The 576,716-nt window shown below is 46.8% G+C and overlaps 2 protein-coding genes and 1 pseudogene across 2 annotated transcripts; 1 reads left to right on the top strand and 2 right to left on the bottom strand.

Moving 5' to 3' along the window:
- Window positions 1-53,048: 53,048 nt before the first annotated feature.
- lsm5 (LSM5 homolog, U6 small nuclear RNA and mRNA degradation associated) lies at window positions 53,049-63,478 on the bottom strand. The gene is made up of 5 exons (XM_070889404.1): window positions 63,421-63,478; window positions 62,873-62,968; window positions 57,285-57,312; window positions 55,998-56,070; window positions 53,049-53,332 (listed from the first exon to the last, which is right to left on the bottom strand). Exons 1-5 carry the CDS (start codon window positions 63,461-63,463, stop codon window positions 53,300-53,302), a joined length of 273 nt encoding a protein of 90 aa, XP_070745505.1. The 5' UTR covers window positions 63,464-63,478; the 3' UTR covers window positions 53,049-53,299.
- A 44,235-nt stretch (window positions 63,479-107,713) lies between these two features.
- LOC139264685 (regulator of G-protein signaling 22-like) lies at window positions 107,714-532,825 on the top strand. The gene is made up of 26 exons (XM_070881635.1): window positions 107,714-107,752; window positions 127,693-127,902; window positions 133,272-133,357; window positions 168,263-168,428; window positions 185,123-185,276; window positions 190,532-190,861; window positions 191,876-192,048; window positions 208,031-208,573; window positions 209,420-209,531; window positions 214,818-215,517; window positions 290,095-290,256; window positions 291,148-291,313; window positions 292,737-292,868; window positions 338,960-339,117; window positions 367,103-367,214; window positions 416,524-416,649; window positions 453,141-453,335; window positions 454,192-454,278; window positions 468,190-468,365; window positions 476,287-476,449; window positions 492,491-492,649; window positions 503,384-503,443; window positions 521,391-521,552; window positions 521,825-522,004; window positions 531,840-532,017; window positions 532,698-532,825. The coding sequence occupies exons 1-26, from the start codon at window positions 107,735-107,737 to the stop codon at window positions 532,823-532,825; spliced, it is 4,836 nt and encodes a 1,611-aa protein (XP_070737736.1). The 5' UTR covers window positions 107,714-107,734.
- On the bottom strand, window positions 284,873-285,111 carry LOC139279684 (U2 spliceosomal RNA; annotated as a pseudogene).
- Window positions 532,826-576,716: the final 43,891 nt, after the last annotated feature.

Raw genomic sequence — 576,716 nt, 5'->3', positions numbered from 1 at the left:
CCTTTAGTTTTGGGGGTGGAGCTTTGATCTACACCAAAAAGATCGGGTTGTCATAGTAACCAGGGACACAATGCGAGCTGCGGCTGCAAAGTAAAACATACCGCCAGCTCCCAACACATTAAAATGCATTTCATCAACTTAAAAACAAATTAAAATATATTGCAGCAACTTACCTCCAATTAGTAAAGCCAATCCCACTACCCACGCTCCTCGCCCTGGCTGAAGGACTTGCTGGTCTGCTTGCCTAGCCCACCCCGAGCCCCTTGTCGGTGCCGATCCAGCTCCAGCTCCCCCATACCGCCCCCACTCCCCCACCACCACCACCAGCCCTGAGTACCTTGCCGGTCTCAGTCCCCCGCCCCTGGCTGAGTGGCTTGCCGGTCCTTTCCTCCTCCCTCCCAGTCCCCGCACCTAATTACACCCGAAAGGCTTCACTCCACTCTCTCTCCGTCCTCCCAGCCCTCTCTCCCCCACACCTCTTTCTCCCCCCCCCCCCCCACCTCTCTCTCCCCTTATTTTTCCTGCAGTTGCTGTCTGGGCATCTGCTGCTGCACCGATTTCCTTACCTGCGCCGATTTCTTTAACTCTGCACAAGGTTTTTCTGCAGAGGCCACATACACTGGCCTAAGCAGAACTGGAGTAACTCTCAGCTGACCAAACTTACCTAAATGGTCAGAGTTGGTGCGGGTGGCAGGTTACATCCCCTTTGGCTGAAAAAAAAAACTTACCTAAAAAAATCGTAACTAACTGAGTTACACTGGTGCAAATTGCTACCCCACACCCACTTTTCCATTTTGTCTTTCTCTTCTAAAAGTCAAGTATCCTGGAATATTTAGTTTCCAACCTTGGTCACTCTGCAACCACGTCTTCGTAACGGTTATTAGATCAAACCCATTTATTTCTATCTGTATTATTAATTCATCCATTTTGTTGCAAATGCTTCACACATTTAGAAATTGTGCCTTTAGCTTCAACATTTTTCTATTTTTCCCTGATGTCACCTTAGTCACTGATGCCCCAGTATGCTTGTTAAACTCTTTGTCCCTTCCTGACCTCTATTATTTTTACCAAATTGCTACTCTATTCTATAGCCTTGACATTTATTTTACTGCTTTTGAATTTACTCTTTCCTGAATCCTCCCACCCTTATCGCCTTATTAGTTTAAAGCCCTATTACCACCCTAGTTATTTGATTCACCAGGACACTGGTCCCAGCCCGGTTAAAATGGAATTAGTCCCAGCTGAACAGCTCCTTCTTGCCCCTGAACTCGTTCCATGAATCAAAATCCCAGCCTCCCACACCACTTTTTCAGCCATTCATTTAACTTGATCTATTTAACCATGTGACAAATTGCTCATGGCTCAGGTAACATTCCAGAGATTATTACTGTTGTGTATGCAATAACGCAATAGACTGAATACTGTAAATTCCGAACAGGTACAAACCTGGCTCTACTTTATTAGGGCACAAAGTGATTACATTACAAGATGGCTGGCCATTTATACCTGGGCCGCACACAGGTACGTACAGCCCAATGACCTCCGGCAGTGGCGTCACCTGGTGGCTGGTAAACCCAAGCATACATACATGATAATATCCCCCTTTAAGATATTAATAACGATCTTTTTACAAATTGAGACGGTCCGGGGCTTTCCACTCCCGAGTTGAACGTCTCAGTTCAACTCTAGCCTTGGGTGAGCGTTCTGAGTCTGTTATGACTGGGGGCTGGGTAGCCGATCTGATGGGAGTGGCAATGACCATGTCAGGGATTGAAAGTCCAGATTCATTGATGACAGCGGAGTCCTCTGATGACTGAGGGTAGGTTGGTTGGTCACTGATTGTGTCTTCCTCAGACTGTTCCGGTTCATCCGTGTGCCGCATCTTTATCTGATCGACATGTTTCCTGCATGTCTGCCCATTCTTGAGCTTAATGATAAACACTCTGTTACCCTCCTTGGCCGTAACAGTACCGGAAATCCACTTGGGACTTTGACCATAATTTAGTACATACACAGGATTGTTAACAGAAATGTCGCGTGATACAGCAGCGCGATCATGATACCACTGCTGACTTCGACATCTGTATTCAACACGATTATCCAAGTCAGGATGGACAAGAGAGAGCCTGGTCTTGAGACCTCTCTTCATCAATAGTTCAGCAGGTAAGCGTATGGGGTCTTGTCCTGTAACTAAGCAATATGCGTGACAAGCAAGTTTGCAGTGAACCTTGAAGTACATATCTCATACTCTGCTTGATGGTTTGGACAGCACACACTGCTTGTCCATTGGATGCGGGTTTGAATGGTGCTGACCTCACATGTTTGATACCATTGAGTTTCATGAACTCTTGAAACTCCATACTGGTGAAGCAAGATCTGTTGTCGTTTACAATGATGTCAGGCAAACCATGTGTAGCAAACATAACACGAAGGCTCTCAATGGTAGCTGTGGATGTGCTGGATGACATGATTGTACACTCTATCCACTTGGAATAAGCATCCACCACAACTAAGAACATCTTTCCCAGGAAGGGACCTGCAAAGGCGATGTGGATCCTGGACCATGGTTTAGATGGCCACGGCCACAGACTCAGCGGCGATTCCGCTGGTGCTTTACTAAGCTGCATGCAAGTGTTGCACTGATGCACACATGATTCCAGATCGGAGTCAATTCTAGGCCACCATACATGAAACCTGGCAATGGCTTTCATCGTGACAATACCGAGATGCGTGCTATGTAGCTCATGCACAAATTTCTCTCTGCCTTTCTTGGGCCTAACAACACGATTATCCCACAGTATACAATCTGATTGAATGGATAGTTCATCTTTGGGACAAATATAAGGTTTGGTCTCCTCACAATTTGCTTGGCTATGGCAGACCAATCACCACTAAGGATACAACGTTTCACAACCGATAATATCGGGTCCTGGCTGACCCAGGTCTTAACTTGTTGGACCGTGACAGGGGTTCCTTCACTTTCAAAAGCATCCATGACTAACAGTAGGTCTGCAGGTTGTGGCTTTCCACCTCCGGTGTGGGCAATGGCAGACGGCTCAATACATCGGCACAATTCTCAGTGCCTGGTCTATGGCGAATGACATAATCATAGGCAAATAATGTCAGCGGCCACCTCTGGATGCGGGACGATGCATTGGTATTGATACCTTTGTTTTCCAAAAACAATGAAATGAGTAGTTTGTGATCTGTTTCCAGTTCAAACCAAAGACCAAACAGGTACTGATGCATCTTTTTAACCCCATACACACAGGCTAATGCTTCTTTCTCTACCATGCTATAGGCTCTTTCCCCCTTTGACAAATCTTTGAAGCATATGCAACAGGTTGTAATTTGCCCAACTCATGAGCTTGTTGGAGCACGCAACCAACTCCATACATTGAAGCATCATAGGCAAATACTAGATGCTTACATGGATCATAATGTACCAGCAGCTTGTTGGAGCAAAGCAGATCAGTAGCTTTCTCAAAAGCTTGAGACACACCCCAAACCCAGTTGTCGCCTTTACTTAGCAGCATGTGCAGTGGCTCTAATAAGGTGCTCAATCTAGGTAAGAAATTGTCAAAGTAGTTGAGTAGACCAAGGAACGAATGCAGCTCTGTCACATTCTGAGGCTTGGGTGCATTTTTGATGGCCTTGGTTTTTGAGTCCGTAGGCCTGTTACCGTCAGCAGCAATTTTCCTCCCCAGGAATTCGACTTCCGGTGCCATGAAGACGCACTTCGAACGTTTCAGTCTGAGTCGCACTTTGTCCAGACGATGTAGAACCTCTTCCAGATTGTACAGATGTTCGGCGGAGTCACTACCTGTGACCAGTATGTCATCTTGGAACATGACAGTTCTGGGGACAGACTTCAGTAGACTCTTCATGTTCCTCTGAAATATGGCTGCAGCCGAGCGAATTCCAAAAGGGCACCTATTGTAGATAAACAGTCCTTTATGAATGTTGATGCATGTAAGTTTCCTCGACATGTCGACCAGCTCCTGTGTCATGTACGCCAACGTCGGATCCAGTTTTGTGAATGACTTCCCCCCAGCTAGCAATGCAAACAGGTCATCAGCCTACGGTAACGGGTATTGATCCTGTTTTGAAACTCGGTTGATCGTAACCTTGTAGTCTCCACAAACCCTGACAGTGCCATCACTTTTCAACACGGGAACAATGAGGCAATCCCATTCATTAAATTCGACTGGTGATATGATCCTTTCACGCTGGAGTCTGCCTAGTTTGATTTCGACCTTCTCCCTCATCATATACGGAACTGCCCGAGCTTTACGATGGACAGGTCTTGCATCCGAGTCCACATGGATCTGCACCTTGGCTTCCGGGAAATTGCTGAAGGCAGGTTCAAACAGCGAGGGGAACTTGCTCAGCACTTGAGCACATGGAACATCTGTTATGTCTCAAATAAAGCAATGTGACTGAGTACTGTAGACTTGAGTAAGTGTGACTTTAGTCTCTTTATTCTGACTCCAGAGTGCTGGCACAGCATGGGAGACCTGCTTATATACAGTGCTCCCAAGGGATGCTGGGATTCCTTGGGACTCCAACAGGTGCACCCTCTAGTGGCGGTAGAATGCTGGTTACAAGGTGTTGCATACATAACATCACTCCCCCCCAAAGCCAATAGTACACTTATTTACAAGGTGAGACGACCTGGGGCTTTCCACTCCCTAGTCGATCGTCTCGGTACAAACACGGGTGCAGGTGAGTTGGTTGGGCCTTCGCTGGGCTGCTGCGCAGCTGGCCTTGCTGGGCTGCTGGGGATGATGAATTCAGCTTCATGGTCAACCGTGATGTCGGTTGCCATTTGTGTGTGTATCGGAGGGTCGAAGTTGGTGGTGTCCTCTTTAGGTTGCTCGTAGCTGTCTGTGAATCGCAGTTTGGTTTGGTCCAAATGCTTTCTGCAAGTTCGTCCATTTGCAAGTTTGACCTCAAGCACCCTACTCCCTTCTTTGGCTACGACACTGCCAGCAAGCCATTTGGGACCATGTCCATAGCTGAGTACAAATACAGGGCCATTGACTTCAATATCGCGTAACAAATTTGCGCGATCATGATACATGCTTTGTTAATGCTGCCTGCCTTCGACATGATCATGGAGATCAGGGTGGACTAGAGAGAGCCTTGTTTTGAGTGCCCTTTTCATGAGCAGTTCGGCAGGGGGACCCTGTGCGGTAGCTGAGCAGGACTCGGGATAGGCAGGTCTGCAGGGAGCCTTTCGACACACGTTTCAAGCTTTGCTTGACGGTTTGGACGGGGCAGATGTGTCGTGCTTGATCCCATTGCGGGTCATGAATTCCTTGAATTCAGCTCTGGTGAAGCACGGCCCATTGTCACTGACAAGGACATCAGGCAGGCCCTGCGTGGCAAACTTGGCTCGTAGGCTTTCAATGGTGGCAGTGGACGTGCTTACAGGCATTATTACACACTCAATCCATTTTGAATAAGCAACCACAACAACCAAAAACATTTTGCCTAGAAGCGGGCCAGTGAAGTCAACGTGGATCCTAGACCACAGTTTGGAGGGCCATGACCACAAATTTAGCGGTGCCTCCCTGGGTGCATTGCTCAGTTGAGAACAAGAGTTGCATTGGCGCATGCAAGACTCCAAATCTGAGTCGATGATGGGCCACCACACATGGGATCTGGCTATAGCTTACATCATTACTATGCCTGGGTGGGTACTGTGTAGGTCGCGTATTAATGTTTCCCTGCCTTTCTTGGGCAAAATCACACGATTACCCCATAAAAGACAGTCCGTCTGTATGGACATTTTGTCTTTGCGCCGCTGGAACGGCTTGATCTCTTCATGCATCTCTGCTGGGACACTGGACCAGCTCCCATGGAGGACACAGTTTTTTTTACCAGGGATAGTAAAGGATCCTGGCTGGTCCAGGTCCTGATCTGGTGGACCGTAACGGGTGACTTTTCATTTTTAAATGCATCCATCACCAAGAGCAAGTCTGCTGCTGTGCCATTTCTACCCCGGTAGTGGGCAATGGTAGCCGACTGAGAGCATCAGCGCAGTTCTCTGTTCCTGGTCTGTGTCAGATTACATAGTTATATGCAGACAGCGTGAGTCCATCTTTGGATGCGAACAGAGTCATTGGTATTAATTCCTTTGCTCTCTCAGAATAGCGATATGAGCTACTTATGGTCAGTTTCTAACTCTAACTTAAGCCTAAACAGATACTGGTGCATTTTTTGTCACCCCGCAAACGCATGCCAGAGCTTCTTTTTCAATCATGCTGTAGGCCCTTTCAGCCTTGGAAAAACTCTTGGACGCATAAGCGACCGGTTGCAATGTTCTCGATTTGTTTGCTTGTTGTAACACATACCCGACCCTGTACGAAGACACATCGCAAGCTAGCACTAAACGTTCACATGAGTCATACAGAACAAGCAGTTTGTTGGAACATAACAGATTTCTGACTTTCTTAAAAGCAGTCTCTTGTGATTTTCCCCATACCCAGTCATCTCCCTTGCGTAGCAACACGTGTAGAGGTTCTAGCAAGGTGCTTAACCCGGGTAGGAAATTAACAAAATAATTGAGGAGTCCCAGGAAAGACCGCAGCTCCGTCACGTTCTGTGGTCTCGGCGTGTTCTTGATGGCCTCTGTCTTGGCGTCAGTAGTCTGATGCCATCTGCCGCGATTCTTCTCCCTAAGAACTCGACCTCTGGCACCAGGAAAACACACTTCGAGCGTTTCAACCTGAGTCCCACATGATCTAGCCGACATAGAACCTCTTCCAGGTTCTGCAAGTGTTCGATGGTGTCCTGACCTGTGATCAATATGTTGTCCTGGAAAACCACGGTGCACGGAACCGACTTTAGCAAACTCTCCATGTTCCTTTGAAAAATAGCCGCAGCCGATCGAATCCTAAACGGGCATCTATTGTAGATGAACAGACCTTTGTGCGTGTTGATGCAGGTGAGGCCTTTTGAAGATTCCGCCTACTCCTGCGTAATGTAGGCCAAGGTCAGGTCCAACTTGGCGAACGTCTTCCCTCCTGCCAGTGTCACAAATAGGTCATCTGCCTTAGGTAGTGGGTACTGGTCCTGCAGCAGAAAATAGTCTCCACAAATTCTGACCATGCCATCGCCCTTGAGAATCGGAACAATCGGACTGGCATACTCATTGAACTCAACTGGCGCGATGATGCCCTCTTGTTGCAGCCTGTCCAGCTCAATCTCCACTTTCTCGCGCATCAGGTATGGCACCGCACGTGCCTTGTGATGGATGGGTCGTGTACCGGGAACCAAGTGGATCTGCACCTTCGCGCCTGAGAGATTTCCGATGCCTGTTCAAACAACGATGAGAACTTGCTCAAAACCTGGGCAAAATGTGTCCCATTGATCCACAGCCTTTGCACGCATAGAGTTTGAAGCGGCATTGATGGGTTCAGTGATCATCTCCGCAGCGCTCAACAAGGTGTTAATTGCCTCGCATTCACACTTGATGGTGGACTCTGAGTCATCTGAGGTCATGCAGCTGAAGGCGAGTATGTTCTGCTATATGCATTCCTGCCTGAAAACGACGTTACTTTATGTACAGTACTTGCTGATGCATCTTTATGCTGCGAAATTTGTTTAGTGTTATCACTGGTGGACATAAATGCCTGGGCTATCGTTATGGCTTTGCTCAGGTTCGGTGTTTCAACAGTCAATAGTTTGCGAAGAATAACCTGATGGCCAATGCCAAGCACAAAAAAGTCTCTTAGCATTTGCTCCAGGAATCCATCGAATTCGCAATGTCCTGCAAGGCGCCTTAGTTCGGCGACGTAGCTGGCCACTTCCTGGCCTTCAGACCATTGACATGTGTAAAATCGATACCTTACCATCAGATTTAGGTGCTCCTGGACCAGCGTACACAGTTCTTCATATGATTTGGTTGTTGATTTCACCGGAGCAAGAAGATTCTTCATGAGGCCGTAGGTTGTGGGGTTGATCGCCCTTCGTTTGGCAGCGTTCTCATTCCCTTCCAGCTCGTTGGCCATGAAGTATTGGTCGAGTCACTCTACAATGACTTCCCAATCGTCACCTTCTGAGAATTTCTCAAGGATACCAACAGTTCTCTGCATTTTCACGTGATGGTTCGTTATCTATTACTTGTCACCAGTTGTTATGTCTCAAATAAAGCAATGTGACTGAGTACTGTAGACTTGAGTAAGTGTGAACCTTAGTCTCTTTATTCTAACTCCAGAGTGCTGGCACAGCATGGGAGGCCTGCTTATATGCAGTGCTCCCAAGGGATGCTGGGGTCCCTTGGGACTCCAACAGGTGCGCCCTCTGGTGGCGGTAGAATGCTGGTTACAAGGTGTTGCATACATAACTGTATCCTCCTCCGACGACAACGCTTTGATCTCATTCCAGTTCCATTTGATTTTTTCGAAACAGTTCCTGCCGAACAGTGTTGGACCATTCCCTGGAACAATCCATAATGGTAAATCGCGAACCGCACCATCATACGACACCTTGATTACTGCATTGCCAATCACCGTTATGAGTTCTTTCGTGTACGTACGCAACTTGGCATTGACTGGACTCAGCTTAGGCCTCACAGCCTTAGTATCCTACAGCCTGTCGAATGTTCTCTGGCTTATTATTGATTGACTCGCACTCATGTCCAATTCCATCGATATCGGCACACCATTAAGTTTTACATTAATCATTATTGGTTGGCTCTTTGTTAGGAACGAATACAGTCCATACATTTCCTCCTCTGGTATCTCGGATTGCATATCTGGATCCACGCTAGACTGGTCATCATCCTCCACATGGTGTGCCGCAACACGCTTGCTCAGTTGCGGACACATGTGCTGGTGATGCCCCACTCTCGAACAGCCTTTACAAATATACTGTTTAAACCGACACTGATGATGCCGATGACTTCCCCCACAACGCCAACACGGTGATATCGGATTCATTCCCGTTGACGGACTTTGAGCAGCCACAGGTTTCGCGTACGCAGTCGGGTAGGCCCTGCCATATGCAGCTCTGCCAAACGACGATACTATCTTATTTACAGTACTTGCCGAGTTCCGATTTTTCAATGATATCTGCTTTAAACTTTTGTCCGTCGTCATGCATGATTGAGCAATCGTGATGGCCTTGCTCAAATCCAGCGTCTCCGCCACCAGTAGCTTACGCAGGATCACCTCGTGGTTGATGCCGATTACAAAGAAGTCCCGCAGCATGTCTGCCAACGCAGTTTTGAACTTACACGGTCCAGCTACACGTCATAGGTCAGTAATGAATTCCGACACATCCTGGCCCTCAGAACGAACGTGCGAATAGAATCGATATCTTGAGATGATGATGCCTTCATGTGGTTTGAGATGGTCACATACCAGAGCACACAATGTTTCATAGTCCTTGTCCATTGGACTTAAGGGCGAAAGGAAATTCTTTGTGAGTCCATAGAATTTCGGACCGCAAACCGTGAGGCGGACCGCCCAGTACCGAACTGTGTCTGCCTCTTTCTCCATTTTATTGGCCATGAAGTACTGATTCAAGCGGGCAACAAAGTCTGCCCAATCTTCTCCCTCCACGAATCGCTCCATAATTCCAATTGTGCTCATTTTTGCATGTGACGGTTCTTGTTACCCCGTCGCCAAATGTTGTGTATGCTATAACTCAATAGACGGAATACTGTAAACTCCGAACAGGTACAAACCTGGCTCTACTTTATTAGGGTCCAAAGTGATTACATTACAAGGTGGCTGGCCTTTTATACCTGGACCGCACACACGTGTGCACATCCGAATGACCTCCGACAGTGGCGCCATCTGGTAGCTAGTAAACCCAAGCATACATACATGACAATTACCTGTGAGATTTTGTGTTTTAATTTGGACATAGCTGCTGAAACTCTTTCAGCAAAACCTTGTTCATAGTTCTACTTGAGTCATTGGTTCCTACATGTACCACAACAACTGGATTCTTCCCCTCCCACTCCCAAGTTCTTCTCCAGCTGTGAGATGTCCTTAAACCTGACAACACAACCCTCGGATCGATCGGTCACGGCTGCAGAGAACAGTATCTATCCCCCTGACTATACTGTTCCTTACCACTACCACATTCCTTTGTACTCCCCCCCCTTGAATGGCCTCCTGCACTACAGTGCCGTGGTCACTTTGCTCATCCAACCTGCAGACTTTGCCTCAACCGCACAGGCAGCAAGAACCTTGTACCTGTTGGATAAGGGCAAAGACCGAGGCTCCTGCAGCACTGCCCCTAGGGACCCTTTACCTGCCTGACTCGCAATCACACCCTCCTGTCCCTGCCCACTAACCAGACCCTATACCACTACCTAATCTAAGTGGTGTGAATGCCTCCTGCATCAAAACATCCAGGTAGCTCTAACCTTTCCTGATTCCCTGCACATCGGACTCCAGCTCAAAAACTCTGAGCTGAAGTTCCCTGAGATACAGACACTTACTGCAGATGTGGTTGTCTGGGATCGCAATGCTTTCCACAAGCTCCCACATGCTGAACTTGTGGCACACTTCCCACTCTGCCATCCCTATATAACCTTGTTTTATTTATTTAACTCATTAACGTTTATCCATTTCATCAACTTAGCTTTTCTTTTAGTTTTTGTAACTAATCTAGTTTAAGTTATAGGTAGATTAAATTAAATATTTACCTGTAATTTACCCCGCCGCCCCTCCTTGTGCTGTGATGTCACTTTGTGATTTTCTTTTCCCGTGCTGCTCACAGACTCACAGACCACCCTTTTCTACTGCTCTGCGCTCAGCCTTGGCCTTTTCTATTGCTTTCAACATTTCAAATACAGGGGCTGGCAGCAGTTGAACATATTTTGCATGTGTCCTTATTTTCAACATGATCACTGTACGTTCTGACAGCTGCTGCAGGGGGAAATCAAACCCTGGCCACCGGTATGGACAACTGTTACTGGGGGGGGTCTCAAACCCCAGATATCGGTATGGACAGCTGCTGCAGGAGGTGTTGGACATCCAGGAGAGATGTGTGTTGGACATCTTGGGAAGTTAAGAGTTGACAGTCAAACTTATTTTTGTCTTAAAGGAACAGGCTTTCCAGGCTTTTCTATATAAACAGGATGACTTAAGTGTCTTGAAGAGAAAACATGACTAATCCTCTGATATGTAAAGTGCTTGCCTAAGGAAATAAGTGTTAGTAATAAAGTGTAATCCTAGGGTAATAAAAGATAATGGGGCCGAAATTCAGGGTCTGGATAAGGTCTGTTACCGCCGTTTTGAGTTGGCCATGCTGCGGAATGGCCGCCGTGTTGCAATTCATTGGCCGTCACGATCCAAATTCACCTTGGGGATTTTTCAGGCAGACCCCACTTCTGCCCCGCTGCTGCCGACCGCCCCAAACGCGTTATCAAACTGTGCACCACCGCTCTCCGGCATGTCCATTCCAGCTTTTTCTGTCAGTGCACCTTGCTTTCTGTGTGTGAGCCACAACAGCGCGGAAACCCTTGAAGGGGAGGGTGCACTGCTGCAGTCGCCATGTTTTTGTTTGGGATAGACAAGATAGAGGCGGAGAGGTTGTTTCCACTGGTCGGGGAGACTAGAACTAGGGGGCACAACCTCAAAATACGGGGGAGCCAATTTAAAACCGAGTTGAGAAGGAATTTCTTCTCCCAGAGGGTTGTGAATCTGTGGAATTCTCTGCCCAAGGAAGCAGTTGAGGCTAGCTCATTGAATGTATTCAAGTCACAGATAGATAGATTTTTAACCAATAAGGGAATTAAGGGTTATGGGGAACGGGCGGGTAAGTGGAGCTGAGTCCACGGCCAGATCAGCCATGATCTTGTTGAATGGCGGAGCAGGCTCGAGGGGCTAGATGGCCTACTCCTGTTCCTAATTCTTATGTTCTTATGTTCACGATCGGTTGGACAATTATGGCCCCAGGTTTGGCCGGGCCGCCCAGCCGAAACCCTCCCTGGTGGCCCAGTGGCCAAACCTAAAAAATCGCTCCTTCTCTCCCCTTTAAATGATGTCACCACCGCTCCGCCGCCGAGCGACAACGGCGGAGACTCTGTCCCGCCCCCACTTTCACCCCTCACCAGCACTTACTGCCACACTTCCGCCCCATTACGTCTGACTTCCGGTCCGCTCCAAAAAAAAATGCCAAAGAAGTGAAAATGGATCAAGCGTCCTCCTCATCAGACCCGATGGTAAACATATCTAGAAAAGGTAGGTGCGCCAGCTTTCTGGCGGCCTGAATTTCAGCCCCAATACGTCAGGAAGTCTTGTTTAGGGGAAGTAAACAAACTACAAATGTTTACATGAATAGTCTGTTTTCAAAGGGTTTTGGAATCTATATGTATTTTCTAAGACATTTTCTTTCGATGTAGTGAAAATATGGTGTATAAAGGATCATGGTTTTTAACAGTACCTCAGAGTGCACAAAAGATACAGAAAGTGGGAAAACGTCACTCTCTGTACATGGTTAAAGGCCAATCACTTTTACTGTGTATCAATAAAGTTTGTTCCGTATACTCCATTACAAAGTCTCGTGCTTACTCGAAATGTGTTTTTGTGAACCAGAGGCGAAAAGAGGTTGACTATGAGTAGGGGGATTCAAACCCCGGATACCGGCATGGCCAGCGTCTGCTGGGGGTATTCCAACCCCGGATACCGGCACGGACAGTGGCTGTGGGGGGTTCAAACCCCGGATAAAAGGGAATTGAGTGACAAGCCATCAGCCATCATGATCTTCAGACTCAGACACAGTACGTAATTTGAACATTTTCAAGGTTTATATCAGGTTGTGTCTCATGTTTTAAGGCGTAAAAGGGATTGGTGCATTGAAGGCTGTCCGTATTTCGTAATTTGTGAATAACCGTGGTTTCAGATAGTCTCTAGCATATGTTGTAATGTAAGTTATTTGGGACTGTCCGTATATACAGGTTACACTGTGTTCTAGAGTAAAAACCACCACTCTCTAAGCATATAAGGATAACTAAGGGCTTTTAAGCTCGGGATCATTTCTATTGTCCTCCTACGAACTGTTTCCAGAACCTCAACATCATACGTCATATGGCAATACTGTGTAGCATACAGCATATTCTGCCAAATTGCTCTCGGTCTTACAGCAAAGGACTATCAATGGTCCAGAACACAGAACCATTGTTTTAAGAGCTGAAATATTTCTGCCTTGTATATGTATGTTATTATAAGTCATTTGTCAAGGTGTTTGGGGATTTTGCATAGGTGGCATCAGCCGTTTTTGTAGCAACTAACTCATGTGTCTGAAGAGCTAACATTATTTTCCTGCCCCCAACCTTTTTGAACCCTTGGGGAACCCTTGCACTCCTCAGAAAACAAATATTTAAATTACATAAACTTTTTTGGCAGTGATCACATACGATATGCACATTAAGTGAACAGTAATACATTTTGTTGGTCGAGAAGAACACAACCCATTAATTCTTCAGATGTAGTAAAATTGAACTCAATGGGAATCAAGGGGAAAATGCTCCACAGGCTGGAGTCACACCTAACAAATGGAATATGGTTGTGGTTGTTGAAGGCCAACCAGCTCAGCCCCAGAAAATCGCTGCAGGAGTTCCTCAGGGAAGTGTCCTAGGTCCAACCATCATCAACTGCCTCATCAATAACCTTCCCTCCATCATAAGGTCAGAAGTGGGGATGTTCGCTGATGATTGCACAGTATTCAATTCCATTCACAACTCCTCAGATAATGAAGCAGTCTGTGCCCACATGCAGCAAGACCTGGACGACATTCAGGCTTGGGCTGATAAGCAGCAAGTAACATTCGCATCACACAAGTGCCAAGCATTGACTATCTCCAACAAGAGAAAGTCTAACCAGCATCCCTTGACGTTCAACGGCATTACCATCACCAAATCTCGAACTATCAACATCCTTGAGGTCACTATTGACCAGAAATTTTACTGGACCAGCCACATAAATACTGTGTCTACAAGAGTGGGTCAGAGGCTGGGTACTCTGCAGTGAGTGTCTCACCTCCTGACTCCTCAAAGCCTTTCTACCACTTACAAGACACAATTCAGGAGTGTAATGGAATACTCTTCACTTGCCTGGATGAGTGCAGCTCCAACAACACTCAAGAAGCTCGACTCCATCCAGAACAAAGTAGTCCACTTGATTGCACCCCATCTGCCACCTTTAATATTCACTCCCTCCACCACCGGTGCACTGTGGTTGCAGTGGGTATTGCAGGGAATAGAATATGGCCAGGGTGATCTCCTGGAATAGTTTCGATCGCCTGAATGGGTCGGAGAGGAAATTCCCCAAATTTTTTCTCCCTAAATTGGCCTGGGTTTTTAATCTGGTTTTTGCCTCTCCCAGGAGATCACATGATTCCGGTTGGGATGGAGTGTACAATGTTTTTGTATAAGGGGTGTCGCAGTTGCGTGAGGCGGACTGGTTGGGCTGAGTGCTCTTTGACTTTCCGTCATTGTTCATAGGTTTATATGTAACCTTTAGGGCTGCTGACCAAGGGCCGTGCGGCTCTTTGTCGGCCGGCGTAGACACGATGGGCCGAAATGGCCTCCTTCTGTGCTGTTAATTTCTATGTTTCTATGTTTCTATCTACAAGATGCACTACAGCAACTCGCCAAGGATTCTTCGACAGTACCTCCCAGACCCGTACCTTCTACTACCTAGAAGGACAAAGACGGCTGGCGCATGGGAACGCCATCACCTCCAGATTCCCCTCCAAGTCACACACCATTCTGACTTGGAAATATATTGCCATTCCTTCATCATCGCTGGTTCAAAGTCCTGGAATTTCCTCCCTAACAACACTATGGGAGTACCTTCACCACATGGACTGCAGTGGTTCAAAGAACGTAGCTCACCACAACCTTCTCATGGGCAATTAGCGATGGGTAATAAATGCTGGCCTTGCCAGCGACACCCTTATCCCATGAATATCACTGTCAGCTGTGGCTCAGTAGGTAGCACTCTCGCCTCTGAGTCAGAAGGTTGTGGGGTCACATCCCAGTGACTTGAGCATAAAAAAATCTAGGCTGACACTCCAGTGTGATACTGAGGGAGTGCTGCGTCGGAGGTGCCGTCTTTCAGATGAGACGTTAAACCGAGGCCCCGTCTGCTCTCTCAAGTGGACGTAAAAGATCCCATGGCACTATTTTGAAAAAGAGCAGGGGAGTTATCCCCGGTGTTCTGGCCAATATTTATCCCCTAATCAACACCACTAAAAAAAGATTATCTGGTCATTATCATATTGCTGTCTGTGGGAGCTTGCTCGTGCACAAATTGGCTGCCAGGTTCCCTACATTACAACAGTGACTACACTCCAAAAGTACTTCATTGTCTGTAAAGCACTTTCAGACATCCGGTGTTCATGAAAGGCGCTATATAAATCCAAGTCTTTCTTTCTTTAAGAATGAATTAAAAAAACATATTTCTTTATTCCACTGCAGACTACAAAACTAATCTCATCCTTCTCCTCACACCACCTGCTTAATGAGCCATTCAGCAGTCTCTTTGAAAATGCAATCTACAGTTTTGAGCATGTTAGAACCATTTTTAAATATTCCGTTCTTTAAAACGTAGAGGTAACAATTAGTTATGCTCATTTCCAGGCGCATTATCAATGGTACGCTTGAGCGCCTGCCTCAACCAGGAGGACCGGAGCTTGCCTGAAATTGGGCCTTGCGCCCCAATCCAATCAGTTGAGCAAGCTACTGGTGCCTGTCATGCCTACATGGGCAACATGAAAGCTAATATTTGGAAAACTAAATAGGATTACACATACAGGAAAGTGCAGAAGCTGGGTAGAAAGAGACCAACACTAATTAAGAATGCACATACTCTTCCAGCATTATGATAATGAAAACCACTGTCTCTTGACTGCAGTGTAAGCATCAGCTCAGCAGAATAAGGGTTATAAATTTTGCCATACAGTGCCATTTTTCGGGTGCTAACCAGTCTACTAAGCCCCCAATATGGCGGGCAGGAAGCGTGCATAAATTTCCACCTGAAAGTGTACCACCCACCATATTGATAATGGAAAAATAGGTGTCCAGGGTTCACGCCTGAAACAAGTAGTATACACTTTGCATTTGCACATAAAGGACCTAATGCCTGTTTTCGGTCACCACTGCAAGATTGGTTTGCCCTGAGGAAGCCGGTACCAGTGCTGGTTACACTCAATAAAACCAGACTTTGGAATTGCCTGCTACCAAAAAGGTAAGTTTTTCAGATTTACTTGCTCCCCCTACCCCAACCCCTCCCCCCGCCCGCACCCCCCCCCACCCCCATTGATCACCAATCCAGCCTCCTATCCAGCTGCTCTATGGATCCTCCATTTCCGGCCTCCTATCTTTCCCTCTATGGTCTCCAATCCCACCTCCCACTCCCGAGGCCCAAGGCCCAATATCGAGGGTGCCTCGAGCCTCACCATTGAGGCAAGAGCTATGTACCGTACTCCCGTTGCCCCCAGCCCTGCACACCCAAAAATGAGCATGCACGAATTTCTAACCCTAGATACCAAGAAAAAGAAATGTAATATTTGCAGAGGGGTCCTGGACAGTCAGGAGGATATTGGCCTGAATTATCCAGGGTGGTAGCGGGCGCGATCAGTGGCGGGTTGGGTGGGAAAGTTGTTAATTTTGACAGCGATCCTGCTGTCATCCTGCCCCCTGCCGTGTCTATCATCGGGAGCTGACCCAACCAACAGCGGCAGGCGACCCATTTGAAATCATTATTAGGTAGTTTACTTGCACTTAAGAGCCTTTTTTTCATTTACTTTTTACATTTCCCTGCATCGCAGCTCAGGAACCACATCTGTCAAACTGAGGTGGGCGTCCCGTGACCATTGCTCCAGCTGATTACTTGACAGCATCAAATGTACAGTACAAGCTCTCACTTGACAGATGATCACTTTCTTCGGGCAGAAGCTGTTGCTCAGTCTATTTCCAGCACAGATTCTGCAGGCTGCAAGTGTTTCCAGCAAAGCCTTCATCTAGTATCACCTCATTGGGAAAACTCTCTCACCATTGACAGAATGCTTCTGTCATCTGTACTTCACCTGCCATCTATTCCATCAACATGGGTGCCATTCATACTGTCTCACCTTGGTCCTCAGAATCGGATTACGATGAGCCTCAACACCAGCAGCACCAGGCACACCAGCAACACGAACTACAACACCAACCTACTCCGCAATCACCTGATGCTGCACAGGACAGAGGGCATCAGCACCCGAGCACATTGCTGCCTGGGAGGCCAGGGATGGCCTCACCATAGCCAGATTTAGTTAACCCATTTGGCTGCTACATGATGCACCAGGTTGGCACCATCCACAGCAACACCATAAAGGATCCCTACAGTGACCAAGCCATTTCTTTCACACTCATCACCATTGCGGGGGTACCGATATGTCTCACCATTCACTGTAACTCACTAAGCCACTTCCAAAGGTGCACACAAATCTGACCAAGAACACAAACTTTTGAAAATAAAGGTTTCAGTAAATGACACCACTTTAAGAGAAACCTTACATAAACATTGCATAAAACACTCAAATGTCTACCCTTGAGTGTTGTTAGTTCATATGATTGTACTAAGATGAGGTTGAGTGTGAGGGATGGCTAGTGAAATGTGAATGTGATAATGTAGATAGAGAGAGAGGGATGGGTGGAGGAACACGATATGTTGGTGTAAGGATGTACAGGATTAGGGTAGGGAAGGCAGAGTGATGGGGATGTGATGAGAGGCACAGCAGGATGAGGTTGAGTGTGGCTTTGTACTAATGTTTCCTAATCAAATGAGATAATTGAAATGTTTGTGGCACTGCAGCCAGGTCCTTCTGACCATATCCCTGCTTGTGGCGTCTTCTGCAATCTTTAAACAGGCTGTTTTGGTCTCCTAGGGGGGTCTCTTCTGCCCATCGGAAGGGAAGAGGATCTCCCTGTATGCTCTGACTCCCTCCATAAGCATATGGAGGGAGTCATCAGAGAACCTGACTGCAGCCCTCTGACTCTGTGCAGTGCTTGTCGGTATTTGCAGCACTCCAATGCTATAGTGCACTCATAGCACTATGTTAGATTAAACTTCAAATCTAATGTTGCCATGGTCCCTTTAAATAGCCCGGTTGAATGATGTCACCAGACCTGCTTCATCTCATTGGGCCGGGTAATGCGCTGGGTGGGCTTAATATGCCCCATAAAGGTAAGTTCATTTTCAACAGCGGGATGGAGCGAGTAGCGGGTCGCGACCCCCCACAGACATCGCCCGCATCGGACCCACCGAGGCAGACAAAATTAAGGCCATTGTTTAAATTTCAATGCTGGAGCAGCAGATTGTATTTTTATCAGCTGTTCCTGTCGACTATTTACCCACTTCTCCAGTGCTGTGCTTTTTAATTAGAAATTCTCCCTTAAGGCTCCTTACTCCAGTCCAAGCTCCCGATTTAAAACCAGAGACAGCTCAGTGGGATAAATGCAGGGAGACAAGTTTTATGATCTGCATCAGAAGCCTGGACTGATGTCAGGAGGGAGAGCTGTCATTTAAATATCACAGCGCTAGAGGAATGGAGCAGCATCTGGAGAGAACACGCTTGGTTTAAATGAGAACAGAGAGAAATATATTTGTGGATGCTGCCGCAATGAAGATGGCAGTTTTCGAGGATGGAAACTTGGTAATGTTGGCCTAAAACAAGAATCAAAGATAGTTTTTCCAAGACTTTGGGAGCACCTTATACACAGCGTTGTCTTACATAGAATTACATAAAGGTTTACAGCACAGAACCAGGCCATTAGGCCCAATAGGTCTATGCCAGTGCTTATGCTCCACACCAGCCTCCTCCCACCCCACTTCTCTAACTTTATCTGTATATCCCTCTATTCATTTCTCCCTCATATACCCTATCTAGATTCCCCTCAAAGGCATCAATGCTATTTGCCTCAACTATTCTGTGGTAGCAAGTTCCACATTCTAACCACTCTCTGGGTAAAGGAGTTTCATGATATGCATGGTAATTATAGCCAGCAGAAGCAACAGAAGCTGTAGCAACAAAAAAAAGGAGTGCAGAGAGGATGAAAGGGCAGGAGGAGGATAACATAAGGAGGATATTGCTATCCTGAGGATCAAGAGATGTCAGTTCCTAACTGAAAAATCTTAGATCTCATGGGGACTGCTTTCAAAAGAAGACTGCTTCATTGATCCAATGATTAGATCAACTTTCCTGCAGATTAGTGGCCATGTAAAGTCAGTACCCAGTTCCTGTGCCATTGCAGAAATGCGCTCATGTGATCCTACTGTCTCTCGGGATATCAGCATACGTGCACTCCCCCTCAGGTGCCTGCACATTTGGTAGAAAGAAGGCCCTTTCAGCACAACAGATGCAGCAAGATCCACCTCGAGAATCAGTTAGCATAAGACAAGTCCAAGTCCCCTCAGTCCAAGAAGCTAATGATAACACACAGAAGCCAGCCAACTCTCCCAATCCTTGCACTCAGGAAGCACCTAGGAGAAGCATCAAGCTAGGTATAAAAGGTCACATATCAAAAACTAGCATAAGGGAAAGTAGTGGAAATAAACAAGAGGCACACACCCAGTTTGAATTTGGTTTCAAATGATAGTAGCACTAAAGTTGCTAAATGCACTCACATTGGAGAGATTTTCAAGATGGCAGGGTTTGGCAGTGCCATCGATGTCCAAGGTGTATCCAATGTAATTTCTAGGTGGGTTTGTAAATGGGTTGCATGTCAGCATGTTTTTGGCGAAAAGCTGCTTAAATGCACAAATGGAGGGCTTATGCCAGTTGTAGAACCCCATTTGCAATTTTCAATTACAAATAAGTGGATCATGCGTCGTGCATACTCTGTCCATTTGTACCAGACATAGTGCAGCCTAACCATCGGTTAGCAAAGGGACCACTTGTGGCTGCTCAAGAAAAGGTCCCAACCTTTTTTCTCTTTTATTTCTGTAGGGCCAGGAGGACCAGGAGTACTCTTCCTGACTCTGTAAAAATGCTATAGGTAACTGCCTACCCATCCAGGATCATTTTCAACCCTCCCCTCCCCCACCCCCCGACCTTGGCCTGACCTACCGTCTGACTCAGCATGGAAGCTCGTCGATTTCCTGTCCTTCAACAACCAGTGAGCTGCAACAAGGTGCCCAGGCAGTCAAGTTAAGAAAATGGTTCAGGCCTCCCAATATTGGCTTCAGGCATGCATCTAAAACTGTCCCCAGCTTTGTTGAGGTTGCATGAATGGAATCTGTGTGAGTTTATGCATGCTGAAGACTCTCCATAGATAATGGAATAGCTGTGATAGGAAGGCAGAAGATGTAGATAAGAATGTTCATGCAGGAGGCAAAGATGGCAGTAAGGAATGCAGAAAACATCTCGTAGCTGGCAATGGGTTGTCTTCTGCATCCTCTTCAGGCTGCTGCACCTTTGGCTAATGCTCCTGATGAAGTAAGGTATAATTGTGCATCGGTAACACAACACCAAGATCTTTGAAACCCTAGTTAATTTATATTGCAGAGTATCTCCAAACCAATCAAGGTACCTTCAGAATTCTAATTATGAGCTCTATGGTGATTCTGAGTGGCAGAATAGGCCCGTTTATAACAGTGCTCAGCTGTTTTTTGTTTTTGTTTTTGTTATTTGTTCATGGGATATGAGCATCGCTGGCAAAGCCAGCTTTTATTGCCATCCCTAATTGCCCTTGAGAAGATGGTGGTAACCCACCTTCTTGAACTGCTGCAGTCTGTGTGGTGAAGCCCACAGCGCTGTTAGGGAGGGAGTTCCAGGATTTTGACCCAGCGACGATGAAGGAACAGTGATATACTTCCAAGTCAGGATGGTGTGTGACTTGGAGGGGAACGTGGAGGTGGTAGTGTTCCCATGTGCCTGTTCCCCTTGTCCTTGTGGTGGAGGTTGCATGTTTGGGATGTGCTGCTGAAGAAGCCTTGGTGAGTTGCTGCAGTGCATCTTGTAGATGGTACACACTGCAGCCACAGTACGTTTGAAATGGAGGGAGTGAATGTTTAAGATGGTGGATGGGGTGCCAATCAAGTGGGCTGCTTTGTCCTGGATGGTGTCAAGCTTCTTGAGTGTTGTTGGAGCTGCACTCATCCAGACAAATGGACAGTATTCCATCACACTCCTGACTTGTGACTTGTAGATGGTGGAAAGGCTTTGGGGAGTCAGGAGGTGAGAAACTCGCCGCAGAATACCCAGTTTCTGACCTGCTCTTGTTGCCACAGTATTTATGTAGCTGGTCAGTTAGGCTTCTGGTCAATGGTGACCCCGAGGATGTTGATGGTGGGGAATTCGGCGATGGTAATGCCGTTGAAAGTCAAGGAGCGGTGGTTAGATTCTCGCTTGTTGCAGATAGTCATTGCCTAGCACAAATGATATTTGCTACTTGTCAGCTCAAGCCTGAATATTGTTCAGGTCTTGCTGCATGTGGTTATGAACTGCTCCATTATCTGAAGAGTTGCAAATGGCACTGAACACTGTGCTGTGATCAGTGAACATCCCCACTTCAGATCTTATGATAGATCGAAAGTCATTGATGAAGCAGCTGAAGATTGTTGGGCCAAGGACACTCCCCTGAGGAACTCCTGCAGGGATGCCCTGGAGCTGTGATGATTGGCCTCCAACTACAACAACCATCTTTCTTTATGTTAGGTATGACTAGCCAGTGGAGAGTTTGCCCCCTGATTCCCATTGACTTCAGTTTTACTAGGGCTCCTTGATGCCACATTTGGTCAAATGCTGCCTTGATGTCAAGTGCAGTCACTCTCACCTCAACTCTGGAAATCAGCTCTTTTGTCCATGTTTGGACCAGGTCTGTAATGAGGTCTGGAGCCGAGCGGTCCTGCTGGAACCCAAGCTGGGCATCGGTGAGCAGGTTATTGGTGAGTAAGTGCCGCTTGATAGCACTGTTGATGACACCTTCCATCACTTTGCTGATGATTGAGAGTAGACTGATGGGGCGGTAATTGGCCGCATTGGATTTATCGTGCTTTTTGTGGACAGGACATACCTCGGCAGTTTTCTACATTGTCAGATAGATGCCAGTGCTGTAGCTGTACTGGAACAGCTTGGCTAGGGCGCAGCTAGTTCTGAGCACAAGTCCTCAACACAACAGCCGGGATGTTGTCGGTGCCCATAGACTTTGCTGTATCCAGTGCGCTCAGGTATTTCTTGATATCACGTGGAGTGAATCGAATTGGTTGAAGACTGGCTTCTGTGATTATGGGGACCTCAGGAGGAGGCCGATATGGATCATCCACTCGGCACTTCTGGCTGAAGATGTTTGTAAACGCTTCAGCCTGGTCTTTTGCATGCACGTGCTGGGCTCCGCCATCATTGAGGATGGGGATTTTCATGGAGCCTCCTCCTTCTGTTAGTTGTTTATTGAGCCACCACCATTCACGACTGGATGTGGCAGGACAACAGAGCTTTGATCTGATTTGTTTGTTGTTGAATCGCTTGGCTATAGCATGCTGCTTCCACTGTTTAGCTTTCATGTAATCCTGTGTTGCAGCTTCTGGGAATACTGGGAAAGTGCACAGGTGTCACCAGCCATGGCTGAAGACCGATCTCCTTGAAGTTGCCCAGATACTTGATTTTCTGGGTGAAAGAGTGCAGGTATGGTGAATTGTCTTAAAATGAAGGCAATCTAGGCAGTACCAGGAAAGTGAGCACTTTGCAGTGCTGCTGGTTAGAAACAAGTTGTAATTGGACTAGACAATGGAATCTGTAATGTATTTGCTTTGTGGGTTCCTGCTTAAGAATTCATAGCAACACATTGCTATTAAGAACCAGTGGCTTATTAACAAAGGTTAACAATCACACTACACATAACCAGCTCATCAACTAGGCTAGCAACTGCATACCTTGCCTACTGACTGGGGTTTTATTGAGTCTTGTGAACATCACATGACTGGCTAAGCCACTCACAAAGGGTTTGATTAGGGCAGGGAAAATGGAGTATGAGAAGAAGCTTGCAGGGAACATTAAGACGGATTGCAAAAGTTTCTATAGATATGTAAAGAGAAAAAGGTTAGTAAAGACAAACGTAGGTCCCCTGCAGTCAGAATCAGGGGAAGTCATAACGGGGAACAAAGAAATGGCGGACCAATTGAACAAGTACTTTGGTTCGGTATTCACTAAGGAGGACACGAACAACCTTCCGGTTATAAAAGGGGTCGGGGGGTCTAGTAAGGAGGAGGAACTGAGGGAAATCCTTATTAGCCGGGAAATTGTGTTGGGGAAATTGATGGGATTGAAGGCCGATAAATCCCCAGGGCCTGATGAACAGCATCCCAGAATACTTAAGGAGGTGGCCTTGGAAATAGTGGATGCGTTGACAGTCATTTTCCAACATTCCATTGACTCTGGATCAGTTCCTATGGAGTGGAGGGTAGCCAATGTAACCCCACTTTTTAAAAAAGGAGGGAGAGAGAAAACAGGGAATTATAGACCGGTCAGCCTGACATCGGTAGTGGGTAAAATGATGGAATCAATTATTAAGGATGTCATAGCAGTGCATTTGGAAAGAGGTGACATGATAGGTCCAAGTCAGCATGGATTTGTGAAAGGGAAATCATGCTTGACAAATCTTCTGGAATTTTTTGAGGATGTTTCCAGTAGATTGGATAAGGGAGAACCAGTTGAAGTGGTATATTTGGACTTTCAGAAGGCGTTTGACAAGGTCCCACACAAGAGATTGATGTGCAAAGTTAGAGCACATGGGATTGGGGGTAGTGTACTGACATGGATTGAGAACTGGTTGTCAGACAGGAAGCAAAGAGTAGGAGTAAATGGGTACTTTTCAGAATGGCAGGCAGTGACTAGTGGGGTACCGCAAGGTTCTGTGCTGGGGCCCCAGCTGTTTACACTGTACATTAATGATTTAGATGAGGGGATTAAATGTAGTATCTCCAAATTTGCGGATGACACTAAGTTGGGTGGCAGTGTGAGCTGCGAGGAGGATGCTGTGAGGCTGCAGAGCGACTTGGATAGGTTAGGTGAGTGGGCAAATGCATGGCAGATGAAGTAGAATGTGGATAAATGTGAGATTATCCACTTTGGTGGTAAAAACAGAGAGACAGACTATTATCTGAATGGTGACAAATTAGGAAAAGGGGAGGTGCAAAGAGACCTGGGTGTCATGGTACATCAGTCATTGAAGGTTGGCATGCAGGTGCAGCAGGCGGTTAAGAAAGCTAATGGCATGTTGGCCTTCATAGCAAGGGGATTTGAGTACAGGGGCAGGGAGGTGTTGCTACAGTTGTACAGGGCATTGGTGAGGCCACACCTGGAGTATTGTGTACAGTTTTGGTCTCCTAACCTGAGGAAGGACATTCTTGCTATTGAGGGAGTGCAGCGAAGGTTCACCAGACTGATTCCCGGGATGGCGGGACTGACCTATCAAGAAAGACTGGATCAACTGGGCTTGTATTCACTGGAGTTCAGAAGAATGAGAGGGGACCTCATAGAAACATTTAAAATTCTGACGGGGTTAGACAGGTTAGATGCAGGAAGAATGTTTCCAATGTTGGGGAAGTCCAGAACCAGAGGTCACAGTCTAAGGATAAGGGGTAAGTCATTTAGGACCGAGATGCGGAGGAACTTCTTCACCCAGAGAGTGGTGAACCTGTGGAATTCTCTACCACAGAAAGTTGTTGAGGCCAATTCACTAAATATATTCAAAAAGGAGTTAGATGAGGTCCTTACTACTAGGGGGATCAAGGGGTATGGCGAGAAAGCAGGAATGGGGTACTGAAGTTGAATGTTCAGCCATGAACTCATTGAATGGCGGTGCAGGCTAGAAGGGCCGAATGGCCTACTCCTGCACCTATTTTCTATGTTTCTATGTTTCTATGTTTCAATGCAACAGCTCTGCAACTCTTTTGTTGAGAACAAAAATAAACATTAAATCAAGTGCCCCCCAACAGCTCTGCAACTCTTTTGTTGCAAAATAAATAAACATTAAATCAAGTACCCCCTTATTAAAGGGGGGGGCACACCCAGCAGTTTATGTGCCTTTTTTTTTGTGTTTTTTGTGGGGTTTTTGGCACTAAAACACACAAATTATACAAGTGCCCCCTATAAAAGGGGAGGGGGGGACACTAAAACTCAGCAATAAAACAAATTAAACTTTAAAACATATAAAATCAAATTAAAATTTGGTTGCCGGGGGTGATGATGCACTCCAGTCCCTCCGGCGCCCACCTCTCCCGAAATGCCACGAGCGTACCGGTGGACACCGCGTGCTCCATCTCCAGGGACACCCTGGCTCGGATGTAAGTGCGGAAGAGAGGCAGGCAGTCAGGCTGAACGACCCCCTCGACCACTCACTGCCTGGATCGGCTGATGGCACCCTTGGCCGTGCCCAGGAGCAGTCCTACGAGGAAACCCTCGGACCTGCCCGCTCCCCTCCGCACAGAGTGCCCAAAGATCAGGAGCGTGGGACTGAAGTGCAGCCAGTATTTCACGAGCAGCCCCTTTAAATAATGGAAGAGGGGCTGCAACCTCGCACATTCCGTAAAAACATGGAACACGGGCTCTTCCAGACCGCAGAAATTGCAGGCGGCCTGGAAGCCCGTGAACCGACTTAAAAATTTATTGCACGGGACTGCTCCGTGCACCACCCTCCAGGCCAAGTCCCCGATAAATAGTGGGAGGACTCCCGCGTAGAGTGCACTCCATCGGGGACCCCCACCTCCTCCGGATGGCAAGATGGTGTGCCATGGTGTGTCCGGACGGCAGATGAGGATGGCAAGGTTGAGAGTGTGCAGGAGCAGCCCGTACAGGAAACCCCTCCGCGCGGAACTGAAAGTCACGGAGGCAACAGCTCCACAACTCTTTTGGGGGCAAACATAAACATTAAATCACGTTCCCCCCGATTTGGGGGACACTCCAAGCATTTCCCAAGCCCCTTTTTTTTTTGTTTTTTTTTGTATTTTTTTTTGTAGGTTTTTTTTTGTGTTTTTTTTAAGGGCATTAAAATTCCATATTTTACAAGTGCCCCCTATAAAAGGGGAGGGGGACACTGAAAACAGTGACAATTAAAACAAATTAAACTTTAAAACATAAAATCAAATTAAAATTTGGTTGCCGGGGGTGATGATGCACTCCAGTCCCTCCGGCGCCCACCTCTCGTGGAAGGCCGCGAGCGTACCGGTGGACACCGCGTGCTCCATCTCTAAGGACACCCTGGCCCGGATGTAGGCGTGGAAGAGAGGCAGGCAGTCAGGCTGAACGACCCCCTCGACCGCCCGCTGCCTGGACCGGCTGATGGCACCCTTGGCCATGCCCAGGAGCAGTCCTACGAGGAGGCCCTCGGACCTACCCGCTCCCCTCCGCACAGGGTGCCCGAAGATCAGGAGTGTGGGACTGAAGTGCAGCCAGAATTTCAGGAGCAGCACCTTTAATTAGTGGAACAGGGGCTGCAACCTCACACATTCAATAAAAACATGGAACACGGACTCTTCCAGACCGCAGAAATTGCAGGCGGCCTGGGAGCCCGTGAACCGGCTTAAAAATTTGTTGCACGGGACTGCTCCGTGCACCACCCTCCAGGCCAAGTCCCCGATAAATAGTGGGAGGACTCCCGCGTAGAGTGCCCTCCATCGGGGACCCCCGCCTCCTCCGGACGGCAAGATGGTACGCCATGGCGTGTCCGGATGGCAGACAAGGATGGCAAGGTTGAGAGGTGCAGGAGCAGCCCGTACAGGAACCCCTCCGCGCAGAACTGAAAGGCACGGAGGCAACAGCTCCACAAACCTGTGAGGATACTCACAGGTGCATACATTACAGAATGCTATCATGCAAAAAAGTTAATGGAATTGGCCAAAGAAGCATGAATGGTCATGTGGGTGCAATCTGACTCCTTGTACTCTCGGAAATCCTGTAAGATTGCAGTGCCCTGTCATGCTGTGCTGATTGCCTATGGGGAATGTGATGAACCAGCTGGCTCCAGCGAACAATGTATCTGGGATTTGTTTGTTGCATCTGTGCACAGCTGATTGACTACTGTTACTGCTGTTCGTAGTGGCAGCCTGAAATGACCCTGTAGCATAAACATTCAGTGCACTTGTCACCTACGCAGCCGCTGGCGCTACAGTGCTTCTGATGGAGGTGGGCTGCAGGTCAGGTAGAAACACGTGGAATAACTGATTAATGACTTGTGAAGTACAGCCTGTGGAAACAGTGTTGTGGGTCAGCCAGAATTAGAATTCCTCTTGTAGTGCCTGACCAATAGGTCGTGAATCCCTCCTCGTGTTCTTCAACAGGAAGCTCATTGTGCCTGCTTTAGAATGGGAGGGCAAAAATGGAAGACCCACAGCAGAAGGCCCAAAGGTAGACAGTGAAGTAGATATCAACAGAGAAAAAAAAACACCAACATGGCTGAGAAATAAGCTTTCTATGAATCCTTTTATAAAGAACAGCTGGGCCCTTTAAATACATTTCCAGCTTTCAATTATTGTGCAGCAATAGTTTATACAGATATGATTTATATCCAGTTTCAATGAAGTTATAATAATAGAAAATGGGGTGTAAATATTTCACCACGTTGTTACTGCCTTGTTTAAGTATAATGTCACTTCAGATACCCAAAAATGGGTGCATGCTTCCAGTGTTGGATAGAAATTTGACTGAAAACGCCTTCCGACCATGCCCACCCCAGTACTTCCTGAAAAGAGAAAACCCAACATTCTGTGCCATACCACACACTGTACTAGAAACATCAGACGGATGCAAGAGTGTTCCTTAAGTTTTTTTTTGCATCCTGAAAAGTTGAGGGATTTACTTTTCAAGTTCTATCTACTTAATTTTCTTTGGACAAAACCCTCTGTGGGATAACATTTTAGACACATTCTCCTGTTCAAAATACTTTTATGTTTGTTTACAAATGGAAAAGGTTTGCCAAACACATCACAAGATTTTAAATAATTTCAAAATTCATCACCGCATCTAATACACAACATTATAATGCCAACAATGATGTATTGACACCTTCCCCTCCCCGGATACTTAAAAAAATTATAATAGTGCTCTTATAAGGACTGTTGAAGGTCAGTGTTAGTTTCTGAGCATCAAACTGATTCAATTGAATTACAGACTTGCTGTCACCTATGATATTCACCTTACATTGCCAACAGTTACAGCATCCTGAGAATGTCTAGGAATCTAATCACCTATCAAACTGTTTACGTAATGTCAATCTACCTGGACCCCTCACAGAAATATTTAATTCCTTTTTGCTACAAATACTGATTTAGGTTTAAACAAGATACACTTCATATGCAACATTTTTTTATTCTGTTTGGACTGGAGTTGTTTAAAAATTTAAAAATAAACTATTATTAAATTGACTGAAATATATATAAAATAAATAGCAGTAAACTTGGAGCTTAACAAAATTCCAAAAGTAATTTTTAATAGTTAAGAGGGGGAAAAACAAGTCATTAAACATAAAGGGGCTGAAATTGATGGCCTTACCGCCGACTGCCTCCGAGATCCTCTTCGAGTTCTGTCCTGTGCCAGTTTGTACTTGGGCTGGAGCGGGCAGGGGGGGAGAACCGCCCGGAACCACCCGCTGACGTCAGCGGACGGCCAAGTGGCACAAGTAACCTCCCACCCGCCGAGATGCCAGATTGGTGCGGGCGGGAGTCGGCGCCAGAACAGGTAAGGGTGGAGGCTGGTCTATCCCCAACGGTAGGTATGAAGACATGCAAAAAAAGGTTAGTGAACCTTTTTTAAAAATTCTTACAGCGTGGGGTCCCCTGAACGTGTTCCGTTTTTTTTTTGCATTGATTTTTCTTTTCAACTCTTCGACCCTCTGTGGGCCCGACTCCATCCTCGGCGGCACTTGGGCGACAAAAGCGTTTGCCGCCGAGATTGGAAGCTCCTGCCTGCTGCCGCCCAGATTGATGGTGTAAGTCCCTCTTTTGCCGCCGGGCGCCCTTTCAAGGACCTTTTTGCTGAAACTCCCACCCAAAGTACCGTCAAGTATCTCGGCGGCCATCAGCGATCCTGTGGGCGGCACTTGGGTGGCCCTTGGCCTTCACCAATTTCAACCCCAGACAGTTTCATAACAAATAGAAATATGTGCCATATCAAAAACTGCTTAGATCAACACTGAAGAATTTCACAATTTATTTAAAAGTTTATTTTACTGCACAATATCACTTTACTTTCATCCCTTCTTTTGGGGCTGCCTGAACCACACCTACTAAGAAGACAATCAGAAATAAAAACTGAAAATGCTAGAAATACACAACAGGTCAGTCAGCATCTGTAAAGAGAAAGACAGGTTATGATGTTTTAGTTATGTATCCTTTATCAGATCTTCCATCATCAGAAAAAGGCAGTCAATTTTATGAGAGCAGTCCAAGATGAATCATCTTCAGACTTTTCCTTCTCCCTCAACTCAACATTACTCAACAGGACTGCCAGGTTTAAAAGGATAGCATATAATGGAACGAAACAATGCTATTGCAGGCTGCATTAGTCACACAAGCCCTATTCTACTATACTTCCTCTGTGGAAAGCATTCTTAAATTTGTTTTTCTCTTTTTTTAAAACACGTAACACTAAACTCAATTTATCCAATAAGTGCCAACTGTGCTACAGATGCTGTTGTCAGTTCAGTCAAACACTCTCCAGTCATTCGCAACTGTAACATTTCACTTAAAAATACTGCCTGAAATTAATTAACGCCGTTAGGTCATGCTGAACGGAAATTCTTTTAACATATAAAATAATGTACATTAATTAAATATAGTTCAAATGTATTTTCAAAACACAATAACTATTAGTCATACCAGCAATCATCAGAACTTTTATGCCAATATGCACCTGAGAGCATATTGGCATAAAAGTAGATTTTACAAATGTATACTCCCGGCACAGAATCTGGCAGATTGTCAGCACAAATTGGGGTGCCCACTGATCTCCAAGTCTGAATATGTGCAGGCCACTGCACCAGGGTAAATTTATTCAGTAAACCGTCAAATTTCAGAGGCAGATTCTTTCGTGCAGAGTGCCACAAGAGCAGTTGTACCGTTGATGCAAGGTCAAATCACAGAATTGAGAAAGCAGCCTGTGTGGCCATTTCCTCCAAGGCTGCAAATTTTTAAGGGAGAAATGTTTGTTGTGGTGGGGCGGGGGGGTGGGCGGTTACTCCTTGAAGTAAATTTGTTTTTAAAGTGCCTCAAATACTGTGGGCTAGACTTTCCACTTCACATCGCCCAGCTATGGCCCATCTATTGCCCAAAACAGACCTCTATCGCCCATTTTGAGCAAAAAGTGGAAACTAGGCCGAAAACAGCGCCGGCAAAACAGGTGTCGAAGTTTCCACTTTGATCGCCGAGATGATCGCCCAAATGATCGCCCACACAAGGCCCATCCCAAGTTTCGGCACCTAGCATGCACTTTGCTGGGCCGATGCAAGGCCCAAAAGAGTGCTGAGAAATAGTTGTTTTACTGGGCTTAAGAGAAGGAAATGGGCACTACGGACGCCATTTTGAAGTTTGGAGGAAGGGTGACGGCTTAGTTATGAGTTATTTAGAGTTAATTTAAAGATAATTGTACTCAGAATATTGGAACAGGGAATATAAACAGGTATTATCAAGTTATTTTTTGAAAAAAGCTTTTATATGTAGAAATTATTTTGTAAATAGCTTTTACATAGTGAAGTTATTTACTGATTGTTTTTGCCTATCAAACTGACTGGTATACAGCGTAGAGAGTACAGAGAGTGCAGAGTACAGTGATTAGAGAGCATAGAGTAGAGAGATTATTAAAATTAGTGAAAGTAATTATAGATAGCGATGGGGCCCATGCTTTCCCTGCCTTTAATTGTAACTGCTCACACACTGGTCACTGAAAGGATCAATCGAAGAGGTGGCAGAGAAATGCGTAGACAGAGACGAAGACAGAGGAGACCACTGTACAGCCAACGAAGGTACTTTTAAAAACAATCTTACCTGAACTTGTCTGAAAATGCTTGTCTTAGGAGGCTGCAATTCTGGAAGGAGGTCATCGATGAGATATGTCAACTCATCAAGGGTGATCTGCAGCCTTCCAGCACCATCAGAACCGCACTGTCCGTTGAGGTGAAGCTTACTGCTACCCTAGCCTTCTATGCATCGGGATCTTTTCAGGCTTCAGCTGGCGACATCTGCCATATCTTTCAGCACTTCAGATGCCTGGATCATTCTGGAGGCAGCCTGCAGTACCACTTTGATCAGGTAGCAGAGTTTATTGTGGTGTGTTGCATGCTGCATAACCTAGCTATAAACAGAGAACAAATAATGCCTGATCATGTTGCAGGTCCACCTCCAGAAGGAGATGAGACAGAAGAGGCAGCCGGTGAGGATGAAAAGGAGGAACAGGCGGGACAGGACGTGGACGAGGACATAGGGGAGCTTAATCAGCCTGGCGATCTAGCACCGATACCACCACACCTCTCCCGAAGACCGGTAGCCAGTGGCAGTTACACGGCCACTAAGCTTTTGCGTCAGCAGCTCATTAATGAACGCTTTGCATTATTAATTGTGGATATTCATATGTTCAATTACAGTTAGAGTTAATCAAAAGTTTCATTTGTGTGGGGTTTCCTTGTTGTCTTTCCTGCACTGGCCTATCATCTGAATTAGTTTAAGTAAAGTTTAAAGTACTGGCAAAGTAAAAGTACTGGTATAATAACAGAACAAACAAACAAATATGCATGAAAAACTGTACATTTGAAAACTAATGTAACTAAGAGAGAAGGCATAAAAGTTGTTGAATTAATTTTTTTTATTAACAAAGATAGAAATTTTTTAATAAATTAATGAACAACATCCTCCCTCCAACCACCCGCACCAACCCACCCTTCCCTCAAATCCCCAAAACATTATAACATGAAGAAATTGAACATTTAAGTAATAATAACAAGTGAACATTTAAGTAACAATAACATTTATGGAACTTTTGAAAAACACTCCCCCCTCCCTACCTGCGGCCACATTTCCCTCCAGATCCTGTCCCACTCAGTGTTCGCACCCCACCCGCCTGTTTTGGTCTACACAGACCGACACGAACGCGTTGTGCAGTTTGTGACGGCAAGACTTCCTGCCGTGGTGGAGGTAACAGAGCGGAAGCAGAAGCCTCAGGCTCCACTTCCGAGTCAAGAGGAACTGTGTCCTCTGTACTCGCTTGCATGCTTGGGGTCTCGCTGCGAGTGGACACAACACCTTTGGGTTCAGCGCCGTGTCCAGCCAGCAACGCATGCCGTAGGGCATTTGTTGTGGCTGTTTGCTGCCTAATCACCTCCAACATCTCCCGAGCAGTCTGTGACTGCTCAGAGGACCAGCTGGAGAAGCGCGTGCAGAACTCGCTCCAGGTTGTGGAGAACTGGCTCCAATTTGATGAGAAACCCGCGAACCCCTGGATAAGGTCGCGACCGATCGCGACCGTCTCCCTGCACAGGGATAGTAAGCTCTCCGTCTGGTCCTCTGTGGTAGGCGATTGTATAGCACGCTGATCGAACCTCCGTGGGGTCAGCGTGTGCAATGTCTAGCCGTCACCACTTGCACACCGCTTGGTCCCGGTGCCTCATCCGTCTCAAAAGAGATGGACGCAGGTTGATCCCCCCCCACAAAAAAAATATCTTCTTCCTCCTCCTCCTCCTGTTCATGCACAGCAGCAGGAGTTTGCAGTGGCTCCTCCTCTGCCTCTTCCTCCTGTGAAGTTCGTGAATGTTCAGTGGTGGTGGACGTGTACACTGACTCCACAGACACTTGACTTTTGAAAGACAAATGAAATTTATAAACAACGTTTAACAATTCAAATCAATACATCTCAATTTTTCAAGAACTCAAAACATTACAATGCTTTCCATTACCCCACTTGCACAAGGGATCACCAGGCCTAACATGACCTCATTTGAAGATCAATAGTACATCACAATTATATATCAAATTACATTATAATTGCAAAACATTACATGCGTAACTAAGATATATGAGTATTTACTAATGATTCACACATTGCACAATGCAGTTCTCATTACTCATGTGACTCAAGGCTGGGTTTGGCCACACCACGGGTTGTGACCGAACGGCTTTCTGGCCCCACCAAGGCCACCGCAAGCTCCTCGTATGCACTTAAAGACTGGAGCATGTCAGAGCCGCCGCCCGTCCTGCGCTGCTCTCGGTGGTTGATAGATATCTTCTTCTGTAAATGATAACATTGCACGGCATAAGCAAATAGATTTGGCAATAAACATTTAAGACTGATAGATTTAAATGTTCAAATAAAAATTTGCATTACATTGCATAGGAATAAAATATTTCATACTATAACATTCAACTTTATGCTGGGGTGCATAAATTTATTCATAATTTAGTTATGTTTAAATGTAATGAAATAACATTGCAGATTCTAGTTACAATTTCTATACATCATTAAACAATACATGTGGATGATTTCAAATATAAATTTCAACTTACTCTGGCAGCTGCCAGTAGGCTGTTCCATCTTTTGTGGCACTTGTCCGGTATGCGCGTTTCTTTCAATGCCGACATGACCACGTCGGCAATCTCTGCCCAAATCCTCCTATATACACGGGTTGGAGGTTTCCCATGCCCACCCCGTGTCAGATACTCCCACCTCGTGCTGACTATTTCACGAGGGACTCATTGGCCTCCTCGCTGAAGGGCTTGGCCTTTCGCCTTTCAATTGATCCCTCCATTTTCAAAGAATAAAATGCTGATGATAAATTTTTTAATTAAATTCTAAGTAGTATTATCACTGTACTTAACAGTATTTAAGATTTTTTTTAATGCGAAAAAAATTCAAAATGTGTAATATTAGCAGATAAATTCAAACAATCCAGAAAATCCTTTCTCCTCTCTCTCTCTCCCCGACCCTCACAGAGCTTCTGAGCATGTGTGATGACCCCTGACCTCTCAAATTGCGGCAAAGAAAATCAACCTAAAAAAAAATCAAAGCTACACATGCGCAGTATTGCGTTGCTAGGGAAGCTTTTTTTCTTTCTTTGACTTCTGTTTTCTTTGGGCGACCGTGAGATCACCGAAAAATCAGATCACCCATTTGACAACACTGGGGTATGGCTGAGTGGAAAATCGCAAATAAAAAAATGGGCCTTGTGCCAGCGATCCCCATGGGCAATACGTCCCACATCGCTGGAACAATGCCCATTTTTTGGGGCCTTAGCCAACTAGTGGAAAGTTTAACCCTGTATTTTTTGAATGGTATAATACAAGACAAAGGGGAACTGCCATCGAAATCAGCAACTACCAGATCATATTTGTAGACCTTGGCACATCTATCCATCAAGGTCCAAGGATAACTGCTTCCACTTGTCCAGGTTAGCAGGGCAGAACTTTGCCATCTGCGGCAAAGAAACCTGCAGAAAACTTGGAACACGCAATGCCATTGCCAGTGGATGGCGAGGTCACAACTGCTCTCAACATGCTCATAGCACATTCCCCTTTAAGGAGTGTCTTAAAGAAGGAGAGGTGGAGAGGTTAAGGGAGGGAATTCCAGAGCAGAGCCTAGACAGCTGAAGACACAGTTGTCAATTCTGGGGCAATGTTTTGGGAATGTTTTTGTGATGTTTTATAGGTTTCCTCCCCGCATCCCCAGGCCTCTCTCGGAGCGCTCCCTGGATGGCTGTTTAGCTCGAGTTTCCCATCCTAGCGCCAAGAGGTGTTCAACGCCTCCCTTAGTGCTGCACCCTATGACGCAAGGCCCAGATGCCCAAACTTAACAACTAAAATGCAAACTATCCCCAGCTGCTAACTTTCCCGCCCCGCTGCCATTATCGCCCATAGAGTTCTTGGATATGGTATAAAATATACTGAAATGAACATTGAGGGTCGAATGTTGTATTCCTTATTGAAGCTGTTACTTATTACTTTCTCCTATTTCTAAGCAGATTTAATATTCTTTCTTGTGACAGAACTCACTCAATAACCATTGCTCATCCCTTAATAATGGATTCATATACAATCATTAGGCCAGCTAAAACTAACCTTTTTTCACTTGGGACCATTGTCATGGTAAGGTTCTTTTTATAGTTTGTAATCTTTGAAAGAACACACCAATTATTAGAATTAAAGTAGCTCTACTATGCTCCAGTGACTGATTACCTTACCATCCATCTCCTTAGGGACAGCAAGGCAATGGAAGCAAGAGGTGACTGAGGCATCAGAGAAAATAGATGCATTGAGGAACCACTTGAGAAAACCTCACAAGATGACTCACAAGAGTTGTTTATTTTGAAAAACTATTTCACTTATTACAAAATAACTGAGGTTTGGAGCCATTTGAGTAGTCTCTTGTTTGGCTAAAAGATGTCAATGGCTGGAATTTTTCACAATTTATTGAGAAGCATAATATTGGAATATAAAGTATTCCCAGTTTATCAATAGGAAACAGCAGGAGACACCCTGGGTCACAGGTATGTAATAGTATACTAGACATTAAGAACAAAAAATTATAAGCAACCAAAGAGACACCGCTTCCAACAGATCATGTACAATTTGCATGGTCATGGATTCTTACCAGTCAACTTCTCTGTTCTGTATGGAATATGGTCATCTATTTTTGGAATTGTCCTTATAACAATCAATCGCATCTATATTTATAATATCTAAATATGTAAAGTCTTGCATCCAGCACACATCCATCACACTACACTTTGTTCCAGCTGTTAAAACTTAAAACTTGAAGCATAAAATTTACAAGTAGTTGCAACTGCCCTGTGATTGGCCTCAACAGTTTATAAGTAGTTATAATTATTTGGATTTACCCATTGGTCTTATGTGCTTCACAACCAATGGATTACCTTTGAAGTGTAGTCACTGTTGTAATGCAAGCAAATGCAGCACATCATTATCATCACAGGCAGTCCCTCGAAATCAAGGAAGACTTGCTTCCACTCTAAAAGTGAGTTCTCAGGAGCCTGTGCAGTCCAATATGGGAATTACAGTCTCTGTCACTGGTGGGACAGACAGTCGTTTAAGGAAAGGGTGGGTGGGAGTCTGGTTTGCCGCACGCTCCTTCTGTTGTCTGCGCTTGGTTTCTGCTTGCTCTCGGCGATGCGACTCGAGGTGCTCAGCGCCCTCCCGGATGCTCTTCCTCCACTTAGGGCGCTCTTGGGCCAGGGATTCCCAGGTACCGGTGGGGATGTTGCACTTTATCAAGGAGGCTTTGAGCGTGTCCTTGAAACGTTCCCTCTGCCCACCTGGGGCTCGCTTGCTGTGTAGGAGTTCTGAGTAGAGCGCTTGCTTTGGGAGTCTCGAGTCGGGCATGCGAACAATGTGACCCACCCAACAGAGCTGGTCGAGTGTGCTCAGTGCTTCAATGCTGGGGAAGTTGGCCTGATCGAGAACAGTGACGTTGGTGCGTCTATCCTTCTAGTGGATTTGCAGGATCTTGTAGAAAGGCAGCGCTGGTGGTATTTCTGAAGCACTTTGAGGTATCTACTGTATATGGTCCATATCTCTCAGCCATATAGGAGGACGGGTATCACTACAACTCTGTAGACCATAAGCTTAGTGCCAGATTAGAGGACCTGGTCTTCAAACACTCTCTTCCTCAGGTGACTGAAGCTGCGCTAGCACACTGGAGGCAGTGTTGGACCTTGTCGTCGATGTCTGCCCTTGCTGATAGAAGGCTCCCGAGGTATGGAAAATGGTCCACTTTGTCCAAGGCTGCGCTGTGGATTTTGATGACCGGGGCGGGGGGGGGGCAGTGCTGTGTCGCGGGGTCAGGATGATGGAGGACCTTTGTCTTACAGATGTTTAGTGTAAGGCCCATGCTGTTGTATGCCTCAGTGAAGATGTTGACGATGGCTTGGAATTCGGCCTCTGAATGTGCGCAGACACAAGCGTCATCCGCGTACTGTAGTTCGATGACAGAGGATGGGACGACCTTGGATCTAGCCTGGAGGTGATGAAGGTTGAACAGGTTCCCATTGGTTCTATAGTTTAGTTCCACTCCAGCGGGGAGCTTGTTGAGAGTGAAATGGAGAATTGCAGCGAGGAAGATCGAGAAGAGAGTTGGCGTGATGACGCAGCCTTGCTTGACCCCGGTCCAGACGTGGATTGGGTCTGTGGTAGATCCGTTGGTCAGGATCACAGCTTGCATGTCGTCGTGGAGCAGGCGGAGGATGGTGACAAAATTTAGGGGGCAGCCGAAATGGAGGAGGACGCTCCATAGTCCCTCACGGTTATGATGTGGAGTATGACAAAGACACTCAACACAGGCCTGTTGTGGAGAGAAGAATTGTTTAATTGCTTGATCAAGGGAGACACAGTCTATACCAGTTCCTTAACTGGATACCTTCCCAACCATTCTTGTCTATCACTTCAGGAGCTGCTTCTTTTATACAGAATTCTTTGCAAAGTCATCATTTACATGATCATTGGTAAGTCTTTCTACCACGTGACAATTTTTTTTGTTTTGTTACAGATTGTTCAATTTTAACTTTGCTAATTGTTTCATATCCTCCTTGGGTATGAACATATGTATCCTGTCTCCTGCCACTAACAGGAATCTATTTCTTAGTTCTGATTAACAATAGGAATCTATTTCTTAGTTCTGAATAACAACAGGAAGCCACTTCGTAGGCCTACAACATTAGCTCTGAATAACAGGAATTGCACCATTGTCCTACAGTTGCACCTGCCAATTTTGCCACATCAGTAAATTGTGTTTTTGCCTTCCGAATCTAAAACGTGTTTAACTCTTTAAATCCCACTTCAGTTGACAGTGTCAAAGGCTATTGTGAGGTAAAAGAAGGCCATGTACAAGGGATGGTGCTGTTCCCTGCATTTCTCTTGTAGTTGTCGTGTGGTGAAGATCATGTCCGTTGTACCCCGTAGTGGACGGAATCCGTACTGTGACTCCGGGATGAGTTCCTTAGCCACAGGTGGAAGACGGTTGAAGAGGATTCTAGCAATGATTTTCCCAGTGGCTGACAACAGGGAGATTCCTCTGTAGTTGCCGCAGTCGGACTTGTCCCCGTTTTTGAAGATGGTCCCAATTACGGCATCTCTGAGATCTCCCGGCACGCTCTCTTCCTTTCAGATAAGAGAGATGAACAAAACATAAGAACATAAGAATTAGGAACAGGAGTAGGCCATCTAGCCCCTCGAGCCTGCTCCGCCATTCAACAAGATCATGGCTGATCTGGCCGTGGACTCAGCTCCACTTACCCGCCCGCTCCCTGTAACCCTTAATTCCCTTATTGGTTAAAAATCTATCTATCTGTGACTTGAATACATTTAATGAGCTTGCCTCAACTGCTTCCTTGGGCAGAGAATTCCACAGATTCACAACCCTCTGGGAGAAGAAATTCCTTCTCAACTCTGTTTTAAATTGGCTCCCCCATATTTTGAGGCTGTGCCCCCTAGTTCCAGTCTCCCCGACCAGTGGAAACAACCTCTCTGCCTCGATCTTGTCTATCCTTTTCATTATTTTAAATGTTTCTATAAGATCACCCCCTCATCCTTCTGAACTCCAACGAGTAAAGACCCAGTCTACTCAATCTATCATCATAAGGTAACCCCCTCATCTCCGGAATCAGCCTAGTGAATCGTCTCTGTACTCCCTCCAAAGCTAGTATATCCTTCCTTAAGTAAGGTGACCAAAACTGCACGCAGTGCTCCAGGTGTGGCCTCACCAATACCCTATACAGTTGCAGCAGGACCTCCCTGCTTTTGTACTCCATCCCTCTCGCAATGAAGGCCAACATTCCATTCGCCTTCCTGATTATCTGCTGCACCTGCAAACTAACTTTTTGGGATTCATGCACAAGGACCCCCACGTCCCTCTGCACCGCAGCATGTTGTAATTTCTCCCCATTCAAATAATATTCCCTTTTACTGTTTTTTTTCCCAAGGTGGATGATCTCACATTTTCCGACATTGCATTCCATCTGCCAAACCTTAGCCCATTCACTTAACCTATCTAAATCTCTTTGCAGCCTCTCTGTGTCCTCTACACAACCCGCTTTCCCACTAATGTTTGTGTCATCTACAAATTTTGTTACACTACACTCTGTCCCCTCTTCCAGGTTATCTATGTATATTGTAAACAGTTGTGGTCCCAGCACCGATCCCTGTGGCACACCACTAACCACCAATTTCCAACCCGAAAAGGACCCATTTATCCCGACTCTCTGCTATCTGTTAGCCAGCCAATTCTTGATCCATGCTAATACATTTTCTCTGACTCCGCATACCTTTATCTTCTGCAGTAACCTTTTGTGTGGCATCTTATTGAATGCCTTTTGGAAATCTAAATACACCACATCCTTCGGTACACCTCTATCCACCATGCTCGTTATATCCTCAAAGAATTCCAGTAAATTAGTTAAACATGATTTCCCCTTCATGAATCCATGTTGCGTCTGCTTGATTGCACTATTCCTATCTAGATGTCCCGCTATTTCTTCCTTAATGATAGCTTCAAGCATTTTCTCCACTACAGATGTTAAACTAACCGGCCTATAGTTACCTGCCTTTTGTCTGCCCTCTTTTTTAAACAGAGGCATTACATTAGCTGCTTTCCAATCCGCTGGTACCTCCCCAGAGTCCAGAGAATTTTGGTAGATTATAACGAATGCATCAGCTATAACTTCCGCCATCTCTTTTAATACCCTGTGAGGCATTTCATCAGGACCAGGGGACTTGTCGACCTTGAGTCCCATTAGCCTGCCCAGCACTACCTCCCTAGTATAGTGATTGTCTCAAGGTCCTCCCTTCCCACATTCCTCTGACCAGCAATTTTTGGCATGGTTTTTGCGTCTTCCACTGTGAAGACCGAAGCAAAATAATTGTTGCCATTTCCACATTTCCCATTATTAAATCCCCTTTCTCATCTTCTAAGGGACCAACATTTACTTTAGTCACTCTTTTCCGTTTTTTATGTCGGTAAAAGCTTTTACTATCTGTTTTTATGTTTTGCGCAAGTTTACATTCGTAATCTATCTTTCCTTTCTTTATTGCTTTCTTAGTCATTCTTTGCTGTCGTTTAAAATTTTCCCAATCTTCTAGTTTCCCACTAACCTTGGCCACCTTATATGCATTGGTTTTTAATTTGATACTCTCCTTTGTTTCCTTGGCTATCCACAGCTGGTTATCCCTTCTCTTACTGCCCTACTTTTTCACTGGAATATATTTTTGTTGAGCACTATGAAAGAGCTCCTTAAAAGTCCTCCACTGTTCCTCAATTGTGCCACCGTTTAGTCTGTGTTCCCAGTCTATTTTAGCTAACTCTGCCCTCATCCCACTGTAGTCCCCTTTGTTTAAGCATAGTACGCTCGTTTGAGACACTACTTCCTCACCCTCAATCTGTATTACAAATTCAACCATACTGTGATCACTCATTCCGAGAGGATCGTTTACTAGGAGATTGTTTATTATTCCTGTCTCATTACACAGGACCAGATCTAAGATAGCTTGCTCCCTTGTAGGTTCTGTAACATACTGTTCTAAGAAACAATTCCGTATGCATTCTATGAATTCCTCCTCCAGGCTACCCCATGCGATTTGATTTGACCAATCGATATGTAGGTTAAAATCCCCCATGATAACTGCCATTCCTTTTTCACATGCCTCTATTATTCCCTTGATTATTGTCCGCCCCACCATGAAGTTATTATTTGGGGGCCTATAAACTACGCCCACCAGTGACTTTTTCCCCTTATTATCTCTAATCTCCACCCACAATGATTCAACATTTTGTTCATTAGAGCCAATATCATCTCTCACAACTGCCCTGATATCATCCTTTATTAACAGAGCTACCCCACCTCCTTTCCCTTCTTGTCTATCCTTCCGAATTGTCAGATACCCCTATATGTTTAATTCCCAGTCTTGGCCACCCTGCAACCACGTTTCTGTAATGGCCACCAAATCATCCCTATTTGTAATGATTTGTGCCGTCAACTCATTTACTTTATTTCAAATGCTGCGTGCGTTTAGGTAGTGTTTTAATACTAGTTTTTAAACCATGATTTTTTGTTTTGACCCCTCCTGCAGCCCCTTTATATTCATACATATTGTCCCTTCCTATCACCTTGTGGTTTACACTTACCCCAGTGCTACTCTGCTCTGTTGCATCCTGCCTTTTGCATTCATTCTTGGGGTCCTGTTCATCTGCGCTCTCACCGACACAGCCCTCTCCTGGGTTCCAAATACTCCTCGCATTGAGGCACTGAGCTTTCAGGCTTGCCTTTTTATTACACTTTGACCCTTTAGAATTTTGCTGTACATTGGCCCTTTTTGTTTTTTGCCTTGGTTTTCTCTGCCCTCCACTTTTACTCATCTCCTTTCTGTCTTTTGCTTCTGTCTCCATTTTGTTTCCCTCTGTCTACGTGCATTGGTTCCCATCCCCCTGCCATATTAGTTTAACTCCTCCCCAACATCACTAGCAAACACTCTCCCTAGGACATTGGTTCCGGTCCTGCCCAGGTGCAGACCGTCCGGTTTGTACTGGTCCCACCTCCCCCAGAACCGGTTCCAATGCCCCAGGAATTTGAATCCCTCCCTGCTGCACCAGTGCTCAAGCCACGTATTCATCTGCGCTATCCTGCGATTCCTACTCTGACTAGCACGTGGCACTGGTAGCAATCCCGAGATTACTACTTTTGAGGTCCTACTTTTTAATTTAGCTCCTAGCTCCTTAAATTCGACTCGTAGGACCACATCCCTTTTTTTTATCTGTGTCGTTGGTACCAATGTGCACCACGACAACTGGCTGTTCTCCCTCCCTTTTCAGAATGTCCTGCACTCGCTCCAAGACATCCTTGACCCTTGCACCAGGGAGGCAACATACCATCCTGGAGTCTCAGTTGCGGCCGCAGAAACGCCTATCTATTCCCCTTACAATTGAATCCCCTATCACTATCGCTCTCCCACTCTTTTTCCTGCCCTCCTGTGCAACAGAGCCAGCCACGGTGCCATGAACTTGGCAGCTGCTGCCCTCCCCTGATGAGTCATCCCCCTCAACAGTACTCAAAGCAGTGTATCTGTTTTGCAGGGGGATGACCGCAGGGGACCCCTGCACTACCTTCCTTGCACTGCTCTTCCTGCTGGTCTTCCATTCCCTAGCTGGCTGTGGACCCTTCACCTGCGGTAAGATCAACTCGCTACATGTGCTACTCATGTCATTCTCAGCATCGTGGATGCTCCAGAGTGAATCCACCTTCAGCTCCAAATCTGCAACGCGGTGCGTCAGGAGCTGGAGACGGATACACTTCCCGCACACGTAGTCGTCAGGGACACCGGAAGTGTCCGAGTTCCCACATATTACAGGAGGAGCATATCACGTGACCGAGCTCTCCTGCCATGACTTAACCCTTAGATATGCTTAATTTGGCGACAACAATGTTAACAGGTTACTTACTGATATAAAAAAAAATAAAAGCTACTCACCAATCACCAGCCAATCACTTACCTCTTTGGCTGTGACGTCACCTTTTGATTCCTTTCTACTTCTTTTTTGCTTTTTCTCCAGCTGTAGCTGTACCAGTTGGGCCTTTATAGGCCTCTCCACGCACCCCATACTCGCGCTGCTCGAACTGCCGCTCCTCCCCCGACATTTGGCCTTTATAGGCCTCTCCACACACCCCGGACTCGCGCTGCTCGAACTGCCGCTCCTCCCCCGACATTTGGCCTTTATAGGCCTCTCCACACACCCCGGACTCGCGCTGCTCGAACTGCCGCTCCTCCTCCAACGTTGGGCCTCTTATCGGCCTCTCCACACACCTGGACTCCCGCTGCTTGAACTCTGCATGAGGCCATGCATTCGTGCCGATAATTCTTCTCCGCCATACTTTAGTGCCTCAGTGGGGATTCCATCTGCTCCTGATGCCTTGTTGTTCTTGAGCTGAAGGATGGCCTTTTCTACCTTGTGCAGGGCTGGGGTTTTGCGGAGATAGTGGCGGGTAACATGTTGCGGGATGGAGTCGAGGACACTCTCGATTAAGGAGATCTTCAAAGTGCTCCTTCCAGTGGGCCCTGACTGCCTCAGTGTCCTTAATGAGTGTCTCCCCATTCTTGGCTAGCAGTAGGGTGGGGCCTTGGGTGCTTGGGCCGTAGCTGGACTTAACTGCGGTGAAGAATCCTCGCACATCATGGCTGTCGGCCAGCTGCTTGATCACCTGTGCTTTCCTCACCTACCATCTATTCTTTAGGTCACGGGTTTTTTGTTGGACCTCGGCCTTCAGCCGTCTGTAGAGCTGTTTTGCTGCTCCCGATTTGGGTTGCTGCTTTAAGTTCAGAAATGCCATGCGCTTGCGGTTTATTAGCTCCTGGATCTCCTGATCATTCTCGTCAAACCAGTCTTGGTGTTTCCTCGTTGAATGACTGCGTGTCTCTTTGCAGGCGCTGGTTATGGTGGCCTTGAGGGCAGACCAGGCGCTGTGGCCATTTTGCGTCTCGGGATCATCGAGGGTCGCCAGTTTGGCAGTGAGGCGGTGCCTGTATAGGGCTCTCTTAACTGGGTCTTTGAGTGCCTTGGCGGTGATTTTTTTTTGCAGCATAGCTTCTGTTGCCGTCGCCACTTTGAGACGATATTAATGTTGTTGATATATTGGATTAGGCGGTGGCCCGTCCAGCAGTCGTCGGCTCCTGTCATGGCGTGGGTGATGCGCACATCCTTGCGGTCCCTCATTCGGACAATGAAGTAGGGAGCAGATGCCAATGCTTGGAGCGAGGGTATTGCCACGATGCCTTGTACTTGTCCATCTGGCGGAACAAGGTGTTGCTGATGGCAAGTTCATGTTCAAGGCATTTTTTCAGGAGCAGGGTACCGCTGGAGTTGATTTTCCCAACCCCCTCTCTGCCGATCATGCCTCCCCCGAGGTCTGTGTCCTTACCGACTCTGGCATTGAAGTCGCCGAGGAGGATCAGTTTTTCGTCCATAAGGGACTCGGGACAGGAATTGTTCGAGGCTGGACTAGAATTCCTCTTTGGCCTCATCTGTTGAGTCGAGTGTTGGGGTGTATGCGCTGATAACAGTGACGCACTGGTTTCAGGATAGGGTGAGCCGGACAGTCATAAGACATTCGCTTATGCCGCAGGGGGAGTCTCTGAGGTGGCCAACCAGCTCGTTCTTGGTGGCAAAGCCAACTCCATAGAAGCGGTGTTCTTCTTCTGGTTTGCCTTTCCAGAAGAAGGTGTAACCACCACCTTGTTCTTTGAGCTGGCCTTCCCCTGTCCGCCGTGTCTCACTTAGGGCGGCGATGTCGACGTCGAAGCGTCTGAGTTCCTGGGCAATGATGGTGGTATGGCATTCCAGTCTGTCGCTGTTGCGGTTGTACATGAGGGTGCTGACGTTCCAGGTCCCGAACTTCATTTTGAACGGAGGAAGATGCCTGTGCGTGAGTTCTTTTAACGTGCGGTGGCCGTTGCATACCGGCTATCATACGGGCTTAGCTGAGCAAGGTCTTGGTCCAGTGGCAAGGGGGTCCAAGATGACTGGAGACCGGGCTCTACTGTATGGGCCCAGTTGCCTACGGTGGGATGCGAGCCATAAGCTCGACACTAAGCAGCACCCTTCAATGAGATGGTGAGAGCTCCGAGACGTGGACAGTGGGGATGAGAGATTTGAGGTAATGATTCCCTCTCTCAGGTATTAGCTCCTGACTGAGGGCAGGCATTGGGATGGACAGAGGTCCACTTCAATAATCATGGGTGATTTTAACTTTCATATTGATTGGACAAAGCAAATTGGCCAGGGCAGCCTTTAGGAGGAGTTCATCGAGTTTATCCAGGATAGTTTCCTTGAACAGTACGTTACGGAACCAACCAGGGAGCAGGCTATCTTAGATCTAGTACTGTGTAATGAGACAGGATTAATAAATGATCACATAGTAAAAGATCCTCTAGGAATGAGTGACCATAATATGGTTGAATTTCAAATTCAGTTGAAGGATGAGAAACCAGGGTCTTAAGCTTAAATAAAGGAGACTACAAAGGTGTGAGGGCAGAGTTGGCTCAAATGGACTGGGAAAATACACTAAAGAATGGGACGGTTGATGAGCAGTGGCAGACATTTAAGGAGATATTTCATAACTCTCAACAAAAATATATCCCAATGAGAAAGAAAAACTGCAAGAGAAGGGATAGCCATCTGTGGCTAACGAAGGAAATAAGGGAGGGTATCACATTGAAAACAAAGGCATACAAAGTGGCCAAGACTAGTGGGAGGCCAGAGGATTGGAAAATTTTTAAAAGCCAGCAGAGAACGACTAAAAAAATAATTAAGAGAGGGAAGAGAGATTATGAAAGTAAACTAGCGTGAAATATAAAAACAGATAGTAAGAGTTTCTACAGGTACATAAAAAGGAAAAGAGTGGCTAAAGTAAATGTTGGTCACCTGGAGGATGAAACTGAGGAATTAATAATAGGGAACAGGGAAATGGCAGAGACATTGAACAAATATTTTGCATCAGTCTTTACAGTAGAAGACACTAAAAACATCCCAACAGTGGATAATCAAGGGGCTATAGGTAGGGGGGAACTTAATACAATCACTATCACTAATGAAGTAGTGCTAGGTAAAATAATGGGACAAGTCCCCTGGACCTGATGCCTTGCATCCTAGGGTCTTAAAAGGAGTGGTTGCAGAGTGGATGCATTGGTTGTAATCTACCAAATTCCCTGGATTCTCGGGAGGTCCCAGCAGATTGACAAACCGCAAATGTAACACCCCTATTTAAAAAAGGAGGCAGAGAGAAAGCAGGAAACTATAGACCAGTTGGCCTAACATCTGTCGCTGGGAAAATGCTGGAGTCTATTATTAAGGAAGCAGTACGGGACATTTGGAAAAGCATAATTCAATCAAGCAGAATCAGCATAGTTTTATGAAAGGGAAATCATGTTTGACAGACGTGGTGTATTTGGATTTCCAGAAGGCATTCGATAAGGTGCCACATAAAAGGTTACTGCACAAGATAAAAGTTCAAGGGGTTGGGGGTAATAATTAGTATGGATAGCGGATTAGCTAACTAATGGAAAACAGATAGTCGGGATAAATGGATCATTTTCCAGTTGGCAAACAGTAACTAGTGGGGTACCGCAGGGATCGGTGCTTGGGCCTCAACTATTTACAATCTATATGAATGACTTGGATGAAGGGACAGAGTGTAATGTCGGCAAGTTTGCTGATGATACAAAGATGGGTGGGAAAGCAAATTGTGAGGGGGACACAAGAAATCTGCAAAGGGACATAGACAGGCTAAGTGAGTGGGCAAAAATTTGGCAGATGGAGTATAATGTGGGGAAATGTGAGGTTATCCACTTTGGCAGAAAAATAGAAAAGCAAATTATAATTTAAATGGAGAAAAATTGCAAAATGCTGCAGTATAGAGGGACCTGGGAGTCCTTGTGCACGAAACACAAAATGTTAGTATGCAGGTACAGCAAGTAATCAGGAAGGCAAATGGAATGTTGACCTTTAATGTAAGGGGTTTGAAGTATAAAAGCAGAGAAATCCTGCTACAACTGTACAGGACATTGGTGAGGCCACACCTGGAGTACTGCGTACAGTTTTGGTCGATGTATTTAAGGAAGGATATACTTGCATTGCAGGCTGTTCAGAGAAGGTTCACTAGGTTGATTCCGGAGATGAGGGGGTTGACTTATGAAGATAGGTTGAGCCTATACTCACTCATTGGAGTTCAGAAGAATGAGAGGTGATCTTACCGAAACATATAAGATAATGAGGGGACTCGACGGGGTGGATGTAGAGAGGATATTTTCACTCATAGGGGAGTCTAAAACTAGGGGGCATAGTCTCAGAAAGGGGGCCTCCCATTTAAAACTGAGATGAGGAGGAATTTCTTCTCTGAGGGTTGTAAATCTGTGGAATTCTCTGCCCCAGAGAGTTGTGGAGGCTGGGTCATTGAATATATTTAAGGCGGAGATAGACAGACTTTTGAGCGATAGGCAATAAAGGGTTATGGGGAGCGGGCGGAGAAGTGGAGCTGAGTCCAAGATCAGATCAGCCATGATATTAAATGGCGGAGCAGGCTCGAGTGGCCAAATGGCCTACTCCTGCTATTTCTTATGTTTTTATGTTTTAAAACTAATCCCACTGTCCTTAATATCTGCTCACAGCCTGTGTCTACCAATGCTTCAAATAATTATCCACTTTTCCCTTATAAGATGAAACAGTCTCTGCCTCAACCACTCCTTGGGGCAAAACATTCCAACAGTTCTCTGCAAAAATAAATTTCTCGTAACATCTCTGAATTTTAAATTGCTGACCGCTGGTCTCCAGCTCGGGGAAATCATTTTTCCTTATTCACTCCGTCCCATCTTGTTGCTACTTTAAGATTCTCATTCTCTACTCTCCACACAAGCCCACCCACGTTTCTCACTGAGATATCCTCCCTTCTTTTCTCCCTTATCTTCTGTACTGAGTGACGACTCATCCTCGGTGATTCAATTTCCATCTCAACTCACTTTGCCCTCTCTCTTCTGATTTCATTGCACTTCTATTCTCCATAATCCCTCCCACCATATAAAATTTCTTACCCATATTCATGGATATCCCCTTGACCTTGCCATTTCACAGGCCCCTCTACTCCAATAGGCTTAACTACTGACAAGGTAATGTCCGATCACCCACTTGTATCCCTTATCATCCACATCCATCTACTACTTTCTAACCCCACTTCCTTCTGCATCAATCCCAGAAAAAAGCTCCACGTCACTTACAACTGCATACTTCAGCGTATTGAGTGCATAACTAATTTAGCCATCCTTCATCAAATCTTGCTAGACCACAGCAAATACTATCAGGCATCGTTCTCCTCTGCCAAAACCACCCACTACTTCAGGAATCTGCTTCTTCTCTCCAATACCAACTGTCTTGTTAAACTCTTTCACCCTCACCTCCAAGTGTAAAGAGCTCATTGACTTCTTTGTCATGAAGAATATGACCATCTGCCTCTGTTGCATTCCACGCCCGGTTGGAAATAATTAAGCTAAATCTGCCCTACCCCCAGAACCTATACCTTACTAACATTTATTGCTATTTGCTCGTGATAAGGTGGTAGTGTGCAGTCTTCTTAAACGGCTGCAGTCTATGTGGTGATGGTAGTCCCATAATGCTGTTAGGTAGAGCGTTCCAGGATTTTGACCCAGCGACAAAGAAGGAACAGCAGTATATGTCCAAGTCAGAATGGTGTGTGACTTGAAGGTGATGGCATTGCTATGAACCTTCTATCCTTATCCTTTTAAGTGGTAGAGGTCACGGGTTTGGGAGATACTGCCGAAGAAGCCTTGACAAGTTACTCCAGTGCATCCTTCAGATAGTACACAATGCAGCCACAGTATGTCGATGGTGGAGGGAATGGATGTTTAAACCAGTGGTTGTGGTGCCAATCAGGCAGACTGCCTTGTCCTGGATAATATCGACATACATTAAAACAAAGAATTAAATGACACCCTATTTTATCCCACATGTCAGGGGCACAAATTCCTTTCACTTATGACTAGATGAAAAATGAAGTGATCAGGACTTTATTCCCAAATTAAATTTGTACTTTCCACATGTGCCCCTGTTTGTTGGGAGCTCTAGACATCCCACAGGTTGTTACTTTGTCCTTCCATTGCTGAACAAGAACAAATTCTTACATCTTGTTCATTGTATTCTGATGAGCCAATAAGATTGTAAGTGGGTCAGGTTATAACACTTTATTGCTTTCGCTCACAAGCTTTATTGCAGCTTATTTACCTGGTCTCTTGCAAATTGATTTTCCTCAAGTTACAACCTGGTTACCTAAATAGATGCAACTGATCGAAACATCACATTGCAAATGGAGTTTGTGAGCTGTGGTAGCAACATGAGAACTGTATTAAGAATCTGAAAAACATGAATTCTCGAGCGCCTTTTTTTTGAGAGGATAATTTCCACTTACTGTTTACTGGATCTATTTCACATCAGTTCGCAAAGCTGAGGTGAAGAAGTTGTATTGGGGTTCTTTCCTTGCCTGTCACAAAACACACTTCTTCCTCTACTTGCTATTGAAGGAATTAATAGGGCTACATTTTACCTTTATATTGGTTTGGGATTAAATTCTTGGACTGCGGTACAATTCATTCCGTGCCGTAAAGTTTCTATCTAGTGCTGATGCAATACTCATCCGACTCTTTCAAATGAAGCTTTGTTTTAAAGGGGTGAGATGTTGAAAAATTTCTTAATTTCAGACAGTTAAGTTTCCTTCAAGACAAAATATGTTGACTTTATTCCTTCATCCAAACTCTTTCAGGGCTAGAAATTGGCCCTAGCCCTAATTGGGGTGGTAACCTTCTGAGCCTAGCCCCGAAGTCTCGTCCCCGACACGGAATTGGGCTGTTCACCTCGCAAAAGGAAGCGGAGCGCCGTCGCCAGGGCTTTGAGGGGCGCTCTCGGGCTAGCACAGATGCTCCTCGTAGCGTCCCTCCCCATCCATTAAAAGGGAGGACCGCTGCACACTCTGCAGGCCCTTTTGGTGGCTCTAACTGGGCCACCAGGGATGCAATTGATCGGGCCAACAGCCCAGACCCAAAGCGGAGTGTCAGTTGACACGAAGGCCGCCATTGTCGAGCCAACCCTAGAATCAGCCGACAAATAAAGATGGCAGCCGGGGCACGCTAAAGGCCTCCCTTGAAGGGACGCCCTGGCGCTGGGCGTCTGCCAGCTTCGCGACTTGCGAAGTTAGAGTTGACATCCGTCTGCGCAAGCCTAATGGCCTATGGGGTAATTTTCCCTGTGGGGTGGTAACGAGTCGGTGAGGAGTGATTGCCGTGCATGGCGGACCAGGCCGCTAATCGTGGGGCGCGGCCAAGACAGGGCCCTCCAAAATCTCTGGGGAAAATTCCCGGGAGGCCGTAGCGCCCTCCCTCCACCAGGTGAAACCACCATTGCACCCCAGTCTGGGCGCTAATTGCAGGGAGGCGATAACGAGGCTATAAAAGGGGGCAATTTTGCCCCCATACTTTTTGCTTTAGATTGTATTATTTCGCTATGTTCTGTCCAGTAACATGCATGTAACAGCAAGTAATTAGGAAGGCAAATAGCATGATGGCCTTTATTGCAAGGGGGTTGGAGTACAAGTGTAAGGAGGTCTTCCAACAATTGTACAGGGCTTTGGTGAGACCACACTTGGAGTACTGTGCAGAATTTTGGACTCCTTATCTGAGGAAGGACATATGTGCATTAGAGGCGGTGCTATGAAGGTTTACTAGATTGAGCCCTGGGATGAGAGCGTTGTCCTATGAGGAGAGATTGAGTAAATTGGACCTATACTCTTTGGAGTTTAGAAGAATGAGGTGATCTCATTGAAACATAAGATTCTGAGGGTAGATGCCAAGAGATTGTTTCCCCTGGTTGGAGTATCTAGAACGAGGGGGCATAGTCTCAGGATAAGAGATTGGCTATTTAAGACCAAGATGAAGAGCAATTTCTTCACTCAAAGGGGTGTGATTCTTTGGAATTCTCTACCCAAAGGGCTGTGGATGCAGAGTCGTTGAATATATTCAAGGCTGAGAGAAAGATTTTTGGATTCTAGGAAAATCAAGGGATATGATGATCGAGCGGGAAAGTGGAGTAGAGGTCGAAGATCAGCTATGATCTTTTTGAATGGCCGAGCAGGCTAGAGGGGCCATCCCTGCTCCTAATTCTTATGTTCTTATATAACCATGCAGTTTGCTAAGCATTATAGTAAAAAGAGAAAACTGCTATTGCTGCTGAAGGAGCCACTGTATTCAGGTTCTGATGAGCTTAGTATTCAGGAAACCATCCAAGCTCTTAAAATGAGAGCCATCATATCCACACAGCAACAACGTAATTAATTCCATGAAGTGCTTTTGCCAGTCCTAAGCCACTCAATATTAATGCAAATTTTTTTCTTTGCAAACTTTCTATGGAAAAAAACCTTTTAATCTATACAGCTATAACAATCATTGTCACAGGGAGTGATTGAGTCAAATGATCTCTCAAGGGAAAAATATTTGAATCAGGCTGCGGCGAAAGAGAAAGATACAAGGGCTATGGGAAGACAGGACAGCAGGGGGATTAATTTTAGACATGATGCTCAATTGCCTTTTTCTGGGCTGTAAACTTCACTTCTATAGTTCCATTTCAAATGGAACAGCTATGCAACATATTTTGAGCAATGCAAGAATCAGTATGACTGCACCTGAATCTATGCTTGGTGTCAAGTGCAAGACCAGAAGGAGGTAGTTTCATATTGACTGTGGTAGAACTGTAACTGCAAAGCCCAATAGGACAGACCTGGGTCCTTGAACTTGATGGGGGGGGGGGGGGGGGGGGGCCTGCAAATAAAAATCTTTATTTAACAGATACAAAACAGAATTGCGTCCATTATAGAAGATACTGATACTGTCGATAGACTTTCTACTCTTCTAGAAACTTTTTTGCTATCAAGCAGAAGAAAGTCATTGAGAAATTAAATATATCCATTTAGAACACAGTCATAACATTATGCTCCTTTTGTAATATGTTTGAACTCCACACTGCATCAGTGACATCTCCCATTTCAGTCATCCCTAGGGCCTCAGATTGCTAATTTAGCAACAACTGGCAGTTACGCAAGGGTTTTGAGCTATGGCATCATTCTACTATCTATTGGATACACATTTCCATTAGAGGCCATATAGCTTGAGACAAAAGCATCATTCCAATAGTCTTGGAGAGGTAAACCGTGTGTAGTAACCCATTGCATCAATCTTCCTCTTCTGTAAACTTTCCTGAACTCTAAAATTCCCCATCTTTCCCAAACCCCAGAATTTGCTGGAGCAGCTCATGGCGCAATGAGCATCGCGAGTTTTTTTTCCCCGTTACCCTTAGCTCCAATTAATTTTGCATCATAAGTTACAGCAAGGTCAACGGGGCATCTGGCACTTTGGTGAACAATGGAACAAATAGTTCTACTTAACCAATTTAATTTTCGAGAAAGAAGCAGTGAACAACAGAGAAGGAAATAGGTGAGTGAGTCAAATTAGATACACAGAGAAATAAAGAGAAGGATCGGATTAAAAGAGACAAAGAAAAATAAATAGATAATTTTTTAAAAAAAACCTCTAGGAACAATTTACTACCTGCAGAATGAGGCTCCATAGTTTCAACTGTTCCTTTTCTGAGCCTCTGAAGTAGAGAGGCATTGCAGGAACATAAATCTCATCATTTAAAGGGTCCTTGAGTTGTGAAATACCATTCCTAACTTTCTGCACTGAGTTTAATTTGTATTTATGACACAAATCCAGCTATTTCTTAAAACTCAAGGGGAGATCGTGGAGTGGCACAAATCATCCATAAATGTGTGGTGATCTGCAACTCACACCGTATCGCTTCCTCACTACAAATGCTGTATTTTATTTAAGAAAAAAGCATGCTAATAATGCTGTGCATCTTTAACTCACCATTATTTTGCCAAAGTTCTGGTTTATTATGACTTGTACTGGGGTATGGTTCCATAGCCCTCTATTACTTCACTAAAGGGGCAAGTCTTCATGTACAAGTCTATGCAGTGAGTGGTGGCAGTTTATTCGATCACACGAGCATTGCAGTCAAGCATCATCCTATTCTCATCCAACATCCATCCACACATACAAATTTCCAGGAGGATTCAACGATCAGGAGCAAAAATCATTGCTGATAGTTTCCTCTCCCAAGCCCAGGGACACAAACGAATTGTTACAACCTAACAATTCTGACCAAGATCATCAAGACCAAGAATGAACTTGGGACTTTCCTGACTTGTATATATGTCAGCACTAAGCTATTTAGTTACTGAACCACTGGGAGATTCCCTTGGACATTGAAATCTTAATTCAGCTTATCAAAACAATCCCAAGTAACAATCATGACATTCCCAAAATTAACTCTTTTCAAGAAGATGTGACATTAAAATGAAAGGTTACAGTAACCACTAGATTCACAAAATCCATTCCAAATATAAAAAACATTAAAATACAGGTTGCAAACAATGTAAAACTGAAACCAGAACATTAATGAAAAAGAAAACACTTTATTTTCTCTCTTTAAAAACAAATCAAGTTTTGCATACACTCAGCCATGATTCACCTCACTTCTGAGACAATACACTCTTCGTTCAACATATAAAATAAATGCACACTTCCTGGAAATTCTGTTCTCATAAAAATAAACTTTAAAAAAAAGGTGTCAAAAAACAGAAGTGAACATAAGAAAAAAGCAGCAGAGACTCAAAACTTCACAGTTGAAAGTCAGTGGGATCCATTCATACTTCAGGGCCTTCACCACCAGGAATAAGCTGGGAAGTTTAAAGAACAGTCATATAAGTAACTTAAATTACCATCTGTAATCACATCCATTATTATTACAAGTGATAAATTGTCAGAATATGCATTAACCCACAAGCTTAGGGTACAAAGTAGAACCAATAAGGATACTATCCTACATCATTAGGTTTCAGGTCTATTTTACAGAAAATGCTTTTTATACACTCGAGTGACCAACAAGCTTGTATTTTGTACAAGTAACTCCACACATTTTCTACTGAAATTCGCCTTTTAACCAGCAAAAAGGTTTTGATCGCAAGAGCAGTAATATTTGTATGTCTAAAAAACAAGCACAAATCAAACACTAATGAGACACCATGGATGGAGAAAGACACAAAGCAATCAACTGAGGTTAAGGAAAGAGGCTTAGACCAAGTACATGGACAGCAGGACACAGCATGACAAGGGAGAATACAAAGATTAGGAGAAAAATCAAAAACAATTAGAATGATAGAGGAACTATGAAATTAAATTAAAGGAATATGAAACAAAATAGTAAGATATTTTAGAAGTACAAGAGAAAAGGAAAGTCAAGATGGGAATAGGGCTACTAAGGGACAGACAGGATAAAAATCACAGCCAGTGATAGCGAAATGGCAGAAATATTAAACAATTATTTTGCTTCAGTATTTACCAGGGAGATGGATCAGGTGGACATAACATCGGAAGTGGAGATTAGAATTGATCTAACCACATTCAAAATTTAAAAAAAAAATCAAACTCAGGATAAAACCCCTGGTCTGGACAGATTACACCATGCATTTTAAAAGAATCTAGGGAGAGATAGAGGCACTATCACACATTTAATAATTTGTTAGAAAAAGGTGTATTGCCAGAGGACTGGCAGATAGCTAACATCATACCTATATTTAAGAAGGGAGATAGAACATGTCCAGAGAACTATAGACTAGTTAGCTTAAGTTCAGTGGTAGGAAAAATAATGGAATCCCTAAGGGAGAAAATAGAAAAACATCTAGAACCAAAAATATAATAATGAATAGTCAGCATGGATTTCAAAAGGGAAAGTTTTGCTTGACCAACCTCATTGAATTCTTTGAAGGGGTAAGAGAGAATGCAGACAAAGGTAATGCAGTAAATGCAATATATCTAGATTTCCAAAAGGCCTTCGATAAGGTACCATATAACAGACTAATGTAAAAGGTCTGAGAATGCGGAGTCAGGGGACAAGTGGCAGAATAGAGAGCTGGCTGGCTGTAAGACAGAAAGCAGAGAGTAGGAGTAAAGGGTAGCTATTCAGAGTGGTAGAAGGTAGGAACTGGGGTTCCACAAGGATCAGTGCTGGGACCACTGTTGTTCATAATTTATATTAACAATTTAGAATTTGGAACCAAAAACTATTTCTAAATTTGCAGATGACACCAAATTGGGAGGGATAGTCAATACTGAGGAGGACTTCAACAAATTACAAAACACATTTTAATAAATTTGCCAAATGGACATATAATTGGCAAATTAATTTCAACACAAAAATAGAGGTCTCATATTACTTGAATTTAAATGTGGTAGAGAAGCAAAGGCATCTGGGAGCACAAATACACAAATCACTAAAAGCAGCAATGCAGGCTACTAAGGCCATTAAAAAAAAACAAGCACTAGGGTTTATTTCTAGAGGGATAGAATTGAAAAGTAGAGAGGTTATGCTAAACTTGTTTCAAACCTTGGATAGACCATACTTGAGTACTGCGTACATTGCTGGTCACCATATTATAAAAAGGATATAGAAGCACTGCAGAGAATCCAAGATTGATTTACAAGGACGATACCAGAAATGTGAGATTATACCCATCAGGAATGGATTAACAGGTTGGGTTTAAGTTTCTCTTGAAAAGCTGAGTGGTGACCTATTCGGAGGTCTTAATAGAAGGTTTTGATAGATAAACAGTGTGGGAATAGCAAAACTGGAGGCTATCACAATATAAGATAGTCACCAAGAAGTCAAATAGGAAATTCAGAAGAAACTTCTTTACCCAGAGAGTGGTGAAAATGTAAATCTTGCTATCACAGGGAGCAGTTCAGGCAAACAGTATAGATGCATTTAAGGGGATGCTAAATAAGCATGAGAGAGAAAGGAAGCAAGGGTTATGCTGATAGTTGGATGAGGAAGGACGGGAGGAGGCTCGAGTAGAACATGGACTGGTTGGGCCGAATGGCATGTTTCTGTGCTGTATATTCTATGTCTTTAGATAATACGAGTGATCTAAACATAGCAAATTTATTCCGATGAATATCTACTAGTGGTTTTAATTTACTAATGTAATATATACTCAACCAAAAGCAAAATTAGATGAGGAAAGACGGGAGGAGGCTCGAGTGGCGCATAAATGCCAGCATGCACTGGCTGTGCCGAATGGCCGGTTTCTGTTCTGTACATCCCAAGTAAAATGGTCCCTAAAAACTTGTCAAATTGTATCTTCAATCTGACTGCTCCTCATTTTATATATTAAACAGCAGAAACTTAATCCCAGAAATGGCAGCGTAAGCTAAGGAGTTGGAAGAACAGCTCTTTCTGCGAGCTTCTGCCCAAAAATCAATGGAAAGAGCTTGGAATATCCAGACCACCAAGTATCTTGCACTGCTACTGTATTACTGCCATTTAATCAGGATTCCACTACTTACCATTGTTATGTTGTTTCCATTCAGTAAGATTTGGTCCAGTTTTGTGATTCTTCTGCCTTCTGGTGTGATCTCACTAGAGGAGCAAGAGTGAGAAGCACTGTAACCAAAGTTAACAGCTACGACCCAGAATACTTTACACTGGAATAAGAATATGGTACTGTACTAATGCAGAAACCCAGTCAGAATTCACCCCAAACCACCCTGACTATAGTACTATAAATAAAGTACCATCCTCGCTAGAATTCACTCCGTGACCCTGAATATAGTACTGTAAATAAAGCACAAACCTTGGATTGTAAGGATATCAGCCTCTTTTAGGGCCCAAGTTTCGGGCCGCGCCTAGAACGGCGCAGCCCCGACCTGGACGCCCGTTTTTCGCGTCAAAAAGTGCACCTAAAAAAAAAACAACTTAAGATTCTCCGGCTCCCTGCAGGTCGTTTGCAGCTCGGCGCGGCGCAGCACGAGCTGTAGGGGGCGGAGCTAGGTCCCTGCGCTGAAAACAGTGCCAGGACCTCTGCACATGCGCGCTAGAGTGGGCGCACATGTGCAGTAGCTCCAGGCGCCCAAAACTGTGTGGGAGAGGCCCGAAGCACGCAGCCCCTAGCCCTGGTCAAATGGCCTCACTGGGGCTGCGTCCACAAGGCTGCCGCCCACGCCCACCTCCTGCTTCCTCCTGACCCGATTCGACTCCCCCGGAGGGACCCGACCCGACTCCCGCTTCCCCCACCCCCGGACCCGACCCCCCGGACTGGACCCGACCCGCGCTCCCCACCCGACCTGACCTCCCTCCCTCCCAAAAAAGGGATCCTCGCCACTTTAGTGCGGGGTCGGGAGTGCTCAGAGGGGCCTTGGGAGGGGGAAAAAAATTCAAAAAACATTAACACCCTTACCGCGTTGCAAAAATAAAAACTTTTAACTTAAATTTTTTTCAGTTTATTCAATTTACCGCTACCGGCAGGGCTGGACTGCTGTGTTTTCCCTGGCGACCATCGGGGTGTGGTATACAGGTTAAGTGAGTCTCGAAACTCAGACGGTGTCGCAATGTGAGCCGTTACACGTCTGGCACAGCTCTCCTCGGTGGTGCTTCCAAGCGCCGTTGCAAAAACCCAACCAAGGATTGCAACCGAGCGAAAAACAGCTGAGAACCCCAGTTTTCACCACAAAGGGTCAAAACGCGGCGAAAACTGGGTCGCAAAACACCCGAAAATCCAGCCCAAAAACTGTGAGTGAGCCTTACAGATCAGCTACTAAAATCCCAACACAAGAGGGTATTGAAAAAATACTTACAATTCTGTGACATCTTCAAGCACCATGTCCAAGGATTAGAGTTAAGAAATGCACATTCTGCAGTTTATAGAAATCAGTTTATTAACCCTTAGATTACCAGCAGATCCTGGGAATTCAGGGTACCAATAGTTTTCAGATCATATTCTGTGATGATGAAACAAACACATCCTTTCCAGAAAGCTACTGAAATGTTAAGAATGGTTTAAGACCAAGACTATGGGCTCAATTTTCCCCGTTCATTTGAGCCGTTTTTTTGGTGCGCGCCTTTTTTTTGGCGTATTTTTTTTTCCAAAGTTTTCCCCTGCGATCTGCGCTGGCGTAACTGACAGTTACAATTTTTCTAGGCCAGTTTTTTTTTTTTTTTTTTTAAACGTAATATCTGCACCTGCTTTTTCAATTGTTCGTAGTTAGACAGACGCCGATCAGAAGGCTTGGAGCCCGGGGAGGGAGAGGGAGAAAGAGAAGTCACAAGACTCCAATTAGTAAGGGGTGGGGGGGAAGAGGAGTGAGAAGTCACAAGACCTTTGAGTGTGGTCCATCCATACAGACCTCGAGATACACAACTGCGAACCTGTGCTGCCTGCTTGCCATTTTGAGCTTCTTTCAAAGGTTATATTGAAGTATGCTATACCTTGTGCGAGCCTTCTGCATCATTTTGCTACGTAGGAGACAATTGATTCGACTTCATCACATCAGCAACATCAGAGCCCTTAGGGTGCTGGGCAGGAGGCCTTACCCACCTCAGTTATATCGAGACAGGCATTCGTACCACCACCTGAGTAATGCAGACTATGTCAGAAGGCCGCATTTCTGCAAATAAGTTGCAAGTGAGATCTGTGAGTTGGTCAAAGCAGACCTGCAACCGAGAAGCATCAGGAGGATTGCTTGGTCAGTTGAAGTGAAGGTTACAGCTGCACTTTCATTTTATACCTCCGGATCGTTTCAAGCTACAATTGGGGGATGTGCGCGCCATCTCTCAACATGCAACATATGTCTCCATACGCCAGGTCACAGTTGCACTGTATGCGCATAGGATTGATTTCATAAAGTTCCCCATGACCGCCCCAGCAATCCATGACAGGGCTACGGGCTTCTCCAGGATTGTTGGCTTCCCAAAAGGTACAAGGCTGCATTGATTGTACCCACATCACCTTGCGAGCACCTTTGAAGGATTCCAAGTTGTACAGGAACAGAAAAAGCTTCCACTCCATTAATGTGCAGCTCGTATGTGACGACATGCATCGCGTCGTGTCAGTCGATGAGAGATACCCTGAGAGCACCCATGATGTGTTCATTCTACGCAATAGCGTTATATCTGCCATGTTTCAGCAGCAACAACCAGAAGGGCAGAGCTGGCTACAGGGAGACAAAGGGTACAGCCTCGCCACCTGGCTCATGATGCCCCTAAGCGTAACCCAGACGGAAGCTGATCTTCAATACAACATATCGCACATTGTGACGTGCAGCATCACTGAGACCATTGAGGACCATTGGCATATTGAAACAGTGTTTCCGATGCCTGGACCATTCCGGAGGTTGCTTGCTGAACTCCCCCGAGATTGTCGGTCAATTTACTGTTGTGTGCTGCATGCCTTAGCCATCATGAGGCAGCAGCACCTGGTAGTGGAAGACCCACCTGCGGTGAAAGTGGCTGATAATGATGTGGAAGATGCAGGTGACTAGTAGGAGGACGACGATGAGGAGGAAGCCATGCAAGTGCCTGAGGCCGGAGCACAACCTCCCTTAAACAATTCCCCCTTATTCTTAGACTGCCCACTGCGCTTGGTCTTGGATACTCCATCACCCCTGCCCACAGGTGGTGGCGCAGTGTTTCTGGGCTTGGTACCAAGCTTATTCTTTCTAATATCTGGGTACTGTGCACCTCGAGGGAGGGGGGCATCGGCATCAGGCGGCAAGTTGGAGGCCGAGTCTTCAGGCTCTTCAGAAGCTGGTGTGGGAGTGACAGTTGATTCTGTCAATGGGCGTGTTCTCTTATTGCAGCAGCTAACTCCAACATGCCGTCCCTCATGTGCCCTGACAGTGTTTAAACGACCTGCAGCATTGCCTCCCTCACGTTGAGCAAAACTGTCTGATATACCTCATGGTCAGTGACGTGGTTTGCATTACCCCTGACATTCCCTCCCTCATGGTCCCGGATATCGTTCCCATTTCTCGTGTCATTGCTGTTACTTCTCCCGACAGTCCCGCTAGCTCATCACCCACCCCACTGATGGCGTCCAGGGGTGATCGGGCAAGGTCAATGCTCTCCGCATTCAATGACATTATCTGAACCACATCCGTTAGATCCTGCACCTCAGGAGAGCGCGGTCGAGTTCTCCTTCCCCTCCTCCCCCTGGGTGTGGCTCGCACCCCAACACTGGGACCCGCAGCCTGGGACGGTGGGGCCCTGGGTGTGCCTTGCTGCATCACACCACTGGGACCCACAACCTCGGAAGGTGGGGCCCTGGGTGTGCCTTGCTGCACCACACCACTGGGACCCGCAACCTCGGAAGGTGGGCCCTGGGTGTGCCTTGCTGCACCACACCACTGGGACCCGCAACCTCGGAAGGTGGGGCCCTGGGTGTGCCTCGCTTTTATTATGTGCCATCTTCTTCTGCAAAGATGAAAATGCAACTTTGTAGAGAGGGTGTTTTTCCTGCTGGGTGGGACATATACAGTTGGTCACATTTACAATACCATTAAATAAATGAATATATTACTTACACTAACTACTTGACCAAAGTCCTGCCACTTATTTTTACCCTGGCCTCCAGAGCTCGTGGTGGTCACCATTGCACAGCAATCTTCTGCAACTTGGTTCCAGCGTTTCTTCATTTCTTTGGATGGAATTTTTGTGTGACCTCTGCTGGTGTCCAGTTCCTGCCAGCTGTTCTCAATCATCGTAACTAGTACCTCCACTTCTTCCTGTAAGAAATTCTTGGTCCTTGCACCACGTTGCATCTTGTATTGCTCCAGCTGCGATTTTTCCAATGCTCTCACAGCACTCCTCCTCACACACACAACTGGCTCTTTAAAAATGGCCGATTGCCAATTCCGAGCTGTAGTGAGCATGCGCATTCATTGGGACGACGTCAAAAACGTAACTGTTTTCCCCCTGCACTTACACAGAAGGTACGGCTTTGTATTTTGGCGCAGACAGCAAGTTCCACCCCCCCCCCGAGACGACTGGACACGCTATGCGGCGCCAAATTCGAATTATACATCAGGGAAACTTTGGCAAAATATTTCTGCCGCATTTTTGACCTAGAAAAACAGGCATAACTGGCAATACGCCAGAAAATGGGTTTGGGGAAAATTGAGCCCCAAAAGAGCAAAGGATGGGTACTCTGCAATGAGTGGCAATCTCCTGTCCTGATCCCTCAAAGCCTCAACATACGAAAAGCTGAACTCATGGAATGCTTATTATTCATCTGGATGGGTGCACCCAACACAACTAACTGAAGTTTTGAGTCTCTGCTACATGTGTTTTCTTATGTTCACTTCTGTTTTTTTGACTCTGATTTTCTTGTAAAAAAAAAGTCTATTTAGCTGGATGGGGAACTCCACTAGTCACATCCTGCTAATTTGAGTAGATACCCAATATCCCTACATCATCCTAACCAATTCCCTATCCAAGTCAATAGGTTGCCTCCAATTTCACATGCTCGCATTTTTATTAATATAGTGTCTTTTGTGGAACCTTGTCAAATGCTTTCTGGAAGTCCATATAAATAATATCCAGACACTCCCATATCTACCATGTTTGTTACTTCTTCAAAATATTCAACTAGCTTCATTAAACATGATTTACCCTTTACAAATCCCTGCTGGCTCTCTGATCACTATCTTTTCCAAATGCTAAAATCACTGTCCCGAATAACAGAGTTTAGTAACCGATGTTACAAAACTGATGTTAGATTACCCAACTTATAATTTCTCAGTTTATCTCTCCTACTCTTAACATCCAGATAAAAATTAATTTTACATTGAATAATGATACTGTACCTTTTAAAAAGAATAAGTCAAATGCCTGGTTGAAAGTTTTAAAATGTACAGAGAATCAAATGTACTTGAGCTAAGACAGTAAATGTTGCATCAAGACAAACAACTGGTTGGGGGTAATATATTAGCATGGATAGAGGATTGGTTAACTAACAAAACAGAGAGTTGGGATAAATGGGTCATTTTCCGGTTGGCAAACAGTGACTGGTAGCGTGCCGCAAGGATCGGTCCTGGGTCCTCAACTATTCACAATCTATATTAATGACTTGGATTAAGGGATTAAGTGTAATGTAGCCAGGTTTGCTGATAGGTGGGAAAGCAAATTATGAGGAGGACACAAAAAATCTGCAGAGGGACAGACTAAGTGAATGGGCAAAAATTTAGCAGATGGAGTATAATGTGGGAAAATGAGAGATTATCCACTTTGGCAGAAATAATAGAAAAGCAAATTATAATTTAAATGGAGAAAAATTGCAAAGTGCTGCAGTGGAGAGAGACCTGGGAGTCCTAGTGCGTGAAACACAAAAGGTTATTATGCAGGTTCAGCAAGTAATCAGGAAGGCAAATGGAGTGTTGGCCTTTATTGCAAGGGGGAGAAAGTATAAAAGCAGAGAAGTCCTGCTACAACTGTACAGGGTATTGGCGAGGCCTGCGTACAGTTTTGGTCTCTGCATTTGAGGCTGTTCAGAGAAGATTCACTAGATTGATTCCAGAGATGAGGGGGTTGACTTGAGGATAGGTTGAGTAGGTTGGGCCAATACTTATTGAAACTTATAGGATAATGAAAGGGCTCAATAAGATGGATGCAGAGAAGATATTTCCATTCATCGGGAAAACTAAAACTAGGGGACATAGTCTTAGAATAAGGGGCCGCCCATTTAAAACTGAGATGGAGAAACGTTTTTTCTCATTGTTGTAAATCTATGGAATTCTCTGCATCAGAGAGCTATGGAGGCTGAGTCATTGAATATATTTAAGGTGGAGATAGAAGATTTTTTGAGCAATAAGAGAGTGAAGGGTTATGGGGAGCAGGCAGGGAAGTGGAGCTGAGTCCATGATCAGATCAGCCATGATCTTATTCAATGGCAGAGCAAGCTCGAGGGGCCAAATGGCCTACTCCTGCTCCTATTTCTTATGTTCGGATGTTCTTGTGGCTTAAAATATGAAATTTTAGATAGGCACCTGAGAGTTTTCATTTATTTTGGAAGAGGGCAGGGAGAATCTCTGCAGATTCTAAAGAAATAGGCAGAGGCTGGGTTGAGTCCATAACAGACTGGTTCTCATTCTGTGCTGACTAATATTTAGATTTGAACAACCTGCATTTCAGATAGCATTGACTTGTAGTTTTGCCGGCATTGCCACCTTAGTTTAAACAATTTCATAGTTGTAAAAAAAAAGGTGAACTGAAATCAATACAATTGGTATGCATGATTAACACTGATAATTCATAAAGGCAACAAAACTCTCAGTATTATTCTAAGAGCAAACAGCTGGGTGGAACTAGTCAGCTGAAGGACCGAGTGTGAATACATTTGCAAATCCCAAATATCTCCCCCCAATCAGAACATTTTGATGTAAAAGGATACTGACGAAATCATCAAAACCTAGCAATGTTCCTACAATCTCTTTGTCATTTTTCATGACAATATGAATGCGTGAGCCAATGCATTTGTCCACCAGCTCTGGAATAGAAGAAAAACATTGTCTGCAAAAGTTCAAACAGAAGGGAATGAAAGTATAACATTTAAATTGCTGCATGTAAACCACAGAGCGCATACTCTCTGCTCGCTCATGAGTCGCATCACATTTCTATTCAATTTATGGCACCAAGGAGTCCCTTCCCACAAGTCACCCTCCCACCTCACCGCTCGTCCCGTCACCTCATCTCACACCCCCTTCACTTTCCCCTGCTCCCTCAACCACCCATCTCCTCCTGCTGCTGCTGCTCAGTCCCCCGCATCCTCCTCACCCGCTAATGTCCTCCTCCTCCTTCCCTCATCCTCCGCGGTGCCTCACCCTCCCTTCCATCCATCCCTCTTTCCTCCCTGTAACCAGCAAACGATGCAGCAGTGCCGAGATTGCCTTGATTCGGGCCGCGGGCCGGCGCTGCAGCCTCTCGCTCTCCAGTTCTTACCGAGCGGTAGCAGCTGGGACGGGTTGGTCGAGTTCAGCGCCATCTTTAAACAGAGCGGAACGAGTTTTCGCGTCGACCAATCACAGAGAAGATGACCAGATGGCGACCAATCGAGAGCGGGTATCCCGCACGTGCGCACAATGTAACTGCGTCGCCCAATCAGAATTCATTAAGTGCGCGCGCGCAGACATTGCGTGATGATTACATCAGTCCTTTAGATCAGCCAATCAGAGATAGCCCTGTGGGAGGTGGCGGGCGGCTGAATGGTTGCTATGGCTGTCCGGGCCCAGACCTCGTTGTCAGGAACTGTCATTGATGCACTTCCCCGGCAGCACTGTTAAAATCTCACATTCATGGCGCTGGTAGCCGTGCTGAGCCGTTATAAGGTGATGGGAAGGACCTTTTGTCCTGTGAGTGTGGTGTTGAGGAATGGTGAGTTGATAGCAAAGTAAAAAAAGACTTGCATTTATATAGCGCCTTTCGCGATCACTGGACGACCAAAGCGCTTTACAACCAATTAAGTATTTTTTTTGAAGTGCAGTCACTTGTAATGTAGGAAACACAGCAGCCAGTTTGCACACAGCAAGCTCCCACAAACAGCAATGAGTTAAATGATGAGATACTCTGTTTTTGTGATGTTGATTGAGGGATAAATATTGGTCCAAGATACCGAGGAGAACGCCCTTGCTCTTCTTTGAAATAGTACCATGGGATCTTTTATGTCCACCTGAGAGAGCAGACAAGACCTCAGTTTAATGTCTCATCCGAAAGACGGCACCTCTGACAATGCAGCACACCTTCAATACTGCACCGGAGTGTCAGCCTGGATTTTTGTGCTCAAATCTCTGGAGTGGGGCTTGAACCCACAGCCTTCTGACTTCGAGGCGAGTGAATGCGACCCACTGAGCCATGGCTGACACTGAGAACTTCAATTATACACGTCCAAAATGGGAAAGAAAGAAAGCCTTGCATTTATATAGTGCCTTTCACGACCACCGGATCTCTCAAAGCACTTTACAGCCAATTAAGTATTTTTGGAATGTAGTTACTGTTGTAATTTGGGAAACACGGCAGATAACTTCGCACAACAAACTCCCACAATCAGCAAAGTGATAATGACTGGATAATGACCGGACTTGAACCCACAACCTTCTGACTCGGAGGCAAGTGTGTAACCCACTGAGCCACACCTAACACTGAAAGAGAGATATCAGTCAGGTAGCAGTCTGGAGAGAAACCGCACAGGTTTGATGTGTAGTGAAGTACTGAAGTATAAAAATCACATCATTGCCGAATGTTTAATTTGAACCTGTGGGACCTTAGCGATGTGCACCCACCAATCTTCACGTCCCAATGGCTCGGAGTAGGGCAGAGGATCCGTTGTTACTGTAATGCCAAACCCACCATCTCATAAATCAAGAGACAAACTCTTAAAAATCATGGAGATTTGGCATAGAAATTGTGAGTTGCTACTTTTTCCCGACCCCTTGCTGACCTTTGCTCCTGGACAGGAAGCGCATTCAACCGTCACTAACAGAATACTAACATAACAAAAAGAAGCAGAAGTAAGTGGATCAGTGGCCCTGCTGTCACGTTACTCGCAGGCCAGCCTCGTACTGCTTTTGACCTTTGCTCTTTCTGGAACGTAGCCTCTAGTATAATCCTGAGCATTCAGATTTCTCCTCCCACAAGCTTTATGTAAAGACTACATGGAAGCTGGATGCACCAAGATGTAAAATAGAAAATAAAGCTGTGCAGTGTCCTAAGCTACGATTGACCTTACATAGACTCTGGATTCAAAGCTCCCTCTATCATGTCACTCTTAGTTCTCTTGAAAACACAAAATTGAGTAAACATCCTCTCTAACTTTGAAGCAGAATGCTAATGCCATTGTCTAACTTTCTAACAAGTCCAGAATATTAGTTGCAGTGATTGAAGTCAGCAGCCTGAGCTCAGAACTCGACCGACCTTATTAATGAGGTTTTCTTCTGCGGATAATACAAAGGACACTTGGGCTTATTTTTTGACTGTAACATACTGAATATTACCGTAAATCTTTGAATATAATAAATCTCAGTGCGATACATCGTTTTCATCCTTTGCACCATGAATCTTCAATAAATGTAGAACCTGTGTATAATATACTTCCCAGACTTTTGGCTGTTGAGAACTGTTAAAATAAATTGGATTCATTCCGATCTTTCCAAATGCCTTTCATCAAGAAATAACTACCAAAAAATAGAATTCAGCCAGTGACGATTCGCAGAGCTCCGTCCTTTCGGCGTATTTTTTGCGTATGCGCAAATCAGCGTCGTCTTTCGTGCATGCGCAAATTGGTGACTTGATGTCATCAACCATTCGGCACAATCTAAGAAAAAAATCCTGAAATTTAGGAGTTCTATCACGAGATCGCAAGTGATGCTTTATTTCACTTAGAAATTTCTCGTGTCGCTCACATTGGATTTGCGAGAGGTGGCAATACTGTTGCTATCGCTGTCAGGTGGCCAGGATTCTGCATGGTGTGCATCATTTGAAACCCTTCTAATCTTTTGTTGCCTCCAGATTCAATTTTTCCAATGTCCTCATTCCTGATCTTCCATTCTCCACTCTCATAATCTCCAAATTATTCAAAATCTTTCCTGTCCTTACTAACATACAATGCCTTCTTATCCCCCAACACTGAATTTAAAATTCTCAACCCTAATTTTAAATCCTTCCATGGCCTCACCCCACCAATGTTCCCTATAAGTGCTGTGCATCTCTCTGCCGGTCCCGCGCAGCCCTAGATCGGCTTTTTCAAATGTAAAGTTTCATGCAGAATGGGCCGTGCACCCAAAAGAAGTATTCGAGGGAACATTGGTCTCCACCCTAGATCTGCCCACTCTGGATTTTGTGCTTTCCTCCTTTCTCTTCACCCAACATTTATAAAGGAGTCATCAGCTGCCTCAGCTGTACTTAGGAATTTCCTCTTTAAAGGTTTCTGCTTGTTCATTCTCTATCCACCTATTAGAACTTTCTTAAGACTCAGTCAAACTTTCGGTCATTTCTCACCCTCCCACAATAGCTTGGTGTCTGCTCCTTTATTTATTTTATCTATCATATTTTCTTCCTTCTCCATTTCCCAGTAAATCACTCTGGAGGTTTTCTATGTTAAAAGTACTACTCTATATGAATTTAAATGTTATTTTTACATGAAATTCATGAAGAGGATGATGCCAATGTTACGGTATTGTGTGGGGAGGTGGGCGGGGAAGGGTAGAGAAATTGGATAGGATAAAAATAAATAGAGGAGGTAATTAAACAGTTGGTAGAAAAGTGGAAGTGAAATTCATTGGAGGCCATTTGGTCCATCATGCCTATGCTGGCTCTGAAAGAGCTACCAATTAGTCCCATCCCCTTGCTCTTTCCCCAAAGCCCTGCAACTTTTTTCATTTTTAAGTATATATCCAATTCCCTTTTGAAAGTTATTATTGAATCTGCTTCGACCACCCTTTCAGTAATTGCAATCCTGATCATAACAATTCACTGCATAAAAAATGTTTTCTCATGTTGCCTCTGGATCTTTTGCCAATTATCTTCAATCTTTGCCCTCAGGTTACCAGCCCACCTGTCAGTGGAAACAGCTTCTCCTCATATACTCTATCAAAACCCCTCATAATTTTAAACACCTCTATTAAATCTCCCCTTAATCTTCTCTGCTCTAAGGAGATCAATCTCAATTTCTCTAGTCTCTTCAGATAATTAAAACCTATTTTCTCGAACATTCTACTAAATCTCCTCTGTACCCTCTCCAAGACCTTGACATCCTTTCTAAAGTGTGCTGCACAGAATTAGACAAAATACTCTAGCTGAGATCTAACCAATGATTTCTAAAGGTTTAACATAACTTCCTTGCTTTTGGACACAATTTATAAAGCCCAGGATCCCGTATACTTTTTAACAGCTTTCTCAACATGTCCTGCCAACTTCAAAGATTTGTGTATGCGAACACCCAGATGTCTCTGTTCCTCCATCTGCTTTAAAATTCTACCATTTAGTTTATAATGCCTCTCCAAAATGCATCACTTCACATTTCTCTGCATTAAATTTCAGCTGCCTGCCCACTTCACCAGTCTGCCTATGTCTTCCTGATGTCTGTTACTATCCTCCTCACTGTTATTACATTTCCAACGTTTGTGTCGCCTGCAAACTTTGAAATGATGTCCCCTATACCCAAGTCCAGGTCATTAATATATATCAAAAAGAGCAGTAGTCCTAATACTGACCCGTGGTGAACACCACTGTAGTCTTCCCTCCCATCAGAAAAACAACTGTTAACCACTGTTCTCTACTTTCTGTTCCTAAGCCAATTTGTATCCATGCTGTCACTACCCCTTTAATCCCATGGGCTTCAATTTTACTAACAAGTCATTTTCATAGCACTTTAACAAATGCCTTTTTAGAGTCCATATACACACTACCTTCATGAACTCTCTTCATTGTTACATTGAAGAATTCAATCAAGTTGGTCAGACACGATTTACCTTTAAGAAATCCATGTTTGCTGTCATTTATTAATCCATTCTCTTCCAGTGACATTTATTTTGTCCCAGATTATGGTCTCTAGAAGTTTCCCCACTATCAATGTTAGGCTGACTGGCCTAAAGTTGCATAGTTTATATTTCTCTCCTTTTTTGGACAGGTGTAACATTTGCAAACCTCCAGTCCTCTGTCACCACCCCCATATTCAAAGAGGATTGAAAGTTTGTGGCCAAAACCTCTGCTATTTCCACACTTACTTCTCTCAGCAACCAAGGATGCATCCTGTCTGGATCAGGTGACTTTTCTATCAACTGTTTAATTACCTCCTCCAATTATTTTTATCCTATCCAAATTTTGAACCTGCTGCGCACACCCCCACGCCCCCCCCCCCACCATTGCCACCTCCATTGGCAGCATCCTTATGGGGTTATGATATTGTGGCAATTAATGGAAACCTGGCTCAAACAAGGGCAGGAATGAGAACATTGGGGGATAGACTTTCCACTTCACATCGCTGGGCTAGTGCCCATATATCACCCAAAACAGCCTGCTATTGCCCATTTTGACTAAAAAGTGGAAAGTTGGGTTGGAACATTACCGGAAAATTCTCCCCCCAACATTCGGCTCACATCGCCGAGGTGATTACTGAGCTGTTCGCCCGCACATCACCCAGCGTAACTTTCGGCACATCGCCGAGCTAATCACTCGCCGAGAACATTGCTGCAGAATAGTTGCGTTTCCCTGGACTTCATCACAGAGCTCGGCACTACGGACGCCATTTTGATCATCGCAGTTAGAGAGGAGGCTGCTTAAACAGGGACTTAGATAGTTTGTGAATTATTTAAGGGCCTTTTAGAAACATAGAAAAGAGGTGCAGGAGTAGGCCATTCGGCCCTTCGAGCCTGCACCGCCATTCAATAAGATCATGGCTGATCATTCCCTCAGTACCCCTTTCCTGCTTTCTCTCCATATCCCTTGATCTCTTTAGCCGTAAGGGCCACATCTAACTCCCTCTTGAATATATCCAATGAACTGGCATCAACAACTCTCTGCGGCAGGGAATTCCACAGGTTAACAACTCTCTGAGTGAAGAGGTTTCTCCTCATCTCAGTCCTAAATGGCCTACCCCTTATCCTAAGACTGTGTCTCCTGGTTCTGGACTTCCCCAACATCGGGAACATTCTTCCCGCATCTAACCTGTCCAGTCCTTTCAGAATCTTACACGTTTCTATGAGATCCCTTCTCATCCTTCTAAACTCCAGTGAATAAAGGCCCAGTTGATCCAGTCTCTCCTCATATGTCAGTCCAGCCATCCCTGGAATCAGTTTGGTGAACCTTCGCTGCACTCCCTCAATAGCAAGAACGTCCTTCCTCAGATTAGGGGACCAAAACTAACACAATATTTCGGGTGAGGCCTCACCAAGGCCCTGTACAACTGCAGTAAGACCTCCCTGCTCCTATACTCAAATCCCCTAGCTATGAAGCCCAACATACCATTTGCCTCCTTCACCGCCTGCTGTACCTGCATGGCAACTTTCAATGACTGATGAACCATGACACCCAGGTCTCATTGCACCTCCCTTTTTCCAAATCTGTCGCCATTCAGATAATATTCTGCCTTCGTGTTTTTGCCCCCAAATGGATAACCTCACATTTATCCACATTATACTGCATCTGCCATGCATTTGCCCACTCACCTAACCTGTCCAAGTCACCCTACAGCCTCTTAGCGTCCTCCTCACAGTTCACACCGCCACCCAGTTTAGTGTCATCTGCAAACTTGGAGATATTACACTCAATTCCTTCATCTAAATCGTTAATGTATATTGTAAAGAGCTGGGGTCCCAGCACTGAGCCCTGCGGCATTCCACTAGTCATTGCCTGCCATTCTGAAAAGGACCCGTTTAACCCGACTCTCTGCTTCCTGCCTGCCAACCAGTTCTCTATCCACGTTAGTACATTACCCCCAATACCATGTGCTTTGATTTTGCACATCAATCTCTTGTGCGGGACCTTGTCAAAAGCCTTTTGAAAATCCAAATACACCACAGCCACTGGTTCTCCCTTGTCCACTCTGCTAGTTACATCCTCAAAAAAATTCCAGAAGATTCGTCAAGCTTGATTTCCCTTTCATAAATCCATGCTGACTTGGACCGATCCTGTCACTGCTTTCCAAATGCGCTGCTATTTCATCCTTAATGATTGATTCCAACATTTTCCCCACTACTGATGTCAGGCTAACTGGTCTATAATTACCCGTTTTCTCTCTTTCCTCCTTTTTTAAAAAGTGGTGTTACATTAGCTACCCTCCAGTCCATAGGAACTGATCCAGAGTCGATAGACTGTTGGAAAATGACCACCAATACATCCACTATTTCTAGGGCCACTTCCTTAAGTATTCTGGGATGCAGATTATCAGGCCCTGGGGATTTATCGGCCTTCAATCCTATCAATTTCCCTAACACAATTTCCTGCTTTATAAGGATATCCTTCAGTTCCTCCTTCTCACTAGACCCACTGTCCCCTAGTACATTCGGAAGGTTATTTGTGTCTTCCTTCGTGAAGACAGAACCAAAGTATTTGTTCAATTGGTCTGCCATTTCTTTGTTCCCCATTACAAATTCACCTGAATCCGACTGCAAGGGACCCTACGTTTGTCTTCACTAATCTTTTTCTCTTCACATATTTATAGAAGCTTTTGCGGTCAGTTTTTATGTTCCCTGCAAGCTTCCTCTCGTACTCTATTTCCCCCCTCCTAATTAAACCCTTAGTCCTCCTCTGTTGAATTCTAAATTTCTCCCAGTCCTCAGGTTTTTCTCGCCAATTTATATGCCTTTTCCTCGGTTTTAACACTATCCTTAATTTCCCTGGTTAGCCACGGTTGAGCCACCTTCCCTGTTTTATTTTTACTCCAGACCGGGATGTACAATTGCTGAAGTTCATCCATGTGATCTTTAAATGTTTGCCATTGCTTATCCACCATCAACCCTTTAAGTATCCTTTGCCAGTCTATTCTAGCCAATTCAGGCCTCATACCATCGAAGTTACCTTTCCTTAAGTTCAGGACCCTAGTTTCCGAATTAACTGTGTCACACTCCATCTTAATAAAGAATTCTACCATATTATGATCACTCTTCCCCAAGGGGCCTCGCATAACAAGATTGCTAATTAGTCCCTTCTCATTACACATCACCCAGTCTAGGATGGCCAGTTCTCTAGTTGGTTTTTCGACATATTGGTCTAGAAAACCATCCCTAATACACTCCAGGAAAATTCTCCTCCACCGCATTGCTACCAGTTTGGTTAGCCCAATCAATATGTAGATTAAAGTCGCCCATGATAACTGCTGTAGCTTTATTGCACACATCCTTTATTTCTTGTTTGATGCTGTCCTCAACCTCACTAGTACTGTTTGTTGGTCTGTACACAACTCCCACTAGCGTTTTCTGCCCTTTGGTATTCCGCAGCTCCACCCATACCGATTCCACATCATCCAGACTAATGTCCCTCCTTACTATTGCATTAATTTCCTCTTTAACCAGCAGCGCCAACCCGCCTCCTTTTCCTCTCTGTCTATCCTTCCTAAATGTTGAATACCCCTGGATGTTGAGTTCCCAGCCTTGGTCACCCTGGAGCCATGTCTCCGTGATGCCAATTATATCATATCTGTTAACTGCTATCTGCGCTTTTAATTCATCCACCTTATTCCGAATACTCCTCGCATTGAGGCACAGAGCCTTCAGGCTTGTCTTTTTAACACACTTTGCCCCTTTAGAATTTTGCTGTAAAGTGGCCCTTTTTGTTTTTGTTTTTTGCCTTGGGTTTCTCTGTGCTCCATTTTTACTATTCTCCTTTCTATCTTTTGCTTCTGCCTCCATTTTATTTCCCTCTGTCTCCCTGCATTGGTTCCCATCCCCCTGTCATATTAGTTTAACTCCTGCCCAACAGCAGTAGCAAATACTCCCCCTAGGATATTGGTTCCGGTCCTGCCCAGGTGCAGACCGTCCGTTTGTACTGGTCCCACCTCCCCCAGAACCAGTTCCAATGTCCCAGGAATTTGAATCCCTCCCTCTTGCACCACTCCTCAAGCTACGTATTCATCTGAGCTATCCTGCGATTTCTACTCTGACTAGCATGTGGCACTGGTAGCAATCCTGAGATTACTACCTTTGAGGTCCTACTTTTTAATTTAGCTCCTAGCTCCCTCAATTCGTCTCATAGGACCTCATCCCGTTTTTTTACCTATATCGTTGGTACCTATATGCACCACGAGAACTGGTTGTTCACCCTCCCTTTTCAGAATGTCCTGCACCCGCTCCGAGACATCCTTGACCCTTGCACCAGGGAGGCAACATACCATCCTGGTGGTCTCGGTTGTGGCCGCAGAAAAACCTATCTATTCCCCTTACAATTGAATCCCCTATCACTATAGCTCTCCCACTCTTTTTCTTGCCCGCCTGTGCAGCAGAGCCACCCACGGTACCATGAACTTGGCTGCTGCTGCCCTCCCCTGATGAGTCATCCCCCTCAACAGTACCCAAAGCGGTCTATCTGTTTTGCAGGGGGATGACCGCAGGGGACCCCTGCACTACGTTCCTTCCACTGTTCTTCCTGTTGGTCACCCATCCCCTATCTGGCTGTGTACCCTTTACCTGCGGTCAGACCAACTCACTAAACGTGCTATTCACGTCATTCTCAGCATCGTGGATGCTCCAGAGTGAATCCACCCGCAGCTCCAGTGCCGCAATGCGGTACATCAGGGAAACCGGAAGCGTCCCTGACTTCCCACATAGTACAGGAGGAGCATAACACGTGTCCGAGCTGTCCTGCCATGACTTAACCCTTAGATAAACTTAATTTGGCAACAATACTAAAGGTTACTTACTGATATAGAAAAAAATAAAATCTACTTACCAATCACTTACCCCCTTGGCTGTGACGTCACCTTTCGATTTCTTTCTATTTCTTTTTTGCCTCCCTGCTGCAGCTGCACCGGTAGGCCGCCGACTCCCCGGACTTTTATAGACCGCCTCCTCGACGCACCCGCTCGAAGTCCCGCTGCCTCCGACTCCCCGGACTTTTATAGGCCGCCTCCTCGATTAGACATTTTATTATATTTATGTTAATAAGTGACGTTTCATCCTTACTTGGTCTGGCCTGGCCATTGTTTTACAACAGTTGCATTCATGTTTTACTAAAATGTACGTTATTAGAAGACACTGCACAACAATTGTAAAGTGAAAGAAAATTGTTTTAATAAAATAAGAGCTCTTGAACGTTATTTTTAAATAACAAGCACAAAACACCCTCCCACTCGCCCCCCCCCCCAACCACACCCCCACCACACCCACACCCCAACACTGAAACAACAATAAAAACACCAACAATAAACAATGTGAACAATACGTACAATATAAAAAAGATTGCAACGCCCTCCTGTAAGATTCGGCGAAAACATCGGCGTAAACTTTTGGACATATAAGTTTTGAACTTTGCTGGGACACATTCACTGTACAGCTAACCTGGGCAAGTCCAAACATGTTTTAACTTGAACACACATCAGAGTGGGAATGAGAATGGCTGAAAGCAGTTTAATTGGGCGCCTTTTATCCATCACCTGTAGCTGCATTGTGTACCATATGCAAGATGCACTGCAGCAACTCGCCAAGACTTCTTCCACTGCCCCCCAAACCCGTGTCCGCTTACCATGCAGCAGAACAAGGATAGCAGGTGCATGGGAACACCATCACCACAAAATTCCCCTCCAAGACACACACTATCCTGACTTGATAATATACGCCGTTCCTTCATTGACGCTGGGTCAAAATCCTGGAACTCCCTAATAGCACTGTGGAAATACCTTCATCATGCGGACTGCAGCAGTTCAATAAGGCGGCTCACCACCAACTTCTCAAGGGCAATTAGGGATGGGTAATAATGCTAGCCTTGCCAGCAACGCCCACATCCATGAACTAATTTAAACAAATGTAGGGGCAAATGGCAATTTACTTTTACCCTGTGCAGCTAGAAAGACAAATAATCTTCAAAATAGTGTGTAATCTAACGCACACAATGAACCTTCGAAGCTTGCTATGTTATTACAAGATCTGTTAATTAGCCTGGAGGTGTCAAGAGGCTATCCAAGTTATTGGACACAGCTGCTTTAATTTAAAATCGACAATGCATAAAATAAAGCAAACCTGTCTTATGATTATGCTTTAATTCTAAATCTAATTTTGCTTTTATGACTACAATTTCATATTAAATCTGACCTTCTAACAGAGTCCCACTAGGAAACATTACAGCGACACCCTGAAAGCCTCCCTGAAAAAGTGCAACATCCCCACTGACGCCTGGGAGTTCCTGGTCAAAGACCGCCCTAAGTGGAGGAAGTACATCCGTGAGGGCGGCGAGCACCTCGAGTCTCAATGCCGAGAGCATGCAGAAATCAAGCGCAGGCAGCGGAAAGAGCATGTGCAAATCTGTCCCATCCACCCTTTCCCTCAACGACTATCTGTCCCACCTGTTACAGGGACTGTGGTTCTCGTATTGGACTGTTCAGCTACCTAAGAACTCATTTTTAAGGGTGGAAGCAAGTCCTCCTCGATTCCGAGGGTCTGCCTATGATGATGATGATGCTAGTTGTTAAAATTTTAGTAAGATGCCGACATATTTTTAATAATTAGATCAGAAATATGGACATTAATACACCAGTTTCTCCTTCTTTACTAAGTTAGTCCTTAAGCTTTTTTACTTATATCAAACTATTAACCTGTTATATTGCACACAATGCTACATTTCCTTACTTGAAACTCTGGAAACTACTTTTCACAGGGTTCCCCAGTCAGCTATCGCGTTCATGGTTCCTGGACAAATGTCGCCCTGACAGTTCCACTCCATAGACCCTATCAAATTCCATTCTTTCACATCTTTTATCTTTCATAGGGTCTTTCTAACTAAATATAATTAATATAAATGACAGGATCCCCTGCGCGATGACAAATAACATAATCATAATTCCCATCATTCATGATTTCCTTGCACTTTAATACTTTTCTCTATCCTGGCATTTTATTGTTGCATGTGTAGCAAGTGTTTCTGAGACACACCGGACCTTCGTAAAATAGATCATAAATTTAGAAATAACACTGGCACCACTGACCATAATGCTTCTGCCTGAAGGGTTACATTCACCTGAACTTCAATGATATTCTGGCCCCAAACTAGTATTAAAATATTGTCTCCAAATTGTGTTAACTCTATTGCGGTTAAGGAATACCATAAAGTCTGGAAAATGGCAAGTGGCAGTGACCTTCTTACATGCTCAGTCCAGAAATGCAGTTCATTTTTGCTTCAGTGTTAAAGGGGTTTGCACGCACACACCTACCGACCGCCATCAGCATGCAGAATAGGCAGATTATAACGTCAATCAGTGTGCAATGCTGATTTGATGGCGACGCTGCCATTTTTGAATGCCCGCTCCACTCTGTCTTAACACACATTAAACAAAATGAAGGACTCCTGCCCCCCCCTGCACCAGCACTATTTAAAAGGATCATGAAGTACTTACAGGTCAGACTAATGGTACATTTGTACATGTTTTAGAGCTTTCCTATATTTGCCTAAAGTTTCAATCGTCTGCAGGTCGTGATCCGGCTGTAGCTGATGTACATGTTTGTTGATTTAAAAGCTTGTGCTAAAACAACTTGCTTCTAGCAATGAGTGGCTTAGCTAAACACACTTAGCAGGAGGCCATATCAGAGAGGGTTTAGGGAGCAATTATTTTACCTCAACCTCAGCGAGGACCAGTGCTTGAGACAATTTTGCTTCACAAACTAGGTTGTGACTGAAGTCTGCCAACTGCTGCAGCCTCAAACCAGGGCAAGGACAGCATTGCCTGTTGCTGTCTGGCTCCTTCTAGGTTGCTGCTGCAGATACAAGCAACATCTTGCAGTTTGCAATAGACTGCTGCATAAGAGAGCTCTCTGAGGCTCTCTCTGCACAGAGACAGCTCAATCTCATTCCCTGTTGCCAGAGACAAGCAAGTGATATGAGCATGAGAGTTTGCACGGATTGTAGGCTTTCCCATGGTGCAGGGTGGCATTGACTGCACCCACGTTGTCTTGCATACACCTCATGTGAACTCGGCCATTTTCATGAACTGAAAGGGATTCCACACCTTCAATGTGCAGCTGGTGTGTGACCACAGGCAGCGCATCATGCAGATATCTACCCATTATCCTGGCAGTAGTCACAATTCTTTCATTCTGTAGCAGTCCTCTGTTCCACCTGTATTTGATCGACCATGGCAAGCCAAAGGCTGGCTACTGGGCAACAAAGGTTATCCACTCATGACATGGCTCATGGCTCTGGTGCGGAACCGGTGCACACATGCATAGCAGGCCTACAATGAGAGCCATGCTGCCACAAGGAACATTATGGAGCATATCTTCGGCGTCCTCAAGCAATGCTTCTACTGCCTGTACTGCTCTGGAGGAATGCTGCAATACTCAGCTGAGCATGTGTCAAGATTTGTGGTATAATTCTGCACAACCCCACCATTATAAGGGAACAGCCGTTGCCACTACTTATCAGGCGAGAAGCTGAGGAGCAGGAGCACGAGGAGAAGAAAGTGCAACAGGAAGTGGAGGAACACGAAGAGGAAGGGAAGCTATAATATAGGAAGCCCCTTTTTGCCCGGGCTCTACGTGATCAAATAACTAATGAGTGATACCAGTAATCTCAACCACAGCTCCCCATTCACCAACAGTCCCACACTCCTTGTCTTTCCCAATCACTGACAATCAAATTGTTCTTTTTCTGCCAACAAAACTAAAAACCACCAGAAAATTCACATTCCAATCCAAGTTTATAAAAGTAATCATGACATAATACATACAAAAATAAATTAATCAGCCTTGGGCATTCCCTTAGTGCCTGTCCTTTGGGTGCTTTTACTTCTCCTCATGCTCCTGCAAGGTGCTTCCCCAGTGGCTGCAGCATGAGTGATGGAAGGCTGTTGACCTCCAATTGAGGAGACTGCAGATGGCCTTGGAGGGTAGAGTGACCTCAAGCAGCTCTTGGCCGAGAAGGCCGAGCTTCAGACTGTACCATCTTAACCTGGGCTGGCTGACTGACAAAACAACAAGGGAACTGGAGGAGTGGCAGTGTTGGGAACAGGAATGCTGTCATCCTGAGAGAGAACAGGTTTGTGCTCCATGGAGCCACTGCCACTCCCTCGGGCGGTGCCTCGGTAATCCTATTGATCTGATGGACTTTGGTGATGCCCTGGAAGCCCTTGTGAACAGTGGTACCCAGAGCCATGCAAGGCAGCTGTCTGAACTTCCACTGCAGCACTTAGACCTTTAATGGAAGCTGTTTGTACTGCAATGGAAGCTGTGACATCAGCCATTAGATGCTGCATCATGGTGGGTTTCACAGGTGTGCTGATGGAGGTGACCACCCATTCCATGTTGGAAAGGACCTGTAAGATTCCCTTTGTGATTCCAAAAGATTCAACATTGACTGTTGGGCGGGGGTTTTGCAGAGGCGCTTCGAGGTAGTGCCTCCCTTCTGCTGGGAGCGCCTTGCTGGGCTGCTCATGGCGATGATGATGTCATCGCCGTGTGCATCGCCCCTTTACCGCTCTGGAAGTTAAATTGCCCCGTGCAACTTACCTTACCATCTGGCGATGGCAATGACAGCTTCAGCTGTCGAGTTGCAGTCGGGAACCGGATGGAGCAGCGCTATTTAAAGGCGCTATCTTAAAAAATATTTTCTGACGGCCATAGCTTTTTTCTGCTTTCCAACAGATAGGCAGAGTGGCTGGTGGACAAATAGCAGTGATTTTTTTCCTCAAGGAATCTTCTGCCTCTTCACTATTCCCTGTATAACAGGCCAGATTTGAAGTTACAACATTTCTGTCGCTTCATGGGGACTGACACTCGCCCTCCTGCTCTGACGTCACAGTCAGAGGATGCTTAGGCAAAAACAAAGGTGGCGACAATTAGAGAGAGAAAGGCATAGACAAAGACAGAGAGCAGCATAGGGAAAGGCCCATGGAGAGGCACAGGGAGAGGTCCAGGGAGATGCACAGGGAGCAAGGCATAGACAAAGACAGGCAGCAGGACAGGGAGAACTACAGCAAAATGTGACAAGAGGAAGAAGGCACCACAGGGCTGGCAACAGGAGGTCTTACTCTCCCAGGGTATTCCGGCAGCAGTTCTCCTACATCAATTTGACTGAGGAGCAGTGTGTGCGAAGTCTGCATTTCAGCAAGGACGTGGTCACAGAGCTCTGCCATTCTCTGCAACCAGACCTCGAGCCTCAGACCAAGGTGAGGACGGCTTTGTCAGTTGCAGTCAAGGGCACCATCGCGCTCAATTTCTATGCCAATGGATCTTTCCAGGAAGCAACAGCAGACATCTCCAACATCAACCAGTTTGCCGTCCGTCGCCCCATCTGCGAGGTTACAGATGCTCTGTACAGAAGGAGGAGGGACTACATCTCCTTCCCCATGAGCAGAGAGAAGCAGCACGAGTGTGCATGTGGCTTTGCCAGGATAGCGGGCTTCCCCAAGGTGCCACTGATTGCACCCACGTCACTTTGAAGGCATCTCATCACAATCCTGAGATCTTCCATAGCCACAAAGGCTTCCACTCACTGAATGTGCAGTTGCAGTGCGACAACACATGCAGAATACTCACCGTCAAATGTCCACTATTCAGCCACGATGCCTTGCGCCAAACCGATGTGCCAGCTCTGGTACAGCCACCAAATGCAGTTCGCAGCTGGCTGCTCGGAGACAAGGACTATCTGCTATCTACCTGGCTTATGAATCCCCTCCGCAACCCCAGCACTCGTACAATAAGAGCCATGCCACCACCAGGAACATAATTGAGCAGACCATCGGAGTGCTCAAGCAACGGTTCCATTGCCTTGACTGCTTGGGAGGAGTCCTGCAATACTCGCCTGAGCGAGTGTCCCTATTTGTTGCTGTCTGCTGCACAACCTGGCCATCATGAGGGCACAGCCATTGCCTCCAGGCATAGCCTCACCACCTGAGGAGGAGGACGAGGGGGAAGAGGAGCAGTAGCAGCAACATGAGTGATGGAGGAGACTGCGAGGCCCTCGCACTGCTGCAAGGGAGGCGTGCGACCGTCTCATCAGAATTCGGTTTCAATAAATTCCATCCCACTTCCCAGTTCCCCTGGACATCCCCATGTCCACATCCATTTTCCCTTCCATTGCAAAGCCCCAAATCTGAAATGAGAGACAATAGCAATGATTAAACATTCCAATAAAAATTTATATCATAATAACAACAAAGGCTTACGTAATGTATTAACTAATCACCCTTGTGTATTTCCTTATATCCGCTCTTTGTTCTAACGAATCTCATGCTCTTCCGCAGCGTGTCCCCTGTGGCTGCAGCACGGCTGGTGGAAGGCTGCTGTGTGTCAGGGCCAGAGACTACAGATGTCCTTGCAGCATGCCCTTGACTAGCTCTGGGCCTGGAAGGCCTGGTTGCAGGCTGCACCCCCTCAGGCTGGGTTGCGGCAGTCTGAGCTAGCTGTGTGATGGCCAGCGACAAGTACAATGGTGGAGTGGCAGTGGTGGGCTTAGGAATGCTGAGAGAACAGGTTCCTGACCCATTGCCACTCCCCTGGGTCAGCACCTCAGCACCTCCACCAGTCTTCTGGAGAACAGTTTGGTGGGCTACTTCAACACCGTGGGATCCCCGGTAGACTGTGATGCACCCAGCAGCGAGGCCAGCAGTCAGAGCACATGTAGCATCCAGCTGAGACTGCATGAGAGCAGTCTGAGACTGGATGCCAGCAGTCATTGACTGCATGACACCAATCAGAGTACGACAGCACCAAGATGTTGCGTGGTATCAACCTGAAACGAGCAGTCTGAGCTTCCATGCCACCAACCATTGTCTGCATTACAGCACTGAGACGTTGAGTTGCTTCCAGCTGTGCTGCAATGGAAGCTACCATGGAAGCCCATGACGTGCGTCATGAGGTCTGGATCCACACGCTCTCTCTGGGAGTCCACCATCATCTGCAGACTGACAATGATGGGCTCCGTGGTGTGCGCAGAACTCTTTGCAATGCTGGAGGTGGACTCTTCCATGCCCTGTACCATTGCAGAGAGGCTCTTGGGCACCCTTACCATGGCACCTATGATGTCAGAGTGCATGGCCATCACCCATTGTGTGAACGCCTCCCCACTAAGGTCCCCATCTGAGTCCTGTGGAGCAGAACTCGCGCGTGAACTCACCCTCCAGGGAGATGGTTCCCTTTTCCCTTGGCACCCAGTGCAGAATCCTCTACTGAGCTAACCTCTAAAGAACGTGTAGTGCTCTTTCTGAAATGATGCCTGTGGGTGAGAGATGCAATGACGCAGTGCACGGATGGTGTTGCACGGCAAGTTTAACGCTGTGTTAATGTAAATTAGTCCCCAGCGCCTATTTTTCGGTCCTGCCAGCGCCACCATTTACGGTGGCCATTAACTCTTGGGCACAAAGTTCTCGGCGAATGAATGGAATATATGGCAAAAGCAAAATACTGCGAATGCTGGAATCTGGAATAAAAACAGAAAATACTGGAATTCTCAGCGGGTCAGGCAGCATCTGGAATGGATTTACAGATAAGAGTGAGGGCAAAAACCGTGGAATAATTTAAGGAACAATTGGATACGGCAATGGGGAACTTTAAGGTTGTTCTGGATGGATAAATTAGGATGGTCCAACGGCCAAAATTTGATTCACTGGAGAATAAATGGTTACTTTTTATTCATCCCCTCCTCGCTTAAACCAAAACAGTGCAGCACGATCTGCAAAAGCTCACTCAGATGGGTTGTGATGTGTTGCTTTATGACGTTTGGTTGCTAACTGCTGCTCACAGCAGTTCACTAAGCGTCTGTGGCGAGAGAGAGACGGAGTTCACGTTTCAGGTCGATGATCTTTCATCGGAACTGAGCGATAGTATTTGAGTGGAGTGACAATATTGGTGTCGGATGTCCCTAACGCAGAATTCACTGGCATGTAGCAATTTGTTTTTTTTTCTAAATCGTTTGCACTACCAAATATTAGTTAAAAGTAGTCAAGTAAACCGAGAACTAGAGAAGTTGTGTATCTAAGTGGAATGACATGGACTGTTGGAGTATTGTTTGTTCAAAGCTCTTGTTTGCACATCCATAGCAACATAGAACTGCAATCAACACGACACAAAGCAACAGTTTTTAATGTTCTTTCCCGGGTCCAGCACCCCACTATATGTTCAAGTTCTGCGTCGACCAATATTCCAAAAACTGAAATCGTCGTTGTCTAACTTGAAATCGTCAGCGAGGAAACTCCCGGCCAGGGATAAGGGCGCGCCGACTGATTCGCATCCCCATCCACAAGTCGTCTGCTGCCCGATTTTGTTCTGAAACCGGACTTTGCCAATGGAGCAGGGAAACGAATCATCTGAAAAATTAACGACTGGTATGTGGGCACAGACCGCTGGTGTGGGCAAATGGATTCATGGTGGTCACTTATTTACCGATTTCTGAATACCGTGATTGCACAACTATCTATTTCATGTATATTTCAATGTGAGCTGAAAAGGTTTAACATGCGGAATGAATGTCGAAGAAGAAAAATGTATATCACACAAGCCTACTCTTGTATTTGTGACTCTTAAACGGGAAAATGTAATAATTTATATTAATTGCCTTAGTTGGTGCGAAAGGAAAATGTAGTCTTGTAGTATTTGAAGTGATTGGTAAGTGTCATAAGTGTCACAAACTCTAGAGATAATTTGTAAGGAGAGGGTAGATCTTATGAATGCAACAGTGATTTGATTTCTGAGGAAATGCATTTTAGTAGGCATTCCCAATATTTGTTTCTCATGTGTATTATAAGAAAATGTTTATAAATGTAATTTAGCTGATTAGAGAGCTTATGTGAACTGCATTATGCACACCTTACCTTTGAATTCTTTGTTTTCCAGAACCTCCTACTATAACAGAGGATGACATTGTAAGTACATGTATTTAGTGAGAGTGTAAGTACACATATTGAGTGAGGGTACAAGTACACGTGTTGAGTGAGGGTGTAAGTATATGCATTGAGTGAGGGTGTAAGTATATGCATTGAGTGAGGGTGTAAGTACATTTATTTAGTGAGGGTGTAAGTACACGTGTTGAGTGAGGGTGTAAGTATATGCATTGAGTGAGGGTGCAAGTACATGCATTGAGTGAGGGTGTAAGTACATGCATTGAGTGAGGGTGTAAGTACATGCATTGAGTGAGGGTGTTATTACATGTATTGAGTGAGGGTGTAAGTACATGTATTGAGTGAGGGTGTAAGTACACTTATTGAGTGAGGGTGTAAGTACACTTATTGAGTGAGGGTGTAAGTACATGTATTGAGTGAGGGTGTAAGTACACTTATTGAGTGAGGGTGTAAGTACACTTATTGAGTGAGGGTGTAAGTACATGCATTGAGTGAGGGTGTAAGTACATGCATTGAGTGAGGGTGTAAGTACACACATTGAATGAGGGTGTAAGTACACGTATTGAGTAAGGGTGTAAGCTTCCTCAACATATCATAACACCAGTGGCTCATGAGACTCGGGGCGTAGCATCAGGTGGTGGCAGACAGTTGCAGCCTGCTGGAACAAGGCCTGGACCTGGTGGCCATGCTTTACCAGTGGCTGTTAAAGTCACCACCGCCCTCAACATCTTTGTCTCAGGCTCCTTCTAGGACTCTACTGGAGACATTTGCAGGATCTCGCAGTTGACGGCCCACAAATGCATAAGACAGATGATGACTAATGGCTTGTTTGGCTGGTCTGGCAATTATTTACACATTTCCTGTGATTACGCCAGTCAGAATGATTGGGCACTCAGGTTTGCAGCTCTGGCTGGCTTCCCACAGGTGCACAGCATCATCGACTGAATGCACATCGAGGCAGTCCCATATCACCCAGGAGTATTTATCAATTGCAAGGACTTCCACTCCATCAATATGCAGCTCGTGTGCACCCACAAAAAGATGTTTGTTAAGGTGTGCGCAAGATTCCCAGACAGCTGCTATGATGATTTTGTCCTACGGCAGTGCACCTTCCTGATTTCTTCACACCTCGAAGCAGAGGCTAGCTGCTCGGAGACAAGGGATACCTACTTAAAACGTGGCTAATGCCACCCATGAGGAACCCAACCAATGTGGCCCAGGAATGATACAATAAAAGCAAGATGACAACAAGATGTGTAATTGAGTAAGCCATTGGCATGCTGAAGATGCATTTCAGGTGGTGCTTGGACAGATCTGGAAGTGCCCTTCAGTATGCACTAGCCAGGGTCTCCAGAATGGTTGTGGTGTGCTATGCTCTGCACAACATTGTGCTGCAGTGAGGTTTGGACCTACAGGAGTAACAAGGAGCAGAGCACGGAGCCTCTCCAGATGATTCTGAGGAGGAGGAGATGGCGGAATGTGATCAGGCCAATAGACCAGCAGTGGTGCTCATTGTTGCCCTGGATGCCCTCATTGCGAGGTTCACTTAGGTTCCACCAGTCCACCCATCTGACAACAACATGCAAAAGCCACTTCCCCACCCCACCCCAATGACACTAACGCAAAGCAGCAGTCCTACAAACAACCAATCATCCCTTTCACAATCCCCTGTTGCTCAGTGTAAATTCATGTCTCACCATTCAAGACATGTGAAAAGGTCACTTGTCAGCAAGCAACCAAAAGAAATGCCAGCCGGGAAAGTGGTGGAAAAAATAATATATTTATGTGGCTCAAAAATAAAACAGAAACTTACCAATTTAAAATTACGTGACACACGCATGTGCATACCGTTGACCAACTGCAAATCTTCATTCTTTTCCTAGCACTTCTACATGGTGCAATACCTGTGGCTTCAGCAGAGGTAGAGGCAGGCTGCTCACTTCCCTGCTCTGACTACTGAGATGCTCTTGGCCGACATCTTCTGGGTTTTGGAGCCCGTGAGGGCCCCGCAAAAACTGTTCTACCTGCAACTGTGCAGGGGCAGACTTGGCCATCGGGATTCAAGACAGCATGTGGTTACTGACTGAGGAGTGGGCAACAGATGAGAAATGGACATTTTTGAGCCAAGTCCCAACTTCCATGTCCCCTTTCACCATGATCCCTCTCCTGGCCCAGCTGCACTTCCCTGCTAGTAATGAGTTGGAAACCACTTTGCTGCATTTAAGGTGGCATTCATAGTGTGCAAGCCATTGGTGACGGCTTGCATGCACTCGTGTGATTCCCGCATTTGTTGCACCATGCAGCTGGCCACTCTTTCCATGGACGAACACATCATCACAAATGCCCGCGGCATCATGCCACTCATGCTTGAGACAAACACCTCCAATCTCTCTGCAAGCGTGCACAGTGCGGCTGGAACACCTGCCAGTACATCGCACATTCTTTGCTCCTGCTCCAGAAGTATCCTGTTCGTCAACGGCTGCCAAGATGTAGCATCTGCGTTCAGCTGAGTAGAGCTTGGAACGTACTGCGGCATCAGACGCGGACTCTCCACTGCTGTCCCTGACTCCATCATCGGCTCTTGTGAGCTGTGGCTCAGTGACTACCACTCTCACCTCTGAGTCTGAAGGTTATGCGTTCAAGTCCCACTCTAGAGACTTGAGCACAAAAATCTAGGCTGACATTCTAGTGCATTACTGAGGGAGTGCTTCACTGTCACAGGTGCCGTCTTTCAGATGAGAAGTTAAACAAAGTCTGCTCTCTCAGATGGACATAAAAGATCTCATGGCACTATTTTGAAGAAGAGCAGGAGAGTTATTCCCGGTGTCCTGACCAATATTTATTCCTTAATCAAAATCAGTAAAACAGATGATATGGTCCTTGTCACATTGCCGTTTGTGGGACCTTGCTGTGCACAAATTGGTTACCACATTTCCTACGTTACAACAGTGACTACACTTCAAATGTACTTCATTGGCTGTAAAGCGCTTTGGGACATCTCGAAGTCATGAAAGCCGCTATATAAATGAAAGTTTTCAGGCTAGAAATTGGATGCATTTGCGAATCCTGATAGTACCCCTGGGGGGGACGCTAACAGGGCGCAAATGACTTTGCGACCGGGCGTGGTGCTGACATCAACCCCCGCCATATTGAGTGGGAGTTTAGCTCCGGCACTACGGCATTGCGCCCCAATCACCTGTGCCAGGAGATCGTGATGTCATCGCTATGCGCAACGCCCCGGACCCGAAATTCATTTTTGCCCCCTGCAACAGCGCCAAGCGAAAACACCGGCAGCTGCAGGAAGTGATGATCGGGCAGCCGGCCGCTACAGGGGCAATGATTAAAGGCAAGGTGGCCGAGGTAAGTAAAATAAAAAATTACCTTCGCTGATGCTGTTTTCTTCACAGGTTCCTGCCTGCGATGGCTCAGCCCGGCACCCTGCTTGGTAGTCCCTTGGTGGTCCAGGTAAGTCCGCTTTAAATTGCAGAGCCTGCAACAATGGCCCTTCACTTGAAACGAGGTATGCACCCTTTGTACCAGTGTGTAGCGCTGCCGAGGTTTCCGCCCCGCCCGTGTCCTTTAGCGCTGTGAGAAATAACGTGCTCCACTATCTTTCTGGGGCAGTAGTGGGCAGTCAGTCGGAGCGGGGCACAGCGCTACACACTGGGCCACGTAGCACTGTTGCGTATGAGAGCTCTTCCCTTAATTAAAGGGACGGGCCCAAGCTGCAAACTGCAGTGATGAAAGCACACTACCTGGAACACTGGGGAGCGGGAGTGCCATGCCAACAGCCTGATACTCAAGCAGATACAACCTCTGTCGTTGAAATACAGTACGCGGACGATGCATGCATCTGCGCACATTCAGAGACTGAAGTCCAGGTCATAGTCAACATTTTTACTGAGGCATATGAAAGCATGGGCCTTACACTAAACATCCGTAAGACAAAGGTCCTCCACCAAACTGACCCCGCCACATAGCACTACCCTCCAGTCATCAAGATCCACGGCGCGGCCTTGGACAACGTGGACTACTTTCCATACCTCGGGAACCTCTTATCAACAAGGGCAGACATCGACGATGAGATTCAACACCGTCTCCAGTGTGCCAGCGCAGCCTTCGGTCGCCTGAGGAAAAGAGTGTTCGAAGATCAGGCCCTCAAAACTGCCACCAAGCTCATGGTCTACAGGTAGACCTGGTCTACATGTAGTAATACCCATCCTCCTGTATGGCTCAGAGATGTGGACCATGTACAGTAGACACCTCACATCGCTGGAGATATACCACCAACGATGTTTCCGCAAGATCCTGCAAATCCCCTGGGAGGACAGACGCACCAACATTAGCGTCCTCGACCAGGCCAACATCCCCAGCATCGAAGCACTGACCACACTCGACCAGCTCCGCTGTGCGGACCACATTGTTCGCATGCCTGACACAAGACTCCTAAAGCAAGCGCTCTACTCGGAACTCCTACATGGCAAGCGAGCCCAAGGTGGGCAGCGGAAATGTTTCAAGGATACCCTCAAAGCCTCCTTGATAAAATGCAACATCCCCACCGACACCTGGGAGTCCCTCGCCAAAGACCGCCCGCCCTAAGTGGAGGAAGTGCATCCAGGAGGGCGCTGAGCATCTCGAGTCTCATTGCAGAGAGAATGCAGAAACCAAGCGCAGGCAGCGGAAGGAGCGTGCGGCAAACCAGTCCCACCCACTCCTTCCTTCAATGACTGTCTGTCCCACCTGTGACAGAGACTGTAATTCCCGTATTGGACTGTTCAGTCATATAATAACTCATTTTTAGAGTCGAAGCAAGTCTTCCTCGATTTCAAGGGACTGCCTATGATGATGATGATGACTCAAGCAGAGGGCTGGGCTGACGGACCCTGCATTTAAAGCGCCAATGGAGTGCTCGGCAAAATCAGCTAAAAGTGTTTTTGTAATGGCCCACACCTCCCCTTTAACTTGTGCCCCACGAGCGGCCGGCTGCCCGGTACGTGTCCCTGCAGCTGTCGCTGGCAACTTCTAGCACAGCTTCAGGGGGCGATACCCAATTCAGGGTCCGGGCTGCTGTGCATCGTGATAACATTGTCATCGCTGGCGCAGCGGGGCGCTATGGGATGTTGCCACCACTAAACTCCCATGGAATTTAGCAGAAGTCGTTAGCGGTGCCACGCCTGGGAAAAAAATAGTTTGCGCCCATGGGAGGTGCGTGCAAACCGAATTTCTCGGCCCTACTTTTGTCACCAGATAGCTGGGAGGCCCCCATCTCCGATAGCAAGGCACGCCGAGCGCCTCCTCTGCAGCTTCCAGTTGCAAGCAGGGCCACCTCCGATTCTCTACCTCTCCCTCATGCTCTGTGCTCTCTTCTGAAAGGATGGAAAGAAGAGATTTATCAGTGAGAGTAATGGCATGCGTTGAATAGATGGATTAAGAGCATTTGTTGAAGGTGACTATGAGAGAGAGCCATGATATTGCATAAGGATGAGGGTGAGTGTCAGTGGTGGATGGAGAGATGGGGATGTGAGCATGAGAGGGATGGATGTACCTGAAAGGTAAGTTGGTGTGAGGAGTGATATGTGGGAGTAGGCTTGAGTGAGGGGGTTGGGGTGATGCACACATCAGGGTGTAAGTGAATGTACCACTGTACTCGCCTTTCCTGTCCTGCTTAGGTCAATAAACTGCTTTTGGCATTGAATTAATGAATGTAGCACCACACTCCTGATGCAACCTCCAGCCATGCCTTCTCTGTTTCACCTGCAGACTTCTTCCTCCTATCAGCTGTGAAGAGTATCTCCCGGTGGGCCCTTACAGCCCCCAGCAGCAGATACCGGGAGGCATCACTAACAGCTTTTGAATGTCTGGATTCCATTCTGCCAATTCCTTCTATTGTGCTCCCAGCTCCAAACTCCAGTAAATTGCATGTTTGGAATGGGCCTTTAAATAATGGACTTGAAAGCAACTCATTTGGGTCATCATCACGCCCGCCCATGCTAATCGGTCGGGAAACCCTTGCTGAGTTAAAAAGCCACTGACCGGCACATTGCATTTACTTCAGGTATCCCAAGCGAAACTGGACCCCACCACTCCCAGTGCATCAAAAAGTTAAAATCTAGCTCTAGAGTCAACAGCACAGAAATAGGCCATTTGGCCTAACTTGTCTATGCTGGTGTTCATGCTCCACCCTTCTCCCACTCCTCTTCATCTAATCTTACTAGCATATCCTTCTATTCCTTTCTCTATGTGTTTATCCTACTTCCCCTTAAATGCATCTATACTATTTGCCTCAACTACTCCTTGTGGTCGCAAATTCCACATTCTAACCACTCTTTGGGTAAAGAAGTTTCTCCTGAATTCCCTATTGGATTTATTAGTGACTATCTTAAGTTTATGACGTCTAGTTTTCGAAACTACCACAAGTGGAAACATTTTCTTAATGTCTACCCTATCAAACTCTTTCATAATCTGAAAGACCTCTATCATGTCTAGTCTGTTCAGCCCTTCCTGATAAGTATGGAAATGTTTGTTAAGACTAAGATGGAAAAATACATTTTAAATTGTTAGCTTAAATCGGTTTTGAAGTGGCTTATTTATATTTAAAGAGTGCTAAAAAAACACTTTAGAGCTGCATTTCAATAATGGGAGATAATTCTGATTACCCATTCTTGCAGTTTTTAAAAACAGATTTAAGGGGGGAAAAACTTCAGTTCTGAATACAAACAGAATGAATTTCAGTAATTTAGTTGGAAAGTGATAACATAAAAACGCTTTTAAAAATGTGCAAATTTCAATATTGTATTTACTCCACCATACAAACCGTATAGAGGAGAACTGAAAAAGGAAATAAGAGGGGCAAAGAGAGTATATGAGAATAGATTAGTGGTGACATAAAAGGGAGTCCAAAAATCTTTTATAAACATAGAAATAGTAAAAGGATAGTCAAAGGAAGGGTGGGGCTGATTAGGGACCAACAAGGAGATCTCCTTGTGGAGGTGGAAGGCATGGCTGAGGTACTAAATGAGAACTTTGCATCTGTCTTCACGAGAGAAGAGGATGCTGCCAATGTCACAGTAAAGGAGAAGGTTTAGATAAATCGGATAGAAAAAAATAACGATGAGTTACTTAAAAGGTTGACAGTGCTCAAAGTAGAAAAGTCACCTGGTCCAGATGGGATGCATCTTATGTTGCTGAGTAAGGGTTGAAATTGCGGCGCCTCTAGCAAGAATCTTCCAATCCCCCTTAGATATAGCAGTGGTACCAGAGGACTGGAGGATTGAAAATGTTACAACCATGTTCAAAAAAAGGAGAGAGGGATGAACCTGGCAACGACTGGCCAGTCAGCCTAATATCAGTGGTGGGGAAACTTTTAGACATTAATCCCGGACAAAATTAATTGGCACTTGGAAAAATCTGTGTTAATAAATTGAGTTTTTGGATGAAGTAATGACGTGGGTTGCTAAAGTACTAGCATTATAGACTTGTTAGCAAAATTGAAGCCCATGAAATTAAAGGAGCAGTGGCAGCGGGGATACAAAGTTAATTAAGAGACAGGAATCAGACAGTAGTGGTGAACAGTTGTTTTTCAGACTGGAGGGAAGTATACAGTGGTGTCCTCAGGGGTCAGTATTACAACATATCTTTTTGATATATATTATTGACCTGACTTGGGTATACAGGCAGGGCATAATTTCAAAGTTTGCAAAGACACGGAACTTGGAAATGTAGTAAATAGTGAGTAGGATAGTAACAGACTTCAGAAGTAGAAAGAAACAGAAAGGTGATGTCACAGCCAAGGGGGTAAGTGATTGGCTGGTGATTGGTGAGTAGTTTTTCTTTTTTCTCTTCTATAACAGTGAGTAAACTTTAGCATTGTTGTTGCCTATCTAAGGGTTAAGTCATGGCAGGAGAGCTCGGTCACGTGTTATGCTCCTCCTGTACCATGTGGGAACTCAGGGACGGCTCCAGTGTCCCTGACGACTACGTGTGCGGGAAGTGTATCCACCTCCAGCTCCTGACGGACCACGTTGCGGAGTTGGAGCTGAGGGTGGATTCACTCTGGAGCATTCACGATGCTGAGAATGACGTGAGTAGCACGTGCAGCGAGTTGGTCGTACTGCAGGTGAAGGGTCCACAGCCAGATAGGGAATGGAAGACCAGCAGGAAGAGCAGTGCAAGGAAGGTAGTGCAGGGGTCCCCTGTGGTCATCCCCCTGCAAAACAGATACACTGCTTTGAGTACTGTTGAGGGGGATGACTCATCAGGGGAGGGCAGCAGCAGCCAAGTTCATGACACTGTGGCTGGCTCTGTTGCACAGGAGGGCAGGAAAAAGAGTGGGAGAGCGATAGTGATAGGGGATTCAATTGGAAGGGGAATAGATAGGCGTTTCTGCGGCCGCAACCGAGACTCCAGGATGGTATGTTGCCTCCCTGGTGCAAGGATCAAGGATGTCTCGGAGCGGATGCAGGACATTCTAAAAAGGGAGGGAGAACAGCCAGTTGTCGTGGTGCACATTGGTACCAACGATATAGGTAAAAAAAGGGATGAGGTCCTACGAAACGAATTTAAGGAGCTAGGAGCTAAATTAAAAAGTAGGACCTCAAAAGTAGTAATCTCGGGATTGCTACCAGTGCTACGTGCTCGTCAGAGTAGGAATCGCAGGATAGCGCAGATGAATACGTGGCTTCAGCAGTGGTGCAGCAGGGAGCGATTCAAATTCCTGGGGCATTGGAACCGGTTCTGGGGGAGGTGGGACCAGTACAAACTGGACGGTCTGCACCTGGGCAGGACCGGAACCAATGTCCTAGGGGGAGTGTTTGCTAGTGCTGTTGGGGAGGAGTTAAACTAATATGGCAGGGGGATGGAAACCAATGCAGGGAGACAGAGGGAAACAAAAAGGAGACAAAAGCAAAAGACAGAAAGGAGATGAGTAAAAGTGGAGGGCAGAGAAACCCAAGACAAAGAACAAAAAGGGCCACTGTACAGCAAAATTCGAAAAAAAGGACAAAGGGTGTTAAAAAAAACAAGCCTGAAGGCTTTGTGTCTTAATGCAAGGAGTATCCGTAATAAGGTGGATGAATTAACTGTGCAAATAGATGTTAACAAATATGATGTGATTGGGATTACGGGGACGTGGCTCCAGGATGATCAGGGCTGGGAACTCAACATCCAGGGGTATTCAACATTCAGGAAGGATAGAATAAAAGGAAAAGGAGGTGGGATAGCATTGCTGGTTAAAGAGGAGATTAATGCAATAGTTAGGAAGCACATTAGCTTGGATGATGTGGAATCTATATGGGTAGAGTTGCAGAACACCAAAGGGCAAAAAACGTTAGTGGGAGTTGTGTACAGACCTCCAAACAGTAGTACTGATGTTGGGGAGGGCATCAAACAGGAAATTAGGGGTGCATGCAATAAGGGTGCAGCAGTTATAATGGGTGACTTTAATATGCACATAGATTGGGCTAACCAAACTGGAAGCAATACGGTGGAGGAGGATTTCCTGGAGTACATAAGGGATGGTTTTCTAGACCAATATGTCGAGGAACCAACTAGGGGAGAGGCCATCTTAGACTGGGTGTTGTGTAATGAGAGAGGATTAATTAGCAATCTCGTTGTGCGAGGCCCCTTGGGGAAGAGTGACCATAATATGGTGGAATTCTGCATTAGGATGGAGAATGAAACAGTTAATTCAGAGACCATGGTCCAGAACTTAAAGAAGGGTAACTTTGAAGGTATGAGGCGTGAATTGGCTAGGATTGATTGGCGAATGATACTTAAGGGGTTGACTGTGGATGGGGAATGGCAGACATTTAGAGACCACATGGATGAACTACAACAATTGTACATTCCTGTCTGGCGTAAAAATAAAAAAGGGAAGGTGGCTCAACCGTGGCTATCAAGGGAAATCAGGGATAGTATTAAAGCCAAGGAAGTGGCATACAAATTGGCCAGAAATAGCAGCGAACTCGGAGACTGGGAGAAATTTAGAACTCAGCAGAGGAGGACAAAGGGTTTGATTAGGGCAGGGAAAATGGAGTACGAGAAGCTTGCAGGGAACATTAAAACGGATTGCAAAAGTTTCTATAGATATGTAAAGAGAAAAAGGTTAGTAAAGACAAACGTAGGTCCCCTGCAGTCAGAATCAGGGGAAGTCATAACGGGGAACAAAGAAATGGCAGACCAATTGAACAAGTACTTTGGTTCGGTATTCACTAAGGAGGACACAAACAACCTTCCGGATATAAAAGGGGTCAGAGGGTCTAGTAAGGAGGAGGAACGGAGGGAAATCCTTATTAGTCTGGAAATTGTGTTGGGGAAATTGATGGGATTGAAGGCCGATAAATCCCCAGGGCCTGATGGACTGCATCCCAGAGTACTTAAGGAAGTGGCCTTGGAAATAGCGGATGCAATGACAGTCATTTTCCAACATTCCATTGACTCTGGATCAGTTCCTATCGGTGGAGGGTAGCCAATGTAATCCCACTTTTTAAAAAAGGAGGGAGAGAGAAAACAGGGAGTCAGCCTGACTCGGTAGTGAGTAAGATGATGGAATCAATTATTAAGGATGTCATAGCAGTGCATTTGGAAAGAGGTGACATGATAGGTCCAAGTCAGCATGGATTTGTGAATGGGAAATCATGCTTGACAAATCTTCTGGAATTTTTTGAGGATGTTTCCAGTAGAGTGGACAAGGGAGAACCAGTTGATGTGGTATATTTGGACTTTCAGAAGGCCTTCGACAAGGTCCCACACAAGAGATCAATGTGCAAAGTTAAAGCACATGGGATTGGGGGTAGTGTGCTGACATGGATTGAGAACTGGTTGTCAGACAGGAAGCAAAGAGTAGGAGTAAATGGGTACTTTTCAGAATGGCAGGCGGTGACTAGTGGGGTACCGCAAGGTTCTGTGCTGGGGCCCCAGCTGTTTACACTGTACATTAATGATTTAGACGAGGGGATTAAATGTAGTATCTCCAAAATTGCGGATGACACTAAGTTAGGTGGCAGTGTGAGCTGCGAGGAGGATGCTATGAGGCTGCAGAGCGACTTGGATAGGTTAGGTGAGTGGGCAAATGCATGGCAGATGAAGTATAATGTGGATAAATGTGAGGTTATCCACTTTGGTGGTAAAAACAGAGAGACAGACTATTATCTGAATGGTGACAGATTAGGAAAAGGGGAGGTGCAACGAGACCTGGGTGTCATGGTACATCAGTCATTGAAGGTTGGCATGCAGGTACAGCAGGCGGTTAAGAAAGCAAATGGCATGTTGGCCTTCATAGCAAGAGGATTTGAATACAGGGGCAGGGAGGTGTTGCTACAGTTGTACAGGGCCTTGGTGAGGCCACACCTGGAGTATTGTGTACAGTTTTGGTCTCCTAACCTGAGGAAGGACATTCTTGCTATTGAGGGAGTGCAGCGAAGGTTCACCAGATTGATTCCCGGGATGGCGGGACTGACATATGAAGAAAGATTGGATCAACTGGGCTTGTATTCACTGTAGTTCAGAAGAATGAGAGGGGACCTCGTAGAAACGTTTAAAATTCTGATGGGTTTCGACAGGTTAGATGCAGGAAGAATGTTCCCAATGTTGGGGAAGTCCAGAACCAGGGGTCACAGTCTAAGGATAAGGGGTAAGCCATTTAGGACCGAGATGAGGAGAAACTTCTTCACCCAGAGAGTGGTGAACCTGTGGAATTCTCTACCACAGAAAGTGGTTGAGGGCAATTCACTAAATATATTCAAAAAGGAGTTAGATGTAGTCCTTACTACTAGGGGGATCAAGGGGCATGGCGAGAAAGCAGGAATGGGGTACTGAAGTTGCATGTTCAGCCATGAACTCATTGAATGCCGGTGCAGGCTAGAAGGGCCGAATGGCCTACTCCTGCACCTATTTTCTATGTTTCTATGTTTCTATGACATAGAGAGACTGGTAAAAAAATTGGCAGATACATGGCAGATGAAATTTAACATCGGGAAGTTTGAAGTGATGCATTTTGATAAGAAGAATGAGGAGAGGCAATATAAGCTAAATGGTACAATTTTAAAACGTGTGCAGGAACAGAGAGACCTGGGGCTGTACGCACACAAATGATGGAAGGTGGCAGGACAAGTTGAGAAGGCTTTTAAAAAAACATACAGGATTCTTGGCTTTATAAACAGGCATAAAGTACAAAAGCAAGGATGTTATTCTAAATCACGGGTTGGGCCCCAGCTGCAGTATTATGTTCAATTCTGAGCATCACACTTTAGGTAGGATGTCAGGGTCTTAGAGAGGGTGCAGGAGAGATTTTCTAGAATGGTACCAGCAATACGGGATTTCAGTTACGTAGGGAGATTGGAGAAGCCTGGATTGTTCTCTTTAGAGCAGAAGATTAAGGGGAGATTTAATAAAGGTGTTTAAAATCATGATGGATTTTGGTAGAGTAAATAAGGAGAAACTGTTTCCAGTGGCAAGGTTTGGTAACCAGAAGACACAGATTTAAGATAATTGACAAGATGAAAAAAAAATCAACTTAGAAGATTCAAAATTAAATCCTCAGTCTGTTTCCTGTATTCTCTGATTCCCTAATCACTCTTTTAACTTTTCACGGGCACAGTAGCATAGTGATTATGTTACTGGACTAATAATCTGGAGACATGAGTCCAAATTCCCACCACAGCAGCTGTGGAAGTTAAATTCAGTTAATTAAGTAAATCTGGAATAAAAAGCTGTGGTGTATGAACTGATACAATGAACTCCGTATTGTGAGCCAGTGACTAGGTGTAACCTGGTCAGTCTTTAATGGCTTCCAGAAATGAAGATACAAAGATAAAGTTCAGGTTATATACCGGGCCCAGCACGAGTGTACCAATGACCCTAGGACCTCCAATGGTAGTGCCCCCTGTTGGTGGGCAGACCTTATGTACATACATTACATCATTCCCCCCCCACCCCCCAGTTCTTGGCACAAGTCCATATTACAAGTTCAGACAGCCCGGAGCCCTTCACTCCCTGGTTGACTGTCTCAATACAATACCAGTGCTTTACCGAGTCTCTCATGACTTGGGGCTGGGCATTGAACACAATGGGTTCGTCTGATGGCTGGACGTGAGTTGGTTCATCGTCCAAGCTCGCAGTGTCTTCTTCCAACTGTTCCGGTTCGTCAGTGTGTCTTAGCTTGATTTGATCAATGTATTTCCTGCACATCTGCCCATTCTTGAGCTTAACCATATACACTCGGTTATCCTCCTTATCCGTAACATTGCCCGGGAGCCACTTGGGCCCTTGACCATGGTTAAGTACGTACACTGGGTCATTTACAGATATGTTGCATGACACTGCTGCGTGATCGTGATACCACTGCTGCGTTGACGTCGGGTTTCGATATGATCATTAAGGTCAGGATGGACTAAAGAGAGCCTGGTTTTGAGGCCTCCCTTCATCAATAGTTCCACAGGCGGGACCCCGGTGAGCGTGTGTGGTCTTGTCCTGTAACTGAGCAGTATGCGTGACAGGCGTGTCTGCAAGGAACAGTGAGTTAAGCGTTTCAAGCTCTGCTTGATGGTTTGAACTGCCCGCTCCGCTTGACCATTGGAAGTGGGTTTGAACGGGGCTGAACTCATGTGTTTTATGCCATTGCGTTTCATGAACTCTTGAAACTCCAGGCTCGTGAAACACGGTCCGTTGTCGCTGACAACGATGTCTGGCAGACCATGTGTGGCAAACATGGCTCTCAGGTTCTCAGTGGTGGCAGTGGAAATGCTGGATGACATGATCACACATTCTATCCATTTGGAGTATGCATCCACCACCACAAAAAACATTTTACTGAGGAAGGGGCCCGCAAAGTCGATGTGGATTTTAGACCAGCGTTTGGATGGCCATGACCACAGACTGAGTGGAGCTTCCTTTGGGGCATGACTCTAAGTCTGAGTCAATGCCAGGCCACCAAATATGGGACCTGGTGATGGCCTTCATCATGACAATACCGGGATACGTACTATGTAACTCCTGTACAAATATCGCCCTGTCTTTCTTAGGCATTACAACACGATTACCCCACAGTAAACAGTCGGACTGGATGGAAAGCTCATCTTTGCGACAGCTGTACAGTTTGGTTGCATCACCCATTTCCTTGGGGATGGTCGACCAGTCCCCGTTAAGTACAGAACGTTTTACAACCAATAGGGTCGGATCCTGGCTGGTCCAGGTCTTAACTTGTTGAGCAGTGACAGGCAACCGTTCACTCTCAAAGGCATCCTTGACCATGAGTAGCTCTGCGGGCATTGGTGTTTCCACCTCCGGTGTGGGCAACGATAATCGGCTCAATGCATCAGCGCAGTTGTCGGTGCCTGGTCTATGGCGAATGACATAATCATAGGCAGATAATGTCAGCGCCCACCTCTGGATGCGGGACGATGCATTGGTATTGATACCTTTATGTTCCGAGAACAACGATATAAGCGGCTTATGATAGGTTTCCAGCTTGAAGCCGAAACAGGTACTGGGGCATTTTTTTTACCCCATAAACACATGCTAAAGCCTCTTTCTCTACCATGCCGTAGGCTCTTTCCGCCTTGGACAGGCTTCGAGACGCGTATGCAACTGCATGTAGTTTGCTTGACTCATTGGCTTGCTGGAGTACGCAGCCAACCCCATAGGACGACGCATCATAGGTCAAAACTAGATGCTTGCATGGGTCATACAATACCAGTAGCTTGTAGGAACACAAGATTTCTAGCCTTCTCAAGGGCTCTGTCTTGAAGTTCACCCCACACCCAGGATCTCCTTTCCTGAGCAGCTTGTGCAAAGGCTCTAATTCTGTACTCAATTTGAGTAAGCGGGTACCGAAGTAGTTGAGAAGACCCAGGAACGAATACAGGTCCGCCACATTCTGGGGCCTGGGCGCATTTTTGATGGACTCTGTTTTTGCGTCTGTAGGCCTGATTCCGTCTGCAGCAATCTTTTGTCCAAGGAATTCGACCTCTGGTGCCATGAAAACGCACTTCGAACGTTTCAGCCTGAGTCCCACTTTGTCCAGACAACACAGAACCTCTTCCAGATTGCGCAGGTGCTCAGCGGTGTCTAGGATGTCGGCTTGGAATACCATGGTCCTGGGGATGGATTTCAATAGGCTCTCCATGTTTCTCTGAAATATGGCTGCTGCCAAACGAATGCCAGAAGGGCACCTGTTGTAAATAAACAGTCCTTTGTGCGTGTTGATGCATGTAAGTTTCTTTGATGATTCAACCAGTTCCTGTGTCATGTAGGCCGATGTTAGATCCAATTTGGTGAACAATTTTCCCCCGGCTAGCGTTGCAAACAGGTCATCAGCTTTCAGTAGCAGGTACTGATCTTGTTTCGAAACTCGGTTGATTGTGACCTTGTAGTCTTCACAAATCCTGATCATGCCATCGCTCTTTAACGCTGGAACAATGGGGCTGGCCCATTCATTAAATTCGACCGGTAAAATGACCCCCCTTGAGTTGTAGCCTGTCCAGTTCGAGCTCAACCTTTTCTCTCATCATGTGTGGGACCGCCCTGGCTTTGTGATGGATGGGCCTTGCATCTGGGCCTAGGTGAATCTGCACCTTGGCTCCCTTGAAGCTGCCAATTCCTGGTTCAAACAGTGAGGGAAATTTGCTCAGCACTTGAGCACATAAATCATCATCAGCTGATGACAAAGCTTTGATATTGTACCATTTCCATTTTATTTTCTCGAGTCAACTCCTGCCGAATAACGATGGTCCATTGTCCGGGATAATCCATATCGATAGTTCATGAACCGCTCCCTCGTATGACACTCTTACTGCTACACTACCGATCACTGGTATGAGCTCTTTGGTGTAGGTATGCAACTTCGCATTTATCGGACTCAGCTTGGGTCTCTTTGCCTTGGTCTCCCACAGCTTTTCAAAAGTCCTCTGGCTCATTATGGATTGACTCGTACCCGTGTCTAATTCCATGGATACCAGCACGCCGTTTAATTTTACCTCCATCATTATCGGTTGGCTCTCTGTTAGGAACGCACGTAAGCTATACACTTCCTCCTCGGAGCTCTCAAATGCCTCAGGCTGCATCGCCAGATCCACGCTGAATTAATCATCATCCACGTGCTCTGCTGTGGACATGTCCACTGAAGATGCCCCATCTTCGCACACCCTCTGCATACATACTGCCTGACGTGGCACTGATGGGGTCGGTGATTGCCCCCACAACGCCAACACGTTGAGCTCAGATCTGCGCCCGATGGCGGGTTTTTAGCCGCTCCCGTTCTCGCATACGCAGTCGAGTAAACCCTCGATGGCAAACTTTGAGCAGCTCCCGTTCTCGCATACGCAGTCGAGTAGGCCCTCGATGGAGAACTTTGAGCAGCTCCCGGTTTTGCAGACGCAGTCGAGTAGGCCCTGCCATGTGCAGCTCTGCCAGCCGTCGATACAATTTTGTACACAGTACTTGCTGTGGAGTTCCTGTTTTGTTGTGATATCTGTTTCGTACTTTTCTGCGTGGACATGCAAAGCTAGGCGGTGGTGATGACCTTGCTGAGGTCCTGCTTCTCCGCAGCCAGCAGCTTACTTAAGATCGCCTCGTGGTTGACCCCGATCATGAAAAAGGTCACGCAGCATGTCTTCCAACGCAGGCCCAAACTTGCAAGGCCCTTCAAGACGTCTCAGGTCAGCAACAAATGCCGCTACGTCCTGGCCTTCTGGACGAACGTGCGTATAGAAGCGACATCTGGATATGAGGATTCCTTCCGTGGGTTTAAGGTGTTCCCGAACTAGGGCACACAGTTCTTTGTAATCCTTTTCTGTAGAAAGAGTGGGTGAGAGCAGATTCCTGATGAGTGCATAGATCGTGGGGCCACAGACGATGAGAAGAACTGCCCTGCGCTTCTCTGCATCCTCGTCTTTGTTTAGGTCATTTTCCATGAAATACTGGTCAAGACGACCCGTGAAATCTCCCCACTCCTCTCCCTCATTGAATCTCTCAAGAATTCCAACAGTATTCAATCGTGCTGTGCTTGCCATACTTTTGCACGGGTTCGTATTTGCCTCGTCGCCAGTTGTGGTGTATGAAATGATACAATGAACTCTGTACTGTGAGCCAATGACTAGGTGGAACCTGGTCAGTCTTTAATAGCTTCCAGAAGTGAAGATACAAAGGTGAAGTTCAGGTTATATACCGGGCCCAGCACGAGTGTACCTATGACCCTAGGACCTCCGATGGTAGTGTCCCCTGATGGTGGGAAAACCTTATGTACATACATTACTGACCATGAATCTACCAGATTGTCATAAAAACCCAACTGGTTCACTAATACACTTTGGGGAAGGAAATCTGCTGCCGTAACGTGACTCTAGACACACAGCAATGTGGTTGACTCTTAACTGCCCTCTGAACTGGCCTAGCAAGCCACTTGTATCATACCGCTAGGAAAAACAATAAGAATAAAACCAAAAGGGCCACCCAGCATTGAACTAGGCACTGGACTAGGACACGGCAAAGGCACACCCAGACCAGTCAACCCTCTAAAGTCCTCCTCACTAACATCCGAGGATGTGCTAAAATTGTGAGAGCTGTCCCACAGGCTAGTCAAGCAACAGTCTGACATAGTCATACTCACAGCATTATACCAGCAGGACAGACCCACCAGAGGTGGTGGCACAGTGATATACAATCAGGAAGGATTGGCCCTGGGAGTTCTCAACATTCACTCCAGACCCCATAAAGTCTCATGGCATCAGGTCAAGCATGGGCAAGAAAAACTACTGCCCTCCCTCAGCTGATGAATCAGTACTCCTCCATGTTGAACATCACTTGGATAAAGCACTGAGGGTAGCAAGGGCAAAGAATGTACTTTGAGTGGGGGTCTTCAATGTCCATCACCAAGAGCGGCTCGACAGCATCACTACTGACTGAACTGGCCAAGTCCTGAAGGACATAGCTGCCAGACTGGGCCTGCAGCAGATGATGAGAGGACCAACATGAGGGAAAATGTACTTGACCTCGTCCTCACCAATCTACCTGTTGCAGATGCACCTGTCCATGACAGTATTGTTAGGAGTGACCATCGCACAGTCCTTCTGGAGATGAAATCCGAATATAGTGATATGTCCTACAACAGGGATTTGCTCTCCTGAGTAGCCTCGCAGCTTTATTTTGGATTTCTCCAGTGGAAAATCACGCAACTTGTCAAGATATAGCGATTGCACCAGTGTCGATTTCCATGGGTACCCTGGTTCCTGCAATATCTACTTGGATGACAATACTTCGCGAATCACTGTGAGATACCCTCGTGCTCCTGATGACGTGTACCTCCAGAATCTCCTCGTCCTGTTGATTCTCTTCAATGCTATGTAGTGTCTAACAATTTCTTCTACTCGCATTGAAACATCAGTTTACTCTTCATACCTTTTCAAGATGCTCTTTTTCTTGCAGAAGAAACAGTCTGCCTTCACATGTGGACAGCTTTGAGCAGTGTGTTGTCCCAGATATCAATAGCACAACTTCAATTCACTGTTACCATAGCCAGTTGCTGAGGTCAAGGGGCCCAACTGCCTTTTACTTTTAACCTGCAGATGATTCACCTCAGTTGTCTGACGACTGGAAATGGTGTGAAATTCTCGAGAGTATTGATCGGCCATATCCATTGACATAGCTGTCTGACAAGCTAAATCAAAAGTCAAGTTAGGGGTTGTCAACTATTTTCTTCTGATTGCTTCATTTTTCATCCCACAAACAAAGCGGTCACACAATGCTCGGTCCTGAACGTTTCCTAAATGACAGTGAATGGATAGCTTTCTTAAAGCTACAATGTACTCGCTGATACCCTTGTCATTCAATTGATTTCGTGTTCCAAATCGATAACTTTCAGCAGTTTCCAGGGGCTCAGGACTGTAGTGCTAAGAATCTCCATCAATGGCGTGTCCTTCGGCTTGATAAGGACAAGAACATTTTTCAGGGTTTTATATACCTCGGGGCCTGCTTCAGTCAAGAAAATAGCCCGTTCCCTTTTTAAAACCACCCAGTTACGGTTTTCATCATCGGGGACTTTGACGATACTATTCATAGTGAAAAACATTTCTAGCCACTCCACATATGCTCCAAAAGTCTTTCAGTCAGATAGTCTTGTTACAAGTAGAGTACCTGTAGCAAATCCTGCATCAGATGTACTAGAAATAAATCCAAGAGAAAGTCCGAATTTAAGTCTGCGTCTGCGTCAGGCAGACAAACAGTCTGAAGTTGTACAGAGCCAAATGTAGATCAAGGGTTGCCCTTAGAGAAAAACTCTCCTCAGGATCAGTCTAGAATGAGTCTAAGTTCGACACCAAGTTTGGAAAGTTCTGTTCAAGCGAAAAGGTATCCTCTTTGAAACAGAAAACCAGTGGTTATGTTTGATTTGTAAAGATGCAAAAACAAGTCCATGGGCTAGAATCTCCACTTTTTTTATATACTTAACACCCACTTAACGTCCATTTTACCACTGAAATGACGTATAATACCCAGATATCGCCCATTTTGGCACAAAATGGAAACTGACGGGCTTTTTTAGGAGACTCATCGCCAAGCATTATTTTTCCAATGGGCTTACTGCCGAGAAAAAATATTACCGCCCGCCCTCTTTTTTTTGGGTGGAATCAGCAGAATGGGCGAATTCAACGGCCATAATATCCCCCAGCATTACATTCCGCACGGAATTAACGGCGAGATTCAATATTAACGCCCGTCCACTGTTTTTTATCGTAAAGAGCATTTTTACCCAAACTAGCGGCCATGGAGATTGTCCATCGTCAATTTCACCTCTCACACATATCGGCCAGAATATCACTCGCTCAAAAAAACGCCCACAAAAAGTGGAACTAATCGGGACAAACGCCAGCGTTGTGGCTGGCATTTGTTAAATCCCACTCTTACGTGAGGAGCTGATATTGGAAAGATTTGCCTGAAGGAGCGCTGATGTGAGTGACAACACTGACACACTGCTGTGAGTGTACAGTTCAGACATCAATGGTGTCCATCACCTTGGTGCCAGTTAAAGTTTACGTTGATTGATGTTAAGTTGTATTTAACCGTTTCATGGTAAGGAATCATCAGTGTGTAATGGTCCAGCTATCTGAGACAATGTGCAACAAGGTTATGTTCAATAACAAAAGTTTAATACCAACATTGGTCTGAACTCATAAATATCACAGCCAATAACACCCAACCCCCGCCCACACCCAACTTTTTCTACCATTGACATAAATCACATGTTCAACATGTCCAGCAACACAGAATACAAAGCAGGAGCGTGGTCCCCAGCCCCCATACATTGCAACAAATTGCATCCACCCAGATGGAGATATAACACAGCCATCACCTGCGCACATGCATCTCACTTTCTTTCTGCCCTCTCCTTCTCCCCACCTCTACCCCTTCCCCTCCTCGCTCCACGGCGCCTGGCCGAGGAGCTCCTCAGGCGGTGCCTCATTGGGGGGGATGAAGGCAGATGCATTGGTTGCATGGGTACGGGAGTGGGGGGTGCCGAAGGGGCAACATTCTCTGATGCAGAAGCAGGATCTTGGTCCTTGCTCTCATCTGTCATTTGCAGTGGTGGTGCAGAACCTAGGGGTGGAGTGCCAGGCTCAGGGATCACTGGGAGGCCTGTGCCAGCAGTGGTCCTGGCTATCGCATCCAGGAACTCCGCCATGCGCGGCATGAACTCGGTCATGGTGGCCAGCTGTTGGGATATGCCCCCCAATGCTTCGATAAACTGGTCACCAATGTCTACTGTCCTCTTGGACAACTGTACCATCTCTCCACTGTCATGTCGAGCTCGTGGAACAGCTCTGCCGCATCACGAGGCCTCAGCAGGGTCGGTGCTGTCCTAGAGACAAATGGGGTGCCCAGTCGAAAGGTGCTTGGGGCCGGGACCTCCAGAGTGGAGGCGGAAATGACTGGAGGACCACTAGATGGCCTTCGGTGGAATGGCTTCTGGAGCGTGGCGATGCAGGTTCTTTGAAGTCCGCGCTCTCATCCGTCAAGAACAGACCCAACGGATTGACGGGCTCCTCAGCACCGACTCCTGCCCCGCGCCCCCACCTTCTGGCCTCTGTGGTCTTTCCTGGGGCTGCTGGCTGAGCTGCAAGACACAAATGAGGTTATTGGAGGAGAAGGGGTGCGAGGATGACAAGGTGAGTCCAGCGCTACACACAGCATATGCACGACAAAAGCACCACCGCTCTCAAAATCATCGCTGACATCACATTTCATGACCATGAAGACATTGTGCATTGCAATGATTTTCATTAGGCCAGCATTATTTCTATGACACTTTTAGAAATCATCTATCATATATGATTGTTCAGATATGAGTTGGTGTGGCATCTATTGACTTTACATCATGCAATGGTGTAAGCTTTACTCACGTGGCATCACTTCAGGGTCTGCAAATGCATCCGTGACTGTCCGGGGGTGCATTCCCACGAGTGCGAGCATCCACTCCTCCATCTCAGTGATGTTGCTGGGAACTGGTGGCCCCCCACCCATTTGCCTCTGCACAGACCTCATCGTTGATAGCTTCTTCTGTAAAAAGGTGACAGGACGATATGGAATGAGATCATTGCATGATATCATTGCTAGGTAGTCACAGAGACTGATACAACACATAACCGACAGATGCAATCATGATTATTATGATTATTATCATTCTTTACCTAAAGACGTACACCGCGACCCCAGGCTTTGAGTAAAACATTCCCGGTAAAACTTCAAGACCTCACATTTGCTGATAATCAGTCATGACTGTTACAAATCAAATTATATAAATACATAAGTAAATGTAAATCAATATTATACTTACTCTTGCGGATCCCACAAGGTCATTCCATCGTTTGCGGCATTGGTTGCCCTCACGAACCTCGTTGATCGCCGACGAGACCACCTCTGCTATCTCGGTCCATATCTTTTGGTAGGCCTTTGGAGTGGGCTTCCCATACCCTCCCTGTGTCAAATCACCCCAGCGTAACTCGACCTCCTGCAGGAGGGAAGCATTTGCCTCGTCTGAGAACCTTTTGGCTCTTTTGTGGCCTCCAATGTGTCCCTCTCCCAACTCAATGCTCTCTCCAGCGTCAATCTCCACAGCGTGCTGTGATGCCTCCTCCTCTCCCTCCATTATAGGGCAAATTCAGTCAAATATGTAGCTGGTAGCAGCTAATTTTTGTTTGCCTACTTGCTGTGATGCTCTAAAGTCTCCCTCCTTCCTCCCAAAGCAGCCACACCATACCCAGCCACGTCTTCAGTCCCTCTGAGCTCCCTCTCTCTCTGTCTCCTCTTCTGCACATGTCATGGTGACCCTTGACCTCCTGAATTGCGGGAATTGAGCGTTGCCATGCCGTTGCTAAGGATGGCCACACTTTACGGCAGAAGGTCAAAAATATTTAACACTACCGTCCATTTGATATCGCTTGCGGTAACGCCCATTTTCAAAAATGTAAACTAGGTGTTTTGAGAATGGGTGAGGAACCGGCGATTTGAAAACCCTTTTTTACCGTCCACGCCAGAAATAACGTCTATTTTTGGGCGATAATCCCCAAAATGGAGGTTCTAGCCCTATATCTTTTGTTGTGTATACCATGCAAGTTATGTATAATGATTATTTTGTTATGATTACTTCTTCATTAAGAAGGGAGAAGTATAATAGAGTTCCACACAGTGGATTACTGTGGTAATTCAACTACTGATGTCGTAAAAATATATCACACCAACCATCCTCAGCTGCTTCATCAGTGACCATCCCTCCATCATGCCAGAAGTGATGATATTCGCTGATGACTGCACAGTATTCAGTTCCATTTGCAACTCCTGATGAAGCAGTCCGTGTCTGTCTGCAGCAAGTTCTGGACAACATTCAGGCTTGAGTTGATATGTGGCAAGTAACTTTCGCAGTACACAAGTGGCAGGCAATGAACATCTCCAACAATAGAGAGTCTAACCACCGCCCCTTGACATTCAACAGGATTGCCATCGCTGAATACCCCAAGATCAATATCCTTGCAAGACAAAATCCTTGCAAGCAGAATTAGCAGCACACCTTCTGTTCCTGAAGCCATTGGAGTAGATTTTCATTTTCATTACCTGGTTGACAATCAGGCAGGACAGATTGCATTAAATGGTATGAAAATCAGGCAGGTTCTATAAAGGACGGTGATCTGCCTGCCAGATGACTGACTTAGCAGTAAAGACAAAAATCTACCCCAAGTTGTTATGATTGTAATGCATTGCCTGAAAGGGTGTTGGAAATGGATTCAATAACTTTCAGAAGGAAATTGGATATACACTTGAAAAGGAAGCATTTGTAAGGCAATGGGGAAAGAGCAGGGGAGAGGGACTAATTCAATAGCTCCTTCAAACAGCCGGTACAGGCATGATGGGTGGAATGGCTTCCATCTGTGCTATTTCATTCATTAAGTCTGCAGAAGATAATTTTATTATCAATAAAATGTTGCCAGAAAGGCTTTAAGAATATCTAAAGTTTAGTTTGAATATTGCCCTGATTTTTATGGATGAAAACTCCCTTTTCTGCTGTCCGTGAGATGGGCAGTCTTAACGTAGACCAATACTGATTAACAATAGAGGGCATTCTTCTGAGGTTAGGGTTGACTGCATACTGCTGGAATAGAGAAAGCTTTGCCCTACATTTAACACATGTTATATCTGAGAGTGCTTGATACTGCTTCTGGATTCAAAGGCCGGAATCTTCCCAGCCCTGCGAGTGCGGGTTTGGAGGTGGGCCCGTTGTCAAAATGGCCTTGATTGACAGCGGGTCTGGATCCCGCTCTGAACCCGCCTCCATGACATTTTCTAAGCTGTCACGTCTGCATGTGGATTGCAGACCTGATATCAAGCAGTGGGCCACTTCATTAAGGTACTTAACAAGTAGTTTCGTGCTATTTAAGAAAATTAAAAACAGGCATTTACAATTTTACCAAGTTTTTGATGGGTTTGCCATCCCTCGATAACGTGCCAGGTAAGTGGAGTCGGGTTCTCAGTAGTGACTCTATATTGCTTTGGCTAGTTGACAGCTGCAGAAGTGGTATAAAAGCTACCATTTCACAACTGTTCATTTTCCAATGTCAGAAGATGAAGTCTTCAGGATTTGGAAGAAACCTTTGAACTGTATGCAGGTTGGAAGTGTTTGCAGTGAACTCTCTATTCACTGTCACCTCATTGGAGCAACCTCACTTATCATTGACAGATCACTTCTGTCATTTCAACCTCACCTACCATCTATTCTAATGGCATCGTAGCCCGAAGAAAATCTAATTTTTGTCCTCAGAAAGCAAGCATGATCAGCCCCAACATCATCACCAACAACAACACCAATCTTCTCTGCAATCACCTGATGCTGTACAGGACACAGGCATCAGCACCCGACCACATTGCTGCCCGGGAGGCTAGGGATGGCCTCAACATGGCTATATTTACTTCACTTGACACTGTGCACCCTGGCTGCCACGTGATGTGCCAGGTTGGCACCATCCCATACCAGCAGCATAAAGCAGCCCTTCCATACCCAAGCCATTCCTTTCACACTCATCACCATTGTGCAGGATACTCTTATTTTTCACCATTCACTGCAACTCAGTAAGCCACTTCCAAAGGTGCACACAAATCTGTCCAAGAACACAAATTATTCAAAATAAAGATTTCAATGTTTGACAATACATTAGCAGAAAGTCTACATGAACATTGACTAAAACACCCAAGTGCCTACCGTTGCATATTGTTTGTTGGTATGATTGGACAAGGATGAGGGTGAGTGTGAGGAATGGCGAGTGAGATGGGGATGTGATAATGTAGATAGCAAGAGAGGGATAGGTGGAGGTGCAAGGTCAGTTTCTGTGAGTAAGGATGTTCAGGAATAGGGTAGGGAATGCAGAGTGATGGGGATGTGATGATTGGCACAGCAGGATGAGGTTGAATGTGGCTTTGCAGTAACATTTTGTGATCTACTGAGATCATTGAAAGGTGTGTGGCACTGCAGCCAGCTCCTCCTGACGACATCCCTGCTTGTGCCCTCCTGTACAATGTGCTCCCAGGCTGCGTTGGTGTCCTGGGGAGGTCTCTTCCATCCATTGAAAGGGAAGAGTACCTCCTTGGGTGCTGTGACACCCTCCATAAGCATCTGGAGGGAATCATGGGAGAGCCTGGGTGCAGCCGTGCACCTTTGTGCTGTGCTTATCAGTGTTTGTAAAGCAACTCAATGCTGCAGAACACTGACAGAAGAACTGTCAGAAAAAAGTTGGCCATGGTCCCTTTAAGGAAACATGCTGATGCCGCATCATCAGATGATGTCATCAGACCCGCTTCCTGTTAATTGTCCAGGAATCTTGCAGGGCGGGCTTACCAAACCAAATTAACGAAAGATTGCTGTCAGAGAGTGGGCTGGAACCAGGAGTGCGTTTTCCACACACCACCGATGCCATCCGCACCCAACTTGCACCCGCTGATGATATTGCAGCCTGAAAGTGAGAAACAGTTTCGTTTCCCAGCATTCATAGCCCATATGTTGATGTGCACAAAAATTAACTCCCTCTAAATATCACTTTTAAAATAAGCATTTAGTTTTTCATGGAAAACCATTCTTTTTTACATTGAGAAACCTGGGTGAAAAACCATGTCCCATAGTTCAGGACATTATCATGATTGAAAAGAGTAGGAGAGATATAAAGTGAATCCCACACCTGCTTTCTTTTACTAATTTTTAATTTTTGCCACTTCAAGGAAGACTACTTGATAGCAGATGAACTATTGGTGGATTATTTCAATATGTTTCTCAGTCTACTGGTAAGTGGTTTCTTGACAAAATAGTCATAATAGTATATACTCTGTAATTTGTGCTGATTGCCATATATATGATACACTTTAGAAGGATTCCTTTACTCCAATTAAGAAGATTACATAAGCAGATCGACCCCCTTTGAATACATTGTAGTTGCAGAATGTGGTTTTCTGGATCATATTACGTTTGTTTTGCAATAATCTGCCGTTTTTGTAGGTTTGCTGTAGATTTTACAAAATGATTCTTTTTATGCAAGATCTTCAGGTATATTTACCCTGCAAGTTTATAATGTAGTCATTTTCACTTCTTACTGAAGCTTACATTTGCAGTGTAAGACCACAGTCAGGGCTCAACCTGAACAAAGTGCAATAAGAATCCCCTGGAGGGGTAGTTTTGGTTTGACACTACACAGTATAAATCCAGTGCAGTATCAAACCTAGTATGCAAAGTGAACATTTCATAAACCTACCTGAACTTAATGTAGAAAGCAGAGATTTTCCGCAACCTGCTCCATAAACAATTAAAGTTCAAACTTTTGGGAGATGTATTTAGACATACGCAGAGCTCTCTCCAAAACGGGAAGGTCAGCGTTCTAGTTGAAAGAAGCCAAACAATGGGCCAAAATTCCAGCCTCGCCGGGTCCATACGAAGTGCGCACGGATCCGGCAAGGCCTCTCAAAAGTAGGTTTTTATGTGCTGAAAACCGACTTTTCCGATCTGTCAAGATTTCTAAAGACAGATCCTCTGCATCCGTGGGAGAAGGACATCCATGTGGGAGAGGTTGGACTATTTGCCCAACTCGTGTCCAGCAAATGTCCTTCAAATTTTTATGCCTGGTAGAAGCAGGCATATAGCCTACTTTTACCAGCGTAACACTTTTAAAACATATAAAAATTTAATTTAAATACTTATTTTTATATTTAAAACCCTGTCCATTAAGGTAAGTTTATTTTTAACCCTATTAAAACATTTTTTTAAATTCACCTAAATATATATTTTTTTCTAAAACATTTAATTACATTTAATTTCAATTAATTTTAAATATATGAAGTGTTTTATTTATTTATTATGCTGTGTTTCGGTGTTTTAGGGGATTATTCTCAATGATAGTAATTGGAGCCCGTACAAACGGAGTTCCCATTTTTATCAATGAGAATACTGCATAGTGATTGGTGGCCCAGGCCCACGTGACGCCAGCATGTATGTACGTACCTGAAAGACATCTTCCCACACGCTGCGCAGCGAATCTAGGCAATCCTCTTGACCGATTGCACCCATCTGGAAGAAAAGGGCCTCCGCGGGCGGAGAGTTGAGCTATTTGTCCAACTCCTTCCCAGTGAATGCCCTTGAAATTCTAACGATTGATAAAAGCAAGCGTAAGGCCTGCTTTTATCAGCACAAGACTTTTAAGGGACAGAAAAATAAAATATTTTCAATAATTTGAACATTTACAATCCGATTATAAATAAGGTAAATTTATTTTTAGACCCTTTAAAATATGTAAATCTGTTTTACAAAAAATGACATTTTGGTTTTAAATAATTAATTAAACTCCAATTTGATTAATTTTAAATGTGATTTTTTAATTAAAAAATGTTTTTTAAATGCATGTGTGTTTTGGGGAATCCCCATTCATACTTATGGTGAGTTCCATACAAACAAATGGGGATCCCTTACTTGGATTGGTTGGGCCTGCCCACGTGATCCCAGGGACGCATACGAAGCACTACACTTGAATATGTAGGCCTCTATGCAGGCCTTCGCGTAGATGCCCAGGATCAGAAGTCTCCACACCTCCGGGACCACCAGGTAAATTCGTAGAAATTTTTCAGGCCGGAGGAATCCGATGGCAATTTCTGGGCCAATATGATTAGGCAGAGTCAACATGGATTTATGAAAGGGAAATCATGTTTGACAAATCTCTTTTCTTTAGGGTTTTTGAGGTTGCAATTAGCAGGGTAAATAATGGAGAACCAGTAGTTTTTTTTATTATTACTCATTCATTCATGGAATGTGGGTATCGCTGGCAAGGCCAGCATTTATTGCCCACCCCTAATTGCTCTTGAGAAAGTGGTGTGAGCTGCCTTCTTGAACCACTGCAGTCCGTGTGGTGAAGGTACTCCCACAGTGTTATTAGGTAGGGAGTTCCAGGATTTTGACCCAGTTCAATGAAGTCAGGATGGTGTGTGACTTGGAGGGAAACTTGGATGTGATGGTGTTCCCATGCGCCTGCTGCCCTTGTCCTTCTAGGTGGTTGAGGTTATGGATTTGGGAAGTGCTTTTGAAGAAGCCTTTGCATGTTGTAGATGGTACACATTGCAGCCACAGTGCAGTAGTGGTGAATGTTTAAGGTATTGGAAATGGTGCCAATCAAGTGGGCTGCTTTGTCCTGGAATGTGTCGATCACCTTGAGTGTTGATGGATGGCTCAGAGACATGGACCATGTACAATTAGACAGCTCAAGTTGCTGGATAAATATCACCAACGATATCTCCGCAAAGATCCTAAAAATCCCCTGGGAGGATAGGCGCACCAACAACAGCGTCCTCATTCAGGCTAACATCCCCAGCATTGAAGCACTGACCACACTCGATCCGAGGGACTGCCTATGATGATGATGATGATGGAGCTTCACTCATCTAGACAATTGGAGAGTATTCCATCACACTCCTGTCTTGTGCCTTGTAGATGGTGAAAAAGTTTTGGGGAGTCAGGTGGTGAGTCACTTACCCAGCTTCTGACCTGCTCTTGTAGCCATAGTATTTAAGTGTCTGGTCCAGTTAAGTTTATAGTCAATGCTTTCGCCTCCGCCCCCCCGCTCCCCCCCCCACCCCCGGGATGTTAATGGTGGGGGAAATTAACGATAGTAATGTCATTGAATGTCAAGTGGGAGTGGTTAGACTTTCTCTTGTAGGATGATCATTGCCTGTGGCGTGAAATGTACTTGCCACTTATCAGCCCAAGCCTGAATGTCATCCAGGTCTTGCTGCATACGGGCATGGACTGCTTCATTATCTGAGGAGTTGTGAATGGAACTGAACACTGTGAAATCATCAGCGAACATCCCCACTTCTGACCTTATGATGGAGGGAAGGTCATTGACGAAGCAGCTGAAGATGGTTGGTCCACGTGTATTTGGATTTTCAAAAAGCATTTGATAAGAACATAAGAACTTAAGGAATAGGAATAGGAGTAGGCCATATGGCACCTCGAACCTGCTCCGCTATTTAATAAGATCATGGCTGATCTGATCATGGACTCAGCTCCACTTCCTTGCCCGCTCCCCATAACCCCTTATCGTTTAAGAAACTGTGGGCTAGACTTTCCACTTCACATCAGCCAGCTAAGGCCCATCTATCGCCCAAAACGGACCTTTATCACCCATTTCCAACAAAAAATGGAAACTAGGCCCAAAACATTGCTGGAAAAACAGGCACCCAGGTTTCGGCTCACTTCGCCGAAATGATCGCCGAACTGATCGCCGACACAAGGCCCATCCCAACTTTCGGCACATAACCGGCATTTCGCTGGGCTGATGGAAGGCCGAAAACATTGCTGAGAAATAGTTGCTTTTCCTGGGCTTTACAGAAAGAAATCGGCACTACGGACATCATTTTGAAGATCGGAGGAAGGGTGGAGGCAACAGAAAAAAATAAGCTAAATAGTTGTGAGTTATTTAGAGAGTTATTTATAGATCGATCAACTCAGAATATTATATTATGGTATATATATATTGATAGTATGTATTGTATAGGCATTTTTTTGGTGAAAAGTGCTTTTATAGATTGTGAAAATAATTATTGATATTGTTGGGGCCTATTAGATTGACTGGTATACAGTGTAGAGAGAGTAAAGAGTAGAGAGATTGATTTAATTTTGGGGCCTATGTTTTCTCTGCCATTACTTGTAACTGCTCACACGATGGTTACTGAAGGGATCAATCGAAGAGGTGGCAGAGTAATGCGTAGACAGAGACGGAGACAGAAGAGGCGAGCGTACAGCAGCGAAGGTACTTGGAAAAGCAATCTTACCTCAACTTGTCTAAAAACCCGTGTCTTAGGAGGTTGCGATTCCAGAAGGAAGTCATCGATGAGATTTGCCAACTCGTCAAGGATGATCTGCAGCCTTCCAGCACCATCAGAACCACACTGTCCATTGAGGTGAAGGTTACTGCTGTTCTAGCCTTCTATGCATTAGGATCTTTTCAGGCTTCAACTGGTGACATCTGCCATATCTCTCAGCACGCCATGCACTGCTGCATTCGGTAGGTGACTGAAGCCCTTTACACTCGCAGGATGGACTTCATAAGCTTCCCAATGACCAGAGAGGCACAGACCGAGAGGGCTTTGTGTTTCTACAGAATATCAGACTTCCCCAAGGTACAGGGAGCAATAGACTGCACGCACATTGCCCTGAAAGTCCCCTTAAAGAATGCGGAGCTGTTTCATAACAGAAAGGGGTTCCACTCCTTAAATGTGCAGCGTGTTGTCGACCACAACCAAATAATCATGACAGTAAATGTTACATTTCCTGGCAGCATCCATGATGGTCACATCCTACATGAGAGTGCTATCTCTGACCTGTTTGTCAATCAGCCAGAAGGTCATGGTTGGATGCTGGGGGATAAGGGATATGGACTTGCCGGTTGGCTGATGACCCCACTGCGTAATCCCATCACTGAAGCAGAGAAAAGTTACAATGAAAGCCACATAGCGACAGGCAATATCGTTGAAAAGACAATTGGAATCCTAAGGCAGCAATTCAGATGCATGGATCATTCTGGAGGCAGCCTACAGTACCACCCTGACCAGGTCGCTGAGTTCATTGTGGTGTGATGCATGCTGCATAACCTAGCTATAAGGAGAGGACAAGTAATGCCAGATCAGGCTGTAGATCCACCTCCAGAAGGAGGGGAGACGGAAGAGCCAGCCGGCGAGGATGAAGAGGAGGAAGTGGCGGAAGAGGAGGCAGGCAAGGACCTAGGGGAGGGCAATCAGCCTGACGATCTCGCACCCGTACCAGCAGCCCCCTCCCAAAGACCAGTACCCAGTGGCAGTTGCACGGCTGCTAAGCTGCTGTGTCAGCAACTCATTTATGATCGCTTTGCATGAACTTACATTGTGGATATTCACATTTGCATTTACAGTTACGGTTAATCAAAAGTTTCATTTGCGTAGGGTTTCATTTTTGCCTTGCCTGTACTGGCCTGGCATCTGCATTAATGCTTAGCTTAAGTAAAGTGAGGCTATAATAAAAGACTGAAGAAATAATGATGAACAGCTGTAAATATGTTATATGTTATGCTTAATGTAACTAATGTAACTAAGACAGAAGGCACAACAATTGTTGAACTCAATAAATTCTTTTTATTAACACAACGAATTATTTAAAAAAAATTTTAACAACACCCTCCCCCACTCTCCCCCAACCCCAAACAACCATGAACAAAATGCCAAACTTGTAAAAATATTAACAGTTTAACAAAGTAATTGAAAAACACTCCCCCCCCGCCCTTCCCTATCTGCGGCCACATTTCCCTCCAGGTCCTTTCCCACCCCGTGTTTTTACCCCATCCACCCATTTTGGTCTACACAGACCGACACAAACGTGGTGTGCTGCGTGGGATGGCAGGTCTTCCTGCCATGGTGGAGGTGATGGAGTGGATGCAGAAGCCTGAGGCTCCACTTCCGAGTCAGGAGGAACTGTGTCCTCCATACTCGCTTGAGTGCTAGGGGTCTCACTCCGAGCCAACACAACACCTTGGGGTGCAGCGCCGTGTCCAGCCAGCAACACATGCCAAAGGACATTGGTTGCGGCGGTCTGTTCTTGAATCACCTCCAAGGTCTCCCATGCTATCTCCGTTTGCACGGAAGACCAGTTGGAGAAGTTCATGTTGAACTGGCTCCAGGTTGTTGAGAACTGGCTCAGTTCGTGGAGAACTGGCTCCAGCTCATGGAGAAACGAACCCCAGATAAGGTCGCGACCTATCGCGACCGTCTCCCTGCACAGGGATATCAAGCACTCCGTCTGCCCGTCTGAGGTAAGCGATTGCTCACCTCACTGACCCGACATCTGTGGGGTCGCCGTGTGCAAAATGTCACGCCTTGGCATCGCCAGCTGCACACTGCTTGGTCCCGGTGCCTCATCCCTATCAATAGAGATGACCGCAGATTCTTCCCCCCGCCCCCCCCACAACAATGGTCGATTCCTCATCCTCCTCCTACTCTTTGTCCTCCTCCTGGAGGTGAGGAAATCTTTCTTCCTCATCCTCCTCATGGAACTGTTCATCCTCTTCCTCTCCGAGGTGGTTGCTGCTGGTGGTGCAGGTAGGGTGGACGGCCGAAGTGACATTACCTTCTCAGGTTGACCTTAAAAACACGAATGACATTTTTAAATAACTTATTAGAACATTAACGGTGATCATTAATAGGAAACATTACATATCAATACTTTTCACTACCCCATATGCACAAGGTCTGCACCAGGGCTGCCATGACATCATTCGTACATCAAGAATACATCACAAGTATATTGCATATTGCATTATAATTACAGGACATTACATGCGTAACTAAGATAGATTTTTAAAAGGTATTTAATACTGTTTGACACATTGCACAGTTCATATTACTCATGAGACTCAAGGCTAGGTTCGGCCAGACCACGGCTCATGACCGAATGGCCATCATGTCCATCAGCGCGACCACAAGCTCCTCAATTTCTGTTAGAGGTTGGAGCTGAGCAGAGCCGCCCCCCGTCCTCCCCTGCTGAGAACGGTTGATAGATATCTTCTTCTGCAAATGAGAAGAGAGCATGGCATGGCATAAGCTAAAGGACTTGGTAATAAACATTTAAGACTGACAGACTTAAATTCAATGCAAGAGATGCAATGTTCGATTAAAAATTTGGGGCTAGATTTTCCACTTCACATTGCCTATCTATGGCCCATCTATGGCCCAAAACTAACCTCTATCACCCATTTTGAGCAAAAAGTGGAAACTAGACCCAAAATATCGCCCGAAAAACAGGTGGCTAAGTTTCCACTTTAATCGCCGAGAAGGTCGCCGAAATTATAGCTCACACAAGGCACATCCCAAGTTTCAGCACCTAGCATGCACTTCGCTGGGCCAATGTAAGGCCCAAAAAAGTGCTGAGAAATAATTGCTTTTTCTGGCCTAAGAGAAGGAAAATGGGCACTACGGACACTATTTTGACTTCAGAGGAAGGGTGGAGCATTAGTTGTGAGTTATTTAGAGATTTAGTTGTACTCAGAATATTGGGACAGGGTATATAAATACGTATTATTACGTTATTTTTGGTAAATATTGAATTCATTAAATAGCTTTTACATAGTGAAGTTGTTACTAAAGTACTTGCATATTAAAAGAATAAACAAATATGGATTAACAACTGTATAGTTGATAACTAATGTAACTAATAGAGAGAAGACACACACAATTTATTGAATCAAAGATAATTTGTTTTATTTTAACAAATATGAGAAAAAAATTGATAATTTATCCCTCCAAACCCCTCCTCCCACCCCCCACACCAACCCACCCCTTCCCTCAAACAATTAACAATGAACAATTAACAAATAACAACTAACAAAACAAGAACAAGAACAATTGAACAAGTGAACAAGTTAAAAGTTATCAAAAATTTGTGAAAAAACTTCCCCCTCCCTACCTGCGACCACGTTTCTCTCCAGGTCCAGCCTCACCCCGTGTTCGTACCCCACCCGCCCGTTTTTGTCTACGCAGACCGACACCAAGACGTCGTGCAGATTGGGACGGCAAGATTTCCTGCCGTGGTGGAGGTGACGAAGCGGAAGTCTGAAGCTCCACTTCCGAGTCAGGAGGAACTGTGTCCTCCGTACTCGCTTGCGTGCTCAGGGTCTCGCTGCGAGCAGACACGACACCTTGGGGTGCAGCGCCGTGTCCAGCCATTGGCTGTCTGTTGCCGAATGGCCTCCAATGTCTCCCTTGCAGTCTGTGCTTGCTCGGAAGACCAATTGGAGAAGTTTGTGCAGAACTCACTCCAGGATGCTGTAAACTGGCTCCAGTTCACGGAGAACTGGCTCCAGTTTGCAGAGAATCCCTCAAAACCCTGGATAAGGTCGTGACCAATCACGACCGTCTCCCTGCACAGAGATATTAAGTTCTCTGTCTGGCCCTCCATGGTAGGCGATTGCTCGCCACGCTGACCGGACCACCGTGGGGTCAGCGTTTGCAAAATGACGCGCCTTGGCATCGCCACCTGCACACCGCTTGGTCCCGGTGCCTCTTCCATCTCAATCGAGGTGGCCGCAGGTTGTTCTCCCCCCACAAAAAAAAATCTCCTCATCCTCCTGCTCCTCCTCCTCCTCCTCTTGCTCCGCCTCAAGTAAACTGACGGACTGCATTGTCACGTCCTCCTCCTCGTCAGTCTCTTCCTCCTGCGAGCTGTTGAAGGGGTCTATATTTGCAGATGTCTCCGCTACCTCGCATTGCTCAATGGACACTTGACCTTAGAAAGATGAATGAAATTTCTAAACAATTCACAACAATTCATATCAATATATATCAATATTTCAATATCAATATCAATATTTCAATATTTCAATATTTCAATAACCCAAAACATTGCAAAACTTTTCAAAACCCCATATGTACAAGGGTTCATCAGGGTTAACATGGCCTCATTCGTAGATCAAGACTACATCGAAATTATTGAATTATAATTGCATCACGTGAAATGCGTAACTACGATATTTTTCGTATGCATTTAGTAATGTTTGACACATTGCACATTTCTCATTACTCACGAGACTGACGCGTGGGCTCAGCCATGCCACGGGTCGTGACCAAACGGCTTTCAGGCCACACCAAGACCACCGCAAACTCCTCGTATCGATTAAGAATGTGCACCGTCGCGGAGCCGCCACCCGTCCTCCTTTGCTCCGCGCGGTTGATACTTATCTTTTTCTGTAAATGATAATTTAACATTGCACGGCATAAGCTAATGTACTTGACAATAAACAGTGAAGACTGACAGATTTAAATGTTCAATTATTACATAACATTGTAGTGCATATGAATAATTTTTAATATTCTAATTACAATTTATAAACAGCAAGTAAATAATACATATGTAAGATTTTAAATATGACTTTTAAATACATTTTAAATCTTAAAATGCAACTTAGTCTGGTAGCTGCATATGAATAATTTTTAATACTATAAATTCAACTTACTATTAGGGTGAATAAATTTAATTTTTAATTTAATGTTATTTTAAAATTAATGTAATTACTTTACATTATAAATAAATTACATTGAGGATTTTATTTGCAATTTATAAACATCAAGTAAATAATACATAACTAATTTATAAACATCAAGTAAATAATACATATGTGTGATTTTAAATATGACTTTTAAATATGTTTTAAATATAGAATATATAATCCAACTTACTCTAGCAGCTGCTAGCAGGCTGTTCCATCTCTTGCGGCACTGGTCAGCCGTCCACACCTCATTCGATGCCGATGTAATGACATCAGTAATCTCCAGCCAAATTCGCCTATGTGCACGGGGTGGAGGTTTCCCATGCCCACCCCGTGTCAAGTCCTCCCACCTCATTGAGACCACATTTACAAGCGCCTTCTTGGCTTCCTCACTGAAAGTTTTTGCCTTTTGCCTCTCCATCTCTCTTTGCTTTTGCGCTTGCATTGATGATATATAAAAGATAACAGATAGCTAATAGAAAATAGATAACAGCTACTATACTAGCTATTACTAGCTATCACTTCAATCAAATTTATTAATTTGACAAATAGATTTGTCAAAGTTTCAAAGATTTCTTCCTCACTGCTTCTCTCCTTCTCTCCTTCTCTCTCCTCTCTCTCCCACTCTCTCCGACCCTCCGTGTTTCTGAGCATGTGCGATGACCCATGAACTCCCAAATGCGGCAAAAAAAATTAACCCAAAAAAAAACATCCCACACATGCGCACAATTGCGTTGCTAGGGAAGCTTTTTTTTTTACTTCCGTTTGACTTCTGATTTTTTGGGGCGATCGTTAGATCGCCGAAAAATCAGATCGCCCATTTGACATCACCAAGGTAAGGCCGAGTGGAAAATCGCAAAAAAAAAATGGGCCTTGTGCCACCGATCAGCACGGGCGAGACATCCTACATCGTTGGAACAAGGATCATTTTTTTGGGCCTTAGCCACCTAGTGGAAAGTCTAGCCCATATGTATGGAAAGGCTGAAGCACGAAGGGCCACCTCCAGTGAATGTGTAAAAGAAATATGACTCACTGTGTTGATGAAGAGTCATGATGGCCATGAATCCAGCGCGGATTATGAAGTGATAATCAGAGAGGCAGCTCAGCCCCACGATGAGTTATATAGCACGTTTACCTGCATCGCCGAATGTTCTCCATTGAGGATGGAAGTCGAGATAAATGGCGTTCCAGTCTTCATGGAAGTGGACATGGGGGCGAGCCAGTCAGTAATGAATCAAGAAGCCTTTGAAAGGCTATGGGACAATCAGGCTGAATGACCCAAGTTGGTCCCGGTTCAGGCAAAGCTGCGCACCTACACCAATTAACTTATCCCAGTCATTGGTAGTGCGAATGTAAAGGTACTCCATGACGGCGTGGTGCACAAGTTACCTCTGTGGATTGTTGCAGGCGATGGGCCAACCCGACTCGGAAGAAGGTGGATGGAGAAGATCCATTGGAGCTGGGAAGATTTCATCCCTCCAGCGATCGACGTCCCCCGCGCTCAGAGGCAAAGCAAATCCCCACCTGAGGTTGGATCCGGCACCAGAGAGCAGGCCAGCACAGCACCCGAGGCACAGACCACTCAGCACGACTGCGTGGAGATGATCCAGCTGAGACGACCCAAAGGCACCTTCCAGGCTCCAGTGGCAGGACTCCGGAGGAAGAAAATCGGACCCAGAGGTGACTCCCCAGCTTCAGTGGCGGAACCCGGGGAGAAGAGGATCACAGCAGTCGACATCGTGGATGGAAGAACGATGGCGCCCAAACCACGAGGTGAAGCGCTGAAGAAAAAGATGGCGGCGGCCAGACCACGAGGTGCAGCGCTGATGGAGCAACACGTGGCACCAAGCGAAGAAGAGGATTGGGGTAAAGATAGCAAGGCTCTCTTAAAGGAGGCCTGCAATTCACCACACTTAAAGGGACAGTTCCACACTCTCAATCAATGTAATAACAATTGTGAGTTAGATGTAAAATGTGTAATTGATGATCAGAGTTGTGTACATACAATAAGCAAGGAAAAGTTGCGCAATTGCATTCGGAGCTACAAGTTATTCACAATAAGTAATGAAATATTGTGCGATGTAGGATTTCAACTGCACTCAGACAATGCAGCGGGCAAACACCCATCGTGAGCACACAGGTCCAGCGGGCTACCCAACGCTGTAGCCTGCGTCCCTGGGACCAGAGTGATTCACTACAGAGTGTGGCCACAAGCAGCTAATATAGACAAGCTGCAGAGCAAGCGATCTCAGGAGGGCAATGGTAACAGTCTCGATACCCTGCCTCCGATCGGCTCCAGCTCTCAGGCACCCGATGGCACCAACCGCCACGAGGCTGAAAGAGCAAACTACGCTAAGGCACAGCCCCCAGACCTTATCACCACCAAGGCTACACCCAGGAAAGATGGATTACCCACAACGGTTCTCCCAAACCAAATAACGCCCAGGCAAGCGAGTCAGCAGTTCCCTGTGCACTGCCAGACGACTGCTCCTCAGGAAGCAGCAGCGACCCGGGGTGCAAGGAGAGGTCAGGGAGGTCACAGGCATCTGTAAACCTGCCTGATGCTAGAAGGAATGGCAAAAGCCCTGAGAGCAGGCAACTTGAGCCAATTCCCACTGATTCCCACTGCCAGCACTGGGTACCGCACCGCCACCAGACTACCTGGACACCATCCAGCAGTTCTGGCACTAGTTCATCCTCATGCAGCGGTGCTGACCTCAGCACTGACTCCAAGTATATTCCAAGTATGTAGCTTACTATTCAAATGTACTTACCTCACCATGGTACCATGAATGCAAAACAGTAAATGCAAATTTTTGGGGGGACTTGAATGTGTATGAAGTAATGAGCCAACGGCATAATCTATATGTGGGGGGGAGAGAATGGAGTGGTCATGGACTCATAAACAGAAACCACCAGCAATTCTACTGCCAACAAAACACCACCTACTCATTCAAGATGGAAACGACCCTCCAAGGGTCAACCAGATAGAGCTAAGCCCAGAGCACAGTTAATGCAAAGACGATTTGCACAAAAGACTTGGGGGAGAATGATGTTATGTATCCTACATGGTTACTGCTTGTACTATTACAAGGTATGCCACCTGAGGGCACTGCAGTGGGAGACTTGTAGGTTACCTGTACAGGTGTGCCAGGCCTAGTATAAAAGACAGGCCATCATATGCGATCCTCACTCTGGAGTTACATTAAATGGACTAAGGTCATTACAGTTCAAGCACAACACATTGTCTCGTGGAGTCATTATTAGAGCATCTGAATACATAACAGTAATTGATTGGCTGGTTCATTGGTGAGTAGTTTTTCTTTTTTTCTTTATCTTTTTTATTTTTCTTATCAGTAAGAAACCTTTGGCATTGTTGCCAAGTTAAGAAAATTTAAGGGTTAAATCATAGCAGGAGAGCCCAGGCCCATGTCATGCTCCTCCTGTGCTATGTGGGAAATCAGGGACGCTTCCAGTGTCCCTGACTAGTATGTGTGCGGGAAATGTATCCAGCTGCAGCTCCTGACAGACCGCATTGCGGCACTGGAGCTGTGCATGGATTCACTCTGGAGCATCCGCGACGTTGAGAATGTCGTGAATAGCACGTTTAGTGAGTTGGTCACACCGCAAGTAAAGGTTACACTGCCAGATAGGGAATGGCTGACCATCAGAGCAGGAGTAGGAAGGTAGTGCAGAAATACTGTTTTGGGTACTGCTGGGGGAAATGGCCCATCAGGGGAAGGCAACAGCAGCCAAGTTCAAGCCACCATGGGTGGCTCTGCTACACAGGAGGGCAGGAAAAAGAGTGGGAGAGCTATAGTGGTTGCGGATTCTATTATAAGGGGAATAGATAGGCATTTCTGCGGCCGCAATCGAGACTCCAGGATGGTATGTTGCCTCACTGCTGCAAGGCTCAAGGATGCCTCGGAACGGCTGCAGGGCATTCTGGAGGGGGAGGGTGAACAGCCAATTGTTGTGGTGCATATAGGTACCAAGGATATAGGTAAAAAATGGGATGAGGTCCTACAAGCTGAATTTAGGGAGCTAGGAGTTAAATTAAAAAGTAAGACCTTAAAGGTAGTAATCTCAGGATTGCTAGCAGTGCCACGTGCTAGTCAGAGTAGAAATAGCAGGATAGTTAAGATGAATACGTGGCTTGAGGAATGGTTCAAGAGGGAGAGATTCAAATTCCTGGGACATTGGAACCAGTTCTGGGGGTGGTGGGACCAGTACAAACCGGACGGTCTGCACCTGGACAGGACCGGAACTGATGTCCGAGGGAGAGTGTTTGCTAGTGCTGTTGGGGAGGGTTTGAACTAATATGACAGGGGGATGGGAATCTATGCAAGGAGACAGAGGGAAGTAAAATGGGGGCAGAAGCAAAAGGTAGAAAGGAGATAAGGAAAAGTGGAGGGCAGAGAAATCAAAGGCAAAAATCAAAAAGGGCCAAAGTATAACATAATTCTAAAAGGACAAAGAGTGTTAAAAAACCAAGCCTGATGGCTCTGTGTCTCAAAGCGAGGAGCATTCGTAATAAGGTGGATGAATTAACTGCGCAGATAGCTGTTAACAGATATGATGTAATTGGGATTACAGAGACATGGCTTCAGGGTGACCAAGGCTGGGAACTCAACATCCAGGGGTATTCAATATTCAGGAAGGATAGACAGAAAAGAAAAGGAGGTGGGGTAGCATTGCTGGTTAAACAGGAGATTAATGCAATAGTAAAGAAGGACATTCGCTTGGATGATGTGGAATCTGTATGGGTAGAACTGTGGAACACCAAAGGGCAGAAAACGCTAGCGGGAGTTGTGTACAGACCACCAAACAGTAGTAGTGAGGTTTGGGATGGCATCAAACAGGAAATTAGGAATGCGTGCAATAAGGGTATGGCAGTTATCATGGGTGACTTCAATCTACATATAGATTGGGCTAACCAAACTGGTAGCAATACGGTGGAGGATGATTTCCTGGAGTGTATAAGGGATGGTTTTCTAGACCAATATGTTGAGGAACCAATTAGAAAGCTGGCCATTCTAGACTAAGTGTTGTGTAATGAGAGAGGATTAATTAGCAATCTTGTTGTACGAGGCCCCTTGGGGAAGAGTGATCATAATATGGTAGAATTCTTCATTCAGATGGAGAGTGACACAGTTAATTCAGAGACTAGGGTCCTGAACTTAAAGAAAGGTAACTTCGATGGTATGAGATGTGAATTGGCTAGGATAGACTGGCGAATGATACTTAAAGGGTTGACGGTGGATAGGCAATGGCAGACATTTAAAGATCACATGGATGAACTTCAACAATTGTATATCCCTGTCTGGCGTAAAAATAAAACGTGGAAGGTGGCTCAACCGTGGCTAACAAGGGAAATTAGGGATAGTGTTAAATCCAAGGAAGAGGCATATAAATTGACCAGAAAAAGCAGCAAACCTGAGGACTGGGAGAAATTTAGAATTCAGCAGAGGAGGACAAAGGTTTAATTAGGAGGGGGAAAATACAAGATGAGAGTAAGCTTGCAGGGAACATTAAAAACTGACTGCAAAAGCTTCTATAGATATGTGAAGAGCAAAAGATTAATGAAGACAAATATAGGTCCCTTGCAGTCAGAATCAGGTGCATTTATAATGGTGAACAAAGAAATGGCAGACCAATTAAACAAATACTTTGGTTCTGTCTTCACGAAGGAAGACACAAATAACCTTCCGGAAATACTAGGGGACTAAGGGTATAGCGAGAAGGAGGAACTGAAGGAAATCCTTATTAATCAGGAAATTGTATCAGGGAAATTGATGGAATTGAAGGCCAATAAATCCCCAGAGCCTGATAGGCTGCATCCCAGAGTACTTAAGGAAGTGGCCCTAGCATTGGTGGTCATTTTCCAGCATTCTATAGAATCTGGATCAGTTCCTATGGATTGGAGGGTAGCTAATGCAACCCCACTTTTTAAAAAAGGAGGAAGAGAGAAAAGTTAGCCTAACATCGGTAGTGGGGAAAATGTTGGAATCAATTATTAAAGATGTAATAGCAATGCATTTGGAAAGCAGTGACAGGATTGGTCCACGACAGCATGGATTTATGAAAGGGAAATCATGCTTGACAAATCTAGAATTTTTTGAGGATGTAACTAGCAGAGTGGACAAGGGAGAACCAGTGGTTGTGGTGTATTTGGACTTTCAAAAGGCTTTTGACAAGTTCCCACACAAGAGATTAGTGTGCAAAATTAAAGCACATGGTATTGGGGGTAATGTATTGACATGGATAGAGAACTGGTTGGCAGACAGGAAGCAAAGAGTAGGAATAAACGAGTCTTTTTCAGAATGGCAGGCAGTGACTAGTGGGGTACCGCAAGGTTCAGTGCTGGGATCCCAGCTATTTACAATATACATTAATGATTTAGACAAAGGGATTGAATGTAATATCTCCAAGTTTGCAGATGACACTAAGCTGGGTGGCAGTGTGAGCTGTGAGGAGGATGCTAAGAGGCTGCAGGGTGACTTGGACAGGTTATGTGAATGGGCAAATGCATGGCAGATGCAGTATAATGTAGATAAATGTGAGGTTATCCACTTTGGTGGCAAAAACAGGAAGGCAGAATATTATATGAAGATTAGGAAAAGGGGAGGTGCAATAAGACCTGGTTGTCATGGTACATCAGTCATTGAAGGTAGGCATGCAGGTACAACAGGCGGTGAAGAAGGCAAATGGCATGTTGGCCTTCATAGCGAGAAGATTTGAGTATAGGAGCAGGAGGTCTTACTGCAGTTGTACAGGGCCTTGGTGAGGCCACACCTTGAATATTGTGTACAGTTTTGGTCTCCTAATCTGAGGAAGAACATTCTTGCTATTGAGGGAGTGCAGCAAAGCTTCACCAGACTGATTCCCGGGATGGCAGGACTGACATATGAAGAAAGACTGGATCGACTAGCCTTAAATTCACTGGAATTTAGAAGAATGAGAGGGGATCTCATAGAAATATATAAACTTCTGATGGGACTGGACAGGTTAGATGCAGGAAGAATGTTCCCGATGTTGGGGAAGTCCAGAACCAGGGATCACAGTCTAAGGATAAGGGGTAAGCCATTTAGGACCGAGATGAGGAGAAACTTCTTCACTCAAAGAATTGTGAAGCTGTGGAATTCTCTACCACAGAAAGTTGTTGATGCCAGGTCATTAGATATATTCAAAAGGGAGTTAGATGTGGCCCTTATGGCTAAAGGGATCAAGGGGTATGGAGAGAAAACAGGAATGGGGTACTGAAGTTGCATGATCAGCCATGATCATATTGAATGGTGGTGCAGGCTCGAAGGGCCGAATGGCCCACTCCTGCACCTATTTTCTATATTTCTATGTTTCTATGTTTAAGTTTTTGTCTGTCGTCATGCATGCCTGGGCAATCGTGATGGCCTTGCTCAAATCCAGCGTCTCCGCCGCCTGTAGCTTACGTAGGATCACCTCGTGGTTGATGCCGATTACAAAGAAGTCCCGCAGTATTTCTCCCAATCCGTCTTTGAACTTACGCGATCCAGCTCGACGTCTTAGGTCGGCAACGAATTCCGACACATCCTGGCCCTTAGAACGAACGTGCGTGTAGAATCGATATCGTGAGATGATGATGCCTTCTTCTGGTTTGAGATGGTCACATACCAGAGCACACACTTCCTCATAGTCCTTGTCCATTGGACTTGCAAGCGAGAGAAGATTCTTTATGAGTCCATAGATTTTCTGACCGCAAACCGTGAGGAAGACTGCCCTGCGTCTAACCCCATCAGTGGGTTCCTCCATTTTGTTGGCCATGAAATACTGGTCCAGGCGAGTTACAAAATCTGCTCAGTTATCTCCCTCCACGAATCTCCCAAGAATTCCAATTGTGCTCATTTTTGCATACGAAGGTTCTTAAGTTACCTCGTCGCCAAATGTTATGTATGTAATAACTCGATAGACTGAATATTGTAAACTAACACAGGTACAAACCTAGCTCTGCTTTCTTAGGGCCCAAAGTGATTGCATTACATGATGGCTTGCCTTTTATACCTGGATGACACACACATGCGTACAGCCCAATGACCTCCGACAGTGGCGCCACCTGGTGGCTAGTAAACCCAAGCACACATACATGACAGTAAGGACAAGACACTTCCTAGTGTAATATACAGATCAGACTTTATTGATATCATCATAGGCAGTCCCTCGAACGAGGATGACTTGCTTCCACGAGTTCACAGGTGTTTCGATGAAGGACCCGATGTTCCAGTCCTAAACTCCAATTGAGTGGGTGGAAGATGCCTGTCCGTGAATTTTTTTAACATGTGGTGACCGTTGCACACCAGCCACCATACGGGCTTGTCAGAGCTAGGCCTTGGTTCAGTGGCAAGGATTAACCAAGACGACTGGAGACCTGCTCTGCTATACGGACCTCGTGCGTACACACATTGCAGTGTGTTGATTGTGTTTATTGATATACAGCACAGTGATTGGCCTAACTGTATACAGAGAGGCAGCTTTTCAGTTTCTGTATCTTTTGAGCTCTCCGAAGAAATGTTGAAAACGATGTTCCTTTATACAGTATATTTTGCCTACATCAAAGGCACATTTCATAGACAAGACTTCATGATACATCTTTTCCTAAATCCTTGGAAGACAGTCTATTCATGTAAACAGTTATACCTGTAGTTGTTTACTCCAAAGCTATTTCTCTGAAACAAGACTTCCTGATGTAACTGTTCCCAACCTCTTTGAAGAATAGTCTTTATCAATCTTTACCTTTCTATACTAAAGCTAATGGATGCCTTTACCTATGTTTATTACCTAATCCACTGCAGTTAAGCAACAACAACTTGTATTTATATAGCACTTTTAACGTAGTAAAACATCCCAAGGCACTTCACATGAGTGTCATGAGACAAAAAATTGACACCGAACCACGTAAGGAGAAATTAGGGCAGATGACCAAAAGCTTGGTCAAAGAGGTAGATTTTAGAGAGTGTCTTAAAAAAGGAGAGATAGCGAGTCGGAGAGGTTTAGGGAGGGAATTCCAGAGCTTAGGGCTTATGCAACAGAAGGCACGGCCACCAATGGCTGAGCGATTATAATCAGGGATGCTCAGGAAGGCAGAATTAGAGCAGTGCAGATATCCCTGGGTGGTTGCAGGGTTGGAGGAGATTATAGAGACAGGGAGGGGCGAGGCCATGGAGGGATTTGAAAACAAGGATGAGAATTTTAAAATCGAGGGTTTGCTTAATCCGGAGCCAATGTAGGTCAGCGAGCACAGGGGTGATGGGTGAATGGGATTTGGTGTGAGTTTGGACATGGGCAGCCAAGTTTTGGGTGACCTCTAGTTTATGTAGGGTAAAGCCTAGTCAAGTCTAGAGGTAACAAAGGTTTTAGCAGCTGATAGCTAAGGTGGGGCGATGTTACGGAAATGGAAATAGGCGGTCTTAGTTATGCCGCAGATATGTGGTCGGAAGCTCGTTTCAGGGTCAAAGATGACACCAAGGTTGCGAATGATGTGGTTCAGCCTCAGACAGATGTAAGGGTGAGAGATGGAGTCAGTGGCTAGGGAACGGAGTTTGTGGCAGGGACCAAAAACAATGGCTTCGGTCTTCCCAATATTTAATTGGAGAAAATTTCTGCTAATCCAGTACTGGATGCCAGACAAGCATTCTGACAATTTAGAGACCGTAGAGGGGTCGAGAGAAGTGGTGGTGAGTTAGAACTGGGTGTCATCAGCGTATACGTGCAAACTGATGCTGTGTTTTTGGATGATGTCACCAAGGGGCAGCATGTAGATGAGAAATAGGAGTGGGCCAAGGTTAGATTCTTGAGGGACATCAGAGTGGGAAGAGAAGCCTTTGCAGGTGATTTTCTGGCTACGATTAGATAGATAAGAATGGAACCAGGCAAGTAAAGTGCCACCCAACTGGACGATGGTGGAGAAGCTTTGGAGGAGGATGGAGTGTTCAACTGTGTCAAAAACTGCAGACAAGTTGAGAAGGACAAGGACAGTGTACTTTAATCATTCATGTCTGATGTCATTACTGTCATGTATTTCTTTACACAAGCACTTTTCATATCAGAAGACAAGCTATGCATTCCCAGCCAACCTTTTTATATTGGAAAGTCTATTTCTCCACGATACAAAGAAGTTCGACTGTTAATCCTTTACCTCTCCACGATGTCCAACACTTAACAGCTATAAAGTAGTCTTTGCCAAAGAAGCAGAAAAAGGAGTGAATGAATGTGCCCCAATCTTTGGAGATAGTGTCTGGTTGAATGTATTTCTAGCAGTTTCAACTATCTCGCCCAGTCAAACAGTCTTTTTTAACTGCTCCAATATTTTACTAACTTCACTTGCCTGGTTTCATTCTTATCTATCTAATCGTAGCCAGAGAATCACCTGCCATGGCTTCTCTTCCCATTCCTGCATTGTTATCTCTGGTGTCCCTCAAGAATCTAACCTAAGTAATAAACAAAAGTTTTCAAAGAAAATTTAAAAAACACTTTTTTTTTATACCCCAGTGATTTTTCACCTGGGTTGTTCGCAACAGTACCAAGGAGATTAATCTTTAATTTGTGAAGACTCCAGGGCAATCCTGGTGAGTTGGCAACCTATTTGGACGAAAATAATTGCTCTGTTTCTATGTATTAAGTACGCATTCACTTTTTATTTCACAGCGTTTTCCAAAGCCAATTTGGTTTAACAAGGAAATGGGGACATTTGAAATTGTTGACAATGCCAAGAAAAATCTGTTGAAGCAGTTAAAAAGTTTGGTGCATGCTCATACTCCTGTGAACCCCATCTACAATGTGACAATACAATATCCGAAACCTGAACAAAAAATCACTGCTCTGGATCTGAAATTGGAAACCAGCTTCACTGTACAAGTAGGTAGATCATTCACAGTGTCATTATGCCTCTGCCAGTGATAGTGTATTTAAGAATAATAAGAAAAATGTGAAATCTCAGTTAAAAACAGAAATTGCTGTAAATGTGCCACACTTTAAAGAGAAAGATAGTTGGATGTTACCCTTCATCAGAACCAGCAATCCGAATATAACATTAACCAAATATAACATTAACTGAATTTATATGTTGGAACTTTCAACTTCAGCAGAGGTAAAGTGGGCGATATCGTATCGGCCGCTTGTTATATGCACCGGCAGATTTCCCTTTCCATTGAATTCAATGGAAAGGAAAATTGGACGGGTTCTGTTAAACTTGTTTTGAATCTTGTTTATACCACACTTGGAGAACTGTGAACACTTCTGGTCTCCATATTATAAAAAGGACATAGAAGCACTGAAGAAGGTGCAAAAAAGATTTACAAGAATGGTACTAGAACTGAGAAGTTATACTTATCGGGAAAGAGTGAACAGGCTCGAAAAGAGAAAACTGAGGGGTGACCTGATGGAGGTCTTTAAGATTATGAAAGGGTTTGATAGGGTAGACATAGAGAAAATGTTTCCACTTGCAGGCGAGACCAGAACTAAGGGCCATAAATATGATGATCACTAGTAAATCCAATAGGGAATTCAGGAGAAACTTCTTTACCCAGAGAGTGGTGAGACTGTGGAACTCGTTACCACAAGGAGTAGCTGAGGCTAATAGTATAGATGCATTTAAGTGGACGTTAGATAAGCACATGAGGGAGAAAGTATTAAGGATATGTTAAAGAATTGTGGGAGGAGGGTTATGTGGAGCATGGATCTGTTGGGCCGAATGTGCTATAAATACTTTGTAATTTGTAATACTTTGTATAACAGGCGGCTGATTCAAAATCGTCCATTTTACAACCCCACCAAAGTTGAAGGTTCTGCCCATTGTGCCTAGAATGTTGTAAAACATCCAAAAGTGGTTCACAGTAGTGTAAATTAAAAAGGATAGTGAACCAAAGAAGAAGATATTAGGAAGGATGATTGAAAGTTTATTTAAAAAAACAAAGGTGGGTTTTAAGGAGGGTCTTTATGGAGGAGAGAGAGATGGAAAAGCAGATTGCCTTAGGGAGGGATTCTGGAACATGGTACCTAGGTGCCTGAAGGTACAGCTGCCAACGATGGGGTGAATTCACAACAGGCCAGAGTCGGTGGAACACAGAATTCAAAGGAGCTGTAGTGTTGGAGGAAGTTAAAGACAGTGAGCGGCATCACTATGAAGGGATTTAAACACAAAGATGAGAATTTTAAATTTGAGCATTGTATGCCAGCGAAAACAGGAACTTGCTATGTGACAGAGTTTTGGGAGCTAAAGTTTACAGAAGGTGGAAGATGGGAGACAGCCATGAGAGCATTGGAGGTGATACAGGCATGGATGAGGCTTTTAACGGTTGATGAGCTGAGGCTTCGGAAGAGACGGGTGAAGTAACATTGATTTAATAGAGATATTTAAGATTTTGAAGAGATTTTAAAGTGAACAGGGGAAGACTGTTTCCTCTAGTTAAAGTGTCAGTGATGAGGGGTCATCAATTATAAATTGGCACCAAGAGACTGAGGTGAGAGAGGGAAATTGTTGTTTTGCTGGAGCATTAAACACTTCTTACAAGTAGTGGTTGAGACAGAGATCACTACATCTCTTAAGGGAACATTAGATAAATATTTAAAGCAGAGTAAGATACGAGAGTATGTGGGAACAACAGATCATTAGGTTTGGATTGCTCCAGCAAACGATAGACCGAATAGTCTCCTTTTGTGCTCTCTTGTCTGGATTGAAGCCCAGAGCCGAGAGGCAAAATTATGTTTGGCTAATTAATTGCTTCATTCAATCTAGTAAGAATTTTTTTTAAAAGACTCCCAGTGAAAGAGACTTTAATTGTCATCGAGCTTCTGACGGGAAACTACTGGTTTCAGTTAGTTTTCCCCTTGCCCGCGACAGTATGAGGCGACAGCGATTTTAACTGCCGGGTCTCATTAACATGTCACTAGTCCACCTCGCACCTGGAATGGTGGGCTCCTCCTGGCCCACCATGGAAAGTAAAACATTTACCTCCTTAACTTCCCAATCCTCTTCACACTGGCTTTCACCTGGCAGGAAAAGCTGTGGTGACTTCCCCACTCAAGTCAAAGGTTAAATCACTGTAGGGGCCCGAAGACATCATTGGACCCCGATTAGCACATGCTTTGTGTGCGTGGCTAACCCAGTTGTCCAGAAAAGTCTGTTAAAATCTGAAACAGGGCGATCCTGGAGGCTTTCCAGCAAGTAACTGCAAGTAAAGGGCTAACCAAACTGGAAGCAATACGGTGGAGGAGGATTTCCTGGAGTGCACAAGGGATGGTTTTCTAGACCAATATGTCGAGGAATCAACTAGAGGGGAGGCCATCTTAGACTGGGTGTTGTGTAACGAGAGAGGATTAATTAGCAATCTCGTTGTGCGAGGCCCCTTGGGGAAGAGTGACCATAATATGGTGGAATTCTACATTAGGATGCAGAATGAAACAGTTAATTCAGAAACCATGGTCCAGAACTTAAAGAAGGATAACTTTGAGGGTATGAGGCGTGAATTGGCTAGGATAGATTGGCGAATGATACTTAAGGGGTTGACTGTGGATGGGCAATGGAAGACATTTAGAGACCGCATGGATGAACTACAACAATTGTGCATCCCTGTCTGGCGTAAAAATAAAAAAGGGAAGGTGGCTCAACTGTGGCTATCAAGGGAAATCAGGGATAGTATTAAAGCCAAGGAAGTGGCATACAAATTGGCCAGAAATAGCAGCGAACCTGGGGACTGGGAGAAATTTAGAACTCAGCAGAGGAGGACAAAGGGTTTGATTAGGGCAGGGAAAATAGAATACGAGAGGAAGCTTGTAGGGAACATTAAGACGGACTGCAAAAGCTTCTATAGATATGTAAAGAGAAAAAGGTTAGCAAAGACAAATGTAGGTCCCCTGCAGTCAGAATCAGGGGACATCATAATGGGGAACAAAGAAATGGCAGACCAATTGAACAAGTACTTTGGTTCGGTATTCACTAAGGAGGACACAAACAACCTTCCGGATATAAAAGGGGTCAGAGGGTCTAGTAAGAAGGAGGAACTGAGGGAAATCCTTATTAGTCAGGAAATTGTTTTGGGGAAATTGATGGGATTGAAGGCCGATAAATCCCTAGGGCCTGATGGTCTGCATCCCAGAGTACTTAAGGAGGTGGCCTTGGAAATAGCAGATGCATTGACAGTCATTTTGCAACATTCCATAGACTCTGGATCAGTTCCTATGGAGTGGAGGGTAGCCAATGTAACCCCACTTTTTAAAAAAGGAGGGAGAGAGAAAACAGGGAATTATAGACCGGTCAGCCTGACATCGGTAGTGGGTAAAATGATGGAATCAATTATTAAGGATGTCATAGCAGCGCATTTGGAAAGAGGTGACATGATAGGTCCAAGTCAGCATGGATTTGTGAAAGGGAAATTATGCTTGACAAATCTTCTGGAATTTTTTGAGGATGTTTCCAGTAGAGTGGACAAGGGAGAACCAGTTGATGTGGTATATTTGGACTTTCAGAAGGCTTTCGACAAGGTCCCACACAAGAGATTAATGTGCAAAGTTAAAGCACATGGGATTGTGGGTAGTGTGCTGACGTGGATTGAGAACTGGTTGTCAGACAGGAAGCAAAGAGTAGGAGTAAATGGGTACTTTTCAGAATGGCAGGCAGTGACTAGTGGGGTACCGCAAGGTTCTGTGCTGGGGCCCCAGCTTTTTACATTGTACATTAATGATTTAGACGAGGGGATTAAATGTAGTATCTCCAAATTTGCGGATGACACTAAGTTGGGTGGCAGTGTGAGCTGCGAGGCGGATGCGATGAGGCTGCAGAGTGACTTGGATAGGTTAGGTGAGTGGGCAAATGCATGGCAGATGAAGTATAATGTGGATAAATGTGAGGTTATCCACTTTGGTGGTAAAAACAGAGAGACAGACTATTATTTGAATGGTGACAGATTAAGAAAAGGGGAGGTGCAATGAGAACTGGGTGTCATGGTACATCAGTCATTGAAGGTTGGCATGCAGGTACAGCAGGCGGTTAAGAAAGCAAATGGCATGTTGGCCTTCATAGCGAAGGGATTTGAGTACAGGGGCAGGGAAGTGTTACTACAGTTGTACAGGACCTTGGTGAGGCCACACCTGGAGTATTGTGTACAGTTTTGGTCTCCTAACATGAGGAAGGACATTCTTGCCATTGAGGGAGTGCAGCGAAGGTTCACCAGACTGATTCCCAGGATGGCAGGACTGACATATCAAGAAAGACTGGATCAACTGGGCTTGTATTCACTGGAGTTCAGAAGAATGAGAGGGGATCTCATAGAAACGTATAAAATTCTGATGGGTTTAGACAGGTTAGATGCAGGAAGAATGTTCCCAATGTTGGGAAAGTCCAGAACCAGGGGTCACAGTCTAAGGGTAAGGGGTAAGCCATTTAGGACCGAGATGAGGAGAAACTTCTTCACCCAGAGAGTGGTGAACCTGTGGAATTCTCTACCACAGAAAGTCGTTGAGGCCAATGCACTAAATATATTCAAAAAGGAGTTAGATGTAGTCCTTACTACTCGGGGAAATCAAGGGGTATGGCGAGAAAGCAGGAATGGGTACTGAAGTTGCATGTTCATCGATGAACTCATTGAATGGCGGTGCAGGCTCGAAGGGCCGAATGGCCTACTCCTGCACCTATTTTCTATGTTTTTATGTTTCAATAACCCGAGCATTTTAGCTGCCCACCCATCTGGTTTCCACCAAGTGGGTAGGATTAAAATCCCCTTACTGTTTAGAATGAGTACTAGGAAGTAACTTTACAATTTCATGCTACCACCGATTACCCAATATGCTCAGCTGACAGGCGAGGCTCACCACTGATCAGCCTGTTAGTATTATTCAGAAGTTCTGAATTTGTGAAGTCTAGCCATGTCTCCATTCTTTCACACAAGCAGCAGTTAAAGGGTTACAATCTGATCTGGGGCCCACGTCAGACATACCAGATCTTAATGTTTTTACAAGTACTGAAATTGTGAATAAATTCTGAAAGTCCACTACTTGTCATAAAAAGCTCTTTACTGTGGTATTCCACTCCTCAGACACTGTCTGGCAGTTTAAAGTCTACTAAGTATATCAATGAGTGTAAATTGTGCTCCACCACAGTGTGCATTTTGTCACACACTTTCCTGGCTAATAATCTTTCAGATCTTTCAAATATCTGTGACTCTTTGTTTAGAAAATTGAAATGTAATACATTAAGCCATTATGAGCTTATATTATTTCATCAATTTTAGTGCCTTGATCGGGAGCAGGGTGTTGCATGGATAAAACAGGAGAGACTCCCAGCATTCCTCAACAGTGACTGTTACTTTGAGTACAGGTGAAAACTCCAAATCTTTTTCTATGAGTGATTATTGTGCTAATATTTACCTTTGTTGCACAATGGTGATCATATTCTCAATAAGCTTGAAGTAATGTACACTTTGTTGCGGTGAATAGAACATCAAATGTGCAGCTTGGTATATATTAATTAGCTTGTACAGGTGTACAGAAAAATATCTTGAAAATTGTGTGCTCCACATCTTTCCTGGCATCTACCAAGGGCGTTTTTTAACCAGCCATTAGGAGGAGTGCAAAAATGACCATTGTATCACTTTTCCTTCGGATTTTTCCTTCCTCCAAATCGGAAAATTTCCATTTGATTCCTTTTATATGGGTCACTGCTGAGATTAGGATCTCAAGTGGGGAATGATGGTTGCGTAGATGTGGGAATCCGAACAAATTACAATTTAAAAGCTTTGGCACCAGTAAAATGCATTGCTTCTTCTTGGGTCTTGGTCCTATTTTCCTTTTTTACCCAAACTTTTGTCCATTAATTTTGTCCTCTGTTCTTTTGAAGGCACCGACACAGTCCCATGGATGTCACAGCACTCCAGTATCTCACTCAAAAAGCCATTCTAATGTTTGAGCACAGGGAGAGAGTATTGATAAGCTGTTCAACAGTGAGGAACAGCACACCCTAGCCCAATTTTGTCCTTACCAGACAGAGTATACACATGTGTACTCGCACACACGTGCTTTCCAACAGGGGTGGGAATTCTGATTTTATTCCATTCCCTAGTCTAATGTGTTGAAGTCAACTGCCATTGTCTCAGTTGAGTTCAGCTAACTCATTACTAACTGGGGATGGAACTTCGAGGTTTCCTCGTCCTTCTGGCTGAACACTCAGCTGGCCATCGTATTTATCCAGCAAGCCATTACAAAAACTGCATCTACCTTTCCTTAATGCATGTCGAGTTTATTGGAACAGATTTTTGATATTTTAAAACACCTTCAGTACTGCCAACCAATTAATTCTGTACAGAAGCATCGACCTAAAACGTTAATTCTGTTTCTCACTCCACAGATATTACCTGACCTGTTGAATATTTCCAGCATTTTGTGTTTTTATTTTTAATTCTGTACAGATACTGCTTGGAGAAAACAGTGGAGAACGATAGACTCTGTGTAATGAAAGCATAAACTTGTTTACAATGGGATTACAATTTCATTATGATTCGCACACAGAGTGTCGAGGAAATTTCTAAGTTAAAGTAACTCAAGCGGAGATTTCAGAGTCTTGCTTCAAGAGATTCTTTTAATATGTACAGGCGAGATATCTCGGAGAGCTGCTTGGTCCTTACCAAGGCAATACTCTCAAATTCTATAGAAACTTGTTCCATCTTTATACAGAAAAAAAGGAATTTTATCTCTACAATTGACACCTACATTATTCAGGAACATTACCAATTCTAAACAGGGCACAAAGGTCAGTTTACACAGCCCAACAGTATCTTGTCACGTCATTATTCAATCTTTTCGAGGGTCAGCAAGATCATCACTAAAAGCCCCTCTTATCAGAGAAATCAGTTTGTCCAGGCAATGGGGGTATCTTAACATATACAAATACCAGATGTACAGCTTTCATGTTATCTGTTCTTTTCTAACAAAGAAGAGACATCAAGTATTTTCTGGCCTTGCAGGATTCTGCAGTCTCAGCACAGAATTAAACTTACTAAAAGAAAGAGAGAAATTTAACCCCTTCCTATATCGTGAACTAAAGTTCTTCCACAACTCCCTCCTTGTTGATCTTTTATCTTTAATGATCAACATGCTTTCCTTCTTAGAAAGAAAAGGGAGGCTCATACCCCTCGGGGTAAGGTCTCATCTCTAAACATTCTTTTTCATTATAGTCATCTAACTGTCCCTCTATTCTGTTTAACCTTCCTTTCACGATCACATTTTTCTGCTCTATTTTTTCTACTAGGTTCATTACTTGTCCTAACAGGGATCTTACTTTCAGCCCCATTCCACAGACAATTAGCAGCAGAATCAGCAAAATTACACCAAGTACTACTATCGGGTGTATTGCCAGTTTTAATACCGCTGTTGCCCTGGGGGACCAGCCTAGGAATATATCCCACCAGTGATGCGCTGTTATAGAGGTAACTGTGTTTGCTATTCGTACTAATTGTCCCTTTTTAAAACTCATTTCTATCTCAAATTGGTGAATATCTCTGCCCCGCTTGGACAATGCCTTTTCTATTTCTTTGTCATTTTGTATTAAATTATGCAGTCGGGTTAAATTAATTGTAGGTGGTAATGGTTCAATTCTGTGCACCGTTAAATACTTTTCCACATTTTTCCACTGTCCAAAAGTATAAGTTCTTTTTTCTTCTGGGTTATATAGAGTGTAAACTCCTTTCACACAAATATTAATAGGAGGTATATATAAAATCCCGTCTAAGTAGACGGGTTTATTTCCTGTTAGGCAAACTTCGTTTTGGCCTATCTCTGAGACCTCTGTGTCATTAGCTTGTTTTAGTTCCCACTTGCATATTCCTGTCGAGTGCTGTAAAGAACATGGTTCGTGGATGGCGGTTCGGTAAGGACAAACCATCCCGAATGGCCATTTAACACATCCCCTGTCATGATGTGTTAGATTCCTTTCATCGACCCAGTCCCCTTTAAATTTTGGATACCAAAAGTTCTGTCCGAATAATTGGGGTATTACTTGATACTGACACCAAATTTCCTTCTTAGTCATACTTATTATTTCCATTGTGATATTACATCCGTCTATATCACAGCTAGTGTATTTTTCTTGAGGTTTGAGGGCAAGATCTGGAAACTTATTGATTCCCAGTAATCTTTCCCAGGTCTCAGCGTGGAAAGATAGTATTTTCCTTTCTAACTCGGCTCTCAATAACTGTCTGATAGTCTCCTTAAACATGCAGCTGGTGTACCAATTTACCCCTTTCTGTTCCTTCATCAGGTTTTCGATTTCCTTTTCTATTTCTTTACTTTGCCTCCACGTCATTTTGTCTGTTATGTAGCCAGATACCTGTAGTTGCTGTAGCCCTTCATCCCACGCGTTTCTCAACTCTATACTTTCTCCTATTAGTCCTCCTACAACCTGGATTTTGTTTTGCAGGGTCTCTATATCTATTGTGTTCAAGGCTCCTATTCCTACTCCTACCCCACCTAATACAGTTCCCAGCACGTCTCGCTTTTTTCTCAAGGATCGGTCCAGTGTGACTCCAACACTGGTCGTGTTGCAACCATCCCTCTCCCTTAGCGGATATAGGATTTGTATGGTTAAATTTACTATACCTGGGGATCTTACTACCGATATGCAGGTGGTCAATATCCGTTTTAAATGGCCCGGATCTCTGGGGGAATGCCTATTTTTATTATGTGTCCACTGTTTAATATAGGTTCCCCCATGTAGTATTTTTGTACGGTTCATGCACTTTACCCATCCTCTGTTTTCTATTTTAAAATGACAATCTTCTTCGGGGTCACAAAACGTGCCATTAGTTTCTTGGCTCTCAGCTATTTCCTTGCTGGTCAGGCATGTCATATGTACCTTCCATTTCAAGGTTATGTTAAATCCTTCCTCACTGGTTATTTTCACTTCCCCTGATCTTGGGTCCACCCCTATTCCGCAGGCCTCACACCTTACTGTGAAGTTCCCCACTTTGCAATCCTCTTTTTCCGAACATACATAAGTGTCCTGCTGTCCTGCTTTGTCAATCGTGCCCCAGGCCATTTCTCCTTTCCATATTTTACCTTCTTTTATAAACCTTTCTTCTGTTTTAACTCTTCCCACTGCCAGAAGGATTAACATACCCAGTGTCCCCTGATAGTTTTGCCAGGAGTCCTTCCTCATCTTCCTCCCTTTGTTTTCTTCTATAATGCTCCTGAACCAATTCGTTAAAATAATAGCTTACTAGTACAATAGTAACAGTGATCTACAAGATAAAGACCCAAATTGGTATACAGGCAAGTTCTGACATCTAGCTTGATACTTCGGGGTATTATGCTCTTAGTCCAGCCTGTCTTGGTAGAAACAAAAGGGGATGAGTACAGTTCTTTTCGGGGTGTGTCCGCCCTAGCTCGGTATTTCTTCTTCTTGCTGTGTTTCGTCTGGAAGGTAGTATTTACATCGGGTGGCGTGTATCCAATTTGGATGTTTTTCCAGTTTCAGGGCGGTTCTTGTTGTGAGGATTATCTGATATGGTCCCTTCCACCTTCTCTCGTTGCTTTACTACCTTACGAATCCTTTTTTCAGTTTTGCGCTGCATACTCATTCTTTTAGTTGGAGGGTCGGTTTTCTTCCCTTTTCTAGGAACTGGACGCAAGCATCCTGCTCGACTAGAGCTGTTTCCCATTCTCTCCGGATGCAGTTTCTCGCGGTGTTTCCTGAAACGAGAGGTTAAGACACGCCCACAAAAATATATACACACACAGTATTTACAAAGCGCTCACCGGTGTCTCTTTTCGGCTCGGCTCGGGTCTCCTTTAGCTTTCTTGTTATTTTAGCTTCTTACGGTAGCTACCCTATGCCTCACCCTTCCGGGATCTCGGCGGCTTGCCCCCTTTTCTAGGACAGCCTAGGCACTTTCCCCCTTAAGCTGGGAAAATCCTTTTAAAATTCCTCTTTTTCTTTTAAGCCAATTTTTACTTTTAAACTTGTTCGTTTGGGATCTCGTTATCAGAGGTCCTGCAGACTACGCCAGAAACTGTCGAGGAAATTTCTAAGTTAAAGTAACTCAAGCGGAGATTTCAGAGTCTTGCTTCAAGAGATTCTTTTAATATGTACAGGCGAGATATCTCGGAGAGCTGCTTGGTCCTTACCAAGGCAATACTCTCAAATTCTATAGAAACTTGTTCCATCTTTATACAGAAAAAAAGGAATTTTATCTCTACAATTGACACCTACATTATTCAGGAACATTACCAATTCTAAACAGGGCACAAAGGTCAGTTTACACAGCCCAACAGTATCTTGTCACGTCATTATTCAATCTTTTCGAGGGTCAGCAAGATCATCACTAAAAGCCCCTCTTATCAGAGAAATCAGTTTGTCCAGGCAATGGGGGTATCTTAACATATACAAATACCAGATGTACAGCTTTCATGTTATCTGTTCTTTTCTAACAAAGAAGAGACATCAAGTATTTTCTGGCCTTGCAGGATTCTGCAGTCTCAGCACAGAATTAAACTTACTAAAAGAAAGAGAGAAATTTAACCCCTTCCTATATCGTGAACTAAAGTTCTTCCACACAGAGGGAATCTTACCCCAGCAGAGCTTTCAACTAAATTGAATTACTGAAAGAATCAATGTTGCTGCCAACTAAAATAACCAAAAGTGTTATAATGTGTAAACTGAATAAGACAACTTGACTAAAGTGCACACTTAACACCCCTTTTCTGGCCTTTTAATATCAATTGAGAGGCTATTAAACCCATTATAGTGGAACCTGGTTGCAACTTTTGCCCAAGTCTGGATTAGCTGTAATTTATAGGTGGCTGCTATGTCTGTCCAGAGTGGGAAGGGTGGATGTTTTTGTGGACCATTTGGAGTTCAGTAATCCTTTAGTAGGGCTTCATGTTTGGCACCAAAATTCTCATGTTACAAGTAAAAAGTGCCCGCTCTGGAGGTCCAGCAGAGTGGCAGCAAATTGCAATTTACTGTCCCTAGTCGGAGCGACTGTTGCCAACGACTGGAAGCCTTGCAGAAATGTACTGCACATTAATCTGGAACTGGAAGCTTCTGTTTTTCTTTCAAGGAGCCCACTCCCTCTCAGCATTTTTCCTCAAAGCCCGCTCCCTCACAGCATTTTTTATTTTTTTAACATGACAAACCTGAAGAGCACATGAGCAGAACACTTCCGGTTCAAATTGTTTTAAAATTAGTATTTTCTTTAAAAGAAGCAGATTATGTTATGGCTGCCAAGTGCTCCAGGGCTAAGTACTCGTGAGCATAGACACACAGCAAGCTCTTGGGCCCCTTCACCACCTCAACGTTAATAAAAGAAAAAAGGCTGGGAGTGGAAAGAAATCACATTAAACAAATCATATTAACATTGTTTTGCAGTATTTTTCTTTTAAACAATTAACAGTTTGTTTCATTACAAATTCTTATTTATGACTCTATTTGCAAAAGCTCGGGTAACTCTTCCAAAATTTTCACTTCATTCTGATAAGATCAGTTCTGAATTTGGGTACAAATACTCATTATGTTTCTAATCCACCATTGCCTCTCGCCACCCACCATCCTCTGCCCCCCACCGCCCCCACATTAGTTTGCTGTTGATTGGTCTTCAAACAAGGTCTTAGCAGTCCATAACAAGCAAAAGTTTCTGTGAACAGATTTTAGAATAGAAGCTAGACTCTGAGTAGCAGTGAAAAAGAACAAAAATCCATCATATCTTTTAAACGGTCTCACTACCCTGTTTACACGTATTGGGGCGATTTTAACTTGCTCCATCCAGTAGGAACGGAGTGACAATGGCCTGAAACTTGCGGTGTGGTACTCACTGCCCCATTTCCATCCACCACAATTTTCCTGGAGTCCTCCCCATGGGCGGTCCTGGTGTCCAGCTATTTCAGGCTGGAACCTGATTCTTGGGGCCCTGATACAATTTTTAGGTACCAACAGGTGGAACGTGTACCTTAGGTACCAGATGTTGAGAGGCCAGTCCTTAAGAAGCTCCTACTGGCCCCACACAAATGTTCCAGCCCCCTGTTGACCCATCTGCATCCTTCCCGCAGTGGGCTCTCCCCCAATGAATAACATTTTGAGTCGACTCTGCATTGGAGCTGACAGAATTCCCGACCCTCGCCCACCTCATCTCCCGTGACTGACGAGCTACCCGTGAGTGCTGGAATAGTGCTTGCAGATCATCAGTCTAATGTAAACAAGACCTGTCCCTAAAATTGGCTCAGGTCTCTTGGCAGGAACTTCAGGCACACAAAAGTTAACATTGACCATCTACTTTTCTCACAAAATGTAAAGAAGAAAATACCCTATCTCCCATTCTCCAGACCTCTTAGAAAATGGCTCTCAACCAGACACTTAGGCCCTGATATTAATGTAGGAAAGGGAGCAAGGGTGGGGTCGTGTTGGATGGGTGAGGGGCGACGAATGCACAACATCATGGGATGGGTGGGAATATGTGATTTCAATGGGGATGCCTCATTATCATTTTACTTCTGGGTTTCGCATCTCCACTGTGCATGAGCAGGCTAGACGTAGACCCGCATGACATGATTCCCTCTCGACTATTAAAAGGCCCAGTTGACAGATGCAAGGAGGGAGGAGGTGAGAGTAATGGATCTGAAGTTGAAAACAAAGGGAAATATCTCCTATGAGAGCAAATGCTGCACCTGGATTTACTGAGTCATCCCTGGATGTTCTTCTGGATGAAGTAAGGGTGAGGAGGGAGGTTCTCTTTCCCAGCCGTGGGAAAAATAAATCTGCTGCCACTCCAATGAAGGAATACCTGGGGGTGGCAGAGGAGATGAGCAGCAGGAGCATAACTATGATGTCCTGGATCCAGTGTAGGAAGTGTTTCAATTAGCTAACTAGGTCAGGAATGGTGAGCAAAGTCACAGATCTACCAGCATCCTGTAGTTCACCCCCTCTCACACTGTCTTTCAAGCATACTCCATTCACATCAGTCCTCACACCTACTTCACTTTCAGCAGAACCCATGGTTCCATTTCATAAGAACATAAGAAATAGGAGCAGGAGTCGGCCATGTGGCAACTCGAGCCTGTTCTGCCATTCAGAAAGTTCGACTTGAATTTATATAGTGCCTTTCACAACCTCAGGGTGTCCCAAAGTGCTTCACAGCCACTAAAGTACTTTGTAAGTCACTATTGGAATGTAGGAAATGCAGCTGCTAATTTTTGCACAGCAAGCTCCCACAAGTAGCACTCTGATAATCAGATAATCTGTTTTTTTAGTGTTGTTGATTGAGGAATAAATATTGGCTAGGATACTGGGGAGAACTCATCTGCTCTTCTTCGAAGTAGTGCCAAAGGATTTTTTACATCCTCGGTTTAATGTCTCATCTGAAAGGTGGCACCTATGAGGGTGCAGCATTCCCTCAGTAATGCACTGGAGTGTCAGCCTAGCATTTTATGCTTAAGTGGGACTTGAGTCCACAACTTTCTGACTCAGAGGTGAGAGAGGTACCAACTGAGCCACAGCTGATCATGGCTGATCTTCTACCTCAACTCACTTTTCCTTCTCTAGCAGGACAAGTTGAGAAGGCTGTTTAAAACGCAGGTGGGATCCTTGGCTTTATTAATGGAGGAATAGAGTACAAAAACAAGGAAATTACTTTAAACTTTTATAAAATACTGGTTAGTCTCCTACTGGAGTATTGTGTTGAATTCTGGGCACTACACTATAAGGAAGTATGTCAAGACCTTGGTGAAGGTGCAGAGGAGATTTACTAGAATGGTACCAGGGATAAGTGATTTCAGTTAAATGGAGAGCCTGGAGAAGCTGGGGCTGTTCTCCTTGAAGCAGAGAAGGTTAAGAGGATATTTGATAGAGGTGTTTTGATAGAGTAAATAAAGAGAAGCTGTTTACAGAGACAGAAGGGTCTGCAATCAGATGAAACAAATATAAGGTGATTGGCAAAAGAACCAGAGGCAACATAAGGAAACATTTTTTTTACACAGTGAGTTGTGCTCGGGAATGCACTACCTGAAAGGATGGTGGAAGCAGATTCAATGGTAACATTCAAAGAGAATTGGCTAAATACCTGAAGGGAAAAAAATACAGGGCTGTGGGGAAAGAGCAGAGGAATGGGATTAATTGTGGGTAGCTCCACCAAAGAGCTGGCACAGGCACAATGGGCCAAATGGCCTCCTGCTGTGCTATGTCATTCTCTGATTCAATGGGCTCAATTTTCCCCAGTGATCTGCACCGTTTTTTTGGCCTACATTAAAATATCCAAGTTTCCCCAAAGATTGTGTGCCAGCGTAACTCAGTTAGTTATGATTTTTTTTAGATTTGTTTTTTCTTGCGTCATAGGGGGCATAACCTGATGTCTGTGCCAGTTTTTCATATTTATTCAAGTTTGGCCAACTTATATTATTCCTAGGATGGTGTATGTGACCACTCCCCAAAAGTCTTCTGGGCACTTCAGAAAAACCAGCGCACATAAAAAAATTGCCGCAGAAAGAGGCCATTGTTTTTTGGTGAAGTTTTGGAAGGAGTCAAGCACACATTAAATATGCACCATGAAGCTTAATCTCTTTCAAGCTTAAAACGGAGAAAATAGAAGTCTAATACAATTCTTTAATTTTTGATTTTTTTCAAAGTGCCCGCCGCCATCGAACGTCTCCAAACCGGGCTCGAGGCTTGAAATGTTGTCCGGCAGAATCACTCCCTTGCCCGGACACAGGGGCTCGGGACTCAGTTTCAAAAGAAGACTGGGGTGGGGTGGGTGTGTGTGGAAACTAAACTGAAGCGATGAGAACCCTTACATTATGCAGCAGCATCAAAAGAAGCCCGGGGCGGGTGGGGTGGAAAGGTGGAGGCGGGGGGGGGGGGGGGGGGGGGAGGGTGGAAGAAGCCAAAATGAAGGGATGAGAACCCTTACACTATGCTGTAGCATCAAATGAAACACGGGTGGCGCAGCGTTTCTCGAGGTGGTGTGGGTGTTTGCTGAGCCCCTGTGTCCGGGCGAGGGAGTGATTCTGCCGGCTGACCCTCAAGCCCAGTGAGGAGACGTTCGGTCAGTGGTGGGGTGGTACTTTGAAAAAAACTCAAATTAAAGAATTGCATTAGACTTCATTGCCTCAAATGTCTTCATTTGAATGCCTAGCTTCCCGTTCTAAGCAGACCTGGGTGTGGTCCATACTAGGGCGTCGACCTTGGCGAGAGAGGGAACAAAGAACATGTCCTGCTGTTTTGAGCTTCTTGTAAAGGTACAATTTAATCATGGGGGCAATACTGACAATGCCATACCTCATGCAAGCCTTCTGCATGATGGTGCTGTGGAGGAGATGATTGATTTGACGTCATCGCATGAGGAACCTCAGAACATGTAGGATGATGGGCAGGAGGCATTACCCACGTCGGGTATATCGAGACAGATGTTCATACCTGCACCTGAGTGATGCAGACTGTGTGAGAAGGCTGCATTTCCACAAAGAAGTTGTAACTGAGATCTGTGAGTTAATAAAAGCAGACCTGCTCCCTGGAAGCGTCAGGAGGACTGCTTTGTCAGTTGAAGTGAAGGTTACAGCTGCACTTTCATTCTATGCATCTGGATCATTCCAGGCCACAACTGGGGATGTGTGCATCATTTCTCAACATGCAACACATTACCTGCATTTGGCAGGTGACTGCTGCACTATATGCCCGGAAGAATGACTACATAAAGCTCCCCATGACCGCCCAGGCAATGCGTGACAAGGCTGTGGGCTTCTCCAGGATTGCTGGCTTCCCAAAGGTACAGGGCTGCATTGAATGTACCCACATCGCCTTGCGAGCACCTTTGGAGGATTCTGAGATGTACAAGAATGGAAAAGGCTTCCACTCCGTGAATGTGCAGCTCATGTGTGATGACATGCATCGCATCATGTCAGTTGATGTGAGATACCCACGATGCGTTCATCCTACGTGAGAGCGCTATATCTGCCATGTTTCAGCAGCAGCCAGAAGGGCAGAGCTAGCTGCTGGGAGACAAAGGTTACGGCCTCACCATCTGACTCATGACGCCCCTATGCATAACCCGGACGGAAACTGGTCGAAAATATAACATGTCACACATTGCGATGCGCAGCATAATAGAGAGGACCATTGGCATATTGAAACAGCGTTTCCAATGCCTGGACCATTCCAGAAGCTACTTGCAATACTCCCCTGAGATTGTCAGTCAGTTCACTGTCGTATGCTGCATAACTTAGTCAGCATGAGGCAACAGCAGCTGGTGGTAGAAGACCCACCTGAGGTGAGAGTAGCTGATGACGAGGAGTAAGTTGCAGATGACGAAGAGGAGGAGGAGGATGAGGAAGCCATGTAATTACCTGAACCTGGAGCATGACGGCGGAGGAGGGCGAGCCGTCGTGCCCATTTAACGATTGCTCGAACCCTGTGCCAGCAGCTCATCCGTGAACGCTTTGCTGCCTGAAGGCTCAGCGGCAACTGTTCCAAATGGACCATGTTTACTGTTTGGACCTGTTCCGTAATGTTGTGTTATGTTAATGCAACAAATAATGTAAATGACTCTTCTTTACTTCAAAAAGTTGCATTAATAATGGAACAAATAATGGAAATGATTCAATTATAATTTAAAATATATTTTATTCAGAAGTTTAACAAACTCTTGTTTTACACAACTTAACTTTAATTAAAATATTCATATCAAGCTTTAAAGTTTTCAGTTAAGATCACTTACAAACTTTAAGATCACTTACAAACTCTAAGATCACTTACAAACTTTAAGGTCACTTACAAACTTTTAAACTTGTAAATTTACATAACTTACAAAAAACTTTTAATTTGAGAACAGTTACAACAGTAACAACAATAACAACAACAGCAGCAAAGAAACACTGCACCCATCTCTCCTCCACCTTATTCTAAGACCGCCCGCTGCGCTTGGTCTTGTTGACTCCACCCCTGCCCGCAGGCGGTGGCGCAGCGTTCCTCTGGTTGATACCAAGCTTATTCTTTCAAACATCTCGGGTAATGCGCACTTCTTGATGGGGAGCAGGGGCAGGTGGTAATATGAAAGGCCCGACTTGGGCCTCTTCAGAGGCTGGCCTGGGGATTGGAGTGGGAGCGGCAGATGAATCTGTCAATGGGCGCGGGGTCCGGCTGTGCTCCCTTATTGCAGCAGCTAACTCTGACATTCCCTCCCTCATGTGCCCTGACAGTGTCTCAACTACCTCCAACATTCCCTCCCTCATGTTCGCCGACAGTGTATCAGCTACATGTGACATGCCCTCCCTCATGTTCACCAACAGTGTCTCAACTACCTCCAACATTCCCTCCCTCATGTTCCCAGACAGTGTTCCTATTTCTCATGAGAGTATTGTTACTTCTCCCAACAGTCCCGATACCTTATCACCCACCCCAATGTTGGTGTCCAGGAGTCATTGTGTAAGGTCAATGCTCTCCGCATTCATTGCCATCATCTGAACCATATCTGTTAGATCCTGCACTTCAGGAGAGCGCTGTCGAGCTCTCCTTCCCCTCCTCTCCCTGGGTGTGCCTCGCTGCACCCCACTGGAATCCCCAGCTTCGGAATGAGAGAAACCATGGAATGTTCCACCAACACTCGTACGATTCAGGAAAGGGCCTGGCACCTCAGTGGGCGGCACCTGTACCTCCTCCATAGTGAGTACAACAATGTGGGCTTCATCCATCACCTCCCCCTCCACCTCACCCCATGCTCTTGGTCTGGAAGGTGGGATTGGAAGATGTTCTCCTCTTCAGGCTCGTCCGCGTCTGAATCTTCTTCTGCATCGGCTTCAGCCTCGTCAAGGTGGCCTCAAGTTCTGCAAAATATAACAGAACAGACAAATGGTTAGCAGCAGAAGAGGGGGCAGTGTGGCATGAGTAGGCTCACAGCGCAGGCAGCAGGCTCATTTGAAGGCCCACGAAGAATGATAACACATTGCATCAACCGAACCGTAACTGACGAAGACATTTCCATGAACTGAAGCATGGCTAGCCCGCGCAGTACTTAACATTTAGCAAAGCCAGACTGTGGAATTTGCAGGACTTACCCTCTCCCTTGAGTGTGGGCCAAGCTTGTGCAGTAGTGATTGCTTTTCTCCAGGCAGGACCCATCAAAGCAGCGAACCTCTCCTCTAAGTGTGTCAGTGGCTGCTGATTTGCCGGGCCTCCACCTGTTCGAGTTCTTTCCCTTTTGTTGTATTCCACCTTCCTCTGCAAAGATGAAAGTATAACTTTTTAGAGAGGGTGTCTTTCTGCTGGGTGCGATATATACAGATGGTCACATTTACAATTGCAATTCTATTGAATAAATGAAAATATTACTTACACTAACTACTTGACCAAGGTCTTGCCACTTTTTGCACTGGCCTCCAGACCTCGGGGTGGTCACCACTGCACAATAATCTTCTGCAAGTTGGTTCCAGCGTTTCTGCATTTCTTTTAGTGAAACTTTTATGTGACCTCTGCTGATGTCCAGCTCGTGCCATCTGTCCTCAATTACAGTAACTAGTACCTCCACTTCAACCTGTAAGAAATTCTTGGTCCTTGAGCCACATTGCATCTTGTATTGCAGCTCCGATTTTTCCAATGAGAATTAAAGTTCTCACACACAACTGGCTCTTTAAAAATGACCGAATGCAGATTGGGAGCTGTACTGGGCATGCGTGCCCATAGCAATCCCGTCAAAAATGTCCTTTTTTTTTCGCGCATGCGCAGAAGGGGACGCATTGTTTTTTCAGCGCAGATATTAGGCTCCGCCCCCAAAGCTAATGGACAGGCTGCTGGCGCCAAATTCAAAAAATAGAATGGGGAAACTTGCTAGTTATTTTTTTGGAGTAGTCAGGGCCAAAAGAAACAGATGTAACTCTTGCAGTATGCCAAAAAACGGCATTGGGGAAAATTGAGCCCAATAAGTGCTAGAAATTCCCCAGCCTAACACACATTTAAAAAAAATTTCAAAACATTTTTCAAATTTGGCCCGTGGATTTAACGCCATCGTTAAAAAATAATGGGTGCCTTTTTTCAGAACTGTTTTTGTGATATCAGTAAGCGTCATAAATAACGATATCGCCGTTTTTGTGAATTTGGCCAATAACGACACTTTTAAGGACAGTGATAAATACCGAACTGAAAAAGCTTGTCGGATCAAAATCGGTGATAACTGCGCCATCTTGGAAAATGGAGCAGAGTTAAAGGTTTTGGAGGGAAGGCTGCATTTAGAGATTAGTGGATTTTTAATTTGTTTTAAGGGCATTTAAGAGCATTTTAAGAATGGATCCTATTCTATCTGTGCCATATTTGGTGACTGCTTATGCTATCCAGGATAATCATAGAAGACTTATTCAACAGCATTACCAGCATAATCAAAGAGGTCGCAGACTTATGTGGAGGAGGCCTTACCCCCAACGAATTTACAGAGAACACTGCTCATATCTCCACCTGACTGAGGCACAATGTGTTAGAAGGCTGTGCTTTCGAAAATAGGTGGTCACAGAGATATGCCAGCTCTTCATAAAGGCAGACATACAGCCTACAAGCGTGAGGAGGACTGCACTGATCGTCGACGTCAAGGTGAATGCGGCACTTGCCTTCTATGCCTTCTGCTCCTTTCAGGCATCAGCAGGGAACATATGCTGCATCTCGCAGCATGCTACACATTGCTGCATTCGGACTTCATCAACTTACCAAAGACTAGGAAGGCACAGAATGAGAGGGCTATAGGTTTTGCACGAATTGCTGGCTTCCCCAAGGTACAGGCTGACATTAACTGTCCGCATATTGCCCTGCGAGCACCTTTCGAGGATGCAGAGGTTTACTGAAACCGAAAGGGATTCCACTCGCTGAATGTACAGGCCATCTGCGACCATACTCATGTCAGTAAATGCAAAATTTCCAAGGAGCATCCATGATGCTTTCATCTTGCGTGGAAGTATTGTCTCACAGCTGTTTGAGTAGCAGCCAGAAGGCCAGAGCTGGATGGTGGGGACAAAGGTTACGGGCTCGTCACCTGGCTCATGACCCCCTCCGCAAAATGCAGACAGAAGGCAAGCACCGCTACAATATCTGCCATATAGCCACACGCAACATCGTCGAGAAGACAATTGGAGTGCTAAAGCAGCGCTTCCGATGCCTGGACCACTCTGGAGGCTCCCTGCAATACTCCACTCAGCAGGTCGGTGAGTTCACTGTGGTGTGCTGCATGCTACACAACTTAGTCATCATGAGGGGACAGGATTTGCCACTGGGGACTGTAGGACCACCTCAGGAGAGAGGGGGGAGAAGAGGAGGAGGAGGAAAATGAGGAACCCATACCACCACTATCACCCTCAGGAGGACACGAGAGGAGGCCTTGTGGACCTTACCTCATTGCAAGAGCCTTGCATCAGCAGCTGATACTTCACCGCTTTGTATGAAGGCTGAACGGCCGTTTCATCATAGACTGCCCACTGTATCCCACCATGTTGAATATTTCCTCCTGTTATTCTGTGAATGAGACACTACATAACATTGGTTTAGTTGAAAAAATAACTTGAAATTTAAACATTTGTACACTTCTACTTAACTTGAATAAAAACTTTTGGTATTATATTGAACTTTTAAATTAACATCACTTAAATAATAATAATAATGCAAACAACTAACCACAACAAAAACAAAAGAAAAACAAAAGAACAGCAAAACAACAACAACAGCAGCAAGCAAACTTCAGCTGCAGTTACCTCTCTCCCCACCTCCTTATTTAGGGCCCAATTTTGGCCATGAGTTGCTCCAATTTTTTTGGAGTAAGTTGGTTTTTCTGGCGTAAGTTAAAAAACGCCATTTTTCCCAATCAACTTGTTCCAGAGTAACTCACTTAGGTACGATTTTTTTTTAGTTCAGGTTTTTTTTTCGAAAAGGAGTGTTCCCAGCCACTTACGCTAGTTTTGGCCATTTAAGCAATTCTGGCCAGCTAAAAGTTACTTCAAATCCACTTAGGTCAGCGTATGTGGCCAGCTCTGAAAAACCTTGCGGGCAGTTAAGAAATCCACGCAGCTAAGTAAGTAAGGACCTACATCCAAGCACCAAGCACCAAACATTGCAAATAAAGGTTGAAATAACTCAATAAAAATAAAGAACTCAGGTAAACAATTGAATAACAAACAAATAATTGTATTGAATTGAACTTGGCCGGGGAAGGCAGCGGGCCAGCTTTTACGGGAGGCCATTCGGCCTGGGAAAGGGGCAGCCGGCAAAGAAGCATCGAGAAGCTGAAGGGAAGGTAAGGTCAGCGGGGTGGGTGGGAGAGGCTGGGCTGGGCAGAAATGCAGCAAAGTATCGGGAGGCTGGGCTGGGTGGAAACCCGGCAAAGTATCGGGAGCTCGATTCTACTGCGCATGCGCGGTCAGTTGAAACTGCAGCTCTCTCACTCACCCACTGACCCGATTCTACTGCACATGCGCGATCATGGCAATCCCAATCTTACTGCACCTGTCCAGTGTCCCGGCACTGTTTCCAGCGCAGGATGCTGGCTCCGCCCACTGACCCAGTCACCACGCCACGTCAGCAGCTAGAAGGCCCGGGGCAGCGTCCAAAATCGGTCCGAAGATTTTTGGCACACTTCCAAGCGTGGAAAACTGGCGCACCTTTGGCAAGTACGCCAGAAATCTCTAGTGGCCAAAATTGAGCCCTTAAACACTGCCGTGCAGCCCGCCCTTCTTGCCCTTGCCATTAGCCTTGCCCGTTATCACCGGCTTTGCCTTACTCCTGGTGAGCCCAAGGTTCTTATTAGTTTCTCAGGTGCGGTGCTCCACTTGTTGGGGGACAGATGAAGGAGACGTCAATGGAAGTCCTCGAAAACCTCTGGCTGCGGAAGGCCCAGCTTCGGACTCTTCAGCCTGTGGATAAACCTGCACGCTAACTGTTGAAGTTGGTCTGGGGATTAAAGTGGCATCACTCGAGACTGTCATTTACTGCTGGGCAATGACAGTCTCGGTCTTTTCCTGAGTTTAGCAACTATCTCAGACATGCCCTCCTTAATGTTAGCAGATATGCACATAGATTGGGTAACCAAACTGGAAGCAATAAGGTGGAGGAGGATTTCCTGGAGTGCATAAGGGATGTTTTTTTAGACCAATATGTCGAGGAACCAACTAGGGGAGAGGCCATCTTAGACTGGGTGTTGTGTAATGAGAGAGGATTAATTAGCAATCTCGTTGTGCGAGGCCCCTTGGGGAATTGTGACCATAATATGGTGGAATTCTGCATTAGGATGGAGAATGAAACAATTAATTCAGAGACCATGGTCCAGAACTTAAAGAAGGGTAACTTTGAAGGTATGAGGCGTGAATTGGCTAGGATAGATTGGCGAATGATACTGAAGGGGTTGACTGTGGATGGGCAATGGCAGACATTTAGAGACCGCATGGATGAACTACAACAATTGTACATCCCTGTCTGGCGTAAAAAGAAAAAAGGGAAGGTGGCTCAACCGTGGCTATCAAGGGAAATCAGGGATAGTATTAAAGCCAAGGAAGTGGCATACAAATTGGCCAGAAATAGCAGCGAACCCGGGGACTGGGAGAAATTTAGAACTCAGCAGAGGAGGACAAAGGGTTTGATTAGGGCAGGGAAAATGGAGTACGAGAAGAAGCTTGCAGGGAACATTAAGACGGATTGCAAAAGTTTCTATAGATATGTAAAGAGAAAAAGGTTAGTAAAGACAAACGTAGGTCCCCTGCAGTCAGAATCAGGGGAAGTCACAATGGGGAACAAAGAAATGGCGGACCAATTGAACAAGTACTTTGGTTCGGTATTCACTGAGGAGGACACAAACAACCTTCCGGATATAAAAGAGGTCGGAGGGTCTAGTAAGGAGGAGGAACTGCTCAGAGAGGGCATAATTTCACCCGTTGAATTCAGCGACTGGGCAAGTCCCATTGTTCCCGTTCTCAAAGCAGATGGCTCGGTTCGGATTTGTGGCGACTACAAAGCCACCATCAACCGAGTGTCGCTGCAAGACCAATACCCGCTCCCGAGAGCGGAGGACCTTTTTACCACGCTGGCAGGTGGTAAGCTGTTCATGAAGCTGGACCTCACTTCGGCCTACATGACTCAGGAACTGGCTGAAGAATCCAAGTTACTGACCACCATCACGCCACACAAAGGATTATTTGTTTACAATAGGTGCCCGTTTGGCATTCGTTCGGCAGCGGCTATCTTTCAGCGAAACATGGAAAGCTTTCTCAAGTCCATCCCTGGAATGATCGTGTTCCAAGACGACATCCTTATAACAGGTCGAGACACTGAGGGTCACCTCCGCTACCTGGGGGAGGTGCTACGCCGATTGGAACGGGTAGGCCTGCGGCTGAAAAAGGCCAAGTGCGTGTTTTTGGCCCCAGAGGTCGAGTTCCTGGGCAGGAGGGTTGCCGCAGATGGGATCCGGCCCACTGAATCAAAAACTGAGGCAATTCGCCGGGCGCCCAGGCCCGGCAACACGTCGGAGTTGCGATCATTCCTGGGACTCTTGAACTATTTTGGGAACTTCCTGCCGAACTTAAGCACATTGTTGGAGCCGTTACACATGCTACTCCATAAAGGTTGTGAATGGTCTTGGGGGGATTGTCAAGAACCGGCTTTCAATAATGCGAGGAATCTGCTGTGCTCCAACAAACTGTTGACTTTGTATGACCCCTGTAAAAAACTGATTTTAACATGTGATGTGTCATTCTACGGGATTGGGTGTGTTTTGCAGCAGGGTAATGATGACGGCTGACTCCAAACAGTGGCTTACACCTCCAGGTCGCTCTCCCAGGCAGAGCGTGGATACAGCATGGTCGAGAAGGAGGCACTTGTATGTGTGTACGGTGTGAAAAAGATGCACCAGTACCTTTTCAGTAGACGGTTCGAGCTAGAGACGGACCACAAGCCGTTAACATCCCTGTTGTCCGACAGCAAGGCTGTCAACTCTAATGTGTCAACTCACATACAGCGATTGGCCCTCACGCTGGCTGCGTATGACTACACCATACGTCAACGGCCAGGCACCGAAAATTGCGCTGACGCGCTCAGCAGGCTCCCACTGGCCATTACCGAGGGGGCGTCGGAGCAGAGCGCCGAGATGGTCATGACCGTTGAGGCTTTTGACACTGCGGGCTCCCCCATCACAGCCCACCAGATCAAACTCTGGACCATCAGGGACCCCCTCCTATCCATGATAAAGAAATGTGTCCTGACAGGGGACTGACGCCCGCACACAGGGCGTGCCCCAAGAAAGTCAGGCCGTTTCAGAGACGGATGGATGAACTCTCTATCCAAGCCGACTGTCTGTTAAGGGGCAGCTGGGTAGTCATGCCCCAGAAAGGAAGGGAAGCGTTCATCAGGAAACTCCACAGCGAGCACCCTGGCATCGCGTTAATGAAGGTCATTGCCCGGTCACACATGTGGTGGCCGGGGATTGACTCAGACCTGGAACACTGGGTTCGCAGGTGCACGACGTGTGCCCAGCTGGGCAATGCCCCCAGGGAGGTCCCACTCAGCCCGTGGCTCTGGCCCACCAGGCCATGGTCACGTATTCACGTGGACTATGCGGGCCCGTTCATGGGAAAATGTTCTTGATCGTTGTCGATGCATACTCGAAGTGGATCGAGTGCATCATATTGAACTCGTGCACAACATCCATCACTGTGGAGAGTCTGCATACGGTTTTTGCAACCCACGGCTTGCCAGACATCCTGGTCAGTGATAATGGCATGTGTTTTACCAGCCATGAATTCCAGGAGTTTATGTCGGGCAATGGGATAAAGCATGTCTGGACAGTGCCGTTCAAGCCGGCCTCCAATGGCCAGGCAGAACGGGCGGTCCAAGTCATAAAGCAGGGCATGCTACGCATCCAAGTACCCTCCCTTCAGCACCGCCTATCGAGCCTCCTGCTGGCCGATAGGTCCCGGCCGCACTCGCTCACGGGAGTCCCGCCAGTGGAACCCCTCATGAAACGCACACTCAAGACACGGCTGTCCTTCATTCACCCAGCTCTGGCAGACATTGTTGAGGGCAAGCGCCAGTCCCAAACCGAGCTCCATGATCGAGGCTCAAGGGGGAGGTGTATAGGAATAGATGACCCGGTATTTGTTCTTAACCATGCTTTGGGACCCAAATGGCTTGAGGGCACCGTAATTGGCAAAGAAGGAAACAGGGTCATGGTGGTCAGACTAAACAATGGGCAGATTTGCCGCAAACACTTGGACCAAGTAAAGACAAGGTTCAGTGCAGACACAGAGGAACCAGAAGAAGAGCATGATGAGATAGCACCCACACCACTGCCAGCACACGAGCAACAAAGACAGCCCTCAGCATGCACAGTCCCTGCAGCCAGCCTGGACAGGCCAGAATCACCTCAAGTGACAGAGACGTGTGCTGAGGCTCAGCCACCAGAGTCACAACAGCGGCGCTCCAAGAGAGAGCGCGACCACCCGATAGACTTAACCTCTGAAACTAAAAGACCTAAGGGGGGAGGTGATGTCATGTATTTCACCATCTTGCAATGACTATAAGTGTGTAACTGTAACTCATGCATACTGTACCTGTACCCTTGTAATGCACATCCTGACCACAGGGAGTGAGCTCCTCACCTGGCTTCCAGGTATAAACATAGAAACATAGAAAATAGGTGCAGGAGTAGGCCATTCGGCCCTTCTAGCCTGCACCGCCATTCAATGAGTTCATGGCTGAACATTCAACTTCAGTACCCCATTCCTGCTTTCTCGCCATACCCCTTGATCCCCTGAGTAGTAAGGACCTCATCTAACTCCTTTTTGAATCTATTTAGTGAATTGGCCTCAACAACTTTCTGTGGTAGAGAATTCCACAGGTTCACCACTCTCTGGGTGAAGAAGTTCCTCCGCATCTCGGTCCTAAATGGCTTACCCCTTATCCTTAGACTGTGACCTCTGGTTCTGGACTTCCCCAACATTGGGAACATTCTTCCTGCATCTAACCTGTCTAACCCCGTCAGAATTTTAAATGTTTCTATGAGGTCCCCTCTCATTCTTCTGAACTCCAGTGAATACAAGCCCAGTTGATCCAGTCTTTCTCAGGTCCCACTCAGGATCAAGTCTCTTCAGTCCTGGAAATAAAGTGAAGGTCACAGAGTGACCGTGCCTGATATATCCATGCTTCGTATGAGTTTGTAACAAGGTGCAGAGACATTACAGGCAGTGTTATGACCTGTGACCAGAATGTCGTCTTGGAACACCACGGTTCTAGCGACAGACTTCAGTAAACTCTCCATGTTTCCCTGAAATATGGCTGCAGCCGAGCGAATTCCAAAAGGACACCTGTTGTAAATGAACAGCCCTTTATGCGTATTGATGCACATAAGTTCCTTCGCGATTCAACAAGCTCCTGTGTCATATAGGCCAACATCAGATCCAATTTAGTGAATGACTTTCTCCCGGCTAGCGTTGCAAATAGGCCATCAGCCTTTGGTAACGGGTACCGATCCTGCTTCGAAACTCGGTTGATCCTAACCTTGTAGTCTCCATAAATCCCGACAGTGCCATCACTCTTTAGCACAGGAACAATGGGACTAGCCCATTCGTTAAATTCGACCGGTGAAATGACTCCTTCACGTTGGAGCCTGTCCAGTTCGATTTTGACCTTCTCCCTCATCATGTATGGGACCGCTCGGGCTTTGTGATGGATGGGACTTGCATCCGAGTTCAGGTGGATCTGCACCTTGGCTCCCTTTAAGTTGCCAATACCCGGTTCAAACAGCGAGGGAAATTTGCTCAGCACTTGAGCACACGAAGCGTCATCCACCGATGACAAAGCTTTAATATCATTCTAGTTCCACTTTATTTTTTCGAGCCAACTCCTGCCGAACAGCGTTGGACCATCGCCTGGAATGATCCACAGCGATAGATCATGAACCGCCCCATCGTACGACACCTTGACTGCTACACTGCCAATTACTGGTATGAGCGGTTTGGTGTAGATACGCAATTTTGCATTTACTGGACTCAGCTTGGGTTTCATGGCCTTAGTGTCCCACAGCTTTTCGAAAGACCTCTGACTCATAATTGACTGACTCACACCCATGTCTAATTCCAGAGATACCGGCACATCTTTCAATTTTACTTCAATCATTATCGGTTGGCTCTTTGTCAGGAACGAATGTACACTATACACTTCCTCCTCGGGTATCTCGGGTTGCATTGCCGGATCCGCTCCGGATCAGTCATCATCATCCACGTAGTGTGTCACAGCCCGCTTGCTGAGCTGCGGACACATCCGTTGAAAGTGCCCCATTTTCACACAGCCTCTACAAATATAGTGTCTGAAACGGCACTGATAAGGCCGATGATTGCCCCCACCATGCCAACAGGGTGAAATCAGATTCGTGCCCAATGGCGGACTTCGAGCAGCTACAATGTCATGTATCTATATGTTGTTTGTAGCCACCAGATGGTGTCATTGTTGGAGGCCACTGAGCAGCACGCACATGGTGCTGCTCTGGTATAAAAGGCCAGCCATTTTGTGAGTCAGGCACTTTGGGCCGTAATAAAGCAGGAACATGGTTGTACCTTGTTCAGTTAAACAGTACTCAGTTTGTACCTTTATTGCATATGTAACATTTGGCAACGAGAATACAAGAGCCTTTGTTTGCAAAATGAGCACGATTGGATTTTTAGAGCAATTTGTGGAGGGAGAAGATTGGGCAGACTTTGTGAGCCTTTTGAACCAGTACTTCATGGCCAACAAAATGAAGGGGTTGACGATGCAGATCGGTGCCGGGCCGTGTTCCTCACTGTGTGTGGTTCAAAGATCGACGGTCTAATAAATAATCTACTCATGCCTAGTGATCCAACAGAGAAAACGCACGAGGAGTTGTGTACACTGGTACGGGAGCACCTCAAGCCAGATGGCGGCATCATCATCTCGAGATACAGGTTTTATATACACGTTCGATCAGAGGGCCAAAGTGCGGCGGAATTTGTTGCCGATCTGAGACGTCTAGCGGGACTGTGCAAGTTCGGGTGTTGGCAGACATACTACGGGACTTCTTTGTTATCGGTATGAACCACGAGGTGATCTTACGCAAACATCTGGCGGTGGAGGAGTTGGATTTAAAAAGGGCCATGCAGATCGCTCAATCGTGTATGACGACTGACAGGAGTTTAAAGCAAATAGCGGTGAAGAACCGAACCTCGGCAAGTACTGTGATTGCGATTGATTCGGCGTTCAGCAAAGCGGCACATGGCAGGGCTTATCCGGCTGCGTTTGCGAATGATTTGGCGTTCAGCAAAGCGGCACATGGCAGAGTCTATCTGGCTGCGTTAGCAAAATCTGTGGCTGTCCAAAGTCCGCCAGCGGGAATATATCCGACTTCTCCGTGTTGGCGTTGTGGAGGAAATCATCGGCACCAGCAGTGCCGATTTAAGCAATATAGTTGCAAAGGCTGTCTGAGAGTGGAGTATCTCCAGCGCAAGTGTCCGCAGATAAGGAAGCGAGCTGCGACACACCAAGTGGAGGATGAGAGTCAGACTAGTGCGGATCCGGATACGCAATACGAGATGCCAGAGGAGGAAGTGTATGGACTGTACTCTTTCATAACCAAGAGTAAACCAATTTTGATTAACGTGAAGTTTAACGGGATACCCGTATCGATGGAACTGGACACAGGGGCGAGTCAATCGATCATGAACGAGCTGTGGGATACTAAGACTGTGAGGCCCAGGCTGAGCCCTCTTAACGCCAAGCTGCCCACATACACCAAAGAACCGGAAAAGGTGATTAGCAGTTCCCAAATTAATGTGTTGTATAACGGTGCGGTTCACGAGTTACCGCTGTGGATTGTTCCAGGCAATGGGCCAACGCTGCTCGGCAGAAGCTGGTTGGAGAAAATCAGATGCAACTGGAACGACATAAAGGCGTCGTCGGAAGAAGAAGATACATGTGCCCAAGTATTGAGCAAGTTCCCCTCGCTGTTTGAACCGGGTATCGGCAACTTCACGGGAGCCAAGGTGCAGACCCACGTGGACTCAGATACAAGACCTGTCCATCATAAAGCTCGGGCAGTGCAGTATATGATGAGGGAGAAGTGGACAGACTCCAACGTGAAGGGATCATATCACCGGTCGAATTTAATGAATGGGCCAGCCCCATTGTTCCCGTGCTGAAAAGGGATGGCACAGTCAGAATCTGTGGAGACTACAAGGCTATGATCAACAGGGTTTCGAAACAAGATCAGTACCCATTACCGAAGGCTGATGAGTTGTTGAAACGCTAGCCGGAGGGAAGTGTTTGGGGAGTGCGCGGGAAGTTGTTCACAAAACTGGACTTGACGTCGGCCTATATGACGCAGGAGTTGGTCGAGACGTCGAAGAGACTTACGTGCATTAACACGCACAATGGACTGTTTATTTACCACAGGTGTCCGTTTGGAATTCGCTCAGCTGCAGCAATATTCCAGAGGAATATGGAAAGTCTACTGAAGTCCGTTCCCAGAACCGTCGTGTTTCAAGATGACATCCTGATCAGCGGTCATGACTCCAAGGAACATCTGAACAACCTGGAAGAGGTTCTACTGTGTTTGGACAGAGTGGGACTCAGACTTAAACGCTCGAAGTTTGTCTTCATGGCACAGGAGGTTGAATTCCTTGGGAGGAAAATCGCCGCTGATGGCATCAGACCTACTGACGTGAAAACCAAAGCCATCAAGAATGCACCCAAGCCGCAGAATGTGACGGAGCTGTGTTTGTTTGGGTCTACTCAACTACTTTGGTAACTTCCTACTTAAATTGAGTACCTTACTTGAACCACTGCACATGTTATTGAGAAAAGGCAACAACTGGGTGTGGGGCACATTGCAAGACAGAGCTTTTGAGAAAGCCACCAATCTGCTTTGCTCGAACAAGCTGCTGGTACATTATGACCCATGTAAACGTTTAATTTTGGCCTGTTACACATCGTCATATGGAATTGGTTGCATGTTACAACAAGCCAATGAGTCGGGGAAACTTGAACCTGTCGCATATGCATCCAAAAGTTAGTCTAAAGCAGTAAGAGCCTACAGTATGGTAGAAAAAGAATCTTTAGCGTGTGTGTACGGTATTAAAAAGATGCATCAATTCCTGTTCGGTCTGAGGTTTGAATTAGAGACCGATCATTAGCCGCTCATTTTGTTGTTTTCCGAGAGCAAAGGTATCAATACCAATGCTTCATCCCGCATCCAAAGGTGTGCGCTTACATTATCTGCCTATGATTATGTCATTCGCCACAGACCTGGCACAGAGAATTATGCCGATGCTTTGAGCCGGTTGCCGTTGCCCACACCGGAGGTGGAAACGCCACAACCAGCAGATTTAATGTTAATCATGGATGCTTTTGAGAGTGAAGGTACCCCTGTCACAGCTCAACAAGTTAAGACCTGGACCAGCCAGGACCCGATATTATCGGTGGTAAAAGGTTGCATCCTCAAAGAGGATTGGTCTGCCATACCCAAGCAAATGTGCGAGGAAGCCCCAAACCGTACATTTGTCGCAAGGACGAACTGTCTATTCAAGCAGATTGCATATTGTGGGGCAATTATGTTGTAATGCCCAAGAAAGGGAGAGAGAAGTGCGTGCGTGAGTTACACAGCATACATCCTGGTATAGTGATGATGAAGGCCATCGCCAGGTCCCACGTATGGTGGCCAGGAATTGATTCTGAACTGGAAGTATGCGTGCATCAGTGCAGCACCTGTATACAGCTCAGCAAACCACCAACGGAATTGCTGCTGAGTCTGTGGTCAAGGCCATCCAAACCTTGCTCCAGGATCCATGTAGATTTTGCAGGTCCCATCCTGGGTAAGATGTTTTTAGTGGTGGTGGATGCTTATTCGAAATGGATTGAATGCATAATCATGTCATCCAGTACGTCCACGGCAATCATAGAGAATCTAAATGTCATGGTCGCGACACATGGTCTGCCTGACATAGTGGTGAGCGACAGTAGGTCGTGCTTCACCAGTCAGGAGTTTCAGGAGTTTGTAAAACTTAACGGCATTAAACATGTAACGTCAACACCATTCAAGCCTGTGTTCAACGGGCAAGTTGAACATGCAGTACAAATTATCAAAAAAAGCATGAGGAGAGTAACCCAAGGCTCACTGCAGACCCGCTTGTCTTGCATACTGCTGAGTCACAGGACAAGAGCCCACACACTCACAGGGGTCTCGTCTGCTGAACTAATGATGAAAAGAGGTCTTAAGACCAAGTTATCTCTTGTATACCCGGATTTAAGTAATCATGTTGAATACAGAAAACAGAGTCAACAAGAGTACCACGATCGCGCAACTGTGTCATACGAGATTTCTGTTAATGATCCTGTATATGTGTTCAATTATGGTCAGGGTCCCAAATGGATCGCTGGTATGGTCATGGCTAAGGAGAGCAACAGAGTATTTGTTATTAAGCTCAAGAATGGGCAAACTTGCAGGAAACACATGGATCAAGCAAAGCTGAGGCACACAGACAAGCCAGAGCAGTCGGACGAAGAAACTGTCGACGACCAACCAACCTACCAGCAGCCTTCAGGACCCTTGCACACACAGCATACATCCTGGTATAGTGATGATAAAGGCCATCGCCAGGTCCCACGTATGGTGGCCAGGAATTGATTCTGAGCTGGAAGTATGTGTGCATCAGTGCAGCACCTGTATACAGCTCAGCAAACCACCAACGGAATTGCTGCTGAGTCTATGGTCATGGCCATGTTGGAACTGTGTGACGTCTTTGTAATAGGCAGAAACCACGAGGTGATCCTGCGGAAGCTGCTGGCTGGCTTCAAGAATGAACCCAGAATTTCCATCACGGTCTTGTTCAATAAAAATGGACTTGCAATTCCTGACATGGCCATTGCCACCCCCAACAAGTCAGCCATCCAGCCACCAGCCACAACAGACTCCGCGCATTCACCCAAGGCCGGAATCAAACTGAGACGGTCAACCCAGGAGCGTAAAGCACCTTACCGTCTCAACCTGTGAAAGACTGTGATAAGAACTCAGAGGAGGGTATTGTCATGTATGTACATGCTGCTTGTAGCCACCAGATGGTATCATTGTTGTAGGCCACTGAGCAGCACGCACATGGTGCTGCTCTGGTATAAAAGGACAGCCATTTTGTGAGTCAGGCACTTTGGGCCATAATAAAGCAGGAACAAGTTGTACCTTGTTCAGTTAAATAGTACTCAGTTTTTACCTTTATTGCATACATAACATACAGGTTTCACAAACACAGTCGGGTCGGCCCTGCCAGGTGCAGCTCTGCCAACCGACGACACAATCTGGTACACAGTACTTGCCGTGGAGTTCCGACTCTGCGAGGATATCTGCTTTGTTCTATCAACCGTGGTCAGGCAAGCCTGGGCGATCGTGATGGCCCTGCTCAGATCCAGCATCTCCGCAGCCAGCAGCTTCCGCAGGATCACCTCGTGGTTTATGCCTATTACAAAGACGTCACACAGTTCCAACATGGCCCAGCGAGACGTCTCAGGTTGGCAACAAATACCACCACATCCTGGTCCTCAGAACGAACATGATTGTAAAAGCAATATCTCGAGATAATGATGCCTTCTTTAGGTTTGAGATGGTCCCGAATCAGAGCACATGGGTATTTTCCGTTGGACGTGCAGGTGAGAACAGATTCTTTATGAGGCCATAGATTTTTGGACCACAAACCGTGAGGAAAACCACCCTGCGCCTAACTGCTTCAGCGTCTTCATCCACCTTGTTGGCCATGAAGTACTGGCCGAGGCGATCTGTAAAATCCTGCCAGTCTTCTCCCTCCACGAATCGCTCCAGAATTCCAACGGTGCTAATTTTTTTGTGTGTGCATGAAAGTTCCTGTTGTGCCTTGTCGCCAAATGTTGCGTATGCAATAACTCAATAGGCTTAGTACCGTGAACTCAATCAGGTGCGACCTGACTCTACTTTATTAGCTCTCAAAGTGAGGATTAAACATGGAGGCTTTCTTTATATACGTGTGTGTCTGTGGCCAATGACCGTCAATGGTCGCTCCCCCTGGTGGCAGGTAAACCCAGGCATACATACATTAGAGTCGCGCAGGCTGAAACCCTTTCTACCTCCGTGGCGTCGACCTCCTCCAAATTCAATACCACCGTCTGATCATTCTCTCCTCTGCCACCCCACGTCCTCCGTCCCACCTCCCCCCAGCAAAAAAACATCAATTGAAGCATCATCAGCAGTTGACTGAGTTCGGTGTCATCCACTGATGGCGAGCTGGCGGGGTCTTCTCCCTTATTGGATGTATCTGAAACATCTGCAAAATATAACAGAACAGTCGACTGGTTAGCAACAGGCGAGGGGGCAGGATGACATGAGTAGGCTCACATAGCGCAGGCTCATTTGAAGGACTATGACGAATGGTAGAACATTGCGTAAACCGAAGTCTAGCCGACGGAGCATACATCACATAAATGGAAGCCTAGCCGATGGAGAGTACATAAGAACATAAGAACATAAGAAATAGGAGCAGGAGTAGGCCATACGGCCCCTCAATACGATCATGGCTGATCCGATCATGGACTCGGGTCCACTTCCCTGCCCGCTCCCCATAACCCCTTATTTCCTTATCAGTTAAGAAGCTGTCTATCTCGGTCTTAAATTTATTCAATGTCCCAGCTTCCACAGCTCTCTGAGGCAACGAATTCCACAGATTTACAACCCTCTGAAAGAAGAAATTCCTCCTCATCTCAGTTTTAAATAGGCGACCCCTTATTCTAAGATTATGCCCCCAAGTTCTTGTCTCCCCTATCAGTGGAAACATCCTCTCTGCATCCACCTTGTCAAGCCCCCTCATAATCTTATACGTTTTGATAAGATCACCTCTCATTCTTCTTAATTCCAATGAGTAGAGGCCCAACCTACTCAAACTTTCCTCATGTCAATCCCCTCATCTCCGGAATCAACCTAGTGAACCTTCTCTGAACTGCCTCCAAAGCAAGCATATTCTTTCTTAAATATGGAAACCAAAACTGCACGCAGTATTCCAGGTGTGGCCTCACCAATACCCTGTATAACTGTAGCAAGGCATCTCTGCTTTTATACTCCATCCCCTTCTCATAAACTGAAGCATAGCCCACACAGTACTTAAAATTGAGCCAATCCAGACTGTGGATTTTGCAGGACTTACCCTCTCTCTGGAACCTGGGCTCAGCATCCGCACAAATGGTCAATCAGACCTGCAATCTGACATTCCACGCTGTGAGTGGCCGCAGTCTTGTCAGACCCCTACCAGTTTTCTGCTGCTGGCACACGTTCTCGGACAACTCTCTCTGCAAAGATGGCAATATATATTTTTAAGGGAGGGGCCTTGTGCTCTCATGGCACACACAGATAGTCATCAAAGCACTTATACCATACTGTGTGCATTTAATTAAGTGATCAGTATAGTGTCCCTTTACTTGCATATTGTTCATCGGAGTGCAGTCCATAAAAAAAGCAATCTTTATCACGTGTGACGATCAGAAGCCTAGCGATATCAAGATGGGTCACATTTACAATTCAAGTAATTGGAGTGCATAAATAAAAATATTGTTTCCTCTAACTGTCCCGCAAAGTTCATGCCACCTCTTCCTGCACTGCGGATAGGTCCACCTGCGGGGGTTGGGGGCAGAGGGGCGGTAGACTGCAGGTGGCCTTACAGGATGACGCTGTTGGAGCAGGTGGGTGGGGGGGGGATGAAATCTTCTTCTTCTTATTCACTCTCCTCTCCCTCTTGTTCAACCACTGGCTGGGCAGGCTGGATTTCTTGGGTGTCTAAAATGAGGAAGTCACAAAAGTAGGATTGTGCTGAAGGAAGGGGGAAAGCATGCTACATACCATGTACAGATTGCAAACCAGAAGAGATTGTGGGATAAGAGAGAACTGATATGTAAGAAGGGTGGTGACGTATGAGGTTACTGACATCTTGTATTCTTTCAGTCCTGCCGCTGGCCATGGGCTCAGCCATGCCCCTGCCAAGAGTGGCCAGCATCATCTCTTCCATGGGGGTGAGGTCATGCAGACGAGCCTGGCCCCGTGGTTAAAGTCTGCTGATGCCCATTAGCGCCACCTTTTCCTGCAAGAGAAAGGGAAGTGTGTCAGTGAGTGTGGTGTAATGTGTTTGGGTGTTGTGGCTATCATAGTTGAATAACTGACAGTGTGTTCAAGCTGTGAGATGTGGATGTGAAGCTGCAGTGGTAAGTGTATGAGGGTAAGATGAAGCTAGGAATATGAACTGTGTCTTGTGTTTGGTAGAGATTGTTGATAGGGGGCTGTATATTGAGCAGTGTTGTGAGCCTAGTTGTGCAGTTGGTAGGAGAAGGCTTTTGAAGATGCATTCACTGACCTTGACCCCTCTTCTGAGTTAATTAAATTTCTTTGGGCACTAAAGCAGAATTCTGTTTTCTTTTACTGTAGGTTTAGCATCACTTCCTGACTTTTGTTCTCTATGCCTCTATTTATAAAGCCCACGATCCCATATTCTTTGTCAACTGCTTTGTTAACCTGTCCTGCCACTTTCAAAGGTTTATGCACAAACACACCGAGGTCTCTCAGTTCTTGCGCCTGCTTTGAAGTTGTACTATTTAGCTTGTATTGTCTCTTCTCATGCTTCCTACCAAAATGTATCACCTCACACTTTGCTGCGTTGTATAATAGGCCCAACTTTTACCCTCGCTAATCTCTCACACTGCATGGGCTAGAAATTCATTATATCCCAGGAATGGGCGGTATAATTTAGAAAAGTTGGAGCAGGTGGGTGGGTGAAATCTTCTTCTTATTCACTCTCCTCTCCTCTCCTCTCCTGGCCAAAATTTATCCCTCAATCAACATCAACATCACTAAAAACAGATTACGAGAGTATATCAGAAAGTGGGGTCAAAGCAGGGAAAAATAGTAAAAAGACAAAATTAAAAGCTTTTTATCTGAATGCACACAGCATTCGTAACAAGATAGATGAGTTGATGGCACAAATAGATATAAATGGGTATAATGTGATAGTCGTTACAGAGACTTGGTTGCAAGGTGACCAAGGCTGGAAACTGAATATTCAGTGGTATTTGGCAATTTGGAAGGATAGACAAAAAGGAAAAGGAGGTGGGGTAGCTCTGTTAACAAAGAATGAGATCAGTGCAGTCATGAGACATGATTTTGGCTCAGATGATCAAGATGTAGAATCAGTTTGGTTGGAGATAAGAAATAATAAGGGAAATAAGCCAGTGCTGGGCATAGTTTATAGGCCCCCTAACAGTAGCTACACTGTTGGACAGATTATAAATCAAGAAATAATGGAGGCTTGTAAAAAAGGTACGACAATAATCGTGGGGGATTTTAATCTTCATATTGTTTGGACAAATCAAATTGGCCAAGGTAGTCTTGAGGAAGAGTTCATAGAGTATATCCGGGATGGTTTCCTTGAACAGTACATTGTGGAACCAACCAAGGAGCAGGTTATCTTAGATCTCATACTGTGTAATGAGACAGGATTATTAAGTGATCTCATCATAAAAGATCCTCTAGGAAAGAGTGATCATAGATTATGGTTGAATTTCAAATTCAGTTGGAGGGTGAGAAAGTTGGGTCTCAAACCAGTGTCCTGGGCTTAAATAAAGGAGACTACAGAGGTATGAAGGCAGAGTTGTCTCAAGTGGACTGGGAAAATAGATTAAAGTGTACGACGGTTGATGAACAGTGGCGAACATTTAAGGAGATATTTCATAACTCTCAACAAAAATATATTCCAGTGTGGAGGAAAGACATTAAGAGAAGGGAGAACCATTTTGGCTAACTAAGGAGGTAAAGGATGGTATCAAATTGAAAACAATGACATACAATGTTGCCAAGATTAGTGGCAGTCCAGAGGATTGGGAAGTTTTTAAAAAACAGCAAAGGACGACTAAAAAAATAAGAAAGAGAGAGAAGATGGATTATGAGAGTAAGCTAGCAAGAAATGTCAAACCAGATAGTAAGAGCTTCTACAGGTATATTAAAAGGAAGAGAGTAACGCAAGTAAATGTTGGTCTCTTAGAGGATGAGACTGGAGAATTAATAATGGGAACAGGGAAATGACAGAGACTTTGAACAAATATTTTGTGTCGGTCTTCACGGTAGAGGACACTAAAACATCCCAATAATAGATAATCAAATGGCTATAGGGAGAGGAGAACTTAAAATAATTAGTATCACTAAAGAAAAAGTACTAGGTAAAATATTTGGACTAAAGGCGGACAAGTCCCCTGGACCTGATGGCCTGCATCCTTGGGTCTTAAAATAAGTGGCTTTGAGATAGTGAATGAAACGACCAAAATTCCTTGGATTCTGGAGAGGTCCCAGCAGATTGGAAAACCGCAAATGTAACGCTCCTATTTAAAAAAGGAGGCAGACAGAAAGCAGGAAACTATAGACCAGTTAGAAAATGCTGGAGTCCATTATCCATCATCATCATCATCATCGCCCATCGTCAATTTCACCACCTCGCACACATTTCATCCACAATATCGCTTGCTCAAAAAAACGGCCACTAAAAGCGGAACTAACCGGGATGAATTACAGCGTTATGGACGCCATGTTGTAGATCACATGTCGCGTCCTTTAAAAGGCTGCTGTGCTTCAACCTCGGCGGAGTTCGGATGTACTCTGCAGGTCATTGGAGTTGATGTGAACATCTCTCAAAACATCTTGACCATACTATGATCGATTGGAATTGAAGAGGTGTGTTCATCGGGACATTCCTTGTTTGTGACCAATCGGTGGAAAACAGAACAGAAAACAAGGAAGCCTGTCCTTTCTCACCCTCTCTTGGTGACCAAATACATGCAGCAGACTCGACATCGCCGAAGGAACGCTGCATTGCATTATGTGCCCAATGAACGAAGTGACAGACAGATGAGGAGGACCAGACATTACACTCCCCGCAAGTACAAGGAGAAGCATTCTTACCTCGACTTGCCCGACACCACCTGCCTTCGGAGACTGCGCTTCCACAAAAAGGTTATCATTGAGGTATGCCAGCTGATAAGGGATGATCTGCAGCCTGCCAGCACCATCAGAACTGCACTGTCCGTCGAGGTCACCACGGCACTGTCGTTCTATGCCTCGGGTTCTTTTCAGGCCACAGCTGGTGACATTTGCAGACTTTCTCAGCATGCCACACATCGCTGCATTAGACAGGTCACTGAAGCCCTGTATGCACACAGGAGGGACTTGATCAGCTTCCCTATGACCAGGGAGGCACAGAGTGAGAGGGCTTTAGATTTGTCCAGAAATGCAAACTTCCCCAAGGTGCAGGGAGCAATAGACTGTACGCATATCAGGACGCGGGCACCTTTTCAGGATGCTGAGGTTTTCAGGAACCGCAAGGGATTCCACTCCCTGAATGTCCAGCTGGTTGTTGACCACCAGCAAATTATACTGGCTGTGAATGCTCAATTTCCGGGCAGCATCCATGATGCGCACATCCTGCGTGAGAGCACTGTACCTGACTTATTTAACAATGCACCACAAGGTCAATGCTGGATGCTTGGGGACAAAGGATATGACCTTGCCACCTGACTGATGATCCCCCTGCGTGACACCCACACCGAGGCCGAGAGGCGATACAACGAGAGCCACAGAGAAACTCGCAATATCGTTGAGAAAACCATTGGAATGCTGAAGCAGTGCTTCAGATGCCTGGACCACTCAGGAGGCGAGCTCCAATACCACCCTGAGCAGGTAGCTCAATTTGTGGTGGTCTGCTCCATGCTACACAACTTGGCTATCAGGAGGGGACAAGAATTGTCTGATGAGTCTGACAGTCCAACTCACCAGAGAAAGGAAGAGGAGGACGAGGAGGCAGATGCTGACATTGGGCCAGACAATCAGGCTGATGCTGAAGCCATGCCCCGCCCCCCCTGTAGACCGCATGAAAGGGCCCATGGTGGCATGATATCTGCAAGAGCCTTACGTCAGGAGCTCATCAATGATCGCTTTTCCTGAAAGAACGTTGGTGTTATTTACAAGGCTGACACACTGCGGGGTGTGCAGGTCATACATCAATGGTGGGCATCACCTTGGTGACAGTTAAAGTTTAAGTTGATTGAAGTTAAGTGTGATTATATCCCTGCTCTTATTTCTTATGTTCTTATTATCCGGCCATTATCACATTGTTGTTTGTGGGAACTTGCTGTCTGCAAATTAGCTGCTGCGTTTCCCACATTACAACAGTGACTACACTTCAAAATTACTTCATTGGCTCTAAAGTGCTCTGAGACATCCGGTGGTCGTGAAAGGCGTTATATAAATGTAAGTTTTTCTTTTTCCTCTTCTGCTTGCTCTTCTTCTGCTTCTTCCACTTCCTCCTCTTCTTCCTTCCCCTCCTCCTCCTCCCTCTGCAAGTAGCTTCTCCCCTTTGCTGCCTCTGCTCCATCTCTATGTCCTGCTGCAGCCCAAAGGAGACTGCAACTAAAACCACACATAACTGGGAGCCAGTCCAAAAGCAAAAAAATCTGAACTTACCTGAAAGTTGTGTGTGTTCCTTTAAGAAGCGCTGATAGGGGGTCCATCGAACTGCTGCACACATGTTCTGCCGTACGTACTTTGTAGAGGGCATTAAAAAGTGGCGATGTCTAAAATGCTCCGTGGGCCGCGTGGGTGGTGCAAGCGAATGTTAAAGCGGGTCACGAAGTTAGCCGACATCCGCTCTCGGGGCACTTCTTAAAGGGGAGGGCGTCAGCGCCCTGGGCTGCCATCTTTTTTTGCCTGCCGGCTCTCGGTTCGGCTCAACGATGGCGGCGCTAGCGTGGTCAGGGCTGCCCTCATGCAGCCCGACACTCTGCTTTGGGTGCCGGGCTGCAGGCCCGGTCTCATGCTGACCTGGTGGTCCAGTGGAGGCCATCAGAGGCCTTGCAGAGTGCACAGCGGGGAGGGGCATTGAAGCCCATCTGCGTCATCGGAGCATCCACCTTGCACTTCCCTCAGTGCCCCAGTTGCGCCCCAGCTACCGCTGGGTGCAGAAAGTCCCTATCCCAGAAGGTTACTGGCCCCATTCGGGGCGCAGGGCAATTTAGCCCCCTTAATTTCTTATTATTTCCTGCAGTCTTATGTATGTCACCAAATTTAATTTCAGGCGTTTGTACTATAAAGTGAAATTTTAAATGTGCAGTGTTACACAAAGTTGTGTGCTGATGTTTTTGGTCATATAAATATCATCTGCCTGACCAAAACTTTGTTCCTGTTATCAATTACAGGCTTGCAAAGTTGCTGTCTCAGTTAGAATGCAATACTGAACCTGGGTTGCTGCAAATAGATCGTACATACCGTCCATGGTTTCATGAAATAGAAGATAAACCTGTGCCTGCAATTGTAGAAAAGGTGGAAGTTGCCATGAAAGAGTTGTATATCTGCCTTGGAAAGGTAAGGACAAACTGCTTTAGTATCAATGTACAGGGAGGTATGGTCTTTATGCCTTCCTGAGTGGCTATGATGTTAGTACAACAGAGGCTCCCTCTTTCAATTCATGCTTAGTCTTACACTGATAAGCATAATAATAGAGGAAAATCCAACTAAAATATAAAATTTAATTTTGATAATTATCATAATATTTAGGTTTGCGTACGATGGGTCCGTTTTAAATTACATACGTATTTTGGATTTTCAAAATAGTTTGAACAAAGGTGGTGAGCAATTATGAATATAGATAGATTAGGTATCATACAGTTATATGGTGGAGGATTACATAGGGTTAGACTTTCGGATTCATTGTCGGTGATTTTCTCAGCGTTACAGCTGGTTTACCGCCCGGCGAGAGTTTCCACGTAAGTTTTTGCCTTGGTATTGCCCACATCTGAAGTCGCCCACCGGGATCAAACCGCCCACGTGCAATGCCGAGAACAACAGCCAAGGCGTAAGTTTGGCCTCAACCGCCGACATCCAGATCGCTGAAAGAAATGCCCTGTAAAGGCTGCTTTTACAGGGCGGTAAGGGGGGACCCTGCAAAGAAAGATAAGTTAAGGGTTCCTTAATTATTTAAAAAAAAATTTAAAACAGCAATTAGGTTTAAAATAGTACGGTTTTTATTTTTTTTAAATGAAATTTTGTTTAAGTTTTCATCCCTCCCTAGGCCCAACCGCAGCCTTGGACTAAATTTTACCACTTACCGTCCATTCCGGTAACGACCGCCCATGTTGCTAACTTTCCACTTACCCACCGGGAAAACCGCCGACAATGAGTGTGTAACGCCCATTTTCTCGCCGAGCGATTAGTTACTTTAAACATTAAAAAAGAAATTCTCACCAGCTTTTTTCGCCGAACATTAGCAGTTCTTCTAAGCGGGCAATCGGGCGTTGAGGTCCTTTAGGGAAAGTCTAGCCCATAGGCCCTAAATATTCGTGATTCCATTCCACCACCATAATGGTGGGAAAGCAGGAATTGTGATTCACCAGGGGAGTGAGAGACTAATCCTGCTAGTGATTTTGAGGACAGAGCAGAGTTAAGGGGAGTTAAATTGGTTAGCCCCCAAAAACGGGCACGAGGATCACGATTAACCCATGCTCATTCATTGGAAGGCAGGCAGCATGTCAACTTCGTGCTGCCTGCTCATTATAATAATTCCTGCTTGCAGCCAGTGCTCCTGTGGTGTTCATTGGCTGCACAGATCAGCAAGTGGCCCAATATAGTTACCGTCTAAAGCTAGACTGCACTTCTCAAATGGAAGGGTACATTGTGGCTGCTGGAGATGCTGGGATCATTGGGAATAATATACCATGCAACAATCAACAATGGACCTAATTGAGACATCAGCAGCAGCAGCAGGACATAAAGCAGAGAGCGGGGGAACAGCGCAAACCAAATTTGAGGCACCAGCAGTGGTCTATGTTCCATGGTGTATTTCTATTAAAAAACAAGGAGTGATGTCACAGGACAGCAAGTAGGTGATTGGTTGGTGATTAATAAGGGTTTTTTACTCTCAACGAGGACAGTCGTTTAAACTAGGACCGGAAAACTATAATGTACTGTATTAAATTTATCGCTTAACTAGTTAAACTAATTAATATAACTATAAATAATCATTGAATAAAAATGTTAACTAATTACTGAATAATATAAGGCTAGTCTAAGATATGGCAGGGCAGATTGTGTGTCTTGACTGCAGTATGTGGGAGTTTGTGGACGGTGAGACTGTCCCAAGCAGACTCGTCTGCAGGAAATGTCTCCATCTCGAATATCTCTGGCTCAGAGTCATTAAACTGGAGTGCGAGTTGGAGACACTCCGACACTTAAGGTGCATCCTGTCCAACAGGTACGATATACTCGGTACCTGTAAGGACAAGGAGAAAGACTGCAGGGAGGACAGCCACAACGCAGACCAAGGCACCATGGTTCAGAAGGCTATCCAAGGTTGGGAAGAGCAGAATAGAACTGTGGTAGTGATAGAGGACTCTATAATTAGGGGGATAGATAGCGTCCTCTGCAGCCAAGAACAAGAATCCCAAAGGGTGTGTTACATACCTGGTGCCAGGGTAAGGGATATCTCATGGCGGCTGGAGAGGAACTTGGAAAGGGAGGGGGTAAATCCGGTTGTCATGTTGAAACAAACGACAGGGAAGAGGTCCTGCTGAAAGAGTATCAGGAGTTAGGCTCTAAATTAAAAAGCAGGACCTTGAGGGTAATAATATCTGAATTATTGCCTGAGCCACAGGCAAATTGGCATCGAAGCAGACAGATCAACAGAATTCATCATCATCATAGGCAGTCCCTCGAAACGAGGATGACTTGCTTCCACGACAAAAAGGGATGAGTTCACAGGTGTTTCAATGAAGACCCTAATATTCCAGGTCCCGAACTACATCTTGAAGGGTGGAAGGTGCCTGTGCATGGAATTTTTTAACGTGTGGTGGCCATTGCACACGAGCCACCACACGGGCTTGACAGAGCTAGGTCTTGGTCAAGTGGCAAGGATTAACCAAGACGACTGGAGACCAGCTCTGCTGCATGGACCTAGCATGCACACATATCGCAGTGTGGGCTGGCCCGTGCTGCCCCTGGGCCCTTGCCTCTTCTGGATCCCGAATTCACGTCTCTCTTGGGCCCCGATCATGTCCCTCGACGAACTCTTGCCGCTCCTCCTCCTCAACAGAATTAACACGTGGCTAAAGGAATATTGTGGGAAAAAGGAGTACCTTTTCATGGGACACTGGCACCAGTTCTGGGACAGGAAGTAGCTGTACCAATGGAATGGGCTTCACCTGAACCGGGATGGGACCCGTATCCTAGCAGAAAGGGTAAATAGGGAGGTGGCAAAGGATAACCAGCTTAAATATAAACAAAACAGGAAAAGCGAGCATAGGAAAGAATAACGTAAGGGAGGACATTGATGGCAAGGGAGTAAATGGAGTTATAGAACAGGAATTTAAAAAGATGGCGAAACATAAAGTGAGAGGAAATCCTATTAGAAATAAGTTAAACTGTCTGTACAGCAATGCACACAGTGTCCGGATTAAAACAGGAGCCAGGCATAGTCGGGATTACTAAGACATGCTACAGAAAAATCAGGACTGGGAATTAAACACGGCAGGGTATAACATATTTAGAAAAGTTAGCGAGGGAAACAGGGGAGGTGGAGTAGCTGTGCTTATTAGGGAATACATAATGGCAGTAGAAAAAGTGACGCAGCTATCAGCATGACAGAAATAAAATCCATGGGGATAGAGATAAAAGATAATAAAGGATCAATCACACTAATAGACATAGTCTACAGAACATCTAATAGTGGAAGGGAGGTAGAGGAGGAAATATGGAAACAAATTAGGGAAATAAGTAAAAAAACAGAATAATAATCATGGGGGATTTCAACTACCTTGATATTAATTGGACAGAAGAGGTAGGTAAAGGGGATAATGGAATGGAGTTCCTACAATGTGAACAGGACTCTTTTCTAACCCAATATGTAAAAAGCCCAAGGGAAGATTCGCTATTGGATTTAGTAATGGGGAATGAACCAGAGCAGATAGAGAAGTAAACGTAGGGGAGCATGTAGGCAATAGTGACCATAATATAAAATGCTTTAAGAGGATAATAGAGAAGGACATAAGTATGATGAAAACAACAACAACTTGTATTTATATAGCGGCTTTAACATAATAAAATATCTCAAGGTGTTTCACAGGAGTGTTTTAAAACAAAACAAATAAATTTAACACCGAGCCACATAAGAGGAAATTACGGCAGATGACCAAAAACTTGGTCAAAGAGGCAGATTTTAAGGCGTGCCTTAAAGGAGGAAAGAGAAGTAAAGAGGTGGCGAGGTTTAGGGAGGGAATTCCAGAGCTTGGGGCCTAGGCAGCTAAAGGCATGGCCATCAATGGTTGAGCAGTTATAATCAGGGTGCTCAAGAGGGCAGAATTTGAGAAGCGCAGACATCTCGGGGAGTGGGGGGGGCGGGGTTTGTGAGGCTGAAGGAGATTACAGAGATAGGGAGGGGTGAGGCCATGGAGGGATTTGTAAACTAGGATGAGAATTTTGAAATTGAGATGTTGCTTAACTGGGAGCGAATGTAAGTCAGCGAACACAGGAGTGATGGGTGAATGGGACTTGGTGTGAGTTAGGACATGGGCTGCTGAGTTTTGGATGATCTCAAGTTTACATAGAGTAGAATGTGGGAGGCCAGCCAGGAGTGCATTGGAGTAGCCAAGTCTAGAGGTAAAAAAGGCATGGATGGGGGTTTCAGCAGCATATTAGCAGAGGCAGGGGCAGAGATGGGCAATGTTATGGAGGTGAAAATAGGTGGTTTTAGTTAACCAGGTTAATAAACTGGAGAAAAGCTGATTTTGAGGGGCTGAGAATAGAAGTTGGAAAAATAAAATGGGCAACAATATTGGCAAACAATGATGTAGAACGGCAATGAGAAACATTTAAAACAGTGTTCAACAGAGTGCAGGAAAAATATATTCCGTCAAAAGGAAAGAGCAAACTAAATACTAATGAGACTCCATGGATGAATAAAGACATAAAAGAACAATTGTGGATAAGGAAACCAGCATACATTAAGTACATAGACAGCAGGGGAGTGCATGATAAGAGAGAATACAAAGAGATTAGGAGAGAAGTCAAAAAAACAATGAGGAAGGCAAAGAGGAACTATGAAATTAAATTATCAAGGAACATAAAACAAAATAATGAAATATTTTACAGGCACATCAATAACAAAGGATGGTTGGGTTTGGAATTTAAGCCATTAGGGATAGGCAGGATAATACCACAGGTAATGATAGGGAGGGAGATGGCAGAAATATGAAATCAGTATTTCGCTTTGATATTTATCAGGGAGATAGAACAGGTGGACATGACATTGGCTGATGAGATTAATAATGAGATAAGTACATTTAAAATAAAAAGGGAATATATTAAATAAACTAATCAAACTCAAAGAGGATAAAACCCCATGTCCAGATGGATTTGTAGCCACTTGTTTTAAAAGAATCTCGGGAAAATATAACAGAGGCATTACTACACATATTTAATAATTCATTGGAAAAAGGTATAGTGCCAGAGGACTGGCGGATAGCTCAGCTAATACCTAAATTTAAGAAGGAGGATAGAACATGTGCAGAGAATTATAGACCAGCCAGCTTAACATCGGTAGCAGGAAAAATAATGGAATCCCTCCTAAAGGAGAGAATAGAACAACATCCAGAAATGAAAAATATAATAATCAATAGTCAGCATGGATTTCACAAGGGAAAGTCTTGCTTGACCAACCTTATTCAATTTTTTGAACAGGTAATGCAGTAGATATCATTTATCTAGATTTTCAAAAGCCCTTCGATAAGGTAGCTCATAATAGACTGATGAACAAGGTCAGAGAATGCGGAGTAAGGGGACAAGTAGCAGAATGGATTTCTAGCTGGCTTCAAGACAGAGTAGGATTAAAGAGTAGCTATTCACAGTGGCAGAAGGTGGATAATGGTGTCCCACAAGGATCAGTGCTGGGACCACTGCTGTTCAAAATTTACTTTAATGATTTAAACTTTGGGATCAAAAACATAATTTCAAAATTTATGGATGACACCAAATTGGGGGGGTGGGGGGATAGTTAATACTGAGGAGGACTGCAACAAATTACAGGAGGACATTAGTAAACTTGCAGATTGGGAAATAAATGACAAATGAATTCAACACAGGTAAATGTGAGGCATTACATTTTGGTATGAAGAATAGGAATGTCACTTATTACTTGAAGGGTGTAAGTCTAGATGGGGTAGAGGAACAAAAAGGATCTCGGAGTACAAATAAACAAATCACAAAAGGTTGCGACACAGGTTAGCAAGGTCATAAAAAAGCAAACCAAGCACTAGGGTTTATTTCGAGAGGTATAGAATTGAAAAGTAGGGAAGTTATGCTAAACCTGTATTGAACCTTGGTTAGATGACACTTAGAGTACTGTGTATAGTTCTGGTCACCAAATTATCAAAAGGATATAGGGGCACTGTAGTGGATGCAGAGAAAATTTACAATGATGATACAGAAATGCAAGGGTACATATCGGGAATGGATTAACAGACTGGGTCTCCATTCTCTTGAAAAAAGGCGGCTTACGGTTGACCTAATAGAGGTCTTTAAAATTATGAAAGGTTTTGGTAGAGTGGATAGAGAGAGAATGTTTCCACTTGTGGGGAAGAGTATAATTAGAGGCCATCAATATAAGATAGTCACCAATAAATCCAATAGGGAATTCAGAAGAAACTTCTTTACCCAAAGAGTTGAGAATGTGGAACTCACTACCACAGGGAGTGGAAGAAGCGAATAGTGTAGATGCATTTAAGGAGAGGCTAAAGAAACATATGAGGGAGAAGGGAATAGAGGGGTAGGCGGATAGATTTAGATGAAGAAAGACAGAAGTGTAGCTCGAGTATAGCATAGACACTGGCATGGCTGGTTGGGATGAAAGGCCTGTTTCTGTGCCCTATATCCTATGTAATGGGTACAACAACAACCTTTATTTATATAGCACCTTAAACACAGTAAAACCTCCCAAGGTGCTTCACAGGAGTATTATAAGACTAAAGATTTGACACCGAGCCACATAAAGAGAAACTAGGGCTGATGACCAAATGCTTGGTCAAAGAGGTAGGTTTTAAGTAGCATCTTAAAGGAGGAAAGAGAGGTAGAGGGGCAGAGAGGTTTAGGCAGGGAATTACAGAGCTTAGGGCTTAGGCAATTAAAGGTACGGCCATCGATGGCTGAGTGATTATAATCAGGGATGCTCAAGTGGGCAGAATTAGAGGATCGCAGATATCTCGGGGGTTTGCAGGGTTGGAGGAGATTACAGAGATAGGGAAGGTTGAGGCCATGGACGGAATTGAAAACAAGGATGAGAATTTTGAAATTGAGGTGCTGCTTAACCAGGAACCAATGTAAGTCAGCGAGCACAAGTGTGTTGGGTGAATGGGACTTGGTGCGAGTTAGGACATGGGCAGCCGAGTTTTGGCTGACCCCAAGATTATGTAGGATAGAATGTGGAAGGCCAGCCAGAATGCATTGGAATAGTCAAATCTAGAGGTAACAAAGGCATGGATGAGGGTTTCAGCAGCAGATGAACTGAGGCAGGGGTGGAGACGGGTGATGTCACGGAGGTGGAAATAGACAGTCTTAGTTATGCCACGGATATGTGGTCAGAAGCTCATTTCAGAGTCAAACATGACACCAAGATTGTGAATAGTGTGGTTCAGACAGAAGTTAGGGAGAGGGTTGGAGTCAGTGGCTAGGGAACGGACCGAAAACAATGGCTTCAGTCTTCCCAATATTTAATTGGAGAAAATTTCTGCTCATTCAATACTGGATGTCGGACAAGCATCTGACAATTCAGAGACCGTGGAGATGTCAAGCGAAATGCGGATGAGGTAGAATTGGGTGTCGTCAGCGTACACGTGGAAACTGACACTGTGTTTTCGGATGATGTCGCCAAGAGGCAGTATATAGATGAGAAATAGGAGTGGACCAAGGATAAATCCTTGAAGGACACCAGAGGTTAACGATGCAGGAGTGGGAAGCGAAGCCGTTGCAAGTGATTCTCTGGCTACATTTAGATAGATAAGAATGGAACCAGGTGAATGCAGTCCCGTCCAGCTGGACGACAGTGGAGAGGCATTAGAGGAGGGTGGAGTCACAGAAACATAGAAACATAGAAAATAGGTGCAGCAGCAGGCCATTCGGCCCTTCGAGCCTGCACCACCATTCAATATGATCATGGCTCATGGCTGTCAAAGGCTAACCATGGAAGGGAGCAGGCACCAAGGTTTTCAGAGCTGTACTGGAGGTCTTGGTGGAAGAGATGGAATGGAGGAGTGATGTGCTGTACCATCTGAGGGCGCGGAGGATCTCCAGACAAATGCTCAGAAGGGAATGGCAAGCGATAGCGGAGGAGGACAATGCCAGGTGTGCAGCTCCAAGAACATGTATGCATTGCAGGAAGAAGTTTAATGATCTCACACGAATGCTCAAAGTCACTTAGTGCATCTTCAAATGCCACATCCTACCAACTGCAGTCTCAGCCATGACTCAATTCACTGCACCCCTATCACTCACCTACCAACAATGTTTATCAAATAGGACTCATACCTAACATATGCTTCACCTCCCCCTCACACCTTCTTTCATCCCACTTTGCCCTCATCTATCAACCTCTTATTACAGAGAAGCTGCTGATGATGTAAGCACGCACTTCTTACTTTCTCCTCTCCCCTCAACTTCTTCTTTCCCCTCACCACAACTCTACCCTTGTCCCTTTTTCCTTTCAGATACCCAAGGACTGTAACCTGCCCAGACAGTGGACAAAGGATGTCATGGATCTCACACCACTGTATATAACTATCTTACCATGCTATACATACTGTAACTAGATATGACCTGTAACCACAAGCATACCTTACCACCAGGGTTGCACTTGCAGGAGACACTGCACACCTGTCCCACACAGGTATATAAAGGCAGGTCTCAGGCAAGTGAGGCATTCCAGAGCTGTGAAATAAAGGTGCAGGTCCAGAGTGACCTTGACTTCAACATGTGCCTCGTGTAAGTCGATACTGCAGGGTCAGGACTTTACAGTGGCAACGAGTTACGGGATCACAGAATCCACAGAATGGTGACCAATGGCTCAGATGAGAAATACAATGCTGGAGATAATTGGGAGGACTTTATAGAAAGGCTCCAGCAAAGCTTTGTAACCAAAGACTGGTTGGGCGACGATAAGGCAGACAAGAGAAGAGCCCATCTCTTGACCAGCTGTGGTTCGAAAACATACGCCTTAATGAAGGACCAGCTGGCACCCGAGAAACCAGCAAGCAAGTCGTTTGAAGAGTTGAGCACACTGGTGAGAGGCCACCTGAAGCCAGCGAGCAGCCTACACATGGCCAGACACAGGTTCGACAACTATAGACGCTGTGTGGGCCAGAGCATACCCGACTTTGTGGCGGAACTTCGGAGGCTGCCTAGCTTATGTGAGTTCTCCGATGAAATAAGGAGAGAAGTACTGAGAGACTTTTTTATTGAAGGAATAGGCCACGCAGGCATATTCCGAAAGCTCATAGAGACCAAGAACTTGACCCTGGAAGCAGCAGCACTGGTCGCACAGACATTCTTGGCAGGAGAAGAAGAAATGAGGTTGATCTATACTGCGGGTACGACAACTAACGAAACGTCGGAACAAAGGGTTCACAGCTTGAAACAAGCCGCTACTCCCATACACAGACAAAGGCAGGAGAGTAGGCCTTCAACAGCAGGCAGTGGTGCCAGAAACCATCAAGGGCCACATGAACGGCCGTTCACACCTCATCAACCCACAATGCGAGCAATCAACTACAAACTGAGAGAAGCTCAAGAGAGATCAGCCAGACGCAGCTCATCCTTCAGAAACAATGGAAGCGGTCTGTGCTAGAGATGTGGGGGAAGGCACTCATCAAGGGGGTGTCGATTTCAGCATGCCATTTGCAGAAACTGCAACTATACAGGACATCTGGCCCGCATGTGCAGAAAAACAGCAGCTTGGCTGGTATACGAATCGGAGGGGTCGGAAAGCGGACCAGAAGACGGTGGGGACAGTGCCCGGGACACCGAGGTACAGCAGGTCAACACGATCAATGTCCACTGTTCTTACAACAAGACGCCTCCAATAATGATGAGGGTCCTACTGAACGGGATACCCGTCAACATGGAACTGGACACGGGAGCAAGTCAATCTCTCATGAGCGTCCAACAATTTGAGCAGCTGTGGCCGCACAAAAGCAACAGACCAAAACTCACAAGGGTCGACACCAAACTAAGGACCTATACCAAAGAAATCGTCCCAGTCCTTGGCAGTGCCATGCTCTCAGTCACACACAAAGGGACGGTGAACCGACTTCCCCTGTGGATTGTCCCCGAAGATCTCCCAGCACTGTTGGGGAGAAGCTGGCTGGCAAAACTAAATTGGAAATGGTATGATGTTCACGCCATGTCGTCAGAGGAACGGACCTCCTGCTCAACAGTTCTAAGTCGATTTGAACATCTCTTTAAGCCAGGTGTGGGCACCTTCAAAGGGGCTAAAGTTAAAATCTACATCACACAGGATGGTAGACCGGTCCGTCACAAGGCTAGAGCTGTGCCTTATGTGATGAGGGAAAAGATTGAACATGAACTGGACCGGCTTCTGCGGGAAGGCATTAACTCACCCGTTGAATTTAGCGACTGGGCAAGTCCCATTGTCCCCGTCATGAAGCCTAATGGATCCGTACGAATCTGTGGGGATTACAAATCTACCATAAACAGAGTCTCTCTACAGGACCAATACCCGCTGCCCAGAGCGGAGGACCTATTTGCCACATTGGCTGGAGGAAAACTTTTCTCGAAACTAGATCTCACATCTGCGTATATGACGCAAGAATTGACCGAAGAGTCTAAGCTACTCACCACCATCAACACACATCAAGGCCTTTTCATGTACAATCGATGCCCATTCGGCATCAGGACGGCAGCTGCTATATTCCAGCGCATCATGGAGAGTCTGCTCAAGTCAATCCCGGGGATGGTTGTGTTTCAAGACGACATATTCATCATGGGCAGGGACACCAACTCCCATCTCCACAATTTGGAGGAAGTACTAAAGCGATTGGATCGGGTAGGCCTAAGAGTTAAGAAATCCAAGTGTCTGTTTCTCGCGCCCGAGGTTGAATTTTTGGGCAGAAGGATTGCCGCTGATGGAATCCACCCAACAGAATCCAAAACCGAAACAATTCATCTGGCACCCAGGCCCCGGAATGTCTCGGAACTGCGTGCCTTTCTCGGGCTACTCAATTACTTTGGGAACTTTATGCAGAACTTAAGCACGCTGCTGGAGCCTCTCCATGTGCTACTCAGAAAGGGGTGCGATTGGTTTTGGGGGGACGCCCAAGAACACGCCTTCAATAAGGCACGCAACCTTCTATGTTCCAACAGTGTTTTGACTTTTTTGACCCAGGTAAAAAGCTAGTTCATACATGTGATGCGTCAGCGTACGGGGTCAGGTGCGTTTTACAGCATGTCAATGGTGCGGGTAAATTACAACCCATTGCTTATGCCTCCAGGTCACTTTCACGGGCGGAGCGCGGGTACGGTATGGTGGAGAAAGAGGCGCTCGCGTGCATGTACGGTGTCAAAAAGATGCACCAATACCTTTTCGGTGGCAAGTTCGCGTTAGAAACCAACCACAAATCCCTCACGTCCCTGCTATCCAAGAGCAAGGCAATAAACGCCAACGCCTCGGCGCGCATTCAACGGTGGGCACTCATGCTGGTGTCTTACGACTACACAATAAGGCACAGACCAGGCACAGACAACTGTGCCGACGTGCTTAGCAGGCTACCCCTGGCGACCACGGAAGGGTCCGACGAACAGGACTGTGAGATGGTCATGGCAATCAATGCCTTTGAGTCTACAGGTTCGCCCATGACGGCTCGCCAAATCAGAGCCTGGACAGCCATCGATCCCACGTTGTCCTTAGTCAAAAGATGTGTTTTAACTGGTGACTGGGCAGAGGCTCGCGATGCCTGCCCTGAGGAGATCAAACCTTTCCATAGGCGCATGCATGAACTATCACTACAGGCAGACTGCCTGATGTGGGGCAGCCGAGTAGTTATGCCTTTGCAAGGCAGAGAGGCGTTTGTCCAGGAGCTCCACCGCGAGCACCTGGGGATCGTTCTCATGAAGGCCATAGCCAGATCCCACGTCTGGTGGCCTGGCATTGACGCGGACTTGGAGCTCTGCGTCCGACGGTGCACTATTTGTACCCAACTCAGTAATGCCCCCAGGGAGGCCCCCCTGAGCCCCTGGCCCTGGCTCACCAAACCGTGGTCGCGGGTGCACGTAGACTATGCGGGCCCATTCATGGGCAAAATGTTCCTCGTAGTGGTCGATGCATTTTCAAAGTGGATCGAATGCACCATTTTAAATTCGAGCACCACCTCAACCACTGTGGAGAGCCTTAGAACCATGTTTGCAATGCACGGAATTCCTGACATATTGGTCAGTGATAATGGTCCGTGCTTTACCAGCGCAGAATTCCAAGATTTTATGAGTGACCATGGCATAAATCGCGTTAAGACGGCACCGTTCAAGCTGGCCTCCGAGCAGTGCAAATCATTAAACAAGGCATGCTTAAAATCCAAGGTCCCACGCTGCAGAGCCGCCTGTCACGACTGCTGCTGGCATACAGATCTCGTCCGCATTCATTGACTGGGATTCCCCCCACGCAACTATTGATGAAACGGACCTTAAAGACAAGGCTCTCATTAATCCTCCCAGACATGCATGAAATTGTTGAGGCAAAGCGCCGGAAGCTAACTGAGTACCATGACCGAAATTCGAGGGGGAGGTGGAATGAGATAGGGGACAAATTGTTTGTGTTAAACTATGGCAGGGGTCCCAAATGGCTTGCAGGGGCAGTAACAGGCAAGGAAGGAAACAGGCTACTGGTTATACAAATGGACAATGGCCAAACCTGCCGGAGGCATGTAGACCAAGTAAAAAGTAGATTCACCAACAGCACTGCAGAATCAGAGGCAGACTACAACGTGGAACTCACACCACACCTGGTGGACAGACAGAGGGAACAACCTGAGAAAAGGGCAATCTTAACAGACAGCCCAGGCGAGATACCAACAATCACACTGAACGAAACAGACAGTCCAGGCGAGATACCAGCAATCACACCGAAAGAGAAACAGGCACCAAGGCAAACAACTGAACCACAACTAAGATGCTCCACGCGAGAGCATAGACCACCTGAGAGACTGAATCTATAAAGACAATAAGACCTTGGGAGAGGGTGATGTCATGTATCTCATACTACTGTACATAACTGTATCTTACCACGCTATACATGACTGTAACTAGATATGACCTGTAACCACAAGCATACCTTATCACCACGGGTGCACTTGCAGGAGACACTGCATACCTGTTCCACACAGGTATATAAAGGCAGGTCTCAGGCAAGTGAGGCATTCCAGAGCTGTGAAATAAAGGTGCAGGTCCTGAGTGACCTTGACTTCAGTATGTGCCTCGTCGTAAGTCTGTACTGCAGGGTCAGGACTTTACAGAAGCCATGCCCCCGCCCCCCTCTAAACCGCAGGAAAGGGCCCGTGGTGGCTACATAGCTGCAAGACTCTTACGCCAGCAGCTCATAAATGAGTGCTTTGCTTGAAAGAACGTTGTTGTTATTTACAAAACTGCAATGCTGCTGTGTGTGCAGGTCATACATCAATGGTGTGCATCACCTTGGTGACAGTTAAAGTTTAAATTGATTCAAGTTAAGTGTAATTACACCCTTTCATGTTAAGGAATCAACAGTGTGTAACGGTGCAGCTATCTGAGACAATGCGCAACAAGGTTATGTTAAATAAAAAACATTTAATCCGACCATTTGTTTGAAATCATAATTATAACTGTAAAAAACATCCCACCCTACCCCACAACAAATTTATCACATTTATATTATTCGATTAGTCACCATTTCCAGCAACACAGAACACAAACGCAAACCAGCGAGGTAGCCCCCTCGCCCCTTCCCCCAACTCTCCCACCAAAATAGCACCAACAACATAAAAATAGGCCCAAGACAACACCTGCGGCCATTCACCTCACTTTCCTTTCCCCCGCCGCTTCTCTTCCCCACCTCTTCCCCTCCTGACTCCAAGCCGCTGGCCGAGGAATTCCTCATTGCGGGGGCGGGGGGGGATGACGGCAGAACCCTGCTTGGATGGATATGGGAGAGGATGGTCCCGAGGTAGAAATGTCCTCCGGGCCAGAAGCAAGATATTCCTCCTGCCTCTCATGTGTCGTTGGCAATGGAGGTGCGGCACTTTGAGGTACAGTGCCACGCTCCGGGACCACTGAGAGGTCTCTGCCACCAGTGTTCCTGGCAATCAGTTCCAGGGCCTCTGCCATCCGTGACACATACTCTGTTATGGTGGCGGACATGCTGGCCAGCTGGAAGGATATACCCCCCATTGTCTGTTGGATCTGCTGACCTATGTCAACACTCCTCCTGGACAAGTGTATCATGTCCCCGCTCAGATCTGCCGCTTATGGAGCAGACCTGCCGCGTTGAACCAACCTCTGCTTGCTCGGCACCATCCTGGAGACACCTGGGGTGCCCTGTGGCAAGGTGCTTGTGCCCGGTACATCCACAGTGGATGTGGGAATGGCGGCAGGAGCACTAGATGACATCGGTGTCGAATGGATTATGGAGGTTGGGGATGCAGGCTTCTTAAAGTCAGCACTGTCATCCATTGAGAAGGGACCCAGCAGATGCACGGGCGAGAATCGGTGGTCCTCAGCACCAGATGGAGAAGAGTCCGGCGAGTCCGTCTCCGCGCCCCCGCCTTCTAGGCTCGGTGTTCTTGCCTGGAGCCACGCTGCTGGCTGAGCTGCAAAACACAAATTAGGTTATTAGAGGAGAAAGGGGTGCTAGGGTCACAAGGTGAGTCCAGCGCTACACACAGCATATGCACGACAAAAGCAACACTGCTGTCAAGATCATCACAGACATCACATTTCATGACCATCACCAAATTTTGCATTGCAATGATTCTCATGAGGACATCATTATTTAGAGAAGACTTTTATGATTGATTTATCATAATATTGGTCAGATATGAGTGGATGTGGCATCTATTGACTTTACATCACACAATGGTGTATACTTTACTCATGTGGCATCACATCAGGCTCTGCTGCTGCTTGCGTAGCTGACCAGGAATCCTCAATTTTGTGGATTCTTTGGCTGGTTGCAGTGTCTTCGGTATTAGCACTGGTCGACGTTTTGATAGTAAATAAGATTTTTCCTTGAGTCAGCGCTGGATGATTGTTGGTTTTTCAGTGACTCCGAGGCTTTTTCTTAGGTTCTTCTTGTTGCGTTGCTGTAACCTCGTGTGGCAAGTTAGATGTTTCAAAGCCAGAGTCAAAGAGCCCAGAGTCCAAGTGCCCAGAGTCCAAGTGCTTTTCCAAAATAGCCTCGGGTCCATTTCTTCAAAAGGTGTTTCCTCAGCCCAAAAGTCACCACCAAGGCCCCCAGTTATACCTGAGTGCACAACTGATTTTTGATGACTGCTTTTGTGTGATTTTGGCAAGCTGATCAACTCTAATGTGATCCCTTTGTGAGAATTTTAGTGGGCTAATTGAGCATTAGCATGATACAAGATTTCCAAAGGTGTTGATGGAGTTTTCGAATGGTGCTGTTCGAATGTAATCAGGTCTTGATACTGTCCATGCTGATGCCAGGGTTTTTCTGTATAGCCGTTTTAAGAACTATTAAAAATATGTATGTATCTAGGTCCCTGATAAATGGGCTTTTGTTAGACTGCTAATGTCTCCCTGGGGCCTGCCTCCCAGGTGGGTTAGCAGCCCTATGCAGACCCAGCATACAATTTAAAATGTCCAAACTCAATCTAAAAGGCCCTAGTTTAGTCCAAAGGCACTTAATAGTGAGATATTTCTGTCCACATTTCTCCTCCAAAAGTCTAACACAAGTGCCCTTTTAAATTCCAGACACATGTCCATTGAGTAGGGGTCCCAGAATTTTGTGAATCCTGCACATCCAAGTACTTTTTAAATGTGGTAAGGGTTTCTGCCTCTACCACCCTTTCAGGCAGTGAGTTCCATACCCCCACCACCCTCTGCGTGAAGAAATTTTCCCTGAAATCCCCTCTAAACCTCCTACCAATTACTTTAAAACTTTGCCCCCTGGTTGTTGACCTCTCTGCTAAGGGAAATAGGTCCTTCCTATCCACTCTCTCATGATTTATACACTTCAATAAGATCTCCCCTCAGCCTCCTCTGTTCCAAAGAAAACAAACCCAGCCTATCCAATCTTTCCTCATAGCTAAAATTCTTCAGTCCAGGCAAAATCCTTGTAAATTTCCTCTGTACCCTCTCTAATCGGATCCTAACCCTAAACCCACCTCCTATTTTCTGCCCATTCTTGCCCCAAGCAGAATTTCGATGTGATGATCCTTGAGATGGAGACCCAGCTTTACTAGACCCACTCCAATTCTCAACAGGCTCCTCCAGTTCTTCTCCGCTGGAATTGCACCCCAAGAAGTTTACTGGCACTGAGGAAATTCGAAGCCATAATAAAATATATATTCCCATGTAGTGTAGGTTATTTATTAAATCCTTATGATCGTTGTTTTCATAATATGAGAGTGTGACTATCTATATAAATCAATCCTTTTACATTGATGGCAATGTAATTGTATAAAGCAGTTCACATCTGCCCCAGGGTTAATATCGTTGAAAAAACACCAATAATTTTATTGTTGACAGATAGAAAGGAGAAGGGATGTGAAAAATCTCCTAACAGTGGAATGGAGCAAAGGATTTATTATTGGGAGGAGTGCAAAGAATTTTTAGCATTCACAAGCAGAAAGCAAGGATACATATTCTCATTACATGTCCATGTTGCTCATAGCTCTATTGAGTTCCTGCTGTGACCTTAGATGAGTACATGTTTTGCTAACCAAATGCACAACCAGTTATAAACTTGCTTCTGAGCATAATGTTCTAAATAATTATCACAAGTCACAAATTTGGCTCTGTAGGCTTCCGTTACCCAAACTAAAGCGATGTTCACGCAAGCAAAGGACAACTTTCGAAAGACTATCGTCCAGTCTGCACGCAAGCCTATTGCCACCATTATGACACCTGCATTTCATTCTGCAACTTCTTTACAGTCTTCAGGAAGCTCCTTGTCTGGTAAGACACTTAGGCTATAATTTCCTGCTTTTGCGAAAAAGGGTTACATAGGCAATTTTTTGTAGAACTTAATGAATGCCATTCAAAATGGTGGGTGATGTAATTTTCCTGCCGGTCATTTAGTGAAACATGAATTCATTTTTAGCAATTGCTTGTTATAATAATACTACTTTAAAACTTCTTAAGTACCTAAATTACCATTTAAGAGGTGCAACTGCCAAAATATTCTGCAATTCATGACAGAGTGCCACACATATCCATGCCATGAAAATGGAGAAAACATCGGCCCTGAAATTCCGATATCCCGGGTCCGTACAAAGTTTTTACGGACCTGGGAAGTATTCGGAAAAGCCGGTTTTCAGCGCGCAATGCGCATTTGCTGAAAACCGGCTTTTCCGATCTGTCAAGTTTCTGGCTTGACAGTTCCTCCATATCTCGGGAGCGAGGACGCTTGCAGGGCAAGATTTCCGATATTTGCGAATATCTTGCCCCGCAAATGTGCTTTAAAATCTTGTGCCTGAAAAAGCAGGCATATAGACTATTTTTACAGGCGCAAGTGTTTAAAAATACACAAAAACATTTTAAAATAAAGTTATAAAAACACATTTTATTGTTAAAAACCCTTCCCATTACGGTAAGTTTATTTTAAGGCTTAATTAAAAAATGAATGTTAAATATGTAGTTTATTTTCTATTTTTATGTGTTTTGGGTGTTTGGGGGGGAGGAGGGTTCTCATTCATAGTAATAGGAGTTCCGGACTTACGGAACTCCTATTACTAATGAATGAGAATCTATACTACACCTGATTGGCTGCTGTCTCCAGCTCCCGGCCTGCGCACGTCCCCACGTGCACGCGCTGCTAGGCGCAGTCACGAGAGGCCTCAGGCTCAGAAGTTCCAACGGGCGCAGCAGCAACAGGTAAGTGCGCATCTTTTTTCTCTTTTTCTGTCGTTTGCCGAAGAGCTCGACCAAAATTTAAGGACCATCATTTTACCCACAAGGCTCAATTTTGTACCAATCTAAAATAGTTTAAAGAGAGGCTAGGATGAAATTGGTCATTGGTAAAAACGCGAAACGAGCGATTGCGAATCGGCAGACCATTTTACACTGCGATCGGGCACAGTGTAAAACGGCTGCTGATTCGCTACCGTCGCGTTCACTGAGAAACCATTTCACCCACACTGTTCCTCAGGCAGCAGAATATGTTCAATTTATCACTCTCACACTAACTACTATATATGCCTTTCTTCTTTGAGCTCCATTTTGTTCAGATTAGTTGGGATTTTTGTAGCTGAATTCCGTCATGTCCAAAATAAGAGTCCATGTTTTGCTAAGTGTGTCATAAATAAAATAGCATTCACATCAGCCTGTAGCAAGGCTGCATGATCTTCATTAAATGCAGGGTCCTAATGTGCACCTGGTTCACTAACTCTCATCTGATTAAGAGGAGCAACTGAAAAGAGCACACACAGTGTTTGATATATCAGAACATACAAATTAGGAGCAGGACCTCGGGGCCTCTCGCTCCTTGCCAACCTCCGGGCCTTCCGTTCCTCGCTGATCTCCGGGCCTCTTGCTCCTCGCCGACCTCCGGGACTCTCATTCTTCGCCGACCTCCGGGCCTCCCGCTCCTCGCCGACCTCCGGGACTCTCATTCTTCGCCAACCTCCGGGCCTCCCGCTCCTCGCCGACCTCCGGGACTCTCATTCTTCGCCGACCTCCGGGCCTCCCGCTCCTCGCCGACCTCCGGGCCTCCCGCTCCTCGCCGACCTCCGGGCCTCCCGCTCCTCGCCGACCTCCGGGACTCTCATTCTTCGCCGACCTCCGGGCCTCTTGCTCCTCGCCGACCTCCGGGACTCTCATTCTTCGCCGACCTCCGGGCCTCCCGCTCCTCGCCGACCTCCGGGACTCTCATTCTTCGCCGACCTCCGGGCCTCTTGCTCCTCGCCGACCTCCGGGACTCTCATTCTTCGCCGACCTCCGGGTCTCCCGCTCCTTACCGATCTCCGGGCCTCCCGCTCTTTGCCGACCTCCGGGCCTCCCGCTGCCGAGTGCGTTACTCCCCTGCGCCCCGCTGATTTTGGATTTGGCTCCAAACTGCATTTCCGACCTCTGCCCACTCACAGCCCTCATCTGGGTAGGTAAGTGATTGGCTGGTTGATTGGTAAGTATCTCTCTTTCTCTTTAATAACAGATAAGTCTAATTAGAGGGATGGCAGGGCAGCTCAGTCCTGTGCAGTGCATGTCCGGCATGTGGGAAGTCCTGGATGCTTCACGCAGCCTAGACAACCATGTGTGCAGGAGGTGTCTCCAGCTTCAACTACCCGAGCTCCGCATTTTGGAGCTTGAGCAGCGGCCGGAGTCATTTTGGTGCATCTGCAAGGCTGAGAGCTACGTGGATAACATGTTTCAGGAAGTGCTCACCCGCAACTTAAAAGCATGCAAGCAGAGGGGAAGTGGGTGACCTCCAGACGGAGGAAGAACGCAAGGCAGGTAGTGCAGGAGTCCATCCGAGTCCATCTCGCTTTCCAACCGATAATCTCTTCTGAGGGCAATGGTGCCTCTGGGAAATGCAGCCAGAGCAATGTCCAAGACACCATGAGTGGCTCAGCTGCACAGGGGGGAGGGACAAAGAATAAAGGAACTTTAGTGGTAGGGGATTCAATAGTTAGGGGAATGGAGAAGCGTTTCTGCAGCCATAGACGTGACTCCAGGATGGTATGGTGCCTCCCTGGTGCCAGAGTTTAAGATGTCACAGAGCGGATGCAGGGCATTTTGGGGGGGGAGAGAGTGAACAGCCAGTGGACATGGTCCATATCGGGACCAATGACACAGGTAGAAAGAGGGATGATGTCCTGTAGTCAGAATTTAGGGAGCTAGAAGAAAAATTAAAGGATAGGACTTCAAAGGTAGTAATCTCCGGGTTACTATGAATGAGTACAAGAATAGAAGGATAGAGAGGATGAATGTGTGGCTGGAGAGTTGGTGCAGGAAGGAGGGCATTAAATTCCTGAGGTATTGGGAATGATTCTGGGGGAGATGGGACCTGTACAAACTGGACGGGTTGCATCTCAACAGCACCGGGACTAATATCCTCGTGGGTTTTTTTGCTAGTGCTGTTGGGGAGAGTTTAAACTAGCTTGGCAGGGGGATGCGAACCTGAGAACAAATTCATTAGGGAAGGAAGTAAAGCTGAAATTGAAAAGCAAGAATGTAAAAAATGAATCGGTAAGACAGAGGAAACAAGGGTTCGTAAGTAGTAATCAAGGAGGTCTTCCTGTGCTAAATGGTATATACTTCAATACAAGGATATAGCGAATAAGTTGAATGAGCTGAGAGCACAGGTAGACACTTGGGAGTATGACACTATAGCCATTACAGAGACATGTCTGAAAGAGGGGAAGGTTTGGCAGCTCAATATTCTGGGTTACAGAATTTTTAGACAGGATTGAGAGGGGGGGTAAAAGGGGGGGGGGCATCACAGTATTGATTAAAGAAACTATTACAGCAATGAGGAGGGATGATATGTTGGAGGGATCATCAAATGAGGCCATATGGGTCGAACTGAAAAATAAAAAAGGGGTGATCACACTGCTGGGCATGTATCACAGACCTCCAAACAATGGGAGGGAGCTAGAAGAGCAAATATGTAGGCAAATTTCTGTGAAGTCCAAAAACCATAGGGCAGTAATAGTAGGGGATTTCAACTATCCTAATATTGATTGGGACAAATATAGTGTGAAGGGTATAGAGGATGCGGAATTCCTAAAATGCATTCAAGAGAACTTTTTTAGTCAGTATGTAACAAACCCAACACGGGAGGGCGCAGTTCTGGATTTAGTTTTGGGGAATGAAGCTGGACAGGTGGAAGGGATATCAGTGGGAGAGCACTTGGGTGCCAGTGACCATAATTCAGTCAGATTCAAGGTAGTTATGGATAAGGACAAGGATAGACCAGGAATAAAAGTCCCAAGTTGGGGAAAAGCTAACTTTGCTAAGTTGAGAAGTGATTTGATCACAGTGGACCGGAAACAGCTACTTGTAGGTAAATCAGTGTCGGAACAGTGGGGGCATTCAAGGAGGAGATCTGGAGGGCTCAGGCCAAACATGTGCCCTTAAAGAAAAAGAGTGGGAATAACAATTCTAGAGCTCCTGGCCATTTTTTGCATGCGCATTGAATTTGTTTTTTCCAGTCGCAAACGCTAATGCAGAGCACGGCATTTACCTGTGCGCATGTGCAAAAAAACCGACCCACTTCAGCCACTTCTACTGAGATGGAGGATCAGGAGGGAAGGCAGCGTGCCAGGTGCTTCAGCCATGAGGCAAGCGAGGCCTTAGTCGACACAGTGGAGAGGAGATGGGCCTCATTCCATCTTGCTGGGGGATCCAAACCACTCCTTCCTGTGTTTAAGAGAATATGGAAGGAGATAGCGCAGGAGATGTCTGCTGCAGACACTGTGCCCAGGACGGGCACACAGTGCCGCAAAAAGTTCAAAGACATTACGAGGCTCATCAGGGTGAGTACCATTTACATTTATGTATGCCTCCATGATCTCTAACATTAATCTCACACATGATGTGAAGTTTGTCATGCATATGGTCCCTCTCAACACTGTGGAATGGCTATCACAACGTATAAGAAAGATGAAGGCTTACTTCAGCGCCCATCGGCTTTTAATGATCTCTGCACATTAACTCTATCATTCACATTGTCCCTCACAATACACCCCAACTGCTGCTATGCCTTTCTGAGAGACCACTTACAGCCCCCATGTTAGATGCCTCAAACCTGCGAACAAATACTGACAAAGCACATGCAACATCCAACAGATTGAATGGAAGCAACAACATTCACACAGTATCACCTATTGTGCTCTGGTAGGCATATGTGCCACAACAGCAGAGAAACCCTGTCGGAACCCTTCCTATTTTTCTCTTTTCAGTCCAAACACCCCCATAACAGAAGGGAGCAGCTGCGGATAGGCGGGGGTCCGCCATAACCAATCCCATTGACTGATATGGAGAGAGTCTCGACCCTAATCAGAGTCCCAGCTTGGGCAGTTACTGGGGGCGATGCTGAGCCCCTTTCGGGTAGTGATGGTATGTAAATGGCTTGCGCGACTCAAGACACTGCATTGAGAGATATTATGGAGATGCGGCAGTCCTTCAAATGAACCTGTACAATGCTACCTTTCTCATATCACCCTGCCCCCTCCCCTGCTGCGAACCACTCCTCTGTTGTTTTCTACTTCCAGATGACCAATCCTCACAGCATCCCTCGGGGGAGACCTCCACGTCAGGACATGGTGGAGAAGACGAGGGAGGGGAGGAGATTGCTCCTGCTGAGCATCGCAACCCACCAGTTGCCCCATCGGGGCTAAGTTCATCTGGGGACGATGCTGACTTCCTGGGTTTTGAGGAGTCAGAGGCTCCTGGTCCCAGTAGCATACAGCAATGCAGTGCCGGGATGGAATCTCGCAGGCCAGCTCTCCGGAGGATGAGTCAGCAAAGTCACTCTGCTCAAAGACAGGCAGATGTGGAACTGGACCTGCTGGAAATGTCCAGGGAAACCATAGGAATGCACCGTGAGCTTATGGGCACCGTGAGCTTATGGATGCACGGGGACAGATCCTAGCGAGCATTGACAAGCTTATTGCGACTGTTGCGGAGACAGCGTTGCAGATTGTCGTTGCGAGTCAGGAGTCCAGCAAGGCCATCATTGCCCACACACAGAGGCTGGTGATGTGTAGAAGTGACAGTGGAGTTCCAGAGTGTGTGGCGTGTGCCCTTGATCACGCCGCAGACTCGGGCACATCACTGGCACAAGCTTTGCTTCAGCCTGGGCAAGTGATGCAATCTATGTCTGCTTCCATACTCTCTGCATTCCCCACTGTCCCACGGGGAAGTGACAGTGCCAAAGTAGGCCAGCAAGTTGTGGGGAGACATCGTGCTCCAGTTGCTAAGGCCCAGCCCTGTCGGAGAGTCAGTGACTCCACGGAAATAGGAGGTGTTGTCATTCCTCAGGATGACAGCACTCTGGGTCCCACCACTCACTCGCCAACCAAGCACCATACATGGTTGAAACCTCAGCCACCTGTGACTGGTGACACTCTCAGATGCTCTGATTGCTTCTGATGCTCTGACTGGCTTCCCATGGGTGCAGGGCATAGGATAAATGGCCATTCGGCCCAACCAGTCCATGCTGATGTGGGCTTTGTCGACTGCACACACATGGCCATCAAGGCACCCCACCATCATTTAGGAGTCTGTCAACTGCAAGGGCTTCCACTCCCTCAATGTGCAGCAGGTGTGTAACCCATAGGAAGATCATCATGCATATGTGCACCAAATTCTCTGGCAGCTGCCATGACTCTTCATCCTGCACCAGTCCACCTCCCTCAGATCTTTGCTCCTCCAAACAGACTTTCTGGCTGGCTGCTTGGAGACTAAGGCTATCCACTGAAGACGTAGTCATGACACCCTTGGAGGCGGCCAAATATTGAGGTGCAGGAGAGATATAATGAAAGCCACATTTCCACCAGATGTGTCATAGAACAGACAATAGGCATGCTGACAATGTGCTTCAGATGCCTTGACAGATCTGGAGGAGCCCTTCAGTACACACCAGAATTGTCGTGGACTGCTGTGCCCTGCACAGCATAGCACAGCAGCGAGGATCAACACTGCAGGAGGAGAAGGTGCACATCACAGAGCCTCTTCAGAGGAGGAGGAGGAGGAGCATCAGCTGGAAGATGGGGAGGTGGAGGAGCAGGTCCAGATCCTACCAGCACCTGAGCAAATTGCTACCTGGAAGGCCAGGGATGGGCTCATCATGGGCAGATTTACTTAACTTTATGCAGTATACCTATATGGCTGCCACATGCTGCATCAGGTTGGCATGACCCCACAGCAACACCATAAAGCATCCCTGCAATGATCAAGCCATTCCTTTCACACTGACCACCTTTGCTGGAGGTAACGTATGTCTCACCATTCACTCCAACTCACTAAGCCACTTCCAAAGATGCACACCATATTTGTCCACGACCGGAAAGTGGTGAAAGTAACGTTTTTTATGTGTGACATCACACTAACGGAAACTTTACAGAAACATTGAATAAAACACCCAAGTGGCTACCTTTGTGAATCTACTTGTGTGTCATCTTCCTCTTGCATGTGCTTCTACGAGGTGTTGCCCTTGTAGCTTCAGCAGAGGTAGAGGCAGCCTGCTCACTTCCCTGCTGCGAATGTTTAGATGCTCGCGGATGTCCTCTGGGTTTTGGAGCCTCTGATAGCCCCGCCAAAGTCTGCTCCTCCTGCGATTGTTCAGGGGCAGACTCGACCATCGCGATCCTAGGAGGCATCTGGGGCTCTGACTGAGAGGGTGGCAGGGGATTAGTGTAAGTGCTTTGAGAAAAGCCCCCACTTCCATGTGCCCTCTCACCATCATCCCTCTCATGGGCCACCTGCACTGCCCTGCTAGCAAGGAGCTGGAGAGCAACCTTGCTGTACATCAGTGGGGCCATGAGGACCCATGTCTACGCTGTCATCCCTCCTAGAGAGGAAGTCTATGAGCCTTTGCCTCCTAGGATCACGATGGCCAAGTCTGCCCCTGAACAATCGCAGGAGGAGCAGTGCGCTACCAACTGAGCCACAGCTGACCGACCATGTGCTCCTGTGAGTGGTGCATTAGCTGCCCATCCTTTCCATGGAAGAGACTGCAGTCACCATCACTTGCGACATGGTGGTGCTCATGTTGGAGATGGACATTTGCAGACATTGCGCTCACAACACATGTCAAAGCCTCCTGCACTTCTTGCTGCACCTCCTTATACGCCATCTTTCTGGAAGGCCTGGAGGCTCAACGTCTGCATGCAGCTGAGCAGAGCTTGGATCGTCCTGCGCCCTCCAGTGAGGAGTCTCCACTGCTGTTCCTGTCTCCACCATCTGCTCTTGCTTACTTGTGAGTAGTTGAATATCAGGTGACAATACTAAGCTATTTCGCGTGTGACCCATCGAGGTGTGCATATCTGCGTTGGTGCTGAGTGCGCTCATGTCTGATGACGGTGCTCCCTTCGAGGCTAGAGGCTCCCCTGTGGAGTCGTCTTCCTTTTCCTTCTGTGGGGGGGGAGGGGGAGGGGCAGGTTCTTGATGGACTTGTTGGAGAATAAAGAGATGAGTTCGATATGTCATATGAAGAATGGGTACAGGTACTATTATGCACATGATGACCATTCAGTAGCTGCTGACATCAGTTCCTATTTAAGTGACTGATGTATGTCATGTAGCTGTATGATGCGTAATTCTGTCACCAGGTTGCTGAGATATCCCCCTCTCTCTGTCTCCCACCTCCAGCTGCTTGGCGACTTATGAAACTTCAAAGTCAGCCTCCCCTGCTGTCGTTAGGGTTGCCCTCCAGTTCTCTCCCTCTTCTTGTGGGCCCTGTTCTCCTGCAAGGAGGAAAAGAAAAGAAGGTTGAGTGAGAGCGATGGAATGACTGTAAGGAATGGATGGGTAACATCTTTAGAGAGAAATTATGATGGAATGGGGTGCCAAAGCCATTAGCTTTCTTGTGTGTTGTTAGTTGGTATGATTTATGAGGATGAGGGTGAGTGTGAGAGGTGGCTAGTAAGATGAGGATATAAGTATGTAGAAATAGAGAAATGGGTGGACATGAAAGGTATGTTGGTGTGAGTAAGGATGTGTAACAGCAGGGTTGGGAAGGCAGAGTGATGGGGATGTGATGAGAGGTGCAGCAGGATGAATTTGAGTGTGGCTTTGTACTCACCATTACTGATCCAATGAGATAATTGAAATGTTTCTGGCATTGCACCCAGGTCCTCCTCACAACAGCCCTGCTGTTTATCTCCTCTGCTATTTGGAGCCAGGCTCTTTTGGTCTCCTGGAGAGGTGTCTTCTGCCCATTAGAAGGGAAGAAGACTTCCCTGCGTGCTCTGACTCCCTCCACAAGCATATGGATGGAATCATCGGAGAACCTGGGTGCAGCCCTCTGTCTCGGTGCATTCATCTCTAGAAATGTTTGCAGCACTCCAATGGTGCAGTGTGGTGCCTGCACACTCCTAGATGAACCTTCAAATGCAATGTGGCCATGGCTCCTTTAAACATCCATGCCGAAAACATGTCAGTGATGGCGTCATCAGCCCTGCACCATTTAATGGGGCCAGGTAACACACAGTGCAGCCTTAATAGACCCCATTAATGCAAAGTCAATTTCAGGATCAGGATGAAATCAACAACGGGGTCACGACCCGCCATGGCGACCTGAGGTGACTCTCATCTCGGGGTAGCTGCTTCCGGTAGCCTGACACTTGCAGTAGTAATGGAAGCAGACCCATGTCTGAAGCTCTCATGTGATTGCACTGGAGAGGGCCTTAAGGAAGCGAGCATATGCTCACTCTCTGGATAGACAGTGTCCATTCCTTACTGCCCACCAGTGCTGGTTACAGGCATAGAAGTGCGACTGGTTGCTGTCATCACAGACTATACAGTCCCAATGAGGTTTTGGAAGCTCTGAGCAAGTGTGACATTCAGACTGACACTCAAGACATCTATTGAAGCACTGATAGCTGCCACTCTGGAAGTAACCACTGCTTTTAGAAGCTCTTCCTGGCATCTTCATGCAATGGAAATCTCTCAGGCTGCCACCATTTCCAGGATGTTATACAAGTTTTGAGAAATTTCCTGTAATGTATTGCAGATAGTGATCTACTTCCACTTATTCATCATTGCAGCCATATGTGTTGGAAATCATCTCCATGGCCTCCATACGAGATCAATACACCCAAATAATTGTTCTTTTGGAGACTGGGCCTTCGGCTCTTCAGCCAAGGGTGGTCAGTTCACCCCCTTCTGTGGAGGAATGGCATTCTTGCTCTCTTCCACTCCAGATCCTCATTGACACTAGTGCTCAGTGACTCACCCGGTGACAACCTGAAGCTTCACAGGTAAGATGCTCGGCTGGAGTTGGAAGAATGTGGCAGGATCTTGAAGTGACTAGGTGGCCATTAAAGTGGCTGGCCTCGTATCCAATATGATGTGAAATACAGAGAGCTTGTTCAGCTGTGAACACAATTGGCCCAGAAATCCCGGTCGGTTGCGGCCCATGGGCGATCGGGTAAAAAACTTTTTTAAAATGCTGCACCCACACGAGTTCCCAGTCCTGAGGCCTCCACTGATTGCGCGTTGCAGCGCGTGCACGTCGGGACGTGCGCAGGCCTGGAGCTGGAGTCACATGGCTCTGGGCAGCCAATCAGGTATAGTATGTTCTCATTCATAATAATGGGAACTCCGTAAGTTGCAGTTCCCATTATTATGAATGAGAAACAGCCCCCAAAACACACAAAATCAACAATAAAAAAATAGAAAAAATACACAACATATTTTTATTAATTTAAATTAAAGTTATTTATGTATTTAAAAAATATATATTTTTCTAATTTAAAAAAAAAATGTAATTATGGTTTAAAATGAATTTACTGTAGTGGGGAGGGTTTTTAACAATAACATGTATTTTTAAAATTGTATTTTACAATGTTTTGTATGTTTTAAAACCCTTACGCCTGTAGAAGTAGGCTATGCGCCTGCTTTTATCAGGCGGAAGAGTTTTGAGGACATTTGCTAGGCGAGATATGGGTAAATACCGCAATCTTGCCCTTGCAAATGTCCTCGCTCCCAAGCTGAGTGCAATCTGTCATGACAGATCAGAAAAGCCGGTTTTCAGCGCATGCGCATTGTGCACTGAAAATCGGCTTTTGCGATGCCTTTCTGGGTCCGTACACACTCCGTACAGACCCGGGAGGCCGGAATTTCTGGGTCATTATATTTGGTCTTGAAGAAAAGCAAGAGAGAGTAAGAGCACTGCAATGCTTTAAGAAAGTTCAAGAAGCTGAAACTACATATGATGAGCCTTGGCCAGCCTTTAGCAACTTTTTCTTGCCAGCTGGCCTCCAACCTCACCCTCACCTACAGGTGTTCCTGTCCATCTGCTTTTACTTCTAATGCCTCTTCTTCCTGCAGACTCTGTTTTCAACAATGATGGCCTTCTCCTAGTTGACCTTCTGTGATACTGGTTGTTTGCTCCTTTTTCGTTTAAATGGGAGAAGACAATATTACAGGCCTTTCAGTGTCATAGGGACTTGCTCATATGAAGTCATGCATGCCGTGATGATGAGGGGGAAGGTGCCGTGTCCATGGAAAAAAAAGTGTCCTTGATGACTAACAGAAACTCTGGTGGCAGGTAAAGTGAGTTGAGAGAGTGGTTTTGAGTAAAGAACATGCTTGAGTGTTTGAAGAGATGGTCCTTTGCAGAAATGACACCTGGGTACCAAGAGAGAATCAGTAAGAGAATTGCAGGTGAGTGAAGCGGTATGAGTGCGAAAAGATGTTATTTAGCACCAGAGCCTTGGCCGGTATTTTCGTTCGGTGCGTGTGTGCGTTGTAGTGGGTCTGAAACGCGATGTTCTGAGCAACGTGCTGCTCCAAGCGACTTTCACTTCATGGCCCCAATTGAAAGAGGAATGAACGTTTCCCATCCCTATTAAATTGTGCAAGTCTGATGACATCATCAATGACTCATTTCCAGCGCCCATATTTAATGCAGCCTTGCACTGAACTCCCTTGCAGATTTTGAGGGGAGGGTGGAAGGTGTGAAAGAAAGATGAGAGATAAACCTTTTCAAACATGGATTGCCAAAGGCAGAGGGCTATACCACAGTTCTTGTATTCTTTCTTGCATACTCTTGTGGAAGCTATCAGAGCACGCAGGGAGGTCCTCATCCCTCATGGCAGGCTAAGGAGACCTCCACAAACATCAAAGAGAGCCTGGCTGAATAATGCTGAGGAGGCGTGAAGCAGGGATGTGGTCAGGAGGACCGGAACACAATGCAAGAAGTGCTTCAGTGATCTCATGATGCCAGGAAAGGTGAGAGCAATGCCACATTCACACTCATCCTGAAGTTCTTGTCAACACAATCCCATCACTCTGCCTTCCCAAGCCTACTCTTGCACATTATTCCTCACATCAACATACCTTGCACTTCTACCCATCCCTCTCTCTCTATGTACATACTTACACTCCCATCTAACTAACCACCCTTACACTCACCCTCACCTAATGCGATCATAGCAAGTAACACCACAGAAGGATGTCATTTTCCATTGGCACTCCACTCCCTCATAGTCACCCTCTACAGATGTAACCTATCCATTCTTTACACGGATTCTAACACTTTCATTCAAACTTCTCTTCTTTCCCTCATTGCAGGAGAAAACAGCCCATAGCAACAGGGAGAGGGAGAGAACCGAAGGTGGCCCTCCAGTTATTGCACATCTGACAGCAGCAGAGGAGGTGGCTCTGGAAATTTCAGGATCGAGAGAGAGAGAGAGACACTGGTGGTGGGAGATGGAGAGAGTGGCACAGTACAGCAACCCGGTGACAGAATCGCATCTCATACAACCACATGGTGACCCATATGGTGACTACGTCAGCAGCCAGTGAAATGTCATCATGTGCGTAATGGTAACGTTATCCATTCTTTTATAATATTTCTAATTAATCTCTTTACTCTCCCACAGGTCCATCAACTGCCCCTCACCCCCCCCCTCCCCCACACTGTTCAGCTGGAGGAGGAAGACCTCAGACTTCATAGAGGAACCTTCAGTCTCTGAGGGTGCACCATCTACAGACCCAAGCACACCCAGCACCAGCGCAGATAAGCAGATCTCGATGAGTCCTTTGTGCCATAGAGTAGAGTTGTCACGTAGTGTCTGACAATTCAGAAGTTATCAAGAGTAGATGGTGTTGACAGGGACAGCAGTGGAGACACCTCACTAGAGGATGCAGGATGCTCCAAGCTCTCCTGAGCTGCATGCAGATGTTGAGCCTCGAGGGCCATCAAGAAAGAGAGTGATCCTGGAGAGGCAGCAACAATTGCATGAGGCTCTGGCATCTTTTACAACTACGATGTCTGCAAATCTTCAGAAGCAAAAACTAACCCAGAAAAGTTACTTAGCTCATTAAACATATCTTTATCATCATACATAACCTGCCCAAACAAATGTCTGAAAGTAACATGTCTCTAGTTATCTGTAGAATAACTCCACGAGGCCTAATGCTGTGCTTGAACTGCTGTGACCTTAGTCTCTTTAGTGTAACTCAGAGTGCCTTCACCGTGTGGTGACCAGTCTTTTATACAGCTCCTGTCTGGGCCTCCCTCATGTCTGGTGGCCTGGAATTGGCTCTGATCTGGACTAGAAACATAGAAAAATAGGTGCAGGAGTAGGCCATTCGGCCCTTCAAGAAGATCATGGCTGATCATTCACCTCAGTACCCATCTCCTGCTTTCTCTCCATACCCCTTGATCCCTTTAGCTGCAAGGGCCATACCTAACTCCCTCTTGAATATATCCAATGAACTGGCATCAACATCTCTCTGTGGCAGAGAATTCCACAGGTTAACAACTCTCTTGAGTGAAGAAGTTTCTCCTCATCTCAGTCCTAAATGGCTTACCCCTTAACCTTAGACTGTGTCCCCTGGTCCTGGACTTCCCCAACATCGGGAACAGTTTTCTTGCATCTAACCTGTCCAGTCCCGTCAGAATTTTATATGTTTCTATGAGATCCCCTCTCAACCTTCTAAACTCCAGTGAATAAAGGCCCAGTCAATCCAGTCTCTCCTCATATGTCAGTCCAGCCATCCAGGGAATCAGTCTGGTGAACCTTCGCTGCACTCTCTCAATAGCAAGAACGTCCTATGAATTACAACAATTGTACATTCCTGTCTGGCGTAAAAATAAAAAAGGGAAGGTGGCTCAACCGTGGCTATCTAGGGAAATCAGGGATAGTATTAAAGCCAAGGAAATGGCATACAAATTGGCCAGAAATAGCAGCGAACCTGGGGACTGGGAGAAATTTAGAACTCAGCAGAGGAGGACAAAGGGTTTGATTAGGGCAGGGAAAATGGAGTACGAGAAGAAGCTTGCAGGGAACATTAAGGCGGATTGCAAAAGTTTCTATAGGTATGTAAAGAGAAAAAGGTTAGTAAAGACAAACGTAGGTCCCCTGCAGTCAGAATCAGGGGAAGTCATAACGGGGAACAAAGAAATGGCAGACCAATTGAACAAGTACTTTGGTTCAGTATTCACTAAGGAGGACACAAACAACCTTCCGGATATAAAAGTGGTCAGAGGGTCTATTAAGGAGGAGGAACTGAGGGAAATCTTTATTAGTCGGGAAATTGTGTTGGGGAAATTGATGGGATTGAAGGCCGATAAATCCCCAGGGCCTGATGGACTGCATCCCAGAGTACTTAAGGAGGTGGCCTTGGAAATAGCGGATGCATTGACAGTCATTTTCCAACATTCCATTGACTCTGGATCAGTTCCTATCGAGTGGAGGGTAGCCAATGTAACCCCACTTTTTAAAAAAGGAGGGAGAGAGAAAGCAGGGAATTATAGACCGGTCAGCCTGACCTCAGTAGTGGGTAAAATGATGGAATCAATTATTAAGGATGTCATAGCAGCGCATTTGGAAAATGGTGACATGATAGGTCCAAGTCAGCATGGATTTGTGAAAGGGAGATCATGCTTGACAAATCTTCTGGAATTTTTTGAGGATGTTTCCAATAAAGTGGACAAAGGAGTACCAGTTGATGTGGTATATTTGGACTTTCAGAAGGCTTTCGACAAGGTCCCACACAGGAGATTAATGTGCAAAGTTAAAGCACATGGGATTGGGGGTAGTGTGCTGACGTGGATTGAGAACTGGTTGTCAGACAGGAAGCAAAGAGTAGGAGTAAATGGGTACTTTTCGGAATGGCAGGCAGTGACTAGTGGGGTACCGCAGGGTTCTGTGCTGGGGCCCCAGCTGTTTACATTGTACATTAATGATTTAGACGAGGGGATTAAATGTAGGATCTCCAAATTTGCGGATGACACTAAGTTGGGTGGCAGTGTGAGCTGCGAGGAGGATGCTATGAGGCTACAGAGTGACTTGGATAGGTTAGGTGAGTGGGCAAATGCATGGCAGATGAAGTATAATGTGGATAAATGTGAGGTTATCCATTTTGGTGGTAAAAACAGAGAGACAGACTATTATCTGAATGGTGACAGATTAGGAAAAGGGAAGGTGCAACGAGACCTGGGTGTCATGGTACATCAGTCATTGAAGGTTGGCATGCAGGTACAGCAGGCGGTTAAGAAAGCAAATGGCATGTTGGCCTTCATAGCGAGGGGATTTGAGTACAGGGGCAGGGAGGTGTTGCTACAGTTGTACAGGGCCTTGGTGAGGCCACACCTGGAGTATTGTGTACAGTTTTGGTCTCCTAACTTGAGGAAGGACATACTTGCTATTGAGGGAGTGCAGCGAAGATTCACCAGACTGATTCCCGGGATGGTGGGACTGACCTATCAAGAAAGACTGGATCAACTGGGCTTGTATTCACTGGAGTTCAGAAGAGTGAGAGGGGACCTCATAGAAACGTTTAAAATTCTGACGGGTTTGGACAGGTTGGATGCAGGAAGAATGTTCCCAATGTTGGGGAAGTCCAGAACCAGGGGTCACAGTCTAAGGATAAGGGGTAAGCCATTTAGGACCGAGATAAGGAGAAACTTCTTCACCCAGAGAGTGGTGAACCTGTGGAATTCTCTACCACAGGAAGTAGTTGAGGCCAATTCACTAAATATATTCAAAAGGGAGTTAGATGAAGTCCTTACTACTCGGGGGATCAAGGGGTATGGCGTGAAAGCAGGAAGTGGGTACTGAAGTTTCATGTTCAGCCATGAACTCATTGAATGGCGGTGCAGGCTAGAAGGGCTGAATGGCCTGCTCCTGCACCTATTTTCTATGTTTCTATGTCCTTCCTCAGATTAGGAGACCAAAACTGAACACAATATTCCAGGTGAGGCCTCACCAAAGCCTTGTACAACTGCAGTAAGACCTCCCTGCTCCTATACTCAAATCCCTAGCTATGAAGGCCAATATACCATTTGCCTTCTTCACCGCCTGCTGTACCTGCATGCCAACTTTCAATGACTGATGTACCATGACACCCAGGTGTAGTTGCACCTCCCTTTTCCTAATATGCCGCCATTCAGATAATATTCTGCCTTTGTGTTTTTGCCCCCAAAGTGGATAACCTCACATTTATCCACATTGTACTGCATCTGCCATGCATTTACCCACTCACCTAATCTGTTCAAGTCACCCTGCAACCTCTTCGCGTCCTGCTCACAGCTCACACTGCCACCAAGTTTAGTGTCATCTGCAAACTTGGAGATATTACACTCAATTCCTTCATCCAAATCATTAATGTATATTGTAAATAGCTGGGGTCCAGGCACTGAGCTCTGCGGCACTCCACTAGTCACTGCCTGCCATTCTGAAAAGAACCCATTTATCCCGACTCTCTGCTTCCTGTCTGCCAACCAGTTCTCTATCCACGTCAGTACATTATCCCCAATATCATGTGCTTTAATTTTGCACACCAATCTCTTGTGTGGGATCTTGTCAAAAGCCTTTTGAAAGTCCAAATACACCACATCCACTGGTTCTCCCTTGTCCACTCTACTAGTTACATCCTCAAAAAATTCCAGAAGATTTGTCAAGCATGATTTTCCTTTCATAAATCCATGTTGACTTGGACCGATCCTGTCACTGCTTTCCAAATGTGCTGTTATTTCATCTTTAATAATTGATTCCAACATTTCCCCACTACTGATGTCAGGCTAACTGTTCTATAATTACCCATTTTCTCTCCCTCCTTTTTTAAAAAGTGGTGTTACATTAGCTACCCTCCAGTCCATAGGAATTGATCCAGAGTCGATAGACTGTTCGAAAATGATCATCAATGCATCCACTATTTCTCGGGCCACTTCCTTACGTACTCTGGGATGCAGACTATCAGGCCCTGGGGATTTATCGGCTTTCAATCCCATCAATTTCCCTAACACAATTTCCCGCCTAATAAGGATATCCTTCAGTTCCTCCTTCTCACTGGACCCTCAGTCCCCTAGTACTTCCGGAAGGTTATTTGTGTCTTCCTTCGTGAAGACAGAACCAACGTATTTGTTCAACTGGTCTGCCATTTCTTTGTTCCCCATTATAAATTCACCTGAATCTGACTGCAAGGAACCTATGAGGCCTTTATGAGTGTTGATGCACGTAAGTTTCTTCGACGCCTCAACCAACTCCTGTGTCATGTTGGCCGACATGAGATCCAGTTTAGTGAACGACTTCCCCTCGGCTAGCGTTGCAAACAGGTTATCAGCCTTTGGTAACGGGTATTGATTCTGTTTCGAGACTCGGTTGACCGTACCCTTGTAGTCTCCACAAATCCTGACAGTGCCATTACTCTTTAACACAGGAACAATAAGTCTGGCCCATTCATTAAATTCGACTGGTGATATGACTCCTTCACGCTGGAGTCTGTCCAGTTCGATTTCGATCTTCTCCCTCATCATGTACGGAACCGCCCAAGCTTTATGATGGACGGGTCTTGCATCTGAGTCCATGTGGACCTGCACTTTGGCTCCTGTGAAATTGCCGATGCCTGGTTCCAACAGCAAGGGGAACTTGCTCAGCAATTGAGCACATGGAGTATCATCCTCTGACGACAATGCTTAGATATCATTCCAATTACATTTGATTTTTTCTAGACAATTCCAGTCGAACAGCGTTGGACCATTGCCCGGAACAATCCATAACGGTAAATCATGAACTGCACCGTCATACGACACCTTGACTACTGCACTGCCAATCACCGTTATGAGTTCTTTAGTGTACGTACGCAACTTGGAATTGACTGGACTCAGCTTAGGCCTCACAGCCTTAGTATCCCACAGCTTGTCGAATGTCCTCTGGCTCATTATTGATTGACTCGCACCCGTGTCCAATTCCATCGGTACTGGCACACCATTAAGTTTCACATTAATCATTATCGGTTGGCTCTCTGTTAGGAATGAATACAGTCCATACAATCCCTCCTCTGGTATCTCGGATTGAATATCCAAATCTATGCTATACTGGTCATCATCCTCCAAGCAGTGTGTCGCAGCACGCTTGCTCAGTTGCGGACACATGCGCTGGAGATGCCCCAGTCTCGAACAGCCTTTACAAATGTACTGTTTAAACCAGCACTGATGAGGCTGATGATTGCCCCCACAACACCAACATGGTAAAATCGGATTCATTCCCATTGGTGGACTTTGGGCAGCCACAGGTTTCGCATACGCAGTCGAGTAGGCACTGCCACATACAGCTCTGCCAACCGACGATACAATCTTGTTTACAGTACTTGCCGAGTTCCGATTTTTCGATGATATCTGTTTTTTGTCCGTCATCATGCATGCCTGGGCAATCATGATGGCCTTGCTTAAATCCAGCTTCTCCGCCACCAGTAGCTTACACAGGATCACCTCGTGGTTGATGCCAATGACAAAGAAGTCCCGCAGCATGTCTCCCAAAGCGTTTTCGAACTTACACGGTCCAGCTAGACGTCTTAAGTCGGCAACGAATTCCAACACATCCTAGCCCTCAGAACGAGTATACGTGTAGAATCGATATCATGAGATGATGATGCCTTCTTCTGGTTTGAGATGGTCACGTACCAGAACACACAATTCCTCATAGTCCTTGTCCGTTGGACTTGCAGGCGAGAGAAGATTCTTTATGAGTCCATAGATTTTCGGACCGCAAACTGTGAGGACGACCGCCCTGCGCCTAACTGCGTCAGTGGGTTCCTCCAGTTTGTTCGCCACGAAGTACTGGTCCAGGCGAGCTACAAAATCTGCCCAGTCCTCTCCTTCCACGAATCTCTCCAGAATTCCAATTGTGCTCAATTTTGCATGCGAGGGTTCTTAAGTTACCTCGTCGCCAAACATATGTATGTAATAACTCGATAGACTGAATACTGTAAACTAACACAGGTACTATCCTGGCTCTGCTTTATTAGGGCCCAAAGTGATTACATTACATGATGGCTTGCCTTTTCTACCTGGGCCACACACACGTGCGTACAGCCCACTGACCTCCAACAGTGGCGCCACCTGGTGGCTAGTAACCCCAAGCATACATACATGACAGTCCTGACGTGCACACACTCCAACACGCAATAAGTGGAGGCCTCAGGACGGGGATCTCTCGTGGGCGCACAGCAGGTTCAGGTAAGTGCGCATCTTTTAAAACTTTTTTACTGGATCTCCTGCGGGAAGCAGCCGACAGGATTTCTAGGCCAATATAAAAGCAAAGAGATCATGGTAGAAAATTATAAACCACTGGTTACGCCTCAGCTGGAGTATTGTGGACTATTCTGGGCACCACACTTCAAGAAAGATGTAAAGGCATTGGAAAGGGTACAGAGGAGGTTTTACCAGTGCATTACCAGAGATGAGGGACTTCAATTATTAAAAGGTAGAAAAGTTAGGACTGTTTCCCTTGAAGGTTAAGAGGTGACCTTATAGAGGTTTTCCAAATTAAGAAATGTTTGATAGAGTAAATAGAGAAACAATATTCCCTCCTGCGAGTGGGTTAATAACTGGAGTTCATAGATTCAAAATTGTTGGAAATGATCGAGAGGGAAGATGACTGTTGGGCTGCTTTCTTGTTCTTTTCCATTTTGTTGCTTTAAACATCAGATTACACACAAACTCAGTTGTAGTAATGCAAGATCAGGTCATTATTGAAATCTCATACTATCTACAACGAGTATGAGTGCACAAGTCTTTTCATACTACACAAAACCATGCTGCTGAGACACACACTATCCGATTCCAGTGTGAGCTAGCTGCTGAGACATCACATTTTCTGATTCCAGTGTGAGCTGCTAAAGTGTTTTCTTATATTTTTTTATACTAATTTTTTCTTTGATCACTACATTTCATGCATACTACCAATAAATCATGGTACATCAAAGGCACATACAAATGCCAACAGAATAACAACATAAACTAAACAACCAAGCACTCAACTCTTCTAATTGCTGCAATAATACCTTCTACACCCTAAACAGAGTTATCAAGTTGACACATTCAGATATGGCTGAAGGACTCTTACACATCCTACTATTATCTTTCTCCTGAAGACATCTTTTCCCCAAAGTCCTCTTACCCAATTGACAACACATGCTCTGAAGAAAGCTGTTTTAACTTTTATCCCAGCAGCTGCTGATCTCACACACTGTGCAGAAAGAACAGCAAAGTACCCAAGTAGTGTGAACTCTTGTTCCCACAATGAGGAGAATTGTTTTCACTCAAAAGAGTTGTCAGGATCTGGAATGCTCTACCTGAAAAGGTGGTGGAAGCTATTTCCATAAATAATTTTAAAAGGGAGTTGGACAGGTACTTGAAGAAGAGGAATTTGCAGGGTTATGGACAAAGAGCAGGGATGTGTGACTGAGCACAACTGCTTTTTCAAAGAGATCATCATCATCATCATCATAGGCAGTCCCTCGGAATCGAGGAAGACTTGCTTCCACTCCTAAAGTGAGTTCTTTCGTGGCTGAACAGTCCAATACGAGAGCCACAGATCCTGTCACAGGTGGGACAGACATTCGTCGGGGAAGCGGGGGAGGGGGGTGGGACTGGTTTGCCGCACGCTCCTTCTGCTGCCTGCGCCTGACCTCTTCACGCTCGCGGCGTTGAGATTTGAAGATCTCAACGCCCTCCCAGATGCACTTTCTCCACCTAGGACAGTCTTCGGCCAGGGATTCCCAGGTGTCAGTGGTGATGTCTCACTTTACCAGGGATAGCACAGGTATGACAGGACAAATGGCCTTCTATGATTCTATGAAGCTTAAGCTATAAACCAACAGATGCATGTATTTAACATTAAATGGATAAATTAATAGGATTCTGTAAAAATAATGGCCCCGATATTTACTGGGGTGGGATTTCCAAGCAGGAGTACGAGTTATAGTCGGGAAACCGGGAAGCCTGAGTTTTGACTCCACAGCATCCATGAGTTTTTTTAAAAACAGGATACCTGCCCAGAGCCAGCCTGATTGACAGGCTTGGCTCCATGTCAGGCAAGGGATGCTGCAGCAGAGGCCACAGCCCAGGAACAGGTAAGTTTGTGCTAGCGGGGGGGGTGGGGTGGGTACAGAGTGGCTTGTAGGGCTAGAGGGTGATTGCTGGGGTACGGAGACATATTGGAGGCAGAGATGGGGGTTCGGGGGATCAGCAATTGCCGAGGGGCCCAATCGCGGGGAGAGTTTTCGGTGATCGCCGTGGGGGAATGGGATAATTGTGTGATCGTGGGTGGGTCTGATCGTGGTGAGGCGGGGAGCAAAGCAGGTTAGCTTGGGGTTTGGGGGAAGCATTCCTGCTCCTCCTGGCCCACAAGGAGTGCTGAAAACGCATTTGCCTCTTTCACGCAGCAGTCCTTACCTCCCTTTAGCTGTTGAGCTTCCCGGGCCAGCCAAGATTAAATTTTAAATGGAGACAAAATCTAAGGCATGCAGCCTTATGAAATGAGGTTGGTTGTCCGCCACAGATCCCACTTCCTTTAAAACCGGAAGTGGGCAGGTTCGAAGTGGTTTGGGTTCAGGTTTGAGATTTTAAAAAAATTACATCCCACTCAACCCAAACCCAGCCATTTTTTGGGATTAAAATTCCCATCAGTATGTTTACAGTAAGTACAAGCTTTACTATTTTCCTCAATATCCCCAAAGCAGCAAAGATACTTCCCATCCCTAACCTTTAACTTGAAATTGGCCCTTAAATAGTGATTTAATAGGCAGTAAAATGCTGATACAGAGTCCCTGCCTAGTCCAGCTGGCTTCAGTTTGACTGACATAAAGTTATGCAGAGCCAGCAATCAATCTGAAGCTATACGGAAGCAAAGGAAATTAGCCTTATAATTGCATTAAGTCAACAGTCAAAAAATAGGTCATTTGTCGACACATGTATTTAGAGTAGATGTCAAAGACCTGCCTCAGTCTGTGCATCAGTATCTGTCCAAAGTGTCAACCTGATCAAATCACATAGAATTACATAGATTTACATAGAATATACAGCAGGCCATTCAGCCCAACCAGTCCATGCAGATGTTTACGCTCCACTCCATCCTCCACTCATCCTTCCTCATCTATCAGCATAAGCCTCTATTCTCTTCCTTGTGGTAGCAAGTTCCAAATTCTCCCCACTCTCTGGGTAAAGACGTTTCTTCTGAATTCCCTATTTGATTTCTTAGTGACTATCTTATAATGATGGCCTCAAGTTCTGCACAAGAAGAAATACTCTCTTGGGCCAGAATTTTCCCAGTCCCGAGTTAATGGGCTTGAGGGCGGGTGAGCAATAAAAATCGGCAAAATTGTCAGCATGTCAGGAACCCACCATCATCCTGCTGACTTCCGCATTTAACTCGGACGCATTTCCCAGCGCACCACGAAGCCGCTCATCAGAGGTTGGTGACCTCATTGAAGTGCTTAAATGCTTGTTGATGAGAGACCCTTAAGTGGCTTTTTAACAGCAGGTTTTGGCTTCAACTGCTGGAGCATGGGATTCACACACCTCAGGAACCTCGCCTGTGAAGGGGAGGCGGAAGTGGAAGCTCAGTGGCCATTGTGCGCGTCCATTAATTGAGAGCTGGGAAAAATACTTAAATCTCTCACATTTTTGCAATCTCGAAAGCCACCCTCACCACATTGCTACTCACTATCACAACATTCAGGGATTGAGTCTCAGATCTCCATCGATTAGATCAGCAGGGCTGCCACTTATGTTGTCTCACCTTGAACTTCAGAATCGGACCAAGATGAGCCCAAGCACCAACAATACCAGCCACATCAGCAGCGGTAGCCTCAATACCAGCAGAGCAGCAACCACAACAGCAGCCTTCTCCTCAATGAACCGATGCACCACAGAAGAAAGTGGGTCACCACAGGGCTGCACCGTGCCGAAGGCGAAACTCCTATGGACAAGACTGAGCAACAGTGCTTCAAGATGCTCAGACTATCGCGCCAGATCATCACAGACATTTGTTGCTTGCTGGAACAAGACCTGCTGCCCAGAGGACCTGGCAGACATGCCTTTACCAGCAGCTGTCAAAGTGACCACCACTCTCAACTTCTTCATCTCAGGCTCCTTCCATGGATCTGCAGCAGACATTTGCAGGATCTCACAGTACACACTAGGCAGGGTGTCCAGAATCATCGGCGTCTGCTGCGTGCTGCACAACAGAGCGCAGCAACGAGGGTTCGAGCTGCAGGAGGAGCAAGGCGCAGAGTGCAGAACCTCTTCAGAGGAGGAGGAGGAGGAACCTGAGGTGGAGATGACACCAACAGCGGTGCACATTTCTACCCAAGAGGCCTGGGATGGCCTCATAATATCCAGATTTATTTAACTTGTTCCAATGCACCCATATGGCTGCCAAATGCTGTACTAAGTTCCGCCCACTGCCCCCAACAACACAATAACGCAGCTCTACAATGACCAAGCCACTCCTCTCACGCAAATCCCCATTGCTCGAGATTAAGTAATGTCTCACCAGTCACTCCAAGTGACTAGGCCACTTCCCAGGTAGCAGGCAAAGTCCAGAAAATGTGCAACAAAATAGTTTATCTGTGTCATAAATATAACTGAAACTTATCATTAACATTTGTTCATACTCCCATTTTCATACTCTTGTGCATCTACAATTGTGTCTTTTTTCTTTTCCGAGTACTTCTATGAGGTGCCATCTCTGTGGCTTCAGCAGAGGTAGAGACACTCTGCTCAGTTCCTTGCTGCAACTACTGAGACACTTTTCGTAGGTGTGCTCTGGATTTTGGAACCACTCAAGGCCCCGCCAAAGACTACTCCTCCTGTGACTGTGCAGGGGCAGACTCAGCCATCGTGAACTGAGGAAGCTTGTGCGGCTCTGACTGAGAGGGAGGGAACAGGGGAGATGTGGGAGCACTTTGAGAAGATCCCCCTCTTCCATGTCCCCTCTCACCATCTTCCCTCTCATGGACCACCTGCACTTCCCTGCTAGCAAGGAGCTGGAGAGCAACCTTGCTGCACATCAGTGGGGTGATGAATGCCCAAGTCTATGTTTATATCCCTCCTCAAGATGAGGTCTATGGGCATCTGCCGTCTGTTATCCACAGCAAACATGTTCTCATGTGACTAGCGCATTTGATGCTCCATGCAGGAGGCCATCCTTTCCATGGAACAGCACACCGTCACCATCGCCTGCGACATGGTGGTGCTCATGTTGGAGATGAACTCCTCCATCCTGGCTGCAAAAACTGCCAGAGCCTCATGCAATTGATGCTGTCCCTCCAAGATCGCCCTCTTTCTCGATGTTCCCCTAGACTCAGCGTCTGCATGCAGCTCAACAGAGCTTGGAGCATCCTGCGCCCCCCCCCCCCCCGGCGAGGAGTCTCCACTGCTGTCCCTGTCAACACCATCTGCTCTTGCTCACTTATGATGTGAGAGACACCAGGTCACAACACTACTCTATCTCGTACAGGACCCACCGAGGTTGGCGTATCTGCGCTGGTGCTGGCTGTGCTTGGGTTTGCTGACGGTGCACTCTCAGAGGCTGGAGCTTCCTGTGAGGAGTCATCTTCCTCCTATGGCTGGACAATGGGGCAGGGCACTTGATGGACCTGTGACAGAGTAAAGAGATAAATTAGAAATGTTATAATAATAATGGTTAACGTTACCATTATGCACATGATACTATTTCACTGGCTACTGACTTTAGTCACCATATGAGTGACTGCTGTATGCCATGTGGCTGTATGAGACATAATTCTGTCACCAGGTTGCTGGGATGTCCCCCTCTTCCATCACCATCTATAGATAGTGACTATGAGGGAGTGGCGTGACATTGCCAAATAGCTATCTTCTGTGGTATTACTTGCTATGATTGCATTAAGATGAGGGTGAGTGTCAGTGGTGGTTAGTCAGATGGGGATGTGAGTAGGAACATAGGCAGAAAGGGATGGGTGGACCTGCAAGATAGGTTAGTGTGAGGAGTGATGTGCAGGAGTAGGCTTGGGAAGGCAGAGTGATGGGGTTGGGGTGAGAGGCACATCAGGATGTAGGTGAGTGTGGTATTGCACTCGACTTTCCTGACCTCATAAGATCATTGAATTTCTTGGGGCACTGGATTCACGTTCTCCTCACCACATCCTTGCTGCTGACCTCTTCTGTAATGTCTAGCCATGCCATCTTTGTATCTTTTGCTGGTCTTTTTTCTGCCATCCGCAGGGAAGAGGACATCTCTGCATGCACTTACTCCCTGGACCAGAACTTCCAGGGAGGCATCTAGGAAAAATGGGGCTGTTCTCTGCCTTTGTGTCTCCATGAGCCACAGAATTGTTAATGTTATGCAGCAATTTATACCTCTGGAAATCATCTTCAACATTCCTACAGCCAGCTTCAAATGAGATGTGTGCAAGGCTGCTTTGAATACCCGCGCTGAAATCAAGTCATCGATGATGTCATCAGACCACTCCATTTAATTGATCCGGGAAACACACAACACTGTTTAATTGGGGCCATTAAATAAAAGTCAAACTGCAGAACGCGCTGTTCACGTCTTCGAGTTCCCAACCTACTATGCGGCTCACACGCACTCAACTCGACTCCTAGATAAAGGGACATAATTTACGGCCCCTGCGACCACGTACAAGTGTGCACGCGCCTGTAGGGGCTGTGCATGTTCCGGGTTTAGGTATGTGAAGTGCATGCGCCTAAACCTGGAACTTGCGATCTGTCAAGAATTGTCTTGATAGATCACATGCATCCCCGGGAGAAGGGCCTCAGTGGGTGGAGAGTTTGGCTATTTGCCCAACTCCTGCCCTGCGAATGTCCTTCAAATTCTTACACCTGGTAAAAGCAGGCGTAAGGCCTGCTTTACCAGCATAAGAGTTAAAAAAATATAAAAATAAACAATTATCACTCATTTATATGTTAAAAGCCCTGTTAAAACACGTTAAAAAAAACATTTTTTAATAATATAAAATATTTAATTAAATTGCATTTAATTAATTTTAAATATGTAATGTTTTTTTTTTGTTCATTTAGTGAGTTTGTGTGTTTTTATGGGGTATTCCCGTTCATACTTATGGCATCCCCATACAAACAGAACTCGCCATAAGTATGAATGGGAATGCCAATTTTGATAGGTTGGCCAGCCCACATGATCCCAGTGATGCGCACGAAGCACATACGCTCCTGGAATACGTGGGCCTCTCCACAGGTCTTTGCATCGATGCCCAGGACGAGAAGTCTCCGTACCTTTGTAGAAATTTGTGCAGTCGGAGGCATCCGCCAGCGGGAAGCCTCCGACCGCAAATTCTGGGCCAAAGATCTAGTCTCTGCGTCTACTCTCAGCCCTTTCTTTTCAAGAGAAGAGGCCCACTTGTTCATCCTTTCCTGATAGGTATACCCTCGTAGTTCTGGTATCATCTTGGTAAATCTTTTTAGCGCCCTCTCGAGTGCCTCTATATCCTTTTTATACTATGGTGACCAGAACTCTGCACAGTACTCCCAAGTGTGGCCCAACCAAGGCTCATTACTAGTTTAGCATAACTTTTCTACTTTTTAATTCTATCTCTTTAAAAATAAACCCTAGTGATGGATTTGCCTTTGTTATGAACTTATATGAAATTTGCATCGCAACTTTTAGTAATATATGTATTTGGACTCCCAGATAGCTTTGCTCCTCTACCCCATTTAGATTTTTATTTTCCAAGTAATATGTGACCTCCTTATTTTTTTTACTGAAATGTAATGCCTCACACTTATCTATGTTGAAATGCATTTGCCAATTATACGCCCATTCAGTAAGTTTATCAATGTCTTCATGTTGTCGTCCTCCTTAGTGTTTACTATCCCTCCCAAATTGAATAGATTTGACATTGAAGTAGAAAAGAAATAATGATCTGAAGTGACCTTTTGCATTCCAAGCTGTAATGGATATTCTTGTAACTTGTAGAAACAGCAATCAGTAACAAATATTAACTGTATGTGTACCAAGGTCACACAGATAATTTGATAATTAATATAACAGATAAATATTTACATCAAACAAAAAATTATTCTATTCCATGAAAAAATTTAAAATGTGCAACGGTTTCCCAAACTGTTGACACTGTATGCAATGTATTATTCATTTTTAGGAAATAACTGTTTTCGAATGTTTTGAAATGTTATCATGTTTGGTACAATTAATCCATTATTAAATCATATTATTATATTTTAGCATTAGTATGGCACACTAGTTAATTTGTTTATATATTTCCTTCAATCTATAATTGAAGATTTACAAAATATCATGCATACAAACTACATTGTGTGCTTAATAAAATATTGTCATTAAATGATTTTGTTTATATAATAATTTATTAAACAGATTTGAGTTCGCCACAGCAATATCGTATTTTTGTTGATTAGCAACAGATTTAGACTATTTTTATACTGTAATAAGCACTGCTGACATTTTGAAATCTTGTCCGACTTTTGTATAAATTGATCATAGGTTTTATGTTCCTGAGATTATTGTAAAATTCACAGATTCTATGCTTCTAGCAGGGAACTATGCTCAATAGGAGTGCAGATTGAAGACTTGGCTACAACATTGCAGTGTAATTCTCCATGATGCATTCAAGCATGGATCCCCACTAGAAGATCAGACTCAGTGCAAAATGTGTGCCAAAGCATCCAATATGGCAGGAGGTCACAATTGCACATTTTGCCAACCATATTGGTAAAGGCAGAAAAAGAGGTGTCCAGGGTTCGTGCTTGAAACAGGCATTAGACCCTTTGCAAATGCAAATGATGGGACTAAAATCTCATTGAGATCCCTTTTGCAAACTTGGTCAGTCATGAATGCAGCCGATACCGAATCAGTTGCATCCAAGAAAATGTGGTCTACATGTGGATTTAAAGGTATCGCTGGAGGCCGCCAGCAAAAAAAGTAAATTTGTTACTCGAGACTTGACTATTCCAACACACTCTTCGCATGTTCTATCCTATGTAAGCTTGAGCTCATTCAAAACTCAGCTGCCCATGTCCTAACTCACACCAACTCCCATTCACCCATCACCCCTGTGCTCGCTAACCTACATTGGTACCCGGTTAAACAATGCCTCAGTTTTGAAATTCTCATCCTTGTTTTCAAATCCCTCTATGGCCTCACCCCTTCCTATTTCTGAAATCTCCTCCAGCCCCACAAGCCCCCAAGATAACTGTGTTTCTCTAATCCTGCACTCTTGATCATCCCTGATTATAATTGCTCAGCCATTAGTGGCTGTGCCTTCTGTTGCCGAGGCACTAAGCTCTAAAATTCACTCCCTAAACTTCTCTGCCTTTCTACCACTCTTTCCTCCTTTAAGACGCTCTTTAAAATCTATTTCTTTGACCAAGCTTTTGCTTATCTGCCCTAATTTCTCCTTATGTGTCTCAATGCCAATTTTTTGTCTTATAAGACTCCTAAGAAGCGCATTGGGACATTTTACTACACTAGTGGTGCTATATAAATACAAGTTGTTGTTGTTGTTAAAAAAATACTTGCCTGAATGTGAAGCCGGAAGAAGTAAACAGTCAGAGGGGGAGAGAAGTGATTCGGAGGGAGGAAGCGATTGGGAGGGAGTGGTGGGGAATGGCTGGGAGGATGAGGGTTGTTTGGAAAGGGACTATGCGGGAGCTGGCAAAGGGCTTTGATGCTGCATTGGAGCCAGGAGTGCTCCTTCCGTCTCCATGCTCAGGTAAATATTTTTTTAAACAAATTTACCTTTATGTGGTGGCCTTCAGTGCTCCCTTTAAGAACCAATGGTTGGACTGCAGGTAGACCATGATTTCTATTAAATAGGCAGACCTATTTTGCAAAGGGCCCCTCAAACAGGCATTAGGCCTCCTTATTTAAATATGCAAACTGCCTAAATAGTCATGGTGCTGTAGTGCAGTAATAGTAAATATTTGTATTTACTGCACCACCGCACCATGACCACTTGATATTTCAACACCCTTTTGTATAAGAGACAATTTTACTGAAAATGTTTAAACATTGCAGAGAGATAAATTATTACCATTCTTTACAATGATGTCTCTGAGTTTGTTTCTCAAAGATAAAGTAAAGTTTGTATTTCTTTAAAAAAAATTAACACACTGTTTTGTTAAAAAAGGTTACCGTGTTTTGTTGTTTTTTTTAGAAATTTAGTACTTTTATATAAATGAATAAATGTTGTTATGTAGTTAATAACAACTACCTATCCTGTAATTTGATGACATATGATTTGTTTATTAGGCCCATTTACTTATTCCAGGATCTTTGTGCACATGCTCCAAAGTGCCAAATGATTTATTGCCTGAATTAATTACTAGTTGTGCATTTTTGAAAATATTTTCTACCTCCCTCCCTCTTCAGACTGCCTGTGAATGTGTTGTGTGGCTGGTACAAAAAGCATGAGGTCAGTTAGTTCAAATAGTAGAACACCTGTTTCCAAACCAGATGATTGCAGGCTTGAGTTTCAAGGTTGTCTGTCACACCGAATCCTTGCCCTTTCCCTAAATTTCTTAAAATTGAATTGCTCTAGGTATTTCGCTATTGGATGACATTTTGATCAGTGTTGAAGCTAGAAAACTACCAGTTAGAACTCAAACTAACAGACAGCTCTCAAATAAACAATATTTTGACGATGATCAGGAGTTGTGCAACCCAAGTTTTTCCAAGCCAAAGGTTGTGGATAACGAATTATTTGAATTCGTCCCTGAGTACTCTTTGCAGGCACCAGCAACAATTTATGTTGAAGTGAAGTCAGAGAATGAAACTGAACATAACATAGAAGAAAAAGAAAAGAAGGAAGACCAAGTCAGCACATATGATAAAACAACAACCCAAATTACAGAGACCAACCTACCTTCTACACCTGATGAAACAAAACCTCATTTGGACCATAATACAAAAATTGATACTCACATAGCATCAAAGTCGAGTGTTTTAAAAACTCCTCAGCTGAACCCAGAGACATCTTCTGCAGTGAGCGATAAAATAAAGACTCAAGGTTTTTCAGGTAAAATGGGTGAGGAAAGTCCAGATTCTAATTCTTCGAATGAAGAAGATGATATCAGAGATTCCTGCTACGTGACACCTCGTCACAGTTATAATTTCAAGAACGGAAAGGGCATTGAAAAATTCAAGAAGTTTCTTCAGGGAACAGCTGGTGAGAAATACTGGTGGCTGTGGATGGATATTGAAAGATTAAAGGTTATTAAGGATGGAAAAAAGAAGCAAAGGTTAGTCAGAGGTTTGTTTTACAAACTTAGACATAAGATTTTTGAAAATGGGAATCAACATTGTTACTGTTTCTATATAACAACCCTGAACACAAGAGGAGAAATTTAACTCTAAAAAAGCAGGTGGGTTGGGGTCAGGTGGGAGGTTAAAGTGTTAAAAATTTGAATTCTGACCACTTCCAAACCAACCACTTCCGGTCGTCCATTAAAATGAGGCTGGCGTGCCTTAGATTTAACCAGCATTACAAATGTAACTGTGGCTGGTCAGTTTTCCCGGGCCTGGGGGAACATAAGAACATAAGAAATAGGAGCAGAAGTAGGCCATACGGCTCCTCGAGCCTGCTCCGACATTTAATACGATCATGGCTGATCCGATCATGGACTCAGGTTCACTTTCCTGCCTGCTCCCCATAACCCCTTATTCCCTTATCTTTTAAGAAGCTGTCTATTTCTGTCTTAAATTTATTCAAAGTCCCAGCTTCCACAGCTCTCTCAGATAGCAAATTCCACAGATCCACAACCCTCTGAGAGAAGAAATTTCTCCTCATCTCAGTTTTAAATGGGTGGCCACTTTTCTAAGATTTTGCCCCCTAGTTCTAGTCTCCCCTGTCAGTGGAAACATCCTCTCTGCATCCACCTTGTCAAGCCCCCTCATAATTTTATACGTTTCGATAAGATTACCTCTCATTCTTCTGAATTCGAATGAGTAGAGGCCCAACCTACTCAACGTTTCCTCATAAGTCAACCCCCTTATCTCTGGAATCAACCTTGTGAACCTTCTCTGAACTGCCTCCAAAGCAAGTATATCCTTTCATAAATATGGAAACCAAAACTACACGCAGTATTCCAGGTGTGGCCTCACCAATACCCTGTACAACTGTTGCAAGACTTCCCTGCTTTTATACTCCATCCCCTTTGGAATAAAGGCCAAGATTCCATTGGCCTTCCTGATCAATTGCTGTACCTGTATACTATCCCTTTGTGTTTCATGCACAAGTACCCCCAGGTCCCGCTGTATTGCAGCACTTTGCAATCTTTCTCCATTTAAATAATAACTTGCTCTTTGATTTTTTTTCTGCCAAAGTGCATGAACTCACACTTTCCAACATTATACTCCATCGGCCAAATTATTACCCACTTACTCAGCCTGTCCATGTCCTTTTGCAGATTTTTTGTGTTCTCCTCACACATTGCTTTTCCTCCCATCTTTGTATTGTCGGCAAACTTGGCTACGTTACACCCTTCCTCCAAGTCGTTAATATAGATTGTAAATAGTAGGGGTCCCACCACTGATCCCTGCGGCACCCACTCATTACTGATTGCCAACCCGAGAAGGAACCATTTATCCCTACTCTCTGTTTTCTGTTCATTAGCCAATCCTCTATCCATGCTAATATATTACCCCCAACCCCGTGAACTTTTATCTTGTGCAGTAACCTTTTATGTGATACCTTGTCAAATGCCTTCTGGAAGTCCAAATACACCACGTCCACTGGTTCCCCTTTATCCACCCTGTTCATTACATCCTCAAAGAATTCTAGCAAATTTGTCAAACATGACTTCCCCTTCATAAATCCATGCTGACTCTGTCTGACCAAATTTTGCTTTTCCAAATGTCCTGCTACTGTTTCTTTAATAATGGGCTCCAACATCTTCCCAACCACAGATGTTAGGCTAACTGGTCTATAGTTTCCTGATTTTTGTCTACCTCCTTTTTTAAATAGGGGCATTACATTTGCAGTTTTCCAATCTGCTGGGACCTCCCCAGAATCCAGGGAATTTTGGTAAATTATAACCAATGCATCCATTATCCCTGCCGTTCCTTCTCTTAAGACCCTAGGAAACAGGCCATCAGGTCCAGGGGTTATCCGCCTTTAATCCCATTATCTTACTGAGTACCACCTCCTTAGAGATTGTGATTGTGTTAAGTTCCTCCCCTGCTATAGCCCCTCGACTATCCACTATTGGAATATTATTAGTGTCCTCTACTGTAAAGACTGATACAAGACTAATACAGAGTTTCTGCCATCTCCATGTTCCCCATTATTAATTCCCCGGTCTCGTCCTCTAAGGGTCCAACATTTACTCGAGCCACTCTTTTCCTTTTTTTATACCTATAGAGACTCTTGCTATCTGTTTTTATATTTTGTGCTAGTTTACTTTCATTGTCTATCTTCCCTTTCTTAATCATTTTTTTAATCATTCTTTGTTAGCTTTTAAACACTTCCCAATCTTCTATCCACCCACTAGTTTTGGCCACTTTATATGCCCCTGTTTTTAATTGGATACCGTCCTTTATTTCTTTAGTTTGCTAAGGATGGCTATCCGTGGCAAACTACGCCCTTTCCTCCTCACTGGAATATATTTTTCTTGAGTGTTGGGAAATATCTCCTTTAATGTACACCACTGTTCATCAACCGTCCTACACTTTAATCTATTTTCCCAGTCCACTTTAGCCAACTCAGCCCTCATACCTTCATAGTCTCCTTTATTTAAGCTTAATACGCTGGTTAGAGATCCAACTTTCTCATCCTCCATCTGAATTTGAAATTCAATCATGCTATGTTCACTCATTCCAAGGGAATCCTTTACTCGGAGATTGTTTATTAATCCTGTCTCATTACATAGGACCAGATCTAAGATAGGCTGCTCCCTGATTGGTTCCGTTACATAGTGCTCAAGGAACCCATCCCTCATGCACTCTATGAATTCTTCCTCAAGGCTACCCTGACCAATTTGATTTGTCCAATCAATATGGAGGTTAAAGTCACCCATGATTATTGCTGTTCCCTTTTTACAAGCCCCCACTATTTCCTGGTTTATGCTCCGACCAACAGAGTTGCTACTGTTAGGGGGCCTATAGACTACACCCACCAGTGACTTTTTCCCTTTATTATTCCTTATCTCCACCCAAACTGTTTCAACATCCTGATCATTTGAGCCGGCTCAAGTAAGGTGAGGACTGCTGGATCCAGCATCCCTGCCTAATGCACCCCTTCATGATCGGAGACACCCCACGAGGCCTCAGATCGCTTTCCCAGACTTCCACCCCCCTCCCCCCCCCCGCCACATCCACCACCACCGTGATCCGAAGGTCGGCCCCGATGTTCTCCACCACCGATGATCCTCCCCTGATCCATTCTCCCCTCCCCCTGTGCACTGGAGTTAGGTCCCGATGTCCTCTCCCTTGACCCCCAATGCTCCGATGTCCAGCCCCAATGCTCTGTCCCTCCCCTCTGATGCTCCGGAGTTCCTCCCTGATGCTCTCTCCCTCTCCCCTATCCCCCGATCCTCCAGCTCCAGTCTTCTCTCCTATCACTACCTGCATCCCCCACTCCCCCAATGCCCCAGAATCTGATGTTCTCACCCATGCCCCCACCCTGCAATGCTCCAGAGTCCGAACTTCTCTCCTATGCCTCAACACAGACCCCCGATGCCCCAGCCCTGATCTTCTCTCCCTTCCCACCAGATGCTCCGGAGTCCAATGTTCTCTCCCTACCGCCCCCATCGATGCTTCTGAGTTCGATGTTGTCCCCCTCCCCACCGATGCTCTGGCATCCGATGCTCGGGAGCCTAGCCCCAATGTTCTCTCTCTCCCCCAACCCTGCAGCAATGCTCCGGCCCCGATGTTCTCTCCCCTAATGGTCCAGTGTCCGGCCCCATTGCTCTTTCTCATCCCCTGATGCTCCAGCCCTGATCCTTTTCTCCCTCCACCCCCGCATCCCGATCCACCACTGATCCATGACTTCCCCCCAGCCGCCACCCAATCCCTCTCTCTTCCCTTTCTGTGACCGAGTGCTGCAGCCAGCCAGCCTCTTCATCTGAAATGCAAATCAGGTCCTGCCGTTAAATTCAGGGCCTGTGGGAAATCCATTCTTCCGGTTTGCCGACCACTTCTGAGTCCCCCGCCCACCCCGCTCCCAATCCGCCTCTCGATTAAACTTCTGGCCAAGAGCACCCAACTGAAATGCACACCTAGATACTTTTTATGTAAACTTTACATATTCAATTGTGGCTTTCAAAAGAGAATTAGATAATACCTGAAGGAAAAATATTTGCAGGGCTTCGGGGAAAGGGCGTTAAGGAAATAACAAAATTAAGAAGTTATTTCTTTGGGATTAGCTGAAATGCTCTTACAGAGAGCTGGCACAAGCTCGATGGGCCGAATGGCCTCCTTCTGTGCTGTAACTATTCTATGATTCTATATATTAAGTATGCGAGATAGTCTTTCTGTCCATAAACTCCTACATATTACACACAACCTGCACTGCCATTTCTAGTTTTTATTTATTCATTAGTATTATTTTAGTTCTAGATATAATATATTTACTTGAGATCTAGATTATGGTTAGATATTTGGGATTTATTTTGATTTCAGGTTAATTTGTATCTAATTAGCTTTGTTTTTGTTTATTAATTTCTTTATTTTATTATTTCCTTAACTCCTATTTATTTATATATATATATATATAATTTTAATTTAATGACATTTGGAACCCGTTAATATTAATATCCTCTATTTAGTTGATTTAAATGTGCAATCAAACAAACGCAGCATGGATTCATGAATGGGAAATCATGTTTAACTAATTTACTGGAATTCTTTGAGGATATAACGAGCATGGTGGATAGAGGTGTACCGATGGATGTGGTGTATTTAGATTTTCAAAAGGCATTCGATAAGGTGCCACACAAAAGGTTACTGCAGAAGATAAAGGTACGCGGAGTCAGTGGAAATGTATTAGCATGGATAGAGAATTGGCTGGCTAACAGAAAGCAGAGTCGGGATAAATGGGTCCTTTTCGGGTTGGAAATCGGTGGTTAGTGGTGTGCCACAAGGATCGGTGCTGGGACCACAACTGTTTACAATATACATAGATGACCTGGAAGAGGGGACAGAGTGTAGTGTAACAAAATTTGCAGATGGCACAAAGATTAGTGGGAAAGCGGGTTGTGTAGAGGACACAGAGAGGCTGCAAAGAGATTTAGATAGGTTAAGCGAATGGGCTAAGGTTTGGCAGATGGAATACAATGTCGGAAAGTGTGAGGTCATCCACCTTGGGAAAAAAAACAGTAAAAGGGAATATTATTTGAATGGGGAGGAATTACAACATGCTGCGGTACAGAGGGAAGTGGGGGTCCTTGTGCATGAATCCCAAAAAGTTAGTTTGCAGGTGCAGGAGGTAATTAGGAAGGCGAATGGAATGTTGGCCTTCATTGCGAGAGGGATGGAGTACAAAAGCAGGGAGGTCCTTCTGCAACTGTATAGGGTATTGGTGAGGCCGCACCTGGAGTACTGCGTGCAGTTTTGGTCACTTTACTTAAGGAAGGATATACTAGCTTTGGAAGGGGTACAGAAACGATTCACGAGACTGATTCCGGAGATGAGGGGGTTACCTTATGATGCTAGATTAAGTAGACTGGGTCTTTACTCATTGGAGTTCAGAAGGATGAGGGGTGATCTTAAAGAAACATTTAAAATAATGAAAGGGATAGACAAGATAGAGGCAGAGAGGTTGTTTCCACTGGTCGGGGAGACTAGAACTAGGGGGCATAGCCTCAAAATACGGGGGAGCCAATTTAAAACCGAGTTGAGAAGAAATTTCTTCTCCCAGAGGGTTGTGAATCTGTGGAATTCTCTGCCCAAGGAAGCAGTTGAGGCTAGCTCATTGAATGTATTCAAGTCACAGATAGATAGATTTTTAACCAATAAGGGAATTAAGGGTTATGGGGAGCGGGCGGGTAAGTGGAGCTGAGTCCACGGCCAGATCAGCCCATGATCTTATTGAATGGCGGAGCAGGCTCGAGGGGCTAGATGGCCTACTCCTGTTCCTAATTCTTATGTTCTTATGTTCTTATCCCCCAGATCTGATTAATTTATTAAACACTTGACTTAGTTACATAATAAATTAAACATTTAGCTGTATTTCCTCGGGCTCCACTACTCCTCTGACATCACTTTTCAGTTTCAACATTTCTTTTTGTCAGATTCTTCCAGCATCACAGAGGTTGCTCCACTCAGCCACTCCTCCCACGCTCAATGGCCACTCATCTCAACCACTCTTCTCGTGTTTTATAGCCGTTCCTTTCAGCCACTTCTCCCACACTTTTGCCTCTCCTCTCAGCTGCTCCTCCTGCGTTTCATGGCCAGATTGCCAACTCTACAGTAAATGACTCTGACTCAGAATCTTTGAGCTGGAGTGTGAGTAAGAGACACTCCGATTGTTCATCAGAAGGATAAGGGGAACCAAGCGGAGATAGAGAAGGAGGTCCCGCAGACACAGGCCCTATCCAACAGGTACATTTTACTTGCTACCTCTGAGGATAAGGATGCAGGCTCTGGGGTGGACAGCCAGAATGCTAACCATGGAACAGGAGGCAGGGGAAAGAGCAGAATGGAAAGGTTCTAGTCACAGAGGATTTGATAATTAAAGGGATAGTTAATGTCCTCTGCAGTCACAACCGAGAGTCCAGAGGGTGTGTTGAATACCGGGTGCAAAGGTAAAGGATATTTTGCAGCAACCGGAGAGGAACTTGAAAAGAGGAGGGGAAGATTTGGTCCATTTACATTCCCACAAGGGGGAAAGGGAGGGCAACCAAAGCCAGAGCTCCCTGGATGACGAAGGAGTGAGACAGTAGGATGAAACAGAAAATGGGAGCGTGTGACTGATGTCAGCTTGATAATACAAGAGAGAATCAGGCTGAATATAAGAAGTACAGAGGAGAATTGAAAAAAGAAGTAAGAGGGGCAAAGGGATAGTATGAAAATAGATTTTGACTAATATAAAAAGCAATCCAATGGATCAGTGCTGCGGCCTCAGCTATTTACAATCTATATTAATGACTAGATGAAGGGACCAAGTGCAATGTATCCAAGTTTGCTGAAGATACAAAGCTAGGTGGGAAAGTAAGCTGTGAGGAGGACACAAAGAGCCTGTGAAAGGATATAGACAGGTTAAGTGAGTGGGCAATCAGGTGGCAGATGGAGTATAATGTGGGGAAATGTAATGCTATTCACGTTGGTAGAAAGAATAGAAAAATAGAATATTATTTAAACAGTGAGAAACTATTAAATGTTGGTGTTCAGAGAGAGTTAGGTATTCCCGTACACGAAACACAGAAAGTACAGCAAGAAATTAGGAAGGCAAATGGTATATAATGCAAGTGGGTTGGAATACAAGAAGGATGTTTTACTACAATTGTACAGGGCTTTGGTGAGACCACACTTGGAGTACTGTGCACAGTTTTGGGGCGAGAAATTTGTGGCCTTAATGCCACTCTATAGTGCTATTAAACGCTAAAATGGCAGCTGCTTCTAGATAGTGGAGATCCAGTTTGGGAGGTGCTGTCGAAGAAGCCTTGCCACATTGCTGCAGTGCATCTTTTAAATGCATCCTCAGTGCCCCGGTAGTGGAGGGAGTGGATGTTTCAGGTGATGGATGGGGTGGTAATAAAGCGAGTTGCTTTGTTCTTGAGTGTTGTTGGAGCTGTGGAGAGTATTCCATCGCACTCCTGACTTGTGCCTTATAGATGGTGGAAAGGTGTCAGGAGGTGAGTCACAGCTTCCGACCTGCTCTTGTAGCCACAATATTTTTGTGTCTGTCCAGTTAAGTTTCTGGCCAATGGTTACCCCCAAGGATGTTAAAGGAAGGGGATTTGATGATGGTAATGCCATTGAATGGCATGGGGAAGTAGTTGCCTGGCAAGATAGTCATTGCCTGGCACTTGTGTGGTGCAAATGTTGCTTGCCATTTATCAGCCTAAGCCTAAATGTTGTTCATGCGTTGCTGTCCATGGGCACAGATTGTTTCATTATCTGAGAACTTGTGAATAACAAAAGTTATTTATGCATATGGGATCCTGGGCTTTATAATTAGAGGCATAGAGTACAAAAGCCAGGAAGTGATGCTAAACCTATAGAAAATACTAGTTCAGCCCCAGCTAGAGCATTGTGGCCAATTCTGCGCACCGACACTTTATGAAGGAAATGAAGCTTTTAGAAAAGGTACAGAAGACATTTACTAGAATGGTTCCAGGGATGAGGGATTACAGTTACGTGGATGAACTGGAAAAGCTGGGGTTGTTCTTCTTAGAGCAGAGAAGGGTAAGAGGTGATTTGATAGAAGTGTTTAAAATTAAGCTACGGTTAGATAGAGTAAATAAAGAGAAACTGTTTCCTATGCCTGAAAGCTTGTTAGCCAGAGAGCACAAATTTAAGATGATTGGTAAAAGAACCAGAGGCGACATGAGTAAAATCTTTTTACACAATGAGTGGTTAGGATTTGGAATATACTGCCTGATAGGGTGGTAGATACAGATTCAGTAGTAGCCTTCAAAAGGGAATTGGATAAATACTTGAAGGAACAAAAATTGCAGGGATATGGGGTGAAAGCCGGTGAGTGGGACTGACTGGATTGCTCTTTGAAAGAGTCAGCACAGATTTGATGTGGCCTCCTGTTGTGCAGTACTTTATTTACTCTATCTCACCCCTGCATGATTTTAAACACTTCTATCAAATCACTTCTTACCCTTCTCTGCTCTAAGAAGAACAACCCCAGTATGACAAAAACCAAGGTAATAGAGTGGAGAAAAGCTGATTTTGAGGGGCTGATAATAGAACTTGGGAAAATAAAATGGGCAACAATATTGGCAAACAACGATGAAGGGCAGCAATGGGAAACATTTAAAATGGTGTTCAAAAGAGTGCACACAGTAGATAGTGGTGTTATTAACGATTTAGACCTTGGAATCAAAAGCACAATTTCTAACTTTGCAGATGACACCAAATTGGGGGGGGGATAGTCAATACTGAGGAGGACTGCAACAAATTACAGGAGAACATTAATAAACTTGCAGAATGGGCATATAATTGACAAAGGAAGTTCAACACAGATAAGTGTGAGGTATTACATTTTGGTAGGAAGAATAGGGAGGTCACTTATTACTTGAAGGGTGAGAGTCTGGGTGGGATGGAGGAACAAAGAGATCTCGGAGTACAAATACACAAATCGCTAAAAGTTGCGACACAGGTTAGCAAGGCCATTAAAATAGCAAACCAAGCACCAAGGTTTATTTCTAGAGATACAGAATTGAAAAGTAGGGATGTTATGCTAAACCTGTATCAAACCTTGGTTAGACCACACTTAGAGTACAGTGTACAGTTCTGTCGCCATATTATAAAAAGGATATAGAGGCACTGGAGAGGGTGCAGGGAAGATTTACAAGGATGATACCAGAAATGCGAGGGTATACATATTAGGAAAGGATAAACAGGCTGGGTCTTTTTCCTCTTGACCCAGAAGAAAAAAATGACAGCTGAGGGGTGACCTAATAGAGGTATTTAAAATTATAAAAGGTTTTGATAGAGCGGGGCTGCAGCGAGCTAAATTGGGCTTATCGCCCCCGAGAGGAAGGGGAGTGCAAAATTTCGCCCTCCACTTCCTCTTGGGGTTGGGTCCGGGGCACTAATAGGAGATGTGAGTAAAGGTCAGACCAAGTTAAGGAACAAAGCCAACATAAATGGTCAGGGAACAAGTCCAGTTGTAAAACAGAAGTGTAAAAGGACTTTTAAAAAGGAAGTAAAAGGAACAACTATTAAAGATGAATTAAACTGCATGTACAGCAATGTAAACAGCATTCCAAATAAAATGGAGAAACTGGAGGCAATAATTCGTCGTGATGCACCAGATGTAGTAGGAGTAACTGCAACATTTCTACATAAAGAACAGGACTGGCAACTAAATATTGCAGGTTATAACATAATTGGAAAGTGCAGGGAAGGAAGAAGTGGGTGGGATAGCTGAACTAATTAGAGATAACATAATGGCAATCAAAAAAGGGACATCATTAACAGAAGGTTAGAAACAAAATCAATATAAATTGAAGAAAAGCTAAGAATGGATCAATCATGCTAATAGGGGTTATACTACAGACCATCAAATAGTGGAAAGGAGGTGGAGGAAGAATTCTGTGAGAAAATATGTGAAATAGGTAAAGGGCACAGAATAATAATCATGGGGAGTGTTAACTATTCCCAAGTAAACTGGTAAAAAGAGATAGCAAAAGGGGTAGCGGGAATGGAGTTTTTACAATGTGTGCAGCTCGACTTTCTTACCCAGCATGTAAAAAGCCCCAAAAGAGAGGGAGCACTGCTGGATCTAGTAATAAGAAATTAACCAGAGCAGTAAGGAGAAGTACGCATAGAGGAATATCTCGGCAATAGCAATCACAACATAATAACATTTAAGATAAAGGGCTAGATTTTACGAGGCTCAGCTGGTGCATTTGGTAGCGGGTCGGGTTGGAAGATGTTTTTTTCTGACAGCGGTTCAGGTCCCGTAATTTTCCCAGATATTGGGTCTGTCAGGGCAGAACAGACCTGACAAGCAGCGACTGGGAAGGCAATTTAGGTGATTAGGACCTTGTTAAGAGGCTTTAAAGACAATTTTGTGCTGTACTTACCATTTTACGTTGTCACCCATGGAATCCATGCTGCTCAGAGATCACGTCAGGTAAGTAGGTCAGGAGTCGTGTCACATTTCTTTACCTTGCAGCTATAAAAGCTCCCATTTCACAGCTGTTCACTTTTCAAGATCAAAAGCTTTTGCAAGCTGCATTTGGAAGGCGCATTGAGCTTTATGCAGCTTGCAAGTCTTTGGAGCAATCTCTCTACCCAGTGTCACCTCATTGGAACAACCTCTCTCACCATTGACAGATCGCTTCTGTCATATCAAGTTCACCTGCCATCTATTACATTAGTATTAGTGCCCTTGAAACCATATCACCTTGGTCCTCAGAATCCCACCACAGTCAGCCCCAACACCAGCAGCACAGGACACACCAGCAGCACCAACAACAATATCAACCTCTGCAATCAACTGATGTTGCACAGGACACAGGGCATCAGCAGCCGACCATATTGCTGCCTGGGATGCCAGGGATGGCCTCACCATGGCCAGATTTACTTCACTTGATGCTGTATACCATGATATGCCAGGTTGGCACCACTGCACACCAACACCATAAAGCATCCCTACAATGGCCAAGAGACCACAGTGGGAACTACAAGAGGAGCGGCCAAAACAGTGCAGGAAAAGTTAATCAACTAAAAAAAACATGCATGCGCAGAACGGCCTTTGCTATGGACGTTGGCCTTGCATGATGGAATAAATCACTATCGCCCATTTCACATTGCTACGGCTTACGCCAAAATTAAAAAAGCAAAACTAGTGGTTTTTAAAATGAGCGCTATATCGGCGATCCCGAAAAATAATAATACCACTAACGTTGGAATTGGGCGATATAGATGTCAATGGAAAGTCTAGCCCAAAATGTTGAAAATAAAGATTTCAATGTTTGACACCACATTACCATAAACTTTACATGAACATTGGTTAAATGCCCAAGTGCCTACCCTTGTGTATTAGTCGGTATGATTGGATTAGGATGAGGGTAAGTGTGAGGGGTGGCTAGTGAGATGGGCAAGTGATAATGTAGATAGAGAGGGATGGGTGGAGGTGCAAGGTCAGTTGATGTGAGTAAGGATGTGCAGGAGTAGAGTAGGATAGAGTGATGGGGATGTGATGAGTGACACAGCCGGAAGAGGTTGAGTGTGGCTTTGTAATGTTTTGTGATCCACTGAGATCATTGCAAGGTTTCTGCCATTGCAGCCAGGTCCTCCTGATGACAGCCCTGCTTCTGTCGTCATGTGCAACCAGACTGTGGTGATCTCCTGGAAAGGTATCTTCCGCCCACTGGAAGGGAACAGGAGATCCTTGCATGTTGTGACTCCCTCCATAAGTAGGGTGGGAGAGCCTGGGTGCAGCTGTGCACCTTTATGCAGTGCTTGTCAGTGTTTGCAGCATCTCAACGCAGTAGAACGCTGAGAGCACAACTGTCAAATTCAATTTGGACATGGCCCCTTTAAGGAAACCGGCTGATGACGTCATCAGATCCGCTTCACTCAATTGGCCAAGAAACACGCTGTGTGGATAGAGAGGGATGGGTGGAGGTGCAAGGTAAGTTGATGTGAGTAAGGATGTGCAGGAATAGGGTAGGGTAGAGTGATGGGGAAGTGATGAGTGGCACAGCAGGATAAGGTTGAGTGTGGCTTTGTAATGTTTCGTGATCCACTGCCCAATTGTCGTAAAATCCTTTCCACACAGCGGGCTGGAGCCAGCAGCGGATTCAGCACCCGCCACCGACCCCGGCCGCACCGAACCCACAAGGTAGGCCAAAGATTGAGAAGGACATAAGTAAGACAAAGATCAAAGTAATACATTTAAACAAAGATAATTTTATGCAGATAAGAATGGAACTAGGGAAAATAAATGGAAAGATTTACTGATAAAACAGAAACAAAGCAGCAGTGGGAAACATTGATAACAGTGATCAATAGAGTCAAGGAGAAAAATATCCCACTAAACAGCAGGAATAAACTAGCCAGTAATGACACACCATGGTTGAAAAAAGAAATAAGGGCAAAATTGAAACTAATGTTAAAGGCATACACTCGGGCCGAATTTGCTCCTTTTTTGTGCCCCATTAGCAGCCCCAAGAGGCGCTAACGGGGCGCAATGGCCTTTTCGCCCAAGGGCGGGTGGCGGTAGCGCATTGGGCAAAATTGCCCCAGAGATTTTTGGGGTGACTTACCGGTAGCGCCGTGCCCTGCAGTTAGTGCCCCGAACCAGTGCGCAACATGCGATGACGTCATCGACGTGCGTGTCGACCGCACCGGCACCTGTGTGCATCATGGAGATGCTCTGGGCCAATGTCAGCGCCAGCTTCGCATGGCACTGTCATCCGCTGGGGACATCCCTTAAAGGGGAGGCCATGTGCGCCCTGAGCCGCCATTTTATTTTGTTGGCCGATTCTTCGGTCGGCCTGACAATGGCGGCCCTCACCTCGATCGGGCAACCATTATGCAGCCCGGCACTCCCTTTTGGGTGCCGAGCTGCTGGTCTGTTCGAGTGCGTCCTTGGTGGCCCAGTGGCAGCCACTAAAAGGCCTGCAGTATGCGCAGCGGCCCTCCCCTTTAACTGAAGGGGAGGGGCATTGTAGCTAAATGCTGCTCTGATGTCCTGGGATCACCCCTCTGCCTCATTTAATGAGCGCAAAGCCCAATTACACACCAGGGGTTGGACTTCCGACCCGGGTGGTAAAAGTTCCCGGCCGAGAAAGTGACCACCTGCAAACGGGGTGCAGGGGAATTTTGGCCCCCAAGTACATAGACAAAAAGGAGAGCATGAGAAAAGGCACTATTGGATATGTATAAAAATTCATTCGAAAATGGAATAATGCCAGAGGACAGCTAATGTGATTCATATATATACATATATATATACAAAAGGAGAGAGAACAAGTCCTGCGAAATATAGGCCAATTAGCCTAACATCGGTGGTAGGAAAGATATTGGAATCCTTACTCAAAGATGTAATAGATAAGTATCTAGAAACTGAAAATATAATAGAGTAGTCAGCATGGATTCCAAAATGGAAGGCCGTATTTGACTAACTTTATTGAATTTTTTGACTAAGTAACTCCAGTAGACATAATGGGGCCAAAATTGCCCCGCGCCCCGATTGGGGCGGTAAACTTCCGGGCCGGGACTTTTATCACCCAGTCCAGAAGTCCCACACCCCAACACGGAATTGGACACGTGTGCCCCTCCAAGGATGCGGAGCATTGTTTCTGGCGCTCTGCATCTTTGGAGGGGCGCTCCTGGGGCGCGGACCCAGCGCCACGCTCCTGAACATAGCGCTAAGCAGATGCTCCGCATAGTGCTGGCGCGCTACAATGCCCCTCCACTTCATTTGAAGGGGATGGCCGCTGCGCGCTCTGCATTCCCTTTGGTGGCCGCCAGTGGGCAACCAGGGAGGCAATCGACCTGGCCAGCAGCCCGGCACCCATAACGGACTACCGGCTGCATAATGGCAGCCCGATCGAGGCGAGGGCCGCCATTGTCTGTCCGATGGAAGAGGCAGCCGACAAAAAAACATGGTGGCCCGTGGCGCAAAAAGCCTTCCTTTTAAGGGGTGGCCTGGCTGCGGATGTCTGGCAATTTTCCCCACGGGGTGCAAAGGGATCCACGTGGGGCGGTAAGGGGTCAGTGCGCACGGCGATTACTTCATCGGCGGGCGTGTGCTGGCCTGGGGTGCAAATTGCTACTGGCACATCGCTCCCCAAACCTCCTGGGCAATTTCGTGGGAGGCACAATCACCCCCCTCGCCCAGGTGAAATCTTCATTGTGCCCCGTTAGCGCCCCCCCCGCCCCCAGAGGCGCTAATGGGGCTATAAGAAGGGGTAATTTCGGCCACAATATATTTGGATTTCCAAAATGCATTTGATAAGGTTCCACATTGTAGATTCATGACTCAGGACAGAACATGTGGAGTCAGGGGACTAGTAGCAGAATGGATAGCAAGCTGGCTGAAAAATGGAAACCAGAGAGTTAAAGTTAGCTACTCAGATTGGCAAAAGGTGGTAAGTGGTGTTCCACAAGGATTGACGCTGGGACCACACCCTGGAAATCGTGGGCTACTACAACTCCCAGCGCGAGCTGCTACAAGTGTGCGACGGCGTCGAAGTGGACGACTGGGTGATGTCATCAAAACCCAGGTTGCTGTTTGGAGAATGGGCAAAAACATCGGCGGGGTCCAGGTACAGCGGAGAAGCAGGAAGGACAGGGCGGATGAGTGGTGAGAGATTGTGGCGGAGGTGCGGCGAATGTTTGTGGTGGAAGAGCAGTAAGATATCTTGGCAGAGGTGCGGCGAATGTTTTTGTGGCGGAGGAGCGATGAGAGATCGTGGCAGTGGAACGGTGAGAGATCGTGGAGGAGGTGCAGCGAATATTTGTGGCGGAGGAGCGGCGAGAGATTGTGGCGGAGGAACAAGTGAGAGATTGTGGCAGAGGTGTGAATGTTTGTGGCGGAGGAGCGGTGAGAGATCGTGGCGGAGGTGCGGCAAATGAAGATACGGGGCCCAGAACAGCTGAGGGCCCAGGGGCATCACGGGCCAGCCCACACTGCCATATGTATGCGCAATAGGTCCTTGCAGCAGAGCAGGTCCCCAGTCATCCTGGTTAACTCTTGCCACTGGATAATGGTCTAGCTCTGTCAAGCTTGTGTAGTGGCTGATGTGCAACGGTCACCACACATTAAAAAAATCTACACAGAGGCATCTTCCACCCTTTCAATTGGAGTTCAGGACTGGAATATCGGGTCTTTCATTGAAACATCTGTGAACTCATGTGGAAGCAAGTCAGCCTTGTTCAAGGGACTACCTATGATGATGATAACAGTTGTTCACCATTTTCATAAACGATTTGGACTCAGGAATCGGAAGTACAATTTCAAAATTTGTGATACACCAAATTGGGGGATGTAGTTAATGCAGAGGAGGGCTGCAACAAACTCCAGCAAGACATTAATAAATTTGCAGAATGGTGTGTAATTGGCAACTGAACTTCAATATATATAAGTATAAGGTAGTACTATTTTAGAGGGTAGGATAGAGGAGGGGTTTGCATGTGGTGAGACATCAGGCACAAATGCACAGGAGCCAGCCTGATAGGTGGTGACAAGGGCTGTTCCCTCATAACAGCCAGGTTGTGTAGCATGCAGCATATTACCACAAATCTTGATATCCACTCAGCTGAGTGCTGCAGAGCTCATCCAGAGCGTTTCAAGCAGCCAAAGTTTTGTTTGAGGATTCCGATGGTATGCTCTGTATTGTTCCTTGTGGCAGCGTGGCTCTCATCTTATGCCTACACGTGTGTGTGGGTTCTGGATGGAGTCAAGAGCCATGTCATAAGTGGATAACCCTTGTCTCCAGTAGCCAGCCTTTGATTTGACATCGTGGATCAAATACAGCTGGCTCAGGAGACTGATGCAGAATGAAGGAATTGTGACTGTTGCCAGGATAATGGACATTCACCTGCATGATGTGGTACTTGTGGTCACACACCAACTGCACATTGAGGGAGTGAAATCTCTTTTGGTTCAGGAAAATGGCTGAGTTTGTAGATGACACTAAGCTGGGTGTTGGTGTGAGCTGTGAGGAGGACACTAAAAGGCTGCAGGGTGACTTGGACAGGTTAAGTGAGTGGGCAAACGTGTGGCAGATGCAGTATAATGTGGGTAAATGTGACGTTATCCACTTTGGTGGCAAAAACATGAAGGCAGAATATTATCTGAATGGCAGCAGATTAGGAAAAGGAGAGGTTCAACGAGACCTGGGTGTCATGGTACATTAGTCATTGAAAGTTGGCATGCAGGTACAGCAGGCGGTGAAGAAGGCAAATGGTATGTTGGCCTTCATAGCTAGGGGATTTGAGTATAGGAGCAGGGAGGTCTTACTGCAGTTGTACAGGGCCTTGGTGAGGCCTCACCTGGAATATTGTGTTCAGTTTTGGACTCTTAATCTGAGGAAGGACGCTCTTGCTATTGAGGGAGTGCAGCGAAGGTTCATCAGACTGATTCCCAGGATGGCTGGACTGACATATGAGGAGAGACTGGATCGACTGGGCCTGTATTCACTGGAGTTTAGAAGGATGAGAGGGGATCTCATAGAAACATATAAAATTCTGACGGGACTGGACAGGAAGAATGTTCCCGATGTTGGGGAAGTCCAGGACCAGGGGACATAGTCTAAGGATAAGGGGTAAGCCATTTAGGCCTGAGATGAGGAGAAACTTCTTCACTCAGAGAGTTGTTAACCTGTGGAATTCCCTACCGCAAAGAATTGTTGATGCCAGTTCATCGGATATATTCAAGAGGGAGTTAGATATGGCCCTTATGGCTAAAGTGATCAAGGGATATGGAGAGAAACCAGGAAAGGGGCACTGAGGTGAATGATCAGCCAAGATCTTATTGAATGATGGTGCAGGCTCGAAGGGCCGAATAGCCTAATCCTGCACCTATTTTCTATGTTTCTATGAGTTCACATGAGGCGCACGCAAAGCAATGTGAGTGCAGTCAATGGCACCCTGCAATATGGGGTAGCCTGAAATCCAAGTAAACCCTCATACTCGCTTCATTTGCTTGTCTCTGGCAAGAGGGAATGAGATGAAGCTGTCTCTCTTTGTATAGAGAGCCTCAGTGACCTCCCTTATGCAGCAGTGTTCTGCAAACTGTGAGATGTTTCTTATATCTCCAGCAGTAGCCTGGAAGGAGCCATTTGCATAAAAGTTAAGATCCACGATCACCTTGGCAGCTGCAGGCATTGCGGTTCATGCCTTGCTTTGAGATTACAGTTGTGGCTGCATCAGTTGGCAGATTTCAGTCACAACTTATTTAGTGAGCAAACATGTTTCATGCATTGGTCCTCACTGAGGTTGAGGTAAGAGAATTGCTGCCTAACGACCCTGGGTTGTTACAGCCTCCTGCTGAGATCCCTTCTCCCCCCCCTCCTCATCCCTCTTCTAGCAGCTTGTCCTGCTCTGCATGGCCTCTCTCCATTCTTCTGGTCATGCTCAATTCTAAGAGGAAGACCTACCAGGCCACCCATGTCTGCAAGCAACTTGTTCCAGCACATGCTTTAAATGACCAAAAAAAGTACTTCAGTACCAGCCAGACAACTCCCTGTCGACTACTGAAAATTTAGACAAATATAGGAAAGCTCCAAAAATATGTAGAATTGCACCAGCAGCCAGAACAAATAATCTAGCAACTAACCTGTAAATAATTGAAGATCTCTTTAAGTAGCATTTGGGGAGGTGTGGGGTGGCGGGGTGCTTCATACCTTTGAACATGTTTTCAGCTGTGGGAGGCTAAAAGAGTCCGTGGGTTGGAGTGTGGTCTGTTCAAATGATTGTGTTACACACTGATTGACACCATAATCCACCTGCTCTGCATGCAGCCAGCAGTCGTTAGGTGCGTACAATCCCGAGGGACTGCCTATAATGATGATGCATACAAATTACTATACCATGATGGTGTCCGGCGGAATTGTGCATGCGCATCTAGGACCTGATTTTCTATGTGTGACAGAGTCTGTAAACTCTACTGTGACAAAGTCTGTAGATTCCACTTAGGAATGAAGGAATTGTGACTGCTGCCAGGATAACGAACATTCACCTGCATAATCATCATCATAGGCAGTCCCTCGGAATCGAGGAAGACTTGCTTCCACTCTTCAACTGAGTTCTTAGGTGGCTGAACAGTCCAATACGAAAACCACAGTCCCTGTCACAGATGGGACAAACAGTCGTTGAGGGAAAGGGTGGGTGGGACTGGTTTGTTGCACGCTCTTTCCGCTGCCTGCACTTGATTTCTGCACGCTCAGCGCCCTCCCGGATGCACTTCCTCCACTTACGTCGGTCTGCATGATGCGCTACTTGTGGTCACATGCCAATTGCACATTGAGGGAGTAGAAAAAAATCGGGTGCTACAATGCACAATTTCTCCCCCAACATAACTATGTAATATTATGCAAATTTGGCATTTGTTTTAGAGTTTTAGTCAAGTGTCAACTTGGTTCAATTGGTAGCACTCTCCCTGTAAATTTGAAGATTGTGGGTTCAAGTCTCTTTCCAAAACTTGATCACAGAATCTAGGCCAACACATCAGTGCAGTTCTGAGGGAGTTGTTGGAGTTGCCATCATTTGGATGCAATGTTAAACTGAGATCCTGTCTGACTGTTCAGTTGAATGTTAAGGATCTCACTATTCAGGGAGTTCTCCCACTGTCCTGGCCAACATTCTTTCCTCAATCAACATTGCAAAAATGATTAATGGGTCAGTAGCCTTATTTGCCATTTGTGAGCAACACTCCCTTTAAGGTGCGTGGCCACGCGGCTGTGTAGCGATCTGTAGGTCCCGTGCAAGCCACTTGATGGCGTTATAATGGAAAAAACGGTGTATGCGCGGTAATTTGAATGGGCCACACAGCCCCATAAAGGAGCCACGCATCAAAAAAAAATTAGTGGGAACATTGTGAGACCATGATGTGTGCAAGTTAGCTTTCACATTAGTTTTCACATTTGCTTTCATAACAGTAGTAACTGCAATTCAAAGGTAACTAATCAGTTGTGAAGCACTTTAGGACATCCTGAGGACATGATAAGGTGCTACAAAATGCAAGTTTCTTCTTCTTATGTACAAACTCTAGAGAGCTGCAATTAAAGCAAACCATAAGGAGGAGGTATCGGTGAACCACAATCCAATTTTAGTTAGCAAGGACAGGACCAATTCAAAGCACTATAGGAGTACCTTCACCACAAGGACTGCCGTGGTTCAAGAAGACGCACCACCACATTCTTTGGGGCAACTAGCGATGGTCAATAAATGCTGTCCTTGCTAGCGATGTCCATATCCCGCAAATGAACATTTTAAGAAAAACAGGACACAAATTTCCATAACATATTTTGCCCTTTAAATAATCTGGCTGTGTGGTTGGCATGTACCAAAATGGCATGCAGTGCATTTCCGGCTTGTAATGAACATGCGCTTGTTTCCTTGAGAACTCTAGTGAGATTATTGAACTTTTTACGGCATTGAAACAATGTCCTGGGTGCTAAGCTCCTGGCATTGACATACTCTTGAAAGCTGTTCCCTGAGTTGATGCCTGGAGGGGAGGGTGACCCTTCTCCTGTCTGCTGCCTGTAAGTGGTTTTGCCCCTGCTGGTTTCGAATCACCCCTCTTACAACAGTTCTAGACACCGGAATTATAGTCGTGAACAGTAATATACAGTCATAGACAGATCTTTTCGGTCTCAATCGTCACAATGCTTTTATTCAAGTTAAAACACACCTGCACCCAGTAAAAACACACCCTGATAGTGTAATACAAACAAACACAGTTCAACAAACAGTCTGGCCTGTCAAAACAGGCCCCTAACGTGAAGTACCCACGTCTAAAACACCCCTGCTCGGATCCAAAATTGCGCCACTGAAATCTGTCCAACAGAATGTGCATACACTTATGATCCTTACAAAAACATCCCCACTAAAACCTCTTAAGGTTTGGTTGGGACATACGACACCCTTTCACACTATGCGGTGGTCTTAAAGATGTGTGGGCTGGGATAAATGCTTACCAGTTACCCCTCTGGCTTACTCGCTGCTTCTCCAAATGAGGCATATCTTCTGGGTCATCAAGTCCAGTCTCAAGGTCAGCTTCCCAATCGAGGTAGCAAGGATCTCTGGTGTTACTTCTCTCCATCCCAGGCAGAGTGCTCAGTCCTTGTGCATTGAACGAAGCAAGCAGGCATAGAAGAGGGGAGAGAGAGAGAGATGGCAGCAAAAACTGCCTCTCTTATACTTGCAAAACATAGAAACATTAAAAAATAGGTGCAGGAGCAGGCCATTCGGCCCTTCGAGCCTGCACCGCCATTCAATAAGATCATGGCTGATCATTCAACCTCAGTACCCCTGATCCCTTTAGCAGCAAGGGCCACATCTAATCCCCTTTTGAATATGTCCAACGAACTGGACTCAACAACTTTCTGTGGCAGAGAATTCCAAAGGTTCACAACTCACTGGATGAAAAAGTTTCTCCTCATCTCGGTCCAAAATGACTTACCCCTTATCCTTCGACTGTGTCCCCTGGTTCTGGACTTCCCCAACAGCAGGAACATTCTTCCTGCATCTAACCTGTCCAGTCCCGTCAGAATTTTATATGTTTTTAAGAGATCCCCTCTCATTCTTCTAAATTCCAGTGAGTATAAGCCTAGGCGATCCAGTCTTTGCTCATATGTCAGTCCTGCCATCCCGGGAATCAGTCTGGTGAACCTTCGCTGCACTTCCTCAATAGCAAACACATCCTTCCTCAGATTAGGAGACCAAAACTGCACACAATACTCAAGGTGTGGTCTCACCAAGACCCTGTACAACTGCAGCACGACCTCCCTGCTCATGTACTCAAATCCTTCACTTTGAAGCCAGCATGCCATTTGCTTTCTTTACTGCCTGTTGTACCTGCATGCCTACCTTCAATGACTGATGTACCATGACACCCAGGTCTCGTTGCATCTCACCTTTTAATAATCTGTCACCATTCAGATAATAATCAGCCTTCCTGTTTTTGCCACCAAAATGGATAACCTCACATTTATCCACATTATATTGCATCTGCCATGCATTTGCCCACTCACCTAATCTGTCGAAGTCACCCTGCAGCCTCTTAGCATCCTCCTCACAGCACACACTGCCATCCGCCTTAGTGTCATCTGCAAACTTGGAGATATTACATTGAATTCCTTTGTCTAAATCATGAGAGTTGTTGATGCCAGTTTATTGGATATATTCAAGAGGGAGTTAGATATGGCTGTTACGGCTAAGGGGATCAAGGGGTATGGAGAGAAAGCAGGAAAGGGGTACTGAGGGAAGGATCAGCCATGATCTTATTGAATGGTGGTGCAGGCTCGAAGGGCCGAATGGTCTACTCCTGTACCTATTTTCTATGTTTCTATGTTATCCGCCACAGACCGGGCACAGAGAACTGCGCAGATGCTCTCAGTCGGCTGCCATTGCCCACCACCGGATTGGAAATGGCACAGCCAGCGGACTTGCGCATGGTCATGAAGACATTCGAGAACGAAAATTCCCCTGTTACGGCCCGCCAGATCAGGACCTGGACCAGCCAGGGTCCTTTACTGTCCTTGGTAAAAAACTGTGTCCTCCATGGGAGCTGGTCCAGTGTCCCAGCGGAGATGCAGGAGGCGAGTAAATCGTTCCACATGCACAAAGATGAAATGTCCCTGCAGGCGGACTGTCTGTTGCAGGGCAATCGCGTGGTCTTGCCCAAGAAAGGCAGAGATACATTCCTATGTGAACTGCACAGCACCCACCTAGACATTGTAATGATGAAAGCCATAGCCAGATCCCATGTGTGGTGGCCCGGCATCGACTCAGATTTAGAATCATGCGTGCACAGTGCAACACTTGCTCTCAACTGAGCAATGCACCCAGAGAGGCACCGCTAAGTTTGTGGTCGTGGCCCTCCAAACAGTGATCAAAATATTTTTGGTTGTCGCGGACGCTTACTCAAAATGGATTGAATGTGCGATAATGTCTGTAAGCACATCCACGGCCACTATTGAAAGCCTACAAGCCATGTTTGCCACGCACGGCTTGCTTGATGTCCGAGTCAGCGACAATGGGCCATGCTTCACCAGTGCTGAATTCAAGGAATTCATGACCCGCAATGGGATCAAACCCGTCACATCTGCCCTGTTCAAGCCTGCATCCAACGGCCAGGCAGAACGAGCAGTTCAAACCATCAAGCAAAGCTTGAAACATGTGTCGGAAAGCTCCCTGCAGACCCAGTTGTCCCGAGTGCTGCTCAGCTACCGCACCAGACCCTACTCACTCACCAGGGTTCCCCCAGCTGAGCAGCTCATGAAAAGGGCGCTAAAAACAAGGCTCTCTCTTGTCCACCCTGATCTCCATGATCACGTGGAGGGCAAGTGGCATCAACAAAGTGTGCACCATGACCGCGCAAATTTGTCACGCAATATTGAGATCAATGATCCTGTGTTTGTGCTCAATTATGGACATGGTCCCAAATGGCTCGCTGGCACGGTCACAGCCAAAGAAGGGAGTAGGTCAAGTTGAGCAATGGACAAACGTACAGAAAACATTTGGACCAAATCAAATTGCGGTTCACCAACAGCTACAAACAACCTGAAGAAGACACCACCAACTTTGACCCTCCAACACACACAGAAGTGGCAATTGACATCTTGGTTGACCACGAAGCTGAACTCACCATCCCAGCAGCCCGGCAAGGCCGGCTGCCCAACAGCCCAGTGAAGAACTAACGAACTCACCCATACCTGCATTTGTACCGAGACGATCGACAAGGGAGCGAAAAGCCCCAGATAGTCTCGCCATGTAAATAAGTGTACTGTTGACTTCACGGGGGAGTGATGTTATGTATTTAACCCCTTGTAACCTCTATTACACTACCACCAGAGGGCCTACCTGTTGGAGTCCCAAGGGATCCCAGCATCCCTTGGGAGCGCGGTATAAAAATAGGCCACCCACAAGGTACCTGCACTCTGGAGTCTTATTAAAGGAGCTAAGGTCACACTTGCTCATTGTACACAGTACTCAGTTTCATCCTTCATTGTGAGTGTACCAATGTTGGCGGCCAACTTGGGCTCACTCAGGCTTTGCACTCTCAGATGCATTTGTGAGAGCAATAAAGTCCAGCGCGCAATGCGAGCACTGCTCACCGTGCCGTCCTTTATCCTCCCATCTAATAACATCTGAGTGGGGGTATGGTGGGTTAGTAGAATGATCAGGAACGATCCCGTAAAGAGCCGTGAGCGCTTTACGGCCCAATACGTGGCTAGGAGATACCTCTTGCAATTGGAGTATTCCCGTTTACATCCATGAGGACTCTTGACAAGTATGCCACAGGTCTCAGCTTGTCGTGCCGCTCCTGGAGCAGCACTGCGCTCAAACTGTCCCCGTTGGCTGCTACTTCCAAAAAGAAGTCCTCCCCACCATTAATCGCCCCTAATGCAGGCGTCGTCTGCAGGGCACCCTTGAGGCGATTAAACGCTGCCGTGCAGTCCTCATCCCACTCTCATCCAACTCCCTTGCCAAAGAAGAGGAGCTGTCGTGGCAGCGTAATCTTCAATAAAATCCCTACAGTACCCCGTGCACCCCAGGAAGGATCTCACCCTCGTCACGGTCATGGAGGCTGGTAAGTCCTGTACCACCTTCTGTTTGGCCTCGTCCATAGCCCTTTCCCGAGCCTTCACGGCCAGCCGAGGAATTTTACTTCCTTCTGACCGATCTGAGCTTTCTTAGGATTGACCTTGAACCCTGTCTCTCTCAGCAGCTCCAGAAGCTCAGCCAGCTGCGGACCATGCTCCTCCCCGTCATCGGAGAACAAAAGCAAATCATCCACATAATGCACCAACTGCTGGAGGCTGCTGAAACCCTTTAAGGCCTCTGCCATACCTTGGTGGAATATGGAGGGGCTGTTATGAAATCCTTGGGGAAGGCATGTCCATATGTACTGCTATCCTTTAAAAGTGAAGGCAAACTTGTATTGTTCTTCCTGTTTCAGGGGAATCAACCAAAACCCGTTTGAAATGTCCAGCACCGTAAATGTGGTTGCGGTTGCTGGAATATTCCCTATCAGATCAGCTACGGCTGCGACTGTGGGCGCGCAGGCTGGGATGTTTTTGTTGAGCACCCGATAGTCCCTGGTGGCTCTCCACGAGTGGCCCGGTTTCCTAACCGGCCAAAGTGGTGAGTTCACGTGTGTGGCTGTGGGCCTCAACACTTCCTGTGCTACCAGTGATCCCAGTGCCATCTCCAAGTCGGCTTCTGCCTCTCTGGGGAAGCTGTACTGCTTCTGTGGCCATGACATGGGGTCTCCCTGTACTCGGACTTCCACCCCTCCCACCCTACCACAGTCATGTTTGTGTGTGGTGAACAATGCGAGGTTGTCCCGCACGTACGCCTGGTACTTAGCCGGGGTAGTATTGACCAATTGCTCTCGGTTGTAACTCCCCTTTGGCTTCATGGTACACATGTTGCCTTTTCCTTCCCCTTTCCTTGGGATCACTACAACTTCTTTCGCCTTATAGGAACCCACTGCTCCCCAAAGGCAGTGATTCCTCAGACATCGCCTAGACATCGCCCCCGCCTGCTCATTCCCAGTGAATCCCACGAGACTGAATGGAACCTTGCTGGACCAGGGTGAATCGGTCGCGTTACTCGCATGGATCACCATGCTCGAAGCCCAGATGTCCACCAAGTACTTCGACTCTACCTTCTCCACCCACATCCTCACACATGGTCTACTCCACTCATCGTACATGAGCAAACACAGGTACTCAGGCTGGGTGCGTGCTAGTCAAGGTGGTGGGATTACCGGAGCGGTTGGGATTTCCCTGCTCATGGCAGCGTCTACCCTTCCCTTTACTGACACAAAAACTGTCCGAAGGGCTGCCACCAGAACATCAAATTGTTTTGCGGTCGGTCCTTTCGCCTCAACAGGTTTTGTCTTAGGCACTGGAGGATCCCCTTTGCCTTGCCCCCTCCTCGGAGCCAGGCAGTCTCTTTTCCAGTGTCCCGTCTTCCCACACCCGAAACACGTCCGAGCCTTCCCTGCGCTAACCCCTTCCTGATGTCATTCTTTTTTACTAACCTTACTGGCCTTTATTTCATGCACCTTGCTCTTATTTGATTTGACCTCCTACTCTGAGCTGGTTTTAAAGGCCAGGCTCATGTGACGGAGCACTCCGGCCTCCGTATTCGCGAGGTCCTCGGAATCAAACCAGGCCTCCGCTTTTAACCTTATTCGTGGCAAACTGTTTGGTTTCTCGCCCCCCCCACCCCCCCCCCGCCCCGCAACTGTCGAGCACCCTACCCATGGCCATTCGTAGACGGGCCAGAGCCTGTCCGTGAATGCCTGAGGTGCTTCCCCTGCCAGTTGCAGTGTCCTCTATCCGAGAGAACGGACTACCCTGGGTGTGACCCATGGCTCTCAGGATTTCCTCCTTTAAGTCGGCCATGGTCCCCTTCCCCGTTTGGTTCCAGCGGACAGGGCCTGATACAGCTTCCCCTCCAGGGAAAACAGCAACAGTTTGTGAGCCTCGGCCTCACTACACCCGTTAATCCCCCCAACCTGGTCCACCTCGGTGAAGTGAACTGAGGGTCCCCTTCTTTCTTTAACTTCGGCACCCCCGGGACCATATTCTGCAGCTGCGGGGTGGTGAATGGAACCACGGAATCGCTTTGCAGCACGCCCTGACCCGCGCTGTCTACAGGCGGACCAAACTTCTGCTGCCGTATAGGCCACATCGGTCCTTTTGGTGCTTCAGGCGGTGGTCGGACGTCCCTACCCTGCCCCCAATCCTCGCTATCTTCTCTTCCCTCTTTCCACTCCACCCGAGATTCCCCCAGGGCCATCAAGCAAACCATGCCTTTGACTTCGGCAAGAACTTGAGTCAAGCTTTGGATTTTTTCTTGGCAGAGCCCGTGATTCTCACTCTCAAGCCCCTACTGCTAGCTACCCTGTTAGCTGTCTTAATATCTCTCAGTTGCCCCTCCAGCCCGTCAACTTTATCCTTTAAGCGGGAGTTTTCCTCCCGTACAGCCTGCTCTGTGAGCTTGGCCTCGATGACCTCGCATTGCAGGTACTCCCCGGTATTACCGGAGGTTTCCTCCTGAGTTCGCCTTTCCTGTCTCTCCTCACGTAACTCATCCACTAATCTGTTCCCCACTGTGGCCCTTGCGGCTGACTGCTCCTCTGACTCTTGGAGCTCTGTCTTAAACGTACCAACCTGCTCCCTGAGCAGCTGGACTTGCTTCTGCAAATACAGGAGACAAATGGCCTTTTCTTTTGCCTTTTGTGCTCCTTACTCCCTGTCCACTCAGCAGCTTTGTCCTCAGGACTCTCAGCCCACAACAGGTCTAACACCCAATGCTGTGTTACATTAACTTTAACGAATACGTACAAGGAAATCCTATCCCCTTTTGCCAATCTCTTGATCTTGAGATCTTCCATAACTGTCTGTTCACTCAAACCTGGTGTCCTGCCACCGGTCACCAGATTCTGTAAGTGGTTTTGGCATTGGTGATTTCGAATCACCCCTCTTACAACACTTCTAGACACCGGAAGTATAGTAGTGAACAATAATATGCAGTCACAATGTTTTTATTCAAGTTAAAGCACACACCTGCACCCAGTAAAAACACACCCTGGTAGTATAATATAAACAAACACAGTACAACACACAGTCTGGCCTGTCTAAACAGGCCCCTAACGCGAAGTACCCACGTCTAAACACCCCTGCTCGATTCAAAATTGCGCCACTGAAATCTGTCCAACCGAATGTGCATACGCTTATGCTCCTTACAAAAACCTCCCCACTAAAACCTCTTAAGGTTTGGTTGGGACATACGACACCCTTTCACAATATGCGGTGGTCTTAAAGATGTGTGGCCTGGGATAAATGCTCACCAATTACCCCTCTGGCTGACTCGCTGCTTCTCCCGATGAGACATATCTTCTGGGTCATCAAGTCCAGTCTCAAGGTCAGCTTCCCAGTCGAGGTAGCAAGGATCTCTGGTGTTACTTCTCTCCATCCCAGGCAGAGTGCTCAGTCCTATTGCATTGAATGAAACAAGCAGGCATAGAAGAGGAGAGAGAGAGAGAGATGGCAGCAAAAACTGCCTCTCTTATACTTGCAAAACATTTATATGCCTCTTCCTTGGATTTAACACATTCCCTAATTTCCCTTGTGAGCCACAGTTGAGCCACCATTCCTGTTTTATTTTTACGCCACACAGGGATGTACAATTGTTGTAGTTCATCCATGTGATAGAAACATAGAAAATAGGTGCAGGAGTAGGCCATTAAGCCCTTCGAGCCTGCACCACCATTCAATAAGATCATGGCTGATCATTCCCTCAGTACCCCTTTCCTGCTTTCTCTCCATACCCCTTGATCCCCTAAGCCGTAAGGGCCATATCTAACTCCCTCTTGAATATATCCAATGAACTAGCATCAACAGCTCTCTGCGGCAGGAAATTCCATAGGTTAACAACTCTCTGAGTGAAGAAGTTTCTCCTTATCTCAGTCCTAAATGGCCTACCCCTTATCCTAAAACTGTGTCCCCTGGTTCTGGACTTCCCCAACATCGGGAACATTCTACCCGCATCTAACCTGTCCCGTCCCGTCAAAATCTTATATGTTTCTATGAGATCCCCTCTCATCCTTCTAAACTCCAGTGAATAAAGGCCCAGTTGCTCCAGTCTCTCCTCATATGACAGTCCAGCCATCCCAGGAATCAGTCTGGTGAACCTTCGCTGCACTCCCTCAATAGCAAGAATGTCCTTCTTCAGATTAGGAGACCAAAACTGAACACAATATTCCAGGTGAGGCCTCACTAAGGCCCTGTACAACTGCAGTAAGACCTCCCTGCTCTTATACTCAAATCCCCTAGCTATGAAGGCCAACATACCATTTGCCTTCTTCACTGCCTGTTGTACCTGCATGCCAACCTTCAATGAATGATGAAGCATGACACCCAGGTCTCGTTGCACCTCCCCTTTTCCTAATCTGCCGCCATCCAGATAGTATTCTGCCTTCGTGTTTTTGCCCCCAAAATGGATAACCTTACATTTATCCACATTATACTGCATCTGCCATGCATTTGCCCACTCACCTAACTTGTCCAAGTCAACCTGCAGCCTCTTAGCGTCCCCCTCACAGCTCACACCGCCACCCAGTTTATTGTCATCTCCAAACTTGGAGATATTACACTCAATTCCTTCATCCAAATCGATAATGGATATTGTAAAGAGCTGGGGTCCCAGCACTGAGCCCTGCAACACTCCACTGGTCACTGCCTGGCATTCTGAAAAGGACCCGTTTATCCTGACTCTCTGCTTCCTGTCTGCCAACCAGTTCGCTATCCACATTAGTACATTGCCCCCAATACCATGTGCTTTGACTTTGCACACCAATCTCTTGTGCGGGACCTTGTCAAAAGTTTTTTGAAAGTCCAAATACACCACATCCATTGATTCTCCCTTGTCCACTCTGCTCGTTACATCCTCAAAAAATTCCAGAAGATTCGTCAAGCATGATTTCCCTTTCATAAATCCATGCTGACTTGGTCCGATCCTGTCACTGCTTTCCAAATACACTGCTATTTCATTCTTAACGATTGATTCCAACATTTTCCCCACTACTGATGTCAGGCTATCCAGTCTATAATTACCCCTTTTCTCTCTCCCTTTTTTAAAAAGTGGTGTTACATTAGCTACCTTCCAGTCCATAGGAACTGATCCAGATTCGATAGACTGTTGGAAAATGATCACCAATGCATCTACTATTTCTAGGGCCACTTCCATAAGTATTCTAGGATGCAGACTATCAGGCCCCGGGGATTTATCAGCCTTCAATTCCATCAATTTCCTGAACGCAATATCCCGCCTTATAAGGATATCCTTCAGTTCCTTCTTCTCACTAGACTCACTGTCCCCTAGTATATTCGGAAGGTTATTCGTGTCTTCCTTCGTGAAGATAGAACCGAAGTATTTGTTCAATTGGTCTGCCGTTTCTTTGTTCCCCATTATAAATTCACCTGAATCCGACTGAAAGGGACCTACATTTGTCTTCACTAATCTTTTTCTCTTCACATATTTATAGAAGCTTTTGCAGTCAGTTTTTATGTTCCTTGCAAGCTTCCTCTCGTACTCTATTTTCCCCCTCCTAATTAAACCCTTCGTCCTCCTCTGTTGAATTTTAAATTTCTCCCAGTCCTCAGGTTTGTTACTTTTTCGAGCCAATTTATATGCCTCTTCCTTGGTTTTAACACTATCCTTAATTTCCCTTGTTAGCCACGGTTGAGCCACCTTCCTCGTTTTATTTTTACTGCAGACAAGGATGTACTATTGCTGAAGTTCATCCATGTGCTCTTTAAATGTTTCCCATTGCTTATCCACCGTCAACCCTTTAAGTATCCTTTGCCAGTCTATTCTAGCCAATTCAGGCCGCATACCATCGAAGTTACCTTTCCTTAAGTTCAGGACCCGAGTTTCCAAATTAACTGTGTCACTCTCCATCTTAATGAAGAATTCTACCATATTATGGCCACTCTTCCCCAAGGGGCCTCGCACAACAAGATTGCTAATTAGTCCTTTCTCATTACGCATCATCCAGTCTAGGACGGCCTGCTCTCTAGTTGGTTCCTCGACATATTGGTCGAGAAAACCATCCCTAATACACTCCAGGAAATCCTCCTCCACCACATTACTACCAGTTTGGTGAGCCCAATCAATATGTAGATTAAAGTCGCCCATGATAACTGCTGTACCTTTATTGCACACATCCCTTATTTCTTGTTTGATGCTGTCCCCAACCTCACTACTACTGTTTGGTGGTCTGTACACAACTGCCACTAGCATTTTCTGCCCTTTGGTATTCCGCAGCTCCACCCATACCGATTCCACATCATCCAGGCTAATGTCCCTCCTTACTATTGCATTAATTTCCACTTTAACCAGCAACGCCACCCCGCCTCCTTTTCCTCTCTGCCTATCCTTCCTAAATGTTGAATACCCCTAGATGTTGAGTTCCCAGTCTTGGTTGCCTTGAAGCCATAGCTGCGTAATCCCAATTACATCATATTCGTTCACAGCTATCTGCACAGTTAATTCATCCATCTTATTACGAATGCTCCTCGCATTGAGGCACAGAGCCTTCCTTTTCAGAATATCCTGCACCCACTCCGAGACATCCTTGACCCTTGCACCAGGGAGGCAACATACCATCCTGGAGTCTCGGTTGAGGCCACAGAAACGCCTATCTATTCCCCTTACAATCGAATTCCCTATCACTATAGCTCACCCACTCTTTTTCCTGCCCTCCTGTGCAGCAGAGCCACCCACAGTGCCATGAACTTGGCTGCTGCTGCCCTCCCCTGATGAGTCATCCCCCTCAACAGTACCCAAAGTGATCTTTAAATGTCTGCCATTGCCTATCCACCGTCAACCCTTTAAGTATCATTTGCCAGTCTATCCTAGCCAAGCCACGTCTCATACCATCGAAGTTTCCTTTCTTTAAGTTCAGGACCCTCGTCTCTGAATTAACTGTGTCACTCTCCATCTTAATGAAGAATTCTACCATATTATAGTCACTCTTCTTCAAGGGGCCCCGCACGGCCAGATTGCTAATTAATCCTCTCTCGTTACACAAGACCCAGTCTAGGATGGCCTGCTCTCTAGTTGGTTCCTCGACATATTGGTCTAGAAAACCATCCCTTATATATTCCAGGAAATCCTCGTCCACAGTATTGCTACCAGTTTGTTAGCCCAATCAGTATGTAGATTAAAGTCACCCATGATAACTGCTGTACCCTTATTGCATGCGTCACTAATTTCCTGTTTGATGCTCTCCCCGACGTCTCTACTACTGTTTGGTGGTCTGTATACAACTCCCACTAACGTTTTCTGCCCTTTGGTGTTTCGCAGCTCTATCTTATAGATTCCACATCATCCAAGCTAATGTCCTTCCTTACTATTGCGTTAAGCTCCTCTTTAACCAGTAACGCTACCCCACCTCCTTTTCCTTTCTGTCTAACCTTCCTGAATATTGAATACCCCTGGATATTGAATTCCCAGCCTTGGTTACCTTGGAGCCATAGCTCCGTAATCCCAATTACATCATATCCGTTAACAGCAATCTGCGCAGTAAATTCATCCACCTTATTACGAATGCTCCTCGCATTGAGACTCAGCCTTCAGGCTTGATTTTTAAAACTCTTTGTCCTTTTAGAATTAAGTTGTAATGTGGACATTTTTGATTTTTGCCCTTGATTTCTCTGCTCTCCACTCATGTTTTTCTCCTTCCTACCTTTTGCTTCTGATCCTTTATACTTCCCTCTGCCTCCCTGCATTGATTCCCATCCCCCTGCCATTTTAGTTTAAACTCTCCCCAACAGCACTAGCAAACACTCTGCCTAGGACATCAGTTCCGGTCCTACCCAGGTGCAGACTGTCCGGTTTGCACTGGTCCCACCTCCCCCAGAAACGGTTCCAATGTCCCAGGAATTTGAATCCCTCCCTCTTGCACCATTCCTCAAGCCACGTATTCATCTGAGCTATCCTGCTATTTCTACTCTGACTAGCACATGGCACTGGTAGCAAACCTGAGATTACTACCTTTGAGGTCCTACTTTTTAATTTAACTCCTAGCTCCCTAAATTCAGCTTGTAGGACCTCATCTCGTTTTTACCTATATCATTGGTACCTATATGCAACACGACAACTGGCTGTTCACCCTCCCCCTCCAGAATGCGCTGCAGCGCTCCGAGACATCGTTGACCCTTGCACCAGGGTTGCAACATACCATCCTGGAGTCTCCTTTGCGGCCGATGAAATGCCTATCTATTCCCCTTACAATAGAATCCCCTATCACTATAGCTCTCCCACTCTTTTTCCTGCCCTCCTGTGCAGCAGAGCCACCTCTGGTGCCATGGACTTGGCTACTGCTGCCTTCCCCTGATGAGCCACCTCCCTCAACAGTATCCAAAACGGTGTATCTGTTTTGGAGGGAGGTGACCGCAGGGGACCCCTGCACTACCTGCCTTCCCTTGCTCTTCCTGATGTCACCCATTTCCTATCTGGCTGTGCAACCTTTACCTGTGGCATGACCAACTCACTAAACGTGCTATTCACGACATCCTCAGCATCACGGATGCTCCAGAGTGAATCCATCCTCAGCTCCAGTGCCACAATGCAGTCTGTCAGGAGCTGCAGCTGGATACACTTCCTGCACACGTAGTAGTCAGCGACACTAGTAGTGTCCCTGATTTCCCACATAGCCCAGGAGGAGCATGACATGGGTCGGGGCTTTCCTCCCATGACTTAACCCTTAGCTTAACTTAATTTGTAACAATGCCACTAAAGGTTTCTTACTGCTAATAAAAATAAAAGATCAAATACTCACCAACCAGCCAATCACTTACCCGCTTGGCTGTGACATCCCACTTCGATTTTTTCTTACTTCTTTGTTTACCTTCTGCCCCTGCCCCTGCACCAGCTAGCCTCCTCTGACTCTCGGGCCTTTATAGGCCGCTCGACTGCCCGAACTCCCATTCCTGTGGCTGCCTCCTCTGACTCTTGGGCCTTTATAGGCCGCTCGACTGCCCGAATTCCCGCTCCTGTGGCCACCTCCTCCAACTCTTGGGCCTTTATAGGCTGCTCGACTGCCCGAAGTCCCGCTCCTGTGGTCGTCTCCTCCGACTCTCGGGCCTTTATAGGCCACTCAGCTGCCTAAACTCCTGCTCCTGTGGCCACCTCCTCTGACTCTCAGGCCTATATTTGTACTCAATTATTGATATGGTCCCAAATGGCTTACTGGCCAAAGAAGGGAGTAGGGTGTTTCAGGTCAAATTGGCCAATGGACTAACGTGCAGAAAGCATTTGGACCAAACCAAATTGCAGTTCACAAACAGCCACGAGCAACCCGAAGAGGACACCACCAACTTCGACCCTCCAACACACACACAAGTGGCAACTGACAGCACAGTTGACCACAAAGCCAAACTCACCATCCCCAGCAGCCGGCAAGGCCAGCTGCCCAGCAACCCAGTGAAGAACCAACCAACTCACCCACACCTGCATTTGTACCGAGATGATTGACAAGGGAGCGAAAAACCCCAGATTGTCTCACCCTGTAAATAAGTATACTATTGACTTTGGGGGGCGGGGGGGAGTGATGTTATGTATGTAACCCTTGGTAACCTGTATCACACCACCACCAGAGGGCCTACCTGTTGGAGTCCCAAGGTATCCCAGCATCCCTTGGGGGCACCACATATAAGCAGGCCTCCCACGCTGTACCAACACTCTGGAGTTTAATTCAAGGAGCTAAGGTCACATTTACTCATTGCATACAGTACTCAGTTGTATCCTTTATTATGAGCGTAACACTTACCATTATCACCGCCGATCCCAGTCCTGAGATCTTCGACCTCACTTCCGACTCCAACCTCCAGATGCCACCCTCGATCTCTACCCAACCCGAGCACTGACCACCTAGCCCTCCCCGATACCATTCCCATACCTGTAACTTGGAACTTCAACCTATGCAGGCTCCTACGCAGCGTCATTTACATGATTATGAGGTCCAAGCACCAAAATCCGATGAAACTGCAATCTCCAAATCAGGCTAATAGGTATGTACACAAATTGGCACAATGTGACCAGTGACATCCCACAGGGATCTATGCTCTGGCCACAGCTTTTCACTATATTTATAGAAACATAGAAACAGAAGAAAATAAGTGCAGGAGCAGGCCATTTGGCTCTTCGAGCCTGCACCACCATTCAAAATGATCACGGCTGATCATGCAACTTCAGTACCCCACTCCTGCCTTCTCTCCATAACCCCTGATCCCTTTAGCCCTAACAGCCACATTTAACTACCTCTTTTAATATATCCAACGAACTGGACTCAACAACTTTCTGTGGTAGAGAATTCCATAGGTTCACAATTCTCTGAGTGAAGAGGTTTCTCCTCATCTCGGTCCTGTATGGCTTACCCCTTATCTTTAGACTGTGACGTCTGGTTCTGGACTTCCACAACATCAAAAACATTCTTCCTGCATCTAATCTGTCCAATTCCGTCAGAATTTTATATGCTTCTTTGAGATCCCCTCTCATTCTTCTAAATTCCAGTGAATATAAGCCTAGTCGATCCAGTCTTTCTTCATATGTCAGTTCTGCTATCCCGAGAATCAGTGTGGTGAACCTTCGCTGCACTCCCTCAATAGCAAGAATGTCATTCCTCAGATTAGGAGACCAAAACTGCACACAATACTCAAGGTTTGGTCTCACCAAGGCCCTGTACAACTGCAGCAAGACCGCCCTGCTCCTATACTCAAATCCTCTCGCTATGAAGGCCAACATGCCATTTGCTTTCTTTACTGCCTGCTCTACCTGCATGCCTACTTTCAATGACTGATGTACCATGACACCCAGATCTCATTGCACCTCCCCTTTTCCTAATCTGTCACCATTCAGATAATAATCTGCCTTCCTTTTTTCGCCACCAAAGTGGATAACCTCACACTTATCCATGTTATACTGCATCTGCCATGCATTTGCCCACTCACCTAACCTGTCGAAGTCACCCTGCAGCCTCTTAGCATTCTCCTCACAGCTCACACTGCTACCCACCTTAGTGTCATCTGCAAACTTGGAGATATTACATTCAATTCCTTCGTCTAAATCATTGATGTATGTTGTAAATAGCTAGGGCCCCAGCACTGAACCTTGCGGTACCCCACTTGTAACTGCCTGCCATTCTGAAAAGGACCCATTTATTCCCACTCTTTGCTTCCTGTCTGCCAACCAGTTCTCTATCCATGTCAATACATTACCCCCAATCCCATGTGCCTTAATTTTGCACACTAATCTCTTGTGTGGGAGCTTGCAAAAGCCTTTTGAAAGTCCAAATACACCACATCCACTAGTTCTCCCTTACCCACTCTACTATTTACATCCTCAAAAAATTCTAGAAGATTTGTCAAGCATGATTTCCCTTTCATAAATCCATGCTGACTTGGACCGATCCTGTCACTGCTTTCCAAATGCGCTGCAATTATATCTTTAATAATTGATTCCAGCATTTTCCCCACTACTGATGTCTATAATTACTTGTTTTCTCTCTCCCTCCTTTTTTAAAAAGTGGGACTACATTAGCTCCCCTCCAATCCATAGGAACTGATCCAGAGTCCATGGAATGTTGAAAAATGACTACCAATGTATCTACTATTTCTAGGGCCACCTCCTTAAATACTCTGGGATGTAGACTATCAGACCCTGGGATTTATCGGCCTTCAATCCCATCAATTTCCCTAACACCATTTCCTGACTAATAAGGATTTCCTTCAGTTCCCTCAGTTCCTCCTTCTTGCAAGACTCTCGGTCCCCTAGTATTTTCTGGAGGTTATTCGTGTCTTCTTTAGTGAAGACTGAACCAAAGTATTTGTTTAATTGGTCTGCCATTTCTTTGTTCCCATTATGAATTTACCTGATTCTGACTGCAAAGGACCTACATTAGTCTTCACTAATCTTTTTCTCTTCACATATCTATAGAAGCTTTTGCAGTCAGTTTTTATGTTCCCTGCAAGCTTATTCTCATACTCTATTTCCCCCCTCCTAATTAAAACCTTAGTCCTCCTCTGCTGAATTCTAAATTTCTCCCAGTCCTCAGGTTTGCTGCTTTTTCTTGCCAATTTATATGCCTCTTGGATGTTACACTATCCCTAATTTCCCTTGTTAGCCACGGTTGAGCCACCTTCCCCATTTTATTTTTACACCAGACATGGATGTACAATTGTTGTAATCTTTAAATGTCTGCCATTGCCTATCAACCGTCAACCCTTTAAGTATCATTCGCCAGTCTATCCTTGCCAATTCACGTCTCATACCATCGAAGTTACCTTTCTTTAAGTTCAGCACCCTAGTCTCTGAATTAACTGTTTCACTCTCCATCTTAATTAAGAATTCTACCATATTATGATCACTCTTCCCCAAGGGGCCTTGCATGACCAGATTGCTAATTAATCCTCTCTCGTTACACAAGACCCAGTCTAGGATGGCCTACTCTCTAGTTGGTTCCTCGACATATTGGTCTAGAAAACCATCCCTTATACACTCCAGGAAATCCTCCTCCACAGTACTGCTACCAGTTTGGTTAGCCCAATCTATATGTAGATTAAAGTCACCCATGATAACTCTGTACCTTTACTGCACGCATCCCTAATTTCCTGTTTGATGCCATCCCCAACCTCACTACGACTGTTTGGTGGTCTGAACACAACTCCCACTAATGTTTTCTGCCCTTTGGTGTTTCGCAGCTCTATCCATATAGATTCCACATCATCCACGCTAATGTCCTTCCTTAATATTGCGTTAATCTCCTCTTTAACCAGTAACGCTGCCCCACCTCCTTTTCCTTCCAATTTGTCCTTCCTGAATAATGAATACCCGTGGATGTTGAGTTCCCAGCCTGGAGCCATGTCTCCGTAATCGCAATTACATCATATCCGTTAACAGCTATCTGGCAGTTAATTCATCCACCTTATTGTGAATGCTCCTTGCATTGAGACTCAGAGCCTTCAGGCTTTTTTTTAATACTCTTTGTCCTTTTAGAATTTTGTTGTAATGTTGCCCTTTTTGATTTTTGCCCTTGATTTCTCTGCCCTCCACTCTTACTTTTCTCCTTCCTACCTTTTGCTTCAGCCCCCTTTTTAATTCCCTCTGCCTCCCTGCATTGATTCCCATCCCCCTGTCATATTAGTTTAAACCCTCCCCAACAGCACTAGCAAACATTCTGCCTAGGACATCGGTTTTGGTCCTGCCCATGTGCAGACTGTCCGGTTTGTACTGGTCCCACCTCCCCCAGAACCGGTTCCAATGTCCCAGGAATTTGAATCCCTCCCCCTTGCACCATTCCTCAAGCCACATATTCATCTGAGCTATACTGCGATTCCTGCTCTGACTAGCACGTGGCAATGGTAGCAATCCTGAGATTACTACCTTTGAGGTCCTACTTTTTAATTTAACTCCTAGCTCCCTAAATTCAGCTTGTAAGACCTCATCCTGTTTTTTTACCTATATCGTTGGTACCTATATGTACCACAACAGCTGGCTGTTCACCTTACAATTGAATCCCCTATCACTATAGCTCTCCCACTCTTTTTCTTGCCCTCCTGTGCAGCAGAGTCACGCCTAGTGCCATGAACTTGGCTGCTTCTGTCTTCCCCTGATGAGCCACCTCCCTCAACAGTATCCAAAACGGTATATCTGTTTTGGAGGAAGGTGACCGCAGGGGACCCCTGCACTACCTTCCTTCCCATGCTCTTCCTGATGGTCACCCATTCCCTATCTGCCTGTGTAATCTTTACTAACTAAATGTGCTATCCACGGTGTCCTCAGTATCGTGGATGCTCCAGAGTGAATCCATGTGCAGCTCCAACGCCACAATGCGGTCTGACAGAAGCTTCAGCTGGACATACTTCTCATCCTTGAATGACTTGGATGAAGGAATTAACAGCCATATAATCCAGGTTTGCTGATGATACCAAGTTAGGTGACACAGTAGCCACTGTAGATAGAAGCAGAAAGTTGCAAGAAGACATTGATCGAGGATGCTCAAGATGTCAAAATTAAAGGAGCACAGATATCTCAGTGGGTTTTGGGGCTGGAGTAGATTACAGAGATAGGAAGGGGCAAGGCCATGGTGGGAATTGAAAACAAGGATGAGAATTTTAAAAACAAGGCGTTGCTTAACCGGGAGCCAATATAGGTCAGCAAGCACAGGGGTGATTATTGAACAGGACTTAGGACACGGGCAGCTGAGTTTTGGATGGCCTCAAATTTACAGAGGGTAGAATGTGTGAGTCCAGTCAGGAGAACATTGGAATAGTCAAATCTAGAGGTAACACAGGCATGGATGAGGGTTTCAGCAGCGGATGAGCTGAGGCAGGGGCGCAGATGGGCAAAGTTACGGAGGTGGAAATAGGCGGCCTCAGTGATGGCTCAGATATATGGTCGGAAGCTCATTTCAGGGTCAAATGGCAAACAGTTTGGTTAACCCTCAAACAGTTGACATGGAGAGGGATGGAGTCGGTGGCTAGGGAATGGAATTTGCAATGGGAACCGAAAACAATGGCTTCAGTCTTCCCAATAGTTAATTGGAGGAAATTTTTACTCTGGATGTCGGCTAAGCAATCTGACAATTTACAGGCAGTGGAAGGGTCTAGGGTGGTGGTGAGTTAGAACTAGGTGTCATCGATGTACATGTTGAAACTGATGTTGTGTTTTCGGATGATGTCGCCGAGGGGCAACATGTAGATGAGAAATAGGAGGGGGCCAAGCATAGATGTTTGAGGGACACCAGTGGTAACAGTGCAGCAGCGGGAAGAGAAGCCATTACAGGTGATTCTCTGGCTACAATTAGATATATAAGAATGGAACCAGGCGAGTGCAGTTCCACCTAGCTGGGTGATGGTGGAGAGGTGTTGGAGAAGGATGAAGTAATATCAAGAAGGATGAAGAGTAACAGTTTATCTTTGTCACAGTCACAGTCATTTGTGACTTTGATAAGAGCCACTTCTGTACTGTGCCATGGGCCAAAACCTGATTGGAGGGATTCAAAAATAGAGTTCCAGGGAAGCTGGGCAAAGATTTGAGAGACGACAACACGTTCAAAGACTTTGGAGATGAAAGGGAGGCTAGAGATGGGGTGGTAGCTTGCATGGACAGAGGTGTCAAGAGTTGAGTTTTTGAGGAGAGGTGTGATAACAGCAGATGTGAAGGAAAGAGGGACAGTACCTGAGGACCACTAACAATATGAACTAAAATGGGAGCCAGAAGAGGAAGTTGGATGGTCAGGTTTAGCGGGAATCGGTTTAAGGGAGCAGGAAGTGGATCTCATGGATGGCATGAGGGGAGGTTGGAGAGAAACTGGAGAAAGATGTGAATTCAGATCTAGGATGGGGGAACCTTAGAGGGAGTTTGGTCCGGTGGGCTAGGGGAAGGGAAGGAAGTGGCAGAGGCAGCTGATCGGATGGTCTCAATCTTAGTGACAAAGAAGTATATGAGCTCCTCACACATGTTGTTGAAGGTGAGGATGGAGGAAACAGGGGAGAGGGGTTGAAGAAGAGGGTTAGCATTAGAGAATAGAAGCTGGGTGTTATCTTTGCATTCCAGTATGATCCTGGAATAGCGAACAATTTTGGCAGACAAGAGCAGGATCCGATAGTGCTTTATGTGGTCCAGCCAAATCTGGCGGTGAATGGCTAATCCAGGTGTCCGCCATATCAATTCAAGTCTGCGTCCCTTGGACTTAAGGGAGCAGAGATGATGTTCGTACCAGGGGGAATGGCCAGGATGAGAGAGAATAATGGTTTTAATTAGGACTAGGGCATCAAAGGTGGAGGTGAGGGTGTGTTTGAGCAGATTGGTAGTGGCAGAAATGCCGTGGTGAATGGAGAGCCAAAGTCGAGGCAGTTGGGATTTTGAAAGTGCAGTTGTAAGTGAATTGGTGGAGATTTTTTTTCCAAGAGCATACACAGAAGGAAGTATGGTTGGAAATGGGATGGGGTGTGGGTAGAGAGCGATACAAGGAAGTGATCAGAAATGGCCTTATCTGTCATTGACACGATAGGAATAGCAAGGCCACCAGAGATGGCAAAGTCGAGGGGTTGGATGTGAACATGGAGGGAGAGATTAGGGAGGATAGGACAGTGAACTCATAGAAGAGAGAGCATGATATATTAGGATGAAGGTTGAAATCACCAAGGATGAGAAGTCGCCTGCTGCAGAAGCTGAGGGAAGAAAGCAGTGAAGATATCTCGGTGAGAATATATTTGTGGTACTTTCGTGGGCAGTAGAGATGAGGATTTAAAATGAAAGGTGAGAGCGATGGAATGTGGTGACATGTTCAAAGGAGCAGAACGTGCCGGAGGAGTAGGGGGACAGACCAAGGTGTGCTTTGGTGATAAGAGCCACATCGCCATGGCGATGGACAAGTGGAGGAATTTATAGCTATGTGGGAGGCTTCAAGTTGGTGGAATGGGTCATCACCCCTCAGTTAGGTTTCTGTCAAGGCCATGACATCGATGTAATCATCCGCGATAAGCTCATGGATGGCAAGGGCTTTGTTCACAATTGAACTAATGTTTTGGAGGGAGATGCGGAGAGGGGAGTTGATAGATGATCTGCTCGAAGAGTCCACAGGGTCAGCACTGGGAGGGGTGAGTTAGATGGGGAGGAGATCAGCAAGATTAGCCCCCTGCAGGAAAGTCAACGTGAGAGTAGGATGGGGCAGTAGAGGTTGCTGCTTGCAAGGAGTGCCTCAACGGGCCCTTCGAAGGATGGCAAGAGAGGCACAGAGGTAATTGGTAGGCTTATCTAAGATGGAGTCTGTTATATATGTGGACTTGTATTTACTCTCTACAGCCACCAGAGGGCTCGTTCCCCGGAGTCCCAAGGGATCCCATAATCCCTTGGGAGCACAGGTATTTAAGAAGGCTTCACAGGTTGGAGAGGCACTCTGGAGACCTGCAATAAAAGATTACGGTCACACTTTACTTTGAGCTCACAGTGTTCGGTCTGACTGTTTCTGCATACACAACAACTGGCGACGAGATACAGATAGCGAACCCAAAGATGCAGAGAACAGTGGGCATCCTGGAGAAATTTTCGGAGGGAGATGATTGAGAAACTTTTGTGGAGCGACTCGACCAATACTTCGTGGCCAATGAGCTAGATGGGGAAGAGAGCGCTGCCAAACGTAGAGTGATCCTCCTCACCATCTGTGGGGCAGCAACATATGGCCTCATGAAGAACCTGCTCACTCCAGCAAAACCCACGGAGAAATCGTACGGCGGGTTTGTGCATACTGGTCCGAGAGCATTTGAATCCGAAGGAAAGCGTTCTAATGGTGAGGTACCGGTTCTACACCTACAAAAAGTCTGAAGGCCCGGAAGTGGTGAGTTATGTCGTGCGCTGAGACCTTGCAAGACATTGCGAATTTGAAGGACATTTGGAGCACATGCTCAGAGACTTTTTTGTACTTGCCACTGGCCACAAAATCATACTTTGCAAGCTTTTGACTGTAGAGACCCCAACCTTGAGTAAGGCCAAAGCGATAGCCCAGGCATGCATTGCCACCAGTGACAATACTAAGCAAATCTCTCAGCACACAAGTGCTGCTACAAGTACTGTGAACAAAGTGATGTTGTTTTTGAATTGTAACGTACAGGGCAGGTCACACATACCTGCAGCTGCACGTCCACAGATGTCTCAGAGTCCACCATCAAGGGTGATGAATGCAAGGCCATTAACACCTTGTTGGCGCTGCGGGGGGTGATCATTATTTCCATTCATGCCGATTCAAAGGCTACGTTGGCAAGGGCTATGGAACAATGGGACACCTCCAGCGAGTGTGCAGGCGCACTGCTAAGCCTGTTAAACCTGCAAACCACCACGTTGCAGAGGAGGACAGATCCATGGAGGATCATTACGAATCAGAGCCTCAGCTAGAGGAGGCAGAGGTACATGGGGTGCACACATTCACCACGAATTGTCCCCTGATAATGCTGAATGTTGAACTAAATGGACTCCCGGTGTCAATGGAGCTGGACACGGGCGCGAGCCAGTCCATCATGGGCAAAAAGACTTTCGAAAGGTTGCGGTGCAACAAGGCCTCAAGGCCAGTCTTAACACCAGTTCGCACAAGACTAAGAACTTACACTAAAGAACTGATTCCTGTAATCGGCAGTGCTACCGTAAAGGTCTCCTACGATGGAGCAGTGCACAAGCTACCACTCTGGGTAGTACCGGGAAATGGTCCCATGCTGCTCGGCAGGAACTGGCTGGGGAAGATACGCTGGAACTGGGACGACATCCAAGTGCTATCGCCCGCTGATGACACTTTGTGTGCCCAGGTCTTAAAACAAATTTCCTTCACTGTTCGAACCAGGCATCAGGAATTTCCAAGGAGCAAAAGTACAGATCCACCTAATTCCACGGGCCCGAGCCATCCATCACAAGGCGAGAGCAGGACCATACATGCTGAGAGAAAGGGTCGAGATCGAGCTAGACCGGCTGCAACGAGAGGGCATCATTTCACCGATTGAGTTCAGCAAGTGGGCCGTCCTATTGTCCCAGTCCTCAAAGGAGACGGCACTGTCAGAATCTGTGGCGATTACAAAGTAACTATCAATCATTTCTCCCTGCAGGACCAATACCCACTACCAAAAGCCGATGAGCTCTTTGCAACGCTGGCGGGAGGTAAGACGTTCACGGAGCTGGATCTGACTTCAGCCTACATGACACAGGAACTGGAGGAATCATCGAAGGCCCTCACCTGCATCAACATGCACAAAGGTCTTTTGGTTTATAACAGATGCCCGTTTGGAATCCGATCAGTGGCTGCGATATTCCAGAGAAACATGGAAAGTTTACTGAAGTCAATCCCGCACACCATGGTCTTCCAGGATGACATCTTGGTTACAGGTTGGAACACAGTCGAGCACCTGCAGAACCTGGAGGAAGTTCTTAGTCGACTCAATCGCGTGGGGCTCAGGTTAAAACACTTGAAGTGTGTTTTCCTGACGCCTGAAGTGGAGTTCCGGGGAAGGAGGATTGTGGCGGACGGCATCAGGCCCACCAACGCGAAGACGGAGGCAATCGAGAACGCACCGAGGCCACAGAACATGACGGAGCTGCGGTCGTTTCTCGGACTCTTGAACTAGTTTGGTAACTTCTTACCGGGTCTCAGCAGCCTGCTAGAACCACTGCATGTCTTACTACGAAAAGGGGGCAAATGGGTTTGGGGCAAAAGCCAAGAAAATGCCTTTATAAAAGCGAGAAAATTGTTCGTCTCAAACAAATTGCTTTTGTTATATGATCCATGTAAGTGTTCGGTACTAGCATGTGATGCGTCGTCATATGGCGTCGGGTGTGTATTGCAGCAAGCTAATGATTTTGGGAAACTGCAACCCGTTGCTTATGCATCCAGGAGTCTGTCTAAGGCCGAGAGAGCCTACAGCATAATTGAAAAAGAAGAGTTGGGTGTGTCTATGGGATAAAGAAAATGCATCAATACCTGTTTGGGCTAAAATTCGAATTGGAAACTGACCATAAGCCACTTATATCCCTGTTTATCGAGAGTAAAGGGATAAATACCATCGGCTTGCATCCAGAGATAGGCGCACACATTGTCCTCATACAACTACGCCATCCGCAACAGGCCAGGCACGGAAAACTGCGCCGATGCTCTCAGTAGGCTGCCATTGCCCACCATGGGGGTGGAAATGGCACAAACCGCAGATCTCGCCATGGTTATGGAAGCATTTGAGAGTGAGCAATCACCCATCACTGTCCGGCAGATCAAAACCTGGACAAGCCAGGACCCCTTATTATCTCTCGTCAAAAGCTGTGTGCTTCACGGGCGATGGTCCAGTGTCCCAGTGGAAATGCAGGAAGAGATAAAGCCGTTCCAGTGGCGCAAAGATGAAATGTCTGTACAGGCAGACTGCCTTCTGTGGGGTAATCGAGTAGTGGTCGCCAAGAAGGGCAGAGACACCTTCATCAATGACCTCCACAATACCCACCCAGGCATCGTAATGATAAAAGCGATAGCCAGATCCCACATTTGGTGGCCCGGTATCGATGCGGACTTAGAGTCCTGCGTTCACAGATGTAATACATGCTCGCAGTTAAGCAATGTACCCAGGGGGGCGCCGCTAAGTTTATGGTCTTGGCCCTACAAACCGTGGTCTAGGGTACATGTCGACTATGCAGGACCATTCTTGGGTAAAATGTTCCTTGTGGTTGTAGACGTGTACTCCAAGTGGATTGAATGTGAGATAACGTCGGCTAGCATGTCCGCTGCTACCACTGAAAGCCTGCGGCCATGTTTGCCACACACGGCTTACCCGATGTCGTGGTGAGTGACAACGGGCCATGTTTTACCAGTGCTGAGTTTAAAGAATTCATGACCCGTAACGGGATCAAGCATGTCACATCTGCCCCTTTTAAACCAGTGTCCAATGGTCAGGCAGAGAGAGCAGTGCAAACCATCGAGCAAGGGTTGAAGAGGGTAACTGAAGGCTCACTTGCAGACTCACCTATCCCGAGTCCTGCTTAGCTACCGCACGAGACCACACTCACTCACTGGGATCCCACCTGCTCAGCTGCTCATGAAAAGAGCACTTAAGACAAGGCTCTCTTAGTTTACCCTGATCTACATGAACAGGTAGAGAACAGGAGGCTTCAACAAAGTGCATATCATGATAGCGCAAATGTGTCACGTGAGATTGAAGTCAATGATCCTGTATTTGTGTTAAATTATAGACAAGGTCCCAAATGGCTTCCCAGCACTGTCGTGGCCAAAGAGGGGAGCAGGGTGTTTCAGGTCAAACTTTCAAATGGACTCATTCACTGGAAACACTTGGACCAAATCAAACTCAGATTCATGGACCACCCTGAGCAACCCATTTTGGACCCTACCATTTTTGATCCCAACACACACACCCGTGGCAACCGACACCACTGTTGATCACGAAGCAGAACCCATTATCCACAGCAGCCCTACAGGGCCCAACGCATCAGGTAGCCCAGCAAGGCCATCTGCACAGCAGCCCAGCGAGGGCCCAACAAATTATTCAACAACACCAGCTTTCACACCGCGACGATCAACCAAAGCAAGAAGGGCCCCAGATTGACTCACTTTGTAAATAGTTACACGATTGACTTTGGGGGGGAATGTTGTTACATATGTGGACTTGTATTTACTCTGTACAGCCACCAGAGGGCTCATTCCCCGGAGTCCAAAGGGATCCCATAATCCCTTGGGAGCACAGGTATTTAAGGAGGCCTCATAGGTTGGAGAGGCACTCTGGAGACCTGCAATAAAAGATTACGGTCATACTTTACTTTGAGCTCACAGTGTTCAGTCTGACTCTTTCTCCATACACAACAGAGTCAAGCCTAGGATCGTAACAGGAGAGTAGGAATGTCGTGGAGTACTGAAGAGTTGGGGTAGGGATTTGGGAAGGCAGAGTACCCAAGAGGGGAGAAATGAAAGGAGGCATGACAACAGGAGAAAGAGCGTTCTAGTAGGGGTAGAGAGAAAATAAGTTAAAAAAGGGGAGAAAAAGGTAGAAATAGAAGTGATGGGCTCGGGTCCAGAGTGGCAGACAAAATGCGCACATGAATGGACATAGGTAAACTCAACATAGGCCTGGTTATGTCAGGAATGTCATGGAATACTCTCAACTTGCCTGGATAAGTGCAGTTCCAACTACACTCAAGAAGCTCAACAACATCCAGGACAAAGCAGACCGCTTGACTGGCACCCCATCCACCATCTCAAACATTAATTCCCTCCACCACCGGTGCACCATGGCTGCAGTGTGTACCATCTGCAAGATGCCATGCAACAACTTGCCAAGGCTTCTTCGACAGCACCTCCAAAATCCGTGACATCCATCACCTAGAAGGACAAGGGCAGCATGCGCATGGGAAAGCCATCACCTCCATGTTCCCCTCCAAGTCTCACACCATCCTGACTTGGAAATATATCACCGTTCCTTCATTGCCACTGGGTCAAAATCCTGAAACTCCCTCCCGAACAGCGCTACGGGAGTACCTTTACTACACGGACAGCAGTTCAATAAAACGGCTCACCACCACATTTTCAAAAGCAATTAGGGATAAGCAATAAATACCAGCCTTGCCAGTGAAACCCAGATCCCATGAATGAATAAAAAATAAGCATAACCCTCTATTCTCTTCTCCCTTATATGCATCTATAATACTCGCCTCAACCACTCTCTGTGGTAGCGACTTCGACATGCTCACCACTCTCTGAAACAAAAGAAAAACTTGCCTTTATATAACATCTTTCATAACCTCAGGACATCCCAAACAACTTTACATCCAATTAAGTACTTTTGAAATGTATTCACAGTTGTAATGTAGGAAACTCGGCAGCCAATTTGCACACAGCAAGCTCAAGCTCTCACAAACAGCAATGTGATAATGATGAGATAAACTTTTAAATTATTTTGATTGAGGGTTAAATATTGGCCAGGACACCGGGGACAGCTCCCCTGCTTTTCTTGGACATAGCGTAATGGGATCTTTTATGTCCTTTGTATTTGGAAAGCAGTGACAGGATCGGTCTAAGTCAGCATGGATTTATGAAAGGGAAATCATGCTTGACGAATCTTCTAGAATTTTTAGAGGATGTAACTGGCAGAGTGGACAAGGGAGAACCAGTGGATGTGGTATATTTGGAATTTCAAAAGGCTTTTGACAAGGTCCCGCACAAGAGATTGGTGTGCAAAATCAAAGCACATGGTATTGGGGGTCATGTACTGACGTGGATAGAGAACTGGTTGGCAGGCAGGAAGCAGAGAGTCGGGATAAATGGGTCCTTTTATTGGTATTGTGTCCTTTTATGTGTGGGTGAGGGAAAATGCGGGAAACTTTAAAAAAAATTTTTTTTAACTCGCCGGCAGCCTTCTATCAGGAAATTCGGTCGAGCTCCTGAGCTGCCGCTCTGTTGGCGCACGACGATGAGTGTGCAACACTACTTTTAGTGCTGCTATCTCATTTTTGTGCAGGAAAACTGAATATTGCAGTTTGAGGTGGCACCTACCGCCTGGCGTTAAAATCAGCACTCAGCCGGTGACAACGCCTCAAAAACAGTGGGACCAAAATTTCGCTCTCGTAGACTATGCCCCCACTCCTAGAATCCACAACCAGTGGAAACAGTTTGTAGCCAAAATTGCCCTCTGCCGAAAACACGGCGCACATACTGTGTTTCGGCTGTTTTTACCGCAGCGTCAGATGTGGTAGCCTCTTGCCCGAAATTATGCTCTTTGGCTTTATTTTTCGAGCGGCCCGGAAGTCGGTCATAATGAGGGCAGAACTGCGGCGGTGAGCAGAAGTTCGGTAAATAGAGGGGCAGAAGTCGGGGGCGGGCAGAGTGTCTCATCACGCTGGCGTGTCACCACGTCTCTCCCCTTCACTTAAAGGGGCGAGCCGCTGCGAGCTCTGTGATTCTTTAAGTTAGGGCCACTGTGCCACCAGGGAGGGTTTCGGCGGGGCCAGCGGCCTGGCGCACAAGACGGGGGGGGCCAGGCTGCTGGTTGGCGTCCCAACCGAACCTGGGGGCATAATTGTCGGCCGGACATTGCAGTCGTCTGACAAAAAAATGAGAGGGCGACTGCGGTAGTAGATCCTCTCCTTTAATGGCAGCCGCACCACCATTTTAGAAGCACTCCAAACACTGTGCACCGACAGAAAAAACTGTCGGTGGAACCGAGCGGCAGGACTCGAGAGCAAGATTTTCAGCACAGAATTTCGCGTTCGATGGGGCACAACGGCGGTGCACACTCTGATGACGCACTTAGGATGGATCGGCAGCAGCTGGGCGGAAATGGGGCTGGAGCGGGTCACAGCCGGCATACCGCAGGAGCAGAATTTTCAAAATGGCAGGCATTCAACGAAAAATCGACGCCCATTCCACTCCACTGCGTGGCCACCGATTTCCAGCAGTATCAGGCCTGAAGGGACGGGGCGATTTCGGCCTCTTTCTCTCTATTTACTCAATCTGTTCCCTTCAATATCTTGAAAACTTTGATCAGACAAGGGCTATCCGCTCTACACCTGGCTGATGACTATCTTCTGCTCATGGCCAGGAATCATATAACGGCCCAGAAATCTCGGTTTCTCCTTCCCGCGGGTTTTCGACTGGATTCTAGAATCTGAGGCTGCTGCACCCACATGAATTCCTGGTCCGGAGGCCTCTCCTGACTGCGCGTCGCAGCGCGTGCACGTCGGGACGTGCGCAGGTCTGGAGCACGAGTCACATGGCTCTGGGCAGCCAATCAGGTATAGTATATTCTCATTCATAATAATGGGAACTCCGTAAGTTGGAGTTCCCATTGTTATGAATAAGAAACAACCCCCAAAACACTAATAACCAAAAATAAAAGATAGAAAAATGCACAACATATTTTTATTAATTTAAATTAAAGTTATTTATGTATTTAAAAAATATATATTTTTCTGACTTTTAAAAAAGTTTTTTTAATTATGGTTTAAAATAAACTTACCGTAGTGGGGAGGGTTTTTAACAACAACATGTGTTTTTAAAATTTTATTTTACAATGTTTTTGTGTGTTTTAAAACTCTGACATCTATAAAAGTAGGCTATGCGCCTGCTTTTATCAGGCGCAGGAGTTGTGAGGACATTCGCTGGGCAAGATATGGGTATATACCGCAATGCTGCCCATGCAAATGTCCTCGCACCCGAGATGCGGAGTGTTAAGCTCATAATAAAGCAATGTAACTGAGTACTGTAGACATGAGCAAGTGTGACCTTAGCTCCTTTATTCAAACTCCAGAGTGTTGGAACAGCATGGGAGGCCTGATTATATACAGTGCTCCCAAGAGATGCTGGGATCCCTTGGGACTCCAACAGGTAGGCCCTCTGGTGGCGGTATGATACAGGTTACCTAGGGTTGCTTACATAATATCACTCCCTCCCAAAGTCAATAGTAACTTATTTACAGGGTGAGACGATCTGGGGCTTTTCGCTCCCTTCTCGATCGTTTCGGTACAAATGCAGATGTGGGTGAGTTGGTTGGTTCTTCGCTGGGCTGCTGGGCAGCTGGCCTTGCCGGGCAGCTGGGGATGGTGAGTTCAGCTTCGTGGTCGACCATGATGTCAGTTGCCACTTGTGTGTGTGTTGGAGGATCGAAATTGGTGGTGTCCTCTTCGGGTTGCTTGTGGCTGTTTGTGAATCACAGTTTGGTTTGGTCCAAATGCTTTCTGCAAGTTTGTCCATTAGCAAGTTTGACCTGAAACACCCTACTCCCTTGTTTGGCTATGATGGTGCCAACAAGCCATTTGGGACCATGTCCATAGTTGAGTACAAATACAGGATCATTGACTTCAATATCGCGTGATAAATTTGTGTGATCATGGTACATGCTTTGTTGGTGCCGCCTGCCCTCGACGTGATCATGGAGATCAGGGTGGACAAGAGAGAGCCTTGTTTTGAGCGCCCTTTTCATGAGCAGCTCGGCTGGGGGAACCCCGGTGAGCGAGTGGGGTCCGGTGCGGTAGCTGAGCCGGACTCGGGATAGGCGGGTCTGCAGGGAGCCTTCCGACACACGTTTCAAGCTTTGCTTGATGGTTTGGACTGCCCATTCTGCCTGGCCATTGGATGCGGGCTTGAACGGGGCAAATGTGACATGCTTGATCCCATTGTGGGTCATGAATTCCTTGAATTCAGCACTGGTGAAGCACGGCCCATTGTCGCTGACAAGGATATCAGGCAAGCCGTGCGTGGCGAACATGGCTCGCAGGCTTTCGATGGTGGCAGTGGACGTGCTTACAGACATTATTACACACTCAATCCATTTCGAATAAGCATCCACAACAACCAAAAACATTTTGCCTAGAAACGGGCCCGCAAAGTCAACATGGATCCGAAATCACGGTTTGGAGGGCCATGATCACAAACTTAGCGGTGCCTCTCTGGGTGCATTGCTCAGTTGAGAGCAAGTGTTGCATTGGCACACGCATGAGTCCAAATCTGAGTCGATGCCAGGCCCCCACACATGGGATCTGGCTGCAGCTTTCATCAATACTATGCCTGGGTGGGTACTCTGTAGGTCGTGTATGAACATTTCCCTGCCTGTCTTTGGAAAAACCACGCGATTGCTCCACAAAAGACAGTCCGCCTGTATGGACATTTCGTCTTTGCGCCGCTGGAACGGCTTGATCTCTTTATGCATCTCCGCTGGAATGCTGGACCAGCTCCCATGGAGGACACAGTTTTTTACAAGCGACAGTAAAGGATCCTGGCAGGTCCTGGTCCTGATCTGGAGGGCCGTAATGTGTGACTTTTCGTTTTCAAATACATCCATCACCAAGAGCAAGTCTGCAGGCTGTGCCATTTCTACCCTGGTGGTGGGCAATGGTAGCCAACTGAGAGCATCAGCGCCGTTCTCTGTGCCTGGTCTGTGGCGGATTACATAGTTATATGCAGACAGCGTGAGCGCCCATCTTTGGATGCGGGCAGAGGCATTGGTATTAATCCCTTTGCTCTCTGAAAATAGCGATATGAATGGCTTATGGTCAGTTTCTAACTCAAACTTGAGACCAAACAGATACTGGTGCATTTTTTCACCCCGTAAACGCATGCCATAGCTTCTTTTTCAATCATGTTGTAGGCCCTTTTGGCCTTGGACAAACTCCTGGACACATAGGCGACCGGTTGCAATGTTCCCGATTCGTTTGCTTGTTGTAACACACACCCTACCCCGTACAAAGAAACATTGCAAGCTAGCACTAAACGTTTACATGGGTTATACAGAACAAGCAGTTTGTTGGAACATAATAGATTTCTAGCTTTCTCAAAAGCTGTCTCTTGTGATTTCCCCCATACCCAGTCATCTCCCTTGCGTAGCAGCACATGTAGGGGTTCTCAGCAAGGTGCTTAACCCGCATAGGAAATAACCGAAATAGTTGAGGAGTCCCAGGAACGACCACAGCTCTGTCACATTCTGTGGTCTCGGCGCATTCTTGATGGCCTCCGTCTTGGCGTCGTGGGTCTGATGCCGTCTGCCGCGATTCTTCTCCCTAAGAACTCGACCTCTGGCACCAGGAAAACATACTTCGAGCATTTTAACCTGAGTCCCACGCGATCTAGCCGACTTAGAACCTCTTCCAGGTTCTTCAAGTGTTCAATGGTGTCCCGACCTGTGACCAGTATGTCGTCCTGGAAAACCACAGTGCGCGGAACTGACTTTAGCAGGCTCTCCATGTTCCTTTGAAAAATAGCCGCGGCCGATCGAATCCCAAACGGGATCTATTGTAGATGAACAGATCTTTGTGCATGTTGATGCAGGTGAAGCCTTTCGAAGGTTCCGCCAGGTCCTGCGTCATGTCGGCCGAGGTCAGGTCCAACTTGGTGAACGTCTTTCCTCCAGCCAGGGTCACAAATAGGTCGTCTGCCTTGGGTAACGGGTACTGGTCCTGTAGCGAAAAACAGTTAATCGTTACTTTATAGCCCCCACAAATTCTGACCGTGCCATCGACTTTGAGAACCGGAACAATTGGACTGGCCCACTCCTTGAACTCCACCGGCGCGATGATGCCTTCTCGCTGCAGCCTGTCCAACTCAATTTCCACTTTCTCTTGCATCATATATGGTGCCGCCTGTGCCTTGTAGTGGATGGGTCATGTGCCAGGAACCAAGTGGATCTGCATCTTCGCCCCCGAGAAACTTCTGATGCCTGACTCAAACAACGACAGGAACTTGCTCAGAACCTGGGCACATGAGACGTCGTCGACAGACGAAAGCGCTCGGATGTCGTCCCAGTTCCAGCGGATTTTTCCCAGCCAGCTTCTGCCGAACAGTATGGGGCCATCTCCTGGTACAATCCATAGTGGGAGTTTGTGCACTGCTCCATCATAGGAGACTTTTACTTCTGCGCTGCCAATAACAGGGATCAGCTCTTTAGTGTAAGTTCTTAGCTTGGTATGAATGGGGCTAAGCTTTGGCCTGTGTGCCTTGTTGCACCACAGCCTGTCGAAGGCCTTTTTGCTCATGATAGACTGACTCACATCGTGTCTAGTTCCATGGATACTGGAATTCCATCCAGTTCGACTTTTAGCATGGTCGGTAGACATTTTGTGCTGCGAAATTTGTTTGGTGTTATTGCTGGTGGACATAAATGTCTGGCTTTGCTCAGGTTTGGTGTTTCAACAGTCAATAGTTTGCAAAGGATAACCTCATGGCCAATGTCAAGCCAAAAAAAAGTCTCTTCGCATTTGCTCAAGGAATCCATTGATTCGCAATGTCCTCCAAGGCGCCTTAGTTCAGCGACGTAACTTGCCACTTCCTAGCCTTCAGACCATTAACACATGTAAAACCGATATCTTGCCATCAGAATGTTTTCCTTCGGATATAGGTACTCCCGGACCAGCGTATACAGTTCTTCATACGATTTTGTTATTGGTTTCACCAGAGCTAGAAGATTCTTCATGTGGTCATAGGTTGTTGCCCCACAGACGGAGAGGAGGATCACGTCCCCTTCCAGCTCATGGCCACGAAGTATTGGTCGAGTCGCTCCATGAAGGCCTCCCAATCGTCCCCTTCTGAGAATTTCTCCAGGATACCAACAGTTCTCTGCATTTTCGCATGATTGTTCGTGATCTCGTCGCCAGTTGTTAAGCTCATAATAAAGTAATGTAACTGAGTACTGTAGACATGAGCAAATGTGACCTTAGCTCCTTTATTCAAACTCCAGAGTGCCCGTACACATGAGAGGCCTGCTTATAGTCAGTGCTCCCAAGGGATGCTGGGATCCCTTGGGACTCCAACAGGTATACCCTCTGGTGGTGGTATGATACAAATTACTTAGGGTTGCATACATAACATGGAGGATCTGTCAAGCTCCAGCTTGACAGATCGGAAAAGCTGGTTTTCAGCGCATGCGCATTGCACGCTGAAAACTGGCTTTTTTGATGCCTTCCTGTGTCGTAGAAACTCCATACGGACCCGGGGAGGCCGGGATTTCTGGGCCGATGTGTCTATTCTATCAAAACCTTTCATGATTTTAAGGACCTCTAGTAGTTCACCTGTTCATCCTTTCCTGATAGGTAGAAGAACAGAAGAACATAAGAAATAGGAGCAGGAGTAGGCCATACAGCCCATCGAGCCTGCTCCGCCATTTAATACGATCATGGCTGATCCGATCATGGACTCAGGTCTACTCCCCTGCCCGCTCCCCATAACCTAGCAGTTCTTGTAAATCTGCTTTTCACCCTCTCCGGTGTCTCTATGACCTTTTTTTAATATGGTGAAAAGCACTGTACACATGTGATAGAAGTTTAGCATAACTTCTGTACTTTGCAATTCTATCCCTCTAGAAATAAATTCTAGTGCGACCTTTGCTTTTTTATAGCATTATTAATTTATATTGAAACTTTTAGTGATTTATGATTTTGTACTCCCACATGCCTTTGCTCCTAGGGCAAAATTGCCGTCGGGGCGGTACACTGCTGGGGCCGGGACGTCCTGCACCTGTCGCAGAAGTCCCATCCCCACCGCTGATTTGGGCTTAGCGTCCCTCAAAGGAACTGGAGCACAATCTCGCGCTCTCCACTTCCTTCAGGGTCGGTTCCAGGCGCGCTAATGGGGCGAGTACTGCAGGACTACGCGGATGCTCAGCGAATGCTCCGTGTAGTGCTGACACGTTTCAATGCCCCTCCCCTTCGCTTAAAGGGGAGGGCCACTACGCAGTCTGTCAGGCCTTTGATGGCCTCCACTAGGTCACCAGAGCAGCGATGACGTCATCCGCACACTCCCGGAGCTCCCGGTAGCCGGTAACAAAAAGTGTTTTCCACCCCATTCGTGCCTCTCAGAGGCGCTAACGGGACTCTGAAAAATTATGAGGTCAGATTACATAGATTAGGGCTTGTACTCCCCAAAGTATAGAAGATTAAGAGTGATTGATGATTCAAGGAGTTGATAGGGTAGATAGAAAGAAACTATTTCCTCATTTCCTCTGATGGCTGAAGTCTAGAACAAGGGGGCATAACCTTATAATTAGAGCTCGACCACTCAGGGGTGATGTCAGGAAGCACTTCTTCACACAAAGAGTAGTGGAAGTCTGGAACACTTACCCTTACCAGTGTTGAGGCTGGGAGTCAATTGAAAATTTCAAAAATGAGATTGATAGACTTTTGTTAGGCAAGGGTATTATGGAATACGGAACTAAGGAGGGTAGGTACAGATCAGCCATGATCTAATTGAATAGCAGAACAGGCTCAAGGTGCTGAAAGGCCCAGATATTTCTTGGGTGGGATTTCCAAGCGGAGTGTGGAGGAGTTCTGGTTGGGCCGCTGTCGAGCTTTGACTCCACAGAGCACATGTTTGTTTTTTAAATAGGTTCCCCACCTGGAAGCCAGCCTGATTGGCAGGCTTGGTTCCCTGATGGTTGGAGAATGCTGCAGAAGAAACCGCAGCCTAGGAGCAGGTAAGTTTAATGCTCCTCGGAGTAGAGATCGTGAGGGAGGGTTGGGTACATCATGGTTTGTAAGGTCAGGGGATGATTGTGGAGGGTCAGAGTGAGATCGGTGGCAGAGATGGGGTGTCAGTGCTCACAGGGTAGGTCAGTGATCGTAGGGGATCGGTGATTGCTGGGGGGTTTGATGGTCGGGTGGGGGGGGGGTCAATAATCCAGAGGGATCAGTGTTCACCAGGGTGGTCCGATCGGGGGTCAGTGATCATGGGAGAGGTTCAATTGCAGGGGGTGATTTGATTGCAGGGTGTGTCCAAACATGGGGAGGGAAGCATATCAGCTTGTGGGACCGAAGGGGAATCACTACTGCTCCTGCTGACCCACAATCAATGCTGGAAAAGCACTTACCTCTTCCACGCAGCAGTTCTCATCTTCTTTTAGCTGCCGGATTTCCCGAGGCCCGGGAAACCCAACCCGCCAACGTTAACTCTGAAAGAGAGATAGAATTGGAGGCACACAGCCTCATTAAAATATTTGAATGAATGTCCCGCCTCCACTCCCGCCGTACTGCCTGCATTAAAACTGGAAGTGGGTAGATTCGAGGCGGGTTGGGTTCAGGTTTAAGAGTTTTAAAATTTTAACAATCCCACCCTACCCAGACCATCCATTTTTGGTGTTAAAATGATGCCCCATACTTCTATGTTGCTGTCCCAGTACTGGTTTAAGTGTCCCATGAACCCGTTTCTCACACCATTCTTTCAGCCACGCATTCACCTTCCTGATCTGATGCTAATTAGTTCATGACTCAGATAGTAATCCCAAGATTATCATCCATGAGATCTTGTTTTTTAATTTTGTTGCTATCTCCTGATAATCCCTTTGCAGGATCTCCACCCTGTTCCTTCCCATGTCATTGGTCCCAATATGGACCACAACAACTGGTTGCAACTGCAATGATGCTATCTATGCCCCAACTTATCGAATCCCCTCTGACTACAAACATTCTATTTCTACTTTGCTCTTCCCACACCCGTCCCCACCCTTGGATTGTCTCCTGCTCCACAGTAACTTGCTTAGCTTTCTGGCCATCTCCCTGCAGCCTACACCCTTATCTCCACAGTTAGCAAGTACATTGTACCTTTTGGATAGGAATAGTGACTGTGACACCTCATTCTCTGTGTCGCCGAGGTTCCCCCTACCTTGCTGGCTGACAGTCACAATCACCCCTTCCTGCACCTGTGTTTTATTTTGAGGTATGACTATACTCTGAAGTAAACTATCCGGAAAGACCTCCCTCTTCCTTAAGAGTTGAAGGGTCTCTGATTCACAATCCAGCTCAACAATTTTGAGCTGGAGTATTTGAACAGAGACATTTCCTGTAGTTGTGGCAATCTGGGACAGTCTTGCTGCCGACAAACTCCCACATTCTGCAGTCACAACAATCTGTCAGTGTTGCAATTTATAATCTTTATTTATTTATTTATTGTTGGCAATAATTTATTTTTAGAACTAATAGAATCACTTGAGGTCTAGAATATAATTAGTAGATATATTATTTTTTTAAATAAGTGTTCATGGGGTGTGGGTGTCGCTGGCAAAGCCAGCATTTATTGCCCATCCCTAATTGTCCAATTAGAAGTTGGTAGTGAGCCGCCTTCTTGAACCGCTGCAGCCTGTCTTCTTTGTAGTGGTTTGGTACAACTGAATGGCTTGCTAGGCCATTTTAGAGAGCAGTTAAGAGTCAACCACATTGCTGTGGGTCTGGAGTCACATATGGGACAGGCTAGGTAAGAACTGCAGATTTCCTTCCCTAAAGGACATTAGTGAACCAGATGGGTTTTTACGACATTTGATTACAAATTAATTAAAGGACATCACTGACTGGGTGCAGAACATTTTGCAGGGGGAAGGGGAACAATCATAAATCGTGGTCCATGTTGGAATCAGTGGGAAAAGGGTTGAAGTCCTACAGATGGAGTTTCAGGAGCTGGAGAGGAAGTTAAAGAGTGGGATCTCAAAGGTAGTAATCTCTGGATTACTCCCAGTGCCACGCGTTAGTGGGAGTAATCCAGGTTATAGGAGCAATAAGATAAGGCAGGTTAACACATGGCTGGGGAAATGGTGCAGAAGAGAGGGCTTCAGATTCCTGGGGCATTGGGTCCAGTTCTGGGTCAGGAGAGACCAGTTCAAGATGGATGGGTTGCACCTCAACAGGGCTGAGACCAATGTCCTTGCGGGGATGTTAAATAGTGCTATGGCTGAGAGTTTAAACTGATTTACCAGGGTGAGGGGCACCAGGATGAAGCATTAGAGAGGAGATACAAGGTGCACAGAGGGCTCGAAGAGATAAACAGCATTAGAATGAAGAGTAGTTCAGACGGGGGAAATGCAAGGCAGACTAAGATGGATTTAGAGTGCATTTGCATAAATACCTTGTGGCGACTGGTAAATAGCATGGTAAATAAGATTGGTGAAATGCAGGCTCAAGTAGCCACAAGGGATTATGATTTGGGGCAATAACGGAGAGTGGGCTAAAACAAAGTATTCAGGAAAGATAGGGAAGGAAAAGAAGGAGGGGTAGCAGTAATTATCAATGATACTGTCAAAGCACAAGAAAGGGATGATATACTTAACTGTTCAAAGATAGAATGGGTAGAATGAACAATGGAGGTGCTATTATGCTACTGAATATATACTTTCGGCCAGCAAGTATTGCAAGAAAATGGAGCAAATTTGTAGGCAAATTGCAGAAAAATGCAAGGACTAAAGAGTATTGATAATGGGGGACTTCAATTATCCTAATATAGACTGGGAAAATAATAGTGTAAAAGGCAAAGAGGGGGAGGAATTCCTGAAATGTGTACAAGAGAACATTTTTGATCAGTATGTTTCTCGCCCAATGAGAAAGAAAGCAGTGACGGATCTAGTTCTCCGGAAAGAAGTGGGACAAGTGAAGTATATTTCCGTGGGAGAGCATTTAGGAAGCAGCGACTACAATATAATTAGGTTTTAGAGTAATTATGGAAAGGAGAAGGAAAAATCAAATGTGAAAATACTCAACTGGAGGAGGGCTAAATTCAGTGAGTTTAAAAGGGATCTGGCCCAGACGGATTGGAATCAAAGGTTGGGAGGTAAAACAGTAAATGAGCAATGGGAGGCTTTCAAAGAGGAGATAGTTTGGGTACAGACAAGCTACATTCCCACAAGGGGAAAGGAAGGGCATCTAAAACTGTAGCTCCCTGGATGACCAAAGATATAGAGATTAAAATTAAACAGAGAAAGGAGGCTTTTCATAAACTTTGGGGTCACAATTCATTGGAGAACCAAGCTGAATACAAAAAGTACAGGAGAGAACTGAAAAAGGAGATAAAAGGGGCAAAGCGAGTGTATGAGAATAGATTAGCAGGTAACTGAAAAGGGAACACAAAAGTCTATTTTATTAACATATAAATAGTAAAAGGGGAGTCAAAGGAAGGGTGGGGCCAATTAGGGACCAAAAAGGAGATCTTCATGTGGAGGGCATGGCTGAGGTACTAAATGAGTACTTTACATCGGTCTGCACTAAAGAAGAGAATGCTGCCCATGTCATTATCAAGGAAGAGGTAGTTGAGAAATTGTATAGGATAAAAATAAAGAGGAGATGCTAAAATGACTTGACAGGGTTCAAGTAGAAAATCATCATAGGCAGTCCCTCAGAATCGAGGAAGACTTGCTTCCACTCTAAAAATGAGCTCTTGGGTGACTGAACAATCCAATATGAGAACCACAGACCCTGTCACAGATGGGACAGATAGTCATTGAGGGAAAGGGTGGGGTGGGGAGTCTGGTTTGCCGCACGCTGTTTCCGCTGCCTGCGCTTGATTTCTGCATGCTCTCAGCGATGTGACTTGAGGTGCTCAGCACCCTCCTGGATGCACTTCCTCCACTTAGGACGATTTTGGCCAGAGACTCCCAGGTGTTGGTGGGGATGTTGCATTTTATCAAGGAGGCTTTGAGGGTGTCCTTGAAACGTTTCCTCTGCCCACCTTGGGCTCGCTTGCCATGTAGGAGTTCCGAGTAGAGCTCTTGCTTTGGGAGTCTTGTGTCAGGCATGCGAACAATGTGGCCTGCCCAGCGGAGCTGATCAAGTGTGGTCATTGCTTCAATGCTGGGAATGTTGGCCTGGTCGAGGACGCAAATGTTGGTGCATCTATCCTCCCAGGGGATTTGCAGGATCTTGCAGAGACATCATTGGAGGTATTTCTCCAGCGACTTGAGGTGTCTACTGTACATGGTCCATGTCTCTGAGCCATATAGGAGGGTGGGTAATACTACAGCCCTGCAGACCATGAGCTTGGTGGTATATTTGAGGGCCTGGTCTTCGAACATTCTTTTCCTCAGGCAGCCGAAGGCTGCGCTGGTGCACTGGAGGCAGTGTTGAATCTCGTCGTCAATGTCTGCTCTTGTTGATAAGAGGCTCCCGAGGTATGGGAAATGGTCCAAGTTGTCCAGGGCCACGCTGTGGATCTTGATGACTGGGCGGCAGTGCTGTACGGCGAGGACAGGCTGGCGGAGGACCTTTGTCTTACGGATGTTTAATCTAAGGCCCATGCTTTCGTATGCCTCAGTGGATACGTTGACTATGACTTGGAGTTCAGCCTCTGTATGTGCGCAGACGCAGGCATCGTCCGTGTACTGTAGCTCGACGACAGAGGTTGGTGTAGTCTTGGACCTGGCCTGGAGCCAACGAAGGTTGAATAGGTTCCCACTGGTTCTGTAGGTTAGTTCCACTCCAGCGGGGAGCTTGTTGAGTATGAGGTGGAGCATGGCAGCGAGGAAGATTGAGAAGTGGGTTGGGGCGATGACGCAGCCCTGTTTGACCTCGGTCAAGACGTGGATTGGGTCTGTAATGCATCCATTGGTAAGGATCACAGCCTGCATGTCGTCGTGGAGCGGGTGGAGGATGGTGACGAACTTTTGGGGGCACCCGAAACGGAGGAGGACGCTCCATAGACCCTTGCGGTTGACAGTGTGAAAAGCCCTTGTAAGGTCGAAGAAGGCCATGTATAAGGGCTGGCGCTGTTCCCTGCATTTTTCTTGAAGTTGTCACGCTGTAAAAATCATGTCCGTTGTGCCCTGTAGGTGATGAGATCTGCACTGTGACTCCGGGAGGAGCTCCTCAGCCACATGGAGAAGACGGTTGAGGAGGACTCTAGCAACGACTTTCCCAGTGGCTGATAACAGGGAGATTCCTCTGTAGTTGCTGCAGTCGGACTTGTCCCCTTTTTTTAAAGATGGTCACGATCACGGCATTTCTGAGATCTCCCGGCATGCTCTCCTCCTTCCAGATGCGAGAGATGAGGTCATGTATTCATGCCAACAACGCCTCTCCGCCATACTTTAATGCCTCAGCAGGGATTCCATCCGCTCCCGTGGCCTTGTTGTTCTTAAGCTGTCTTATGGCTTTTTCTACCTTGTGTAGGACTGGGGTTTACTGAGGTGGCGGCGGGTAGCATGCTGCGGGATGGAGTCGAGAACACTAGAGTCAAAGGCAGAGTCTCGGTTGAGGAGATCTTCAAAGTGCTCCCTGACAGCCTTGGTGTCCTTGATGAGTGTTTCCCCGTTCTTGGCCAGCAGTGGGGTGGAACCTTGGGTGTTTGGGCCATAAGTGGCCTTGACTGCAATGAAGAATCCTCACACATCATGGCTGTCGGCCAGCTGCTGTATCTCCTGCGCTTTCTCCATCCACCATCTGTTCTTTAGATCCTGAGTTTTTTGTTTGACCTCGGCCTTAAGCCGTCTGTAATGCTGCCTTGCTGCTCCCGGTTGGGTTGTTGTTTTAGGCTCAGAAATGCCCTGCACTTGCGATCTATTAGCTCTTGGATCTCCTGGTCATTCTCATCAAACCAGTCCTGGTGTTTCCTGGTTGAGTGACCGAGTGTCTCTTTGCAAGCACTGGTTATGGAGGCCTGGAGGGCAGACCAAGCGCTGTGGGAATTCTGCGCCTCGGGGTCATCAAAGCATGCCAGGTTAGCTGTGAGGCGCTGACTATATAGGGCTCTCTTAGCTGAGTCTTTGAGTGCCCCGGCATTGACTTTTTTGCGGCTCTGCTTTTGCTGCCCCCTCCACTTTGGGGCTATGTTAATGTCAATGATGGATCGGATTAGGCGGTGGTCCATCCAGTAGTCATCAGCTCCTGTCATGGCACGGGTGCTGCGCACATCCTTGTAACCCCTGGCTCGGATGATGACGTAGTTGAGCAGGTGCCAGTGCTTGGAGCGAGGGTGTTGCCATGATGCCTTGTACTTGTACTTGTGAACAAGATGTTGGTGATGACAAGGTCATGTTCTAGACATTTTGTCAGGAGCAGGGTAGCACTGGAGTTGGTTTTCCCTACACCCTCTCTGCCGATCATGCCTCCCCAGACGGCTGTGTCTTTGCTGACCCTGGTGTTGATGTCACCGAGGAGGTTCAGTTTGTCGTCCGCAGGAACGCAGGACAAGGATTTTTCGTGGCTGGAGTAAAAACACTTTTTGGTCTCATCTGTCGAATCGAGTGTTGGGTCATACGCACTGATGACTATGGCGCATTGATTACGGGATGGGTGAGTCAGAGAATCATGAGACGTTCGTTAACCCCACAGGGGATGTCTTTGAGGCGGTCGACCAGCTCGTTTTTGATGGCGAAACAGACTCTGTGGAGGCAGGGTTCGTCCTCTGGTTTCCCTTTCCAAAAGAAGGTGCAACCTCCACCTTGTCCCTTGAGCTGGCCTTCCCCTGCCCGCCGGATCTTGCTTAGGGCGGCGATGTCGACATCAAAGCGTCTAAGTTCCCGGGCAACTATGGCGGTGCGGCGTTCCGGCTTGTTGCTGTTGGAGTTGTCCATGAGGGTCCTGATGTTCCAGGTCCCAAACTTCATGTTAAAGGAATAGAAGGTGCCTGTGCATGAGTTCTTTGAATGTGGTGTGGCCGTTGCACACCGGCTACCACACGGGCTTAGCTGAGCAAGGTCCTGGTCCAGTGGCAAGGGGGTCCAAGACGACTGGAGACCAGGCACTACTGTATGGGCCTAGTTGCCTACGCGAGATGTTGGCCACAAGCTCGGCACTGAGTAGCGCCCTTCGTTGAGATGGTAGGTAGTCCGAGGCTTGGTTGGGGGCAGGGATTGGGAGGGTCAGTGGTCCACTGGAGTTCAGAGTGGGAGGTCAGGGTGGTCACAGCCATTGTGCTCACCACGTGCTGGAGGAGAAGAGGCCCGATCACCATTGAGGAGGAGAGGCCCAGCCACCGTTGAAGAAGGAGGAGAGGTCAACCACAGTCGCCGAAGGGGAGGAGGCCTGATCGAGGTCACCGAAGGAGGGAAGTGTTCCAGGTCGCCACAAGTAGAAAGATACCCAGTTTGAATGACATGCATCCTAGGTTGCTAAGGAAAGTAATGGTGGAAATTGCAGTGGCTATGGCCACAATCTTCCAATCCACCTTAGATATGGGAGTGGTGCCAGAGAACTAGAGGATTGCAAATGTTCCACCATTGTTCAAAAAGGAGGAGAGGGATAAACCCAGCAACTACAGGCCAGTCAGCCTAACATCGGTGATGGGGAAACTTTTAGATCTAATAATCCGAGACAAAATTGGAACTTGGAAAAACACGGTTTAATAAATGACAGTCAGCATGGATTTGTTTAAAGCTAATGGTTTTGGACTAACTTGATTGAGTTCTTTGATAAAGTAACGTAGAGGGTTGATGAGAGTAATGCGCTTAATGTTGTGTATTTGGACCTTCAAGAGGTGTTTGATAAAGTACCACATTATAGACTTGTTAGCAAAATTGAAGCCCATGGTATTAAAGGGGAAGTGGTTATGAGGATAGGAAGTTGGTAAGGGACAAAAAGCAGAGAAGTGGTGAAATGGTTATTTTTCAGATTGGAGAGAAATGTGCAGTGGTGTTCCCAGGGGGTGGTATTAGGACCACTGCTCTTTTTTATATATATTAATGACCTGGACTTAGGTATAGAGTGTTGTGTATCTGTAAAGCACCAGGGAGTGCATCCCCTGAAGTCCCAAGGGATCCCAGCATCCCTTGGGAGCACTGTATATAAGCCAGCCCCTAAGGCCTGTTCCTCACTCTGGAGTGTCTTAATAAAGACTGAGGTCACTGTTACTTTAACCTCCCTGTGTGCAGTCTCATCTGTGTTAGGAACACAATAACTGGCGACGAGTATACGAATCCAACGCAAAGATGCAGCAAACTGTGGGCATCCTGGAGAAGTTCTCGGAGGGTGAGGACTGGGAAGCCTGTGTCGACCGGCTCGACCAGTACTTTGTAGCCAACGAGCTGGACAGAGAAGGAAGCGCTGCAAAAAGGAAAGCGGTCCTCCTCATGGTCTGCGGGGCACCGACCTACAGCCTCATGAAGAATCTTCTGGCTCCGGTGAAACCCACAGATAAGTTGTATGAGGAGCTGTGTACACTGGTTCGGGAGCATCTTAACCCGAGGGAGAGCGTGCTGATTGCGAGGTATCGATTCTACATGTGCCAGCGATCTGAAGGTCAGAAGTGGCGAGCTACGTCGCCGAGCTAAGGCGACTTGCAGGACAATGTGAGTTTGATGGCTACCTGGAGCAAATGCTCAGAGACTTTTTTGTACTGGGCATTGGCCATGAGACCATCCTACGAAAACTTTTGACTGTAGAGACACGGACCCTCAGTAAGGCCATTGCGATAGCACAGGCATTTATGTCCACCAGTGATAACACCAAACAAATCTCTCAGCACACAAGTGCTAGCAATGTTCATTAATTAACTAGAACTATGTTTGCAAGCAGAAATGTGCAGGGCAGAAACCATGAGTCTGCAACTTCCAGCAGGCCTCAGGTGACCCAGATGACTCAGAGTCTGCAACAAAGAATGAATGCAAGGCAATTCACACCTTGTTGGCATTGTGCAGGCTTCCATTCAGCCTATTCATGCCGCTTCAAAGGATATGTTTGCAAGAGCTGTGGAACAATGGGGCACCTCCAACGAGCTTGCAGATGAGCTGCAAGCTCTACAAAACCCTGCGCACCACCACATGGCAGAGGAAGATCGGTCCATGGTGGATCAAAGCAATTTTGAGCCTCAGAGAGAGGAGGCAGGTGCTGAAGTACACGGGGTGCACACATTTTCGACAAAATGTCCATCTATAACGCTCAATGTAAAATTGAATGGCTTACCCGTAGCCATGGAACTGGATACTAGCGCTAGCCAGTCCATCATGAGTAAAAAGATGTTTGAGAGACTGTGGTGCAACAAGGCACTCAGACCAGCCGTGAGCCCCATCCACACGAAACTGAGAACGTACACCAAAGAGCTTATCACTGTCCTGGGCAGCGCCATGGTCAAGGTCACCTACAAGGGCACGGTGCATGAACTGCCAGTCTGGATTGTCCCGGGCGATGGCCCCACACTGCTTGGAAGGAGCTGGCTGGGCAAAATCCGCTGGAACTGGGATGACATCTGAGCACTATCGCATGTCGATGAGGCCTCATGTACCCAGGTTCTTAACAAATTTCCTTCCCTTTTTGAGCCAGGCATTGGAAACTTTTGCGGGGTGAAGGTGCGGATCCACTTGGTCCCAGAGGCACGACCCATTCACCACAAGGCGCGAGCGGCACCTCACATGATGAGGGAGCGAGTGGAAATCGAGCTGGACAGACTGCAACGCGAGGGCATCATCTCACCAGTGGAATTCAGTGAGTGGGCCAGCCTGATTGTTCCAGTACTCAAAAGTGATGGCAAGGTCAGGATTTGCGGCGATTATAAAGTAACTATTAATTGTTTCTCGCTCCAGGACCAATACCCGCTACTTAAGGAAGACGATCTATTTGCGACGCTGGCAGGAGGCAAGACATTCACCAAGCTTGACCTGACTTCGGCCGACATGATGCAGGAGTTGGAGGAGTCTTCGAAGGGCCTCACCTGCATCAGCACGCACAAGAGACTGTTCATCTTCAACAGATGCCCGTTTGGAATTCGGTCGGCTGCAGCGATCTTCCAGAGAAACATGGAGAGCCCACTCAAGTCAGTACCACGCATAGTGGTTTTTCAGGACACATATTGGTCATGGGTCGGGACACCGTCGAGCACCTACAAAACCTGGAGGAGGTCCTCCAGCGACTGGATCGCGTAGGGCTGCGGCTGAAGAGGTCGAAATGCGTCTTCATGACAACAGAAGTGGAGTTTTTGGGGAGAAAGATTGCGGAGGATGAAATTCAGCCAACAGACACCAAGACAGAGGCTATCAGGAATGCTCCAACAAGCTGCTTGTATTGTATAACCCGTATAAAAGACTTGTGCTAGCATGTGATGTGTCGTTGTATGGAATCGGGTGTGTATTACAACAAGCTAGCGTTGCGGGGAAGTTGCAACCTGTCGCCTATGCCTCCAGGAGCTTGTCTAAGGCCGAGAGGGCCTACAGCATGATTGAGAAAGAGGCATTAGCGTGTGTATTCGGGGTAAAGAAAATGCATCAGTACTTGTTTGGCCTAAAATTTGAGCTGGAAACCGATCACAAGCCCCTCATATCGCTGTTCGCTGAAAACAAGGGGATAAATACCAATGCCTCAGCCTGCATACAAAGGTGGGCATTCGCACTATCAGGGTATAACTATACCATCCGCCACAGGCCAGGCACCGAGAACTGGCGGGATGCTCTCAGTCGGCTACCATTGCCCACCACAGGGGTGGAAATGGCGCAGCCTGCAAACTTGTTGATGGTGGCGCAGCCCGCAGACTTGTTGATGGTCATGGAAGCGTTTGAAAATGATAAATCACCCATCATGGCCAGCCAGATTAGGACTTGGACCAGCCAAGATCCTCTGCTGTCCCTAGTAAAAAACTGTGTCCTGCATGGGAGCTGTGCCAGCATCCCCGGTGAAATGCAAGAGCTAATCAAGCCGTTCCAGCGATGAAAGGATGAGCTGTCCATTCAGGCAGACTGCCTGTTGTGGGGTAACTGCGTAGTGCTACCCAAAAAGGGCAGGGAGACGTTCATCTCAGATCTCCACAGCACACACCCGGGTATGGTAATGATGAAAGCGATAGCCAGATCCCACATGTGGTGGCCCGGTATCGACTCTGACTTAGAGTTCTGTGTACGGCAATGCAGTGTGTGTGCTCAGTTGAGCTACGTGCCCAGAGAGGCACCACTAAGTTTGTGGTCCTGGCCCTCCAGACAATGGTCGAGGATCCATGTCGACTATGCGGGCCCATTTCTCAATAAAATGTTCCTGGTGGTGGTGGATGCTTTTTCAAAATGGATTGAATGTGAAATAATGTCGGAAAGCACCGCCACCGCCACCATTGAAAGCCTGAGGGCCATGTTTGCCACCCACGGCCTACCTGACATACTGGTCAGTGACAACGGGCCATGTTTCACCAATGCCGAATTTAAAGAATTCATGACCCGCAATGGGATCAAACATGTCACCTCGGCCCCGTTTAAACCAGCCTCCAATGGGCAGTACAAACAATAAAACAGAGCCTTAAACGAGCCACAGAAGGCTCACTCCAAACGCCCCTGTCCCGAGTTCTGCTCAGCTACCGCACGAGACCCCACTCGCTCACAGGGGTGCCCCCGGCTGAGCTACTCATAAAAAGGACAATAAAACCAGATTCTCGCTAGTTCATCCCAACCTACATGATCAGGTAGAGAGCAGGCGGCAGCAACAAAATGTAAACGATGGTTGCGCCACTTTGTCACGGGAAATTGATCTGAATGACCCTGTGTATGTTCTAAACTATGGACGTGGTCCCAAGTGGATTGCGGACACAGTGATAGCTAAAAAAGGGAGAAGGGTGTTTGTAGTCAAACTAGACAATGGACAAATTTGCAGAAAGCACCTGAACCAAACGAGGCAGCTGTTCACAGACTTCCCTGAACATCCCACAGCAGACACCACCTTTTTCGAGCCCACAACACACACCCAAAGGATCAACGACACCACCCTGGACCAGGAAATCAAACCCATCACGCCCAACAGCCCAGCAAGGCCAGGCTCACCCAGCAGCCCTGCAGGGCCAACAACACGCCAGCCCAGTGAGGGCACAGCCAACACACCAGAACACATTTGTACCGAGGTGGTCTACCAGGGAAAGAAAAGCTCCCGACCGCCTCACCTTGTAAATAATTTTCACTTTTACTTTGCGGGGCAGTGATGTGTATCTGTAAAGCATGCACTCCCATGTTCCACCACCAGGGAGTGCATCCCCTGAAGTCCCAGCATCCCTTGGGAGCACTCTATATAAGCCGGCCCCTAAGGCCTGTTCCTCACTCTGGAGTGTCTTAATAAAGACTGAGGTCACTGTTACTTTAACCTCCCTGAATGCAGTCTCATCTGTGTTAGGAACACAGTATAGAGGGCATAATTTAAAGTTTGCAGATGGCACGAACGTCGGAAATTTAATAAACAGTGAGGAAGATAGTAACAGACTTCAAGAGGACATAGACAGGCTGGTGTAATGGGCAGACACCTGACAGATGAAATTTAATGCAGAGAAGTGTGAAATGATTTATTTTGGTAAGAAGAAATAGGAGAGGCAGTATAAACCAAATAATATAATCTTAAAGAGTGGTGCAGGAACAGAGCGACCTGGGAGTGTATGTACACAAGTCTTTGAATGTGGCAGGACAAGTTAAAAAAGCTATTAAAAAGGCATATGGGATTCTTGGCTTTATAAACTGAGGCAGAGAGTACAAAAGCCAGGAAGTTGTGTTAAACCTTTCAAAAACTGTCATGTATGTACATGCTGTTTGTAGCCACCAGATGGCGTAATTGTTGGAGGCCACTGAGCAGCACGCACATGGTGTTGCTCAGGTATAAAAGGCCAGCCATTTTGAGAGTCAGGTTTTGGGCCTAAATAAAGCAGAGCCAAGGCTATACCTTGCATAGTTAAACAGTACTCAGTTTGTACCTTTATTGCATACGTAACATTTGGCGACAAGAATACAAGAACCTTTGTTTGCAAAATGAGCATGATTGGATTTTTAGAGTGATTTGTAGAGGAGAAGATTGGGAAGACTTGGTGAGCCATTTGAACCAGTACTTCGTGGCCAACAAAATGAAGGTGGTCGACGATGCAGATCGGCGCCGGGCCGTGTTCCTCACTGTGTGCGGTTCAAAGATCTATGGCCTGATAAAGAATCTACTCATGCCTAGTGATCCAACAGAGAAAACGTACGAGGAGTTGTGTACATTGGTACGGGAGCACTTCAAGCCAGATGACAGCATCATCTCGAGATACAGGTTTCGTACACACGTTCGATCGGAGGGCCAGAGCGCGGCGGAATTCGTTGCCGACCTGAGACGTCTAACGGGATGGTGCAAGTTTGGGACAATGTTGGCAGTCATGCTGCGGGACTTCTTTGTTATCGGTATCAACCACGAGGTGATCCTGCGCAAACTTCTGGCGGTGGAGGAGTTGGATTTAAAAAGGGCCATCCAGATTGCTCAATCATGTATGATGACATACAGGAGTCGAAAGCAAATAGCGGTGAAGAACCAAACCTCGGCAAGTACTGTAAATACGATTGATTCGCCGTTCGGCAGAGCAGAACATGGCAGGGCCTATCTGGCTGCGTTCGCGAAACCTGTGTCTGCCCAAAAATCCGCCAGCGGGAATGTATCCGACTTCTCCGTGTTGGCGTTGTGGGGGAAATCATCGGCACCAGCAGTGCTGATTTAAGCAATATAGTTGCAAAGGCTGTCTGAGAGTGGGGCACCTCCAGCGCAAGTGTCCGCAGATGAGCAAGTGAGCTGCGACACACCACGTGGCGGATGAGAGGCAGACTAGTGCAGATCCGGATACGCAATCCGAGATGCCAGGAGAGGAAATGTATGGACTGTACTCCTTCATAACCAAGAGTAAACCAATTTTGATTAATGTGAAGTTTAATGGGATACCGGTATCGATGGAACTGGACACGGGGGCGAGTCAATCGATCATGAACGAGAAGGCATTTTATAAGCTGTGGGATACTAAGACTGTGAGGCCCAGGCTGAGCCCTGTTAATGCCAAGCTGCGCATGTACACCAAAGAACAGATAACGGTGATTGACAGTGCACAAATTAATGTGTCGTATAATGGTACGGTTCAGGAGTTACCGCTGTGGATTGTTCCAGGCAATGGGCCCAACGCTGCTCGGCAGGAGCTGGTTGGAGAAAATCAGATGTGACTGGAACGACATAAAGGCATTGTCATCGGAGGAAAATACATGTGCCCAAGTATTGAGCAAGTTCCCCTCGCTGTTCGAACCGGGTATCGGCAACTTCACGGGAGCCATAATGCAGATCAACATGGACTCAGATGCAAGACCCGTCTATCATAAAGCTCGGGCAGTGTCGTATTTGATGAGGGAGAAGGTCGAAATCGAACTGGACCGACTCCAGCGTGAAGGGATCATATCGCCGGTCGAATTTAATGAATGGGCCAGCCCCATTGTTCCTGTGCTGAAAAGTGACGGCACAGACAGAATCTGTGGAGATTACAAGGCTACGATCAACAGGGTTTCGAAACAAGTTCAGTACCCGTTACCAAAGGCTGATGATTTGTTTGCGACGCTAGCCGTTCACAAAACTGGACTTGAAGTTGGCCTATATGACACAGGAGTTGGTCGAGACATCGAAGAGACTTACGTGAATTAACACGCACAAAGGACTGTTTATTTACCACAGATGCCCTTACGGAATTCGCTCGGCTGCAGCAATATTCCAGAGGAATATGAAAAGTCTACTGAAGTCCGTTCCCAGAACCGTTGTGTTCCAAGATGACATCCTGATCACCGGTCGTGACTCCAAGGAACATTTGAACAACCTGGAAGAGGTTCTACTGCGTTTGGATAGAGTGGGACACAGACTAAAATGCTCGAAGTGTGTCTTCATGGCACCGGAGGTCCAATTCCTTGGGAGGAAAATCGCTGCTGATGGCATCAGACCTACTGACGTGAAAACCAAAGCCATCAATAATGCACCCATGCTGCAGAATGTGACGGAGCTGCGTTCATTCCTGGGTCTACTCAACTACTTTGGTAACTTCCTACCTAAATTGAGCACCTTACTAGAACTACTGTACATGCTATTGAGAAAATGCAACAAGTGGGTATGGGGCGCATTGCAAGACAGAGCTTTCGAGAAAGCCACCAATCTGCTTTGCTTGAACAAATTTTTTTTTTTTTTTTTGGAAATTCGTAGCCAATCGTTCCAATTCTTTGTCAAATCACAAACGCCAGAGGTCACCTTGGGCCCATTCAAGGATCACTCTGCGCCAAAGCTCTTAGCCAAAAGGCCTAGAGCCACTGTACCGTTCCTGGAAGTACTGCAATACCAGGTTCGTGCCATGGAGGTGGATGGGTCAGGTCCCCCACACACCTCCGTGGAGGTGGATGGGTCAAGCCACCCCACCCACCTCCTATTTCCAAAAAAGCAAGCATATACCTTCCTGATCCAGGGAGAACCACCTTGGGGTTATGGTGGTTACTCCCCTGTCAGGTCAGTTACGCATGATCTTAGCCAAAAGGCCGAGAAGCGAAAACTGCTGGAGCATTATGACCCATGTAAACATTTAGTTTTGACCTGTGACGCATCGTCATATGAAATTGGTTGCGTACTCCAACAAGCCAATGAGTCAGGGAAACTTCAACCTGTCGCGTATGCATCAAAAGTTTTTCTAAAGCATAAAGAGCCTACAGCATGGTAGAAAAAGAAGCTTTAGCATATGTGTACGACGTTAAAAAGATGCATCAATACCTGTTCAGTCTGAGGTTCGAATTAGAGACTGATCACAAGCCGCTCATTTCATTGTTTTCCGAGAGCAAAGGTATCAATACCAACGCTTCATCCTGCATCCAAAGATGGGCACTGACATTATCTACCTATGATTATGTCATTCACCACAGACCTGGCACAGAGAATTGTGCCGATGCTTTGAGCCGGTTGCCGTTGCCCACACCGGAGGTGGAAACGCCACAACCGGCAGATCTAATGTAAATCATGGATGCTTTTGAGTGTGAAGGAACCCCTGTCACGGCTCAACAAGTTAAGACCTGGACCAGCCAGGACCCAATTTTATTGGTAGTAAAGGGTTGCGTCCTCAAAGAGGATTGGTCTGCCATACCCAAGCAAATGTGCGAGGAGACCCCAAACCGTACATTTGTCGAAAGGACGAACTGTCGATTCAAGCAGATTGTATATTGTGGGGCAATTATGTTGTAATGCCCAAGAAAGGGAGAGAGAAATGCGTACGTGAGTTACACAGCACACATCCTGGTATAGTGATGATGAAGGCTATTGCCGGGTCCCACGTCTAGTGGCCAGGAATTGATTCTGAGCTGGAAGCATGTGTGCATCAGTGCAACACCTGCATGCAGCTCAGCAAAGCACCAGCAGAATCGCCGCTTAGTCTGTGGTCATGGCCATCCAAACCTTGCTCCAGGATCCATGTAGATTTTGCAGGTCCCTTCCTGGGTAAGATATTTTTAGTGTTGATGGATGCTTATTCGAAGTGGATAGAATGCATAATCATGTCATCCAGCATGCCCACGGCAACCATAGAGAATCTCAATGTCACGTTCGCAACACATGGTCTGCCTGACATAGTGGTGAGCGACAATAGGTCGTGCTTCACCAGTTGGGAGTTTCAGGAGTTTGTGAAACTTAATGGCATAAAACATGTAAGGTCAGCACCGTTCAAGCCTGCATCCAATGGGCAAGCTGAACATGCAGTACAAATTATCAAGCAAAGCATGAGGAGAGTAACCCAAGGGTCATTGCAGATCTGCTTGTCCTGCATACTGCTGAGTTACAGGACAAGACACTATACACTCACAGGGGTCTCGCCTGCTGAACTCATGATGAAAAGAGGTCTTAAGACCAAGCTATCTCAGATACACCCGGATTTAAATAATCATGTTGAATACAGAAAACAAAGTCAACAAGGGTACCATGATCGTGCAACTGTGTCACGCGAGATTTCTGTTAATGATCCTGTATATGTGTTGAACTATAGACAGAGTCCCAAATGGATCGCTGGTACGGTCATGGCCAAGGAGGGCAACAGAGTATTCGTTATTAAGCTCAAGAATGGGCAAACTTGCAGGAAACATAGGGATCAGACAATGCTGAGACACACAGACGAGCCAGAGCAGTCGGACGAAGAAACCGTCGACGACCAACCAACCCACCAGCAATCTTCAGAGGACTCAAGGGTCATCAGTGAACCCGGAATTTCTAACATGGACCTGTTCAATAAAAATGGACTTGCAATTCCTGACATGGCCACTGCCACCCCCAACAGGTCAGTCATCCAGCCATCAGCCACAACAGACCCCGTACATTCACCCAAGGCTAGAATCGAACTGAGATAGTCAACCTGGGAGTGCAAAGCACCGGACCATCTCAACCTGTGAAAGACTGTGATAAGATCTCAGAGGGGACTATCGTCATGTATGTACATTCTGTTCGTAGCCACCAGATGGCATCATTGTTGGAGGCCACTGAGCAGCACGCACATGGTGCTGCTCAGGTATAAAAGGCCAGCCATTTTGAGAGTCAGGTTTTGGGCCTAAATAAAGCAGAGCCAAGGTTGTACCTTGCTTAGTTAAAGAGTACTCAGTTTCAACCTTTATTACATATGTAACAAAAACACTGGTTCGGCCTCAGCTGAAGTTTTGTGTCCAATTCTGGGCACCACACTTTAGGAAGGATGTCAAGTCCTTAGTTTTGGTTTCCATATTTACGAAAAGATATACTTGCTTTGGGGGCAGTTCAGAGAAGGTTCACTAGCTTGATTCCGGGGATGAGGGGGTTGACTTATGAGGAAAGGTTGAGTAGGTTGGGCCTCTACTCATTGGAATTCAGAAGATTGAGAGGTGATCTTATCAAAACTTATACGATTATGAGGGGGCTTGACAAGATGGATGCAGAGAGGATGTTTCCACTGATGGGGAGACTAGAACTAGAGGGCATGATCTTAGAATAAGGGGCTGCCCATTTAAAACAGAGATGAGGAGACATTTTTTTTCTCAGAAGGTTGTGGATCTGTGGAATTTGCTGCCTCAAAGAGCTGTGGAAGCTGGGACATTGAATAAATTTAAGACAGAGATAGACAGTTTCTTAACCGATAAGGGAATAAGGGGTTATGGGGAATGGGCAGGAAAGTGGACCTGAGTCCATGATTGGATCAGCTATGATTATATTAAATGGTGGAGCGGGCTCGAGGGGCCGTATGGCCTACTCCTGCTCCTATTTCTTATGTTCCTATGTTCTTAGAGAGGATGCAGAAGAGAATGGTACTAGTGATAAAAGCCTTCAGTTACGTGGAGAGACTAGCAAAACTGGGATTGTTCTCCTTAGAACAAAGACGTTTAAGCAGAAATTTATTAGAGGTGTTCAAAATCATGAAGGGTTTTGATAGAATAAATAAGGAGAAACAGTGTTTGGTAACCAGAGTACACAAATTTAAGATAATTGGTGAAAGAACCAGAGGTAACATGAGGAAATACAATTTATGCAGCAAGCGGTTGTGACCTAGAATGCACTGCCTGAAAGGCAGGTGGAAGCAGCTTCAATAATAACTTTCAAAAGGTAATTGAATAAATAGTTGAAGTGGAACATTTTGCAGGGCTATAGGGATAGAGCAGGGGAGTGGGACTAATTGGATAGCTCTATCAAAGAGCCGGCATTGGCATGATGAGCCGAATGACCTCCTTCTGTCCTGTATCTTTCTATGATTCTATGTTTCTATAATTATCCTGATTATTTATTTACTTATTTAATTACTTATTTAGGGCCCAAGTTTCGGCCTCAGTTGCTCCTGATTTTTTGGAGCAACTGGTGTAGAACGGAGTATCTTAGAAATTCAAATTTTCGGCATTTAGTTTGTTCCAGTTCTAGTCAGTTATAACAGTTTCACTTTGGAACAGAATTTCTTTTTCAAAAGGGGGCGTGTCCGACGACTTACGCCTGTTTTCAAAGTTTCGGCAGTGAAAACTTACTCCAAACCAACTTAGAATGGAGGGGGGGCAGGGGGAGGGGAGGGAGGGAGGCAGAGGGGGAGGGATGGGGGAGAAGGGGGAGGGGGGAGAGAAGGGGGGGAGTGGGGGAGAGAGGGGGGGAAGAAGGGAGGTGAGGAGGGGGGAGAGGAGAGGGGTGGAGAGGAGAAGGGGTGGAGAGGAGAAGGGGAAGGGGGGAAGGGGGGAAAGGAGAAGGGGGGAGGGGGGATGGGGGAAGCTGAACGGGCCAGGCCCAAGACTTCGGGCAGGGCCCGTCCCCAGCACCAGATTTACAGGTAGGTGGCGTTGGGTCGGGTCGGGTCCGGGGTCCGGGGTCGGGAGCGCGGGTCAGGTCGGGTCCGGTCCGGGGTGGGGGGGGGGTGGCGGTCGGGTTGGTTCGGTTAGGCGGGGTGGGGGGGGAGGGAGGGAGCGCGGGTTGATTCGTGTCGGGGGCGGGGGGAGGAAGGTCAGGTTGGATCAGGTCCGGTCCGGGGTTGGGGGTCGGGAGCGCGGGTCAGGTCAGGGGGGTGGTGGGAAATCGGTTCGGTTAGGGTCGGGGGGAGGGAGGGAGGTCGGTTCGGGTGGGGGGGTGGGGGGGAGCGCGGGTCGGGTCCAGTCCGGGGGGTCGGGTCCGGTCCGGGGGCACGGGGGGGGAAGCGGGAGTCGGGGTCGGGTCGGGTCGGGAGGAAGCAGGAGCTGGGCGTGGGAGGCAGCCTTATGCACGCAGCCCCTGTGAGGCCATTCGGCCAGGGCTAGGGTCTGCATGCTTCGGGCCCCTCCCACACAGTTTTGGGCGCATGGAACTACTGCACATGCGCGCCCACTGTAGCGCGCATGTGCAGAGGTCCCGGCACTGTTTCCAGCGCAGGGACCTAGCTCCGCCCCCAACTGCTCGTGCTGCACCGCGCCCGGCTCAAGAGGACCAGCAGGGAGCCGGAGAATCTGGAAGTTTTTTTTAGGCGCACTTTGTGGCGCGAAAAACGGGCGTCCAGTTCGGGGCTGCGCCGTTCTAGGCGCGGCCCGAAACTTGGGCCCTTAATGTTGATAGAATGGTTAATACTTAAAATTAGATTGTGGGCAGTAAATTAAACACTTAATTTAAATTCCTCAGGATCCGCCACTCATTCTGTATTGACTATGATGTTACTTTTTCAAATTTTTCCCTGCGTTTGCTTTACTGCCTCTCGAACTCTTTTTATTGCCGCTCTGCTGTGTTACTTTGCTGATATGTGGTATGCAACAGCAGCTAGGCCAGGCAAGATGATGGACAATTTCTTTTCTCTATTTTTTATGTCTAGCCATGATGTACTTTTGGCATGAAGGTGGAGTGACTACCTAAAATACAGTATTGTTTATCTGGGTTTAAATTTGTGCCAATCTTTGTAAATCAACAGTTCCTGAGAAATGATTGATAATTTTTCTGATTTATTCAATCGTTTTCCAATTTCTTTTAGATGCTTTGTATTGATGAATAGATTATATTTTTGTAATGTATAAATTATATTTTTGTTCTTTGTTTTAAAGCTACCTGAACAAGATACGGAATCGTTTTTTGTTCAGTGGTGGTGAATACCACATGAATGCAGAAACACGTGCAAGGCTGGGTCTGTCATTTATCTCACAGTGGACTGTGGAAAATTTGTGTCAGATTCAGTCAGATATAGTGACGCCTCTGCTTCTGTATTGGTGAGTACAGGCACAAGCCTGGTAAATGCTGGTTAATGCATTTAATGTATATTTATTTATATCTAAATAATATATTGTGTGTAGTGAATAAAAACTAGAATTAAGCAACTTTGTGCTCAGATTCTGAAATGGTTTACCCATGATTGTTACAGGACTAGAATGCCTACAATTCGGTCAGGTGTATACATTAAAGCAAAACAAAATGAAACATTTAAACTAAATTATACAATGATTATCATCTGTAATGACTGAGGTGATTCCATTTGGAAAATGTCTTTTGAGTGTTCCCTACTGTTGAAGTTATTGCAGTATGGATATGCGTCCTCGACCAGGCCAACATTTCCAGCATTGAAGCACTGGCCACACTTGATCAGCTCCGCTGGGCAAGCCACATTGTCCGCATGCCAGACACGAGACTCCTAAAGCAAGCGCTCTACTCAGAACTCCTTCACGGCAAACGAGCCAAGGGTGGGCAGCGGAAACGTTACAAGGACACCCTCAAAGCCTCCCTGATAAAGTGCAACATCCCCACTGACACCTGGAAGTATCTGGCCAAAGACCGCCCTAAGTGGAGGAAGTGCATCTGGGAGGGCGCTGAGCACCTCGAGTCTCATCGCCGAGAGCATGCAGAAACCAAGCGCAGGCAGCGGAAAGAGCGGGTTCAGCCATCTAAGAACTCATTTTAAGAGTGGAAGCAAGTCTTCCTCGAATCCGAGGGACTGTCTATGATGATAATGGTGGGTATGGTATTGCAACTCAAACAAAAAGTCAAAACTTGCAATAGACATATTTAACAAAATGAATTGACAACTAAATGACTACTAGAATCCCCACAAATATATTTTTAGGAAATTGAACTTTCATTTTTATTTTTGTTTCAAACAATTACAGGGGTCCAAGATATTGTATTAACCAAGGATTTCCCATAAGACAAGCTGGCATTGTACTGAAAGATTGGAAAGACCGTCAGCTGAGACCAAAATCTGATGTTAGCCTATTTTCCAAGACTAATTTCATCCTGCCAAATTGTGTCAAGAAAGATAGCCCTCCAAAAGAGGTTAGTATCACATTATGCTTGCAGCATTCAGCAATTTCTAGATGTTATTCTTTTTAAACATTATTAAACATTGGTACTATTTCCAGTGTACATCTGCCTAGCCTTCCACTTCGAAACTGCTCATATGCGATGCATGGGTGGCACAAATATCACAGATATTATTATTCCCACTGCCAGGGAAGGCTGGAATCAGTCAGTAGACAAGAAAAAGTGATATAGATGCAAACTTCTTTCTTTACTTTTCCCTTCCAATTTTCTCCACCAATGTTGTCCTCTAGTCCAATTTCCTCGAGACATTGGACCTGACATTTTGAGATTTTTTTTGGGTGCAAAAATGATGGAGTTCTGACATAAGGAGCAAGAATTTGAGGCATATATCAGATACACAGAAATGCATTCGTTCTAAAATACATACTAAATTCCAATGGAACTGGCTGCTGGCAGAAGATGCACCAACCCCAAATTGTGCAAATAGCAGCATTGGGCTCAAAATTGGCCAGGAGTTGCTCCGTTTATATTGGAGCAACTTGATTTTTCTGAAGTATCTTAAAAATCCCCAATTTGCACATTCAACTTGTGCCAGTGTAAGTGAGTTAGTTAGGATTTTTTTTAGTTTTGTTTTTTTTTCAAAAGTGGGTGCTCCAGCCACCTATGCCCATTTTGGACATTTAGGCCACTTTGGCCAGCCAATAATTACTCCAAACTAACTTAGGCCAGCGTATATGGCCACTTGTGGCCGCTTGTGAAAACCCTTGCAGAGGGTTAAGAAATCAGTGCAGGTAGGTACATCAGAGACCAGCAGAACTTAATGACTTGAGGAAAAAATGTGAATAGGATCAAACAGCTATAAAGGACATCATATGACAAACTTCACAAAGTTTAATTTACTATACAACAGAAGCATTCATGGAAGCTTAAACTACAAAAATAAAAGAAGTAAAAGATAGTTGAATTAAATTGCCCTAATCTCACAACTAATTTAAACAACTATGTGTTTGCAATGATTATACTGGGCCAAAATTGAGCCCATATTATCCAAATAAATTCTACTTCAATAAATAAGATATTCTCTTAGTGTTCCTCCATCACTTATGTTCTTCTTTCGCAATAGCACCAGGTAAATAGGCTTGACAAATGGTCACCACTATTCACAAGAGACAAAATATATTTACACAATTTTTTCAAAATATCCAAATAAAAAATAGAAGTAAGTAAGTCCAATCCTACCTTCACCTTCAGCCCGGGAAGGCAGCGGGTCGGTCTGTGCGGTAGGCCACTCGGCCTGGGATGGGGTGGGACGCACCAGCAGCCGGTATGATGATGATGATGATGATCGGGTCCCATGCTGCAGCATGCACACTGAGAGGCTGGGGACAGGAGCTACTGCGCATGCGCGCACACTCCAACGCGGCACTGTTTTTAGCGCGGGATGCGGGCTCCGCCTCCGACCCAACTGGCCATGCTACACGAAGACCCGGGAGAGGCCGGACAGCGGCCAAAGTGGGGACCGATTTTTTCGGAGCATTTTTCAACACAGAAAAGTGGCGCATCTCCGGTGAGTGCGCTGAAAAAAGGGGTGGGCCAATTTCGAGCCCTTTGTGAGGGCAAATCATGCTGTCCTAGAAATCCATTTAGGTCAGAATTGCACCTGCCTTAAATTGAGCTTGTAGAAAAGAGGGTAAATTATTTGCATGACTTGTCAAACCAGAAAGTGCTTGAGATTACAGGCTTATGAATGTCCATAAAATCTGTCTAAAATGTCAGTTTTAACTGATGTGATAGAAAAAGTAATTTTTCAACTGTACAACTAAGAAAGGATTCTGCAAGCTACTTTCAGCAATTTCAGGCAGAGAAATATTTCCTTTCCACCCTTCTGTCATGGGGTTCTCTATGGATATCCATAGTGCCACACCTGCTCCAGGTAATGCTGAGTTGTATCCATCTTGGATATTGGCACCAAGGGAGGCATTGAACCTTGCCATTCATCTCAGGGCCTCTGAGATGGTCTTCAGTGCCTCAACGTGAGTTCAAATCTGAGATTTTCTGGTGATATTCAAAACCAATGGATCTCACCCACATATAAGCTGTTTATCTTGGACAGGTTGTTTGGTACAGCAGTAAGTGGAGAAAATGTCTTGAATCTATGTCCCGTCCACATTACTTCCATACCTCCTTGAACCAGAGCAACATTGACACTGCCCATAGAGGATAGCTGGATCCTAGTTTAAGAGAAATCCTTTCCGAGGTATGGAAAATGGTCCACGTTGTCCAAGGCTTCGTCGTGGATTTTGCTAACCGAGGGGGCAGTGCTGTGTGGCGGGGGCAGGTTGGTCAAGGACCTTTGTCTTACAGATGTTTAATGTAAGACCCATGCTCTCGTATGCCTCGGTGAAGGTGTTGACGATGGCTTGGAGTTCAGCCTTCAAGTGTGCGCAGATGCAAGTGTCATCTGCGTACTGTAGTTCGATGACGGAGGATGGGCCGACCTTGGATCTGGCCTGGAGGCGACGGAAGTTGAACAGATTCCCGTTTGTCCTGTCATTTAGCTCCACTCCAATGGGGAGCTTGCCGAGGGTGAGATGGAGCATTGCAGCAAGGGCAGGCATCAACGACGAGGTCCAACATTGCCTGCAGTGTACCAGGGCAGCCTTCGGTCGCCTGAGGAAGAGAGTGTTTGAAGACCAGAACCTCAAACCCGGCACCAAGCTCATGGTCTACAGAGCAGCAGTGATACCCGCCCTCCTATATGCCTGAGAGACATGGACTATGTACAGTAGGCACCTCAAAACACTGGAGAAGTACCACCAATGCTGCCTCCGCAAGATCCTGCAAATCCATTGGGAGGATATGCGCACCAATGTCAGTGTCCTCACTCAGACCAATATCCCCAGCATCGAAGTACTGACCACGCTCAACCAGCTCCATTGGGCGGGCCACATCGCCCGGATGCCTGACACGAGACTCCCAAAACAAGCGCTCTACTCGGAGCTCTGACACGGCAAGCGAGCCCCAGGTGGGCAGAGGAAATGCTTCAAGGACACCCCCAAAGCTTCCTTGAAAAAATGTAACATCCCCACCGACACCTGGGAATCCCTGGCCCAAAACCACCCAAAGTGGAGGAAAATCATCCGGGAAGGCACTGAACACCTCGAGTCTCTTCGCCGGGAGCAAGCTGAAGCCAGGCGTCAACAGTGGAAGGAGCGCCCGTCAACCCAGGTACCCCACTCACCTGTTCCTTCAACCACCATTTGCCCCACCTGTGACAGAGACTGTAATTCCCGCATTGGACTCTTCAGTCACCTGAGAATTAATTTCTAGTGTGGAAGCAAGTCATCCTTGATTCCGAGGGACTGCCTATGATGATGATGTGTTTAAGAGAAATCCTTGCCAAATGGTAACGGAAAAGTTTGAAACAAAAGTGCATTTAAAAAAAAATGTTCATTCTCGAGATATGGGTATTGCCAGCATGGCCAGCATTTACTTCCCATCCCTAGTTGCTCTTCAGAAGCCTTCTTCTTGAATTGCTCGACTCCATGTGGTGAAGGTACAGTGCTGTTAAGTAGTGCAGCCAGAATGCTGACCAAAGCACTGCGGAGCAAGAAAAGTGTGTTGCTCAGGTAAGGGACAGCTCAAAACTGCTGGAAGAGAATCTGGAAAGGGAGGGGGAAGATACAGTTGGTGTGCTCCATGTCTGAACCAATGACATAGGAAAGATTAGGGAAGAGGTTCAGCTAAGCGAGTATCAGGAGTTAGCAGCTAAGCTGAAAAGCAGGACTTCACAGGTAATAATTACCCAAGCCACATGCAAATTGGCATAGGGACAAGCATATTAGGGAAGTCAGCACATGGCTAAAGGATAGGTGTGGGAAAGAATGGTTCCATTTCATGGGACACTGGTACCAGTACTGGGACAGGAAGGAGCTGTACAGTTGGGACGTGCTGAACCTGAACTGGGATGGGACCAAGGTTCTAGCGGAAAGGATAACTCGGGCTGTAAATAAGACTTTAAACTAGTTACATGGGGGGAGGGAACTGCTAGAAATGACAGAAACATAACAATAAAAGAATCAGGAAAAGAGATTAAAGGACAAACTAAAGGAAGGAATAAGGATAACACAAATGACCAGCGATCAGATGAAGTCAGAGAGCATAAAGGTAAAATAACTACTAAAAACAATGAGAGTAGTAATCCATAAAAACAATTTAAACAGTTAGTACAGCAATGTAGGCAGTATTCAAAACAAAATGGATAAACTGGAAACAATCATTTGTAGAGAGGATCCTGATATAGTAGGTGTTGTGTATGCAATAACTGTTAGACTGAATACTGTTTAACTCCAAGAGGTATGACCTTGGCTCTGCTTTATTAAGGCCCAAAGTGACTAATATACAAAATGGCTGGCCGTTTATACTTGGGCTGCACACACGTGCGTGCAGCCCAATGGCCTCCAACAGTGATGCCATCTAGTGGTTAGTGATCCCAAAAGTACATACATGACAATACCCTCCTCTGAGATATTAACACAGTCTTTTACAAATTGAGACGCTCCAATGTTTTACGCTCCCAGGTTGACTGTCTCAGTTCAACTCCAGCCTTGGGTGAGTGTTCAGAGTCTGTTGTGACTGGTGGCTGGGTGGCTGACCTGGTGGGAGTGGCAATGGCCATGTCAGGGATTGAAAGTCCATTTTCATTGAACATGTCAGTGATTTAAAGTCCCGATTCACTGATGACCACTGAGTCTTCTGATGATTGGGGGTAGGTTGGTTGGTTGTCGATTGTCTCTTCCTCCGACTGTTCCGGTTCGTCTGTGTGCCGCAGCTTTGTCTGATCCATATGTTTCCTGCATGTTTGCCCATTTTTGAGCTTGACAATAAATACTCTGTTGCCCTCCTTGGCCATGACAGTACCAGCGATCCACTTGGGACCCCGACCATAATTCAGAACATATACAGAATCATTTACAGAAATACCGCATGACACAGCTACACGATCATGATACCCTTGCTGACTTTGTCTTTTATATTCAAAATGATTATTCAACATGATTATTCAAGAGATAGCTTAAAGACCTCTCTTCATCATTAGTTCAGCAGGCGAGACCCGGTAAGCATGTGTGGTCTTGTCCTGTAACTAAGCAGTATGCATGACAGGCAGGTCTGCAGTGACCCTTGGGTTACTCGCTTCATACTCTGCTTTATGATTTGCACAGAACGTTCTGCTTGCCCATTGGATGCAGGTTTGAACGATGCTCACCTTACATGTTTGATACTATTGAGTTTCATAAAGTCTTGAAATTTCTGACTGGTGAAGCACAATCCGTTGTCGCTAACAACGATGTCAGGCAGATCATGTGTCGCGAACATGACACTGAGATTCTCAATGGTAGCTGTGGATGTGCTGGATGACATGATTATACACTCTATCCACTTCGAATATGCATCCACCACAACTAAAAACATCTTCCCCAGGAAGGGACCTGCAAAGTCTATGTGGATCCTGTACCATGGTTTGGACGGCCACGACCACAGACTCAGCGACAATTCCGCTGGTGCTTTGCTGAGCTGCATGCAAGTGCTGCACTGATGCACACATAATTCCAGCTCAGAGTCAATTCCCGGCCACCATACATGAGACCTAGCGATGGTTTTCATCATTACAATGCTGCGATATGTGCTATGTAGCTCACGTACAAATTTCTCTCTCCCTTTCTTGGGCATAACGACACGATTGCCCCACATTATACAATCCGACTGTATATACGGTTCGTCTTTGCGACGAATGTAAGGTTTGGTCTCCTCGTACATTTGCTTGGATATGGCAGACCAATCACCTTTGAGGATGCAACTCTTCACCACTGATAAAACCGGGTCCTGGCTGGTCCAGGTCTTAACTTGTTGAGCCGTGACAGAGGTTCCTTCACTTTCAAAAGCATCCATAACTAACAATAGGTCCGCCGGTTGTGTCATTTCCACCTCTGGTGTCGGCAGCAGCAGACGGCTCAAAGCATTGGCACAATTCTTGGTGTCGGGTCTATGACAAACTCTGGATGCAGGATGAAGCATTGGTATTGATACCTTTGTTTTCAGAGAACAGTGAAATGAGCGGCTTGTGATCTGTCTCCAGTTCAAACCGAAGACCAAACAGGTACTGATGCATCTTGTTAACCCCATACACACAGGCTAATGCTTCTTTCACTACCATGCTGTAGGCTCTTTCCGCTTTAGACAAACTTTTTGAAGCATAGGTGACTGGTTGAAGTTTACCCGACACATTAGCTTGTTGGAGTATGCAACCAATTCCAAATGACGAAGCATCACAGGCCAATACTAAATGTTTACATGGGTCATAATGTACCAGCAGCTTGTTAGAGCAAAGCAGATTAGTGGCTTTCTCAAAAGCTCTGTCTTGAGATGCACCCCACACCCAGTTGTCGCCGTTTCTCAATAGCATGTGCAGTGGTTCTAATAAGGTGCTCAATTTAGGTAGGAAGTTACCAAAGTAGTTGAGTAGACCCAGGAACGAATGCAGCTCCGTCACATTCTGCAGCTTGGGTGCATTCTTGATGATCTTGGTTTTTGCATCGGAGGTCGCCGGGGGACGTCGGCGGTCGTCTGAGAATACCGGGGGAGGTCGGAGGTCACCGGGGGACATCGCAGGTCGTCGGAGGTCGCCGGGGGCAACCTCCGATGTCTCCCGGTGATCTCCGACAACCTCCGACATCCACCGGCGTCATCGGGCGACCTCCGACGACCTCCGGAGGCGGCGTCCTCAACCTGGACCAGGCTATCGTGCCTCCAACCCTCGCCCCACCCCCTGCGGTGATCTGATCGGAACACCTCCAACAACGGCAGATGGGCCTCTCCTCCTCGACGGAGTCTGGGCCTCCTCGATGATGGCTGGATCTCCCATGGCGACAGACAACCTCCTCCTCAAGGACGAGTGGGTCCCCCTCACCCAATCAGCGACTGGCCTCCCCTCCTCCAGCGACGACTGGAGATCTCCTTCCCTGCCGGCGACCTGGCCTCTTCTCCACCTCCAATACGTGGTGAGTTCCATGGCTGTGACCCCCCTGCCCTCCCACCCTGAACCCTGGTGGGCCACCGACCCTCCCAATGCCTGTCCCCAACCAGGCCTCAGATCACCTATCATCAAGGGTGCTACCCAGCGCCGAGCCTGCGGCTAACATCTCGCCGCAGGCAACTAGGACCATACAGTAGTGCCTGGTCTCCAGTCATCTTGGACCCCCTTGCCACTGGATCAAGACCTCGCTCAGCTAAGCCTGTGTGGTAGCCGGTGTGCTACGACCACCCCACGGTTAAAAGATATCACGCACAGGCATCTTCCACTCTGTTAACATGAAGTTCTGGACCTGGAACGTCAGGACTCTCATGGACAACCCCAACAGCAACAGGCCAGAACACCACACCGCCATAGTTGCCTGGGAACTTAGATGCTTTGATATCGACATCGCCGCCCTAAGCGAGACCCGGCGGGCAGGGGAAGGTCAGCTCAAGGAACAAGGTGGAGGTTACACCTTCTTCTGGAAAGGGAAATCAGAGGAAGAACGCCACCTCCATGGAGTCGGCTTCGCCATCAAAAACGAGCTGGTTGACCACCACAAAGACTCCCCCTGCAGGGCTAACGAATGCCTCATGACTCTCCGACTCACCCTATCCCGGAACCAGTGCGCTACAGTCATCAGTGCATACGCCCCGACACTTGATGCAACTGATGAGGCCAAAGAGGGTTTTTACTCCAACCTCAAAAAAATCCCTGTCCTGCGTCCCCACAGGTGACAAACTGATCCTCCTCGGTGACTTTAACGCCAAGTTTGGCAAGGCCACAGACCTCTGGGGGGCATGCTTGGCAGAGACGGGGTAGGGAAAGCCAACTCCAGTGATACACTACTCCTGATAAAATGTCTAGAGCATGAACTTGTTATCACCAACACCTTGTTCCGCCAGAGGGACAAATACAAGGCATCGTGGCAACACCCTCGCTCCAAACACTGGCACCTGCTCGACTATGTCATCGTCTGAGCCAGGGATCACAAGGGTGTGCACATCACCCGCACCATGACAGGAGCCGACGACTGCAGGACCGACCACCGCCTAATCCGATCCATCATCGACATCAACATAGCCCCAAGGTGGAGGGGGCAGCAGAAGCAGTGCCCCAAAAAAGTCAATGCTGGAGCACTTAAGGACCCAGCTAAGAGAGCCCTATACCCCAGCGCCTCACAGCTAACCTGGTGTGCCTTGACGATCCCAAGACGCAGAATGCCCACAGCGCTTGTTTTGCCCTCCAGGCCTCCATAACCAATACTTGCACAGAGACACTCGGTTACTCAACTAGGAAACACCAGGACTGGTTTGATGAGAATGATCAGGAGATCCAAGAGCTAATAGATCACAAGTACAGGGCATTTCTGAGCCTTAAACAACAACCCAACTCGGGAGCAGCAAAGCAGCATTACAGATGGCTCAAGGCTGAGGTCCAACAAAAAACCCGGGACCTAAAGAACAGGTGGTGGATGAAGAAAGCACAGGAGATACAGCAGCTGGCCGACAACCATGATGTGCGAGGATTCTTCATTGCAGTCAAGGCCACCTACGGGCCAAACACCCAAGGCCCCAACCCACTGCTGGCCAAGAACGGGGAAACACTCATCAAGGACACCAAGGCAGTCAAGGCCTGGTAGAAGGAGCACTTCGAAGATCTCCTCAATCGAGATTCTGCCTTTGACGCGAGTGTTCTCGACTCCATCCCGCAGCATGCTACCCGCCACCACCTCAGTGAGACCCCAACATTGCACGAGGTAGAAAAAGCCATAAGACAGCTTAAAAACAACAAGGCTACGGGTGCGGATGGAATTCCTGCTGAGGCACTAAAGTATGGCAGAGAGGCACTGTTGGCATGAATACATTACCTCATCTTTCTCATCTGGAGGGAGGAGAGCATGCCGGGGGATCTCAGAGATGCAGTAATCGTGATCATCTTTAAAAAAGGGAACAAGTCCGACTGCGGCAACTAAAGAGGAATCTCCCTGCTATTAGCCACTGGGAAGGTCGTTGCTAGAGTCCTCCTCAACCGTCTTCTTCCCGTGGCCGAGGAGCTCCTTCTGGAGTCACAGTGCGGATTGCGTCCCCCACGGGGCACAGCGGACATGATTTTTGCAGTGCGACAGCTACAGGAAAAAAGCAGGGAACAGCACCAGCCCTTATACATGGCCGTTTTCGAACTTACAAAGGCCTTTGACACTGTCAACCGCGAGGGTCTATGGAGCGTCCTCCTCCGTTTCGGATGCTCCCAAAAATTCGTCATCATCCTCCGCCTGCTCCACGACGACATGCAGGCCGTGATCCTTACCAACAGATCCATCACAGACCCAATCCACATCTGGACCTGGGTCAAACAGGGCTGTGTCATCACCCCAACTCTCTTCTCAATCTTTCTCGCCGCCATGCTCCACCTCACAGTCAGCAAGCTCCCCGCTGGAGTGGAACTAAATTACAGAACCAGTGGGAAGCTGTTCAACCTATGTCGTCTCCAGGCCAGGTCCAAGACCACCCCAACCTCTGTCGTCGAGCTACAGTACGCAGACGACGCCTGCGTCTGCGCACATTCAGAGGCTGAACTCCAGGACATAATCGACGTATTTACTGAGGTGTACAAAAGCATGGGCATTACGCTAAACATCCGTAAGACAAAGGTCCTCCACCAGCCTGTCCTCACCGCACAGCACTGCCCCCCAGTCATCAAGATCCACGGCACGGCCTTGGACAACGTGGACCACTTCCCATATCTCGGGAGCCTCCTTTCAAAAAGAGCAGACATCGACGATGAGATCCAACACCGCCTCCAGTGCGCGAGTGCAGCCTTCGGCCACCTGAGGAAAAGAGTGTTTGAAGACCAGCCCCTCAAAACTGCCACCAAGCTCATGGTCTACAGGGCTGTAGTAATACCTGCCCTCTTATATGGCTCAGAGACATGGACCATGTACAGTAGACACCTCAGGTTGTTGGAGAAATATCACCAGTGATGTCTCCACAAGATCCTACAAATCCCCTGGGAGGACAGGCACACCAACATCAGTGTCCTCATTCAGGCTAACATCCCCAGCATTGACCAAACTCGATCAGCTCTGCTGGGCAGACCACATAGTCCGCATGCCAGAAACAAGACTCCCAAAGCAAGTGCTCTACTCGGAGCTCCTTCACGGCAAACGAGCCAAAGGTGGGCAGCGGAAACGCTGCAAAGCATCCCTAATAAAGCGCAACATCTCCACTGACACCTGGGAGTCCCTGGCCCAAGACCGCCCTAAGTGGGGGAAGTACATCCGAGAGGGCGCTGAGCACTTCGAGTCTCAACGCCGAGAGCATGCAGAAATCACATGCAGGCAGCGGAAAGAGCGTGTGGCAAACCAGTCCCACCCATCCCTTCCGTCAACAACTATCTGTCCCACCTGTGACAGTCTGTGGCTCTCGTATTGGACTGTTCAGCCACCAAAGAACTCACTTCAGGAATGGAAGCAAGTCTTCCTCGATTCCAAGGTACTACCTATGATGATGATGATGAGGAGGTTTTCGCGTCCTTGGGCCTGATGCCGTCAACAGCAATTTTCCTCCCCAGAAATTCGACATCTGGTGCCATGAAGATGCACTTCGAGCGTTTCAGACTGAGTCCCACTTTGACCAGACGATGTAGAACCTCTTCCAGGTTGTTCAGATGTTCCTCGGAGTCATGACCTGTGATCAGGATGTCATCTTGGAACACGACGGATCTGGGGACGGACTTCAATAGACTCTCCATGTTCCTCTGAAATATTGCTGAGCTGAGCGAATTCCAAAAGGGCATCTGTGATAAATAAACAGTCCTTTATGCGTGTTAATGCACGTAAGTCTCTTTGATGTCTCGACCAGCTCCTATGTCATGTAGACCGACATCAAGTCCAGTTTGGTGAACAACTTCCCCCCCCCGGCTAGCATTGCAAACAAGTCATCAGCCTTCGGTAACGGGTACTGATCCTGTTGAGTCTTTAACTCTCAAACATAATCACACGAGGCACATACTGCAGACACAGTCACTCTGTGACCTTCACCTTTATTGCCTGCACCAAGGAGTGCTGGCCCTGCGAGGGACCTCCCCTTTTATATACCTGAATCTCCAGGTAAGGAGTGTCTCCCACAAGTACACCCCCTGTGGTCAAGGTGTGCATTTCTAGTAAGTATGTATAGTATGTAGTGGTTACATGAGGGTTACAATTGTATAAGGGTTACAGTAGTATGCTGGTTACGTATATGACATTACCTCCCCCCTCACGTCTTTTTGACTCAAAGGTTAAGTCTATCAGGTGGTCGACGCTCTTTCGTGGAGTGCCGCAGTTGAGGCTCTGGTGGCTGAGCCTTGGCATGCGTTTCTGTCACCTGAGGTGATTCTGGCCTGTCCGGGCTGGCCGCAGGGACTGTGCATGCTGGTGATTGTCCTTGTCGATCCGTCCATTGGTAATGGTGTGGTTGACATCTCATGCTCTTCTTCATGTTCATCGGTGTCTATGCTGAACCTTTTCTTTACTTGGTCCAAGTGTTTGCAGCATATCTGCCCATTATTGAGTCCGACCACTGTGACCCTGTTTCCCTCTTTACCAGTTACGGTGCCCTCCAGCCATTTGGGTCCCAATGCATGGTTAAGTACAAATACCGGATCATCCATTTCAATACACCTCTCCCTTGAGTTATGATCGTGGCACTCGGTTTGGGACTGGCGCTTACCCTCAACAATGTCTGCCAGGGTTGGGTGGATGAGGGACAGCTGTGTTTTGAGCGGACGTTTCATGAGGAGTTCCGCTGGCGGAACTCCCGTGTGCGAGTGAGGCCGGGACCTGTAGGCCAGCAGGAGGCACGATAGGCGGTTCTACAGAGAGGGTCCTTGGAAGCGGAGCATGCCTTGCTTTATGACTTGGACTGCACGTTCCGCCTGGCCATTGGAAGCCGGCTTGAACGGCGCCGGCTGAACATGTTTGCTGCCATTACCCGACATAAACTCCTGGAACGCACGGCTGGTGAAACACGGGCCATTGTCGCTGACCAGAATGTCCAGTAAGCCATGGGTCGCGAAAACCGTGCGCAGGCTCTCCACGGTGATGGATGTTGTGCACGAGTTTAATATGATGCACTCGATCCATTTCGAGTATGCATCGACAATTATCAAGAACATTTTTCCCATGAACGGGCCCGCATAGTCCACGTGAATGCGTGACCAAGGCTTGGTGGGCCAGGGCCACGGGCTGAGCGGGGCCTCCCTGGGGCGTTGCCCAGCTGGGCACACGTCGTGGACCTGCAAACCCAGTGTTCCAGGTCCGAGTCAATCCCCGGCCACCATACATGTGACTGGGCAATGGCCTTCATTAACACGATGCTAGGGTGCTCGCTGTGGAGCTGTGGAGTTCCCTGATGAATGCTTCCCTCTCCTTCTGGGGCATGATTACTCGGCTGCCCCATAGCAGGCAATCGGCTTGGATGGAGAGCTCATCCATCCGTCTCTGAAATGGTCTGACCTCCTCGGGGTACGCCCCGTGCGTGGGCGCCCAATCCCCAGTCAGGACACATTTCTTTATCATGGATTGGAGGGGGTCCCTGTTGGTCCAGAGTTTGATCTAGTGGGCTGTGATGGGGGAGCCTGCGGTGTCAAGAGCCACAACGGCCATGACAATCTCAGCGCTTTGCTCCGCCGTCCCCTCGGTGGTGGCAAGGGGAAGCCTGTTGAGCGCGTCAGCGCAGTTTTCAGTGCCTGGCCGGTGCCATATGGTGTAGTCATACACAGCCAGCGTGAGAGCCCATCGCTGTATGCGAGCTGACGCATTTGCATTGACCGCCTTGCTGTCAGACAACAGAGAAGTTAACGGCTTGTGGTCCGTTTCTAACTCGAACGGTCTGCCGAAAAGGTATTGGTGCATTTTTTTCACACCATAAACGCAAACGAGTGCTTCCTTTTTGACCATGCTGTACCCACGCTCTGCCTGGGCGAGCGACCTGGAGGCATAAGCCACCGGTTGGAGTTGTCCGTCTCCATTACCCTGCTGCAACACACACCCAACCCCGTATGATGATGCACGTTAAAACTAGTTTTTTACAGGGGTCATACAACGTTAACAGTTTGTTAGAACAAAACAGGTTCTGCGCCCTGTTGAAAGCCGGTTCTTGACAGTCCCCCCAAAACCATTCGCAACCCTTACGCAGGAGCACGTGTAACGGCTCCAACAATGTGCTTAAGTTCAGCAGGAAGTTCCAGAAATAGTTCAAAAGTCCCAGGATCGATCGCAACCCTGATGTGTTTCCGGGCCGGGGCGCACGATGGATTGCCTCCATTTTGGATTCAGTCGGATCCCTCCTGCCCAAAAACTCAACCTCTGGGGCCAAAAACACACACTTGCCCTTCTTCAGCCGCAGGCCTACCCGGCCCAGTCAGCGTAGCACCTCCTCTAGGTTGTGGAGGTGTTCCTCGGTGTCTCGACCCGTTATTAGGATGTCGTCCTGGAATACGATTGTGCTGGGAATGGATTTCAGCAAGCTTTCCATGTTTTTCTGAAAGATGGCGGCTGCCGAATGGATGCCAAAAGGACACCTGTTGTAGATGGATAAACCCTTGTGTGTTGTGATGGTGGTCAGAAGCTTGGATTCTTCAGCCAGTTCCTGAGTCATGTAGGCCGAAGTGAGGTCCAATTTAGTGAGCAGCTTGCCACCTGCCAACGTGGCAAAAAGGTCCTCCGCCCTCGGGAGCGGGCATTGGTCCTGCAGGGACACCCGGTTGATGGTGGCTTTGTAGTCTCCGCAGATCCTAACCGAGCCGTCCGCTTTAAGGACAGGAACAATGGGACTTGCCCAGTCACTGAATTCAACAGGCGAAATTATGCCCTCTCTGAGCAGCCTGTCCAGTTCACTCTCTATTTTCTCACGCATCACGTACGGCACTGCTCTGGCTTTGTGGTGCACTGGTCTGGCATCCGGGGTGATGTGTATAACTACTTTTGTGCCCTTGAACGTTCCGACACCGGGTTGAAACAGTGACCCGAATTTTTGTAGTATCTGTGAGCATGAGCTTCGCTCCACAGATGAAATGGCGTGCACATCCCCCCATTTCCAGTTCATCTCAGCTAGCCAGCTCCTTCCCAAAAGCGCGGGGCCATTTCCCGGAACAATCCAGAGTGGCAGCCGGTTCTGTGACCCATTGTGTGTTACCACCACATTTGCACTGCCTAGCACTGGAATGATCTCTTGGGTGTACGTCCTTGGCTGCGTATTAATGCGTTCCAATTTGGGCCTGCTAGCTCTGTGTGGCCATAGTTTCTCAAATTTGGTGGTTAAAAACAGAGAGACAGACTATTATCTGAATGGTGACAGATTAGGAAAAATGGGAGGTGCAACGAGACCTGGGTGTCATGGTACATCAGTCATTGAAGGTTGGCATGCAGGTACAGCAGGCGGTTAAGAAAGCAAATGGCATGTTGGCCTTCATAGCGAGGGCATTTGAGTACAGGGGCAGGGCAGTGTTACTGCAGTTGTACAGGGCCTTGGTGAGGCCACACCTGTAGTATTGTGTACAGTTTTGGTCTCCTAACTTGAGGAAGGACATTCTTGATCTTGAGGGAGTGCAGGGAAGGTTCACCAGACTGATTCCCAGGATGGCGGGACTGACATATCAAGAAAGACTGGATCAACTGGGCTTGTATTCACTGGAGTTCAGAAGAATGAGAGGGAATCTCATAGAAACGTTTAAAATTCTGACGGGTTTAGACAGGTTAGATGCAGGAAGAATGTTCTCAATGTTGGGGAAGTCCAGAACCAGAGTCACAGTCTAAGGATAAGGGGTAAGCCATTTAGGACCGAGATGAGGAGAAACTTCTTCACCCAGAGAGTGGTGAACCTGTGGAATTCTCTACCACAGAAAGTTGTTGAGGCCAATTCACTAAATATATTCAAAAAGGAGTAAGATGTAGTCCTTACTACTAGGGGGATCAAGGGGTATGGCGAGAAAGCAGGAATGGGGTACTGAAGTTGCATGTTCAGCCATGAACTCATTGAATGGTGGGGTGCAGGCCCGAAGGGCCGAATGGCCTACTCCTATTTTCTATGTTCCTATGTTTCTATGTTTCTATAAATTGTTGTGCACTCATGAGGGGCTGGCTAGCTCCCATGTCCAGCTCCATGCGCACCGGGATGCCATTCAATAAAACTTTCATCATCATGAGTGGCATTTTGGTGTATGAGCTATGGACGTCAGCCACATGAACCCGCTGAACTTCAGCATCCATGGCTTTACCCCAGGCATTGTCCTGCACTGCAAGGCTCTCGCCTGATTCCTCTGTTTCATAGATTTGCCTCGCTACCAGCAGTTTGCAAAGCCTAGCCAAATGTCCTCTGGCATTACAATTCCTACAGACGAACTGCTGAAATTTGCAGCTTTTCGCATAATGTCTGCTCCCGCATCTCCAGCATTGGCTGAGATCGTTGTTCACAAAAGGACTGTTAGCAGGCATTCCTCTCTGATTGTTGCCTGGTTGTTTCTAAACACTCTGATGGTGGGTGTTAATGGTCCCCTTGATGGCGTTAATTGCTGCTCCCCTCTCCATTGTCCCTGTCGGGGGCCCACCTTAGAGTTGGTTCCAGCTTGGACAGTTACAAAATGCCTTTGTCTGACTGCTGCAGTTTCAAAATGCCTTTGCCTGACTGCGAGATCTTGAGCCGCGTTTATCACGTTAATTCCTTGGTCCGTCGCTACGTTGGACCCAGGACTACTCGCATAAATTAGCTTGGTCTCTTCTTCCCCAGCTATGAAAGTTTGAGCTATCAATGCTGCTCTTTCTAAAGTTAAGTCCTTGGTCTCTATGAGCTTCCTGAACATCCTGGCATGGCTAATGCCCTCAATGAACAAATCCCTTAACATCTCCCCTCTGCAGGCGTCTGAGAACTTACAGAGGCTGGCCAAGTGGCGCAAGTCTGCCACAAAGTCCGAGATGTTTTGCCCTTCCCGACGTCGGTGTGTGTAGAACCGGTGCCAGGCCATGTGTATGCTGCTCGTCGGTTTTAAGTGTTCGCTGATCAGCTGGCTGAGCTCTTCAAAAGACTTGTCGGCCGGTTTGTGGGGTGCGAGCAGGTCCTTCATCAGCGCATACGTTGTTGTCCCGCAGCTTGTTAGTAGATGTGCCCTCCACTTGTCAGCTGCATCCTCTCCCAGCCAGTCCTTCGTGACAAAGGTCTGCTGGAGTCTCTCCACAAAATCGTCCCAGTCTTTACCCACACAGTAACGTTCCTCTGAGCTACCGGTGGCCATCCTCTGGGTTCAGTGATTCCCGTTTCCCGTCGCCAGGTGTTGAGTCCTTAACTCTTAAACATAATCACACGAGGCACATACTGCAGACACAGTCACTCTGTGACCTTCACCTTTATTACCTGCACCAAGGAGTGCTGGTCCTGCGAGGGACCTCCCCTTTTATATACCTGAATCTCCAGGTAAGGAGTGTCTCCCACAAGTGCACCCCCTGTGGTCAAGGTGTGCATTTCTAGTAAGTATGTATAGTATGTAGTGGTTACATGAGGGTTACAATTGTATAAGGGTTACAGTAGTATGCTGGTTACATACATGACAGATCCTGTTTCGAAACCCTGTTGATCGTAGCCTTGTTGCCTCCACAGATTCTGACTGTGCCATCACTTTTCAGCACAGTAACAATGGGGCTGGCCCATTAATTAAATTCAACCGGTGATATGATCCCTTTACGCTGGAGTCTGTCCAGTTCGATTTTGACCTTCTCCCTCATCATATACAGAACTGCCCAAGCTTTATGATGGACGGGTCTTGCATCTCAGTCCACGTGGGTCTGCACCTTAGCTCCCGTGAAGTTGCCGATGCCTGGTGCGAACAGTAAGGGGAACTTGCTCCATACTTGGGTGCATGTAACTTTCTCCGATGACAATGCCTTGATGTCATTTCAATCGCATCTGATTTTTTTTCAAGCCAGTTCCTGCTGAACAGCGTTGGGCCATTGCCTGGGACAATCCTTAGCAGTAACTCGTGAACCGCACCGTCATACGACACTTTAATTGTAGCACTGCCAATCACCATTCTGAGTTCTTTGGTGTACGTCCGCAACTTGGCATTGACTGGACTCAGCCTGGGCCTCACAGCCTTAGTATCCCACAGCTTGTCGAATGCTCTCTGGCTCATTATCGATTGACTCACCCCTGTGTCCAGTTCCATCGATACTGGCACCCCATTAATTTTCATGTTGATCATTATCGGTTTGCTCTTAGTTAGGAATGAGTACAGTTCATACTCTTCCTCCTCTGGTATCTCGGATTGCATATCCGGATCCGTGCTAGTCTGACCATCATCCTCCATGTGGTGTGTCACAGCACGCTTGCTCATCTGCGGACACTTGTGCTGGAGATGCCCCACTCTCAGACAGCCTTTGCAACTATATTGCTGAAATCGGTACTGCTGGTGCCGGTGATTCCCCCACAACGCCAACATGGAGAAATCAGATGCATTCCCGCTGGCGGACTTTGGGCAGCCACAGGTTTCATGTACGCAGTCGGTTCGGCCCTGCCATGTGCCGCTCTGCCGAACGCTGAATCAATCATATTTACAGTATTTGCCCAGTTTCGATTTTTCACTGATATCTGCTTTAGACTTCTATCCGTCGTCATGCATGACTGAGCAATCGTGATGGCCCTGTCCAAGTCCAACGTCTCCACTGCCAGTAGTTTACGCAGGATCACCTCGTGGTTGATGCCGATTACAAAGAAGTCCCACGGCATGTTTGCCAACACAGCCCCGAACTTACACGGTCCCGCTAGACGTCTCATTCTGCCTCATTCTGGCCATATGAGTGAATGTGCATGTAAAATCTGTTTCTCGAGATGCTGATGCATTCGTCTGGCTTAAGGGGGTTCTGTACCAGTGTACACATTTCTTCATACGTCTTCTCTGTTGGACTCACAGGCAGGAGTAGATTTTTTATCAGACCATAAGTTTTTGGACCGCAAACCGTGAGGAACACCGCCCGGCGCCAATCTGCGTCGCCGACCTCCTCCATTTTGTTGGCCACGAAGAACTGCTCAAATGGCTCACAAAGTCTGCCCAATCTTCTCCCACAATTCGCTCCAACAATCCAATTGTGCTCATTTTTGCATGCAAAGGTTCTTGTTGCCTCATTGCCAAATGTTGTGTATGTAATAACTGTTAGACTGAGTACTGTTTAACTCCAAGATGTATAACTTTGGCTCTGCTTTATTAAGGCCCAAAATGACTAATATACAAAATGGCTGGCCTTTTATACTTGGGCTGCACACAATGGCCTCCAACAGTGACGCCATCTAGTGGCTAGTGATTCCAAAAGTACATACATGACAGTAGGGATGACTGAAACATGGTTACATAGAGAACAGGATTGGCAACTAAATATTGCCAGATATAACACAATTAGGAAGGGAAGGGAAGAATGGAAAGGAGGTGGAGTAGCTGCACTAGTTAAAGCTAAGTTAATGGTGGTAGATAGATTAATACGCAATCATGTGGATTGAGTTAAAAAATAAGAAGGGTTCCATCACCCTAATGGAGGTATACTTTAGACCACCAAATAGTGGAAAGGAATTGGAGAAAGAAATATGTTGGTAAATCTACGAGGTGAGTAGCAGACATAGAATAATAATCATGGGCGATTTCAACTACCCTCAAATAAACTGACAGGAAGAAGTCATGAAAAGAGAAAAGGGAAGCGAGTTTTTGCAGTGTATATAGGATTCTTTTCTCACTCAGTACGTAAGAAGTCCAACAAGAAAAGAATTACTGCTGGGTCTTGTAATGGGCAATGAAGCAGAACAGATAAGAGAAGTAAGAATAAGAGAGCATCTTAGTAGTAGTGATCATTGTTATGTTCAGAATAACTCCACAAGATTGTATATTGTAAGCTCAAACTGTTGTGACCTTGGTCTCTTTAATGTGACTCCAGAGTGAAGAAGCAGCATGGTGGATCACCTTTTATACCTGCTTGCCCCAGGGTGCACAGGTGACCCTTAGGTCTCCCACAGGTGTGCCCCCTGGTAGCAAGTCTTACATATTGGTGAGGTTTACATACATACATAACATCACTTCTCCCAAAGTCTTATGTACAAGTTATTTACAAGTTGAGCCGATCTAGTGCTCTGCGTTCCTGGGTCGATCGCCTGAGTTGAATTCCTGGCATGGGTGATTTGTCGGATCATTGCTGCACGGCCGCGCGTCTGGTCTGATCGGACTGACGGGCATGGTGGCTTCATCCTCGTAGTTGACGGCGAGGTTGATTGTGTTAGTGGGTTGCTGGGGGCCAGGTCCTTTCACAATGGTTCCTGGTTATCTGTATTTGGCAGTTTGGTCTGGTCCAAATGCTTTCTGCATTTGCCCAGTACATGGTTTCACAACAAACACTCCATTTTCATCACAAACACTCCATTCCCCTTTGGCTAATACAGTGTTAGCAGCCCATCTGGGGCCATAAACATTTATTCTGATGCCGCGTGGGGGAGCCGTGCGATCATGATACATTCTCTGCTGATAGCATACGGAAGGCTCGGTTCTGAATGATTCTGTCCCGTGACTGCGTAGCACCCGGGATAGCCGGGTTTGTAGGGAGTCTACCGTGACACGTGTGGTGCTTGGCTTTATGATTTGGGCTGCCCGCACCGGACTATTGTCACTGACCCTAAGGTCTGGCAAGCCAAGGATGGCCAATATGGCCTTGAGACTTTCAGTAGTAGCGGGAGGCCGCGTGGTCCCCGTGGATCCTGGGCCATGGTATGGAGGCCCCGGACCACTGACTGTGTGTAGCCTCCCTGCCTTTCTTTACAACGTTACAGGGTTGCCCCATAGGGGGCAATCTGATGGGATGAGCATTTCGTCTTTGCTACGGATAAGCTGCAACATACTGTCTAGTGGTTCGCCGTTAGCAGGCAGTGGGATCCTGGCTGGTCCAGGTCCTAAATTGGGTTGACCCCTCGCTTTCTAGCACTTCCATAACAACGAGCAGGTCTGCAGGCTGTGCCGTTTTCACCTCGGTGGTGGGCAATGGTAGCCAACTGAAGGCATCACTGCCGTTCTCAGTGCCTGGCCCGTGGCGAATCATGTTACAGCGCACAGACAGTGTTAGACATACTCGAAACAAAGCATTAATAATAGTGCCTCTGCTCTCCAAAAACTGTAAGATTGGCAGCTTGTCTGACTTGAGCAAATATTAGGACACTCTTTGGTACATCTCTTTTGTCCCGTGAATGCAGGCTACTGCCTTGGTTAACTTATTGGATACATGTACAACCGGTTGGGGTTCCTGGCCTTCTCAGCGGCAGCCCCTTTACCTTTGCCCCAAGCCTAGTCGTCTTCCTTGCTGGGCAACACATGCCTCTGTTTCATTGCGGTGACATCCCATGGTCTGGACGCTCTCTCGTACCGTGGTCTGAACACACTTTCGTCCTGTGGTCTGGATGCTCTTTCGTTCCAAGGTCTGGCCGGATGCCCAACCCCTTGTGATAACACATCACTTGCTACAAATACTTTGTAGGATATATATACAACTGATTGGAGTTCGCTCGCTACTTTGGCTTGTTGTACAACACACCCGACCCCGCGTGATAATACATCACTTGCTACAAGTACTTTGTCAGATACATATATGACCGGTCGGTGTTCACCCGCTACTTTGGCTTGTTGTAAGATACTCCCGACCCCATATGATAATGCATCATTAGCCACGAAAGAACGCTCACATGGGTTACACAGTGCAAACAACTCATTGGAACATAGTGGGTTCTTGGCCCTCTCAGCGGTCGCCCCTTTACCTTTGCCCCAAGCCGAGTCATCTTCCTTGCTGGGCAACACATGCCGCTGTTTTGTTGCGGCGACATCCCATGGTCTGGACGCTCTCTCGTCCAATGGTCTGGATGTTCTTTCGTTCCGTGGTCTGGACGCACTCTCGTCCGTGTCCGTGATGCCGACTGCCGCAATCTTCCACCCCAGAGATTTTGCCTCTGGCGTCGGGAAGACGCATTCGGATCGTTTTGGCCAGAGTCCCACTCTGCTTGGTCGATCTGGAGCCTCTTCTATCGTCGGCTTCGGGTGGTGGGTACCGCGCCTGTACCGCTGCTCAGTTGATCTTTACCTCCTCGTGGTCGTGATGAGCGGCCTGTGCCTCGGGGATCTGCAAATGGATCTGCACTTCGATGCCTGGTTCAGCTGAAGGTGGGGGCTTGCTCAGCCTTTGAGCAAGGGAGACGTCGTTTGCCGGAGAAGGTATGCAGAGGTCTTCCCAGTTCCATCGAATCTTCCCCATCCACCTTCCACCAAGCAGCGTTGGCCCATCACCTGAAACAATCCACAGTGGTAAATCGTGCTCCGCTCCCTCATGGGATACTCTTATGTCCACACTACCAATAACTGGTATCAGTTCCTTGGTGTAGGTGCGCAGCTTTGCCTGAATCGGGATCAGCTTGAGTCATTGTGCTCTATCGCCCCACAGCTTATCGAATGCCTTCTGGCTCATTATTGATTGACTCGCCCCCGTGTCCAATTCCATGGAGACTGGAGTGCTGTTGAGTTTAACTTTTAACATTATCGGAGGGGTTTTGGTGGTGAAGGTGTGTATCCCATATACTTCCTCTTCATCCTCAGGTTGAGTTGCCTCTCCTGCTCGTTCAGCGTGATCCTCGCTGGATCGGTCGTCCTCTCCTGACTCTGCCACGTGGTGAGTCACAGGTCGTTTGCATATTCACTGGAGGTGCCCCATTGTTCCACAGCCCTTCCACACATAGTGCTTGAATTGACATTGATGGGCTCTATGACTGCCCCCGCAGCACCAACATAGTGTTAATGGATACGCATTCACGTCCCACGGTGGACTCTGAGTCACCCTAGTTCTGGCCTCTGCGGTCATGTAGGCCCTGCCATGTACAGTCCTGCCTGCTGAAAGCATTATTTTATGTACAGTACTTGCCGGTGAGCTTTGATTCTGTGAAGATATCTGCTTCGTGTTGTCACTCGTGGATATGAAGGCTGTGGTGTCTCTGCACTGTACTATAAAGTCACACGAGGCATATACTGCAGACAAGGTCACGGCATGACCTGCACCTTTATTCCCAGAACGAAGGAGTGCTGAGCCTGCATGGAGCCTCCCTTTAAGTACCTGGCTAACCAGGTGAGGAGTGTCTCCCACAAGTTCACCCCCTGTGGTCAAGGTGTGTATTTCACAGTTGTATACAGTGTGCAGTGTTGTTACATATCAGTTACAGTTATGTGAAGGTTACAAACATGACATCACCTCCCCACTAATGTCTTTAGGTCAAAGATTGAGTCTTTCAGGCAATCGACGCTCTCTCGTGGAGCGCCGCAGTTGTGGCTCTGGTAGTTGAGCCGTGACATGCGTCCCTGTCGCCTGAGTTGGTTCCGGCCTGTCCGGGCTGGCCGCAGGGACTGTGCATGCTGTTGAATGTCCTTGTTGCTCGTTCACTGGCAGTGGTGTGGTTGACATCCATGCTGAACCTTTTCTTTACCTGGTCCAGATGTTTGCAGCATATCTGCCCATTGTTTAGTCTGACCACGATGACCCTATTCCCATCTTTGCCTATTATAGTGCCCTCAAGCCACTTGGGTCCCAATGCGTGATTGAGAACGAATACAGGGTCATTGATTTCTATGCATCTCCCCAATGAGTTGCGATTATGGCACTCAATTTGGGACTGGCGCTTGCCATCAACAATGTCCGACAGAGCAGGATGAATGAGGGACAGCCGCATTTTAAGTGTGCGTTTCATGAGTTGTTCCGCGGGCGGAACTCCCGTCAGCGAATGCGGGCAGGACCTATAGGCCAGCAGGAGGCGCGATAGGCAGCACTGAAAAGAGGGTCCTTGAATCCGGAGCATGCCCTGTTTTATGATTTGAACCGCACGTTCCGCCTGGCCATTGGAAGCCGGCTTGAATGGCGCTGTCCTGACGTGTTTGATACCATTACCCGACATAAACTCCTGGAATTCAAAGCTAGTAAAGCACGGGCCATTGTCACTAACTAGGATGTCTGGCAAGCCATGGGTCGCAAATACTGTGCACAGACTCTCCACAGTAGTGGATGTCATGCACGAATTCAATATGATGCACTCGATCCATTTCGAGTATGCATCGACAACAATCAGGAACATTTGAACATTTTTCCCATAAACGGGCCCACGTAGTCTGCGTGAATGCGTGACCATGGCTTGGTGGGCCAGGGCCACGGGCTGAGGGGGGCCACCCTAGGGGCATTGCCCAGCTGACCACATGTCGTGCACCTGCGAACACAGTGTTCCAAGTCTGAGTCAATTCCCGGCCACCATACATGTGACCGGGTAATGGCCTTCATGAGCACGATGCCAGGGTGCTCGCTGTGGAGTTCCCTGATAAAAGCTTCCCTTCCTTTCTGGAGCATGACTACCCGGCTGCCCCATAGTAGGCAGTCAGCTTGGATGGAGAGCTCGTCCATCCGTCTGTGAAACGGTCTGACTTCCTCGGGGCACACTCCATGTGTGGGTGCCCAATCCCCAGTTAGGACACATGTCTTTATCAGTGATAGGAGGGGATCTCTGTTGGTCCAGATTTTGATCTGGCGGGCTGTGATGGGGGAGCCTGCGGTGTTGAAAGCCTCAACAGTCACGACCATCTCCACGCTTTGCTCCGACGCCCCCTCAGTGGTCATCAGTGGGAGCCTGCTGAGCGCATCAGCGCAATTTTCGGTGCCTGGCCGGTGCCGTATGGTGTAATCATACGCAGCCAGCGTGTGAGCCCATCGCTGTATGCGAGCTGATGCATTGGCATTGACAGCCTTGCTGTTGGACAACAAGGATGTTAACGGCTTGTGGTCCATTTCTAACTCGAACCTTCTGCCAAAAAGGTACTGGTGCATCTTTTTTACCCCATAGACACATAATAGTGCTTCCTTTTCAACCATCCCATATCCCCGTTCTGCCTGGAAGAGCGACCTGGAGGCATAAGCCACAGGTTGAAGTTGGCCCTCATCATTACTCTGCTGCAACACACACTCAACCCCATATGATGATGCATCACACGTTAAAACCAGTTTCTTACAGGGTCAACAGCTTATTAGAACAAAGCAGGTTCCGTGCCCGATTGAAAGCCCGTTCTTGACAGTCCCCCCAAAACCATTCGCAACCCTTACGCAAGAGCACATGTAGTGGCTCCAACAATGTACATAAGTTCAGCAGAATGTTCCCGAAGTAGTTTAAAAGTCCCAGGAATGACCGCAGCTCCGATGTGTTGCCGGGCCGGGGCGCACAACAGATTGCCTCCGTTTTTTTGATTCGGTAGGCCGGATCCCGTCTGTGGCAACCCTCCTGCCCAAAAACTCGACCTCTGGGGCCAAAAACACACACTTGGGCTTCTTTAGTCGCAAGCCTACTCGGTCCAGTCGGCGCAGCACCTCCTCCAGGTTGTGGAGGTGTTCCTCGGTGTCTCGACCCATGATTAGGATGTCATCTTGGAATACGATTGTGCCAGGAATGGATTTAAGCAAGCTTTCCTTGTTCCTCTGGAAGATAGCAGCCGCTGAACGAATGCCAAACGGACACCTGTTGTATACAAATAGCCCCTTGTGTGTAGTGATGGTGGTTAGTGGCTTGGATTCTTCAGCCAGTTCCTGGGTCATGTAGGCTGAAGTGAGGGCCAACTTGGTGAACAGCTTGCCACCTGCCAGCGTGGCAAAAAGGTCCTCCGCTCTCAGAAGCGGGTATTGGTCCTGCAGTGACACTCGGTTGATGGTGACCTTGTAGTCGCTACAAATCCTGACCGAGCCATCCGCTTTAAGGACAGGGACGATGGGGCTTGCCTAGTCACTGAATTCAACAGGCGATATTATGTCCTCCCTTAGCAGCCTGTCCAGCTCACTCTCAATTTTCTCCCACATCACATACTGGCTTTGTGGTGCACTGGTCTGGCGTCCGGGGTGATGTATATCACTACTTTGGTGGCAGCCAGTTCTCTGATCCATTATGTGTGACCACCAAATTTGCACTGCCGAGCACTGGGATGATCTCTTTGGTGTACGTTCGTAATTGTGTCTCAATGTGTTCTAGTTTGGGTCTGCTAGCTTTGAGTGGCCATAGTCTTTCGAATTGTTGGACACTCATAAGTGACTGGCTAGCTCCTGTGTCCAACTCCATGCATACCGGGATGCCAGTTAATAAAATTTTCATCATCATAGGCGGCGGTTTAGTGTATGAGCTGTGGATGTCTGCCACGTGAACCCGCTGGACTCAGCGTCCATGGCTGTGCCCCAAGCATCCAACTGCCTTGCAGACTCTTCGTCTGGTTCCTCTGCCTCGTAAACTAACCTCACTCTGGGTTTTCTGCACATTCTGGCCAAATGTCCCTTGAAATTGCAGCTTCTGCAGACAAAACGTTGAACCCTGCAGGTTTTCGCATTGTGTCTGCCCCCGCACTTCCAGCATGAACTGAGATTGTTGTGGACAAAGGGACTGTTACCAAGCATTCCTCTCTGATTGTCTCTTTGATTACTCTTGATCACTCTGTTGCTGTGTGTCAATGGTCCCATCCTGGGACGCATTGTCCCTTGTGATGTTGTAAATTACCGATCCTGCTGCCATTGTCTCTGTTGCTGTCCCACCCTGGAATTTGTTGCTGCCTGGGCGGTGTCAAATTGCCCTTGCCTGCCTGCCTGGGCGGTGTCGAATTGCCCTTGCCTGCCTGCAGGGTTCTGTATTGCTTTTACAACATTAACTCCCTGGTTCATCGCCACGTTGAAACCAGGGCTGCTCGCGTAAATTATCTTGGTCACCTCTTCCCCTGCCATGAAGGTCTGTGCTATCAAAGCTGCCCTATCCAAGGTCAAGTCCTTGGTCTCAATAAGCTTCCTGAAAATCTCGGCATGACCAATGCCCTCAATGAAGAAATCCCTTAACATCTCCCCCCTGCAGGCATCTGTGAACTTACAGAGGCTGGCCAAACTCCAAAGGTCCACAACAAAGTCCAGTATGCTTTGTCCCTCCCGATGTCTGTGTTAATAGAATCGGTGTCGGGTCATGTGTATGCTGCTCGCTGGTTTGAGGTGCTCACCGATCAGTTTACTGAGCTCCTCAAAGGTTTTGTCCGCCGGCTTCTCAGGTGCGAGCATGTCTTTCATCAGCGCGTACGTCTTAGGCTCACAGCTGGTCAGTATGTGCGCCCTTCGCTTGTCGGCTACTGCCTCTCCCAGCCAGTCCTTCATGACAAAGCTCTGCTGGAGCCTCTCAACGAATCGGCCCACTCCTCACCAACTGTGCTACCGGTGGCCATTCTCGTAAGTCGTTGATTCCCGTTTCCCGTCGCCAAATGTGGTGTCTCTGCACTGTACTATAAAGTCACACGAGGCATATACTGCAGACAATGTCACTACATGACCTGCACCTTTATTCCCAGGACCAAGGAGTGCTGAGCCGGCGTGGAATCTCCCTTTAAGTACCTGGCTGACCAGGTGAGGAGTGTCTCCCACAAGTTCAACCCCTGTGGTCAAGGTGTGTATTTCACAGTTGTATACAGTGTACAATGTTGTTACATATTGGTTACAGTTATGTGAAGGTTACAAACATGACAAAAGCCTGGGCTATCATGATGGCCTTGCTCAGATCTAGGGATTCGGCAGACAGCAGTTTGCGAAGAATGACCTCGTGGCCGATTCCAAGCACAAAAATGTCCCGCAACATTTCCCCTAAAGATCCGGCAAATTTGCACTGTCCCGCAAGGAGTCTTAGGTCGGCGATAAAGCTCGCCACGTTCTGGCCCTCAGAGTGATGTTGCGTGTAAAAGCAATACCTAGCCATTAAGATGCTCTCCTTCGGCTTGGGGTATTCTCGAACCAGCGTGCAGAGCTCTGTGTAAGTCTTGTACTTTGGTTTGTCCGGTGCCAGCAGATTTTTGAGGAGGCCATATATCGAAGACCCACATACGGTGAGGAGAATCGCCCTGCGCTTGACTGCCGTCTCAGCCATGTCCAGTTCGTTGGCCACGAAGTACTGGTCGAGACGCTCAACGAAGGCTTCCCAATCATCACCCTCAATAAATCACTCAAGAATACCAACAGCAGCCATTATTGCATGAAAGTTTGTGATCCGTTACTCGTCACCAATTGTTATGTTCAGAATAACTCCACAAGACTCTATTGTAAGCTCAAACTGTTGTGACCTTGGTCTCTTTAATGTGACTCCAGAGTGAGGAAGCAGCATGGTAGATTACCTTTTATACCTGCTTGCCCCAGGGTCACAGGTGACCCTTAGGTCTCCCACAGGTGTGTCCCCTGGTGGCAAGTCTTATATATTGTTGAGGTTTACATACATACATAACAATCATAACATAATAAGGTTCAAGATTAAGATTGAGAGTGACATAAGTAGGACAAAGACTAAGGTAATAGATTGGAAAAGAGCAAATTATGAGGAAATGAGGGTGGAACTAAAGAAAATAAACTGGGAGAAAATCTTGGGGGAAAAAAAGATAGAAAAACAATGGGAAATCTTTAAAAGAATAATTAATAGAGTTCAAGCAAAATGTATTCCACTAAAAGCCAAAAACAAGCAAGCTAATTAAGGGCACTGTGGATGAATAAAGAACTACAGAAATAATTGAATCTAAAGAAAAAGACACAGGGGGGAAAAATTCAGTAAATGCGCTCTTAAGGCGCTAATATCGCTTGGGTGCTAATTTTAGTGCCAGTGGTAGTAAAATTGATTGTTAGCACCCGAAGAGTGGAGTGGGGCACGAAGGGAAGCATTCCACACGTCTCTTAGGGTGCTAAGCTGGGAGCGCTACTCAAGTTCTGGCGTTAAAAAACTGGCAACATAGCGCTCTAAGAGTAGGATCGCTGGAAAAGAAACAAAATGAAAATCAATTACAAATCAATTATTTCAAACATCAGACACCCCAAATAATTAATGTGATAGCAAATAAAAGTAACTAAAATCAGTAAAACTTACCTGGTACACTAATGCATTTCATTCGCGCCCTGGAACAGCTCTACACGTCAGATTTCACTGGCGAGATTAGCGTCAGGCGCTAAGGCAGGCGATAAAATTGAAGTTGGCTTTCCTAGTGCGACCGGGTCATTACACACCGGCGCAACCTTCCCTGGTGATAATTATTAGCGCCTGCCGCTAAACCCAAATCAAGTTGGCGAGCGGCGCTAGTATCGCTGCTCGCAGGCGCCACTCACGGGTGGCACTAAGCTATTACATTTTTAGTCCATATAGAGAAGTACTTATAAACTAAAGGAGAGGAGGACAAAAGGAAATCCGAAGAACTTAGCTCAGAAGGTAAGAAAAACATCCAAAGTCAAATTGTGCAGGAGGTGACCATTGATCAGTTACAGCGGCTTACTGTAGCATCACCTCTTTTTATGCCAGTTCCCAAGAAAATGATCTTTCTAGAAACCACTACTAACCTCAGCACATGACCGCTGAGCAGCCCTCACTGCCCCATCGGGACTGTGCCAATATTCATCACCTGAGTATCATTATCCACACCAGCGAAAAAGCTCCATTAAAAATTATTTAATGTCCATGAACAACAAAGTACAAGATCGGTGCAAAAACTGTACAGTAATCAAAAAGCATGTTTTCTATTTGAAACTAATAAATATAGTGCTCTGCATTTACACCCTGATTTCCCTTGCTGACCAGGCGTCACTTCCTACCCCCTCATCTATTGCTAACTGCAACCTCTGGCACGTGATAGGCAGCTACACAGGCTGTACAGAAGGGTCATGGGACTTAGATAGCTCTTCGTTCATGGCAAGTGGCTCCTGAAAGTGAGCTGCTCATGACAGCATCTGTGAATGAAGTTCCAGGGCAGCCTGCTCGCCTGCCATCTTCACATTCGTTGTGCTCTGAGAGGCACTGCCAGAGTCCTGGCATGGGCTGCAGTCCTGAGAGACTGCAGTACCAGACACAAGGAACTTCAATCACTATCATTACACTGGACCCTGGTTCAGCAGCCCCAGTGAACAGTGGATTATCTGTTCTAATGGCAGCTTTCAGATCTGTCCAGTCCTGAAACACAGTATTCGCCATGATCGGGAAGCTGCAATCAATGCAGTTCCCCAATTCATCCCCAATTGCCTCCAGAGTTGCAGTCTGCTTCCATGGAGCGGGAAACCCCAACTGTGACTTTGTTACAGATGTCAACACAGATGCACTTACTGCATATTGCCTGATAAACCTTCCAAGACAAGGGGTTAGATTTTCCATTATTTTTGCATGCATACCGCTCACTTAACATCCATTTTAACTCTGAAATGAGGTATAACGCCCATATAATCGCCCATTTAGCCACAAAATGGAAAGCAACGTCCATTTCTCGGTCACTTATCGGCGAGCGTTACTTTCGACATGTACATAACGCCAATGAAAAATAATACCGCCCGCCCACTTTTTTTGGGTGGAAAGTTCAGAATTGGCGAAACCAACACCCATAATATTGCCCAGCATTACTTTCGGCACGTAATTAATGCAGAGATTTAATAATACCACCCGGCCAATGTTTTTTGTCGTAAAGATCACATTTGCCAAAACTAACGCCCAGGAAATTGCCCAGCGTTACTTTTGGCACTTCGCACACATCTCGCCGACAATATGGCTCACCGAAAAAGCACTGTGAAAAAGTTACTCTCACCTGAACTAATCACAGCAATATGCACGCCATCTTCTAAATCGCAGGTCGCTTCGGCTGCTCTGCTTCAACTTCAGGGGAGTTTGGATGTACTCTGGAGTTCTTTTAAGGTGATGTGAACATCTGAACAAACATCTTATCATACTGTGGACAATTGGAATTTACTTTACGTATCTTAGTGGGGACATTTATTGTTTGTGAACAATCGGTGTAATATTGATAGTTATTGGAATGGGGCCTGTTATTTCACAACCTGTCTTGATGAGTATGCACATGCTGCAGACTACAGATGTGCCCAATCTAAGATGTGCCAGACTGATGAGGAGGACCAGACCTTATACACCCCCGCACTTTTAGGTAGAAGCAGTCTTACCTCAACTTGCCCGATAACACCTGCCTTAGGAGACTGCGCTTCCACAAGGAGGTTATCAGTGAGATATGCCAGCTCATCAGGGGAGATCTGCAGCCTGCAGCACCATCAACACGCACTGTACGTCGAGGTCAAGGTCACCACGGCACTTTCGCTCTACGCGTCGGGTTCCTTTCAGGCCTCAGCTGGCGACATTTGCGCAATATCTCAGCATGCCACACATTGCTGCATTAGACAGGTCACTGAAGCCCTGTACGTACACAGGATGGACTTTATCAGCTTCCCCATGACCAGGGAGGCTCAGACTGAGAGGGCTCGAGGATTCTACCGAATTTCTAACTTTCCCAAGGTGCAGGGAGCAATAGACTGTGTGCACATCGCGATGCGGGCACCTTTTCAGGATGCAGAGGTTTTTAGGAACCGCAAGGGATTCCACTCCCTGAATGTACAACTCGTTGTCAACCACCAGCAAATAATTGTGGCAGTGAATGCTAAATTTCCGGGCAGCATCCATGATGCTCATATCCTGCGTGAGGGCGCTGTATCTGACATGTTTACCAGTCAGCCACAAGGTCAATGCTGGATGCTTGGTGACAAAGGATATGGCCTCGCCACCTGGCTGATAACCCCACTGTGTGACACCCACACCGAAGCCGAGAAGCGACACAACGAGAGCCACAGAGCCACTCGCAATATCGTCGAGAAAATTGGAGTGCTTAAGCAGCACTTTAGATGCCTGGACCACTCAGGAGGAGAGCTCCAATACCACCCTGAGCAAGTACCTCAATTCATGGTGGTGTGGTCAGTGCTGCACAACTTAGCTATCAGGAGGGGACAAGAATTGCCAGAAGGGACTGACAGTCCACCTCAGGAGAGAGAGAAAGAAGACGAGGAGGTGGATGCTGATCTCGGACCAGACAACCAGGCTGACGCTGAAACCATGCCCCCACCCCACTCTAGACCACAGGATAGGGCCCGTGGTGGCTATATAGCTGTAATGCTCTTACATAGAAACATAGAACATAGAAACATAGAAAATAGCTGCAGGAGCTGGCCATTCGGCCCTTTGTGCCTGCACCGCCATTCAATATGATCATGGCTGATCATGGAACTTTAGTACCCCACTCCCGCCCTCTCCATACCCACTGATCCCTTTAGCTGTAAGGGCCACATTTAACTGCCTCTTGATAATATCCAACAAATTGGACTCAACAACTTTCTGTGATAGAGAATTCCACAGGTTCACCCCTCTCTGGGTGAAACAATTTCTCCTCATCTCGGTCCTATATGGCTTACCCCTTATCCTTAGACTGTGACCCCGGTTCTGGACTTCCCCAACATGGGGAGCATTCTTCCTGCATCTAACCTGTCCAGTCCCGTCATAATTTTATATGTTTCTATGAGATCCCCTCTCATTCTCCTAAATTCAAGTGAGTATAAGCCTAGCTGATCCAGTCTTTCTTCATATGTCAGTCCTGGCATCCCAGGAATTAGTCTGGTGAATCTTCGCTGCACTACCTCAATAGCAAGCACGTCCTTCCTCAGATTAGGAGCCCAAAACTGCACACAATACTCAAGGTGTGGTCTCACCAAGGCCCTGTACGACTGCAGTAAGACCTCCCTGCTCCTATACTCAAATCCTCTCGCGATGAAGGCTAGCATGCCATTTGCTACATTGGCTACCCTCCACTCCATAGGAATTGATCCAGAGTCTATGGAATGTTGGAAAATGACTGTCAATTCATCCGCTATTTCCAAGGCCACCTCCTTAAGTACTCTGGGATGCAGACCATCAGGCCCTGGGGATTATTCGGCCTTCAATCCCATCAATTTCCCCAACACGATTTCCCGACTCATAAGGATTTCTCTCAGTTCCTCCTCCTTACGAGACCCTCTGACCCCTTTTATATCCGGAAGGTTGTTTGTGTCCTCCTTAGTGAATACCGAACCAAAGTACTTGTTCAATTGGTCTGCCATTTCTTTGTTCCCTGTTATGACTTCCCCTGATTCTGACTGCAGGGGACCTACATTTGTCTTTATTAACCTTTTTCTCTTTACACATCTGTAGAAGCTTTTGCAGTCCATTTTAATGTTCTCTGCAAGCTTCCTCGCGTACTCTATTTTCCCTGCCCTAATCAAACCATTTGTCCTCCTCTGCTGAGTTCTAAATTTCTCCCAGTCCCCGGTTCACTGCTATTTCTGGCCAATTTGTATGCCACTTCCTTGGCTTTAATAATATCCCTGATTTCCCTTGATAGCCACGGTTGAGCCACCTTCCCTTTTTTATTTTTACGTCTGACAGGGATGTACAATTGTTGTAGTTCATCCACGCGGTCTCTAAATGTCTGCCATTGCCCATCCACTGTTAACCCCTTAAGTATCATTTGCCAATCTATCCTAGCCAAATCACGCCTCATACCTTCAAAGTTACCCTTCTTTAAGTTCTGGACCATGGTCTCTGAATTAACTGTTTCATTCTCCATCCTAATGCAGAATTCCACCATATTATGGTCACTCTTCCCCAAGGGGCCTCGCACAACGAGATTGCTAATTAATCCTCTCTCATTACACAACACTCAGTCTAAGATGGCTTTCCCCCCTAGTTGGTTCCTCGACATATTGGTCGAGAAAACCATCCCTTATGCACTCCAGGAAATCCTCCTCCACCGTATTGTTTCCAGTTTGGTTAGCCCAATCTATATGCATATTAAAGTCACCCATGATAACTGCTGCACCTTTATTGCATGCACCCCTAATTTCCTGTTTGATGCCCTCCCCAACATCACTACGACTGTTTGGAGGTCTGTACACAACTCCCACTAGTGTTTTCTGCCCCTTGGTATTCCGTAGCTCCACGCAGTGATCAACACTTTACTCACGTGGCAACACTTCAGGTTCTGCAGCTGTTTGCGTAGCCGAGGAGGGATGGCTCCCCACTAGTGCCAGCACCCGCTCCTCGATATCAGTGATGTCGATGATGACTGGTTGCCCGCCACCCGTTCGCCTCAGCTCGGCCCTATTCTTTGAAACCTTCGTATGTAAAAGATAACAGGACGACATGGCGTGACATCATTGCGTGTTATCATTGCTAGGTACTGTCACAGAGACTGATACAACATATAAGCGACAGATGTAATCATGATTATAATGAAAATGATCATTCTTTACGCAAAGACGTACACCGTGAACGCTGGCTTGGAGTACAACATTTCCGGTAAAAGTGAAAGACCTCACATTTGATTTGAATCACTCATTACACTTACAAATCAAATTATATAAATATATAAGCACATGTAAATAAATGTAATACTTACTCTTGTGGATCCAACAAGGTCGTTCCATCGCTTTCTGTATTGGTTGCCCTCACACACCTCTTTAGTTGCCGACGAGACCACCTCAGCTATCTCGACCCATGTCTTCTGGTAGGCCTTTGAGGTGGGCTTCCCACGCCCACTTTGTGTCAGTTGACCCCAGCGTGACTTGACTTCCTGCATGAGGGAAGCATTTGCCTTGTATGAGAATCTCCTCGCTCTCTTTCATCCTCCCAATTGTTCCTCTCCCAGCTCACTGCTCTCGCCAGCATCAGTCTCCACAACATGCTGTGTCGCCTCCTCCAATCCCTCCATCGTAGGCACCAAATTTGCGAAAATATCTCGCTGGTAACGGCTAACTTTTTGCTCACAATTCTGTATTAAGGTCGAAATTCTCCCTCCTACCTCCCAAAGCAGCCAAACAAGCACCCACACCATACCCACACACTCCTTCATTCCCTCTCTGCTCCCTCTCTCTCTGTCTCCTCTTATGCGCATGTAATGATGACCCCTGACCTCCTGAAATGCGGGAAACTAGCGTTGCCATGCCGTTGCTAAGGACGGCGACACTTTACGGCAGAAGGTCAAAGAAATTTTACGGCTAACGCCCATTTCAGATCACTCGTGGCAACGCCCATTTAAAAAAATGCAAAGTTAGGGTTTTGACAATGGACGATAATCCGCCGATCTGAAAATCCATATTTACCGCCCATGCTGGAAATAACGCCCATTTTGGGGGAATCGGCAAAAAAGTGGAAAGTCTAGCACGTTGTGGCAAAGGGGAGATTCTGGCCTAGAAATTCAATTGCATAGTGCCTGTTGATTTAGCGCTACAGGTGCCGAATTGGGCCCAAAATGATGTCCGAGCAGCGGACGCACACTTCTGGTGTGGGGCGCGCTGGACACCATCTTGATGTGGGAGGTCGCAAGGCTGTTAGGAGCGTGCACTGGAAGTGTGACAAGTAGGTAGATCGTGACGTCAATCAGACTGCAACGCTGATTTGATGCCAGTGCTGCCATTTTCGTCACCATCACTGGAACTAACATCCTGTGTTAACCTCACACACAGCTGAACATGCGTTCAGCAGCAGGAAGGACCTCCCACCAGCGCTAAGAGATCGTCAACAACTTTCAAGTATCTTGCTTTTTGATTTCTACTGGCTCTGTGTAAATTTCTGGAACTGTTTAGAGCTTTCTCGAGTTATTTAAAGTTGGTGAGGTGACGGGGTGTGGTGCTGCAACTGGAGACGGCCTTCCTTCTGACATCAAAGGTACCGGTCAGACCAATTGCTCCCAGTCATGGGTGCTTTAGTTGACAGCCCCTTTGGCTGACAGGGAGATAGAGCAGAGGTAGCAAGGAAGAGGACATGTTGCTCACAGAGGGAAGAGGAGGAGGGGGTGAAGGGCTCTCAGCAGGAGGCCTTACCCAGCTTGGGTCGTCTGAAAGCAATTCTTTTATCGCAGCCTGAGCCAGGAGCAGTGTCTGAGGCATATGTGCTTTACAAAGGATGTGCTTACAGAATTCTGCCAACTCTTGCAACCAAACCTGCAGCCTCACTCCAGGGCAGAGAGCACTGCCAGTGGCTGTGAAGGTGATTGTGGCCCTGAATTTCTTCCAGGTGCAGGCAACATACGTAACAACTCACAGTTCACCATCCACTGCTGCATAAGAGAAGCGACAAACACTCTTTATGCCAGGAGATGGGACTTTGCCAGAATAGTGCACATCCCCATGGTACAGGGCTCCATCGACTGCACATATGTGGCTTTACGGGCACCGTATCTAAATGCTGAAATGTACCTTAACCGCAAAGTTACCACTCGCTGAATGTGTGACCATGCTCAGCACATCATGATGGTGAATACCCAGTATCCTGGCAGCAGTCATGATGCTTTTATTCTGCCAGTCTGCTGTTCCCTGAATCTTTGAGCCTCCGAGGCAAACCAGGGGGTGGCTAGTGGGTGATAAGCGCTATCCCTTAACCACCTGGCTCATGACTCCGTTCCGCAACCCAACACACATCGCCAGCATACGTACAACGAGAGCCATGCTGCCACACAAAACATCATAGAGAAGATCATTGGGGAGCTGAAGCAACAGTTCCGCTGCCTGGACCGCTTTGGAGGAGCCCTACAGAACTACCTTTGCACCAAGCATTTCATTGTGCATGCAAGGAGTGTGAAACTGAGTGATGGTGTTTCTTCAACAAAAGCAAAATACTGAAGATGATGGAAATCTGAAATAAGCAGAAAATGCTGAAAATACTCAGCGGGCCAGGCAGCATCTGTGGAGAGAGAAACAGAGTTAACATTTCAGGTCGATGACCTTTCATCGTTTGCTTCTTCTTCTTCACTCTCCTCTCCCTCTTCATGTTGACCCACTGACTGGGCAGGCTTGGGTGTTTGAAATTACAAAGTACAAGGGTAGGGTTGTAGTGAGGGAAGGAGAGCAAGCAAGAGGTGCATGCTTACACCATGTGCATATTGTAAATCAAAAGAGATTGTGGATGAGGGGAAGGTGAGATATGAGAATTAGTATGAGGATACCAGCATCTTCTATTCTTTCAATCCTACTGCTGGCCACGGGCTCGGCCATTACCCTGCCAAGAATGGCCAGCACCATCTCCTCCAGGGGATGAGGTGTTGCAAGCAAGCCTGTCCCACATTGCTGGCGCCGGTTATGCACCACCTTTTTCTGCAAAAGAAAAGGAAGTGTGTCAGTGATTGTGGCGTAATGTGCTGGGTGATGTGCCTGTCACAGGTAAATAGCTGACAGTGTGATCAAGCTGTGAGATGTGGGTGTGAGGGTTACAGCAGTGGCATCTTTAAAAAAGGGGATAAGTCCGACTGCAGCAATGACAGAGGAATCTCCCTGTTATCAGCCACTGGGACGGACAACGCTAGAATCCTCCTCAACCGTCTTCTCCCTGTGGCTGAGGAGCTCCCCCTGGAGTCACACTGCAGATTCCGTCCACTATGGGGTACAATGGACATGATCTTTACGGCGCAACAACTGTAAGAGAAATGCAGGGAACAGCACCAACCCTTGTACATGACCTTCTTTGATCTTACAAAGGCCTTTGACACTGTTAACCGCGAGGGACTATGGAACATCCTCCTCCATTTCGGCTGCCCCCAAAAGTTTGTCGCCATCCTCCGCCTGCTCCACAACGACATGTAAGCTGTGATCCTGACCAACGGATCCACCACAGACCCAATCAACATCGGGTCAGGGGTCAAGCAGGGCTGCGTCATCGCGCCAAACCTCTTCTCGATCTTCCTTGCTGCAATGCTCCACCTCACAGTCAACAAGCTCCCCGCTGGAGTGGAACGAAACTACAGAACCAGTGGGAACCTGTTCAATCTTCGTCGTCACCAGTCCAGATCCTGGTCCGTCCCATCCTCTGTCGTCGAGCTACAGTACGCGGATGACGCTTGCGTCTACGCACATTCAGAGGCTGAACTCCAAGTCATCGTCAACATCTTCACTGAGGCATACGAAAGCATGGGCCTTACATAGAAACATAGAAAATAGGTGCAGGAGAAGGTCATTCGGCCCTTTGACCCTGCACCACCATTCAATAAGATCATGGCTGATCATTCCCTCAGTACCCCTTTCCTGTTTTCTCTCCATACCCCTTGATCCCCTTAGCCGTAAGGGCCATATCTAACTCCCTCTTGAATATATTCAACGAACTGGCATCAACAACTCTCTGTGGCAGGGAATTCCACAGGTTAACAACTCTCTGAGAGAAGAAGTTTCTCCTCATCTCAGTCCTAAATGGCCTACCACTTATCCTAAGACTTTGTTCCCTGGTTCTGGACTTCCCCAACATCGGGAACATTCTACCAGCATCTAACCTGCCCCGTCCCGTCAGAATCTTATACGTTTCTATGAGATCCCCTCTCATCCTTCTAAACTCCAATGTATAAAGGCCCAGTTGATCCAGTCTCTCCTCATATGTCAGTCCAGCCATCCCGGGAATCAGTCTGGTGAACTTTCGCTACACTCCCTCAATAGCAAGAACACCCTTCCTCAGATTAGGAGACCAAAACTGAACACAATATTCCAGACGAGGACTCACCAAGGCCCTGTACAACTGCAGTAAGACCTCCCTGCTCCTATACTCAAATCCCCAAGCTATGAAGGCCAACATACCATTTGCCTTCTTCATAGCCTGCTGTACCTGTATGCCAACTTTCAATGACTGATGAACCATGACACACAGGTCTCGTTGCACCTCCCCTTTTCCTAATCTGCCGCCATTCAGATAATGTTCTGTCTTCGCGTTTTTGCCCCCAAAGTGGATAATCTCACATTTATCCACATTTTACTGCATCAGTCATGCATTTGCCCACTCACCTAACCTGTCCAAGTCACCCTGCAGCCTCTTAGCATCCTCCTCACAGTTCACACCGCCACCCAGTTTAGTGTCATCTGCAAACTTGGAGATATTACACTCAATTCCTTCATCTAAATCATTGATGTATATTGTAAAGAGCTGGGGTCCCAGCACTGAGACCTGCGGCACTCCACGAGTCACTGCCTGCCATTCTGAAAAGGACCCGTTTATCCCGACTCTCTGCTTCCTGTCTGCCAACCAGTTCTCTATCCACATCAGTACATTACCCCTTATACCATGTGCTTTGATTTTGTGTGGGACCTTGTCAAAAGCCTTTTGAAAGTCCAAATACACCACATCCACTAGTTCTCCCTTGTCCACTCTACTAGTTACATCCTCAAAAAATTCCAGAAGGTTTGTCAAGCATGATTTCCCCTTCAAAAATCCATGCTGACTTGGACCGATCCTGTCACTGCTTTCCAAATGTGCTGCTCTTTCATCCTTAATAATTGATTCAAACATTTTCCCCACTACTGATGTCAGGCTAACCGGTCTATAATTACCCACTTTCTCTCTCCCTCCCTTTTTAAAAAGTGGTGTTACATTAGCTACCCTCCAGTGCATACAAACTGATCTAGAGTCAATAGATTGTTGGAAAATGATCACCAATGCATCCACTATTTCTAGGGCCACTTCCTTAAGTAGTCTGGGATGCAGACTATCAGGCCCCGGGGATTTATCGGCCTTCAATACCATCAATTTCCCGAACACAATTTCCCGCCTAACAAGGATATCCTTCAGTTCCTCCTTCTCACTAGACCCTCGGTCCCCTAGTACTTCCGGAAGATTATTTGTGAGTTCCTTCTTGAAGACAGAACCAAAGTATTTGTTCAATTGGTCTGCCATGTCTTTGTTCCCCATTGTAAATTCACCTGAATCCAACTGTAAGGGACCTACGTTTGTCTTCACTAATATTTTTCTCTTCACATATCTATAGAAGCTTTTGCAGTCAGTTTTTATGTGCCCGGCAAGCTTCTTCTCATACTCTATTTTCCCCCTCTTAATTAAACCCTTTGTCCTCCTCTGTTGAATTCTAAATTTCTCCCAGTCCTCAGGTTTGCTGCTTTTTCTGGCCAATTTATATGCCTCTTCCTTGGATTTAGCACCATACTTAATTTCCCTTGTTAGCCACGGTTGAGCCACCTTCCCCGTTTTATTTTTACTCCAGACAGGCATGTACAATTGCTGAAGTTCATGCATGTGATCTTTAAAGGTTTGCCATTGCCTATCCACCGTCAACCTTTAAGTATTTTTGCCAGTCTATTCTAGCCAATTCACGCCTCAAACCATTGAAGTTAGCTTTCCTTAAGTTCAGGATCCTGTTTTCTGAATTAACTGTGTCACTTTCCATCTTAATAAAGAATTCTGCCATGTTATGGTCACTCTTCCCCAAGGGGCCTCGTGAAACAAGATTGCTAATTCGTCCTTTCTCATTGCATATCACCCAGTCTAGGATTGCCAACTGCCTAGTTGGTTCCTCGACATATTGGCCTGGAAAACCATCCCTAATACACTCCACGAAATCCTCCTCCACCGCATTGCTACCAGTTTGGTTAGCCCAATCAATATGTAGATTAAAGTCACCCATGATAACTGCTGTACCTTTATTGCATGAATCCCTAAATTCTTATTTGATGCTGTCCCCAACCTCACTACTAAATGTTTGGTGGTCTGTACACAACTCCCACTAGCGTTTTCTGCCTTTGGTATTCCATAGCTCCACCCATACCGATTCCACATCATCCATGCTAATGTCCTTTCTTACAATTGCATTAATTTCCTCTTTAACCAGCAATGCCACCCTGCCTCCTTACACTAAACATCTGTAAGACAAAGGTCCTCAACCAACCTGACCCCTTCACACAGCACTGTCCCCCAGTCATCAAGATCCACGGCGTGGCCCTGGACAACGTGGACCACTTTCCATAGCTCAGGAGCTTATTATCAGCAAGGGCAGATATCGACGATGAGGTTCAACACCACCTCCAGTGGTCCAACGCAGCCTTCGGCCGCCTGAGGAAGAAAGTGTTCGACGATCACTCCCTCAAATCTGCCACCAATCTCATGGTCTACAGAGCTGTAGTGATACCCACCCTCCTGTATGGCTCAGAGACATGGACCATGTACAGTAGATACTTCAAATCGCTGGAGAAATACCACCAACGATATCTCCGCAAGATCTTGCAAATCTTGTTAGTGTCCTCGATCAGACTAACAACCCCAGCATCGAAGCACTGTCCACATTCGACCAGCTCTGCTGGGCAGGCCACATTGTTCGCATGCCTGACACAAGACTCCCAAAGAAAGCGCTCAACTCGGAACTCCAACACGGCAAGTGGGCAAGTGCCCAGGTGGGCAAAGGAAATGTTTCAAGGACACCCTCAAAGCCTCCTTGATAAAATGCAACATTCCCACCGACACCTGGGAGTCCCTGGCCAAAGACCGCCCGAAGTGGAGGAAGAGCATCTGGGAGGGCGCTGAGCACCTCGAGTCTCGTCGCAGAGTGCATGCAGAAAGCAAGCGCGGGCAGGGGAAGAAGCGTGCGGTAAACCAGTCCCACCCATCCTTTCTGTCATGTAGCTTACATTATTATATATAACTGTATCCTAACATGCTATATATGACTGTAATAAGATATGACCTGTAACCACCAGCATACCTTACCACCAGGGGTGCACTTGCAAGAGACAGGTATATAAGGACAGGTCTCAGGCAAGTGCAGCATTCCAGAGCTGTGAAATAAAGGTGCAGGTCCAGAGTGACCTTGACTTCACTATATGCCTCATGTGAATCTGTACTGAGGGGACAGGACTTTACAGTGGCGACGAGTTACGGGATTACAGAATCCACAGAATGGCGAACAACGGATCAGATGAAAAGTACAATGCGGGAGACAATTGGGAGGACTTTATAGAAAGGTTCCAGCAAAGCTTTGTAACCAAAGACTGGTTAGGCGACGATAAGGCAGACAAGGAAAGAGCCCATCTCTTAACCAGCTGTGGCTCGAAAAAATACACTTTAATTAAGGATCTGTTGGCACCCGAGAAACCAGCAAGCAAGTCGTTTGAAGAATTGAGCACACTGGTAAGAGACCACTTGAAGCCAGCGAGAAGCCTACACATGGCCAGACACAGGTTCTACAACTACAGATGCTGTGTGGGCCAGAGCATACCCGACTTTGTGGCAGAACTTCGGAGGTTGGCTAGTTTATGAACTGAGGAGAGAAATGCTGAGAGACTTTTTCATTGAAGGAATAGGCCACGCAGGCATATTCCGAAAGCTCATAGAGACCAAGAACCTGACCTTAGAGGCAGCAGCACTGGTTGCACAGACATTCTTGGTAGGGGAAGAAGAAACGAGGTTGATTTACAATGCAGGTACGACAACTAACGAAATATCAGAACAAGAAGTTCACAGCACTAAACAAGCTGCTACCCCCAAACACAGACAAAACTGGGAGAACAGGCTCTCGAGAGCAGGCAGAAGCCATCAAGAGCCATAGGAACGGCCGTTCACACCTCATCAACCCACACTGCGAGCAATCAACTACAAACTGAGAGAAGCTCAAGAGAGATCAGCCAGATGCAGCTCATTCTTTGGAAACACTTTGAACAATGGAACAGGTCTGTGCTGGAGGTGTGGGGGTGGGCACTCGTCAAGGGGATGTCGATTTCAGCAGGCTGTTTGCAGAAGTTGTGAATATACAGGGCATTTGGCCTGCATGTGCAAAAAAATGGCAGCTCGGCTGGTATATGAATCGGATGGGTCGGAAAGCGGACCAGAAGATGGTGGGGACAGTACCCGGGACACCAATGTACAGTGGGTCAACACGATCAATGGTCGCTGCTCCTAAAACAGGACGCCTCCTATAATGATGAGGGTCCTACTCAACGGGATATCTGTCAACATGGAGCTGGATACGGGAGCGAGTCAGTCTCTCATGGGCGCTCAACAATTTGAACAACTGTGGCCGCATAAAAGAGACAGACCAAAACCCACAAGGATCGACACCAAACTAAGGACCTACACCAAAGAAATCGTACCAGTCCTCAGCAGCGCCATGCTCTCTGTCACACACAAAGGGACAGTGAACCGACTTCCCCTGTGGATTGTCCCCGGAGACCCCCCAGCACTGCTGGGGAGAAGCTGGCTGGCAAAACTAAACTGGAAATGGGATGATGTCCATGCCATGTCATTAGAGGAATGGACCTCCTGCTCAACATCTCTTTCAGCCAGGTGTGGGCACTTTCAAAGGGGCAAAAGTCAAAATCTACATCACACAGGATGCTAGACCGGTCCATCACAAGGCCAGAGCTGTACCCTATGTGATGAGGGAAAACATTGAACACGAACTAGACAGGCTTCTGTGGGAAGGCATTATATCACCTGTGGAATTTAGCGACTGGGCAAGTTCCATCGTCCCAGTCATGAAGCCTGATGGATCTGTACGAATCTGTGGGGACTACAAATCTACCATAAACATAGTCTCCCTACAGGACCAGTACCCACTGCCCAGAGCGGAGGATTTATTTGCCACATTGGCTGGAGGCAAACTTTTCTCAAAATTAGACCTCACATCTGCGTATATGACGCAAGAATTGGCTGAGGAATCCAAGCTACTCACCACCATCAACACACATCGAGGCCTTTTCATGTACAATCGATGCCCATTCGGCATCAGGTCGGCAGCTGCCATATTTCAGCGCAACATGGAGAGTCTGCTCAAGTCTATCCTGGGAACGGTTGTATTTCAAGACGACATACTTATCACGGGCAGGGACACCGACTCCCATCTCCGTAATTTGGAGGAAGTACTAAAGCGTTTGGATTGGGTAGGCCTACGAGTCAAGAAATCCAAGTGCCTGTTTCTCGCACCCGAGGTTGAATTTTTGGGCAGAAGGATTGCTGCTGATGGAATCCTCCCAACAGAGTCCAAAACAGAAGCAATTCGCCTGGCACCCAGGCCCCAGAATGTCTCAGAACTGCGCGCCTTTCTCGGGCTACTCAATTACTTTGGGAACTTTATGCAGAACTTAAGCACGCTGCTGGAGCCTCTCCATGTGCTACTCAGGAAGGGGTGCGATTGGTTTTGGGGGGACGCCCAGGAAAGTGCCTTCAATAAGGCACGCAACCTTCTGTGTTCCAACAGTATTTTGACTTTCTTTGACCCAGGTAAAAAGCTAGTTCTCACATGCGATGCGTCAGCGTATGGGGTCAGGTGCGTTTTGCAACATGTCAATAGTGCAGGAAAATTACAACCCATAGCTTATGCCTCCAGGTCACTTTCGCGGGCAGAGCGCAGGTACGGAATGGTAGAGAAGGAGGCGCTCGCGTGCGTGTACGGTGTCAAAAAGATGCACCAATGCCTTTTCGGGGCCAAGTTCGCGTTAGAAACCGACCACAAGCCCCTCACGTCCCTCCTATCCGAGAGCAAGGCAATAAACGCCAACGCCTCGGCGCGAATTCAACGGTGGGCACTCATGCTGGCGTCCTACGACTATACCATAATGCACAGACCAGGCACAGATAACTATGCCGACGTGCTCAGCAGCCTACCCCTGGTGACCACAGAAGGGTCTGACGAACAGGTCTGTGAGATAGTCATGGCAATCAATGCCTTTGAGTCCACGGGTTCGCCCACGACGGCTCGCCAAATCAGAGCCTGGACGGCCAGCGACCCCACGTTATCCTTAGTAAAAAGATGTGTCCTAACCGGTGACTGGGCAGAGGCTCGCGATGCCTGCCCCGAGGAATTAAAACCCTTTCACAGGCGCATGCATGAGCTATCACTACAAGCAGACTGCCTGATGTGGGACAGCCGAATAGTCATGCTTCTGGGAGGCAGAGAGGCATTCGTCCGGGAGCTCCACCGCAAGCACCTGGGGATCATTCTCATGAAGGCCTTAGCCAGATCCCATGTCTGGTGGCCTGGTATTGACGCGGACTTGGAGCTCTGCGTCCGAAGGTGCACCATTTGTGCCCAACTCAGCAATGCCCCAGGGAGGCTCCACTGAGCCCCTGACCCTGGTCTACCAAACCGTGGTCGTGGATGCACCTAGACTATGCGGGCCCATTCATGGGCAAAATGTTCCTCGTAGTTGTAGATGCATTTTTAAAGTGGATCGAATGCACCATTTAAAACTCGAGCACAATCTCCACCACGGTGGAGAGCCTCGCAACCATGTTTGCAATGCACGGAATCCCTGACATATTGGTCAGTGACAATGGTCCGTGCTTCACCAGCGCAGAAGTCCAAGACTTTATAATTGACCACGGCATAAATCACGTCAAGACGGCACCGTTCAAGCCGGCCTCCAACGGCCAGGCGGAGAGAGCAGTGCAAATCATTAAACAAGGCATGCTTAAAATCCAAGGTCCCACGCTGCAGGGTCGCCTGTTGCGACTGCTGCTGGCATACAGATCTCGTCCGCACTCACTGACTGGGATCCCCCCCGCTTAATTGTTGATGAAAAGGACTTTCAAAACAAGGCTCTCATTAATCCTCCCAGACATGCACGAAGTCGTTGAGGCAAAGCGCCGTAAGCTGACTGAGTACCATGACAGAAATTCGAGGGGGCGATGGAATGAGATAGGGGACAAAGTGTTTGTACTAAACTATGGCAGGGGTCCCGAATGGCTTGCAGGGACAGTAACGGGCAAGGAAGGAAACAGGCTACTGGTAGTACAAATGGACAATGGCAAAACCTGCCGGAGGCATGTAGACCAAGTCAAAAGCAGATTTACCAACAACACTGCGGAACCAGAGGCAGACTACAATGTGGAACTCGCACCACACCTGGTGGACAGACAGAGGGAACAACCTGAGGAAAGGGCAATCCCAACAGACAGCCCAGGCGAGTCAACAACAATCACACCAATCGAAACAGACAGCCCAGGCGAGATACCAGCAACCACACCCAAAGAAAAACAGACACCAAGGCAAACAACTGAACCACAACTCAGACGCTCCACGCGAGAGCATAGATCACCTGAGAGACTGAACCTATAAAGACAATAAGACCTTGGGGGAGAGTGATGTCATGTACCTTACATTATTATATATAACTGTATCCTACCATGCTATACATGACTGTAATAAGATATGACCTGTAACCACCAGCATACCTTACCACCAGGGTGCACTTGCAAGAGACAGGTATATAAGGACAGGTCTCAGGCAAGTGCAGCATTCCAGAGCTGTGAAATAAAGGTGCAGATCCAGAGTGACCTTGACTTCACTATATGCCTCGTGTGAATCTGTACTGAGGGTACAGGACTTTACACTTTCCTTCAATGACTGTCTGCCCCACCTGTGACAGAGACTGTAATTCCCATATTGAACTGTTCAGTCACCTAAGAACTCACTTTTAGAGTGGAAGCAAGTCTTCCTCAATTTCGAGGGACTGCCCATGATGAAGTGTGTGCGGGTGAGGTAAATCTATTAATGTACAGTGTGAGTCATGTTGGTAGAGATTGTTGTAGGTGAGTGATGGGGGTGTGATCCACTGTGTGAGACTAGTGGTGCAGATGGTGGAATATGGCATTTGAAGTTGAATTCATTGACCTTGACCCGACCCCGTGTGAAATGCTCGCAGCGAGTCCCCACTTCGTGCACCAACAATTCTTGGGCTTCTTCACAAAAATGCACGCCCCTCCTCCTCCCATCTCCCTCCCTCTCCACTTACATATCTTGTCTTTGCATATGAATTATTTATTATTTATATTTATTAATTAATTATTTCTTATTATTATTTTTTATCTTGTAGTGTTATTATTATGTATTATAATATTATCTATTATGAATTATTATAATGCTTCAAATCCTTTCAAAATACTTTAAAAAGAACTGCTCTCTCTCTCTCTCTCTCTGTGCAGATAACAGTCTCCACCTCACGACTCAACAACCCTCCCTCTCTCTTCCCCGCGCACGCGCAGGGTCTAACCCTGAAATCGCGGGAGAATGTCCGCGCATGCGCAGAGATAAAAGAAAATGCTCCGAGGGACTACACCACCACCTACTCCGGCGCACTACCGCTGAGTACCGCCAGCGCCGACAATCATCACGCAAAAATCGTGGGAGAGCGCCTTAGCGGAATTCTGGTTGTTCTAAAGACTCAACCGCCGGAATACCGCTAAGATTCGGGCGGAAGTGATCTGTTAGGAAAGGCCAGCACCAGAACTCTAAAACAATCAGCAGCCTTCTCAGCCTACCCTGGGAAGAGGGTATATCCTTGCCCACCTCCATTCAAGAGCATTCCACTGCTGACACTTTCTGAACCTCACTGTGTACATTTCCCTGGGAGGAACTCCCTGGGCTGGTGAATGGGAGAGGGGGAGAAACTTCCACAGAAGACAAACTGGGCAGGGTTGGGAATGAGATAGTTAAGTTTGAACCGATCTGCTGTCTCTGTGCCATGGCTTGTTGTCTGCTCTCCTCCTTCTCTTCCAGAACTACGATTATCTGCTCAATTGCTGAGGTTCTCATTCACACCCATATCTTCCTCAGGAGGCCTCTGCAGCCATGGTGCATCTTCAGAGAAGGATGGCACAAGGTGAGAAGGAGTGACCATGGCCCCCTCAGGCAAGGCCGACCTTAGGGAAAATGTCGCCGAAGTGGGTGTTGAGGTACTCACCTGGCACTGATAATCTTCTGCCGGCCATAACTCCACTGTTGCATTGGGATTATGCAAACCCCAATGGTGTTCAAGGTCTTTTGCTTGTGGTGGGTCAAGAGTTTTCAGGTAGGGTTGGCCCTACTGGTGCCTCTTCTGTACACTGTCAACTTCTCCTGCTTGGTTTGCAATTAAGGCATGTGTGGCAAGAGGAATGGGGGAGGCGAGGTGAGAGAGGAGTGGGTTTAAGGAGGTCCAGATGGAGGAACTTGTTTTGTGTTGTGCAAAGCAATTGCTCTGCATTAGAGGAGATGTGTGGCCATGGTGTGGGATAGGGAATTGTTGGTGCTCTTAAGTAGAGTGGAATTTGAAGGATTAGTTGTGTGGGCAAGGAAGAAAACCACAAAGTGCTTTGAACCTTATCTGATCAAGCCATTGGATATCCTCCAGTATTGTTGTGCAGTCCTCGGTGTGAGGCAGTTGCCATTGAGTGCCCCAGTCACCCCGCTCAAGATCGAAAGGCTGATACTCCTGGATGGCTTGCTGGCCGGCACACCTAGGAGTCTGTCTCTCTTTGTTCGCCATCTCTTCCAGGAAAGCTTACAGGTCCTCTTGTGAAAAATGCACTGTCTTTTGGTGGCTTGCTGCCCTTTCATGGTGCCCCATGGGCACAGCTGGCCTGTGACTGGTCATGGTTCTGGCAAAAGGCACTTCAGGTGAAGGTGGAAGATGCCCTGAGTGGATCAAATAAAATGAGGAAAGAATCTCTCCAGCCTCCCCTTATCATCCCCAAGTACTCTGACGAAGAATGCAGTCTTCTGCACTGACATTTCCTGGATCCTACACTGCTCACAGTGCCGTTACAATGCTGTTGTGCCACTTCATATGCAAAAGAACTTACCCAGGAAATATCCATGCTTCTCCTCTTGTTAATGAGTGGTGTTATTTTCAGGGACTATAACAGCACTACAAACATTGAGGAACTTAAGGGTCAATATTATAGTAATGATTGAAATATAAAAATTTGCTAAACACTGAAGAAAGAGAGAGAAATAAAATACAATTCAAAATCTACTGAAGGTGAAAGCTAAAGAAATCCTTTCAGCAGAACCTGTGTTTTGTATAATATCGTCATAATGCCTTCAGATATATAAATTAGAATTCATTACAAGAAAAAAAGATAATCTCCATGAATTTACTTTCATTTAATTTATGTTTACAACAGCCTGATAATGTCCAACAGAAATGCTTACCGAAGAAACACAAACAAAAAACTGTGCATCGCCTAGCCAAAAGAACATTTTCACCAAATCGAGAGTTGCAAAAGAAGGGCGTTACTGGGATTATGCTCAATACCCCTATCAGCAGGTTGGAAAGCAAAGAGTGAGTTTATAAGCCATGATATAGTGAGGAACAGCTTGTCGATAGTTTAGCAGAGTGAGATGGTAGTAAAAATACATTTTTGTTTGTGTTCAATTTTTAACTTGTATTTTTTATTGCTAACACTCAAGGTCACACTAAGTATTCTTCAACAGAAAGGCCACAGCCTGGACCAAACAGGTTGGCTGCAAGGGGCTCCAGAAGATGTGTGTTTCTGGGACCAGTACATTGGGTTATCTCAGGTGTTAATTGACCAATGTATCAAATTCAGTAACAAACATCCTGATCATCATCAAATATTGCTGTCCATTCAATCCTAATGCTTTCCTAATGGAATTATGAGAAATGCAGTCAACAACAACCCGTATTTATATAGCACCTTTAACATAGTAAAATATCCCAAGATGCTTCACAGGAGTGTTATCAAACAAAAGTCAACATTGAGCCACAAAAGGAGATATTAGGGCAGATGAAGACAAGCTTGGTCAAAGAGGTAGGTTTTAAGGAGCGTTCAAAGGAAGAAAGAGAGGTAGAGAGACAGGGGGGAATTTCAGAGCTTAGGGCTTTGGCAACAGCTGCTGAGTTGCAGAGCTAGGAATGGGTGAGGCCATGGAGTGATTTGGAAACAAGGATGAGAATTTTAAAGCACGCAACTCGTGTTCTGCGCATATACACTTCCGGTTCTTTTACGAACTTAATTGTGCGCGAAAGTAAAGACTTGCGCATGCGCAGATTTTGGCCCAGGCTCAACAGCCGCGTCAATCTTGTTTGGCCTGGAGCTTGGGAGAGAGAGAGAGATGGGGGGGGCGGGGAGAGAGACACGAGGGGGGGCAGAGAGACACGGTGGGGGGGGGGGAAAGACGGGGGAGGAGAGACGGGTGGGAGGGAGATACACAGGGGAGAGGGAGTGAGAGAGATACTGGGGGAAGGGGAGAGACCGAGACAAGGGGGGGAAACATGAGGGGAGGAGAGATGGGGGGAGAGGAAGAAACATGGGGGGGAGGGGGGAGAGAGACACAAGGAGGGGAGTCACGAAGGGGGGGGAGAGAGATGGGGGGTAGGGAGATACATGGGGCAGGGGAGGGGGGAAGAGAGCGACAGGGGGGTGAGGAAGAGAGATAGGGGGGAAGGGAGAGGAGACACAGGGGTGGTGGTGGAGAGACCCAGGGATGGGGGATAGAGACACATTGTAGGGGGGAAGAGAGATCGGGGGGGAGGGAGAGAGATGGGTAGGTGGAGAGAGAGAGACACAGGCGTGGGGATAGGAAGAGAGAGACGGCGGAGGGAAGGAGAGAGACATGGGGGTAAAGAGAGACACGGGGTAGGGGGAGAGAGAGACCTGGATGTGTGTGTGGGGGGTGGGGGGGTGGGGCAAGAGAGAGACCGGAAGCAGGGGGAAGGAGAGAGAGAGACCTGGGAGGGAGAGTGAGAGAGACCCGGGGGTGGGGGGGAGGGGGGGCGGAGGGAGAAACACTGAGGGGGGAGAGAGAAAGACACGGGGGGGGAGAGAGACACGGCGGGGAGAGACAGGGGGGTGAGAGTGGGGCGTGGGAGAGAGCGAGAGAGAGAGACACGGGGGAAGGGGAGAGAGAGAGAGACATGGGGGTGGGGGCAACAGGGAGACAAGGGGGGAGTGAGGAGTCACAGGGTGGGGGTAGATAGACACGAGGGGCGGGAGAGAGACACCGGGGCAGGGAAAGAGACACGGGCGAGGGGGAGAGATGGGGGTGAGAGACACGGGGGAGGCGGGGAAGAGACACGGGGGGGAGAGAGAGAGACATGGGGGAAGAGATAGTGGGGTGAGAGACAGGGGGGAGAGAGTGACACTGAAGGAGGGGCGAGATAGAGGCACAAGCGAGGGGGGGGGGAAGAGAGAGACACGGGGGGCGGGGGCGGGGGGAGAGGAGACAGAGATACTTGGGTGGGGGGTTGGAGTGAGCGAGACACGGGGGTGGGGGGGGGAAGAGAGCTCCACGGAGGTGACGAGGAGAGAGACATTGGGGGAAGGGAGAGGAGACAGGGGGTGGGGAGAGACACGGAGATGGGAATAGAGACACGGGTCGGGGAGAGAGACACGGGGGTGGGGTAAAGAGAGCGACACGGGGGTGAGGAATAGAGAAACACAGGGGGAAGGGAGAGGAGACATAGGGTGGGGGGGTGAGAGAGACAGGGGCTGTGGGAGAGAGAGAGAGAGATACAGGGGGAGGGGAGAGAGGAAGAGACACGGGGGAAGGGGAGAGAGAAAAATGGGGGGTGAGGAGAGACATGGGGCAGGACGGAAGAGAGAGACACAGGGTAGGGGAGGAGAGAGCCCTAGGGGGTGGGGGGGGCGAGAGAGAGAACGGGGGAGGGGGGAAGAGAGAGTCCTGGGAGGGGGGGGTCGGCAAATGAGACACTGGGGGGGGAGGGCGGGGGAAGAGGAGACAGAGAGACCTGGGGGGTGTGGTATGGGAGTGAGAGAGACACGGGGGAAGGGGTGGGAAGAGAGCGACATGGGGTTGAGGAAGAGAGATAGGGGGAAGGGAGAGGAGACCCGGGGGTTGGAGAGACATGGGGGCGGGGATAGCGACACGGTGCAGGTGGAGAGAGATGGGAAGATGGGGGGAGAGGAGGGAGATATACAGGAGGGGGGGAGTGAGAGAGACACGGAGGGGGGGGAGAGACACGATGGGGGGCAGACATGAGGGGGGGAGAGTGACGGGGTGGAGAAGGAGATACACGGGGCGGGAGATGGCGGGGGGAGAGATACACGGGGAGAGGGGGGGAGAGACATGAGGGGGTGGGGGAGAGAGACTCGGGGGGAGAGATGGGGAGGAGAGGGAGATACATGGCAGGGGGAGCGAGAGAGAGACATAGGGGGGAGAGAGAGAGAGACAAATTGCGCGGGGGGGTGGGGAAGAGAGAGACACGGGGGGGCGGAAGAGAGAGACACTGACGGGGGGGTGGCGAGAGAGACAAGTGGAGATACATGGGGGCGGGGGTGGGGGGGTAGAGAGACTGGGGTGGGGGGGAGAGAGACGGAGGCGGGGGAGAGACACAGGGGCAGGGGATAGAGACACCGGGGAGAGAGAGCCACGGGGGGAGAGACACGGGGGCGTGGGATACAGACACGGGAGAGAGAGAGACACGTGGGGAAAGAGAGATATGGGGGATGGGATAAAGAGAGAAACAGGGGGGTGGGAAGAGAGCGACTCGGGGCTGAGGAAGAGAGAGACACGGGGGGAAGGGAGAGGAGACACGGGGCGGGGGGAGAGAGACGGGGGTGTGGGACAGACGGGGAGGTGGGGAGAAAGAGAGGGAGAGACACGGGGGGAGGGGAGAGAGAGAGAGACATGGGAGGGTAAAGAGATACACGGGGAGGGATGGAAGAGAGAGACATGGGGTATGGGGAGAGAGAGACCTGGGGGCTGGGGGGGGGTGAGAGAGAGAATGGGGGAGGGGTGAGAGAGAGAGACCTGGGGGGAGGGGGACGAGAGAGATGCCGTGGGGGGCGGGGCGGCAGTGGGAGAGACGGGGGGTAGAGAGGAGACAGAGCGAACCGGGGTGGAGGGAGTGGAAGTGAGAGAGACATGGGGTGGTGGGGGGAAGAGAGCGACACGGGGTTGAGGAAGAGAGATGCGGGGAAGGGAGAGGAGACACTGGGGGGGGCGCGGGTAGAGAGGCACGGGGGGGAGGGGAGAAGGGAGGAGGGGAGAGAGTGAGACATGGCGGGGGGAGAGAGACACACCGGTGGGGGGGGAGAGAGAGAGACAGGTGGAGAGACACGGGGGCGGTGGACAGAGGCATGTTGGGGGGGGCGGGGAAGAGAGCTAGGGTAGGAGAGAGATGGGTAGGGGGAAAGAGAGAGACATGGGGGGAGGGGAGAGAGAGAGAGACACGGGTGGGGGGGGGTGGGGAGAGAGACACCAGAGATGGGGGGGGGAGAGAGACGGGGAGGGGGGAGGAAGAGCGAGACATCGGGGATAAAGAGAGACACGAAGTTGGGGGAGAGGTTGGGCGTATGTGTGGCGGGGGGGGGGTTGCGAGCGAGAGACCAGAAGCGGGAGGAAGGAGAGAGAGAGAGAAGAGAGACCTGGGGGGCGGGGGGGGGCCGGGGGAGAGAGTGAGAGTCTTAGAGACCCGAGAGGGGTCGGGGGTGGGCGTGGGAGGGATAGACACGGCGGAGGGTGGGAGAGAAAGACACATTGGGAGGGGAGAGAGAGACAAGGGGGGAGGGAGAGAGACGGGGGGGGGGGAGGGAGAGAGACGGTGGGGGGGGGGAGAGAGACGGGGCGTGGGGGAGAGAGAGAGAGACACGGGGCAGAGAGAGAGACACGGGCGAGGGGGAGAAATGGGGGGTGAGAGACATGAGGGGAGAGAGAGAGAGACATTGGAGGGGGGGAGAGAGATAGACTTGGGTCGGGGTGGGGGATAAGAGAGTGACATCAGAGGGGTGAGAGAGACACAGGGCGGCGGGGTTAGGAGAGACACCGGGGGAGGAGAGAAACATGGCGAGGCGGGGGAGAGACACGGAGGTGTGGGAGAGACACAGGGAGAAGAGAGAGACATGGGGTAAGAGACGGGGGCGTGAGAGACACGACGGGGGGAGAGAGACACTGGAGGAGGGGAGAGAGAGAGACGCGGGTGCGGACGGGGGACGGGAAGAGAGAGACACGGGTGGCGGGGGGGAGGGGGGCGGGGTAGTGGAGACAGAGAGACACGGATGGAGGGGTGAAGAGTACCATGGGAGTGAGGAAAAGAGAGCCACAGGGGAAGGGAGAGGAGACACAGGGCGGTGGGGAGAGTGACGGGGCTGTGGGAGAGTGAGAGTGACAAGGGGGGAGGAGAGAAAGAGAGATATGGGGGGCAAAGAGAGACACGGTGAGGGACGGAAGAGAGAGACACGGGGTAACATAGAAACATAGAAACATAGAAAATAGGTGCAAGAGTAGGCCATTCGGCCCTTCGAGCCTGCACCGTCATTCAACATAATCATGGCTGATCATGCAACTTTAGGAACCCTTTCCTGCATTCTCTGCATACCTCTTGATCCCTTTAGCCATAAGGGCCACATCTAACTCCCTTTTGAATATATCTAACGAACTGGCCTCAACAACTTTCTGTGGTAGAGAATTTCACAGGTTCACAATTCTCTGAGTGAAGAAGTTTCTCCTCATCTCGGTCCTAAATGGCTTATCCCTTATCCTTACACTGTGACCCCTGGTTCTGGACTTCCCCAATGTTGGGAACATTCTTCCTGCATCTAACCTGTCCAATCCCGTCAGAATGTTACCTATTTCTATGAGATCCCCTCTCATTCGTCTATAAGTCTAGTCGATCCAGTCTTTCTTCATATGTCAATCCTGCCATCCCGGGAATTCTGGTGAATCTTCGCTGCACTCCCTCAATAGCAAGAATGTCCTTCCTCAGATTAGGAGACCAAAACTGAACACAATATTCCAGGTGAGGCCTCACCAAGGCCCTGTACAGCTGCAGTAAGACCTCCCTGCTCCGATACTTGAATCCCCTTCTATGAAGGCCAGCATGCCATTTGCTTTCTTTACTGCCTGCTGTACCTGCATGCCTAACTTCAATGACTGATGTACCATGACACCCAAGTCTCATTGCACCTCCCCTTTTACTAATCTGTCACCATTCAGATAATAATCGGCCTTCCTGATTTTGCCACCTAAGTGGATAACCTCACACTCATCCACATTATACTGCATCTGCCATGCATTTGCCCATTCACCTAACCTGTCCAAGCCCCCTGCAGCCTCTTAGCATCCTCCTTGCAGTTCACACTGCCACCCAGTTTAGTATCATTTGCAAACTTGTAGATATTACATTCAATTCCTTCGTCTAAATCATTAATAATGTATACTGTAAATAGCTGGGGTACCAGCACTGAACCCTGTGGCACCCCACTAGTCACTGCCTGCCATTCTGAAAAGGACCCATTTATTCCCACTCTTTGCTTCCTGTCTGCCAACCAGTTCTTGATCCATGTCAATACATTATCCCCAATACCATGTGCTTTAATTTTGCACACTAATCTCTTGTGTGGGACCATGTCAAAAGCCTTTTGAAAGTCCAAATACACCACATCCACTGGTTCTCCCTTATCCACTCTACTAGTTACATCCTCAGAAAACTCTAGATTGTCAAGCATGATTTCCCTTTCATAAATCCATGCTGACTTGGACCGATTCTCTCACTGCTTTCCAAATGCGCTGCTATTACATCTTTAATAATTGATTCCAGCATTTTCCCCACCACCGATGTCAGGCTACCCGGTCTATAATTCCCTGTTTTCTCTCTCCCTCCTTTTTTAAAAGGTGGGTTACATTAGCTACCCTCCAATCAATAGGAACTGAACCAGAGTCCATGGAATGTTGGAAAATGCATTTACTATTTCTAGGGCCACTTCCTTAAGTACTCTGGGATGCAGAGTATCAGGCCTGGGGATTTATCGGCCTTCAGTCCCATCAATTTCCCTAACACCATTTCCTGACTAATAAGGATTTCCATCAGTTCCCCCTTCTCGTCAGACCCTCGGACCCCTAGTATTTTTGGGAGGTTATTCATGTCTTCCTTAGTGAAGACAGAACCAAGGTATTTGTTCAATTGGTCTGCCATTTCCTTGTTCCCCATTATAAATTCACCTGAATCTGACTGCAAGGGACCTACATTAGTCTTCACTAATCTTTTTCTCTTCACATATCTGTAGAAGCTTTTGCAGTCAGTTTTTATGTTCCCTGCAAGCTTACTCTCATACATTATTTTCCTCTTCCTAATTAAACCCTTAGTCCTCCTCTGCTGAATTCTAAATTTCTCCCAATCCTCAGATTTGCTGCTTTTTCTGGCCAATTTATATCCTCTTCATTATATTTAACACTTTCCCTAATTTCCCTTGTGAGCCACGGTTGAGCCACATTCCCCATTTTATTTTTACGGCACATAGGGATGTACAATTGTTGAAGTTCGTCCATGTGATCTATAAATGTCTGCCATTGCCTATCCACCATCAACCCTTTAAGTATCATTCGCCAGTCTATCCTAGTCAATTCACGTCTCATACCATCGAAGTTACCTTTCTTTAAGGTCAGGACCCTAGTCTCTGAACTAACTGTGTCACTCTCCATCTTAATGAAGAATTCTACCATATTATGGTCACTCTTCCCCAAGGCATGACCAGATTGCTAATTAATCCTCTCTCGTTACACAAAACCCAGTCTAGGATGGCCTGCTCTCTAGTTGGTTCTTCGACACATTGGTCTAGAAAACCATCCCTTGTACACTCCAGGAAATCCTCCTCCACAGTATTGCGACCAGTTTGGTTAGCCCAATCAATATGCAGATTAAAGTCACCCATGATAACTGCTGTACCCTTATTACACGTGTCCCTAATTTCCTGTTGATGCCATCCCAACCTCCCTACTACTGTTTGGTGGTCTGTATACAACTCTCACTAACGTTTTCTGCCCTTTGGTGTTTCGCAGCTCTACCCATATAGATTCCACATCATCCATGGTAATGTCCTTCCTTACAATTGCGTTAATCGCCTCTTTAACCAGTAACGCTACCCCATCTCCTTTTCCTTCCTGTCTGTCCTTCCTGAATATTGAATACCCCTGGATGTTGAGTTCCCAGCCTTGGTTACCCTGGAGCCATGTCTCCGTAATCCCAATTACATCATATCCATTAACAGCTATCAGTGCAGTCAATTCATCCACCTTATTACGAATGCTCCTCGCATTGAGACTCAGAGCTTTCCGGCTTGTTTTTTTAACACTCTTTGTCCTTTTAGAATTATATTGCAATGTGGCCCTTTTTGATTGTTGCCCTTGATTTCTCTGCCCTCCACTCTTGCTTTTCTCCTTCCTACCTTTTGCTTCTGCCCCCTTTTTACTTCCCTCTGCCTCCCTGCATAGATTCCCATCCCCCTACCTTTTTAGTTTAAACCCTTCCCAACAACACTAGCAAACACTCTGCCTAGGGTAGGGGAAGAGAAAGACCTGGGGGGAGGGGTGGCGAGAGAGAAACCAGTGGTTGGGGGGGAGAGACAGTGGGGAGAGGAGACAGAAAGATCCGGGGTGCTGGTGGGGGGAGGGGAGTGAGAGAGACCCGGGGTGGGGAGGGGGGGAGAAGAGAGCGACACGGGGTTGAGGAAGAGAGATGGAGGGAAGGGAGAGGAGACATGGGGGGGGGTGGAGAGACACGGGGGCGGGGGACAGAGACACGGTGTGGGGGGGGAACAGAGATGGCGGGGGAGAGAGATCGGAAGGGGGAGAGATAGAGACACGGGGGGAGGGGGTGAATGAAACACGGGGAGGGGAGGGAGTGAGAGACACCGGAGGGGTGAGAGAGACACGGGAGTGGGAGGGAAGAGAGAGACACCGGAGTGGGGGGAGGGAGAGAGACGGGAGGAGAGAGATGGGGGGTGGGGGGGAGGGAGAGAGAGGCATGGGGGGTAAAGAGAGACACGGGGTATGGGGGGAGAGAGACCCGGGGGACGGTGTGGGGGGTGGGGTTGCGAGAGAGAGAGACCGGAAGCGGGGGGAAGGAGAGAGAGAGACCTGGGGGGTGGGGGGAGGTGGGGAGAGGGAGAGATGCAGGGGTGCGGGGGTGGGGGGAGAGACACGAAGGTGGGGGGAGAGAAAGACCCGATGGAGAGAGAGACCCGGAGGGGATGGGAGAGAGAGAGAGACATGAGGGTGGGGGCAATAGGGAGACAAGAGGGGTTGATGAGACACGGGGTGGGGTTAGAGAGACACGAGAGGTGGGAGAGAGATAAGGGGAGGGGGAGAGACGGGGTGTTGAGAGATACTGGGGAGAGAGAGAGAGACACTGGAGGAGGGGAGAGAGACAGACACAGGTCGGTGGCGGTGGGGGGAGAAGAGAGTGATATAGGGCGGGGGGAGAGAGACACGGGGGGACGGAGTTAGGAGAGACACGGGGGGGGGGAGGGGGGAGAAGAGAGCGACACGGGGTGAGAAAGAGAGAGAGAAGAGAGGAAAAGTAACATATGCGGAGGACACAAATAACCTGCAAAAGGACATAGACAGGCTAAGTGAGTGGGCAAAAGTTTGGCAGATGGAGTATAATGTTGGAAATTGTGAAATTATGCACATTGTCATAAAAAATCAAAGAGCAAGTTATTATTTAAATGGAGAAAAATTGCAAAGTGCTGCAGTAGAGTGGGACCTGGGGGTCTTGGTGCATGAAACACAAAAGGTTATTATGCAGGTACAACAAGTGATCAGGAAGGCCAATGGAATCTTGGCCTTTAATGCAAAGGGGATGGAGTATAAAAGCAAGGAAGTCTTGCTACAGTTATACAGGGTATTGGTGAGGCCACACCTGGAATACTGCGTGCAGTTTTGGTTGCCATATTTAAGAAAGGATATACTTGCTTTGGAGGCAGTTCAGAGAAGGTTCACCAGGTTGATTCCGGAGATGAGGGGATTGACCTGTGAGGAAAGGTTGAGTAGGTTGGGCCTCTATTCATTGGAATTCAGAAGAATGAGAGGTGATCTTATTGAAATGTATAAGATTATGAGGGGGCTTGACAAGGTGGATGCAGAGAGGATGTTTCCACTGATGGGGGAGACTGGAACTAGTGGGGCCTAATCTTAGAATAAGGGACTGCACATTTAAAACTGAGATGAGGAAGAAATTCTTCTCTCAGAGGGTTGTAAATCTGTGGAATTCGCTGCCTCAGAGAGCTGTGGAAGCCGGGTCATTGAATACATTTAAGGCAGAGCTCGACAGTTTCTTAACCGATAAGGGAATAAGGGATTATGGGGAGCGGGTAGGGAAGTGGACCTGAGTCCATGATCAGATCAGCCATGATCGTATTAAATGGTGGAGTGGGCTTGAAGGGCCAAATGGCCTACTCCTGCTCCTATTTCTTATGTTTTTATGACATGGGGGAAGGGAGAGGAGACACAGGGGAAGGAGGGTAGAGACACGGGTATGGGGGATAGAGAGACATTGGGGGGGAGAGAGAGACATGGGGGATGGAGAGAGAGAGAAACGGGTGGGGGAGAGAAACACGGCGATGTGGAGAGAGACAGGGGCAGGGGAGAGACGGAGGGGAGAGAGAGAGATACAGGGGGAGGGGAGAGAGAGAGACATGGGGGGAGAGAGAGAGAGAGACACGGAGGGGGGGAGAGAGAGAGACACGGGGTGGGGGGGAAGAGAGAGACACCGGAGAGGGGGGAGAGAGACAGGGGCAGAGAGGCGAGGGGGGAAAGAGATGATAGGGGAGGGAGAGAGAGACATGGTGGGTAAAGAGAGACATGGGGTAGGGGGGGAGAGAGAGACCCAAGAGGGCGGGGGGGGGGGGTGGTGGTGGAGGGAGAGACATGGGGAGGGGTGAGAGAGAGGCATGGGGGTGGGAGAGAGACACGGCCAGGTGTGGTCAACTGTGTGAATGGCTGCAGACAGGTGAAGAATGATGAGGAGTGATTATGCAATACGATCACAGTCACATGGGATGTTGTTTGTGACTTTGTTAAGGGCCATTTCAGTGCTGTGGCAGGGGCGGAAACCTGATTGGAGAGGTTCAAACATGAAGTGGGGGGAAAAAAAGGCACATATTCAAAGACTTTGGAAAGCAAATTGGAGATGGGGCGGAAATTTGCAAGGACAGTGGGGTCAAGGGTTTGTTTTGAGGAGAAGGTTGATGACGGTATATTTGAAGGGAAGGGGGACAGTACCTGAGGAAAGAGAGCCGTTAATAAAATCAACTAACCTGGAGGCCAGAAAGGGAAGTTGGGTGTTCAGCAGTTAGGTGTGAATAGGGTCAAGAGAGCAGGAGGTGGGTCTCATGAGCAAGTTGAGCTTGGAGTGAACATGAGGGGAGTTAGGAGAGAAACTAGAGAAAGATGCAAGTTCAGGGATAGGACGGAAGTTTGGCTTGATGGGCCACGGAAAGGATGGGAAATGGCAGAGGCAACTGATAAGATGGTCTCAATCTTAATGACAAAAGAGGTCCATGAGCTCCCCATACTGGTTGTTGGAGTTGAGGGTGAAAGGGGTAGGAGAGGGGGTTTTAAGAAGATGGTTTGTAGTGGAGGAGAAGCCGCGGATTATCTCTGCATTCCAAAATGATCCTGGAGTAGTGATCGGTTTTGACAGAGGAGTGCAGGACCTGATGTGGTCCAGCCAGTTCTTGCGAGGAATGGATAAAGAAGTTGTCTGCCAAAACCGTTCAAGTCTACGTTCCATGTACTTAAGGGAGTGGAGATGGAGGCTGTGACAGGGGAAAGACTAGGGTGAGAGAGAGTGAGGGTTTTACTGTGGATAACGACATCAAAAGTTGAGTTGGTGTGGTAGCGGCAAAAATATCGTGGTGAATGGAGGGCCAAAGGTTGGACAGTTGATTATTTGAAAGTGCCTTTGTAAGTGAATAGGGGCAGAGTTTTTTCTGGAACAGACACAGGAGGTGGAGTTGGAAAGGGGAAGTGGGGTGTGAATACAGAGGGATGCAAGGAAGTGAGCAAAGATGGCCTTATCTGTGTTTGAGACAATGAGAAGAAAGACCACATGAGGTGCCAAGATTATGGCAAGGGAAAACCAAACGTAGATTGGGTGACGGCTTTGCAGAACACCTCTTTTCAGTCTGTAATCATGACCCCGAGTTTACAGTCGCCTGTCACTTTAATTCTCCACTCCTCTCCCACTCTGACCTCTCCGTCCTCGGCCTTCAATGAAGCTCAACGCAAGCTCAAGGAACAGCACCTCATCTTTCGTTTAGGCACTTTACAGCCTTCTGGACTCAACATTGAGTTCAACGATTTCAGACCCTAACCTCTGCCCATATTTTGCTCCCTTTCCTCCTTTTTTTAAACCCTTGCCACCCTGATCTAATGTATTTTTTTCTCTTTCTGTTTCCCATGGCAGCTGGTAATTATTCCACCATTCACACCCTATCAGACTCATCTTTTTCAAACTTCTGCCACTACCACCTGTGGTTGGCCCATCATCCCTTTTGTCTCTCAAATCTCTCCTGTCTTCCACCCTATCACAGACATTTTCTTTTGTTCTTTCCTCCCCTTCCCCTTTCAGTGCTCCTTAAGAATCTGTAATTTCGAATTTTCACCAATTCTGACGAAGGGTCATCGACCTGAAACGTTAACTCTCTTTCTCTCCACAAATGTTGCCTGACCCGCTGAGATTTCCAGCATTTTCTGGTTTTATTTCAGATTCCAGCATCCGCAGTATTTTGCTTTTGTGCTCTTGCATCAGTTACTCTCCAAGAGCTCTGGCAGCTAGGGGTACTGATGATCTATGCTGCTCTTGCTCTAACTCTGCATCATTTAGCTCTTCCTTCTCCTCTTCCACTTCTTGTTGCGCAGATGGTAGTAAGGGGCAGACCCACATGATGGCAACGTTATGTAGCATGCAGCACATAAGCAAAAAGCTGTAAAGAAGATCAGGGATATAACTACAGAACTCCTCCCTAATGGTACAGGCAGCGGAAGCAGTATCTGAGTAGACCAATAGTCTGCTCAATGAGATTTCTGGTGGTAGCATAATTCTCATTGTAGGCATGCTTTGCATCTGGGCCCAGGTTCCAGTCAGGAGTCACAAGTCATGACATCCCTGTCACCAAACAGCCAGCATGTGACCTGGCAGCCTGATTAGAATAAATGTGACATAGAGAATTGGCACAGGAGGAGTGCATCCTTAATTCTGCCTGGAAACGGGGCAGTGACCTTGTAGGGTGTTTGTTTTCCACTCTACTTTGATTCATCGACCTCGGGAATTAGAGGAAGGACTCCACGTAATGCAAACTTTAGGCTTAAACCCAACTGTTAGTTTATTACACAAAAACCAACTAAAAATTACAGAACAAGACTTCTTAGAGATTGATCGAAGACATACAATCACCCATCCAGCCAGTTGCTGCTGTTGTCGATTGTAGGCTCATGGAGCTAGGGAAGGTGTTGTGTCCCAGCTGCTTGCTTTGTGGCTGTTGTTCCTTTGACATGCTGTTCTGAGGTGTTTCTTTGACCTGTTCCCCTGAGCTGTTGTTCCTAGCTATTTATGTTGTTCTGAGCTCTTGTTCTCAGCTCTTACAGAAATATCCATTTGATTATACACATCTCCTACTGGGCTGCTTTCAGTTAATGCGTCTGGATGAGTCTCGATGGCTGTGATGATGGGTCTGGATCTGTTTGGATGGGCACAATTCACACCTTCTTCGGTGCACGGAATTGACAGGGCAAAAGTGTCCCGTTATCCAAAAATGCATGCCTTGTGGGATCCTTTGTTGCCCTGAGTTTTTGCAGACTTGTAGTCTCCATAGGGAACTGCTTTTTCCCTTCTGGCCAATTATCCATGAGCTCCTCTGCTTGATAGTATCAAAACCCTTTGTCTCGATGTTAATCGGGTCTCGCTCCTGACCGCAGAAATTGCATTAATCAGTTATGAGTCACCACCTGCCCCATGCTGGTGCTCTTTTTCCCTCTCAACAGTCCTACAGGTTTTCTTTTCTTAAAACCATTTTCGGCCGTGGCCTTTTGTTGTGCCTTGATCATGAAATGTTTAACCCTTACACTTCCTCCTTTAATGTCTCTTGTTATAAACTCAGAGACATTACACTCGGTGGCTTCTTCTTTTCCTTGAGCCTTTTTGGGTGCATTGCAGTCTTCAGTCAAATTTCCATATTACATATTTTTTACAACAAAACAACATTTGGCCTTAATCCATCTGACTTCAGTTTATACTTTTATAAACACTGGCCTTAGTTCATTTTAATAACCCTTCAAGATTCCCTTTCCTCGTCTGTTGCTTTAATTCACTGGACAGACAAATAGATACAACACAATTACCAAATGTACAATTACTAACAAGTGTGATACGATTCGCACCCAGGGGATCTCAATATTGAGTCCCAAATCCCATCGTGGAGGGACAATCATTTCCTCGATTTCCTCCCTTACTTTTTCATTCTTTTGGTGTAACGTGTAATAATGTTCGTGGGACAGCTCGATGTTCTTTAATAGTTCAGTCAAATGTTCAGGTAACGGCGGGATATAGAAACATAGAAACATAGAAAATAGGTGCAGGAGTAGGCCATTCGGCCCTTCTAGCCTGCACCGCCATTCAATGAGTTCATGGCTGAACATGCAACTTCAGTACCCCATTCCTGCTTTCTCACCATACCCCTTGATCCCCCTAGTAGTAAGGACTTCATCTAACTCCTTTTTGAATATATTTAGTGAATTGGCCTCAACAACTTTCTGTGGTAGAGAATTCCACAGGTTCACCACTCTCTGGATGAAGAAATTCCTCCTCATCTCGGTCCTAAATGGCTTACCCCTTATCCTTAGACTGTGTCCCCTGGTTCTGGACTTCCCCAACATTGGGAACATTCTTCCTGCATCTAACCTGTCTAACCCCGTCAGAATTTTAAACATTTCTATGAGGTCCCCTCTCATTCTTCTGAACTCCAGTGAATACAAGCCCAGTTGATCCAGTCTTTCTTGATAGATCAGTCCCACCATCCCGGGAATCAGTCTGGTGAACCTTCGCTGCACTCCCTCAATAGCAAGAATGTCCTTCCTCAGGTTAGGAGACCAAAACTGTACACAATACTCCAGGTGTGGCCTCACCATGTATATTGTAAACAGTTGTGGTCCCAGCACCGATCCCTGTGGCACACCACTAACCACCGATTTCCAACCCGAAAAGGACCCATTTTTCCCGACTCTCTGCTTTCTGTTCGCCAGCCAATTCTCTTTCCATGCTAATACATTTCCTCTGACTCCGCGTACCTTTATCTTCTGCAGTAACCTTTTGTGTGGCACCTTATCGAATGCCTTTTGAAAATCTAAATACACCACATCCATCGATACACCTCTATCCATCATGCTCGTTATATCCTCAAAGAATTACAGTAGATTAGTTAAACATGATTTCCCCTTCATGAATCCATGCTGCGTCTGCTTGATTGCACTATTCCTATCTAGATGTCCCGCTATTTCTTCCTTAATGATAGTTTCAAGCACTTTCCCCACTACAGATGTTAAACCAACCGGCCTATAGTTACCCTATTTTGTCTGCCCCCTTTTTTAAACAGAGGCGTTACATTAGCTGCTTTCCAATCCGCTGGTATCTCCCCAGAGTCCAGAGAATTTTGGTAGATTATAACGAATGCATCTGCTATAACTTCCGCCATCTCTTTTAATACCCTGGGATGCATTTCATCAGGACCAGGGGATTTGTCTACCTTGAGTCCCATTAGCCTGTCCAGCACTACCCCACTAGTGATAGTGATTGTCTCAAGGTCCTCCCTTCCCACATTCCTGTGACCAGCAATTTTTGGCATGGTTTTTGTGTCTTCCACTGTGAAGACCGAAGCAAAATAATTGTTTAAGGTCTCAGCCATTTCCACATTTCCCATTATTAAATCCCCCTTCTCATCTTCTAAGAGACCAACATTTACTTTAGTCACTCTTTTCCGTTTTATATATCTGTAAAAGCTTTTACTATCCGTTTTTATGTTTTGCGCAAGTTTACCTTCGTAATCTTTCTTTCCTTTATTGCTTCCTTAGTCATTTTTTGCTGTCGTTTAAAATTTTCCCAATCTTCTATTTTCCCACGAACCTTGGCCACCTTATACGCATTGGTTTTTAATTTGATACTCTCCTTTATTTCCTTGGTTATCCACGGCTGGTTATCCCTTCTCTTACCGCCCTTCTTTTTCACTGGAATATATTTTTGTTGAGCACTGTGAAAGAGCTCCTTAAAAGTCCTCCACTGTTCCTCAACTGTGCCACCGTTTAGTGTGTGTTTCCAGTCCACTTTAGCCAACTCTGCCCTCATCCCACTGTAGTTTAAGCATAGTACGCTCATTTGAGACACTACTTCCTCACCCTCAATCTGTATTACAAATTCAACCATACTGTGATCACTCATTCCAAGAGGATCTTTTGCTAGGAGATCGTTTATTATTCCTGTCTCATTACACAGAACCAGATCTAAGATAGCTTGCTCCCTTGTAGGTTCTGTAACATACTGTTCTAAGAAACAATCCTGTATGCATTCTATGAGTTCCTCCTCAAGGCTACCCCATGCGATTTGATTTGACCAATCGATATGTAGATTAAAATCCACCATGATTACTGCCGTTCCTTTTTCATATGCCTCCATTATTCCCTTGATTATTGTCCGCCCCACCGTGAAGTTATTATTTGGGGGCCTATAAACTACGCCCACCAGTGACTTTTTCCCCTTCTATCTCTAATCTCCACCCACAATGATTCAACATTTTGTTCATTAGATCCAATATCGTCTCTCACAACTGCTCTGATATCATCCTTTATTAACAGAGCTACCCCACCTCCTTTCCCTTCTTGTCTATCTTTCCGAATTGTCAGATACCCCTGTATGTTTAATTCCCAGTCTTGGCCACCTTACAACCACGTTTCTGTAAAGGCCACCTAATCATACCCATTTGTAATGATTTTTCCCGTCAACTCATTTACTTTATTTCGAATGCTGCGTGCGTTTAGGTAGTGTTTTAATACTAGTTTTTAAACCATGATTTTATACTAGTTTTTAAACCCCTCCTGCAGCCCCTTTATATTCAGTGGCCCTTTTTGTTTTTTGCCTTGGGTTTCTCTGCCCTCCACTTTTACGCATCTCCTTTCTGTCTTTGGCTTTTGTCTCCTTTTTGTTTCCCTCTGTCTCCCTGCATTGGTTCCCATCCCCTTGCCATATTAGTTTAACCCCTCCCCAACAGCACTAGCAAACACTCCCCCTCGGACATTGGTTCCGGTCCTGCCCAGGTGCAGACCGTCCGGTTTGTACTGGTCCCACCTCCCCCTGCCATATTAGTTTAATTCCTCCCCAACAGCACTAGCAAACACTCCCCCTAGGACATTGGTTCCGGTCCTGCCTCGGTGCAGACCGTTCGGTTTGTACTGGTCCCACCTCCCCCAGAACCGGTTCCAATGCCCCAGGAATTTGAATCCCTCCCTGCTGCACCACTGCTCAAGCTACGTATTCATCTGAGCTATCCTGCAATTCCTACTCTGACTAGCACGTGGCACTGGTAGCAATCCTGAGATTACTACTTTTGAGGTCCTACGTTTTAATTTAGCTCCTAGCTCCTTAAATTCGTCTCGTTGGACCTCATCCCTTTTTTTTCCTATATCGTTGGTACCAATGTGCACCACGACAACTGGCTGTTCACCCTCCCTTTTCAGAATGTCCTGCACCCGCTTCGAGACATCCTTGACCCTTGCACCAGGGAGCTCAGTTGCATTGACTGCTTTTGAAGGGTTCAAGGTCACACAAGAATCAAAACCCTGCGTCCAATTCATACTCAACCCGGAATCCTGCCATTGTCATTTAAAACAATTGCCACACCCCCCTTGCACTTGTTGCTTGATCCAACCACATAGACATAAATCCCTTGTTCCTCCTTTCAGCATTTCTCCCAACACAATTTTGCCCCTTCTTTTGTTCCTGTGGTCTGCCTGTTTGAACCATTACACAATTTCTCCCATTTTGTGGATGCATTAATTTTCCTCCTATCTGTTTTCTGTAACCACTGCTACCTTCCCATGGGGGTACTTCCTTTACATTCCAGACAAACTCGTCTACCCTCTTTCAGCCGTACCTTTCTGGTCGTGATGTTTGCCCCTTGGACAGAACACTAATACCTCCCCAAGTTTATCCTCGGTTTGTCTGGAGTATTTGGTTGAACCATCCTGGCCAACTCCCAGTGTGTGCATAGGTGTTTGTGCTCTTGTTGCTCCATATTGCTCCCTCTTGAGTTACCGTGGGGCCGGTTCCTCCCATACACCCATATGTAAGGAATGTCTCGGTGTCTCCCCGATCTCCCCATCCTGCTATAATCAGGGCCATCCACATGCTCATTCACACCGTCCACCTCATCTCGTATCCTTGGCTCGATTCGCTTCTATAAAGACAGAATGAAAGAAATAACCCTGCTCTGTGAGGGGTCTCCCACATATGTTCATTTACATGATTTAGATCACTGCTTTCTGTAATGTATGTACATAAGGTCTGCCCACCACCAGGGGTCCATCGGAGGTCCTAGGGTCATAAGTACACTCGTGCTGGGCCTGGTATATAACCTGAACTTCACCTTTGTAATTTCACTTCTGGAAGCCATTAAAGACTGATTTGGTTACACCTGGTCACTGGCTCACAGTACGGAGTTCATTGTATAATTTCCTACACCACACTTTCCTCTTCCTTTATCCCAATGCTTGGGCTTTCGGAGACTTGGGGGTGGAGATGGAGGAGGCGTCCAGGGCACCCCAAGTCGCGGCACCTGACCACTCCATCTTAATGCTCCGTCCCTTACGTCTCCATCATCATCTTCATCCCACAGCATGGGTGGAAGGCTTACATTAATCAAACTCATCACAGTTCCTTGGGCCTTGGTTGGCTTTTTATTTTTCTCTCCGGGGTTATACAGTTTACATTGGTTTATGTGAAACCACTTTATTCGTTTTGGCAGCTGGATCGCATAGACCATAGGGCTTGCCTTGTCTGCTATGTTATATGGTCCTTTGTACAACCGTTCAAATGCCCCTACTCTGGCATAATTCCTGACTATTTCCTGATCCCCTACCCTCCATTCCTGTGTAACCCGGGCTTCCAGCAGCAGTTTATTCTGCTGGTGCTGCCTGCCCATATTGTTAGCTGCTTCCCAATGCAGCCCTTCAAATTATCATACAGATCTCAGACAAACCTCCCACTAGTGACCTCTTTAACCTGCGTTTCGGTCAGGATTGGTACTAATATATGAGTCAGAGTCCTCATTAGTCTTCCTGTCATCAGCGCATACAGGGAGTATCCCATACTTTTAGAGAGACTGGCTCGGTGATTCATCAGTACTATGGGTAGGATCTCATCCCATTTCTTCGGGGTATTTCCTATCTCCTTCCTAAGCCTCTCTTTTAAGATCCAGTTTGTCCTCTCTACTGGACCTGATGATTGGGGGTTATATGCCACATACCATTTCCCCTGTATTCCTAACAGCTTTAGGGTGGCCTGCATTACCACTCCGGTGAAATGACTCCCTTGATCTGATTCCACTATCGGGGCAGTCCCCATCGAGAAAATACTTCTCACACGAGAATCTTTGCTGTGACTACTGCGATAGCCGTCCTACAAGGAAAAGCTTCTACCCATTTTGTGAAACGTTCTACTAACACCAGGCAATATTTATTGCCTCTGCCTGAGGTGGCAGTGGCCCAATGAAATCTATCTGTATAGATTGCCATGGCCCCTCTACCCTCCTCGTGTGTCCTAATGGAGCCTTTCTCCGGGGGGGGGGGGGCTGGATTGTTTGCGCCACATACCAGACAATTCTGGCAATAATCCTTTACATCGTTTCTAAGCCTGGGCCATCATCCCACGGCCTCCACTTTATTCCACATCGTTTCTGGCCCTAGATGTCCAGCCCCTGGACCCCCATGAGCTAGCTGCAAGAATTCTTCCCTGCACTGCCCAGGCATGATCCAACTGTTTCCTTTAAATAGCATTCCCTGTCTTACCGCTACGTCTGCAGCTCCTAAAGGTCCCGCTACAGACTTCCCATCTACCTTGTCTCTAATCACTACTCTAAGGTCTGCATCTCGTCGCTGAGCCTGTTTTAACTCAGGCGGCAGTGGTACTTCTTTGGGCCCCTCTCTACCTGTTATAGCCATGATCTGTCCAACCTGATATGGGTCCCAAGGTGTTCCTTCTCCTGCCCCTGTTTTGGTCAGTGTGTCAGCTTTCTCATACCCTTCCCACTTGGGCTCTGTCTTAGAGTGTGCTTTGACCTTTTGGATGTAGTAATCCTTCTGGTCCCTACCTGTGACGTCCAGAATGACTTTTAACAACGGAGCCGTCACCAATGGCTTCCCATCTGAGGACTTAAACCCTCTCCTAGCCCATATTGCTAAATACTCTGTACAGGAGTTACAAGTGGACATGGAGTCAGGAACATATCATATAGGGAGTTGGCAATTCACTAGGGGGTGTGACCACATATGCTATGGCTGCCAATTCTGCCTGCTGTGCACTTACAGTGTTGGAGAGATTTATGGCCTTTTCTATCCCTGCCTCTAAATCCAGCAGCCTGTTTCTCTCTCTCTGTTCGTCACTGAACTAGACCCATCTACATAAATGTCTCTGCCTATCGGATGTTTCTCTGCTCGAAATCCCACATCTACATCCCACTCTCCTTCCACTGAACACACGTGAGCTGCTCCCGGATAAACCAGGTTCGGGGCTAGCTTTGGTTCTCCTAACCTCTCTACCTTCAGGTCTAACTGAGTAAGCAACAATGTCCAGCGGGCAATCCTGTTACTGCTCACTGTCCCATCTTTCATCCTACCATCCAGTAATATTTGTGTCGGGTGTGACAGGTCAGTAGAGTCAATGGAGCTAACCCTGTGAGTGACCGAAAATGTTTTACTGCCCAAAAAGTTGCTAACAGATGTCGCTCCCAATTTGAAAAGCTCTTTTCTACTTCTGTGAGAACTCAGGAGGCATAGGCCACCAATCTCAGCTTGCTGTGTCACTCCTGGAGTAACACTGCACTCAAACTGTCTCCGGTAGTTGCTACCTCCAGACTAAAGTCCTGGTCCCCATTTATTGCTCCAAAAGTTGGTGCAGTCTTTAAACGAATGAAAGTTTCCTGACAGCTCTCACTCTATTCCTTTCCTAAGAAGCCTCAACAAAGAGCTGCCATGGCTGCATATCCTTCGATAGATTCCCTGCAGTAACCCGTTATTCCCAGGAAAGACCTTACCCCAGACATGTCGTTAGGAATGGGTAGCTCCTGGACTGCCTTTCTCTTAGCTCCATCTATAGCTCTCTTTCCTGCTCTAATGGTCAATCCTAGAAACTGCACCTCGACTTGGCCGACTTGAGCTTTCTTTGGATTCAACTTAAAACCTGCTTCTTTTAACAAATGCAACAATTCACTCAATAATGGCCCATGGCCCTCCACACTTTCAGAGAACAACAACAGGCCGTCCACATATTGGACCAACCGATTCGGCTGACTAAAACCTTTTAGTGCCTCGGTCATACTCTGATGAAAGATTGAGGGACTGTTGTGAAACCCTTGTGGAAGACATGTCCACGTGTAGTGCTGACATTTAAAGGTAAAGGCAAATTGATACTGGTCCTCCCGTCTCAGGGGAATGAACCAAAACCCGTGTGAAATGTCCAGCACTATCAAATCGGCTACCACTGCTACCGTGGGTGCACAGGCTGGAATATTTTTATTCAGGACTCGGTAATCTACCGTGGCCCACCACGAATTATCGGGCTTCTTTACTGGCCATAGGGGGGAATATACGCATGTGGCTATGGTTCTTAACACACCTTGCTCCACCAGGGAATTTATAGCAGTTTCCAATTCCTTTTCTGCTTCCCGGGGAAAATTATACTGTTTCTGGGGCCGTGTCATTGGGTCCCTGTCTCTCTTCACCTCTACCCCAGTTACTCTCCCGCAATCATGCTTGTGCATTGCAAATGCATTTGTATTCTCCCGTACGTGCCCTTGATACCTGGCCGGAATGTTATCGACTAATCTTTCTAAGTCATAACTCCCTTTTGGCTTCATCATGCAGGTGCTGCCTTTCTCTGTACTGTCCCTGGGAATCACTACAATCTCCCCTATCCTATTTGCATCAACTGCCCCCCATAGACAATTGTTCTTCATATCCACTATGGCGTGATGTACCAACATGTAGTCGGCCCCGAGAACTCCAGAACCGGGCTGTTACCACTCCATTACAATGCATTCCCACTTTGTTGTGTTAGGTCCTAATTCTATGGTAAAGGGTTTTGACACTGCCCCAGCCTTTTCGTTAACCGTAAAACACGCCAGTGTAAATGGGGAAGTGGCCGGATTCGGTGAGTGGATAACTGTGCTAGAGGCTCCAGTATCTACCAGATACCTTCCCCCAACGGATTCCACCTTTACTTCTACACATGGCCTGCCCCACTCAACATAGATGAGCGGACACAGGTACTCTGGCTGGGTGCAACGTCAAAGTGGGGGTGCCGACGCATTGGGTCCCTTTTCACCCACTGCAGCACCCAGCTTTCCTTCACCCTTGTCCATAACCTGCTGTAATGCGGCCACTAAAACCTGTACTGCGTCGTCGGCTACCTTCCTTTGGCCCTTTTCTGCCTTAGCACCCTCCTCTCGAGAGCCTACAATCTTTGCTCCAGTATTCCAACTTTCCACAGTTAAAACACCCTCTGGATCGACCCGCATTAGCTCCCTCTTGTCTCCATTCTCTCTTTGCCCTAACATCTCCTCTTACTTTGTGCACTTTCCCGTTTTGTTTCTCCTCTTCCCTGTGTCTGGACTTAAATGCTAGAGTCAATCTTCTCAATACCCCTGTCTCAGTATTTTGGAGATCGTCTGATCTTTTGTAGAGCTTCGAACTTTGCTCTGAGCCGTGGTAAGCTTTCAATGGTTTCTGGGTTTCCCTATTAAGCCTGCCTGTATCAGATTTCTTCCAGTAGCCCTTAAATAAATAGGCCACAGTCTATCTGCAAACGTAGACTGCCTAGTCTGTTCTACCTGCCAAAATGGACTACTTTGACTACCCTAATGCTGCCAAGATTTCCTCCTTTAAGCCCTGTGGGGTTCCTCCACCTAACTTGGTGGCTGTTGACAAACTCTGGTATAGCTTCTTTTCCAGGGAGAGCAGTGTTAACTTCCCTATCTCCTCCTCGCTGCAGTTATTGATACCCCCCTATCTGCTCTATGTTGGCAAAATGAACAGAGGCATCCCCTCCTTGTTTTAATTTTGCCATACCCGTCAGCATCTCCTGCAGCTGAAGCAGCGTGTATGGGATCACATAGTCACTCTGTAATGGTGCCGGACCACCATTTGGTGGGGGTGGGCCAAGTTTCTGCTGTCTCAAGGGACACATCGGTCTCGGGGGGTCCCGGTGCCTCGGGAGCCGACCGACGCTCACAATACTGGGGCCCATCGTCTGAATCCTTCCCCTCTGGGTCCCAAACTTCCTCGCTTCCCCCTGGTGCCATAAGACAAACCATCCCTTTGTCCAGTTTGTTGCATTTTATGCAGCTATCTTAGCCTCCATGGACTTCCTACAACTACTCTTAGCCGCTGGCTCTACCGCTTTTCGCTGCGATGAGTCCATTTCCAGTGCCTCTGGCTGAGAAATTATCCCTGACTACCTTGGTCTCCCCTGAGACCACCTCGCAGTGACCTGCGGTTACGGTTACTCTGACTTCTCTCTGTGGCTACCCTAGTCGACCTGAGATTACTCCAGCCTATCCAAGACTGTTTCTCTCCTCCGGTTGCTCTAGCCATCCGTGAGATTACTTCTGGCCTCCCTGAGACCCCTTCACAGACTAACTGCGATTACTTTTCTCGGTGGCTACCATAGTCAGCCTGTGCTCTTCGGCTACCCTAGTCGCCCTTGAGATTAATTTGGTCTCCCTGAGACCCCTTCGCAGACTACCTGCGATTACTTTGATACCTGAGACTTAACCAAGCCTTTCCAGGCTTTCTTGCCCTTGATTTATGTCGGTGATCCTATTCCAAACCCCGAGGTCCTGCCGTGGTCACCATTTTATGTAGGGTGTTCATTTTCCACTCTACTTTGATTCATAAACCTCGGGAATTACAGGAAGGAAGCAGCTCGTACCCAACACCTTCCCAAGCTCCACGAGCCTACAATCGACAATAGCAGCAACTGTAACACAACGTTTAGGTTTAAACCCAACTTACACAAAAAACAACTAAAAATTACAGAACAAGACTTCTTAGAGGTTGATTGAAGACATACAATTACCCTTCCAGTCAGTTGCTGTTGTTGTTGATTGTAGGCTCATAGAGCTAGGGAAGGTGTTGGGTCGCAGCTGCTTGCTTTGTGATCATTGTTTCTTTGACCTGCTGTTCTGAGGTGTTTCTTCGACCTGATGCCCTGAGCTGTTGTTCCTAGCTCTTCCTGTTGTTCTGAGCTCTTGTTCTCAGCTCTTACATATATACCAATTGGTTATACACATCTCCTACTGGGCTGATTTCAGTTAATGCGTCTGGATGAGTCTCGATGGCTGTGATGATGGGTCTGGATCTGTTTGGATGGCCACAATTCACACCTTCTTCAGTGCATGGTATTGGCAGGGCAAAAGACAACTCCTTATCTTTTGTGCCCCGTATTCCAAAAATGCATGCCTTGTGGGATCTTTTGTTGTCCTGAGTTTTCGCAGACATGTAGTCTCCATAAGGAACTGTTTTTTCCCTCCGGCCAATTAATTCATGGGCTCCTCTGCTTGATTGTATCAAAACCCTTTGTCTCGATGTTAATCAGGTCTCGCTCGTGACCGCAGAAATTGCATTAATCAATTATGAGTCACCACCTGCCCCAGGCTGGCACTCTTTTTCACTCTCAACAGTCCCATAGGTTTTCTTTATTTTTTAAAACCATTTTCATCCATGGTCTCTTGCTGTGCCTTGATCATGAAATATGTAACCCTTACACTCTGCATGATGATGCTGCTTGTGGTTGCAAACAAGTTATACATTCAGGTAATACGATTCCAGGCAGGTGCAGGGAGCAGTGAAGGCAATGTGGGCTCAGTCTATCACACCTTGCAGCCTGGAGAAGCCTGCCATGCTCTCTCCATGGACAATGTGATGCCTACGTTCCTCCTGATATAGAGAGCCTCAGTCATCTCCCCGATACAGCACTGCTAAGCCATCTGGGTGACATAGCTGATGCCATCTGCTGCAGCCTGGAACAACAATGCGTTGTAAAAGTTCAGGGCCATGGTCATCTTGACAGATGCAGGCATTGCTGTCCATGCCCTGGTTCAAGGCTCAAGTTGTGGCTGCTGCAGGTGACATAGCTCAGTTACAGCCTCTATGGTGAAGCGAAGGCACCTCATACATTGCTCCTCAGTGAAGTTGACATAGGAGAAGTATTCCCTGAAGACCCGCTGTAGGTATGGCCTCCTGTGCAGTGTCCTCCTCCTCCATCTTCTCACAGCTGCTCCTGCTCTCTCCCTGTCTTCCTGGCTGCTCTACCTCATCTTCCATCCCCAAAGATGGACCTACTCAAGATCCACACATGACTGGAATCATTTACTTCCAAAGCAGAACAAAGCAGTCCAACGAATCAACTGAAATTGAAACAACGTGAAAGGGCCCAAAGCACAACCTTTTTGTGGAAACAAATGCAGCTGTTTTTTACTCAGTTGCTCCGAGAGAAAATTTTCTGAAGAGCATTCTTTTGGTAGGTATGCATACGGTAGGTATTAACCCATTTAACATATTTATTTCAAAGTAACACAGGCAGGAATTTGCCCACCTTAAAAATTGCCCATCAGAAAATGTCCCTTCATTGTTAATTATTAGTTCTAATCACTTTGATGCAAACAGCCCCGAGTCAGTATTTTATTTGGAAAATGTAACTTATGTGATTGGAGAATGAAGGAAATTTTAAAAAGCAAAACCTCTCATGGAAGGGCAAAGTTACGGTTGAACATTATTGTTACTATGACTAAGGCTGTGGACTATTTCACTTTGGACTATGTTTTTTAAAATATATATGCAAATAAAAATACCGAAGAATAGGAAATTTAATTGACTGGGCTGAAATTAAAAGCTACGTTTAGTGCCTCAAATTTCTAAATTAATAGGAGTTTGCTCCACAACCAAAATGTTTTCTTTCGATTCTATTGTAGCCCTTATTAAAATACTTCCCATACGTTGAACAGTATTAAATGCACACTAGATGATATAGAAACATAGAAACATAGAAAATAGATGCAGGAGTAAGCCATTCAGCCCATCGAGCCTGCACCGCCATTCAATGAGATCATGGCTGAACATGCAACTTCAGTACACCATTCCTGCTTTCTCGCCATACCCCTTGATCCCCCGAGTAGTAAGGACTACATCTAACTTCTTTTTGAATATATTTAGTGAATTGGCCTCAACAACTTTCTGTGGTAGAGAATTCCACAGGTTCACCACTCTCTGGGTGAAGAAGTTTCTCCTCATCTCGGTCCTAAATGACTTACCCCTTATCCTTAGACTGTGACCCCTGGTTCTGGACTTCCCCAACATTGGGAACATTCTTCCTGCATCTAACCTGTCTAAACCCATCAGAATTTTAAATGTTTCCATGAGATCCCCTCTCATTCTTCTGAACTCCAGTGAATACAAGCCCAGTTGATCCAGTCTTTCTTCATATGTCAGTCCCGCCATCCCGGGAATCAGTCTGGTGAACCTTCGTTGCACTCCCTCAATAGCAAGAATGTCCTTCCTCAAGTTGGGAGACCAAAACTGTACACAATACTCCAGGTGTGGCCTCACCAAGGCCCTGTACAACTGTAGTAACACCTCCCTGCCCCTGTACTCAAATCCCCTCGCTATGAAGGCCAACATGCCATTTGCTTTCTTAACCGCCTGCTGTACCTGCATGCCAACCTTCAATGACTGATGTACCATGACACCCAGGTCTCGTTGCACCTCCCCTTTTCCTAATCTGTCACCATTCAGATAATAGTCTGTCTCTCTGTTTTTACCACCAAAGTGGATAACCTCACATTTATCCACATTATACTTCATCTGACATGCATTTGCCCACTTACCTAACCTATCCAAGTCACTCTGCAGCCTCATAGCATCATCCTCGCAGCTCACACTGCCACCCAACTTAGTGTCATCCGCAAATTTGGAGATACTACATTTAATCCCCTCGTCTAAATCATTAATGTACAATGTAAACAGCTGGGGCCCCAGCATAGAACCTTGCGGTACCCCACTAGTCACTGCCTGCCATTCTGAAAAGTACCCATTTACTCCTACTCTTTTCTTCCTATCTGCCAACCAGTTCTCAATCCACGTCAGCACACTACCCACCAATCCCATGTGCTTTAACTTTGCACATTAATCTCTTGTGTGGGACCTTGTCGAAAGCCTTCTGAAAGTCCAAATACACCACATCAACTGGTTCTCCCTTGTCCACTCTACTGGAAACTCTACTGGAAACATCCTCATTCTCAAAAATGCCATACCCTCTGATATAACACAATGCTTAGCCCTGAACTTGGTGAACTTACTGCCTGCTGCCACTGAGTTTTCTGGGCAGTCTCCCCTCCGAGCGAGTTTGGTGCAGGCCTCCTGCCAGCGGGGAGGGAAGACCGCTGGGGACCGCCCGTTGATGTCCACTGGCATGCAATTCACGTAAGTGTACTTCCGCCCGCTGAGCTGCCAGTTTGGTCCGGGCAGGAGTCCGCTGCAGCAGGGGAAAGGACCGTCGCGTGGAGGCAGGTCTAACCTCAACAGTAAGTAAGAAGACTTGCAAAAAAATGTTAGTAAACTTCTTTTCTTAATTTTCTTCCAGCGATCCAGGTGGATGGAGTCCCCTGAAGGTTTTACAGTTTTTAAAAAAATTTTATATTATTTTTGAATTTTATATGTTTCCCCTCCCTGGGCCCGGCTCAATCATCGGCAGTACTTTGCCGAGGATTGGGAGCTTTTGCCTGCTGCCGCCCAGATTCAGGGCGTAAGTCGCTTTTTTGCTACCAGGCGATCTTTCCAGGACTTATCCACGAAATCCCCGCCCAAAGTACCGTCAGGTATCTCAACAGTCCTTTGGGCAGCACTTGGGTGGAACTTAGCTTCCACCAAGTTCAGGACCATAGAGGTTCCTATTTCATATCATACCTATCTCTCTAATACTGATATACAATGATTTTAAGTTAATACATGTTGCTTTCTATCTAATTAAGGTCATAAATCCTGTTCAATACACTCTTTTTATAGCACACTTCTCCTTACAGCATTGCCTCAATAAAACAATAAAACTGATATACCAATAACCTGATATAATACCTACTGGTCATGGGTTCTGCCTGTGTTAAAGGTACCTTGATTGATATCCTTTTTATAGCATACTTATTTTATGTCTTCCAGTTATTTCTACTAAATTGTCATTAATTCCTTTCCCACAGCCAGCTTCTCAATTCAATCGGCAGTATTTGGTCTAATGCCTCACAATCTATGACAGATTATGAAGAGCAAGATTTAAGTAGAGCAAAGGAGATTCGCAGTTTAGAGAAGTTAGTAAGTACTCAGTTGAAAACTTGAACCAACATAAAAGTATTGAGAAAATCCTTACAAAGCAAGAACTACTTTACATTTAACTGTTCACTTTACCAGAGAGGGAAAAAAAATATTCTAAGCAAAATATAGTGAAGTTGTCTTACTATCAGATCATGATTCACATCTAGTTTTCTGGTTCTACTGTTTTACTAGTAGCAGCTGTCATGCAAAGTCAGTTATTGTGATTGAAAGTTTGTGACTTGGACAAAGTTTTGTTGCAGCTGTGATATGAATAGCAGCGATAATGGGGTTGCTGCTACACAAGCTCTTCGGGATTAAATTTAAATTTTAAATAATCTCCAACTGAAATTGTGCTCAAGGCCTGTCCGCTTTGATTTTAGAGCTGGCCTCAAAACTGGTAGCCAGCGTTCTATCCCATACAGAAGGAAGCCTTATTAAAATGTAAATAGGCTCCTATGCCAGTTGTAGGACCCCAGTACAATCTTCAGGTGTAAATGGTGGTGCATGCACCATGCAGACTCCACCCTGTGTTACTGGACGTAGAGTAGCCTAACCAACAGTCCTTAATGGAACCCCTACAGGCCGCTCTGATAACAGGCTGCAAACTGCAGTGTCACTGAATTTTGTGGGGCCAGGAGGAGCATAAATTTTTTGTCTGGCCCAAGAGAAATCTTCCCCCTATTGCCAGCCACTTGGTGCCCCACAACCCACCGCCTACAAAAATCGACCCCTATGTCTTTTAGACCTTTGAAATGCCAACTTTGCTACTTTTTGTGGGATCATTTCACAATACCAAAAATATATATTGATGAGACCATTATAATCTGTTTTCTGGTCTCAAATTAAAAGCCATTTTATCCACTCACTGGAATAAATTAACAAGTGTAAATCACTTTTAAATGACGTAGGTTACTTTGGACATCTGACTCGTCATTAAATCAGATTTTAACCATCGCAAATGACACAAATGCAATGTCAATCAACATTAGACAAAATGTTTCTGAATAGTTTTACAGAACTGATGAATGAATGTTATTACAGGATTTAGTGGTGAACAAACATGGGAATGGGGCCATGAGATGAACATATAATTGATAATGTATGTCACTAAATTTACATTGGCTCCAGTTCTAAAATAATTAATTATTGCGGTGTAACTCTTGCATGACTTCACATTCATCACTCAACTTTAGTCCGCAAAAAATAAAGCAAATCATAATTGTATATACCACATACAGAATGACAGATAAATCATCCCTTCATTATTATTTGGAAGCATTTCAAGGGCCAATGGAATGAAAATTCAGTGAAACAAAAAATGATAATCCACTTATGTTCAGTCTTTCTAAATAGTTATCGAATGAAAATATAACTTCTAGACAGGTGAAAAATCCAGGAAATTCTGGGCTCCTGGGGCCAAATGTTTTTTAAAGTTTTCAGACACATAGGTTAGAAATTCATCTAGGCTTGATTTTGAACCCAGAATCAGCACAGCGCAGGAGGAGGTGAAATTGATCATTATCGTTAAATAGGAGGGCTGCCAGCACTATTAGCACTATTGAGTAGCAGTTCACCTGAGGGGCACCATGAATATTGAGTATCCTTGATGCTATTTAAAGGCAGTCTGCACCTCTTAAAGGGGACGTGCACTTTGGTTGCAGCCAACTGGAAGGCAACTTCTGAACATAACAGGCAATGAAGCTTCAAGGGTCCCCACTTCTTGGATGCAGCAGTGGAGAGCTTGATGTAGCAGGTGAGTAGGAGGAGGAACATCCTCTTCCCACCAGGTGGCAGGAAGGTACTGCTCAGCAGCAGAAGGCACAAGTGGTAGAGCGCATCAGCATCAGGAGCATAGCACCTAGGACATCACTATAATCAGTGTCAGCGTTGGCTCAGTGGGAGCACTTTCGCCTCTGAGTTAGAAGGCTATGGGTTCAAGTCCCACGCCAGGGACTTGAGCACAAAAAATCTGGGCTGACACTCCAGTGCAGTACTGAAGGAGCACTGCACTGTCTTTTGAATGAGATGTTAAACCAAGGCCCTGTCTGCCCTCTTAAGCGAATGGAAAAGATTTCATGGCACCATTTTGAAGAAGAGCAGATGAGTTATCCCCGGTGTCCTGGCCAATATTTATCCCTCAATCAACCTAACGAAAAAACAGATTGGTCATTATTACATTGCCATTTGTTGGAGCTCGCTTGTGCACAAATTCACTGCCGTGTTTCCTACATTACAACATTGACTACATTCCAAAAGTACTTCTTTGGCTGTAAAGCGCTTTGAGACATCCGGTGGTCATGAAAGGCAGTATATAAATCCAATTCTTCCTTTCTTTTTTCAGTGCAGGAAAAAGTTTAAAGACCTGACTAGGGTTGCTACGGTAAGACTCTAACCCCTACCTCTGGCATCAAACTCTGCATAAAACCTACCTGAAACCCCATAACTCACAACTTTTCCCTCCCCCAATTACCAGCACTCTCCCTCATTGATTAACAAAACTATCCTCCATTCGCTGCAGCACGATACACTCCACCTCCTTCTGTTCCTAACGCCACACCATACACCTCCTCCTCTCCTCGCTATTACTGCCTTCACCTCCTCACACCTCTGCCACACTTCACACACCAGCACTACTATTTTACCTCGACATGCAAATCCTCAGAGCTAGGCTACCACTGACAACATCCCTTCTTTCTTTGCAGCCAAGCTTGCAAGCAATAATAGGGAGGAGGTGAGGACAGGAGGAGAGAGGGAATCCATCCAGATCCTCTCCCCAGTTGAGGAGGATGTCATATAGACTGTGGATATGTGTCGTGTCAGGGTTGTGGTGAACGACAAGGTGGAGGATGCATCCTGCAGGGTTTTTGGCTATCTTGCACTCTTTCGCTTCTCATTAAATTCTCACCCCAACACACATGACAAAGTGCAGCCATGCAGCACTCATCTGTCCCTATTTATCCTTCATATTAAATGCTAAACTTTGTCCCTCTCTTCCCATTCAGTTGAAGAAAATGTAGAGTGCCCAGATGCTGAGGAGCTGGAAGAGAGTCGCACTCATGATGGCACAGCATAACTCAACCTTTAGCAAGCACCAGCACAGAGACTGACACTACACGTATATTAGAGGATATGCTACTGGGAGAGTCACCAAGCTGTAGTGCACCAAAGCATGGGCAGGCGATGGGATAACCCAGGAAGCAGCTTGCCTGAGGAAGAGCTCACATCTTACCACTGCTGTAGAGGGCACAGATGAGGATCTGGAGGGCACAGCATACATTAAAAGATTGATTGCTATACAGCAGGACCGTTTAAATGTACTAGGTGGTCTGTCAGCAAGCTTGCATACAATGGCAGAGAGGATGGAGGAGTCTGGTGCTAGCTTGTGTGGGATTGTCCAGCATGCCATTGAAATAACGAAATAACGTAGTCAACCATGGAGCGAATGGTCAGCTATAAAAAGAAAGAAAGATTGCATTTATATAGTGCCTTTCACGACCACCGGACATCTCATACAATTAAGTACCTTTGGAGTGTAGTTATTGTTGTAATGTAGGAAACACAGTAGCCAATTTGTGCACAGCAAGCTCCCACAAATAATAATGTGATAATGACGAGATAATCTGTTTTTTTGTTATGTTGATTGAAGGATAAATATTGGCCAGAACACCGGGGATAACTCCCCTGCTTTTCATCAAAATAGTGCCACGGTATCTTTTACATCCCCCTGAGAGAGCAGACAGGGCCTCGGTTTAACATCTCATCTGAAAGTCGGCACCTCCGACAATGCAGCACTCCCTCAGTACTGCACTGGAATGTCAGTCTAGATTTATGTGCTCGTGCCTGGAGTGGGACTTGAACCCTCAACCTTCTGACTCATGAGGCAAGTGTGCTACAGCAGACACTTCTATGCTCTATGAACACTACAGTGGGGCCCACAACGCAGGAACCTCTGGTGACAGCTCTGACAGCTTTGCTGGAAGCTCAGACTTCTGCCATTGAGTCTGAGATCTAGCGTCCCCTCAGCTTTTCAATCTATTAAGGGGAGAGTGGAAAGCATGCATAGAAGCTTCCAGAGCAACACTACACTTTTGACGTTAGTGATACTAATTCAGCCATCCCTCTTACATCTCTCCCAATTTTCATTTCCATTGACTTCAGTGGAAAATAAAATCAGGAGAGATGTCCAACGGGCGGCTGAATTGATATCACACATTTTGCACTAGCACCAAAATCAAAATGACCCTACTTCACTCTGTTCTCACACAGAGCAGAGGATGCAGAGGTGCAGCCCCACGACAGTGGCATTGGCTCCATGAAAGAGGCACATGCTGTCTTCTGTCAGAAAAGGCAGCATGCCTACTCCTCTGCCAGCTTCTTACCAGTAGCTTTATTGGCAGCTGTACCAAATTAACGCAACCGGCACTGAAACACAGCAGTCTGCTGCAACACTGCTAGAGGTTGTCCACCATGGCCAACTTAAAGTGCTCTCAGTGGATGACTGGCAGCATTCCATCTCCCAGGCTCCCATGACAGAGGAACTATCTCTTAGGAACATGAGAATAGGTAAAGTAGCACAAAGGGATAGCACTAGGGTGATTTAATTTCAATATTAAAAGAAAGAAAAGTTGTTAATTAAGAGGTTTCTTTGCATTAATGTTGATCTTCATATTCTTCGTTATGTAAAAGGAAGACTCATGAGGTAGTGGAGTTGGAAGGCATTTAGAAGGTGGGTGGAAGGCGAAGACTGCTGGTGTGCTTGGGGGAGAGATTGCTTAGGAGAATGTCGACTAATTTCTTGCCTTACAGCTCTGGCAGCTGAAAGCACTGCACAGCCTCAGTCTTCTTCACCATTCTCTTCTTCATCATCCCTTTCTGCTTCATCCCCTTCTTCATCTTCCTCCTGCACTTCTTCTTCCTGTGGCAGCTGCAAGGCTTGGTCCCTCTGAATGGCATAGTTGTGTAATATGTGGCAAAGCACTACGGTCGGAATTTTCCCGCTGTGTGCATGCGGGTTTGGAGACGGGTCGACAGTAAAATCTGTAGAAACGAGAGCGCGTCGGGAACGTGCCATCATCCCGCCTCCTTGCGTCTTTAACTCGGTGCATTTGCCAGCAGGTCACGACCCGTACGACAGGGACGGCCAACCTAATTAATCTCATTAACTCCTTGTTGTGAGGGCCTTAACAGGAATTTTAATTAGACCATTTGAATTTCACTGGATGACAATAGGAATCACACAGCTCAGGAACCATGCCTGTCAACCTAAGCCGGAAGCTCAGTGACCATTGAGTGAGGTCATTAATGCAGAGCATGGAAATCCAAATAAATACTGTTGGAAAGGCTCTTGCTGACTCCTTTTTGAGCACAGATTTAGGTGTCTAGAGTTTGCAAGTCTTTTCTGGAACCTCAGAAGCCACTCTCACCACATTGCTAGTAACTATCACAACATTGACAGATTTCGCTTCTGATCGCTATTTGACCTGCCATCTATTACATCAGCATGGGTGCATCTTATACTGTCTCACCATGGTCCTCAGAATCGGACCAACACCAGCAGCAGCAGGCACACCAGCAGCAGCAGAAACAACACCAACAACCTTCTCCTCAATGGCCTAATGCTCCACAGGACAGAGGGAATCAGCGCAGAGCTGCACCATGCCGGAGACGATACCTCCAGGAAGAACTTCCTCAACACGACAGAGTAGCAGTGCCGAAGGAGGCTCAGGCTATCATGCCACGTCATTACAGACATTTACAGCTTGCTGGAGCAAGACCTGCAGCCCAGAGGACCTGGTGGACATGCCTTGCCAGTCACCAGTGCCCTCAACTTCTTCGCCTCAGACTCATTCCAGGGATCTGCATCAGACATTTGTAGGATCTCGCCGTCAGCTGCCCGCAGATGCATCACGCAAGTCACCGATGCCATGTTTAACAAGTCAGCCATTTATGTCAACTTTGCCACTGATGAAGCCAGTGTTACTGAGCGGGCTCTCAGCTTTGCCGCTCTGGCTGACTTCCCACCGATACAGGGCATCATTGACTGCACACATGTGGCCATCAGGACACCCCCACATCACTCAGAAGTGGTTGTGAACCACATGGGCTTCCAGTCCCTTAATGTTCAGCTCGTCCGCAACCATAGGAAGATCATCATGCATATGTGCGCCAAATTCCATAGCAGCTGTCATGACTCTATCGTCCTGCACCAGTCAAACCTCCCTCAGCTCTTCACACTGCCAAACAGTTATCACGCTGTTAGAGCCACTACACGTGCTCCTATGCAAAGGTCGCGATTGGGTCTGGGGGGACAGCCAGGAAAGGGTTTTTGATAGAGCACGCAACTTGTTATGCTCCAACAATCTGTTAACGTTATATGACCCGTGTAAGAAACTTGTTTTAACGTGCGATGCGTCGAACTATGGGGTCGGGTGTGTGTTTGCGCATGCGAATGCCAATGATCAGTTATAGCCGGTAGCTTATGCTTCCAGAAGTCTGTCCCGGGCAGAAAGGGGCTACAGGATGGTAGAAAAGGAAGTGCTAGCATGTGTATATGCAGTAAAAAAAAATGCACCAGTACCTGTTTGGCAGGAAATTTGAGCTGGAGACAGATCACAAATCCCTAATGTCCTTTTTGGCCGACAACAAGGCCATAAATGCGAGTGGGCACTTACGTTAGCCGCCTATGACTACACAATTCGGCACAGACCGGGCACTGAAAACTGCGCCGATGCACTCAGCAGGCTCCCACTAGCCACCACTGATGGGGCAACTCAGTATGATGCTGAGATGGTCATGGCTGTTGAAGCTTTCGAAAGCGAAGGCTCACCTGTGACAGCCCGTCAGATTAAAGTCTAGACAAATAAAGATCCGCTACTGTCTTTAGTTAAGAAATGTGTCCTGAATGGGGACTGGGCAGCCACGTACAGGGCATTCCCTGAGGAATTTAAACGTTTTATAGGCGCATACATGGGTTACAATGATAGTTCAATACATGACAGCCCCCGCGGCTCAGCAGCCACATGCAGCTGGTGACAATACTACTCTATGTCACACAGGACCCACCGAGGTGTGCGTATCTGCGCTGGTGCTGGGTGCATTTGAGTCTGCTGATGGTGCTCCCTCAAAGGCTGGAACTTCCTCTGAGGAGTCATCTTCCTCCTTTGGCTGGGCAATGGTGGGGGCTCTTGATGGACCTATGGGAGAGTAAAGAAATGATTTAGAAATGTTATAATAATACCGGTTAACGATGAACATTCACTGGCTGCTTATATCAGTCACCATATGAGTGGCTGCTGTATGCCATGTAGCTGCATGAGATGTAATTCTGTCAGCAGGTTGCTGAGAGGTCTTGCTCTCTCCGTCTCCCACCGCCAGCAACTCTGTGGCTCTTGAAACCTCAGGGCCACCTCCTCTGCTGGAGTTAAAGTGCTGGAGGGCCACCTCCGGTTCTCTCCCTTTCCCTGTTGATGTGCGTTCTCTTCTCCTGCAAGGAGAAAAAGAAGAGATGTGTGAATGAAAGCGATGGCACGTGTGTAAGGAATGTGTGGTTACATCTGCAGAGAGTGACTATGAGGGAGTGGGGTGCTGGTGCCAAATGGCCTCCTTCTGTGTTGTTACTTGCTATGATTGCATTAGGATGAGGGTGAGTGTGAGGGGGTTAGTAAGATGGAGATGTGAGCATGTACATAGCATACATTGGAGGGATGGGTGGACGTGCAAGGGATGTTGGTGTAAGTAATAATGTGCCGGAGTAGGCTTGGGAAGGTAGAGTGATGGGGATGCGGTGACAGACACAGCAAGATGAAGGTGAGTGTGGCTTTGCACTCACCTTTCCTGATCTCATCAGATCATGGAAACGTTTCAGGCACTGTACCCAGGTCTGCCTCACCACATCCCTGCTGTTCACCTCCTCAGCTATTTGGAGCCAGGCTCTTTTTGTCTCCTGTGGAGGTCTCTTCCGCCCATCCACAGGGAAGGGGACCTCTGCATGCTCTGACTCCCTCCACAATAATATATAGGGAGTCATCGGAAGACTGGGCTGCAGCCCCCTGTCTTTGGGAAGTCATGTTTTGAAATATCAGCGATAACAAAATACTCCCTCCACATTCCAGCAAAAAAGTATTTGAAAAGCAGAAAGTGAATTTAGAAGACAGAAGACAGAGGAAACTAGGGCTAGAAAGTAGACAACAAGGGAGTTTGGCAGTACTTCAATGCAAGGAGTACAAGGAATAAGGCAGATGGGCTGAGAGTACAGATAGACACTTGGGTGTATGATATTATAGCTATTACTGAGATATGGCTGAAAGAAGGGCAGGTATGGCAGCTCAACATTGCTGGTTACAGGGTTTTCAGATGGGAAAGAGAGCAGGGTGTATAAAAGGGGGTCATAGTATTGATTAAAGAAACAATTACAGCTGTGAGGAGGGATGATATGTTAAAAGGATCATCAAATGAGGCCATATGGGTTGAATTGAAGAACAAAAAAGGGAAATCACAATGCTGGGAGTGAACTATAGGCCCCCAAACAGTCTGAGGGTGATAGAAGAGCAAATATGTAGGCAAATTTCTGAGAAATGAGCAAACTACAGGACAGTAATAGTAGGGGATTTCAACTACCCTAATATTACCTGGGATAAAATGAGTTTGAAAGATATAGAGGGTGCGGAATTCCTAAATGCATTCAGGAGAACTTTTTTAGCCAGTATGTAACAAGCCCAACACAGGAGGGGGCGGTTCTAAACTTAATTTCATGGAATGAAGCTGGCCAGGTGGAAGGAGTATCAATGGGAGAGCATTTTGGTGCAAGTGATCATAATTCAGTTAGATTTAGGATAGTTATTGAAACAACAAAGATAGACCAGGAATAAAAGTTCTCAATTGGGGAAAAGTCAATTTTGCTAAGCTGAGATGGGATTTAGCCAAAGTGGACTGGAAACAGCTTCTTGAAGGTAAATCAGTGTCAGAGCAATGGGAGGCATTCAAGGAGGAGATAGTAAGGGTTCAGAGCAAGTATGTTCCCTTAAAGAAAAAGTGTGGGACTAACAAATCTAGAGCCCCCTGGATGTCGAGGAACATACAGGGCAGGATAAAGAAAAAAAGGGAGGCTTATGGCAGATACCGAGGGCTAAATACTGCAGAAACTCTAGAGGAGTATAGAAAGTGCAGGGGTGCAATTAAAAAGAAAATTAGGAAAGCAAAGAGAGAGCATAAAAAATGCTGGCAAGTAAAATCAAGATGTTTTATAAACACATTGGGCTGAAGTTTCGCCACCACTCTGTGCCGATTATTTGGCCTACACTGGTTTTTTTGAGCAGACTAAAATCTGCAAGTTTCGTCAAAGTTTCTGCGCCATTCTAAAGTAGGTACCTCCGATATTTTTTAGTTCCCGATTTTTTTTACGTCACCGGGTGTGGAACCTGCCGGGTACGCCATTTCTGGCCATTTAAGCGAGTTTGGCCAAGTACAATTTTTTTCTAAAACAGAGCACTGCACCCTTCTGAAAAACCTTCCCTACACTTAAGGAAATCGGCGTAGAGAAAAGAAAATTGGCGGAGAAAAGGCGCCATTGTTTCAGCGGAGTTGCAGACACGGCGGGGGGGGAGGGTCTTTCGACCTGGGGTGTCAGCGGGCCGGTGCGGGGTCCTTTCTGCCCGGGATTGCAGTGGCACTGGTACTGTAGAGGTAAAAAAAATCTATCAATGTTAAAAAGGAATAAAGGAATAAAGAAAGGTTCCAAATGAAAGGTTATGCCGGCGAAACTTGGAACTTTTATTTTGGCGCAGTCGGGCCACTAAAAAAATCAGACGTACCTCTATAGCTGCGCCAAAAAAAGTCCATGTGCAATGTTGGGCCCATAAAAAGCAAGAGGATAATTAAAGAAAGTGTAGGGCCTATTAGAGACCATAAGGTTATCTGTGTGTGAAGGCAGAAGTCGTGGGTATGGTTCTTAATGAATACTTTGCGTCTGTTTTCACAAAAGAGAGGGGCAATGCAGACATTGTAATCAGGGAGGAGTGTGAAATATTAGATGAAATAAACATAGTGAGAGATGAAGTATTAAGGGGCTTAGCAGCTTTGAAAGTGGATAAATCCCCAGGCCTGGATGAAATGTATCCCAGGCTGTTAAGAGAAGTAAAAGAGGAAATAGCAGAGCCTCTGACCATAATTTTCCAATCCTCTCTGGCTACAGGTATGGTGCTGGAGGACTGGAAGACTGCTAACGTTGTACCTTTGTTTAAAAAGGGATACACCTAGTAATTACAAGCTATTCAGCCTAACCTCGGTGATGGGAAATTATTGGAAAAAATTATGAGGGGCAAGATAAATCTTCATTTAGAAAGATACGGATTAATCAAGCTCAGTCAGCATGGATTTATTAAGGGAAGGTCGTGTTTGACTAACTTGATTGAATTTTTTAAGGAGGTAACAAGGAGTGTTGATGAGGGTAGTGCATTTCATGTAGTGTATATGGATTTTAGCAAGGCTTTTGATAAGGTCCCACATGGCAGACTGGTCACAAAAGTAAAAGCCCATGGGAGCCAAGGAAAAGTGACATGTTGGATCCAAAATTGGCTAGAGGCAGGAAGCAAAGGGTAATGGTTGATGGGTGTTTTTGTGACTGGAAGGTGGTTTCCAATGGGGTTCCGCAGGGCTCAGTACTAGGTCCTTTGCTTTTTGTGGTATCATCATCATCATCATCATCCTAGGCAATCCCTTGGAATCGAGGAAGACTTGCTTCCACTCATAAAATGAGTCCTTAGGTGGATGAACAGTCCAATACAAGAGCCACAGTCCCTGTCACAGGTGGGACAGATAGTCGTTGAGGGAACGGGAGGGTGGGACAGGTTTGCCGCTCGCTCTTTCCGCTGCCTGCGTTTGATTTCTGTATGCTGTCAGAGATGAGACTCGAGGTGCTCAGCGCCCTCCCAGATGCACTTCCTCCACTTAGGGCGGTCTTTGGCCAGAGACTCCAGGTGGTCGGTGGGGATGTTGCACTATATCAGGGAGGCTTTGAGGGTGTCCTTGTAACGTTTCCCTGCCCATCTTTGGCTCATTTGCCGTGAAGGAGTTCCGAGTAGAGTGCTTGCTTTGAGAGTCTCGTGTCTGGCATGTGGACAATGTGGCCTGCCCAGCAGAGCTGATCAAGTGTGGTCAGTGTTTCAATGCTGGAGCTGTTGGCCTGGTCGAGGACGCTAATGTTGGTCCATCTGTCCTCCTAGGGGATTTGTGGGAACTTGCGGAGACATCGTTGGAGCTATTTCTCCAGTGACTTGAGGTGTCTACTGTACATGGTCCATATCTCTGAGTCATACAGGAGGGCGGGTATTACTACAGCCCTGTAGACCATGAGCTTGGTGATAGATTTGAGGGCCTGATCTTCAAACACTGTTTTCCTCAGGCGGCCGAAGGCTGCACTGGCGCACTGGAGGCAGTGTTGAATCTTGTCATCAATGTCTGCTCTTGCTGAAAAGAGACTCCCGAGGTATGGGAAATGGTCCACGTTGTCCAGGCCGCGCCGTATATTTTGATGACTGGAGGGCAGTACTGTGCGGTGAGTTCAGGCTGGTGGAGGACCTTTGTCTTATGGATGTTTAGCATAAGGGCCCATGCTTTCGTACGCCTCAGTAAATATGTCGACTCAATTTTTGTGGTATACAATCAATGATTTAGGGCCATGAGCCCCTCATTGCCCGATTGTCTGCTCAGAAAAAACGCTAACGTTTGATGAGTAACACTGACGATAATTTCCACTTTTATGTTTAAACCAATTAAAACTAATCACCCGGTGAGAAAATGGGCGTTGCACCTTTATTGTCGACAGTTTTCTCGACAGTTAAGGGGAAACTAAGTAAAATGGGCGATTCTTATCGGAATGGATGGTAAGTACTTAAAATTTAGTCAAAGGCTACGGTTGGGCCTAGGGCGGGAGGAAAACGTTTTAAAAAAAATTTCAATAATAAAAATAAAAACGTAAAAAGCATTCCCAAGACACTTTTACACTTAATCGCTATTTTAAAATTAAAAAAAAAATAAAGTACCTTTAACTTACCTTTCTTTGCAGAGTACTCACCTACCGCCCTGTTTAAGCAGCTGTTACAGTGCGGTTCCCTCGGCGATCTGGACGGGCTTCCGTTGAGGCCAAGCTTACGCCCTGCCGATATTTCTCGGCATTGCACGTCGGCAGTTTGGTCCTGGTGGGCATGTTCAGATGTGGGCAATACCATTAAAAAACTTAGGGGGAAACTTTCGCGGGCGGAAAAACAGCTGTGCCGCCAAGAAAATCGCCGAGAACCCGCCGAAAATCATAGGAAAATCTAGCCCTTAGACTTGACTCTAGGGGGCATGATTAAGAAGTTTACAAATGATACTGAAATGAAGAAGAAAGTTGTAAACTGCAGGAAGATATCAATGAACTGGTCAAGTGGGCAGATGAAATTTAATCCGAAGAAGTGTGAGATAATGCATTTGGGGAGGGCTAACAAGGTAATGGAATACACATTAAATGATAGGACACTGAGAAGTGTAGAGGAACAAAGGGACCTTGGAATGCAGGTCCACCGATTCCCGAAGGTAGCAGGCCAGGTAGATAAGGTGGTTAAGAAGGAATACTTGCCTTTATTAGCTGAGGTATAGAATACAAGAGCAGTATAGAATACAAGAGCAGTGGGGTTATGCTTGAGCTGTATAAAACAATAGCTAGGCCACAGCTAGAGTAGTGCATGTAGTTCTGGTCACCACATTACAGGAAAGATATGATTGCACTAGAGAGGGTACAGAGGAGATTTACGAGGATGTTGCCTGGACTGGAAAATTTTAGCTATGAGGAAAGATTGGATAGGCTTGGGTTGTTTTCTTTGGAACAGAGGAGGCTCTGAGATGACCTTTTTGAGTTGTATAAAATTATGAGGGGCCTAGATAGAGTGGATCGGAAGGACCTATTTCTCTTAGCAGAGGCGTCAACAGCCAGGGAGCATAGATTTAAAGGAATTGGTAGCAGGTTTAGAGGGGATTTGACGGGAAATTTCTTCACCCAGAGGGTGGTGGGGGTATGGAACTGACTGCTTGAAAGGGTTGTAGAGACAGAAATCCTCACCACATTTAAAAAGTGCTTGGATGTGCACTTGAAGTGCCGTAACCTACAGGGCTACGGACCAAGAGCTGGAAAGTGGGATTAGGCTGGATAGCGCTTTGTCGGCCGATGCAGACACGATGGGCCGAAATGGCCTCCTTCCGTGCTGTAAATTTCTATGATTCCTAGATAAACCTTCAAATGCAATATGGCCATAGCTGCTTTAAATATCCCTGCTGGAAATGAGTCATCGATGACATCATCAGACCAGCACCATTTAATAGGGCCGGTCAACACACATGTCTGCCTTAATAGGGGCCATTAACTGAAAGTCTCTCTGAGGAGCTGCCTGATTAATACATCATAGTACCGACCCGCTAGTATCAGTAATGGTGACCTTGAAACTACTGGAATGTCGCAAAAACCCATCTGGTTCACTAATGTCCTTTATGGAAGGAAATCTGCCGTCCTTACCTGGTCTGGCCGATATGTGACTCCAGACCCACAGTAATATGATTGACTCTTAACAGCCTTCTGAAAAGGCCTAGCAAGTCGCTCAAGGGAAATTAATGATGGGTAATAAATGCTGGCCTTGGCAGCGATGCCCACATCCCGTGAGTGAATTTTAAAAATTACTCCTTGCACCTGGGGAAATCTAGTGATGTGGGAAAATCTCAAAGCTCTTGCCTCCTTATCAGTAGCCTGCATTGGGAAGGTGATGTATTGCTGTCTCCTTGCGAAGTGTAGCTGCCACCTGCTTGATGGCCATATGGACAAAAACACGACTGATGTTGCTGATATCACCCGTGGCAGCCTGGAATGAGTTTGGAGCATAGACAAATGGGGGAAATTTTAACATAACCAGCCCATCTGATTTTACTCTCCATTGAAGGGGTGTAAGATTGGCATTCCAGCCAATCCTATGGGTTTCCCACCCAGAGGATTGGGATAAGATTACCCCCATTGAGGGTCACCATAACTTTCAGTCACAGTGTGTGTCCTGGTGTTTGACTCCAACAGCTAACATCGGTCAATGATTGCCTGCTGGTTGAAGTGCAACATCCACTGTCATATTGAGGTAAGACATTGTGTTGCAAAATGCTGGCATGCTGTAAGCCTCCATTGTCCTTGTCTCTTTTGCCTTCCTCTTTGAACCTGTACAAGACTGTGCTTGTGATTTCCACTGGCAGCTTCAATAGTAATCCCAGCAACGTTCTCATTTTTTCCAGTAATCCTGCAGTCAGTGAAGTTACAGAGTATAGTTAAAGTCAAAGGTCAACTTTCCAACAGCTATTTAGTCTGAAAGACATACCAAAGTCAGCCAAAAAATGGCTCCAACAATCCCCAGCAACCAAAAATGATGTTCCCTTGACGACATAAAATCATAGGGGCCAAGTTTCCACAGGAATTGTTCCTATTTTTTTGGAGCAACTAGTTTTTTTTTGAGTATCTTAAAAATCGTAATTCTCCACATTTAGTTTGCTCCGGTTTCAGTGAGTTAGTTCAGTTTCTTTTTAGTTCAGTTTTTTTTTTCAAAAGGGGGCATTACCAGCCACTTACGCCTGTTTTGGCCATTTAAGCAAGTTTAGACAGCCAATAGTTACTCCAAACTAACTTAGGCCAGCGTATGTGTCCACTTGTGTACACTCAGAAAAACCTTGCGGACACTTTAGAAATCAGGCATAGGTAGCCAGAGATGGGGGGGAAGGGAAGTTCGAGGATTTTCCAAAGCACTAAACACTTTCACAACATTAAAGAAGCATAAGTACATTTAAAGCACTAAGCACTAAACAAAGCACAAAAAGTAATAAACAATTAATTAACAATTAAAAAATAGAAGGAATCCTGCACCTAACGCACCAAGACCAAAGTAATAAGCAACCAATCAATAACAAATAAAAAATAGAAGTCCTACCTTTATGTGAAGGGAAGGTGTTTCTGTCAGCAGCTGTTGGTTGTTTGCCTTGGTTTGTTCAAAGTTTGCTTTTCTGGCCTCAGCCAGCTTGGGTAATTCAGCTCGAGCCAGGTCTCCATCTACCTCACCTCCTCTTGGCCTGTTCCTTCGCTTTCACACGCCGCATGAAGCTGTCCCCGCTGTCTGAATGCTTCATGTGCCCCACACAAACATTAACCCTGTTGCCGAGCATCTCCTGCCTTTGAGTTGCTGGTTGGCAATAATGTCTTCGGCAAGTTATTCCAATCTTGTCATAAAATATTCAAGATACTTTAAATCAAAGCTTGCGCCCACACATAGGCACAACCACTGAAATAATGCTGCTAGGGCCATTGGGGGCCTGCTCACATGAACGCGGCATCGGAGGAGCCCATTCAGCCAGGCCTCGGGGCGGTGTGCTTCAGGCCCCTCCCACACAGCCTGCAGCACACGCACACAGAATCTGGGGGCGAGGAGCTTCTGCACATGCGCGCATACTCTAGTGCGCATGTGCAGAGGTCCCGGCACTGTTTTAAGCGCCGGGACCTGGCTCCGCCCCCCACGCATTCTGCTGCACTGCACCAAGGGCCTGGATTAATCGGACTGCGGGGAGAATATGAAGGTAAATAATAGGCGCTGTTTCTGTTCTAAAAAGTCGGCAGACCTCACGGAGGTGTGCCATTCTAAGGATCGGTGGAAACTTGGGCCCAAAGAAACTTAGAACACAGAAGGGGGCCATTCGGTTCGATGTGCCTGTGCTGGCTCTTTCAAAGAGCAGTCGTGGTTAATCCCACATCCACACTTTTTGTCCATATCCCTGTAAGTTCCTCATCCTCAAGTAGCTGTCCAATTCCCTTTAAAATTATTTATGGAATCAGCTCCACCACCTTTTCAGGTAGAGCGCTCCAGATCCCGACAACTCTCTGAGTGAAACAATTTCTCCTCATCTCCACTCTGGATCTTTTCCAAATGATTTTGAAGCTATGACCTCTGGTGATTGACCTACTCATCAGAGGGAATAATTTTTCTCTACCTATTCTATCAAAACCTCTCATTATCTTGTAAACCTCTATTAGGCCACCTCTTAGCCTTCTCTTGTCCAAGGAGAACAGTCCTAACTTTTCGAAACTCTCCTCATAACTGAAGATCCTCATCCTTGGTAACATCCTGGGAAACCTCCCCTGTAGCCTTTCTAAGGCCTTTACATCTTTCCTGAAGTGTGATGCCCAGAACAATCTGCAATATTCCAGCTGAGGCCCAACCAGTGATTTATAAAGTTCCAGCATGATCTCTTTGCTTTTATATTCTATTCCACTATTTGTAAACCCAAATAACCCATATACTTTTTCTAACTGCCTTATCAACTTGCCGTGCCACCTATAAAGATTTGTGCATATGAACACCAAGGTCTCTCTGCTCATCTATACTTTTCAAAATCGTGCTATTTATAGTATACTTTCTATATTAGTCCTCCAAAAGTGCATCACTTCACACATCTCCGCATTGATCTCCATCTGCCCTGCTACTGCCTATTTCATCATCCTGCCTGTGCCATCCTGAAGCCTCGAACTAATCTCATCACTATCTACTACTTTGCCAAGTTTCATATCATCTGCAAACTTTAAAATGCTGCTCCCTACACCCGAATCTAGGTCGTTTATAAAAATTGAAAATAGTAATGGATCCAAAACTGACCCTTGGGGAACACCACTGAAAACCACCTCCCAGTCTGAAAAACATCCATTCACGACCAACCTTTGCTTCCTGTCACTGAGCCAATTTTATATCCATACCACCACTTTCCACTTAATTCCCTGGGTTTCCATCTTAATAAGCCTCCTGTGCAGCACTTAGTCGAATACCTTCCGATAGTCTATATATACATCTACCACACTACCTTGATCGACCGCCTCTGTTACCTCATCAAAGAATTCAATCATGTTAGTCAGACATGATTTGCCTTTCACAAATACATGGCGGTTCTCCTTGATTAACCCATGCCTTTCTAAATGTTTATTTTGTCCCTGATAATGGTTTCCAATAACTTCTCCACCACCGATGTTAGGCTGACTGGCCTATAGTTTCCTGATTTGTCCCTCTCCCCTTTCTTGAATAATGGTATAACATTAGCAACCCTCCAGCACTACTCCTGTATCCAATGAGAATTGAAAGATTGTGACCAATGCCTCTGCTATTTCTACCTTTGCTTCTTTGAGCAAACTAGCATTCCATCCAATCCAGGTGACTTACCAATTCTAAGTAATGCTAAACTTTTTAGTACATCTTTATCTATTACTATCCTTGTCATGTAACCCATGTATAAACTGACCTAAGTTGTACACTGTGAGAACATTGACTACTAGGTGGTGAACTTGTGGGAGAAACTCCTAACCTGGACTTTCAGGTATAAAAGGGGAAGCTCCACCTACCTACTTCACTTCAGTGCTGGCTAATAAAGGTTACTGATCACAGAGTGACCTTCTCTCAGCAGGCGGTCCAATTCGCATTCTATCTTTTCCCGCACCACGTACGGCACCGCTCTGGCCTTGTGGTGTACTGGCCTGGCGTCCGGGTTTATGTGAATCACGACCTTGGTCCCCATGAAAGTGCCGATGCCGGGTGGCAATAGTGAGTCAAATTTGTCCAGGACCTGTGAGCATGATACTCGCTCCACAGAAGAAAGTGCATTGACATCGCCCCATTTCCAGTTCATGACAGCAAGCCAACTCCTCCCCAGCAGTGCAGGACCATCTCCTGGGACAATCCAGAGTGGCAAACTGTTCTCCGAATCTTTGTGGGTCACGACTACCGTGGCGCTGCCTAGCACCGGAATGATCTCTTTTGTATATGTCCGTAGCTGTGCGTCAATCGGCAATAATTTTGGCCTCCTGGCCTTGGACGCCCACAACTTGTCGAACTGTTTGATACTCATCAGGGACTGGCTGGCCCCCGTGTCTAGCTCCATTGATACTGGGATGCCATTGAGGAGCACTTTCATCATTATCGGTGGCGTCCTGGTATATGAACTGTATATGTGCTCCACATGAACTCGCTGAACTTCAGCTTCCAACAATTTCCCCCAGTATCCATTTGGCCTCGTAGGGCTTACATCGGGCCCGTCCTCCTCGTACATCAACCTGGCTGCAGGCTTCCTGCACATACGCGCCAAGTGACCGCTGACGTTGCAGTTTCTGCAGGTATATTGCTGATACCTGCAAGCTCTGGCTGTGTGTTTGCCTCCACACCTCCAACATGAGCCGTTGTTGGAAACAAAAGGTCCATTACCAGTCGATCATCTCTGACTGTCTCTGTAACTGTCCTTAAGCGCACCATTGACAGGTGTTGATGGCCCCATCACTGGCCGCATTGTCCCTTGCGAAGGCATGAATCGCCATTCAGCTAGCCATTGTCTCTGTTGAATTCCCCCTTTGGGTTCGATTACATGCTCGGGAATGTCCGATTGCCCTTGTCTGCCTGGAGAACTGTGTGCTGCGTTAACAATGTTGACTCCCTGTCCATTTGCTGCATTTAAGCTAAGATTTTTGTCAAACATCATTCTGGTCTCTTCCTCTCCTGAGATAAATGTCTGGGCCATCAAAGCCGCCGTTTCCAGGGTCAAGTCTTTGGTCGCAATCAGTTTCCTGAAAACCCCAGCGTGCCTGATGCCCTCGATAAAAAAATCTCGCAGCATCTCCGCTCTGCATGCATCTGGGAACTTACATAGGCTCGCCAGTCGCCGGAGGTCTGCCATGAAGTCTGGAACGCTTTGCCCTTCTCGGCGCCGGTGCGTGTAAAACCGGTGTCTCGCCGTATGCATGCTGCTCACCGGTTTAAAGTGTTCCCCGATAAACTTACTGAGTTCTTCAAAAGTCTTGTCCGCCAGCTTCTCTGGCGCTAGAAGGTCCTTCATCAGGGAATAGGTCCTGGATCCACAAACCGTCAGGAGATGAGCCCTGCGTTTGTCGGCCGAATCCTGTCCCCGCCATTCCTTAGTGACAAAACTTTGCTGTAGTCTCTCAATAAAATCATCCCAATCATCACCAACACAGTACCTCTTGTCTGTGCTGCTAGTGGCCATGCTCGTGTGTTTTAAATCCCAGTTTCTCGTCGCCAATAATATGTCCTTACTATACAGTATAAATGCACACGAGGCCCATACTTGAGAGAAGGTCATTCTGTGATCAGTAAGCTTTAATAGCCAGCACTGAAGTGAAGTAGGTGGGTGGTGCTTTCCCTTTTATACCTGAAAGTCCAGGTTAGGAGTGTCTCCCACAAGTTCACCCCCTTGTGGTCAGTGTTCTCACGGTGTACAACTTAGGTCAGTTTATACATGGATTACAATGACAGTGGAATACATGACAATCCTGTTCATAACTTCTCTCTCCTCCTTTAGTGTACCCTGCACATCATCTGCTTCCATTGTAAACACAGATGCAAAGTACTCATTTAATACTTTAGCCATGTCCTCTGCATCTGCATGAAGATTTCTCTTTGTCCAGAATAGGCCAAAAAATTTTCCGAGCTAACTGCTAACACTTTATGGCCTAGAAATTCATTTGCCCCCGAAAACAGGTGCAGGAATCATGATGCCAAGTTTGTGCTGCCTACTCATTTCCATGATTGTGGTGTTCAGCCCAACGCTGAACGTACTACTGAGTGGTTGAATGCTCAACAGGGGGTTAAGTTTGTGTGAGGCTAGAACTGTAATGTCCTTACATGCTACTATATATTCACATGAGGCACATTCTGCAGACAAGGTCACTATGTGACCTGAACCTTTAATCACAGGACCAAGAAGTGATGACCCTGCAATGGGACTTCCCTTTATATACCTGGATGACCAGGTGAGAAGTGTCTCCCACAAGTTCACCCCCTGTGGTCAAGGTGTGCATTTCTTAGGTGTATACAGTATGCAATGTTGTTACATGAAGGTTACAGTTACATGAAGGTTACATACATGACATCATCTCCCCAAAACGTCTCATGGGGTCAAAGATTAAGTCTTTCAGGCAGTCGACGCTCTCTCGTGGAGCGCCGCAGTTGGGGCTCTGGTTGTTGAGCCTTGGCGTGAGTGTCTGTCACCTGTGGTGATTCCTGCTTGTCCGGGCTGCCGCAGGGACTGTGCATGCTGCTGAATGTTCTTGTTCCTCGTTCACTGGCGGTGGTGTGGGCAACATCTCATGATCTTCCTCAGGTTCCTCAGTGTCCATGCTGAACCTTTTTTTACTTGGTCCGGATGCTTGCGGCATATCTGTCCATTGTTAAGTCTGACCACGATGATCCTATTCGCCTCTTTGCCAATTACAGCACCCTCAAGCCACTTGGGCCCCAAAGTGTGATTAAGAACAAATACAGGTTCATCGATTTTTATACATCTCCCCTTTGAGTTACGGTCATGGCACTCATTTTGGGACTGGCGCTTTCCAGCAAAAATGTCTGACAGGACAGGATGAATGAGGGACAGCCAAGTTTTAAGTGTACGTTTCATGAGTAGTTCCGCGGAAGGGACTCCCGTGAGCGAATGCGGTCGGGACTTATAGGCCAGCAGGAGGCGCGATAGGCGGCATTGAAGGGAGAGTCCTTGAATCTGGAGCATGCTCTGTTTTTATGATTTGGACCGCACGTTCTGTCTGGCCATTGGAAGCCGGCTTGAACGGTGCCGCCCTGACATGTTTGATGCCATTACCCGACATGAACTGCCGGAATTCATAGCTAATGAAATATGGGCCGTTGTCGCGAACCAGGATGTCTGGCAAGCCGTGGGTCGCAAAGACCACTGGCAGATTCTCCACAGTGGTGGATGTCGTGCACGAATTCAATATGATGCACTCGATCCATTTCGAGTACGCATCAACAACAATGAGGAACATTTTTCCCATGAATGGACCCGTGTAGTCTACGTGAATACGTGACCATGGCCTGGTAGACCAGGGCCACGGGCTGAGTGGGGCCTCCCTGGGGGCATTGCCCAGCTGGGCACATGTCGTGCACCTGCGAACACAGTGTTCTAGGTCTGAGTCAATTCCCGGCCACCATACATGTGACCGGGCAATGGCCTTCCTTAGCACGATGCCTGGGTGCTCGCTGTGGAGTTCCCTGATGAATGCTTCCCTTCCCTTCTGGGGCATGACTACCCGACTGCCCCATAGTAGGCAGTCGGCTTGGATAGAGAGCTCATCCATCCGTCTGTGAAACGGACTGACCTCCTCGGGGCATGCTCCATATGCGGGCGCCCAATCCCCAGTCAAGACACATTCCTTAATCAAGGATAGGAGGGGATCTCTGTTGGTCCAGATTTTGATCTGGTGGGCTGTGATGGAGGAGCCTGCGCTGTCAAAGGCTTCAACGGCCATGACCATCTCAGCGCTTTGCTCCACTGCCTGTTGAGCGCGTCAGTGCAATTTTTGGTGCCTGGCCGGTGCCATATGGTGTAGTCATACGCAGCCAGTGTAAGAGCCCATCGCTGTATGCGAGCTGACGCATTGGCATTGACAGCTTTGCTGTCTGACAACAGGGATGTTAATGGCTTGTGGTCCGTTTCTAACTTGAACCTTCTGCCAAAAAGGTACTGGTGCATCTTTTTCACCCCGTAGACACATGTGAGTACTTCCTTTTCAACCATCCCATATCCCCGTTCTGCTTGGGAGAGCGACCTGGAGGCAGAAGCCACAGGTTGGAGTTGGCCTTCATCATTACTCTGCTGCAACACGCACCCAGCCCCATAGGATGATGCATCACATGCCAAAACCAATTTTTTACAGGGGTTGTACAGAGTCAACAGCTTATTAGAACAAAGCAGGTTCCACGCCCGAATGAAAGTCCGTTCCTCACAGTCCCCCCAATACCAATCGTAACCCTTACGCAGGAGCACGTGTAGCGGCTCCAACAATGTGCTTAAGTACAGCAGAAAGTTCCCGAAATAGTTCAAGAGTCCCAGAAATGAACGCAACTCCAACATGCTGCCGGGCCTGGGTGCACGACAAATCGCCTCTGTTTTGGATTCGGTGGGCCGGATCCTGTCTGCGGCAACCCTCCTGCCCAAAAACTCTACCTCTGGGGCCAAAAACACACACTTGGACTTCTTTAGTCGCAGACCTACCTGGTCCAGTCGGTGTAGCACCTCCTCCAGGTTGTGGAGGTGTTCCTCAATATCTCGACCCATGATAAGGATGTCGTCCTGAAATACAATTGTTCCAGGGATGGATTCGAGCAGACTTTCCATGTTCCTTTGAAAGATAGCGGCTGCTGATTGAATGCCAAACGGACACCTGTTGTAGACAAACAGCCCCTTGTGCGTGGTGATGATGGTCAGTAGCTTGGATTCTTCGGCCAGTTCCTGGGTCATGTAGGCTGAAGTGAGGTCCAACTTGGTGAACAGCTTGCCGCCTGCCAGTGTGGCAAAAAGATTCTCCACTCTCGGAAGCGGGTATTGGTCTTGTAATGACACTCGGTTGATAGTGGCCTTGTAGTCACCACAGATCCTGACCGAGCCATCCGTTTTTAGGACAGGGACGATGGGGCTTGCCCAGTCGCTGAATTCAACGGGCGAAATTATGCCCTCTCTTAGCAGCCTGTCCAACGCACTTTCAATTTTCTCCCACTTCACATACAGCACAGCTCTGGCTTTGTGGTGCACTGGTCTGGTGTCTGGGGTGATGCGTATTACTACTTTGGTGCCTTTGAAAGTCTCGGCACCAGGTTGAAATAGTGACTCAAATTTCTGTAGGACCTGTGAGCATGAACTTTGTTCCACAGATGAAATGGCATGCACATACCCCCATTTCCAGTTTATCTCAGCTAGCCAGCTCCTCCCCAAAAGCGCGGGACCATTTCCCAGGACAATCCAGAGTGGCAGCTGGTTCTCTGATCCATTATGTGTGACCACCAACATTGCACTGCCTAGCACTGGGATGATCTCTTTGGTGTACAACCGTAATTGCGTGTCAATGTGTTCTAGTTTGGATCTGCTAGCTCTGAGTGGCCATAGTTTCTCAAATTGTTGGACACTCATAAGTGACTGGCTGGCCCCTGTGTCCAGCTCCATGCGTACCGGGATGCCGTTTAATAGGACTTTCATCAGCATAAGTGGCGTTTTGGTAATTGAGCTGTGGATGTTTGCCACATGAACCCGCTGAACTTCAGCATCCATTGCTTTGTCCCAAGCATCAACCTGCCTTGCAGACCCCTCATCTGGTTCATCTGCCTCATAAATTAGCCTCGCTGCAAGCTTCCTGCACATTCTGGCTAAATGTCCACTGATGTTACAATTTCTACAGATAAATTGTTGAAACCTACAGGTTTTTGCAGCATGTCTGCCCCCGCACCTCCAGCATGAGCTGAGATCATTGTGAACAAAAGGGCTGTTACCAGGCATTCCTCTCTGATTGTCTCTTTGATTACTCTTGAGCACTCTGTTAATGGGTGTCAATGGCCCCATCCCGGGACGCATTGTCCACCGTGATGGCATAAATGTCCGTTCAACCTGCCATTGTCTCTGTTGAGGACCCACTCTAGAGTCTGTTGCTGTCTGGGCGGTGTCGAACTGCCCTTGCCTGCCTGCGGGGCTCTGTGTCGCGTTTATGATATTGACTCCCTGATCCATCGCCACGTTGGAAGCAGAGTTGCGTGCATATATTATCTTGGTTTCCTCCTCCCCCGCCATGAAGGTCTGAGCCATCAACGCCGCCGCTTCCAAGGTCAAGTCCTTGGTCTCAATTAGCTTTCTGAAGATCCCGGCATGACCAATGCCCTCAATAAAGAAATTCCCTAACACCTCCCCCCTGCAGGCGTCTGTTAACTTACAGAGGCTGGCCAAGCGCCGAAGGTCCGCAACGAATTCCGGTATGCTCTGTCCTTCCCGACGTTGATGTGTATAGAATCGGTGTCGGGCCATGTGTATACTGCTCGCCGGTTTGAGGTGCTCACCGATCAGTTTGCTGAGCTCTTCAAAGGTTTTGTCCGCCGGCTTCTCGGGTGCGAACAGGTCTTTCATCAGCGCGTATGTCTTAGGTCCACAGCTGGTCAGTAGATGCGCCCTTCGCTTGTCAGTCGCTGCAACTCCCAGCCAGTCCTTCGTGATAAAGCTCTGCTGGAGCTTCTCAACTAAATCGTCCCAGTCCTCACCAACACAGTACCATTCCTCTGTGCTACCGGTGGCCATTCTCGTGAGTCGTTGATTCCTGTTTCTCGTCGCCAAATGTAATGTCCTTGCACACCACTATAAATTCACATGAGGCACATTCTGCAGACAAGGTCACTCTGTGACCTGAACCTTTATTCACAGGACCAAGAAGTGATGACCCTACGTGGGACCTCCCTTTGTATACCTGGATGACCAGGTGAGGAGTGTCTCCCACAAGTTCACCCCCTGTGGTCAAAGTGTGCATTTCTTAGGTGTATACAGTATGCAGTGTTGTTATGAAGGTTACATAAATGACAAGAACGAATTAAAGCTAGCCTGCTTCTTAAAGGTGAAGTGCATTCTGCCTGTAGCAGTTCATTAAATTCGCTGAGGAAGAGAGTGGAAAGGAACTATTAGGCAGGGGAGAGCACGTGCCTGAAGATTTTCTGATACAGCACTGGAGGTCTTGGTGCAGGAGGTCAATAGGAGGAGAGAGGTGCTCTTTCCACAAGGGGCAGGAGAGGAGACTCTCTAGGCAAAAGAGCAATGTATAGTGGGAGCAGATAGCCACTGTAGTGAATTCCATCAGTGTAGCCCCAGGGACATGTACGCAATGCAGGAAAAGTTTAATGACCTGACACGTATCGTCAAGGTCAATTAATTCATTTTCTAATGCCATATCCCACAAACTGCACAAGTTTCCTCACAGACTACTCAATTCACCACACCTCCATCACTCACCTACCAAAAATCTCTATTAATCATGACTCATACCTCGCATTCATAGCTTTACCTCACCCTCGTACCCTTACTGCTGCTGCAAGTCTCATACACCCATCTCACAGCTTGCATACACTGTCAGCTATTCAATCATGACAGGCACATCACCCAAACACATTGCACCACACTCACTGACACTTCCATTTCTCTTGTAGGAAAATGTGGTGCATAACCGGTGCAAGCAGAATCTAACCAGCGAGGGACAGGCTCACCTGCATAACCTCACCCGCATGAAGGAGATGGTGCTTGCTATTCTTGGGAGGGAAAATGGCTGATGAGTGACCGGCGGCAGGGCTAACAGAGTAGAAGATGCCGGTATCCTCATACATTATCCTCCTTCTCACATCCCACTTTCTGCTCATTCCACAATCTCTTCTGATTTACAAGCTGCACATGCTGTAAGTGTGCATCTGTTGCTTCCCCCCTCCCTTCACCACAACCCTAATTCTGCACCTCTCATTTCAGAGATCCCAGAAAACCAGCTTGCCCAGCCAGTGATGCAAGAAGAAGAAGAAGAGGAGAGCGATGATGAAGAAGAAACACCGGGGGAGAAATTCGGGGTGTTTGTGCCTCCCGTTAGCACTCAGTCGCGTGCATTAATGGGTGCAAATGATTTTCACCCGGGCACGGCACCACAACCAACTCCTGCGGAATTCTGTGGGAGTTTGGCGGCAACGGTAACCGGTAGCGCCCCGCCCTGTTGCGCCAGTGCGGGCAACATCATAACCGTGCGCAGCAACGCATTTTCGCCCCAGAGTCAAAATTCGGTAATGCCCACTGCCGTGTAGTGTTGCCATGCCCGGGTGAAAATCATGTGCACCCGATGAATGCCCGCGACAGCTTCAGGGGGTGCGTTTGTAAGCTGCTCGGGGGGTGAAAATTAAAGGGAGGCGCCAAGTTCAAAACCAAAAAAATGGACAACTTACCGGTCGCTGCCTTCTTCCTCTATGATTGCGGGGTCCGTGCCACAACCTTGCAGCCCGGCATTCCGCTTGTGTGCCGGGTTGCTGCCACAGCACCCCACTCCCTGGTGGTCCAGGGATGGCCCCGTTTCCCACACGCAGAATCGGCAGCTTCCCACCCCCCCACCACCTTTAATGAAGGTCCTGTCTACACGTAGCACTGGACCCTTTGCAGATTCCTTCCGCCACGCTCACACCCCACTGAGCAAGTGATGCGCGATATTTTATGCTCCACTTGCTCTCAGGGGCAGTAAGCCAAATATAGGTCGCGGGGGAGTACTTCCGCCCTGGCATGTCAACTCGAGACTGTTACCACCTCCAAATAGGGCGGTACGCAATTTTGGCCCCACCATCTCTCGGTCTGACACTCCCATACAACAGTTCAGATACTGGCACTGCACGGACTTTAGAGGGTGGCTTAGAAATGGGATCTGCACATGGTGAGTCACCGCACAAGAATGGGCTGCAGCCAGGGCAGGGGGAAAGGGTAGCGCAGTTGCCAGCTCCCCGGAGTGCAAAATCGCACACGGGTTCTGCGAGGGGACTCAGATGAGAACTTCGATGGGGCGCTGCTGGGTATGCACAACGAAATGCTTGGTGTATTGGCAGGCCTGCCAGAAAGCCTGAGTGCAGTGTCAAGGAACATTGAGGATTCTGGCACTAACCTTGCACAGAGCTTTGCACAGATCTTGGAGCCCATGCTTTCCAGAGTGGAAGGGGTAGGCAGATCCATTATCGCATTTGTGGACCCAACCATAATGCAGCGTCTGATGCCTGATGTCTCAGCTTCCATTGCAGCACAAGCCACCCAATGTCTGAATGCTGCAGTGGTAGCTCAGACTGCTCTCATGCAGCCTTAGCTTGCTGCCATGCAAGCTCAGACTGCTGCTATCATGCCTGGATTTACCAGTGTGAAAAGGGGCTTTCACAGTAACACAGTAGTCCAGCAATGTGTCCTCCAACTGATGGCTTGGAATGCTGAGGCGCCGCCCCACAGGACTGGCAGTGGCTCCGTGGAGTAAGAACCTACTGTCCTCTCTTTGGATGACAGCATTGCTACTCCCGCCATTACCACTCTGCCAGTGTCTTTGCTGTTGCCTGTCGGCTAGCCAGCCCAGACTGCTCCCGTCAATAGCGAAGTGGTGCAGTCTGCTATTGGGCCTTCTAGGCCCAGAGGAACTCGAGGTCGCACTGCAAGGCCATCTACATTCTCCCCTACTGAAAGCCTTCCACCAGTCATGGTGCAGCCACTGAGGTAACACATAATAGGAGCATCATTACCATAGGCAGTCACTCGGAATCGAGGAAGACTTGCTTCCACTCTAAAAATGAGTCCTTAGGTGGCTAAACAGTCCAATACGAGACCCACAGTCCCTGTCACAGGTGGGACAGATAGTCATTGAGGGAAAGGGTGGGTGGGACAAGTTTGCCACACGCTCTTTCCGCTGCCTGCGCTTGGTTTTTCCATGCTCTCGGCGTTGAGATTCGAGGTGCTCAGCGCCCTCCCGGATGCACTTCCTCCACTTAGGGCGGTCTTTGGCCAGGGTCTCCCAGGTGTCAGTGGGGATGTTGCACTTTATTAGGGAGGCTTTGAGGGTTTCCCTGTAACATTTCCTCTGTCCACCTTTGGCTCGTTTGCCGTGAAGGAGTTCCGAGTAGAGCGCTGTAGGAGCACTGAGACAGGCAAGAGCGCACGCAAGATAGGCACTAAGGAAATACACAAGGGTGATTAGTTGACTTTGTTATGTTATATTGGATGGATTGGTGGATAAAGTGGCATTGAAATGGTTCTTTTGTGGTAGCTAAGAGGATGCTGTGATGGTCAGTAACAGAGGGAAGTACAGTGTGTGACTATTGTTGGATGGGGAATTGGGGTTCTGTTCACTCGTACCGCAGTCGGATGAGTCGATCACAGACAACCCAGGCAGAAAGAGGCTGACTGGGTTGCCTCCGCCCTTCACACCCCCTCCTCTTCTGCTTCCTCCACCTCCTCCTCCTCCTCAGCTGGTCGCTGTATGCCCTGTGACCAGGGCTGTGCCCTCCTGATGGAAAGGTAATGTAGCACGCACACCACATCGAATCTTGAGACGTGTTCTGTTGAGTACTGCAGGCCATCTCCAGAGTGGTCCAGGCAGTGGAAGCGTTGTTTAAGAATGCCAGCAGTCTGCTCTATCAGATTCCGTGTGGCCGCATCATTGTATACATGCTGCCCACATGTGGTTGGGTTGTGGAGCAGAGCCATGAGCCAGTAGGTATTCTCTGGTTTGTCTTCGTGGCTCAAAAACTGAGGGAATAGTGGACTCGCGCAGAATGAAAGCACGTGGCTGCTGCCAGGATACCAGACATTCACCATCATGATATGCTGAGCATGGTTGCACACCAACTACGCATTGGGCGAGTGATAAACTATAAACTTTCCGGTTGCGGTACATCTCAGCATTTATATACGGTGCTTTCAAAGCCACATGCGTGCAGTCGATGGCGCCCTGCACCACGGGGAAGTCCACTCTCCTGGCAAAGTCAGATGCACGTTCCACCTACTTCGCTCTAGTCAGTGAGAAGACAATGAAGTCTCCTCTCCTGGCATAAAGAGCATCTCTCTTATGCAGCAGTGAATAGTGAACTGTGAGAGGTTACAGATGGCGCCTGCTCTAGCCTGGAAGGATCCCAACATAAGGAATTCCAGGGCCACGGTCAGCTTCACAGCCACTGGCAGCGCTGTCCTTGCCCTGGTGTGTGGCTGCAGGTCTGGTTGCAACAAGTGACAGAGTTCTGTGAGCACCTCCTTCATAAAGCACGGTCACCTCACACACTGCTCCTAACTCAGATTGGAGTAAAGGTATTGATCTGGGAAGACCCTAGCTGGGTAAAGCCTCCTGCTGAGAACCCTTTCCCCCCTCCTCCTCCTCCCTCTGCGCACAGCTTGTCCTCTTCTTTGCTGCCTCTGCTCCATCTCCTTGTCATGCTGTAGGCCAAGGGGGATGACAACTCAAGCACCCATGACTGGGAGCAAGTGGTCTGACTAGAACCCTTGAAATCAGAAGCAAGGCCTTCTCCACTTGTAGCACCAATCCTTGTCACCTCACCAACTTTAAAGAGAAACTTACCCAGAGCCAGTAGAAATGAATCAGAAACTCACCTGAGAGTGGTTGCTGATCGCTTTAAATATTGCTGGTAGGGGTCCTTGCAACCGCTGAGTGCATGTTCAGCTGCACGAGGTTAACACAGGGCATTACTTCCAGCGTTGAGGATGAAAATAGCAGTGCTAGTTTTAAATCAGCATTCTACACAGACTGACATAACGGACTGACTACTCGACATACTTCTGGTGCATGTTCCCAGTGACGACATTAACGCCCTCACCAATCAAATCTGTAGCCCTATATGTTTATAAAATGTTTTAGGGTTCATTTTAATGTTGCTTGCTAATCTTGCTTGCTATTGAGGGAGTGCAGCAAAGGTTCGCCAGACTGATTCCAGGAATGGCTGGACTGTCATATGAGGAGAGACTGGATCAACTGGGCCTTTATTCACTGGAGTTTAGAAGAATGAGAGGGGATCTCATGGAAACGTATAAGATTCTGATGGGACTGGACAGGTTAGATGCGGGAAGAATGTTCCCGATGTTGGACAAGTCCAGAATCAGGGGACATAGTCGTAGGATAAGGGGTAGGCTATTTAGGACTGAGATGAGGAGAAACTTCTTCACTCAGAGAGTTGTTAACCTGTGGAATTCCCTGCCGCAGAGAGTTGTTGATGCCAGTTCATTGGATATATTCAAGAGGGAGTTAGATATGGCCCTTACGGCTAAGGGGATCAAGGGGTATGGAGAGAAAGCATGAAAGGGTTACTGAAGGAATGATCAGCCATGATCTTATTGAATGGTGGTGCAGGCTCGAAGGGCCGAATGGCCTACTCCTGCACCTATTTTCTATGTTTCTATCTTTTGCCATAATCTCTCTTTGCCTCTACTGTTAACTTTTTCAATTCCCTCGTGTACTTTCCATAATCTTCCTGGTCATTAACAGAATCTTGTCAAATGCCTCCTTTTTCTGTTTTATTTTAACTTTTCTTTCTGTTTTTATCCAGGGCGTATTAGTTTTGGATGCTCTTACCTTTTTCCTTCAAAGAAATATGCCAGTTAGCACCTGAACTATCTCTTCCTTGAATGCCCTACATTGCTCCATTACTGCTTTACCCTGCAATCGCCTTTGCCAATCTACCTGTGCTAGGACTCTTCTTAAATCACTGAAATTTGCTCTTCCCCAGTTGAGCATTTTTCTGGTGCTAGTTCCTGGTCTCATTCCATAATTACTTTAAACTATATTATGTTGTGGTCACTGTTAGCTGGATGATCTTCTATTGTAATACATTCCACTTGCCCTGTTTAATTCCCCAGAACCAGATCCAACACTGCTTCCTTCCTTGTTGGAGTGGAGAAATATTGGACTTGAACCTCCACTTTTGTGCTTATCGCCCAAAAATAAGCGTTATTTCCGGCGTGAGTGTTAAAAAAGGGTTTTCAGATCGGCGGCTTTTTGCTCATTCTCAAAGCACCTAGTCTCCATTTTTGAAAATGGCTGTTACCGCGAGCGATATGAAATGGGCGGGAGCATTAAATTATTTTGACCTTCTGCCATAAAGTGTGGTCGTCCTTAGCAACGGCATGGCAACGCTCGATTCCCGCAATTCAGGAGGTCAAGGGCCATCATGACATGCGCAGAAGAGGAGACAGAGAGAGAGGGAGCTCAGAGGAACTGAAGGCGTGTCTGGTTGTGGTGTGGCTGCTTCGGGAGGAAGGAGGGAGACTTTAGAGCTTCACAGCAAGTAGGCAAACAAAAATTAGTTGTTACCAGCCACATATTTGCCCCAATTTGGCCTATAATGGAAAGAGAGGAGGAGGCATCACAGCATACTGTGGAGATTGATGCTGGAGAGAGCAGTGAGGTGGGAGAGGAGCACGTTGGATGGCACAAAAGAGCCAGGAGGTTCTCAGACGAGGCAAATGCCTCCCTCCTGCAGGAGGTCGAGTTGCGCTGGCATGATTTGACACAGGGAGGGTGTGGGAAGCCCACCCCAAAGGCATACCAAAGGATATGGACCGAGATAGCAGAGGTGGTCTCGTCGGCAACCAACGAGGTTCGTGAGGGCAACCAATGCCACAAACGATGGAAAGACCTTGTGGGATCCGCAAGAGTAAGTATTACATTGATTTACATGTACTTATGTATTTATATAATTTGATTTGTAACAGTCATGAGTGACTATCAGCAGATGTGAGGTCTTTCACTTTTACCGGGAATGTTTTACTCAAAGCCTGCGGTCACGGTCTGTCTTTAGATAAAGAATGATAATTTTCACAATAGTCATGATTACATCTGTCGGTTATGTGTTGTATCAGTCTCTGTGACAGTACCTAGCAATGACATCACGCAATGATCTCATGCCATGTCGTCCTGTCACCTTTTGCTGCACTCCCTCAATAGCACAGGCCTCCTAGTGGTCCCCAAGCGCGGCATTCCACCCCTAGGTTCCACACCATCACTGCGAATGACAGATGAGAGCAACGACCAAGATCCTACTTCTGCATCAGAGAATATTGCCCCCTCGGCACCGCCCACTCCTGTACCCGTGCAACGACCGCATGTGCCTTAATCCTCCCCAATGAGGCACCGTCTGAGGAGCTCCTCGGCCAGGCACCGTGGAGCGAGGAGGGGAGGTGGTAGAGGTGGGGAGAAGAAGGGGAGGAGGGAAGGAATGTGAGTTGCATGTCCGCAGGTGATGACTGTGTTATATCTTCATCTGGGTGTATGCAATTTGTTGTAATGTATGGGGGCTGGTGACCACGCTCCTGCTTTGCCTTTGTATTCTGTGTTGCTGGACATGTTGAACATTTGATTAATGTCAATGGTGGAAAAAGTGGGATGTGGGCAGGGGTTGCGTGTTATTGCCTGTGATACTTATGATTTCAGAACAATGCTGTGTAAAATTTTTGTTATTGAACACAACCTTGTTGCGCACTGTCTCAGATAGCTGCACCGTTACACACTGGTGATTCCTTAACATGAAAGGATTAAATACAACGTAACATCAATCAACGGCACCAAGGTGATGGGCACCATTGATGTCTGAGCTGCACACACATAGCAGTGTGTCAGCATTGTCACTCACATCAACGCTCTTTCAGGCAAATCGTTCAGATATCAGCTCCTCACATAAGAGTCTTGCAGCTATGTAGCCACCACGGGCCCTTGCCTGCGGTCTGGAGGGGGTCGTGGGCATGGTTACATAGCCAGCCTGATTGTCTGGCCCTAGGTCAGCGTCCAGCCCCTCGTCGTCCTTTTCCTCTCATGAGATAGAACATCAGTCCCTTCTGGCAATTCTTGGTCCCTCATGATAGCCAGGTTGTGCAGCATCGAACACATGACCACGAATTTACCTACTTGCTCAGGATTGTATTGTAGCTCCTCTTCTGAGTGGTCAATACATCTGAAGAGCTGCTTAAGCACAGTTATTGTTTGGTGGCCCCATTGCATTGAAAGTATCATAGCGATTGATTAGAGCAATGATTTCCTCACTAAAATACACCTAGAGTAAAGCCCCAATAGTCCAGAATCTGAAAATATGTCTGTTGAGATGTTCACTTCACCTGAGAAGAACTCCAGAGTCAATGCAAACTCCGCCGAAGTTGAGGCAGACTTTTGAATGAAGTGACCTGCGGTTTTAAAAATGCCAGCCACACCGCTGGCGTTCGTTCAGAACAGTTCCACTTTTTCTGGGCATTTTTTTGGGCGAGCGATATTGTGGGCGATATGTGTGCGAGGTGGTGAAAGTGACAGTGGGTGATCTCCTGGGCGTTAGTTTCGCCAAATATGCTCTTTACAACAAAAAAAATTTATTATTGAATCTCGGCGTTAATTCCATGCGGAAAATAACTCTGGGCGATATTATGGGCATTGATTTTGCCCATTTTGATGATTCCACCCCAAAAAAGTGGGCGGGTGGTAATATTTTTTCCTGGCGTTAAGCCCATGGGGAAAGTAACGCTCGGCGATAAGTTTCCGAGAAATGCCCGTCAGTTTCCATTTTGTGCCAAAATGGGTGATGTATGGACGTTATACGTCATTTCAGCGGTAAAATTGGTGTTACGTGGGCGTTAAGCATGCAAAAAAAGTGGAGGTTCTAGCCCATTGATTGAGAAAGTTCTCCTGTACACATATCAGAAATTCCTCTCCTTCCTTACCCTTAGTAGTATGTTTTTCCTAGTCTTTTTAGGGTAATTAAAGTCTCCTAATATTACTACTCTCTTATTGTTACACATCTTTGAAAATTGCTGACAAATTTGCTCAGCATTCTCCTTCTCAACTGTTTTGAGTTATGTAAAAAACAACTCCCCTTCTGTTCCTCAACTCAACCAAAATAGATTCAGTCCTAGAACCATCTAGTATATCCTTTCTATTTAGAACTGTAACAATATCTTTAATCAATGCTGTTATGCCCGCTCCTCTTTTTCCTTCTCTATCATTCCTGAAAACTTGATATACAGGAAAATTAAAAACTCATTCCTGGCCTTGCTTGAACCATATCCCTGTTAATACAACCACATCATAATCCCATGTAGTAATTTGTTCCTGCAGCTCACCAACTGAGAATCATAGAATCATAAAATGGTTACAGCACAGAAGGAGGCCATTCAGCTCATCGAACATGTGCCTGCTCTCTGCGAGGGCACTTCAGCTAGTCCCACTCCCCTGCCCTTTCCCCGTAGCCCTGCAATTTTTTTTCCTTCAGGTACAACCCCAGCTTCTCCAGTCTATCCATGTAACTGAAGTCCCTCATCGCTGGAACCATTCTTGTAAATCTTTTCTGCGCCCTCTCGAAGGCCATCACATCCTTCCTAAAGTGCGGTGCTCAGAATTGGACACAATACTCCAGTTGAGGCCAAACCAGTATTGCCTTGTTATTACCATATGGACATTGACATACATACAATTTAATGGCCGTGAAATTCCGGTCGGAGGCTTCATTCAAGCGAACACCTCCGACCCAAAATGTTTTTCCGAAAGTACCTGGTGGTTCCGGAGGCGCCTTGGATTGCGGTAGGAGGCCTTCTTTTCCCGCACATCGGAGCGCACCCCCGTCCTCGAGGTTTGCACGTAGAAGCTGGAGCTGGAGAAGCTGGAGCTGGAATCACATGGGCCTGGACAACCAATCACGGCACAGTATTCTCATCGACAGCAATGGGAACTTCGTAAATCCGAGTCCCTATTACAATCAATGAGAAAAAAAAACACCCAAACACAACACAACACCTCACAATTCTAAAACCACTTGAAATTAAAGTTCATCAAATGGTTTAGAAAAAATATATATTTTGGGGATTTCTTTTTTATGTCTTATAATAGGGTCTAAAATAAACTTACCTTAATTGTCAGGGCCCCCACTCTAAAAATGTGTGTTTAAATTTTATTTTTATGAGTTTTAAAACTCTTACCCTGGTAAAAGTAGGCTATGTGCTAGGCAAGAAATGGGCAAATACCCCAATCTCGCCCGCGTGAATGTCCTTTTCTCGGGGATGCGGAAGATCTGTCAAGAGAAATCTGACAGATCGGAAAAGCCGGCTTTTGCGAGGCCTCGTCGGGTCTGTACACACTCCGTACGGATCTGGCAAGGCTGGGATTTTACGGCCATTAACTCCTTCGTCACTTTTGCTATTTTCCTCAATCACGTCCTGTAATTTTTGAGATATTTTGAATTTTACTGCTGTTTATATCTCTCTGTCCTCTGATCTCATTTCTGCTCATTTCTGTTATTTTCTGGTTACCCTCCTTCTGCCAAATGAGTTTAAACTCTCCCCAATGGTATAGATAACCTTTCAGCAAAAACGTTGGTCCCGGCTTTGCTCAGGTGCAACCCATTCACCTTGTACAGGTGCCCCTTCCCCCAGAACCGGTCCCAATGCCCCAAAAATCTGAAGACCTCCCTTCTGCACCACTTCTCCAGCCACGTATTTACCTGTACTATTTTCCTTTTTCTATCTTCATTAGCACGTGACACTGGGCGTAATCCTGAGATTACCTGTTTGAGGTCCTGTTTTCTAATCTTTTTCCTAACTCCTGAAGCTCTGCCTGAAGGACTTCAGCATTTTTTCTACCTGTGCCATTGGTTCCAACATGGACCATGACTTCTCACTGTTCCCCTTCCCCTCGCAGAATGTAGCTGGGGGGCCACCTCCCCGGAGGGAGAGTTCGCCATGAGTTCTGCTGCACAGGACTCAGATGAGGACCTCGATGACAAGCTGTTCACAACAAGGGTGATGGCCATGCACTCGGAGACGATAAGTGCAATGGCAAGTTTGCCCGAGAGCCTCTCGGCAATGGTAAGGAGCATGGAAGAGTCTGCCTCCAACATTGCACAGAGCTCTGCGCACACCATGGAGCCCATCATTTCCAGTCTGCAGACATTGGTGGACTCCCAGAGAGACAGTAGGGACCGAGACCTCATAATGCGTGTCATGGGCGATTTGGTAGCTTCCATTGCAGCACAGGCCGAAGCACCGCAATGTCTTAATGCTGTAATGTAGACAATGCTTGCTGGCATCCAGTCCCAGACTGCTCTCATGCAGTCGCAGCTGGATGCCACGCAATCTCTGACTGCTGACATTGTCGCTGGGTCTCAGCAGATTGGTAGGGATGCTGAGGTGCTGTCCGTGGGTCAGTGGAGCAGGAACCTGCTGTACTCTCTCTTGATGTTAACATTCCTGATCTCACCACTGCCACTCCACCATTGCCACTGCCAGTCATCCAGCCAGCCCAGACTGCCGCCGCCCAGCCTGAGCTGATGCAATCTACAGCCGGGCCTTCCAGGCCCAGAGCTGGCCGAGGATGTCCTGCAAGGCCATCTGTAGTCCCTGGCCCTGATACTTAGCAGCCTTCCACCAACCGTGCTGCAGCCATTGGGGAGACACTACATAGGGTGAGTAGAAAGGTAAAGGCAGTGTTAAGAGGGGATATAAGGTCTTGCACAAGGGTGAATAGTAAATTTAATTGTGTATGTGGTTAATGTTTTCAGATCAAAATTTAATTGGAATGTTGCATATTTGATGATGTCTCACATTTCAGTTTTAGGGTGCGGTATGAGATGAGAAATTGATGTAATAATTGGGACGCGCCGACTAATCGGGAAATGGCCTAGAATTCATTGGAACCGAAGTCTGGTGAGGTGCTCACGGACCGCCCTTGTAGAAGGCCGATTGAGTGCCTGCCTCCTCCATCACTGCTGTTGCTGCTCCTGTTCCTCCTCTTTGTCCTCCTCCTCCTGCTCTTCCTCGTCGTCCTCCTTCTCCTCCTCCTGAGGTGGTGGAGTTATGCCTGGTGGCAATGGCTGCACCCTCATGATGGCCAAGTTGTGCAGCATGCAGCAGCAGATGAAAAGGGACACCCGCACAGCCGACTACTGGAGGATTCCCCCGAGCGGCCAAGGCAACGGAACCGTTGCTTGAGCATTCCGATAGTCTGCTCAATGATGTTCCTGGTGGCAGCATGGCTCTCATTATATGAGTGCTGGGCACGAGTGGTGGGGTTGTGGAGGGGAGGCATGAGCCAGGTGGAGAGTGGATAGCCCTTATCTCTGAGAAGCCAGCCGCGAGCTTGATGTGGTGGCTGGAAGAGAGCTGGCACACCGGTCTGGCACAGGATGAAGGCATTGCCGCTGCTGCCAGATAGCGACGGTGAGGATCTGGCATGTGTGGTCACACACCAACTGCACATTAAGTGAGTAGTGTCCGCAAAGCGAAGTGGGTGCAGTCAATGGCGCCCTGCAGTGTGGGGAGGCCCGCTATCCTGGCAAAGCCACATGCATGCTCATGCTGCTTCTCTCTGGTCATGGGGAAGGAAATGTATGTAATCCCTTCTCCTTCTGTGAAGACAATCTGTGACTTAATGATGCAGCAATGGGAGATGTTGGAGAGGTCTCCTGTTGCACACCAGAAGGATCCACTGGCACAGAAATTGAGCGCGATGTTGACCTTTATTGCCACTAAGAGAGCAGTCCTCACCCTGGTCTGTTGTTCGAACTCTGGTTGCAGGAGGTGGAAAAGCTCCATGACCACGTCCTTGCTGAAGCGCAGCCCTCAAACACACTGTTCCTCCATGAAATTGATGTCGAAGAACTGCTGCGGAATACCCTGGAGGGTAAGGTCTCCTGATGAGAGCCCTGTTGGCCCTCCTCCTCCTGCCACATTTTACTGTCTTTCTCTGTGCCTCTGTTGCTTCCAACGGTGACACTGCAGCGTGAGGTCCAGTGCCAGCACAGCCCGCATGAAACAATATAAATGTTGGAGTTTCAAATTTGCCCTCAATGATAGTCATGAATCTTTAAGTTCCACAACACTCCTTCAACTGTAAATCACTCAAAACGCCTGTCTGCCTATTTGAAACTAAGAAGGAAATATTATTGGCCGACTAAAACTTCACCGGATGTTGGCGCCTAGAAAGAACGCTCCTCCAACCAACATACGACTGAAACCTGACTACTGAAGCTGTCGTCAGCGCTAAACCAGGGGGCGAGGGTCAATTTGTGTTCCAGGGCACTGCGCATGGTGATGACATCAGCATCGGCGAGCGCAGCACAGCGGGACACTACATGTTACCGCCGCCGCAAAACCGCGCCAAAATTATCATGAGAGGCTATTCACGCCACGTCCGGTCGCAAACTCATTTACGCCCCATTAGCACCCCCCCCCCCCACGTTAGCACCCCCAGGGGGGGGTTACAAATTAATCCAATTTCTCCCCCTAAAAAACTGAACTCTGAAAGACTGAGGGGCGAAATTTCCCTGTTTTGCACTCCCGCTAAACTGTTTTCGCCCGGGCGGGGGTGGTGGGGGGGGGGGGCGGGGGAGGGCGATACTGGCTTCCGCGAAATTGTTGTAGCACTGCACGCTGCCGGTAGCGTCCCGGGCCAGTGCGCAACTGTATTCTATGTCAATATTATTTTTAATAAAATCAACTGGTAATGTCATAAAATTCTATACAAGTTCAAATATTATTGCACCTTGATGAAAAATTGAATTCCTGCTGCTTAAAATTCCACTCCCAGCCATTGGTCATCTGCTTCTTCGCCCCGTAATCTTGAGGTGATTCAAAACTCTTCTGTCCGTGTCCTAACTCACATCAAGTCCCGTTCACCCATCACCCCTGAGCACGCTGACCGACATTGGCTCCCGATTAAGCAATGACTCGATTTAAAAATTCTCATCATTGTTTTCAAATCCCTCCATGACCTCACCCCTCCCTATCACTGCAAACTCCAGCTGCCTTACAATCCTCTGATATTTCTGCACTCCCCCAATTCTGGCCTCTTACACACCCCCGGATTTTACTAGCTCTTCCATTGGTGGCTTCGCCTTCAGCTGCTGAGGCTCTAAACTCTGGAATTCGCTCCTTAAATCTTTCCACCTTGCTGCCTCTTTCCTCATTTAAGACGCTCCTTGAAACCTTTGGCCAAGCTTTTGGTCACCTGCCTAATATCTCCTTCTGTGGCGCGGTGTGAAATTTTAGTTTGATAACACTCTTGTGCAGTGCTTTTTGAAGTTTTACTACATTAAAGGCGCTAACGGGGTGCAAATCATTTTTTGTCTGGGCGATTGCTGCCAGAAAAATTGGCCTAGGTTTTTTGGAGGCGTTACCAGGTACCGCCTGCTCATGCTGGTAGTGGCCCGCTCCGATGCGGTCATTGTTGCCGTGCGCCACCTTGTTACTGCCTCGTTACTGCCTGCCCCCCGCCCTCCCCCCTTAAATTTGGCTTCTCCTCCTCAGGTACCACCTGGTGCTGACAACGACAGCTTCAGCTGTTGAGATGCAGGTGGGAGGCAGTTGAAGATATAGGGGCCGAAATTGTCCCTTTCCTGAAGGCCTCTTAACACCAGAAAGCAGCGGCCACACTGCAGAGTGCAATGGCCACTGACTTTTCATGAAATGGCCGCCATTATCAAAATTCCGGTCCTGTATTATCCCAGCGGTGACCCGCTCCCCTCCCTAACGCCCCGCTGCTCCTGATCCATGCTAAGTGCATCATGACAGTGTGCACCGCCGATATACCCGTCCCACTCCTGACGGCGAAATTCTGGGCGGTGCCAAAACAAGCTTTTTCGCGGCGGTGCAGTGAGGCTGAGGCTTTCTGCAATGGCGGTGCAGCTCCCCTTAAAGGAGAGGACCTACTGCCGCTGCCACCATGTTTTTTTTTTGTAGGCCGACTGCCATGTTGGTTCGACAATTATGCCCCGGGTTCGGCCAGGCCACCAACAGGCAGCCTGGCACCCCGTCTTGGGTGTCAGGCTGCTGACCCAGCCGAAACCCTCCATGGTGGTCCAGTGCACCAAAGTTAAAACATCGCAGAGACTTTCCCCTTTAAGTGAAGGGGAGCGCTGTGGTGACATGTTGCAGTGATAACGTCATCACGTCGGTCACCACACTCCCCCACCACCCCACCCCCCGCAACTTCCGTCCCTCTGGTGTACTCATCGCCCCAACTTCCGCCCCCATTATGAGCGACTTCTGTTCTGCCTGAAAAGAAAACAAAGAGCAGAATTTCACTCAAGAGGCCACCTCAATCACCGCGGCGGTAAAAACCATGTGCCCCCTTTCAGGCAGAGGACAATTTTGGGGCCATGCTATTTAAAGGTGCCATTTTGTCGAAAACGTTTCTGTCAGCCATTATTATTTCCAGCTTGCTGACAGATAGGCAGAGTGCCTGTTGCAAGGATTGTAGCAATTTTCACCTCAAGGATTGTTCTGGCTCTTAAGCATTGATTAGTTTAATTCAGGGCATATTTGACTCTGCAACATTTATTTTGTTTCATGGAGGCTGTGTTGGCACTCGACCTCCTGCTGCGACATCACCTTCGGAGGTTACTGTTGTATCTGTAATACACTTATGAGTGACTCCACGAGGCAATGTGATGTACTCAAACTGTAGTGACCTTGGTCCTTTACTCGTAACTCCAGAGTGAGGCACAAGCATGGTGGGCAGCATTTTATACTGGGCCCTGCACACCTATGCAGGTGACCCTTACGTCTCCCACCGCAGTGCCCTCAGATGGACAGCCTCTGCCATAGGGGCAGGAAACCCCGGTCTCCAGCAGTTGCATCGTCTAGTGGTGCCAGCATAGTATATACACAGTGTACACCTTATTGACAGTGCATCAGGTAAACAAGTCTCCATCTTATGCAACTATACAGTGACTACACAGAGAGTATACCTATAGCCTGCATATATAACATCACTCTCCCCCAAGTCCTTTGTGCCAATTACCTTTGCACTATGCGCTCTGGCTTAGCTCTCCCCAGACTTAAGTGCTAATAGCCCTTGTACCTTGGCTGTGCTTTGGCTTGGCTCTCTCCCTGTTAACCCCCAAGTCCTTTTGCTACAACATTGTGTAGTGGTTACCAGTTTGGATGGTTCGATGATGCAGTGGAGGTTCCAGTGGTTTCTGGATGTGATCCATGTGTGTGTCCATGGCTACATACATCCATTTCCCCCCTCCCCCCGGCCTATTACATTAACATACAGGATCAGACAGTGCAAATACAAAGAAAGGAAGTTACAGTTTGTATCATGACACGTTGGTTCAGTGACTTACATTCGTTACGTTTTGCGGTCATGCGCCAGGATTGGGTAGATTGCATTCATGGTTCAGTCATGGTCAGTACTGAGGTAGCAGTGCAGGTACACGAGGTCACAGGTTCCAGAGCAACCAGACGGGTTCCTAGTCATCTGATTGCGGCGCTGCACCCTCTGCTAGCGGGGTAGGCATGGTTCACCTAGCCAGGACTCAGGGCCTTTGCCGTTGTCTATTGGTGGGCAGAGCCACAGATGTGTGTGGCCTCCCTGTCCTCCTTTGAGGGCTGCAGAATCTTCTGCCTGCCTGTGTTGGGAACCTGGCTGTTCCAGGTCCCATTTGGGGAACTCGTTGGTTCTGACCTTTCGCTCCTGGACATGGCCGAGATAGCGACTGGGTCTGGGGGCTGCGCCGTCTCCACCCGGGTGGTGGGCAACGGTGGATGACTGCACGTATTGGAGCCGTTTTCATTTCCAGGTCCGTGGTGAATAGTGCCATCGGGTGCCTGCAGCGTGGGATAGACCTGGGACAGGGCATCAGGATCAGCGCCGTTACCCTCCCGAATTCACTCGCTTTCTACTTTTGGGGACACTTCATTCCCGACATCTTGCAACAACATTTTGTTCTTTACATTAGGAATAGTACCTTCATCTCGCAACAACATTTTGTTCACAATTTTAATCGGTTCATTACATTGATTGCCATGCATACAATGTCTCTTTAAGTTCAGTTGGTTGCAGGTCTCCTTTAAGAGAACCCTGCTGGCTTTCCCTAATCAAATCCTCTGTTAGACACCACGTGTTGGTCCCTCAGCGTTGCATCTCGTGATATGGCCACGCTGCACCTCGTTGCAGCAGGGATGCCATCTTGTCTCTGTCCTCGAGGTCGACTGCCTTGATCCTTCTCTCCCGCGATTCTGCCACGAAAGCTGGAAGAGTGCCTGTGAATTCAATCTTCCTCCCCAGGAGTCCTGCCACTGGAACCGGGAAGGTACTTTTAGGTCGTTCCGGTCGGATCATTGCCACGCAATCGTGATGGATGGTCTGTGCCTCAGGTGCTGCGCTGGTCTGTTCTCTGGTGCCTGGCCCAAGCGAAGGTGAGGTTTTGCTCTGCCTCTGAGCACGGGGGACATCGATTGCTGAAGTGAAGAAGTCTTCCCATTTTCACTGGATCTTCCTCATCCACCTTCTTCTGAGTAGCATTGGACCATCACCTGCAACAATCCACAGAGATAACGTGCACCACGCCATTATGGATTACACTTACATCCGCACTACCAAGGACTGGGATCAGCTCCTTGGTGTAGGTGCACAACTTTTCCTGTACTGGAACCAGCTCGGGTCATTTTTCGTTCCATAGCCTCTCAAAGGCATCCTGGCTCATCACTGACTGGCTCGCTCCCGTGTTCACTTCCATGAAGACTGGAACGCCATTTATCTCGACTTCCATCTTCACTGGAGGACAATTGGTGCTGCAGATTTACACTCCATACACTTCATCTTGGGGCTGAGCTGCCTCTCTGGCCAAATCATCATACTCCCCATTGATTCAAAGTCATCTACCAACCCCTCTGCTAGGCAGTGAGTTTTTTTTTTCTTTTACACATATGCTGGAGGTGGCCCTTCATGTTCCAGGCTTTGCATACGTACTCAGCAAACCGACACTGGTGAGCCCTATGGTTTTCTCCACAACGTCAGCATGGTGCTACTCGATTAGCAACCCTCGGCGGATTCTGAGTTCTGGAACCCTGAGGTCTGTGCTCTCTGCCCTGGGCAGAGCCACGTTCTACAGTCTTGCCTGTGAAAGGCACCATTCTGTGCACAGTACTTGCCGGATTTGAGTCCACAGGATGAATAATTTGCTTGGTGCTGCAGGTCGAGGTCATGAACGCCTGACTGATGCTGATGGCCTTCTGCAAGTTGACTGTGGTGTCGGCAGATAATAGGTTGTGAAGGAGACCTTCATGGCCAATTCCTAGAACGAAGATGTCTCGCAATGCTTTGTTGAGGTGCGTGCCAAAATCACACAGTGCCGCAAGTCTCCTGAAGGCGGCAGCATATTTTGCAATCTCCTGGCCCTCGGGTCTGCGGTGAGTGTAGAATCTGTGCCTGGCCGTGAGGATGCTCTCTATTGGTTTTAGTTGGTCGTGAATTAATTCAGTCAGCTCATCGTGTGTCTTATCCGTGGCCTTCGTGGGTGCCAGCAAGTCCCTGATGAGGCGGTAGACCTTGGGCCCACAACTGGTCAGCAGTATAGCCTTGCACTTCTCCGCCGATGCATCCGTCTCCCCTGCCAGGTCGTTTGCCACGAAATATAGTTCGAGCCTTTCCGTGAAGGCATCCCAATCATCACCCTCTGTGAAGTCTTTTAGTGTGCCAAAGATAGCCATAATTGCGTGAAAGTCCGTATTCTCGTCGCCAGTTGTATCTGTAATGCACTTATGAATGACTCCACGAGGCAATGTGTTGTACTCAAACTGTAGTGACCTTGGTCCTTTTTTCGTCACTCCAGAGTGAGGCACAAGCATGGTGGGCAGCCTTTTATACTGGGCCCTGCATACCTATGCAGGTGACCCTCAGGTCTCCCATCGCAGTGCCCTCAGGTGAACAGCCTCTGCCACAGGGGCAGGAAACCCTGGTCTCCACCAGTTGCACCCTCTAGTGCTGCCAACATAATATATACACAGTGTACACCTTATTGATAGTACATCAGGTAAGAAGTCTCCATCTTATGCAACTATACAGTGACTACACAGAGAGTATATCTATAGTCTGTATATATAAAAGTTACTTAGGCGGAGACAAAGGCAGAGACAAAGGCAGAGAAAAAGAGAGCAATACAAAGAGAAAGACAAGGAGAAGCAGATGCAGCAATATAAGGAGAAAGGCAAATAGAGAGACAGGGAGAAAGGCACAGAGAGAGACAAGGAGAAAGGCACAGAGAGAGACAAGGAGAAAGGTACAGAGAGAGATGGAGAAGGACAAGGACAAAGACAAGAGAAAGGTATAGAGAGAGAGAGAGGGAGAAAGACAGGTAGAAGGACAGCAAGATGTGGCCAGAGGGATAAGGCGCAATGGGGCTGGCAACAGGAGACTTTACCCTCCCAGAATATTCCGGCAGCAGTTCTCCTACATCAATTTCACCGAGGAGCAGTGTGTTCGAAGACTGCGCTTCAGAAAGGATGTGGTCACAGAGCTCCACTATTTCCTGCAACCAGACCACAAGCCTCAGACCTGAGTGAGGATGGCTCTCTCAGTGGCAGTCAAGGTCACCATCGGTCTCAATTTCTACACCAATGGATCCTTCCAGTAAGCAACAGGAGACATCTCCAACATCTCTCAGTTTACCATCCATTGTTCCATCCGCAAAATCAAAGATGTTCTCTACAGAAGAAGGGACTATGGGGCTGAAATTGGTGGACATACTGCCGCATACCGCCTGTGGACCGCCCAAAATCCCGAAATTGATCAAACAATACCCACATACTGCCCACATACCGCCCGATGAGAAATTCATCAGCAACATACCGCCGGGCAGTATGCATACTGTCCGCCCACATGGAGCACCCTACAGACCGCCTAAAAGCCCAACATTGGTAGCATACCGCCGACATACCACCGGAGCTACACACTATATGTCGATGGTATGTCGATGGTATGTAAACTACGATGTTCCTCCCCGCTCCCGCCCCCCCCTCAGAGATCTATTCCTCCCCCACCCCCCGCCCAGCGATCAAGTCCTCCTCCCCCGAGATCTAATCCCCCCCGAGATCTAATCCCCCCCAGGGAGATCTAATCCCCCCAGTGATTTAGTCCTCCCCCCAGAGATCTAATCCCCCCCCCAGAGATCTAATCCCACCACCCCCCGCAGAGATCTATTCCGCCATCCCCCCAAAAAAACGCAAAAATAATTAAATCACATTATAAATAAATCAAAAACACTGCACAAAACAATTGAAAATCTAAACTTACCTGGAGACACTTACCTGTGATCCGATGTCGGCAGTCTCTGACCTCTGGACTGCTCTTCTCCGGTGGGGGGCAGGGGGGCGACGGAGGTCGATGGTAGAGCGCGTGCGCAGAACTTGGGACCCAAAAGAGTCCCGAGTCCCTGACAACTTACCCTGCACCGTTGGAGCACACCATCCATCGAACTCCTCTGACACACCGCTCAGGTCCGCCCAGACCAATGTTGCCAGCACTCTGCCCCAGCGGTACCGGGCAGTGAAAACTGACCAACCACTGCGAGACCGCTGAGAATTGGGTAGGCCACCAAAGTCGGGCCCTATATTTCCTTCCCCATGAGCAGAGAGAAGCAGCATGAGCGGGCGTGTGAATTCATCAGGATATGGCTTCCCCAAGGTGCAGGGCAACATTGACTGCACCCACGTCACTTTGAGGGCACCGCATCACAATCCTGAGATCTTCCGTAACCGCAAAGGTTACTGATTGTGCAGCACACATGCCGCATCCTCACCATCAATGCGCGCTATCCTGGAAACACCCACGATGTCTTCATCCTGCGCCAGACCGCTGTGCCAGCTCTCTTCCAGCCATCACATCAAGCATGCAGCTGGCTGCTCGGAGACAAGGGCTATCCGCCTTCCACCTGGCTCATGACTCTCCTCCATAACCACTTCTGCCCAGCTCTCATACAATGAGAACCATGCTGCCACCAAGAGCATCATTGAGCAGACCATCAGAGTGCTGAAGGAACGGTTCCGCTGCCTTGATCACTCGGGAGGAGTCCGCCAGTACTCGTCAAAGTGGGTGTCCCTATTCGTCGTCGTCTGCTGCATACCGCGCAACCTGGCCATCATGAGGGTACAGCCATTTCCACCAGGCATAGCCGCACCACCTCAGGAGGAGGAGAACCAGGAGGAGCAAGAGGAGGAGCAACTGCAGGAGATCGAGGAGGAAAAGGAGCAGCAACATCCACGATATAGGAAGCACCGACTCCATCATGATCCTGCAAGGGAGGTCCGCGACCACCTCATCAGTGCTCATTTCCACTGATTTCCATCCCACTTCCCAAGTTCCTCCAGACGTCCCATCACCACATCAATTTGCCCTTCCATACCAAAACCCCAGAACTGATATGAGAGACAACTGCAAACATTAAACTTTCCAATCAACATTTATAAAACAACAATAAAATGTATAAATGTGTATTTATTCATCACCCTTGTGCATTTCCTTATATCCCCTCTTTCGTTGACCTATTCTAATGCTCCTCCGCAGTGTGGCCTCTGTGGCTGCAGCATGGTTGGTGGAAGGTTGCTGTGTGTCAGGGCCAGAGACAACAGATGGCCTTGCAGGACACCCTCGGCGTTGCTTCTGCCTGGGGCTGGAAGGCTCGGCTGTAGAATGCATCACCTCAGGCTGGGCGGTGGCAGACTAGGCTGGCTGGGTGACAGGTAGTGACAAGTGCAATGGAGTGACAGTGGTGGGATCAGGAATGCTGTCATCCTAAGTGAGGACAGCAGGTTGTTGCTCCACTGACCCACTGCCACTCCTTCGGAGCAGTACCTCAGCATCCCCACCAATTGCTGATTGCTGGGCTGCTGTGACACCATGAGATTCCCAGATGACTGTGGTAGACCCAGCGGCGATGGCAAAAGTCAGAGCTTGCGTGGCATGCAGCTGGGACTGCATGACAGCACCAAGACGTTGCGTTGCTTCCGCCTATGCCACAATGAAGCTGCCACATCGGCTATGACACGAGCCCTGAGGTCTGGATCTGCATGGTCTGTCTGGGAGTCCACCATCGTCTGCACACTGGCAATGATGGGCTCCATGGTACATGCAGAGCTCTGTACAATGCGGGAGGTAGACTCCTCCACACTATTTACCACTGCTGACAGGCTCTCGGGCAACCTTGCCATTGCACCTATCATGTCAGAGTGCATGGCCACCATCCTTTGTTTGAATGCCTTACCATAGAGGTCCTTATTGGAATCCTGTGCAACAGAACCCACGCCCTCTGGGGAGATGGCTCTGAGGTTCCCTTTCCCCTTGACCGTGCTGCAGCCCACTAGGCCCCAGTACATCACCCAGTGCAGACCCCTCTACTAACCTAACCTCTATGGCACGCGCAGTGCCAGTATCTGAGCTGGTGCCTGCAGGCGAGAGAATCAATGACGCAGTGTTTGGCTCCTCCTGCTCCTCCCCTTCCTCATTCTCGTCCCCCTCTTCTCCCTCATGACTCAGTTGGGGGGGGCTCAGGGACAGGCTGGTAATCTGCTGCATGGTTATCTGAAAGCATAAATGGCACAAGAGTCGTGTTAAGGTGAGGGCCAGGGTGCAGGAACAGAGCAAGGAAGGCAGACAGTATGAGGAGCTGGAAAGTGATAAGGTCTTCTGGTTTAACGGGGAAGTAGGATGTGAAGAGCGGATAAAAATACCATTGTTGCCCCCAGCGGGTTCAACGTCTCCGCCAGCCACAGTGCCCACCACTTGGAGGCCATTGAGCTGCAGCACTCACTCCTCCAAGTCAGTCAGCGGGCCCAGTTCAGCTTCACCCCCTTCAGTCCGCTGCTGCTCCCCTCTGTTATGTGCCACCTTGGCCTGCAAAAGAAAGAAGCCTGTGTGAGTCAGTGTCCAGCTATTTATGCGGAAGATATGCATCCCGTGGTTGAATAGCTGTGAATGTAGGCAAGGCGTGAAATGAGGATGTGATTGTGAGTAGGTACAGAAATTTGGTGGTTGCCTGTTGGTTTAAGTGCTGGTTTGCAGAGTGTGCACAGACAGGCTCAGAGGCTGGTATGTAAGAGTTGAGCAAACATGTACTCACCTTGACCACCCAACTGAAGTCATTTAATTTATTCCGGCACTGTGTTGGGCTTGTGTCGATCACAGTGCTGGCCAACACCTCCGAAGCCACCTCTGTCCATATGGCCCTAAAAACCTGCACCGTTGGCCTTCTCCCAGATGGAGGGAACAGTGTATTCCTTCTCTCCACTGCCCCCACCAATGTCTCCAATTTGCAACAGCCATCTCAGAACTTCCAGCTCTCAGTGAAGTCTAGCAATGATGAAAATGACCAGGTACTGCCTCAAACAACATCCCCTTTAAGAATTGGAATGAGCAGGAGACTGATGATTGCTGAATGAGAATCACCTGAAATTGGGCGCAGCTCTGGTCATAGCGCTGCAACCATCATATCAAGGATGACTTGCTTCCACGCCAAAAAGAGATGAGTTCACAGGTGTTTCAATGAAGGACCTAATATTCCAGATCCCAAATTACATCCTGAAGGGTGGAAGATGCCTGTGCGTGGATTTTTTTAATGTGTGGTGGCCATTGCACACAGACTTGACAGAGGATTACCCAAGACGACTGGAGACCAGCTCTGCTGCACGAACCTAGTGTGCACACATATCACAGTGTGGGCTGGCCCGTGCTGACCCTGGGCCATCGCCTCTTCTGGGCCCTAAACTCATGCCTCTCCTGGGATCCGATCACGTCGCTCCATGATCGCTCGCCACTCCTGCGCCTCGACCTCGCCGCTCCTGCTGTATCTGCCCACGCTCCAATCACCGACGTGGACCTTGATGACATCCAATCCCGTTGCTCTCTTCGCTGCCGTCGCCCTCCTGCACCAGCTCGTGCTGTACCTTGCAGTGGAATGCCACCACGCATTCCATGCAACAGCGCCCCACTGAGGCCATTAGTGCCTCAGATACCGCCTGCCTTCATTTCCACAATTTTGCAGTCCATCTCGCCGGACGCTATCCTTCCACAAAGTTAAAAGTTAACACCCCAAATGGGGCACTGCCGAATTTCGCCCCATTAGTGAAAGGATGTGGAGTTTGATGTTCAGCTCAGGATCATGCAGGGCACTAGCTGCACTCAACGGGGGAGTAGCAAGAGATAGTGAGAAAGTTAGGGCCTGAATTTGATGAAGGCCTCCGCCCGCCCAAGTGCTACCCAAAGGACCGCCGATGGCTGCCAAGGTCCCTGACGGTTCTTTGGGCAGGGTTTTCATCACCCATGTCCCTCGAAGGTCAGCGGGTGGCAAACCTGTGATGTACACCGCCAATCTGGGCAGCAGCTGGCGAGAGCTCTCATTCGGCGGTAGAGGCGCTTACCACCCAAGTGCCGCCGAGGATGGAGTCGGGCCCACGGAGGGTCAAAGAATTAAAAATAAAAAGCATCAAAAACAAAAAAAAACATCTGATGACCTTCAGGGGATGACATCCAGGTAAGTACCTGTAAAGAAATAATTTAAATAAACTTCACTAACATTTCTTGCAGCATCTTCACACTTACCATTGAGGACAGAGCTGCCTGCATTTAGCGGTCCACCGCTGTCCTGCCACCGACTCTAGATGACTCCCGCCCGCATGAATATGGCATCTTGGCGAGCGGGAGTGTACTTACGGGCATCGACCGTCCACTGACGTTGGCGGGCGCTTCCCGGCGGCTCTCCCCTCCTGCTCGCTCCAGGCCACGACGAAAGTGGCACTGGGCGGTTTGACCAGAGGAATGTTGGCGGCAGTGGGTGGTAAGGCCATCAATTTCGGCCCCTTCATTGCAAAGGTGTAGAATTTTAGGTAAGGAGCAGAGCTTTAGGTGGAATGTAGCGTTTTTGGTCGGAACAGAACATAATGGTTTCAGCCTTGGTAATGTTGAGGTGAAGGAAATTCATAGTGATTTAACACTTGATAACAGCTGAACATTTGAGCACCACAGTGGTTGGGAGTCAAGGGATCAAGCATGATGGTGGAGAGGTAAAGCTGAGTGTCATCAGTATACACTTAAAACTGGACTGTTTTTATGCTTACTGACACTGAATTAGAGTCCTGCTTGTGTGTGTTTCTGTAGATGCGGATCACAAAATACCAAGAGGCTGTATGCAATTACAAAATGGAAAACCTGTTGCATGCCCTACACCATGAAAGCAAAACTGGATACATCTTCACAGATTTTTGCGAGAAAACAAGAAATCCGGTAAGCGAAATAAACCTTGGTTTAGTGGTCAGAGAGCTCTTTTATGTATTCTTTAGTCAATTTGAGAACAGAACTGAAATCTGACTTCCACTTGAGAATTAAAACAACCTATTTGCAAGCTGGTCGGTTGCAGGACTTAATGTTGCCATGGCGGTTCCAGGTAAATTCATCATCTGCTCCTAATTTTCTATATTACTTTATTGTGCAATACTAGCCACATCTTGATCTAGATTTCAATAGCACTTCAATATTTTTTTTACATAGATGGGCTGGATTTTTGACTTTTGAGATTTCGGTCCTGAAACCGCCTGGAAAAAGTTTGCGTCTCATCGACAAAATTCGGCAAGAAATGAGGTTCCATGATCGGGGGCGCAAAATCAGGCATTACACAAGGAAGTTTTGCGCCCCAGCCAAAAATCGCGGCATTAAAAAAGTTTTGTTGATTTAAGGAACTTCATTGTTGTTCAGTGCCCAACAACATAACGTTGTATATTGTAAGGTTTTCTTTTGGTGGGGGGAGTTTTTGTTACTTTGTTACTTTGTTACATTAAACTTTAGATTTCATCCTTTGCCATTGGTGTCTTGTGTATCATACCAACGTTCACCGGAGATGTGCCTTTATGGGGGCGCAAAGCAAGTCTAGTATTAGCTCCATCCCTCAGTTTCCTCCATGTATGAGAACTGGTCCATTATGAGCTGGTGACGTGTGACTCTTGGTCCGGCAGCATCTCCATGTTGCCTCCCCCGTGGATGGTGTAGCTATCCAATGGGGGCCTCGCCAAGCTCCTCTTCGTCGTCCTCCTCCTCCTGAGGTGGGACTGCAACCCCTAGTAGCAATGCCTGGCCCCTCATGATGGCCATGTTGTGCAACATGCAGCACACCACAATGAATTCAGATACCTGTTGAGGGGAGTATTGAAAGCTACCTCCAGAGCGGTCCAGGCATCGGTCTTCCTACAGGAGATGGCATATCTCTGTCAGCACTTCTTTTCGGAAGCACAGCCTTCTTACACACTGCTCCTCAGAGAGCTGGAGGTATGAGTGTAGGTGCCTGTAAACCCGTGGGGGGGGTAAGCCCTCGTCCCCAGACGTCTTCAGCCTCTCCTCATCCGTAGCCCGACATCACCAAGATCCCTTGATGTATCCTAACACTGCTTAGCATGGAGGATGATATGCTGGTGAACTAGTAATGCCCCCATTAAATTCTTTCAGCAAGATGTAAGGACACTGTAATGGCAGAAAAAATTGACGCTTTCAAGTTGGAGCTTCACGCAGCATGTTGTGCGCAACTGTTGCAGTCAATGGGCTGGATTTTCAGCTCGCTTGCGCTTCTGTTAGTGCACTGGAGGGGCGGTAAAGGCTGTTTCTACACGTTACGGCAGGCGTCCAGATTTTAGCGCCCGGTCGGCAAATTCGGCTCATGGTTTGAGGCGACTTACCGCCCCACCCTCTAGTTTCACTGAGATCATGACGTCAATCGTCATGCAATACTCCACCAGCACTTCATTTTACACCGGCACGAGGAAACGCCTAAAGAAACAGGTGATCCCAGAGTGCAGCAGGCGGTATTGGTGGCATGTTTAAAAGGGGGGAGGAGGATCGTACATCGCAGGGCATATTAGGGGTGAAATTCGGTAGTGCTGCATTTGGGGGGCCAAATATTACCTGTTCGAACATTTAGGGGTCGAAATTCAGTCTCTTACGCTGTCCGTTACTGCCGGAGAGCGGCGGCTAATGGACATCTAAGTACTTAACGTCAGCGCCGACCGGGTTCCTGGGCTGTCGGAAAATTTAGGTGGGCGGTCGCTACCCATGTGGTGACGTCATCGAGCGTGCAACGCCCCCTTCCCACCGCCACTGGGAAATTAGGTGAGTACGGTGATGTGATATATACATCACTAACACACAAATTACTACAAGATGGCTCCAAATGAAAACTGTGAAATAAATTCTAGCCGCTCCACATATGCCCTGAAAGTCTCTTTATCATGATGGAACTCGCCCAAGCACCCGATTATTCCCAGAGGTGTGGCTATCTGGACTCTGACAATGTGAACAGTGTGGTTGAAATTTACCTTGGATTTGTAGCTGTGCTGCAAAACAAAGAATCTCTCAAAGTCACTCTGTTTGTTGGCTGGATCATCCACCAATAAATATTTCACCTAGAAAATCTGATTATCCCATCCTCGTCGCCAATATGATATATTCTTTACGACATCACTAACACACACATTACTACAAGATGGCTCCAACTTGAAACTGTGATCATGTGACTTGTCACATGACACTTTTATTGTTATACACCAGTAGTTGCATACCACAGTAGTCCACTAGGTGGAGCAGTAGTCCACTGGGTGGAGCTATATTACACTTCTCGCTCCTTATTGAAGAAGTAATCATAACTAAATAATCATCATACATAATTTGCATCATTTACACAATAAAAGATATCGACTTATTTTGCCACATTTACAAATCAAACTTAACCACTTGTTTTCTGTTTCGAAGCTCTTGAACAGAACTTTCCAAACATGGTGTCAAAAGGGGATGTCATTTCAGGCAACACCTGGTCATTTTCATCATTGACTGAGAGTTGCAAGGAAGGTGTGCAATGGCTGCTCCAGTACCTCTGAAAAGGGCCACTTGTTTCAATGACCTGGCATTGTAGACCTTGGTGGGTGCAGTGGAGAAAAGTAGGGATGCGCTGTTCCCTCCATCTGGGAGAAGGCCAACGCCACAGGTTTTTAGGGCCATATGCGTAGAGGTGGCCGTGGAGGTATCAGCCAGCACCGTGGTCGACAGAAGCCCAACACAATGATGCAAGAAATTCAATTACCTCAGTCAAGTGGTCAAGGTGAGTACATAGAAACATAGGAACATAGAAAATAGGTGCAGGAGTAGGCCATTCGGCCCTTCGAGCCTTCACCACCATTCAATAAGATCATGGCTGATCATTCAACCGCAGTACCCCTTTCCTGCTTTCTCTCCATACCGCTTGATTCCTTTAGCCATAAGGGCCATATGTAACTCACTTTTGAATATATTGAACGAACTGGCTTCAACAACTTTCTGCGGTAGAGAATTCCACAGGTTAACAACTCTCTGAGTGAAGAAGTTTCTCTTCATCTCGGTCCTAAATGACTTACCGCTTATCCTTAGACTGTGACCCCTGGTTCTGGACTACCCCAGCATCGGGAACATTCTTCCTGCCTCTAACCTGTCCAATCCTGTCAGAATTTTGTATGTTTCTATGAGATCCCCTCTCATTCTTCTAAACTCCAGTGAATACAAGCCCAGTCGATCCAGTCTCTCCTCATATGTCAGTCCTGCCATCCCGGGAATCAGTCCGGTGAACCTTTGCTGCGCTCCCTCAACAGCAAGAACATTCTTCCTCAGATTAGGAGACCAAAACTGAACACAATATTCCAGGTGTGGCCTCACCAAGGCCGTGTACAACTGCAGCAAGACATCCCTACTCCTATATTCAAATCCTCAAGCTATGAAGGCCAACATTCCATTTGCCTTCTTCATCACCTGCTGTACCTGCTTGCCAACATTCAATGACTGATGAACCCAGGTCTCATTGCACCTCCCCTTTTCCTAATCTGTCACCATTCAGATAATATTCTGCCTTCCTGTTTTTGCTACCAAAGTGGTTAACCTCACATTTATCCACATTATACTGCATCTGCCCTGCATTTTCCCACTCACCTAACCTGTCCAAGTCACCCTGCAGCCTCTTAGCATCCTCCTGCCAGCTCACACCGCCACCCAGCTTAGTGTCATCTGCAAACTTGGAGATATTACTTTCAATTTCTTCATCTAAATCAGTATTGCAAATAGCTGGGATCCCAGCACTGAGCCCTGCGGCACCGCACTAGTCACTGCCTGCCATTCTGAAAAGGACCCATTTGTTCCGACTCCTGATTCCTGTCTGCCAACCAGTTCTCTATCCACATCAATACATTACCCCCAATACCATGTGCTTTAATTTTGCACACCAATCTCTTGTGTGGGACCTTGTCAAAAGCCTTTTGAAAGTCCAAATACACCACATCCACTGGTTCTCCCTTGTCCACTCTACTCGTTACATCCTCAAAAACTTCCAGAAGATTTGTCAAGCATGATTCCCCTTTCATAAATCCATGTTGACTTCGACCGATCCTGTCACTGCTTTCCAAATATTCTGCTATTTCATCTTTAATAATTGATTCCAACATTTTCCCCACCACCGATGTCAGGCTAACCGGTCTATAATTCGTTGTTTTCTCTCTCCCTCCTTTTTTAAAATGTGGTGTTATATTAGCTGCCTTCCAGTCCATAGGAACTGATCCAGAGTCAATAGAATGTTGGAAAATGATCATCAAGGCATCCACTATTTCTAACGTCACTTCCTTAAGTACTCTGGGATGCAGACTATCAGGCCCTGGGGATTTATCGGCCTTCAATCCCATCAATTTCCCTAACACAATTTCCTAACTAATAAGGATTCCCTTCAGTTCTTCCTTCTCGCTAAACCCTCGAATGCCTAGTATTTCCGGAAGGTTATTTGTGTCTTCCTCAGTGAAGACAGAACCAAATTATTTGTTGAATTGGTCTGCCATTTCTTTGTTCCCCATTATAAATTCACCTGATTCTGACTGCAAGGGACCTACATTTGTCTTCACTAACCTTTTCTCTTCACATATCTATGGAAGCTTTTGCAGTCAATTTTTATGTTCCCTGCAAGCTTCCTCTCATACACTATTGTCCCCCTCCTAATTAAGCCCTTTGTCCTCCTCTGCTGAATACTAAATTTCTCCCAGTCCTCAGGTTTGCTGCTTTTTCTGGCTGATTTATATGCCTCTTCCTTGGAGTTAACACTATCCATAATTTCCCTTGTTAGTTGCCCCATCTTATTTTTACTCCAGACAGGGATGTACAATTGTTGGAAGTTCATCCATACAATCTATAAATGTCTGCCATTGCTTATCCACCGTCAACCCTTTAAGTATCATTTGCCAGTCTATCCTAGCCAATTCAGGTCTTACCTTTCCTTAAGTTCAGGACCTTAATCTCTGAATTAACTGTGTCACTCTCCATCTTACTAAAGATTTCTACCATATTATGGTCACTCTTCCCCAAGGGGCCTTGCACAACAAGATTGCTAATTAGTCCTCTCTCATTACATAACACCCAGTCAAGGATGGCCAGCTCTCTAGTTGGTTCCTCGACATATTAGTCTAGAAAACAATCCCTAATACACTCCAGGATATCCTCCTCCACCGTAATGTTACCAGTTTGGTTAGCCCAATCTATATGTAGATTAAAGTCGCCCATGATAACTGCTGTATCTTTATTGCACGCATTTCTAATTTCTTGTTTGATGCCATCCCCAACCTCACTACTATTGTTTTGTGGTCTGTACACAACTCCCACTCGCGTTTTCTGCCCTTTGGTATTCTGCAGCTCTACCCATACAGATTCCACATCATCCAAGCTAATATACTTCCTTACTATTATGTTAATTTCCTCTTTAACCAGCAACGCTACCCCACCTCCTTTTCCTTTCTGTCTATCCTTCCTGAATATTGAATACCCCTGGATGTTGAGTTCCCAGCCTTGGTCACCCTGGAGCCATGTCTCCGTAATCCCAATTATATCATATTCATTAATAGTTGCCTGCGCAGTTAATTCGTCCACCTTATTACGAATACTCCTTGCATTGAGACACAGAGCCTTCAGGCTTGTCTTTTTAACACCCTTTTTAACACTCTTTGTCCCTTTAGAATTAAGCTGTAATGTGGCCCTTTTTGATTTTTGCCTTGGATTTCTCTGCCCTCCACTTTTACTTTTCTCCTTTCTATTTTTTGCTTCTGCCCCCATTTTATTTCCCTCTGTATCCTGCATTGATTCCCATTCCCCTGCCATATTAGTTTAACCCCTCCCCAACAGCACTAGCAAACACTCCCCCTAGGACATCGGTTCTGGTCCTGCCCAGGTGCAGACCGTCCGTTTTGTATTGGTCCCACCTCCCCCAGAACTGGTTCCAATGTCCCAGGAATTTGAATCCCTCCCTCTTGCACCATTCTTCAAGCTACGTGTTCATCTTAACTATCCTGCTATTTCTACTCTGACTAGCACGTGGCACTGGTAGCAATCCTGAGATTATTACCTTTGAGGCCCTACTTTTTAATTTAACTCCTAGCTCCCTAAATTCAGCTTGTAGGACCTCATCCCGTTTTTTATCTATATCGTTGGTACCTATATGCACCACGACAACTGGCTGTTCACCATCCCCCTCCAGAATGCCCTGCAGCCGTTCTGAGACATCCTTGACCCTTGCACCAGGGAGGCAACATACCATCCTGGAGTCTCGGTTGCAATTGCAGAAATGCCTATCTTTTCCCCTTACAATAGAATCCCCTACCACTATAGCTCTCCCATTCTTTTTCCTGCCCTCCTGTGCAGCAGAGCCACCCCTGGTCCCATGGACTTGGCTGCTGCTGCCTGCCCCTGATGAGTCATCTTCCCCAACAGTACCCAAGGGGTGTATCTGTTTTGGCGGGAGATGACCGCAGAGGACCCCTGCACTACCTTCCTTCCACTGCTCTGCCTGATGGTCACCCATTCCCTATCTGCCTTTGTAACCTTTACCTGCGGTGTCACCAACTCACTAAACATGCTATTCATGACATCATCAGCATTGCGGATGCTCCAGAGTGAATCCAAGTGCAGCTCCAGTGCCGCAATGCGATCTGTCAGGAGCTGCAGCTGGATATACTTCCTGCACATGTAGTTGTCAGGGACAGAAGTGTCCCTGATTTCCCACATAACACAGGAGGAACATGACACAGGTCTGGGCTCTCCTGCCATGACTTGACCCTTAAATTAATTTAATTTGGCAACAATGCCAAAGGTTTCTTACTGATAAGGAAAAGAAAAAGAAAAACTATTTACCAATCACCAGCCAATCACTTACCCCCTTGGCTGTGACATCACACTTTGATTTATTTTTACTTCTTTTTTGCCCTTTCTCCCTGCTGCAGCTGCACCAGCTAGCTCCTCCTCGACACTGCTGCTCCCTCCGACTGCTGGGCCTTTTATGGGCCTCCCCACGACTCACCGCTCTCCTCAACGCTGCTGCTCCCTCCGACTGCTGGGTCATCTATGGGCCTCCCCACGACTCACCACTCCTCCTCGACGCTGCTGCTCCCTCCGACTGCTGGGCCTTTTATGGGCCTCCCCACGACTCACCGCTCCTCCTCGACGTGCCGCTCCCTCCCACTGCTGGGCCTTTTATGTCACAACTCTTATATGCCAGCCTCTAAGCCTCTGTCTGTGCACTTGCTGTAAACCAGCAGGCAACCACCAAGCATCTGTACCTACTCACAGTCACATCCTCATTTCATGCCTTGCCTACATTCACATTTATTTAACCATGGCAGGCATATCTTCCATATACATAACTGAATTCTTACTCACACAGGTTCCTTTCTTTTGCAGGCCAAGATGGCACACAACAGAAAGGAGCAGTAGTGGACTGGAGGGGGTGAAGCTGAACTGTGCCAGCTGACAGACCTGGAGGAGTGAATACTGTGGCTCATTGGCCTGCAGGTGGTGGGTACTGCGGCCACCAGCGACGTCGAGCCCACTGGGGCAACAATGGTATCTTTATCTCGTCTTCTCATCCCACTTCCCCATTAAACCAGAAGGGTTTCCAACTCCTCATATTGTATGGCTTCTTTGCTCCATTCCTGCCCCTCTGCCCTCACCTTAACGCGGCTCTTGTGCCATTTATGCCTTCAGATAACCATGCAGCAGATGACCAGTCTGTACCTGAGCGCCCCCCCATGCCGCCAACCAAGTCATGAGAGTGAAGAAGAGAGGAACGATGATGAGGAGGAGCCAAGCACTTTGTCACTGCTTCTCTCACCCACAGATACAAGCTCAGATACAGGCACTATGCGCTCCTTAGTGGTTAGCTTAGTAGAGGGGTCTGCACTGGGTGCCTAGTGGGCTGCAGCACGGTCAAGGAGAAAGGGAACTTCGGGAGCCATTCCCAGAGGGCGTGTTCACGCGCGTATTCTGCTGCACAGGGCTCAGGTGAGGACCTTGATGGGGAGACGTTCACACAAAGGGTGATGGCCATACACTCCGCCATGATAGGTGCAATGGCATCAGATCAGATTAATACTCTGTAGTCCTGCCATATCCAGTCGTGAATGGTGGTGGACCATTAAACAATTAACGGGGGGAGTAGGCTCCATGAAGATCCCCGTCCTCAATGAGGGCGGAACCCAGCACGTGAGTGCAAAAGACAAGGCTGATGTGTTTACAACCATCTTCAGCCAGAAGTGCCGAGTGGATAATCCATATTGGCCTCCACCTAAGGTCCCCACCATCACAAAAGCCAATCTTCACCCAATTCGATTCACTCCACATGATATGAAGAAACGACTGAGCACACAGGTTACAGCAAAGGCTATGAGCCCCGACTACATCCCGGCTGTTGTGCTGAAGATTCATGCTCCAGGCCAAACCTCTAGCCAAGCTATTCCAGTACAGCTACAACACTGGCATCTATCTGACAATTTGGAAAACTGCCCAGGTATGTCCTGTCCACAAAATGCAGGACAAATCCAATCCGACCAATTACCACCCCATCTGTTTGGTCTCAATCACCAGCAAAGTGATGGAAGGTGCCGTCGACAGTGCTATCAAGCGGCACTTACTCACCAATAACCTGCTCACCGATGCCCAGTTTGGGTTCCGCCAGGACCACTCGGCTCCGGATCTCATTACAGCCTTGGTCCAAGCATGGACAAAAGAGCTGAATTCCAGAGGTGAGGTGAGAGCGACTGCGTTTGACATCAAGGCAGCATTTGACCGAGTGTGGCATCAAAGAGCCCTAATAAAACTGAAGTCAATGGAAATCAGGGGGGAAACTCTCCACTGGCTAGAGACATACCTAACACAAAGGAAGATGGTTGCGGTGGTTGGAGGTCAATCATCACAACCCCAGGACATTGCTGCAGGAGTTCCTCAGGGCAGTGTCCTTGGCCCAACCATCTTCAGCTGCTTCATTAATGACCTTCCCTCCATCATAAGGTCAGAAGTGGGTGGTTCGCTGATGTCTGCACAGTGTTCAGTGCCATTCACAACTCCTCAGATAATGAAACAGTCCATGCCCACATGCAGCAAGACTGGACGACATTCAGGCTTGGGCTGATAAGTGGCAAGTAACATTTGCATCACACAAGTGCCAGGCAATGACTATCTCCAATAAGCAAGCATCTAACCATTGCCCTTGACATTCAACAGCATTACCATCACCAAATCCTCACCATCAACATCCTAGGGGTCACCATTGACCAGAAACTTAAATGAACCAGCCACATAAATACTGTGGCAACAAGAGCAGGTCAGAGGCTGAGTATTCTGTGGCAAGTGTCTCGCCTCCTGACTCCCCAAAGCCTTTCCATCACAAGTCAGGAGTGTGATGGAATACTCTCTACTTGCCTGGATGAGTGTAGCTCCAACAACACTTAAGAAGCTCGACACCATGCAGGACAAAGCAGCCAGCTTGATTGGCACCCCATCTACCAACTTAAACATTCACTCCCTCCATCACCGACATACCGTGGCTGCAGTGTGTACCATCTTCAAAATGCACTGCAGCAACTCATCAAGGCTTCTTTGGAAGCACCTCCCAAACCTGCAACCTCTGCCACCTTGAAGGACAAGGGCAGCAGGGCACATGGGAGCACCACCACCTCCACGTTCCCCTCCAAGTCACATACCACCCTGACTTGGGACTCTCTTCCTAACAGCACTGTGGGAGTACCTTCACCACATGGACTGCAGCGGTTCAAGAAGGTGGCTCACCAGCATCTTCTCAAGGGCAATTAGGGATGGGCAATAAATGCTGGCCCTGCCTGCGACGCCTACATCCCATAAACACATTTTTAAAAAGGGTGCCTGAGAGCCTGTCGGATGTAGTAAGGAGCGTAGAGGAGCCATCTCCCGCATTGAGCACAGCTCTGCGCACACCATGGAGCCCATCAATGCCAATGTGCAGACTATGGTGGATTCCCAGAGAGATTGTGCAGATCCAGACCGCATGGTGTGTGTCATGGGCGATATGGCAGCTTCCACTGCAACACAGGCGGAAGCAACACAATGTTTTGGTGATGTAATGGAGTCAATGGTTGCTTGCATGGAAGCTCAGACTGCTCTCATGCAATCTCAGATTGATGCCATGCAATGTCTTGGTGCTGTCATGCAGCTGCAGCTAGCATCGCCACTCGGCCAGCACAGTCGACTGGGGATCTCACGGTGTCGCAGCAGCTCAGCAATCTGTCCAGCAGCAAATTGATGGGGATGCTGAGGTGCTGCTCCAGGGGAGTAGCAGTTGGTCAGTGGAGCAGAAACCTGCTGACCTCTCTCAGGATGACAGCATTCCTGATCTCACCACTGCCACTTCACCATTGCACTTGTCGCTGCCTGTCACCCAGCCAGGCCAGACCGTCGCCTGCTGAGTCTGAGGTGTTGCAGTCTACAGCTGAGCCTTCCAGGCCCAGAGCTGGTCAAGGACATCCTGCAAGGCCATCTGTAATCTCTGGCCCTGACATACAGCCACCAGCCATGCTGCTGCCACAAGGGACATACTGTGGATGAGTATTCGAATAGATCAACGAAAGAGCAGATATAAAGAAATGCACACAGGTGATGAATAAATACACAGTTAAACATTTTATTTTTGTTTGATAAATGTTGATTGGAATGTTTAATGTTTGCTGTTGTCTCTCATTTCAGTCTTGGGGCTTTGGTATGAAAGGGCAAATTGATGTGGTGATGGACACATCCAGAGGAACTGGAAAGTTGGATGGAAATCAGTGGAAGGGAGCTCTGATGAGACGGTCTTGCAGGATCTTGATGGAGTCGCTGCCTCCCCCATCGCAGGTGTTGCTGATCCTGCTCCTCCTGGTCCTCCTCCTCCTCCTGAGGTGGTATGGCTATGCCTGCTGGCAATTGTTGCACATTCATGATGGCGAGGTTGTACAGTATGCAGCAGACCATGACGAATAGGAACACCCGCTCAGGCGAGTACTGCAGGACTCCTACCAAGTGGTCAAGAGAGCGGAACTGTTCCTTCAGTACTTCAATGGTCTGCTCAATGAGGTTCCCGGTGAAGGCATGGCTCTTAATATTTGAGTGCTGAGCAGGGGTAGTGGGGTTGTGCAGGGGAGTCATGAGCCAAGTGGATAGCACGGGACTCCAAGCAGCCAGCTCGCTATCCTGGCAAAGCCACATGCTGCTTGTCTCCGCACATGTGGAAGGAGATGTAGTCCCTCATAAAGGTAACCTATGTGTGGAGGCGGAAGACGTGAGTATGGTTCTTAATGTATACTTTGCGTCTGTTTTCACAAAAGGGTGGGGTGATGCAGACTTTGCAATCAGGGAGTTGGAGTGTAAAATATTAGATGAAATAAACATAGTGGGAGAGGAAGTATTAGTGGGGTTAGCAGCCTTGAGAGTGGATAAATCTCCAGGCCCAGATGAAATGTATCCCAGGCTGTTAAGAGAAACAGGAGAGGAAATAGCAGAGGCTCTGACCATTATTTTCCAATCCTCTCTGGCTACAGATGTGGTGCCAGATGACTGGAGGACTCATAACATTGTACCGTTATTGAAAGAGGGAGAAAGGGATCGACTGAGTAATTACAGGCCAGTCAGCCTAACCTCAGTGGTGGGAAAATCATTGGAAAAAATTGCTTTTTGAGGTATATGTCAATGATTTAGACTTGAATGTAGGGGACATGATGAACAGTGACCTGCATTTAAGGAGATATTTCATAACTCTCAAAAAAGTGGTCAAAACTAGTGGGAGGACAGAAGATTGGGAAGCTTTTAAAAGCCAGCAAAGAATAACTAAAAAAATGATTAAAAAAGGGAAGATAGACTATGAAAGTAAACTAGCACGAAATATAAAAACAGATAGCAAGAGTTTCTACAGGTATATAAAAAGGAAAAGAGTGACTAAAGTAAATGTTGGTCCCTTAGAGGACGAGACCGGGAATTAGTGATGGGCAACATGGAGATGGCAGAAACTCTGAACAAATATTTTATATCAGTCTTTACGGTAGTGAAACTAAAAATATCCCAACAGTGGATAGTCCAGGGGCTACAGCGGGAGGAGGAACTTAATACAATCACAATCATTAAGGAGGTGGTACTTAGTAAGATAATGGGACTAAAGGCGGATAAATCCCCTGGACCTGATGGCTTGCATCCTAGGGTCTTAAGAGAAGTAGCAGCAGGGATAGCGGATGCATTGGTTGTAATTTACCAACATTCCCTTAATTCTGGGGAGGTCCCAGCAGATTGGAAAACTGCAAATGTAACACTCCTATTTAAAAAAGGAGGCAGACAAAAAGCAGGAAACTACAGATCAGTTAGCCTAACATCTGTGGTTGGGAAAATGTTGGAGTCCATTATTAAAGAAGCAGTAGCAGGACATTTGGAACAGCATATTTCAGTCAGGCAGAGTCAGCATGGATTTATGAAGGGGAAGTCATGTTTGACAAATTTGCTGGAATACTTTGAGTATGTAATGAACAGGATGGATAAAGGGGAACCAGTGGAAGCTGGTGTATTTGGACTTCCAGAAGGCATTTGACAAGGTGCCACATAAAAGGTTACTGCACAAGATAAAAGTTCACGAGGTTGGGGATAATATATTAAAATGGATAGAGAATTGGCTAACTAACAGAAAACAGAGGATCGGGATAAATGGTTCATTCTCGGGTTGGCAATCAGTAACTTGCTGCAGGGATCAGTGCTGGGACCCCAGCTATTTACAATCTATATTAACGACTTGGATGAAGGGACCGAGTGTAATGTAGCCAAGTTCACTAATGATACAAAGATGGGAGGAAAAGCAATGTGTGAGGAGGACACAAAAAACCTGCAAAAGGACATAGACAGGTTAAGTGATTGGGCAAAAATTTGGCAGATGGAGTATATTGTTGGAAAGTGTGAGGTTATGCACTTTGGCAGAAAAAAATCGAAGAGCAAGTTATTATTTAAATAGAGAAAAATTGCAAAGTGCTGCAGTACAGTGGGATCTGAGGGTTCTGGTGCATGAAACACAAAAGGTTATCATGGAGTTACAGGAAGTGATCAGGAAGGCCAATGGAATCTTGGCCTTTATTGCAAAGGGGATGGAGTATAAAAGCAGAGAAGTCTTGCTACAGTTATACAGGGTATTAGTGAGGCATATCTGGAATACTGCATACAGTTTTGGTTTCCATATTTAAGAAAGGATATCCATGCGTTGGAGGCAGTTCAGAGAAGGTTCACTTGGTTGATTCTGGAGATGAGGGGGTTGACTTATGAGGAAAGGTTGAGTAGGCTGGGCCTCTACTCATTGGAATTCAGAAGAATGAGAAGTGATCTTATCAAAACGTATAAGATTATGAGGGGGCTTGACAAAGAGTTTGCAGAGAGGATGTTTCCACTGATAGGGGAGACTAGAACTAGGGGGCATAATCTTAGAATAAGGGGCCGCCCATTTAAAACTGAGATGAGGAGGAATTTCTTCTCTTAGAGGGTTGTAAATCTGTGGAATTCGCTGCCTCAGAGAGCTGTGGAAGCTGGGACATTGAATTAATTTAAGTCAGAGATAGACAGTTTCTTAATCGATAAGGGAATAAGGGGTTATGGGGAGCGGGTAGGGAAATGGACCTGAATCCATGATCGGATCAGCCATGATCGTATTAAATGGTGGAGCAGGCGTGAGGGACCATATGGCCTATCCCTGCTTCTATTTCTTATGTTCTTATGTTTTTATGTAAGAAGTTTGCAGGTGATACTAAAATTGGCCATGTGGTTGATCATAAAGAAGAAAGCTGTGGACTGCAATAAGATATCAATGGACTGGTCAGATGGGCAGAACAGTGGCAAATGGAATTCAATCTGGAGATGTGTGAGGTAATGCAGTCAGGAGGACTAACAAGGCAAGGAAATACACAATAAATGGTAGGACATTGAGAAGTGTGGAGGAACAGAGGGACCTTGGAGGGCATGTGCACAGATCCCTGAAGATAGCAGGACAGGTAAATAAGGTAGTTAAGAAGGCATATGGGATACTTGCCTTTAGTCGTCGAGGCATAGAATATAAGAGCAGTGAGGTTATGCTTGAACTGTATAAAACACTAGTTAGGCCACTGCTAGAGTACTGCGTGCAGTTCTGGTCACCACATTACACAAAATATGTGTTTGCACGAGAGAGGGTACAGAGGAGATTTACGATTATGTTGCCTGGACTGAAGAATTTTAACTATAAGGAAAGATTGGATAGGCTGGGCTTGTTTTCTTTGGAATAGAGGAGGCTGAGGAGAGACCTAATTGAGGTGTATAAAATTGTGAGGAGCCTAGATAGTGTGGATAGGAGGGACCTATTTCCCTTAGCAGAGGAGTCAACAACCAGGGGGCATAGATTTAAAGTAATTGATAGGTGGTTTAGAGGAGATTTGAGGAGAACATTTTTCACCCAGAATGGTGGTGGGGGTCTGGAACTCACTGCCTGAAAGAGTAGTAGAGGCAGAAACCTCACCACATTTAAAAAGTACTTGCATATGCACTTGAAGTGCTGTAACCTACAAGGCTACGGATCAAGAATTGGAAGGTGGGATTAGGCTGGATAGCTCTTTGTCGGCCGGCACGGACATGATGGGCTGAATGGCTTCCTTCTGTGCTGTAAATCTCTATGATTCTATGATTCTGTATAGAGCATCTTGCGGATGGAGCAATGGACAGCAAACTGGAAGATGTTGGAGATGTCTCCTGTTGCTCCCTGGAAAGATCCATTGGCATAGAAATTGAGCGCAATGGTGGCCTTGACTGCCACTGAGAGAGCTGTCCTCACCCTGGTCTGAGGCTTGAGATCTGGTTGCAGCAGATGGCAGAGCTCTGTGACCTCGTCCTTGCTGAAACTCGGCCTTCGCACATACTGCTCCTCAGTGAAATTGATATTGGAGAACTGCTGTCGGAATACCCAGGGAGAGTAAGGCCTCATGTTGCCAGCCCTGAGGCACCTTCTTCCTCTGACATGTTTCTATGGTTCTCCCTGTGCTGCTGCCTCTAGTTCTCCCTGTGCTGCTGCCTCTAGTTCTCCCTGTGCTGCTGCCTCTGGTTTTCCCTGTGCTGCTGCCTGTCTTTGTCTGTGCCTCTCCCTTTGCCTCTCCTTGCGCCTCTTTCTCTGCCTCTCCCCTTGCCTCTTCCTTTGGCCTGCTCCATGGGCTTCTACCTGTGGTGCTCCCTCTCTTTGTCTTTGCCTTTCTCTCTCCCTCTCTCCATGCCTTTCTCTCTGTAATTGGTGGTGCCTTTGTCTTCGTCTAAGCATCCTCTGACTGTGACGTCAGAGCAGAAGTTCGAGTGCCAGCACAGCCCCCATGAATCGATAGAAATGGTTGAATTTCGAAACTGCCATGAGTTATACAGGGGAAAAGTTAGGAGACAGAAGATTCTTTGAGGTAAAAATTGCTGCTGTCGGTCCACCAGCCACTCTGCCTAACTGTTGGAAAGCAAAAAATATGTTATGGCCAACAGAAAATAGTTTCCAAGATGGCGCCTTTAAATAGCGCTGCTGCATCTGGTTCCTGACTGCACCTTGACAGCTGAAGCTGTTGTTGTCATCGTCAGGCACTAAGGTATGGTGCATGGGGCAATTTAACTTCTGGGGCAGTAAGGGGGTGATGCACACAGCAATGACTTCATCATCATCACGTGCAGCCAAGCGGGGCATTACCTTGCAGCGCCTCCCCAATTCCGCTGGAAGAGATTTTTGCACCACGCCTGAATTGTTTACTCTGGAAAATAGGAACAGGGGTAGGCCATTCAGCCTCTCAAGCCTGACCTGCCATTCAATCGATCATTGCTGATCTGTGCCCAACTCTGCCTTTGCTCCATATCCTTGATATCCTTACCTAACGAAAATTTATCGATCTCCGTTTTGACAATGTCAGTTAACCCAACATCCAAAGCCTTTTGGGAAAGGGAGCTCCAGATTTTCACTAGCCTTTGTGTAAAAAAGTGCTTCCTGATTTCATATCTAAATAGGATAATGATAGACTTCAAGAGGATATAGACAGGCAGTTGTGGTCTCCTTACCTAAGGATGGATATACTTGCCATCGAGGGAGTGCAACGAAGGTTCACCAGACTGATTCCTGGGATGGCGGGATTGTCCTATGAGGAGAGATTGAGTAGACTAGGCCTATATTCTCTAGAGTTTAGGACATTGAGAGGTGATCTCATTGAAACATACAAAATTCTTACAGGACTTGACAGGGTAGATGCAGGGAGGATGTTTCCCCTGGCTGGGGCGTCTAGAACCAGGGCTCACAGTCTCAGAACAAGTGGTCAGCCATTTAGGACTCAGATGAGGAGAAATGTCTTCACTCAGAGGGTTGTGATTCTTTGGAATTCTCTATCCAAGAGGGCTGTGGAGACACAGCCATTGCGTATATTCAAGACAGAGATCAATAGATTTTTGGATATTAAGGGAATCATGGGGATAGTGCAGGGAATTTGACGAGGTCGAAGATCAGCCATGATCATCGAATGGCGGAGCAGGCTCGAAGGACCGAATGGCCTGTTCCTGCTCCTATTTCTTATGTTCTTATGATTGCCAGGAATGGGTGAATTGGAATCTGTACTCCTTAATATTTTTATGAATTAGCCTCGTGAGAAAATATACAATTGGGATAGAATTCTCTTTGAATGACTGCACATTCCAATGAGTTCTCTGCTCAATCAGGGTGCTCTGTGAGGTTGGAATCATCATAAAAATGCACATAAATGTGATAATTTGAGTTTTAGTCTTATGCCTTCCTGAATTTCTGTGTGTAGTTTCTACTATTATGTTAGGTAACGCCAAATTACACAGGAATAGCTAACAAGTAGGTGGAAAACTATTAAATAGATACTAAATTAAGTAATGCTATTGAAACCCAGCAGGAAGTTGAACAAGACTTCATGTACACAGTAAAAGACATTCCTCAGGAATTACCACAGTGCATTGAAGATGGGAATTAGTTGGAAACTTGCTAAGCATGTATCTAAATATTACTAAAAAAATCTGAATCTGTCAGCAATCTGATTGGTCTATTAACTGAAGCTTCATTTTTTGCAAAGGGGTTGGTCCATTACCTGAAGACTATGCTGAAAACTGCTAACAAGCCTAACACGTGTGTTTTCAAATAGTTAGGCCACAGAATCTCTCTGTACTATTAAAGCTAAACCGAAGGGAATAAAGGGTTATGGGTAGTAGGCAGGGAAGTGGAGCTGAGTCCATGATCAGATCAGCCATGATCTTATTAAATAGCAGAGCAGGCTCGGGGGGAAAATGGCCTACTCCTGCTTCTATTTCTTATGAAGATCTTTAACAATTATAGGGACAGACTGTTATTGTATTTTTAGACAAGAACAAGGCTCAGCCCTAACCCTTGCCTCGGTGCCAGCATTAATTTTTTGGGTAGACTGCATAGGGTCTAAGTTACCACAAAGATTCTCTGCCACAACAATATGTCACCCAAAACTATTTCAAGTGCATACAAGGTAACAAACAATAGTAAAGACTAAACAGAAATTCACCACACTGCAGCGACCTACTTCCTAATGTTGGGCTGCCCCAGACACTATTCTCCAGCTTCAGTTGGTCCTGGGCCTATTCCCTGGGCTTGGTCCACTCTGTAACAGCGCACTTAATTGTCTTCCGAATGCTGAATATAATTTCGATAGATTCCTCCTTTTCTCGGTCATGATGAGTATTTTTCCTACATGGTAATCAGGGAGCATTTAATCTTTATAGAACTCATCAGTTGCATGGTACCGCTGTGTTCTTATTTCAGACTTTAACAGCTATGCAGAATAACCACATTGGATAGAAACAAGCCATTGTTGTGTAGAATTTGAATTAATTTTTCTCACTATCTTGCAGTTATGGAGCAATGGCGTGAACTTGTGGTTTGACCTAAAAGAATATCAGCGACTTTTTTATGCAGAAATCTTTCAACCTTATAATCTCAGGAGACAAGCTCAGGCAAGCTATGAAATACATACTATTTCAATAGTTATCAATATTTAGTGATCCAGATCTGGATGAGTGGGTTGGTGTTAAAGAATATATTAGAGCTGTAAATGTGACGGGTAAGGAGACTAGCAAAGTTGCAACAGAGAATGCGACAAAATTGCAGTATGTTTGCCCGGTTTTTATTTAGTGAGTACTCCTTTAAAGCTGGTCACACTAAAAAAGCAATTTTAAAAATCAACTGCAGTTCAGATGCTTGTAACAGGCTTAATTTCAATACATGTTGCTAATATCATCAGTTACAGGCATGTATATGTCATTTAAGTCAATGAAAAATAAAAAACCAGGCAGGCAGGTTGTACAACGGGCAGCCAATCTGATCATGTCAGTTTCCCGCTGAGCGGGTTAGGTTAGAATTACCCCAACTGGCAGATTCAATAAATTCTTCAAATGTTATACCAGCACACAGATAGTTAGAGACGAAGCTAAAACCCTACGGGATTCATGCCAAATGTGAAACGCTACACAGTTTCAGTTCCCAAAACATAAGGAGGTCATCCAGGCAGAGAAGAGCATCAAGTTGGATCCTCAGTATCAGAGGAATGGCCTATAAGGAACTATGAGATAGGTTATTGCTTTTCTGCCTTAAAAAAAGAGAGGATTTTATAGAAATATATATATATACATCGGTAACAAGAGGATACCGGCATCTTGAATTCTTTCAGTCCGCCGCGGACCACGTGCTCATTAATGGCCCTCCCAATAATGGCGAACACCTTCTCCATTGGGATCAGGTTATTCCAATGTGTGTATCCCCCGCCGGTTATGAGGCACAAGGTATCGAATTGTGGTGAGGGAAGCGGGAGGGAAAGCACAATATCCATGCATACACCATCAGCAGTTTGTTAGTGAGGTGAGATTGACGGATGAGGGGGAAGTGGGTTGTGAGAAGAGGATTAGGTATGAGCATATGTCATCATCAGAAATGCTTTCAACTTTGTTGCTCGCCACGGACTCAGTGGTGGCCCCTCCAATGATCTCCAGCCTTGCTTTCTCCAGCTCTGTGAGTTTCTACTGATAGGCTTCCCTTCCACCCGTTTGCTGCTGCTCCCGCCAGTTGTGAGCTATCTTGTCCTGCAAGAGAAAGGGAAGTGTGTCAGTGAGTGTAGTGCAATGTGTTTGGTTGATATGCCTGTTATGGTTGAATAGCTAACAGTGTGTGTAAGCTGTGAGATGTGGGTGTGAGTCTTGCAGCAGTGGTAAGTGTGTGATGGTGAGGTGAAGTTAAGAATGTGAGGTATGAGTCCTGTGAAGCGCCTTGGGACGTTTCACTACTAAAGGCGCTATATAAGTACAAGTTGTTGTTTGTTAGAGATTGTTGATAGGCGCATGATGGGGATGTGGTAGGTGAGTGATAGGGATGTAGTGCATTGAGCAGTGTGTGAGGCTAGTGGTGCAGATGATGGGATATGGCATTTGAAGATTAATTCTCGTGGGACGTCATTAAACTTCTTCCTGCACTGCATCCAGGTCCTGGGCCTATACTGGTGGCATTCACCACAATGGCTATTTGCTCCTATTGCATTTTACGCATTTGGCCCCCTGTGGAAACAGGACCTCTCTCCTCATGTTCACCTCCTGCACTAAGGCCTCCAGTGCTGCACCAGAGAACCTTGAAGCACGCTCTCTCCCCTGTTGTGATATTCTTTTTTGTTGCTTTGACCAATCTTCCATCTTTTCTTTTTTCAGTGCACAAGCCCTTTAACGGGCTGCATGGCCCATTCAAATATTCACGCATGCACGATTTTTCTCATATAAAAGCCGGCGCATGGCCTGCGCAGGACCTCCAGAGCACTGCGCAACCATGCAGCCGCACAGGTTAATGTAACATTCAACTGGATGACTCCCTTCACCAGTGAGTTGAATGACCTGCTGCAGGGAGAATGCACCTGCCTTTAAGAGATGGAGACTGCCATTAATTAAGTGCCGACTAGCTTTAATTGATGTTAGCTCACACAAACTTGGGCCCCTTGCTGAGTGTTCAGCCATGCAGGGGTTTGTTTGAGAGTGCTCGGTCCTGTTTTCGAGGGCAAATGAAATTTTAGCCCATTTTCACTTATCACTCTCTGGATGTAGTCCTCTGTATTAGAGAACTCTTGTTATTTGTTGAACTATAATCAAACATAATCCCCTTTTTATTATTTTCAGTATTAAAGCTTTGCTAGGTTGTAGGTTAACGTTAAGTTTGCTAGACTACAGTTTTATTTCACCTTTATTAGAATTAGTATAGAGAATGATGTTTAAGTTCGGATTTCTTTACAGCTGGAATGGTCGTTCGTTTCAAGGTTTCCATTAACTGCTGAACAAGGGATTCTCGTAGAGAGGCTAAAAAGAAGAAAAGGGTGTATTAAGCATTGTCTGTGCCTGAACATGTACATGCCAGGCCCATGATTGGGTAGTATGGGAGGTATGGAAGATACATGATTGGATGAAATTTGCTACAATTTCATTTTGGGGGTATAACTTTAGGGGCTGGAGACTTTTTCGGGGGAGTGCATTTAACAGGGGCAACCAGGTGGGTGGATGAGGATGATTTGCAGGGAGTACAAGGGGGGAAGTTTATTATTCCATTGACCCAAGGATTAACAGAGTAGTATAATTCTCAATTGTTCCTGATGATCATAGGCAGAAATCAAGGAAGACTTGCTTCCACTCTAAAAGTGAGTTCTCAGGTGACGGTACAGTCCAATTCGGGAATTACAGTCTCTGTCACAGGTGGGACAGACAGTCGTTGAAGGAAAGGGTGGGTGGAAAGTTTGGTTTGCCACATGCTCCTTCCGCTGCCTGCGCATATTTTCTGCATGCTCCCCGCGACAAGACTCGAGGTGCTCAGCGCCCTCCCGGATGCTCTTTCTCCTCTGAGGGCGGTCTTTGGCCAGGGATTCCCAGGTGTCGGTGGGGATGTTGCACTTTATTAAGTAGGCTTTGAGGATGTCCTTCAAACATTTCCTCTGCCCACCAGGGGCTCGCTTGCCGTGTAGGAGTTCTGAGTAGAGCGCTTGCTTTGAGAGTCTTGTGTGGGGCATGCAGACGATGTGGCCCGCCCAACGGAGCTGGTCGAGTGTGTAGGGGGTGGTGGTCTGTCAGCTTACCTTCCTGACCAGAGTGGTTGCGAGTCGCTCCCATTCCTTGATTCTAAGCTTGGACTTATTAATCAGGGTGTGATAAAGTGCAGCAGACAACTGTTTTGTACAAAGAAGGTATGGATTTTATTCAAGAAAGCAAATAACACAAGTACACTCCAGTAAAATGTTCTAAACAATGGGGAATACTTTATTACAGGTAATAAACACAACAGAAATACCTCCCACCTCCCACTCACTCTCTAGCTAAGTTAGACTCTAGGGCAACAGGGATAATGCTCATCAATCCTTCCTTTGACAGTTAGGGCTATTTCGTGGTTTCGGGGTTCTTTGGAAATAGCCGGTTTGCCTTGCCATACCCCAGGCATGGTAGAAGACCTCTGCTGTGTATTGAAGCCAGTTGGGGCGAGTTCTTTTCGCCGATGTGGCGATGTTTCTTCCTTGGTTTCTCGCCGTGTGCTCTCGATCTTGTTGTTCCGAAGTGCTGGTCAAAATAGTTCTTTCTGTGATGGTCAGAATAGAAAGTTTCCTCTTCTCTGTCTTTCTGGTATGATAGGCCCTCAGTTTATACTCAGAGAGGCTCCTTAATCTTTGCGCCAAATCTAACGTTTCTTTTGTTTAAGTTTTGCTGCCCAGCTAACTGAAACTTGATTAAGTGTTTTTAATCTGGCATTGATAGACTTTTCTGAGCTGACGAGCTCTTGTCAATTGTTAAAGTTAGTTTCTGGTATCGAGTTGTCTGCCTGAATCTGAGCTTTCTATGCAGGCCAGAAGAGTGATTAGCATTATGCATGTGTTGGATGGGTTTTGTGCTTGGATTGAAACTGTACTTCCTTGGATTGATTGTTGAAATGTAAATGTCTTCTAGGGGGCAAGTTTTGAGGGTAAACAGTTCCCCAGACAATTTGATTAGCTCTAATATCCCCAGACAGCTTGATTAGCTCCAATATCCAAATTGGCTTTTCAGAGGTTGAATCCACTCCTTTTCTTGCAGCCCTTTTCTCGCCAACCCAACATGCACTTTTTAAAAGTCCCAAACTTGGTTAAAACTCGTAGATTTCTTCCATAAGCATTTTAGGATCCCAACTTTCTGTTCTATAGTCCCAAATCGAATTTCCTTTTCAGTGAGTCCAAACACTAGGGGGAGGGGGGGAGGGGGTTTCAATGAATTTTGGAATCTTACAAGTGTGGTCAGTGCTTCAATGCTGGGGATGTTGGCCTGATCGTGAACACTGACATTGGTGTGTCTATACTCCCAGGGGATTTGCAGAGACAGTGTTGGTGGTATTTCTCCAGCAATTTGAGGTGTCTATTGTATATGGTCCATGTCTCTGAGCCATGTAGGAGGGCAGGTATCACTTGGTGCCAGATTTGAGGTCCTGGTCTTCGAACACTCTCTTCCTCAGGCGACCGAATTCTGCGCTGGCGCACTGGAGGCAGTGTTGGACCTCATCATCGATGCTGCCCTTGATGATAGTAGGCTCCCGAGGTTTGGAAAGTGGTCCATGTTGTCCAAGGCTGCCCCATGGATTTTTGATGAGGGCAGTGCTGTGTGGCGCAGTCAGGTTGGTGGAGGATCCCAAAAGTTTGTCGCCATCCTCCGCCTACTCCATGACGACATGCAAGCTGTGATCCTGATCAGCGAATCCACCACAGACCCAATCCACATCCGGACCGGGGTCAAGCAGGGCTGTTATGTATTAATGCTTGGGGGTCACCAGACACCAGAGGGTGCAGCGGTCGGAGGTCATCGGGCTGTACACATGTGGCATGTGTGCTTGGTCACCTGTATATAAGCTGGCATGTCTTTGTCATGTTGGCACTCTTGGGCTGGAATAAAGATGTATCAGGTTGCACCTGAGTGAGTTTATAGTAACCAGACTCTTGGGTCATTACAATTGGCGATGAGGTAATTTAAGAACCTTTGCATGCACAATGGGCACTGTTGGAATCCTGGAGAGATTCGTGGAGGGTGAGGATTGGGCAGATTTTGTTGACCGCTTGGATCAGTATTTTGTGGCCAACGGCATGGAGGCAGAGGCCTACGCAGTTAAGCACAGGGCACTTCCCCTCACCGTTTGTGGTCCGAAAATTTACGGCCTCACGAAGAATCTTCTCTCGCCTGTACATCCGGCAGAAAAAGGGTACGAGGAATTGTATACGTTGGTGGGTAACCATCTGAAGCCAAAAGAGGGGATCATCATATCACGCTACAGTTTCTACATGCATGTTTGTGCTGAGGGCCAGGACGTGTCGGGATTTGTCGCCGACCTGCAACGTCTTGCTGAGCCGTGTAAGTTCAGGGACATGCTGGAAGACATGCTGCGTGATGTCTTCGTGATAGGCATCAACCATGATGTGATCACACAGGATGCTAGGCCGGTCCATCACAAGGCTAGAGCTGTACCCTATGTGATGAGAGAAAAGATTGAACACGAAGTAGACAGGCTTCTGTGGGAAGGCATTATATCACCTGTGGAATTTAGCTACTCATGGTTTGCCTGACATTGTTGTGAGCGACAACGGATCTTGCTTCACAAGTCTTGAGTTCCAGGAGTTCATGAAATTCAATGGCATCAGATATGTAAGATCAGCTCTGTCATGGATCTTACATTATTATATATAACTGTATCCCAACATGCTATACATGACTGTAATAAGATATGACCTGTAACCACCAGCATACCTGACCACCGGGGGTGCACTTGCAAGAGACAGGTATATAAAGAGAGGTCTCAGGCAAGTGCAGCATTCCAGAGCTGTGAAATAAAGGTGTAAGTCCAGAGTGACTTTGACTTCACTACATGCCTTGTGCGAATCTGTACTGAGGGGACAGGACTTTACAGTGGCGACGGGTTACGGGATTACAGAATCCACAGAATGGCGAACAATGGATCAGATGAAAACTACAATGCTGGAGACAATTGGGAGGACTTTATAGAAAGGCTCCAGCAAAGCTTTGTAACCAAAGACTGGTTAGGCGACGATAAGGCAGACAAGAGAAGAGCCCATCTCTTGACCAGCTGTGGCTCGAAAACATACGCTTTAATGAAGGATCTGTTGGCACCCGAGAAACCAGCAAGCAAGTCGTTTAAAGAATTGAGCACACTGGTAAGAGACCATCTGAAGCCAGTGAGCAGCCTACACATGGCCAGACACAGGTTCTACAACTACAGACGCTGCGGGGGCCAGAACATACCCGACTTCGTGGCGGAACTTCGGAGGTTGGCTAGTTTATGTGAGTTCTCCGATGAAGAGAGACTTTTTCATTGAAGGAATAGGCCACGCAGGCATATTCCGAAAGCTCAGAGAGACCAAGAACCTGAGCTTAGAGGCAGCAGCACTGGTTGCACAGACATTCTTGGTAGGGGAAGAAGAAACGAGGTTGATTTACAATGCAGGTACGACAACTAACGAAATAATGGAACAAGGAGTTCACAGCATTAGACAAGCTGTTACCCCCGCACACAGACAAAACCGGGAGAACAGGCTTTCGACAACAAGCAATGGCAACAGAAGCCATCAATGGCCACAGGAACGGCCGTTCACACTTCATCAACCCACAATGCGAGCAATCAACTACAAACTGAGAGAAGCTCAAGAGAGATCAGCCAGACGCAGCTCATTCTTTGCAAGCAGTCTGTGCTGGAGGCATGGGGGTGGGCACTCGTCAAGGGGATGTCGATTTCAGCAGGCTGTTTGCAGGAACTGTGACTATACAGGGCATTTGGTCCGCATGTGCAAAAAAACGACAGCTCGGCAGGTATACGAATCGGATGGGTCGGAAAGCGGACCAGAAGACGGTGGGGACAGTACCCGGGACACCGATGTACAGCGGATCAACACGATCAGTGGCCGCTGCTCCTACAACAGGATGCCTCCTATAATGATGAGGGTCCTACTCAACGGGATATCTGTCAACATGGAGCTGGATACAGGAGCGAGTCAATCTTTCATGGGTGCTCAAAAATTTGAACAACTGTGGCCGCATAAAAGAGACAGACCAAAACTCACAAGGGTTGACACCAAACTAAAGACCTATACCAAAGAAATCGTACCAGTCCTCGGCAGCACCATGCTCTCTGTCACACACAAAGGGACAGTGAACCGACTTCCCCTGTGGATTGTCCCTGGAGACCCCCCAGCACTGCTGGGGAGAAGCTGGCTGGCAAAACTAAACTGGAAATGGGATGATGTCCATGCCATGTCATTAGAGGAACGGACCTCCTGCTCAATAGTTATAAAGCGATTTGAACATCTCTTTCAGCCGGGTGTGGGCACTTTCAAAGGGGCAAAAGTCAAAATCTACATCACACAGAATGCTAGGCCGGTCCATCACAAGGCTAGAGCTGTACCCTATGTGATGAGAGAAAAGATTGAACACGAAGTAGACAGGCTTCTGTGGGAAGGTATTATATCACCTGTGGAATTTAGCGACTGGGCAAGTCCCATCGTCCCAGTCATGAAACCTGATGGATCTGTGGGGACGACAAATCTACCATAAACAGAGTCTCCCTACAGGACCAGTACCCGCTGTCCAGAGCAGAGGACTTATTTGCCACATTGGCTGGAGGTAAACTTTTCTCAAAACTAGACCTCACATCTGCATATATGACGCAAGAATTGACCAAGGAATCCAAGCTACTCACCACCATCAAAACACATCGCGGCCTTTTCATGTACAATCGATGCCCATTCGGCATCAGGTTGGCAGCTGCCATATTCCAGCGCAACATGGAGAGTCTGCTCAAGTCCACCCCGGGAACGGTTGTATTTCAAGACGACATACTTAACACGGGCAGGGACACCGACTCCCATCTCCGTAATTTGGAGGAAGTACTAAAGCGGTTGGATCGGGTAGGCCTACGAGTCAAGAAATCCAAGTGCCTGTTTCTCGCACCCGCGGTTGAATTTTTGGGCAGAAGGATTGCCGCTGATGGAATCCGCCCAACAGAGTCCAAAACAGAAGCAATTCGCCTGGCACCCAGGCCCCGGAATGTCTCAGAACTGCATGCCTTTCTCGGGCTACTCAATTACTTTGGGAACTTTATGCAGAACTTAAGCACGCTGCTGGAACCTCTCCACGTGCTACTCAGGAAGGGGTGCGATTGGTTTTGGGGGGACGCCCAGGAACGCGCCTTCAATAAGGCACACAACCTTCTGTGTTCCAACAGTGTTTTGATTTTCTTTGATCCAGGTAAAAAGCTAGTTCTCACATGCGATGCGTCAGCATATGGGGTCGGGTGCGTTTTGCAACATGTCAATAGTGCGGGCAAATTCCAACCCATAGCTTATGCCTCCAGGTTACTTTCGCGGGCGGAGCGCGGGTACAGAATGGTAGAGAAGGAGGCGCTCGCGTGCGTGTTCGGTGTCAAAAAGATGCACCAATACCTTTTCGGGGCCAAGTTCGCGTTAGAAACTGACCACAAGCCCCTCACGTCCCTCCTATCTGAGAGCAAGGCAATAAACGCCAACGCCTTGGCACGAATTCAACGGTGGGCACTCATGCTGGCATCCTACGACTATACCATCAGGCATAGACAACTGTGCCGACGCGCTCAGCAGGCTACCCCTGGCGACCACGGAAGGGTCTGACGAACAGGACTGTGAGATAGTCAAAGCAATCAATGCCTTTGAGTCCACAGGTTCGCCCATGATGGCTCGCCAAATCAAAGCCTTGATGGCCAGTGACCCCACGTTATCCTTAGTAAAAAGATGTGTCCTAACCTGTGACTGGACAGAGGCTTGCGATGCCTGCCCCGAGGAATTAAAACCCTTTCACAGGCGCATGCATGAGCTATCACTACAAGCAGACTGCCTGATGTGGGGCAGCCGAGTAGTCATGCCTCTGCGAGGCAGAGAGGCATTTGGCCGGGAGCTCCACTGCGAGCACCCGGGGATCGTTCTCATGAAGGCCATAGCCAGATCCCACATCTGGTGGCCTGGTATTGACGCGGACTTGGAGTTCTGCGTCCGAAGATGCACAATTTGTGCCCAACTCAGCAATGCCCTCAGGGAGGCTCCACTGAGCCCCTGGCCCTGGCCTACCAAACCGGGGTCGCGGGTGCACGTAGACTATGCGGGCCCATTCATGGGCAAAATGTTCCTCGTAGTAGATGCATTTTCAAAGTGGATCGAATGCACCATTTTAAACTTGAGCACAACCTCCACCACTGTGGAGAGCCTCGCAACCATGTTTGCAATGCACGGAATCCCTGACATATTGGTCAGTGACAATGGTCCATGCTTCACCAGCGCAGAATTCCAAGACTTTATAATTGATCACGGCATAAATCACGTCAAGACGGCACCGTTCAAGCCGGCCTCCAACGGCCAGGCGGAGAGAGCAGTGCAAATCATTAAACAAGGCATGCTTAAAATCCAAGGTCCCATGCTGCAGGGTCGCCTGTCGCGACTGCTGCTGGCATACAGATCTCGTCCGCACTCATTGACTGGGATCCCCTCCGCGCAACTGTTGATGAAAAGGACTTTAAAAACAAGGCTCTCATTGATCCTCCCAGACATGCACGAAATCGTTGAGGCAAAGCGCCGTAAGCTGACTGAGTACCATGACAGAAATTCGAGGGGGCGATGGAATGAGATAGGGGACAAAGTGTTTGTACTAAACTATGGCAGGGTTCCCAAATGGCTTGCAGGGACAGTAACGGGCAAGGAAGGAAACAGGCTACTGGTAGTACAAATGGACAATGGCAAAACCTGCCGGAGGCATGTAGACCAAGTCAAAAGCAGATTTACCAACAACACTGCGGAACCAGAGGCAGACTACAATGTGGAACTTGCACCACACCTGGTGGACAGACAGAGGGAACAACCTGAGGAAAGGGCAATCCCAACAGACAACCCAGGCGAGTCAACAACAATCACACCAATCAAAACAGACAGCCCAGGCGAGATACCAGCAACCACACCCAAAGAAAAACAGACACCAAGGCAAACAACTGAACCACAACTCAGACGCTCCACGCGAGAGCATAGACCACCTGACAGACTGAACCTATAAAGACAATAAGACCTTGGGTGAGGGTGATGTCATGTATCTTACATTATTATATATAACTGTATCCTACCATGCTATACATGACTGTAATAAGATATGACCTGTAACCACCAGCATACCTTACCACCAGGGGTGCACTTGCAAGAGACAGGTATATAAAGAAACGTCTCAGGCAAGAACAGCATTCCAGAGCTGTGAAATAAAGGTGCAGGTCCAGAGTGACTTTGACTTCACTACATGCCTCGTGTGAATCTGTACTGAGGGGACAGGACTTTACAAGCTCCATTCAAACCTGCTTCTAATGGTCTAGCAGAGCATGCCGTTCAAATGATCAAGCAAAGTATGAAACATGTAACTCAGGGCTCACTGCAGAAATGGTTGTCATGTATATTGCTCAGTTACAGGTCAAGACCTCATACGCTTACTGGCTTTGCTCCTGCTGAACTACTGATGAAGAGAAATCTCAAGACCAGGCTTTCTCTTGTTCATCCTGATTTGAATGATGGTGTTGAAAACAGACGTCAAAGTCAGCAATGGTGTCATGATCGTGTTGCCGTGTCACGTGACAGCTCAGTAAACGATCAGGTTTATGTACTGAACTATGGTCAAGGTCCAAAGTGGATCGCCAACGCTTTTACAGCCAGGGAGGGTAACAGAGTGTTTATTGTCGTGCTCAAGAATGGGCAAACATGCAGGAAACACCTTGACCAGGTTAAACTGCGGCACACGGATGAACTGGAACTGAGTGAGGAAGATGCAGTCAGTGACCAATCAACCATTGTTTACTCATCAGAGGACTCTGCTGACATACTGACTCAGCCCTCAGTCTCAATGGACTCAGAACGCTCGCCCAGAGCCAAAGTTGAACTGAGACGATCAACTCGTGAGAGGAAAGCCCCAGACCGCCTTAATTTGTAAAAAGATTGTTGTTAAGATTTTAAAAGGGGGATGTTGTTATGTATTAATGTTTGGGGGGTCACCAGACACGAGAGGGCGCCGTGGTTGGAGTTCATCGAGCTGTAAGCATGTGGCATGTGTGCTTGATCACCTGTATATAAGCTGGGTGTCTTTGTCACGCAGGCACTCTTGGGCTGGAATAAAGATGGATCAGGTTGCACCTGAGTGAGTTTACAGTAACCAGACTCTTGAATCATTACAGCTATGTCATCGCGCCAACCCTCTTCTCGATCTTCCTCGCTGCAATGTTCCCTCTCACGCTCAACAAGCTCCCTGCTAGAGTGGAACTAAACTATAGAACCAGTGGGAACCTGTTCAACCTTTGTCGCCTTCAGGCTAGATCCAAGACTGTCCCATCCTCTGTCATCGAACTACAGTACGCGGATGACGCTTGCGTCTGCGCACATTCAGAGGCTGAATTCCAAGCCATCGTCAACATCTTCACTGAGGCATACAAAAGCATGGGCCTTACATTAAACTAAACATGTTTCTTGTAAACTGCTGCTCAACTGCTGCATGTATTAAGTCTTACTTCTGCTTAAATAAAAGTCATAACTAATAGCAATATGGAGTCACCTTTAAACTATTTGATAGACAGTCCAAAGGGCTATAAAATGTATTACACAGCCAATGCACACACATCTCATTAAAACAGCAGGCAGCACAAATTAACCTGCTGTCTGCAACACTAAGCATGGGTGCGCGTTAATAGCACACTGTGATCCCTGCGCCCCCTACTGAGATAAGCTAACTCGGCACAAACCAGGGATCAAACTAGATCTTCTCATCTGTATGGTTCAGTACCACAACAGGGGTACATTACCCACTAAGCCACTGGAGGAGATGCATTCAGAAAATGTTATTAATATAAAAGGAGGGAGAGAGAAAACAGGGAATTACAGACCGGTCAGCCTGACATCGGTAGTGGGTAAAATGATGGAATCAATTATTAAGGATGTCATAGCAGTGCATTTGGAAAGAGGTAATATGATAGGTCCAAGTCAGCATGGATTTGTGAAAGGGAAATCATGCTTGACAAATCTTCTGGAATTTTTTGAGGATGTTTCCAGTAGAGTGGACAAGGGAGAACCAGTTGATGTGGTATATTTGGACTTTCAGAAGGCTTTCGACAAGGTCCCACACAAGAGATTAATGTGCAAAGTTAAAGCACATGGGATTGGGGGTAGTGTGCTGACATGGATGGAGAACTGGTTGTCAGACAGGAAGCAAAGAGTAGGAGTAAATGGGGACTTTTCAGAATGGCAGGCAGTGACTAGTGGGGTACTGCAAGGTTCTGTGCTGGGGCCCCAGCTGTTTACACTGTACATTAATGATTTAGACGAGGGGATTAAATGTAGTATCTCCAAATTTGCGGATGACACTAAGTTGGGTGGCAGTGTGAGCTGCAAGGAGGATTCTATGAGGCTGCAGAGCGACTTGGATAGGTTAGGTGAGTGGGCAAATGCATGGCAGATGAAGTATAATGTGGATAAATGTGAGGTTATCCACTTTGGTGGTAAAAACAGAGAGACAGACTATTATCTGAATGGTGACAGATTAGGAAAAGGGGAGGTGCAAAGAGACCTGGGTGTCGTGGTACATCAGTCATTGAAGGTTGGCGTGCAGGTACAGCAGGCGGTTAAGAAAGCAAATGGCATGTTGGCCTTCATAGCGAGGGGATTTGAGTACAAGGGCAGGGAGGTGTTGCTACAATTGTACAGGGCCTTGGTGAGGCCACACCTGGAGTATTGTGTACAGTTTTGGTCTCCTAACCTGAGGAAGGACATTCTTGCTATTGAGGGAGTGCAGCGAAGGTTCACCAGACTGATTCCCGGGATGGCGGGACTGACCTATCAAGAAAGACTGGATCAATTGGGCTTGTATTCACTGGAGTTCAGAAGAATGAGAGGGGACCTCATAGAAACGTTTAAAATTCTGACGGGGTTAGACAGGTTAGATGCAGGAAGAATGTTCCCAATGTTGGGGAAGTCCAGAACCAGGGGACACAGTCTAAGGATAAGGGGGAAGCCATTTAGGACCGAGATGAGGAGGAATTTCTTCACCCAGAGAGTGGTGAACCTGTGGAATTCTCTACCACAGAAAGTTGTTGAGGCCAATTCACTAAATATATTCAAAAAGGAGTTAGATGAAGTCCTTACTACTAGGGGAATCAAGGGGTATGGTGAGAAAGCAGGAATGGGGTACTGAAGTTGCATGTTCAGCCATGAACTCATTGAATGGCGGTGCAGGCTAGAAGGGCCGAATGGCCTACTCCTGCACCTATTTTCTATGTTTCTATGTTTCTATGTCCTTACTATACAGTACAAATGCACACGAGGCCCATACTAGAGAGAAGGTCACTCTGTGACCAGTAACCTTTATTTGCCAGCACTGAAGTGGAGAAGATGGGTGGAGCTTCCCCTTTTATACCTGAAAGTCCTGGTTAGGAGTGTCTCCCACAAGTTCACCACCTAGTGGTCAGTGTTCTCACAGTGTACAACTTAGGTCAGTTTATACATGGATTACAATGATAGTTGAATACATGACATCACCACCCCCCCCAAAGTCTTATTGGGATCACAGGTTAAGTCTCTCTGGTGATTTACGCTCCCTTGTAGAGCGCTTGAGTTGGGGCTCCGGTTGTTGGGCGCTGGCCTGCGTGTCTGCTGTTTGCGGTGCCTCAGGCCTGTCCGGACTGCCCACAGTGACTGGGCTCTCCTCCACTTGGTTCCAGTGTTCGGTCACCTGTGGTGGAATAAACTCTACATCGTGTTCTTCCTCTGCTTCTTCTATGGGGCTGCTGAACCTCCTTTTTGTTTGATCCCCGTGTTTGTGGCAGATTTGTCCATTGGTAAGTTGAACTACCAGAATCCTATTCCCCTCTTTGGCAATCACAGTGCCTGCGAGCCGTTTGGGCCCTGCAGCGTAGTTGAGGACAAAGACAGGGTCATTGACATCAATACATCGCGCCCTCGCATTCCCGTCATGGTAGTCACATTGTGACCGGCGCCTGCTCTCAACAATTTCTTTCATGGTGGGGTGTATAAGGGATAACCTGGTTTTGAGCGTCCTTTTCATTAGCAGCTTTGCGGGTGGAACCCCTGTGAGCGAGTGTGGTCGAGATCTATTGGCCAACAGGAGGCATGATAAGCGGCTTTGTAGGGAACCCCCTTGGATTCTGAGCATCCCCTGTTTGATTATCTGCACTGCTCGTTCCGCCTGGCCATTTGAGGCCGGCTTGAACGGTGCCGTTCTGACATGGTTGATACCATTTCCTGCCATGAAGTCCTGGAATTCAGTGCTTGTGAAGCACGGGCCATTGTTGCTGACCAAGACGTCCGGTAGACCGTGGGCGGTGAACATTGCCCGTAGACTTTCTACCGTGGCAGAAGATGTGCTTGAATTGAGAATGTCACACTCGATCCATTTGGAGTAGGCGTCTACCACAACTAAAAACATTTTTCCCATGAAAGGAACTGCGTAGTCCACATGGATGCGTGACCATGCCTTGGCGGGCCAGGACCAGGGGCTAAGGGGGGCTTCCCTGGGCGCATTGCCCAGCTGGGCACACGTGTTGCACCTGCGAACACAAAGTTGCAGGTCTGCATCTATCCCTGGCCACCAAACGTGTGACCTGGCAATTGCCTTCATCATGACAATGCCCGGGTGGTCATTGTGGAGTTCTCGGATGAACGCCTCTCTGCCCAGCTGGGGCATGACTATTCGGTTTCCCCATAGTAGACAATTGGCCTGTATCGAGAGTTCATCCTTGCGCCTGTGAAATGGTTTAAATTCCTCAGGGCATGCCCCGTACGTGGCTGCCCAGTCCCCATTCAGGACACATTTCTTGACTAAAGACAGTAGCGGGTCTTTATTTGTCCAGACTTTAATCTGACGGGCTGTCAGGGGTGAGCCTTCGCTTTCAAAAGCTTCAACAGCCATGACCATCTCAGCAGCATGTTCGGTTGTCCCCTCGGTAGTGGCTAGTGGGAGCCTGCTGACTGCATCGGTGCAGCTTTCAGTGCCCGGTCTGTGCCGAATTGTATAGTCATAGGCAGCTAACATGAGTGCCCACCTCTGTATGCGGGCCGACACATTTGCATTTATGGCCTTGTTGTCGGCCAAAAGGGATGTTAGGGGTTTGTGATCTGTCTCCAGCTCAAATTTCCTGCCAAAAGGTACTGGTGCATTTTATTTACTGCATATACACATGCAAGCGCTTCCTTTTCTACCATCCCGTAGCCCCTTTCTGCCTGGGACAGACTTCTGGAGGCATAAGCTACCAGCTGTAACCGACCCTTGGCATTAACATGCTGCAACACACACCCGATCCCATAGGATGACGCATCGCACGTTAAAACAAGTTTCTTACACGGGTCATATAGCGTTAACAGATTGTTGGAGCATAACAAGTTGCGTGCTCTATCAAAAGCCCTTTCCTGGCTGCCCCCCCAGACCCATTCGCGACCTTTGCGTAGGAGCACGTGTAGCGGCTCTAACAGCGTGCTCAATTTGGGAAGAAAGTTACCAAAATAGTTCAGGAGCCCCAGGAACAAACGCAGCTCTATCGTGTTACAGGGTCTGGGTGCTCTCTGGATCGCTTCCGTTTTGGACACAGTGGGTCTGATCTCGTCTGCTGCTACCCTCATCCCCAGGAATTCTACCTCTGGAGCTAGGAAGATGCACTTCGCCTTTTTCAGTTGCAGACCTACCCGGTCCAGGCTGCGTAGCACCTGCAGCAGGTTGTGGAGGTGTTCTTCAGTATCGCAACCCGTGATGAGGATGTCATCTTGAAAAACCACCGTCCTTGGAATCGACTTGAGGAGACTTTCCATGTTTCGTTGAAAGATCGCGGCGGCCGAGCGAATCCTGAACAGACATCTGTTGTACTCAAACAACCCCTTGTGTGCCGTGATGGTGGTCAGCTTCTTCGACTCACTCGCCAGCTCCTGGGTCATGTAAGCTGAGGTCAATTTTTAAAAAAGTTTGCCACAGGATCACGTCGCAAAGAGGTCCTCCGCTCTCGGTAGCGGGTACTGGTCTTGGAATGACACCCGATTGGTGGTGGCCTTGTAATCGCCACATATCCTGACCGACCCATCCGCCTTGAGCACCGGCACGATCGGGCTCGCCCAGTCACTGAATTCGACTGGCGATATGATGCCTTCCCTCAGCAGGCGGTCCAATTTATCTTCTATCTTTTCCCGCGTCACGTATGGCACCGCTCTGGCCTTGTGGTGTACTGGCCTGGCGTCCGGGTTTATGTGAATCACTACCTTGGTCACCATGAAAGTGCCGATGCCGGTTTGAAATAATGAATCAAATTTGTCCAGCACCTGTGAGTAATATTCGCTCCACAGAAGAAATTGCATTGAAATCGCCCCATTTCCAGTTCATGACAGCAAGCCAACTCCTCCCCAGTAGTGCGGGACTGTCCAGAGTGGCAACCTGTTCTCCGAATCTTTGTGGGTCACGACTAGCGTGGCGCTGCCTAGCACCGGAATGAACTCCTTTGTATATGTCCATAGCTGTGCGTCAATCGGCAATAATTTTGGCCTCCTGGTCTTGGACGCCCACAACTTATCGAACTGTTTGATACTCATCAGGGACTGGCTGGCCCCCGTGTTTAGCACCATTGATACTGGGATACCATTGAGGAGCACTTTCATCATTATCGGTGGCGTCCTGGTATATGAACTGTATATGTGCTCCACATGAACTCGCTGAACTTCAGCTTGCAGCGATCTCCCCCAGTATTCATTTGGCCTCGGAGGGCTTACATTGGGCCTGTCCTCCTCATACATCAACCTGGCTGCAGGCTTCCTGCACATATGCACCAAGTGATCACTGACGTCACAATTTCTGCAGGTAAATTGCTGATACCTGCAAGCTCTGGGTGTGTGTTTGCCTCCACACCTCCAACATGACTCATTGTTGAAAACAAAAGGTCCATTACCAGTCGATCGTCTCTGACTGTCTATGTAACTGTCCTTAAACGCACCATTGACAGGTGTTGATGGCCCCATTACTGGCCGCATTGTCCCTTGCGATGGCATGAATCGCCGTTCAGCTAGCCATTGTCTCTGTTGAATTCCCCCTTTGGATTCGACTACATGCTCGGGCATGTCCGATTGCCCCTGTCTGCTTGGAGAACTGTGTGCCGCGTTAACAATGTTGACTCCCTGTCCATTTGCTGCATTTAAGCCAAGACTTTTGGCAAACATCATTCTGGTCTCTTCCTCCCCTGAGATAAATGTCTGGGCCATCAAAGCCACCATTTCCAAGGCCAAGTCTTTGGTCTCAATCAGTTTCCTGAAAACCCCAGCGTGCCCGATGCCCTCAATAAAAAAGTCTCACAGAACCTCCGCTCTGCATGCATCTGGGAACTTACATAGGCTTGCCAGTCGCCGGAGGTCTGCCACGAAGTCTGGAACGCTTTGCCCTTCTCACCGCCGGTGCGTGTAAAACCGGTGTCTCGCCATGTGCATGCTGCTCGCCGGTTTAAAGTGTTCCCTGATCAACTTACTGAGCTCTTCAAAAGTCTTGTCCACCAGCTTCTCTGGTGCTAGAAGGTCCTTCATCAGGGAGTACGTCCTGGATCCACAAACCGTCAAGAGATGAGCCCTGCGTTTGTCAGCCGAATCCTGTCCCAGCCATTCCTTAGTGACAAAACTTTGCTGTAGTCTCTCAATAAAATCGTCCCAATCATCACCAACACAGTACCTCTCGGTCTGTGCTACAAGTGGCCATGCTCGTGTGGTTTAAATCCCAGTTTCTCGTTGCCAATAATATGTCCTTACTGTACAGTACAAATGCACACGAGGCCCATTCTAGAGAGAAGGTCACTCTGTGACCAGTGACCTTTATTTGCCAGCAGTGAAGTGGAGAAGATGGATGGAGCTTCCCCTTTTATACCTGAAAGTCCAGGTTAGGAATGTCTCCCACGAGTTCACCACCTTGTGGTCAGTGTTTGCATGGTGTACAACTTAGGTCAGTTTATACATGGATTACAATGACAGCTGAATACATGACAATTATAATATTATTATTAGAATTATTGTTCTCTGTATTGTTTGAGAATAGGGTAAACAGCAGTAGATCCAGAATAGACCGGACTTTAATTTCTTTGGTCACTGACCTGTGTCTGACTGACTCGGCAATCCAGGAGTTACCATTATATTTTGTGGTGGAAAAAGCCGTTTGTTTGTATGGTTATAAGGAACCATTGAAACCTAACTGAGTGTTTGGACATTTTCATCTACAAACTGATCTTTTCATGATTTGTCCACTTGTTTCAGTTTATGTTTGCTACATACATTGTTGATGGGGCTCCAGCAGATGTCGACGTAGATACAGAGAATAAAAAAAGTATCTTTCAAAAACTGGAGCCACCCTTTGAAGAGCTATTTGATGAGGTGGAGATGCACACTCTCATCTTGCTCCTGGTACCTTGGATGCGCATGATTGAAATGGATAGGACAACATACAATAAGGTACAGTCAATGCATCCAACCACCTTTTTAAATGAGTCTGGAAAATGGTCCACTTCATATTTTGTACAGTCTTATACTTATATTTTTTCCTATTTTCTATTTTTTTTCTTTTCTCCCTGTATGATGAATACTTTCCTGGATGACAGATGGACAGACAATCTACTCTGTAACCAGCCAGTAGGGGCATTCTGTGAGTGCAGTTACTCCGAACTCTTCTTGTAAGAAGCAGCTGATCTCCAATTGGCGAATCTTCTTGACACTATGACTGAATTTAGTAACTGATTATGTGAGGCTCATTGGCTTGTTAGCGGGTCATTATTATTTATTGGCCTGTTCAAAGGGACACAGTGTATGTCCTAAGGAGTCTTAAATGGAGGAAGGGCAAAAATATCACTGGCCACAACCCCCATCCTTTCAAAAAACTTGTAAATACAAGTGTTTTGAAAATTACTTCAATTTTTGTGTTTAAGGGTATATTTTTCAATCGGAGAAGTGCAGGGTACGAAAACTTATCATATTGTAATACATTTCTCTGTGCACTATTTTTATTCAGGTGTTAACACATTTATCCTTTATTTTAATTTCAAATGGTTAACAGCTGTCTGAAAATAGTGCGCACAAGAATATAGTACAAGAACATTGAACATTTGTGCCTGAAAGTCACTGATCAAAAAATATATATGAGTTCTCAAGTGATCATGGTGCATACTTTCTGTCCTGTCACCCTCTGTGGGATTGACTCATTGTAAATGGAAAACATACTGTAAGTTTATAGAAATTCTCCACCCTCATCCAGCAGCATTGCTGTCATTGTTTTAGTGTTCATTGATACTCAGTGAAGATCTTTTATTTCTAGGTGGCGTTGATAGAAGAGATCCGATATTTGGATTCAATATATGACAAGAAACTTCAGGAACTACAGAGAAAGATTTTTCCCAATGAAGTAATTAGCTTTTTGGCTCTAAAAAAGTAAATTAGGTCTATCTACTGATAAGCAAAGCAAAGGAAGTAATAATTCTCAAGTCGCATATACCTAACCCTGGGTGAAACATTGAGCTGATTTTTTTATAACTACTCACTATCTGTTGTGTGTCATTGTAATTGATGGCTCGGATTTTGTGCTGGGTACGATGGCCTACTCTCACAGTATGTCGTCATACCAGCTTTGAAATCCACCGCAAGTTTGGAATTTCTACATGCATTTGCATACCCAATGACAGGCCATCCACTCCGCCCCTGAAAACCTAATTGCTGGCGCAAAGTTGGACTATTTGCCCAGCAACTGCCCAGAAATTAGGTACAGAAATTTTACAGCTGGTGGAAACAGGCACAGGGTCTGTTTCCACAGTGTAAGGGGATACGCAAAATGAAAAAAAGCTTTTTTATAATTAAATGATATCCAGGAACATTAAAAGCTTTAATGAAAAGCAATTCTAGTGTATGTTGAAGCTGCAATTTTTTAAAAATAATGTTTAAATTTTATAACTTTCTGCACAATGCACAGTATTTGTTTAGAAATGGGAATTATGGGTAATGAATTGGAGTCACACGATAAATGCTCAATCTGTATGTATTTTAAAGAATGTCGTAATGAAGTAATGTAGTAATTTAAATGAATGAAAGGCAATCTGTTTTCTTATTGGAGGACCAGCTCCACGTGATTCCAGGTACGCTTCTGAACAGGCTGCGTCCCTGGCATCTGTGGACCGTTATGCTGCCTCCGACTCACAGCATCAGTGCACAAGTTTATGCAGGAGGGCCGCCATCAGGTTCGTGCGTATTCTTTTCACAGGTCAGAGGCGTATTCCGGAGGTAGGTCGCTGATCGCAAATATTTACCCCAAATGTCCATTAAAAATGTATGGGCCGGAAATTGAAGAACTTACCGGCCACTGCCGCCGACATTCCTCTCGTCGAACCGCCTAGTGCCACTTTCAACGTGGCCTGGAGCGGGCTGGAGCGGGCAGGAAGGGCGAGCTGCCGGGAAGTGCCCACCGACATTAGTGGAGGGCCAAGTCGTGTAACTGACCACCCGCCTGCCGAGCTGCGATATTGATGCGGGCGGGAGTCGGCGGCAGTCGGTGGCAGAACGAGGGTGGACCATTGCTGGAAGCTGGTCTGTCCCCGGTGGTAGGTAGGAAGATGGGGAAAAAAAGGTTAGCACAATTTTTGGAATGTTTTTCTTTACAGGGGCTTACCTGGATGGGGTCCCCAGAAGGTCTTCAGATGTTTTTTTTAATGCTTTTGCTTTTCAGCTCTTCGACCCTCCATGGGCCCAACCCCATCCTCGGCGGCACTTGGGCAGCAAGCACTTTTGCCGCCAAGAATGAGAGCTCCCGCCTACTGCTGCCCAGATTGGCGGCGTAAGTGCCTCATTTGCCACCCGCCGAGCTTCGGGGGAACTCCGCAATGAAAATCCTGCCCAAAGTACCATCATGTACCTCGGTGACCATCGGCGGTCCTTTGGGCGGTCCTTTGGCCTTCATCAAATTCGGGCCCCATAGGTTTACATTGCTTATATTACTATGAACTGCAGGACTTTTACCTTCTTTAGGGATAGGAGGCTTCCTTCCAATACTCACATAATGATTATTAGTGCACACCTCTCCCCTCTGTGACAAATGAATTAATAGTAGGATTGTCCTGAGTCAGTCATTTCATAATGAATGCATAATAGTAGTTCCAAAGGCCCCAATTCTCAACTTCTTTAGTGATGTTACTCAAGTCCTTAGCAGGTAAGAACTTAGAAACATAGAAAATGGGTGCAGGAGTAGGCCATTCGGCCCTTCGAGCCTGCACCATTCAATATGATCATGGCTGACTACAGTGGGATGAGGGCAGAGTTGGCTAAAGTAGACTGGAAACACAGACTAAACGGTGGCACAATTGAGGAACAGTGGAGGACTTTTAAGGAGCTCTTTCATAGTGCTCAACAAAAATATATTCCAGTGAAAAAGAAGGGCGGTAAGAGAAGGGATAACCAGCCGTGGATAACCAAGGAAATAAAGGAGAGTATCAAATTAAAAACCAATGCATATAAGGTGGCCAAGGTTAGTGGGAAACTAAAAGATTGAGAAAAGAATGACTAAGAAAGCAATAAAGAAAGGAAAGATAGATTAAAAAAGTAAACTTGCGCAAGACATAAAAACATAAAAACGGATAGTAAAAGCTTTTACAGATATATAAAACTGAAAAGAGTGACTAAAGTAAATGTTGGTCCCTTAGAAGATGAGAAGGGGGATTTAATAATGGGAAATGTGGAAATGGCTGAGACCTTAAACAATTATTTTGCTTCGGTCTTCATAGTGGAAGACACAAAAACCATGCCAAAAATTGCTGGTCACAGGAATGTGGGAAGGGAGGACCTTGAGACAATCACTATCACTAGGGGGGTAGTGCTGGACAGGCTAATGGGACTCAAGGTAGACAAGTCCCCTGGTCCTGATGAAATGCATCCCAGGGTATTAAAAGAGAAGGCGGAAGTTATAGCAGATGCATTCGTTATAATCTACCAAAATTCTCTGAACTCTGGGAAGGTACCAGCTAATGTAACACCTCTGTTTAAAAAAGGGGGCAGACAAAAGGCAGGTAACTATAGGCCGGTTAGTTTAACATCTGTAGTGGGAAAATGCTTGAAACTATCATTAAGGTAGAAATAGCGGGACATCTAGATAGAAATAGTGCAATCAAGCAGACGCAGCATGGATTCATGAAGGGGAAATCATGTTTAACTAATTTACTGGAATTCTTTGAGGATATAACGAGCATGGTGGATAGAGGTGTACCGATGGATGTGGTGTATTTATATTTCCAAAAGGCATTCGATCAGGTGCCACACAAAAGGTTACTGTAGAAGATAAAGGTACGCGGAGTCAGAGGAAATGTATTAGCATTGGATAGAGAATTGGCTGGCTAACAGAAAGCAGAGAGTCGGGATAAATGGGTCCTTTTCGGGTTGGAAATCGGTGGTTAGTGGTGTGCCACAGGGATCGGTGCTGGGACCACAACTGTTTACAATATACATAGATGACCTGGAAGAGGGGACAGAGTGTAGACTAACAAAATTTGCAGATGACACAAAGATTCGTGGGAAAGCGGGCTGTGTAGAAGACACAGAGAGGCTGCAAAGAGATTTAGATAGGTTAAGCGAATGGGCTAAGGTTTGGCAGATGGAATACAATGTCGGAAAGTGTGAGGTCATCCACCTTGGAAAAAAAAACAGTAAAAGGGAATATTATTTGAATGGGGAGAAATTACAACATGCTGCGGTGCAGAGGGACGTGGGGGTCCTTGTGCATGAATCCCAAAAAGTTAGTTTGCAGGTGCAGAAGGTAATCAGGAAGACGAATGGAATGTTGGCCTTCATTGCGAGAGGGATGGAGTACAAAAGCAGGGAGGTCCTGCTGCAACTGTATAGGGTATTGGTGAGGCCGCACCTGGAGTATTGCATGCAGTTTTGGTCACCTTACTTAAGGAAGGATATACTAGCTTTGGAGGGGGTACAGAGACGATTCACTAGGCTGATTCCGGAGATGAGGCGGTTATCTTATGATGATAGATTGAGTAGACTGGGTCTTTACTCGTTGGAGTTCAGAAGGATGAAGGGTGATCTTATAGAAACATTTAAAATAATGAAAGGGATAGACAAGATTGAGGCAGAGAGGTTGTTTCCACTGGTCGGGGAGACTAGAACTAGGGGGCACAGCCTCAAAATACAGGGGAGCCAATTTAAAACCGAGTTGAGAAGGAATTTCTTCTCCCAGAGGGTTGTGAATCTGTGGAATTCTCTGCCCAAGGAAGCAGTTGAGGGTAGCTCATTGAATGTATTCAAGTCACAGATAGATAGATTTTTAACCAATAAGGGAATTAAGGGTTACGGGGAGCGGGCGGGTAAGTAGAGCTGAGTCCACGGCCAGATCAGCCATGATCTTGTTGAATGGCGGAGCAGGCTCGAGGGGCTATATGGCCTATTCCTGTTCCTAATTCTTATGTTCTTATGTTATGTTCTGATCATGGAACTTCAGTACCCGATTCCTACTTTCTCTCCATACCCCTTGATCCCTTTGGCTGTAAGGGCCACATCTAACTTCCTTTTGAATATATTTAACGAACTTGCCTGAATCGTTTTCTGTGGTAGAGAATTCCACAATTCTCTGAGTGAAGAGGTATTTCCTCATCTCGGTTCTAAATGGCTTACCCCTTGTCCATAGACTGTGACTTCTGGTTCTGGACTTCCCCAACATCGGGAACATTCTTCCTGCATCTAACCTGTCCAATCCCATCAGAATTTTATATGTTTCTATGAGATACCCTTTCATTCTTCTAAATTCCAGTGAATATAAGTCTAGTCGATCCAGTCTTTCTTCATATGTCAGTCTTGCCATCCCAGGAATCAGTCTGGTGAATCTTCGCTGCACTCCCTCAATAGCAAGAATGTCTTTCCTCAGATTTGGAGACCAAAACTGCACACAATATTGAAGGTGTGGCCTCACTAAGGCCCTGTACAACTGCAGTAAGACCTACCTGTTCCTATACTCAAATCCTCTCGCTATGAAGGCCAACATGCCATTTGCCTTCTTCAGCGCCTGCTGTAGCTGCATGCCAACTTTCAATGACTGATGTACAATGACACCCAGGTCTCGTTGCACCTCCCCTTTTTCTAATCTGTCACCATTCAGATAATATTCTGCCTTTGTGTTTTTGCCACCAAAATAGATAACCTCATATTTATCTACATTATACTGCATCTGCCATGCATTTGCCCACTCACCTAACCTGCCCAAGTCACCCTGCAGCCTCTTAGCATCCTCCTCACAGCTCACACTGCCACCCAGCTTAGTGTCATCTGCAAACTTGGATATTACCTTTAATTCCTTCGTCTAAATCAATAATGTATATGGTAAATAGCTGGGGTCCCAGCACTGAACCTTGAGGTATCCAACTCGTCACTGCCTGCCATTCTGAAAAGGACCCATTTATTCCTGCTCTTTGCTTCCTGTCTGCCTATCCATGTCAATACATTACCCCCAATACCATATGCTTTCATTTTGCATACTCATCTCTTGTGTGGGACCTTGTCAAAAGCCTTTTGAAAGTCCAAATACACCACATCCAATGGTTCTCCCTTGTCCACTCCAATAGTTACATCCTTAAAAAATTCTAGAAGATCTGGCAAGCCTGATTTCCCTTTCATAAATCCATGCTGACTTGAACCGATCCTGTCATTGCTTTCCAAATGCGCTGCTATTACATCTTTAATAATTGATTCCAACATTTTCCCCACTACCGATGTCAGGCTAACCGGTCTATAATTCCCTGTTTTCTCGCTCCCTCCTTTTTTAAGAAGGGACTGAAAGGAAATGATCCAGAGTCTATAGAATGTTGGAAAATGACCACCAATGCATCCACTATTTCTAGGGCCACTTCCTTAAGTACTCTGGGATGCAGACTATCACGCTCTGGGGATTTATCGGCCTTCAATCCCATCAATTTCCCGAACACAATTTCCTGACTAATAAGGATTTCCTTCAGTCCCTCCTTCTCGCTAGACCCTCGGTCCCCTAGCATTTCCGGAAGATTATTTTTGTCTTCTTTAGTGAAGACAGACCCAAAGTATTTGTTCAAATTTTCTGCCATTTCTTTGCTCCCCATTATAAATCTACCTGATTCTGACTGCAAGGGACCTACATTTGTCTTCACTTATCTTTTTCTCTTCACATATCTATAGAAGCATTTGCAGTCAATTTTTATGTTCCCTGAAAGCTTACTCTCATACTCTATTTTCCCCCTCCTAATTAAACCCTTTGTCCTCCTCTGCTGAAATCTAAATTTCTCCCAGTCCTCAGGTTTGCTGTTTTTTCTGACCTATTTATATGCCTCTTCCTTGGATTTAACACTATCCCTAATTTCCCTTGTTAGCCACGATTGAGCCACCTTCCCTATTTTATTTTTATGCCAGACAGGGATGTACAATTGTTAAAGTTCATCCATGTGATCTTTAAATGTCTGCCATTGCCTATCCACCATCAACCCTTTAATTATCATTTGCCAGTCTATCCTAGCCAATTCACATCTCATACCATGGAAGTTACCTTTCTTTAAGGTCAGGACCCTAGTCTCTGACTTAACTGTGTCACTCTCCATCTTAATGAAGAATTCTACCATATTATGGTCACTCTTCCCCAAGGAGCCTCGCACAACAAGATTGCTAATTAATCCTCTCTCATTACACAACACCCAATCTAGGATGGCCAGCTCTCTAGTTGGTTCCTCGACATATTGGTTTAGAAAACCATCCCTTATACACTCCAGGAAATCCTCCTCCACCATATTGCTACCAATTTGGTTAGCCCAATCAATATGTAGATTAAAGTCACCCATGATAACTGCTGTACCTTTATTGCATGCATCCCTAATTTCCTGTTTGACGCCATCCCCAATCTCATTACTACTGTTTGATGGTCTCACCACAACTCCCACCAGCGTTTTCTGCCCTTTGGTGTTCCACAGCTCTACCCATACAGATTCCACATCATCCATCATCCATGTCCTTCCTTACTATTGCCTTAATCTCCTCTTTAACCAACAACGCTACCCCACCTCCTTTTTCTTTGTCTATCCTTCCTGAATATTGAATACCCCTGGATGTTGAGCTCCCAGCCTTGATTATCCTGGTGCTATGTCTCCGTAATCCCAATTACATCATATCCGTTAACAGCTGTCTGCACAGTTAATTCATCCACCTTATTATGAATGCTCCTTGCATTGAGACACAGAGTCTTCAGGCTTGTTTTTTTAACACTCTTTTTAACACTCTTTATCCCTTTAGAATTATGCTGTAATATGGCCCTTTTTGACTTTTGCCTTTGATTTCTCTGCCCTCCACATATACTTATCTCCTTTCTATCTTTTGCTTCTGCCCCCATTTTACTTCCCTCTGTCTCCCTGCATGGATTCCCATCCCCCTGCCATATTAGTTTAAACCCACACCAATAGCACCAGCAAACACTCCCCCGAGGACATTGGTTCTGGTCCTGCCCTGGTTTGTAATGGTCCCACCTCCCCCAGAACCGGTTCCAATGTCCCAGGAATTTGAATCCCTCCCTCTTGCACCATTCCTCAAGCCATGTATTCATCTTAATGATCCTGCTATTTCTACTCTGACTAGCATGTGGCACTGGTAACAATCCTGAGATCATTACCTTTGAGGCCCTACTTTTTAATTTAACTCCTAACTCCCTAATTCAGCCTGTAGGACCTCATCCCCTTTTTTACCTATATTGTTGGTACCTATATGTACCAGAACAACTGGCTGTTCACCCTTCCCCTCCAGAATGCCCTGCAACCGCTCAGAGACATCCTTGACCCTTGCACCAGGGAGGCAACATACCATCCTGGAATCTCGATTGCAGCCGCAGAAACGCCTATCTATTCCCCTTACAATAGAATCACCTACCACTATAGCTCTCCTACTCTTTTTCCTGTCCTGCTGTGCAGCAGAGCCACCCATGGTGCCATGAACTTGGCTGCTGCTGCCTTCCCCTGATGAGCCATCTCCCCCATCCGTATCCAAAGTGGTATATCTGTTTTGGAGGGAGATGACCGCAGGGGACTCCTGCACTACCTTCCTACTGCTTTGCCTGATGGTCACCTATTCCCTAACTGCCTTTGTAACCTTTACCTGCGGTATGACCAACTCACTAAACGTGTTATTCACGACATCCTCAGCATTGCGGATGCTCCAGAGTGAATCCATGCACAACTCCAGTGCCACAATGCGATCTGACAGGAGCTGCAGCTGGACACACTTCCTGCACACGTAGTAGTCAGGGACACTCGAAGTGTCCCTGACTTCTCACATAGCACAGGAGGAGCATGACATGGGTCTGGACTCTCCTGCCATGACTTAACCCTTAAATTAACTTAATTTGGCAACAATGCCAAAGCTTTCTTACTGATAAGATAAAGAAAAAAGATAAAGAAAAAAGAAAAACTACTCACCAATCAGTTCATACTTACTTACTTACATCAATGCCAAATGTTTTCTACCAAAAGAAAAAGATAAAATACTCACCAATCCACCAGCCAATCACTTACCCGCTTGTCTGTGACGTCACACTTTGATTTCTTTTTATTTCTTTGTTTACTTTCTGCCCCTGCTGCAGCTGGCCTCCCAAACTGCCGCTCGCTGCTCCAAGCTGCTTCTGCCGCCGCCCTTTATCCTCCTGCGCTGCTCCACTCTCGCGATGCTTGCCTCTCGATCTGCCGCTGCTCCAAGCTGATGCCACCGCCCTTTATCCTCCTGCGCCGCTCCACTCTCGCGATGCTTGCCTCCCGATCTGCTGCTGCTGCAAGTTGCTGCCGCTGCCCTTTATCCTCCCGCCCTGCTCCGCTCTCGCAATACTGGCCTCCCGATCTGGCTTGACTTCCAATTGATTCAAATACTATTTAAAAAAAAAATTAATACTTAAATTGGTCAGTATCTGAATTCCAATTCTGATGCAGGTTGACTCATATTGGTTTTAGGTGTCCTACTAGGTTATATTTCCTAGAGTCAGTGATGCAGAATAGGCAGTGGAAGATGTAACCCATGTGGATTAAGCTCAGGTTGAAAATGAGTGAGAACTTCATTAATAATAATGAAAGGGATTATAAGAGTATCCAACTAAGGGCATATAGAATTTTCCACAGTTCTCACCAAGAATGCGTTGTTCTTTACTGTCAACAGTATCAAGTGAGTGCTGCAGCAAGGGCTGTTCTGTGCTAAGATGAAGTTAGTATTTAAATGAGACTGGAATTTGTAATTGAGAATTGAATCAAAAGCTTTTTGTTACTGGTTATGTTGGCTGCTTTTGTAAGTTTTGGGCCAAGAGCTTTGGCTGAGGAATTTTCGGTTGTTACAATTGTAATTTATAGTATGGGCATGCCAATGAAAATCCCATTATTTTTGTATGATTTAGGTGAAAAAAAGAAGGAAAGGAAATACACCAAGTAAATGAAGCACCTTGGGATGCTTTAATATGTTTAAGGTGCTATATAAATGCAAGTTGTTGTTGTTGACATTACACCTGAGGCAGACTGTCTGCACCCACCATTACTCACAGACTACAAGCAGAGGCACACCTCAGTAAAAATCTTCGCAGTCATTACAGGCGAGCCAGTGGCAGAGTTATGCTGTCTCATGGAATCTGACCTTCGGCCATGTTCCATCACAGGGACTGTACTGATTTTGGCTGCCAAAGATACTGCAGAGCTGAACTTTTGTTACATGAGGAGCAATTTCTTCTCTCCAAGGGTTGTAAATCTATGGAATTCTCTGCCCCCAGAGAGCTGTGGTGGCTGGGTCATTGAGTATATTTAAGGCAGATATAGACAGATTTTTGAGCGATAAGGGAGTAAAGGGTTATGGGGAGCGGGCAGGGAAGTGGAGCTGAGTCCATGATCAGATCAGCCATGATCTTATTGAAAGGCGGGGCAGGCTCGATGGGCCAAATGGCCTAATCCTGCTCCTATTTCTTATGTTCTTATGTACATTTGACACACTACATAATGTCACAGGGGATATCAGCAACATCAATCAACTTGCTGTTTCCAGATGTCTAAAGCAGGCGATTAATGTGTTCTTTACCAGGGTGAGTTATTTCTTCACTTTCCCCATTGGCAACCTACAGCAGAATTTTTCACATTGCAGGATTCCACAAAGTCGAGGGTATCATTAACGGCAACAAAATGGCCTGAAAGGCTCCGGCAAACAATTCCATTGCCTTCGTGAACCATAAGGGCTTCAGTCCCAATAATTTACAGGTCATCTATGACAATCAAAATTGTATGATTTAAGTGAATGTTTACTTCTCAGGCAGCATGAACAAAATCATAGAATTTACCGCACAGAAAGAGACCATTCAGCCTGTGTGCCGGCAATGGTGCTAACTCTTCAATTGAAGCTGTCTACTCTAATCCCATTTTCCTACACTTTGTGATATCCTTTTATTTATTTATTTGAAATATTTATTAAATTCCCTTTTTAAAAATTCTATAATCTCAGGCTTACAAGCAAAGCATTCCATGTTCTAATTATCCTGTATGTGGGAATATTGCCACATTGCTTTCATTTTAAGGCCACAGGGATTATTCGAGCCACAAAGGTTGGGTCCGAAGAGACCAAGGTTATCGTTTGCCATCCAAATAGGCAAAACCATGGAGTAAGTAGAAGTGGAAGACATCCATACACAATCAGGAGGAGCCAAGCAAGATGAAGACAAGGAGCTTGATCAGTTTTCTGCGGAACGGCCTATAGAGCCATGCAGCAAACCCCCATAGATGAGACCATTCCTAAATGCTCCAGCCACCCAATGTCTTGCCTACATACTTCAGCCACCCAATGCATCATGGCCGGTTACACCTACCCTAACATTGGTTTCTGCAAAAATAATTCTGTAGAAGTAAATTGCAACCAGATATATTCCCCTCCAAGTGCTCAGTGAACGTGTGGTTAGTATGGTTTACCCCAGCCCTTTCTCTTCGTGATAGTGCAAATTTTACATGTCCTCATTCTTAATCTGGTGCTCCGTCGAGGTGCTCCCCTCATGGCTAGAGCAACTGAGATGACTAGATATTGGATCTGAAAGGGAGTGCTTGGGATTGAGATGATCTTCTGCCTCTGTGTGCTGGGTCATGAGAGATCCCTGCAACTTGCTCCACCTGCCGACTTTCTGCCACATATTCTGTAACTTTTTTGAGGATCTGGGGATGTGGTGCTGGAGAGGTCACATGAGGGCATAGAACAACAACAACAACAACTTGTATTTATATAGCGTCTTTAACGTAGTAAAACATCCCAATGCGCTTCACAGGAGTGTTATAAAACAAAATTTGATACCGAGCCACAAAAGGAGAAATTAGGGCAGATGGCCAAATGCTTGGACAAAGAGGTAGGTTTAAGGAGTGTCTTAAAGGAGGAAAGAGAATTCGAGAGGTGGAAGGTTTAGGGAGGGAATTCCAGAGCTTAGGGCCTAGGCAGCTGAAGGCACGGCCATCAATGGTTGAGTGATTAAAATCAGGGATGCCCAAGAGGCCAGATGTAATAATAATGGGGAATTTCAACTATTCTGAAATTAATTAGCCAGAAGAGGTAGGTAAGATGATAAGGGAATATAGTTGGACAATGTGTACAGGACTCTTTTCTAACCCAGTATGTAAGAAGCACAACAAGGGAGGATTCGCTATTAGATCTAGTAATGGGAAATGAACCAGAGCAGATTAGAGAAGAAGAGAAGTAAAAATAGGGGAACATCTGGACAATAGTGATCATAACATAATTTAAGATAATAATTAAGGACATAATTATGGCAAAGACCAGGGTTTGTCATTATTGTTCATCGGTATTGTTTAAGATTGGAATAAAGCTGATTTTAAGGACTGAGAATAGAAATTGAGAAAATAAAATGGAAAGCTATATTAGCAAACAATAATGTAGAACAGCAATGGGAAGCATTTAAAATGGTGTTCAACAGAGTCCAAGAAAAATATATTCTGCTAAAAACAAGAACAAACTAAACACTGATGAGACACCATGGATGAATAAAGACATAAGGGAAAAATTGAGGGTAAGGAAAGAAGCATACACTAAGTACATGGACAGCAGGGGAGAGCATGACAAAGGAGGATAAGAAGAGATTAGGAGAGAGGTCAAAAAACAATTAGGAAGGCAAAGAGGAATTATGAAATTAAATGATCAAAGAACATAAAACAAAATAGTAAAATATTCTACAGGCACATAAATAAAAAAATAAAAATTGGGATGGGTATAGGGCTGCTAAGGGATCAACAGAATAAAATCACAGGCAGTGATAGCAAAATGGCAAAAATGTTTAATAATGACTTTGCTTCAGTATTTACTAGGGAAACAGTTCAGGTTAATATGAAGATGAGATCAGAAATGATATAAACACATTTAAAATAAAAAGGAGAAATATTAAGTAAAGTAATCAAACTCAAAGAGGATAAACCCCTGGTCTGGACAGATTGCATCCATGTATTTTAAAAGAATCTAGAAAAGAGAGGCACTATTAAACATATTTAATAATTTCTTGGAAAATGGTGTAGTGCCAAAGGACTGGCGGAACACGAACATAGTATCTATATTTAAGAAGGAAGATAGAACATGTTTAAGGAACTATGGCCTGGATTTTCAGCTTTGATGATTTCAGGGCGGTAATGGTGGCGGGGCGGTAAAGTTTGCGTCTAGGAACAGTTTAAGCCTCAGTCATCAAAATTGGGCAGCTGGACCCTGAGTTTGGAGCGCAACATGGGAAAAGCCTGGGAGCACTCTGAGAGAAGCCTGGGGAGAAAAAAAAAACTAAAAAAAACCCCACAAAATATTCCCAATACATAGCCCCGCCACAACATAAATCTCAAAAAACATTAAAAGAAAAAACAATCACACTTACCTTAGGACGGTATTACTTACCTCTCTGCAGTTGGTATAGGTTGGACGGCCCGTATTTACAGGCGGTCACAGCAGGGCACCCTGCGGGCGTACGGATCGGGCAGGGTTCAAGGGGCGTTGCACAGCTCTTCCGGGCAGTACTGCTCCGTGCCGCAGCAAAACCGGCTCCGAAAACTGCTGCGGGGAGTTGGAGGCTGACCATTCGCCCATAAGACCTCACCGCCGCCATTGCCGCCCATCTGGGGCGAAAAACGGAGTGTAAAAGACCGGAAAATCTACCCCTATAGACCAGTCAGCTTTACATCGGTGGTCGGAAAATAATGGAATCCCTACTAAAGGAGAAAATAGAAGAACATCTAGAAACCAAAATATAATAATGAATAGTTAGCATGGATTTCAAAAGGGAATGTCTTGCTTGACCAATCACATTGAATTCTTTGAAGAGGTAACAGATAAGGTACCACATAATAGACAAATGAATAAGGTCAGAGCATGTGGAGTAAGGGGACAAGTAGCAGAATGGATAGCTAGCTGGCTGCAAGACAGATCCCTTTTCCTTCTGCAAAGTCGGCAACGTAGACCCTTCCCTTTAAGTGAAGAAAGGGCCCCTCAGATGCAGCAATGGCGTCCGCCCCGTTAGTGCCCCATTAGGAAGTGCTTCAGCGCTCCACTTCCTTTCGGGGGTGGTAACCCGAACTTTTGGAGAGGAGTGAAATTTCAGCGCCTGGCACTAAGTCTTCCCCCGCCTCCCCCAAATGTTACCGCCCCCAAACAGGGTGATACTCAATTTCTACCAGAGAGAGAGTGTTTCCATTTGTAGGCAAGAGCAAAACTGGAGGCCATCAATATAAGATGTCACCAAAAAATAAAATAGGGAAATCAAAAGAAACATCTTTACCCAGAGAGTAGTAGGAATGTGGAACTCACTACCACAGTGGGTGGTTGAGGCGAATAGTATAAATGCATTTAAGGGGAGCTAGACAAGCATATGAGAGAGAAGGAAATAGAGGTTTATGCTGATAGAGTTAGATGATGAAAGACAGGAGGAGGCTCGAGTGGAGCATAAACAACAGCATGGAATGGTTGGGCCGAATGGCCTGTTTCTGTGCTATATTTTCTTTGTAATTTTATGCAATAACCATGAGAACTTAGTAGGTATGAGCCTGTTTAAAGTCACGTTCAGTGAGGCTCGCCTTCTGGCACACAGCCTCGCTAGATGGGAGTGTAGACCACAGAATCAGGCTTTATGTAAAGGTTTGAAACAAGTATACAAAAAATGGTGAAAAATCAGATACACAGTGATTAGTATTTGATATGTTGTCGGCATGCAGGCAAATTGCAATACTATTACCACCTGTAGTTACTGAAACTGTACCTGCCAGTTTAATTGTGATATCACTTTTCTTAGGATTTTCCTCTTCCTATCCGTTCAGCCGACCAAGTACAAATTGCAGAGGATCACAAAGACTTAAACTACTGGCAGAAGGTTCCTGAAGAATTCCAGAATTACACATTGGATATACTTATTCACAATCGCTTAGAACTTGAGAATTTCCAGGCATTCCTTGGAGAAAATTTTGCAGGGTAAGTACCTATTCTTTCTTTACCCTCTTGCTCAATGTATTTATAAAATATTAACTTTACTTGCCAATATTTTTTCATGCCCCCTCCTTGCTGGCCTAATTTCTTTTTTAATTTCACCCCCCACTCTTTCTGTACTCCTCTAGAGTTTCTGCATATTGAGCCTTCAGTATCTGTCATAAATTTCCCTTTTCTTCTTTATCCTACCCGGTATGCCCGTTGAAATCTAGGGGGCTCTAGATTTGTTAGTCCCACCCTTTTTCTTTAAGGGAACATACTTGCTCTGAACACTCACTATCTTCTCCTTGAATGCCTCCCACTGCTCTGACACTGATTTACCTTCAAGTAGCTGCTTCCAGTCCACAGGCTAGATCACATCTCAACTTAGTAAAATTGGCTTCTCCCCAATGAGAACTTTTATTTCTGGTCTATCTTTGTTCTTTTCCATAAGTACCATAAATCTAACTGAATTGTGATCACTAGCACCAAAATGTTCTCCCACTGCCCAGTTTTATTCCCTAAAACTAAGTCCAGAACCACACCTTCCCTTTCACACTAATTCTATCCCAGTTAATATTAGGGTAGTTGAAATCCCCTACTATTACTGCCCTATTGTCCTTGCACTTCTCAGAAATTCACCTACATATTTGCTCTTCTATCTCCCTCTGACTGTTTAGGGGTCTAGAGTACACTTCTAGCAGTGTGATTGCACCTTTTTTGTTCTTCAGTTCAACCCATATGGCCTCATTTGCCGATCTTTCTAACTTATCATCCCTCCTCCCAGCTATAATTGTTTTTTTAATCAATACTGCGACTCCCCCCATCTTTTTTATCACCCTCTCTATCGCGTCTGAAAACCCTGTAACCAGGAAAGTTGAGCTGCCATTCCTGCCCTTCTTTCAACCATGTCTCAGTAATAGCTATAATATCATACTCCCGCGTGATTATCTGTGCCCTCAGCTCATCTGCCTTATTCCCTAGACTCCTTGCATTTAGCATTTAGCACTGCCAAACTCCCTTGTTGTCTATTTTCTAGCCTTTGTTTCCTCTGTTTACTAATTATCCGCCTTCCATTTCCAGCTTTGCTTCTCTCCCTTCTGAATCTACTCTCAGGTTCCCACCTCCCTGCCAAGCTAGTTTAAACCCTCCCTAATAGCACTAGCAACTCCATGCGCTCACCCACCCCTCCCCCCGCCCCGCCACCACCACGAGGATATTGGTCCCAGCTCTGTTGAGGTGCAACCCGTCCAGCTTGTACAGGTCCCACCTCTCCCAGAAACAGTCCCAAAACCTCAGGAATTTAACACCCTCCCTCCTGCACCATCTCTCCAGTCACACATTCATATCAATTTATCTAAATAATTTTAATTCCACAAACATATTCTGCCCAGACTTTGTGATTTTACAAAGAAGACAAAAGTAATTGCAATTGCGTTTGGATGTAAGTCTTTTATCTACTCCCTCGAGCAATATGTCTTGGAAGATACCAAACAATCCCAATAGGTTAAATCTTAAGTCCAATTTTGTCCCCACGCTGAGCCATTCAAAATCCATCAATGTCTGCAAATAAGAACCTAAATTCTGAACATTACTGGAGCTCCCACTGCACTTTCCCAGCATTCTGCATCCCCTAAGTGTCTGTCTTTCGTGAGAAGTTGTGTGACACAAGTTGACATTGATTAATGGTGTATGGTTTGTCTTCTTTTGAAATGTAAAAAAAAATAAATTAGCTGTTTTCACAAGCAGCTGTGAACTCTGTTTTTAATTAACTAAGCAACAACTTTTTCACTGCTGAATGGAAACATTTTGGGCATTTTTACATTTTAAGTTTTTTTTAAATTTGAGTGGATGTTCAATCCCTGCAACACCTTGAAATAATTTCATATCAAAGAACCACTCTTGGGAATCTTGCTCCATCAACACTCATATGGCCCTCATATGGCCCTCTGCTTAAAAGAAAAAACATTGTGGCTTTCCTGTCAGCCTGATTTGTCATTTCTCAATTTCTGATTCCGTTCAGTCAGGGAACATCCACTCAAATTTTCCTGCTTGTTTCCTCTCTCCTTCAAACTCACTTTTTCTATTTTTGCTTTCTAATTCCAGCTTTACTCCCCTCCCTACTGAATCTTGTTTCAGGTTCCCATCCCCCTGCCAAGCTAGTTTAAACCCACCCCAACAGCACTAGCAAACCCCACCGTGAGGATATTGGTCCCGGCTCTATTGAGGTGCAACCCGTCCGGCTTGTACAGGTCCCACCAGCCCCAGAAGCGGTCCCAAAGCCTCAGGAAATTAAAGCCCTCTCACCTGCACCATCTCTTCAGCCACATATTCATCTACTCTATCCTCCTGTTTCTGTACTCACTAGCTCGTGGCACTAACAGTAATCCGGAGATTACAACCTTTGCGGTCCTGCTTTTTAATCTCTCTCCTAGCTCTCTAAACTCTGCCTGCAGGATCTCATCCCTCTTCCTACCTATGTCATTGGTACCGATGTGGACCAGCACCTCTGGCTGTTCACCCTCTCCCCCCAGAATGCCCTGCAGCCACTCAGTGACATCCTTGACCCTGGCACCAGGAAGGCAACATACTATCCTGGAGTCATGTCTGCAGCCGTAAAAATGCCTGTCTGCTCCCCTGACTAGCGAATCCCCTACCACTATAGCTCTTCCATTCTTTTTCCTCCACCCCCCCTATGCAGCTGAGCCACCCGTGGTGCCGTGGACTTGGCTCTGGCTGCACTCCCCAGAGGCACCATCGTCTCCACCAGTACTCAGAACAGAGTACCGGTTGGAGAGCAAGATGGACTCAGTGGACTCCTGCACTACCTGCCTAGTCCTCCTCTTCTGTCCAGGGGTCACCCAATCCCAATCTGCCTGCACACTCTTAAGCTATGGGGTGACCGCCTCTAGAAATGTGCTATCCACGTAGCTTTCAGTCTTGCGGATGCACCGCAGTGACCCCAGCTGTCGCTCAAGCTCCAAACACGGAGCTCGAGTTGGTGCAGCTGGAGACACTTTCTGCACACATGATCGCCCGGCTGCGCAAAGCATCCGGGACTTCCCACATGCCACAGGATGTGCAATCCATGGGACTGAGCTGCCCTGCCATCCCTCTAGTTACACTCACAACTATCGAGTAGAACAAAACTCTAAACCTTAGCACAACACACCCACCCGCTACTCAGCAAACAGTCGATTTAATTAACTGGCTCTCCTTAGAAAATAAAGATCACATATATTTACTGGCAGATGCTACTTAGAACAATGCCAAAGGTTTCCTACAATCCACCAGCCAATCACTTACCTGCTTGGCTGTGACGTCACACTTCGATTTTGATTTTTTTTAAACTTTTTCTCCCTGCTCCTGTGGCTCTTCTGATAGCCATGCCCTTTTTATGGGCCTCTCGATCCTCCCGCTCCTGCATCTGTGGAGAGAAACTAATTTAACATTTCAGGTCAATGACCCTTCGTCAGAACTGAGAAATGGAATTTGAACCGAGGCCTCCAGAGGAGACACCGACTTCTACAGCAACTTAGACCGCTCGGCCATCCTGACTATTCTTATACGTTTCAATAAGATCACCTCTCAGTCTTCTAAACGCCAATGAGTATAGGCCAAACCTACTCAATCTTTCTTCATATGACAACCCCTTCATCTCAGGAAGCAACTTCGTGAACCTTCTCTGAAATGCCTCCAATCCAAGTATATCCTCCTAAAATAAGGAGACCAAAACTGTACACAGTACTCCAGGTGTGGTCTCACCAATACCCTGTACATTTGCAGCAGGACTTCCCTACTTTTATACTCCATCCCCCTTGCATTAAAGGCCAACATTCCATTTGCCTTCCTAATTACTTGCTGTACCTGGATGCTAACGTTTTGTGTTTCATGTACAAGGACCCCCAGAGCCCTCTGTACCACCGCATTTTGTAATCGCTCCCCATTTAAATAATTTGCTTTTTTATTTTTCCCACCAAAGTGGATAACCTCACCTTTTCCCATATTATACTCCATCTGCCAAATTTTTGCCTACTCACTTAGCCTATCTATATCACTTTGTAGATTCTTTGCGTCTTCCTCATAACTTTCTTTCCCACCTTTTTTTGTATCATCTGCAAATTTGGCTACATTACACTCAGTCCCTTCATCCAAGTTATTAATATAAATTGTAAATAGTTGAGACCCCAGCACTGATTCCTGTGGCACCCCAAAAATTAGTTTGCGAACCTGAAAATGACCCATGTATCCCAACTCTCTGTTTTCTGTTAGTTAGCCAATCCTTTATCCACGCTAATATATTACCCACAATCCTGTGAGCTCTTATCTTGTGCAGGTACCTTATCGAATGCTTTCTAGAAATCCAAATACACCACATCTACTGGTTCCCCTTTATCTATTCTGCTCATTACGTCCTCAAAGAACTCGAGCAAACCATGCTGACTCTGCTTGACTGCATTATGATTTCCTAAATAGCCTGCTACTATTTCCTTAATGATGGACTCCATTATTTTCCCAATGACAGATGTTAGGCTAATTGGTCTATAGTTTCCTGCTTTCTGTCTCCCTCCTTTCTTAAATAGCGGTTTTCCAGTCCACTGGGACCTCTCCAGAATCGAGGGAATTTTGATAGATTACAACCAATGCATCCACTATCTCTGCAGCCACCTCGTTTAAGACCCTAGGATGCAGGTCATCCAGGGGACTTGTCCACCTTTAATCCCATATGTTTGCCTCGTACTTTTTTCTAGTGATAGTGATTGTTTTAAATTTCCTCCCCCACCCCAATAGCACTTAATTATCAATTATTGGGATGCTTTTAGTGGCTTCTACTGTGAAGACCGATACAAAATATTTGTTCAAAGTCTCTGCCATTTCCCTGTTTTCCATTATTAATTCCCAGTCTCATCCTCTATGGGACCAGCGTTTACTTTTGCTACTCGCTTCCTTTTTATATACCTGTAGAAGCTCTTGCTGTCTGTTTTTATATTTCTTTCTAGTTTACTCTCATATGCTATCTTCTCTAGCATTTTTTTAGTCGTCCTTTGCTGGTTTCTAAAAATGTCCTAATCCTCTGGCCTTCCACTGCTCTTCGCAACATTGTACGCCTTTGTTTTCAATTTGATACCATCCTTTAGTTAGCCACGGATGGTTCTTCCTTCGCATAGGACTGGAATTTGCAATGGCTTACCGCCCGGTTTCTGGGCAGTATTGTCCATTGTGGGCGGTAAACAGGTAAGTGAGAAATTCTTTACCTGAGTTACGCCGGCGGTTTCGAGGTACCGCTGGGGAGCAGACCACCAGTGGGCACTGTCCTGAGATCGTCCTGGCGCGATATTTGGGTCAGCGATGACCTGTAGCTGAGTTTTTTTTTAAACTCCCATGAAAATCAGTGGAGCTGGGCAGTAGGTGAGTAGCTCTCCAAGAAAAAGATTAGTGATTGTTTTTTTACTAATTATTTTAAAAATCTGTTGTGGTTATTTAGTTTATAAAAGTGTCTTGGATTTTTTCGGTGATTTTTTTGAAAAATTAGTTTTATTGTTTTTCTGCTGTTAGGCCCAACCAGCAGCCTTGGAATAAATTTTTATTGATTTTTTTTATTTATCACCCATTTTACTTAGGAACCGCCCAATGGACCCTAAATTGCACTTTTTCACCCAGAATGGGGGTGCAAGGCCCATGTTTTTCGCTCGGCGGATTTTTTTATTTTTGGGGGGGAAGTTTCCGCTGGCGATAATCTTCCAAGTCTTAGTGGTTTTTTAGGAGGCAATCGGGCACTGGCAGGCTGATAGGACATTCTAGCCCTTAGAGTCTTCCTTTCTCACTATAATATATCTTTGTTGAGAGTCTTGAAATATCTCCTGAAAGGTTTGCCATTGCTTTTCTACAGTCTTACCCTTTAATATATTTTCCCAGTCCACTTTAACCAGCTCTGCCTTCATACCTTTGTAATTAACTTTATTTATTAGCTTTCTCACCCTCAAACTGAATTTGAAATTCTATCATGCAATGATCACTCTTCCCAAGAGGTTCCTTCACTACGAAATCATTAATTAATTCAGACTCATTACATAATACCAGATCTAAAATAGTCTGGATGAAGGCATCATAAGGCATGAAACATATAAGATACTGAGAGAGCTCGACAAGGTAGATGCAGAAAGGATGTTTCCACTTGTGGGGGAGATCGAGAACTAGGGGGCATAGTTTAAGAATAAGGGGTCACTGATTTAGAACTGAGATGAGGAGGATTTTCTTCTCTCAGAGGGTTGTAAATCTGTGGAATTCTCTGTCCTAGGGAACTGTGGAGGCTGGGTCATTAAATAAATTTAAGGTGGAGATAGACAGATTTTTGAACGATAAGGGAGTGAAGGGTTATGGGGAACAGGCGGGGAAGTGGAACTGAGCCTAAGATCAGATCAGCCATGATCTTATTAAATGGCAGAGTAAGCTCGAGGGGCCAAATCGCCTACTCTTGCTCCTATTTATTTTATTCTTATCATGAATGCTGCCAGAATACTGGGCATTCACCATTATGATGCGCTGGATGTGGTCACACACCAACTGCACATTAAGAGTGTGGTAGCCTTTGCGGTTATGGAAAATCTCAGGATTTGGTATGTGGTGTGTGTGCAGTCAATGGTGTCCTGCACCATGAATAAGCCCATTATCCTGGCAAAGCCACATGCGCGCTCCTCCTGCTTCTCTCTGTGGCCTCCTGGATGCAGCGATGGAAGGTGAACTGGGAGATGTTAGCTATGTCCTGCTCCAGACTGGAAGGATCCGGTGGTGAAAAAAAGTGAGGGCCACGGTGACCTTCAGGGTCACTGACAGCACAGTTATTGCCCTGCTCTGAGGCAGCAGATCTGGTTCCAGGAGGTGGCAGAGTTCTGTGACCACCTCCTTGGTGAAGCGGAGCCTCCTAATACACTGCTCCTGGCTTAAGTGCAGGTAGGAGAAGTGCTCTTTCAAGGCCCTAGGTGGGTAAGGACTCCTGCTGAGAGCCCTCATGCTCCTCCCCCTCCCTCTGCGAGCATTCTGTCCTCTTCTTCGCTGCCTCCACTCCATCTCCCTGTCATACTTGCGTGCAAGGGTACTGCAAGTAAAGCACCCATGACTGGGAGCAAATGACGTGAGCAGAACCCTTTAAATAAGAAGCAAGGCATTCTCCACTTGCAGCAACACACCCTGTCAACCTCACCAACTTTAAATAGCTGTAGAAAGCTCCAAACAATTGCAAAAACTTACACAGAAATAAGAAAGCAAGTCAGTTGCAAATTGTTGATGATCCCTTTAAATGGTGGGGGTCCTTCCTGCTGCTGGTCATGATTTGGATAGAACATTAAATGGAATGGCAGCATCCAAAATGGCAGGTCATGTACACTCATTGACATCACTATCTGTCTCATTTCCGTATCTGCAACAAGCGCTGCTGACCTGCCCAATATGGCGGAAGCCGCGGGACCCGCCGGAAATGGGCGGAAGCGAGGCAACTGCTATTTTTTTCATCCAAACCAGCCTTATCGGCCGGTGCAAATGGGCCCAACTTCACTGCCGATGTAACTCAATCTAGATTAGCACATGAGGGAGAAAGGAATAGGATACACTAAGAGGCTTAGATAACGAGGGAAGGAGGTTCGTGTGGAGCCGGCACAAACCAGTTTGGCCGAACAGCATCTTTCTTTGATATAACATGCATTGTTTTGAAAACCTATTGTTCTTCTGTTTGTGAAGGACTTTTCTGTAATAATGATGCCAGTACAATGGGAATTTACAAAGTGTTACTGTTTCAATATGGTTATAACTGCAATCTAATTGCCTCTCGGTTTAATTTAATTGGATGCATTAATTACACTGCTGGTTTGATAATAGTTTGTAATAATGCAGTATTGCTGTTACATGGACATTTGTTGCTCTTTTCTTGTAGCATGGATCTCAAATGTTGGTTGGACATTGAATACTTTAGAAGAATACCCCATAATGAAAATGTTAATAGAAGTGACAAGTCCAAAGAGATCAAGAGCAAATATTTGAATCAAAAGTATTTCTTTGCACTCAACAGCCCTGCTACAAAAGCACAACAGGATGAGGTAATTGTCTGAAAGTATTAATGCTAAATTAGTGTTTCACACTGTGATTCAAGGTGGTTGAACTTTATCAGGAAGCTAAAATTAAGAAGGTCTATCCATGTGATTTGGGGATGACCATTGAGCCTGCCTGCTTAGTTTCTTGGCAGGTACAGAAGTTATAAATCTGCACAATGTAGGTAATTGACAAAATATTGTTATATCTCTCTTAATGTGATATTATAGCTCCTGTTCTCCTAAAAGAATTAGGAGGCTGCCATTTTTACTCTTGAATGCTTTAATTGTCAATGCAGAGTCTCCGACCTACTGTAAATATTGAGCAGAGATGAAGCATATTCTGAGAGGGAGGACGGGGGAAAAATGAGAGTGTAAATCAATTCATGCTACCTTTGGATGAAATAATAGAAAGTTGGAAATCTAAATTTGCAGATGATACTAAGTTAGGATGAACAGTAAGTTGTGTAGATAGGAGCAGAAAATTACAAAGGGACATTGATAGATTAAATGAAAGGGCAAAACTGTGATAGGCGTTCAATGTAAGGAAGTGTGAGGTCATCCAGTTTGGATCCAAGAAAGACAAATCGGAATATTTTCTTAATAGCTAGAGATTGGGAACTGTGAATGAGCAAAGATGATGATGATGATTGGGTGTCCTGATACAAAAATCATTAAATGTTAGTGCACGGGTAAAAAAGTAATCAAAAGGCTAATGGAATATTGGCTTATATAATATAATATATATACCACTTGCTACTTCCTCCTGGACCATGACCCCACCACTGAGCATCAAGCCATCATTTCCCAGTCTGTCACTGACCTCGGCTCCTCTGGAGATCTTCCCTTCACAGCCACCAACCTCATAGTTCTCCAACTCCGCACAGCCTGCTTCTACCTCCTTCCCAAGATCCACAAGCAGGACTGCCCCGGTAGACCCATCATTTCAGCCTGTTGTTGCCCCACAGAACTTATTTCTTCCTATCTCGACTGTATTTCTTCTCCCCTTGTCCACTTTCTTCTCACCTACATCCGTGACTCCTCCAACACCCTCTGTCAATTTAACAGTTTCCAGTTTACTGGCCTCAACCGTCTCCTTTTCACCATGGACGTACAATCCCTCTACACTTCCATCCCCCACAGGATGGCCTGAGGGCGCTCCACTTATTCCTCAAGCAGAAGCCCAACCAGTCCCCATCCGCCACTGCCCTCCCCAGCCTGGCTGAACTTGTTTTCACCTTGAACGACTTCTCCTTTAACTCCACTCACTTTCTCCAAATTAAAGGTGTTACTATGGGAACCCGCATGTGTCCTAGCTATGCCTGACTTTTCGTGGGATATGTGGGATATTCTTTGTTCCAGTCCTACTCGGGTCCCCTCCCTCACCTCTTTGTCCGATACATTGATGACTATGTCGGTGCCGTTTCCTGCTCTCACCCTGAACTTGAAAATTTCATTCACTTTGCATACAATTTCCACTCTTCCCTCACCTTCACATGGTCCATCTCCGACTTTTCCCTTCCCTTCCTCGAATTCTCTGTCTCCATCTCTGAGGATAGGCTTTTGACCAGTATCCACTATAAGCCCACTGACCCCCACAGCTACCTGGACTACGCTTCCTCCCACCCCGCATCCTGTAAGGACTCCATTCCATTCTCCTAATTTCTCCATCTCCATCACATCTGCTCTGACATAGAAACATAGAAACATAGAAAATAGGTGCAGGAGTAGGCCATTCGGCCCTTCTAGCCTGCACCGCCATTCAATGAGTTCATGGCTGAACATGCCATCTTTTACACTAGTGCCTGTGACATGTCTTCTTTTTTCCTCAACCAAGGATTCCCCTCCGCCGTGGTTAACATGGCCCTCGACCGTGTCCATTCTATTTCCCGCACCTCTACGCTCACCCCTTCCCCTCCCTCTCAGAACCACAACAGGGTTCCCATTGTCCTCACCTTTCACCTCCCCAGCCTCCACATTCAATGGATCATCTTCCGCCATTTTCGCCACCTCCAGCGTGATCCCACCACCAATCACATCTTTCCCTCCCCTCCCCTCCCAGCATTCCGAAGGAACCGCTCCCTCCACGACACCCTGGTCCATTCCGCAGTCAACCCCAGCACCCCCTCCCCTTCCCGTGCAAGCGCAGGAGGCGCAACACCTACCCTTTTACCTCCTCCCTTTCCACTATCCAGGGCCCCAAAAACAGCGATTTACTTGTACTTCTTTCAATTTAGTATACTGTATTCGCTGCTCACAATCTGGTCTCCTCTACATTGGGGAGACATAAGAACATAAGAACATAAGTGCAGATTGGGTTAGCACTTTCCTGACACCTTTGTTCACTCCATAAGTGTGACCCCGAGCTTCCAGTCGCCTGTCACTTTAATTCTCCACTCCACTCCCACTCCGATATCTCCGTCCTCAGACTCCTACACTGTTCCAATGAAGATCAGCACAAGCTCAAGGAACAGCACCTCATCTTTCGTTTAGGCCATTTACAGCCTTCTGGACTCAACATCAAGTTCAACAATTTCAGAGCTTAACCTCTGGCCATCTTTGGCTCCCTTTTCTCGCCCCCTGCCCCCCACCCCCCGCTCGCCCCACCCATTTTATATATTTTTTTCTTTTTCTTCTTCTTTCTTCTCTTTTTTTTTTCTCTTTGTCTATAATGGCAGCTGGTCATTACTACACAATTCACACCCTATCCAGATTAACCTTTTTCTAACCTCTACATTACTATTTCAATTCGGCCTACCATCCCTTTTATCTCTCTAATCTCTCCTGCCTTCCACCCTATCACAGATCTTCCCTTTTGTTCTTTCTTCCCCTCCCCCTTTCAGTGCTTAAGAATGTGCTCTATTCGAACATTCGGCAGTTCTGATGAAGGGGTCATTAACCCAAAATGTTAACTCTCTGTTTTTCTCTCCACAGATGCTGCCTGATCCACTGAGATTTCCAGCATTCTCTGTTTTTATTTCAGATTCTAGCTGATCCACTGAGATTTCCAGCATTCTCTGTTTTTATTTCAGATTCTAGCATCCACCATATTTTGCTTTTGTATTGCGATGGAATGTTGGCCTTTATCTCAAGGGGGCTGCAATATAAAGGGAGGAAGTTATATTCATAGAATCATAGAAATTTACAGCATGGATGGAAGCCATTTCAGCCCATTGTGTCTACGCCAGCTGACCAAGAGCTATCCAGATTAATCCCACTTCCCAGCTCTTGGTCCATTGCCCGTAGGTTACGGCACTTTAAGTACACATCCAAGTATCTTTTAAATGTGGTGAGGGTTTCTGCCTTTACTACCCTTTCAGGCAGTGAGTTCCAGACCTCCAGCACCCTCTGGGTGAAGAAATTTCCTCTCATATCTCCTCTAAACCTCCCCCCAATTACTTTAAATCTATGCTCCCAGGTTGTTGACCCCTCTGCCAAGGGAAACAGGTCCTTCCCATCCACTCTATCTGTTATATACAGACTATAGATATAATCTCTGTGTAGTAAATGTATAGTTGCATAAGATGGAGACTTGTTTACCTGATGTACTATCAATAAGGTTTACACTGTGTATATACATGCTGACACCACTAGAGGGTGCAACTGGTGGAGACTGGGGTTTGCTGCCCTGGTGGCAGGGGCTGTATAAAAGGGGAGCCACCATGTGGCTGCCTCACTCTGGAGTTACGAGTAAAGGACCAAGGTCACTTCAGTTTGAGTACAACACACTGCCTCGTGGAGTCATTCATAAGTATATCACAGACTTAACAACTGGCAACGAAAATACGGACTTTCACGCAATTATGGCTACCTTTGGCACACTAAAAGACTTTGCAGAGGGTAATGATTGGGATGCCTTCATTGAAAGGCTTGAGCTATATTTCGTGGCAACCGACCTGGCAGGGGAGACAGACGCATCGGCGGAGAAGCGCAGGGCTATACTGCTGACCAGTTGTGGGCCCGAAGTCTACCGCCTCATCAGGGACTTGCTGGCACTTGAAGGCCAAGAATAAGATATACGATGAGCTGACTGAACTAATTCACGACCAATTTAAACCAAAAGAGAGCATCCTCACAGCCAGGCACAGATTCTACACTCACCACAGACCTGAGGGCCAGGAGATTGCAAAATATGCTGCTAACCTCAGGTGACTTGCGGCACCGTGTGATTTTGGCATGCACCTCAACGAAGCATTGCAAGACATTTTCGTTATAGAAATTGGCCACAAGGGCCTCTTTTACAAGCTATTATCTGCCGACACCACAGTCAACCTGCAGAAGGCCATCCCAGTCAGGCGTTCATGCAGCACCAAGCAAATTATTCATCCTGTGGACTCAAAACCGTCAAGTACTGTACACAGAATGGTGCCTTTCACAGGCAAGACTGTAGAATATGGTTCTGCCCAGGGCAGAGAGCACAGACCTCAGGGTTCCAGAACTCAGAGTCCGCCGAGGGGTGCTAATCGAGTAGCACCATGCTGGCGTTGGGGACAAACCATAGGGCTCACCAGTGTCAGTTTGCTGAGTACGTATGCAAAGCCTGTAACATGAAGGGCCACCTCCAGCACATGTGTAAAAGAAATACAACTCACCGTTTAGCAGAGGAGTCGGTAGATGACTTTGAATCCAGCGGGGAGTATGATGATTTGACCAGAGAGGCAGTTCAGCCCCAAGAAGAAGTGTATGGAGTGTATACCTGCACCACCGATTGTCCTCCAGTGAAGATGGAAGTCGAGATAAACGGTGTTCCAGTCTTCATGGAAGTGGACACGGAGGCGAGCCTTTGAGAGGTTATTAAACGAAAAACGACCCAAGCTGGTTCCAGTACAGGAAAAGTTGCAGTCCTTGGTAGTGCGGATGTAAGTGTAATCCACAATGGCGTGGTGCACAAGTTACCTCTGTGGATTGTTGCAGGTGATGATGCAACGCTACTCGGAAGAAGGTGGATGGGGAAGATCCAGTGGAAATGGGAAGACCTTTTCACTCCAGCAATCGATGTCCCCCGTGCTCAGAGGCAGAGCAAAACCTCACCTTTGCTTGGGCCAGGCACCAGAGAACAGACCAGTGCAGCACCTGAGGCACAGACTGTCCATCATGACTGCGTGGCAATGATCCGACCACAACGACCTAAAAGTACCTTCCCGGCTCCAGTGGCAGGACTCCTGGGGAGGAAGATCGAATTCACAGGCACTGTTCCAGCTTTTGTGGCAGAATCGCGGGAGAGAAGGATCAAGGCAGTCGACCTCGAGGACAGAGACAAGGTGGAGTCCCTGCTGCAGCGAGGTGCAGCGTGGCATGGCAGGGTTCTCTTAAAGGAGACCTGCAATCAACTGAACTTAAAGAGACATTGTATGCATGGCAATCAAATGTAACGAACCGATTAAGAATGTAAAGAACAAAATGTTGCAAGATGTCGGGAATAGAGTGTCCCCAAAAGTAGCAAATTAGTGAATACGGGAGGGTAAAGGCACTGATCTAGATACCCTGCCCCAGGTCTATCCCACGCTGCAGGCACCCAATGGCACTATTCACCACGGTTCTGGAAACGAAAACGGCGCCAACACGCGCAGTCGGCCGCCGTTGCCCACCACCCGGGTGGAGACAGTGCAGCCCCCAGACCCAGTCTCTACCTCGGCCATGTCTGGGAGCAAAAGGTCAGAACCAATGAGCTCCCCAAACGGGACCTGGAACAGCCAGGTTCCCAACACCGTTAGAGAGCAGGCAGAAGATTCTGCAGCCCTCAAAGGAGGACAGGGAGGCCACACACATCTGTGGCTCTGCCCACCACTAGGCAATGGCAAAGACCCTGAGTCCTGGCAAGGTGAGCGAACCAAACGAACCCCGCTAACAGGGGGCGCAGCGCCACCATCAGACGACTAGAACCCCGTCTGGTTGCTCTGGAACGAGCGTCCTCACATACCTGTACTGCTACCTCAGTACTGACCATGACTCAACCATGAATGCAATCTACCCAATCCTGGCGCCGACCATAAAACGTAATGAATGTAAGTGACTGAACCAAGGTGTCATGATACAAACTATAAAAAAAAAATTATTTTCTTCCTTTCTTTGTACTTGCACTGTGTCTGATCCTGTATGTTAATGTAACGGGCTTGTTGCATGATCTCACTGTGGGGGGCGGCGGGGGGGAGGGAATGTATAGCCATCCGACACACACATGGATCACACCCAGAAGCCACTGGAACATCCACTGCATCATCGCACCATCCAAACTGGTAACCACTACCCAACGTTGTGGCAAAAGGACCTGGGGGTTAACAGGGAGAGAGCCAAGCCAAAGCACAGGCAAGATGCAAGGGCTATTGGCACTTAAGTCTGGGGAGAGCTAAGCCAGAGCACATAGTGCAAAGGTAATTGGCACAATAGGCTTGGGGGAGAATGATGTTATATATGCAGACTATAGATATACTCTCTGTGTAGTCACTGTATAGTTGCATAAGATGGAGACTTGTTTACCTGATGTACGATCAATAAGGTTTACAGTGAGTATATACACGCTGGCACCACTAGAGAGTGCAACTGGTGGAGACCGGGGTTTCCTGCCCTGGTGGCAGGGGCTGTATAAAAAGGGAGTCACCATGCTTGTGCCTCACTCTGGAGTTACGAGTAAAGGACCAAGGTCACTACAGTTCGAGTACAACACATTGCCTCGTGGAATCATTCATAAGTACATCACAGACTTAACACTATCAAGGCCCCTCATAATTTTGCACACCTCAATCAAGTCTCCCTTTAGCCTCCTCTGTTCCAAAGAAAACAGATCCAGCATCTCCAATCTTTCCTCATAGACAACATTGTCCAGTCCAGGCAACATTCTTATAAATCTCCTCTGTGCTTTTTCCAGTGCAATCACATCCTTCCTGTAATGTGGTGACCAGAACTGCACACAGTACTCCAGCTGCAGCCTAACCAGTGTTTTATACAGTTCAAGCATAACCTGCTTGCTCTTGTATTCCATGCCTCGACTTATAAAGGCAAGTATTCCATATGCCTTCTTAACCACCATGTCTACGTGGCCTGCTACCTTCAGGGATTTGTTGAATCTGCACTCCAAGGTTCCTTTGTTCCTCTACAATTCTCAGTGTCGTACCATTTGATGTGCATTCCCTTGCTTTATTAGACCTCCTCAAATGCATTACCTCATACTTATCCAGATTGAATTCTATTTGCCACTTCTCTGCCCACCTGACCAGTACATTGGTAACTTCCTGCAGTCCGCAGCTTTCTTCTTCATTATCAACCACACAGCCTATTTTCGTGTCATCTGCAAACTTCTTAATCATACCCCCAACATTTATTCCAAGTCATTGATGTTTAGCACAAAAAGCAAAGGACCCAGCACTGAGCCCTGCGGAACCCCACTAGATACAGCCTTCCAGTCACATAAAAACCCATCAACCATTACCCTTTGCTTCCTGCCTCTAAGTCAATTTTGGATCCAACTTGCCACTTTGCCCTGGATCCCATAAGAACATAAGAAATTGGAGCAGGAGTAGGCTATTGAGCCCCTCGAGCCTGCTCCGCCATTTAATAAGATCATGGCTGATCTGATCATGGACTCAGCTCCACTTCCCTGCCTGCTCCCCATAACACTGTATTCCCTTATCGCTTAAAAATCTGTCTATCTCCGCCTTAAATATATTCAATCACCCAGCTTCCACAACTCTCTGAGGCAGAGAATTTCATAGATTTACAACCCTTTGAGAGAAGAAATTCCTCCTCAACTCAGTTTTAAATGGGTGCCCCCTTATTCTGAGACTCTGCCCCCTGGTTCTAGTTTCTCCTGTGAGTGGAAATATCCTCACTGCATCCACCTTGTCGAGCCCCCTCCTGATCTTATATGTTTCAATAAGATCACCTCTCATTCTTCTGAACTCCAATGGGTATAGGCCCAATCTACTCAACCTATCTTCATAAGTCAATCCCCTCATCTCTGGAATCAACCTAGTGAACCTTCTCTGAACTGCCTCCAACGCAAGGATATCCTTTCTTAAATACGGAGACCAAAACTGTACGCAGTCCTCTCGGTGTGGCCTCACCAATACCCTATACAGTTGTAGCAGGACTTCTCTGCTTTTATATTCCATCCCCCTTGCAATAAAGGCCAACATTCCATTTGCCTTCCTGATTACTTGCTGTACCTGCATGATAACCTTTTGTGTTTCATGCACTAGGACTCCCAGGTCTCTCTCCACTGCAGCACTTTGCAATTTTTCTCCATTTAAATTTGCTTTTCTATTCTTTTTGCCAAAGTGGATAACCTCACATTTTCCCACATTATACTCCATCTCCCAACTTTTTGCCCACTCACTTAGCCTGTCTATATGCCTTTGCAGATTTTTTGTGTCCTCCTCACAATTTGCTTTCCCACCCATCTTTGTATCATTAGCAAACTTGGCTACATTACTTTTGTGACCAGTCTGCCATGTAGGACCTGATCAAAAGCTTTGCTAAAATCCATATACACTACATTATACACACTGCCTTCATTGACCCTTCTGGTTACCTCCTCGAAAAATTCAATCAAGTTAGTCAGACACGACCTTCCCTTGACAAATCCATGCTGACTGTATTTAATTAATCCATGTCTTTCCAAATGAAGATTTATCCTGTCCCTCAGGATTTTTTCCAATAATTTTCCCACCAGTTAGGCTGACTGGCTTGTAATTACTCTGTCTATCCCTTTCTCCCTTTTTAAACAAAGGTATAACATTAGCAGTCCTCCAATTCTCTGGCACTGCACAATTATAGTTCTACAGAGCCTTGGTCAAACCCGATCTGGAGTACAGCTTTGAGATTTGGACACCACACCTCTGGAGGAAGATATTTACCTTAGAGAGGATACACTGCTGATTCACCTGAATTATATCATGGCTTAAAGAGTTGAATTATGAGGACGGGTTGCATAAACTTGGCTTATATTCCCTTGAGTTTAGAAGGTTGAGGGTGATCTAAATTATGAAAGGATTCGATAGGGTAGATAGAGAGAAACTGTTTCCTCTGTTGAAAAAATCCAGAAGAAGTAGGCATAATTTTGAAATTAGAGCTATGCCAGTTAGGATGAAGTCAACAAGCACTTTTTCACAAAAGCCTATGGAGGTTGGGTGAATTGAAATTTTCAGGACTGAGAGTGACCGATTTTTAATAGATAAGGGTATCAAGGGATAGAATCATAGGGCCCAAATTTGATCAAACCGAAGTTCCGCCCGTTTTTCAGCAGTCCCCAGGCGGTGCGTGATTTTTTACCGGCCGCTACCAGAGGCCAATTGGCGCGAGATTCACCCTGGTTTCGTCAGCGGGAGCGGGAACAGCAGGTAGCGGGAGGCATCTGCCGGTAGCGGGCGGCAACAGCAGAAGTCCGCAGTAGGTGCAGGCCTTTCGACTCGGGAAAGATCGGAGGCCGTGTACTGCGCATGCCCGAGATTTGAACAAAAAATGTTGCCCTTTTTTTTTGGACTGATGACTTCACTTTTCCCGCGATTGGGGCTGAGGGGGTCAGCTGCCCATGTGCATAAAATTTCATGAGTGACTTGCACCTGACAGTTACAGAGGGAAGTAATTGAGAGAGAGAGGGAAGAGAATCATCAGACATCCACCTTGAAAACCCATCATGAGTGGTAGAAAAGCTGCCAGGAAGTCCAATGCAGGGAGGCTCAGAGCTCCCTGGTTTACAGATGATGAGCTGGAGGCAATTGTCTCTGAAGTGGAGCGCCGTTACAGAGAGCTCACCCAGGATGGTCGTGGCAAGCCAGCCCCGCCCCAATATAAACGCATTTGGCGGGAGATTGGGGAGGCCATGTCCGCAGTGGACACCACAGTTCGTGATGGAGACCAGTGCAGGAAGAGATGGAACGATGTGGTAGCGACAGCAAGAGTAAGTAAACATCTTATTGTTGCACTCCCGTACTACTCAAAGTATATGTAACCGTTGTGTGTGTGAGTGTGTGTGTTGCATCTGCAAACCGATTAAAGATTGCAACTTTTATTTCTGCAGGGGAAAAGAACAGCCAACGCCTCAAAAGCAGTGTGGCTCAGGAGGGGGCCCACCAGAGGTTATCGAACTGACTGACATTTAAAATACATTTTAATGTACTGTCTGTCAGCCATTTAGGGTGTGGCGATGTAGCCATGGTGGTCCTTGAAATAAGACTGTGATACGTCACGGTACTCATGTCAGCATTACCAACCCCGCCGCGCCCCACACCCGCCCACTGCTAAACACTGAAATGTTGTATTGTACTTGCAGATGATGAATCGGAGAGCACCGACTTAGACACCCCATCTACCTCTGGCACACAAAGACCATGTGCAACACCAATACCATCCACCTCAACCTCATCATGAGCCCGCCCTAGCAGCTCTTTCCACACTCCGCACTCAACATCCCCCATAGCCCCCGCATCCAACTCCGCAAGCCACAGAGACAGAGACCAGGAGGCCCAGTGTTCGTCTCACTTGAGCTCGAGGAGGTGGAAGAGGAGGACTCCATCATCTTGACATGTGTACCAACTGTGCGCACAACATCGGTATCGGGTCCGAGTTTTTGGGCTTCGACTCGGACGAAGCGGGACCAAGCATTGTGAAGCACTGCACCCGTGCCGCTAAAGCCACTAAGCCGCATCCATCCAGGTTGATGCAGCAAGAAGATGATGATGCAAGACGGGTGGAAGCAATGCAGGAAATGGTTCAGCTGTCAAGGACAAACCTCGATCTAGGTCGAGATCTTCTCCAGGCCATGGCTGGGATAGCTGCCAACCTCGCCTCGTTTGCAGAGCAGCATACCAACAGTATGTCGCTGCTGATCACCGCAGTGCAGCGAACCGTCGACTGTGCCGATGCCATGCGGCAATCGATGGTCTCGGGATATGGCGTGGAACACCCCCCCATGCCATACAAGCCAGGCCGACAGAACCAGAGGGTCCGGAGATGCCAGTGTCTTCCATCTCACCGCCTCCATTATCTCCCAGACAAATATGACAGTAGCATTCTGGATGCACTGCTGCACAACGTGCTGGTACCGACACGGTGAGGGGCAGGGGTGCAGGTCAGCGTAGGGATGGGCAACCCATCAAGAGAACAATGGGCCTCACTTGGAGGGGGGGGGAAGAGAGGTGGTGGGATTGGGTAGAGGGTTGGGTGTTGGTGATGTTTGTATATATTGTTCATCTTGTTGTTGGTCTTTAAGATGTTGCCTTTTGATGCTAAATGTACTGTTTTTTGAAATAATGTTAAATATTTTGCTTGATATGTTTGCATGTTTTATCACTTTTAAATGTTGTACAACTTAATTCAGACAATTTTTTTTATCACTCTTGGGGGCCGAAATTCATCACTCACCAGCTGCTGCTGCCGACTGCCGCCTACTGCCGCCGACATTGCTCTTCTTGATCCGCCTAGTGCCACTTTTGAAGTGGCCTGGAGCAGGCGGAAGGGGAGAGCCGCTGGCAACCGGCCACTGACGTCAGCGGACGGCCGAGCGGCGCAACTAACCTCCCGCCAGCCGAGCTCCCAGATTCCTGTAGGCAGGAGTCGGCGGGAGTCGGCGGGACTTGGCGCCAGAATGGGGGTGGACCGCTGCCTGGAGGCTGGTCTGTCCCTGAGGGTGACTATGAAGAACCTGAAACAAAGGTAAGTGAACATTTTTTTTTTAAATTTTCCACAGCGACTTACCTGCATGGGGTCCACTGGAGGTCTTCCGATAGTTTTTAAATTTTTTATTGCTGCATTTTTTCTCCAGCTCTTCGATCCTCCGTGGGCCCGACTCCATCCTCGGTGGCACTGCCGCCGAGAATGAGACCTCCCGCCCGCTGCCACCAGATTGGCGGTGTACGTCGTCCATTTGCTGCCTGCCAACCCTCGAGGGACCTCGCGATGAATATCCCACTGAAAGTACCGTCCAGCACCTCAGCGGCCATTGGCGGCACTTTGGGCAGCACTTGGGCGGGCGGAGGTCTTAATGAAAAGTGGCCCCTTGGTCAGTGTCGAACTTTTAGATCATTTGGTGCATGTGCTGAGAAACTTACAAATGTTCCTTAACTGCAGTGCAGTGTGAAATAAATTTTGCCTTACCGTTATGATGCAACTTTTCAATGGATCCTGACATTACATCATTTAGCTAGGACAAGTAAAGGTCACCAATCCAGGATGGATGGCTTTTAAATGACAGATAGTTCCGGAACTTGGAAGTCAGACATTATGGTTGGCATTAAGTGTACAGTTTTTGAGCTAACAGATCACCGAACCCCACTCCTAACATTACATGTTATTCAATCAAATTATAACAGTCGAATATATATATATATTTGCTACTTCTGTATTTGAGCAAATGTTCTTATCAAGATCTCATCCTGGCACCTAAGAAAAACTTACAGGATTTTATTATTGGTTATATACTTTCACATGAGCTCATTACCTCTGGAGACCCACATGGTGTGACGAAATCTCTTCTGTATGCAGTTGTGTCAACATCCTTATACCACAAGTCCATGGAGCCTTTACTGTAATTGGGAGCTCAGGTCCACTTTCTACCCCACACATGCCCTTCAACAGAGCATTTTAACTTCAATTTATCATCTTCTTCTGGGGGAAAAATATTGCAGCAGCGATTAAATTCTGACCTGGGATCTACAGTTCTGGATAGCTCAGCGCCATTGTCCATACCGTCCGCTCAAGATCCAGGTAAGACCACCTTTTTCACAATGGTCTTTCTGGTGGGCGGTAACAGGATCTTACAGGATCCATGGATGAAACTTGCGTTTTTCGAGATTTTTCCATGGGCAGGCAGTATAGACTACCGCCGGCGTTACTTCTCTGATGAAGTTCCCACCGGGCAGTAGTTGGACGGTAGGTCAGCGGTCCATGAGTTTTTTCCGCTAAACTGGGATTTTTGGATGGTAGCTCGCCAGTTGTGAGCGATAGTGGGCGGTAGATCGACGAAATTCGGGCCCATAGAATCACACAGGTCATTCACACAGAAGGCCATTTGGGCTGTTGTGTCTGTGCCGGTTTTATGAAAGAGCTGTCCAATTTAGTCCTAAACCCCAGCTTTTACTCCATAGCTCTGCAAATTAGTCCTCTTCAAGTATGTAAGGTATGCTCCTGTGAGAATGCTCACAAATTTGTAGAGCTGTTGCATTATGAGTGGCCTAGCCAGTCATGTGATGTTCACAAGACTCAAATAAAACCCCAGTAAGTTGGGTCTAGGTCATTCACGATGAGGTATGCAGTTGTGAGCCTAGTGGATGAACTGGTAATGTGTAGTGTGATTGTTAAACCTTTGTTATTAAGCCAACTAGTTCTTAATAGCAATGTGTTGCTGTGAATTCTTAAGCAAAGAACCCATGAATTAAATACATTACAACGTATATGTCTAATTGCCTTTTAAAAGTATCTATGGAATCTGATTCCACCACCCTTTCAGATAGTGTTTCATTGGCTGTAAAGCACTTTGGGTCATTCGATGGTCATGAAAGGCACTATATAAATGCAAAAACAGAATATGTATAAGTCTGGGAGTAAGTCATCTGTCCATCTGCCTAGTTTAGAGCAAATATCTTACAAAATGCAAACTGGATTACAAATTGGAGGGGTGATATACATTTAAATTAATTGTGACGTGGGAAATGGAAGTATTAAAAAGAAACCTAAAACTTATTAACTCGTTTTGAAGCACCTTTCTCTGCTAATGAAGGTTGAGTGCTGCATATGCAGGAACAAATATATGGCCTCTACCACTTGACTACGCTTAATCTAACTTAAAGTTGTTGAGAAAATCCATTAAACTGTAACATATAAGAAATCATGAGGCAATGTTTGCTGGAGGATTACTAAAACAGGGAAAAATGCTTTTTGCCTTCCCTGGAAATGTCTGAGAGTGCAGTTCTTCCAAAAGGAGATGGTTGATTTCCTGAGGAAGTCACTTATGATTCACAACATTTCATTTTCTTGAACTTAATGGAGTACCACTGGCTTTAAAATAACACAAATCGAAACATTTAGGCTTTGGTGTCCTGATGTTTCTCACTCTCCTCACAAGGTATATTTCCAACTAGTGAGTCTATTGACAGTACAACTAATGATCTTTTGGAGTTCATATCCAATTAAATAATCAACTGGGTTAATGGCTTCTCTGAAAAAATCAACCTTAGGTCTCTGGGAGAAAGTAAGTTGTTTATTGACAATTGTAAAAAAAAATCTCCCTTAACATATGAGACAGAACTTTAACTACCTCTAATATCACTTTTGAGTGCTCTGGTCCTTTGTTCTGGTTGTTGCAATGATTACGTGTATCTGTCTTGATTGTGTTATATCTCCTCTGTACCCTTGTGCATTGTGGGATGAATGACACTACCATCACTCCCCAAAATAATAGGTATCCATTGGGATGTAAGCTAAATGTAAGAATAGACTGGAGGAATAATGTTACAAATTTACAATTCTGCCATGTGGCTTCATCTACTGGGAACACATATTGAGAATTCAGGAACCCATCGACCCCATGATTTGATATCCATTAAAATCGATTAAAATTATGGGGGAAGGGGTGGGATACACGCTTAAATTCCTGCATATTCTCCTTGCAGGCGAAGCTCCACATCAGGATAAGGAAGTCATACAATTGCCCTTAGATGTAAATTCCATGTTGCTTGCTATATATAAGTTTGAAGGACTGTTTTTTGCTCTCGACCACGGCGGAAAATGGGCAGTAGCAAACTGGCTGATGTTACACACCCCAGCCGTTATCTTTTCCAATGCTTTCGGTGAAAAGGAATATTGTGCAGGCTATACAATGTGCGGCTGACACTTTACCACCTGATTTCCGTCATCGCCGAAAGTTAAAATCAGCCCTTAAAAGTATTGATTTCTCCTTGTATAAGTATTCTCCGTGCTTGATTTTGTTGAGAAATGAGAAGTTATATATTTAATAGGAAACTTGAAACTATAGATAATTAAATATAAGGGGTAATTCTATGAAACCATGCTCCCGGCAGAAAGCTTCATGCACCAAGAGCACATATTGTGAATTTGGGCCCATGCAATTAATTTTAATGTATGCAAAGTTATAGGAAGCACACACACAAATTTCCAATATACATTCATATGGGCTCAAGTTTCGGCCTGAGTTGCTCCTAATTTTTTGGAGCAACTAGTTTAGAATGGAGCATTTTAGAAATTGCAATTCTCGACATTTAGTTTGCTCCAGTTCTAGTGAGTTAGAATAGTTTCATTTTAGAACAGTTTTTTTTTCAAAAGGGGGCGTGTCCAGCCACTTAGGCCTGTTTTGCAAGTTTAGGCAGCAAAAACTTACACCAAACTAACTTAGAATGGAGTTAAGTGTAGATTTTGTACACTCAGAAAAACCTTGCCTTTACTTATAAATCAGGCGTAGTGAACGAGAGATGGGGGGGGAAGGGAACATTCACTTTTACAAATAAAGAGCCATCATCAATAATAAATGATAAATAAATCAAGAAATCAACCAATAAATCAATCAAAAAAAATCAGAAGATGCCGGACCGCCGCCGAGGACTTTGGGCGGGCCCGCTCCCAGCGAGATGCCGGGTGGGCGGGCCCCGCCGCCGACAAGGTATGGGCTGTCAGCCGAGATAGGGGCAACGTCCCTTTGGCCAGGGATAGGTTGTTGCCTGTAGACAGGACGCGCTGGGAGGGCCAGGAGCTACTGCGCATGCGCGCAGCCTCCACTGCACACGTGCGCAGCTGCCGGCACTGTTTTGGAGCAGGGCTGTAGCTCCACCCCCAGCAGCTCCTGCTGCGCCACGCCGGAACGGGCCTACAGATATCGGAGAATCGCGAGATAAGTATTCGGCGCAATTTCTGTTCTACAAATTAGGCGGGCCTCTCCGATGTGCGCCGTTCTAGCGGGGTTCCAAAACTTGAGCCCTTAGTGAGGAAAGCTTTGCACTGGAAGTGCACATTCATAAAGTTACTCCTATTGTGAAAAATACGATAATCTATTATAGCAATTATTTTGGAAAACAAAGGAACTATAAATGTAATTATTCTCTCTAGGTGATGATGTTGGCTGGGGGATGGGGCAAGTTGCTCCACAATCAATTTTCTTCAGAAGTTCTAATTGAGGTGCAAAAATATGTAAAAGCGCGTTTGGAAAGAAAATGGCTGCCTATGTTCCTGGCCACACCAGAGTTTGCTGCGAGGCACCACGCACGGGTAGGGTAATCCTACAGTAGACTAATCTGTTGCAGCAGTTGCTGAGTGTAAAGCAGTGTTATCTATATATCTTACATTGAAAATAGAAACTAGACATTTACTGCTTTACATTCATCACTTATATCAGAAAAACTTTGTTGGAATAACTAAGATGAATTTTATTTATGAACATTTAAGCATTAATGTAACTTTCTTTTAACCAAAAATTGTATGTATATGTGGCAAATAATGTATGAAGTGGTCCATTTTGGGAATAAGAACATGGAATGGAATTATAACTTAACCAAAGTTTTCAATCAAGGAGAGAAATCGAGCAATTTCGAGGTATAGATCCTCAGATATCCAAAAGTGGGATTGCAAGTTGAAAAAAAAAGAAAAAAGGATTCTGGGTTTTATACAGAGATGTTGGGAATCGAATTTCAAGTTCAGTGGGGCGTTAAATGGGCATTAATGGAACTGTGCCTGTTGTACACCCCGCCAAAGTTGAATTTCACCTTTCTTGAATTCAGATGAAAGGAAATAATAGCAAATTAGTTATATTTGGCTAGACTGCAATCGAGGTACTGTGCACATTATAAAAATAGCTTTAGATCCATGGAAAAAATGCAGTGTGGAATTCCTACACTGGGATGAGAGAATATAGTTATGATAGGAGATTGTAAAAACCAACTTGTATTAACTGGAGCAACTGGACAGATTCTAATGCAAGTGTTTAAAATTGGGAAAGGTTTTGGAAGAGTGAATGGTTGATGAATTGGTAATGAACAGACCCCCGGCCCCCTGGCCTGCGAGCACCATCGGAGCAGGCTGGGGAGCGGAAGGAGCGGCGTGGAGGCGTACCACTCCAGGGAGCAGCACATGCTGGAGCAGGAGAGCAACGGCAGTGGAAAGGGACATCACCAAGGTCCAGGTCGGTGATTGGAGCATGGGCAGGTACAGCAGGAGCGGTGAGGTCGGGGCAAAGGAGCGGCAAGAGATTGTAGGGGATGTGATCGAGGCCCAGGAGAGGCGCGAGTTTGGGGCCCAGGAAAGGCGAGGGCCCAGGGGCAGCATGGGCCAGCCCATACTGCGATATGTGTGCGCGCTAGGCCCATGCAGCAGAGCTGGTCTCCAGTCGTCCTGGTTAATCCTTGCTACTGGACCAAGACCTAGCTCTGTCAAGCCCGTGTGGTGGCTGGTGTGCAACGACCACCACACATTAAAAAAATCCACGCACAGGCATCTTCCACCCTTCAAGATTTAGTTCAGGACCTGGAATTTTAGGTCCTTCATTGAAACACCTGTGAACTTCTTGACATGGAAGCAAGTCATCCTCGATTCGAGGGACTGCCTATGATGATGATGATGAACGAGGAGAGTTAGAGCTAGAGGCATTAAGGAGAAGGTTTGAAATAATTTTTTCATGCAAGTGGTCATTGGAATAAGGAATGCTATTATAGTATTGGAATGGTCCGAAACAGTTGACTATTGAAGCTGAGTCAATCACAGCATTAAAAAATTAATTCATTAAAAAAGTAAAATATTAAAGTGGGATAAGTATCAATGGGGTAGACTTTGACTCTGTGCAATAGTGTAAAATGGGTGATAGCGAATCAAGACCTAGAAATTCAGTTACATAGCGTCCGTTGTTTGGGTGCAGCGGGTGCTGAAATGGGTCCAAAAATGGTGTCCGAGCAGTGTGCACACATTTCTAGTATGGGCCACGCTGGACTCCATCTTGAGTCCAGCGTGGTAGGACAGCCATTAGGAGTATGCTCAGGAAGTATGGCTAGTAGACAGACTGTGACGTAATTTAGCATGCAGCGTTGACTTAACGCCAGCACTGCCATTTTCATCGTCATCACTGCAACTAATGCAGTGTATGAATCAATAAGCTTTAAGCTGCGCAGGCGCACAGTGCTCTGGAGCTCCCACGCAGTCGGATTTTAAATAGTAAAAACCGTGTACCCAAAAAGAAAATTAAAGGAACATTGGTGTTAACCTCGCACAGCTGAACATATGTTCAGCAGCAGGAAGGATCCCTCTACCAGTACTATTTAAAGGGATCATCACCAACTCGCAGCTGAGTTGCTTTTTGTTTTCTACTGGCTCTGTGTAAGTTTATGGAACAGTTTGGAGCTTTCTAGAGTTGTTTAAAGTCGGTGAGGTGACAAGGAGTGATGCTGCCAGTGGAGAAGGCCTTGGTACTGACTTCAAAGGTTCTGCTCAGACCACTTGCTCCCAGTAATGGGTGCTCTAGTTGTCATCCCCATTGGCCTACAGCATGAAAGGGAGATGGAGCAGAGGCAGCAAAGAAGAGAACAAGCTGCACGCAGAGGGAGGAGGAGGAGGGGGAGAAGTGTTCTCAGCAGAAGGCCTTATCTACCTAGTGTCTTCCGAAAACAATTCTCATACCTCAACCTGAGACAGGAGCTGTATCTGAGGTGTCTGCACTTTATGAAGGAGGTGCTCACAGAATTCTGCCACCGCTTGCAACCAGGCCTGCAGCCTCACTCCAGGGCAAGGACAGCACTGCCAGTGGCTGTGAAGGTGACCAATGACCTGAATTTCTTTGCATTGGGATCCTTCCAGGCAGGAGCAGTCGAAATCTGTAACATCTCACAGTTCGCCGCCGACTGCTGCATAAGAGAGGTGACAGATGCTCTTTGTGCCAGAAGAAGGGACTTCATTGTCTTCTCTCCAACCAAAGAAAAGCAAGCAGAGTATGCTTGTGGCTTTGCCAGGATAGCGGACTTCCCCATGATGCAGGGCGCCATTGACTGCATGCAAGTGGCTTTGCAGACACCGTGTGTAAATGGTGAAATGTACCGCTGGAATCTGGAAACGCCCGTGCCGAGGTAGGTGGGGGGGGGGGGGGTCAGGCGGCCGAGGTCGGCTGGCTGAGGTGGGGGGCCGAGGCAGGGGGAGGTCGAGCAGCCAAGGCAAGGGGAGGTTGGGCGGCCGAGGCGGGGGGCCAAGGCGGGAGGCCGAGATGGAGGGAGGTCGAGTGGCCAAGGCAGGGGGAGGTTGTGAAGCCGAGGCGGGGGGCCGAGACAGGGGGAGGTTGGGCGGCCGAGGCAGGGGTCCGAGGCGGGAGGAGGTTGGGCGGCCGAGGTGGGGGGCCGAGGCGGGGGGAGGTTGGGTGATCGAGGTGGGGGGGAGGACGGGCGGCCGAGACGACGGGTCCACATTTCGGAACATTTTCCGGTTTCTGAATGACCCCGCCACAGATGGGCTCCGTGTCCGGATTCCAGAACATTCCGAATTTCGGAACTCCAAATTTCAGACGCTCAACCTGTATCACAACCGTGAAGGTCACCACTCGCTGAATGTGGAGTTTGTGTGCGACTAGCTCAATACATCATGATGAAAATTGCCCGGTATCCTGGCAGCAGTCATGATGCTTTTATTCTATGCCAGTCTGCTGTTCCCTCAGTCTTTGAGCCACCAAGACAAACCAGAGAATGGTTACTCTGTGACAAGCGTTATCCCTTTACCACCTAACCCATGACTTCGCTCCGCAATCCAATCACACGTGGCCAGTATTCATACAAGGAGAGCCATGTTGCCACACAAAACATTACAGAGCAGACCATTGGGGTGCTGATGCAACAGATCCGCTGCCTGGACCACTGTGGAGGTGCCCTACATTATTCCCTGGAGCATGTGTCCTAATTCATGGTGGTCTTCTGTATCCTCCACAAACTGCCCATCATGAGGGCACAGCCCTTGCCAGCAGGGATAAGGCCACCAGCTTAGGAGGAACAGGAAGAGGAGGAAGCTGAAAAGGTGGAAGCAGAAGAGGATGAAGCGGAAGGAAGGAGGCAACCCATTCAGCCCCTTTCTAGCTGGGATATCCAGGATCAAATCATCCACCTGTGGTACCAGTGAACGCAGCTCCATTTCCCCATTCAACAATAGTCCCACTCCTTACCTTCTCTTGGTTACTGACCACAGCAGCGTCCTCTTCGCCACAATGCTGAAATAAAAATCACCACAAAGAAAACATTCCAATCCAACTTTATACATCTATCCATCCAATATTACATCAATAAATCAACTAATCACGCTTGCGCATTCCCTCAGTGACTGTCTTGTGTGTGTCTTCGCCTGTTCTAGTGCTCCAATGCAGTGGCTGCAGCATAGCTGGTGGAAGGCTACTGACTTTCATTCAGGCACACTGCAGATCACCTTGCAGGACAACCTCGAGCGGCTCAGGGCCTAGTAGGTCCAGCTTCGGACTGCACCACCTCGGCATGGGTGGGAGAAGTCTGGGCTGGCTAGCTGACGATCAACAGCAAGGGCACTGGCAGAGTGACAGTGGTAGCAGGACAAATCCTGTCATCCTGAGAGAGGATACCAGAGTTGGCCTCCACGGATCCAGTGCCACACTCTGGAGCAATGCCTCGGCAATCCTGGTAATCTGATGGAGTACAGACTGCTGAACTGCTGTAATACCCTGTAAGCCCTTTTCAACACTGATGAACCCACCCATGATAGCAGCAGTCTGTGCTTGCATGCCAGCGAGCTGAACTTGTGTAACTTCAGTCTGAGCTTCTATTGCAGCACTCACATGTTGGGTGACTTCTGCTTGTGCTGCAATGGAAGCTGAGACTTTGGCCATCAGAAACGGCATGATGGTTGGGTCCACAAGTGCGTTAATGGATCAGCCCACTACTTCTAGGTTGGAAAGGATGGGCTCCAGGCTCTGCCTAAAGCCCTGTACAAGGCTGGAGGTGGACTCCTCCATGCTCCTTGACATTGCATTCAGGCTTTCTGGCAGGTCTGACAAGGCACCAAGCATTTCATTTTGCATATCCATCAGTGTTCTTCTGTAAACCATCCCAACAAAGTCTTCATTTGAGTCCGGGGAGGTGCCACCTGAGCTACCCTTTCCCCCTGCCCTAGCTGCAGGGCACTTGTGCCTGGTGTCTCACCACATGCAGATCCCGAGTCTAACCTATCCTCTGAAGTACACGGTATCTGAGCTGGTGGCTGGGTGTATCAAATCGAGTGATGGTGTTCCTTCTTTTCACTTTCCTCTCCCTCTTTATGTTGACCCACAAGCTGGATAGGCTCGATTTCTTGGGTGTCTGAAATGAGAAAGGCACAAGGGTAGTGTTGTGGTGAGGGGAGTGGGGAAAGGCAAGATGTGGATGCTTACACCATGTGCAAATTGTAAATTAGAAGAGATTGTGGGATGAGGGGGAAGTGAACCAAATTTTATTGGCCAATAGACTGTACCTGTTATTGGCCCCCTTGTTCAGCGCTAAGTCAATCATCAGTGTGTTTTGTGCTCAAATCAGCATTGCAATAATTATAAATAGCAGGAAGCATGAATGTTGTGTGCTGTCTACATCACTTTGAATGGGCACAAACATGTTGTGCTTCGCTTTGCCCACGCTTATTTTTGGGCCTTATCCAATTTCTATGTACAAACAGACTTCTGGGCCTCGAAATTGGTTGTTCTCCTTGGAGCAGAGAAGATTGAGAGGAGATTTGATAGAGATGTTCAAAATCCTGAGGGCTCTGGAGAGAGTAGATAGATTGAAACTGTCCCCATTGTCAGATCGAGAACCAGAGGACACAGATTTAACATGATTGGCAAAAGAACCAAAGGCAACGTAAGAAAAAACTTTTTTACGCAGCGAGTGGTTAAGATCTGGAATGCACTGCCTGAAAGGGTGGTGGAGACATAGACTCAATATGAGGGCAGAAATTCCGGCCTCCCAGGTCTGTACGGAGTGTGTACGGATCCGGGAAGGCATCGCAAAAGCCGGTTTTCAGTGCACAATGCGCATGTGCTGAAAAGCGGCTTTTCCGATCTGTCAAGCTGGAGCTTGACAGATCCTCCGTATCTCAGCAGCCAGGATATTTGCATGGGCAAGATTGCAGTATTCACCCATATCTTGCCCAGCAAAAGTCCTGAAAACTCTTGCGCCTGATAAAAGCCTGATACAGACGTAAGAGTTTTAAAATACACAAAAACATTTTAAAATAAAATTATAAAAACACATTTTATTGTTAAAAACTCTCTCCACTATGGTAAGTTTATTTTCAATCATAATTTTAAAAACTTTTTTATAAAATGGAAAAAAAAAATGTTTTATAATACATAATTAACTTTAATTTAAATTAATAAAAATATGTGGTGTATTTTTTCTATTTTTTTTAATTGTTTTGGGTGTTTGGGGGTGGTTTCTCATTCATAATAATGTGAACTCCAACTTACGGAGTTCCCATTATTATGAATGAGAACATACTTTATCTGATTGGCTATCCAGAGCCATGTGACTGCAGCTCCAGCCCTGCGCACGTCCTGACGTGCACGCGCTGCGATGCACAGTCAGAGGAGGCCTCAGGACCGGGAACTCGCATGGGCGCAGCAGCTTCAGGTAAGTGCGCATCTTTTTTAAGTTTTTCCCTCGACCACCCACGGGAAGCAACTGACTAGGATTTCTCGACTATTATTCTCAAACGGGAGTTGGATAAGTATCTGAGGGAAAAAAATTGCAGGGCTACAGGAAAACGACAGGGGAGTAGGACGAGCTGAGAGCCGGCACAGGCCAAATGGCCGCCTTCTGTGCTGTAATCATTCTATGATTCTATTATTCTGTAGGCTCTCTGCATTACTTAAAGGGAAGGGGCTTTGTTGCAGAAGCACCTCATTGTCAGTATGGATAAACCCAACAGCCAAGAGAGAGGGCAAGGAGATTTTCTGATGCGGCACTGGAGGCCATGGTCAAGGGGGTTCAAAGACGCCGTCAAGTCCTCTACCCACAGGGAGCAGGAGGCCTTCCTGGCAGAACAGCAGAAGGCTGTGGGAGGAAATAGCTGAAGCTGTCAGTGCAACTAATGTTCTCCTCAGGATCCGGTGCTGTAGAAGTTCAATGACCTCACAGAAGTGGTCAAGGTAAGTGAATGCCATATACCACCATCTGCACCACAAGCCTCACACACTGTTCAATGCACCATACCCCATCATTCACCTGCCAACAATCCCTAGCAATCACCACTCATAGCTCAAATACAGAGCATCATCACACCCTCACACACTTACCACTGCTGCAAGACTCACACCCACATCTCACACCTTGCACACACTGCCAGTTATTCAACCATGGCAGGCACATCACCCAAATACACTGCACCACACTCACTTATTCACTTCTCTTTCTCTTTCAGGCAAAGGTGGCTCATAACCGCCGGGAACAGCAGCAAACAGGTGGAGGGGAAACCTGTCTGCAGAAACTCACAGAGCAGGAGGAATCAAGGCTGGAGATCATTAGAGGGGCTGTCACTGAGGCCATGGCGAGCGGCAAAGTTGAAAGCATTTCCGATGATGACACGTGCTCATACCTAATCCTCCTTCTCACATCCCACTTCCCTCTCATCCCACAATCTCTTCTCACTTACAAACTGCTGCTGGTGTAACCATGGATATCTTGCTTTCTGTCCCCCCCCCCCCCCCGCCCCCACCACCACCAGCTCTCCTCATCACAACTTGACCCCTTGAACCTTTCTCCTTTCAGATACCCAAGAAGTCCCACCAACCCAGCCTGTCCCCAAAGTCATGGAGGAGAAAAGCGAAGGAGAAGAAGAGACACACTCTCACTACATCTGATACTTGCAGACACCAGCTCAGTAAATGGCACTGCGCTGACCTTAGTGGGTAGTTTAGAGACGGGACCTGCACATGGTGAATCACCGGGCACGAGTGAGCTGCAACAAGGCCAGGGGGAAAGGGTAGCTCGGTGCCAGCCAATGTTCCCGCTTCCCCGTTAAAGGGACTGTGTGGGCAATTCAAAATTCCATGCATCCGTGGTATTTCTATTTAAAAGCCAGCTTACCGTCTGCATGGGACATTCAGAGCACTGCACAGGCACAGGGCCACACAAGGAAACACTGGTGCCAGCTCCCCAGGGTGATGGGCATGCACACAGAAATGCTTGGTGCAATGGCAAGCCTGCGAAGGTCAGTGTGAAGGAGCAGTGAGGAGTCCGGCTCCAATATTGCGCGGGGTTTTGCACGGAGCTTGCATCCAATGATTTCCAGGATGGAAATGATGGGCAACTCCATTAGAGACCTTCTGGACCCAACGATGATGCCAGGTGGGATGAGCAACATTGCAGCTTCAATTGCAGCACAGGCGGAAGTAACCCAACTAAAGTTCCCCTTAATTTTTTTGGGTGCATGGTCCCTTTATGGGCTGCACGACCCATTGAAAGGTTCACACATGCGCAAAATTTCACATTTGAAAAGCTGTTGCTGGGCCATGCAGCTTAGAGGGAACATTGGACCCAACATCACAGTGGTGCAGCTGAAGCTCAGACTGCTCTCCTTCAGTCTCAGCTTGCTGCCACACAAGGTCATATTACTGCCATTATGGCTGGGTTTACGAGTGTGGAAAAGGACTTATAGGGTGTCCCAGCAGGCAAGCAATCTGTCCTCCAACAGATGGCTAGGAATGCTGAGGCACCACACCAGGGGACTGGTATTGGGTCTGTGGAACAAGAATCTGCTGTCGTCTTTCAGAATGACAGCATTCCTAGTCCCATCACTGCCACTCCGCCAGTGCCCTTGCTACTGCCTGTCATCCAGCCAGCCCAGACAGCTGCCGCACATGCCGAGGTGGTGCAGTTTACAGCCAGTCCTTCGAGGCCCAGAGCTGCTCGAGGTCATGCTGCAAGACTATCTGCAGCCATCCCCACTGAAAGTCAGCAGCCTTCCACCAGTCATGCTGCAGCCACTGGGAGAGCACTGTGTAGGAGCACCAGAATAGGAAAAGGAACACGAAGCACAAACACTAAGGGAATGTACAAGTGTGATTAATTGACGATATTGTTTTGATTTGGAATTGATAAATTTATAAATCATGTTTGTGATGTTTATTTTGTGGTGGCTCTCATTTCAGCTTTGTGTCCAGGAGGATGTTCCATGACAGAATGATAGTAAGGTGGGAAGTGGTGAGCAACAGTTATCTAGGGTTTCATTCATTGGAACCAGAGTCTGATGAGGCACTTACGGACAACCTGTCTGGAACAGGGATCTAATGCCTGCCTCCTCGCTTCCACCTCCTCCTCCTCCTCCTCTTCCTCCCCACTCCATCTAATCTTCTTTCTCTACCTCCTCTTCCTCCTCCCTCCTGAGGTGGTCCTGGATCCTGTGGTGGCAAGGGCTGCTCCCTCATTAATGATGAAGTGTGGAGCAGCAGACCACCATGAAATAGAACACACACTCCAGCGTGTATTGGAGGGCTCCTCCTGAGCAGTCAAGGCTGTGGAACCGTTGCTTTAGCATCGCATGGTCTGCGCAATGCGGTTCTTCATGACAGCATGGCATTCATTATTTGAGTGCTGGCCATGAGTGGTGGGGTTGCAGCTGGGAGTCATCAGCCAGGTGCAGGGCGGCTAGCTCTTTCTCCGAGCAGTCACCCTCAGGTTTGATGTGGTGATGGAAGATTGCTGGCACACTGGACTGGCGCAGGATGAAGGCATCATGAATGCTGCCAGGACACCTGGCATGCACCATCAAGATGCGCTGGGCATGATCGCAGGCTAACTGCACATTAAGAGTGTGGTAGCCTTTGCGGCTACGGAACATCTCAGGTTTTGGTATGTGGTGCTAGAATGCCACGTGTGCAGTTGATGACTCCCTGCACCATGGGGAAGCCTGCTTTCTTGGTAAAGCCACATGCGTGCTCCTCCTGCTTCTCTCTGTTCAGAGATAAGACAATGAAGTCCCTTCCTCTAGAGTACAGATCTTCTGTGACCTCCCGGATGCAATGATGGACAGCGAACTGAGAAATATTAACTATGTCTCCTGCTCCAGACTGGAAAGATCCGGTGGCAAAAAAATTGAGGGCCACGATTTCCTTGAGGATCACTGGCAGTACGGTCATCACCCTGCTCTGAGTCTGCAGGTCTGGTTGCAGGAGGTGAAGCAGAGCCTCCTAATACACTGCTCCTGGTTTGTGCAGGAAGGAGAAGTGCTCTTGGAAGACCCTAGTTGTGTAAGGACTCCTGCTGAGAACCCTCATGCCTTTCCTCCTCCTCCCTCTGCCAGTTTGTTGTCCTCTTCTTCACTGCCTCCGCTCCATCTCCCTAACATACTTAAGCATGAGGGAGACTGAAAGTAGAGCCCCCATGACTGGGAGCAAGTGGCATGAGCAGAACCCTTTAAATGAGAAGCAAGGCATTCTCCATTTGCAGCACCACTCCCTGTCACCTCAAAAATATGAAATAACTGTGGAAAGCTCCAAACAGTTGCACACACTTTCACAGAGCCAGTAGAAATTAAAAAGCAACTCAGCTGCAAGTTATTGATGATCCCGTTAAATAGAGTTGGTAGGGTGGTCCTTCCTGCTGCTAAACGCACTTGGTTATGATTTGGAGAGGGCGTTGGATGGAGCGGCGATGTCCAAAATGGCAAGTCGATCATAAAATCAGCTGATTTTTGTCATGATCTGATTCACTTCCCTATCTGCAGCGTATGAAGGCCACGGCAGTGCTGCCGGCCCGCTTAAAATGGCAGCCACCGAATGTGGGTGGAAGTGAGGCGCCTGCTACTTTTCATCCGAACTGACCTTATCAGCCAGCGTAAACGGGCCGAATTTCACGACCATGAAATTTGTTGGAAAAGCATTAAGTGAAATATATTGAAAAGGTTGAAAAGAATATACAGGTATTTGATCTCTCAAGGGTATCTATTTATAATTTGATCCTATAGTTTTATTTCTTCATATCTGTTCTCCAGGTACAATTGCAGGATGTGGTGGAGGACCAGTTGTTCCAAAGGAGTGCAAAGAAACGTGCTGTGTTGCAGGTGAGAACTTACACCTGAAATGCAATACTTTGCCAGTTCAAGTAAATCAGTATTATATCTGTGTTGTCAAACTCATGCGTTTAGAAATGGTGAGAATATGAGACATAGATTAAAAATCCATTAAAATAAATTGAGATGTGTTTTTGCAAAATGATCTGAGATGATGGGGAGAATTTTAACCCCGTAAAACAGGTGGGTTGGGGTTGGGTGGGAGTTAAAAATCCGAATACTAACCCTAACCCGCCTCCAACCCACTCACTTCTGGTGTTAACGGATACGGGACAGGGGTACAGGCAACAACCCACTCGAAGGAGGCAGGTTGGCATTTTAAATATTATAATGAGGTAGATGCCTCATATTGATCCACAATTTCAAATTTATCTCTGGTCGACTGGGTTATAATAAAAATAAAGTGCGAGGTAAAGGGAGGCGAAGACTGCTGGATCCAGGAGGTAAGTGGATCCAGCGTACCTGCCCCTGCGATTGGACACCCTTCCAACCCTTCTGATCTTCACCCGCACTCCCTAAAGAGGTCTTCTCCCCCAGCCTCTGATCTCATCCCCCAGCCTCCAATTACACCCCTCTCCACCACACCCTCACCCCCGGCCTTTAGTCCCTCGGGCCTTCAGTTTCCAACCCCCCCCCCGCCGGCCTCCAAACGCCACCACCAGCCCCCGTCATCACCCCCCCACCCCCCGCCTCCAAACTCTCAAGCCTCCACTCTCCGACACACCTCTCCCTCTTCCTCTGACACCTCCCCAGACTCCGAGCTCTCAGGCCTCCAATCTCTGACCACCACCCCTCCCCACCCACCCCGGCCACTGATCCCTCAAACCTCCAATCTCCAACCCCCTCTTTCCTGGCCACCGATCCCTCCCTCCCTCCTCTTCACTCCCCGGCTGCAGCCTTGTGCCGAAGGTCTACCCACACAGCAGCCATCCAGCCTCTCAATTTGACTGGCTGCGGCCGGGAAACAGAGAAAAAAAATGTAAATCAGGTCCTATCGTTAAATTTGGCAAGGCCTGAGGGAAACCCATTCTTCCGGGTTCTGCGGACCTCAATCCAGTCCCACCCCCGCTCCCACCCCACTGTAAAAATCCAGCCCAATGACCTGAAAGCTCCTAATTGCCCTTCAATTACAACTGCAGAGCAACAATAGGGAACATTTCTGTGTTATATTTGTCTTCATATGACTTTAGAAAAACACAGTAATGTTAATTAAAGAATGGGCTTTCTGTGTCTTTAAAACAGCTTCCTTATCTCTGGAATTTGCTTGTGGGACAACAGTACTGCATGGATGAACTTTTAGCAAATAATGTTTCAAAAGCTATTGTTGTCATGTATTCAACCAGCAATGTAACCCATGTATAATCTGACCTAAGTTGTACACTGTGAGAACAATGACAACTAGGTGGTGAACTTGTGGGAGACACTCCTTACCTGGACCTTCAGATATAAAAGGGGAAGCTTCACCCACTTCCTGCACTTGAGTGCTAAGGAATAAAGGACAGGTCACAGACTGATCTTCTCTCAAGCATGGGCCTCGTGTGCATTTATACTGTATAGTAAGGACGTATCAATGGCGACGAGAAACTGGGATTTAAACCACGCGAGTATGGCCACTAGCAGAACAGATGAGAGGTACTGTGTTAAGGAATGGTTGGGACAGAGATTCAACATTGTTAAAGCAACACACAGTTCTCCAGGCAGACAAGGGCAATCAGGCATGCCCCAACATGTAGTCGAACCCAGAGGGGGAGTTCGACAGAGACAATGGCAAGCTGAACGGCGATTCACGCCATTGCAAGGGACAATGCGGCCAGTAATGGGGCCATCAACACCTGTTAATGACGCACTCAAGGACAATAACAGGGGCAGTCAGGGACGATCGACTGGCAAGGGACCTTTTGTTTCCAACAACAGCTCATGTTGGAGGCGTGGAGGCACACACTCAGCCGGAGTTTGCAGAGATGAGCAAAATACCTGCAGAAATTGCAGAAATGAACGCTGGGGGAAATCGCTGGAAGCTGAAGTTCAGCGAGTTCATGTGGAGCACATATACAGTTCATACACCAGGACGCCACCGATAATGATGAAAGTGCTCCTCAATGGCATCCCAGTATCAATGGAGCTAGACACGGGGGCCATCCAGTCCCTGATGGGTATCAAACAGTTCGAAAAGTTGTGGGCGTCCAAGGCCAGGAGGCCAAAATTATCGTCGATTGACGCACAGCTACAGACATAAACAAAGGAAATCATTCCGGTGCTAGGCAGCGCCACGGTAGTCGTGACCCACAAAGATTCGAAAAACAGGTTGCCACTCTGGGTTGTCCCGGGGGACGGTACTGCACTACTGGGGAGGAGTTGGCTTGCTGTCATGAACTGGAAATGGGGCGATGTCAATGCAATTTCCTCTGTGGAGCGAGTATCATGCTCACAGATCCTGGACAAATTTGACTCATTATTTCTACCCGGCATTGGCACTTTCATGGGGGCCAAGGTAGTGATTCACATAAACCCGGACGCCAGGCCAGTACACCACAAGGCCAGAGCAGTGCCGTACGTGAAGCGAGAAAAGATAGAAGGCGAATTGGACCGCCTGCTGAGGGAAGGCATCATCTCGCCAGTCGAATTCAGTGACTGGGCAAGCCCGATTGTACCGGTACTCAAGGCAGATGGGTCGGTCAGGATATGTGGTGATTACAAGGCCACCATCAATCAGGTGTCACTCCAAGACCAGTACCCGCTACCGAGAGCGGAGGACCTCTTTGCGACGCTATCCGGTGGCAAACTTTTTTCAAAATTGGACCTGACCTCAGCTCACATGACCCAGGAACTGGCGAGTGAGTCAAAGAAGCTGACCACCGTCACGACACACAAGGGGTTGTTTGAGTACAACAGATGTCCGTTCGTGATTCGCTCGGCCACCGCGATCTTCCAACGAAATATGGAAAGCCTCTTCAAGTCGATTCCAGGGACGGTGGTTTTTCAGGACGACATCCTCATCATGGGCTACGATACTGAAGAACACCTCCACAACCTGGAGTAGGTGCTATGCAGACTGGACCGGGTAGGGCTGCGACTAAAAAAAGCGACGTGCGTCTTCCTAGCTCCAGAGGTAGAATTCCTGGGGATGAGGTTAGCAGCAGACGGGATCAGCCCTACTGCGTCCAAGACGGAAGCGATCCAGAGAGCACCCAGACCCCGTAACACGACGGAGCTGCGTTCGTTCCTGGGGCTCCTGAACTATTTTGGTAACTTTCTTCCCAAATTGAGCACGCTGCTAGAGCCGCTACACGTGCTCCTACGCAAAGGTCGTGAATGGGTCTGGGGGGACAGCCAGGAAAGGGCTTTTAATAGAGCACGCAATTTGTTATGTTCCAACAATCTGTTAATGCTATATGACCCATGTAAGAAACTTGTGTTAACGTGCGATGCATCGTCCTATGGTGTCAGGTGTGTGTTGCAGCATGTCAATGCCAAGGGTCAGTTACAGCCGGTAGCTTATGCCTCCAGAAGTCTGTCTCAGGCAGAAAGGGGCTACGGGATGGTAGAAAAGGAGGCACTCGCATGTGTATATGCGGTAAAGAAAATGCACCAGTACCTGTTTGGCAGGAAATTTGAGCTGGAGACAGATCACAAACCCCTAACGTCCCTTTTGGCCGACAACAAGGCCATAAATGCAAACGCATCGGCCCGCATACAGAGGTGGACATTCACGTTAGCCGCCTATGACTACACAATTCAGGACAGACCGGGCACCGAAAACTGCGCCGATGCACTCAGCAGGCTCCCACTAGCCACCATTGACGGGGCTACTGAGCATGCTGCTGAGATGCTCATGGCTGTTGAAGCTTTCGGAAGCGAAGGCTCATCCGTGACAGCCCGTCAGATTAAAGTCTGGACAAATAGAGACCCGCTATTGTCTCTAGTCAAGAAATGTGTCCTGAATGGGGACTGGGCAGCCATGTACAGAGCATGTTCTGAGGTATTTAAACCATTTCACAGGCGCAGGGATGAACTCTCGATTCAGGCCGATTGCCTACTGTGGGGAAACCGCGTAGTCATGCCCCAGATGGGCAGAGAGGTGTTCATCAGAGAACTCCACAATGAGCACGCGGGCATTGTCATAATGAAGGCAATTGCCAGGTCACACTTTTGGTGGCCAGGGATAGACGCTGATCTGGAACTTTGTGTTCGCAGGTGCAACATTTGTGCGCAGCTGGGCAATGCGCTCAGGGAAGCCCCCCTTAGCCCCTGGCCAAGCCTTGGTCACGCATCCATGTGGACTACGCAGGTCCTTTCATGGGAAAACTGCTTTTGGTTGTAGTATACGCCTACTCCAAATGGATCGAGTGTGACATTTTAAATTCAAGCACATCCTCTGCCACGGTAGAAAGTCTACGGGCAATGTTTGCCGCCCATGGTCTACCGGACGTCTTGGTCAGTGACTATGACCTGTGCTTCACAAGCACTTAAAACCAGGACTTCATGGCAAGCAATGGAATTAACCATGTCAGAACGGCACCGTTCAAGCCGGCCTCAAACGGCCAGGCAGAACGAGCAGTGCAGATAATCAAACAGGGGATGATCAGAATACAAGGGGGTTCCCTACAAAGCCGCTTATCACGCTTCCTGTTGGCCTACAGATCCCGACCACACTCGCTCACAGGGGTTCCGTCCGCAGAGCTGCTAATGAAAAGGACACTCAAAACCCAGTTATCCCTTATACACCCCACCATGAAAGAAATTGTCGAGAGCAGGCGCCAGTCACAATATGACTACCATGACAGGAATGCGAGGGCGCGATGTATTGATGTAAATTACCCTGTTTTTGTCCTCAACTACGCTGCAGGGCCCAAATGGCTCGCAGGCACTGTGATTGCCAAAGAGGGAAATAGGATTCTGGTAGTTAAACTTACCAATGGACAAATCTGCCGCAAACATGTGGATCAAACAAAAAGGAGGTTCAGCAACCCCATAGAAGAAGCAGAGGAAGAACACAATATAGAATTCACTCCTCCACAGATGACCGAACACAGGAACCAAAGGGAGGAGAGCCCAGTCACTGTGGGCAGTCCAGATAGGCCTGAGGCACCGCAAACAGCAGACACTCAGGCCAGCGCCCAACAACCGGAGCCCCAACTCAGGCACTCTACAAGAGAGCGTAAACCACCAGAGAGACTCAACCTGTGATCCCAATAAGACTTTGGGGGGGGAGGTGATGTCATGTATTCAACCAGCAATGTAACCCATGTATAATCTGACCTAAGTTGTACACTGTGAGAACAATGACCACTAGGTGGTGAACTTGTGGGAGACACTCCTAACCTGGACCTTCAGATATAAAAAGGGAAGCTCCACCCACTATCTGCACTTGAGTGCTGAGGAATAAAGGACAGGTCACAGACTGACCTCCTCTCAAGCATAGGCCTCGTGTGCAATTATAATTGTGATTCGTCACTGCACTTTATTTCTGTTATAAAGTTTTTCAGGATAATGTATTACCAAGAACTCCTTACATATTGTAAGGGAAAAATTTTTACCTTTAGTGGCTGGGCTTCCAATCACAGCTGCAGAATCAGTCTTGTCACACTTTGTCACAGTTGTTGGCAGACAAGGAGCCTAGTAAAGGCATTTGAAAACCTTACTCACAAATACCTTTTGGGGGAGAGATACTTCATATTATTTTGGCCAAAGGCTGAAAACAGGCGCTAAATGGGTGCTGTGCTAATAAGTTTGAAAGTCTGGATTTAGTGTACAACTTTTGTCCTAATTGCTGATTTCCATAATTTGTGGCAGGTTTGGCATTTAAGTGCTGATTAGATGCAATTTTAGTGGAGAAGTACATGTGAGCTCATCGCACCCACTTCCACTGAAGTTATGGAGTGCATTGACTGGCACACAGCAGCACGTTGCAGGATGTCTCAGGGACTAAAGGAGGTTCTTGGACGGGGCACTGGAGGTACTTGGTGGAGGACGTTGCCCTCCTGTCTAACCCTCTGTCAGCAGCTGGTGCTACTCTGCCTGGCCTCATGTCCTCATCCCATTCCTTGTTCAGACAAAGGGGGACCCCTGGCCAGATGCCCATGGCCAAGCACAAGGGGTATCTGACAATTCGGAAAGATAGACAAGAAGGGAAAGAAGGTGGGGTAGCTCTGTTAATAAAGGATGATATCAGGGCAGTTGTGAGAGACGATATTGGCTCTAATGAACAAAATGTTGAATCATTGTGGGTGGAGATTAGAGATAGTAAGGGGAAAAAGTCACTGGTGGGCGTAGTTTATAGGCCCCCAAATAATAACTTCACGGTGGAGCGGACAATAATCAAGGGAATAATGGAGGCATGTGAAAAAGGAACGGCAGTAATCATGGGGGATTTTAACCTACATATCGATTGGTCAAATCAAATTGCACAGGGTAGCCTTGAGGAGGAATTCATAGAATGCATACGGGATTGTTTCTTAGAACAGTATGTTACAGAACCTACCAGGGAGCAAGCTATCTTAGATCTGGTCCTGTGTAATGAGACAGGAATAATAAACAATCTCCTAGTAAAAGATCCTCTCAGAATGAGTGATCACAGTATGGTTGAATTTGTAATACAGATTGAGGGTGAGGAAGTAGTGTCTTAAACGAGCGTACTATGCTTAAACAAAGGGGACTACAGTGGGATGAGGGCAGAGTTGGCTAAAGTAGACTAGGAACACAGACTAAATGGTGGCACAATTGAGGAACAGTGGAGGACTTTTAAGGAGCTCTTTCATAGTGCTCAACAAAAATATATTCCAGTGAAAAAGAAGGGTGGTAAGAGAAGGGATAACCAGCCGTGGATAACCAAGGAAATAAAGGAGAGTATCAAATTAAAAACCAATGCGTATAAGGTGGCCAAGGTTAGTGGGAAACTAGAAGATTGGGAACATTTTAAATGACAGCAAAGAATGACTAAGAAAGCAATAAAGGAAAGATAGATTACGAAAGTAAACTTGCGCAAAACATAAAAACAGATAGTAAAAGCTTTTACCGATATATAAAACGGAAAAGAGTGACTAAAATAAATGTTGGTCCCTTAGAAGATGAGAAGGGGGATTTAATCATGGGAAATGTGGAAATGGCTGAGACCTTAAACAATTATTTTGCTTCGGTCTTTACAGTGGAAGACACAAAAACCATGCCAAAAATTGCTGGTCATGGGAATGTGGGAAGGGAGGACGTTGAGACAATCACTATCACTAGGGGGGTAGTGCTGGACAGGCTAATGGGACTCAAGGTAGACAAGTCCCCTGGTCCTGATGAAATGCATCCCAGGGTATTAAAAGAGATGGCAAAAGTTATAGCAGATGCATTCGTTATAATCTACTAAAATTCTCTGGACTCTGGGGAGGTACCATCGGATTGGAAAGCAGCTAATGTAATGCCTCTGTTTAAAAAAGGGGGGCAGACAAAAGGCAGGTAACTATAGGCCGATTAGTTTAACATCTGTAGTGGGGAAAATGCTTGAAGCTGTCATTAAGGAAGAAATAGCGGGACATCTAGATAGGAATAGTGCAATCAAGCAGACGCAACATGGATTCATGAAAGGGAAATCATGTTTAACTAATTTACTGGAATTCTTTGAGGATATAACGAGCATGTTGGATAGAGTTGTACCGATGGATGTGGTGTATTTAGATTTCCAAAAGGCATTCGATAAGGTGCCACACAAAAGGTTACTGCAGAAGATAAAGGTACGCGGAGTCAGAGGAAATGTATTAGCATGGATCGAGAATTGGCTGGCTAACAGAAAGCAGAGAGTCTTGATAAATGGGTCCTTTTCGAGTTGGAAATCAGTGGTTAGTAGTGTGCCACAGGGATCGGTGCTGGGACCACAACTATTTACAATATACATAGATGACCTGGAAGAGGGGACAGAGTGTAACAAAATTTGCAGATGACACAAAGATTAGTGGGAAAGCGGGTTGTGTAGAGGACACAGAGAGGCTGCAAAGAAATTTAGATAGGTTAAGCGAATGGGCTAAGGTTTGGCAGATGGAATACAATGTTGGAAAATGTGAGGTCATCCACCTTGGGGGGAAAAAAAAACAGTAAAAGGGAATATTATTTGAATGGGGAGAAATTACAACATGCTGCGGTGCAGAGGGACCTGGGGGTCCTTGTGCATGAATCCCAAAAATTTAGTTTGCAGGTAATCAGGAAGGCGAATGGAATGTTGGCCTTCATTGCGAGAGGGATGGAGTACCAAAGCAGGGAGGTCCTGCTGCAACTGTACAGGGTATTGGTGAGGCCGCACCTGGAGTACTGCGTGCAGTTTTGGTCACCTTACTTAAGGAAGGATATATTAGCTTTGGAGGGGATACAGAGACGATTCACGAGGCTGATTCCGGAGATGAGGGGGTTACCTTATGATGATAGATTGAGTAGACTGGGTCTTTACTCGTTGGAGTTCAGAAGGATGAGGGGTGATCTTATAGAAACATTTAAAATAATGAAAGGGATAGACAAGATAGAGGCAGAGAGGTTGTTTCCACTGGTCGGGGAGACTAGAACTAGGGGGCACTGCCTCAAAATACGGGGGAGCCAGTTTAAAACCGAGTTGAGGAGGAATTTCTTCTCCCAGAGGATTGTGAATCTGTGGAATTATCTGCCCAAGGAAGCAGTTGAGCCTAGCACATTGAATGTATTCAAATCACAGATCGATAGATTTTTGACCAATAAGGGAATTGAGGGTTATAGGGAGCAGGCGGGTAAGTGGAGCTGAGTCCACGGCCAGATCAGCCATGATCTTGTTGAATGGTGGAGCAGGCTTGAGGGGCTAGATGGCCTACTCCTGTTCCTAATTCTTATGTTCTTATGTTCTTATTTCTCCTGGTGACCCTATAAGGTATCCAATAAGGTGGACTAGCACAACACTTATGCTTGTCAGGTGGAGCCCTCAGAGAATTTGCAGAATAAATGTTGCTAGAGTGTTGGTGAAATCTTGACAAAGTGTACCAGAAAGTCTCCCAATGTGTTTCTGAGGTCCTGTTCACAGCTCCAGCAGCAAGTGAACATGAAATGTTGAGTATCCCTTTAAGTCGTGGTAGAAATCCTCAGCAAGGATCTGTTTACTCCCAAACAACCTGTCGCTATTAGGAGAAGGCACTAGGACAAGCAGTCGCTACCAAAATGTTGCAGAGCCACCTTAATGAGCACTAGCAGGCATTTTAAGTGGCAATCAGTCCCTTACCGAGCCTCTGGGTGGCCGTTCCTAGTGCGCGCTTCAACTCCTTTACCAAGATGGCATCTTGCACTAAAAGCAGGCTAAACTGGCATGTAAGCTCAAGATCCCAACTTGACCACCTCGGAGGCTGTTTAGTGCCTAAACATACTGCCAAAAATCGCCTCCACTGTTTTACTTTTTAATTTTTAGGACTGAGGTGGTTCTTACTCATTTCTACACCCACCCCCTCAGCTCCAGCTTCTACTTTACAATTAAATTCTATACTTGATGAATGTCAGTAGGTCTTACATTAATGTTTTATTATAAAGAATACTAATATTTTCTCAAAATATAATTTAGATCAAAAGTAATGGAATGCTATCCACATCTGTCTCACTTCAAAACATTTGGCCCGACTCAAGCCAAAGTCTCAACATCAACAGGCCTTAATTTGCAACACTAAGGCCAGAATCTTGCCAGCGCTCAGAGCGCAGGTTTACAGGCGGGTCTGCCGTTGAAATCTAAAAGATTGACAGTGGGGCAGTATCCCACTCTGAGCACACCTCCTTGTTAATTTCCCAAATGCCAGCTCTGCCTGCGGTTTGCAGACCCGACACGAAGCAGCGGATCAGGCAATTGAGAAACTTAAAAAGTTGCTCGAAGGTATTTAAGCAGCATTTTAGCAGGTCCTAACGATTTTTTCAACTTTTTCACGAGGTTCCTAGTGCTCGGAGATGAAGTCAGATAAGCGTGTCAGGTTCTCAATGACTCTCCATTGCTGTGAATAGTTGACAGCTGCAAAAGTGGTATAAAAGCTACCATTTCATAGCTGTTCAATTTCCAATCCGAAAAGCAAGAGCATTCAGGATTTATAATTTTTTCAGATTTATGGAGGTTTGAAGTGTTTGCAGTGAACTCTTTATCCAGTGTCATCTCCTTGCAGCAACCACTCTCGCCATTGACAAATCGCTTCTGTCATCTCAACTTCAGCTGCCATCTATTCCATCAGCATCAGCGCCCTTAAAAAAATATCACCTTGGTCCTCACTACGGTCAGCCCCAACACCTACATCACCAGGCACACCAGCAACATCAACAACAACACCAACCTTCTCCGCAAACACCTGATGCTGCATAGGACACAGAGCATCTGCACCCGAGCACATTGCTGCCCAGGACGCCAGGTATGGCCTCACCATGGCCAGATTTACTTCACTTGACACTGTACACCCTGGCTGCCACATGATGTGCCAAGTTGGTACCACCCCACACCAGCAACATAAAGCACCCCTGCAATGCCTAAACCATTCCTTTCACACTCATCACCATTGCGGAGGTGGGGGGTACCCTAATGTGTCACCATTCATTGCAACTCACTAAGCTACTTCCACAGGTGCACACAAATCTGTCCAAGAACACAAAGTGTTGAAAATAAAGATTTCAATGTTTGACAACACATTAACAAAAACTTTACATGAACATTGACTAAAAGACCCAAGTGCCTACCCTTGGTATTGTTAGTTGGTATGATTGGACAAGGATGAGGGTGAGTGTGAGTGCACATCAGCCACCACACAGGCTTGACAAAGCTAGGCCTTTATCCAGTGGCAAGGGTTGAACCAGGATGACTGGAGACTTGCTCTGCTGTACGGACCTAGTGCGCACGCATATCGTAGTGTGGGCAGGCCCGTGCTACCCCTAGGCCGTGGGCTCTTCTGGGCCCCGTACCCTCATTCACCGCACCTTCACCCACGATGTTCCAGGGCCTGGTGCTCCAGCTCTATTTATAGCCCCGACCTGCGGTGGTGTTCTCAAACAGGTCAGGGCAGCCCACAATGTAAGCATATGAAGCTTAAATAAAGGAGACTTTGAAGGTATGAGCGCAGAGTTGGGTAAAGTGGACTGGGAAAATGGATTATTAAAGTGTAGGACGGTTGATGAACAGTTGTGTACATTTAAGGAGATATTTCACAAATCTCAACAAAAATATATTCCAGTGAGGAGGAAAGGGTGTAAGAGAAAAGATAGCCATCTGTGGCTAACTAAAGAAATAAAGGACAGTATCCAATTAAAAACAAGGGCTTACACAGTGGCCAAAACTAGTGAGAGAACAGAAGACTGGGAAGCTTTTAAAAGTCAGCAACGAATGACTAAAAAAATTATTAAGAAAGGGAAGTAATCTAGCACAAAATATAAAAACAGATAGCAAGGGTTTCTGTAGGTACATAAAAAGGAAAAGGGTTGCTAAAGTAAAATTTGCTCCCTTAGAGGACATGACCGGGAATTAGTAATGGGGAACATGGAGATGGCAGAAATTCTAAACAAATATTTTGTATCAGTCTTTACGGTAGAGGACACGAACAATATTCCAACAGTGGATAGTCTAGAGCTATGGCGGGGGGGAGGAACTTAACACAATCACAATCACCAAGGAGGTGGTACTCAGTAAGATAATGAGACTAAAGGCAGATAAATCCCCTGGACCTGATGGCTTGCGTCCTAGGGTCTTAAGAGAAGTAACGGCAGGGACTGTGGATGCATTGGTTGTAATTTACCAAAATTCCCTGGATTCTGGGGAGGTGCCAGCAGATTAGAGAACTGCAAATGTAACACCCCGATTCAAAAAAGGAAGCAGACAAAAAGCAGGAAACTATAGACCAGTTAGCCTAACATCTGTCGTTGGGAAAATGTTGGAGCCCATTCTTAAAGAATCAGTAGCAGGACATTTGGAAAAGCAAAATTCGGTTAGGTAGAGTCAGTATGGATTTATGAAGGGGAAATCAGGTTTGACAAATTTGCTGGAGTTCTTTGAGGATGTAACGAACAGGGTGGATAAAGGGGAACCAGTGGATGTGGTGTATTTGGACTTCCAGAAGGTATTTGACAAGGTGCCACATAAAAGGTTACTGCACAAGATAAAATTTCATGGGGTTGGGGGTAATATATTAGCATGGATAGAAACATAGAAACTTAGAAACATAGAAAATATATGCAGGAGTAGGCCATTCGGCCCTCCCAGCCTGCACCACCATTCAATAAGATCATTCCCTCAGTACCCCTTTCCTGCTTTCTCTCCATACACCTTGATCCCTTTAGCCGTAAGGGCCGTATCTAACTCCCTCTTGAATATATCCAATGAACTGGCATCAACAACTCTCTGCGGTAGAGAATTCCACAGGTTAACAACTCTCTGAGTAAAGAAGTTTCTACTCATCTGAGTCCTAAATGACTTACCCCTTATCCTTAGTCTGTGTCCCCTGGTTCTGGACTTCCCCAACATTGGGAACATTCTTCCAGCATCTAACTTGTCCAGTCCCGTCAGAATTTTATATGTTTCTATGAGATCCCCTCTCATCTTTCTAAACTCCAATGAATACAGGCCCAGTCAATCCAGTCTCTCCTCATATGTAAGTCCTGCCATCCCGGTAATCAGTCTGGTGAACGTTCGCTGCACTCCCTCAATAGCAAGAACGTCCTTCCTCAGATTAGGAGACCAAAACTGAACACAATATTCCAGGTGAGGCTTCACCAAGGCCCTGTACAACTGCAATAAGACCTCCCTGCTACTATACTCAAATCCCCTAGCTATGAAGGCCAACATACCATTTGCCTTCTTCACCGCCTGCTGTACCTGCATGCCAACTTTCAATGACTGATGTACCATGACACCCAGGTCTCGTTGCACCTCCCCTTTTCCTAATCTGCCGACATTCAGATAATATTCTGCCTTCGTGTTTTTGCCACAAAAGTGGATAACCTCACATTTATCCACATTATACTGCATTTGTTATGCATTTGCGCACTCACCTAACCTGTCCAAGACACCCTGCAGCCTCTTAGCATCCTCCTCACAGCTCACACCGCCACCCAGCTTAGTGTCATCTGCAAACTTGGAGATATTACACTCAATTCCTTCATCTAAATCATTAATGTATATTGTAAATAACTGGGGTCCCAGCACTGAGCCCTGCGGCACCCCACTAATCACTGCCTGCCATTCTGAAAAGGACTCATTTATCCCGACTCTCTGCTTCCTGTCTGCCAACCAGTTCTCTATCCACGTCAGTACATTACCCCCAATACTATGTGCTTTAATTTTGCACACTAATCTCTTGTGTGGGACCTTGTCAAAAGCCTTTTGAAAGTCCAAATGCACCACATCCACTGGTTTTCCCTTGTCCACTCTACCAGTTACATCCTCAAAAAATTCTCGAAGATTTGTCAAGCATGATTTCCCTTTCATAAATCCATGCTGAGTTGGACCGATCCTGTCACTGCTTTCCAAATGCGCTGCTATTTCATCTTTAATAATTGATTCCAACATTTTCCCCACTACTGATGTAAGGCTAACCAGTCTATAATTCCTCGTTTTCTCTCTCCCTTCTTTTTTAAAAAGTGGGGTTAGATTAGCTAACCTCCAGTCCATAGAAACTGATCCAGAGTCGATAGACTGTTGGAAAATGATCACCAATGCATCCACTATTTCTAGGGCCACTTCCTTAAGTACTCTGGGATGCAGACTATCAGGCCCTGGGGATTTATCGGCCTTCAATCCCATCAATTTCCCTGACAGAATTTCCCGCCTAATAAGCATTTCTTTCAGTTCCTCCTTCTCACTAGACCCTCAGTCCCCTAGTATTTCCGGAAGGTTATTTGTGTCTTCCTTCGTGAAGACAGAACCGAAGTATTTGTTCAACTGGTCTGCCATTTCTTTGTTCCCCATTATAAATTCACCTGAATCTGACTGCAAGGGACCTATGTTTGTCTTCACTAATCTTTTTCTCTTCCCATATCTGAAGAAGCTTTTGCAGTCAGTTTTTATATTCCCAGCAAACTTCCTCTCATACTTTATTTTCCCCCTCCTAATTAAACCCTTTGTCCTCCTCTGCTGAATTCTAAATTTCTCCCAGTCCTCAGGTTTGCTGCTTTTTCTGGCCAATTTATATGCCTCTTCCTTAGATTTAATACTATCCTTAATTTCCCTTGTAAGCCACGGTTGAACCAGCTTCCCCGTTTTATTTTTATGCCAGATAGGGATGTACAATTGTTGTTGTTCATCCATGTGATCTTTAAATGTTTGCCATTGCCTATCCACCATCAACCCTTTAAGTATCATTCGCCAGTCTATCCTAGCCAATTCACATCACATACCATTGAAATTACCTTTCTTTAAGTTCAGGACCCTAGTCTCTGAATTAACTGTGTCACTCTCCATCTTAATAAAGAATTCTACCATATTATAGTCATTCTTCCCCAAGGGGCCTTGCACAACAAGATTGCTAATTAATCCTCTCTCATTACACAACACCCAGTCTAGGGTGGCCAGCTCTCTGGTTGGTTCCTCGACATATTGGTCTTGAAAACCATCCCTTATACACTCCAGGAAAGCAGAGTGATGGGGATGTGATGAGTGGCACAGCAGGATGAGGTTAAGTGTGGCTTTGCAGTAACGTTTCGTGATCTACTGAGATCATTGAAAGGTTTGCGCCACTGTAGCCAAGTCCTCCTGACAATATCCCTGCTTGTGTCCTCCTGTACAATGTGCAACCAGGCTGTGTTACTGTCCTAGAGAGGTTTCTTCTGCCCATTGGAAGGGAAGAGGACCTCCTTGTATGTTGTGACTCCCTCCATAAGCATCTGGAGGGATTGATGGGAGAACCTGGGTGCAGCCGTGCACCTTTCTGCAGTGCTTGTCTGTGTTTGCAGCACCTCAATGCTGCAGAACACTGACAGCATAACTGTCAAAATGAATGTGGGCATGGTCTCTTTAAGGAAACCAGCTGATGACGCGTCATCAAATGACATCATCAGACCCACTTCCTTTAAATTGGCCGGGAACCTCGCTTAGCAAGTCCTATCAACACAAAATCATTTGGAGAGAGCCGGATAAAAACAGGAGCGGGTTTCCAGTCTCCACCCGAATTCGCCCGCCTCGCTCCTGACGCAGTAGGAAAAATCGCAGCCTAAGTCTTTGATCTATAAATTCCCTACATTACCACCGATGGTTGGCAGCATATTTCTGCTAAAATTGGCGGCTGCCTCACTTCCACCCGCTTCCAGTGTGGGACACGATGGCCATCATTTTGGTGAGCTTCATAGCGCTGCCTAATGCCAACGCTCGCATCCCAAATTAAATTGTGCAGATTGTGGCGTCAATCGGGATACAACGCCTGATTTGACGCATGACTGCATTTTTCGTTGTCACCACGTGCCATAGCACCCTCTCCTAACCATGCACGGATCTCACAGTACTGAAGAGACGCTGTCTGCCCTTCTTAAAGGGATAAGTTATTCTTTTAGATAAGTTTCGATTGCAATTTTGGAGTTTAAAAAAATATTTTGTTGAAGTAATAGCTTGGTGCAACACATCTAAAAAGTTGTTAAAGTGTGCAGGGTGTGCTGCTGGATGCTTGCAAGGCTTTGGTAAAGGAAGGTCTCTACGAAGACAGAAAATGCTGGAAATACTCAGCAGGTCAGGCAGCATCTGTGGAGAGAGGTACAGAATTCACGTCTTGGCTCGAGATACTGTCTGACCTACTGAGTATTTCCAGCATTTTCTGCTCTTATTTCAGATTTCCAGCATCCACAGTATTTTCCTCTGAGAAGTCCAATCGCTCACAGTCCTGGGAGGCATATGGAGATGAAGCAGAGGCAGCAAATGTAACAAGCTGCTCGCAGAGGGAAGAGGAAGACACAGAAGAGGAGGAAGCAGAAGAAGGAGAAGCAGAAGGATGGATGCAATCCAGACAGCCCCTTTCTGACCGGGATATCCGGAATGGAATCATCCACCTGTGGTACCAATGAACACAACCCCAAATCCACTTTCAGCATTTGTCCCACACCTTACCTTCCCTCTGTTACTGACCATCTCAGCATCCTCTTGGCCACAATGCTGAAATAAAAGTCACCACAAAGTAAACTTTCCAATCCAACTTTATACATCGATCCATCCAAAATGACATCAAGAAATCAACTCATCAGCATGTGCATTCCCTCAGTGACTGTCGTGTGTGCCTTTGCCTATTCTACTTATGACACGCAGTACTACCCCAGTGGCTGCAGCATGGCTGGTGGAAGGCTGCTGACTTTCAGTGGGAGACACCGCAAATGGCCTTGCAGGAGCTGGTGACTGGGAGTATCAAATCGAATGATGTTTATTATTATCATTCTTTTTCCTTTTCTTTTTCATTTTCTTCTGGCTGGGCAGGCTGGATTTCTTGGGTGTCTGAAATGAGAAAGGCAAAATGGTAGAGTTGTGAGGGGAGAGCGATAAAGCAAGAGCTGCATGCTTACACCATGCGCGTCTTGTATATCAGAAGATATTGTGGGAATAGGGGAAAGTGGGACATGAGAAGTAGGATAACGTTTGTTGATACCTGCATCTTGTATTCTTTCAGCCCCATCGCTGCCAAGTGCTCAGCCATGCCCCTGCAAAAAATGTCCAGCATTGTCACTTCCAAGGGGGTGAGGTGAAGCTAGGAATATGAGGTCTGCCTCGTGTTAGGTACAGATTGTAGGTAGGATGAGTGATGGGCGGGAAGGTCATGCATTGAACAGTGAGCAGTTGGTAGGAGACGGCTTTTGACTGATATTGACCACTCGTCTGAGGTCATGAAACTACTTTGGCCACTGGAGCCAGGTCCTGGGGGTAACACTGCTGGTAGTGACGGCCTCAGTGATGTGGTCCCACATCGTTCTTTCTAGAGGGCCTCCTGGCCCCTGTGGTTAGAGGACCTCTCTTCCAAAGTTGACCTCCTGCACAAAGCTGGAGTGCTGCGGCGAGACCCTGGGTGCTCTTTCCCTGGCCTGTTGTTCGTGCTGAACCATTTTTACGTGCAGAAGACAGTTCAGCTTTAGGAGCTGAAGACTGCTTGGTTTGGTTTGATTTTTAATGTTTTTTTCAGAAGGCAGTTGAGCTCTAAGGGTCCGAGACTGCTTTCTAAAATGTCAGCCTTGCTTTAAGAAAAAAACATAGCCACACTACATTGAGCCTCCTGCTGAGTGCACACACCGAGGCAGTGCGGTCCTCGCTAGGCTGTGCACTCCAATCATTAAAATCATCAGGCAGCACCAAAACAACGGCGCTGCCTGCAGTCTTTTTACTGGCGCAAGCAAGTCTTGCCCTGCAATGGCACCGCCCATTCTCGGGCTTTATTGAATTTCTAGGCCTGAGTGTTTTACAAATGATCCTGTTTTGTGTGACTCATAAATGCATACTTTATGAAAGAATGTGGCCACTTATGCACTAGCTTTTCAACTGGGGAATTGTTGCCAATGACAGACCTTGAAAATATATTTTTTTGATGAGGAAAGAGTGATAAAAGCTGTGAACACATTAACATAGGTTAACGTATTTATTTCTTTACAGCGAAGCAACGAGAAGGTAATATTGGACACAAATGAGCTGTAACTTTCACTTGAAATTAGAAAGAGTTTATGGGTCTGAATAGAGATGGGATTCAAATTCCAAAATTTCTGAACTTTGTTCATTTTATGAAGTTCAGATGGTGAAAATTTGAACCTCTCACCTGAAATCTCAGCCTCTGTAAAGCCACCATCTCGTTTTCCTCACCAAAGGCTATTGGACCAATGGTACTGAGCCTTCATTGGGCCTTGGCAAGAAAACTGCAGAAGCTTGAAAACACCAGCATCCCAAAGTTTTTAATGCTTCACTTCTCTTCTAATGGTTTGTGAAAATACAGATGATGTCAGTGATTCCAAACATTAATGTTTCCAACAGATCCTGGATAACAAATTTGTTTCCTCATCAAAAGAAATCATTGCATTCCGTAAAGCCTTGCTAAATCCAGTAACAGCTCTCCAATTTCAGCATTATCTGTCACTGAAGGGAGAATTGATGGAAAATAATGTGATCTTCTGGCTTGAGGTTCAAAAATACAAGGTAAATAAAGAACAGGATCTGATTTTTTTTTAAGTAACTAATAATTCAAAACTACTTTCAAATGAGTCAAATATTTAACTTACATAAAATACTCTAACAAAGAATGCCACTGGCAAAAATGTGCGTGTGTGTCTGTGTAAGTTGTGTTTGAGTTTGTGTTGGTCTGTATGCATATTTTTGATTTGCATCTGTCTGACTGAATACTAATTTCTGCAGTCTAAATGGCACAGAAAATAATATAGACCTTTTTTCTGTGCTTCTTTTTCGTTCAGGACATGTACCATTCTCATGCTAGCAAGGAGAGCATGCAGAATAAGATCACTGCCATCATTAGTTGCTTCATCAATTCCAACATCCCACCAACTCTGCAGATCAATATTCCACCAGAATATGCATATGAAATTATTAATTACAGGCAAGAGCAGGGACCATATATCTTCAGAGAAGCACAGGTATGTGAAGAAAAAAATGTAAAGGAGCTCAATAAGATGACCTCGTAACATTTTGCGAGCAATATGGATATTACCAGTGGAAGAGCAAGATGGGAAGTCCTTCCAGTCGTTAAATTGGTTGCATAACTTTTCTTCAACCTCCGAGCTCACTGAGAACAGAACGCCTGCATGTCCAGTGGATACAGTTTTAAAACACAACTTGTCAGGGTGTGTTTGGGTATTGGTGCTAATCAGTTCCCGATGGGAAATTATTTTACCTGCTCAATGTAGGATATAATAAACTAACTAGAGAAGGTAGAGATTGTATTAGATTAAAAGAAGAAGCTTACAATGTTGCCAAAAAGAGCAGTAAGCCTGAAGATTCTGAAGGTTTTAAAAATCAGGAAAGGATGACCAAGAAAGTGATCAAGAGGGACAAAGTAGAATATGAGAGTAAACTAGCAAGAAATATAAAAACAGATTTTTTGTAAGAGTTTTTACAAGTATGAGAAAAGAAAGAGATTAGTGGAAGTAAAATGTGGGCCCCTTCGAGGCAGAGACAGGATAAATTATACTGGGAAATAAGGAAATGGGAGAGACATTAAACAAATATTTTGGACAGAATTTTAATTTGGAGGTGGGTAAGGAGCGGGGTGGTGAGGGGCTGGAAATGCTCGGAAAACATGGGAGAATAGGTTTCCCGCAGGCCCTGCCAAATTTAACAGCAGGATCTGATTAGTATAAGAACATAAGAACATAAGAAATAGGAGTAGGAGTAGGCCATTTGGTCCCCCGAGCCTGCTCCGCCATTTAATAAGACCATGGCTGATCTGATCATGGACTCAGCTCCACTTTGCTGCCCGCTTCCCACAACCCTTTATTCCCTTATCGCTCAAAAATCAGTCTATCTCCGCCTTAAATATATTCAATGACCCAGCCTCCACAGCTCTCTGAGGCAGAGAATTCCATAGATTTACAACCCTCTGAGAGAAGAAATCCCTCCTCATCTCAGTTTTAAGAGGGCCGCCCCTTATTCTGAGACTACGTACCCTAGTTTTAGTTTCCCCTATGTGGAAATATCATCTCTGCATCCACCTTGTCGAGTCCCCTCATTATCTTATATATTTCAATAAGATCACCTTTCATTCTTCTGAACTCAAATGAGTATAGGCTCAACCTACTCAGCCTATCTTCATAAGTCAACTCCCTCATCTCCGGAATCAACCGAGTGAACCTTCTCTGATGCAAGTATATCTTCCTTAAATACGGAGACCAAAACTGCACGCAGTATCCTAGTGTGGCCTCACCAATACCCTGTACAGTTGTAGCAGGACTTCTCTGCTTTTATATCCTATCCCCCTTGCAATAAAGGCCAACATTCTATTTGCCTTCCTGATTATTTGCTGTACCTGCATATTAACTTTTTGTGTTTTGTGCACAAGGACCCCCAGGTCCCTCTGTACTGCAGCACTTTGCAATTTTTCTCCATTTAAATTATAATTTGCTTTTCTATTTTTTCTGCCAAAGTTTGGAATCAATATTTCCCACCTGCAGCCAGCCAGATGGAGAGGCTGACTGGCTGTCGGACGGGTAGGCCTGTGACACCAGGCCACAGAGTTGATCAGAGGCTGGAGGAGGATTGGGGCCGAAGGGGTAGGCCAGAGGGGGATCGGAGCCGGAACGAGGAGGCTGGAGGATAATCGGGGACTGGAGGGCAGCGTTTGGAAGGCCAGAGGGGAATCGGGGACCATAGGGGGCAGGTTGGAAGGCCAGGGAGTGCATCAGGGGCCAGAGCGGGGATGTTGGAAGGCAATGGAGTGTATCAGGGGCTGATGGGAGAGGTCTGAAGGGGGATCTGGGGCTGGAGGGGTGAGTATGGAAGACTGGAAGGGGATCAGGGACTGTATGGGGGAGGTCGGGAGGCTGGAGGGGGATCAGAGGCTGGAGAGGGGATCAGGGGCCGGAGAGGGGATCAGGGGCCAGGGCCCGAGGGCGGAAGGTCAGATGGGGGATTGAAGATCAGAGGCCTCATTGTGGGGGGGGAGGGGAGGTTCACAAGTCTCAGGGAGGAGGTCGGAGGGAGATCTGAAGGGTCGGGGAGGTGTCCGATCACGGAAGATTTGGCATGGCAAGAACGCTGGATCCAGCAGTTAAGTGGAAAGGTACTTACCTCCTAGATCCATCAGTCCCTGCCTCCCTTTAGCTGGTGGTTTCCCCAAGGCCTGGGAAACACGCCACCCATAATTAAACTTGAAATTGTGGATCACCATGAGGCATGAAGCCTCATTATAATATTTAAATAGGTGACCCGCCTACTGGGAGCGGGTTGGCTGCCCACCCCCGTCCAGCCTCCGTTAAAACTGGAAGTGGCCGGGTTAGAGATGGGTTGGGGTCGGGATTCAGATTTTTAACTCTATAACACCCCACCCGACCCCAACCCATCCGTTTTATGGGATTAAAATTCCCTTCTTTGTGCTTATCTTCACAGTAGAAGACACGGAGAACATATCGGAAAGTGTGGGGAACCGAGGGTCTAATGAGAATGAGGAACTTAAAGTAATTAATATTAGTAAAGTAAAACAACTGGAGCAACTAATGGATCTAAAAGCTGACAAATCCACTGACATCAGTCGTCGGGAAAATGCTAGAATCTATGGTTAAGGTCTCCACCCGCCCAAGTGCCGGCCAAAGTGCCGCCGATGGTCGCCGAGGTACCTGACGATACTTTCTGCAGGATATTCATGAGGAAGGTCCCTCGAAGGTCGGCGCGCAGCAAATGAGGGACTTACACGTGATTAGGGCCCAGAAGATTGCGAAGCTGGTAAAAGCCAGCAAAGAATGACTAAAAACATGATTAAGAAAGGGAAGATAGACTATGAAAGTAAACTAGCACAAAATATAAAAACAGCAGGAAAGGGGTACTGAGGTGAACGATCAGCCCATGATCTTATTGAATGTTGGTGCAGGCTCGAAGGGCCAAATGGCCTGCTCCTGCACCTATTTTCTATGTTTCTATAGCAAGAGTTTCTATAGGTATATAAAAAGGAAAAGAGTGATTAAAGTAAATGTTGGTCCTTTAGAGGACAAGACTGGGGAATTAGTAATGGGGACCATGGAGATGGCAGAAGCTCTGAACAAATATTTTGTATCAGTCTTTACGGTAGAGGACACGAACAATATCCCAACAGTGGATAGTCAAGGAGCTATGGGGGGGAGGAACTTAACACAATCACAATCACTAAGGAGGTGGTACTCAGTAAATAATGGGACTAAAGGCAGATAAGTCCCCTGGACCTAGGGTCTTAAGAGAAGTAGCGGCAGTGATTGTGGATGCATTGGTTGTAATTTACCAAAATTCCCTGGATTCTGGGGAGGTCCCAGCAGATTGGAAAACTACAAATGTAACGTCCCTATTTAAAAAAGGAGGCAGACAAAAAGCAGGAAACTATAGACCAGTTAGCCTAACATCTGTGGTTGGGAAAATGTTGGAGTCCATTATAAAAGAAGCAGTAGCAGGACATTTGGAAAAGCAAAATTCGATCAGGCAGAGTCAGCATGGATTTATGAAGGGGAAGTCATGTTTGACAAATTTGCTGGAATTCTTTGAGGATGTAACGAACAGGGTGGATGAAGGGAACCAGTGGATGTGGTGTGTTTGGACTTTCAGAAGGCATTTGACAAGGTACCACATAAAAGGTTACTGCACAAGATAAAAGTTCACGGGGTTGGGGATAATATATTAGCATGGATAGAGGATTGGCTAACGAACAGAAAACAGAGAGTCGGGATGAATGGTTCATTCTCGGGTTGGCAATCAGTGACTAGTGGGGTGCCACAGGGATCAGTGCTGGGACCCCAACTATTTACAATCTATATTAATGACTTGGAAGAAGGGACCGAGTGTAACATAGCCAAGTTTGCTGACGATTCAAAGATGGGAGGAAAAGCAATGTGTGAGGAGGACACAAAAAATCTGCAAAAGGACATAGACAGGCTAAGTGAGTGGGCAAAAATTTGGCAGATGGAGTATAATGTTGGAAAGTGTGAAGTTATGCACTTTGGCAGAAAAAAATCTGTCATGTATGTACATGCTGTTTGTAGCCACCAGATGGTGTCATTGTTGGAGGCCACTGAGCAGCACACACATGGTGCTGCTCTGGTATAAAAGGCCAGCCATTTTGTGAGTGAGGCACTTTGGGCCAAATGAAGCAGAAGCAAGGTTGTACCTTGCTTAGTTAAACAGTACTCAGTTTGTACCTTTATTGCATAGATAACATTTGGCGATGAGAATACAAGAACCTTTGTTTGCAAAATGAGCATGATTGGATTTTTAGAGCAATTCGTGGAGGGAGAAGATTGGGCAGACTTTGTGAGCCGTTTGAACCAGTACTTCGTGGCCAACAAAATGAGGGAAGTCGACGATGCAGATCCTCACTATGTTCCTCACTGTGTGCGTTCAAAGATCTATGGTCTGATAAAGGATCTACTCATGCCTAGTGATCCAACAGAGAAATCGTACGCGGAGCTGTCTACATTGGTACGGGAGCACCTCAAGCCAGACGACGGCATCATCTTGAGATATAAGTTTTATACACATGTTCGATCGGAGGGCCAGAGCGAGCCAGAATTCATTGCCAACCTGAGACGTCTAGCAGGATGGTGTAAGTTCGGGACGGTGTTGGCAGACATGCTGCGGGACTTCTTCGTTATCGGTATCAACCACGAGGCGATCCTGCGCAAACTTCTGGCAGTGGAAGAGTTGGATTTAAAAAGGGCCATCCAGATCGCTCAATCAAGTACGGTAAATGCAATTGATTCGGTGTTCGGCAGAGCGGAACATGGCAGGCCTATCCGGCTGCATTCGCGAAACCTGTGGCTGCCCAAAGTCCACCAGCGGGAATGTATCCGACTTCTCCGTGTTGGTGTTGTGGAGGAAATCATCGGCACCAGCAGTGCCGATTTAAGCAATATAGTTGCAAAGGCTGTCTGAGAGTGGAGTATCTCCAGCGCAAGTGTCCGCAGATAAGGAAGCGAGCTGCGACACACCACGTGGAGGATGAGAGTCAGACTAGCACCGATCCAGATACGCAATCCGAGATGCCAGAGGAGAAAATGTATGGACTGTACTCTTTCATAACCAAGAATAAACCAATTTTGATTAACGTGAAGTTTAACGGGATACCGGTATCGATGGAATGGGACACAGGGGCAAGTTAATCGAATGAGAGGGCATTTAATAAGCTGTGGGATACTAAGACTGTGAGGCCCAGGCTGAGCCATGTTAACGCCAAGCTGTGCACGTACACCAAAGAACTGATAAAGGTGATTGGCAGTCCACTAATTAATTTATCGTATAACGGTGCGGTTGACGAGTTACTGCTGCTCGGCAGGAGCTGGTTGGAGAAAATCAGATGCGACTGGAACGACATAAAGGCATTATCGTCGGAGGAAGATACATGTGCTCAAGTATTGAACAAGTTCCCCTCGCTGTTCAAACCGGGTATCAGCAACTTCACGGGAGCCAAGGTGCAGATCCACGTGGACTCAGCTACAAGAGCTGTCCATCATAAAGCTCGGGCAGTGCCGTATATGATGAGGGAGAAGGTCGAAATTGAACTGGACAGACTCCAGCGTGAAGGGATCACATCACTGGTCGAATTTAATGAATGGGCCAGCCCCATTGTTCCTGTGCTGAAAAGTGATGACACAGTCAGAATCTATGGAGACTACAAGGCTACGATCAGCAGGGTTTCGAAACAAGATCAGTACCCGTTACCAAAGGCTGATGAATTGTTTGCGACGCTAGCCGGAGGGAAGTCGTTCATAAAACTGGACTTGACGTCGGCCTATATGACGCAGGAATTGGTCGAGACGTCGAAGAGACTTACATGCATTAACACGCACAACGGACTGTTTATTTACCACATGTGTCCGTTTGGAATTCGCTCGGCTGCAGCAATATTCCAGAGGAATATGGAAAGTTTACTGAAGTCCGTTCCCAGAACTGTCGTGTTCCAAGATGACATCCTGATCACCGGTCATGACTCCAAAGAACATCTGAACAACCTAGAAGAGGTTTTACTGCGTTTGGACAGAGTAACACTCAGACTTAAACGTTCGAAGTGCATCTTCATGGCAACGGAGGTCGAATTCCTCAAAGGAAAATCACCGTTGATGGCATCAGACCTACTGACGTGAAAACCAAAGCCATCAAGAATGCACCCAAGCCGCAGAACATGACGGAGCTGCGTTCGTTCCTAGGTCTACTCAACTACTTTGGTAATTTCCTACCTAAATTGAACACCTTACTTGAACCACTGCACATGCTATTGAGAAAAGGCAACAACTGGGTGTGGGACGCATTGCAAGACAGAGCTTTCGAGAAAGCCACCAATCTGCTTTGTTCGAACAAGCTGCTGGTACATTATGACCCATGTAAACATTTAGTTTTGGCCTGTGACGCATCGTCATAAAGAATTGGTTGCGTGTTATAACAAGCCAATGAGTTGGGGAAACTTCAACCTGTCGCATATGCATCCAAAAGTTTGTCGAAAGCAGAAAGAGCCTACAGTATGGTAGAAAAAGAAGCTTTAGCGTGTGTGCATGGTGTTAAAAAGATGCATCAATACCTGTTCCGTCTGAGGTTTGAATAAGAGACCAATCACAAGCCGCTCATTTCGTTGTTTTCAGAGAGCAATTTTCGGTTGCTGTTGCCCACACCAGAGGTGGAAATGCCACAACCGGCAAATTTAATGTTAATCATGGATGCTTTTGAGAGTGAAGGTACCCCTGTCACAGCTCAACAAGTTAAGAGCTCGACCAGCCAGGACCCGATATTATCGGTGGTGAAGGGTTGCATCCTCAAAGGGAATTGGTCTGCCATACCTAAGCAAATGTGTGAGGAGGCCAAACCATACATTCGTCGCAAGGACGAACTGTCTATTCAAGCAGATTGTATATTGTGGGGCAATCGAGTTGAAAGGGAGAGAGAAGTTTGTGCGTGAGTTGCACAGCACACATCCTGGTATAGTGATGATGAAGGCCATCGCCAGGTCCCACGAATGGTGGCCAGGAATTGATTCTGAGCTGAAAGCATGCTCAGCAATGTGCATCAGTGCAACACCTGTATGCAGCTCAGCAAAGCACCAACGGAATCATCACTGAGTCTGTGGTCATGGCCATCCAAACTTTGCTCCAGGATCCATGTAGATTTTGCAGGTCCCTTCCTGGGCAAGATGTTTTTAGTGGTGGTGGATGCTTATTAAAATGGATAGAATGCATAATCATGTCATCCAGTACGTCCACGGCAACCATAGAGAAGCTCAATGTCATGGTCTGCCTGACATAGTGGTGAGCGACAATGGGCAGTGGTTCACCAGTCAGGAGTTTCAGAAGTTTGTAAAACTTAACTGCATAAAACTTGTAAGGTCAGCACCATTCAAGCCTGCGTCCAACGGGCAAGCAGAGCGTGCAGTACAAATTATCAAGCAAAGCATGAGGAGAGTAACCCAAGGGTCACTGTAGACCCGCTTGTCTTGCATACTGCTGAGTTACAGGACAAGACCCCACACACTCACAGGGGTCTCACCTGCTGAACTCAGGATGAAAAGAGGTCTTAAGACCAAGTTATCTCTGGTACACCCGGATTTAAGTAATCATGTTGAATACAGAAGACACAGTCAACAAGGGTACCATGATCGCGCAACTGTGTCACGCGAGATTTCTGTTAATGATCCTGTATATGTGTTGAATTATGGTCAGGTTCCCAAATGGATCGCTGGTACGGTCATGCCAAGGAGGGCAACAGAGTATTTGTTATTAAGCTCGAGAATGGGCAAACTTGCAGGAAACACATGGATCAAACAAAGCTGAGGCACACAGACGAGCCAGAACAGTCGGGCGAAGAAACTGTTAACGACCAACCAACCTACCAGCAGCCTTCAGTGGACTCAAGGGTCACCAGTGAATCTGTAATTTCCATCACAGACTTGTTCAATAAAAATGGACGTGAAATTCCTGACATGGCCATTGCCACCCTCAACAAGTCAGCCATCCAGCCACCAGCCACAACAGACTCCATATATTCACCCAAGGCCAGAATCGAACTGAGACGGTCAACCCAGGAGCATAAAGCACCGGACCGTCTCAACCTGTGAAAGACTGTGATAAGATCTCAGAGGAAGGTATTGTCATGTATGTACATGCTGTTTGTAGCTACCAGATGGTGTCATTGTTGGAGGCCACTGAGCAGCACGCACATGGTGCTGCTCAGGTATAAAAGGCCAACCATTTTGTGAGTCAGGCACTTTGGGCCAAATAAATCAGAAGCAAGGTTGTACCTTGCTGAGTTAAACAATACTCCGTTTGAACCTTTATTGCATAGACAACAAAATCAAAGTGCAAGTTATTATTTAAATGGAGAAAATTTGCAAAGTGCTGCAGTACAGCAGGACCTGGGGGTATTGGTGCATGAAACACAATAGGATAGTAAGCATGTACAACAAGTGATCAGGAGCCAATGGAATCTTGGCCTTTATTGCAAAGGGGATGGAGTATAAAAGCAAGGAAGTCTTGCTACAGTTGTACAGGGTATTGGTGAGGCCACACCTAGAATACTGCATACAGTTTTGGTTTCCATATTTAAGAAAGGATATACTAGCTTTGGAGGCCATTCAGAGAAGGTTCACTAGATTGATTCCGGAGATGAGGGGGTTGACATGAGGAAAGTTTGAGTAGGTTGGGCCTCTACTCATTGGAATTCAGGTGATCTTATCGAAACGTATAAGATTATGAGGGGGCTTGACAAGGTGGATGCAGAGAGGATGTTTCCACTGATAGGGTAGACTAGATCTAGGGGGCATAATCTTAGAATAAGGGACCGCCCATTTACAACTGAGATGAGGAGCAATTTCTTCTCTCAGAGGGTTTTAAATCTGTGAAATTTTCTGCCTCAAAAAGTTGTGGAAGCTGGATCATTGAATAAATTTAAGGCAGAGATAGACAGTTTCTTAACCGATAAGGGAATAAGAGGTTATGGGGAGCGTGCAGGGAAGTGGATCTGAGTCCAGGATCGGATCAGCCATGATCGTATTAAATGGCGGCGCAAGCTCGAGGAGCCATATAGCCTACTCCTACTCTTATTTCTTATGTTCTTATCTTATGTTCTCATCGGATTGGAGTATTATATTAGCATGGATTGAGGATTAATTACAGGACAGAGAATAGAGAGCAGGAATAAACGGGTCATTTTCAGGATGGCAGGGTGCAACTAGTGACGTGCTACAAAAATAATGTGGGGAAGTATGAAAGTATCCAATTTGGTAGGAAGAATGGAAAAGCAGTACATTTATTAAAAGGTGAGAGACTAGTAAATGTTGAGATTCAGAGGGATTTGTATGTCCTTGTAACAAATCATAGAAAATTAACATGCAGGCACAGCAAGCAATTAGGAATGCAAATGGTATGTTAGCCTTTATTGCAAGGGGGTTGGAATACAAGAGTAAGGAAGTCTTGCTACAATTGTGCAAGACTTTGGTGAGACCATACATGCTCAGTGGTTAAGTATATTCAAGATCGATTGATTTTTGGGCACTAAAGGAATCAAGGGATATGGGAATCGGATGGAAATGTAGAGTTGATGTAAAAGTTCAGGCATGATCTTAGTGAATGGCAGAGCAGACATGAGGGGCTGTATGGTCTACTCCTGCTCTTGTTTCTTATGTTTTTATGACATAATTTAATGTTCATTGGAAAGTCTGGCCGCACATATTTTAAAAGGGTTGATTTGATAATGTGGCATTTTTTAAATATGAGTCAGTCACTATGAAATAACCCATGAAAGAATTTCACTCCACAGATGGCAGTTTTTGAGGTCCTCTTCAAACTGTGGCCGGAATTTACTAACTTCCGACGTAGTGTCGCCAATGAAAGTGTACTGCCGAGCTTAGAAAGAAAAATAATGACAAGAAAAGAAAAAAATGAAAGAAAAGGAATAGTGGAGAGCTCAACTGAGGTGATATTTCAGAATTATGCAAGTTAGAATCATAGAATAGTACAGCACAGAAGGAAGCCATTCGGCCCAACGAGTCTGCACCAGCTCTTTCGAAGAGCAATCCAATTAGTCCCACCCCCCTGCTCTTTCCCCATGTCCCTACAACTTTTTTATATCTCAAGTATTTATCTAATTCCCTTTTGAAAATGACTATTAAATTTGTTTCTACCATCCAATGTTGGCGGAAACACCATCCTTTGGAATGCACCACTAGTGCATTCCAAATCCTAACCACTCATTGCATAAAAATGTTTTCCGTCATGTCATCCCTGGTTCATTTGCCAATCACCTTAAATCTGTGCCCTCTGGTTATCAATTGTTCATCTATTGGAAACAGTTTATCTTTATTTACTCTATCTAAACCTTTCATAATTTTATACACCTCTATCAGATCTCCTCTCTGCTCTAAGGAGCACAACGTCAGCTTCTCCAGTTTATCCACATAACGGTATTCCCTCATCCCTGGAACCATTCCAGTAAATCTTTTCTGTACCCATTCCAAAGCCTTCAAGTCCTTCGCAAAGTGTGGTTCCCAGAATTGGTCTGAATTTTTACCTTACAGTCGGAATGAGTGTGGGGGTCCATGGATCACGTCGGGAACCCGGAAGTGGTAGAGGTGCGTTTTGCAATGGCTTTTTGACAAAGCCTCTGCAATTGAATCAGACATCCGGGTTTTCCGATCAATTAACTGGAGAGGGTCCGATGACATCACGGATGACTCAACTTCAACTGAGATATTTAAAGGAGCAATGGATAGATGTCACTTGAAGGCGATGAAGGTGGAAGCCTGAACATTACAGAGGAGATTTGTTGCTGGTAGAACGCTTTGATAATAGTACAGCCTGAATAATGCAGAGTCAAATTCAGAAAGCCAGGTTCAGTGATGCCTCCTCGGATGTATTACTCTAAGGAGTGTGGGCCCGCAGGGACATTGTGTACTCTGCAGATGGGAGGAAGATGCCAGTGGCAAATACCAAGACTGCATGGCTGGAGATAGCAGAGGAAGTGAACAGCAAGAGTATTGTGCCACAGACATGGATCCAGTGCAGGAAACATTTTAATGACCATATGAGGTCAGGGAAGGTGCGGACAATATCATTTTGCCCTACATCCTGATGTGCGTACTCTGTATCACTTCAACCCCTCACTCTGCCTTCCCAAACTTACTCCTGCACATCACTCCACACATCAACCTATCTTGCAGGTGCATCCATCCCTCACTGTCTATGCACTTACTCACATCCCCATCTGATCATCTCCATCTTACTAACTTCCATCACACTCACCCTCATCCTAATGCAATGTCACATATCTCCCTCATAGTGACTCTCAACAGATGTTGTCCATCTATCCCTTACACTCATTCCATGACTCTCACTCAAAGGTCTCTTGTTTCCTTATTTGCAGGAGAAGAGAGCACAGGAGAGACAGCAAACCGGTGGGTGGCCCTCCAGTATCCACGCCACTCACTTCAGCAGAGGAGTAGGCCCTGGAACTCAGCCGCATTGCAAAGCTGCTGACAATGGGTAATGGAGAGAGGGGGAACCTCGCAATGAGCTGGTGACAGAATTAAATATCATACAGCCACATGGCATACAACAGTCACTCGTGGTGACTTGATATCAGCAGCCAGTGAAATATGTTATGTATGCAAACTTTACTAGTGTGTAAGACTTGCCACCAGGGGGCGCACCTGTGGGAGACCTAAGGGTCACCTGCACACCCCGGGCAAGCAGGTATAAAAGGCAGTCCATCATGCCGCTTCCTCACTCTGGAGTTACATTAAAGAAACCAAGGTCACAACAGTTTGAGCTAACAGTATACAGTCTTGTGGAGTTATTCTGAACATAACAACTGGTGACGAGTAACAGATCACGAACTTTCACGCGGTTATGGCTGCCATTGGTATTCTTGAGAGATTTGTTAAGGGTGATGATTGGGAAGCCTTCGTTGAGCATCTTGACCAGTACTTCGTGGCCAATGAGCTGGATACGGAAGAGACCGAAGTCAAGGGCAGGGCGATTCCCCTCACCATTTGTGGGTCCACGATATATGGCCTCATCAAAACCCTGCTAGCACCAACAAAACCAATGGAGAAGACATAGGCAGAGTTGTGCACGCTGGTTCGGGAACACCTCAAGCCGAAGGAGAGCATCTTAATGGCCAGGTATCGCTTTTACAAGCACCATCGCTCCGAGGGCTAGAACGTGGCGAGCTATGCCGCCGACCTAAGACGCTTTGTGGGACAATGCGTATTTGCTGGATTTTTGTGGGAAATATTGTGGGACTTTTTCGTGCTTGGAATCGGCCACGAGGTCATTCTTCGCAAATTGCTGTCTGCCGAATCCCTAGAACTGAGCAAGGCCATCACAATAGCCCAAGCTTTCATGTCCACGAACAAAAACACTAAACAAATATCTTTGCAGCATCGAAGCTTACCGGCAAGTACTGTGCATAAAATAACGTCTTCAGCAGGCAGAACTGTACAAGGCAGAGGCCAGACCGAAGATGACTCAGAGTCCGCTGTGGGGCGTGAATGCGAATCCATTAACACCATGTTGGCGCTGCAGGGGTAATCATCGGGCCATCAATGGCGATTCAAGCACTACGTGTGCAAAGGCTGCGGAACAATGGGGCACCTCCAGCGAATGTGCAAACATGCTGCGACTCACCACGTGGCAGATCAAGCTGAACGAATAAGAGAAGCAACTCAACCTTAGGCTGAAGAGGAAGTCTATGGGGTACACACCTTCACCACCAAAAGCCCTCCGATAATGTTAAAAGTCGAATTAAACGGCATTCCAGTTTCCATGGAATTGGACACGGGTGAGTCAGTCAATTGTGAGCCAGAAGGCTTTTGAGAAACTATGGGGCAACAAGGCACAAAGGCCAAAACTAAGCCCGGTTCACAACAAGCTGAGCACTTACATCAAAGAGCTCATACCAGTCATTGGCAGTGCAGCAGTCAAGGTATCATACGATGGAACTGTGCATGATTTATCACTATGGATTGTACCAGGGGATGGCCCAACGCTGTTCGGCAGAAGCTGGCTAGGAAAGATCCGATGGAACTGGGACGACATCAAAGCACTGTCTTCGGTGGGTGACGCCTCGTGCGCCCAAGTGCTAAACCAATTCCCATCGTTATTTGAGCCAGGCATCGGCAACTTCACAGGCGCCAAAAGTGCAAATCCATCGAGTCCCTGATGCATGACCCGTTCATCACAAGGCCCGAGCGGTTCCATATACGATGCAGGAGAAAGTCGAAATTGAGCTGGACAGACTTCAACGAGAGGGGATCATATCGCCAGTCGAGTTCAACGAGTGGGCCAGTCCAATTGTTCTGGTGTTAAAATGCGATGGGGCAGTCAGAATCTGCTGGGACTACAAGGTAACGATCAACCGAGTCTCGTTACAGGAGCAGTACGCATTACCCAAAGCGGATGACCTGTTCGCAACGCTAGCAGGGGGGGAAGTCGTTCACCAAGCTGGATCTAACCTCTGCTTACATGACACAGGAGCTGGCTGAACCTTTGAAAAAATTGACTTGCATCAACACGCACAAAGAACTGTTCATATACCACAGGTGCCTTTTGGGATTCGCTCAGCTGCGGCCATCTTTCAGAGGAACATGAAGAGTCTGCTGAAATCGGTTCCGTGCACCGTGGTGTTTCAAGACGACATCCTGATTACGGGTCGCAACACCACGGAACACTTGCACAACCTGGAAAAGATTCTAAAGTGATTGAACAGAGTGGGACTTTGGCTGAAGCGCTCCAAATGTGTTTTTATGATGCCAGAGGTCGAATTTCTGGGGAAAAAGATTGCGACAGACAGCATCAGACCCACGGACTCCAAGACGGAATCCATCAAGAATGCACCCAGACCACAGAATGTGACGGAGCTGCGTTCGTTCCTGGGACTCCTCAACTATTTTGGTAACTTTCTACCGAGGTTGAGCACTTTGCTGGAACCTTTGCTGGATCCCATTTATTGCTACGCAAGGGTGACGACTGGGTTTGGGGTAAATCTCAAGAGACAGCCTTTAATAAGACCAGAAACCTGCTATGTTCTAACAAGTTACTTGTATTGTATGACCCGTGTAAATGTTTAGTACTAGCTTGTGATGCATCTTCGTACAGGGTCGGTTGTATGTTACAGCAAGCCAATGTGTCAGGCAAACTGTAATTGGTTGCATATGCGTCCAGACGTTTATCTAAGGCTGAAAGGGCCTACAGTATGGTTGAGAAAGAAGCATTAGCATGCGTATACGAGGTTAAGAAAACACACATACCTATTTGGACTCCGGTTCGAGCTCGAAACCGACCTTTTCGATATGCGCCGCTGTTGGTGCCATGTCCACTTCAGGTTCCTCTTCCTCATACTCCTTCTGCACCTCCTCCTCATACTCCTTCTGCACCTCCTCCTCATACTCCTCAGCCTCCTCTGAAGATGTTCTGCACCTTGCCCTCCTGCAGCTCCAATCCTCGCTGCTGGGTTGTGTTGTGCAGAGCGCAGCATACCATGATCATTCTGGAGACACTGGTTGGTGCGTATTGAAGGACTCATTCCAGATTTGTCCTGGCATCTGAAGCGCATCTTCAGCATCCTGATTGCTTGTTTTATTACACATCTTGTCATCATCTGGATTTGATTGAAGCGCTCTTTAGCCTCATTGCTTAGCTTCCACAAGGGTGTCATCAGCCACCTCTTCAGTGGCTACCCCTTGTCCCCAAACAGCTAGCCGGTAAGTCTGATTGGAGGTGCGAAGAGTTGAGGGAGGGTGGACTGGCACAGGATGAATGAATCATGACAACTCCCTGGGAATCTGGCACACACATGTATGATGATTTTTTGTGGTTGCAGATGAGCTGCACTTTGATGGAGTGGAAGCCCTTACGGTTCACGAACACCCCTGGGTGATCTAAGGGTGCCTTTATGGGCACATGTGTGCAGTCGATGATACCCTGCACCTGTGGGAAGTCAGACAGAACTGCAAAGCCAAGCACATGTTCAGTCTAACTGGCTTTATCAGTGGCATAGTGTACATTGGTGCCTGACTTATCAAACATGCCATTGGTCACCTGGATGATGCATTTGTTGTTGCCGACTGCGAGATCCCTGGAAGGAGCCTGAGGCGAAGAAGTTGAGGGCAGTTGTGACTTTGACAGCCACTGGTAAAGTGTGTCCACCAGGACCTCTGGACAACAGGTCTTCTTCCAGCAGGTTACAAATGTTTGACCTGACCTGACGCGATAGCCGCAGCTTCCTCAGGCACTGGAGTTCAGTCATGTCCAGGAAGCTGATCCTCTGCCTGTATACCCTGTGTTGGGTGTATCGCCTCCTGGAAGGTGCACCCCTGCGCTCATCCCTTCTTTCCTGTGGAGCAACCAGTGGTGAGGGTTGCTGGTGTTATTGCTGGAGCTCACCTTGGTCAAAATCTGAGATCCAAGATGAAACAACATAAGCGGCACCCATGCTGATCTGATAGATGCCAGGTAAAGTGGAGATCAGAAGCACAATCCTCCAATGCAGTGAGAGGAACTTCCTGTTGTGAGAGTGACTTCCAAAGTTGCAGAAATCATCTACAAACTCCTGAAAGCAAACTCTCAACACAAATGGTGTCAGCAAGAGTATTTCTCTTAGACAAGGAAGTAGTTGGGAGGTATGAGTATTTATGTGATTTTCTTTAACTGTCAATTGTTCAGTACCCACAATGGCCACTCTGCTCTCACCTTGCTTTCACTATCAAGGTTCAGCAAGTCTGTGAATCCTGTGGACACCCAGTAAAAGCTCCAATATCAGGTTACAAAGGCTGATAATAGCTTTTTAACAAGCTCTCAACTACTTTAATGATCTCACCCACCTTTCCCGAGTGGATCTCTGACTAATGCATCTGATTAAAGGCGGAAGCCGGCAGGTTGAAGCCAACTTCCAGATGCACTGTCTGTTATGTATGTAAACATTGTAACTGTGTAAGACTTGCCACCAGAGGGCGCAACTGTTGGAGGCCCAAGGGTCACCTGCACACCTCGTGCAAGGGAGTATAAAAGGTTGTCTGCCATGCTGCTTAGACACACTGGAGTTGTATTACAGAGACTAAGGTCACATCATTTTTAGCTCACAGTATTCAGTCTTGTGGAGTTCTTCCATACTTAACAATTGGCGACTAGTAACAGATTACGAACTTTCATGTGGTCATGGCTGCCGATGGAATTTTAGAGAGATTTGTAGAGGATGATGATTGGGAAGCCTGCGTTGAGCATCTCGACCAGTACTTCGTGGCCAACGAACTGAATGGGGACGATAAAGCGGTCAAACGCAGGGCGATTCTCCTCACCATGTGTGGGTTTCACAGTATACGGCCTCATCAAGAATTTGCTAACACTGGAGAAACAGCAGAGAAGATATATACAGAGTTGTGTATGATGGTTCGGAACCACCTCAAGCCGAAGGAGAGCATCTTAATGGCCAGGTATCGCTTCTACATGCACCACCGCTCTGAGGGCCAGGACGTGGCGAGTTATGTCGCCGACCTGAGACACCTTGTGGCAACTTGCGAATTGGCTGGATTTTTTGGGGAAATGCTGCAGGATTTTATTTGTGCTTGGCATCGGTAACGAGGTCATTCTTCGCAAGCTGCTATCCACCGAATCCCTAGACCTGAGCAAGGCCATCACGATAGCCCAGGAATTCATATCCACGAGCGATAATACCAGACAGATATCTTTCCAGCATCGAAGCTCACCGGCAAGTACTGTGCATAAAATAACATCGCTAGCAGGCAGAACTGCATATGGCAGGGTCTACACATCTGTTGCTGCAAGACCTAGGATGACTCAGAATCCGCCATCGGGCGTGAATGCAAATCCATTAGCACCATGTTGATGCTGCAGGGGTAATCATCGAGCCCATCAATGTCGATTCAAGCACTACGTGTGTGCAAAGGCTGCAAAACAATGGGCACCTCCAGCGAATGTGCAAGAGTGCTGCGACTCACCACGTGGCAGAGTCGGCAGAGGATGATCGATCCGGCGCGGATCACGCAGAACAAACAAGAGAAGCAACTCAACCGGAGGAAGAAGTGTATGGGGTAAGTCAAATTGAACGGTATCCCAGTATCAATGGAGTTGGACACGGGGGCGAGTCAGTCAATTATGAGCCAGAAGGCTTTTGAGAAACTGTGGGGCAACAAGGCACAAAGGCGCAAACTGAGCCCGATTCAGACAAAGCTGCGCACCTACACCAAAGAGCTCATACCAGTCATTGGCAGTGTGGCAGTTAAGGTATCGTACGATGGAGCTGTGGATTGTACCAGGCGATGGTCTAATGCAATTCGGCAGAAGCTGGCTGGGAAAGATTCGATGGAACTGGGACGATGCCTCGTGTGCCCAAGTGCTGAGCAAGTTTCCGTCGCTATTTGAACCAGGCATCGGCAACTTCACAGGCGCCAAGGTGCAGATCCATCTAGTCCCCGATGCAAGGTCCATTCATCACAAGGCTCGAGTAGTTCCATATATGATGAGGGAGAAAGTTGAGATCGAACTGGACAGACTTCAACGAGAGGGAATAATATCACCAGTCGAGTTCAACGAGTGGGCCAGTCCAGTTGTTCCGGTGTTGAAAAGCGATGGCACGGTCAGAATCTGCGGAGACTACAAGGTAAAGATCAACTGAGTCTCATTACAAAACAGTACCCACTACCCAAGGCGGATGACCTGTTCGCAACATTAGTGGGGGGGATGTCATTCACCAAGTTGGACCTAATCTCCGCTTACATGACACAGGAGCTGGCTGAATCTTCGAAAAGATTGATGTGCATCAACACGCATGAAGGACTGTTTATATACCACAGGTGCCCTTTTGGGATTCGCTCGACTGCTGCCACCTTCCAGAGGAACATGGAGAGTCTGCTGAAATCGGTTCCATGCACGGTTGTGTTTCAAGACAACATCCTGATCACCGGTCGTGACACCACCGAACACCTGCACAACCTGGAAAAGGTTCTAAGTCGACTAGACAGTGTGGGATTCAGGCTGAAAAGCTCCAAGTGTGCTTTCCTGGTGCCAGAGGTTGAATCTTTGGGGAGAAAGATTGCAGCAGACAGCATCAGACCCACGGACTCAAAGACAGAGGCCATCAAGAATGCACCCAGACCACAGAATGTGATGGAGCTGCGTTCATTCCTCAACTATTTTGGTAACTTTCTACCCGGGTTAAGCACTTTGCTGGAACCGTTGCACATGTTGCTACGTAAGGGTGACGACTGGGTTTGGGGTAAATCTCAAGGACAGCCTTTGAGAAGGCCAGAAACCTACTTTGTTCCAATAAGTTACTTGTACTGTATGACCTGTGTAAACGATTAGTGCTAGCTTGTGATGCATCTTCGTACAGGATCGGCAGTGTGTTACAGTAAAGCAATGTATCGGGCAAACTTCAAGCGATTGCATACACATCTAAGTCTGTCGAAGGCTGAAAGAGCCTGCAGTATGAGAAAGAGTCATTAGCATGTGTATATGGGCTTAAGAAAATGCTCCAATACCTATTTGGACTTCGGTTTTGTGATACAGTTACAGAGCACAGCACACACAGGTCTTTCTAAAATGGATGCAGCTCCAGAAGTCTCCGGAACTTCCTAGTTCTTGTAAGCTGACTGTTTATTCCCTTGAGTTGCAGTAACACAATCCGTCCACATCCACAGTGTGGAGCTACAGACATTACACTTCTCCCTCCTTAATGAAGAAGTTACTACAACAAACATCATACATAACAAAGGATATGGACTTATTTTGCCATATTTACAAATTAAGCTTAACCACTTGTTTTCTGTTTCGAAGAGGATACCTTCACTCTCAAACAGAACCTTCCAAACATGCTGTTGAATTTAAACTCATTCGAGGCTGATCCTGAGGAATGTTTTCCTCCACAGAATTTCCTTGATTTTCATTAGAACGCATTATAACTTCAGGTTCTTTGTTTTCTTGACTCGGACTCAGACTTACATTCTGATTTTCTCTTGGATTTATTTCCGGTACATTGGATGTAGGATATGTTACTGGTGTATCAAAACTATCTGATGAGTCAGAAATAATTGAATTATTCCCACCTTCAACTCCTTCCATGTCTGTGGTAAAATATGATCAATACGAACAAACCTAACCTGTCCATTATCAAACATCTTTACCAAATATGTGCGAGGACCACATATCTTCACTACTCTTCCTAGTAACCACTTTATCCATTTATGGTGATGGTTCTTCACTCTCACCCTCTGATTTAATTTCACACTTCTCTCTTTTACTCTACCTCTATCATGATTCTCTTTCTGTCTTAATTGTGTCTCTTCTATGGACTGTGCCAAATTTGGTTTTAACAACGAGAATCTGGTTCGTGGCTGTCGTTTGAGAAACAACTCTGCTGGTGTTCTACCAGTAGTCGTATGAGGAGTATTATGATACGTAATTAGAAAATTAGCCAATTTGTGATCCAATGACACCTGTCGTTTCTTTGGATTTGGATCTAACATCTGTTATATAAGGGCACATTTTACAATATGTACAGTGCGCTCTGCTGCACCATTCGAAGCAGGGTGTTATGGTGGAACCTTGGTACGTTTCACACCATTTTTGCTCTTGAACTGTGCAAATTCCTCTGAATGGAATTGTGGTCCATTATCTGAAACAATTTCTTCAGGGAAGCCAAATGAAGAAAATAAAGTTTGCAAAATGTTTCATGTTTTACTTGTTGTTATTTTCCATATTGGAAACACCTCAACCCACTTTGAATGGCTATCAATCACAAAGAACAATTGTTGTCCTTCTAGCTCAGCAAAATCAATAAGTAGCCTTTGCCACACCCTGGGTGGCCATTTCCATGGCTGTAATGGTATTGCTGGTGGTTGCTTACTTACCGATTGACATGTTGTACACTGACTCACGATGTACTCTATATCAAGACCTGGCCACCATAAATAACTACGTGCAAAACTCTTGGTCAAGCACATTCCCAGGTGCTGGTCATGGAGGTCTCCTAATAATTTGGACCTGAATTTATTTGGTATAACCACTCTTGCACCCCACATGATACAATCTTATTGACTGATAATTCATTCCTATGATGAAGAATGGATGAATATCTTTGTCTGTTACCTGGGCTGGCCATCCATTTGCAATATAATCATACACCTTTGACATCACTGGGTCACATTTGGTTGCTCTACCAATCTCTTCAGCTGTGACTGGCAGTTCATCAATGTATGAAAAATAGAAAACTTCTTCCCTATCCGGTGTAACTTGTGATGGGGAAGGCAATCTAGATGTAGCATCAGCATTACTGTGATCAGCTGATCGTCTGTATTCAATATCACACGTATATGCGGAGAAAATCAAAGCCCATCTCTGCATTTGGGCTGCAGCTAACATTGGAACTGGGGACTTTGGATGGAGGATTGCTGTTAGAGGCTTATGGTCTATAATGCTGGTAAACTTATGACCATACAAGTATTTGTGAAACTTCTTGACCCCAAAAATTAATGCCAAAGCTTCCCTTTCGATTTGCGCATAATTACTCTCACTGACACTGAGAGTGCGTGAAGGAAAAGCAATTGGCCTCTCCTCCCCACTACTTAATACATGAGAGATTACTGCCCCAACTCCAATTTTCTTTTACACTCCTTGAATGCTGTATCGCATTTTTTTGACCATTTCCAATGGACCTGTTTTTTCAATAGTTCATTCAGTGGATGTAATACTGTAGCCAAATTTGGTAGAAACTTCCCATAATAGTTCAAAAGACCCAAGAATGAACGAAGTTTAGTGACATTCCTGGGAGTGGGTGCATTTCTAATTGCATCCAGCTTTCCCATGGTTGGATGTAAACCATCTTTGTCTACTCTGTACCCTAAGTACTCCACTGAGTTTTTAAATAACTCACACTTACAAGCAGACACTCGTACTCTGTGCTTCTCTAGCCATTTGAGGACTTCATTCAATATGTTATTATGAATTTGCCTATTTGGTGCTAAAATTAGTATGTCATTCAAATAACATACTACCCCTTCAATACCTTGCAAAATCTGGTTCATCACCCCTTGGAATATGGCAGGGGTGGAAGACACTCCAAACAGTAGCCTATTAAACTGATACAGGCCTAGATGAGTATTTATAGTCAAACATGACTTGGACTCCTCATCTAGTTCAAGCTGTAAGTAGGCATTCGTAAGATCCAGTTTTGAGAAAATCTGACCACCTGTCAGTGTTGTGAACAAATCTTCTATATTTGGCAATATATTGGGGACATTACCCTCTCGAACCCGGTTTATGGTTACTTTATAATCACCACACAATCTTACCTTACCATCGGACTTAGGTACAACAACAATGGGTGTAACCCAATTACATCGATCTATCTTACAAATAATGTTCTCAGTCACTAGTCTTTTGAATTCTTGCTCAACTTTCTCCTTGAGTGCATATGGTATGGAATGTGGCTTGCAGTAAACCGATCTAGCATCCTTCTCTACCCTGACAATTGCCTTGAAGCCTTGGATCGGACTGCCCGTTTCACAGAACACCTTCGGATAACTCTTGATAACATCATCCGTTGATTTAAATCTCGTTTCAACACAAAAAATCTCATTCCAATCCAGCTTCAGTAACTAGTGACTAGTGGGGTGCCGTATGGATCAGTGCTGGGAACCCAGCTATTTACAATATACATCAATGATTTAGATGAAGGAATTGAATGTAATATCTCCAAGTTTGCAGATGACATTAATCTGGGTGGCGGTGTGAGCTGTGAGGAGGATGCTCAGAGGCTGCAGGGTGACGTGGACAGGTTAGGTGAGTGGGAAAATGCATGGCAGATGCAGTATAATGTGGATAAATGTGAGGTTATCCACTTTGGTGGCAAAAACAGGAAGACAGAATATTATTTGATTGGCAGCAGATTAGGAAAAGGGGAGGTACAACGAGACATGGGTGTCATGGTACATCAGTCATTGAAAGTTGGCATGCAGGTACAGCAGGCGGTGAAGAAGGCAAATGGTATGTTGGCCTTCATACAGAGGGGATTTGAGCATAGGAGCAGGGAGATCTTACTGCAATTGTACAGGGCCTTGGTGAGGCTTCATCGAGAATATTGTGTTGAGTTTTGGTCTCCTAATCTGAGGAAGGACGTTCTTGCTATTGAGGGAGTGCAGTGAAGGTTCTCCAGACTGATTCCCGGGATGGCAGGACTGACATATGAGGAGAGACTGGATCGACTGGGCCTGTATTCATTGGAGTTTAGAAGGATGAGAGGGGATCTCATAGAAACATATAAAATTCTGACGGGACTAGACAGGTTAGATGCAGGAAGAATGTTCCCGATGTTGGGGAAGTCCACAACCAGGGGACACAGTCTAAGGATAAGGGGTAAGCCATTTAGGACCGAGATGAGGAGAAACTGCAAAAAGACTGGGCATCTTGCAAAGGCATGTCGACTGAAGGGTAAAGCAGCTTTCAAAGCTATGAGTCCAGCATTCAAAGCTATGAGTAGAAATCCCCAGAGACTACATAGCATGGAAGAACAACAACAGGACATGGAGATGTTAGAATTGTTAACCTGTGGAATTATCTACCGCAGAGAGTTGTTGATGCCAGTTTGTTGGGTATATTCAAGAGGGAGTTAGATATGGCCCTTACAGCTAAAGGGATCAAGGGGTATAGAGAAAAAATAGGAAAGGGATACAGAGGTGAATGATCAGCCATGATCTTATTGAATGGTGGTGTGGGCTCGAAGGGCCGAATGGCCTACTCCTGCACCTAGTTTCTATGTTTCTATCTTTCAGTGATCTCAACCAATTTCTTCCTAGTAAGGCAGGCTTGTCTCCTTTCACTACTATTAGAGGCAAGTTCTGAAATTGATCCTTGTATTTCACCGGTACGGTGATACGACCTACCACCGGAATTTTCTCTCCCGAGTAACCTCGCAGCTCCATCTTGGATTTCTCCAATGGGAAATCACGCAATTTGTCGAGGTATAGCGGTTCCAGTACTACACTCACGGATGCACCAGTGTCATTTTCCATTGGTATCTTGAATTCCGCAATATCTATGTGGATTTTGATACTTTTTGAATTGCTGTCCGTTAACCTTGTGCTCCTGATGACATGTAACTCTTAATATCTCCATGTCCTGCTTTGTAGTCTCTGGGGATTTCTACTCATAGCTTTGAATGCTGGACTCATAGCTTTGAAAGCTGCTTTACCCTTCAGTCGGCATGCCTTCGCAAGATGCCCAGTCTTTTTGCAGAAGAAACACTCTGCCTTCATGTATGGACAACTTTGAGCAATGTGTTGTCCCAGGCACCTATAGCACGACTTCGACGCTCTGTTAGAATTTTCAGTTTCTGAGACTTTGGGCACCCACCGCCTTTTACTTTGAACCTGCAGGTGATTCACCTTGGTTGTCTGCCGGCTGTAATTATTTTGAAATTCTTGGGAATATTGATCGGCCATGCCCATTGACCTCACCGTCTGACAATCAATCTTGAAAGTCAAGTCATCTGTCGTCAATAACTTTCTTCTGATCGCATCATTTTTCACCCCACAAACAAAACAGTCCCGCAATGCTCGGTTTTGAAAGTTTCCGAAATTACAGTGAATCGTTAGCTTTTTTAATGCTACAATGTAATCACTGATACTTTCATCAGTCTTTTGTTTTCATACACCAAAATGATAGCTTTCAGCAATTTCTAACAGTTTGGGGTTATAGTGCTGCTCCAGCTTCGTTAAAATCTCTTTAAGCGTGATGTTCTTTGGCTCATCAGGCACAAGCAGATTTACCAGGGTTTCATACAATCCCAGACTCACATCCGATAAGAAGACAGCTCGCTTCCGTTCCAACACAGCTCAGCATTGTCTGGAACTTCAATTATATTATTTGCAGTGAAATACATTTCTAGCCAGACCACTTACGCCTTAAACCTTTGCTGGCTGAGTTTATATTCACTTAAATGTGTCATTACACCTACGGGTGCTGCCATTTTAAACTCTGCACGAACCAATATGCTTGTTTTTTTACCTCGGATTTTGTAGCTATTTCCAAAGACAGAGAAGCTTCCAAAGTCTCTCTGCCGGCTGGCTGAATCCTTCACCAACAAAATTTCAACTTTAAATCATTCGAAAAATCCCATCTTGTCGCCAAACGTGATATATTTACAGAACATAGCACACACAGGTCTTTTTAAAATGGATGCAGCTCCAGAAGTCTCCGGAACTTCCTGGTTCTTGTAAGCTGACTGTTTATTCCCTTTAGTTGCAGTAACACAATCCGTCCACATCCACAGTGTGGAGCTACAGACATTACAGGTTTGAGCTTGAAACCGACCACAAACTGTTTTCAGAAAGCAAAAGTATAAACACTAATGGGCACTAACATTGCCCAGGCACGGAGAACTGTGCTGATGCCCTCAGTCGGCTACCATTGCCCACCGGGATGGAATTGGCGCAGCCCGTAGACTTGCTTATGGTCATGGATGCTTTTGAGAGCGAGGGATCACCCGTCACTGCTCACCAGATCAGGACCTGGATCAGCCAGGATCCTGTGCTATCGCTTGTAAAAAGCTACGTCCTCAATGGGAGCTGGTCAGCCGTTCTCGGGGAAAAGCGTTTCACCGATGCAAAGATGAAATGTCCATCCAGTCGGATTATCTCTTATGGGGTAATCGCGTGGTTTTGTCAATAAAAGGCAGGGAAACGTTTATATGCGACCTACACAATACCCACCCAGGCATAGTCATGATGAAGGCTATAGCCAGGTCGCATGTTTGGTGGCCTGGCATTGACTCGGACTTAAAGTCATGCGTGCACCAGTGCAACACGTGCTCACAATTGAGCAATGCACCAAGGGAGGCTCCATTGAGTCTGTGGTCATGGCCCTCCAAGCTGTGATCCAGGATCCACGTAGATTTTGCTGGCCCCTTTCTCGTAAAGATGTTTTTAGTTGTAGTGAATGCTTATTCTAAATGGATTGAATATGTAATCATGTCATCCAGCACATCCACTGCCACCATTGAAAGCCTCTGGGCTATGTTCGCCACCCATGGCTTGCCCGACATCCTTGTCAGTGACAATGGACTGTGTTTCACCAGCTCGGAATTCAACGAGTTTATGACCCGCAATTGCATCAAGCGTGTTCGGTCTGCCCCGTTTAAGCCCGCATCCAATGGTCAAGCGGAACGGGCAGTCCAAACTATCAAGCAGAGCTTGAAACGCGTAACAGAAGGCTCCTTGCAGACCCGCTTATCTCGGGTTCTACTCAGCTACCGGTCGCGATCCCATTCGCTCACTGGCGTTCCCCCTGCAGAATTGTTAATGAAGAGAGCACTCAAAACCAGGCTCTCACGAGTCCACCCGGATCTAAATAATCATGTGGAAACCCGGCGTCACCGGCAAAACATGTACCACGATCGCGCGGCTGTATCGTGTGACATTGATGTTAACGATCCTGTGTTTGTCCTTAATTACGGTCATGGTCCTAACTGGGTCGCTGGCACTGTGTTGGCCAAGGAGTGGAATAGAGTGTTTATAGTCAAACTATTGAATGGACAAACGTGCAGAAAGCATTTGGATCAGACCAAACTGCGCTTCACTGACAACCAGGAACAACCTGAAGAGGACATCACCATCATCGATCCACCAACACACACCCGACCAGCAATCAACCTCGCTGTCAATCAAGAGGATGAACCCACCATTCCCAACAGTCCTGTTAGACCAGCCACGCCGCAGTGCAGCAATGGTCCGACCAACTCACCCAGGCCAGAGTTTGAACTCAGACGATCAACCAGGGAGCGTAGGGCCCCGGATCGTCTCAACTTGTAAATAATTTGTATCAAATGCTTTGGTGGGGGAGTGATGTTACGTATGTAAACATTGTAACTGTATAAGACTTGCCATCAGAGGGCGCAACTGTTGGAGGCCCAAGGGTCACCTGCACACCTCGTGCAAGGGAGTATAAAAGGCTGTCTGCCATGCTGCTTTGGCACTCTGGAGTTGTATTAAAGAGACTAAGGTCACATCAGTTTTAGCTCACAGTACTCAGTCTTGTGGTCTTGTGGCATTCTTCCATACTTAACACTGTCAATTTCAGCATTTTTAACTGCACACCTGCTCGCAAACCCCCACACACTTCAAAGTAAAAATTCAGCCCAATACTTCAGCTGGAGCCAAACTAAAGTTTGATATCGATTTAGCATAACTTTGTGGCTTTTGTACACTCTGCCTCTATATATAAAGCCCAGGATCTCGTATGCTTTATTAAATGCTTTGTTAACCTGATCTGCCATCTTAAAAGATTTGTGCACAAGCACCTCCTGGTCTCTCTGCTCTTGCACCCTCCTTTAAAATTGTAACTTTTAGCTTGTATTATCTCTCCTCATTCTTCCTACCAAATGTTATCACCTCACACTTTTCTGTGTTGAATTTCATCTGTCCATGTGTTTACCCTTTCCACCAGCCTGTCTATATCCTATTGAAGCTTATTATTATCTTACTCGCTGTATACTACGCTTCCAAATTTCGTGTCATCTGTAAATGTTTTATTTATTCCCTGCATCCCCAAGTTCAATTCATTAGTTTATATCAAAAACAGCAGTGGTCCTAGCTGAACCCTGGGGAACACCGTATATCTTCCTCCAGTCCAAAAAACAGCCATTCACCACAACTCTCTGTTTTCTATCCTTCACCAATTTTGTATCCATGCTGCAACTCCTCTTTTATCCCATAGGCTTCAATTTTGCTAACAAATTTATTATGTGGTACTTTATCAAACGCCTTTTGAAATTCTATATACACAACATCACCAGCACTGCCCTCATCCACCCTCTCTGTTACTTCATCAAAAAACTCAATTAAGTTTGTCAAACACAATTTGCCCTTAACAGGTTTTCTTCACCACCCTGCTAAAATGGCAAATACCTAACAACAGCATTGGTGAAAACCTGGAACGCAGGCTTCCATCACACCCTTTGAACTGCCAAATTTGTAAGGGGAGAAAATAAAGGAAAACAGAACTTTGGTGCCTTTACTGGAGGATAACATGCCTTCCCCTCCCGCCTCCTGCCCTCGCCTGACTGAGTGGCTTGCTCAGCCAGTTCAGAGGGCAGGTAAAAGTCAACTACATTGCTGTGGGTCTGGAGTCATCCATAGGCCCAGGGACAGCAGATTTCCTCCACTAAATGACATTGGTGAACCAAATGGGTTTTTACAACAATCCAGTTGTTTCATGGTCACCATGACTGACACTAGTTTTTTTTATTCCCAATTTATTTTAACTAAATTTAAATTCCCCAACTGTTGTGGTGGAATTTGAACTCACATCTCCAGAATTATTAGTCTAGGCCTCGGGAATACTAGTCCAGTAATATAACCACTATGCTACCATTCCCCTATGACCTTTAGGGTCACAGCACTAGCACAGAGAGATGAACCCACATCTGACACTCCACTGAATTGTTGATGGCAATTATGTTTTTCTGAAGATGTGCTAAGTTTGAAGGATGAGAGCTTTACCACAGACCAGTTTTTCCTTTCTCAAGGGCAAATAAGGATGGGCCGTAAGTGGGTCTTGTCAGCGTCACCCGCATCCCGAGAATGAATATGAATAAAGCCCAAAGTAAAATTAGCAGGGGGCATGGACTCAGTGTCATTAGACACCTTCATATGCCTCTTGCTATTAGCGTAAAAATAAGAACATAAGAAATAAGAGCAGGAGAAGGCTGCTCGGCCATTTAATACGATCATGGTTGATCCGATCATGGACACAGGCCACTTCCCTGCCCACTTCCCATAACCCCTTAATCCCTTATCGGTTAAGAAACTGTCTATCTCTGTCTTAAATGTAATCAATATCCCGGCTTCACAGCTCTCTGAGGCAACAAATTCCACAGATTTACAACCCGCTGAGAGAAGAAATTACTCCTCATCGCAGTTTTAAATGGGCGGCCCCTTATTCTAAGATTATGCCCCCTAGTTCTAGTCTCCCCTATTAGTGGAAACATCCTCTCTGCATCCACCTTTTGATAAGATCACCTCTCATTCTTCTGAATTCCAATGAGTTGAGGCCCAACCTCCTCAACCTTTCCTCAAAAGTCAACCACCTCATCTCCGGAATCAACCTTGTGAACCTTCTCTGAACTGCCTCCAAAGCAAGTGTATCCTTTCATAAATATGGAAACCAAAACTGTACGCAGTATTCCAGGTGTGGCCTCACCAATACCCTGTATAACCGTAGCAAGACTTCCCTGCTTTTATACTCCATCCCCTTTGCAATAAAGGCCAAGATTCCATTGGCCTTCCTGATCACTTGCTGTACCTGCATACTAACCTTTTGTGTTTCATGCACAAGTACCTCCAGCTCCTGCTGTACTGCAGCAGTTTGCAATTTTTCTCCATTTAAATAATAATTTGCTCTTTGATTTTTTTTCTGCCAAAGTACATGACCTCATACTTTCCAACATTCTACTCCATCTGCCAAATATTTGCCCAATCACTTAGCCTGTCTATGTCTTTTTCTGGATTTTTTGTGTCCTCCTCACACATTGCTTTTCCTCCCATCTTTATATCATCAGCAAACTTGGCTACATTACACTCGGTCCTTTCTTCCAAGTTGTTAATATAGATTGTAAATAGTTGGGGTCCCAGCACTGATCCCTGCGGCACCTCACTGGTTACTGATTGCCAACCCGAGAATGAACCATTTATCCCGACTCTGTTTTCTGTTAGTTAGCCAGTCCTCTATCCATGCTAATATATTACTCCCAACCCCGTGAACTTTTATCTTGTGCGCACCATGTCAAATGCCTTCTGGAAGTGCAAATACACCACATCCACTGGTTCCCCTTTATCCACCCTGTTCGTCACATCTGCAAAGAATTCCAGCAAATTTGTCAAACATGACTTCCCTTTCATAAATCCATACTGACTCTGCCTGACCAAATTATGCTTTTCCAAATGTCCTGCTACTGCTTCTTTAATAATGAACTCCAACATTTTCCCAACCACAGATGTTAGGCTAACTGGTCTATAGTTTCCTGCTTTTTGTCTGCCTCCTTTTTTAAATAGGGGTGTTACATTTGCAGTTTTCCAAACTGCTGGGACCTCCCCAGAACCCAGGACATTTTGGTAAATTACAACCAATGCATCCTCTATCTGCGCTGCTACGTCTCTTATGACCCTAGGATACAAGCCATCAGGTCCAGGGGATTTATCCGTCTTTAGTCCCATTATCTTACTAGAGTACCATCTCCTTAGTGATTGTGATTGTATTAAGTTCCTCCCCCCCTATAGTCCCTTGATTATCCACTCTTGGGATATTGTTTGTGTCCTCCACCATAAAGACTGATACAAAATATTTGTTCAGAGTTTCTGCCATCTCCATGTTCCCCATTACTAATTCCCTGGTCGCGTCCTCTAAGGGACCAACATTTACTTTAGCCACCCTTTTCCTTTTTATAGACCTGAAGAAACTCATGCTATCTGTTTTTATTTGTGTGCTAGTCTATCTTCCCTTTCTTAATCATTTTTATAGTCATTCTTTGCTGGCTTTTAAAAGCTTCCCAATCTTCAGTCCGCCCACTAGTTTTGGCCACTTTGTATGCCCTTGGCAGTGGTGAAGGCCTGGGAATAAATTGCAGCCCATTTCCAGTTGGTGTATGGGCAGAGGAGACCTGAGTAATGATCGGGTAAAATATTTCCCATTTCTGCTAAATAAAAATCACAATTAAGAAGGTGCAATTGGATTTTACAGTCAAGGTTTTCAGTTTGTTTTGTATTTAATTTCAGCATGTTACTGTTTCAACTTACCTTTATGTATTCACCTTTTTGCTGAAGTCACTGAAGATGGCTGTATTTGATTTTATTTTGTAGGATGTTCAGGATGTGAAAAATAAGGGTGCCAATCAGCCACATTATATGAATACTGGTAGCAAGTCCAGTGGAAGTCAACAGTCTTTAAAGGGTGGAAGTAGTAAATCAACACTGGATCAGCGTAAAATAAAACCTAAAAAACCTGGAAAGACTCAGCAGGTCAGGCAACATTTGTAGAAAGAGAAACAGTTAACGTTTCAAATCGATGACATTTCATCAGAACTGGAAGAAGTTGAAGATTTAATAGTTTATAAGCAAGTGCAGAGCCAGGGAAAAAAGAGAGTGAATGGGAGGAAATTCTAAAGGGAAGGTCTCTAATAGGGTGGAGGGCAGGAGTGATTAAATGATAAAAGGGATGACGATACAAAGCAAAAGGGGGTGGTAATGGGACAAGTAAAAAAGCAGAAGGTGGGTCCACGGGAGGTATAAATGGTAACAGCAGAATCATGACCAGCACCTGCTCTCCATGAAAATGGGAGCAGTGGTTATGATTTGATATTGTTGAACGCAATGTTCAGTGTAAAGAACCTAATCAAAAGATGGGGTTTTGTTCCTCGAGCTTGCATTGAGCTTCATTGGAACAGTGGAGGAGGCCGAGGATATAGAGGTCAGAATGGGATGGGGTATTAAAATGGCAAGTAACCAGAAGCTCAGGGTCACACTTGTGGACTGATTGACGGTGTTCAGGAAAGCGATCGCCCAGTCTGCATTTGGACTTCCCAATGTAGAGGAGACCATGTCGTGAGCAGCGAATACAGTATACTAAATTGGAAGAAGTACAGATAAGTCGCTGTTTTAACTCGAAGGAATGTTTGTTACCCTGGTAGGAGGTGAAGGAGAAGGATCAGCGTGTAAGTAGTGGGGCAATATTTGGAGATAAGGCTTTAATTATGTTATTTTATGCAACTCAATTGCTTCAGTGTGAATAGGAAAGACTATTCCTTTAATGTGTAGTTGCTCTTAGACTACAAGCACAAAATCATGCAAGTGGATGCATGATACCCTGGGCATAGCCAAGCTGGCTTGATTTTACAGCAGTCCAATATGTCAACATTATTTGAAGGTGCAGGCAGTCTGGACAGATGCATGCTGAACCAGGTTAGGAGTACAGCATTTGTCAGAGGTATGATATGACCATATGCTTGGAGCTGGAAAATTCTGGCTTGCCTTATTTTGGCAGTCTTCCTCAGGCTCAAAAAACATTTTGGTGACTGCTCCCACGACCTATGGGCATGGGAGACTGAATATACTACCTCCTGAATATACTACCTCCTGCCTTGCTTGTTGCATGTTTTTGCACATAGCAGGGTTCCTCTCAGCTCAAATGTGGCTACTCTCCTCAGCTGCACCTCTTCTAAGAGAAGATGCAAACTGTCATTGAAGGGGGATTTTCTGGCTACTTTCCCTTACCCATCTTCCATTCAATATATAGAGTAAATTTTCTAAAGTCCGAGCACAGAAACCAATATTGGGAATTCAGGCCCCACAGGAATCTCCATCTATTAAAATTAGCTCTCGAAACTTCAATGCAGAAATGCAATTTTGTAAAATCTAACTTTATGGGCCCAAGTTTCCACATGATTTGCGCCTGATTTTTAGGAGCAACTGGTGGAGAACGGACTATCTGAAAAATCTCAATTCTCCACATTTTTTTTTCTGCAGTTCTAGTCAGGTAGAACAGTTCTACTTTGGAACAGAATTTTTTCTTCTAAAGGGGGCATGTCCGGCCACTGACGCCTGATTTCAAAGTTTCCACAGTGAAAACGTACTCCAAACTAACTTAGAATGGAGCAAGTGAAGATTTTTGTAGAACTGAAAAAACCTGTTCTACACATTAAAAAATCAGGCGCAGGTTACAAATTAGGCGTCCAGAACGAGGTGGGGGGGGAGGGGGGGGAAGGGAAGTAATTAAATTCTACAATAAATTCTTATTTATACTTATACAAATATTATACAAATAAATCCAACCTGAATAAACATTGAAAAGCAAAGAAAAGATTAAATAAACCATCTTCCTATCTGTGTGAAAGTGCTTCAGCCAGCCTCACAAGTTCGTTCGTTCGTTCCCGACGGCAGGGGGGGTAGGAAGAAGCCGTTCCCGACGGCGGGAGGGAGGGAGTGCGGGCCCGCCCGCCCGAACGCAGCGGAGGGGGGGGGGGAGGAAGACGTTCCCGCGGGGGGGGGGGGGAAGGAGACAGTGAGAAGGCTGCAAGTGCTGATGTGCTGATGGCAATGTGCTTTTATTAAAAACTGTTCAAAAATTAAACAGCTACAAAGAACTACAAAAATGGCCGAGTGCCAATGTTTTCCTTCACACTGCGCGTGCGCGAACGCTTCACACGCCCAAGGTTGCCGGCAGGAAAAAAGCTAATTTAAATAGTACCCGCCCCCTCCCACTTACAAAATCGGCGCGAGTGTAGGCTCCGCCCCCCTGGGCACCGCGCCAAACAGACAAGGAGCTGCAGGGCTCTCCAGAATCGCGAGGTTTTTTTCCGGCGCCGAGCTCGGAGGGGCGCCCGTTTTTTATCGTGTGGAAACTTGGGCCCTTAGTGTTGGGTATGTTTAGCACATTACCCATACATCATTATTGGTGCGTTGGATGTCATACAAAGCTCTCAACTATGTAAGTGCCTTGCAATTCAGTCATATGCCAACTAGGTTATAAACACTCTAACGATTGCCTGGTAGAACCCGACAAGGAAAGACAGGTATATCTGTCCACCCTGAAACTTGTAATAAACGTAATGACTCAAAAGACTTGTTACTGTAAACTGCCTCAGGTGTAAGCCTGATCCAACTTCATTCGCGCCCAAAGTAATCTGCGTGACATGGTACCTGCACTTATATACCAGTGACCGCGCACGCGCGCGGACAGCCCGATAACCTCCGACAGTGGCGCCCGCTGGTGTCTGGTGACCCCAAGCATAAATACATGACAAAACTCATCTCAACTCCAACCATGAGGGCACACACAACACAAACAAAAATAGTACAAAGGGACCACAGGGAGTGTAAAGAGAGAACAGTGTAAGGAAATCTCATGGTGAAAGGGAATTGTACCAGACTGAGCTCCGCGCTCCTGCTGATTGCACCATTCCACACTCTGCCCTCCTGCTGATTGTACCAGACCACGCTCCTGCTGATTGTATCAGACTGTGCTCTTGCTGATTGTACCAGTCCATGCTCCTACTGATTGTACCAGTCCATGCTCCTACTGATTGTACCAGTCCGTGCTCCCGCTGATTGTACCAGTCCATGCTCCTACTGATTGTACCAGTCCGTGCTCCCGCTGATTGTACCAGTCCATGCTCCTACTGATTGTACCAGTCCGTGCTCCCGCTGATTGTACCAGTCCATCCTCCTGCTGATTGTACCAATCCATGGACCTGCTGATTGTACCAGTCCGTCCTCCTGCTGATTGTATCAGTCCGTGCTCCTGCTGATTGTACCAGTCCATGCTCCTACTGATTGTACCAGTCCGTGCACCCGCTGATTGTACCAGTCCATGCTCCTACTGATTGTACCAGTCCGTGCTCCTACTGATTGTACCAGTCCGTGCTCCTACTGATTGTACCAGTCCATCCTCCTGCTGACTGTATCAGTCCATGCTCCTGCTGATTGTGCCAGTCTGTGCTCCTGCTGATTGTACCAGTCCGTGCTCCTGCTGATTGTACCAGTCCGTGCTCCTGCTGATTGCAGCAGTCCGTGCTCCTGCTGATTGTACCAGTCCATCCTCCTGCTGATTGTATCAGTCCGTGCTCCTGCTGATTGTGCCAGTCTGTGCTCCTGCTGATTGTATCAGTCCGTGCTCCTACTGATTGTACCAGTCCATCCTCCTACTGATTGCATCAGTCCGTGCTCCTGCTGACGGTATCAGTCCGTGCTCCTGCTGATTGTACCAGTCCATGCTCCTGCTCATTGCACCAGTCCGTGCTCCTGCTGATTGTATCAGTCCGTGCTCCTGCTGATTGCAGCAGTCCGTGCTCCTGCTGATTGTACCAGTCCATCCTCCTGCTGATTGTATCAGTCCGTGCTCCTACTGATTGTACCAGTCCATGCTCCGACTGATTGTATCAGTCCGTGCTCCTGCTGATTGTGTCAGTCCATGCTCCTGCTGATTGTACCAGTCCATGCTCCTACTGATTGTATCAGTCCGTGCTCCTGCTGATTGTACCAGTCCGTGCTCCTGCTGATTGCATCAGTCCGTGCTCCTGCTGATTGTACCAGTCCATCCTCCTGCTGATTGTATCAGTCCGTGCTCCTACTGATTGTACCAGTCCATGCTCCGACTGATTGTATCAGTCCGTGCTTCTACTGATTGTACCGGTGCGTGCTCTGACTGATTGTACCAGTCCATGCTCCTGTTGATTGTATCAGTCCATGCTGCTGCTGATTGTACCAGTCCATGCTCCTACTGCAGGTACCAGTCCATGCACCTGCTGATTGTTCCAGTCCGTGCTCCTGCTGATTGTATCACTCCGTGCTCCTACTGATTGTACAAGTCCGTGCTCTTGCTGATCGTACCAGTCTGTGCTCCTGCTGATTGTACCAGTCCGTGCACCTGCTGATTGTACCAGTCCATGCTCCTGCTGATTGCACCAGTCCGTCTTCCTGCTGATTATACCAATCCGTGCTCCTGCTGATTGTACCAGTCCGTGCTCCTGCTGATTGTATCAGTCCTTGCTCCTGCTGATTGTACTAGTCTGTCCTCCTGCTGATTGTACCAGTCCGTGCTCCTGCTGATTGTATCAGTCCGTGCTCCTGCTTGTTGTACCAGTGCATCCTCCTGCTGATTGTATCAGTCCGTGCTCCTGCTGATTGTGCCAGTCCGTGCAACTGCTGATTGTACCAGTCCATGCTCCTGCTGATTGTATCAGTCCATGCTCCTGCTGATTGTACCAGTCCATCCTCCTGCTGATTGTACCGGTCCATGCTCCAACTGATTGAACCTGTCCATCCTCCTGCTGATTGTATCAGTCCAGTCTCCTACTGATTTTGCCATTCTGTGCTGCTGCTGATTGTACCATTCCGTGCTCCTGCTGATTGTACCAGTCCATCATCCTGCTGATTGCAGCAGTCCGTGCTCCTATTGATTGTACCAGTCCATCCTCCTACTGATTGCATCAGTCCGTGCTCGTGCTGATTGTGCCAGTCCGTGCTCCTGCTGATTGTACCAGTCCGTGCTCCTGCTGATTGGACCAGTCCATGCTCCTGCTGATTGGACCAGTCCGTGCTCCTGCTGATTGTACAAGTCCGTGCTCCTGCTGATTGCACCAGTCCGTGCTCCTGCTGATTGTACCAGTCCGTGCTCCTGCTGATTGCAGCAGTCCGTGCTCCTGCTGATTGTACCAGTCCATCCTCCTGCTGATTGTATCAGTCCGTGCTCCTGCTGATTGCAGCAGTCCGTGCTCCTGCTGATTGTACCAGTCCATGCTCCTGCTGATTGGACCAGTCCGTGCTCCTGCTGATTGTACCAGTCCGTGCTCCTGCTGATTGCACCAGTCCGTGCTCCTGCTGATTGTACCAGTCCGTGCTCCTGCTGAACAGCAGTCCGTGCTCCTGCTGATTGCACCAGTCCGTGCTCCTTCTGATTGTACCAGCCCATGCTCCTGCTGATTGCAGCAGTCCGTGCTCCTGCTGATTGCAGCAGTCCGTGCTCCTGCTGATTGTACCAGTCCATCCTCCTGCTGATTGTATCAGTCCGTGCTCCTGCTGATTGTACCAGTCCGTGCTCCTACTGATTGTACCGGTGCGTGCTCTTACTGATTGTACCAGTCCATGCTCCTGCTGATTGTATCAGTCCATGCTGCTGCTGATTGTACCAGTCCATGCTCCTACTGCAGGTACCAGTCCATGCACCTGCTGATTGTTCCAGTCCGTGCTCCTGCTGATTGTATCAGTCCGTGCTCCTACTGATTGTACAAGTCCGTGCTCTTGCTGATCGTACCAGTCTGTGCTCCTGCTGATTGTACCAGTCTGTGCTCCTGCTGATTGTACCAGTCCATGCTCCTGCTGATTGTACCAGTCCATCCTCCTGCTGATTGCACCAGTCCGTCCTCCTGCTGATTATACCAATCCGTGCTCCTGCTGATTGTACCAGTCCATGCTCCTGCTGATTGTATCAGTCCTTGCTCCTGCTGATTATACCAGTCCGTCCTCCTGCTGATTGTACCAGTCCGTGCTCCTGCTGATTGTATCAGTCCGTGCTCCTGCTTGTTGTACCAGTGCATCCTCCTGCTGATTGTATCAGTCCGTGCTCCTGCTGATTGTGCCAGTCCGTGCTCCTGCTGATTGTACCAGTCCATGCTCCTGCTGATTGTATCAGTCCGTGCTCCTGCTGATTGTACCAGTCCATCCTCCTGCTGATTGTACCAGTCCATGCTCCGACTGATTGTACCTGTCCATCCTCCTGCTGATTGTATCAGTCCAGGCTCCTACTGATTGTGCCATTCTGCGCTGCTGCTGATTGTACCATTCCGTGCTCCTGCTGATTGCAGCAGTCCGTGCTCCTGCTGATTGTACCAGTCCATCCTCCTGCTGATTGCAGCAGTCAGTGCTCCTATTGATTGTACCAGTCCATCCTCCTACTGATTGTATCAGTCCGTGCTCGTGCTGATTGTACCAGTCCGTGCTCCTGCTGATTGTACCAGTCCATGCTCCTGCTGATTGGACCAGTCCATGCTCCTGCTGATTGTACCAGTCCATGCTCCTACTGATTGTATCAGTCGGCGCTCCTACTGATTGTATCAGTCCGTGCTCCTACTGATTGTACCGGTTCGTGCTCTGACTGATTGTACCAGTCCATGCTCCTGTTGATTGTATCAGTCCATGCTGCTGCTGATTGTACCAGTCCATGCTCCTACTGCAGGTACCAGTCCATGCACCTGCTGATTGTTCCAGTCCGTGCTCCTGCTGATTGTATCACTCCGTGCTCCTACTGATTGTACAAGTCCGTGCTCTTGCTGATCGTACCAGTCTGTGCTCCTGCTGATTGTACCAGTCCGTGCACCTGCTGATTGTACCAGTCCATGCTCCTGCTGATTGCACCAGTCCGTCTTCCTGCTGATTATACCAATCCGTGCTCCTGCTGATTGTACCAGTCCGTGCTCCTGCTGATTGTATCAGTCCTTGCTCCTGCTGATTGTACTAGTCCGTCCTCCTGCTGATTGTACCAGTCCGTGCTCCTGCTGATTGTATCAGTCCGTGCTCCTGCTTGTTGTACCAGTGCATCCTCCTGCTGATTGTATCAGTCCGTGCTCCTGCTGATTGTGCCAGTCCGTGCTCCTGCTGATTGTACCAGTCCATGCTCCTGCTGATTGTATCAGTCCATGCTCCTGCCGATTGTACCAGTCCATCCTCCTGCTGATTGTACCGGTCCATGCTCCTACTGATTGAACCTGTCCATCCTCCTGCTGATTGTATCAGTCCAGGCTCCTACTGATTTTGCCATTCTGTGCTGCTGCTGATTGTACCATTCCGTGCTCCTGCTGATTGCAGCAGTCCGTGCTCCTGCTGATTGTACCAGTCCATCATCCTGCTGATTGCAGCAGTCCGTGCTCCTATTGATTGTACCAGTCCATCCTCCTACTGATTGCATCAGTCCGTGCTCGTGCTGATTGTGCCAGTCCGTGCTCCTGCTGATTGGACCAGTCCGTGCTCCTGCTGATTGTACCAGTCCGTGCTCCTGCTGATTGCACCAGTCCGTGCTCCTGCTGATTGTACCAGTCCGTGCTCCTGCTGATTGCAGCAGTCCGTGCTCCTGCTGATTGTACCAGTCCATCCTCCTGCTGATTGCAGCAGTCCGTGCTCCTGCTGATTGTACCAGTCCATGCTCCTGCTGATTGGACCAGTCCGTGCTCCTGCTGATTGTACCAGTCCGTGCTCCTGCTGATTGCACCAGTCCGTGCTCCTGCTGATTGTACCAGTCCGTGCTCCTGCTGAACAGCAGTCCGTGCTCCTGCTGATTGTACCAGTCCATGCTCCTACTGCAGGTACCAGTCCATGCACCTGCTGATTGTTCCAGTCCGTGCTCCTGCTGATTGCACCAGTCCGTGCTCCTGCTGATTGTACCAGTCCGTGCTCCTGCTGATTGCAGCAGTCCGTGCTCCTGCTGATTGTACCAGTCCATCCTCCTGCTGATTGTATCAGTCCGTGCTCCTGCTGATTGTACCAGTCCGTGCTCCTACTGATTGTACGGGTGCGTGCTCTTGCTGATTGTACCAGTCCATGCTCCTGCTGATTGTATCAGTCCATGCTGCTGCTGATTGTACCAGTCCATGCTCCTACTGCAGGTACCTGTCCATGCACCTGCTGATTGTTCCAGTCCGTGCTCCTGCTGATTGTATCAGTCCGTGCTCCTACTGATTGTACCAGTCTGTGCTCCTGCTGATTGTACCAGTCTGTGCTCCTGCTGATTGTACCAGTCCATGCTCCTGCTGATTGTACCAGTCCATCCTCCTGCTGATTGCACCAGTCCGTCCTCCTGCTGATTATACCAATCCGTGCTCCTGCTGATTGTACCAGTCCATGCTCCTGCTGATTGTATCATTCCTTGCTCCTGCTGATTGTACCAGTCCGTCCTCCTGCTGATTGTACCAGTCCGTGCTCCTGCTGATTGTATCAGTCCGTGCTCCTGCTTGTTGTACCAGTGCATCCTCCTGCTGATTGTATCAGTCCGTGCTCCTGCTGATTGTGCCAGTCCGTGCTCCTGCTGATTGTACCAGTCCATGCTCCTGCTGATTGTATCAGTCCGTGCTCCTGCTGATTGTACCAGTCCATCCTCCTGCTGATTGTACCAGTCCATGCTCCGACTGATTGTACCTGTCCATCCTCCTGCTGATTGTATCAGTCCAGGCTCCTACTGATTGTGCCATTCTGTGCTGCTGCTGATTGTACCATTCCGTGCTCCTGCTGATTGCAGCAGTCCGTGCTCCTGCTGATTGTACCAGTCCATCCTCCTGCTGATTGTACCAGTCCATCCTCCTACTGATTGTATCAGTCCGTGCTCGTGCTGATTGTACCAGTCCGTGCTCCTGCTGATTGTACCAGTCCATGCTCCTGCTGATTGGACCAGTCCGTGCTCCTGCTGATTGTACCAGTCCGTGCACCTGCTGCTTGCACCAGTCCGTGCTCCTGCTGATTGTACCAGTCCGTGCTCCTGCTGATTGCAGCAGTCCGTGCTCCTGCTGATTGTACCAGTCCATCCTCCTGCTGATTGTATCAGTCCGTGCTCCTTCTGATTGTACCAGCCCATGCTCCTGCTGATTGCAGCAGTCCGTGCTCCTGCTGATTGCAGCAGTCCATGCTCCAACTGATTGTACCAGTCCGTGCACCCGCTGATTGTACCAGTCCATGCTCCTACTGATTGTACCAGTCCGTGCTCCTACTGATTGTACCAGTCCATGCTCCTACTGATTGTACCAGTCCGTGCTCCTGCTGATTGTGCCAGTCTGTGCTTCTGCTGATTGTATCAGTCCGTGCTCCTACTGATTGTACCAGTCCATTCTCCTGCTGAATGTATCAATCCGTGCTCCTGCTGATTGTACCAGTCCATGCTCCTGCTGATTGGACCAGTCCATGCTCCTGCTGATTGTACCAGTCCATGCTCCTACTGATTGTATCAGTCGGCGCTCCTACTGATTGTATCAGTCCGTGCTCCTACTGATTGTACCGGTGCGTGCTCTGACTGATTGTACCAGTCCATGCTCCTGTTGATTGTATCAGTCCATGCTGCTGCTGATTGTACCAGTCCATGCTCCTACTGCAGGTACCAGTCCATGCACCTGCTGATTGTTCCAGTCCGTGCTCCTGCTGATTGTATCACTCCGTGCTGCTACTGATTGTACAAGTCCGTGCTCTTGCTGATCGTACCAGTCTGTGCTCCTGCTGATTGTACCAGTCCGTGCACCTGCTGATTGTACCAGTCCATGCTCCTGCTGATTGCACCAGTCCGTCTTCCTGCTGATTATACCAATCCGTGCTCCTGCTGATTGTACCAGTCCGTGCTCCTGCTGATTGTATCAGTCCGTGCTCCTGCTGATTGTATCAGTCCTTGCTCCTGCTGATTGCACCAGTCCGTCCTCCTGCTGATTGTACCAGTCCGTGCTCCTGCTGATTGTATCAGTCCGTGCTCCTGCTTGTTGTACCAGTGCATCCTCCTGCTGATTGTATTAGTCCGTGCTCCTGCTGATTGTGCCAGTCCGTGCTCCTGCTGATTGTACCAGTCCATGCTCCTGCTGATTGTATCAGTCCATGCTCCTGCTGATTGTACCAGTCCATCCTCCTGCTGATTGTACCGGTCCATGCTCCTACTGATTGAACCTGTCCATCCTCCTGCTGATTGTATCAGTCCAGGCTCCTACTGATTTTGCCATTCTGTGCTGCTGCTGATTGTACCATTCCGTGCTCCTGCTGATTGCAGCAGTCCGTGCTCCTGCTGATTGTACCAGTCCATCATCCTGCTGATTGCAGCAGTCCGTGCTCCTATTGATTGTACCAGTCCATCCTCCTACTGATTGCATCAGTCCGTGCTCGTGCTGATTGTGCCAGTCCGTGCTCCTGCTGATTGTACCAGTCCGTGCTCCTGCTGATTGGACCAGTCCATGCTCCTGCTGATTGGACCAGTCCGTGCTCCTGCTGATTGTACCAGTCCGTGCTCCTGCTGATTGCACCAGTCCGTGCTCCTGCTGATTGTACCAGTCCGTGCTCCTGCTGATTGCAGCAGTCCGTGCTCCTGCTGATTGTACCAGTCCATCCTCCTGCTGATTGCAGCAGTCCGTGCTCCTGCTGATTGTACCAGTCCATGCTCCTGCTGATTGGACCAGTCCGTGCTCCTGCTGATTGTACCAGTCCGTGCTCCTGCTGATTGCACCAGTCCGTGCTCCTGCTGATTGTACCAGTCCGTGCTCCTGCTGAACAGCAGTCCGTGCTCCTGCTGATTGTACCAGTCCATGCTCCTACTGCAGGTACCAGTCCATGCACCTGCTGATTGTTCCAGTCCGTGCTCCTGCTGATTGCACCAGTCCGTGCTCCTGCTGATTGTACCAGTCCGTGCTCCTGCTGATTGCAGCAGTCCGTGCTCCTGCTGATTGTACCAGTCCATCCTCCTGCTGATTGTATCAGTCCGTGCTCCTGCTGATTGTACCAGTCCGTGCTCCTACTGATTGTACCGGTGCGTGCTCTTGCTGATTGTACCAGTCCATGCTCCTGCTGATTGTATCAGTCCATGCTGCTGCTGATTGTACCAGTCCATGCTCCTACTGCAGGTACCAGTCCATGCACCTGCTGATTGTTCCAGTCCGTGCTCCTGCTGATTGTATCAGTCCGTGCTCCTACTGATTGTACCAGTCTGTGCTCCTGCTGATTGTACCAGTCTGTGCTCCTGCTGATTGTACCAGTCCATGCTCCTGCTGATTGTACCAGTCCATCCTCCTGCTGATTGCACCAGTCCGTCCTCCTGCTGATTATACCAATCCGTGCTCCTGCTGATTGTACCAGTCCATGCTCCTGCTGATTGTATCAGTCCTTGCTCCTGCTGATTGTACCAGTCCGTCCTCCTGCTGATTGTACCAGTCCGTGCTCCTGCTGATTGTATCAGTCCGTGCTCCTGCTTGTTGTACCAGTGCATCCTCCTGCTGATTGTATCAGTCCGTGCTCCTGCTGATTGTGCCAGTCCGTGCTCCTGCTGATTGTACCAGTCCATGCTCCTGCTGATTGTATCAGTCCGTGCTCCTGCTGATTGTACCAGTCCATCCTCCTGCTGATTGTACCAGTCCATGCTCCGACTGATTGTACCTGTCCATCCTCCTGCTGATTGTATCAGTCCAGGCTCCTACTGATTGTGCCATTCTGTGCTGCTGCTGATTGTACCATTCTGTCCTCCTGCTGATTATACCAATCCGTGCTCCTGCTGATTGTACCAGTCCATGCTCCTGCTGATTGTATCAGTCCGTGCTCCTGCTGATTGTGCCAGTCCGTGCTCCTGCTGATTGTACCAGTCCATGCTCCTGCTGATTGTATCAGTCCGTGCTCCTGCTGATTGTACCAGTCCATCCTCCTGCTGATTGTACCAGTCCATGCTTCGACTGATTGTACCTGTCCATCCTCCTGCTGATTGTATCAGTCCAGGCTCCTACTGATTGTGCCATTCTGTGCTGCTGCTGATTGTACCATTCCGTGCTCCTGCTGATTGCAGCAGTCCGTGCTCCTGCTGATTGTACCAGTCCATCCTCCTGCTGATTGTACCAGTCCATCCTCCTACTGATTGTATCAGTCCGTGCTCGTGCTGATTGTACCAGTCCGTGCTCCTGCTGATTGTACCAGTCCATGCTCCTGCTGATTGGACCAGTCCGTGCTCCTGCTGATTGTACCAGTCCGTGCACCTGCTGCTTGCACCAGTCCGTGCTCCTGCTGATTGTACCAGTCCGTGCTCCTGCTGATTGCAGCAGTCCGTGCTCCTGCTGATTGTACCAGTCCATCCTCCTGCTGATTGTATCAGTCCGTGCTCCTTCTGATTGTACCAGCCCATGCTCCTGCTGATTGCAGCAGTCCGTGCTCCTGCTGATTGCAGCAGTCCATGCTCCAACTGATTGTACCAGTCCGTGCACCCGCTGATTGTACCAGTCCATGCTCCTACTGATTGTACCAGTCCGTGCTCCTACTGATTGTACCAGTCCATGCTCCTACTGATTGTACCAGTCCGTGCTCCTGCTGATTGTGCCAGTCTGTGCTTCTGCTGATTGTATCAGTCCATGCTCCTACTGATTGTACCAGTCCATTCTCCTGCTGAATGTATCAATCCGTGCTCCTGCTGATTGTGCCAGTCCATCCTCCTGCTGAATGTATCAATCCGTGCTCCTGCTGATTGTGCCAGTCTGTGCTTCTGCTGATTGCATCAGTCCGTGCTCCTACTGATTGTATCAGTCCGTGCTCCTGCTGATTGTACCAGTCCGTGCTCCTGCTAATTGCAGCAGTCCGTGCTCCTGCTGATTGTACAAGTCCATCCTCCTACTGATTGTATCAGTCCGTGCTCCTGCTGATTGCACCAGTCCGTGCTCCTGCTGATTGTACCAGTCCGTGCTCCTGCTGATTGCAGCAGTCCGTGCTCCTGCTAATTGTACAAGTCCATCCTCCTGCTGATTGTACCAGTCCATGCTCCGACTGATTGTATCAGTCCGTGCTCCTGCTGATTGTGTTAGTCCATGCTCCTGCTGATTGTACCAGTCCATGCTCCTACTGATTGTATCAGTCGGCGCTCCTACTGATTGTATCAGTCCGTGCTCCTACTGATTGTACCGGTGCGTGCTCTTACTGATTGTACCAGTTCATGCTCCTGCTGATTGTATCAGTCCATGCTGCTGCTGATTGTACCAGTCCACGCTCCAACTGCAGGTACCAGTCCATGCACCTGCTGATTGTGCCAGTCCGTGCTCCTGCTGATTGTATCAGTCCGTGCTCCTACTGATTGTACAAGTCCGTGCTCTTGCTGATCGTACCAGTCCGTGCTCCTGCTGATTGTACCAGTCCGTGGTCCTGCTGATTGTACCAGTCCATGCTCCTGCTGATTGTACCAGTCCATCCTCCTGCTAATTGTACCAATCCGTGCTCCTGCTGATTGTACCAGTCCATCCTCCTGCTGATTGTATCAGTCCAGGCTCCTGCTGATTGTGCCATTCTGTGCTCCTGCTGATTGTACCAGTCCATGCTCCTACTGATTGTACCAGTCCGTGCTCCTGCTGTTTGTACCAGTCCATGCTCCGACTGATTGTACCAGTCCGTCCTCCTGTTGATTGTACCAGTGTGTGCTCCTGCTGATTGTATCAGTCCATGCTCCTGCTGATTGTACCAGTCCATGATCCTACTGATTGTATCAGTCCGTGCTCCTACTGATTGTACCAGTCCGTGCTCCTGCTGATTGTACCAGTCCATGCCCCTGCTGATTGTACCAGTCCATGCTCCTGCTGATTGTGTCAGTCCATGCTCCTGCCGATTGTACCAGTCCATGCTCCTATTGATTGTATCAGTCCGTGCTCCTACTGATTGTACCAGTCCGTGCTCTTACTGATTGTACCAGTTCATGCTCCTGCTGATTGTACCAGTCCATGCTTCTGCTGATTGCACCAATCCATGCTCCTAGTCATTGTACCAGTCCGTGCTCCTACTGATTGTACTAGTCCATGCTCCTACTGATTGTGCCACTCCGTGCTCCTGCTGATTGTACCAGTCCATCGTCCTGCTGATTGTATCAGTCCTTGCTCCTGCTGATTGTGCCAGTCCGTGCTCCTGCTGATTGTACCAGTCCGTGCTCCTGCTGATTGTACCAGTCCCTTCTCCTGCTGATTGTACCAGTCCGTCTTCCTGCTGATTGGACCAGTCCATGCTCCTGCTGATTGTACCAGTCCATGCTCCTGCTGATTGTATCAGTCCGTGCTCCTTCTGATTGCGCCAGTCCGTGCTCCTGCTGATTGTACCAGTCCATGCTCCTGCTGATTGTATCTGTCCGTGCTGCTGCTGATTGTACCAGTCCGTCCTCCTGCTGATTGTACCAGTCCATCCTCCTGCTGATTGTATCAGTCCGTGCTCCTGCTGATTGTGCCAGTCCGTGCTCCTGCTCATTGTATCAGTCCGTGCTCCTGCTGATTGTGCCAGTCCGTGCTCCTCCTGATTGTACCAGTCCATGCTCCTGCTGATAGTATCAGTCCATGCTCCTGCTGATTGTACCAGTCCATGCTCCGACTGAATGTTTCAGTCCATGCTCCTGCTGATTGTACCAGCCCATGCTCCAACTGATTGTCCCAGTCCATGCTCCTACTAATTGTACCAGTCCGTGCTCCTGCTGATTGTAGCAGTCCGTGCTCCTAATGATTGTACCAATCCATCCTCCTGCTGATTGTATCAGTCCGTGTTCCTGCTGATTGTACCAGTCCATGCTCCTGCTGATTATACCAGTCCATCATCCTGCTTATTGTACCAGTCCATCCTCCTGCTGATTGTACCAGTCCGTGCTCCTGCTGATTGTACCAGTCCGTGCTCCTGCTGATTGTATCAGTCCATGCTCCTGCTGATTGTACCAGTCCATGCAGCTACTGATTGTACCAGTCCGTGCTCCTGCTGATTGTGCCAGTCCATGCTCCTACTGATTGTATGAGTCCGTGCTCCTGCTGGTTGTACCAGTCCATGCTCCTACTGATTGTACCAGTCCATGCTCCTGCTGATTGTACCAGTCCGTCCTCCTGCTGATTGTACCAGTCCGTGCTCCTGCTGATTGTACCAGTCCATGCTTCTGCTGATTGCACCAATCCATGCTCCTAGTCATTGTACCAGTCCGTACTCCTACTGATTGTACTAGTCCATGCTCCTACTGATTGTGCCACTCCGTGCTCCTGCTGATTGTACCAGTCCATCCTCCTGCTGATTGTATCAGTCCTTGCTCCTGCTGATTGTGCCAGTCCGTGCTCCTGCTGATTGTACCAATCCGTGCTCCTGCTGATTGTACCAGTCCCTTCTCCTGCTGATTGTACCAGTCCGTCTTCCTGCTGATTGGACCAGTCCATGCTCCTGCTGATTGTACCAGTCCATGCTCCGACTGAATGTTTCAGTCCATGCTCCTACTAATTGTACCAGTCCGTGCTCCTGCTGATTGTATCAGTCCGTGCTCCTTCTGATTGCGCCAGTCCGTGCTCCTGCTGATTGTATCGGTCCTTGCTCCTGCTGATTGTATCTGTCCGTGCTGCTGCTGATTGTACCAGTCCGTCCTCCTGCTGATTGTACCAGTCCATCCTCCTGCTGATTGTGTCAGTCCGTGCTCCTGCTGATTGTGCCAGTCCATCCTCCTGCTGATTGTATCAGTCCGTGCTCCTTCTGATTGCGCCAGTCCGTGCTCCTGCTGATTGTACCAGTCCATGCTCCTGCTGATTGTATCTGTCCGTGCTGCTGCTGATTGTACCAGTCCGTCCTCCTGCTGATTGTACCAGTCCATCCTCCTGCTGATTGTGTCAGTCCGTGCTCCTGCTGATTGTGCCAGTCCGTGCTCCTGCTCATTGTATCAGTCCGTGCTCCTGCTGATTGTGCCAGTCCGTGCTCCTCCTGATTGTACCAGTCCATGCTCCTGCTGATAGTATCAGTCCATGCTCCTGCTGATTGTACCAGTCCATGCTCCGACTGAATGTTTCAGTCCATGCTCCTACTAATTGTACCAGTCCGTGCTCCTGCTGATTGTATCAGTCCGTGCTCCTAATGATTGTACCAATCCATCCTCCTGCTGATTGTATCAGTCCGTGTTCCTGCTGATTGTACCAGTCCATGCTCCTGCTGATTATACCAGTCCATCATCCTGCTTATTGTACCAGTCCATCCTCCTGCTGATTGTACCAGTCCGTGCTCCTGCTGATTGTACCAGTCCGTGCTCCTGCTGATTGTATCAGTCCATGCTCCTGCTGATTGTACCAGTCCATGCAGCTACTGATTGTACCAGTCCGTGCTCCTGCTGATTGTGCCAGTCCATGCTCCTACTGATTGTATGAGTCCGTGCTCCTGCTGGTTGTACCAGTCCATGCTCCTACTGATTGTACCAGTCCATGCTCCTGCTGATTGTACCAGTCCGTCCTCCTGCTGATTGTACCAGTCCGTGCTCCTGCTGATTGTATCAGTCCGTGCTCCTAATGATGGTACCAATCTGTCCTCCTGCTGATTGTCCCAGTCCGTGCTCCTACTGATTGTACCAGTCCGTGCTCCTGCTGATTGTACCAGTCCATCCTCCTGCTGATTGTACCAGTCCGTGCTCCTGCTGATTGTACCAGTCCGTGCTCCTGGTGATTGTACCAGTCCATGCTCCTACTGATTGTATCAGTCCGTGCTCCTACTGATTGTACCAGTCCGTGCTCTTACTGATTGAACCAGTTCATGCTCCTGCTGATTGTACCAGTCCATGCTTCTGCTGATTGCACCAATCCACGCTCCTACTCATTGTACCAGTCCATGCTCCTACTGATTGTCCCAGTCCACGCTCCTACTGATTGTGCCAGTCCGTGCTCCTGCTGATTGTACCAGTCCGTCCTCCTGCTGATTGTATCGGTCCTTGCTCCTGCTGATTGTGCCAGTCCGTGCTCCTGCTGATTGTATCAGTCCGTGCTTCTTCTGATTGTACCAGTCCGTCCTCCTGCTGATTGTACCAGTCCATGCTCCTGCTCATTGTACCAGTCCGTGCTCCTGCTGATTGTACCAGTCCATTCTCCTGGTGATTGTATCAGTCCGTGCTCCTGCTGATTGCGCCAGTCCGTGCTCCTGCTGATTGTACCAGTCCGTGCTCCTGCTGATTGTATCAGTCTGTGCTCCTGCTGATTGTACCAGTCCGTCCTCCTGCTGCTTGTCCCAGTCCATGCTCCTGCTGATTGTATCAGTCCGTGCTCCTGCTGATTGTACCAGTCCATCCTCCTGATGATTGTATCAGTCCGTGCTCCTGCTGATTGTGCCAGTCCGTGCTCCTGCTCATTGTATCAGTCCGTGCTCCTGCTGATTTTGCCAGTCCGTGCTCCTGCTGATTGTACCAGTCCATGCTCCTGCTGAATGTATCAGTCCATGCTCCTGCTGATTGTACCAGTCCATCCTCCTGCTGATTGTACCAGTCCATCCTCCGACTGATTGCATCAGTCGATGCACCTGCTGATTGTACCAGTCCATGCTCCTGCTGATATGATCAGTCCATGCTCCTGCTGATTGTACCAGTCCATGCTCCTACTGATTGCACCAGTCCGTGCTCCTATTGATACTATCAGTCCATGCTCCTGCTGATTGTACCAGTCCATGCTCCTCCTGATTGTATCAGTCCATGCTCCTGCTGATTGTACCAGTCCATGCTCCTACTGAGTGTATCAGTCCATGCTCCTGCTGATTGTACCAGTCCATGCTCCAACTGATTGTACCAGTCCATGCTCCTACTAATTGGACCAGTCCGTGCTCCTACTGATTGTATCAGTCCATGCTCCTAATGATTGTGCCAGTCCATCCTCCTGCTGATTGTATCAGTCCGTGCTCCTGCTGATTGTACCAGTCCATGCTCCTGCTGATTGTACCAGTCCATCATTCTGCTTATTGTACCAGTCCGTCCTCCTGCTGATTGTACCAGTCCGTGCTCCTGCTGATTGTACCAGTCCGTGCTCCTACTGATTGTATCAGTCCGTGCTCCTGCTGATTGTACCAGTCCGTGCTCCTGCTAATTGCAGCAGTCCGTGCTCCTGCTGATTGTACAAGTCCATCCTCCTACTGATTGTATCAGTCCGTGCTCCTGCTGATTGCACCAGTCCGTGCTCATGCTGATTGTACCAGTCCGTGCTCCTGCTGATTGCAGCAGTCCGTGCTCCTGCTAATTGTACAAGTCCATCCTCCTGCTGATTGTACCAGTCCATTCTCCTACTGATTGTACCAGTCCATGCTCCGACTGATTGTATCAGTCCGTGCTCCTGCTGATTGTGTTAGTCCATGCTCCTGCTGATTGTACCAGTCCATGCTCCTACTGATTGTATCAGTCGGCGCTCCTACTGATTGTATCAGTCCGTGCTCCTACTGATTGTACCGGTGCGTGCTCTTACTGATTGTACCAGTTCATGCTCCTGCTGATTGTATCAGTCCATGCTGCTGCTGATTGTACCAGTCCACGCTCCAACTGCAGGTACCAGTTCATGCACCTGCTGATTGTGCCAGTCCGTGCTCCTGCTGATTGTATCAGTCCGTGCTCCTACTGATTGTACCAGTCCGTGCTCTTGCTGATCGTACCAGTCCGTGCTCCTGCTGATTGTACCAGTCCGTGGTCCTGCTGATTGTACCAGTCCATGCTCCTGCTGATTGTACCAGTCCATCCTCCTGCTAATTGTACCAATCCGTGTTCCTGCTGATTGTACCAGTCCATCCTCCTGCTGATTGTATCAGTCCAGGCTCCTGCTGATTGTGCCATTCTGTGCTCCTGCTGATTGTACCAGTCCATGCTCCTACTGATTGTATGAGTCCGTGCTCCTGCTGATTGTACCAGTCCATGCTCCTACTGATTGTACCAGTCCGTGCTCCTGCTGTTTGTACCAGTCCATGCTCCGACTGATTGTACCAGTCCGTCCTCCTGTTGATTGTACCAGTGTGTGCTCCTGCTGATTGTATCAGTCCATGCTCCTGCTGATTGTACCAGTCCATGATCCTACTGATTGTATCAGTCCGTGCTCCTACTGATTGTACCAGTCCGTGCTCCTGCTGATTGTACCAGTCCATGCCCCTGCTGATTGTACCAGTCCATGCTCCTGCTGATTGTGTCAGTCCATGCTCCTGCCGATTGTACCAGTCCATGCTCCTATTGATTGTATCAGTCCGTGCACCTACTGATTGTACCAGTCCGTGCTCTTACTGATTGTATCAGTTCATGCTCCTGCTGATTGTACCAGTCCATGCTTCTGCTGATTGCACCAATCCATGCTCCTAGTCATTGTACCAGTCCGTGCTCCTACTGATTGTACTAGTCCATGCTCCTACTGATTGTGCCACTCCGTGCTCCTGCTGATTGTACCAGTCCATCGTCCTGCTGATTGTATCAGTCCTTGCTCCTGCTGATTGTGCCAGTCCGTGCTCCTGCTGATTGTACCAGTCCGTGCTCCTGCTGATTGTACCAGTCCCTTCTCCTGCTGATTGTACCAGTCCGTCTTCCTGCTGATTGGACCAGTCCATGCTCCTGCTGATTGTACCAGTCCATGCTCCTGCTGATTGTATCAGTCCGTGCTCCTTCTGATTGCGCCAGTCCGTGCTCCTGCTGATTGTACCAGTCCATGCTCCTGCTGATTGTATCTGTCCGTGCTGCTGCTGATTGTACCAGTCCGTCCTCCTGCTGATTGTACCAGTCCATCCTCCTGCTGATTGTATCAGTCCGTGCTCCTGCTGATTGTGCCAGTCCGTGCTCCTGCTCATTGTATCAGTCCGTGCTCCTGCTGATTGTGCCAGTCCGTGCTCCTCCTGATTGTACCAGTCCATGCTCCTGCTGATAGTATCAGTCCATGCTCCTGCTGATTGTACCAGTCCATGCTCCGACTGAATGTTTCAGTCCATGCTCCTGCTGATTGTACCAGCCCATGCTCCAACTGATTGTCCCAGTCCATGCTCCTACTAATTGTACCAGTCCGTGCTCCTGCTGATTGTAGCAGTCCGTGCTCCTAATGATTGTACCAATCCATCCTCCTGCTGATTGTATCAGTCCGTGTTCCTGCTGATTGTACCAGTCCATGCTCCTGCTGATTATACCAGTCCATCATCCTGCTTATTGTACCAGTCCATCCTCCTGCTGATTGTACCAGTCCGTGCTCCTGCTGATTGTACCAGTCCGTGCTCCTGCTGATTGTATCAGTCCATGCTCCTGCTGATTGTACCAGTCCATGCAGCTACTGATTGTACCAGTCCGTGCTCCTGCTGATTGTGCCAGTCCATGCTCCTACTGATTGTATGAGTCCGTGCTCCTGCTGGTTGTACCAGTCCATGCTCCTACTGATTGTACCAGTCCATGCTCCTGCTGATTGTACCAGTCCGTCCTCCTGCTGATTGTACCAGTCCGTGCTCCTGCTGATTGTACCAGTCCATGCTTCTGCTGATTGCACCAATCCATGCTCCTAGTCATTGTACCAGTCCGTGCTCCTACTGATTGTACCAGTCCATGCTCCTACTGATTGTGCCACTCCGTGCTCCTGCTGATTGTAACAGTCCATCCTCCTGCTGATTGTATCAGTCCTTGCTCCTGCTGATTGTGCCAGTCCGTGCTCCTGCTGATTGTACCAGTCCGTGCTCCTGCTGATTGTACCAGTCCCTTCTCCTGCTGATTGTACCAGTCCGTCTTCCTGCTGATTGGACCAGTCCATGCTCCTGCTGATTGTACCAGTCCATGCTCCTGCTGATTGTATCAGTCCGTGCTCCTTCTGATTGCGCCAGTCCGTGCTCCTGCTGATTGTACCAGTCCATGCTCCTGCTGATTGTATCTGTCCGTGCTGCTGCTGATTGTACCAGTCCGTCCTCCTGCTGATTGTACCAGTCCATCCTCCTGCTGATTGTATCAGTCCGTGCTCCTGCTGATTGTGCCAGTCCGTGCTCCTGCTCATTGTATCAGTCCGTGCTCCTGCTGATTGTGCCAGTCCGTGCTCCTCCTGATTGTACCAGTCCATGCTCCTGCTGATAGTATCAGTCCATGCTCCTGCTGATTGTACCAGTCCATGCTCCGACTGAATGTTTCAGTCCATGCTCCTGCTGATTGTACCAGCCCATGCTCCAACTGATTGTCCCAGTCCATGCTCCTACTAATTGTACCAGTCCGTGCTCCTGCTGATTGCATCAGTCCGTGCTCCTAATGATTGTACCAATCCATCCTCCTGCTGATTGTATCAGTCCGTGTTCCTGCTGATTGTACCAGTCCATGCTCCTGCTGATTATACCAGTCCCTCATCCTGCTTATTGTACCAGTCCATCCTCCTGCTGATTGTACCAGTCCGTGCTCCTGCTGATTGTACCAGTCCGTGCTCCTGCTGATTGTATCAGTCCATGCTCCTGCTGATTGTACCAGTCCATGCAGCTACTGATTGTACCAGTCCGTGCTCCTGCTGATTGTGCCAGTCCATGCTCCTACTGATTGTATGAGTCCGTGCTCCTGCTGGTTGTACCAGTCCATGCTCCTACTGATTGTACCAGTCCTTGCTCCTGCTGATTGTACCAGTCCGTCCTCCTGCTGATTGTACCAGTCCATCCTCCTGCTGATTGTATCAGTCCGTGCTCCTAATGATGGTACCAATCTGTCCTCCTGCTGATTGTCCCAGTCCGTGCTCCTACTGATTGTACCAGTCCGTGCTCCTGCTGATTGTACCAGTCCATCCTCCTGCTGATTGTATCAGTCCGTGCTCCTGCTGATTGTGCCAGTCCGTGCTCCTGCTCATTGTATCAGTCCGTGCTCCTGCTGATTGTGCCAGTCCGTGCTCCTCCTGATTGTACCAGTCCATGCTCCTGCTGATAGTATCAGTCCATGCTCCTGCTGATTGTACCAGTCCATGCTCCGACTGAATGTTTCAGTCCATGCTCCTGCTGATTGTACCAGCCCATGCTCCAACTGATTGTCCCAGTCCATGCTCCTACTAATTGTACCAGTCCGTGCTCCTGCTGATTGTAGCAGTCCGTGCTCCTAATGATTGTACCAATCCATCCTCCTGCTGATTGTATCAGTCCGTGTTCCTGCTGATTGTACCAGTCCATGCTCCTGCTGATTATACCAGTCCATCATCCTGCTTATTGTACCAGTCCATCCTCCTGCTGATTGTACCAGTCCGTGCTCCTGCTGATTGTACCAGTCCGTGCTCCTGCTGATTGTATCAGTCCATGCTCCTGCTGATTGTACCAGTCCATGCAGCTACTGATTGTACCAGTCCGTGCTCCTGCTGATTGTGCCAGTCCATGCTCCTACTGATTGTATGAGTCCGTGCTCCTGCTGGTTGTACCAGTCCATGCTCCTACTGATTGTACCAGTCCATGCTCCTGCTGATTGTACCAGTCCGTCCTCCTGCTGTTTGTACCAGTCCATGCTTCTGCTGATTGCACCAATCCATGCTCCTAGTCATTGTACCAGTCCGTGCTCCTACTGATTGTACCAGTCCATGCTCCTACTGATTGTGCCACTCCGTGCTCCTGCTGATTGTAACAGTCCATCCTCCTGCTGATTGTATCAGTCCTTGCTCCTGCTGATTGTGCCAGTCCGTGCTCCTGCTGATTGTACCAGTCCGTGCTCCTGCTGATTGTACCAGTCCCTTCTCCTGCTGATTGTACCAGTCCGTCTTCCTGCTGATTGGACCAGTCCATGCTCCTGCTGATTGTACCAGTCCATGCTCCTGCTGATTGTATCAGTCCGTGCTCCTTCTGATTGCGCCAGTCCGTGCTCCTGCTGATTGTACCAGTCCATGCTCCTGCTGATTGTATCTGTCCGTGCTGCTGCTGATTGTACCAGTCCGTCCTCCTGCTGATTGTACCAGTCCATCCTCCTGCTGATTGTATCAGTCCGTGCTCCTGCTGATTGTGCCAGTCCGTGCTCCTGCTCATTGTATCAGTCCGTGCTCCTGCTGATTGTGCCAGTCCGTGCTCCTCCTGATTGTACCAGTCCATGCTCCTGCTGATAGTATCAGTCCATGCTCCTGCTGATTGTACCAGTCCATGCTCCGACTGAATGTTTCAGTCCATGCTCCTGCTGATTGTACCAGCCCATGCTCCAACTGATTGTCCCAGTCCATGCTCCTACTAATTGTACCAGTCCGTGCTCCTGCTGATTGCATCAGTCCGTGCTCCTAATGATTGTACCAATCCATCCTCCTGCTGATTGTATCAGTCCGTGTTCCTGCTGATTGTACCAGTCCATGCTCCTGCTGATTATACCAGTCCCTCATCCTGCTTATTGTACCAGTCCATCCTCCTGCTGATTGTACCAGTCCGTGCTCCTGCTGATTGTACCAGTCCGTGCTCCTGCTGATTGTATCAGTCCATGCTCCTGCTGATTGTACCAGTCCATGCAGCTACTGATTGTACCAGTCCGTGCTCCTGCTGATTGTGCCAGTCCATGCTCCTACTGATTGTATGAGTCCGTGCTCCTGCTGGTTGTACCAGTCCATGCTCCTACTGATTGTACCAGTCCTTGCTCCTGCTGATTGTACCAGTCCGTCCTCCTGCTGATTGTACCAGTCCGTGCTCCTGCTGATTGTATCAGTCCGTGCTCCTAATGATGGTACCAATCTGTCCTCCTGCTGATTGTCCCAGTCCGTGCTCCTACTGATTGTACCAGTCCGTGCTCCTGCTGATTGTACCAGTCCATCCTCCTGCTGATTGTAAAAGTCCGTGCTCCTGCTGATTGTACCAGTCCGTGCTCCTGGTGATTGTACCAGTCCATGCTCCTACTGATTGTATCAGTCCGTGCTCCTACTGATTGTACCAGTCCGTGCTCTTACTGATTGTACCAGTTCATGCTCCTGCTGATTGTACCAGTCCATGCTTCTGCTGATTGCACCAATCCACGCTCCTACTCATTGTACCAGTCCATGCTCCTACTGATTGTCCCAGTCCACGCTCCTACTGATTGTGCCAGTCCGTGCTCCTGCTGATTGTACCAGTCCATCCTCCTGCTGATTGTATCGGTCCTTGCTCCTGCTGATTGTGCCAGTCCGTGCTGCTGCTGATTGTATCAGTCCGTGCTCCTTCTGATTGTACCAGTCCGTCCTCCTGCTGATTGTACCAGTCCATGCTCCTGCTGATTGTACCAGTCCGTGCTCCTGCTGATTGTACCAGTCCATTCTCCTGGTGATTGTATCAGTCCGTGCTCCTGCTGATTGCGCCAGTCCGTGCTCCTGCTGATTGTACCAGTCCGTGCTCCTGCTGATTGTATCAGTCTGTGCTCCTGCTGATTGTACCAGTCCGTCCTCCTGCTGCTTGTCCCAGTCCATGCTCCTGCTGAATGTATCAGTCCATGCTCCTGCTCATTGTATCAGTCCGTGCTCCTGCTGATTGTGCCAGTCCGTGCTCCTGCTGATTGTACCAGTCCATTCTCCTGGTGATTGTATCAGTCCGTGCTCCTTCTGATTGTACCAGTCCGTCCTCCTGCTGATTGTACCAGTCCATGCTCCTGCTGATTGTATCAGTCCGTGCTCCTGCTGATTGTACCAGTCCATCCTCCTGATGATTGTATCAGTCCGTGCTCCTGCTGATTGTGCCAGTCCGTGCTCCTGCTCATTGTATCAGTC

This window comes from Pristiophorus japonicus, chromosome 1, assembly GCF_044704955.1.
Source record: "Pristiophorus japonicus isolate sPriJap1 chromosome 1, sPriJap1.hap1, whole genome shotgun sequence".
Lineage (NCBI taxonomy): Eukaryota > Metazoa > Chordata > Chondrichthyes > Pristiophoridae > Pristiophorus > Pristiophorus japonicus.
This window is presented reverse-complemented; position numbering and strand designations above follow the sequence as displayed.

Bases quoted from the DNA above. Each gene is read 5' to 3' on its own strand.
- LOC139264685 (XM_070881635.1), top strand. The intron at 133,358-168,262 runs GTGAAAACTCCA...TATCAATTACAG, and splicing joins GACTGTTACTTTGAGTACAG to GCTTGCAAAGTTGCTGTCTC. The intron at 291,314-292,736 runs GTTAGTATCACA...CACTGTTTTTAG, and splicing joins AAGATAGCCCTCCAAAAGAG to CGCGGGATGCGGGCTCCGCC.
- lsm5 (XM_070889404.1), bottom strand. From the start codon at position 63,463: ATGGCGCTGAACTCGACCAACCCGTCCCAGCTGCTACCGCTCG. The intron at 62,969-63,420 runs GTAAGAACTGGA...CTTCTATTCCAG, and splicing joins GTCCCAGCTGCTACCGCTCG to AGCTGGTGGACAAATGCATT. The intron at 56,071-57,284 runs GTAAGTATTTTT...TTGCTCCTCTAG, and splicing joins CTTGAAGATGTCACAGAATT to TGAGATCACACCAGAAGGCA.